Below are 576,716 nucleotides of genomic sequence, written 5' to 3' on the forward strand. Positions count from 1 at the left end.
ATGTTCTGCTGGGAAACTTTTGGACCTGGCATTCATGTGGATGTTACTAGACATGTAGCACCCACCTAGACCAGACCAGGCACCCCCACCCCATAGCAATGACACTCCTTGATGGCAGCAGCCATCCCCAGCAGGATGCAGCCTGACACACGCACAGATACAAAAACAGTTTAGGAACAACAAAAAAAAAAAAAAAAAATGAAGAACAGCACAAGGTGTTGACCTTGCCTCCAAATTCACTAGATCCCAAACTGATCAAGTATCTGTGAGATGATCCACAGAGGCCCCTAACCTCAACCCTGAGTGCACCAGAAGACTCATGTCCATTCTCTGACGAGTCACAAGAGTCACAAGGAAGACCTACACAATATTAAGAAGGCGGTTGTAATGTTACGCCTGATCGGTGTATGTTAAAGTGGTGGCCACTGTAGCCTCTCCTACATGCTGGTAGAATAATCAAATCACTGATTTGATTCACACAACTGTACTGATAGATAGTATGAAAATATCTACTGTCAATAGCAGTGCTGTTGTAGTCAGGATCAGTTAAATGAATTATATCAGGCCTGTGTTAAGGCATGCACTTGAGCTCCATGCTACAACAATATACAAGAAAAAAAAAGTATTGTTTCTGAAATTAAGAGCCATGAAAGAATCGCCCAACAAACACTAATGGATTTATGACTCACAGAGGCCTGTAATTGAAACAAATAATACAGTCGTATATTTACAATAGACATCAGCAAGCCACTCAATTAGAGCTCCAGTGGAAATAGAAGTAATATATCACAAAGGCAATGCAGTGTAATAATAGTGCTTTGTAATTTAGCTTGACAAAATGCCTTGAAACTGATTACTTGCTTGTGTTGTTGCAACATCCTTCATCGCTGAGCAGGTGAATTATTTGAAACTTTGTACCAAAACAGAATTACAGAGTGACTTATGAAGGCCCGAGATCCCTCAAACTAAAGTAATCATTCATAATTGCTATTGATCGGCAACCCTATCAAAGGCGCCGCTCGTGTAGCGTTGTCATTTGTGCAGCACGACTTGAAAAAAAAATCAAACTCATTGAAGCTGTAAGTAAATGATTATCACCTTGCGGTGCAACAAATTAGCACTATCTGAAACAATCGTTCGCACTAAGTGAGGCTGGCACCAGCAGATGAAGTGCCATGGTGGTGATGAGTGCTATCAACAAAGCTTTCTCCTCTGGGGCTCGACAAACACGATATTTACGATGAGCCCCCTGACAAACAGGACAAGGCTGTTTTCCAAACCTGCTGCATTTTACTTTTATGGGAGGCGGGTGAGAGCGGTGACAGAAGCGGTGGGTCCAGACTGCTGATGCTGCCGATGTGAGCTCCTTCTCCACACCTACTATTTCTAGGCTTCCAGCTTCCTGCACGGTGCCATTAATCAAGCTACAGAAGTTAAGTGTTACTGGAGGCATTGCTGTGTTATAAATTGCATGGGAAATGCATAATTAGTAAGCAACAAATCTATTCTACAGTCACACTGTATTCAGTAGAGGATGCGTTGTTTTTCTGCAGGGATAATGATCACTTTTCGCACATATTGCCGGCTCACCTGACGCAAGTGAGACTTTATCTTTGGCCTCCCAGATGTCCTTCGTGTGTTCAAGCGGCTGTGTGATGTAGAACAGGGATGATGTTTACACTCTGCGGATCTCTCTTGGCAGGATGCTTTAGGGATGTATGTCCCCGCTCTCCACAGTGTCATAAAGCCAGACTCGGCCGACTCTCAGCCAACAAAAGCAATTTTCTCCGGGTCACACACACACACACAAGCGGAGTTCCCCGATAACCTTCTGATTCCCTTCGCAACTTGACGAGCCGTGGCCACCTTTGCAAACTTTTCCATGTAGGTTCACTCGGAGCTCGGTGTTCCATATTTCATCTGGGCTCTTGAGAAGTCTGTTGGGCTCTAAGCAAAAAAAGAAAAGAAGAAGGCAACGAACAGTTTTCGCTCATTATTCCCCAAGTCTCGAGCCCATCCCTGGGACCTTAACCCAGACAGTCACTATTTCCATGTAATTGCTGCTCATGTTGCTCCTGTTGGCATTTAGTATTTTTGATATGGCACCAATTTCTGAACGGTAGGAACAGGGTGCAAAGTGTCCCTCACTACAGGCGGCAAATTACTCCTCAGAACTCCACTAACACCCCTGTGCGGCGCAGAGCTGCCGTAAAGGCAAAACAATTTGTCCAACATGAATAGGCTCCCCAGAGACTGTCTTAAGTGTTAAATGACCTGGGTGAACCCAATACTAATCCACGGCTGGGAGTTATTCAGGCTCGGATGGCTAACACTTATACCCTCTGAGCAGCCGTTTGAAGACTGTTTATGCAAATTCAAGGTGATCTGATTTTTCTCATGGCTTAGTTTACTGTCTCTCTCTCGGGGCCCCCTGGAGACTCCTGCAGTCACTCCTATTTCTCCAGCTCCCCGCCCGCCTAACCAGACATGTCAGCGGGACTGGGTGTGAATATAGTGTAAGCAAAGATGTTTCGCATATAATTAAGTCAGTTAAAACATTTCGGGGATTTACAGACATTTTAAAAAAGCCCAGTGAAAATGTCAAACAGCTGCCGGTTGTAGAGAGAACAGACAGCAGATAAAGAAGTCTGAGGACTTCTTCCCTTATTATGCATATTCTCAGATAGCGTTTTTTTATACACGTAGAAAATGTGCTGACAAGGTGGAGCACAAAGAAATCAAACCTAAGACTTTAGGCTATGAGCAAATATAAAGAGTGAAGTTGTTTGGCTGACGTCCTCAAAGCCTCTTTGAGGATATGATATGTGCTATTGTCTATACAGTAGGGGGCAGCAGTGAGCCATGCTACTCTCCAGGTTTGACTTCCTACCTTTCTCTTCTCCCTCTCCCTTTTCTCATAAACAGGATTGTGGTCTGCCCTCCAGACATCTGCTTGGTTGTAAAGGGAACAAATAAATAAAAACAAAGGCCTATGAATGACGCTCCCAGGATTTATGATCCGTACAAACATATATTCTGATTCAGTATTATAATACTTATTGGTACATTTATTGTTTGTGTCAGCGTTTAGTTTAAGTGTATCCGCGTTGTTGTTATGTCTTTGTAAAATGAAAAGAGGCCGTACAAGGAAAGCGGAGGACTCAGGGGAGTTTGAGGATGGAGTGAAGTTGGGGAAGAAAGTATAGCGTGACAGCCAGTCACTGTACTATACAGAGAACAGATCATTAATTAATGCTGCCGAGAGTGTGAAGTGAATCGATTCGCCCCCTGAGCACGACACGCACTAGCACCCCCATCTAACAGGCATGGTGGGGGGTAGCTGGGGCGATGGTGAGGGAATCCACTCTCCCCTTGTCAGTTCACCTCCGTTTTAATCACTTCTAATTGTTTCCAATGGCACGCAGTAAATATCCGGCAGGCAGATTGCAATACATTCATACCCCCTGGTTCTTCTCATCAGGTCCCTTTCTGCCTTTGATTTCATTTTGTTTTGGCCCATTCATTTGATCCCTCAGCGAGCGCTGGATCGCTTAATTAAAGTAGTAGTTCATAATGTTTTGTTGTTGTTGTTGTGCTTCTGTTTCTGTGTGTTCACTGAGTCTGTGTTATCAGCACACATGGAGGACTGTGTGTGCTCATGTCAGGGGCGACAGCTGGCTCATTCTGCCCCCCCTGTCACAAAGAGGCTGTGACGACTGGAGTGTGACCAGCCTCTCGCCCGCGTTACACCCCCCCCCCCCCCCCCCCTGCCCGGGGCAGCCTGGCCTGCCCTGCTACTTTGCTTGTGGCCCACTCCCTCTTTAGATCCGCACTGCATACGGGTCTGGTCAGCCATGGAAACCTGCTCAGCCCAATTAGAAGCAGCCGCCAGCTGGGCTTCCCTTCCATTCTTCCATCCCTCTTCTCTGGCCCTGCCACGTCCCTCTCTGTTCCTCTCCAGCGGCCTCACGCTCCAGCATCACCACAATCAGAGCCTCTCTCATGCCCATAATCATGCTAAGCTGATGGGCACACTGTCCCTGGCGCGTGGATGGAAGCGGCGATTTGAGGCACATCACGCCGTGGACGGCATGCACATCTGAGCCATTCCATCTACACGTACCAAGACAGACAGATGCACACATGCACACTGTGGCAAGGGGTCCGCAGTCTCCCCAGCCAGATGCTGTGTTTTGTTTCTGGCCCCACCAGCTGGTTTAGACCAAATGACTGGAGAAAATAAAGCACTAAGTTACTGAGTTCACATCTCAGTGAAGAACAACTCTGCGAAGCACATTCCTGCTTTACAGACAAGGTGGTAGGAAGAACAACGTATCACTCAGGATGTCTGGAGCAATAAGCACTCACTAGAAACTGTAAATAATTCATAATGAGTCTCCAGTAGTTTTTAAATAGTTCTGCATTCTGGCCTCATACTCACTCATTTAGCATTTATTGCTGCTCATGGGATTATAATACATTAAAATGTATTTTAGTAAATAGTTACAACCCAAAGGCATGTTGAGTTTGAGAAGTTAATTCCTTCCTTTCGCGGCTTTTAGTTAATTTCAGCGGCCTCGCCTGCCCTTCAGGAACGCGCAGAGACACAAGGTTTTATGTTGTGCAAAATAGAAAACCACTTGTGGAAATTTCGCATGAAAGAGAAGAAAAGAACTTGCCGACAAATAAAATGTCAAGACCAGCCACTTGACTATATGCAGTGTGTAATTACTGCTGAAATGAAACCGAATTATTGTGGCTATCAAACAGAGGAACAGGCCGCGGTGACAGATAATCATTCTGATGGTAAATGCGTCGTATATTAAATTATCAAACAACTGGTCGTGACAGAAAGACAGTCCAAACACATTACACACACATACGACCATTCATTTCCATCCTGGCAGCATATAACTTTCATACCTCTAGAGTAGCAGCGTATATTCTAACTTACTTGTTTCATTTTCAAGATGATTCACCACTGTTAGAGGATTTAAATTGTGTGGACTTTGTAAAGGCTATTTCTCAAAATGGTTTCACTTTCTGTCTTGGCTATTTCTCTGCTGTCTTCCCTCATATTTCACTTTGTGGTCATCAATCACTGATAAAGGCCTGATTGCACATGAAGTGGCTGGATCCCATTTTGAGGTGTGACAGGGGCCTATTTTGCACTGTTGGCAGTGATGGCTCCGTGTCAGAGCTCGTGACAGGATGCTCTCCGCCCCCGTCTCCTGAGGTTTGGGAGTCTGAGGGGCCACTGGCCTCCTTTGTCCTCCTTTTGTAGATGGCCTCCGACACGGCTTGTTTTAGGCAGAGGCAAAGGCAGTAATTGATTTCTCTCTCGTCTGTGATTCCGCCGGTGGCTCTCAGGCGCCGGCTGCATCTCTCCTCCGAGAAACAGATGAATAAAAAGACAGAGCGTGGGGTTTATAGCCAGCAGTCACAGCGCTGACAGATGGTCAAACCTCACGTTATCAGGGCCTGATAGAAGTCCGGAATGTGGTGGTTAGCTTCTGAATTGGCTTCTGAAAGGATTGGTCATATATATTAGAGCAGGGAGTATTGAGCCGTGAAGAGCTGGAGAGATGGGAGATATTGAGGTGCGCAGACGCTGAAGGTGAGAGGGACCTAAGCTTATATCTGACAGGCTACATTAATAGATTGGTGAACTGATACATGCACAATGGAAAGGTGCAATGCATAAACTGATTCAGCCCCAGACACTGAATTCTCATTCCTTTTTTTGCCTACAGCCGGTAAGAAAAAGTTGTTGCAGTGTTGAGACGTGCTTCCATTCAAGTGAATCTCAAAGAAATGTTCAGTTAAATCTGGTACGTGAAGCAACTGCGTTGACCGACCGAGCTGATGATTATAAGCTCAACAAAAGTTAATTCAAGTCTTTCCTGAGTCTCCATAAAATGAAAAGAATCAGCTGAGCATTCATCATAATTGTGACCTTGTGTCTTCTTGTCAACAAGACTGACTTAATCAATTGCTAAAGTTGTCAGCTGTGACAGGAGGCGTTTAGGCCCGGTGACAAGAAGAAGACGGGTAGCATGGACTGTCTGCAGACACTCCGGCCTCCCTCCATTAACGTCAGTGTCTGCTCCAATCCAGACAGCGCGGCGAGGACAGACATGCTCCGAAACTTTGTTAGCCAAGTTTGTTTAATCTCTGCTCTTTTATTTTCCCCTGCACGCCGGAATAAATGAGCCAATTAACAGTGAATGAGAAAACCTCCCTGCAAGTTGCAGCTTGAGGTGTTTTGTGCGTTGCACGTCGCAAGGAAATTGTGACAGAAAAGCCTAAAAAGTGACATTTTTTTGGTGCCTTTTTAATCCTCTATATCAGCTCGTTTGAATTGTTAGCGCCTCTCCAGCGGTCTCAGGCAATTTGACAATGATGCTAAATGAATCATATTTATTAGCGGAGTTCCGTCATGCTATGCATCATCAAAATAAATCCGCACCCTGAATTGTTTTCCCTTTATTGTCATGGTAAACTGGAATGAAACTTCTCACTTTTAATGATTTGTGAAGAATATATTGTGAGTTATTCTGGTTAATGAGAAGGAGAAGTGTAAAGAGGACAAAGCAGAGGACTGATGACAGCTTCAAGAAAGGAAGGGGACACTGACAAACCTCCCTCTGTGTTGTCCTTTACACTCCACCCGCCCTGCGGCAGGGAAGATGGCTAGCGTGTCTATCTGCAGCCATCCACACTTCATTGCTGAATGATTGGTTGCGAAATGGCACATTTAAATTGCATGCTGTGCTGAAGTGATTTTTCTGCCTACCTTGATGCCTATTTTGTTATGGAAATTTCATGATACATTAACATAACCAGCAGGAGCTCAGAACAGAAAATAATGAATCCTGGTGGGAAGCAATGGCGGCCTCCACCCTTATCTGTGAATTCATAAATACGCATACAGTTTGCACACACGTAAGGGTCGCACCATGTACATATGCTTGCCACGAGAGAAGGCTGTTTCTCATTGTTAACTTGTAATGTAATGGCAGCCGTGTAATAGAGGAAGGGGGTCTGCAGGCAGTGGATTCTGAAAGGAACATGTCACCTTAACCACCTAATGGTCTGATATCCCTGTTCTGCCTTCCACAGCCACAGCGTGCAGGTTAAAGGAAGAAAAAGATCACAAACCTGCAGCCGTAACCAGGAGTAGTTGAGGCACCTGTGAAATGTTTACACCGAACAATCACGTTGGTACAATAATTAATTATTTCATCAAACTCAAATAACTTTTTCCACGGTCGCACCCAAAACAAACTGGACGCAGTGATTGGAGAAGCCCATTCACTTTTCTCTGTTCAACTCCATTCACCTGATTCTGAATGCATGCAGGGCCTTACTTACTATAGCCTGTTGCTACGGCAACAGTTCAGCGGGAGCGCCGGAGAACCCCAAAGGCTCCGTCAGCGCTGACAGGTGGGATGCTGAAATGCAAAAGCAATCAAGCTTATCTGTTTTCTCGAGGAGATGCAATCTCAAATTTGTTGGAAATATAATTAGGGAAAAGTAATTCTTCACAGCGTCATCAACAATCATCAACAACAACCGTAATAATAATGATAATAAAAAAAGACACTATACCAGTGGATTCTGTTTGACAAGACACGCAGGAATCTGTGCTGAATTTGTTTTTGCACCTCTTCCGTGAGGTTGTGGCAACTTTTGTTTTTTGGCAGCAGTGGTTAGTGACAGTGGCCAAGAAGTTGCCTGGAGCCGTTAGGTTAATCACACAGCCAGACGCTGCTGCCAAAATGTATTTAAATAGCTCCTAAGACAGACAGTGACTCAGTTTGCTGATGAGTGAGTTTGTCTGTCTGTGGCAAAACGTGTTGTATCGTCACAGTAGACACACATACAGACAAACAGGTAGTGAAGGTGGTGAATTATATTTACTGCTGAGAACTGAACATATCAGGCTTTTCATGAACATATTTAGAACAAACGAATGTTGTTAATTTGCCTGTGTGGGTTTTCTCTGGACTTGCAAAGTCTGGCAAAGTCCAAACACCGGACTAGCGACCAGTCCATGGTGCACCCTACCTCATACCCTACTGGGATAGGCTCCAGCCTCCTGCAAATCTACAGCTACACATACCGATCAGGCATATCATTATGACCACCTTCCTGATATTGTGTAGATCTCCTTTGTGCCTCCAAAACAGTTGTGACTGACTCATCAGAAAGTGGACATGGGCCTTCTGAGGATGTCCTGTGGTGTCTGGCAACAGAATGTAGGTAATGGGGGTCTTTGGGTCCTATGGGTTGAAGGGAGGGGCCTCTGTGGGTCATCCCACAGATACTTGATCAGTTTGGGATCTAGTCAATTTGGAGGCCAGGTCAACACCTTGTGCTGTTTTTCATGTTTTTTTTTAGTTGTTCCTAAGCCGTTTTTATGTGTGTACCTGTGTCAGGCTGCATCCTGCTGGGGATGGCTGCTACCATCAAGGAGTGTCATTGCTATGGGGTTTGGGGTGCCTGGTTTGGTCTAGGTGGGTGGTACATGTCTGAGTAACATCCACATTAGTGAATGCCAGGTCCAAACGTTTCCCAGCAGAACACTGAATTGTCACAAGATGGTCAATGCTATTTACTTATCCTGTCAGTGGTCATAATGTTTTGGCTGATTGGCATGCTCAAAGTGGAGCATCAAATCTGCCTGAAACATATACAGTAGCAGGGATGACCGATGACCGATGCAAACCCATGTTTTCTGTGGTCATAATGTTATGCCTGATCAGTGAATGGATGGATGGATGTAGCATACATGATTCGTCTGCAAACTCTAATTTGATTAAAAAACAATCAAGACTGATTTATGGAGTATCCGTTTTGTTGGTTACAAGCTGGCCAGCATGATGGAGCTCTTTTGAGCAGCAGGTCTGGAAATAAAGTCCGACACCTCTTCAGGTTTAGGTTGATAGAAGGTGAAAGCAAACAGTTTACTGGCCAGAGACATCAGACACCTTTTCTCAAATTTGCCATGAGATTTTTTTTTCCCCCACATCAGGGAATGACAGTATAAACTCTGATAAGGTGCGTCAACAGCAGTTAGACTATTTTGTGCCACATCATAGTTATCGGGATTCAGCCTCAAAGTTTACAAAGATTCTCTAGAGAGCGATGTCTGTAATACTAAATAAAATGATACGCCGATCAGGCATAACATTATGACCACCTTCCTAATATTGTGTAGGTCTCCCTTGTGCCTCCAAAACAGCTGTGACTCATCAGAGAATGGACATGGGCCTTCTGAGGGTGTCCTGTGGTGTCTGGCAACACGATGTTGTTAATGGGGGGGCTTTGGGTCCTATGGGTTGAGGGGAGGGGCCTCTGTGGATCAGGCTTGTTCCAGTGCATCCCACAGATACTTTATTTATAAAGCACCACATCATAGTTCAAATCATCTCTGGGCACTTGGTCAAGACCTTTTTATATTACATTATTAGAGGGAGAACCCCAATAAGCACTTGATAACTTTGAAGAAGGGAAAGTTCCGCTTCAACAGGAAGAAACCTCAAACAGAACCAGACTCCCGACGGAGCAGAAATCTTATTTTACAGACAGACGTGAGCGCACACACATATCGGTATTCGAGAGGCAGAGATGAGTCGCTTAGAGATCTCCGAACAAGTTTCGAACAAGGCTCGTACCTATTTGCTTAGTTAGATCCAGGTGGCAGTGCATTATTATTCAGCATGTTTTATTGTTTTGTATCGCATTATCAAGGTTTTTTAATCTTTTAAATCATTAAAAAACTTTTCTCACAACTCATCCAGAGGGGATTCTTGACTGTATTGGGGCCACAGGCAAAAACTTCGACCAGACTTGGTCACGGACATGAGAGCTGGACACGCTGCTCTGCTTGCCAAGTTAACTAATATGCATACAAGACAGAACAAACTAAATAATGTGAAGTTGTGTTATTTGATTTGTCTCTCCCCCTGAGTTAAGGCAACATTAGCTGCAATTAGCATTATTATTAACCACCACTATCTGCTTCACTCTTGCTCCCAGTGAGATAACGTCTCCTTGTTCTGAACGGGGGACTCCGTTGTCACACTTAACTACTTTAAATAGTCATGCACACGACACGTAACAGGATTTAGTGTGCAGAGCTGTGTCGGGTCGGGAGGGGGGGGGCCCCCTGAGGGAGCTCTTCTACTGTCATTGAGAATTTAGCACGTTGTCACAGCTGCAGTTTAAAGTTTGTCAGACCCTGCGGGGCCACCTACTGGCCTGGGGTCCTAAGCGGTTGCCTGCCCTGTCTGCTGACAAGCTTCTCCTCTGAACTCACCTAACATCTTCACTGTGAAGCAGAGAGCCGGAGAGATTCCCTTCATACATCATCATCATCAATGGGAAAGTGTTCTTTTCTGATTAGGAAGTTGTAAGACGTAATTACGATTCACTTGACAAATAATAAGGGCCTCATTAAAAGAGATATGTCGTACTAAAGGTTCAGTATTTGAACCGTTTCCACCTGGCACGTTGCATCGTTGATTAAAGACGATTACATTAATACACTTTCTATTATATATTTGCATATATAAAAGACATTATACAAACTGGGAACCATTTTTCCATTTGACCCAAGTATCCCCACTGCTCTGCTCTTTTCTTTTTTTTTTTTTATTCTTTCCCATGCTGTTCAGTAGTTGTACTTAAGAGCATTCATATTAGATGGCTGGAGTAAAAAGCAGCAGGGACTCCAGCAGAAGCCCCCGCTCTCCTCTCAGCTTGACTCGCAAGTTCTCGATCCTTAAATGCATCGCTGATTTTATTCCCCTGGAAACTCAAGATCCAGGTGACATTTTGCTTTAATGAGTCAGAGAACATCAGCATAACCAAACTCCTCACAAAGTTACGGCTAAATAAGGCTAATGCATTTATTAATGTCCGATTTAATTACTGAGCGTTTTAGAGCCGTTGCTTTTCATTTTCTTTCATTAGGCTTTCTGGGTGTTTTCTACCGACGAAAAAAGACAACACGGAAAGATTTTAATGACTTCTGAGGTAAATTTGTTAATAAGGGGAGCAACATTCTTCACCGCTTTCCCAACTGCACTCACTTTATTAGCGCTCTGTAACAAAATGTGAGCGTTTAAGTCTCTTGCTCCCAAAAAGGGCATATTGCACACAAACAAACTGCACCCATTTATTTAGATGTAATCCAAATGGACGGTTGTTTCCCTCCCAACATAAAATCTCTGACCTATTAGATAATGAGGACAATTCACAGCTAATGATGCCAATTTAACTAAGGGTTATCAGCAGACTTTGCTGATGGGTCTCCAGTCAAGACTTTACACGGGTCCCAGGTGCTTTTTAACAGACTTGCTGGTAAACAGTTCAAGCCCTAAAGTTTACTGCTTCACGGCACGCACACACATTCGTTTCATAACCCACTGCAAATTCTTATTTTACACTAAACTAAGCAATGTTTTGTTTTCGGAAATGGAATGAATTCAGGTGTGGATGCGGCTCTTGTGAATTATCCCTAAGTTGTTATTCTGAGCGAGTTGATGGGAAAATCATCGGAGAAATGCTCCTCTGCTCATTCCTAATTTAATGCTCAGTGAAAAGCAGAAACATTACTTTTGGAATAACTTTCTCTTTGTGGTTGACGCAGAGCGGCTGTAGTCGTATATAGTGCTACAGCGCTGAGCTACAGCTACAATAACGTTGAGAATTTGCCATATCACCTGAATAAGCTATATTATCAATACTGATAATTAGAGCAACAATAGAGTGAAAGAGATAGAGCTTCTTAATCCTCTTTTTCTTTTGTTCTCTTGTCATGAGGGGCCATCAGCATTAGACAAACATGTCTTTTTTTTTTGTGAGGCAGTAAATGCGATCTACATAACCGTAGTCGTGTGCTGGTGGAGTTTAATCGACATATCCTCGCTCGTTCAAAGCCATCTAGCGACGCTGCAAGTCAATTTCCTTTCAACATTTCAGTGGCTCTTGCTGCCTTTGAAGACGGGCATCCATAATGAATGCCGTCAATTTTCATCCCAATTAGAGTGTTTATCTCGGCTTAGTTCACCTATAGTGTTGCCTTTGCCTCTTGCGGGAGCTATGAATTTTCATGAAGGACAAACACCGTACTTGAGATAAAAACAGCTTATCTAGTACTGGGATTTAAAGCTTTAGAGCGGGAATTATTTTTCCCCAATTTGTTTGTGCTGCGCTAACAGCCAGTGCGGCGCCAGGGTTGCTGTAGTGTGGCGGGAGTGTGGATGAAAGTGGGAGGAGTCATCAATATGAGAGTAGTGGGGAAAGCTGACAGACGGCGAGAAAACAAGGTGCAATGCATGTTTGTATAAGATGGGGTCCACCGAGCTTTCATTTGGAAAATGGAATAAATGGTGCACATCACATCCCATCAGCCCACAGCTGCTTGACGAGTCAGATACCGACAAAAACATCTCTCCTACACATGTCAGTCAGCGCTGTCACTTACATGAGCGTGATGATAAAGATGCAAGCCTGTGAGATGTTTTGCAGTGCTGTTAGGGACGCGAGCCTCACAACTCTGATGTAAGCCAGAAAAGTCCAACGTCGCTGTGTGTAAACCGGCGCGGCAGGCTGTTTTTGTGGAACAAGGCGGATTGTTATTTTAGAAGTGTTTTGTATTCCAAGGAGCCGGAGCGTAGCAGCAAGCCTGCGCGATGAAGCCGTTTCCCCTGACACTACCTACTGCTCAAGTTCAGGGAACCCTCCGCTCTGACATGCAACATTTAAATGAAGTCATTAAAATTTAAACAGTCTCCGTTCCAGGGACAATCACTGCTGACATCCGCTTGGCATGCGACAAGTTAATGGAACGCAAACATGGTGGCTGCTGGGGCGAGGTGAAGCTTGTTTTTCAGAGGCTTTTCACATCCACAGATGAGAAACCTGTTGTTGATGCTAGCAATTATGTGACTCAAAAATGATAACAGTGACTAAAAGAGAATATTTTAAACGTAATATTTTCCATATTTGACTGATGATAAAGCACATTTGTTTCTGATCTTCCAGTGCACAGATGAACACTATACTGATCAGGAATAACATTATGACCACCTTCCTAATATTGTGTAGGTCTCCCTTGTGCCTCCAAAACAGTTGTGACTCATCAGAGAATGGACATGGGCCTTCTGAGGGTGTCCCGTTGTGTCTGGCAACAGGATATTGTTAGAGGGGGTCTTGGGGTCCTATGGGTTGAGGGGAGGGGCCTCTGTGGATCAGACTGGTTCTGATCCACAGACTGATACTTGATCAGTTTGGAATCTAGTGAATCTAGAGTTGTTCCTAAACCGTTTTTGCATGTGTGTCTGTGTCAGGCTGCATCCTGCCGTGGATGGCCGCTGCCATCAAGGAGTGTCATTGCTATGGGGTGGGGGTGCCTGGTCTGGTCTAGGTGGGTGCTACATGTCTAAGTAACATCCACACGAATGAATGCCAGGACCAAAGGTTTCCCAGCAGAACATTGTATTGTCACAAGACGGTCTAATGTCAGTGGTCATAAAGTTATGCCTGATCGGTGTATATTCTGTGTCTGTGTTGGAAAGGAATGACTTTCTGATTGATTGTACCAGACTTCTGGAGCTTGACCCACGTCTCTGCTGAAGAATCTAGTTGTAAGCAGACACTAGTCATGATGTTCCTATTTAAATCCCAACTCCCCACCGGTCTTTGAAAACTAAAGAAGCTATTGGGATGAGTGGAAAACGTTTTTGAGAAACTCTAAACGTCTGAGTGCCCTAGTTCTCGGCTCTTTTAGATATATTAAAAATCCGAATTAACTTAAATTGAAGACCAGTGCCCTGTTAAAAACAGCCGTGTCCCAACAGCCTAATTCTCCAGTATAACATAGCACCAACATTGAAACCCGACCCCAACCTTCAGGTCTACTGTAGGGTCCCTTAATTTATGAAACTTCTTCATCTAAACGAGAACTAAAACGTGTAGAATCTGCAGGTAGACCAGGTTGTACATGAACCAGAGAGTAAGCGGGCCGATCCCCAGTACACGGAGCACATGCCAAAGTGTCCTTGAGTTCACTGTAATGTGTAAATGTGTGTTTGCTTGAGTGAATGAATGGGTAGATGCGTCACTGGGACAGGAAGATGCCAAATGGATACAAAACCATTTACATAATGCATTCTGCTAATTAAAATAACAAACATGCAGACACTTACCTCAAATAAAACAAAAATATATATTGTCTGTCTGTTACATTTGAATGAACAATAAGAAAAATCTAAAGAATAAACTCACACTGTAGGCTAATAAATAAAGCACTGACTGTGGGCCATCTTTAAGATTAAAATGCTTATCTACTGCAACATACTGTAGCGTAATATCACACACATTTATTTGCTGGGTACGATACACCCACCTTTGGATATACTTACGTGTTGAGGGTATTTCCAGCTAAGTGGGATCATGCACAGTGGTGCCGATGCGACAGTGTTACACAACAGCATGTTTTCCGTTTGTATTTCTTCTATACGGGCACCCACAATCCTGAACAATCCTTCAGTTGCCTTGTGGGAGCTGTAGGTGCCAGGTTTTGACCGAGAAGAAGAAGAAGAAAGAATATCGCCTCTGATATGAAATCAGGACTGATGGCATTACATGCTCACACAGGAATAATATTTATGTACACACACGACTGGCCAAAGACTTTGAGCTGAAGGCAATCTAATTGTCTTTGAGTATAGAGAGAGTTGCTGTTATATTAAAATGTAGTACAGGTGTTAGTTAGCCTCACTCTGATGAGGTTTTCTCACCTTTAGCTCACTATGCTACAGTTGCCCTCGTCTCTGCAGCCATTATCTCCTGCCCATTGTTTTTATTAGCTTTTGCCACGTGGGTCATAGTGGAAAAATTAGCAAAGCAAACTCAAGATTTTCTTTTTTCTTCTGTGCCGTTGCTGGCTGCCAATTCAAATAATCTGACAAAATACACAACTCATTTTGCAAGTTATGCTAATGTTATATTAGCTATTAATAATTACTTTCAGACCTGTGTATTAATAAGCGATAAGCAGGTTAAACTACAGGAATGTTTTACTGACCTGACTACTTATCACTTTAGTCCGTTTTTTATTGCCAATAAGCGAAATGCTTTTTAAGAATCAGGTTGTTAAAATAATAATAAAAAGGAAAACAACTTGTGTTGCTGCTCATTTCCACTCACCAGTAGTAAACCTCAGCAACTTCAAAAGTCATTGCTTCATAGGGACCTTGGAACAATCCTATACTCATTTCTTGCAGCTCATTTCTGTTTTCATTTGTGCTTTTGAGTATTTGCAGCACACTTTTTGGAAAATGGATGAAGACTGTTTATTAATTACTTGTGTTTTGTCCATTTGCACATTTTCTTAAGTTGCAGTACTTTGAGCTCTCTCCGTCACCATAAATCCCATAGTCCCAGATTTGTTTTCATGGCCTATTCTGTTTTTATTTGTTGATTAATGAGACAAAATTGGTACTTGGGTAAGTATTGTCCAAGGCCTATAAGGACTAATAGGCGGTTTAGGCTTCTGCATCAATTTCTGATGTGCACCTCCCCAGAATTACGCGCCGAGCTGTGATTGGTCCACTTGGTAGTAGCATCTTTCCTCTTTAGTATTTCCGGCTGTTTCTCCATCTCCGCAATTTTCGAATTGATAGTTTTGGATCAATACAAATGGAACACATCGAGAAAAGATTAAGTGAGGAGGTTCAGAGATACAAACATTTGTATGGCTCGTCTTCGGCAAAATTTTGGTGAAAGTTTCATTGTTGAAAGTGAAGCAGGAAGTGGAAACAAAAATGAACCCGATGGGCAAAAAAGCCACAGCGCCGACAAGTGTTTGGGGGGCGTTTTTACCATAGACTGTATAAATATGGACAACGTGTCGCCACCTTGGCTTCACTTTGAGGAGCAGTTCCACCGTCCATATTTATACTGTCTATAGTTTTTACGGAGTGAGCGAGACTGACGAGCGCACAAGTATAAATGGCTCGTTGAATACGTGCGTAGGTTACAGCATCTATGTCCTGCAGTGCTTTAAATGAGCCTGAATTGTTAAAATATGTGCAGATGTTCAACCCCTGGAATTATGAACGTAAGGTAAAATTTTGAAATGATTTGATAGAGAAGTTCTGCTGCTGAATCTTTGATAAACTCTTTGTGATCTGAGGGGGAGAGGGAGTGGCACTGGGGTTAGGGGCCTGCCAGATATCTTGTCTCTTTTGATAGAAGAGAGAGCCCGAGGGGTCAGTGAACGAGCAGGTTGGAGATCACAGGACACAATAATTGTTTCTGTTCGCCCAGAGACACGCGACTGATCGCTCTGTTACAGCTGTTCACGCACAACTGTGGCAAAAAATGACTTTACCTGCGGTTATTAGAATGAATAAAAACGTTAGCCGCAGTCGTGACAGTAGCAAAAACACACAACACGGTACATTAAAAGCTGACACGTGGCTTCCACCTTAAACTTTATTAGTTGTTTCTGTTATAGTTTAGCAAAGCAAACACAAGTATGAAGGCATCGTTTCATAGAACTGTAATTCGTCTGATCTTTAGTATGATACCACCAAAAATAATAATTCATGAATCAATATTTAAAAGAAACCAAAATCCCCTTATTTAAATCAACCAAGGAAAAAAGAACAACAGATATTAGCCGTTACATGGTGTACTTAAAAATACAAATCATCATCTGCAAGCAATGCACAACCAAGAACTCATACTTGGACCACCTCCTTAGGTCTGTGATTGTGATTCAGAACTTTGATATGAAATAAGGCAAATTTCCTTCGATACAGTTGTAGACAATCTGGTAAGGAGATGAGCGAAAGCAAAGAGGAATGCAATCAAGTTCAAAGCAACTCTCTGGCATGCACTGGGAATGTCAAAGAAAAGGTGGGAGGGGCGGGGAGAAGAGAAAAAGAACTAATCGATTTGTTAAAAGACACTCACATCCTCGTTTGTGTGCATGGCGTGTTGATGAACGGTTTCCCGGTGAAATGAGCAGCGGCGGCGGCGGCGGCAGCGGAGGGAGATGGGGCGCAATCAGTGATGTTGGCAGATGAAAAGCCGGGGAGTGGCCCCTCACCTTCCAGACCACAGTCTGAATCAAGGAACGGGGCTGATTTGACTAAACAATGGAGCTCAAGCTGCAGCGGTGTGTGAGGAGACATGGCAGGTGTCAGTGTGTTGCGCTCTGAAGAGGCTTATGAATGCGGGGGGCTGTCAGGTATTCTGCTATTTAATGTCATCACGGCTGCGGTGGTGGGGTGGTGATTGGTGGTGGTGGTAAGGAGGGGGTTAGAGTTGTAAATACTGAAGGATGGTTGATGTTAAGCATCAGCCAGCCTGGAGCTTCAACAGGAAGGAGCTGTGGCTGTTGTCCCCCACCCCCCCGACAGCTTCACCATGCTCTCACAGTGGGTTTATCAAATGAAGAGAACCTGGTTTATCTCATTGCACTGAGCTGGCAAAACAATGTATGACTCTAACACACAGTGAGGTATGGCTCATCTTTTCTGATTGATATGTTCAAGTCCTATAGTAAGGTTTTGTACATACATACATATACACTACATACAGTACATACATACATCAGGGATGAATAGTTCCTAATCAAAGAGAGGAGGGAGGCTAATTAAAGTTGGGAATGTGAGCATCTTGTGAGTAACCGGTTGTCCTGGGCCAGTGTCAGAGCCCATACTGACATGGGCCAGTCTGACACCAGTGTGGTTGGCCTTCGCACAGTTTGCTGGCTGTCAGATGAGGCTGATTGTCTTCCCCTCAGCCGGTCATTCTTTCTTCTCGTTGCCTAGGAAAGAAAACAAGCAGAACAAATCGCTCACATTTAGAACGCGGTAATGTGTCTTAAAATGACTCTCGCTCCGTGGTTCCCTGGCTCAGCGGCGGAGACAGCTGCGAGACTGAAGCTGTTTTCGCACTCGATGCCCTGAACTTTTCTAGGCATTACCCAGAGGAGCCGCATGTGAGAACACAAACGTCTGAATCAGTCGGACCGGACGTTAAACTGACTTCACGCTGCCAGCTCCCCTCGTATAAAATCCATCTAATGTCAGAGAGGGAATGGAAAAGGGAATAGATAATAGAGCGTTCACAGCGAGTGAGTGGGCATGTTGATGTTTGTATTCTAGCAGTTTTTCCACCAGTCACATAACAAAAACTGGAAGAATACAAACATCCGAGGTTAGAGGAGATTCATTTACACAGAGATGTCAACAGAAGCATCAACTGGAGAGATGATGAAATTTGGAAAATTCAGACGGCAAGATCTGACGCCGAATTCGTCACACAAAGTCAAGAAATGGCAAGTGGCTGGGGGCAGTTATTCCAAAATTATTTTTGGTAGCAGTACTAAAATAAAATTGTGACTCATCAGAGAATGGACATGGGGCCTTCTGAGGGTGTCCTGTGGTGTCTGGCAACAGGATGTTGTTAGTGGGGGGCCTTTGGGTCCTATGGGTTCAGGGGAGGGGCCTCTGTGGATCATCCCACAGATACTTGATCAGTTTGGGATCTAGTGAATTTGGAGGCCAGGTCAGCAGTTGTTACTAAACCGTTTTTGTGTGTGTGTCTGTGTCAGGCTGCATCCTGCTGGGGATGGCTGCTGCCATCAAGGAGTGTCACTGCTATGGGGTGGGGGTGCCTGGTCTGGTCTAGGTGGGTGGTACATGTCTAAGTAACATCCACACGAATGCCAGGCCCAAAGGTTTCCCAGTAGAACACTTAATTGTCACAATGTTATTCAGTTCTCCTGTCAGTGGTTTTAATGTTGTGGCTGATCTCGAGAGATTTTCCTGTAGTAACAGTAAAATAAGCTCTATTTTAGAAAAAAGATATTTTATCTAAAATATAGAAATATCCTCTATGAGCAAGGGTGGCACCATCTGTATACAAATTGATTTTATTTATTTATTTATTTTTAATAAATCCACAATGATCATCTTTACCAAATTAGCCATTTTATTAGGAACACTCGTGGCAATCTTGGATAACTACCTTACCATAAAGTCTACTTTAATGATGCTAAACAAATGGAAGGTTTTAGTTTGTCATGCTGTTGTACTGAACTGATTATACGTGGAGGGCTGATATTCTGCTCCCCTCATGTATATATTAATTCCGCTTTAAAATTTTTTTAAACATGATTTCGTGGACTACGACACCACTTCAACATTAAACGTGAATATCCGCAGTTGGTTGTTCCACAGTCCAAAAGTCAGTGAATATTAGGAGCTTTGTGAAGAAAGAGGATTGCACTACATTGTGTAGGTGTATATGGTTTTTAAGCTGTCTTCATAAAGTTGTTGTTTTTTTTTTTTGGAAACTTACAGTATATCTGTAAATGCCAGCAAACAGCAGCGATATATAATGTATATAACCCAAGGTTTTATGACAGTTTTGACCTGTGGTGTTCAAGACATTCTGTGTGACAGACAGATCCATTTTCTCTGTGAAAGACGACGTGAATCTGTACAAACATAAAGTAAGCCATCGACTTTGTTCAGAAACCAGGGCAGGCTGTTGTGGTTCTCTAATGTCATATGTTTTGACACTGGACTCCAGTTAATTTTAGCCGCGCACTACGTGTGCTAAAAGCTTCCTCATGCACAATCCCTCCCTGATCCACACGGATGTTCTACAACAATCCTTTTCTTCTCTGGTGCTTTGTCTGGCATTGTTCAAGCTCTCTCCTTTCTACAACAACCCGTTTGTCTCTGCCAAGTTATTTCATATGCTGCTAGCCTGTCCTATTTATTCAACCCTGACAATCTGTTCATAGCAGTTGCTTAATGAATTTTTTTCCACCTGAAAAAATAAAAACTCCACAATACCCAAATCTGAATCCTATTTTTTGGCTCAGCAGCTCCATAGGCCCACACACAGAACAAATGCAGCCATGGAAATTCATGGCACTCTCCATAGATGTCTACATTCAAATTACAGGCTGCCTTATTGCCCTAAATCTCAAAGGAGACCTGAGAATAACAACAGTGTGCTATCCTTATCAAATATGATTTATTGGCATGATTATTGCCCCTACCGTCTGTGTTGGCTGCATGTTAAAATAATATGCATTGCACACTTGATTTATTAAATGCCTGATAGTTGAGTTTGCAGGTAATTTATCACACTCAATCTCCAAAGACGTGCTGACTCTTATGTACCAAAATATCAGGGTTACACTTACAGACCCGAAATGGGTAGAGAGATTTACAAATGCATTTGGCCCTGGAGGAGCACGTACAAACTGCCTGCCTGCCGCCTGCCCCTACAGAGACGAGGAGATGGAGACAGACGGGGGAAAAAAACGGAGACAAGGAGAGTGAAACTGGGTAACACTTGGCTGCACAGAGCTGAGGATTCTCTGAAAGGAGCGCATTTTAATTCAGCAGCTGTGGCCACTAATAAGAATCCTTATAAATAGGGATGTGTGTGAGATAAGTGTGCAGCAGTGACTGAGGGTGAGTGCTTCGTCCTTACCATTACCTTTGGACTGATTGCTGTTAGTTGGACTTGAATCAGGTTCTTCTGAGCTCTCGACGGGCTCCTTCTTATCCTCTAGACAACAGCAGAAGAGAAGGGAAATAAGGTTATAAAGTGCAATGAAAATCGAGCAATTTCTTTCCCTTCACTCTGTGAAGGAAAAGCATCAAGTCACCTACACAATCTCTGCCCTGCCAAACTTTAGAACGAGGCCGAGTGGGTTTACGGGTAGTATCAGGACAAGACCTGATCTGAACAATACTAATCATGATGCTTTTGTAAACTTCAAGAGGAATATACAGTACCAGCCAAAAGATTGGACACACCTTCTCATTCAATGGTTTTCTTTATTTGTATTATTTGCTACATTGTGGATTGATACTGTAGATATCAATACTACAAAGGAATACATATGGAATTATGAAGTAAGCAAAGAAGTTCAGAGTAAGCAGAGATTGGGTCGGTACCATAGACTGTATAAAGATGGACAATGGGAAAGTTCATTAAAGGTGAAGACAAAGCAGGTAGAGCTCCCCCTGGTGACTGGGTGCAGTATAGGTCATAAGCTCCACCCCCTCCATATTAGTGGACAGGACTTGGGCCAAACTAAAACACTAAAATACATGTCAAATAAATTGCTTTCAAAGTTGGTTTCTGTCATTTTAGGTCGTTAATATAATGCTGATGCATGTTCAGGTGTCCATTTTTCTGATAGCTTTCGTTTTTAGTCAGTTATTTGACGCTACAGAAACAGGATGTGACATCACGACGACTAAAAGTTGCCATGCCAACCACTCTGTGAAGTGGCTCTAGTCTTGGGCTGTACCACGTAGACTCTGGCTCCAAACTCACAAGAGAGCGGAATAATAGTGTCAGTCTGGTCAATGTAAGGAAGTGGTGACGCATTGTCCATATTTATATACTGTCTATGGTCAGTACACAGTTCTCTTCAGTAAATAGATCTATTCAACTGATGTTTTAATCCATTTATGACAAGAACCACTCAACTAAGTAAAGATAAACTACTGTTCATCATTACTTTAAGACACGAAGGTCAGTCAATCTGAAAAATGTAAAGAACTTTGAATGTATTGCCTTTGCAAAAAGCATCAAACGCTTCGATGAAACCGGTTCTCATGAGGAAGGGAAGACCAAGACATACTTTTAGTGCAGAAGATAAGTACATTAGAGTATTCTGCAGTGACATGCCATCCCATATGAATTGTGTTTAGCGGGGCCATCATTCAATGACCTCAAACACACCTCCAGGATATGTAAGGGCTATTGGACAAAGAAGGAGAGTGATGGAGCGCCAGATGACCCTGACCCTGAATCACTAATCTAAACCTCATTGAGATGGTTTCTGATGAGTTGGACGGCAAATTAGCCAACAAGTGTCCAATACCTCTGGGTACTCCTTTAGGACTGTTGGGAAACGATTCCAGGTATTATATGCCTATAATATATAAAACTTATTCAGTTTTTTTGCTTTCTAAATAATTCCACACGTGTTCCTTCATACTTTTGATCAGTATGAATTAACAATGTAGAAAATAATAAAAACTACTGGATGTGACAGTGTGTCAGAACCTTTCACTTGTACATACATTTATATACCTGCTCTGACTTCTGGTGCTGGCTAGAGCTGCACACATCTAAAATTTAAGGGCATCACTATATAATCAGAATGCTAATTTGTACTGTGACATGTTATGAATGTGGGCAAGTGAACAAAAGCAGAGGAAGGGACTTGGAAGGAGGGATGTGGATAGTGGCCCCTCCACAGCAGGGAGGTGTCTGTTAGGTAGCAGGATTTCAGTGATGCGTCACAGCTACTAGAGTGGAGGAAAAACATGATCCCCGCTCACCTCTATTGCTGTTGCCGGTGTCGCCGGTCTCACAGACACCTGCAATGTGGAGCACAGTGACACAGAGATGTTACTCATCTTGAAAGTCAATTTACGCATTGCAGATGAAGTTGATAAAAAGGCTCAGGGAGTGGTAAAAGTAATCATTGTGCAAGATTATTCTGCTTGACTCTTTTTACTTTTTATCAAATTGCTTCATGCAGAAAAAAAAAAGTAGATCATCCTGAAACCAGTTTAGAAATTTGAGAGCAACTTTTCATGCACGGCACTCAAGTTCTTATTTGTACCGATGCTTAATCTTCTGGAGTTTCAGCGCCTTCCTAAAGAGTTACACTTCAAAAAAAGAACGTAACAAATGCGAGAAAGGAGAGAGATGCATGCAAAATTAATTACAGACTGCCATCCCCGTAAGGCAGCCCAAGACCCCCACCCCCCGCCTTCCCCCCCTCCACACATCCTTATCCCTCTATATCCTCCCTGTTACCACTGTAGTCACACAATTCCTTCGTTGTCACTCACTGAAAAAAAACACTCTGCACCCCCCCCCCCCCCCCCCTTTGCAACAACAATCATTCAAACAAAGCACACTATAAAAATAACCACACTCCCCAGGCAGTCTAGTGATAATGTAAACAAATACAACTGCTTAGGCGTGATAGAAGAACGTGCACAATCCAAAGTGTTTTCAGTGTTCTCTATGTTTACAAGAACAAGTCTTGGTCAAGGTTATTTGATCTGGTTTGTATTTGCAAGTTTGAATATAAATTGACAGCGTTCTTAAAGCACAGCATTGCATCTATGGCGTTGTGACTAGGAGGCTGCCAGCTATGGAGAACACGCATTCCACTATTTCTTCAGTGTAAAACTAATCGGCTGCAACATATTAGAATGAATTACTCCTCTTGTAGTCACCCAAAGGGACCCAAGGACTGCTGAAAAGCAGGAAGGATGAAGCAACAACAAACCCCTTCTTCCTTTTTTTTTTTTACCTTTTGATCTCAGGCATGGAACTATCCAGGGGGGAAAATGTTCTTTTACATAAAACTATTCGAAGGAACAGTGTGGAGGACTTAGACAGATCTATTAGCAGAAATGGAAAACAGTCATCATAATTATGTTTTTTTTGAGCGTGTAATCACCTGTAACTATGAATCACAGTGTTTTTGTCACAATAGAATGAATCTTCATATTTACATAGGGAGCATCCTGCCTTGTTTCTACAGACAAACCAAACACTGGCTCTAGTGAGGGTCTTTTGCATTTTTATATGATAAAGTGGTGACCACTATAGGTTTCTTCAGCAGCGTGGAGTCTTGAACTGATTATTGCATTCTGCATCTGATATTTATACAAAATTAGAGGTGCGGAAAGAATGACAATAACAAAATAGCATTTGAGCAACATGCAGTACACACATTCAAGTTCAAGGATAGGGAAACTACCTTTAACCCCACATTCATCCGGAGTCTGAATCGGTGTTAATTTCCAGCTACACTGCACATTCAAGTTCATTAACAATTTACTAAATAATAGAAATTTTATTTCAAAATAGAAAACATTTTATAGTGTACTCACATCACGTATGAATTTGGATTGGTGTGCAGTTTGTTCTGAATGTGGACAAAGCTTCAGACTTTAAGGAGGGGAGGGAAAGGTATTCAGTTGGTTGCAATTCGCAACCTCACCACTAGAGGGCACTACATCCTCTACACTGGTCCTTTAAAGCGTCTTCAAGTAACATTTGTATCTTATTTTCATAGTTTTGACTCTGTGGCTCTGATTTCTGTCACTAATTGCAGCATTATACTTACCAAGCTGATTGATCTGGGATCATAGAAGCATGTCCGCCCATGTGTGACCTACCACGCTTGGTTCACTTGTGCACAGCACACTAACACTTTTCCTGTGCGGTGAGGGTTTATTACAAGCTTTACTATCAGTCAACTTATTTAAGGCATATCACACGTCTGTCTTTCTTGCCTCACTGTTGCAGCAAAGTCATTGTGCGCCCAGATGTCAGCAATTACTTTGTTTTCAAACTGACAAAGACACAAGTTGACAAGACCAGAAGAGAAAAAAAAAAGAAACAGAGAAGTTATCATGTAATGCCATCTGCTATATTTATCAAAAAAGAAGATCTGCCACCAAACTTACTGTAATAGAGTTAATTGACAGGGAGCATGTAGACAGACATTGTGCCACATGTTTATGAGAAGCGGCCATATGGCATTAATAGTGATTACATTAATTATACAATCACAAGAAATGATATGCCAGTCATTAACAGTTCTCCATATATTCACTACTGAGTGGAACAGAACTTCCATCATATGAGCTAACAGCATGCCTATGTGCAGCAGCAGGAGCCCACTGAAGCACTGGCCTCATTCCAGATGCTCCTTTCTTCGTCTCTCCCAGGTAATAACAACACAGTCTTGGTGCTAGGGCAGCATCCTCCTCTTCTTATACGGAGCCCCGATCAAAACAAAAGTTCAGAATTTCAGTTGACTGTGGCCCCAGCCTGCCTCTTCTTGCCTGAAGCTAGGAGGCAACAGCGAGGCTGGTCTTTCTCTCTTTCTCTGTCTCTAATTTGACTCCAGTGTGCAGACAGTGGAGGGGCTATCATTTAGGGGAGGATCTGAGTGTGCCGTGGTAAACACATAAACAAGATGGGGGAGAGAGAAAAACTGGCCTCTGTCAAGGTTCTGCTGAAGGAGAGGCACAGTCCGCAGAGGGCAGATAAGAAAGAAAAAGAGGAGAAAAACAGCCTGAATTGACTCCCTCAGCAGGAAACTGGACGGCTTACGCCAATGTTTTTTAAGGCTAAGACCAAGGACCTGAGGAGCCCTTGTCAGTGTCTCCCAGCCTTCGTTTTGGCATGTAAAATATCAGTTTGCATGGTAACTGAATTTTAATCTAGGTTACTCTAAACATTAACATTTTGGTTAATGTAATATCTCTGAAGCAAGTCAGACGTTGCGTTATGGCAATAGGCAAACTCAGGAAAGGTGACTGGTAATGATACTTTCAAATGGGTATTTGATCTGATTCCTCATATTTGAGCTGTATTCACATTATCTTTCATTATCATGATGTTTCAGTGAAGACAAGAGAGACTGAGATCAAGACAGATTAATTTACGAGTTAGCCGAGGTCACGGAGCAGATCAAAAAAGACGTAAGACATTTGTCTACAAACTGAAAACGTCTTCCTTTCAGAAGTTAAGCAAAAACATCCCACAGAGAAAAAGTCCTTCAGACAAAAATGTGCATGTGCTCACATTTCCACACGTAGAAGACAAGGGAGAGGAAGGAAGAGAGTTAGGCATAAGTCACCCCGGTATGCAGACAAGCAGAAAATTACATCCCCCCCACCTTCCATTCATTATTAGACAAGAGGTAGTTAGCGTTTTGTTGGTCAGCATTAGTGTGCTGCAGCACAATATTCAACCATGATTGAAACCGGACAGCAATTGAGAGTAAGACTGAGACACAGATTTGTATGAATATCTGACAGATACTTGATAGCTTCGGTATAAGCGCTCTTATTATTTCTCATAACCTTCGAAGAGCTTTTGTCACGATCACCAGTGGTTCTGCTCTTGCGCCACTTTTAATGGTCTTGTCATTCCATCTCAGTCAGCCCACAAGGGAGGCAGTCTCTGTGGGTCACCCACATAGCAGCATGGGAACCGTCTCTGCTTAATGTTCCAGACAGGAGCCTTGGGCAGAACAGGAGGTTCCCTTTGTCCCTCAGCCACGGGACATCTCACTGTCTTTTATTCAACTTCTCCTCCTGAGCAGTGGAAGAATAAAAACAATCGATGGAGGTGCGGAGGTTTAGAAGTGTTCATGCCCTACAGTGTCAGTTCCCCAGGAGAGTTTCTTCTGTTCATTTGATCCCCAAAGCGTGGCGTGGCGGGCTGGTGTGCTGTGTCTGAACAGGTCTTAGCTTTGATCCCAGACAGATCACACAGGTGTCCAGCTGCTCTAACTCCAACAATGAACATGGCCGATCACAATCTCAGTCTGGGGGAAAACTGAAAACCATCAACCGCCTACTTTAACCAACAGTTGCTCAGTAATGTCTGTGAGAGGCCCACTAGAGTACGTCCAAATTAAATACACCACAAAGACATTTTCTGATTGAATCTCTTTCAGTGAGTGCATATGGCATTTCTATTTTGCCTGTGTTTACTCTTTGTTTTCTGCAGCCTTTATGAAGCAGTTAGAGGGCTGCTGCTTACTCAATAGCTCTTCATCTTGAGAGAATGAGGTAGGAAAATGTCAAGGTCTGTACCAGTATCTATCGACGCGCAATGCCTTTCAGGAGATGAGAGCAAAATTAATTTCACTGTGTAAACTGGGTGGTCTGTGAGGGGACCAGTGCCTGGTCTGTACTGGGCCATGTATATTAAACAAGTATCAAAGAGCCCCTCATTGAACTTTGCATGGACTAATAGCTCTGGGCTTGACAGGCCTACTGCAAAGATAATTAAAGACATCCATGTTCAAGCAAAACAAGACCGGGTGGACCTCAACAAGTGTCCAACCCAAAGGAACTAATGAGCTGGTAAATGTGGAAAGGAGGCTATTTTCATATGTTAATGTTACATTTGTAGTGCGGGCTTGTGGAAATTGCTAAGCTGCATAAGCTTCTACTCTCAAAAACAGTAAAAAAAAAAGAAAAGAAAATTGTGGTGAAGAGGGGGTTCAGCATTGATAGCTGGAGTTTTCTTTTCTATGAGAGGGAACACTGTCTGACAATCTGAGCCAATTAAAGAGCACTGAGCTGTGACCTGCGGGCTAGGGAGATGAAAACAAGCCTGTTCAGTAAACACTGTGACCGCCCCTCTCTACTGCTATCCTCCTGAAAAGCCAAGAGTCTTCATTAATATTCCGGCTTTCTTCTCCCTAAGAAAAGGCCATGGGGTTGTGGACACTAAGTAGCATTGTGCTCCCCTGCGGGTTTGGGTAACCTTGCAGTGGTGGTTGTGGTGGGGCGGCCCCGAGTTGGGTCAGGGTCCTCTAAACAGACTGAAAAGGCCCAAGCTCATTACACAGGAATGGGCCATGCTTGACAAGATGAGGAAACACAAAGTACTCTGAATGAGTGAAAAGAGAACGGGACACCATCTGCCTTGGGGTTAAGCTACTACTCAGAGCAAAGTGAAGGCGGTTCAAAGGCGGTGAGTTATGGCAAGAGGAAAAGGGGATACAGCCGACAACATACGTTGCAAAGCATGAAGGGAAAAATGACCACTGGCAAACTTTTGATAAGACACAAGGTTGAAAGAAGCAGGAAAGCCAGTCTCCAAATGTCTCCACTGGCAATATCCCCCTTTTTTCTGTTCGCTATTTTGTTCAAGATAGTGGGGAACAGTCACTGTGGTCTGTCAGAAGACAAAGGATGAGATTAAAAAAAAGAAAGAGGCAGAACACTGAGATACACAGAGATGAAAGGAGTACGTGAATAACTGATTAAGTGAAGACGTGAGAGAGGGAGACAACACAAAAATAGACACGGAAGGGAAAAATGCAAAAGAGGCCTCCCCCTGTGTGACCTACATACCTGCTAAACCTGCTGTCAGTGGTGGCCTGTTCCTCTCTCATCACTCACTGAATTACTTTACATAATCTTTAGACTCTCCACGCGCTGCTAGAGGGCTTGCCGCAAGAAAGCCGCCCGCTGGTGTTTTTAATACCTATTGTGGTTTACTATATCAAGGCACACTGTCCCCTTGCAGGGGAGCGGCAGTGGGTGATGTGTCTAACCCCGGCGATAAGATAAAACGGGACGCTACGTGGCTGAGCGAGGTGTAGAAGTATGCAGAGGGAGGCCTGGGTGTTCGTGTGCTGCCGAGGACATTGCTCAGGCCACGCTCTGAAGTTACGCATTGATTCGCAGTTATAAAGTGATGCCTCTTTTGGGCAGCTCAGGGTTTTCCACAGTAGATCATGGATCGCACTGGTCAATATAATCAAAGTGCTTGTCTAGACGGTGTTCTACTGTTCCTGCACAGTAGCCGTCTATCACCGAAAGGTCAGCAAGAGAACAGCTTGATTAGTTGACCAGAGGAGTAGCTCCATTTATATGTATCAGCTGCTTAGTTTGGGGACAGCTAGAGATATAGTTATGGAGAATGAAGACTCTGTGATTTCACTTCTCTGCTGGCGACTGTCTTCTGTGATGAACTGTAATCTATTAATTCTTCATAGGGGTTGTACCGACTAGTCGACTAATCGACTTCACTGCTGTGCCGTGACGCTTTAAGCAGGAAGTCGACTTGTGGTGACAATAACAACACGGACGCCTCCTAGAAGACAGGTGAGGAGTCCAGTGGGTTATCGCCGCAAACTAGCAGCGGTTCATCAAGTGTGTGGAAAATACTTCACTAAACATGAAGCCCATACTACCGTGACATGCAAAATATATAAGTCAGTCCTGAAATACAACAAAAGTACTAAGTACTGCATTACACACTTTTCTGAAAAGGCACCCGCTAACGCTAGGAAGGAACGGTCGAAATCCTCTCAGCAACAGTCAATTAACAACTTCGCCAAACATCCCGCGGTAACAGAGAGAAGGAGGCTGCAAATGAACAATTTGTTAGTGGATTTCATTGTCAAAGTTATTAGACCTTTAACTGCTATACAAGGAAAAGGCCTCGGAGATATGCGGCATTTTAATTTTTTCTTCCTTTGTGTTTGACTCTACAATATCTATTCAGGTCAAGAACATAGATTTTATTGTTGCATTGTTGGGTTTTTATGTGTGACGTCATCAACTAGCTGACGTTGACTCGAATTTCACCGCATATTAATCGACTTTAAAAAAATCGGAAGTCATTCAACACCTACTTCTTCATCATCTTTCACATAGCATGCTATAATATACAGAACTGTATCAGATTTTCCGATCTGTGACTAATGTTTATTTTAATTATCAAATCATTTACACTAATTAATTAATTAAATTTCTTAATTAACTGGGTGATTGTTTGGCCTGTGAATAACAGAAAACGATTGAGTTTCCCAGAACCCTAGGTGACTTCATTAAAATTGTTTGCACAAAACACGAAAATATATATTTATATAATATAATTATTAATGAACAGAAATGATTAAAAATTGATTAATAATCAAGTATGCAGAATTATCAGTCCATCTCTACATCCTATGTAATGTAACATTGTAACTAATGATGTTTTTATGGTAAACAAATTATTCATTCACTAATTTTCTGTAAACGTTTGTTCTGTGAAGGGCCATGGGGGGGTTGGAGCCTATCCCAGGTGTCATTGGGGGAGAGGCGGGGTACACCCTGGACAGGTTGCCAGTCTATCGCAGGGCTAACACAGAGAGACAGACAACCATTCACAGTCACACACCTACAGCCAATTTAGAATCACCAATGTCTTTGGATGGTGGGAGGAAGCCGGAGTACCCGGAGAGAATCCATGCAGACACAGAGAGAACATGCAAACTCCACACAGAAAGGCCCCAGTCGGCCTGGATTTGAACCCGGAACCTTCTTGCTGTGAGGCATCAGTTTTTCCAGTTCATTGTTCAGTCCACAAAAGCAAAAGAGACCAAAGAAATCTTCTTTTGACTGTCAAATTCTCTCTGCTGCCATGTTAAAAATATATTCATTCAATGAATTTGTTGACTAAATGCGGCATCTTTATATCATGCTGTGAAAAAAAAGGTGTATATCTAAAAAAAAAAAAAATAATAATACTAAAATATTAAATCCGAAGGGTTAAAGACTTAAAATCCCAACTGTCATGTCTGAGTCTCAAAGAACATTGTTGTCAGTATCTGATCTGTGTTTTCTTCTGACTGAAGCAGCGCCACCATCAAATCTTCCCCACTCCCTCCAGGAGACAGACAACCCGTACGGAGATCACTCATCACTCAAGCGGCGTCTTTTCCGTCTGTGTGTGTTTTTATAGGAGGTGTGTGAGTGACTGTGACTAAAATATGTCGCAGGCTTCTCGAAAACACATTTGTTGCATCTGTGCCACCTGACAAATTCTCTCTCTCTCTCTCTCTCTCTCTCTCTCTCTCTCTGCTCGGAGTTGATTCATTTGCCATTTTTTTTGTGAGGCAAACAGTGGGTGGAGACAGGATAGGAGAGATGATCAAAAGAGGAGCTTCAAAGGAGAACAGAAAAAGTGTGTCCCCCCGTAGCCTGTTAGATGAGGCCCCCTCTCTTTGAAGCAGGCTTCTGGGCCAGAGGTGACCAACATAATGGACACTGCGCGTCTACTCTCCGTCTCCGGCTAAATAAGAGTCTCGTGTCTCCCATCAATAGGAAGATATTACAAAATGACGGAGGGTGCAATCTGCAGAAATAGATGTTCTGTTTAAACAAACAAAAACAACAAAAAAAAAGAAAAATCGCAGCCTAGATTTTAACTCAATGCCGCTGTCACACACAGTCAGTAACTTCATGAGTCACCATAGCAACCACAAGCCCCTCCCAAACGTTCATCACTTTTTAAGTGCTTCCTGAAAACATTTCTCTGGCTACTTGCATGCGCTTTGTATTTCTTCATTATTTTCCAATGTATTCTCAGTGCACTCAGAGTTGACAAACAGAGAAAGGCAGCATTACTAATTCTAATGCTCGATTAATTTAATTTGAATGCCTTTAGCGGCTCCATTAAGAATAATGGCCAAAAAGCCACAATTGAATGTTTACATTTTTCAAAAAAAATATATTTTTTTATTTAATTACTTCGTGCATTACATTTGTTTTCTCTGCTGCCTTGAAAATGTGGAAGGATCACAGTAATATAGTCCTTATTTTATTCACCAAGAAACAGGTTGGGCGAAATCTACCGAGTCCAGTGTAGTTTAAGAAAAGAGAATAAGAGTCGAATGGACTTCAGCGATAAAAGCTGAAGAAATACAGATAATGATAAGACCATGGGCATCCACTCATGGCTCTCGGACACAATGCCTCAGCATGGCTGTGATTGGGTGTAGCTGCTGTTTCTGAGCTCTCACAGTCAGTGGAAAAAACTATAAATTACAAGCATAGCCTAATGCCTTCAGCCAGGGGCAGCTTGCTCCCTCAGGAGCCGCACTGTTACAGTATACAATGTTATGCCAAAAGCTAATTGTGTGCTGACAACTCTTAGCCACAGGAAGGACCACACTGCTCTCCAGAATTAGATTTACATCACCAGTATCCCATTGTTCACAAAAGACCAAGACAAAGGGCACAAAACAACCAATTAAGTAAAGTTTGAAATCCGCCCCCCTCCCCTTTTTGTAGACGAGGAAACAGAAATGCAAAGTGCACTTCAGCAGCAACAAATTCTGAGCGGAATATACCAGTGAGTTCTGGGATAAATTATTCAAGCTGGTGAAAAGAACAAGAAAAATCCTTTTTGATTTGCAATGGATTACTAAGACATTCGACTCTTTGTACTCGATGCTTTAACATAAAAGAGCAACCACACAGGGTCACTGTGCTGTGATAGTTTCGTGTGTACCTTCACATTGCCAATGGCAAACCTGCTGGATTTCAGAAGTGCCATTTGTGTCGGCTTACTGTTCTGTTACACTCAAGCTGTTCCACTAAGGGAGAAAAATACGTAGAAATCAATAACATCCCCCAAACAACACTTGCAAACAAGAGAATAAAACCAATTCTCGAGACAGTTGTTAGAGGTTTTTTTTTTTGGTTTTTTTTGCACCTCTATTTGAAGCATTTCTTATTGTACGTGAGGAGAGAGGTGGATGAATAATGTACATGGAGTTTGGCACCATGTGGCACTTGTGGCTGCAGCTGTGCTTTCTGCTCAGAACCTCACACACAGTGAGCTGTGGGCGGTTGTGGCAAAGTCGCAGTCAAAGCCATCAGCAGTGTATGCGCAACACATCCTGACCACTGGCTTAGGGCAGGGGAAAATAAACATTTTGTGCGAAAATATTCATTGAATGAACGGACTCAAATAACAATAAATGACGGAAGATGGGTGAACCTACGTTTACTTGAGTTGCTGTGATGTTCTGAACAACACAAAAGGTCTGAAAAGCAAAAACAAAAGAGAGAAAATTGAAGTGTGAGAGGAGCGGGGGGGGGGGGGGGGGGGGTGTCAGCTCTGTGCTGATGCCTCGTCTCTGCCGTGTTGAGACTTAGATTTTTGCGATAGCCTGCTGCGTCCAACTCTCCATCTCCCCTGCAGGGTCCCTCCTGTCTGGCTTCAGCATGCCATTACAGTCTGTCCTTACTTGTGCCTCTGGTGTGCACCCAAACACCCCTCTAAAGAATTCCCACTAGCCAGCCCATTTCTTCCCCGGTGAGTCTTAACCGGCTTTATCAAAAACAGGAATATATAAGGAACACTTGAGGATATGTATTGTAGATTCAGCTCAATCTATCAGTCACATTTTCTTTAAAAAAAATGGCAGTGGTGATACATAATAAATTGACAGGCAATGTAACAGGAAATACTGACCACGGCTTGTGTCCGTGCACCGTATGACATAAAAGGTGAAACTTGTAGCATGAGCTGCTGTGGCATTGAACCCATGCAGCCATTAAATCTCACCTTAGGAGCAAAGACAATAGCCACAATAGCAATACTCCTGCAGGAAAACCACACAGCATGAAGGAAAAACAATTCCTGTCCACAACTCTGATTTATTTATTCCTAGCTTAAGGCAAAGACAGTGTTATTTTAATTTATGGGTGTACCATGAGCTTACTGAAGCGCGTGCCCACTCTCACAAGTCACCGGAACAAAGCTTGCCGAGCAGACATTCCAAAAGCAATAACACTGCAGCCCCTCTATTTCGATTTTAAAGCATGTTATGAATATTCATAAATACTGGCTGCTTCCGATTCAATTTTTGGGAGCCTTTATAGCATCCAAACTATCAGCCTGAGAATCTCATTGCCTGTGCAGGAAGATATCTAATACACATGATTTATATAGTGGAGCATGCAGCCTGATTTAAAATACTATATCTCCCTGCTGCCTTCCCTCTTATATATCTCTACTTCACAGACATATTCAAGAGGACAAAAACCCACAGAATATAATATTTGCTCTACACTGTTTGGATTATTGCTTTGGTTTATTATAGGGTTGCATTAAAGTAATTTATAGAGTTAAGAACAACATGGCTAAAACCGTGAACATAACTGCTGCATATTCCCATGAACAGACTTGCAAGGTAAACAACAGATGGTACAGTTTGGCAATATGAAGTGATAAGACATCAGCAAATGACCTGCGCGCTATCCTAGATCTTTATCCACTTTAGGGAAGTGTGTGTAGACTGAATAAATTATTACACTCACGGGTTCTAATGATGATGGCGGTGAAAATGCCTAAAACACAAAGCTGTTTTATTTAGCTTTGTATTATTTAGTGTGACTGAGCCAGGGCTGAGATGCTTAGCTGTGATACACACTTCCATATGTGCAATATTGAGCTATGTGAGAACAGCGGGGTGCCAACAGACATCGCTGACAACTGGGAGCACGTGGGAAATAAATGTGCCGGATGTTAGTTAAAAAACACTGCAGAGACATGTCTGTCTATAGCACATCCTGTGATGTGGAAGCACTAATACGAACGGCGTGACCTGTTCGTTATGAGGTTCATCAGCGAGGCTTCCTGCTAAGATTATATTCAAAGGATTAGAAGGTAGCAAATAATTCTGAAATAAAATGCATCCACGTCTTCAGGTGGCTGGCTTGTGTCGGGTACAGTTTACTGTAAATCCCTCTCGGGGGATTACAATTCAATGTACACGACTCGACAATTAAGCAAACAACAAATTAGAAAGCAATACTCAACAAGAGCCAAGAACTCTCACTTTCTGAATTGCCTTTTCTTGATCTTGTGTTTAAGAGCTTTGCAGAAATGTACACATTTGCTGCAAAGCTCAATACATCTCTATCTTGCCTGCAGCGATTCTCCATTTTTGTTAAGACAACATTGGAAAACAGAGTAAATACAAAACATTTTATGTCACGCTTTCTCATATTCACATGTGTCAGTAAAATACTACTCGATTGGGAATATAATAACAAAGCAATGAATAGAAAATAGGGTGGAAGTTGAGAATTGGAGGTTCAGAAGACCCCCATACGCACACATGCTCTGACTCACAATTTCACGCACACGTGTGCAGCCACCTCATATTCAGCTGTCCTCAAATTGTTTGATTCATTACTCATTCCTCCCATCATTATGAACCATTTTATTACTCCTTTCAATGAAGCAGATTTAACCTCTATGGCCATGAGCAGGCAGCCTGATTACAGTTATTATTTTTAATAAAAGGTATTGGCTCTGGAATCATTTGGTCTTGTCCTGTGAATGGCTGGTTATGCACGGCTAAGCCAGGCTTGTGTTGGCCCGCACGAGATTCAATATCCGAGACAGTTTGGGTGTGCACTCCGTCCAAGGCCCTGCTCTTCCACACAAAATGCAATCTGCCTGCAATCAGGAGTGACACCACTGTTTACTGCCTGACATTGCCGCCGCAGCCAATGGTAACCTAGACAGTGACGGACAGTGGCGGGCTCAGGAAAGACACACTCAACGGGCTGGAGTGAAGCCTTCCAGTGAAGGGAAGCCTGTGGCGTGTGTAAGATATATTCTGCGGGCTTCTCAGAGAGGATGGAGAAGGCTATCTGAGATGGATCTATCAGGAATTTTCACTCTCACCCCAAATTAATTGAATGTCAGTCAAAGGGAAAGTGAAATGGAGGTGAGAGGGTGACTCAGACCTTTGTGTTAACGCGGTGGCGGGAGAAGGATGGCTGGGTTTCACAGGTCTTGCCTTAAATTCTCAAGACAGTACACTTAATAAGTGAGAAGCCACAGAAAAACAAGAGGTAAATAAAGACGGATATCCCATGTGGCCAGAAACATAAACTGTGGCTACACTGAGAGAGATGTCCAAACAAAGTGACTGGCTTCATGGCACTCATAAATAAAGTCTTAATATGCCACAACCTTGCTAAAAAATGATATCTAAATCATAAATGCATTTACGAGACTGTTCTATAAATAATGTCTTTTATTTAAGACTTAATTATTCAGCACTACTGTCAGGAATGAAACATATCTAAATCCCTCTCTCTGTATTTTCCATTTTCTCTACACAGCTTGTGGCACTGAGCCAGCTATGTTGCCTTCCTCACTCACTCAATTGTTACTCAAACAGAAGTAAATAGTGCATTTAAGGGGGACTATTTTGAGCTGTGGATTCAGGGCAACTCATTTTAGTTCAAGGGCCACACACAGCCCAATTTCAACTCCAAAGAAGTGCAAGTACAGTATGAAAATGTTGACATTTAATGAAATATCCTTTTACAAAACATCTTATGAACAACTTGAAATTCTGGCACTTGTTGTCTACTGTTTAGTTCGGGGTGTTGCGTTCTGTCCGCTGCTGTTAAAAGGAGACTAGTTGCTCTCTATGTGTCTGCATTGTCTGTCTCCTTGTCTCATTTAGAGCTGCTGCCGGGCTGCTATCTCACCTGCATCTCATCATCCATTCAAGCCGAACACAACTTAAAGACCTTCTACTCTCCCACTCTTCACCACTTCCTCAGTTTACCTCCGTGGTAGTCATCCGCAAACCAGCTATTGACGTTTTGTCAATTTTTGAAGTGCTATTCCTAATGTACCTGCCTTCTCCTTTTGGCTACAGGTGCTGCCCACGCTCCAGCTTTCTCGCCAGCCTGCTCCTGTGGACTCCTTTGTTTCTTTTTGGAACTCCGCTCAAGCTTTTGTTAACTTTAATTATTAAACTCCTGATTTTGTGCCTGAACACATTTGATTCCTGCGCCTGGGTCCTTTCCTTGGGTTTTGAGTTGTCCACAAGATAACAGCTATTCTTGCTAAAACACTGGACACATTAGGAATAACAATTTATTGAGAAATTGCAGTTAATGTCTTCTATGTCATTTTCCCTCTTTGCAACTTCACGCCGGGGCCAGATTAGAGCCTCTGTCGGGTCGGTTTTGGCCGGCGGGCTGTATGTTTGACACCCCTGCTCAGTTGCAGTTCTTCAAATGGTCACTTGTAGCTGACTCCAGAGGTGGATTGATCCCCAAAGTGTTAAAATGTCTGACTTTAACACCCTAAATTGTTTACAGCCTGGTATACACATGGTTTGTATAGTTAATTTGCCCAGTGACAGGTGGGTGCAATCACATTGCACCTTTGTTAATTAGCCAGGAGTTAGTTGAAGTTTGGCACTGTCAAAGCATCATGAGCTTCTAAACCGCTCCTCCTGAAACCGACGGGTGACATCACAGAGGCATCATCCATCTTTCTTTATGCAGTCCACAATTAATAAATAGGCGACGCTCTTGTCAAATCGTTTTGAAAATAACAATTGTGCAGAGCAATAAGGTATGTTTGGCTTTGCATACACACCCAACACTTTACAGGGGATTTGCTGACTTAAATTCAGATGCATTAAAGAGAAAAAGACATGGCTTGTATTTACATTACAACTCTCCAGAATAGCAGCACAGTTGTCATAGTTGTTACCGCATGTGTGATCACACTCAGCTATGATGTAGCATAGATATATACATACACGTACGTACACTCACTTGCCGGTTCATTATGTATGCAAGTTAATGCATATATAATGTTATGCATCTGAACGAATGTACTGTAATATAACAGTCCTGCATTAAATCTTGAAGGTTATGGTATTGAGTATTGTTTGAAAATCACTGAGAGAGCTGTTGATTTGACTCTGTTTTCATTTTGGAGGCTGTGGTTTGTAGTACTATTGAATTGTACCATGTTGTACCGACACATGTTTCTATTATTTTGACCTCCTCATTTTAGTCAGAGGGCTAAAACACAAAAAAAACACTTAAGTCTTTAATTTAACACAGATTAACGGCGCCACAAAGTACATCCTCCCAAATGATCATACAGTTGAGTTATCATCTTTCTAATGCTGTTTCAACATAAACATTAGATCAGTCATGAAGGGGGATTCAGTTCTGGGAAGTTATATTAGAAAACATTCATTTTCAGTAGTGTACCTAATGAACTGGCAATTGAGTGCATGTAAATCCACTGCCTTACAGGGTATGGCAAAACAAGGACAAGTAAGATTTAAGACATAATTAGGTAGTTCGTCACATTTTCAACAACAAGCTAAACACCTAAATACAACTTATTTTCATGACTGCTTTCATATAGGTGTAACAGTCAGTCTTAATTTTACACTCTACTGCGACTAGCTGCTCTAAACATCTCCATCATGGCTTCCTCAGATGCGCCACACCACCTGAGGCTCAACTGCAATGCTTGTGATATTAGATGGGTGATGAAACAGATCTTAGATTGGGAGAGGCTGATTCCAAACCAGCAGACAACAACAACAACAACACTGACCCCTCTGATTCAATATGCAACTATACAAATACATTGAACTGGACAAGGAAAGTCACACAGAGAGAAAGTCAGTCCTTCAGACTCTCAGTCAAGTCACATCAGATCTTACCTTCCATCTTCTCAACTGTCTCGACTTCTGCCATCTCAGCAGCAGGCTGCTCCTCCTCTGCTGGAAGAAAGTGAGCAAAGTTGTGATCTTCGACTGCGCAACCAGTCGTGCAAATGTAGTGCAACTGTCTTTAAGCAAAGCTAACTGATCGTCTTTGTTAATGTGCCTTAGTGCATGCACATGCTGTGGGCTGTGAGGTGCCAGAGACAGAATATTATGTCCATGCCTGATCTGCAACACCAACACAAGGATCTGTGCTCTTCTTCACTCTGTTTAATCCTTGATGAGAGATGAAAAATACTTAAATAAATAAATAAAAAACTCTAGCAGGGGACATCCTTATTGTGCATTTATAGCATCTCTCATCCATGGACTGTAATTTTAAACTGCCGGCAAATCAAAAAATGTAAACATCTGTGTTTCTGTTTTGTTATGCAGTCATTATGCCGGCCATCAGGGTTTCTCGGATTGATATTAATCATATCCGTCTGCCTCAGTGGCCTGTGGTTGTTTTGATAGTTGCAGTGACAAAATAAAATGAAAGGCAAGGTAATCAGACAATCACCTGGACATTTTTCAGGTCTGTAATCTTTTTTTTTTTTGGTGACTGACAGCCTGTGTAAGGTTTGGACATAAAAGGATAACGAAACCTCCCCACCCCCAAACTGCCCTTGCATTCATACCTTTTTCTTCACTTTTATCGTTTTTGATGCCTTTTTCTTCGCCCTCATCTTTGCCGTCGTCAGTGACTGTATCTTCAGCTGGCTCCTGGTTTTCATTTTCACCTCCACACTGTTCCTGATTTGGCTCTTCATTGACCGTATTTTCATCTAAAGGCACACAAAATAAAAGGACGTACGTTTAGGAGGAATAAATTCAGGCATGGGGAGTCAAAGCCTTCACATTAATTCCTATAACACGCTGCAGAAAACAAGCCCATGCTTCATTTCCACTGACAGAAATCTGTCAGAAACATTTTCACACCAACAGGTTGCTCTTTTTCAATCTGAATGGAGGCTGACAGGACAGAAGGAAAAACTGTCAGACACATGAAAATGCAAAGGAAAATACTTTATGCTGTATATGGTAGTTTAAATGTAAATATGATTTATAATCATGTTTTTTTTTTTATGGCTGGTTGCTACACAGCACCTAGCATGTCTTAGGGTTAAGGTGGTCACTACCGTTTGAAGGGAATGTCAGTTCTAGTGCTTAAATCTCTCTAGTGTTGGTAGTTAAAGGAAAAACATCTGAGAAATGCATGCAACACAAGTAAAATTTGGAGTAAAAGACACTCGCTGTAGGTAAATGGGGTAAAACAGGTCTGTGCAAGATTACAAGTAACCAAGGCCACAAAATTGAACGACGTATCGATCAGAGGTGTCTGGTTTTCAGCTGGAATACACAAACACACTTAAGAAAGCTATAACTGCTGCATTTTTGGCTGAATTATCTTGCAGGTGTGTTTTTTTTTTTTTTTTTTTAAAACTGTATATCTTTGCTTTTCCTTGCTTTCCGTTTATGTCTCATGAGGACGTAATTACATATCTCAAGTTTTGGATAGCATCCCAAGGCTGCGTTCGCTAGAAATCGCTTATAGGATATCGACAAATTTCACGTTCAGAGAGCCTCTATCTGTCAAATCGCTGTCAATGGGACGGGATTTGAATAAAACAAAAACAGAAGAGCGGCAAGGCACCGCTCGCTGGCAGTATGCAAATGCTGAATCTTAATTATATAGCAGCAGCAGCGGCAGAGAGAATATTTGGAAAAGAGAAATGGTTCTGGCTCAAAGTTAATAGTCGTCCCTTTGTGTCACACACACATGCATGCACTCACACACACAGCACAAGAGAACACATCAGAGTCTTAGGATCTAGTATACAGATGCATTTAAATCTTTGTATACTAGTTATTTCTGTGTATCTTTCATCTAACTCTGAGCTGAAGTGAAAGGCAGAGCAAAGACATTGGTCAGCTTGAACAAGTCCCAGCTCCTTTAGAGATAAGAGTCACATCAGAGACAACAATGACACACTGACGACACTGCGTAATCACAGCCCCACCCATGCTGGAGCCTTGATTCGTAACTGTACCATACCTTGATTCTGACTCTGCATCTCCACATCGTCAGTTACCACATCTGGAAACAGAAGACAAATTAAAAAGAGTAGAAAACATTTGAGTTCAGTGCTGGTGCCTGGAGTTGAATAGACTTGGCTTTCGATATCACCTCAAACAGCCCTTTCATTCCATCTCTTTGTCTAGCTTTGTCTTTGTACTGCAGTATGAGAGCAATGGAACCACAAAGACGTGCATAAATTAAGTGACAAAAAAGAAGGGAAAAAGAATGTCACTTCTAAAGCCATACATAATTGAGGGATTTCTTTGTTCCAAGCTTCTGTGATAAGGGAACTTTTTTTTTTGGGTAGAGTGGCAGCACACAGGATGGAAACGCTGAACTGAAGTGAATAGAAAATTCAATTTTTGATGACAAACGACGTCAAGAAGCACTGGTAGAGCTGAGAGGCTCAGAACATGCGTTAATGGTCCGTAGAGCTACATTACCATTGCCGGCCCCTTCTTCACCTTCCTCAACCGCCTCCTCTTTTTCTGCAAAGGGACGGAAAAGAAACATCAGACAAACGCGAGGGTGCATGGGAATAATATCAGTCATTCATTCTGAAAAACAAAACAACCAGTCATACCAATAAACATCTGAAAAATTTACGAGACGTGTGTAAAGGAAAGATGACCAACAGCAATCAAATCAAACAGCACCAGCTCCTGTTGCCCTTTATTCAGCTCAACTGTGTTTTCTTTGTCCTCCCAGTTTTTAAAGTGGACAGAGTTTTAATTGTTACAGTCTGTTGTTGTTACAATGACGAGGGTCTCAATTTGCAGCAGTGGATATTCATAGAACCGGATTAAGAGCATGCAGCTGTGCAAGAGTCTCTGTCACGCTGTAATTAAGCACAGCAGGTTTAAGCTAAATGCTAAATATTAGCAGGGTTCTATGCATGTATATTGACATGCAGTAGGAGTTATAATGTTATTGTTATATGCTTTGCAATGTTTTGAGGATGAAACTCATACTTCAGTCATGAGAGCATTTGTCCACTTATCAAACCTTGTCCAATGTATACACACAAGGCAGCATTTCATATATTTTTTGAAGTAAAACTTTAAACCCTCCATCATGTCTGTTACTCCCACCCTCCTCCCTCCTTTTCTTGCTCTCACACATTCTTACAGACGCGCACACACACACACACACACACACACACACACACGTAAACCAATGACATTTGGGACAAATTGAGTAAATGAAAGCCATGACACCAATAAGAGAACATGCTTCACAATGGCTATTGTGCAGCTTCTATAATTGCTTTTTTAACAAGCTGCAGAGAGAAACCATTTTTTCATATCTATGCAATTTTGCCCTGCACTCAGAACAATAAAAATGCCAGCCTCTATTAAATGGGAAAAAGGCCAGTTCTACCAGTGCCGCATGTTTGTCTCAAGTACCTCTGTCCATCACGCAGAATGCTGGTGACACACAGTAGATGGCAACCCTTTCTATTAATCATGACTGGCATTTTGAGATAGAGCCACAGACAGGGGGCTGAAAGGAATACTTCATTGGGAAAAACAGCCAAAGATGAATGATTCACTAGCCTTGAGGTCACCCTAAACCTTCTTCGAAATTATGTATGACTGCTGTATCTGTCTGGTGTGATCACAAAAAAACTACATATCAGATCCAACAATAGGCTGAATGTAATTTCCTGCATGTTATTTGATTATTTGTGTTTGGCTTATGAAATGGAACAGAATTCGATTGGTGATAATGGATGTTAAGGGACCGATTGTGGATGAATACACACATACACACACACATATATATATACACACACACACACCAAAACTAACAATTCTGTGTTGAGCAGGTGTGATTTATAATGGCTCAGTTAAAATCAATTAGAACTGTCTTCAACAATGTATAAACCCGACTCTGCATGCTGCCCACTCATGTGCTCCAAACAGCAGGTGGCAGCATTGTCACAGCTTTTCTTTCTTTAACCGCCAACACTCGCCTCTGCAAAACTGTCATCCCCGTGAATCATGGTCTGACATACTTCACACAGAAGGGTCCAGCCAACACCTCAAGACTTTTAGTGTCAATACTCCAATGAATTCCACTTTGAAGAATATAGTGACAAAAACCCAATTTTAGACACTCGCCTGCACTCGCGTTGACTGCACAACAGCATTGAAGTGTTTTTTTTTTCTGGATAAAATGCTAGTCTCACACACTCATACATGATTTATTTATTTCAACCCCAGATTCGGGGGTTCAGTATTACAAGGATATAAACAATTTAGATGATATTCTACCTTCCTGGTGTGTCCTACTTGCATGACATGGTGAGTAAACATCAACTGCACATGATATTTTCCGGGAAGTAAAAGTAGTATCTCATATTCAGTAACAAACAGAAACGCAAACATGTTAACTTGCACGCATATGTGCACAAGCCGGGCTCTATCTCTCCCCCCAGTCCTGTCTGCTATTCCTTTTATTGAAGCCAACTGGAGCAAAGGACAAGAAAAGATAAAAAAAAAAGGGGGGGAGAGCCTGAAAAATTCATGAGACATGTGTAAAGGAAAAGGGGCCCTGAGATGACCAACAGCAATCATTCAAAGACCTTTTGCATGCGAAATGTGTGTGCAAGCAAAGTGCAAGTGGGTTTGCTAGCGATGCTTGACGGGGTGCCACGGTGTAAAAGAAGGCATCCCGGGGAGAGGCTCACTGTCTGTCCGCACGGAGCGTTATTAGTCTGCGTGTCCATCCTCGCTCTGTGTCATCTCTCACCATCTTCCCCCCTCTCTTCCGCAGGTCTTTCCCAGACAGCTCACGCATGCCAGGGAAACAGACGAAGCCAGGCATTGATCTCTGGCTTAATGTTCACATTTTACCGTGCCCTGTGACATCCACTAATCTCCCTAATACCAATCTGGTATCAAATAATGGACACAGTGGTGCTGCTTGCCAACTCAGGTGAGCTCTAAAGAGGTGATATTCCATCTTGGACCTCTGTGCCAGCATTCACCCCGGTGTCTCACCCATCAGTTCTCCCTCTCTCTCTCTCTCTCTCTCTCTCTCCTTTTCTTTCTATAGCTTGCAGCATCTGCATGCTGTTTCACATGGATTACGTCACATCACAGCACAGCTCACAAACACACACACACAAACACACACACATGGCTAAAAACTTTTCTTTTGACCAGCTAAATTGGTCTTAATGAATGTGGAATTAATTCATATAACATCATGTAATAAATTGAGTTAGAAAATGCAAATTAGTCGTGTTTCCTGTGCAGTGTTGTACGAAAGTGGGGTCCATAAAACGCCTGGCTGCAATAAACAGAGTACAACTAAAGGACCAAACCAAACTACATCTTCTTCTTCTTCTTCTTCTTCTTTGAAGCTGAAACATCCGATTTTTTTTTTCTTCAAAAAAGCAAGCATATAAACTTTTTTTTGTGCAACTTAAAAAATTCCTTACATGTATTTTTTTCATCAAGATACATAGATGGAAACACGGCTAACTAGTGCATAGTAAATTACTGAAAGAGAAGGCAATACATGGTAGAATGACCTTTTATTAAAACAAATATAACACAAGAAACCGCTGCGTTGTTTCAGAAGGTTAGTTGTACCACAGGTTATGTGCTCCTTTGTACCACAAGTTGTTTGTGTTAATTGTGGGCTTTTTACTGTTTTCTTCCTTTCATCCACAGAGGCTAAAGATGCCTTTTTTTTTTGTGCATGTGGAGTGACAAAACAACTGTAAATGTAGCAGTTGTTGTGTGTGGGACAGAAAAGCCCTATAATTACCTCCAGTCCACTAAGCAGTGTATTTATCATGGAGAAAAAAAAATAAAAAAAAACTGTAGAAAACACCTTAATGTTTTCTCTTCTACATGGCTGTGGCTAAAAGCCCCTCATGCCTGACCCATGGACTGGGGAGAGTGAATCCCCCGAGGAGTATGATGGATGTGATGGATCACACTGAGCCATATTGACAGACACACTTCACCAACTCCGCTGCAGAGTACAATTTATTCTAAAAAGTGCTCCACATATTGACTGTACCAAACAGGAGACCTGCTTTTCTGGCTCTACAGGCAAGATGTGAAATACCGTATGTTTTTGTTGAAAGAAGATCCTACCCTGGTGTACAGAGGTGGTATGAGAGTCTCAAGCATCTTATAATGTCTGTCTTACACAGCTGACAGTCTGTTTTTGCAGATCGCTTTTCCTGTGCTCTGTGCTATCTTGACATCTGAGTGTTTTCTATGATTAATCCTTCCTATGTGCTGCATCGAACCAGACCTAACCTTTACAGTGCAGGCAGCACAAAATCATTTCATTCCCTTCCTGTGAGAGAGGTTGTCTCAAGGACTGAGTGTTCCCATGCTAGAAAGCTGTGCCAAGGCCTTTTGTGAATGGATTAGTTACTATTAAGCTGCGGGGCCTGATAAATTAGGATTTATAAAGATTATTACAAAATACTTATGCCCTTCTAATACTGGTGATTGAATTTGTGAATCATACTGAATTACTGCTGTGGATTATGGAAAGGTATGCTGAATAGGCAGCGAGAAATGACTTATTGTGCTTTGTTTAACAACACAGACTGTATTGACGCCCTTGAAGTGACTGCGCTATCTAGCCCAGTCCCGGTAAGAGGAAGCGTTTCCCCAAAGAAAACAACCATGACTGCTATCTTCAAAAAATCCCCGCAACCTTAAGGCTTGAAGACAAATGGATGGTGTACGATTTTAATTGCCTACTAACACCCTCCAGTGTAAGAATCTAATTATCTCTGGTCCATCGTATCGGAGAAGCCTATAATTGTTTCAATATTACACAACCAAAGGGGCTGAAACAGCAGAATGGCCAGATAATGGCTTCTTAAACAGGTTTGCCTCTAAGAAAACATTCTTTTAAAAAAGACCAACCTTCATCTTGTATTCATTTCCCCAAAGAGGAACTTGGCATCAGAGAGCAAGAGATTACTGACCAGGAGCACGCTCTTTTACTTCATACGCAAAGAACAATATTTTCTGCAAACACCATATCAGTGTAAAATGTGTCCCCTACCAGCAATGCTTCTTGGTGAGTTTTGAAAATTTCGCATTCAAAGTCCAAAGCAGGCATACCTCTGTTGTCGTCTTCGCTTTCTTCCTTGGCTGTAGATTTTGTAGATGGCGGTGTGTTATCTACAAACAAACAAAAACACGTGGTGAATCAGTGACGTAGGGCCGACGCACCGTTATCCCCCAACACCCTCGGGATGCAAAGGGCACGCCACGTTGCCAATAGAAGCCGGTAAGTGAGTCGGTGTGAGTAAAGATGACTTTTGATGAACTCATTGTAGCAGTGATTATTCTAATTCTAACATCCTGTCTCAGCTGACTGCGCAACAAAAGCCTGTGGGAGCGCTCGGTGGCTCTCACTCTGTTTTGTTTCATACCTGGCTGACACACACAAAAAATAAATAAATAAAAAAAAACGATTCTGCTGGGAGAGAAGAGAAGAATGTGAGGCTTTGAGACTGACTCCAGACCACAGCGTGGAACAAAAGCGCCATTCCATGTGAGAATGGCAGTCATTCGAACCTTTGAAAGGATTCCAGGCTGACTGATTCAAACTCTGGCTGATGGAGCAGAATAAAAGGCCAGTCTTTGGCACCGGCGCAGAAGCCCATCAAAACAAGGCCAAACTGGACCAGAGTAGGGGCTGGCAAGATGATACAACAGTGCTAGGGGTTGTCTCGGCTGGTGTGATATGGTCTGATGCTATGTTATTATACAGTATGCAGTGTAAAATAGCTGGTGAGGAACGCAATAGAAAATAATATAGCTGGTCAGGACAAACTCCCAGATGCACTTCCTCCCCGGCCAAGACTTTATGATTTAGCCATTACACATTGCACATTGTTTCACTCTGGAATATCACATTTTACAGTGCACTTATAAAACAGCCCTTTTATGTTCACCCAAAATGGAATCTCATTGAAAACACAGATGCGTGTAATTGGCAAATCACGGGGGTGACTGTGGGAGGAAAAACATTTTGATAGCACCCTGGGTTCTACATCTAAGGTAATATGAACACTTCCTTGGACAGATAGTAAAACTAACATTGGTCTCTGCTTAGCTGGTTGCACATGCACCATGACGTCTTCAAGGAACCCAGTAGTTAGATGCGAACATCTTGCTCAAGTCCCCCTTGTATTCAGAAAAAAACTGCATCGAGTTCTTTTTAAGGTCTACTGTACCTTGGAGAAAACTGCTACGGGCAAATTATTATTTTTTTGTCTACCAGTGAGAGCAAAAATCCCGTCGGACTTAATATTTCTGCAATTCAAACAATACACACAACACATTTGTGGGATTGCTTATTTGGGACACCGGTGCACTGACAAATGTCAATAGTTTATCCTGATAAGCAGTATCTGGGAGTTTCAGGCCGTGTGCCAAGATGGTGTGGAGATAAGTGAATTATGCGCTGACGGTTGTGTTCCTGCTATCGCCTGGCGCCATGCTGCGGAGGGATGTTGCCTCGCTGTTTCTTTGTCACTCGTTTTTAGGTGGTTTGAAGGCATTGTGCCCGTAAGCCGGATGAAGAGACCGGTGTTTGGGAATTAGCCGTGGATATAAGCTCTTGTAATGTAATGTACCTGACATGAAGTATTTTTAACTGCGATGAGTCAGGCCCGGGATTCAACTTGTCACCAAAATGAATAAACATTCAATTTCATCTGCTGTGTAAGACTTAGCAAATCACTGTCACGAGCTGAGGCTACGCCACTCACTCACCCTCTGTGTGCTTTAATGGAGGTGTTAAGGTGAATAGGCAACCATGAAATATCCTGTCACTCACCTTCCTTCGACTGATCCTCTGTAACCTCCATGTCATTGTCTGGCAGAGGGGGGAAAAAAATGACAGTGTGTCAAACCATGCTGTTTTATAATGTACAATACCACTGGTTATCATCATCATTATGACATTAGAGCACAATGTTTTGATGGGACTTTCTCTCTCTATGTTTAAACCAAACATGGGACTTCTCCTCCGAATGTGACTGAAATTTGACCACATTCATACGTCCAAACCCTTGCTGAAACTCTTCCGCCTCCCCCTTCTGCAACACACCAGCCACCAAGCTCTGAATTTTTACCAACAACCCCGACCGACATCCCACTTTCCCCCTCACCAGACGGCCTTGGATCTAGTGAGTTATTACACAAAATGACTGAGTACGTCGGCATGTGTTTGGGAGGGTCACATTCATGAGACATTCTTTTTCAATTAAATCTATACTGGTAGGCTCAGCATAAATGACACAAAGCCTCCTATTTCCTCAAATTACAAGGACTGCAAATTGCCAGGGACGACTGCGCCTTAAAAAAAAAAAAAAAAAAAACCCTTTGATTTCCTCTTCTTTTCTCTGTAAGTCTATTGTGTGAGACAGGCTGAGTGAAGTAGAGGTGTTTCTGGGTGGGAGATGAGAAGCAGGCTTTGGATGCTGCTTCAGGAGGAACTGCAGAGTGAGAGATGGGGGAGAGAGAGGAGCCGTGGACGCCTGCTCATTGCTCTCAAACACACTCAGATCAGCATGCCTCAAGATGTTTTGTGTCATGACGCTGTACATACAGTCAATGTGTGCTTCGTTTTTTATGTGCACGGTGCGCGTTTTATGTGCATGCGCGTGCAGTGAAAGAAGGGAATACACAAAAACTGGTGTGCATGGCTGTGCAGGAGTCTGTGAAATTATTGCATTGTGGTTAGCGAGGAAAAGCATGCGTTAGCTTTGATGAAAGGCTGTTGTCATCTGTTCAGTAGAAGTGTAACCATCAGAGCTCCCTGTGGATACGGCGACAAGCTTTTCTTTTGTATAACAGTGAATAAAAGGGTACAGTGCATTAATCTAACCCTGCTTGGGGAAACAAAGGAAGGGCCCCTCTGATACAGTATAACAACAGAGCAAGAAGAGAAACATGAGGTGCCTCAGCTACTGCCACATACTATAACATGAGCTCAACACGGCTGTCGACACAGGAAATGTGTGTGAGCCAGTGTGGAAAAACAATATATGACACCTTTATTTCTTTCTAAGTCTAAAAGTCAACCAGCTGCAAATTTAGACATTCAAAGATCCATTCAAGATGGTTTAATAACTGTTCAACATTCTGGGAAACACGCTCATTCATGTAGCCAGGAATTATATTACAGGATGTGTCTAAAAAATATGCCGTCAGCGCTGGTGTAAGGCTCACTGATTAGTTTCAACTTTGGTTTTTGGATCTTGTATCACACAAAGGCAAGATAAAACATTTTTAACATGCAAATTCTGCAGTTTCTCGCTGCATTATGCTAAGCTAAGCTAAGCTAAGCTAGCTGTCTCCCGGCTCCAGTGTCAACAAAAAAAAGAAAAGAAGAAAAGTGCTATCGATCCACTCATCTCACTCTTGGAAAGAAGTATCGACCTTTTCATTAAATTCTTGACAAGGAAGTGAAAGAACTATTCCTCTAGGTTGCATTTTCACTCACATATTGGAACAGCTTTTCAGGAACGGTTTAGCTTTTTGAACTGAACTGCGCCAAAGCCAATCAAATCCTTAACCTCTTATTTATCCAAAAAAAAAAAGCAACCATGTCTAGCCGTTACTAAACGTGCTGGTATTTCCTGACATTTTCAACATGTTTGATTTATGCACAGACATGTGAACATGAACACGATGAGCTTGAATCCTCACATCTGCCAAAGCTGACTGAGAGACTGTGTGTATTTCTGACGGTCACATCACTAACACACCGTGGTCTCCTCATTTCCCTGCCCCTAGGGACAGCCTTGTGAAACCGACTTCATTTTCACCCCTCACAGGATTCCTGTAGCCCTTCATATCCTCCGTCAACAAATTACATGTGTGTGTGATAAAAGCCTGTGCCATACCACAGCTTTACTTCTTCCAAAGCAGTTGAGGGGGGGGGAAAGGAGTTGAGGAGAATGCTTTTATAAAGGACATTCGGGTTAGGTGTATGTGTGTGGGTTGAGGGGGCTGCGAGTATAGAGCGTACGAGGAGCCATGTAAATAAATGTCAATTGGAAAGTCGGTGAAACAGTTGGAGAGAATGCAGCCGGCCCTGCAGATCTGTGGGCTGTGTTAATATTGTCAGCACCGTGGCTGATTGAGGAGAAGAAGAGATGGAGCCCAGCTTGTGGGCAGCCACCCGGATCATATTAGTGGAGGAGTGTACCCAGAATCAATTTCAACACGCTTTTACTCTCTACAACCACAGCTGCCTGACTGCTTCCATGCTCACAAATAATACGTGCCAAGGCAAGCATGTGGTCAATCATGTCAACCAGAATATATAATAGAACAATGTGATATGATTAATTGCATTGATTGGGCTCAGTATGTTAATGCTTTATGCTTTCTGTTTTATTTTGCTAAAAATAGAACCAAGGTGAACGCTTTAAATTTTTAAATTTCTGTATAAAGGTGAGATATGTACTGTGAATGGCTTTTCGAGTTATGAATAGGTCATTATATCACTGGTTATGAGCCGAGCTGCTGAGATGGGTAATGGATGTTGAACAGTGCTACAGAGACGAAAGCTAGGAGCGGTGTGTGTGAGTTGGTTTGTGCGTTTGAGAGGCCTCTCTGGCAAAACTTAAACGCACGAAGTGCTCCTTGAGCTGGTTACGACATAAAAGACCTTTGTCTCTGTGTATGCGAGGACTCCCAGTGTTACTCATCAAACAGCCGCTCCACGGGTGAGCCTGCTTTAAAACTGGGCACATACCAGCGCAGAATTTTCAGATATTTGTTCAAATATTTTACTGCGATGTTCAAAAACACCCCACTCGACACGGTGCAACTTTCAGTTTTATATGTGCGCGTGTCGTAGCTGATGCGCCTGTGTATTTTTGTCAGCGCAGGCTATTTTTCAGTTTCCTCCCTCTGCAGACGAGTAACCATATTTTGGCTCTATCACTGTGACAGCTTGTGGAAAGGCACATTGTAATAAAGTAATTTCCTGTATGCAAATGTCCTGTTTACACATTCCTGCTCCAGTCATTGTCACTTGACAGATTGCTTGAATATGAGAAAAGCAGCTATACGATGAAAAATGAGAGTAGTAAGGCTTCAATAAAAACTCTATTCTACACAGTCTCAGCTCTTTGAAACTGATGTCACAGGGAAGATGCTCAGTTTCACATGACCACGCGCACGCATGCATACTTCAGACATATCAAGGCCACTATTCACAACAGCTCCATCACGGCTTGCCGATAGAAGGGGCGAAGGAGAAGCTCCTCCTCGTTGTAATGAGGAAGAATGACAGAAAGAGGAGGAATGAGGTAATGGGCATGTGGGATGAAAACAAGGAGACTCGTAAGTGAGAATAAGTGAGGAGAGGGGGGAAAAAAAGAGGGAGGGTAGATGTAACATAGGGTTATTGAAAGCGAGAGGATGTTGCAGGAGACAGAATGGTCGCATGCCTCTGCGTGATGCATTCAGTGTCACCACAAGATCTACCTGGCTGTCTATCTCTAGCAGCGAGGATGATGAGATGTTCGGAAAGTGCTCGGCACACCTGCAGAGCTAATTCACAGCCTCGGATTCACTACTGCCATTCCCGCTCGGGCTAAACACAAGTCTTTTCACACTACGGGGTTATGCATTACCTACATGGCGCAATCATACCAATCAGAATTTCTTTCTTTAAAGCGCACCTTTTGGCTACTTTTGAAAATCATCAACGTAGTGCAAGCCTGTTTGGATTACACGTACGAATTCACTCCCTTCTGTGAGTGTCTAGTCTGCATAAGTAATCAAGTTATCTTTCAGTTATTCCTTATGGAACCTAACAGAGCTTTCGTTTTCATAGAGAATGTGTTAAATGCTTTGAACCTGCACATAAGGTGAGAGAGAAGAAGAGATGTAGGTGACGGCGGTGTAAAGGCGCCTGCTTCACTTCAGGCAATGACCCTGAATGGGAATTTCATACGTATTTGACCACTTTGTCTGCAAGGGAACGAATATCCTTTCCAGCCCACACATACACGCAAAGCAGTGATAAAGGTGGCCCTGACCCAGGGGCCAAAGGACATGTGACAAGTGAGACACTGACGATTAAAGCACTTGCATGGCAGTGAATGCTGCGGAGCGCCCTGAAACGACCCCACATTTAATCAAAGACTGACCTCTGCCTCATTGCATTTTAGTAAACACTAGTTTTAAAATATATATATATCTTCTATTAATGTGACTAGCAAAACTTTTCTTAGTGCCCTCTGTGAGACACACACACACAAGCATGCTCTCCGACTTTTATTCTGTTTCTTCCCTGTTCCCAGCCATGGAGAGATGCAGGGCATTTATCCACTGACAGCACTTTTAAATGGCAAGAGTGATAACTGGAGAACAACAGCTCCAGATTCTCATCTCAAAGCACTAATATGATGAGACGGCTGCTGGGTGCACGGGGGCAGGCGGTATAATTAAGGTCTCTCCTCGGAATGTAATCTTTCAGGGAAGAGTCTGGGCGGGGAGCGGGAGAGATGACGGGAGTGCAGGGAGAACAAAACACTCTCCATCTGGGAGCAGCGAGATGAAGGCCTGAGAGCTGGTATTCCGTTGGGGAGGTGAGGAGGGAAAAGTGAGGTAAATGGGAGGTAATGCTAGGCCGGTGAAGCCAGCCAGCCTCTTTCAGCTCCCCAGCTATTCAACTCAATCCTCTGTGGAGCCCCCATCAGAGCTGGTGACTGCTCCTGGTCCCCGAAAAAAATAAATAAATAAAAAACAGATGATGGCATGAAAGGGACGAGGGAATTTAGAAAGGGACAGAAAGGAGAGTGGGAGTAGAAGATAATGGATGTTTGTTTATTTCGCACACAGAATTGAGGAACAGTAACCAAGGGCTATCAGTGGTTGCTATGCACTGCAGAATCTTTTTAGCTTTTGTGGGAGAAATTCAGTGCCATGGATTATTATTGTAGTCAATCAACTCTGACATTAAAGTCTCATCAGAATATCACTGATTATATGAAATATCAGCTTGATGATCGAATAACAAGAGGACTCCAGTTCTATTAATGCAATATGCTAAGGACCTGACACTTGTTTTTTACAACTGTCAGCATAAATTCTCACTGTTAATCTTTTCAGTGGCTGCAGACAACATTTGAAGGTTTCACCAAAGCCTGACATGTCCTTATACTATTGCTTCCAGTAACAAGATACACTATATTACCAAAAGTATTCGCTCACCTGCCTTTACTCATTCTATGAACTGAAGTGCCATCCCATTCCTAACTCATAGAATTCAATATGATGTCGGTCCACCTTTTGCAGCTATTACAGCTTCAACTCTTCTGGGAAGACTGTCCACAAGGTTGAGGAGAGTGTTTATAGGAATTTTTGACCATTCTTCCAAAAGCGCATTGGTGAGGTCACACACTGATGTTGGTCGAGAAGGCCTGGCTCTCAGTCTCCGCTCTAATTCATCCCAAAGGTGTTCTATCGGGTTCAGGTCAGGACTCTGTGCAGGCCAGTCAAGTTCATCCACACCAGACTCTGTCATCCACGTCTTTATGGACCTTGCTTTGTGCACTGGTGCACAGTCATGTTGGAAGAGGAAGGGGCCCGCTCCAAACTGTTCCCACAAGGTTGGGAGCATGGAATTGTCCAAAATGTTTTGGTATCCTGAAGCATTCAATGTTCCTTTCACTGGAACTAAGGGGCCAAGCCCAGCTCCTGAAAAACAACCCCATACCATAATTCCTCCTCCACCAAATTTCACAGTTGGCACAATGCAATCTGAAATGTACCGTTCTCCTGGCAACCTCCAAACCCAGACTCGTCCATCAGATTGCCAGATGGAAAAGCGTGATTCATCACTCCAGAGAACGCGTCTCCACTGCTCTAGAGGCCAGTGGCGGCGTGCTTTACACCATTGCATCCGACGCCTTGCATTGCACTTGGTGATGTGTGGCTTGGCTGCAGCTGCTCGGCCATGGAAACCCATTCCATGAAGCTCTCTGCGTACTGTACTTGGGCTAATCTGAAGGTCACATGAAGTTTGTAGCTCTGTAGCAATTGACTGTGCAGAAAGTCGGCGACCTCTTTGCACTATGCGCTTCAGCATCCGCTGACCCCTCTCCGTCACTTTACGTGGCCTACCACTTCGTGGCTGAGTTGCTGTTTTTCCCAAACGCTTCCATTTTGTTATAATAGAGCTGACAGTTGACTGTGGAATATTTAGGAGCGAGGAAATTTCACGACTGGATTTGTTGCACAAGTGGCATCCTATGACAGTTCCACGCTGGAATTCACTGAGCTCCTGAGAGCGGCGCATTCTTTCACAAATGTCTTGTTTCACAGTCTGCATGCCTGAGTGCTTGAATTTATACACCTGGGGCCAGGCCAAGTGATTAGAACACCTGATTCTGATCATTTGAATGGGTGAGCGAATACTTTTGGTAATATAGTGTATCTTTGGCTGCAGATGATTGCTAGATACAAGCTCGTTTTAGAAAAGAAAGCATCAACAAATGGTCAATTAGGTAGGTGGTGACATGACATATTATCCTAATCTTGGGATGGAAGCCTTGGAGAAACAGAGAAGTCCACTCTAATAATAGAATATTAATGAAATGCGCTGCAGTCGATTGGAAAAAAAAAAACAAAAAGCCACATACCTTGAAAAATTAAAGACATCTTCTTCTTGTAGATGGCAAAATCAGTCTCGAGGAAGACACAGAAAATGACCCGTGAGATCTGGACAGGAAGGAGACAGAAGAGTAATTAGGGGGGGATTGTCATCGCAAAAAGTTCTCAGTGTACACGGCACAGAAAGTAACTGGACAAATTTAGATCTAATGATAGCGGGCTGCCACAGCGGTACGCGACCGTAGCCATTCAGAAATCGAATTAGTTACCCTCCTAATCAAGACCGTCCAAGCAATACCAGCTGAGACAACTTTTAGAAAATATTTCAGAACAATACATCAGAATGAGCATTATTGAATGGGTGACTCAGTTAGAGCGTACCTCTCTGTATTACACAGAGCAATAGGACATGAAATTGCAATATTAAAGATAAGCAATGGAGAATTTGAACATTGCAAAAAAACAAGCCGATTATTTTTACTCGACCACTAAGAGTTATGTGTATTATAATTAAATGCTGACAAGAAAAACAACATGGAGTGAGTTGATTTGATATTGTAAACTCAATCTAACGCCATAAAAGACAAGTTGTGAAATTGAAAAGCTTGGAAACAGAATAAGAAATTGACTCAGTGACAGACAACAGAATTAAAATGTAGTACTAAGGGAATCATTGCTAAACGAATGCAAAGAATAGTTCAAATTTCCAATGAACCCTTTTCAAAGTGCAGTAAATAGGATAATAAAAACCAAATCAAGATTTTGTTCGACCACCAAGTTATTTTTCAGGCAGATGTTCCAGAGCAAGAACCGTGTATTTAGACCGTCTCAGCTGATTCTGTCTCTTCATGTAATCCCAAACCAACTCCATGATGCTCACATCAGGGCTTTGTTGGGGCCATGCCATCTGTTATGGAAATCCTTGGTCTTCTTGTCTCTAAAGATAGATCTTTGCGTTTTGGGACGTTGTCTTGTCTCCATGATAATATCTCATGATGGACAAACATTTAAATCATGTAAAACCTTTTCCTGGGAACTTAAGACAGCAAATTCACATGGCTGCGGCTACCATTTGCATTTCTTTCTTTTTTCTTTTTAGCTTGGATTTCTAGTTTTATAACAGTGCAGTTGTTTGCAGTAAAGTAAACTTGACAATATCAAGTGAAGGGGGCTAAACAACAACAACAACACCGGCAGAGGTTGACAGTGTTAAGAAAGAAGTAAAACTCTGCGTGAGGATGTTTGTGTAATAAAGGTCTATGAATTTCAAGAAAGGTGAAATCAGTGATATTTTATAAGCTTTTTGCACAACAACACATAAATAAATAACTCAGAGAGTGCTGATGATCAATGCCAGTCACACCTCTGGTTAGAAAGTTTGAAATCTAAGCAGAGAGCGAGAAAAACACTCTGGATCTCGCCGACCACTGAAACTGCACTCTTAATTTCTCCTTAACTCCAGAAACCAGTGGTGCATTATTTGAAAGGTGCTGCTTCACACGTAGTGTTGCAGTTCTGGGACAGACAAGAAACCTTTTAATGTGTTAACCACAGAAATACTCTCATTATACGCCTGATGCGGCACAGCACCTACCAGCATTGTGGGGGAACTATAAAGCAGAGAGGTACCTTTCTGTTTAATAAACAGAACTAACACAGGTTAAGATAAATATCCTTAGATGTGCTGACTAAATTGAATATTTTAATTATTTTGACGTTAACATACAAGCTGGAGAGAACAGTCAAACATGTTTAGGATGCGTCAAAATCTAGCAAATAATACTAATTCATAAAATCACGGTTTTCTCAGTCTACATTGTTTTTCAGACAGTAAACAAGACGGCTACTTTTGGTTTAATTAAATATAAAGGTATCCACTGGCCCAGTACAGTACATTCTGTGATAATGTGTCTGAAACGAGTCGTACACAGAGCTCTTACAAGATTGGAGAGGAAGAGGTCACCTCTTTCGCTTTCACCCTTCTCTAGTCACAGCCACAGAGATGCATTACACACCACAGCAGCAGATAATCACTTGACTGAATAATGGCAGTTTTACACAACAGCCATAATGGTAGCTATCCACCCGCCGTCCTCTATTCATGCAGGATGAGGACGTTCTGGAGGAATAAAGGGAGCTCAGCAGCTTTAGCCCCATTCCTGACCCTGTCCAACACAAGGATCCAATTCAAAGAGGCACCCTTCTGGTGTTCATACAGACATACTGTATATCTATTAATAGTTTATGATCAGTGCTTTGGAGTAAATGTTAGCTGCTGCATGCGGGATGGTAACATTTTATTTTGCTGGATGTCTTAGGGGGCTTTGTTCATAAAATCTAGACTCGCCTCTCTCAAGCCCTGGCAGAAAATAAAAGAATGCTTTAAGTCGCCTTTGAAGTCGTGCGCTCGCTGACAAACAGAAAAAAATAAAAAACGACAATATGCCGAGATAGTGCATGCCACCGGGGGGCTGGAAGGCCACAGGACAGCAGCTCCCCAGGGATTTCCATCACTCTTTTGTGGCGCTCCGTTCTCAAAATGACTGCCCACTGTGAAACAGGATGAATCATGAATTCAAGCTTCACATCACACAGAAAGGCCAGTGTGTGCACATTTGCTCACACATAGATACCATTAAGGCTTGATTGCATTTGTACTATGCTGCCATCGGTGTGATAAAGCAAGTGGAAATATTACTTGATTTAGTTGTGCCCCAAAAAAATTAAACTGGAAATCTTAGTATCCCTGGCGTATGCTCTCTCTGGGTTTCTCTCCCTTTCTGTCAATCTCTTTGTCGAGTTTCCGTTACAACATGTCCACATTCTGCACAAATCTCAGGCGAGCTCTTTTATTCCACGGATCAAAAACACACTGGATGGTCTTTGACAGATATCAGCCAGACCAGGATGAAACCAGAAAGGCAGGTACAGGTCATTGGCTTTCCATTTGTATCTAAACAAACACCGTTGGCCAAGAATTTGTACCAGTGTAAAATGAATCAGATCCAACAGAGAAGGTGATCTGTGACTTTTTCTTTAGGAATTCAACAGTTTGCACTTGAAAGAGGCCATTCTCTGAAAGTCAAATGTCTTTTCTGCGTACACACATACTGTATTATACAGCTATGGGAGGTCAATCAATGAAAAGTTGCGGGGGACATTTTACCCAGCAGCCTCAAATATTACTTGTCTGTCCAATTAGGTTAAAAGTAGACATCCCTTAAATGGCCACAGCGGACCAGAACACATTACTAAATACTTCACTTTAGATTTTCGATCGTGGAGTAAAGGCCCGATACTTTCGTCCGAGGCTGAGAGGTGTGTGTGTGTTTCTGTGTGTTGAGTGTGCACCCCACAGTCGCCAAGGTTAAAAAAGTTAATGGAAGACTAATTAGAAAGCTGGGATCACTGCATGCTAACCTGCCCAGTCATTACTCATCCCTGATTGGACGGCCTTAGTCAAAGGGTGTGCGCAGAATGACTTGGTCCCCCGGTTGCATATGGGAGGTCTGACGGTATTGACAGAAATGTGTGCTGCACAATAAGGCACCAGACTGTGCGTTTGGCTTGACCTCTCGCTCTTTGAGCTGTTCTCAGTGGAATTCAATGGACTTTTGAAAAAAAAAGCGCAATAATTAACTATTTAATTCCTGAGATATTAGAGAAAAGATGTAAAAAGTTGAGAAGAATTTGAACAACTTAGCTGCGTTCCAACAGTGCCATGAGGGCTAATTTAGTTTTCTATTACACTGTACGAGACATTAATAGATCATTAGATGCAGAGAGTATTTGTCAACACTAATGTTGTACTCTGAAATACGCAATGATGCAGGTTAAAGATCTAATTTCAATTATTTCATTTAAATCCCCTGCAGAACACTTTGTTCTTCTAACATAATCAGTTTTAAACCTATGGGTCTTTGTTGTAATTGAGCGCTGAATACATGATAAGCAGAGACTAATTAAAATGATAATGCCAGCCATTCAACCTATGCATTTGTAACTCGTCTGCAGAGAAACAAGAACTGGGAGTGGTTAGCTCTGTCAGCCGGTGGCAGATACATTCATGAGAAGCGTGAAACGACACGAAATTGTCCTTTATTCACAGCTCTTGTTTCATGACAATCCGTAGGTGATTTTTAATTTGTGTGTATCTGTGGCTCATCGTACTGGCGCAGGGCTCACCAGGTGCCCCAGACTCCTACTGGCTGGCTAACAGATGAGCTGTCATAGCTGGCCACCCATGCCCATAATTACATTGGGGGCACTGCCAGCAGAATCTGACGTGCAGAGTCCACACACGCACTTTTGCTACTTGCATTTCCGTCTTGATTCTGTCACAAACAATAATAGGGACAGGTTGCCCTAGCATGTTTGCTCCAGCTGGAGCCCAAACCCAAGGGAGATGAGTGTCTGTGTGTCCTGCGCCGCCTCGTTACGGAGGCAGCAGCTGATGCAGAATTCTGAATAGTTGCCTCCAGATGGACGACAATGACGGGAGACTGACAGTATCATTATCGGCTGAAACAATTAATTCATTCACGCTATTTGCTCATGTTCTGGGTTGTAGTGACTAAACACTAGCATGCACTGGGTGAAAGGTAACCTGGGAACAAATCCATCGCAGGAGCCGGGCACACTGAACAGCATACAAACTACATACAGAAACTAAATGCATATTGTGTTTGTTTTGATGTCTAATTCATCTCTGACATGACATGTGTGACATATGACTGTTGTCTGTGATCATACACTGATAGTACATGTCATTGTTTGAGACAGATTGAATAATTCCCACGAATTATATTCCTGAGCCAGAAATATCTCCCCATAAAACACAGCCTCCGAGCTGCATCATCAAAGCCATAATCAGTGAGCACTCGTCTCCTTTGTTGTTGGAAGCGCGGGATTGGATGGAGGGTTCACTCTGTGGCAGGTGGACCATATCCAGGCTTTATTACTGACGTAATCACACACAGCTGCGTCCCCCTCAACACTAGGACACGGAGACTGCAGCTTGGAAAATCAAAGGAAAACTCTGACATCTATAGTCTGAGCTGTGTAAACACTGAAGCACACATAAACATTCTTATATCCTTATAGAGCATGACAGCACTACTACGACTACAGCTCACATTCTGCTGCTTAAAATCTGCTTGTCACTGTGACATCCCTTGTGTCCTCTCCTTTTACCAAAACTAGAGATTAGGTTGCTGGCAGCGGCAGCCAGGCACTGGCACGGCTACTCAGGTGAATCTGTGGACGGCCCGTCCATTTGACTTTGATTGACCTCTCTGCTGAGAGAGCTCCAGCTCCACCTGCGGCAAGCTAGTGAATTAGCATTTCAAAGAAGTGCCCAGAAAAGGTTATCCCTTTGAACAAAACGCCTCCATCCATACATCAAAGGACGGGGCTGACATTGGGCTTTGAGAAGGCTGGTTAGGACCAAAGCCTGGAAGAAAGTGCTGAGCTCAAATTCCTACTTCCCCAAGCCAGTTGACATTAGATGTCCACTACATCATGATGAGGGCCATGGGATGGTCAATGGACTGGCTTAATATTTCAAAACAGACTACAGATTTTGATAAATGCTTATGTACACAATTGTGCACGAGTGCTCGGCACAGTGTGACTAAATAGAAGAGATAATATTCTGGAAAGCTGCCTGGTTATTTCATCAATGTAAAACATCACCAAGCTGCTTATAAGGCCGTATGCAGTGCAGAATATAAAACATTTGGACAAGAAAATGCTGTCTTGCCAGATTTGGAAAATTCCATAAGATAATATATCAGCAATTTGTATGTTAATTCAACAAATGCTGCATGTGCCTCACATATTTTACACATTAGAGCTGAACAAATAGTTCCTACTGTATTATTCAAGCTTCTTGCTGCATGCAACTGTAGACGAAAATTGGAGTACAGCGTGCTTGAGGCATCTAGCATTTTAGCTCGCATTTTCAAAAATTGTTCTCTCAAACTGAAAGAGACAGCATTTGACTTTCACAGGCTTTGAGCTGCTCCTGCCAGCTCCCGCTGCCAGCGGCAGAAACACTATGCTATCTGATTAAAAAAAAAAAAAGACATGATTTCAACAGGAAAAGCTGTGTATTCTATTTCGTATTTTTTAAATATATAACATTTTTAAAAGAGAGGGACGGATTTTAAGGATCTCAAATTCCCCAGAATGTTTGCCAGTGAGAACAGACACGATAGCTGCAAGTTTCTGAGGTGGCTGTTTTACCTCAGTAAATCTTTGTATCACCAAACTGAAGAAAAATGTCAATAACTCCCGAGGGAACAGAGACTGACATCGCCTGACAGCAGCTAAATGTTTAGTACATAACAAGCGACAGTAATGAAAATCCTTCCCCACCAACAAAACGACCCCGAGGTAATTACCCCTTGGTGGGGATCTAAGGGACAAGTCAGTCCTAGCAGAGCTTTCAGGTCCACAATAATAAAACAGAGCGACGGCACATGACAAATGGCGTAATAGACTCCACTGACAAATTTGTCAATTAATATGGATGGTCAAATAATTATAATGATGGAAGACGAGTGCTGAGTCTGTAGGGAACAGCGAGAGTGAAGGAGAAGGATTGGGCCATTTTCTAATCATAAAGATGAGAGGTAGCGCAGCTGCGGACGAGGTCAGAGGGGAATGATGAAGGAAGGACTAATATGAGGGCTGTATCTATGATCCATGGCTGCATTGGTAATGATCTGACCTCTGGACAGACGCTGGCCTATAACCACCTCTGCTGATGAGGCAAGTGTGTCTATGTGAATGTGGGAAGAAGGGTCTGCTGTGATAACTTCCTCGAATGTACAACAAATGTGAAACTTAGTCTTGGGTTTAAAAAAGAAATATTAGTCGTCTCAATAAAAGGAATTTTCTATGAGTTTAATGAGTATTTTAAAAGTAAGTTAAATGCTAGACCTCCGTTTATAGATAAATGTAACGTTATGTGACCTTTATTTATTTACCCAGTACTTATTTCAAGCTGTTGTCTACTTCTATAAACCTTCAAATTGCTTGAGATGAATTCATTTCCTACTCACAAAATCTTGGTTTGAACGATTGCTTTTGTCTATTTTACTGGTTTATTCAATCAAGCAGTATGAAGACCTCTTCATCAACACATTTCTACACAGAGTAGTACAGTACAAAGTGCAATACATCTTAAAACATGCATTAATTCTGTGTCACAAATCAAATTACAGTCAAGGCAGAAGGCATTAACAGCCTTACATGATTTTCTTCGCTTGCTAGGGTCTTAGCCTGTCTCTTCATGAGTTCATCCCTCCTGATGAGCTCCTTCGAAGCAATGAGTTGCCTTTGACACCATTGCTCTGCCCCCCACAGCTCATATTGACCACCAATAGGCAGCATCACATGTTAAAGTTAAAGGACTGGAGCTTTCACGTGGATGTGTCAGGCTCTGTGAATATGCGGGGGTTTTCCTGTTTGGTTGCCAAATCCTCTAATATTTTCATTTTTCCTGTTTCTGTTTAGTCGGTACATGCTCCGTCTCTGGCAGGAGACAACTCAGCCCCCTCTAAAGTGTGTGCAGCCAGGTATAGACATCTTGTAAGCTGAACCTGCTCTTGTTGATGAAGTCTTAACTCCCTGCATGTTTGTAGAAACAGTTCTGCACTTTGGGGTCCAACTGCAGCAGCTGAAGAGAAAAACGCTTTGTTTAACAAATGAAATCCACTGATGTGCACTAAGGAAAATAAAACAACACAAACGTCTCCTTTCTCTTTCCCAGATAAATCATTTTGGATGTTATCCCTTCAGTGTATGCAGGACGTGCAGGAGTCAGTGCGTCGGAGTGATTGTTGGGCTTTTTTCCTTTCAGCTGCGTGTTTGCCCTGTCTGGGCACGACCGGTTCTGAGACGGTTTCCTTGGTGGAAATATGTGGTGCGATCCAGCCAGGTCTTCTCCACTTTGAGTATTACACAAAAGCTGCCAGACGAATGGGAATCCAATCACGGCTCCCGGAGGCAAAATTCCCCGAACTGCATAGAAGCCTGGATCTGGCTACCATGAAGTGTACATAAAGACGATGGAGAGGCACAGAGGAGGCACTGGTGAAATGTGCAATTTATCTAACAAACATATTCACATTTCTTCAGGAGAACGGATGTGTCTTTACTCTCCTCAGCCTTGTAACCCAGTCAGTACTTGAACATGGCAATGGCAGATGCGTGAGAGGGTGTGTGGGCTGAGTTATCCCTCGCTACATGGAAATGCAAATAATTCTGTCAGTTCTCTAAGCTTTAGCCACATGAGATGTTTTTTTTTATCTATGGATTTTAATTCCATAAGGTGAGGAGGACAGTCATTAGAAAGCACTCAGCTTCACATACATTTTCTTCTAACTAAAGCTATTACCCCTGTGTTGCTTTTATAACAGAGCCCTTACAAGATGCCAACACAGTGTTAAGACAGAAATATTAATTCCTTTTGTTCCAACTCATCCGCCATCTGCATCGGATGAACTCTCTAAAAGAACCCTTAATACTCTCAAATCCATACAGCGACACAGTGAGTAATCTCAAGTTTAGAAACTGACTTTTTTTCTTTCCATTTGTCACCCGTGTAGAAGCAAACCCCTAGTTACTGTAGATTTTAGTTATCTGTAGGCATCTTACAGGGTAAAACCAAAAAAAAGAAAAAGAAATGTGATTCATTTCACTTTAAAATGCCACGATAGGCACCGCGAGGATATGGCAGATTTACGCACTGCTGAACACTGCACGAGATGGGCGTAATGGCAGGAAATAAAAAAACTGATCCTGAGAGCAATACCATATGGCTGCGGGGGAGACTTCAAACACAAAAGCCAGCCTGAGAGCAGAGGTGCCTTTTGACATAACTTACAAAGTGGAATGAAGATCTGATCTGGACTTTCTCAGATGCACGGAGCAAATTTACAACCTCTCGTTCGCGATGAATTGCGGAGAGCGTATTCATTTGCAGTGACAGCCGAGCAGAAGGTAAAACGCTTACTGACGGGCCAGCAGATTAGGATTACCATGAAAGTAGAGAAAACTGTAAAACATTACAAGACACATAAATCTGTAATGAATGACACCGCAGGATATTCGCTGGAAATGACAACATGTTAAAAGGTCTTTAACACGACTTAGCTGAGAAGCATGCAGCGGAATAATGTCAACAACCAAATTAGACACATATGTTGATGTTGTAAATGAGTTGTAAATAAAATGCGGCTCTCACAGAGACAGAGAGCCCAGAACAGTCAGAGATTAAGAGGAAACATTCTGGTTCTGGTTTGTGTCGCTGTAACAGGCAGCAGGCACCGATAGGAGGTGCCCGAAGGTGTTTGCTCTAGAGATGGGAGGCTGATTACATGCTGTACATGTAAGTGGCTCAGAAGGCTTTAGTGCAGGTTAATCAACTAAAGCAGAGTTAAATCGTGTGTGAATGAGTGTCACCCACTTTGGAAGTCTTTCTATTTTGATTAGAAATGGCTGTGTAATAGTGGATCTAGTCACTCAAAGGCCCTGTTATGTGCTGTTATGTTATGACACAATGGTTACCCACTTACAGCTGGCCTTAACACGCACATCTCACATGTGGATATCTGGACTCCATTAATAGTAAATCTAAGATAAAAACAAAAGGGAAGTCTTTCCCAGCAAACACAATGTAATCTGATATACATTTCATTTCACATAAATTGCCAAAGGCGGATTACATCTTAGCTCTACTGCACACACTGATCCTTACCTTCAGTTATTGTTTAAGAAGTGTCCTGCTTTTATGACTGATGGATTTTGACTGTTGCAAGAAAAACTGCCTCTTTTGCCCCTTGGGTGGTAGCACTGGGCCACAGCCAGTTCAGAGCTGGTTCCAGTCAAGAAGTAGCCCCCGCCAGGCATCGCTAAACCACTATATGCACCGATCAGGCATAACATTATGACCACTGACAGGAGAAGCGAATACATTGACCATCTTGTGACAATTCAGTGTTCTGCTGGGAAGCCTTTGGACCTGGCATTTGTGTGGATGTTACTTAGACATGTACCACCCACCTAGACCAGACCAGACCAGACCAGGCACCCCCACCCCATAGCAATGACACACAAAAACGGTTTAGGAACAACTAAAAAAAAACATGAAGAACAGCACAAGGTGTTGACCTGTGGGATGTACTGGAACAAGCCTGATCCACGGAGGCCCCTCCCCTCAACCCATAGGACACAAAGGCCCCCTCTAACACCACAGGAGACCCTCAGAACCAGTTCTTGTTGGGAAAGGGTTCTGTAAATCCAAATAACCCCAACAAATACGTGTTCTCTGATAATATTTTGTTTCTGTGAGTGCCTCTACGACCTGTTTGATTTAAAGCATAATCATATTTATATGCCACTGGAAGCTTTTTGTCATTTATAGTCCAGTATTAATATGGCAGCCTCTAAATAATTCTTCATGTCACTCTAATTATCCTTTTTGGTGTTGATTCAAGATGAAATGAAGCTTTAAAAAAAAAAACAAATCACATTGGGACCATCTAGACCATCCGGATTATTTTTTTGTAGTGGGAAGAACAAGACTTCCAATTTTTCATGTGAGTAGTTTTAATAAAGAAGACCATTTGTAATAAGAAGACCAAAGTACTGTCAAGCTGAATTCCTAACTACTCATAAAAGAAGATAGAAAATCTCAAAGCTACTGAGAAAACAATGAGAACAAAACACATCCCGCTGAACTACACGACCTTAAATTTAGAAGAGATTGTTGCAAAATGCAGCGTAAGGGAAGTCTCTTAAAACTAATCTTTGAATAAATCTGGTACGGTTCTGTCATCACCTACATTCTAGCACAGTCAAAGCAGTACAGGAGGAGGGGGAGGAGGAGGAGGAGGAGGAGAGGTAATTCTCCGTGGTCTCCCTGATTTGCATGATTTCTCTCAGAGAGTAATATATCTATATTAGTGTCAAGGTATTTATGCGTGCTGTGCTGTACCGTACCTCAGGGTAGAGCGACATACTACTAACCCATAAGGCCACTTAACAAGACATTTTGCATCCATAGATTAAAATGTGTGTTCCTGGTGCAACATTTATACATGTGCTTTTTAGGTTTACGGACAACGTACCTATATTTAGTGTGTATACGCCTAGATACATTATATACATACATATTCAGGTTTCAAAGACAACACAAATCTATTTAATCTGTCAACTTAGTCTGACTGATAAGTGTTCCTGAAATAGGTAGCACTACAAACACAGCATCCATAAAACCCCCTGAGTAACAATAAAATTACTAAAGTGGGTCTAATCAACATGTTTAGTGGAATAAGGCTACGTGCCCAACTCTTGAATATGAATCAAACCCTTTCACTTGTTGGCAGATCAACTACAAATACACAAATTGGAAACGTATCCAGTGACTTGTTGAATTCAGTGAGATAACCGTGTCCTAATAGGAAAAGAATAAGCAAGGAGGTGCGAGCTGCGGCACTTATGCACTAAGAGATTTGTCAGCGTTAGACTCAGCATATTTTTTGACATGTTGGGAGTTTCAGGTCACGCGAAAAACAATATGGCCCTGACAGCTGTTGAATCAAGGTGTTTTTCTTCAAAGGAGAAGAACTGTAAAGCAGAAGAGGCATTATTTCTACGCAGCAACCAAATTAGTTTAAGACGCTGAGTTAGTGTGTGTGAGACGCATGACGGACGGTCATACAGCGCAGCTAAACCGCTAATGTCTCCCAGCGTCCTAACTCTCATCCAGCTTTCTACAACTACCCCAAGGAAGTCTTTGATCAATAGAATGTCTGTTTTGGTGGAGCTGTTGCTTAGAAAATCAATGACCTTCCCATTTCAAGCTAACTGTTTTCCACACCGTCTCTTGTAATCTTCCTTGAACTTGACTGGAACCAAAGCAAGTTGTCTGCCAGCCTTATACCTTGGTGACTGCCCACAAGAGGTGGGTGACACTTTGTTAAAGCGACAACTGCGTAACGCGGGGCACAGAGTGCTGCTATAATTAATTATGCAAATCCAACATCACTTTACATGTGCACTTAGAAAAAGACAAACAAGGATAAGTAGGAGAAGAAACACACTGCAGAAAGGGTATGATGAATGAGCGGACTCACTAAGTGACTAATACCAGGGGATATGAGAGAGTATTCCTATTGTTAATACTTTAATAAACAAGGACATCCACTGCCTTCAATATAATATATCCAGTCTACGCACTAATTAATGTTCCTGATAAATACAGACCGTTAAAGAAGTGTCGAGGGACTAATTAGATCAATGGAAGAAGAGTCGCTAAGCATGCGGTGATATCACATGGGACTGTAGAGTAAGGAGGGAGAGCACCCACTCTGTCATGTGGCAGAGACCCAGCTGGTTCAGTCTTAAGGAAATCCTCCATGCTCCATCAAGAGGAAACCATAGACTACTATAATACCTCCAGATCCAGAAGTAACAACCAGCGGATAAAACGGGGGCACAATAATGAAATGTGATTCATCTTTATGTGGCAAACGGCCACTTAAAAAAAAAATAAAAAATAGCAGCAGAGTTGTAAAGACGGACCGCGACAAGGCCTTAGAGGGAGTGAGAAAAAACCATCAGGGTGGTGTGTTGGGACAGAACAGCTCCCAGTAAGCCTGTCTGAACCACACCTCTAACCGGGGCCCAGGTGGACACTCTCACTTTCTCATCGCTGCCTCAGAAGTGGGTCAACCTAACACTGGCGAGGGAATAAACTCTTGAGATAGGGTGTTTAATGTAATGCAGACAACAAAATCACTGTTATGTTTCATGATGTAAAAAAAAAAAAAAAAAGGCTATGACAAACTCAGTGGAAGTGTTTCTTTTCCAGTCTTAACATACGTCTCAACACAGCCATCACTTGGAGGAGAGGAACATGGAGGAAAAGGAATAAAGCCCACGTTGACCCCGTGACCTCTGGAAGCGTGCTCCTATATTACCATTCTGCATGCCTGTGCTTTGACCTTTTCAAATCCCTCTTTAAAGGTTGCGTGTTCCTGTGTCTGTGGGCTGCGCAGGCTCTGCAGGGGGAAGCCGGCTGAGTGAGCGCACCTCGCCTCTCCACAGAGTGACCTACAAAGCTATTGTATTAAAAGAACCATATTTATCACCACTCTCCACACCACTCTGTTCTACCTGCTGCACGGAGAACATAACCCTTCTTCAAACTCAAGTGCTCCTCCACTCGGCACTTTGAAAGGCTTTTTAGGCACGATTGGTTATAGGGATGTCTGAAAAAGAAGCCTATCACTTGGCTGCACTGAGAGGTGAAAATGGTATTCAGGAGCCACTGAAAGTTTAATCAGTATGTGATATGTCTGGCTTGAACGTATAAAAAAAACCAAAACAAGGCTGGGTAGGTTTAGGCCAAGAGTGGTCACTGATTATAATAAGGTTATGTCAGTTATTTTTAAAAACTCTGGATTAATTATATTATTACCTGATTTACTGAACGAAGTGACTCAAAGCTCAGTTCCCTTTCCATAAAATCTAGCTTCTTTTGATCAGTTTGCTGGTGGTCGTCTGGAAACTAATTCTTTAATTATGTAGATAAGAGAGTGAGGCATGCTTGGTCGCGCGCCTGGCTTGATGATGAGACTGCGAGTTGCTCAGACAGACAGACAGATGGCCAGGTTATAAAGGGTTATTAACCTGGCTGTCTAAGCTTGTTACATACTCCGTGAGAAGAGAGAAATTTGTTCTCGCTCCCAGGGCTGAGAGAACAAGAAAAAAGTTTGTTTTGGCCAAATAATTTATACTTCAGGAGAAACTCTAGCGCCAAACTCCAGCGAAGTCCTCATTGGGCCCTCCCACTGCAGCATACGTCACACGCGCTAAGCATTGTGGGAGATGAGGGAGATGGATTATTTTTCGGACGTTGGCCAGATGTTTTGACGACCTTGTCCGTCAGATCACGGTGTTCATTTAGCATGCACCCACACACAGTCTGCCTATCTCTACCCAGGAGAGATTAGCGGTCACACTGTGAATATTAGCATCTGAGAGCTCACAGAGTGGCCGCTACCGTTTCTGCTTTTCTACAGTAACCACACCCACTCCAGTTTCTGACCAATCACAGAACAGTTGCCGGACACGACATGAGATGTCTGCCCGGCTGATGTGTCGAGAACAAGCTGCGAGAACTCCCAAACGAAGGCTGCGAGAACAAAATGATGTCATTTTGCTGAGATGATGGCAGATGACATCCAGGAAAGGACAGAAATCAGAAACAACAAACACAGCCTTTCACATTCCTTCAATTTCCTCCAAAAACAGAAACAGCGCATTGATATAAATACATCAAACAGAAAAGGAAATGATTTCAGCTTTCAAGCCACGGCTGACCACAACGGAGGCCATATCTTATCAGGCAGTTCTGATTTAATAACAAAACAAAACAAAACAATTAGCTGGAAACTGTAACCAAAAGTAACAAAGCCCAAGGCAAGCAGAGCCACCAGTTCCCCATAATTCCTCCAGTAATCTAATTAAGACACTTACTGGAACCATGGCAAGCTAATGAGAGGGCTACGACACATTTGTACTCCAAGCACTCTCTCGCTTTATCTCTGTGTGCTGGGAAAATGGAATTTCACAAATGCATCTCCAGTCTGATATCCTTTGTCTCGTGGAATGGTTTTGTTTTTCTTGCCCTATCTAATCTGCTCATCTCAACTTCAATCTTACTGTTAATTCTTGCAAGACAGGGACACGGTGTAATTCCGTTTTAATGATTAAAAATAGAGGTTTCGAGAAAATGTAAGCAGGATTAATAAACAGCGGTGCTCCGACAGGCAGAAAATGATTTATCAGATTTACATATAGCTCAGAATAACAGTGGTGTGCTCTGATATGCCTCTCTCCACAGGGAGAAGGCTGTGGGTCTGTTCTGACATAGACTGCATCAGTGTAGTACAGTCTTTGTGACCTACACATACAGAGGTTGACAACAGTATACTCGGTGCTAACATGATGTCCTGTGTGAATACTGTCCTGTGTGCTGAAGCTAAATCTTTAATTCATGTATGGCCCCTGCGCTCGGTCTTTGCTTTGTTTTGGCCGATGGCCAAACGTGTTGATGTGGAGGTGTACGATGGTTGAGCGGGACAAGGCACATTTAAAAATCAAGGCAGATGGCAGGATGTAAGAATTTCAAATACAGACTTTGCTTCCTGGTTTGAAGTGCCCATGGGTCAGAAGGGTCAACAGACAGCTTTGCTGTTGCAGCCCATGCTGCGCACACAGGAAGAGAGTAGGTCACTCTTTTATCACCAAGACATATTGTAAAAGCAGCTGAGGAAAGATCACAGCAGCACAGGGGGTATGCAGACCCAAGAGGTATATCTCTCCTGCTTTCACTTACCAAGATAAGGCACCGAGTCTGACAGCACTTTCATTTCTGCCACTTACTTATTTCATTTGACTGAGCTGTAATGGGTTTCTGTGGAAAACATCCCCTTTGTTTGTCACTGTAATTTTTTTTTCTAATTAAGATTCAGTATGACTAATTCCAGTTTTGTTTTTGTTGGAACGAATCTATTGAAAAATGAAACTGAGATTTTGTGAACAAGACAGAAGCCATGGGGAGGTAATTTATTTTCTCATGGATCTTTAAAACTACATTCACTTTGCCCCATTCTTCCTCCGTGCTGCCCAGCTGGAGATACAAAAATCTGTGTTTTACTTAGAATATTCACTTTGAAAAGTAAAACAGCTAAAAGCACACACACAAGCACTGGCTGAGGTAGTACTGGAAAAATGAAAAACGAAAAAGGATACTGGTTACCTCGGTCATGTTTTATACATAGACACTGTGGGGGGGCTTCATATGTAGTCTGAACATTGAGGGGAAAAAGGAAACCTGACTGTGTTATTAACATGATAACGCAATGGTACTGAGGCACCGGAGATTGTCACTACACAGAATGATAACACAAATTTACATTTTCTGCACCAATTGAAATTCATCTTTCCTCAATGGTACAGTATAATTGGCATAGTTTAGTAATTGTGGCAACTGTATGAATATGAATGAACACAACTACCATAGGATATAGTATATTTCAAATGAGCAGCCACATCTACCTTTCACTGCACCCCAATTAAATTTGACATTCTGTACGAGGCAGCTTTAAGCAGTCACTCTGTGTGTATTTATGAATATGTATTCCTTTTACAGTGTCAATTAAGCCTCGGATAAATGTCCATGATGTGCTTTCCACAAGCTTAAATGTAGTCAAACTATTTCTAATTAGCTGGTATAAACGAGAGGCTCAGATTAAGTTTAAAGAGCTGTGGATGTCCCATCGGCACCGGCAAGGCTAGAGCCCATATGTGTGTGACTGTGTATGTTTTGCAGGAATAATAAATCGTCTCACATGTTTTACACTTCAGAGTTGCTCGGCTTTAGCGCTTAGTGGGTTGGCTTGGCAACATTTCCGAGGAAAAAAAAAAAATTCACACATCTGTAACACATTCATGAAAGTTGATGTGGTTGGACAGTGTCATTCAAACATCCCAGGTTACAGCCTGTTAGACGAATGCCCAGCTATCCAGGTGTCAGGATACATTTACTGCACTCCCCGAGGCTTTGTGAGGGAAAAGAGGATTTGGAAGTTTCACAAAAAAAAAAAAAAAGGAAGACAAAAAACATGCTCCTCTACCTGAAACTGCAGAAAAGCTTCCAGAATAAGGATTAAGGTTCAACTTCCATCTGTGTGACGGACAGACGCGTACTTAGCACACAATTATAATCCTTTAAAAGCTAATAAAAGCACCATCGTGCTGTTTCAGCATGAGGTGAGCCAGGCAGGGGCTGATGCAGGCTCGTTCCCTCTCATTGGCTGTTGGATGATGAGAAGTAGACAGCATATCTGCAGCACCGGTGACTACAACAGGCTTAAAGGGTCAGAGGTCGGACCTGGGATCACATCAATCACACATCCACCGTGAATCCTACATGGGCTAATTTGGTAACTAATTTATCTGGAATAGGTTCCGGCCTCATATCGGTTTATATGCCTCATGGATGTTACACAGGTCTTTATTGCTTTGTTGAGGAGAGAGCAAATCCCACGTGTGTGCTTCAGTAACTCACTGCGGTAGAAATTCTTTTAGAAGTTTCTCTACAATGTGGGAGAGAGAAAAAAAATAATAAGCCAACACAGCACTGATGGATAAAAACTGTCAGTGGCGCTCTGAATTTGGGTTTGTTCTACTGCAGAACAAGCTGAGGTGTCACCACTTTCATCTGCTTGGACACAAGTACATCAGGGAACTCATTAGGAATCCAGTCCCCCAAACCAACATCCCTGTTATCAAGACAGAGAAACATCTGTACGACACCTCTCCTTTAAAAACACCACCCATCAACCCAGGTTACAAGGTTAATTAATATAAATTATATTCTCATCTCGCATTTGGGATTTGACGACATTTTGTCTCTTTTGTAATGTCCTGCTTTTTTAATTTAATTCATCTTTTATTTGCGAAAGAGAACAGAAAAAAATACATTATTCACAAGAAAATGCTGCATGTGGCTCTAAGGCCTCAGACATATTGAGGTTGCATTGGGAACAAAACTACAAAACACCACCAAGACCATGAATAATGTTGAAAGGTAAACGGAAATGAGACATCTTATCGCTATTCTCCAGCGAGGGAGGCAGGGAAAGAGGGCTACAATGAGTCAAAGGTTCAAGATGCATTTAGAACGTGCCAAATAGAAATTTGTTTTATTATCTATTTGGAGCAGTATAAACCTATCACGAATGTTGGGCCTTTATCGCAACTGTTTGGATGTACATGTGAGCCCAGAGGATGAAAATGTTTACTCTCTTGCTAGCAATGGATAATAGGTTGTACCTTTGGACCAATGGGCTTTCAGGAGGGGTACAAACGCTCACAATCAGTATTGATGATAACATGAGCTGGAAGCAGTGAATCAGCCCAGGTCCAGGCCTTGTGACCTGTCAGACTCAGACATAAACCAGCGACTCCAAAGATTAAGGGGAGATTCCGACTCTGCCTCTGTTCTCGGGACTATAACTGAAAAGTTGTCCTTCAGCTCCCTCCCGTATGACAAGAATCACAAACCAGTTACTTGAGAAATGGCCGCAAGCGCAGTCCTTAGAAGTGGATGCTGGAGAAACCCGACGTAAACATGTGCAGCTGGCAGCTCATGTGGTTTTGTTAAATTCGGCTCTTGCGAGACCTGTGCTGAGAGGTACAGTATGGATTTCTATGAAAATAACCTGGGCTTACACTTTTTTTTAAAATTCAAAGTTTTGAAATCTTGAGAAGTGTGTTCCCCATCTGAAAAGCATTTGAACAAATGCTCTCTGTGTGAACTCTCGTAGGTGCTCTTCCACAAATTTAAAGTGCAGAATGTCAGCACGCAACATTTGAATAATAACAACCCATGTTTTTTATTTGAATGTAACAGATCATTGTCTGTGATGGGTCATTCTAGATCACACCGAATCTGACAACATTACAACTGTAGTAGAAATACAGAAGGCTGCCACAGAGAAGGCCTTTCTGCGTGGAAGCTGAACCCATGGTCTCTTTAAGTTACAGCACCAGTGTCATTTTAAAAAATAACAAATACAGACGCAAGGCCTGCAGGGACACAATGCTTTTACTGTAAACTGCACCCGCCACCGCAGAGATCTCACACTACTGATAGATACTTTCAAATATAATACGAGACGTAGTCTCTCAAGTGTGTTACCTCCTAACCTTTCAATTATATATCTTCATAACATTTTGACTTTTATTGTCAGATTTGATGCTGGTAAGTGTCACAAACTGCAAAGAACAAAACGGCTGCAAGCTGCACAGGCTCTGCTAAAACAACAAGCCTGGATTAGAGGATGTCAGAGTACACGTTAACTGAAATACTGCTCTGCGCGTTTTACAATCCATATTTTTTTAATTAACAACTCACTGTTTCTCTGTATATAACTATGCATAATGTAAAACGCTGTCTGGTTCACACTAGTTTGGCTTAAATGCCCGCTTTCCTTCAGATTCCAGTCTGGGATGGTGGGTGTGGAGGTGAACTCTAATGAGTAAGAAAGACACACTTACATCCAGACTATTCCATCCACTTTATGCTTTTGAAATTACATTAACCTTTTTAGACACGATTTTCAGAGGATTTTGAAGGCGGCTAAGTATTGCATCACTAATTGACTGCTTAGTAGAGGAAATGTGGTGGAAAATGACAAGATTATTAGATACAGAGTGAGAATGTAATGGAGTGCCAAAGAAAGGGCTCGCTGATAACACTTTCAAAAATGCCAACAAATAACAGGAAAGCTGCACTGGAGTGCCTTCTCTATGAGGGAGGGGGAAAAAAATACTCTTCCAGCATGTGTTCGTCACAAAAGCACACCCACGCAAGATGCATTTTGTATGAAAATGTGAACACAGATGACTATCTCAGGGAATCCACAGTCACACAGGCCCGTTTATGTTGCTTCTACCTTAAACATGTTTAATTCAATGAAAGCTTGATACTATTTTAATAAGAGGAAAGGCCTGCGGCTTAAATAACTTTGTTTTTCTTCCACAGAGCACTCCGTATCACGTTTCTCAATTCGAGGCTTTCCCCTCCATCCCCTGCAGGAACACTTGTATGTTTCAGTCAGTGTTCAGGAGGCTGCTGCACGGGCTTACTCCACTAACTCTTACCACATGTGAACTGGAGTGGAGCTGCACTGCATGCCAGATAAACCCTCTCAACAAAAAAAAAAAAAAAAAAAAGAAAAGAAAAACTGGCGTGCTTATCTCCCCCATTAAATTTTCCCAATTATTACTAAATAAAAGATCAATCCAGAGTGTATTACTGACATGCTGTATGACAGGCTTGACATGGAGCGCTCGCCCAACTTTAAAGCAAAATCCAAATCAATTTAGATGAAGTATTGATAAGGATTGGTTCAGGGGGTGAAAAGAGGTGACGGCTATACAGAGGGCATAAGAAAGTACCGCAGTACATGATGTAGGAGAGACGTTTTTCATCTTCTCACACAAAAGAATTCATGAAAGGCTTCTGCGCAGCATGACTCCAGTCAGACAGACGCAAGATCTAAACGCTGTGTAGGAATTATTTATGTAAAAATTAATTATTTTTGTCTATCTAGTTGTTCTAGATTCTATTCCGTACTATTATTATTCACAACAAATCAAACCTAATTTGAGAAAACCTTTATAGTCGTGTTCTGACTCGAAGACGTGTCTGCTAATTTCATTTTCATTCCATTCTGCCACATTTCCCCTCATGTAATATTACAGAGGCAAACGATGCACAATGAACCTGCAGTGGATGGGAATGACTGCTCACAACTCCAAACGTATTGTGTTGCCATGGTACGCTGCACAAAAACAGGGGGCAGTGGTTATTACGCAGCACAAACACTGCTGCAAGAGTAGACTGGGTTTGAACAGATATAAAAAAAAAAAAAGAAAGCAGTAATTTTGAAATGGACCATGAAATACCGTAGATTACAGCTCGCCGCAGAGAGGAGTTAACCAGCTCGCCAAATGAATGATAAGGAGAGTTGAAGAGAGGACTCCCGCTCGCTCTCCCCATTATCCGGTGACATGCAGAGAGGCTACCTGGTGTGAGCACACAGACTTCATGCCTGTGCAGTGGGCAGCGGATCGTGCTGGGCGCCCCGCGCGCATTAGATAATTGGTAGAGCACCGCCACACAAAGCTGTGTGCCAAGGGGACGGCGTGCAGAGGAAAACACACAACTTCAGCAGATGGTTCGTCTGATGAGCAAACAGCATGCGGACAGAGACGGAAAACTGAGAGCTTCCCCGCAATACAAGGAAAGCGGCGGTCGCGGGAAGAAGAGTAAATGTGTGTTTGCGCGTGTACACATGCTGACTGACGCACAATACAACTAAAGTGGAGAGATCTAACGCTGACTGACAGCGGATTCGTTCATTATCACACAACACTGGTTCCTATCAGTATTTCCGAACAATCCCAGGTGTCAGAAAATCAAAAGGCAGTTGAGCAGCCATGCAGGGAGGAGAAAATCAAATATGTCACAGTAATAACAAAACACCATATATTGGGCTTTTGACGACACAATAAACAAGCACACTGAGGAAAAGAGAGACTGCTACAATAGCAAAAAGGATATCATTACAACCCTTCAGACACTTTATTCCACAGCATGGGTCAGAAGAAACAAACTAACAGAGCTGAATCAATGTGACAGGGTTAATGACTGTTTCTCTCTTCTAAACTCCGGCTGTGGGAGCAGCTGGGCCTCGGGGACCCCAGGTGACAGTTAGACTTTCTGTCATATCCACACAGTCACACACCATTTCTTCACCTCACTTCACCGCCACGATGCCATGACGCTTCCCCCCTCCCCCCGCCCCCGACACCAGCACTCAACCACAGCGACTCGTCTCCTCACCTGCGGGCCCTCTGAGGACGCCAGCGCGCTTTAATCAGAACCGGTGGATTTTTAACACCCACATCAGTCGGTTGATGGAGAAACAATCAGGCCAGGGTAAAAACCAGCACTCGCAATTTCTTGGTTTGTTTAATCCTAATGATGTGCCAGATGAGTCTTGACACGCAGCATGATAATACAAACGACACAAGGGGAACTTTTGACACATAATTCACACGTGTGTTTGAAAGATGATTTAGTATGATTCTTTGTGATTAACACATTGTCAGTGTTGGTTGTATTCATATCCTGTGGTAAAACTGTCTAAATCTCCAAAAGGGATGATGATAACTATAAAAATACTACTGTCTGCATGTCAGTAGCACAAAAACATATATTTAATGAATGAATTACTCATTTCTAATTAAAATCCAGTCCTGTTCAGTCACGTTTATCATTATTGCACATTACCTTTAACTCACATGTTCTCTTTTATGCCAAGTTCTATAACATAGCTTTTAAATATTGTGACCTATTTCAGCGCAGTTCACAATCTAAAGTTGCGATTTTTAAATATTTTAAATGCATAAACATCTTTTAAGGTGTCTTAATATTGATGGAGTTTTAATCTTTTGCCAGCACATCAGAAGAATTATTAGTTCAGATGTATCCCGCAACAGATAAAACATGAATAATCCCGGCCTCTGATATGAATGCATGAATATTCAACTCTAAAGGAATTGCGCCTTGTAATCGTAGCATTCCTTCATAAAGCAATTTTTAAATTGTGAGAAACAATAGGGCATCTCATATGTGTGAGTGTGTGTCATGTGTGAATTAACTCCACGTGTGGGTCTTTGAACACACATTGGAAAAGTTGCTGATTTAGTGCAAAAGGCCATCTGTGCCATTTCCTCTGACCTTCATGGGGATGTGACTGTGACAGCGAGCAATTCCCTTTGTAAGATGGCTGTGTTTCTATATGTGTGTGTGTGTGAGAGCATCTGTGCAATTGCATTCATGTGGATACATTTGTGTGTGTGAGAAAGTCACAACGGATCAAAAGACTCTTTTGTGAAGCTCGGAGTATAAACCCTTGGACAACGCTATGTTTCATTGAGGATTTCTGGATTTTCTTTTTGTATGCAGGCTGCAGTCGTTACTCCACTTTATAAAAGAGGCCAACCACAATTTTCCACCACAAATAAATTGAATAAATCACAAAAAATTACTGTTCAATTGAACGCCCCTCTCCCTAAATGCTCCTAAGAGTGTGTTTCTTCCTCCTGTGCCATGGTATAGTGTCCCATCTCAGCGAGTGCGACCTCTTGATTTACTCCTTTTTGCCCTGGTCAAAGCACTTTGTCAATACAGCTACCACCATTCAGGAACACATCAACACCCAAGGACGGTCCACAGGCCTGGCTGGTCAGCCTGAACAAAATCCAAACAAATAACCTTCCCCGCTGTCACCGATTTACAGCTCCCTGACAGGACTGCCCGCCAGAGGACGACGACAACACAGCACAGCAGGGATAAATCATCCCTACGTTTTCCTCCTCACCTTTGAATCTGTGAAGTGGCGATCAGAGTGCTGTCATTTCTCAGCTAAAAGAAATAAACCTGACGTCTCTGAATTTTCTTTAAGATTTTTTTTGTTGAATACCAAACATTTATTACATTTCGGTCTGAGTTATTCTTGCAGGGGAGAATAAACATAAGACATTAGTAGTAAAAGTGTCTCTGGCAGATGTGACCAAGTCGCCCCACTTTCTACCACATGCTCCACAGAGTTTGTTCTGCCTCGGGAGCCTGCTTTTCTTCTCTCCTTCCCCTCTGAGGGTAAGGGCATCGCCAGCCACTAGTATAAGTCGGCGGGCAGAGCGGTTCCCAGCTGGGCTGCTGCTGCTGCTGCTGCTGCTGCTGCTGCTGAGGGCTCTGTCATCATGGCCATGTTGCTGCTGGCGTCGCGGCAGTACCAAGTTGGTCCCCTGTTCTCTGGTAAAAGCTCATCTGTAACTGTGCTGAGGCCAAAGAGGCTACTCGTGCCTAACTTCTTACATGGAAGCAGGCCAAAGGAGATAGTTTTAAATCTTGCACGAGCCAGTATAATGAAAAAGAGTATTTAAATCTCCAGTGCTGAACGTTTGTGTCTCCCTTTTCTGACAGTGAGGTGTAATCCACAAACACTGTTGATGCATCCATACAACATATGCCGAAAAGCTCTGGAGAGTCCCAGACTCCCAGCCCCAGGAAGATGGTCACAAAAATACAGAGAAATCTCCACAGTTCAAAGACAATAATCCATTACTGAGGAACACTACATGCTTCATAGGCTTCTATATAAATATTTTACAAAGACTAACCTGTCCAAGAGCAGTAAGGGACATCAAGGAGTGTCATTGCTATGGGGTAGGGGTGCCTGGTCTGGTCTAGGTGGGTGTTACATGTCTGAGTAACATCCACATGAATGCCAGGTCCAAAAGTTTCCCAGCAGAACATTGCATAGTTACAAGATGTTCAATGTTATTTACTTCTCCTGTCAATGGTCATAATGTTTTGCCTTATCGGTGTGTGTGGCTAATACCCTTTATAATCTTTCACAGTATATTACTTTAAAGAGGTATCCATAGTATGTATTTTTTATTGAAAGAGTCAGTGTACAGTATTTATTCTTAAATGGTGATAAAATCAGTTGTGGCAGCAGAAATATAATAAATATTTCTTCATCATTTGAACAAACCCCTAAAATATTTCGTGATGAAACATTTTATTCAGACTGAGAAACAGCCAAACAGACATTCAGAGAAACTGACAGCACTTAACAACATGCACACATCTATGCTCTGTGTGCTTGCTAGAATATCAAGCTTGAACTGCAGACACTGTTTGCTTGTTAATGTCTCGTAGCCGCGGAGGGTTGCAGAATTACTGCCCTGGGTCAGCTCCAATGACAGTGAAATACCGTTAAGAGTTGCATAACAGATCTCACTTAGCAGTTTATTCTCCTCATTGTTTCTTATATTTTTTTTTGTGTTTTATGCAACCACGATGAACCTTAAACAATGGTGTGCTGTAGCATAACTGCAGTGTAGAGGAACGCTAACATTTGTTGTTTGTGGAGATGCCTTAAGTAAAAAACCTCACATAACACCTTATTCTTGGAAAAGCACCAAATTCAAACACCAACGAAAACAATACAATTCGTTAGATGTCTACTGCGGTGACATATTCTGGGTAATATAAGAACGAGAAACTACATTTTCCTACTATCTGAGACAGAAAATGCAACTCACTCCTTAGCCTAGGCAACAAATTGTGCCTAAGTTGAAGAGCATTCCTTTAAATGGTCGTTTAGGCTTGTGCTTACTACTGCATAATCTTAGGCTGCTATGGTTTCCTATCTGTCTAGATGGAGAGAGGAAAAACAACTGTACCCTGCCAGCTGCTGCAGATGAGACTTGTCTATTCTATCTCAGGCTTCCTGAGGGGGCAGCGGGGAAAGATGTCGTCTGTCACTCTATCTGTGATATTGCTGTGATTAAGCAGTTCTTGAGGCTCTGATACAGTTATCAGCAGTAATGCTGGAAGCTTACTGAACTGACACTCCAGCTCAGGGAGGTGTGTTCTGGCTGATGGAGTGGCTCAACTCACAAGGCACTTGAACTGACATCACATTAACACCCTATGCCAGAGCACGGAGAGTGGCGAGCGGGAAAACAACAACAGTGCAAAATTAATCGTTTTGGTTGGGTCACACTGAGCGAAAGACAAACTTTGGGAATAAAATGACATTCACGGGGAAAAGCATTTACTGTGATGAAGGCAGGGGCTGATATTTTGAAATCACATTTGTCATTCTTGACATTCAACTCGGTGACTGACTTATACTCGTTCCAGTTTGCTCAGCTACCCACCTCATTAAATAAAATGAAGGTGGAATGAAAATCAGGCCGTCTTTTTGTCAAAGCTGATGTGTAAAATGAAATCACTGTGAGCGCATGTCTGCAGGCATGTTCTGTACACATTCAAAGAGAAGTAACCAGTACACCAATGCATAATCTCATGAAAGCATGTATGCAGCAATGTAATGAAGTGTGGACTGTATTCCTAACAGGACTTCACACACTTAATGCATGGAAGGGCAACACGATTGTAAATCCAATTCTTTCAGTATGTGGCAATACTCCCTTGTGAATGCAGTGCTGCACTCAACACTGCATTCACAAGGGATCCTGTCCAAAATAATCACGTTATTATCTGCACATATTCTATTTTAATTTTAGATGTAGGCAGAATCCTCTTTGGAGTGTGTGTTAATATGCTGGCTCTTGATTTCTGCAGAGGCTGGTTTGAAAGAAGCACAGAGGCAGGTTGAGGTGCAATGACTGGAGACGCTTTTACCAAACAATACGTAAGGCAGGACATTTGCGTAGTCTGTAAAGTTACGGCTAGCTTCCACAGGTGTATTGTGTGTGTACTCTGTACTGTAGACAGGACAGGTAACAGCAAAGGACAGACGAGAGCAGGCCTGCAGGTTCTCCTGTCAAGCTAGCCATCCCCTCTTTATCTCCGTCTCACCTGTGCCTTGGACAGTTTAATCCATCCACCTCCTCGTGACTTTCCACAGTGACATTCGATTAGTGGGCCAATTAGAAAAGGCATTGCTTTAAGGCCTCTTTTCCCCCCTTGTGTCAGGGTGAGAGACCAAGCTGCAGGCGAAGGGAGTTCAAGACTAGTGACAAGGCAGACAGTAATAATGATGTCAAATCCAAGTTCATTAAGAAGAAGAATTCAACACTATATTATGTACAGTATATCCACTGGTTAAAATCTAAAACTATTCACTTAACTTCTCTAATTTAAGCTAACTGGTGGCACTGGCAACTTTTTTATATTGAAGGTGAGACACAGGCTCTCCTTGAGTTGTTTCTTTCCACTGATGCAAAGTCCAGATTATACTCGGGTGGATTTGATCTACTCATCAAAGGTCATGAGTAGCCATTGTTCGTCTGCTACACCTGTACTCAAAGTAGAGCGGTGGTGTTAGTAAACACTGCATCAGAACTGAAGGAAAGTGTAGAGGTGAGATTGTTATTCAAGGCAAAGACAGACTTTATTTAATTATGACTAGACTGAAGGTTTCTGAAACATCTGATGTCAAAACGCACAATCAGACACAACAAAAGTGACCACACCATCAGAAGATCAATGAATCAAGAGACAGAGAGCCAACCTAATCACAGATACAGAATGAACCTTCTTGCTGTGAGGCCAGAGATGTAACTTTTCGCTCAAATTTTTAAGCTAATATAAACTCACAACTCGCTGTGTCCTCACTGTATTAGTTCCTTAAAAATCTCGGCTCCCACAGACATAAAACCACACACAGGTTTGACCTTAGTTACCCCTTACATTTGTCTAGATAAAGAACGGGGATCATCAAAGCATTTCCTTTCCACGCTAGTACGGACGAATAAATACTAAATGAGTCATTAGCAGATGTTGCTGAGTCCTTGGAGAGTCTCTACACAGATGCTTCCACTAAAACAGAACATGCTGATGCCACACTATTGATGAAAGACATCTTTGCCTTAACCTATATCCTCTCATACTTACATATAGATTTTCTTCAAAGAGGGGTTAATGCTGGATCCTTGGCTTTTAACAATGCAATTAGCAAGGCAAAGGTAGCAACAAATCACTCTGCCAAATTGATTTTGCTGTAATTATGACTATCAATTGTGAGTCACATCAAGGAGGGCACTGCACCGTGGCTCCGGATTTAATTTAGTCACGCTGAGTTGTAAAGTATCTTGGTGGAAAGGGGACCAGGTCACTTACAAACACACATACCTACATACACACCTCCTTATGGGTTCAGTTTCTCACCAAATTTGCAGGGATGTAATTTGGCATATGTTCCTGCTACGGCCAAGCGTGTGAACAGGTGGAGCAGAAAACGGTGTGAATGGCTAGACGCATAGCATGCTAGGGGCAGCACCGTCTGTCACAATCTTGGACTAACTTCGGTCTGATCAGCCCCAGGACCACTGCTGTCTTCAAGGGCCATGTTGATGAGAAACTGGGATTAGTTAATCACACAGCTCTCACTGACAGATTGAGCTCTGCCAGCTCTATCTTCTGTCGCTGCTTGTCTCTGAGCACCGCTGAGCTCCGAAGGCAGGTAATGGCATGCTAATGGAATGATTCAAGCAGAAGAGACTGACTAGTTAATGCACTTCCTTGTCCTTGATGTTTTATTTTTTCAGTAGATAAGAAATAAGAAACAAAAGTCCAGCCCTGTCCGTGTGGTTAGCTTCGTTTTAGTATTACACAGGCTCTACATAAGTAGTTGACCGGCACTACTTATGATGTGGGGAAAGGAGAAATAAAGGCATTGCTGAGGGAAGAACTCACCCATGAGTCCTCTCCCACATCCAGCATTTCAGTGACATTGTGAAAGACCTGTAAGAAGCAGGGGAATTGATCCTTTCCTTCCTCGGCAACAGCGGCTATCTCTAATTGTCTACCGAACCAGTGAAGGCCTTCACATGGGGAGCCCTCTATGCACTGAGGGAGAGCACCTTGGGCCCACGTGGAGTGACAAGAGCTAACACACACTTATGGAGCATGCTGTGAATAATGCAAATTGTGTCAGCCCTCACACAGCTCCACCTAACAAGACTCTGGTGGATTCACACAGCATCATCTGTAACAGTGACAAATCCCAGCATGATGCAAATTAAAACAGTGTATAAGATTATTTTCACTATAGCGCACCACCTCCATTGAATTATTAAGCAATAAATCTATCTAAACAGGAATGGCTCCAAGCTACAATACTGATAGATGTTTGGCGAGGCACGTCTTAATAGGATTGCTAGACTAATAGCAAACATTACCATACATTTTCTGACACTCCATCACACATAAGTGACATCCTGAATTCAGTTTATAGAATCACACACACATGGAGCAGGCACACACATATATTTTGTGCATTTTTAGGCAGGTCCCAGAATCCCAGCAGCAGGTCCAGAGCAATGTCTCTGGTTGTGGTCACTACTGAGGTCTGAGCCCCCAGGCCTCATTCATCACAGCTGCTTCTGTCCAGACTTTTGGATCACAGCAGTTTCAGCAGACTCTGCATTTTAAGTTGCCTACAGGGAGAGGAGGCAATGATGGACGTACCAGCCAGGGCATCTGCAGCAAACACACTGCAAGCCATGCTGTCAGGGTTAGTCTCCCTGACAGCACAACTCTGACACACAAACTCTGACAAACACATAATCCACATCTGGCTGTAGTTAGTGGCAGAGAGAGCAGTGCCATTGGGGCCAGTCACGCTCTTATCACGGGACAGATATATGTGTGCAGCACAGGAATTGTTCCTGCTAGGGGATAGATTTGCCAAAGACTGTCAGTAAATATCGAAGTGTAATATAATCTTGTACAGCTACCTTTAAAGGATCACCTTGCCATCAGTTCTTTGCAGTGACAAATATGCCTGAGAATATTCCATTATTCTCCTGAATGTGAGGCTGGCTTGTCCCTAAACCATACACACTGGTTGTCGGCGATAGGTAAACATAACAAGATGATGTTTTGTGTTGGACAGTAATTCTAGTTCCTCTCCATCTCCCCTTGGGGCAAATGGGAAGTCTGAGCCTCACTGTTATGAGTCACCCAAGGCCATTTTCACACCTCGACACCTTGGCCTGATGAGACAAACCATGCATGATAATTATGTGTGACTCAACAAGCTGCAGGGACACTGTTAAGTAAGAGCGGCGTTTCTGCATGCGTGTTGGTTCACCAGTCTCGACGTGCCTGTCATTGCTCAGTTCCCATTTAGCTGGTCGCCGACATCTTTGACCCCTGAAACAGGCATAGCAATGACAAACTGGGCGGCTCTGGTATTAATAAAGTATGAAAAAGGCAGTGTTTGAATCTAATTATTAGTCTAATGCATTCGATGTGATCACACAGGCTCTCCAGTGATGAGGAAATCATCTCCCGTAAGACGCCACACTAATAATTACAATAACATTAACCTTTGCCTTGTTAATTCAGGTCCTCGTAGCAATTCATCTCAGGTCACAGACCTCTTAAAATATTTCCTCACCCTAGCTTCGCAGGCTGGTGAAAGCACTGATGTGATGTGGAAAGAAATCAAGCTGTAACACTGTTACTTTAAAAACTCATAAATGTAGAAGGCTGTATTTTCTTCCTGCTGGAGCATATTTCCTTGTTACCCTGTCAACTGTTCATGAGTGCACGTGCTCGTACACGTGAAAAGAGTTTTGAGTGAGGACAGGTTTCAAACTGACACAATAATTAGAATACCTCCATGGCAAGGAAAATGATTCATTAATCCATTCAAGTCTCACACTTAATGACTGTCTTTTCTGCACTCATGTTGTGCTATTTAGATGCCTCTAATGATGTGTGCGCTGCAAGCCGACAGAATTTGCTATGAGAGTTACACTTACAAACACACACTCGCACAAACTGCCTCCTGTGCCTTTTTTCCTGCCACACAATCAATCTCAAATGAGCTGCAATAACAGCTACCAAAAATTAATATGGATACCAGAGACAGTAAACACTTGATAAGGCAGACACACAACACACACACATATATATACACACACACGCTGGCAGAGATAGAGATCTCACAATAAACTCTGGGAGCACTATAGAGGTTTCAAAGGTTCCTGGTTTCTGTTCTGACAGTATTATTAGATCACGAGCAGAGAAATCAATTACTTCTCTCTTCTTTATGAGATTGCCTTCCACATAAAAATATAAAAGTATCAAATTAAACTTTTAAAACATCTTAACTAAGCCTCCTAATTTTTATCTGATGTGTGTTGTGGCTTTGTTGAAAACCGTCTATTGCCAACACGTTGGTCAGGATTCATTGGTGCCGTAGCTGAAAATGAGCCTGTCTGTCGCGTCACACGGCATCAAGTACTGTAACTGAAATGCTTCTGATTTCATGGAAGAGAAAAACACACTGAAATCAGCTGGCGTTTGGAAACTGGAACATAAAGCGTGGCAAGTGTCTTATTATCCACTAGACAGGCAGGAAATCTCAGGCTAAAACAGTGAGGGAACGATGCACTTGTCAAAATAATCAGTCACATTTGGGATTGACACAACTGCATGATTTGGCATGTGGGGATATTACTTGCCAATCACACTTGGCTGCTTGGTGGGTTTTGTTCATTCTTCAGTGCATCGCACAATCTTCCATCTCGGAAACGATGATGTGAGCTCCGCTGCCAGCACATATCCCACTGATATCGGCGCGATAACATCACCTGTTTGTTCACACCCAGAACTGTAGTATTCAAGCTTTAATGTCAGCGTTTGAAAGATGGCTAAGGATGCTTCCTCTGCTAATGACAAATCACACACACACACATTTGTATGGCTATCTTTGTGAGGACATTTATTGACATAATGCATTCCCTAGCCTCTTACCCTAACCTTAACCATCTCAACTAAGTGCCTTACCCTAATCCTAACTATAACCTAATTGTATTTATTTACTTATTTAAAATCAAGTCTTAACCCTCAAACAGCCTTGTAAAGAAGTGAGGACTGGCCACAATGTCCTCACTTTGCACAAATGTCCTCACTTTGTCCTCACTCCGAAGGCGTAACGCTTGGGTCCTCAGAAAGATAGCTGTACAAGAACACACACACAAATCAGAGCCACTACTGAGATGCACCGTGATTAACTTTTCTTTAAAGAAAGTATTTAAGTATTGTTTGGCTTGGGAAAGGCGAAGATATTTTGTCCACAAATCCACAACCTTTTCTAGAAGTAAAGGTGGGCTGATGGCGTAAATGTATTGTCATTATTTTGTAACAATTGTCATTAGAGGGACCGAAACGCACAGCTGTTAAAACTGATTTACTCTATTTACCATTACTGAAGCTGTGACTTAATGAGAAACCCCAAGAAACACCCAGAAAATGACTCACACATTACTTAATATAGAAAATGCGCATGATAAACAAAGTAATTACATTAACATTAACAGTTTACATTAAGTCCTAAATGGTGATGATTGCTTGATCTCTTGACAATAATGTAAATGGGCTTTGAGGACAATTTTGTGCGTGGGCGTGTGCAAATTATATTACTTTCTGTTTGCACAAAAATAAAAAAATATATAAAATTATGCATTTGTGAATTGTAAGACTTGATATGCATATAGCACAATATGCCCTCTGACTTTGCCTGATTTGCATGCAGATAGCTTTAATTATGAATAAAAGTCAAGTTATCCCGATTGGATGGGATAGTGGAGAATCGATTGGGAAGCGTGCATAATGACAAAGGGCACAGCACCGCTTTCTATCAGCTTGAAAACCATATCAGTGGCACAGCAAATAACCACTCCACTCTGCTGGGACACTGTACGCACGATTATTTTCTAACATTTTTAGCGAGTTAATGTCCTTGTCGAATGAACATCATTAGACGTCCCTTTTGAATCTACAAATACAGCCCCCTATGTGATGTGGCCTCGTGCCATTTTATGCATTAGGAAAATAATGGAAGGAGAGAGTTGATGTAGAAAAGTAGCAATGAGAGGATAAAATACGAGTGACTCAAGACACGTTTGACTTAAAAGGTTAAGTTGGTGGGGGTTGTCAGTTCTTGGCTATGTTAGAAACATGGTGGTGCAACAGGGCAAGAGTAAGATGTGCTTAATTTGAAGAGTTTATTCTAAACTAATGATGGTTCATATATACAGGTGATTACACACAAATGAATTCATAATCCTGAAGACAATATTCATAGACTATATTAATAGATCCTCCTTAAAACAATGCAAAAAGGCTCATTTGTTTTGGTCTACTTTAGCCGGTCATATAAGTAAAACTCAAGGCATCTTTCTGGGAGAGCTGCGATAAATTAATTTCTTATGTGGGTTACACATTGTGCATGCAAGTCTATACACACTCATTTATTAAAATAGCTGCTGAAGGTTCACGAGGTGAGAACACTCGCTTTGAGTCACCACCTGGACCGTTTTATATTTTCCTGTGTGACCTGAATAAAACAAAAGCCTTTATTTTCAAAAGCACCGCCTTCATTATCGAGCTCCGAACCAAAAGTGAGCAGCTGTGTGTCCTTGCTTGTGCTGGCAAAATAGTGCGCATCATCCGAAGCCTTTTGAAGTTTGCCGTGGTTATCTATAGAAATCAGAACAGAGATGTTGAATGGACGTCTAAACAACAACGTACGCAAAGGAAATTTCCCACACAGGCTCTCTGCCGAGACGAGAGCTGAATTAATAAAACAAAGAATGCCTTTAGCTTGAGTTGTGCGGGCGGTAGATAAAAACAGGAGATCAGACCATGCACAGAAGTGGGCACTCAGGAAATGACTAGTAAACTGTAGCATTCAGCACTTTGTTATCAAAGAATAAACGTCTGCATCATCAGCATTTAAAGCACAGGATTCCTCTGTTCTGTTAATAAAGCATTTTTTAAAACACTATTGTCGCTGTCAACTAACTTTCAAGTAACAGCAGCCAGTCATTTCCCTTTTTGTCTGTGAGCACTGTTTATTACATTTGTCCACATTTACACAGATCAGCCACAACATTAAAACCACTGGAGGACTGGAACAAGCCTGATCCACAGAGGCCCATCCCCTCAACCCGTAGGACCCAGAGGCCCGCACTAACAACATTGTATTGCCAGACACCACAGGACACCCTGAGAAGGCCCATGTCCATTCTCTGATAAGTCACAACTGTTTTGGAGGCACAAGGGAGACCTACACAATATTAGGAAGGTGGTCATAATGTTATGCCTGATCAGTGTATAAGGCACCGATCAAGCTATTGTTATGCAGTTAGAGGCAGTTACACAAAAGAGTTGATTCACAGCCTTTCTAAAACTGTCAGTGTTTTAGCAACAATGCTGTTATGATGCAAACAGTTTGACATAGATGACTCTGAGGCCATACATCTTCTCAAAGACAGAAAAAGTTCATTGAGTTTTCTTAGCATTAATCGTTCCATCGCGGCTGCAGTTTTTTTTTTTTTTTTTTTGCCACATTGGGCATTTCTTGTGCAACGTTTCTCCATCCCTTACTGGGCCACAGCAGCATCTTTCAGGGGCCCAATTGTGCTTTGATTGTTTCCAGCCCACTTCATGGACGTATGGTGTCTCTGCCAGTCCTGGTGGACTGAATCAGGACATAATGGGTTCATTAAAAATCGGCAAGACTGCTGGCATTGGGAGGAATGATTAGTGAGATAAGCAGGGGATATGAGCTTAATGGAACAAGAGGTGGCTCACCAAGATTAAAAGCCTTTTCCACATCACTGCCATTTTCCCTCCAATTCAGCAAATCACTTAATTGAAATTCTTTTAATTTTCTTTTTTAATTTTCTCCTCAAACTCCCCTCCTGGAATTGCAACCCCAGGATGAATGGTGGACTGAGGTATGGCTATGAGAAGGATTTTATTACTCTTAAGTCAGTCACTGTCATCGTAGAGCTCTTTTGTGACACGCTTAATAGTGGACCATGAAACGGATTTAACAAATCAAATATTTTGCCTGGAATATCAGACTCTATCACCCGTACAGCCAATACTTTTAACTTTTACAAATGTAAACTAATACAATGTGACTGTGACGTTCTCACACAGTAAACCATTGAAATGTTATTGTGACTTTTTGTGCCCTTGCTACAAAGTCAAACATTTTAAGAAAACAAAAAATTAAAAAGCACATTTTCAAAGTCAAATTAAAGCAAAATATCCCCCGCTGATCCAGAGAGCTATTACCACATTCAAGGGCACAGTCCCCGCTAGTTGCATATTCCTACCACAACCATAAAATCCCGGCATCAAACGTGTCAAGAACCTGCTAAGAGACAGATTTCATGGCAATAGAGTCGGGGAAATCGGAGGTTGGCTGCTGCCAGTCAAAAATGAGTGTGAGGGCTTTGTAGTGTGATACCCTGTCAAGAGCTGTGCAGTCTCTGTGGTTTGTAGCACGGGCCTTCAGAGAGGTTGCACAGAGGATGAGAGACATAAATAAGTCTCCTCTGTCAGAAGAAACCACAAAGCTGTCAGCTGCAGCCCCGCTCAAGTCTACAATACAAGCATGCAAAAAAAAAAAAAAAAAAACGATTTGTTTGTATGACTCAAATTGATGCTGGGCTAGCGTCGACCAATTTAGAATCCACTCCTATTGCAAAAGGAAATCGATAAATGCCATGTAATGTAATACGGCAGTATCTTGCTAATAAACACGCAAATCCGCACATACACACATTCATACTATACATGCAGGCGGAGGCCACACTTAAACCTAACCTTGACTGATGTCTTTGGTTTTTCCATTAAGAACTCATCTCGCTTCTGAAGCCAGACGACGGGCTGAGGGCTCTGTTGGCAGCACGTTTAGACAATAGCACGTCTAAAGCCTCAGTGATGATGTGACAGGCTGAATCTGGTTATGGTTCAATCCGTGGCTGGCTGATGAAGGGAGAGAGGATGAATGGGGTCTTATCAGGTCATGATGCGAGAACTCAAACGGCGAGGAAGCTCAAAGCCTTTCAAATATCTCTCTCAATCCGTCAGATGACGATGAAAAATGCTGAAGCTACCCGGCGCTCATACATTAATGTCATTCAGATTGCCTTGACAGCGCGCAGACACAAAGTGGGTAATTATTTTGCAGCTTGTTTTTCTTTTTTTAAACAAAGCTTGTGTGAATTGTTTCTCTGCAGACTGGAGCCAGCCTTACATAACACTGTGCTATGAAAACATATGAGGATATTAGATGCAAAGAGGATGTGTCAAGAGATGGAGAAATAACTCTCCTAAACACACTGTTTGGAGAGTGAAGCGAGTTCAAGTGTACTCTGTGTGTTCTGAAGGTCGCGCCTCAGACAGTCTGTCTGTCTTCATTACATCCACTCTTGTTTTATGATATACAGGACAGCATTTCAGGCCAGGAGCTTGGCAGTGAATGTGAGAGCTTGCCGACAGCGTATTTAATAATTGTTATGCTTTGAACAATAGCACAGGGTGCATTCATACTCCCTGCCTGAAGCCTAACTAAGCAAACTCTCATACAGTATTTCATCAGTTTGCATCAAGAAACTATTAGAGCACGATGCTCACAAACAACAACACAGGTGTTGACTCAAATCTTCACTTCACTCCCAGCTTCAGTAACAATATTAGACGTGGCTGATTATACTTTCTACTCCACATGGATATCAGCCACGATATAATTCAGCATTGATAACTATGTATGTATGCATGCATGAGTATGTAAGCAACAACTGGTTTCACCTGTTGGCAGTGGCACTACACACACTTCTGATAATTAATCATTTCAATGTTCAGCATAATTAATATAATCATCACTATATTCAAGATACAGTAGCTCATTTTCCCATTTGGCTCAGTGGAGTCCATTTATTTCCACTGATTGTCCTGATGAACATCTCTTAAAGCTTGGGCCACTGGGCCACAAAGCATTTGCAACAAGGTCCTCACGTCCTCGTGAAATGATACGAGTTGTGAAGAAATAAAATACAACGTACAAACGCTGCTGGTCTGTGAGTGTCATACTTAGTGGCTGCATTTCTGAAAAGACTTTCACTGTTGCTGAAGAACTGACACGGACATGTGCAGTGAACTATTGTGAGAAGCTGCAGCTAACAAGATGGCACAGGACCCTCTTCGATGAAATAACGGTGGACAACAGTGTTGAAGTGCCTCAATGACTCACACTCGTATACTACCCAGTAAATTGACGACTACCAGTTTTGAAAACAAGGCAAATTTGATTGTTTATGTGTAATTAATATTTCAAGAGGATGTGCACGTGAATGTACTGTCAACTGACAGCAAAGACCACATGACAGGAAAACTAGACAGAAAAGAGGACAGGGACAAACAACAGGTAAGTATCTGGCTGTCAACCAAGTCTGTGATGGGCTACACCCACAGACGTTCCTGTTTAAAAACTCTTAAACACGTTTTGGATGTCTTTAGGAAATGGGTGTATGTAAATGAAGTCACACAAATATCAGCTTTAAAATGAAAAGCTTCACAAATGTGATTAATAGAATGTGTTTACTTCAAAGACTGCCATTTCCACAAAGGTTGTGATTTTTCATAAAAGGTCTTTGATTGTCTTTAGTGCAGCTGAGCGGAATTAATCTCATTTACATTTTATTTTTTTGACATTTCAAAGATTTATGAGACAGTTGGGAAAAAAATATGACTCTGTGACAACTTGCATTAATGCCTCCCAGGAACAAGGAAAAAGGCAATCGTCATTCGATTTATAACATGAACTTTTGGGGTTTTTACGATTAAGGACAGATATCTGATAGAAACGCATGAAAGTGCTGAAAAATCCCACAGCCAGACAGACATTTGAGATAATCAATAGAGTTCCCATAGGAGAATGGGCGTCTGCAGCATAACCTCATTCTTTGAGAAAATGGTGTGCGCTCAGTCTGAGGTTTGCCCTCTTCAGATGAGAAAGCGGAAACAGTGCACATAAAAGTGAACCAGATTTACCAGAAAACTCTGGAATACTCCTTCAGATATTAGATTTGATGTCCATCAAAGCTTTTATGAAAAACTCTATTTGTGGTGTTCACATTACAGACGGAAAGTGCTTTTTATCCCCTAACTGTGGACAAAACTAATCCGTTGACTTCATGAAGGAGTACGTTTTCAGTTCAGCAGTCAGTGGAGACTCTTAACAGTGACTAAAAAATACCCCATTGGTTGCAGAAACATGTCATAGTGAACATCAGATTTATAGATTAACTAAGATTAGACAATTGAGATGAATTGTGTAAAAGTTGACGATATATATATAAAAAAAGAAAATCATATCTGCCTTATCATATCTGTCTTTGTACAGTTTGGGCAATTCAAATCCTCCGATAAGCAGCCCAACGGCATGTTTAGATACACTCTGCTCTTCCCCACTCCAGTTCCGCCTTTTGCTCTACCAAGAGGAAGTCATAAAAGCAGTAGACAAGTAAAACCTCATAGCAGCACTACTTTAGCTATGCTGGTCGAGCAGGGACAGACTCTGGTGTGCTGTCAAAGTTCAGCACATAAATAGTAATTCAGTGCTCCAGGCGAGAAGCACACTGAAGTGTACCGGGGACCACTCTACAGGACGACAGCTTCTGAATGGTCGGCGCTGAATGAAAAAATAGGAAACACAGAGAATACGGGCTGATAAGAAAGATTCCGCGCATCGGCTGCTCTCTTTAATATGTCTGGGATAAGGAGGGACAACCATTGTCAGCCTCTTAAATGAGAACGAGGAGTTTGGGCTGTTAAAAATCGAAGAACCCTGAGCTCTGAATTGCAGTGAGTGTTCAGGATTTATGTAGGCATGTTTATAGATTTAAAATTCAAATAGAGTTTATCACCATAATAAAACATTTCACACAGAAATATAGGCTTAACAGTGATTACACAACTTACATTTACTTTGCTTTAATACAGGGGTGTTAAAACTCATTTTAGCTCAGGGGCCACATACACCCCAATTTGATCTCAAGATAATAGCATAATAACCTATAAGTAACAACAACTCCAGATTTTTTTGTTTGTTTGTTTTAGTGCAAAGAAGAACAAGTAAATTAGGAGAATGTTAATAAGTGAAAAATAAGTGCAATTTGGGCACATTGCTGTCTGCTGTAGTCCTGGGTCTCAGTGTTGTGTTCTGTCCACTTCTCTTACTAAAATAGTGGGCAAATTAGTGATTTATTGTCATTAAAAAATGGCAGTCTTCTATGTAATTTTCACACTTTGTAAATTCATGCTGCGGGCCAGATTAGACCCTCTGGTGGGACGATTTTGGTTTTGGCCCGCGGGCCGTATGTTTGACAGTTGTGCTTCTATATATATATATATACACTCTGCAATACATTATTGAAATTGAAATACTCAATTTCAGCTAGCTTCTCACTGATTAAGCCCCAGGGAGGGAAATCCGACAATATAGAATCAACCAATGCAAACAAGTGAAATAAATAGTATTACGGAGAAGCAGAGAGGCAATATAAGAGATTGCCCTGAGAGAGCGTAATGGAAAAGGACTTGTTCTGTCACAGCCTCTCATGGTGATAGAATGCCACGTGTTCCCTTCTGACAGTGTGATATTGGCTTGGCACGAGCTTGATGAATGTATCTGCTATAAGTCAGACAAACCCCCAGCCTTCCTGGAACACCACTTTCTGAGATGTTTATGCCAGGGTATAGGGACAGACATTGTGTAATAGAAACGAGACCATTGTCTGAAATGGGTTTATGTAAAGAGGGCAAGCCCAATTTCAGTTCTAGCTATTATTTCAAATGGAAGGTTATTGCTCCTTGTGGTTAGATGCACTGAAGCTTGGAGAATAAACACGGGCATTTGGCCGGGGTGACTTTGCAACACCCCTTGAGAGAATGGGCCGTAACTTTCTGGGGCTCGGTTGTGGCAGAAGGTGAAGGGAAGGAAAAAAAAAAAGTGGCAAAGGATGGGTGATGAGAGAATGAGGGGAAACCTTTCCCTGGGCAGGTGATGACCCAGCCCAGACCACCTGGCTTCCTGCCACGGTCAAGCAATTAATGCTGCCCTCCTTTGATTACGCACGACAGCCTGAGGATACAACAGGCCAGCAGATAATGTCTGGTCCAGGAACGTTGCACGAGGCAAAGAGGAGACAGCTCAGACGAAGGTTCAAGCTTGGGTCGCATTGTTAACATACACAGCCGTTATAAACATCAGAAAAATAAGCCGCTTTACTTAATTATTTTTGCATTTGCATAGTAATGTGACATAAACACGCCTGGATGTCTCTAGGCCTTGTCACCCCTGCCCACACTTTCACCAACCTGGCTTCATCTCTGCGGTTAATATTAGAATTCACACTGAGAAAAAATGGTCTTTAAAAAAAATAAAATAAAAAATGTTCATACAGGAGATGACAGTGTGAGTTGAGCTGTAAGACACTGCATGGCTCCTCTGCAGCTTCCTGTATCACCTCAGATGTGTCTGAAAGACTAAAAGAAAAAGTAAGTCATGGCGCTAGACAATAAAGCCGAATATCCAAATTCAAGTTCACAAGCCTTCACACAGCTAGTGCCTCCTGCACTATCTACCACCTTTCTCACCATCCTCTACCATGTAGCTGACCTTAGTGCTCAGACTTATCTCCGAAGCCCTGTAGAGTTACAACATGTACCACTCCCACAGTTCCAGCCCCACAGAGACGTATGCCCTTTTCAATCCGCAATGTGAAGAGGGTCGGTTAAGTTAAAAAGTAACAGTCAAACAACAACATAACCTACTGTGAGTAATTAATGTACAAGGGGTGGTAAAAATTAGACATACGCACCTGGACACACACGAACTGGACCACAGCTTAAAACAGCACTTTTCCTGCAGCTCTACAGACAGCTCTCTTAGAAAAGGTAAACTGCACAGCGGATTAGCCCCTCAGAACTCAGCATGACTCGAACTAAACCGCAGCTTCAACCTTTAACACAACTTTGAAGAGCACTGACACCATTTTCTGGTTCACCAAATCAATTGAGCACCACTGGAAATATGAGCATTCTCCTACTGAATAGCCTTCCACTGGTCCATGCGAAATTTTATTATAATGGAATCTTTTGATGAAGACAAAGTGACTTAAGCGCAGACAGTGTTTGTGTGGTGTATTTTTTTTTTCGAAATTCCCACAGAAATAAAACCCATGAACTTGACGGGAACATGCGTGACATGACATATGCAAACATCAGACCGTTTTTGCCGTCCTAACTGTAGCAACCCTTAGTTCTGAATACAACCTTGGGCAAAAAAGTGCCCTGATCAAGTAATTTATGCTTAGAAATAAAACATTGACTTTCAAATGCACCACCGCCTGAAGCCAGGCTTTGAGGCTGATTTGATCCCCCTTTGAGATGGTGAGAGATATGGCCCATTCCCCCTAATCACATGCCAGAGACCGTGCAATCACACAGCAACAGCTAAAGTAATCACTCCGGTGGTCTCCATCCTCCGCCCTGAACTGAGCCTCAACCCTACAGCATCAGGGGCACTGGGAGCTCCTGCATATGTGCTCCTCATACAGAAAGGGATACACGGCGAGCTGCAGTGCTGTAGCCCAATATTCACACTGAAAGCGCGTTTGTTGATGACATTGTGACTCATGACCAACTGTGAATGTTGAAAGAGTAGTGACCCCACGCAGCTACAAATGTTTTAACAAAAAAGGCTGAACGTTTCGTGGGGGCTCAGTCATTGCCTTTCGCTGTGTGAACACGGTACTGAAGTTTGCAGTACATTGCCCCACAAGTCTCCACATGATGGATGTAACCTACCCTCAGCTGCATTTTTAAAGATCTTTCCTCTTGTACCAATACAGTACTCGGAGTTAGGATGGTGTTTTTGACTTCTGTGCGTTCTTGTGCTTTTTAAGTCAGAATGTGGAGACAAGCTGAGGCTACAAACAAGTTTTTCAAAAAAAGAAAACACACATTGAAAGCAGTTTTCCGTATTTGTGTGACAGCAAAGCGCGAAAGAAAAAGTGTGATGTTGGGAAATTGTAAGTGAAGGGCATTAACCCTTTATAGGGCACTCATTTAAATACTTGGATTCAGAATTTCAGCCCTAGAGTGTTGTTGTAGAGCAGACTTATTCTCTATAATTATTAACCTTGCAGACCACATTTGACCTGAGAATGTTGCTTTGATCGTCGCTGACTGGCTGGGTGATAACCACACGCTTCTCGAAATCACCAAGAGGCACGGGGACGCAATTTAAAATGTGTTCGCAAGCCATCACACATGGTTCCTCGCCTGATAGAAGGTTAAGCTTGTGAGTGGCAAAGCTGCAACATTTGCAAGTTTTAGTTTCTTACGTCCGCCATGTTCCTACGTATATGAGGTAAACAGCTCGGCAAGTCGCGTAGCAAGATTTTCACCAGCTTTCTGAGTTATTGTTTCAACTTGAGAGGCATTTTTCCCCACAGTTGTTCAGAAATCACAGTCATGCATGAAACAATATGGTAAGGAAACAAGGGAGAATTTGAAGTTGCAGTAAACTCCTTAACTAATGAATTTATTTTCTGTGGTGATTTTGTAACCATGATGCTTACGGTGTAAAATATGTAAGGTGTGTCTAACCAATAATTTAAATAAGGATTCACCCAACTTGGTTTCAGGTGTAATAAAACACTATTAAATGAGCTTATAGTCCCATATAAGTGATTTACTTTACTGTACATATTCACTGCATAAACAAGCATTTTGCAGTCAATAAGCACTTTATTACAGTGGAAATGCTAACCAAGGTTACGTGTGTGTCCCTGACTTTACGGCTTAATATCAGCACAAGTGCGCTAAAGGACAGTGGAGTGGTCATAATGTTTTTCATCTGTCTCTGCAGGCCATAGATAGACTACATAATTAATGGCTGTGATGAGCGTTCTTGTGACAGCACAGCGGAGGTTTTTTTGCATTGTCTGAACTTGTCTGGTCTTAAAATGAGCTCGATGGGTTATGTACTCAATGCAGGAGCGTACACCGTCTGAACGCACATATATACACACAGACACAAACCCCCCTCCACAGTAAAGGTCTCCACGCTTCAGCGTGGGGTACGACGGTGTAAAATTGTGTTCAAATAGAGTGAATGAGCTAGCTGGAGTTTGATGAGTCTCCTGTCCTCTTCTGAACCAATAGCTCGACCCACCCTTGCTTTATCACGGTGTGCCAGCCTACTGCTATCTCTGCTACACTAAATCAATTAGCATGTCATTAAGATAGCTTGTTCCAGCACAGTAAGCATGGAGTGGGACTACAGTATCTACAGGAGCAGAGAGCTGAACTCAGAGGGCATCACATCTTAGTGTCAGAGCGAGGTGGGCTGCGTTTATTGGCGGTCTCGGCGCATGTGTACGAGAGCATCTGGATATGAGAGACAGCTAACAAATAAACTTCAAGGTCTTTCTCACAAATAAACTGTAGCACCAGAAATCTGTATCACCCCTAAGGACAACTGTGAATTACTTCACAAGGTGTTTGTTTCTTGTCATTTCTGTAATCCTCAATAACAACCACAGGGATTACACTGAAAGCTTTCTTTTCAGTACTCTAGCTTGTTATCACAAGCAGCTCTTCAATTGCTTCCTGAGAGCGAGATGTAATCAATTCAGTGAGCACAGATGTATTTATTCCTTTATTAATACTTTTCATTCTAACATAGCATTCAATATTAATCTTGCTCAGAGAAGAAGAATCAAACGTCACCTGACATTAAAGCGTAAGGTGATCATTCTGCAATTACCAGAAGTAAAGTAACACCTTGGTCTTTGGATATAGATAGAGATGATAGGCTTAATCCCCGTTCGTGCAGAGAGGATTTCTCTCTGAAGGCAAGAGCTCAATCAGAGCACTCAGATAAACACTGACAATACTGTAGCGTTTCCTGCTCATGATAAACTTTTTTTTATCTCTGACGGCGTGAGCGCTTAATCAAAACAGATTTTCCTTTTCACAGATAAAATAAAGAACAAAAAGTTTAAGAACAACTTTCACTGGTGTCAGTTCAGATACTGGATATATAATCTTAAATCTATTTAAACACTGAAACTAGTAATTTTTAAATACACCAACCTGAGGTCAAGGGAATCAAAGAGCACACATCATATTATCCGGAGTGAGCCAGATAATAAAATCCTCAGATCATAAAAGCCATAAAAGCCCCATTCTACTGCCCTGGGCCAAATGGCTGCCAATAACGTATTAGACTACATGGTATGCATTAGCACTGGTGCCAAAAAAGTAATTCTCTGAGAGGGAAAACTAATAAGGCATTCACACACTCTCTCTAAAGCATTTCTATAGCCAATTCTGCAGGTGTTTGAGAGAAAGACCGAAGAGAGAATACAACATTCGGAGGTCAAACTGTGCGTCTCCATCCACGTAAAAGACAGTAGAGTACGTGGTGTTTAGTCATGCTCCTGGCTCCTGATCAGGCCACATCTCCCCGACGTTCTCAGTCGCAGCAGACAATTCAAAGCGGCTAGACACTGACTTCAAACGACCAGTGCTGGCTTTGAACACCATGCCAGTTGCACAGACCATCAGCGGCACATCAGCATCCTCGAGGCATGCGCAGAGCAAATTTGTGCCCCTCTCGACAACAGATGCAACACTTGGCAAAGACTTTTTGCTGGACGCTAGACAACAAAAACACCACGAAGAGGCAATGCGGCAACAGAGAGCTGAAAAAAATACCCCACTTAGCAGCAGCTTCTGTTCCACGAATATTCTCAAAGTGTACGGTCATAGAAAGCATAATTCTTCCACTTACTGCAGTTTAAAGTCCATACGCTAAATGTAAATGAGTACATGTCCTCGCAGATAAATTGGACGCCTTTGTTATTAATATAGAAACATAAATGTAAAACTTCTTGTCAAACTTCTAGTCATATTGGCCCTAATAGATGGACTGTCACTATAAGTTCCCATATTGAAAAGAAATGAAACAAAAATTTCCTTTTGTCTCCAGTGTTTGTATGATTGTGGATATTGGTGGCTGTGTGAATGGGTATCTTTGATGTTTTTTTTGTTTTTTTCCATCTTTGCACTGTTCAGGTGTGGCACATCTAATTTCATTATACTGATGTACAATGACAATAAAGCATTCAATTCAATTCAATTCAACACATTCTCCACTTTTGCACATTTGCTTTAAATCTCTTTGGCTTTTGAACGTTGGACAGCAATTTATTTTTTAAATAATTAAAAAACAAATGAAAAAAACAAACAAACATATGACCCGCGAATTAATAACGAGATCCAATAAAAGTACATATCTTTCTCCAGTATGTAAAAGTATTTATTACAGTTTGCACCTTCTGTTTCAAAGGCAATGTCTCATGTGTGATACAGAGACTAAATAGACATTTTTTGAATTAAATACAGTATAAAATAGAGAATTGTAAATGTGTGACTTGAAGATTCATTTTAAAACTTCCATGAGTATCACATCAAATCCATGGGGAGATATAAAGCTTGTATACCAAAAACTATTTTAGTGTCAAATTTTATTGTCCATTACAATAAAAGATAGTTGTTACTGTATCGATAAAATATGCCTCACATACTCCACTAGCTTGCTGAGGTAAAATACTTCCTAATTGCTCACATTTTGTTAGCTCTGGCTAGCGTTAAACTACCGGAAATAATTTATTGTTAAACACCCTGGAATCGCCTGATACTGAGTTTTAAAGACCACTGAAAGATACTGACAAGACCAATAAAAAACATTAAACTGAAGATAAATTTTCAATTTTTCAATTCCCTCTGACTGAGGGTAATGGAACAGAGACAAGCTTAAAAAGGAGTAGAGACCTTGACTCTGTTTTCTTTTGTGTTCCCTCAGGCTATGCATCATAATTAAATCCTCATGTATAGTAGGGGATAAACAAATATGCGGTTTACTGTCTGCTCACTCGCGTGTTAGATAAAGCTAGTCACAATACAAATGCAATTCACATTTTCTAAAGGTGAACTGCACAATATTGCCCCTGAAATGGTAACCATCCATCTTATTTCGCTGAATGACAATGAATGCCTCAATATTGTCATGTTATAGCTCCGTATGCCAAAACCCAGACAGCCTTCTAAACTGATATCCTTTCACACCCAAGAACACAATCACACGAGACGTACAAAATGGTATTTATTCCGAACAGTCACTTGACATTTGTCACAATGTCTCCAGCCTTGGCTTGAGATGGAAATTATTATCAGGTGCCTTAAATGAGAAATGCTACTAATGTAAACAGATCATCCGCAGAACAGGAAATGGGACGTAAACACCTGTTTTGGGAGCACCACCGGCACGGTGGGGCGCTTAATACTAAAGCCCAAACCAGAGCGATGCTGAAAGGTGAAATCTCCACACATCACTTCTGTCCTGAGCAGCACAGTGCAGCAGAGCTTATTACAGACTCTCAATCTGTCTCAAGTGTTCAGACTGTGTCAGTAATGCAGGGCTGCTGGGCTCTCGAAACGCTTCATTAAAAAGCTTGGCCATCCAGAGCACATCCGTGGCAGCCAAATAAAGTGTCAGACCGCATTTTTCATCTGCAGATTAAACCTATGTAAGCCCGAATTAAACCAAATTAGATCTGAAAATGAGAAATAAACCAAAGCCAGATGAGTGGAGAGGCTTGTCTGCTGTGACCAAGAGGAAACTGCTCCAATGCCATATGGAGAACGGGTTCTGTTGGGTTGTCACTGTCTCTGTATTTGCAACCCCTTATGCATTTTTGAAGAGATTAGAGCCTACTGGTCTGTTGTTTACGCATACACACATATTCTACTTCATTTATCTGTGTGAAGGATACAGGGAAGCAGAGGCTGACCTCCCTTATTCTTTCATCTATTGTGATCTGAAGGATCATTCCTGCACTTGAGTCTCTGTAGATTAAAGGATCTGCTCTTCCTGACCAGGGCGAGGCTGTTTATTCCTCCACAATGAAAGTCTAGGTGCTTTTAAGAGTGAATTTCACGCTGGCATTGGGGGCCTTTGTGCGCCGGCGAGTGCATCAGGGCTGCACTGTGCTGGCCTGGGAGATAAACTTACTGCTAATCAATCACACAGTGTCCTGTTTTTTCATCCTATCCTCTTCCTTGCACACACGCTGCGCACACAAAGTCCTCTGCTATTTGATGTAACAATGTCCTCGAGCCTCCTGTGTGCACATTTCAATCAGTGGGCAATTACAGACCAATAGCTGTGTGTGTGACTACAACCTGACAGATTCAAATGTATCTCAGCTGGATAAAGCACGCTCACACACACGTGGAGCCTGACATACATGGACAATTGTAGTGTCTGTGTCAGTGGAGAGGGTTGCGGCGGGGGGCTATGGTCTCTACTCTATCACCCCCAGTGCGTTAGATCCGCAGCCAGGCCATTGTGCTGATATTCAGCCACAATAGCGGAGTATCTTCCCCAAAGCAGGGTCCTTATCACGGCCCTGAAACAACTTGTCTCTGTGGACGCCCCCACAACACAGGCTCCTCAGGGCTGAGTGCACGGAGCTGGAGGTGAGCAATCTAGCGCTATTGTTTCATGCATGATAAACTGAGCTTCAAACCTCTCATTCTCCCTCTATCTTCCCGAAGCTGTGTGCAATTGGCGATACAAGCTACAGTAGCAATGGTGAACTTCTGATAGCGATACCTCAGGACACATCATCTCATCACTTTCTGACTGCCTTTGAAGAACAGAAAAAAATGAATAATGGAACAACGTGTGACACGGCAACTTGCACAACACTGTACATTCAAGGGTTTTTATTTAGAATGTCTTTATTGACTGTAAGCTGTACGTAGTAAACAACTGTCAGCTCGCGTTTCTCATGACTTGACAGTGCCAAAAGCAGAATCATGTCAGTTATCAATCATGCTGACACTCTGGGTGTGTCAAATGAGAGAACGCCGCAGTGATAAATTACATATCTAAACATATCAGACAAAGCCAGAGGTATTCAGCTTGGAATTTAATATGCAGCAAAACACGGATAATAGCGGAGGCATGCTGCTGTTGCTCCTGGCATTATGAAATTCTGTTAGATATTTGATTTCTGCTTCACTTCTCCTTTGTAAAAGCTGATGTAATTTCTTAGAAATGATATTTCCATTTTATAAATCTGCTTTGGAATGCACCAAGAGTAACAAAGCACCAGGCAACGGTGGATGAACTGAAAATTGGAGGGAAGACCTCCTGCTCCAGTGCCTTGTTGGTTTGCGGTTTGATTGGAAGCCTTTCCAGTGTGAGGAAAATGCTGCTGTGCTTCTGGGTGAAACGCCTCACTTTATTCTCTCTGATCTCGTTAAAAGCTTACTCACTCTTGGTCTAGTTAAAGTTGAGGATCCACTGCTTGTGTGCGCGGAGCTTTGCCAAACACTGTTCGGGGGGAAGCCTCCATAAATGCCTACGCCTCTGCGTAAATTGTAAAATTTCTCACTTGATCCGCCCACACAAGAGATAGCAATATCAGTCAATGCATCACAGAATTGTGACAGTGCAGCCTCCGTACAGCGAGAAGCAATCTCGAATGTGGAATAGCACAACCACAAACGTCAGCTTCGCACATTAGCTTGTTATTTACCGCCAGCAATAGGCTACACAAAACCTTCTCCACGCCACAGAGTTGATGGATTCCCTGACTGCATATTACAGGAATCATCAGGCAGAGAACAAGTGGCGCAAACATAGCACATCAACTGCAAAGTAATCTAGCAACTCCGTATCATTTGGCTGCCTGTTCACAACATCCATAACACCAGCTGAGGGGATGCTGTAGCACGTCAAGCTGTGAGCTTTATAAAACACCTCAATCCACAGTGACGGATATAAACAGCGCCACAGTAAACAGAGATGACCCCCGAAGGTCACCATCGCTCACTGACTCACAAACTGATAAACGTTCCTAAAAGCCTTAAACACCCTCCTGACAACTGGAAAAATTCCATGGACATGAACTAAAAATATATCAAACCGTGAACTACCGCTTCTTAAAGTCATGATACGTCAAATAATAGCGGTAAAAAACTCATCATGGCTAGTATCGCAATTAGTCCTAGCTTTAATTTGGTCATCACAACAGTTTCTCGTTGAGTTTGACCCTGCTAATTAGCGCTAACACATTACAAGATAATAGTGTATAAAGGTGCTGACACACTGGGTAAAGCACAGAGACAATTCACAGTTCTAACAGCTTCAAAGTATGAGCTGATAATCAGTTTCCAATCTGCTTTAGTATCAGTACATGAGTAGAGAAACCAGTATGAAGAAGTAGAACATCAGTGTTTCTCTTCTCTCACTGTCTGGATAAAAATAGTCTTAGTGGGTAAGAGTGTAGCAGCAAATGCGTGTTTGAAATTAAAATACGTTTCCTACAATAGAAGCGGATACATCATGACTGTCATTTCAAATGAATTTAACTACTCATCAACCGTAATGCCTGAAATTGAAGGTGATTATCTGTTTGTCAGATTATGCTACTCCTCATGCGTTTCACTTCAGATGACTGTATGTTTTCCCACCAAATAAACGGTGATGGTACAGTAGCTCTGATCATGACTGACTGGGTGTTTGAGTCTTGAGTCTTTGTAAGGCATAATTATAATCTATCTAATACCAAAAAAAAGGAGATTACTTTATCTGATGTGTTTATGCTCTTTAATGGCTCTCCCCAGCATTGACCAATTAAACTGTCAACAGACCATTTAAGGCCTGATTAGTCTCAGACTGGCTTTTAATTTGATATGCACGCAGACCACAGACTGGATGGCTGATCAAGCAAGGCAGGTGGGTAAGATGTCTGTCTGATACCGATATGCATGACAATTAGGGTTATGTTGTTCCGCTGTGGTCCAATAATTTCCACTCACGGCAAATTGGCAAAACTGCAAAATAGATGGATCCTTCGGAAATGGACAAGCGTCTCCAGATTGACGGCTGTTTATTTTGAACACGCATCATGCCGGCATGTCCTACCTGATCAGGATTCTCTTCAATCCAGCTCTTTACTGTGTCCAGAGCAATGTCAGCTGCAGGCTCATTGGGAAAGCCTGGGAAGAAAGATGGGAAGAAAAATGTCAATAACAATGTCAATACCAGTTGTATTCCAACATGCAGATGCCAAACTGACATCTTCACAGGTAACAGCATTTCCCCTAAATCAATGGTAAGCGGCACAGGCTGCTTGTCTCTGGTAGATTAAACCAGCTGTTGTATAAACTGCTCTAAACGCGTGTCACCAGATGCACAGTGATTTGAAAACACATACAGACATATTTCGGGGGCAACAAAGTGTAGATACGAGCCACGTACAGTACATTATGCACATATCACACCCTCACTCATTACCACCTCGAGTAGAACCGATTAATGTTTTGTCTTTATGGAGAGAATTACACTTCCACGTGTGATCATTTGCGCTACACTATTTTATCAGCTTGCCAGAATTAACATGTAGTAAAGCTAGTGTGGCTAAGAAGCAACGCGGCTAACAGCCACATTCATCGCAACAGCACTGCCAGCAGAGGAAGCCTAACACTGTGTTAACACAACGTACAGATTAGAAAAAAGTAAAGATTTGATTAATTTTTAATAAGGCCAGCTAAGGGAACACTCTGCTGGATGCTGATCTCAAGATCCACTACAGAGAACCTCCGAAAACTGAAACACTTAGAGTGAGCTATTGACTATAAAAGCCTTTGGGCTAGCCTTGCTACAACTAAAGAGTATATATACCATTACCAAAAGAGCTGACAATCTGTTACTGAGCAGTGTTTCAGCTGTCTTCATTTTAAGGTAATTATTGTTGAATTGGGTATTTTGTGCTTTTCACAACAGTTTGCTGAAGCACTTTATTCTTAAGCTTCCGCACAAATCCAGGAGGTAGTAAGAAGTTGCCCTGCAAGCACAACCTTAACACTCGGCGCCCTATGCAAAGTCAAGACCAGAAGTCAACAAAGAAACGTGGCCCATTTCTTCCACTCACAGTGACCCAGTTGAGGATTTAAAACTATACACTCTTCCATAACCCCGACCTTCATAAGTGACCTCAGGTTGCAGTAGACAGTGCCTTCCTCTAACGACAGAGGTCAAGACCCCAATTTCAACCCACGTCACCCGACACAAGGGCCACACCGATGTTGTAACTGGTTAGTTATTGCATCAGTCACAATCTGATATTTTTTCTTTTCCTGGGTCATTGCCACGACTCTAACATTCTCTGACATTCTCTGACCTATGAAACAGCCTTTCAAGTACGACAGCGACCTCTGTCCTTTAAGTCGGATGTAAAGAAAAATTAAAAACCACAAAGTTCCAGCCTTACATTTCCTGAGTGCTTTCATCTCTCACCCAGATCACCTGCTGTCAAAGCCTCTCAATATATATTTTCTAAATACTCTAAATCAACTACCTTTAGAGGCAAGATATTTCATATGAGGCTTTATCCCGGCCGCCTTCACCTTTCTGACTACTGTTATGTCTCTCTTACTTTCTGTTTTTCCTCCCCTCCCCCTTCTTTCTCGACTTGACAGGAGTGGCCGAGTTACACTGCAGAGAGAGGAGGGGATGAAGTGCTGCCGAGCCATAGCTGAGCTCCTGTTTCAGCTCAGGGTGAAGCAAGATGTGAGCTGCATACCAGGCAGCAGTGACAGCCAGTCTGCTCCTATGGCTCTGTTAGGCACCGTCTACAGACAGTGCACAGCCCATTCACACGGCTTTCAAGACGCCCCAGGAGCTGCGTGTGCTCAGAACCTAATCCTGAATGCCAAATCAGTCTGCAGGTCACCTGACTCCACTTGTCTCCCAAGCACACTTAACCTTTTTAGCGGCTTCACCTTTTTGTGCTGAGGTTTTATTTTCGAATAACCGTTCCCGCACCTTTGCAGGTGTACCGACACTCCGACTCACACGTCAAGTAACATAGGCAAACAGATGCGCGGAAGACGAGGAAGCTGTGGAAAAAAGATCCGCCGAGATGGGACCAGCTGTTTAGGAAGAGCACACGCAAAGAGAGGTGTCGCAGAAGTAAGCACATAAACACGTGAGACAAATCAAAGAAGTAAGGACCAGACGTTGTGCTCACACTGTGCCACCTTATGAGAGTTGAACAGAAGTGCATTAAGTTTGGAGCCAAAAACAGACCTAAATTATCGTTATAGTGCATTTTGGTCAAGAAAATTGAGTAGATAGCATTGAGTACATATAATCTATTTAGTGTGGAGTTTCTACAAATGCTCTATTGATTTGAGAGCTATACCTATTAATCATAGCACGGCTAAAAAGGGAGAAAGAGAGAGAAAGGTGAAAACATATAAAAGGAAATTGGAATGATAGATGTAAACAACCTGGGCAAGGAGATGACAGAAGGGGAGTTAGAAAGCTGGAAAAAAGGTGTCAGCGCGGCTGGGGGCAGCCTGGCAGAAGAACCCTGCTCGACAGCAACATCAACGGCACAAGGTCAGCAGCAGTTCGAGTGCATCAGCAGCTCTCTCTCATCATTTGTCTCCTCCACAGTATGCACTACTTTTAACTTTCCTCACCTCTCCTCTCTTTGCCTCTCTGTCCCTGTCAGCTTGGGCAGGCATGGTCATATGGTGAAAAAAAACAAAAAAAACAGGTAGAATAAAAAAAATAAAAAATAAAAAAATACCCCCAGTCCTCACTTCCACCACAGGAGTCACAGCATCGTTGATAGCGGCGCTGACACGGTGCACTTTCTGAATGATGCACAGAAACGCATGGAGAGAGTCGGCTCTTTTATATGCTCAAGTACACACAGAATGAAGAAGTTCAGGGTTCTACTTCTGCGTCCTCACCCACCCCCAACACCTCCTTCTCACTCTTTTCTATTTGCTGTGTGGAGGGTTCAGTAAAAGCCAATCTGTCAGGTGGTGGGGAGCTGGCGTCAAGCACGGTGATGGTGGGCCCTCTAGGGTCCCTGCACTACTTGGCTCAGCTCTCTCCTATGCTGGGAATACGGTCGGCTCAGGGAGATTTGTCTTAGTGAGGTGCACTGATGGGATATGTGCAGCGCAGCGCCACTGATGAGGGCTCAGGTGGTGCAGTGTTATTCCTGCTGAAGGCTCCTCTACTTCATCACCAGGCAGAGCGGAGCATCCACAGAGGAAAAGAGGGGGGGGAGACTATGACACGTGCCATGTGGACAAAAGGGGCAAAGTGGCACAATAGGATTACATAACACTCGCATAGCACAGCCAACAATGTGGACGGCAGTAGCGGTTACTGGTCCGGAGACTCACAACAAATTTGGATTGGGGTCAGAAAGAATTCAGTTAGGTAATTAGTGAATGTGACCTGTGGAAACTGCATGGCTTTTCAGTTAGTGTTCATGAAATCATTTCATCCTTGACTAATTTTAAGCCAATTAAAACGCATGATTAAATGATCTGAGAAAAAATGGCTTGCTTTAATTTCCTTATAAATAAAAGGCACATTTTCATCCGCGTCCTGAATCTGATTCAGCTTAAAACAGAATTCATATCTGCATTTTATTCCCAAGATCTTGTGGTTGTCGTTAATATGAAGAGAAGGAGAGCTCGCTCTAATCTCCGATGCAACCAAGAGACAAGTTCTCTCTTAGTCATATGCAAAAACACCTATTATTAACACTTGTGCAACACTCTAGGTGCTTTTCGAGAAATTTTTTAGTTTTATGTATTTTGTACAGTGCAAAAACCAGGGTGAGCTATTCGGTAGCTCAAACATGGACACAGTTATTCTGTTCATAATGAATAATGCTCAGATTCACGCTCTGCCTTGATTCTATAAAAGTTGGAGAAGAGAAGTTCATGTTCGAGAATATCCACTGAACTGTATCCTAGGGAGAAATAATAATGTGTACTCTGCCTTAGGGGGAAATTTTTGCTTTAGGACCAAGCTAGACCGTACGTCTGTTAACTTTTGCAGCATACTCATGTAAGCTAAGGTGTTTTTTCTCTGCTGAGAAGAAGCTGCATCATCTGATAAAAACCGCAGAAGGAAGCCAACAAGCAACAACACATGTCTGAGTTATGATACGTTCCCATTCTTCATGTGCAAATATCTGGGTAGGCTGTAGATACATACTGCAGATCACACCGGTTTTGTTTTTCCTGAGTGAGCTTATACTGAGAGTGGAATACCACATCCCTGTGTTATTTTAGGGTTTTGTAATTTCTAGTTTTCCCTTTTTTATTTCTTCTTTTTGCAATGTTTTTTTTGTAACTATGCGTGCCCCTAGTTTGATAAAATAAAAAAAGAAAGATACAATGCCTGAATTCTTCAAAAATACAAAAAAGTACAGCTATTCTCCCCACGAGGAAGAAATTGCTTTGTTGTCCTGCTTCGTTGCTCCTCAGTTGGTCGAGTTCACATCGCCATTTATTTTGATGAGCTGTCTACTTTGAAGTGGCATATTGCCCGAGGCGGAGGTAGCTGGCGCTGGTAAAATTCACCACAGGCATAAAAATGGCAGTAAACAGATGTGCTACAATAAAAAAAACAAAAAAAAAACACAAGAAAACCAAATGCTTTTATGCTCACGACGCTAATGTTTGCCTGTTTTTTTTAAAGGTCTTTAACAAGAGTTAGATTAGTTAGAGTTAGTTTTTGGATAGATAAACTGTTCTCAGAAACCGAATTTTCAGGAAAATGTTTGAAATAAATGTTAATAAAACATAGATAATCCTGCCCTGTCTTTGAAGACCCTTCTTAGATCAGACAGGAGGGTTGGAATCATTTTAGTGCTATATAACACAATGTAGATTAGTCGGCTGTGGGTTGGGCAGCAGGAGAAAATCATTAAGTGCAGGGCAGCTGAGGGTTGCTCTAGTCGAGGGCAGTGGTGCCGTGTGTTCATCTGGAAAGCGAGCGGGGAACAGGGTTGTCACCCCATCAGGGCCCAGAGGAGAGGTGAGGTGACCCGGGGTGGAGGACAGAGTAGCGCCCCAGGACTCTAGACGCCAAAGCACGGGTGTCAAATGGCCCGGATCTGCTCCTACACAAACACTGGGAAACGACAGCAGGGCTGTGACCATGACCGACTTTGCAGCCCGTAGAAGGAGACAGAGACAAAGAGGGATGGGAGGGTGCTATGTGAGGAGGAAGAGAGGCAGAAAAAGAGGTGGGAAGACAGAAAGCAGTCTCCGTGGCACAACAGATGATGACCTTCCTTGGAAACATTCCATATAGGTGATACCGTGCTTTGTCCTACATGCTAAAATTAACATTTGACATTTTACTTTTTTAAAAACATTCTGCAGAGTGTGTGATTTGTAAAAGTTTAATGCTCAACCAAGTTTCTCAAAAGCCTAAATCTATTGTCCTGTGGGTGGGAAGTATTTTTACATTTGGCTTGTCATCCATGAAAATGGTGGAGCAAGGCTAGCGTTGAGTACAGTGCACTCTGTGTGACTGTGTGTTAAATGGGCAACGCAGCTCCTGTTCCCTCTGAGCACACACTCTGCCGCCCACTGTTACAGCATACTGCCTCTGTGTACCTTAAAATTCCTAACCCAGCTGGACTAAGCTCAATGTCGTAAAGCCCAGGTTTTAAGAAAAAAGGGGGAAACTTGCCCAGGCCATGTCTGGTAAGCCAGCAGCAAGCCATCACTGTTGAATGATAAGGTACCATGAATGTCTTCAACCTTCCTAATCCTAGACAGGGATGGAGAGAGCCAGAGCATGATGCTGGCTAGAGAAAAAAAAAAAATCTTAGCTGACACCTTTGATCTGGACAGTACAAGGGAACATACCAGTAGAGCTTGGGTGGATTACATCCGCATATCTCCCACTGCCACCAGTCAGTGCTGAAACTCCTTTGTCAACAATCCTCAGATCCGTCACAGAGACAGATGAGCCAAAGGTGGAGGGTTAGCAGTAAACATTGTCCGAAGAGCAGCAGCATTGCTGTTCTGATAGCGTCATAAACGCATTTGTGCAAAGGCATCTGTCAGGCAAATAGCAGACATAATGCTCATGTCCTTGCTTTCACATCACGGGTGAGCCATTGAGCCCTCCATGCAAAGACTGATCTTAGTAGACGTCTCTAAAACATAAACTTACAAGGCTGTTGGAATGTGCTCTTTTTTCAGCAGCTGAGACAAAATATATACGTCTTAAAATAGATATTTTTTTTGTACGGTATGTGGCTTTGCTTGTGTATTCGCACATATGAAAGTTGTGTGAAGGAGAAAAATAACTACAAGAGACAAAGAGAGACAAGAGACAAGAGCAAATGTATGGGAGGCAAGACAGAAAAGGAAAGGATACAAAAGGGGGGAAATGACCTTTCTAAGTTGAGGTAGTTGGACTCTTGGCACTGATCCTGTGAGACATTGAGAGGTGTCTCCTCCTTGTAAAGAATAATCCATTTAATCCGGGGTCGCATGGCGGTGATTGATGTGCAGACAGGAGCAGCACTTAATAACCTCTATCATGCTGGGTGACCTCGTGGCCCACGGTGGGCACCAGTTTGTTTATGGGTGGTACCTCCGACACACTATCGTGCAGAAATTCTGTTGTGGCTAATGGGCCGGACTGAGGAATTGGACTGTCAGCGCAGTGTGAGCCCTCATTTTCTTTTCCGAGCGTCTAAGGCGCCCCATGCGCACCACCTCTACTACACCCAGCCTCCCTGTTCTGCCATCATCTGTCAGCGGTGACTGAGTCCTCTGGAATATGGAGGCGTGAGAGAGAGTGTCAATTAGCATTAACTTCCCTGACAAATCTGTTTTTCCCGTCACAAAGGCCCGGATAACTTGTTCCTGATTCTTCTCTGTCACAATGTTGGGGACACCGGATTTGTTTTCCCAATGCAATTCAAGTGTGGAAATGGGTCAGTGTGTATAACTATAGTACCCGCCTGCACGACAGTGTACACGTATACAAAACAACAGTTAAAGCTGTGTATATTCCATACACGCAGAAAGATATAAAGAGAGAGGAAGAGCTCGGGAAGATGTGACATTCACACTAAAACGCTTTTGTTTACATTGCTGGAATGGAGGCCGACCTTAAAGGTTATCTTAAATGTACATAAAATGTCAAAACTACCTGACAAGAGAGCAGGGCCTCTTTCAGAATAAGGCAGCACTCAGGGGCTCGGGGAGGGGCAGCCACAAAGAACAACATCACAGCATACTGTATTTCCTTTGAAACTCCCTCCTCTATTTGCCCTCTACTGTGTGAGGATCTTTAGCCTTAATCAGCTATATTGTTCAGTGGAGATGCAGCTATGTGAAGCGCTAAGCTGTTTATTTATTGAACAGGCTGTTTAATTCCTCCCCTCCACTGCATGCTTGGCTCTGCACAGAGCATCCCTTTGATGTGAGGGGGCTCCTGGTGGAGTGGTAGGACAGGCTCCCACTGGCAATGCTGCACGCGGTACCACAGCGAAACAACAATAAGTAGTGCCCTTGTCAGCGGCGTACTGTACAAACAATGACCCCCTCTCGCCTGCATGCATTCGGCTGCCTTTGTGTCACTACAGTAGAGCTGTATTATTCAAAAACTGACTTTTATGTAACGAAAAATTCCTGCATTTGCTTTAACACAACTGGCAAAAGTGTAATCAACAATAATGAGCATGCTTTAAAAGCAATCTTCATCATTATCAGAATCCGCTACGAGTCAAACACAATTAAGACACTGACAAATAACCAGCGAGGGAGAAAAGAGAGAGACTTCTATAGTTAATTTCTTATAATTAACACTTCAGTAATGGCCATTTTGAGAAGTGCGCATAGACAGGTGGCGGAAAACTGACAATACCGCAAAGAAAGGTGTTGAGAGGAAATTATGCTGTGCGGTAAACTCTGTGAATTGCAAAGTGACGGGAGGGAAATGTTCAATATCCCAAGAGGGAAGTGTTCCATCCAGCGCAGGGTGCGTAATTATAAACAGGTTGTGATTTACTGGCACACTTTACAACACACACACTGGTCTTCACTAACTGCGCATCAGGATGTTCATCCCACTTGGACTTTATATTTACATGCATGGGGAAGTTTTCTGCTGGTTTAATGAGCACCGACGAAGTTTGTCAGGTTCCATAATCAAAGCTTTGTGTGTAGTATTTCAGCGTGAGACTTGGTGACAGCTGCCAGAGAGTTATAGTCCAGGTTTAATAAAGGGAAGAGGGAGTGATGGCTTTGGTTTGAAATTGCATCGCTTTGTTATGACAAACAGATGTAAGTCAGCCGGTATGAGTGTGCACGGTTATTTTTATGCTCCCCAATGACTTATACGTTATTTTAATTTTTTTTCACTCTGTAAATAGCTAAAAACTACAATTATGGACATAACAGAAATCTTTTATTAAGACATTTTTACACAACTGGCATATGTCTAACCTCCTATATGTGTTTAGGAACATTGTAAGCTGACCATTCATGCTCATTTTATCAGTCAGTAGTATTTTTTGAGTTCATAGCCTTGCTAAACTTCCTTCTGGTGAGAAGAGGAGCGCATTACTGCTTTTCCAAAATATGTCTCTTCACATTAAACAACATTTTTAGTTTCTTTTGCACCCTGCAGCTGAGCCACATGTGGCAGAAACGCCGTTCTGTTTTTAAAGACTGCTGTTTTTCTTCAGCTGTGTCTGGTTAGTGGCATCATAGAAATAACGTGGAATTTTTTTTTCCAGTGCCGATCGCTAAGGGTTAGGGTTAGTTACTCAGGCGTGTAACATTTCTCAAAGCAGTGGTTGCTTCACTTACAGCTTGCAAATGAGCTACTAATGTTTAAAATTGAAAAAGACCAGCATCATGAGTTAATAAGGGCATTGAATTAACTCATGTTCGGCATCGATGTCAGGGAGTACCACGCTAAATAAAAACATGCAGTGATTCAAAAGTTTTGCAACCATGATACTAACCTGCACAAGCTTTAGTAAATCAGTAATTCTTTATAAGAATGGCAAACCTATTTAGACCATACAATTGAAAAATAAATAAAAATAAAGGTCAAACCCTTTAGTAGAATAGTACGTATGACAGACCCACGAAATAAACAGCGTAGAAAAAAACAAAACAGAAGGAGCAGCACAAATGATGTGAACTAAACTTTTTTTGGCTTTAGAAAGTTAATCCCAACTTTTATAGTTTTCTCTGAATTAGTTTTACATTGGGTACATTATCCTTCCTGAGTGAGACTGATCAGAGACTGACTGACTGTCTAAAACAACTACAGATCCATGACTACGTTTTAAAAACTCTGGCTCACATTAGTTATTAGTTAAACACTGGCAAAGCACTGGGGAGTTCAGAATAGAAATCTCAGGCACTTAGGCTTAAGTTTTTCAGAGTTTTCACTGTTTTGTTGGAACTACACTGCTGCTGACTAATAGTCAGTTACAGACAAGGAAAATTAGCATGTTAATTAATCCTTCCACATTCGGAGCCCACTGTGATTAAGCGAGCTGCGAGCAAATTCAGCGGCTGGCATTAGCTGTGTACTATAGTACAGTTGGAAAATAAACATCATCAACAGGGGGCAAATGCATTTTTTTACGCCTCACAGCAACTATGCTTCCTTTGCGTCTAACTTCATTTGCCATCGAAACTCCCAAATCCTGTTTGTATTAACAAGTTTTGCATCTTTTCAATGTGACTTTGTTTCAGTGTAACGAGCACACCAGCCTCTTTGCCAGCGTTGTCTTGCAGCATATTCGGCGCGGTCCCATGAGGACACGCAAGCAATGTTCAGGGTCTACATGCAGTTCACCTACTAGATCGTGTCTTTGTGCAACATGGCATGAGGTGAACTTGCTGGTATATTTAGTAATTTTATTTTTCCATGTCTCCCCTGCCCTTGGTGAATATTTAATCATTTTATATAATGAGATTTTGCCTTTAACTCGAATAAGGGGATGTGTGGAGACTGTTATTATATTGATGTAACGCAAAAACAGTGAAGTGATTTAAATTAAATAGGAGAGACTGATCTTACCGTAGATGCCTGTGGATATACATGGGAAGGCCTGTGAGAGAGAGAGAAACAACAATTAAAGCATGATACTACAAAGTTAAATATGACAATTCTTTTCATAGTAAAACACATGTTACTTGTATTTCTGTTTAACAAACAGCAGCAGAGGAATTCAAACATCATAAGCAGAAACCAAATATTGGTACGGCTGCGTATGCCTGCATTAAACTCTAACCGTTGTACGACTCCTGCTGTTTACCTCTTCTGCTTTACATGTTTTTCCCCAAGAGGAGCAATTTACCCTTTGCCCAAATCTCTGCAGTGCTAATGCAGAACTATATTGCAATTCGTACTCCAGCTGTTATGCACAATGCATAAACACAAACACATTTATTTATCACAGTCTACCTTTCTGATAATGCTCAAAAGACTAGACACTTCAATCCAACCCACATTTGGTCGCTCCTGTCCACACACACACACACACACACATATTTAATGGAGTATCACACAGCTCTGTCAAAGAGGCTGTTGGCCAAATTTCTAGCGTGGACTGATGAACTAGATGATCTATTAGTGCTTGATGTCCATAACAGCCATGCTTTGCTTATGTTGCCTGAGGGAGCAGTGGATCAGGCTCATGTAAATTCATAGATACGTGTACAGTAGAGCTTGATGCTTAATAATCACCCGCAGATGAATATCCAAATGAGGTAGATTGATCCTGTCTGTCGCCTACAGCTCAAACTTCCACACACACACACACACACGTTCTTCCACTGATGTTTATGGACCTTACCCAAGGTCTAAGGCTGCTCTACATATTAGATTCCGTGCAAGCCTACAGATGTGTCTTTCATTTAATGCGTTTAGATGGCAAGATAGGCAGCTACGCAGATAGAGGGACAGATTTCAAGCAGAGCTGGGGCAAACTGCCGACAGTGTGTTTCGGTAACAACAAGGACATCCCAGCAAGAGGCTTCTCAGTGCATGATGATAAAACCAAACACAGAGTGACTGCTGCCACATTTGGATCAATAGCCGAGATCAATAATATGCAACCAACGACCAAAATACAGGAACACAGATACGAAAGAAAATTGCAGAGAAAAGAGGACAAATAACCTAAAATATTAATATTCTATAGTGTGAATATATCCTGAGATAAAGAAGAAAATGCAACGTATATTTATGGACGTCTTTTCCAAAAAGATTATAAAAAGTAACCACCACGTAATAGTTCTTGCTTTGTAGCACTTTGCAGAAGACATATTATTCAAGCATGGCTTTATAGCTGAAAATAGTTTCATTATTCTTTACTTCTGTGAGCTGATACACTATGATACATAGGCTTCGCTGTAAGCCTCCCTATTTCACATTCATCTTTTAAAGTATATTAATAAACAGTAAAGAGGAATGATTTTTTTTCAAAGGTCCCATTTGTCGGCAAAACAAGCTGAATACGTGCTTTAGTCCCGGCATTCATCAAAAGGCGTGGCCGCAACATTAATATAATAAGATGACAAATGAAATTGAAAAAGAAGGAAGGAAGAAGGAAAAAAAATAAAACACACACAAACAGCTCAAACTGCTGGATGAATGTAGAACAAACAAAACACCACGGAGATTCATCACAGAAGAACGGCCATACGTCAAATCCTCCCGGTGCTAAAACTAAGTCCAACAGTTTGTTTTCCCACACTGACCCTGTCAAGTTGTATTTAGATACATGCTGTTGCTGGCAGCCGTGCCAAGATCACTTCATTTTAGAAATGAAAACATGATTAATAGATCTGAAAGAGGGGGATAGTGAATTCATGTCTCTTCGTACGATGATTATACAAAGAAATAGTCAGGGCTCTAATCTCTTTGAGTCTTTTCAACTGGGATAAATCACATATTAGGAAAGCAAATAACTGATTTAAATGGCAGATGAAACAAAAAGCTTTTCTTCCTTGAAAGCATCAACACCTATGGCCCTAGCTTTGAAATGCAATGGTCTGTTTGTCCTTGGTTTAGCTGAAGAGGAACGAGCCTCTTTTTATTTATTTTTTTTTATTCTTATTTACCAGTTTTCAGGTTCCGCCTGTCAAGGTAAATCTTTCTTCTGTGGGGTGATTTAAATCTTTTACCGAAGCTTTGACCTTTCCAGATGACTGTCTGGATCTGACACAAACCGCGGATGATGAAGCGTGGAAAGGCATGGCCATTTTTAGTCCTGTGCCAGCCTCAGACCATGGCATATTGAGACTGAATGCGCAAACTGGTCAAACACAAACAAATGTCAGTAGAATGAAATTATAACTGTGTGCAAATACTTACAATACATGGACTCATTAGCAGGATCTTGGCATTTGGATCAAAATGTCTATATTTTATAGGAAATTATGCCAGTTTTAGATTTGGCACCAGATCATACACGTAGAAAGCAAAATAACTGCAGCAGAAGGAATCTATTTGAAGCTGTGCAATAATTAGGAGAAAGCAACATTTATTTTGTCTTCACGGAAAAGATGAGCATTATTTGCTATGAATGCTTTCAGCCGGCCGCCGCTGCCAAACTGATCCCGAGCCAGAAGCCTTGTTATCCTCTCTCAGCTGAAAGGCCGCAATGTGAGTCACTTCAGCTTTAACTTAAACCTTAAACACAGGCGGCGGCAACGACAAACCATCAGCATAATCAATTAAAATCTTTTTTATTAGTTCCCTTGGCTGATCCATTAAAAAGTATTGATCTTCCCATGTGAAAAAAAGCATGAGGTAATCACTTAATGGATTGCCGTTGAGCTCTGACACCAAGGTGGCACATGCACTTTTAAAGGAAGTTTACTGCTAAAAGTCAAGAGAAGGGTGCAGTGATGTGCTTAAGTTCAACGCTCTCTAGATGTTTAGATTCTCATTCATCACTTTGCACCATCGGGGATGGCGCCCGATCAGTCTCAGAATCATTCCTGAGCTTGACAGCATCCCCAAAACATGCAGCTGAAGTCTTAATAAAGAACTGTCTTCAGTGACAAGAAGAACAAAGAATCCTGTTACAGATGGTAAGGCCGCCCACAGAGCCCTGACCTCAACATCAAGGACTCTGTCTAGGACTGGACAAAAAGACACAACCAGCTGAGACTGTGCACACAAACAGAAGAGCTCTGGTAAGTTATCAAAAAATTCTTGGAACTGTCTATCGGCCAAGTACCTTGAAAATCTTAATGCAGCTGCCCCGAGGACAGTAAGAGCAGTTTTTAAAGGATTCTTATTTTTCATATTTTCACTGTTATGCATCAGGCCTATATATTACTGATAAGTACAACTATTCATGGCATTAACTTTCCCAAAGTTTGGCCAAGAAAAGGAGGAACAACTGTGCCTGCACTGTAAAAAGCCTCTCAGTGGCATTGTCGATATGACTTTATTTTTAAAAGTATATTTACTCCAACAAATTGATTTCTTTTTGTTTTCTTTGTTTTTTGAGTTAACCCTAAGTAAAACGTGTGTATATTTTCGTAACTTAATATTTTCTATAATAAAATTAATTTCATTGGATTTGACCATAAATTAATTTCACAAAACTCAGTTTTAAAGCTTATGTCAGACGTAGAACGACACGCCCCGCCCACCTGCAACGGAAGAACGAGCCCGGACAGATTCTTCACTCTTCTCTGTAGCTTCGCACGTCTTTCACTGAGGCTGAGGATAAAAAATACTTCACCCACCTCAGGTAAGTAACTATTTGTATTGTTCAAAGTTAGATTTTGTCCGAATTAACATGACTGTATTGCGCTTGTTGCAAAGGCATTACTCTGTTTCCTACATTATGCTAGCTACATTAGCGGCCGCCAACGCCATTTCAAATATACACAACAGTTCGTGACCTTCAACCAGTTAGCTAGTTAGCTAGCTGCTGTCTATACCTGTGCGCGTTTTATGATAAGCAAATTATGTATTTGTGCAGTAGTTTATTTCATACAGATAGTGCGTAACTTCTAAAAAAAAAAAAAAAACATTATCGTTGCTTAGACTTCCTCACTTCTGTCTGGCACACACACACATGCTGGTGGTGACTGTCACATACCCGATAAACAGTGGCGAATATTACCGTTTATCCGCACAATGGCCCCGAAGGGTCGGCATAACAGTCATTAGCTTGTGGTGAGCAAACTACCACGGCGTCCTGGCACCATAATACAGTCTAGTATTCTCAGCCAGCAGAGCTCCCTGCACCTTAGCACGGAGCCACATTTCCCGCCTGCAGTAACAGATAAACAGTAGTGCTCCTCCAGGTGTCCTAACAAGAAGCTTTGCTATGGATATCCAACAGTATCTGTTGGTCCCACTGTGGTACATTCACACATTTGTCAGTCATTCCAGTTGTTCCACTAACACACCTTTTCACTGAGAGGCCCCATCGGCTGCAAACATGGATTATCGGCACTGATTTGAATATACCAGTTTTACAGCTTAACAAGTGTATGCTCACCATGTACTGTACGTATAATTCATTCATTCATCTTATGTTAATCGCCTGCTTATTCCTGTTAAGGGTCGCAGCTGTCATCGGACGAGAGGCGGGGGTCCACCCTGGACAGGTCTCCAGTTTATCACAGGGCTAACACAGAGAGACACTCACACCTACGGCCAATTTAGAATCACCAATGAACCTAACCAGCATGTCTTTGGATGGTGGGAGGAAGCTGGAGAACCTGGAGAGAACCCACGCAGACACAGGGAGAACATGCAAACTCCACACAGAAAGGCCCAGTCGGCCCATGGATTCGAACCCGGGACCTTCTCGCTGTGAGGCATCCGTGCTGCTAACCACCTCGCCACTGTTCCGCCCCTGTACGCATAATTTCATTTTTCTGTGTATTTGCTGATTGAAAATGCCTAACCCAGATTTCTTGATGTGTATTAACTTTGTTGATACGTTTTGAAGCCATTTAAGTTAGATTTTTGATTAACTTGTTATTTGCATTACCATCCTTCCTCTTGATATTTTAATTAGTTAACTGCCACATAAGAGCGCTATATGATGATATCATCACAAAAAGTCAGTGGGGGTTTTACATGATGTTTTGGATTATTGCCTAAAGTTGGATCTGTGGTGAAGGACCTTTGGACACAGCCACGCTATGCATTCATTTAGATTGCCCGTGTTGTTTTAAATGCTCTGCTAATATCTTTTAAAGATGTTCTGCTAATATGAGGTCAGATGTTCATGCTTGTAAATTGTTGCAAAAGTGTTAATGTTAATGTAGAAATGTTTTTATTATGTACTTATGGTGTTTTCCTAAGCAGCACATTATAAGCTCATGTTCTTTTATGCACTGAATATGGATGGACTTGGTTTTTCTACTTACCACTGTTTGGATATGGTAGTGATTTAATAAATGTTCGAAATTGATATCTCTCTTTATTTGTTAAATGTATGATAATGCTAACTAAAACAAAGAAATAATAAATAAAAAATAATAAAATAGAGTACATGAGTTATTAATTTTTAATTTCATGTTACTTAATTTAATTAAGTTTCATATACTGATGCTTTTTCATTGATTTACTCAATTTCTTGCCCATTGTTTGCAAATGCTACTTAATATTTTAGCATACAGTCAAATGCATATTATTAGGTTCTCCTTACTCAAATTACTAGTTAGTTCGCTAAACTTCGAAAAAGTGGTTGGAAAATGTTGCCTTAATTTTTTTGAGTTAGATCTAAGTGACAGTTTTTACAGTGTGTTTACTGCAGCAGACCCTTGTTACTGTATATACCGTAAGCACATGGAGAGTAGGTGAGCGCTGACCGTCAGTCCATTTATTTTATTAGAACAGAACTCAAGCCAAGAATAATAAAACTGAAATGCAACAGAACATCTCTGGTGGTTTTCAGAAGTGGCCACAGCAAGTGTGTGTGTAAACCTAGTTAAGCGTGAGTTTCTTTCTCTTTCTCATTAACACCAGGCCACCAGTGATGCTATTTTGCGTCAGTACTTTTACATATGCTTACATTGTATGAGGTCTAGTGTTAATTAGGACAGTCAGCGGTATGCTATATGCAGTCATGACCTATGATTCCTTGTTTAGGTTATTATTTCTATCTCGGGCTGCTCATTAGAAGTGAGTCAGCATGTCCTCCTGCACCGTGGTATGGGGCTGTGCCTGACATGTTGGCTTGTTGCTGATTTTCTTTGCTTAGCGAGTGTTCAGAAATTGGTCACCGGGGAAATTATTCTGTTGCTCGGGCTCCTCCCTAATCTATCACATCACTTTAAAGTGGAGCACCTTTCCTCTCGGCATCTCTACACATCTCACAGTGCATTAGATGCGGCACAGAGTGGCCTCAGTGCATAATGGGTGGAAAAAAAACTACACTTGTCTTACGTTAAAGCTACTTTTTAATGATGCTGTTAATTATAATTCCCATGTTCCTACTGCAATGTTTGCACATTTACAAGAAATGGATTTTAATTTGTTTTTTAAATAACCACCGCTTATTAAAGAAGTGATTTATTGACTACAAAGTGTGACTAGAGTTTACCAAAGATGGTGCTTAAAACAAAACAAAAACAAAGCTAGTGCTATTCCACTGCGAGCATGGTAGCCTGCAGCTTTCAGTCATTTGTTAAGCAGCAGGAAATGACACCGTAAAGATGGCTCAACCTGTGGCAAAATGCGATTGTCCTCATGTAGCTGCCACATTCCTGTGCTCCAGGCTCTGCAGAGCAGCCACGAGCAGACAGGTTAAGGAAGAGAAAACCAAGCTCGGGCACGGTGACTGCAGGATTTTGCTGCGGGAGTGCCTTGTCTCGGCTGGCTGAGTAAATAGCACTGGACCCAGGGTGCTGCCCCCGTAGGTTGAAGCCTCCTAGCCTGTTTGCAGACAGAGGCGGTGCTTATAAATCATAGCAGCATGGGGAGACCTTGTGCAAATGCGACCACAAGTGTGTTATTATTCGCCACTGTTGTCACAGTGTGGTCTTACATCAGAGTATGAGAACGCGAATCCGAGAGAATCTTTATTGTTGACTGCTGTAATTCTTTAAGCATGTACGTCATGCCTGCTTTCTCCGTTTGAATCAGCTACCTGCTGCTAGTGGTGAGAAAACGTCACTGTTCCAGATCAGGATATTCAAATATGAACCATTAACACCTTTTTATTCTGCATAATACCACAGTCTACATTCTAATGCGAGCGCTGATTGTTTGAGTGTCATTATGCTAAATGGAGGATGGAGAAACGCAGAGGGTAGGAGGCCTGGCACCTAATGGCCCAAGTCCCACCATCCGTTTTCATATCTGCCGCGATCAAGTATAACTATTATCACAATAAACTCTCCATTAAGGACTCAACAGCAATGGCTGTGCACAGACTAACTCACTGGCCACGATACTCACTTAAAACAGCTTATTTAGTTTAAGCTGTTTGCATGCACTTCTGCTCCTCTAAGATGGAGAAGCCATGTCGTGAAAAAAACAGAACACAACATTCCTGTCCTTCTTCAAGATCCTGCAATTAAGCACGAAAATGAGCTGCCACCTGGTATTTTCTCTCTCTAAGCAACTGTAGGCAACGTCTAATGAAAAGGGAGAAAAATCAAGAGTAGAGGCATATGCAAATAGTGCCTACCACAGCGGCTTTGTTGACATCAACATCTGTGGCAGCAGTCAAACCCCACCAGTAAACTATGTCTTATTAAACTATATAAATATATATATAATATACTCTATACAGTATATTGTGTGTTTTTATTTCTATTTCTAACCCTTCTCTGTTATCCCCATTTACAGTAGTGATATAGTATGACGTTAAAAACAGAGGTTATCTGGGGATGAGGGTGACAGCCTTTAAGCACTCTAACGCTATAGTCGGACAATCCCGAGCCCTTGCTGACTTCACAAAATACGAATTTGCAAATCCACAAGGGCAGACATTGGGATTGGATTAAAAATAGATAGTAGCGGGACATAATTAACTCTCTTTGCACATAATGGAGCTCAGGGTGCTCTATGATTGCCTTCATCACACACGCAGTTCCACAGCATTGATCCCATCTGCACACCCAATGGATGCAGCGTTGCAGGGGAAGAGAGACAGGATGCAGCCAAACGACACGGACAGCGGTGAGATGAATGGGCAGAAAAAAAAGGTGTAAACGCTGCAGACGGTGGATGCTGCAGAGCAGTGGAGCAAATACAAGCAGATACTGAACCGGACTGATACTGGCTGCTTGACTCATTGGTCCATGACCGGCTCTATGGTTGATCAAGCACAGTTCACCCTGAAGGCCCAAAGCTGCAGTCCACAGGTATACACACACTGACATGCATTGACAGAGAGTTTAAAAACTTTACAGCTACAACATAATGATGTAAAGATTTAATAACACTGGATCTATATGTGGCCCACATCTGGTAGGGAATTGTTCTTTAATTATTCATATCACTGTTTCCCACAGAGGTCCACTGGTGACGCCGGTGTTAAAGAGGGAGCATTTAGAGAGGCATATAAATGACATTACTCTGAACTGAGGGCACATGGAAGCAGACATCTGCTTATATTTATGCATGAGGACTCCTGCTTAGTATCAGTTCAAAATTATATCACTGACCACTGAGCAACAGAGAGCCAAAGACAAAAAGAAAGAAATTCACAAACTGACTGACCTCCCTGTGACCCACACAGGATTGACAGAATTCAAATGAGTGGGCGAGGAACACGTCAGGTAAACTCGATAACAAAATGCTGCTCCGCTGTACATCTCTCCTGCAGTGCTGCAGGCAGACTTCCTGTCAGATATTTTCTGTTGCTTAAAATGTATCTTATTGATTTCATTAGCACGCTTGCGGTAGGTGAAATCAAGACTCCTCGGCAGGCTGATCTGAAATGCTGTGGAGTGGAGGCAGCCTCAAACGGACAGCGGGGTTAATAGACCTGTGGCCTTGTTGTCTGGTCAACGGTCAATGGAATACAGTAGAATATCTTAAATAGTGTCTGAGGCTTATTTACTGGAGGAAAGACCAAGACAGACTGTTGCTAGAGACAGGGAATTTGTCAATATGCTGTACTCGATGACATGTCTGTGTAAAGCATCTTTGTTTTTACCTACTGAAGCATTATTTGTATTAAAAACTGCAAAAACATAATGCTACAGTATCATATATTATCCCAGGTGAGCCATTATAATACCTGAGATTTCCAATTTATCTCCAAAGACCACAACCGCCACTTTTATCTGAAAACTGTCTTTTTATTGCATCTAATATCCACTTCCTTTAAAGCCTTGAACTTTGCTTTGATTACAATCCTCCTCATGATTTTCTTTTTTATTGTATTTATCACATGAGCCATGACATTATAAACCGTGGGGAACATTTTTGATTGAATCCTGAGAGTACAGTAAATGAAGGAAAATGTATCTGTGGTAATTCTCAGCATAATGTTTGATTTGAATATTTGAACCTCCGCACTGAGCAACCTGGAAGACATCACTCAACGTGCCTCAGGGCCTTTAAACGCCTGCGATTATTCCAATGAGAGCTTAAGAAATGTAGAGCTGGTGTGCATGATGTGCAGCATTTGAAATCATTTGCATGTCGGAGGACTAAATTACAGGTGGTCATTGTTACGGGCTCCGGTTTTGGAAAACACCAAAAGCGAGGAATAGGAGGATTCTGTTAGAATCTATGGAGACGCTGTTTTGGGTGATATCTCAAGAGTGAGAAAGCTTCTGAAACGCTGAAGATAAAACTGAGCAGCAGAGACAAGTGAAGCAACATATATCCCTCTACGGAAGGTAAACTCAGGGCATACGTGGATTTCCAAATATCCATAACCCATGTCAAACTGTCTCGGTAGAGATTAGCAGCATATGGAGCTGGAAGGTGAGAATTATCACTAATCCTAAAATATAGCTCCTGATTTGCACCGTAAGAACAGATGAGTCCCAAGTGGCTGATCCAAATGAACATTTTTCAAGAGACATTACTTTAATTTACATGCATAAAATAACTTCAATGGAACATTTAATCAGAGTCGGTACAAAAAAAGAAGAGGGTTTTTGGTCCTGCAATGTGAAAGCCAGCCTATGCTAGCCTTCCAACATAGGGCTACTAATTAAACGCTTTTTTTTTTATTTTTTTCGTTAACTTTCAAGGCGCCCTTCAACATTTCAAAAGCACCATATCAAAGGGGGCTTCAAAGTCAAAACCCCACTCTGAATTTTGAGTTGACAGAACAGCATACATATGAAGACAAGTGACTTGCTGTATGCCCCCTGTCTTTGTGGCAGCGACAAAATACTGTCTGCTGCATAATAATGATTGAATGGCCTGGCTCTGCTCAGGTTGAGTGTTCACTGACAAGAGCTTCCTACAGCTGACCAAAGCGGTTTGAAGAGAGTTACAGTGGACAATGTTTATCCTACCTGATAGAAATCATAATGATTCAAGATTAAATAAGATGATATATACACTGATCAAGGATAACATTATGACATTATTGTGTAGGTCTCCCTTGTGCCTCCAACACAGTGGTGACTCATCAGAGAATGGACATGGGTCTTATGAGGGTGTCCTCAGACACTGGAACACAGTGTGTTGTTATCAAGGGCCTCTGTGGATCAGGCTTGTTCCAGTGCATCCCACAGATACTTGATCAATTTGGGATCTAGTGAATTTGGAGGCCAGGTCAACACCTTGTGCTGTTCTTCATGTTTTTTGAGTTGTTCCTAAACCGTTTTTGTGTGTGTGCCTGTGTCAGGCTGCATCCTGCTGGGGATGGCTGTTGCCATTAAGGAGTGTCATTGCTATGGGGTGGGGGTGCCTGGTCTGGTCTAGGTGGGTGGTACATGTCTAAGTAACATCCACACGAATGCCAGGTCCAAACGTTTCCCGGCAGAACATTGAATTGTCACATTGTCATTGTTATTTTCTTCTCCTGTCAGTGGTTTTAATGTTGTGGCTGATTGGCTCCTAAACATCTACTACTACAGAATACTTTTTTGGCATGCAAAGACCTTCTGCCAGAAGGAAAGCATCAAATCTTCCAGAATTACAACAGAAGAGGAAGAAGAAGAACTTTATTGAGAACACTGAATTGGATGACATGACAAAGATGGACCCAAGTTTTCAGTGGTGCTACCCACATCTTCATCTTTCCATTTTTTCTCCCCAAAACTTCTTCTTTTGCTACCATGTATCTGCCTCTCTGGAAACTTATCACATCAACTGATATTTATTCCAGGTAGAGAACCCGAAGAGAAATAACTGGATCGAATATAACTGGATCGAATGGTTCCACCTCCTTTTTCAATCTGATTGAACTGTTTTCTGATCGAGGCATTTCAGTTCTGACCGTGTAAAAGTTGGATAAGTCAAGTGAACATACAGTAAATGATTAATAATTAAAACCGACACTTAAATAACTTATCTTATGCTGTGCAGTGCCAAAGCCATATTTTTCTCAGAAACACAAACACACAGCTGACAGCTCAGACAGATGTTTAATCTTATATTCACTTTCTTGCGAATAATAAGGTGAGTTTATTTAAACAAACTGGTCTTTGGGAATTGCTCAAAGTTACTCAAACTCAAGACAGCTAATTAAGAGACTCTGTGAATTATTTTCTTGGACTACTCTATTAAGTGTCTACTTCTTTTAAATTGAGAACGTAAGTAAAACATTACGCAGATGAAACTGGATGGGGGAGCTGCACAGAATCATAGCAGAAGATAAAACAGACCATAACCACATTCCCCAAAGCACTGCATACAGAATAAAAACCAACATTTGTTAAGAGACCCAACCTCATTAACTGCAAATCGAATTGAGCGCTCTGTACTGGTGGTGCAGTGACCCTTTGGAGGCATGGTAAGTGCATAATTATTATTGAATCATAGGGACACATTTTCCAATTAGAAGAGTGAATGTTTGTCTTTTTCCCGTATACTGTAAGGGAAAACATACAGTATACTACTGGGTAAGTCTGTTTCCTCTGATTTCTTCATTGGGCTGGTGCTTTAGGAATAATTATTCCAAGACTTGAAGCCAGGGATGTTTTTGTCAACAGGGAATTTAATGGACTTAATGAACTCTTTTTGTTAACAGAAGCTCAGGGTGCTCTGCGATTGCCTTCACCGCACTCAGTTCCGCAACACTTGATGATGGTTCATCCCATTTGCACAATTCCAGTGATACACAGCCTGTCTGAACTCCGCTGATGCAATGTTGTGGAGAAATAAAAGGCAGACGGCAGCATGTTTGTGAGCCAAGGTAGACTGGAGTGAGATGAATAGGGATGAAGGGGAAAAAAAGGCAGCAGGGCGGAAAGATAACTAGAACCTTGGACAAGTGGGAGGGTCTCTTTTTTTTATTTTTAACTTCTGTTGGAGGCTAGCTATTTCCCTCGGCTGCCAGGGTTTGTGCTTGGGTAGGCTAAACATGTGACTGATCTATCTCCGCACTGAATGTGCAGGGATGAAATTGATATTGATCTCCTTATGTAGTGCTCAATAAATCAACAAATAATCTTAAATTGTCGATGTTTCCTTTAAAGTATGAATAAAGTGTGATTGAATCGGTGGATAGATCGGACTGGAAAAGTGCAGAACAAAAAAAGTAAAAAGGAATTTTTGCAGTTTCCTTGAAATCGGGTGAGGTAGGCAGACAGGAGTAGTGCAGCAGCAAGCAAGCAATAAAATGGTGTGGAAGGGTAAGCAGCAAAAATGTGTTTTAGTTAATTGGTGATTCTAAACTGACCGTAGGTGTGCATGTGAGTGTGAATGGTTGACTGTCTCTCTGGGTTAGCCATGTGATAGACTGGTGACCTGTCCAGAGTGTACCTCGCCTTTCGCCCAGTGACAGTTGTCCAGCCCCCTTGCGGCCCATCACAGGACAAGCGATTATAGAAGATGAATGAATGAATGAATGAATAAATGAATTATACTGATTTAGGTGAACTCTGTTTTATGTGGCTGCTGTTCCCATATACAACAGTATATGAGTATGTCTGGCTCCTGTACTGATACCCCCTTTCTGCTTCTCCAAACTTAAGAGTGTGCCGATCACCATCTACTGCAGGTAATACACTAACTATGGATAAGTACCTCATACGACCCCAATTCAAATAACCCAAGCAATCCCTTTAATCCAAAAAAAAAAACAAGTCTATGATTGATCATATAGTTAATGTAACTTGCTAAACTGCAGGTAGACATCGCTGAGTACACATACTTAGTCAAGGAATCTGCATTATATCAGTCCTTTTGTTTACAGTATGAAAACCTGTTTATCCACGTAGTCCTTGGGCAGACTATGTCCCAGCAGTGCACGTTCACTTTAAAGCTCCCCACAACATAAAGCCATAAATCTGAGATTGCCCAGAGGTAAGAGCAACCAACACTAATTAACAGTAGCGGGACGAGAGGTCAAGGCCTGTGCCGTATTAGCGTGAGAAAACACTATTTTTCAATTTACACTGCATACCGGTCTGTTGTGCTTTAAATAATAAAGCTTGCAGTACCATGGGTATGAATACAAATACCTTTACTGTACTGTACTCTACAGAAGACATGTTTTTGAAGTGGGGTCATTCCAGCTGTATGAACATAAGGCTTTTCAAATAAGATGACTGTAGTGTCCTTACTGAACTCACACTTAAGATACAATGGCTTCCTCAGGGAACGTCCATATGGATCGCTTATCCAAACTAAAACCTAATTTAGGCACACGGCACAGAATTGGTTTTCAATGAATATGTCCAGGCCTTTAAAGGACTTTGGTCCAAGGACATAGTAAGCTCTGAGGAGGTCAGCTCTCCCCATGTGCAGACCTGTGGGCCATTCTCTCACACTTTGATCGGAGCTGTGATGATGGTGTGGCAGGCGCAGACTCAGGAGTGGAAGGATTAGGGACAGGAGGGACTCAGAGAGTGACAGCTCCCTTTGTATTCGTTTTATCCTCATTTTAGGCGTAACAGCAGACGACATGCAAACCAGTGGCTTCTCCAAGGTGTTTCTTTTTTGCGGCCATAAAACCCTCAACTCTTAAAAGAGAGATCAAATGCGAAGCAGGCTCATTGATAACTGTATAATGGCTCACTTTGAGAGAACAGCCATTTTGCCGAGATAGGCGCGTGGCTCAAACTGCAGGCTATTAGTCATGCTGTCGGCTCATTTCCATATGTGTTTTATTGTCTCATGAGCAAAGGCTACCGCACCTACTCGCACCCTTTATTGCGCTCATGCCAGATCTAATGATATTCACACCTAGGGCAAAAAACAAATGGCCTTGTTTCTCATTGTCTCCATGAGAAAAGGCTCTTGAAAGGTGACACCAAAAACACATTTCAGTTTTATCCTTTTTTTTGCTTGTCTGGAAAAACATGAAGCTACATAAAAGCATATATTTGTCTCAGATGATATTATTATTATTATTACTTTGGCTGTAGTCTTTGCAGTGTGTTCCAGTGCAATTTTATGGCTCAGACACAGGTGACAGTCGGCCTTTACTGCCTTTGTTAGTCCTTAGATGGTGGTTCGGTGTGTACATACCCTAAGATGACCAGGATTGCCACAAGAAAAATTATAAATAAATTGCTAATTTGGGCACATTTTTACAGTCTCATCAGTCATGACTTGTTCAGGACATTTATGGTTAATGTAATTTGCTTGAAGTGCCTGAATAGTTACTGTTGAGGAATTGTAATATACTGTTATTAGGCCTAGTTGGTCAGTATAAACTGTAACATAAATGTGAAAGTAATAGCTGCAAAGCATAACACAGAGGTTTATTTCAAATTCTCCTTCAGATTACATTGAAAGTCCCACTATGTGCTGTTAAACGTACAGTACAAAGGATTTCATCATTAATATATTACGGCATTATTGAATGCTGACAAACAAGGATATTTCACCGGTGATGGCATGAATATTCATATTTCTGAAATTACAACATCCCTGAGGCGCCCACTTGAGAATCAGGAGGACACAGACCCTGGGTGTTCAGGTATAAAAACGGCAGCAAAGTAATAATGAATAGATGAATAGAGGCGAGGACGCCCTGTAGAGACCTCATCTCATCCCTCGGCCCTACACTTTCACTCAACTGAAAGTGCAGACACATCAAACCGAGCAACAACTATTTGAACTTCGTGGTGTCTTCTCGCCAACCCCGAGAGGAGCACATAATAAACGTGCCTTGTCACGTAGCATACTGCCTTTATTCATGGCAGGTACAGGGGTATTGGGGATCAGCAGATATGAAAGCATTGGTAGGAGTGCTCCCGAAGGCTTGTTGCCATCTTCAGGTAGTCCTGTCACTTTTACACTAGAGTAAAATATGAGGCAATAAAAGCAGTGTTTTGAAACATTTGGGTGTTAGTGGATTTATTGAGTGTAAAAACGTTCTGAAGGATAGCCTGTTCAAAGTATCTACCTTTAAAATCCCAAAGGAGCTTTATTTCACCAAGCAAGGCCTAATCAAAAGCTCCCCTAAGACACTAGCATGGTTACAAGTTAGATTCCTTTGTACAAGGATGGTGGTGCAGAGAAAATACAAACTAGGAAATATTCAGCATTGTAAATATACAGAGAGACATAAGAAGGGGTTTACTGTGGGAGTGCATGAAGCGGTGGTCATCATTAAGGTGCTTAATAGACCATGTCGCCTGTAGGACCTGACAGGCAAGCTGGGCAGAGTGGAGGATCCGGAGAGAGGGTCACCTTCATGTAGAGACAGCTCTGTCACACTGGGGCCATGAAGGGAGACACTCTGCCACCATGGCTTGGCCCAGACAATACATGTCTATGATCAACCAAGCAGAACAACAAATCCCCCACTGTCTCCAGACTGGAACAAAAAAGAAACAGACCTGGAGAGAATTAGACTGGAATATCCTTCCAAGTTTCAGAGTGAGGTAAGTGTGTAATTACTTGAACTGGATGTCAGATATCCATTAGCAAAATTATCCTTATTATTACAGATATGATGGATTAACACCGATATACAGTATATACAGTAAAAATGGACGAACCCTCCATGAGGTCATCCAAAGGATTCCTTTTAAAGCTCAGTGTGGTGGCTCTGGCCATTGCCATCTTGGCAGTGCCCGTCTCCTTGGAGAGCACCCACCTGTTACTCAAAGAGGCCCCGCCCTTGATTATCTGTAATGACTGCATACGGCTTGACTGCAAAACTGTCAAAACCACTCAAACTCTATGCAGCAAAAGGAAGAGCTAACAAAAAGAGCATTACAGGGCTTGGCATGCTACAGTATGTGGGTATATGAGATGTTAAATACTGCAAAATCCCCTGAGCCGCACAGCGAAGTGGTGCCATCTTGGTCTGAGCACAGGTGCATCTTCAAATGAGAAGGAATGAGGAGAGACCAAAGCCCACTAACATCCCAAATGAAAGAGAGGGCGACACACGACTCAAGGTCACGGTGAACTGCCGCAGCATTGGCACTGCAGATTGATTGGGAGTACAGGCAGCAGCTGGCTGAGAGGAAACCGGAAGGTGACTGAAGGAATCACCAGGTGGCTCCCGTGAGTTATGACACCATCCACACAGCTCTTTGGGGACAGCTCATGCAAACAAAGTGCTAGTTTGAAGTGGTCCTGTCACTTGCTGTTTTGCTTCTGCAATGATGTCCGATTGTCATGCAAGCTGATATCAAACCGTAGAACACACACTTTGATCAGAAACCAGATTTGTGGCTCAAATGGTGTGATTTGAACGATATGGATAACTTTTTCCACAAATGGCCAGAGGATAATACAGCTAATTACAGTTTTCTAAATGTGGAGTTCATCATGAATATTGATAAAGAATTAATTAGTTGCTAAAACTGGAAAACCATTTTCCCTGCACCAAATACATCACATGTTTTTTGGAGCAAAAATGTACTGCATCACTTTATAGGGAGGATAATTCTTACTCTGCTACAACAAATAATGTGACCTTTTTTTAGACAGAAAAAAGACATGTATTTATACAGCTTTGTGTAGGTCATTGTTATAATGCTTGACAGAGCTCTATGCAGAACACATTTCCTTATGACTCAGCCTCCTTCAGGAAAAGCCAAGGACTACTACAGAAGTGGGCTCAGGTGGGGTGTAAAATGATTCCTTATGCAATCTGTTGTGTATACTTGGGTCAAATAATTTCTTGCCAGTTTCATAATGGGGCTTCTTCACTGCATCATTAAGTGGAAAATAGTGTAGTGTGCTCAATGACTCTGTCTTGCTGAGTCCAGACAAAACTAAAACTTCCTTTAAGGGAAATTATCCGATGAAGCGCTCTCCCAATATCCCAATTGATTGAGTGTCCTCTGTGTTTACTGCTCTGCAGATCAGAAAGTGCATTCCCTTCACTATTGTCCTCCTATGTGCTAAAAATACTGCATGTACTCGCGTGCGAAAACACACAGCAACACTGGTACCGCCTGATATGCAGTATGTATGGGGTGATAGCACACCCTCGCGAGCATAATATGGTTGGTTGCAAGTTACACTTCACACACACATTGGTCTTTTGCACCTCGTAAATTAAATCTTCTCTAGCATTCGCTTCACGGCAAATCTTTAAATCATTTTATTGTGTTGTTCCATGTTCACCTGCTCATACTTTTGGCTCTGCAATGAGGAGGCTAAGACCTTAACAACGGAGAGCCGCAGATTTTATTCCATGCATATTGTCATTATCAGGGGTTTATGGATGTGACATTAGATATTAAGCCGAGTGGGATTCGGAGGTTATCTGGCATTCCAAGCTGTGAGCAAAAAGTCACACCATGAAACAGGATTCACCCCCGTGTTCGCTCTGGCAAGCACTTCGTTCAGGATACGGCACGCTGACAAAAGTTTTGAGCTTTCCAGATTAATATATAAGTGAAGTGAAAAATGTGGCTATAGGTATGCTAACAGCTCAAAGTTAAATCTGTTCCACGGTTCTGACAGTAGCAGCGCCATTCATAAAACGCAAGTGTGACATTTACGATATTAAGGTCACTGGTTGACAATGAAAGAAATGTTTAATCTTCTAAATTACCCCCTGAAATGATCACTTCAGTAGACCTACTTCATAATGATTTAATGCTAACATGTCATATAATTTTTTAATTAAACTTGGAACAGGAGAGAATGTGGAAGGTGGGGGCGCAACTCACGGGCTATATGCAGATTCAAAAAATCATATGTCCGGTATTCAGCCGCCGAATGCTTTCTCTATCGCATATTAAATCGCAGCAACTTTAATAAAATACTTGCCCACAGAAAATGGCCTGCTTCTTGTAGAGAGCAGATTATTCAGGTAAATGTTAAGTGTTGGGTCAACAACGAGGCCACACTTTTTTTTCACACCGAAATATTACTAATCAGAAAGATTATCTTGGAAAGTAAATTTGCTTTGTCTATCCGAACACAAATGCCACCGCCTGCAGACAAGAAAAAACATTTGCAGGGAGGTCAGGGGCAGAAATAAGTATTTTACACCCATGTGGCAATCTCCAGCATCAAAGCAATACAATTCTGCAGCGTTAGGCTCAATATATCGCTCTCATAAACCTGTGCAAGGTGCTGCACTGCCTCCTGAATTGCTGAGTGGGTCTAAATTGAGCCAGTTTAACATAGCGAGTCAATCAGCTCAGGCCAGGCACGGTGCATCAGCCCTCGTTAGCCGTGACCTTGGGAGATAATAATGGCACTAAACCAGATATATGTGTGGGGTAATAGCTCTGTGATTAACGAAATATGTAGAGGAGCATAAACACTGGCATGTCCGCCTATGCACACAATCACTCACCTGAGCCTGCGGGAAGTCTGCAGTGGCTTTGATAGCAACGTGATGAGAGTCTTGTAATTTGCGCTTCACGTTTGTGAATTAGTCCGAAGGATTTTGCGTGGAGTCTCAAAGCTGTCCTGACTTTTATGAGCATAGGCGGATCAATTGACTGTGCTGTCATCAACGTCCAACAATGCTGATAATAAAGTGTGCCAAGCAGAGAGGGAATATAATAAACATGCAGTTATTCACATCTGAACCACACAAAGAACTACAACACATTCCCGAGGTTTCCGATACCTGTCAGCTTTCTGCCTCAAACGTTGTCTTTTATGCAGCACCAGGGAACATATGCATTAACAAAACACGGTTTAAGGTTTATGTATGTTCTAAGGGTAGGGAATGCAATGCAACAAAAAATAAATGAATTTCTCATGAAAAACTGTATATAATCTCAGCGCAGAGACAAGTTGCATTAAGATTAAAGTTCCAATATGTACTCAACAAAACACAAACCTAAAGGAAAGATAAAGCCTGCATATCAACCACAATGCACCATCTAATGCAGATAGTTTTTCAATGTATAAATCCAGTCTTGAACACTTAACATCAAACCATTTGAAGTTTCTTGGTTGAAAAGAGGCTACTTTGGACACAGCTGTATGGTTAGCAAAGCCATTAGCTGCCTGACATACTTCTAATTTGTGAAATATATCAACGCGATACACTCAGGTTTGGTTCAACACACGTGCACGGCTACTTATTCTGTGTAAAAGACACAAATGACCAACAAAATAACTCTCGGATCGAATCGATCTTAATCTGAGATGCTATCCGATTTCCTTCCCTTGAAAACATGTCATGCGTGGAGAGAGAGCGAGCATGTCCCCCTATGTGCCAAAAATCACGTCAGAGAGACCTTGTACTCCGACCAAACACATCTGTAAGAGCGGGGACTTTGATTGAAGGATAATTGGGTGCAAGATTGGTGAAATGGAACCCTGTGATAGACCAGGAAATTCCAGTTTCATGGACATGGCCCTGGCAAGGTCGACTCCGGGTTCAACACCTGGCTTCATAAAAAGCCACAAATGAAAAGACTACAAGAGAGAGCTTTGATGCCAAGTTACTAGATTTAATACTGGAGTGGGACCGGTATCCACAGCTGTGCTGGAGCTACTAATATAGTTATAGCAAACATATTACGTGTTCACATGGTTCGTCAAGATGTTTCTTTATTAATTCACCTGGTTAAATAAACGGTTTTCTGATGCAAGACAACAACCACCTTGTAACTTTTAATTACGTGCATTAAGAGGAATGTTCAGATTCAGCTTTCTCATCACTACTGACTCAGAAGCAGATCTGTGAGAAGTGAACTGAAAATGCTGCCATGCATATCGCAATTACACTAGAATATGAGTCACTAAGATTTCTGAACCAGCCACGAGTTGATGATTTGAACAAGACTACATACGAAGGGCTTCTCTGGTTATTCATTTATCCGCTCTGTTTAAACAGTCCCACCAGTTGGCATGATCTCAAGGAGACCACGAGGCTGACCAAACAAAACCAGATCAACATGAGGTGTTACCCTGGGGTCAGTGCTGCATTAGTAATGAGATGACAGAGAGTGTGATAGCTCTGTCCGGCTTCACCGACACATACACACATAGCACACAGGCACTGCTGGCTGGACTGATTCTGCACGGTAATTAACCATAATGATGTAAACAAGAACTCACTCCACTGAGTTTGCTGGCAATGAACGGCAATCTGTCACGGTATCTTTTGAGGTCGCCGAGATTTACTCGACTGAAGAGCAACTGTCAGGCTACGAGAGAAGCCTCATTTGCATGTGCAATAATGTATTTCATGTCCTCCTTCCACGCTCGGTTCTTTTGATCGGGGGAGAAGGGTTTATCAGGTGGCGTGAGGAAATGTCTGTTGACACTAGTGTTCCAGACTTAAAGCATAACAGACGGTAGTGTATGGAGGAAAACCAGACTTTCAGCAAGGGCTAGATAGTTTTCTTGAAGTTTTGTGTGTGTTGCTTTAGTTGAGGAAACTTCAAAGCAGACAAAATGCCACCACACACATACTGTCTATTCTCTTGTCAGAAACAATGCGAATCAAAAGTGGCCTCCCTCGGGCAGACGACTTGGAACTTTGAAAATCAGCATTGTTCCAAATCACTCATTCCAACGCTGCGCTGAATGAGACATTGCTAATCAGAAATAATTGTCACTAACTATTCTTTCCTTGCGTAGAGCCCAGAGCTGGTCGTCTGTTTAAATTCTATGTATTCTCTGGAAGTCAAACAGGAGGTAAGACGTGAGTCACTTTCTCATTCCTGTTGTGAAGCGGAGACAAAGATAGACAGAAATGCCTTTTGTTCCTCCGCATTGCCCACATTCTTCAGGTATGTTTAATTAATGCATACTTATTGTGGCGTTCCTGTCTCATGGCGTCTGGCAGGAACGGCATCTGTTTAATCAACAACTTCCTCTGACAGTCCCTCAGTTGGGTGCGAGCTGTCGCTTCTATTCTCAGATGGTACCGCAGAGGGATATGAGCCTCATAGAAATTCAGGAGGCTGCTCGCAACCAGGTGCAGCAGCAGAGAAAAAGATGAAGAGAAACCAGCCCTAGTGTGGAGTGAGTCTTATACTGCTTGACTGTGCTTTAGTACTTAAATTATTTGAAGAGCCTTTATTATTGTCAGAGCACATTAACATAGAATGAAACTGCTCCCATTTCCATCACAGAACGTCGCGGTGGAGCAGCCTTGGCTGGAGGTTTCTTTGTTTCTAGTCTTTCTGATGATTGCTATGGGCTTCACGTGCTTGTAATCAAGACACTAGAATGTTTCATATCAGCCCACTCCACATAGACACTCGGGAGATTACCTCTTCAATCCCCATCAGCTGTGATTAGCCCTCTCGAGGTGTGTGGAAATGTCACATTTTACATATCCTAATATTTCACCTCACATAAAGTTCTGCAGTTTCCCCTGGAGTGAAGGAAGGAATGTCATGGGAGGGCGATGTGGCGGTGCCGTCCCCTTTAAATGCACCTGAAGCTCCTCCTCCTCCTCCTCCTCCTCTCCCCCTTGCCCATGCTGTGGTTGCCTCCCTCTGAATTAGGTCGCTGGGGTAATTGGGGTTCCAATGGTCATTAGCTTAGACTAGGTGGCAGACCACCACAACTACTATCAGTATAATTGGATCTAATTGGCCCAGTGTTGCCAATAATTTGGATCAGACAAATAGAAATGACTAATTTAAATGGCGGCGTGACCTTTTGAAAGCTTCAGTCTAATTAACCTTTGTCGATGCACGCAGGTACTACACTGTGTGAGGAAGAGGGCTACGAGCAATGACTGGTCACATAGAGGGCTGGGTTACAATCACTGGTGAAGCTAATTGGGGGAAGACACCGATTGAAATCCTTTGCAAAACATAGTGTGGTAGATATTTTCTTTACTCCACCTGTATTTATAATTAGACACTTTGATAAATGAGGCTAAAGTGCAAAACGGACCAGGACGAACAGAAGGAGTAACGAATGATGTCTAAGCAGACGGACATAAAATTATAGTATTTAGCCCTCACAGTACTCTGATATATGAAGTTTTATCTTGATAAAGCGAAGATGCACGTCACATACTGCAGCAGTCAAAGAAAATAGGGATGATAAGAACTGATTTGGTTGCACACCAAGCACACTTAGTGCAAATGCAACGGCGGGTGAAAGACACAAAACAAGGACCACATTGTGCAAAACCGATCAGCACTGAACCTCTCATTCTCCTCACCCAGTTAATGGCACGGTTTACTTCGCTATGATCACAAGCCAAGTATGTGCACAAGCAAGTCTCCATACTTCTCTCAGCCATTACATAATTAAATCCGGAGTTGCTCGCACTCACGGACAATAATTTACGAGAAAGGGGAGAGAAGCACATGGAGGGAAAGTTTGCGCGCGATCTGTTCAGTGCATAAATGAAAATTAATTAATCACTCGGGGAGTCGGCACACCGAAATGGAACAGGACGGAGAACAAAGTCGTTAAGTTTGATATGGCGGTATTTGGAAACATAAATAATGACAAAGACCCTCCAGTGCACTTAGATACCGCAGTAAAAAACACATTTTCAAATATCACCAGTGACCTACGTTAATAAAGACGGAACAGTAAAAGTTATACACATCACATTTTATATTATACTTGAGAACGGAGAAGAAGCTGTTAAAACTGGATGGGCAAAATAAAATGAAAGATGAGGTTAAATTCAACTTGCCACCCAAACCCCATAGTGTCGCTATCTCGTAGACACCTCCAGGGCATGGTCCCTTATCCCCTTGATACAGTGTTTGTTTGTCCCACTCATGTCAAACGCATTATCTGGTAGAAGCTATCAGCTGTCATCTTCAAGCAGGGTGTGCACGCTGATCTGTGTCACTGTGAGATATTGTTTGTAGGAATGCATTTCGGGAACACGGTCGGGCAAAATGAATGAACGCTCCAAGCAGCCTTGGAATAAGCCCACAGAGAAGGGTTGCTAATCCTATCATTCTACACCATTCATCTGCAATCCACTTGGCTAGCAGCGTTTTTCTCAACGGGCAATTTGTGGCTTCCCTGCTGGATCTCCTCGAAGCCAGTGTGTTTCGACTACAAAACCCTTCCAGAGATGCTTGGGACTCAGAGAGGAGGCCGCTAAATACAGTCTGCAACAGTGCAACTGTCCACACTGGCATGTGCCAACCCGCTGCATGCTGCCAGAAATAGCTTGATGACAAATACTCTCACAAGGCATCAAATTGTGGCCTGTCAAAGTCAAATTAGGAACAAAAAAGAGGCTTGCCCACAAGATCATTAGTCAACAAGTAAAATGCTTGTATTTTTTTTTTTATACCCTTGAGAGTACAATCCCTGTTATTTAGTCCCAAAAGAACCCTCCCTAAAGACTGAAAAGAAAATAATAATGATGCTTTAGGTAAACATGGCTATTCTTTTACTCTAAAGGTCACAGTATAGGGTGCATTTAATACGGTCTCTAAATCGTAACAGAATCCAAGCCCGAATGGTTTCCAGATGGTGGCGTCCCCCTCCGCATAGTTTGTCTCTTTCTGCCTGACAGATGCTGCGCTTGCTTCCAGGGAAGAGTCTGCGCAGCCTTCCATGACTAACCAGGAGGACAGGGGACCTGCATTAACCGTCGCCTCAGTTGCATGTTCTATACGACTCTCCAGCCCTTTGGAGAGGACGCCCCCTCCACCCCCCCCCCCCCCCCCCCCCCCCCCGAGGGTCTGACTGTACACAGATACAGCACGCTCATAATCCAGCTTTAAAAAGCATATACCAACAAGAAAAATAATAGATAATACAACTCTAATCCTGTAGAAATCATCTGTTAGAAGACGATTGTTGACAGTCTGCTTGACTTATGGATTCCCCAGCACTTCTACACAAAAACACATTACAGAATATCCTTTTTCTGTCAGTTGTCTTCAAGAAATTCAGGCACTGAGGTTATACTGTTGAGTAGTAAGTTTCCACCAACTATTTCAGCTGTTTCTGAATGGATCATAACAACATGGTATGTTCCTTATATCAAAGCAACCACGATGAAACCTATTTAATATGTCCTGGCTCAAGAAAATACTGACAGTGCGTTGGAGCCTCTTCCCTCTTATCGACCAACGCTGTACTGTTGCTATCACAATTCACGTCTAGAATCAATCCACCAAACAAAAATCCACATTTTCTGCTTTATTTCCTCTTTGACTCTTCACCTGAGCCTCGTCTGGAAACAAACGGCATACTGTAGAGTAACAAGCACTGAGCAGAGGAGGGGGCTGTTTGACAACATGCTGCTCGTCAGCCCAGAGCTGCAATTCTACTCACAGGCTGCACAGATCCCATGGCTCCCCTGTGTTATGTTGCGGAGCCCGGTCGGCAACGCTGGCATCCAGGCTGCGGGCTGTGGTCAGTCAGAGCCCAGGGAGCTGTGACAGCCGGCTGCTCTTTCAGCCGCAACAAAAAAAAAAAAAAAAGGAACGGAAGGAACTGAAGCATAAAAGTCCTCTAGGCGGAGAAGAAATGAGGAAGAAAAATCACAACAGCACAGGCACATGCACCAGGAAGTTTCACGTAAAAGACGTAGTGTAAGTTTGCACATGGGCACAAATACATGCTATGGCTTTCCAGCATTCAGCCAAATGAACCGGAAAACACAACTTAATAAGCCATCCAGCAATCTGATACGTATCCAGAGACTAAGACAGAGTGAGGGTGTTAAAGTCTGCACCGTTCCAGAAAGCTTTCAGTTTCAATGTGTGGGTTAAACGGCAGGCATCTTGGCTCAGGCTGATTGTAATTTTTCATCTGAAGGCCATCCTTCAGCAAGTCCTAGAAGTGCATCCTATACTTAGAGTTTGCCTCGTGAGCAAGGCAGAAGTAAAATGAGAGCATCTGGTCGAGTATCTCACAGCGTGTATGTACCTTGACCGTAAGCATTTCAGAATATACGAAAATAAAAGTTTGAATTACGTACCCAATTATCAGACTGAACTAAAACAAAAAAAGTATCTAATCATTTATAATAACTGTAGTAATACAGGCAAGAAACCGGGAAAAACAACCATCCAGGAATTGCCCCAGGTAGTCACATTTTCAATCTTCCTCAGTTCTGTCCCACCAGTGCAACATTACTCTGGGACAGGAAAAGCTCTTCTATCTAATTTCTGACTTCTGGGGATAGTAAATGCTCACTCGTACACACACTGAGTCGCCCTGAGGTAAGGGAAATGCATTTTGAATGTCTCTGCTATTCCCTGCAAACTCTCTGTCTCGATGTGTTACATGCACAAGAAGATTTTGATATGACGACTGCGATAGCCATACCGTTCTGTTGCCTGAAGGGTAGCTTTGGGGACTAGCAAGCAAGGATTAACTACCAATTGCTTCTCCTTTTTAATCTTTCATGCTCAAGTTTATTTTGCATTAGGCTTTGTTTTGACTCCTACTCCTCTGTAAAGCCCTGGAATCCCCATTAGGGAGGTAGCCATCTAGGGTTCTCAATTGCAGCTCCCCCTCTTTTGCCCAGTTTGCAGACCCACTTGGCGGGGTGCCTATCTTCAGTGGATTACTTGTTTCTCTCACACAGTAAAGCCGAGACCCCTTCTCGTGAGTCAAAATAAGCTTAGTGCTGATCAGTTAAATTCTGAACTCAATACTGTGTATTAAATAGAAATTAACAGAGAACCATTTGAGTCGTCTGTATTAAAGTGTGTCTTCCATAACAAGGCTGGAGTAAACCTAAACCGCGGCCACATAAAGAAAGAAGACTTCAAGGGCCTTGAAGAAAGAAACACCTATTTCCCTTTGGGTGTTGGTTAAAAGTTTTCCTGTTGTCCTTGCAGCAAGGAAAGACAAAACAGACAGAGGCTAAGATCACATAATGCCTGGCACTTCCTACAAGGCCAGTCAATCACAGAACACCAGTGGTTTCACTGAAGGTCTGTCCAACACAGAGCAGCTGTATAAATACATTAGACACTATCCTGCCTGTTCCCTGGAAAAAAAGAAACAGCTTCTTATAAATATGAGGACTATTGGATAAATAAATCAAAAGATACGTCTAAATAATCATAACAATCTTTGGAATGTGTCAGAAACAGAATTTGGCTGAAAGGACACAAGCTGGTAGTGTGTTACTACAATGAGGCATGAGTGGTTCAAGTGTAGATGCTCTCACTGCTCATAAATCCCAGCGCTTTTTTTGGTAATATTATAATGCAACGTCATGCTTGTGGTTCATCATATCTCAGTGGATGTAAATGTGATTAGGAAAGTTTCAACTTGCAGCATGCCTGCTGGTTTGGATGTAACTTTGAAACACCGTTAAGTACTTCAGACATTTCGTTTCACAATCCATTTAATTGCTACCTAGAGGTGTCTGCTGCTCTCACAATAAGTCATCAACAGAGCAGGAATTTGTCACAATCATCTTTAATGAAACTGGTACTCATCTATGTCTCTCTCTTTTGCTAAGTACTTCCATTGATTGGCCTCTGATGAGGCTGCAGGGCAGTAGGTTGGCACAGAAAATGCGATTTGAGGCAATTTGGGGTGATACGGATATGCTGACCCCCTGTGGGCAGGGTAAATCTATATATCACACAGACCAGCCTGAAACACACAAGAGCACTCGTTCTTACCTAGAGGGTAAGATGTCAATGATCAGCTGCCAGCTGTGGATTGTGTGGGCATTGTCTCGTCTAAAGCTCTTATGATTCATCCACAATCACTGATCCCTTTGTTTTTCTGGTGTTTTAAGGAAGAAAATTCCTCTTGAAGAGGTGGCTCAGACGTGCAGAAATAAAACATCGCAAATGACAGTTTGGCGGAAGACTTTGGCGAAGAATTTCTTGGAAACAAAAAGAATAAATTGCAAATGCATGCCAAAGTCTTTGGAGAACGTATGAAAGGGCATATCTTTCTAACCTACATTTGCATCCTGAACAAAAGAATAACGCAGCTATTTGCAGTTTCAATATGAAGAGGAGTACACGAAGGCCTGCCTTTCATTTAATCACGAGCTAAAGTAGTCTACATGAAAAGCCTTCATTCGACAAACTTGAAACATTACCGTTTTGTTGTGTTCTTTGTTGCTTTTGTTTAAATAGAAGAAGATTAAGGGCTTTTCAGAACGGTATCTAAAATTAAAGATGCTAAATCCTTTTGATGCCGTACCTTCTCCAAATTTCCCAAAATTTCAAAACACCGCTTTTCTAACTGAAGGCTTACCCGCTGTCCAACAAAAACACCAAAGTGTGTAATTTATTTCTTTCAAACTGCACAGAACAGAGACAAAATTCTCTTTGGATGAGCGCGAGCTTGCCAGCGTACTGTACTCACCACAGTGTTCAAGCCATGCTCCTTCATCAGCCTGAGGGAGTTCTGGTAGCAGGAGGTGAGGTCATTGTTCTCTGTAGGGCCCACATGACCTCTGGCCACAGGGCCCACAGTGTGGATCACATCTGTCGGAAAGGGACAAAACACAAAGCTCATTTAGGCACGGCCTAGTTTTAGCAAGGAAAAATGGTTGGCACAATTTCCACTCGTGATAAGTCCGATGCTGCAGAACCGTTTACTTCTCTGGCATATAGTTTCAAGAATAATTATCAAATTGAAAGTATGATAAAGTTTTCTCTTCACAGTGAGACAATGAGCAACCCACTGCCTGAGATGAATGCATTTTTTCAGTGAATGAAATCACAGCTAAGATAGGAAATCAATTACACAATTCTTTTATGCCATCTACTCAAATATTCATATCTCTCCCTGTACTTCTTCCCCTTCACATAGTAATGTCTTTACCTGCCAATCACTGCTCTCCTTGTCTGGCCTGGCCAGACTGAGGAATGCAACTTCATAATTGAATCATGGGAGTGATGACAGGGAAATAGGAGAATTGAAGCAGTGACTTGACAGAAACATAATCTTCTGCATTCTGCCTGGTTACCCTTGGCCTTCTCAATGTTGGACAGTACAGGTCAACGTCAATAAACACGGAGCTGCTCTGCATCACCCGCAGCGCATTCCTGAGAGGTTCATCTAAGAGGTTGAGTTTAAGGAATCTAACAAGAATTCAAATGGTAAAAACTTCTCTATGTGTAAAGAAAATGTTATATACATGCGAGGTCCTCAAAAAGGTCGTTGAGCTTTGGGTGCAGCGCTCTGCTAGCTTGACCTCCAGTTCACGAAGAAATGATTCTTAAATATTTTTTCTGTTTAATCAAAAGCAGACCACGTAAGAGCAAAACACAGAAGTCTTTGTCTTCATCCAAAAGAACTGGCGAGTAAATCTTAATTTAAGCCGCATTAAATATAGATCAGCCATGACCCATATATATCTGCAATTTAATGCATCAAGTCCTCCTTTTTTTCTGTGCACTAAAATATTTAAACACACTGAAAGACTGAGAATTCAGACCTGGGGCAGGTGAGGCCAAGTAAGGAAAATGCATAGTTTTATAATGCAGTCACCTTATATAGTTTTATTTTTTTTTCCACAGCTAACCTCAGAGTTTAGTTAATACAAAACACTTAGCCTCAGTTTCCCACTGCATAAATGTAAGCTAGATTACTCCTCCACCTGACCATAAATCATTTATAGATTAAATTTAGTTCTCACTCGTGTGTCTGGTTGCTTAATAGGTCAGGATGATGAAATGCAGGGGCCTCCACAATCAAGTGGCTTTCGCTAGCGTTGCTCCAGGAGTGGGACTTCACGAGAAGCAGGGAACAAGAGGTTCGGATGCTCCCCGGCTAAACCGAGGCTGAGTTGCGATGGAACTGTCTGAAGCATTGTCTTTTTCCAGAACAGCAGGCTCAAAATTGCATAGCACAATGTGGTTATAATGGGACACGTGGCAAGTTGTTTTTCGTGCATAATTCATGAAGTTCTTCACTACAAGAACGGCAACATGCCAATTAGAGTGTGGGCAAGCGCCAAAAACCAGACTACTGGTGAATTCATGAAAATTTAAATAGTTCTTATCTCACCAGTGTGGCTGTCTCCCATCGTATCCTCAACACTTCCACATCAAATAAATATTTATACAGCTGTGTTTCTGTAAGGTGAAAGGCATATTTTACTTTGTAAATATGGAGGCATATCACAGGAAGGACGGTTAGTTGCTGATGAGCTCCAAAACTCTCAGACAGCTGCTTTAGTACCTCGGTAAACTTAAACACAAACAACCTCTCTCCCCTTGGTTTACGATGAACAAGGTTATTCATTCTGTTTAAAGGAAAATATCACGGCAGTTGTATAAATCCAACAAAAAGCATTGATTATTTGCAATGACATGTTACAGGCCATTTAGCAAATTAAAAAAATATATAGCGAGAGAGTTAGATTTACTGAGTCAGTAGTTTGCAGTTGATTGCACAGGAACACCGAATCTAAATAGTTGGATCAGCAATCATAACAGATAGCACTTCAGATATAGACAATTTAACCTTGAAGAGGATATTGTCTAAATATTAAGACTCCCTCTACGTGTAATTTTTTTTAACGCGCTTGAAGAAGAAGAAGAATATGACAGCAGTGTTTTATAAAGTTTTACGAAGACGTTCTTCGCAACAAAGGCTCTGACAGTTCATTACTAACATTCATCATCATTGTTCTTCATCTCCTGGTAAGGCCCTCATCTTTTTATTATTATTTTTATCCATTAGCTGACAGACACCCCCGACTGGGCCGACTGGGGCCTTTTTGTGTGGAGTTTGCATGTTCTCCCCGTTTCTGTGTTGGTTCTCTCCAGGTACTCCGGCTTCCTCCCACCATCCAAAGACATGCTCGTTAGGTTTATTGGTGATACTAAATTGGCCGTAGGTGTGAGTATGAATGGTCGTCTGTCTCTCTGTGTTAGCCCTGTCCAGGCTGTACCCCGCCTCTCGCTCCAATGACTGCTGGGATAGTCTCCACCCCCCCATGACCCACCAGAGGACAAGCAGTTACAGAAAATGAATGAATAACAGACACATTGCATTGTATCAGTGTTTCTTCCTCGAAGAGAAGTTCCTGGAGACGCAGGTGAACTAGTATCTAAATTGCAACTCTTGTAGTAGCGCAAGAAGATAACACAACTCTACTGTACTGTGGTTACAAATATTACTCAAGGTCTGTCCAAAAAAAAATAAAATGTTCATAGCAAAACTAATACCATATGCATTCCTGACTGCTGATTCCTGAATTAAAGAACGTGCCAGTGACTGCACTAAAAATCGTTTCGTTTCAAATTAACCTGTAAAAAAAACGCAGAACACAAGCGCTGAGGTTAAACTACTAGACGCAGGGAGCACGGTTTGCTTTGAGCATACAAAATAAGTCGTTATGGAAATCATCAAAACTCTTATCGCACATACCACGTAGTCCCCTCTGCACACACTTCCTTCAAGACACTTGCCAATTTCACTAGTAGATAATGAGCTTCCGTTCCCATCAGTGTTTTTTTTTTTTTTTTTTAGCAGTTTTGGTTTTGTTCATTGTGGTCTGTTGCTTGGGGCCACAAGGTCTGTAACACAATTGAACCAGCAGAGACTGATGATTGCCATTCAAACTGTGTGTTGTTTTCCTGTGAGCCTACAGGCGATGCAAAGAAAAACACAACACAAGAGTGCAACAAAACAAAAACAAACCAACCGTTTGTTCCTTTCTCTTCAGAATTAAAGGATAATATGAGTTACACTCAAAAGTCTAAGGATCAAATTAAATACCATAACCTGTCTCTCCATCCACCTTGAAGAATCGTCCCCAAAACGCCATGTGCCTACTTCAACCGTCTCCCCAAAAAATCAAAAGACGGCAGGACAAAAACACTTCAGACCTGTTGCCCTGTTGCAGTGACCTCTGTAGTGATGACGTGTTAAGCAATAACGTAATTTTCCAGCACCTGGATTCCTCAAGAACATATGCCAGGATGCTTGATGGATTTTAGCTCCACTTCCAATACAAACATCCTGACTCCGGTGCAGGACAAGCTGTCCTAGTTGGGTGCGCCCACCTGCATCCTTCACAAACTTCCTAACTGCAGTACAGAAGCAAGAAAACATGTCTCCAACTATTGGAACATCAGCACCAGTGTCCCTCAAGCTTGTGTACTTGGACATTTCACCATGTACATGAAGAGCTTCACCACCAGTATGTCCAGCTCTTGAAGTCTGGGGACAACAGTACGTCCATTGGGCTTCTCTCTGGTGGGGATGAATCCGCCTACTAGTGGGAGTTCTACCATCTGGTGACCTGGAGCAGCCAGAACATCTTGGGACTTCCCGTGGTTAAGACAGTGGGGGTGGTTGTAGACTTCAGGAAGAACCCAGCTCCACCTGTTCCTACCATCCTGTGAGACACCATGGCGTCCCTCCACTTCCTGGGAAGGATCGTTGTCCAGGATCTCAAGTGAGATCTGAACATCAGCTCTCCAGCCAAAAAATAAAGCACTTTCTGCAGCAGCTGAAAAAGTTCAACCTGCCAATAACGTAAAGACAACGGACGATAACGATGATGGTCCACTTCTGGACATCCATCTCCCTCACTGAGTCCATCCTCACCTCCACAATCACCACCTGGTATGCTGCTGCCTTTGCCAAAGGCAGACTGCATCGTGTCACTTGTTGTGCTGAGAAGGTAACTGGCTGTAATCTGCCATCTCTCCTGGACCTGTATGCCTCCCGTTGCCCGGCACTGGCAGGAGATACCCTTCCCACTCTGGTTACGAATTTTTTGAGACACTTCCCTCTGGCAGGAGGCTAAGGTCCATTAGAGCCAAAACCACGCACCCCAAGAACAGTTTCTTCCCAGGGACTTCTCCAACATGGACTCTTAACGCTGCACATCACATTAACCTGAATTCTCCAAAATATGTCTTAATGCGTTACATTAACACACCTTTTACTGGACGATCAGCTCTGAACATTTTCTTCATCTTCATACTGTGCCCACCAGATATTTCGTCGTTTATTCCTTTATTTAAAACAGTACATATTTTCATGTTTTAAATATTGCTTTTTCTTTCTTATTTTCTCTTCGTTTACTCTTGTTGTTGTCATGCACCAAGCGCCAAGACAGATTCCTTGCATTTGGAACATAGCCTCCAATAAAGTCAATTCTGGTTGTGTTTGTGCTGTGGCAATACTCTACAAGGCAAAAAACAAAAAGAAAAAAGAAGATGTCTGTTTAGACCTATAACACTCAATATGGGAAAAACATGAGTTTATTTGGATGTTTATGGTCTCTGAGAAGAAAACTGTTGTTTTTATGTTTTTGTTTGGGAGTACTGGGGCAAATGAGTGTGCCATACTTACATACATACTCAAATTCTATTTAACTATTACAGCTGCTGTAGGTGCGATATCACTCCTGTTGTTCAGGAGGCCTGGACTGCAGCATTGGAGGTAAAAGACCCAATCTGGTTTTACTAAATCTGGACTGATTATGGCAAACATTAAGCCATTTTCATTTCTTTCTGTGACACTTGATCCATTCTGAATCAGCAGCCATCAGTTTCAGTGAAGATGGATCAAAATAAAAGGTTTTTCAGGGACAGTTTGCCAACAAGCCACACCTCTAAAGTAATGCTGTTAGTTTAAACTTATATCTTGCCCTATACACTAAACATATTCAAAAGAACATTATCCAAAGAACGATACCAAACCATTAAAAATAAAGTGTGGTCTATATTTTGATAACGCAGTGGAATATGTAGTATGTATTGGAATATAAAATGGGGACCTTGACTCATTCATGATCAGGAGCGAAAACATAAAGAATAAAAAAAAAAAAATTTTGATTGAGACGTCCCTAGTGGCAGAGATTTTAAGCTCAAACCAGACTGGACACGAAATGACCCCTTACCGCGGCAACAGCAGAGCATGTGTGAGAACATCTTAGACAAGCCGGCGTACTAAAATATTCCTCAGCTCTGGGAGAGCTGTGGAATAACTACCGAGGGGACATGCTCACTTCAAAGACGCCACTTTCTTAGCAACTAAAAAATCTTTTGAAATATCTAGACTTCATTTAGAAGAGAAGCGCTGTGCTATTTCAGAGTGGGACCAGCACTCCACAGCCTAATCAATCTTTCACTTTCGCTTGCCTGCGCTGACGCCGAGGCTGTGTTACCCTTCTGCTAAATAACAAAAAGACTGGAAACACGTTTCCTGTAGCGTGATTACTCATGAATGATCTCATTCTCGCCCGCAACCCAAGAGGTGCAACATCTAAACCATCAGCTCTATACAGATATGTGGATATGGCAGCCTCAGTTAGATCTATTTTAATTAACAAGCAACAAACAATAAAGACCACTTTGTGCTGCCCATGCAGTTATCTTCCAAACTTAAGAATCTACCAAGCATGTAATGATTCACAGTCGATTTAGAAATTTAAATTCAGTCACTGTTTTTATGAGTTAAACCAGATCTTGTAAGGAAATGTAACTGTCATCTTATCAGTTTATTTGATACTTGCAAATACAATTTAAGTGACTCTATAAATTACTCTGAAACCCAGAGACTGCATTTTATCCATAGTGCTGTCTGAGCTGTTTCCCAATTCAAGTCAAGAGATCAAACACCGATGGCTCCGACTGAAATTGTTTTCTGGATGAAAAAAATAATGTTCATCACAAAAAAAAAAAATGATGAAAACTAGCCCAGAGAAAAGGCTGGACATAACCTGATACCAGTGGACTTCTTGAATTTAGGAGAAAACGCTTTGTGCTGTGGACCAAGCGTTCATCTCCTGTTGTCAGACTTAATTGAGATTTTGAAATCTCTTGTCATTTTCAAAGAACTTCAGTAAAAAAAAGAAGAAAAAAACAAAGAAACTGTCCGAAAACATGAACAAAACACAAAAGATAAATGAAGCAGAGGACGGAAATTGATTTAAAGACTGGTGAAGTGCACTGGGATGAAATTCGTTTCCGGTTCAGCTTTCTACATTTTAAAACCTCACAGGATTACTTCATTACCAGCCATGCACTAATCTTTCAAAGCAGGTACTTTTCATGTTAAATGTTGATGGACAGGACAAGTGAGTTTTGTAAGTAGTGCAGCAGCAGTTTTCTGCCAGATTAAACCAAAATTAGCAGTAGGAGCGTTATTATTAGTAGTAATAGTATATCTCCTTTCATTAATGCCACGTAGTATAGTAAACTCAGTGCTCTGTAATATAAATTCCATGCACTTCCAAAACAATCACATCAGTTCTTTAACTTCTCTTGCACGCTCGCTTTAATTAAAGACAGCTACCGCACGACGGCAAATAAATGCCAGTCACTGTGAACGGTGACGACTCATCTACCTTTTGTCAATCACAAAGCTGCCTTTTCAAAGCACTCAATGGTCCGTGAGAGAAAGTGAGAGGTAGCATCTCACTTCAAAGGGCCTTCGAGTGCTTCCCATTCCGCCGTGTCTCCAGGTAACTTGCTGTCAGCGTGTCAGAGCTGCACGCAGCATGTTACCGAGGCTGGCGTGTGAAGATTGACCCGTTTAGAGGCCGACTCCAGCCGCTGCATATGACACGGGCACACTTGTGCTCATATGATAATAAAGAAATGTGGATGAGAATCATGATGCGTAATTGCCCATATTAGAAATAAATGATAAATTAATATGCCATTAAAAGCACAACTAATAATATTAAAAATAGGTCTGGCCATTAATTAAATTCTTAAATGTGACATGAATTGGTATTTCTGTTTTTTGTTTGCTTCTGTAGTCCTTCAGCTCTGCATTAATTCCCATTTACTTCCCATGTCACTGTATTAATTCATTTTAAAATGCATTCAATGTGTTATTACCTGCATTATCTACTTTTGCATTATTCCACTTACTTTTTCCGTATTTTCTCTATGTACATTTTATGTATTTCTGCTTGCTGTCGTTTAAAGTGTGTCACACAGTCAACATTTCACCCACTGGTTGATCGACACCAGAGTAAATAGCTTGTCTATACTTGCCTTTATCCCACACCAGTGACCATGGCTACCTCCAGTCAGGAGATTGACAGAGAGCCGAGGCGCGTAGCTAACTTAGCTGAAAATAATACCGTCAGTCAGGAGTATTTATTTTGTCGTGTAGAGGCACTATGCGCTCTACACAGTCTGAGAGGTTGACCCTTTTTTTTGTGTGTGTGTTTTTATTTTGTGTGAGGAAGTGGCTCATAGCTGGAACATTACCAGCTATTATCAACATTATTTCTATGGCACATGATGCGAAAGCAGTGCTCAGGTTAACCCGTAAGCCTTGGGGGGAGTTTTGAAGGCTCATTTAGAGTACTGCGGGACATAGACGGCGTAACCTACGTGCGTTGCCAACACCGGGGCAATCGTCAGTCTGCCTCGCTCTGTAAAGACGCCACCCAAACGCTAGTCGGTGCTGTGTCTGTTTTGGGTTTATTTTTGTTTCTACTTCCTGCTTCACTTTCAACAATGGCGACTAAATCAGGCTGAGTCATACAAACGTCTGCATCTCCAAACCTCCTCAGTTAATCTTTCCTCAATGTGTTTCATCTTTATTGAGCCGAAACTATAAATTCGAAAACTGCGGAGATGGAGAAACAGCCGGAAATACTAAAGCAGAAACACGCTACTACCAAGCGGACCAATCACAGCTGTTACGTTCTGCAGAAGTCTAAACCACCTATTAGCTCGAGGACCGTGCGTGTTAATAGTATGTGTGTGTTTTGGGAGAAGTTGTGTGGAACAGAGTTGGACTCTTGGCAAGTTTTCAATAGATTAAAACATTAATTAAGTGTTTTTGCGTTTCTCATCTCTTGTATACCTCTGAAGCTTCTGTTCATAAATACTGAGGCAAACAGGAACCGGTAAGACCAGTTAAAATTAATTCCCGGTAAAACTATATACTTCATATAGCAGGTGACAGGCATTGCCACTCAAACTCTAATTCCATAATACCCACAAGAGTGACCGCATCTCCAGAAATTAAGTGTAGTTTCCCCTTGATTGCCAGCCTAGACCCTCTCAGCATGCACACAGCTGTTCCCATGTCGGTCGGCGAGGATTACTAAATGAAGTGTGTACACCCACTCGGACATGGAACTGGTGTTGTCATGGTGACAGAGAGTGCAGAATGATCCCCTAACGCTCGCCGAAGCTCCAGCATGAAAGAGGGAGCTTTTTTTTTTTTTTTGCAGGCCTGGAATAATCTGTCGCATACTGAGCAGATACAGTTGTTAGTGCATTAATATTTCCGTCTTTAAAAAATGGATTATTGGTGCCGTAGTGATTATTCATACACTTGGCTTTTCAAAGTGCTTTTTTCCATTGTGAGTGTCACTGAGGTTCTGTCACACTTAAACAGGCTAAGGGGTAAAAGAGCAAGAGAGGGAGGTGTTACCAAAGGATGATGACAGACCATCAAGCGCACATGCAATATCACAGAAATATTTTCCTGATTGTCACCAATAATTATTTAATGCAGGAATTCACAACGAACCAAAATAGATGAATTTTCATGAAGATGTTTTATGTATAGCTCTTGCTGTAAGTTATGTAAATTCATTATTTTGAAGTGTGTGTAGGATGCTGAGGCCTGTGCTGAGAACCATTTCTTTCACTGAAAATATACATGACCCTTAGAGTGACATTTCCGTGAAGCTCTGATCAGCACTTGTCAATCATAACACCCGCCGGTTACTTACAATGACACGTTTCAGTCATCGAAGACTCGCGCTGCAGACATGCATATGCAGCACGCACGCACACAAGCAGAAAGTACAGTACATTCCACACTACCTTAAAATGTCAAGAAGCTCTTAGAGTAAAAGAAAAGGCCACTCAAAAGGAAAGCCATCTCTCAGACTGCTGGCACACATTTTTACTGCTTTACTCCACTGAAAAGGAAAGTGAGGTATGTGTATGTGTGTGTGCAAGAGCGAGCATGCATTGGCCACAGACTGAAGGACACTGGGGGTGTGATGATTGTTTTGCCGTATACACGGTGTAAAAATGGCCCCGGTGGTGTCTGCAGGGACCGACGGGCCCAGAGTAAAGACAGGGGGAGAAAGTCAGCGAGCAGCGCTGCCAGCTGTTCCCACTGCTCTGGGTTTTCTATAACGTTCCCCTGAGCTTGAATGAGCTGCCAGGTGACACTGCTCTCGACAGCTTGCTGCTCTTTCTCAAAGCATCCTCTAAATGTTTAGAATAAACGTGATTATGAGGGCAGTTTTTTTCCGCGTGTAGAGGAAAAAATTTAAATAAATCATGACTGCTGCCAGACAATGCAACTTCTCTGCAGGTATCTTGTGAATATACAGTTAATGTGGGTAAAGATGGGAGTCTGGAAAAGAAAGCACATTATCTAAAGATGCAGCCTTATGAAAAGAAAGGATTTATATTTTATCGCTTTCACCTCACAGCAGTTAAGGTTCTGTGTTCAAACCTGCTGGCTGCCTGTGTAGAGTTTGTTCTATGTTTTCATTATTTTGCTTTTGTCTTTCTGCACCCTGTGATCGACTGCTGACCTACCCATGGTGTCATAGAGTGCCTTGTCTCTCACCCAGTCCTAGTTGGGATAGACGGCAGCTCCCCGTGACCCACTACAGGATACACAGTTATAGATGCTTGTTGGATGGATGGATGGATGGATGGATGGAAAGATTTATGGATATCAAATCTGAGCTTTTGCAGATTAAGGTGGGTTGTCTCTGATTTTATCGATGCTGTCTGCATCCACAGGTCTCAGTTTGTTTGTAGTGTCTCTGCAGGAATTACATAGATACGTATGGTTGATGAAACCCAGAGCCAGCGTGCCGTGATACCACTGGTTCTAAGGAAGCGGCCCTGCTGGGTAACATCAGCCACATTCATGTTGCGAAGGAAATTCATTATTTGATTTCCCAATACGACCTGGACGCCCTTAGAAAATCCCTTGCGAGATGCTGTTTATGAATCTGATGGGGCAGGTAAACTACAGACAGGCTGCCCTAAATTTGAATTTGACAGATGTAATCTACACAATCCCATGCAGTGGGGATTTACAATATTTATTGTTCCCTCGGCGTTTCCCTTGCAGCAAGGTGCCCTGTTGTTGCAGAGCTTTAAAGGCGACCTGCTTTTTAAGCTCGGTTTGTTTTGCACATTTACTTAATACAAAACAAACCGCATCCAGCTTCAGCACAGCCTTTCATCTCTGCTGCCGAACATTAGACTGTGATGTTGTCAGGTTTGTCTGACTCCAAGCGCATGCCATCTTTTCTCTGATTAGGGTACGGTACCAAACAGCCAGGGCAGTACATCATAATTCTGCTGGGGTCTGTGCAAGCAGGTCCTTGAGCTGGTGAGTCGAGCTTCATGAATCTTTAAATGTCAGTAAGATTTACACGCACACACACACGCATGCTGCACAGCTGCAGGAAGACTGAAAGTTATGTGGCCTTCACAGATGCTATTACCCGTCATTTCAATTAAGACGTGCGCCCAATGTGGGTTTGATGGAGAAAGACACGGCGGGTGGAGAGATTAAGCATGCTCTCGTTCCTGCAACATGTGCCACACGCTCTCCAAATTATCCTAATGACAGTAATTACAAAGGCACATTCAAGTCTGTGTTTGGGTAAGTAAGGGTTGGGAAATGGGGATAAATATTGTTGTGGAGCACTACTGTATTTTATCCTCGCCAATAGGCGACTTCTCTGATGTAGAATCCTTTTGAAAAACCACCAATTAACCTTCATTGTCCCTGTGAATCAAATCAATGTACAGTACAGTAGGTATTAATCAAAGACTATCTATTTTGACATTGTGCTGATTAAGTGTTGATGAGCTGGAAGGCAATACACAACGACAAGTTGAAGGGCTACTACGATGGGAAACAGTAATTTGCCAGCCCATAATAGCTGTGGAGTAAAACATAAATCTAATCAAAGGCATTCGTTAGAAATAATATCATATCTGTACGTTTTCAGATATGAAAAGCTAAAGTTAACTTATGGACGCTTATTCAGTGTCACAGAACTAAAAAGGCCACTCGTAACCCCCTAAAACTGATCCAGGGTATCTTTATAATAACCACTTTGTTCATAAATATAAAGAAGTACATAGAGCTGAAAGTTATCAAAATGATGCACTAGCTTCTTCTGTCTGCATTGTGCTTTGAGCTTTGTCAGCTTTTATGCTCCGAAAAAAATCAGAATAGGATGTTTCATATTATAGCCCGAAGCAAATAAATATTTTTGTTAATCTGATGGTAACTTTTGACCTCCTGCTTTTTTTTTCCCCCAAATGAATGATAAACTCTACAAATGTAGACCCAATGCAGCCCCGGGGCACTGAGAAGGAGGACACTTATTTTTTTCTATCTCTATTATTTTGGACTTCAAAGCAATATGATAATGTGACAAGGCATTTGAAAGCCGTGTTGCTACGTATAAAAGAAAATCGTCAGACAGTTGCTAACATGCTGACATTCACAAGGCTGCAATACGGAATATCTGCAGGGGGCTTTGACGTCTCACGCTGAAAGAGCTGCTCTCTCCCTGGGGGTGGACTCAGGCCCATCTTCATGTGAATGCAAAATGGTTATTTAAACCATCCATATTCTGAAAGGTGCATGTGCGTCCTCCTGTATAAATAACCATGCATTTCATACTTATTAGTTCCGTGAGAAAAGCTAGTGAAAGGAAATGGGCGCATTACAGCCACTCACTTGTGTTATGGACTGATACAGAAAGCAGAGCTTCCTGCATTTTGCAAAGTGTGTCTTTTCCACCATAAATTAAGGAAGCAAAATTTTAAAAAAAAGTTTTGATAAATTGGATTTGGTGGGCAGTGACCTACAGCTGCAACTTTTGAGTCACAACAAGATGCTTTTCATCTTTCCTGTTCTAGGTTTGTCTCAGTCAAAAGCTCCACAAAATAGACAGCCCACTTATCAACTCCTTTCACATCCAGGGTGCCACTCATTACTCATGTATTCATAGCCTCTGCAGTTTAATTACAAGACTAATCACAACAAACTATCTCCTTCACTACTGAACCAGCTGCCTGAGTAATGTGGGCCTGGGGGATTCAGTGCAGCTAATCAGTTCAACGCTGGCTGTTTGCTTCAAGATTAACAGTGCAGCTACATAGTATTCGATTCTGCGTATTATCTCATTTTGATTAACAATGTCATAACACGTTCAAAAATGCAAAACTGTCCATGCATTATCTCCGTGTAATAAGCAGAAAGAAAATCTGATCAAGTTGTCACTCGTTTAAGGCTAAACTCTCACTTTCAAAGCAGTTTTTTGGAAACGGCAAAAAGCCTGATGATTCCAACGCCAACAACATTAAAAATCTCTACACTGAAGCAAGGCTACGGTTCGTGTTGAAGGAGAGCCACCGCTCCAGGCCACCGAAATAGCAGTATTCGGGAAAATCTTCTACGCTTTTCTGCATCACCTGTGGGCACTTTGCTTGTTCGGAGTGCAACCTCTAAGAAATGACAAAAGAATGACTACAGCGATCCTATTTTTCCAAGAGACGTCAGTCAGTGGAAGTGGGGTATGGCCCCATTACGGCTGTGCAAGAGCGGGCTCTTATCTGAGCCTGTTTCAGGCACCTGCGCTGAAGGAGCTGTGACAAGGACCCATCAAGCCGGTGTGATCTCACAGGACTCGTGTCCCAAAAGGCAGCCTCCTCCATGTACTCGTTCTCATACAGATTATCTACAGCAGCTCCAAAACTTCCCCGTCAGTGCGATGCACCACTGACAATTTCTGTGAGGGAGCCCGATCAAAATAAATAGAATCCATACTCAGGCTCTTCTCCTATCAACCCTCCTCCAAAAAATGCCAGTGGAGACAGTTTCAGGGTCCCATGTGGAAGAAGCCCAACTGTGACCAACCTCCTCCAGGGAGCAGCTACCTAGCAGTGGTACACCTGCTACATAATATTTCAAAGAACAGAGAACACACATACACAGTGTACTGAACGCCTTCATGTGCAACACAACTAAAGGCTATAAGAAGCATGCTCTTGTGGGAATACATTGCTCATAGAATAACACGAGGCCACATGGTGCAGCACATATCAAACATGGTGGGACACTGCAGAAGTTACCGCACAGTGAATACAAATACACAGGTTGCTGATGGTTTGGATAGATGGTATAATAAAATCTTATTTGTTGTCAGGAACCCGCACCGTCCTTTTTTTCCCTCTTCTCCTTCCCTTTTCAGTTTTTCTCTTTATTTACATCAATCTCCACCCTTTTCCCTCCTCCAGTTCTTCCCAAATGTCTCCATCTGTCTCTCAGCTTTAGCAAATACAGCGAAGTATGTTGAACTGCTGAATTTAGCAATGGTTTATGTCTAGAAAACACAAGGTCAGGCGTAGCATCAGTCGGCTCCCCACCTGCTTTACTGCAATCCGTTCGCCGTGTGTATTTATCACAGATGCAGCCATTTCTGCACAGAGGGCTGTGTCACGGTGTGCATACGCTCGCTTTGTTACCCCCGACAGAAATGCCTCACCAGGGAGAAGCCTTTACTGGAGCACATATAAACTCTTGCCTTTTAGTGGCAGGGGAAATGCTGAAATGCATACATTTACGGGGCCTGTCTCTGGGCGCTATAGTAAACTCAAGAGTTTGACCTTGTCACCGCTCTGCACAGGCTTTTCAAAACTGCTGAACTGTCTGCTTTAAACAATGGATAATTAATGGTCTTTTCCCCATGCCTAGGAGTGGTTTAGATATCTGGTCATGTCATCACAAGGTACATGAACAAGTGTAAATAGTAAAACTTTGACACAACACAAAAGGGGAGTATGGGTAGAAGTTTAGGTGTCAAGAGACAGAGAGCACCAACTTGTCGGCGTACAGAGTGCACCGGTCTGCGCATATTAGGCAAAGAAAGCAAACAGGAGATAACAGAGTGGCGCTCAGTCTCCCAGCGTGCCTGTATTAATGCTACTAATGCACTGTGCACTTGACACAAGCAGCCGGGTGATGTTTCCATATGTTCAACAAACACGGGAGGCCCCGTACAGCTGGGTTACACACATGTACTGCGAGCACCGAGCGCAGCAGCGTGATGGACGGGAGGCTATCCCTGTTCTCTACCCCAGCCCCCATAATTCATAGCAGTCCGGCCTCCTGCACAACAGTCTCTTGTTCTTGTGAGTATTTTAGCAATCAAAGCCACATGCTGCACGAGCATTTATCTTACTTTAACAAAAATGTGGGCCTAATGAGATAATTTGGGGGTACTATGCTAGATTGGCATGGCAGAAAAGTTTCAATGTGTGGTCTCTACACAAGCGGAGTCCAGGTCAAGGGTACGGGAATAGCTGCGCGGAAAAAATGGCACCAACTGGCTGTTTTAGCTGATGCACGCACCAGAGACCAGGAGAAATTACAGTTCGACTTTAGTGCTTGATGGAAGACACACAAGGATTAAGGGAAAATGCTTTTTTTTTTTTCACAAGTTGAGTTGAGCAATCAGTCATCAGTTTCACCCAAGCTAAGCTTTAAACCACAAAAGCAGGTCTCTCTTTCTGCCACATCCAGCAGATGACTACTACTACCATGGTGACCTTTAAAATATGCTGCACCATCTGAGACCAGTTTTAAGCCTGTTGTTAAAAAAAAGAACGAGAGAGATGGAGAAATGAAAAGAGTGAGACGCATAAAAATCACAAGTTAATCCGAGTTATACAGTTACACACAGCAGTCTCTCCTTTTCTTATCCAAAGAGAATCAATTCAGAGTCATGTTATTCAAAAGTTTTTGTTTCAAACAACTATCAGAGAAGAGTCGAACAAACGCTATCCTCCATTTAGTTACTTTTGGGCAGTGTGGGGGGAAAAAGAAAAAGCTTGTAAACGCCGAGAGGATTCTCTTTTAGCAGAGAGGTAAAAAAATAAAAATAAAATAAAAACCACCTCTTAAATCTACCCCAAAGCAGCCAAAACACACAGACACATCAGGCTGACAGGACTTCTTCAAAGTAAGCCCGCTCAGGATATGAAATGGAATGATGAAGAGCAGGTGAAAAACATTGCACACATCAGTGCTGCCGCTCAGGCAGGGCTGAAAATAGTTCTCCACACCTGACTGGAGCGACGGAGAGAATCTAAAGGATGGACAGCGATTCAAGGTTGCTGTCGGTGCGCCTGCACACTTCAGGATAAATGATAGAAACATATGAGTTGTACACTCCAAAGCCCCACAGCTGACAATTATATAACTCAGTAAGGTGAGGTAAAGATGATGCAAGTACTAAGACAGGGCTACATTTATAACTTCATTAAACTCAAAGAGCTTCTGGCAGTTAAAACTGTCTGTGGGATATCTGAAGCATATCCCAAAGCAGAGACTCTCGTGCATCCGTCTGTCTACTGTAAGAAGTCTAGTTTCAGTTTTAATGGCCCGCTGCATGCTTTTACTCAGTTTCAGCGCTTTCTAATGTTTTCCTCTTCTGGAGTAAAACAAATTACACTTTATTATTTTAACGCACTGTGACTAGCACTGAAGTATAGCTCACAGTTTGTCTTTATGTGCAAGACCACCACAGAAATACAGGTTTTTAGTGAAATACCGTGGAGGAAGGCCTAAGGCAGTTTGATAAGAAGAAATATGTGTGATACAGTATTGGCATAATGAAAGAAAAAAAAAGAAATGCACAAATAATAAAGACAAATGTGCAGGCTCCAGGCAGCCGTCATTATTAAGTATTAAAGCATCTCCACACACCTAAGCTTTTATTTCTTCCCCTTTTTTTTTTCTTAAACCATCACACCAGCCATGGCTAACAATATTACAGGTATGCAAATCAAGAAAAAATATCAAATGTCACAGTATACGTGATTATTAAAGCGCATGATCTATCTAGAACTGATTACCTGTTGTCATAGGAACAGTGGCCACAGAAATCACAGTCTCCCAACGTACAGCTAAGAATGAGATTCACGTAGGTTGGTGCACAATAGCGCAATCATTCATTTGGAGCTGTAGCTGCAAAGATGCAACTGTGCATGTGTAATCATCTATATTATATACACCGATATGGACTGTACTTTATGTTTACTACTCTCAGGCTGGGTAAGAATAGGTACAATTTGTATTATTATGCAACATATGCAGTATACAATGTCAAATGAGGAGCTACGGCCCTATGAGGATGTAATCTTATTGGTTGTTTACAAAGTATTGTTCCTGTGAGACACTTGATCAAAGACTACGTCTACTGCACTGGCAGTGACATCATGTGTAAACAGTGAGTGCTGCAGTGGGTGTGTGGGTGTGTGTGGGGGTGGGTGTTTGTGCATGTGCACTTCTGGAAAAGAAAAGACTGGAGGCAGGGGCCTTCTCCCATGTTGAGACTTGGATGAGAATTTTGTGTGAATACAGCAAAAAGCCTGTGACAGCGTGCTTAATTATTTTTGGCTGTAGCAGGTCCTTCCACAGCCTGGTGGTGCCCAGTGGTGCCTGCTACTCAGGGGTGCAGAGGCACGCCGCCATCTGGGGGTGGGGGGTGTCTACCCCGGCCTTGTTAGCATAAACCGAACTACAGATTCATGAAATTACCTCCGAGGCGTCTTCAAAATACACAGAGAGCCGTGGCTATGGTAAATACGGTGGCCTCACTGAAGTTCTCATAAATAAACTGGTAACATACCATTTTCACCTTGCAGTATCTGCAGTGGAGAAGAAAATGGAAAGGTAACCTCAGTGGACATGAAAATGAAATATGAGAGTGTGAAATGGGGGTAAATGCGCTTGCTGGTGTTTTCTTTAAGCATCTGCTAAGGTGGGGTGTGACATTGCTGAGGTAGGCTGGTAACTGGAAGGGCACAATGTCTCCCAGTTGACTTAAGGAGGAAGTTTCTCTGCACATTGCTCTCAATACACTTGGAAAAGAGCAGTGGGAAATATGATATTTCCTAACACCTTCCACGCCACTGAAAATGCATCTCAAGACAAACCTGTTTGTCTTCCTAAGTCTGGCCTGACTGGAAGCTGCAGACCCAGATGAGAAAAGTGGGGAAAACAAAAGGTTGCTTTATGTTTTCCTGCCACACACAGAAAGTAAGCCCTTTCCTCCCACTCTCCTCTGCTGCCCTCCCACTGTGCTAAAAGAAGAAGCAGGTTGCCTGATGATGTCAGGCACCCACCGCTGACCTGGGAAATAAATCCTTTAACAGGTGGCCAGCGTGGAGGGGAACGTCTAAATCAGCAGCACACCTTCCTGCAGCCGGCGCGGCTAGCTGTTTTATGTGCCTTAATTACACAGTCCTCCAAAAACCGTCACCCCCATCTACTCTTCCTCTGCAACCAACTGCCCTTCATTCACCCTCTGACTCAAAGGAGGAACACACATACACAAATGCACTCAAGAACATACTAGTTTATGAGAATCAATGGTAGAAATTCAGGTGAAGATGTGATGGAGTTGGTGGCGACTACAGAAAACAGGCTTTTATTGTAGTATTATTACTCCTCACATTTCACCAACTTAGAGAAAGGCGTTCTGTGACTTCTATTCATATCTGCTTCTATTCATTGATCGATTCTGAAATGATACTACCGGTTTTTGGCCCTTGACTCCATGGGGAGATGAGCCATGTGTAGTTTTGTCAGTCTCTGTAGCTAAGCAACTGAGCATTACAGTGAAAGAGACCAGCGCTTGCGGCGGTTGCTAGGGAACTGCAAGAGAGTGTTAGCACTTGTGAACGGCACTTCGATAGATCAGCCTCTAATGGTTCAGGTCTGATGGAGCTTTGCCTAGAAGGAGATGAGGGATTGGCAAGCAGGCAGCATCCTCCATCTCACTAGCCATACCATATGTCACCACGGACAAGTCTCCAGAGTCCCACGCATCAGCACACATAACACCGTGATGAAAATAATGGCAGGTTTTTCCTGAATAGGAAACCATTTGCATAGAAGTGGAGACTGAATAATTGAGAGGTAGGAGAGAGCAGGGTGGCTCAACTGGGAAGAAGGGATGTATGCCTGCCAGCCAAATCCATTAGCCAGGCCTTGCTTGGCTGAGGCAGGCAGATGATGGGAAGGCTCTGTTATCGGACACTAAAGGACACTGGGCTGGCCATCACCACGCCTGCCCTCTCTACTCTTTGCCGCAGGGAGAGAGAGAGGAAGACAGAGAGGGGAAGGAAATGAGGCAAAATGACAGAGACAAAAAGAGAAACCGAGAGAGGCCAGAGAGGTTCAATAACAGAAAGACTGAGGAGGTGTTGCCCTATTACGGCTTTATAATTGGCCTGCAAGGTCGGTCAAATGAGAGGCTACTTATCGCACATTGCAGTTGCACAAGAATCCTTGTCCATCTCTATGGCCAGAGCCTATTTAAAAGAGCATTAGGACAAATGGAGCGTTGAAAAAGAGGACACCATCTCTCTATTTAAGCCGGGATTTAAAAAAAGGAAGAAGTTAGACAATTGTATCCCATGAAAAAAAAAAAGTAGCTTTGTTGGGTCTTCTTAGGAGCCTAATTGCCCCGCAAAATATCTCCAGTGGACGAGTACAGAGTAGCCTACAGGGAGAACCTCTCTGCAAGACAAAATCTCCTATAGCACAGTCAATCAAGTCTAAAGATAGAGGGTAATATACGTTGTACGGACTGTAAAACCCTTGTGGGATTTTTTTAAAAATATGATTTCAGGCTTTTTAAAGAAAAATAACTTTGAGGGAAAAACCAGTCCAACAACCATTACATTTCAGTGTAGCGGTGAAAGTTAATAAAGAGCAAATTAAGACGTCCATGTTAGTGGATGGGACTTGGGCCAAACTAAAACACTAAAATACACGTCAAATATATAGTAACAGGATGTGACATAATGGCAGACCCTGGCTCCAAATTTGCAAAATGCTGCCGACCGTATCCCCGGGAAAATAGCATCAGTTTGGCCAATGCAAGGTAGTGGCGACACTTTGTCCATATTTATACAGTCTATGGCTTGTTCTTGAATATAAAGGACATTCATTAATATATAAATGTAAGCTAATAAAGATCCATGGGATACATTAAATACAAATTATTTCATAAAGCTCCATAAACTATCATTGTGTGTGTGTATATATGAAACTAAATGTATTTTAGTTTCAAAACCAAAGCCCATTTGAAAGACATTGTATAAGTTTAAGTGCATGCAATATTTGACTATTATCACCGCACTGGCCTTTTCTGACAGGTAACGGAAATCGATATTTCAGGCTGTGATTCAAAGCCACTGGACTCTAATGACTAAAACAGTCATTTTGCCTTGGAGAACATTGTGCTTGCTGGTCTGCTAAGTCTACTGCAGCCTATTTTTGTGCTGTTGTGGGACTTTGGTGTGTTGGATCCAAACGAGCATATCAAAATACCAAAGTCATACAGCGGTAAACCAGCAACTCCATGTTCTGAGGTGTAAAATTACCATTTTTGTGATTAATTCACTGTATAATAAAAGATCTGATCTGTTACCAAAATTCAGTTTTTGCAATAGGCAAACCCCCTTAGTCAGTTTTATAAAACAGCTGACCAGACTTTTAATCTTATAAATCTCGTTTCACACAATGAAAACGCTTAAAGGAGGTGAACAATATTTGACTACAGCAAATGAAGAAGCAGTTTTCAAAGAATCCCCGCTAATTTTAACGATTCTTTCCATCTCTTTCCTCACATTTGCCTTTTTCGGCGTGCCCCTGTTAGCGGTTTACACTTAGGATCTCTGCGTGAAAGAAAAACACATTGCTGCAGTGATGCATTGCCAATCAGATTTATGCTGCACAGTCTGGTGATCCTGGAGAGGGAGACATCCAAACAAAAAAAGGGGATAGAGAGGAAAATAAGGCTGCAGCTGCCTGTGCAGAATTCGGTGCTGCATGGCAAAGTTCTGGTTTAGGAGAGAAAAAAAAAAAAAAACAGAGGCAAAACTCAAAATGATAGGCTTTAAATTTTACTGACTGGATATATAATAAATTAATTTGGTGGCTCCTCCAGCGCAATGAATTCAAAGAGGAACATAATAAACGTAAGAAAAACAAAGACAGGAAATAATCATTTGCAGCAATGACCACAATGATGATGCATAAAAAACACCCCCCTGAGCCATCCGAACAGAGGAGAGAGACAGAAAGAAGGGAGAGGGAGGGACTTTCAGAACACAACTAATAATTGCCGTTTGAGTTTCATAGCCCCTTATCGTGACAGAAGTACATGATAGCTTACAAACAGAGAGTAAGAGGGGACAGCCACGGGGCCTGCTTTAAGAGGATACAGCTGCATGTGTTTACGGAGCTCGCATCTCCTAAAGCTCTCTCTCCCGCTCCTTCTCTCTTTCTCCCAAACACACACTGAAAAATCAAGCATGAACAGATATGCACAATTAAATTAGCTCCGAGCTCTGTTTAACCGCATCTGCCAAATAAAAGACATTACAAAACATAAGCCGTAAAATTTCAACTTTACATCTTCCTGTCCCCATAAGATCATTGAATAGAAAATTTGGCTGAAGGACCCGCTGTTCTTTTTATGTTAAGAATAGTGTTTTTTTGAGTGTTAATAGTGGGTATTCATCTCTGGCAAATCATTCCCTGTGAATTCTCTCATAATCTTGCGACACAATTTGGCGGATGGCCTCACCTAATGTGCTTTAGTACTCTGTAAGTGCATAAATGCCTTACCATGAATGGACCCAGCAGGAATCAAAGTGGTAAGTCACAGCGCTAATACCATGCTCCGCTCATTCAGCCGCCGTATACATGAAACACATGCCGCCATTCACGCCACAGTAAACTTGCAATTAAAAAACGCAGTTTCTTTGAACTCCAATAGACCCCTTAAGATTTCACATAATTGCCGCAGTTTAAACCTCTTTATGCTTCAACACCATTTCGCCGTCTCAAAATATGCAGGTCTAGAAATCTCGGTCCATATTAAAATAAGCATTTTGTGAGAAAAAAATAGCAGCTATCAAATGCTAGTGGCGCTGCATCTGAATGAGCTTGTTATAGTGCTACAGGAAGTGCATCCCTGCAAAGTGTTGAAGCCTCATTTGCATGTTTTCATATTTAATTCTGGACGGCAGAGACAGGTCTTGATGTGGCCTAATGTGACGCCTGACTCTGCCTGAGCCCTGTAATTATTTTCCTGACCTGCCCCACAATCATCTTTCCTACAGTTAATTGCTAACATAAACAAATCCTCAGGTGGTCCCCACTCATAGAGAGTGTTTTTCATGCATAGCAGCAGTCTCAGAGCTACACAACTGTCAAATTCGTCAATGACTCATCACGACTTCTTCCATCGCTGCTTTATCATGTGCTAAATTACACTTTCTCTGAGGCAGCATGATTAAAAGACTGATTGATAATTGTAAGAGATATGATGGTAGATGTATAACCCGCCCTGAGCAGAAACTTAGAAAGTATCCTGTGCGAAAAAAAAATAAAAAAAATAACCATTAAGCCCGGAATGAATAATTAATATAATTCGAACATGTATTATCAAGCTTAGTCAGCTATGGAAGCCAGTGTTGCTGACTGTTCAATATTTCAAAAGGCTTGGGATCGAGGTAAATGTCTTTTTTCCTTGCATATAGCTCTGTGTTCCGTTCAGATAACAGCACTGTGGCACTTTTATTGTGCTTCTTTTGTGTCTTGCCCGTGTGTGCTTAATGTTTGGTGTGCTGTCGCTGAGAGTGAATATTTAATGAAGCCATGGTAAGCTCTCCACTGCTGTTCGTCTGGGCATGGAGTCAGCGGAAAAACTCCCTCTCTGGGTCTGCCATCTGTTGGAATCAATAAGGGGGCCTGAAACCCCCAGCCGCCATTCAGGGCTCCAGCATGTTGACGATTAAAGGTAACCCCTCTCTCTGTTCCCGAAGTCCTGCTCACCACCAGCAAGGTTAAATGGCAGGTGCTGAAAGAAGTATATTATACCCTGCACAGTAATGCTAATCCTTCAATTAAATTACAGCTCCTAAGCAGACAGGCCTTTCCTGGCGCTGCGGCTCGGAAAGCACAGCCCTGTGACATGTTTGAGCACTACAGTCCGCACTTCATGCTGCGGCTTTGGATGGATTTGTGGAGGGAATGATACTCTGCAGAAAGACAACAGTACACAATGTGTTTGTGCAGCGTAACTAGACATTAAAAGCTTTGGGATGTGTTTGTTTAGCATGGCAGACGCATTATGAAGCCTTCAAACAACAGGAACACTCAAAAATCCTCTTTGTCCTGTTTGTCTTTGTCTGATGTTTACAGTATGCGGCTGTCATGACTGCACAATGCTAACGCTCGACTGCGGCAGATGGGGAAAAGACTGAAGTGATGTCCCTCTCCTCCAGCCCAGAGGGGTGCTCCTATTCTAATGGGGAAAAATAAGGTTGTTTAATTGTAGTTTATTTCAGAGCCTGATTGCTTTTATTGAGCTCCATTATTCTTGTTAATGAGCCTGTAATGTGAATGCTGATAATGTGAGAGCAAGTCTTCTTCTCACATTGGGTGATCCGACTGTTTTCTGGCCACTAAATCCTCGGCTAGTTTCGTTCCAACCCAAGCATCTGTTTGCTGCTCCCTGCATCGTTCTCATTGACCTAGCAATCAGTCAGGAGTGAAACTTTATGCCCGCCGGTTAACGTTTCTTACCTGCAAACTGCCCCAGATGTAATGGAAAGCGCTGACGTGTCCTGACTCACTCCAAGGAATGCATAAAGATAAATTATACCGGACACTCCGGAAAGATGTGTCACAGAAATTCACGTGAAGATGCTGTAAAGTGAAGACTGTTTACTTCTCTAAGGAGGACGCATATTTATGCGAGACTTTTGAGTGTGTTTCGCTCGGATACACAGAAAGCATTCTCAGAGACTTTAATATTATAAACAACCATCTCTCGCAAGGGATCAACATTTTGACTGCCATTTACTATCGGGTATGTAGACTGGCATTAAATTGTGTTATGCAGTGACAAGTGTGCTAAAATGTCATTGGCATTTGAAACAGGGAGAAAGCATTAGCATTACACAAAGAGTGCATTATGAGTGAATAATGCACCGTGCTACCAGTTTGGACATGCAGCAAAGTAAATGTCAAAACTCATTGGAACACACATTCTTCAGCCCATGGTGCTGCATATCATGCCTAAACGAGGATACAAGGAATCCTATCTTTGGCTCATTCCTTCATTATGATAACCACAGAGGCAGCACCAGAGGAGGGAGACGCCGGTGCCAGAGAGACGCAGATATAGATGATAGCAGATAGCGGCTCGCTCATCACGGGTCACGGAAAGACTGGAGCCGAGCTCGACGCGAATCAGACGGAAGGTAAGAAAACACCCCGTCCTGTCCGTCACGTGGCAAGTTCACAGACAACCGTGTACTCAACTCAAAGGCTTTTGGAATTTGAGACAGAAACACAGGAAACTCCACATCAAACAAACACAGATCAAAGTCCAAACCAGGCAACGTGTAACCGGAATCACTGCAAAACACATAAACCGCGATGCACGCCTGTTTACACAAGTTCTGTTTACACAAATGTGTCATTAATTCCCATACAAAGGCGTCTCGTTACTGCACAAGCACAAACGTTTTGAGCATAACTAATGATAAGAAATATAGATAAAATTCATATATACTGGCTGCTTTTGATCCCCAACAGCTGTAAAAGAATGGTATTAACAGAGTTCAGGGATGTTTTCAACTCTATAACGTGCCGAGTCGTGGAATACAAGGCAACACAGATCATACTTCCCTAAGCATCTGTCCAGTTGCTGCCTGATCAGCCCGATCAGATAATGGCTCTGTAATGTAATGACAGTCCTATCAGAGCTCACAGACTTGGGTGAGCGCATTCAGCTTCAAAAAGATGCGGCTCCATTCTTTGAATAAGCCATTAAACAGTCTTCAGGCTGTCACACCCATCAAGCTTAAATCCTCAAAATCATAATGATTAACTTGTCCTTGCAAACTACCAGAGAACGCTAATACTACACGGATTCATTTAGAGCGAAGGGCGATAAATGAGTGAAAGCGACTACTAACAAACTAAAAGAATTGCTAAACTATTTTAAATCCCATCACTTCCACACAGACCGAATCTTTTCATGTAGTTTTCCCATCAGCTATTACTACAGACGAGGCTGCACAATAACCCCTTTCCAGACACACTCACAGCCAGCAGAAAGGAGGCACTTTTCTTTGTGCACAGGCCTCTATGACTTCTGAGAAAATGTAATAGCTGATATTATCTCACATAGCCTCCGTAGCACACAAAAAAAAAAATAATAATGGGGTCCTCTCCATTAAAGACCACATCCACATGCTAGAGCATTTCTTGTTAATGTATGTTTTAGAAACACGAGAGGAGAAAAGTAATCAGTGCCACCGTATGAAAACGCTCCAAATCTGAGACTTCTTTCTCCTCTGATCTTGCCTCCATCACATTATCTGGTTTTCCTGTGAACTAGACTGTGTTCGTTCTCACAGAGGGTTTGTCAGTGATGACATGCTGTGGGCTCGTGTTGACAGAACAGGGGGTTGTTGCTCTGCATGAGGCCAGCTGGGTACAGCCATGCCCTGACTGACTGCTTCTAAGCCCAGGAGAGGAAAAACTTCTCCTTTTCTTCTTTTCTTCCCCCCTTTCTTCACTCCCCGTCTCTCAACTGTGGCTGTTTAATGAGCTGGTGTCTCTTCTTTCAGTTTATATCAGCCCCCTGCTCTCTATCACTTCTCTTCCATGCCCGCACTCACTTTTTCTTCTCCGTTCAATGTTCTTCCTGTTGGCATTCGCAGTGCTCCAGAAGGCACTGAGGAACAGTACCATCCTTTGCTACCAAGCATTTCTTTCTGCTAAAGTGCTTTGTATTCTTCATGCTAACATTCATTGTCCCATATTCCATGCCAACACCTTGAGGTATGCAAGAATAAGAATTTGCATGACTCACAATGGGAATGTGAATAAAAAAAAAGCTAAAGAAATTCGCTGATAATCCAAAAAAAATGTCATATCTTGCGTTTCAGTTTAAGTGCAACAATAATTCTAATCAGTACCTATTATAATTTTTTACCATAAAAGCGAAAATTAATTCTTTGTGCTGGAGAAATGTAAGGCAGATGGAGAAAAGGGATTTAATAAAAAAATTTAAAAAATGAGAAAAGCCAATCTTTCCTGGACGTTGAGGTCTTCCCATTTTGCCACTTCTCGTCAGAAGCATCACTCCATAAAACGGGACAAATGAGATGCCATGAATAGATGAATGGCTTCTTCTTCACACATGTTCAATCTAAATCTATCATTGATGAGTTCATTTGTCAAGGGGACGTGTTAAAGCTTCATCGCGCAGACCACAATGACTCTTTGACGTGGGGGGGTGGAGGCTTCGGGGACAACTGGCTGGCTGCCGCTTCTCGAGTGTAAGGGGGTTCAGCAACTTTCCAAGAACTGCATGTGTAGCACTTCGAGCGACATGCTGACACGAGGACTGTGAGCTTCATGCAGTAATTAACCTCATCCTGCTTTCTTTGCACAGAGATGCCCAAGTCGGATCGCATACTCATTTCTGACCTCGCTGAAATGATGGGTCTGTGTCCCATAATGAGCCAGTCAGAGATAACATGTGCGAATAATCAAATTTACAGTAGATATGACTCATTTAAGGCATGTTTAAATTTTCCAAGCAGCTGAATAGGTTTCCACAAAAGACCATTTCTTGGTGCACAATATCTCACAATATGTTATTACCTGCCAGCTAAAGAGAGTGTAAAGCAAAAAAAAAAAGGTAGTTGACTGAAGTCACGTGCCACAAGCTAATAAAAATCTGTCAGAAGAGATGAAGAGAGGAGATAAATAGCAGAAATGGAGGAGAGATGAAAGTTGTAGGAGAGAATGATCTGATTTATCTGTGGTTGTTCATATGAGAATAGCGGAGGACGGAGAGTGTTCCAACAGGCTGGGGCCGTCTGTGGAGGCCTTGGACAGTGATTTATGGGTCAGTGGCGTATGTGTTAATGGACTGGGCCTGTGGAACATATCCATCCCAGGTATGGAGCTCCATACCTGGGATGGATATGCTCCGCTCCACGCCACGGCAGCATCTCAGCGAAGCGTGACACATCGCCGCACGGACAGGCAGCGTTTTGGATGTGTATAAACACAGGGCCTAATGTCAGCCTCTCCTCTCGGAATGAATAGGCCACTGGTGACGCACTTCACAAACAGACACATTAATACAGCACAGCAGGACAACAGGGATCAAGACAGGTGAGAAAGGTTACAAACAGCATGTGTTACTTCTACAGTTTTGTTCCAAAAGCAGACACGGCAACCGTGACAAAATGATTAATAGTGCAACATTTAAACTTTCACTTTAAAAAAAAAAAAAAAAAGCTACCGGGTGGCCCAGGCCGGATGAATTTAATTTAGATCCTACAAATATATAGGCACGGACTTCATGCACTACTAGAACCTTGCTAAAACCCTATAACTGCCCCCGGCTAGAATAAATCAGTGTTGCAAAACTGGGAGGAATAAAAAGACCAAAAATATAAAAAAATGTAAGTAGGGCATCAAAATTGAGAGGTATGACACACGAGCCAATTGGTGGTCTTTGGAAAATACCTGCCTTTAGGTGTCATTAAAGTCAAACAGACACAGACGGCACACTGTATGCGTAGTTACTGGCCTGATTTAAAAGCAGCAGTGGTCTGCTTTCACAAATTGGAGGACTTCAAAGGATACTGGAATCATTTGTGGACAAGATGGAAAACATATATTTAAACTTTTTTTATGCATGTTATTATGGGAGCTCTGTCAATCTAGCAGGGGTTGCAGGATGCACAAATAAAGTCGATGGGTTTTCTGTGTTGGTGAGTGACTTCCATGAGCTCGCAGAGGAGTGTATTAAAACAGGAGCATGTATTAACGAGGCAGCACAGACACGGATAAAATGACGACCACAATTATCAGAACAAAGCTTCACTCATTCACTTGTGCATTTTAAACTGACACAAAAGCTGCCTTCACTTTTTAACATTTATAAGCTTGCAGAAAATGGGAACATTTTTAAACAACGTGCATTATCCCAAAGTTAAGGTTTGTTTTCTATTTAATCAAAGCCGAAAATGTTAGACAATAATCGTCACACAAAGAAAGGAAAAGAAGTTAATCACGAATAATTACTCCCTATTAACCACAACACAGTACACAGCGAGGAATTCCAAAGGGAAACTGAAACCTTTTTGCTATCAGCTTAACAACCAAATAACATGCCTCTATGGAAATGAGAATGAACTGTGGAAGGCGATGTCTGGAGTGCACTGCAGATGCCTCACTGCTTCCTATTCTGACTGGGCTGCACTCTCTCTCTCTCTCTCTCAAAGTGTGCAATATATAGAACAATTGCCGTGTTTTATCAAGACATAAAACAGGCTTGGAGAAAGTTGAGTGCCAGACTGCTACGGCTCAGCCGTCATGTGTCTCTGACAGAATGCCTGCGTTAATCCAAACCTTGTAAACACCATTAAAACATCGAGGCCTATAAAACATTTTTATGAAGTAAAGAGGCAACTTTACAGGTTTTGCACAACTTCTGAAATGCAAAATAAATGCTGTTTTTTTTTTTTGCTCCTGTTTGACTGAGAACAAGTGAAAGAGTGAAAGGAAAAACTGGAGCAACCTTCAGTCTGAACACGAGCCTGGACATCTTAACACAAATTAATCTCATATAATAATTAATTACATATATTAATTACAAATTATTACCTACAATAACTCCAGAGGAGTATATCAGACAACAGTTTACACTTCTACTACCAGGGCCGTTTGAGGCTCTCTGATGGGAGCCATCAAGTATCCATTTGGCTGTTAGGTGAGTGTCTTTCACTGCAGCTTTCTCCTCTCCTTTCCCACAAAGTAGCCTAATCAGACTGGTCAAAAATGGCCCCAATTTCATGGAGTATATAAATAAATAAATAAATAAATAAAGTGGAGAAAATCACTTATACTGTATTTTGGAACCGGCATTCATCATTGTCAGCCGGTATATACAGTTCATATGCCCCTAACACGTCCCATTTCCTCACCAGCAGCCATCTCGCCTTTTGATTGGACAGCGCACTCGCTCATTTATAGAAGAGCCTGTCAGTTTTGTGCTATTTACTAATGTAAATGTCCCCTGGATGAAGTCACTCTCAGGCATACCCTTGCCGTGACAGGAAAACAGGCAAGCATAGCACCTTTCCGTTCACATGCTGCATAGATTTGAATACTTTCTCTGCAGAAGTAGCCGAAGGTCACAGTGACCTCCAGACAATATTATGTTACAGCTCTTACCTTACCTCGTGAGAAAAACTCAAAGAGTTCAGGAGGAGCAGGCGAAGATAGGCTAAATGCCAGAAAAGTTGGCACATGCCCAGGATTACCGAAGCCTGTTTACGGAGCATGAAAACAGTCAGTGTAAAGTCTAATGTTTCCTTCATGCCTAATCTAATAAGCTAAGTTACAGACTCCACAGACCTGAAACTGTACTGTGTACACAAATTATACAAAGCATTATCTCAGCAGCAACAGTGTAATGCTTTACATACATAAACAGAGCACCTATCCAGTAGCATAAAGCCTGCAGAAGAAGAACTGGCTGTTGATCTAAGGAGCTGAGGTTACCGCTCCAATCCCCACAGACAGAGGTCTTTCCTTCTGTTTACAATGAAATTCTCTAAAAGCCATCATATCTGCTGCGCTCCTATTGAGTTACAGGACAAATGAATTACTGGGCATTCAGTGTGGCAAACATCACCGTCTCTTAAAGCTGGGGGGATCTCAGGACTGAGCCGCGGAGAAATGCCACTGCTGAGATCCATTTCCAGCTTCGTAGGAGGGGAACTAAACAGCCCTCGTTCCCTCTCTGCTGCTCTTTCAATTCATTCTCTGTTTGAACGTTCGCTGTGGCCTGCCCACTTGTTTCTGAAGCTGATAATCGGCTCAGGGAAATTAGCTTATCTACATTTAGCATTCAGGAAGACAGAGGAGTCTAGTAAACATAAATAAATAAAAATCACTGCACTGTACAGTGTTTGTTTTTGTGTCAAAGAAAAGACAGAGATAGTTTTTCTCCGATTGTGGTACAGCGCACAGGAACGGTGGCTGCAAAGGTTTTATATATATATATATATATATATATATATATATATATATATATATTAGGGATTTAAATTTCATGACTGACATTCATTCATCTGTATGAGAAGAAAAAGCCACATCCTGGAGGGTAGGAAAGCCCTGTATGGTTTCAAGTGAGCAGTGCCTGTTTTTTCTGGCTATACCTCCACATCGGTACAGTACATCTCCCTGTCAGTCAAAGCTCTGACACCATGAAGGAACGATCAGCTCCCCGCTGGGTCTCTGCAGGTGAATTACAGGGAGGGCCAATAGGTACCTGGCTGTACACCAACTCATAAAAGCCTCTTGTTAGTGACCAATGCAGCTGGAGCACTATTTAGGAACAGGATTCCTTTCGTTTGATTGGTAGTTTGTGCGAGGAGACGTGCAAATACACTGCAATGAATCCCTTTTTAGAACTACAGCCGTCCTCATCTGGCATAAATCTGTGGCTGAGAGCTGTTTGAACCACACACCAGTTCTGGGTAACGTGTGGGAGGTATGAGTCGTATCTGATTTCAGTTTATAGAGCTGATCCATTAGTTTTTTTCACCCTGATAGCGAGGGAGCGCACATGCCTTCATGCGAAGATTTACACTAGAAAGCGAGTGTCAAGGCACTTTCAGCACGAACGAACATCTGCCAAAGAGTCAGAGAGGGGTGCTAGAAAAAAGAAAGGCATGGCTAGTCAGCAGACACCGCATAACCTCCCCAGGCCACACGGCCATCACATACACAGATACACCCAATCCGTCACAACTAATAAGATGCTTTCATGACAACGAGCAGTATCATCTGGCCCTGGCTGCAAACAGGCAACAATGCTGAAAGATAGCAGACCTCGGATGAGCTAGGGGTATCCAGGTTAACTGCTATCTTAAGTTTTGCAGGCAGCCCTGTTACAAGAGTGGTTAAAATGATGTTGACCGTAACTATCAAATATCTATCACATAAATCCATCCGGGTGACTAATGCGCAAAATCCATTTAGGCAATTTCCACACCCGGGCCGATGATTGCCACTGACATAATAACAGCCAATAATCCCTGATGAGCTCTTAAACAAACACGGTTTTATGTTGCCAGGCAAACTGCCACCTCTGTGAAGGGCTAACTGACATCACTGCGCAGAGTCACTAAGTGTATGACTGAAATTAATTCTTCCTCAGGAAGGTACAGTAGCGGTCGTTAATGCACTTACTGTTAATTTCACCCCGCACTTCATATCTGCAATGTCCACCAAAAAAATGACCGCAGCAGTGAGGTCAAGACACGTCAAAATGATGGCTGCAACTATGGCCAGATAACATCGGTGTTTTATGAATCGTGTCGACGAGTGCTATTAAAGCTGAGGTTGACGGCATGAAAGTTTAAGAGACAACAGGAAAGGTTACATCAGCGTCTTGACCTACACAACTTAATGAAATGGATTAAGATCTGTGCAGTGAGTCCAAACAGCTACAAGGGATCATTTTTTATCCTAAAATGAGATGATGGGAAGGACATATTTTCTAACTCGGAGAGTGATTTTAAAAATATAAAAGAAGACAATCTTTTTGTATTCAAGTGTAGACTGACCGCTTTTTCTTTCTTTTTTATTTTATTTGAACACTGCAAAAGCAAGTGATGTGCAAAGAAATAGTGTGCAAATTACCACATTTGTCGTAACATGTGGACTATCCTCAGATATTGCAGAGAGCACTGTCAGCACTGAAGTATAGTAATGGTAAATATTGTTATCTACAGAAGGTGAGAAGTCCTGATGGAGTGGCAGATTGAAAGCAGACTGCCTCAGTTTACTGATTGAAATTATACACTGTGAACCATCCATTATGTCCAGATTAAACAAATCTGCACGCACAACCACCTCCTCTAAACAGACGTCTTTCTTCAAATGATACACGGTCTCCTTACAGATGATGGATGTTTGTGGGATTCTCTCAGTGGTGAGAAGACTTCCAATCACAATTTTTTCCCATCACAAGGGTTTACAGTCACAAGTAGTAATACGTTTGCAATAGATGATGTGACGTCCGTGAACGAACCGAATCTATTGACAGGCTCTTTAAAGCAAACGATGGAAGCTGAGTCATTATTTAATGTATTTATTTATTTATTTTATTTTATTTTTTTGCTGCGTTTCACAGAGATGCACACAAAAGCTTCATTTTTTCTTCGAGATGGGTGTTGCTAGTGAGCATAGCAGTGGACCAGGATTCAATAAATAAAGCATCTATGTAGAAAATATATTTTAGATATAGACTCAGATATCCCACCAAGAGAATATGTATTGGTGGGATGTCTAAGTTTGAATGATTTGGATCCAAATCACAGTATTTCCAGGATAAAATAAATAAATATCATAATAAGCCAGTCTTTCGAATGAGTGAGCTGTTCAAAAGATCCAGCTCCCTTCAAAGAGTCATACATCCCATCTCTACTTTGCAATTGTGACATTTTTCCCAGTTTTTTTTCACTGGAATATGCCAAATGGATTGAAATGGATGTCTTCAGTAGCAGTAACTGCATATGTCTTCTGCTGATCAAAAAGCTGCGCTGTGCATCGTGTGCTAACGATAAGTTAGTCAACGTGTGCAGCAAGTTGCTGGAGATGTTCTACCAGTCTGTTGTTGCGAGTGCCCTGTACTTTGCTGTGGTTTGTTGGGGGAGCAGCACCAGCAAAAAGGACATAAGTAGGATCGACAAATTGATCCGAAAGGCTGGTCATGTGATTGGTAGTAAGTTGGAGACGTTTGTCTCAGTGAGGGACAGGAGGACACTGGACAAACTGCTCTCCATCATGGACAATCCGTCACATCCACTACACCAGACAATAAAGGGGCAGCGGAGCTCATTCTCCAACAGGCTGATCCAGCTCCGCTCCCACACTGAACGCTACAGGACTACTTTCATACCATTCTCTGTCCAGTTGTACAACAACTCACCTTTCTGTGACAGATAACTCATTGTTATTAATGTTAATGGACACTACTGCACCTTACACCTTACCCTGTATATATAATTTATATTTATATTCTTCCATTTCTTGTACATTTGTTCATATTCTAATATGATAATTTGTACATTTTGGCTTACACTATTTCTATTTTATGTTACTAGATCTTATTCTACTTATTTTTTATTTCTATTTTATTTTATTTAATCTTTTCTTTTTATCTGAGGTTCTTAAGAGTGTGTTTTTTATGGACAACTAAGCTACTGTAACCAAGCAATTTCCCTTGTGGATCAATAAAGTTTATCTAAGTCTAAGTTGGTCTGACAGAGACTCAGGAGTTTCGTGGTGGCTTTTTTCTTGCACATTCATCCTTGAGATCTTTTTAGGTGCGTCACACATTGTAATACCACTAGAAATAAAAGTGACATTTTTTACTTTATTTTTTACATCTGCACTTAAACCATGGCACCTTCTTAAATGGACTATTCATGATTTTTATGTACTATCTAGGCTGGTAATAGTTTTATAGTATAATAAATAGCCCCAGGCATGATACAAATTTTATGAATTGCAGTGCACTCAGAACACAAGAAAAAAAAAACGAGACGCCATTACAGGTTATGAGAATCAATAGTAATGGTTATACTCACGTTGACTCACAATTATAAATCTGCACAGATTTAATAAATAAATAATTTGAAGTGACAGTAATGGGTATCCACAAAACTGCTTTAAAAGGAGATGAAGGTGTCAAGACAATATGAAGAGGGGAAATAGGTACTGAAGGGTTAAGGCGAGGCTGATCCGTGTAAAGACTGACATGAGGTGCACAAGCTCCACACAGCTTTGATCCGTCACCTTGGACCAAAGCCTTAGATCCCAGGATGGTCACATAAATCCTGACTCAGTTCACAGTTTCAGCATTTTTTCTTTTTGCACTTCAGGACTCAAGTGAACCCACAGGCCTCCATAACCAGTCCTTTGAATGGGATACGAGCATAACGTCTCCACGCATTGAGCAGGTGGCACATTCACGGCACACATTTACAACACTACTTTGTTGCATGTGAAATGAAAAGACTTCACAAATGTGAAGTTAGACGAGAAGTCAAGTTCTGTTTGAGGAAAACCATGTCCTAAAAGTAGTGTTTAAATTTGACCAAGCAAGTATCATGGCAACGGCATTTTCAAACAGGCGTTTCGTTTTTTTTTTGTTTGTTTGTTTCGTGGAACCCGTCTAACTTCTTTCACAGCAGAGCGGAAAACTGTTTTAAAAATGAAAGCATAAGTCAATTTAAATCAACAGGCAGAGTGAGAGCAATTTATGCAATCTTTGGTGGTTTGTCTGCACACACCAATTATAGCAAAGATGTGTGTTACAGTCACAGAATGACAACTCCTTACAGGTATTGGAATAAATTGCAGTTCAAAACAGACCCACTTAAACCTTGTAAAATGTTGATTTCCTTATTTCAATGAACACTTTAGTTACTAGGAAGCATCTGACAGCCAACCACTAGATTTGCAGTTACCAAGCACATGATAAGGTGCTGGGTGCAGCTGTGTTTTAAAGAGACGCTGGTGCCGAAAGGCCATTTTCTTTCAGTTTTTTTTTTTTAACCCATTACAACACATATAAGGGGCCTTTAGAAACTGATGTCAATCCCTATAACGGGGGGACAGTAATCCTTGAAACGCTGGAGAGGCCATATTATATAGATACTGTCTAATATATGCTGCAAAGACAGCTGGGGCACATTTTGGCCACCAAAAAACCCCCACATCAAAGTCGTCCTCCAGTCCCCACGCCATACAAGAATAACAGTGGGAACCAGATGAGTCTCAAAAGGGAAAAGACTCTTGTCCCTTGTCGGATTGTTAACATTCCAGGAACTATCTCTAATTAGTGATAAGGCTGCTCCCAGGGAGCTGATGAGAAATAAATAATGTATGTGATTATTTTGGCATGGAAATTGATGGCAGGATGAGAAAAAAGAAGAAGGATTGGATGTGGTACGAGAAGCCATTTGGACAGGAGTTCTTGAGAGACAACTAAGAGTGTTTTTGTCATGTGTTTTTGGAATGAATCCTGGTTTGTTAGGCCAAACTAGTAGAACACCTCCAGTGCAGGGAATACACAAGTCCTGACTAAGGAGATTTTACACATTTGCTTTCAAATAAAAAAGTTATGAGAAGGGGTGAAAAAAAACAATATAGTATTGTTTGCATCCCTTTAAAGCCGTCTTACGACGCTGTCAGATTGAATATCATTAAACCCTTTTATTTCTTTTCATTTCACTTTTCCTCTGTTGACAGCTAGTTGTCGTAAACCGCCACCGAACCCCCGTGAGGTCTCCTAGTGCAGTCAGACGAAGTACAAAGCAATCATATCTGCTGATTAAAGCTGTAATGCATTCTGCTGCATGGGGCTGGGCCTTGCATCATTAATGAAGAGCAGATATTATATCCTGTTTACAGGGAAAAGGGAGGCAGCTCATATTAAGCATAAGCACTCCCCTTCCACTACTTCCACCCACACACTGATAGGGCAGCGTGCCCCTGGCTCAGCACCGACCTGCAGTCTTCAGCTAACAGCAGGCTGTGGAAGGTGGACCAAGAATGACGCATGATAAGAAAGCAGTATCCCAGAGACCACAACATGACATCACTGAGTAAATGCTCCTCTGCAGCTTGTTTGACTGCATATGTGTCTCTGTGGTCTCTGTGACTGCATACGTCTGTGTATTTTTCCAGACATGGGTGGTTAGAGGGGTTACCCACAAAGTTATGACTTTAGCTGAGGTCTGGATTTCCCTCTCATCTTATTTCCCCATTGTTTGCTCCTGAGTTAGTCTCTCCTCCACTTTTTTTTCCATGTCTCCTGGCATCAGCCCAGCGGACGTGGGGCCAAGTGGTCAGTCTCTGAGGAGGGACACCCGCTCGGCGTGGTGTTTGGGACAAACACTGCAGCAGCGTTTCCTCTGCTCTACCCATCTGTTGGTTTTGGCCCACTCCTCCAGACCACAGCGCAGATCTGGCCAAGCTTTAGCAAACATGCTTGTACAGCAGCCAGACCACTTTACACGGGACTTTTCTGCAAGTACGGTCAGCGGCAATTAAATGTGGGAATGGAATCGGAACTCTGGGCTTTGTCAGAGGGATGGTTAAAACACTGAGAAAGGTCATTCCCACAATCTACAGCCCATAAATTCTATTTTTGATATTTCCCAAAAGAGCTGTGCATCTTTGATGGTCTTCTGTAATAATATAAGCACAAATGTACAAGTAAGGACATTTGATCTGAAGGATGCATGAAAAAAAAAAACTTCCTTGAATGATAGTTTAAGCTCATATATCAGATCACAGCAGAGTGGTATCATTTCCACTGACAACTCAGAAGTGGAGTAGCATTGTGTTAGTAACTGATTAATATACAGTGAGTTAATCTTTATTGGATACTGTAATTGGATTATCTTCCAAGAACACAGAAAGCAATGATTATTCATCAGGAGCACTCTTACGTAAACACTGTTTACTTTTCCTCTGATTTGCACTTCCCCTGAGCCTTTCTTACCTTCTGAGGCACAACACTGTCACACCAACACAGTCAAAGTCAAGTAAACAGTGACAATGAAATCATGAGACAAATCATTTGAGTCATCTGCATATAAAACAGTTGCATGCCCAAGAGCGAGAGTCTGTGCTATGTGCAGCACTATGACAATCTAATTACAAAACTTCACTGGAGCAGAAAAAAAAAAGAGAAGACGAGAGGTGATTCCGAGCAGCATTCCCCCCCACTACACTTTGCAATTGCATTACTTTAAAATGCCTGGCCTTTAATTTATCTGTATCTTCCAGCACAGGTAATTTTTGAAGTGCAGAGCAGGGAATCATACAGACACTCGATCGATAAAAAGGAGCCACAAGGAGGCAACAGAAGTGATTGCTTCAACCTACTAAAGACAGCTAGAGGATATGAGCTGTTCCTCAACTCATTTTCATTTGAAACCAAAAAACACAGCATTAAAAAAAGAAACAGTGGAGCCAGTGTATGACTCACCTGCAGAGTGTTACACCAGACAGAGTTGATTAGGTCAAATGGAGAACAGCGTGAAATAGAACAGATACCACTAATACTGAAGAAACTAGAGTCGTGCTTTCTTAATATGGTACTTTGTGTTTACTGTGAAGCTAGAAACCATGGAGGGTCGAGAGGGGAATGTGTTCACTATCCACAGACAAGCAATGCTTTAAACCGTGTGATGATTTAAGCATTTCATTATTTACTGTAGGGGCTGTTTTAAAGGACAGGACTGGCCAGATAAGTGCACTGAGTGATGATCCACATTGCAGTCACAACTTGGACGAAACCTCTCCGAAAATTGGCACCAGACGCCAGAGGGAGGGAAACACAAATCCAAAAATTAGCTGATTAATTACCATCCACCCCACAGTTCCTCATCCATCCTCAGCGTCCACTGCGATAAGCATTAAATTCAACACAGATGGAGTGGTGCTCAGATGTTAAACTCCTGATTTCCAAATAGTTTCATGCAACGTGGAAGCAGACTTTAAATAAGTAGTTGTTTTCTATGCACACTGGCAAAAAAAAATCATTATTTATCAATGAGAATGCTTCAAATTGCTCAGATGAAGAGGGCTGATTATATTATACAGTATAACAGGTCCTGAATATGTATTTAACTAAATCTAGAGTTGCATAATTCACTGAATGTACCTCATTCTCTTTTTATGAGATGTGGTTTGTGGAAATACGACTGAATCAAACTGATTGGAATGAACACGTACGGAAAGTCTAAGCAGAACGCATTTCAGTGTTTCCCATCAACCGCAGAGACTATGACGCATCTCAATTAATCTAAATAATGTTGTGGTTGTGGTGAAAGTGGAACTTATCAGAAGGATACTTATCTGTAGGGGTTTTTAGCTGCGTCTGAGCCAGAGAAGTTCCCATTACTCCTACTACCACATCAAGTAAGCCAGCGTACAGATCCGAGCCCCAAACTCTCCCCCCATACTCTCACAATACCCTGTGAGAAACATATTTTTCTTTGAAAATATATAAAGAGCCATTGCTGAGATCATAAATAATTTCAGCTTTGAAGATACACACCCACACTAACATACCTGCTTTTAGCGTAGCGGCAGATAGATCTTAAAAGCTTTCCGATTTATCTTTACGTGTGTCTTACATTTATATCATTGTCTTTTCATTGCCTTGTTAACAAAAAGAAAGGCAATTTTAGTGTGGAATCGATTCTGTATGCAGAAAAACTCCAAGAGTTAAGGATAAATACTTATTTTTTTCTTTTCTTTAGTCCTCCCTTCTGGAAACATACGTGAACAGAGACTATATACCAAGCTGACAGGTGTGAGTTACCCCTCAGCTCTGGCCAAGGGCAAGTTTTGTTTTCCTAGGATGTAGTTGTTACGCTTTGGAATGGATTAGGACAACGTGATCCAAGTCTACAGTAGTGCTCTGAAGCATCTTTTCTCAAGAGTGTGGTCCCACAGCCTGAGGAGAGGTAGATACTGTTGCCTGTGATAAAGTACGGTTGGTGCACACATTGTAACTGGATTAGGCCCTCTGGCCACAAGGTATTCTCTGGAGGTCAGCATGCAGCAAATTCAGAAATCAGAGTTTAAGCTGTGAAACACTGGCAGCGCCGAGGATGTTTTACACCTTCAAAGCAAAACTTCTGAAGGTGATGATAAGAAAGTTTTGCACTAATTACTTAAAATCAGATGCTCCTGTTTTTGGCAGAGCGGATGAGGCTTGGAAACAGATGCAAATGCCTCAACCACCAATTAACACGGGCGCTCTATTTTAAAGCCTTGACACTGTCAAACAATATGCTAGCTATTAACAGCTACTGGTAATTTAAATCCAGTTGATGACAACACATGCTAAAACAAATACAAACTGAAGCATATTTGTAACAATTATAGATATTTTGTTTTTCGTTTCCTCATCTATTCTCACTGAGAAACGTCGTACTGAAACACAGTTCTGTGTGGCGTATACTTCATGAGGTGCTGGAAGAAATCTTTCAAGGCTCGAGTCCATGTTGACATGATTGCGTCACATCATTTCTTCACATTTATCAGCTACACATTCTTCCTTTGAACTTTCCTCTCCCAAAGATATTCCACAGGGCTCCGATTTGTTGACTGAGGTCACTGAACTGCGCTGTCATGATGTTTAATGAAACCATCAACTGAGATGTCATGATTTATGACGTGGTGAATTATCATGCTGGAAATAGCCATTGGCAGATGGGTAAATTGTGGTCATAAGCTGGATGCACATGGTCAGCAACAATACTTAGAAAAGCTGCAGCTTTCAAATTGCTATTGATTGGTATTATGACCATTACGCCACTGGTGGCAGCCCAGACTGCTGACGCAAGGCCGGTTTGCGTGCCGCTGATGACAAAATCTAACTGTATCCCTTATGTAGCTCTGCAGAAATGGAGACTCATCTGAGCAGAATTCATTTTTTTCCATTCTACAGCTGTCAAGTGTGGGTTTTGGTTTGTGCCCGCTGTACAAACAGATTTCTTTTTCTTGACTGAGTGCAGCCTGACGTGGTCGTCTGCTGTTTTAGCTGGTGCGTGTTGTGCATTCTTTTCTAAGATGTTTTTTTCGATCAATACAGTAGTAAAGAAAGGTTATTTAAGTTGCAGCACCCCCGTTCTGTTGGCTCCAACTAGTCGGGCCGGTCTTCTCCGACCGGTCATCAATGAAGCATTTCTGTCAGCCAAACCACCGCACACTGGATGTTTCTTTTGTTTTCTTTTGCACCGTTCTAAGTGAACCCTCGGGACTGATCAGCCATTTGAGAAATACTACACCAACAATCAAATTCAGTCCGATCACATTTTTTCCATATTCTAATTGTGACCTGTATCTGTATTATTTGCACTGCCACCACATTATCTGATTGAATAAGCAAGAGTAGATGTGATCTTTAGAAAGTGCTCTCTGAGGGTCTAAAGGCAGCTGATGGCCGTTGTCTGGGTTACATGCTTAAATTAATAGATCCATGAAGAACAACTGCATAGCACAAACTTAACTTACTGCAGCTCTGCGAGACAATATAAAAGCTTGCTACTGCTGCTTCCACTTACATTACAGTGGAAGCGCTGACTGCCCAACTCCATTCATCTGATGCGTCCCATACAATTGCTATCTTAATTGGATATCGGGCACTTGATAGATCATCCGTTTAATAAATGTGAGGGATGTCGATAAGAGATGAACTTAATGTCAGGAGTGACACTAAAACAGTGGAGTTAACAAAAATGGACACATTCACTTCACACAACTCATCCAAGTATGTTATTAAAAGGTTTAAAGGAAGTGAAATAAAGTCACATTTACTCTCCAGCAGAAAGAAAACTGCACACGTGGTACCAGTTGGTTGGGCTAAATCTGCTCTTTCTAATGACCATGCAGGCTGCAGTTTAAGAGTTGCAAGCCCTGTCCATTCCTGGGAGAGATAGTGAAACGCCAGAGGTAATTAACAGCAGCGTAGGTGCTGAAGGGCTGCATGACATCCAGAAGCAGATAGTATGTTCCTCTCCTCTGTCTTTTGTTAATTAGCAGCATTAAACTAATCCTAGCCCCATCCTTGCTTTTCCACCATCAAAGTCCACCGGGCTAATGCAACGGCACAGTGACGCAGAGCAGACTAAAATGAGGAACCGTAACAATACCAATTTGCCACAGCTCTGAACACTGCAGAATTTCGTAAATATATGTGTTTGCGCTCGCCTCCTTTTTTTTTTTTTTGTGGCTGATGCTTTGATAGTGTCCTCTGTGTAAGCCTGAGTGCTGCAGGGTAGAGGTTTGGAGAGAAATGAAAGAGATCGTGGGGAGCTGGAGCCTGATACATACTGTAGGTGTGTCTGTAGCAAAACTAGTGTTGTTACACCCCTGACTGTGGCACAATGCTGTAGACTGCTATGTGATTTATTAGCCTGCACAGAGAGCATGTGTATAACAGATGCCACTAATGTAGACCGGAGCTGTCTAATAATAACCTTCAGAAGGCTTTCTGCAACACTCTAACAAACCAGAAGTATGTTTCTTAATTCTGAATATCTCAAGTAATTACTCATATAATAGAGACATCAGTGCTTTTGCGTTAATAGTAAACTGGATGCAGCACTCAAAATACCGAACACTTTTTATTTTCCAAGAGCTTTTCCTTCATGACGACACTGTGACTCATCCGTGTAAAGAATATAAACAGAAATGCGTATAGATTATAAATCGCACTTCAACCTGACCTCTCCAACGTGCTCAATAAATAATGAATTAAAAAATGTAAATTCTGTTTGAACAACAGGAAAAACAAAAACACAAATCTGTGTGCGTGAGTTCCTGTGCGAAATAACCTGAAGTCGACCCATCTCAGGCAAGTATAGAAGTATGCAACAGCACCTTCAGAATCTGCCAATGTATGCAGGAACCATGACCCTTCACTCCTCAACTAGTTCAATTATTTACATTGGCTCTCACTCTGACAAAACCCTTACTGTCCATACCTCCCGACACAAAGGTGTACAGCCGCTCAGCTGAATATAGATCACCATATGGGTGCTAGTGCACTGCATGTTATCTGTAGAGTTCTAACCATATAAGCACATATTACTAATGAAAACTAAATTCTAAATCAAAGAGCATACCACGCTGCTGATCTCAATCCGGATTTTTTCCACATGGGCAGACGAGAGAAGCTAGAGTGGCTTTGTGTTAAAGAAAAAAGAAAGTGAACCTTCGCTGACCACAAACAAGAGTGAACTTACACTCAACAAAGACAAAGCATGGTTGAGAAAGCAGGGGAAATCACTCCCTTATCTTTTCCCAACCTCTATGTTTTATGCTTTGAATCCGACTTCAAAGCAACACGAGGCTGAAAGTCACCCTGTTGTGTGGGTGGGAAGCTTTTACTTTCTTTGTTGGTACCACTGCAGTGCACTGCACACCTGTTAGAGCAAGACGGAAATGCTAATCAGCGAGAGCCTGAGAGTGTAATTTAACGAACTGGCAGGAGCACAAATACCAATAAAAATGGATAAACACTGTAGAATAGCGCCGGTGAATGATATGAGACGCCCGTGCACGGTGACAGCAGAATGTATGTAAAGCATAATGTAACTGCCAAAGTGTCATCGTCCTTGTCAAGGCTCATACTCACAGTGTTGTGGCGTTTTCAGTGCATTTGAAATATAATCAATCACTATTTGACATAAACACCACTGATGATCTGTGACTGATCCAGCTACTGTCACTGGCCAAAGAAGACTTATTCTTCCAAAAAGCAAAACAACGACAACGGGAAAAAACAACAACAAAAAAAAACAGCTGCTTTATCAACCAAAGCTCTTCTGACAACAAGTGCTTTTACAGACACGCATGAGTTTGGGTGTTTCATGTCACTGTCAAACCACAATGTTTTCTTTATTGATTTTCCTGTCTGATCTCATCACGGCCAGAGAAGAAGGGAGGCAGGGCGGACACATTAGAAAGAAAACATCAGAAAAAGTAATGCAATACTGGAAGTGTTGAGGCTCAACAGAAGCAATTCTGTTAGTGTCTAGAGTAGGATGATTGCTTTATAAAGCTCTCTTATCCGTGTCAGGCCTGTCAGTATGTTAATGAAAGTGCTACAGCAGTTGGAGGCAGCGTAGTCTGGCATCTGGCTGAGAAGCTGCCTCCCTTGGGGACATGCATCCCTCTACCAGGACATGTGGTGGAGGACCGGGAGGGGGGCCTGTTTGCGAGCTCCAGTGGGTGCCAAAAAGATCACAGTGACCTGCTCCAGGAGAGTACATCCCACTGACAGAACTCCTGAAGCCCAAACAGACTCTTCAATCAGCGTTGTCTGAAGCCGACTGCGGGCGATGTCATTACTATCACCAGACTTCTATTTTTCTCAAAAGAAAACCACATCAAAAGTGCATCTTGTATGTGCCTCGCAGGAAGCACAGGAGTCCTCTGATGAAACACACCTCTATTAGGCAGACTCTGGCTGCAGACTGCTATTGAAACTGACCTTCAGAAGATACGTGTGAAGGTTTTCTGCAGGAACCTTCATGATTAAAGAAAAAGCAAGCGAGTGCAAAACAAAGGCATCTGCAGAGTGGGAATGAGGAACATCGCAATGTAGTGAGATTAGAAATCCAAATTTTGTACTCAACAAAAGTTTGTTTGCTTCCCTGCAGGACTTTCATCTGTTTAGTTAATAAGAAAAGGTGCATTTTACTATGTTAAGTTCGGCTGAGAAAATAACTTCACAAAACATTCATTTACTAGGACCCAAACTACTGTAGAGCTTAGTTCCACATCTATGTCTGCAATATTTAGTAAATTCTCCAGTAACACAGTTGCTAGATGTTTTTTTTTTATTATTATTATTTTTGAGGCTTATTAAACTGTCAGTCAGTATTACATGTAAAACCACCTTAACAAGCCACTTACGGTGAATTGTCCTTAAAATAAGACGAAACTGACAAAATTGTCTGAGTCAACTCCTCGAGCACCCAGTTTTGTAGGATTCGCTTATATTACGTGCCAGTAAACCAGAGAGCCAGTAACTTGAAGCAGGATGTGATCAGGCACGTTTCTGCACACGCAAGATCACATTTTATTCCGACATATTCCCAAAAACAGCTTCATTTGTGTTGAAATAGGGGAAACTATTATTGATTTTACTGCAGAAAATATGATTTTGGCACCTTAAATGATGACTGACTGTGTGTATGTACACTGATCAGGCATAACATTATGATCCTAATGTGGTGTAAGTCTCCCTTGTGCCTCTAAAGCAGTTCTGACTCATCAGAGAATGGACATGGGCCTTCTGAGGGGTACCACAGATACTTGATCAGTTTGGGATCTAGTGAATTTGGAGGCCAGGTCAACACCTTGTGCAGTTTTTCATGTTTTTTTTTTTTTTTTTATTGTTGTTCCTAAACCGTTTTTGTGTGTGTGCCTGTGTCAGGCTGCATCCTGCTGGGGTGGGGGTGCCTGGTCTGGTCTAGGTGGGTGCTACATGTCTAATTAACATCCACATGAATGCCAGGTCCAAAAGTTTCCCAGAAGAACACTGAATTGTCACAAGATGGTCAATGTTATTCACTTCTCCTGTCAGTAGTTTTAATGTTATGGCTGATCTGTGTATATACATATGTATATAAATTGCAGTGCTCCAAGGAAAACGTTCACACTGACACCTAAAATGTTGCTGTTTAGTCCGCCTAGACTAGTGCTTTTTAAGCTTGCTTTGAAAAATCTCTTTTCCGAGACAATTTAACATGAATGAACAAAATAGGAAGCCTCAAGACAGTTCAGTGATTTGAATATTAAAATGGAACTTTATATCTGGACTACAGGGCTCAGTTAGTTCACACAGGCTTTTGAGAATACTTACAATAATTGAAAGCTTTTGATCCTAGAGCCTAAACTGGAAAGTCGTGAATGGCAGTACGTATGCAATGCTGTAAGCAAGATTTGCATTTGCATTGAGGAAAATATTCCAAACACAGCACTGCAGAAAAAGAAAGCAGAAGAAAGCATTTGATCATTTTGCTCCACCGTATATTCTTCCCTTTCTCACTAACTGATTCTTCATGTGGCTATAAGCTTCTTCCCCACCTTACTGCAACTCTATCAAGAAATATGATTAATATGTTGGGCCAGAACCAAGGTCCATGGCACCGGCAGATAATTGAGTTCTAATCTTCACACTGTGGTGATATCATTAACCACCTCCCCCCCTACGCCTCCATAAAGAGGCAGAATCCAATTGACAGTTCGGTGGGCATAGGTGCAAAAGCCACATTAAAATGAGACCTGGGAAAAGCAGGTTTTCATAAGGCTATTGCCTGAATCGATAAGGCTATTAGGTCCAAGTCCCTGAGGCACATCTGACGGAAACTCAGGTCCAGGAAAGACTAAAGAGGCTGAAAAATGTAAGAGTAATTAATTCAGTGTTCAACACTGGATAAATAATGTACACATATTAATCATTATGTTAGTGCCACAATACGAGCTATACCAATCCAGTATCTGGTTTCACTTCATTCTCTTTTACTACAGAATAATCTGCTACATGACAATGTTCAAATTACTTATCTCATAGTAGTAAAGCCTCTTTTTTTCCCCCCATCACGTCACTTCACACACATAACGCTACGCAATACCACTACTCATCTACTGCATTATTTATAAATCCTGTCAAAAGATGTGTTCGGATCGGAGTCGTTTCTATAATCAGCTGTGTCATCTGCTCTTCATCCCTCCACATTTCTTCGTCAACAGCTTGATTGATTTCGTAGTGGTCTGAGATTGACAACTTAGGCATGTTGACAGAATTAGCAAATGGCAAAATATGCCAGTCAGCGCTGACATATCTTTAGTGACTTCTAATTTATGGAATAATTATTTGACCAGCTTCTATCCTAAAGCAGAGAAAAGACGTTCAGACAGTTAACGTATAGATGCATGGTGGGTTCTCACCGGGTACTCCGGCTTCCTCCCACCGTCCAAAGACATGCTCATTAGGTTAATTGGTGATTCTAGATTGGCTGTAGGTGTGCATGTGAGTGTGAATGGTTGTCTATCTCTCTGTTAGCCCTGTGATAGACTGGCGACCTGTCCAGGGTGTACCCCGCCTCTCGCCCGATGACAGCTGGGATAGGCTCGAGCAGACCCCGCGACCCTTAACAGGAACAAGCGATTACAGAAGATGAATGAATGAATGCATTGTGGGAAACAGGCTAGTCTTACCACGCTTAAAGTTCATGAAACAACTTTAAATATATTCAATTTCAAAGACAAATTCAAATCTAATCTGTAATCTCAGTCAGCCCTCAGGAAAATCATCATGCCTTAGGCTAATGAATGCTAAAGATCAAATGAACACACACATACACACATCCACAAACTTCCAAAACTGAAGTCAACTCAACATCAAAACATATATTAGAAGATTACTAAAGAACTTTTCAAGTCAGCTAAAAGACCCAAAGCACCTTAAGTTGACACATGGTGCTCATAAACATCCACCGTTATGTTTACTCTAAACGGGCCCAGGTGTTCACTTGCGCAACTTGTCAAACTGCCTTTTAAAACAGAACAGGAACTTCAATTAAGTGCCCAACGCCGCTTAATGAAGTGCTGATTGTGAGAACAGAACAGTGTCCAGAAACATAATGAAGTCATTAATGCTAATTTATACAAAGTCTAACATTTGAGCTCTTTGTTTATTTGCGAGAAGCCAGAAAACATCCTATGGGTTCATTATGATCTGGCGAGCCTTCTTTAGTTGTGTGTTGGACACGGGGGTCAGGACAGGCACGCAATCAGCCAAGTGGCTCATCTAGCGCATGCAGAGCGCTTCCTGTTCTATGCTAATGTCATCTCGGTGGGCAGAAATGAGAAAGTAGTGATGCAAGATAATTACCAGGGCACACCAGAGACAGGTGGTGCCCTAACTGTGGTGATTTAGCATTCTGAATCCCTCATTCTCATTAGGCCTATACTATTCCTCAGTCAGGAAGCAAACTTTGTGGCATTAAGCACTAAATCTTCCCACAGAGGCTCAGAGGAATGGCACATCCCAAATGCCTTCAGAACATGCTAATGGTCGTGGCTATTACAAAGAGACACAAACAGACCTGATGTTTACCAGCAGTCAAGGTCAGCTTGCAGGTTATCAGTAGTTCTCAACGGCAGACTCATTTCTCAAGGCTATCCCTGTACACAGCTTCAAAAGGTCAGTCATTAACCATGCCATAAGAACAGAGCACTGCTTAAGTGCTCCTTCTTCACTGTTGGGTAAAGACCTATTTATGTCACTTCCAGTGGTGAAGCTGCTAAAAGGTAAAGTGCGCAATGAAAGTGCTGCTATTAAAGCAGCTTCTTAGGGGCTTATATTTGCACTGGCCAAGTTAAACCAGGTTGACATGATGCGACTTCATGATTCATGACCCCTGCTGATGCTTAGTCGAAGCTCTAATTGTCTGCTTATCACTGGAACAACGTGGGAACAATGGGTGGCCATCGCACCGAGGCAGAAACACTCGCTTTGGGTTGAGGCTGAAGCTTCTCTAATGATTCACTATTAACCGCCTGACTTATACCGTTGAGTTATACCTGTTTAGCTCAATAGGAACAGTCTGGAGCTGCAGACAAAATGGTCTGTCACGGGGTAGAGAGTGCTTTGGTTCCTGCCTCGAAACAAATGGATTTCACACTCCACCTGCGGGGATGTTGGTGAAAGGTGTGAATGGGCACTGAAGAACAGCCACAGGACAGGACTCGACAAACTATGGAGCGAGCCAATTAGACGCGGATCTGCAGGGAAGCTTGCGCTCCGTGCTCCGCCACAGAAAAGCAATATTGACACCACATGGCATTCCATTTTGTAGGCTATATTCAAAATAGTATTCCTGTACCATCAATGATACACCTGCAGAGCCGGGGAAAGAAAGCGAGGCACTGAGCTTTTAATGATGGACAGAAAAGTGTCAGTGGCAGAAGCGAGCTGAGGTGAAAAGAGGGCGAGCAGCAGATTATTTTCTCACCATTACATATTACTACCAGTGGCCATTTGTTTTTCTGGCAAGCAAGCAAGTCCTTTTGTGGAAACACAGTGCTAACAGCCAGAGCCTATATTAAGACTCCAGTCCACGGATAGACAGGACAGCTTCTGTAAGACTTTAATCATAATAATGCTTCCACGCCTGCCATCCTCTAAATCCCGGCTTGTCCCTATCGGGTGACAGAAAAAAGACTTGAACTCTTTCCCGTCTGCAGTGGGAGCCACGCAAAATAACTCAAATCAAGCCTCATTTTGCCCATAAAATGCCATTTAAGATAATTGTGGAATCCACAGAGGCATAACCCTGCGAGAGGAGACAAGGGAAAGCAACGTGACGAGTGGAGGGGTGGGCGGGAGGAAATTCATGTTGTCACATAGCAACAGAAAGGATGAATTTAAGCTGTCAAGCAATGGAAGTATTGTCAGCCGCGATGGTAAAAAGCCAGGGACTCTCAAAATCCTGACACTAAGATGTTGTCAAGCGGCCCACTGCAATGAGAGTGACAGTGATGTGAAACAAAGAATTCTCGCCTGGTGTCGTCTGTTAACTAGAAACGCACAGCAGAGGAAAACAGTGTAATGGTAATATTGGAATAATGATTAAACGGCAAAATATTATTTTTTTGAACGCAGACTTCAGCCAAAAGCTAAAAACATGAAAAAGAAAAACGCCCATCCCACCTGCATCTGTCACATAGCTATCACATATCTAGAGGGCTGGTGAGATGCGCTATAAAATTTTATCACATACAGATTAACATGTCCGTTATTAAAGCAATCCATATGAAACCATTCCAGATGAAGCTTTATTGTTCCTGGACTGAATAAATCCTCATTTAATAGACATGAACATTTTTTCTTGTTCATTGCAACACTAAATGTGAGATTAGCCTTTCTGCAAGATGAACAAAAAAAATAGCTTTGTTATATTTTATCGCATTAGTTGGTGCATAGTAGCAACCTGCATACTCATTTGCGAGAACAAGAAAAAAGTTCGGCCAAGTAATTTATACTTCATGAGAAACTAAAACGCTGAACTCATGGGGCCTTCCCACTGCAGCATACGTCACACGCGCTAAGCATTGTAGGAGATGCGGGAGGCGCCCACTTACAAGTTTTGACCAATCACAGAACAGTAACTGGACACCACACGAGAAAAAAGTTCTGCCCAGTTGATGTGTCGAGAACAAGCTGCAAGAAGTAGTTTAATTTTAGTTTAACCTAACTTCCCCTATTCCACAGGGAAATGATTCACTTTTTACTACAATACATTTGCCAGACATGTGTAGTTAGTTGTTAAATACGGTACATTAGGACTTTAAAAACTCACAATGAATTATGTAAAACACAAGCAAATTAAGCCTCTGACAGGATATAAAATGAGTGAACTCGGCCTCAGTCAGCTCTAATAATTAAATGCTGCTTGCATGTTAATGCATCTAATAGAATAGAAATGTTACAAATACATTTTATTTATAATACTATATGATTAAGGTTTGCAAAGTAGGATGTTTAACTGTAAATTACTGTTATTAACAAAGGAACAAAAAAAGAAAGAAATAGATTTCAATGCTCTGCCATTTTGATTTACTAAACACGTTTAGTAAATCAGGAAGTGATTAAAGCAGCTGTGAAGCGGTGGAAAGAAATCAGAAACTAAAGTGTGGTGATAGTAAATGACCATAGCCTGCAGAGGGCAGTGATATGCCCCGTAGCATCAAAATGGCCAAAAAAGAAAAAAAAGAAAAGAAAAACAAAGAAGCAGAAGAAGAAAGCAGAGCACACTCCTTTCAACTCTGGGCAACTGTACTAGCAACAAACTTTCAACAGTGATAGCTAAATGTCTGGCTGGCTTAAATTCTGTATTCAGTATTTTATCATTGAACTGTTGCAATAATAATAACACACGTTGCATAAAACAAGACATTTGTCGAATCCCATGCTAATAGAGCATTTTTAAATATGCCTTAAAGGTATATTTAAAACAGACTTTAAAAAAAAAAATATGTGAATAATTTGCATTAATGGCACACTAATGCCCGAAATCATGTGATTAATCACAACTAAATATTTTAAATGTTTTATTGACAGCCCTATTTAACATTTGCAAAAAAATAATGGCCATGCAAAGTATTAGAGGTTGGGATCTAGTGAGTTTGGAGGCCAGGTTAACACTTTGTGCTGTTTTTCATGTTTTTTTTTAGAGTTGTTCATACACTATTTTTGTGTGTGTGCCTGTATCAGGCTGCATCCTGCTGGGGATGGCTGCTGTCATCAAGGAGTGTCATTGCTATGGGGTGGGGGTGCCTGGTCTGGTCTAGGTGGGTGATACACGTCTAAGAAACATTCACATGAATGCCAGGTCCAAAAGCTTCCCAGCAGAACATTGGATTGTCACAAGATGGTCATAATGTTATGTCTGATCCGTGTATATATACAAAGATGCTCTGTACAATAAAAACTGTCACAGTGCCATCCTTTGGAAGGTAACAGTAATCATGGCTACAACTAATACATGATATCATGCTAGATTTACAGAGTTGCAGTCTACACTGGCTGAGGACTTATCACTACACCTCACTAAGTTTCACATGCAATCAAATCATTTTATTTCATCTGAGTTAGTTAACTTAGTTTTGCTTGATGAAGAGCCTGCATCATGAGTGAGATAGAAGCCGCCATGTTGACCTGTATACAATATCCTAAGCTCAGTGGACAGACTTTAGAGACAACTGGGTTGACACTCCAGGGCCTTCCCTCTGTCACTGTGCTGCCACACAGAGATATGTGTATGTGTGTCTTTTAGGGTTGATACTGTCGGCCACAAATCCCCTCCTCTCATCATTAGGCCTCGCTGCCTGCTACCCCTTTGGGCTCCAGGTTCCTGACTGGACTCCTCTGTGGCTAACAGAAATCCAGGGGACAGCCTAGGCTCTGCTTCAGGTACAGAAAACAGGTCAGTGGAAGAGGCAAAACGGCAACACATTTGTATACTTGACACATCGCTGAGCAGCAACGGCTACACAAACTTCCCTCGAACAAAAGAATGATTTGCACTAAATGAAGCAGAACTCAGTCAACAAGCTGTGCAGACAGCATATGAAATCACAGCTCTCGAATGCAGCTGGAAGCGCAGCAGAGTGACGAGCACATACGGCAACCATCCAGCCCGAAGGAAACCTCTTCTTTGAGGGCACATTGAATGTGTTTGCCGTGCTGAATTAGAAAATTAAGAAATAACAGTGCTGTTCTGTGCAGATGCAAAGAGTCTTGTGTTGTTTCTTTCTTCTGGTAATTGCACAGCTTGAGTCCTCTTGCCCTCCCCCTCTCCAGGATTATTGCTGAATACACACTCAATCCCCTCTCTGCCCATGTATCTTGTTGCAAAGTGTTACGTCCAATTGCAAATGGAATTACCCAGCTCTTTCATTGTGTGCACAGCTTTTCTTTTCTCCACATGCCTAAACCATATGCTGGTCCAATAGTAAGCTTAAAAAAGTGCACCCCTTGGTCCAATGAAGTCCTTGGCCCAGGGGGCACTTAAGTGTATTTACCTTTAATCGTGTCTAAGTGGAGAAAGTCCCACATGTGAATTGCAGATAATAGAGCTTCATTGTTGAATAAATGGTAGACTCCACAACAATATTAGGGACATCAGAGAGACTGGTTTAGCTGCACTGATAGCTACACTTCAAAACACTTGCAGTTCTGTTATCCATCTTTCAGAAGGAAATGGCTGCTTCTGTTCCATTTCCTAACAGAGATACTGCAGATACAAAGCAGTGTAAGTCAGCTGTACTCCTTACATTTAACACTGGAGCTCTCTCACTTGATGACATGACATGGAGGAGCAGGGATTCAGATCCCAGCAGACGTTCAGCCACGGTGAAATAGTTACACCAGCGCAGAAATCCAAGAGGAGAATCACAGCTGGGACTCTGTGCAAAATTATTTCTGTGCAAAACCAACTTTATATGGCCGGTGCATGACATTGCTGTTGATTTGATTTAGCTCAGCCATGTCCAAATATGCTCTACGGCTCAGACTCTGGAAGGACCTCTCGCAATATATTCAAGGTCCACCGTGTTTTCATTAACATGTGACTGAGGCTTCAGTGTGTGATTTTCCTTATGGAATTCAATGGTCAATAAAACAAAATGAATGACTTTAAGCCAGCACCCCTCTACTCATTACAGAGGCCACCAAGATGGATTTGACATTTCCAATACGCTGAGTGATTCCAGAAAAAAAAGAGACTTCATTGATTGAGGCCAGGACACTGCACTGAGACAAAATATTAATTATTTTAATGGCGTCGCGTTTGTGTGAGAGCAGCTGCAAGCAGGTTCAAATGAAAACAGGGCTGCATGAATAAATATCTTAGTTTCAGTTTATCAATATGAGATGCATTGTGAGCAGTCATTGTATAGAATCAGTTAAGAGGGACTGAAAATTAACTGACTTGCTTTGACATTGGAGACGGGACCAGTTTCATCAGATATCAGCTGCTACAAATTATTAACACAATGACAACCCTCTTAAGCTGCAGTCCAAAAGCCTCACTTGCTCTGCTGGCACTCTGACAGTCAATATCTGCTCGTGAGAGACCTCGTAAATCTTAAACAGGTACTCGCGAAAGGCAAGAATGTTCTCATCCAAAGGTTAAACTCCATATTGCTGTTTCTCAGAGTCCCTCCCTTTGCTGTGATACACATAAAAATGTCAGCAATACTAAGATGTTATTACAGTTAAAAACAGCTATTTGTCTGGTCACCCTGACTGCGAGATTAAAAAATACCAAGCGTTTCCATCCATAAATCGACAGAGCAGTAGATCAAACTGCCAGGCTATCCTCCTTTGTCTGACGGCAGTCAATCACACCCATTCATCCCTTTCACTTAAGAGCATTTTCGGCTCGCCCCAAAGGGCCCCTGCAACTACCACACGACTACAGTGTTGCTTCAGAGGCGCTCTTTGTTGTCCTTGTTGATGTCTCTTTTGAGCCAAGGCAGTTGGTCTCCATCAGTCACACATATGTTGTTTGTAATGACATCTTTGTAATGCTGGTTAGTGCTGAGTGCTGTGGTCAGCAGGGTCCCACAGGGTTAGCAACGGGAGGTCGATCACTTCCTGTTCCTGCTAAACTGAGCCAGAGGTAAGTGGGATGTACAAATTAGCGAATGAATAGGAAACACGACCGCAGCAGAGCCCATCACACAATAGGCTATCCTTCATCTTCATTGTTTAGCAGGATACAAGTGAAACTAATATTAACTGGGAACTATTTCAGCTCCCAACTGCTGTTCTCTTGTATTTCCCATTTCGCCCATTCTGTCATATGTTCTACTCAGCGTGAGACCACATAGATTTACATTCATCACGTGGAGGAGGGACATAATGTGGAAGACCACATGAGGTATAACGAAGTACAGTTGGAGACACCGTGGGAGGTATAGCTAAGGCTATGCAGCATGACAAAACGGCGCGACTCACGGCGTGATTGATACGGGGAAGGAAAGAGTGATAAGCAACTGGGAGAGGGAGCAGCTGAGGAAGGTGTCCTGTGTCATCAGTTACACTAGATTAGGAAGCGCCACGACAATGTAGCAACAAAGAGGAGAAATCTGTGGATATCCATCTGAGTCGTCCACTATATTGTAGTGAAAGCCCATCTGTCCCGGCAGGCTCACTAGTCTTATGCATCGCCGCTTTCCTGGCCCGTCGCACTGGGATTAGCACTGGGGTTAAATGGGGAACACTATACCAAATAATGCGTTCAGAAGTGTTTAAGTGCATTTTTTGCGGAGAATCATACAAACACTGACTGAAAATATTTATTCCACATGTCAGCCACAGCCGTTTTCAGTGCCTCCAGATATACTGATATACATGTACAGTAACAACTATAACCCGCTGAACTATCAACAGGCACTACACAGTCAATACACAAGTAGATAACTATTTCTCCTGTATACTGTGATCAATGCTTCTCTGTCTTCATACTCTACTGTATGCAAGTCGTGTATAAGCACAGAGAAAATACAAACTGTTATGATTCACTTTATTTGTAGGTGATTATTCTTCCAGGATTTTGCCTTGGCTAGCGTGGAGTGGAGGGAGAGCAGCGCGGAACAAAAAAAGTGTGAAAATAGAGCGAGTGGGATAACATATGCCAACGGTTCACGGCCAGATTTGAACTCTCCACCTCACACTAACAAAGCGTGCACTTCAGGCCGCGAGGCGAGCACTACATCCGAGATTCATAACATTTGACAGATGGACTAAACCATACTCTCTGAAGAGTGCACATATTGCACCTACGTAGCCTTGCTTCAGGATGAGGGTGTTTCTAGCCATATGTGGGAAAAGAGTAAGGAATTATGTCAGACACATTCAATGCTGGAGACTAGCTCCACGTAAATGTCCAAATACCAGCATTAACACGGTCCCATGCAGCTTTCTGACTCAGCGGCAATAAAACAAACACACATAAGCAATATAAAATCATGGTTTATTAGCGCAATAACTTGTAGTGATTTGTCCTGAATGCAGCAATTAAGCAGACTCATAATGTAGTCCTAGAGCTGCTCATTTTCGGTTACAATTGCAATTAAGATCATAAATAGAGAAAAAAAAGGAACCAGCTTGCTGCAAAAATTCATTAATTCAGGATGCAAATTTAGACTCCAAGTGTTGTAAACTTAATGAACTCAAAATGTCTCACAAGCACATAAATGGCACATGTGCTACAGCTGACAGGGTGGCACATTCTAGCTGCCGGTGGTCATGATGGACAGAAAAACCAAGGCCTACTGTATGTGTCTACCTGGATGTTTGCGTTGAGTCAAAAGACTGACTGTGGGAGTTTAAAAGAAGAGCATCTCAAAGCTGATGTAACGCAGCTGTAACTGCATTTGCTTTGAAGAACAGTGCAATATTCCTACTGGCAATGTATAAACAATACAGGTGAATCCGTGAGAACCGAACGCATGGACAAAAGGCAATGTTTCTTTATTCGACAAAAGAAGACAGTTATATCTTCAAAGCAGCAGGACTTAATTCTGAGAGACAGAGTTGACAAAGTATTGATTAGTCCACCTTGGTAAAGCTTCAAATGTAATTTTGGAGAGGAAAAAAAAAGGAGGACGGACAAAGGAGGATATGTGTATTTGGGTTCAAAGCCCCATGGGTCTGTGTTGTGTTTCTAACATGAGACAAGGAAACCCTGTTGAGCCTGCCAAGACTGTGGATTAGCTGTCCACTGTATTTATGTGTAGAAGTTTGTTCTCCCTCCTCGTTTGGGAGTTCTTGCAGCTTGTTCTTGATACATCAAGCGGGCAAAACTTTTTTCTTGTGTGGTGCCTGATTACTGTTCTGTGATTGGTCAGAAATCGGAAGTGGGTGTGGTTAATGCGGAAAAGCAGAAATGCTAGCGGCTACTCGGTGAGCTCCCAGATGCTAATATTCGCAGTGTGACCGATAATCTCGCCCGGGTGGAGATCAACACACTGTGTGTGGGTGCACGCTGAATAAACGGCGTGATCCGATGAACACGGTCGATATCTATAAATAATAACAAAAGTGCCTCTCGTCATCCGTCTCCTGCAAGAGCCCAATTTATGACACTTCCCTGGAGTTCAGCATTTGAGCTTCTCGTGAAGTATAAATTACTTGATTCTCGCAGCCTCAGGAGAACAAATTTCTCGCTTCTCGCTTCTCGCAGAGTATGTAACAAGCTTTAAGAGTAGCAAAAGCTGAACATAGTTTCTGAGTTAACCTCGAGCCAGTCACAACCAGGTATAAGGCCCATCCTGTTTACAACACGTGAGCATATATTTTTCACACTGACAATTTTAAAAGTGCAAAATCATTATACTGCTATTAAAAACTTGAAATGAGAAACTTACAGTTGCAATTAAAGCAATTCTAAGAGCAATTTGAGCTTTTACCTACATAATCATTTCTATTTCATGAGCTACTAATTGACTCCTTCATATTATCCAAGTCTTCCGGTATGCTAATCCTTAAGAGAGATGAGCAGAGACGCATGAATCACTGTGGTCGGCTATTGATCCCTGCCTCTCATTGAAAAACAACTTAATGAACATTCACCAAGCCGTCGCACAATACATCAGCGCGTTACAGCAGATAAGTGTTCTCGTGGATTGACAAGAGGAAAAATAGGAGGCCGGCGGACACCGGAGCCCGGCGGGGGCAGGATTCATAGATTTATTGATCACATCTTCAGATAAGAGATGCGAGAATAATGATGCTCTGAGCGCTCGAGCTGGGATGGCCCAAATCCTGAGAGGCAGGGCAATGCATTGTGAAAGGGGGGGGGAGTTCGGGACTGGGCTAAAAGTTGAAAAGCCAATTTGTGGAGGCCTCTCCTGACGCCAGGACGCCATTAGTACTGAAGACTGTTGACATCCGCTGAGACACGCACGGCCTCTCAAGAGGGGTCTCTGCATCTTGACCAGAGATATGTAAAGCGGCCTTCTCGGTGCAAGCATTCATTAAGAACTGAAAGAGGAACATAAATTGATGACCTTTGCAACCACACAAATGCAACTCCCCGCAGGAATATCTAAAAATAAAGAAAAGGATGAAAAAAATAAGCATCTTTACCTAACTATTTCAGAGCACTTGGCTCTCCCCAGCTCCAGCCCTAAAGGCCAGGAGAGTTATCCTCTGTTCCCTCTAAAGTACACTTTGTCCCAGTTTCCTCACCAGATGGGCACACTTTTTTAACTACTGAGGATTCTTTGCAATGATTATCATGGGTACGGCGAAAAAATGAGTGCAAAGGAAGTTTGCAGCCCCCCTCCCCCCTCGCTCTTTGTCTGTAAATTTATAAAGGTATTAAAATAGCATTTAGAGGATGGGGATCCACATTTAAATGATGATGGTATTTAAAGGTTCAAGGTGGAAGATTTTCGCTACATCAAATCAAACACTACATACTTGTTACTTCCGAGGGGTAATGACAGCTTTTTGGATCACACATATGTCACTGGCACAATACTACATTGATCCCTTCACTCTGTAACGCTTGTGAAGGTGACATTCACTGGTGGTCAGTAATCTCTCAACAAAAATCGCCACGAGAGCTAATAGCAACATGATCAGAAGGTTGCAATAATCCATGCTACACCGTGCACATTTGCAAAGAATCCATATCTCATTTGCTGCGTGACATGCCCTTTGTCTTTGTGTGTGCATGAGCCATTCAAAGGTCACATGGTGCAAAGGAGAGGGAACACAAGGAAATCATCAATGGAGATCAATGCAGCATAACCCCGGCGGGTGGAATGGTTGTCATATTCAAATAGCACTAGACAGCAATCAAATCATTCAGGAATTGATCCTCTGAAACCTCCACAACGGTTCAATGTGAGCTCCTGCTGTTCTTGTCTGTGTGCCCACTATCTTAAATTCGCTGTCGTATCATATGAATTTTACATTTGTTTCACATCAACAAGTGCAAATATCAAAATAATTACAGTAAACGGTGTATGCATAAATATTAATTCATTTCCTAAGAGAAAATGAGGACATCAGCAGATATGTGTCTGTCTTAAAGGTTCACCGAGCAGCATTCTTGCAGAGCCCACTGGTGAGGGCTCATCGCTTTTCAATTACCAAGGAGTATTACTTTGCATTGAATCATTTCACTCTGTGTCTGCCTGTGTGTAAAGGCTTTTCTTTAAAGAGAACAAGCTAGTCGACAGAATTCGGAGACATGCTTGAAAAGGGCTAACCACAGTACAGCAGCAGACACACAGCCGCTCCATGTGGAGTGCAGGGAGGGGCGTGGGTGGGGGGGCGATATCTAAGCTCCACAGTAAACACCGGCATCTCCCCGCTAAACCGTCAACATCTTCTCTGGTAGGGCAGATCAAAGACGCATGCTCTCACAAACTCTTATCGACACACAAAAGCACGAGTGCTGCGCTGTGGAGAACTGGGCTGTAAAGGGGATTGCTGCTTTACAGAAGCAAGTGTTTTCACAGAGAGGGAGGCAAAAAAAAAAAGAAAAAACCCCAAATAATTTTCAATACAAACATGTGGCTGTTAGAGATATCAGAAGAGGAGGAACGGTTTGCATTACGTTTGCCTTCCCTCTCCTCAGAAATCCATCAGGGTGAAGGATACTTTGCTTCCTCCGCCAAACTCCGGCGCTGAGCACTTTAAGCAAATGAATGTTGACAGCTGGTGTTAGAATATAAACAACTTGCCACCGACACAGAACTGTGACTTCCTGTAAAAACTACAGAAATACTCCTGAAACAAGGTAATCAGCTCCGAATCACATACAACGTTAAGTATATAATAAATGATACCCATATCTGAACCTCAGCTTCAGCACGGAGTTAACTAATACAACACTGAGACTAATCAGAAAAAAATTGTAGTATAGTAAATGAATCCTCTTGTGGAAAATTAGTCTAAGCACAGGCATTAGTGCAACACAAAATTACAAGAACAAACAGATAAATTCCCCATAATTCTGCAGCTGAAGAATTAAGCTCTTTTCTTTGAACAGTCTCAGAAAGAGTCCAAGTATCCATTTTGCTATTAACTCTGGAGACCGCTGCTCCTGGCACGCAGAGCCTTCATCTGGATAGTGTCACTCCCAGCATCCCGTTCCTATTTTAATTGACTGTCACTCATAGCATGCGGTCAACACTAACACTTGGATTTTGCAGATTCTTTTATAATATTCTTGACAACAAATCAATAAACAGAGCCCGAGCAGTAGGAGAGATTTCCTGTCTTTAACTGTGGCTGTCAGTCTGTCTCTTTTTTATTTTATTATTTTTTTTGAATAAGCCCGGCTCATGATTCCTCTCGCTGACAGTGACAATAAGACGCATTTGATTGGGGGAATTTTTAATCTTTTTGACTTGCAACTTCCAACATTTTAGAAATAAAAATGTTCAAAATGAGTTTGTTGTCAGTTTTGTCTTTATTATTCTTCTACACATATTGTCATCCTGCCGTATAGACTGTGGGAATGTTCGCACCTTGCATTAAGATCTGATGTGTGCTATCCGATTGGAAGTGACCAGCTTTAGGTACGTGGGTTCAGACCTGGCATTAAATATCCAAATGTGTCTCCAGATCTGGATCTCAGTTGCTGATGTCTCTAATAGATCACTACAGCTGCTCCAGAACCGATGTGTGTCCGTCATGTTTTTAGCTTCACATGTTCAAACTCAGATTATAACTGAACCTGGAAGTTTCTATACTATACATATAACCCTGTTGAGTTTAGGCGGTCTTTAATGTGACTTGAATGCAAACACATCAGGACACATGCAACCCAGACCACCTCCAAATGAGATTGGATCTCTTAAATGCGATCTCAATGTCGTTTACGTGACTGAATCGCCCAGATCGGATCTTAAAGCAACGTCTGAACAGAACCCACGTTATAAATAATCATCATAAGGGTTAAGGTTAGGATTTTTCCAGACTAATCCTGGTCAATGCAGCGCTCATGTCTAGCCACAGTATTGATAAAATTTGCATTAAAGACAAACAAACAGCCTCTGGGACACAAGTAACCAGAAAACTAATGTTGTTTAGGAATAATTAAATAAAAAGAGCAGATGGTAGAGACAGATCCCATCATCACTTCATGCTGCATGCTCTGCTGCAATAGGTATCAAGCTATTGTTCACCATGAGATCAGATAGAAATCCTGAGCGCTGCATTGTGATAAGTTAGACGCCAGCACGCAGACAAACAGCACACAATCGCACATAACTACACACTGCGTTGTCATTCATTTAGCACGTTGTCTAATATTGCATTCCACAATGTGACGGACAAGAACCACTCAGATGATCAAATAAATACCTGCAGGCAGTTTTTCTCTAATGACAAGCTGTTACTGACTGTGGTTCCTTCCTTTCTGTGCAAGGCTGCTGTGTGCAAAGGAGTAGCAGCATACAGAACATGTCCACAGGCACCCTATGTCAGCCGCCTGACCTACTTTATTCTCTGTAAGGTCTCGCAGCTCCCTCAAGAACCCCTCGACAACAAAGACACCATTTTGTCTTCATTAGATCCCGAAAATGTCACTGCATGGAGTTTGCCTCCAAATGATATTAGCATTGTTTACAGTGCGTTTACTGCCTTAATTCCAAATCAGCTACGGAAATAAACAAATGAGAAGTGATGAAAAAAGCTTCCGCTAGTGAGTATTGTCTGATGCGGAAAAAAGAGCAGCACTACCTGCACAAGTAACTGGCACAGTCTGTAGTAACGGAGCGGGTGAGCCCTATGAGATGTTTCCACTGACACTTTGCATCCCTCTGTTGGTCCCTGTGCCCATTAACATTCACTCCACGCAGCTGGAGCTTTTAATCATTAATACTTTTCAAATTAAATACAATTACAAACCATGATCAATGATGGAGTTTTAATTACTGCTAATAACTGACCATCTGCCTGGCGGGCAAGGGGTAAGGAAGAGGCAACACGATGCACCCTGAACAGCGCACCCGAAATGTTAAGCAGAGCCCGTGTTAATTAAAAAGTCACATTAAACCGGCCCACCCACGCCGTGAGGCTAGAGGAGTGTTAGAATGATAATTGTGATCCACAGACAGGAGAATATCTTAGTCAGGCATCGTGTGAGATGTTTGTGATCGTGTTCATCTGCCTAATCTTTTCCTATTTGAAAAGTAAGCCGCATTTACAACGCCAGTAAAATAATCCAGTGTGAGTGACTGTGTTTTGTTGAGACAGATTAAGCCTAAAATTATTTTAACGTGACTTTTTTATAGATGCGTTTTAGGTCTTAGGTTTAAGTGTCACACATATCACTGTGAAATAACTTCTGACAAACACACCAAAGCCTTTCCAGATCTGATGACATTGCTCGTCAGCACTCTGCCTCTGCACTCTCACCTCTCTCAGGGCTGTTGTCATTTTTGTGTAAAGTTAGCATTTTTCTCCAGCCTCACTACTATCTTGGAAATTTTAAAGCAAGCATTTGTCTGGACCTGAATGCTGAACAGAGCCCCTCCTCCCGTACTGGTCAAAGTTCTCGGCACTAAAAGTACAGCAGGCAGGAGACTTACAGTATGTCAGATTTAACCGATATTACAGAATGACATTTGCAGTTTGGCGGCAACTTTGCTCGCGCGATCATCTGGAACAATCTGAGCAAGCATGACACGGACAATCTCTGAGATCGCAAACTCCCCCAAACACAGCATCAACATTTGAATGAGCGAAAGAATGAATGAAGGCAATTCTGCTCAAGCAGGGAGAGAATCAACTCAGTGACTGTCTGAACAGAAAAATACTGCTTTAATTCATGTAAAAAAGCAAAGAGAAAAATAGATTAATCAACATTTGGAGTGTTAGTTTGCCCCTAAAGGACAAGTGTGTAGGATGTAGGGGAATCTGTAAGTAGAAATGGAATTTCATAATTATTTTTTATTCTTGTATAATCACCTGTAACTATAAATCACTGTGATTTTTTTGTTAGCCGAGACTGAGACCTCCACATCTACACAGGGAGAATATCTAGAATATCATCTATGGAGACTGAAATGTTGTGCCGTCATGTTTCTGCTCAGAACAGATCAACTAAACAGTGGCTCTAAAGAGGACCTTTCATGTTTTAACGATGAACTGAAGGACACTGTAGGATCTCCTACACCCTTGGGATCCAATCACCAGTTCTCCTCAGTATGAAAGAGAAAGGTGCTCGGTATGTTTGTTGTTCCAACAAATTTGGAGGACTTGTCACTGTGGCTTCTGGGTCTCTCCCTGTAACATCAGACTGACTCCATGAAGCTGAGGTTAGAGCTCTCTGGAGGCTCTAACATTCACAACATTGGTGAGCATGGTGAGCATGGATGTACACTCAAAGATACACTGATCAGCCACAACATTAAGATCACTGAAGTAAATAACATTGATCATCATGTGACAATCCAGTGTTCTGTTGGGAAACTTTTGGAACGGGCATTCATTCATGTGGATGTTACTTAGACATTGACCACCCACCTAGACCAGACCAGGCACCCCCACCCCATAGCAATGACACTCCTTGATGGCAGCAGCCATACCCAACAGGATGCAGCCTGACACAGTTGACCTGGCCTTCAAATTCACTTGATCCCAAACTGATCAAGTATCTGTGGGATGCACTGGAACAAGCCTGATCCACAGAGGCCCCTCCCCTCAACCCATAGGACCCAAATGCACCCCACTAACAACATCCTGTTGCCAGACAGTCACAACTGTTTTGGAGGCAGAAGGAAGACCTACCAAATATTAGGAAGGTGGTCATAATGTTATGTCGGTGTATTTATTTGTGCTCGGGCATTAAACAGGATTGTAAACAACTTTGTAAGTGAATGCTAACATCTCTTCTGTGCCGTCATCAAGGCTGCGCACTAGGTGGGAGACTGCTCAACTAAGTTTGTATCTGTGTGCTATAATTACCTTGTCTAAACACTACACCGACAACCACAACAACCATCTGCACAAACACTTTGGACCAGTTCGCAAGGCCAGAGTCGAGGGAGTCATAATGATGTTGTTTACTCCGACTCTCTCTACGACTGCTGCTCATTTTTGTTTCTTTTCCAGTTCTTCTCGCGTACAAAGTCATCCCCTTTTACATTTTCTTCGCCTCCCTTTCAAACGTTCAAGTGGAAGACAGCGGCTACGGCTCCGTCTAAGATAGCAGGGGGCTGAAGCAGCGGGGGACATGCCGGGGGATACGTCGCTGAAACATGTCTTAACGACTGAGGCCAGATTGGGCTCAGGGGGGGAAAGGAGATGGTTGCTTTTTGAAAGCCTCCACGGTGTCTGGAGATGTGGTCCTCACGGCTGTGGAGCTTGTTATCCAAAAAACACAACTCAGATGGGGTTACATGCCTCTTTTAAACCCACGCACACTTCTGCATGAATGGGCTCTGTTCATCCTCTGATGTCACTTCAAATTAAAGGCAGGGTTGCCATTCATTAGTTCATCCACACTTCACCTTAATGACCTACAGCTTTAATTCCAATATATACGACACCTCTTTAAGATAAATTCTTTCTTTTTTTCAAATTAAATCACTTGAATAATTGAATTATTCGTGAAAACAAACCTTTTTATTGTTGCTGCTTGATATTTGCAGCTCAACCTGTTTTAATTCCAGACGGGCTTGGAACAGAAAAGATTCTATGGTAATGAATTACAGATGACACTGGTAAACATGATGCATTTTGTGTGACTCAAACTGCCAAGTTATTTGTACTTGCAACACAAGTGCATTCAAATATGCCAGGAAAATGTTCTTGTGATGATGATGATGCTGATGAGGATAATAAATTCTTGCGTGAATATGCAGGCCCTGACATTTAACGGGCGGTGCGTGCTTCTTCACAAATTTATCTTGCGCTTACATATTCAGGGAGCTATTTATCTTCCGCACAAAAGGCGGATAATGAACGGCAGCGACGGTCATGTGACGACGCTGACCCGGCGCAAGCGATTGCATCTATCAGCGTCAGCAATTCTGACAATTCTTCCACAGATAATTGTATTTCTGTCCGTCAAACAAATGACTGCAGCAGAGCGGGGGAATCTAGGACACCTCCTGAGGAAACCCACAGCACGAATCCTTGGGAACACAACACGCAGACACTTATCCCTTTGCCACCTTCACATTGAAATATGGCTTCGGAGACAAATGTACATACCTGGAGGTCCCATTGATATGACACAGAAAATCACACATTGCTGAGGTGATATTTTTAGACCCCTGCTCCTCCGCTGGGCCAAACACAGAGGGATTTCTGAGTGATCGCCTATCTAAATAATGCAAAGTGTGTTCTCCCGCACGCCCGAGAGGCCCCAGATGCGAAATGATTTGGATGACAGGGAACAGCTGATGACGTTTTGCCACAAAAGTCTTTCCATGTTTTCTTTTCCATATTGTATCTTAGCGGTCTGTGAGTGAAGTATTCAAGAGGTCCGTGCTTTCCACAGAAATAGAACAGAGAAGAGCTGCTTATTTAATGTACAGCTAACAGTCACAGCGAGAAACGAATAGTGTCGTCTCCTCCTCTTTATTTGCTTTAGTGCATTCTTTTAGCGCTTTTATTCTCTGGGTAATATGAATGTCTAAAGGAAAAAAGAAAAAGAAAAATCTCTTCACAAGGAATGAAGCGAGGATTTTTAGTAACTTGGATCTTATATTTTAATTAATGGCCACAGAAAAGAGCGTATTCTGGTAAAAAAAAAATAAAAAAAAAAGTTTAATTTATTATCCACGCGAGGCACAAAAGCATAAGGAAAGGCAAGTTACGGCTTTGAAAAAGAGGATTAAAGAGCTTTATCTATACAGGAGGTAAACAGGCTGGGGATTGGTAACACTGCCAGTGAAATTAAAACACTGCTCTCTGAATCCAAATCCTCATTTGTCAGAATAACGACAAGATCTTGAACGTGGCTTTTGCATGAATTGAAGAGAGAATTTCCATCCGCGATTAAAAGCAAGATACTGTGCATGCTTGGAATTTCAAAATAACTTTCAAAAGACGTGAGATTATGGAGATGCAACAACCAAGGTGTTTTGTTTCTGCATGTAGTACATATGAAAGAGATCCTTGCATCAAAATGTACAGGTATTTGACAGCTCTGGTGCAGAACAATCACTGAATGAATTGCACTTCACCTTTGTGCACACTGTAAATGTACTTATTGCACAGAATACATTTTGTTGATTGGTATTTATCACACTGCAGAGTGCAGCAGATGTGGTTCTCAGTATGGTACTACAGTACAGTGTGTTTTTTTCAGTTTTAGGACGAAGCTGCACTGAGAGACATCAGAGTGCCACTCTGAAATGAGCTGCAAGTAGGCAGCAGTTAATGAATCTTTAATGTTTCTGCTTAGTTGTCAGAGGAAAAGAAAATGGCTTCACTTATTCTCCTGATGCTAACGCAGTAATAGTAGAGTGCTTCGCTCTGTGCCAACGGTGCCAAACATAACGCCCAATGTAGCCATCTTGTTCTCTTCGCCCTGAGCGCAGCTACCGACCGCAGACTTGCCTAAAACTCCTGCAGGACACCGACTGAACAAATATGCCATCTGGCTGAACTGGTTTCTTCTGCTGCTCAAGTCCTTATTAATAAATACCTCATGACAGCATTGTGCAGAAAATAAAGCTCTGCCTGATAGAGTTCCAGTTTAAACAGCTCTAAGTCAAATAAATCAAAATAAGAAGTTCCTTTCATGGCATAACCTCTATTAGCATTCACATAATTTCACAGGTCACACGCAAAATAAACAAAGAAAGTATGGTAACACAATCAGGACTACAGATTGCCTGCTTCCAACAGAAACACAGCTTAAAGTTAAACCTGAACGCTCTCCAGATATTTTTCCCATGGGATGTAGCCTGAGGTTGCAGGAGGAACATTTCAGCGGGGACTGAGGGAAGGATTAAGTTCGGCCATGAGGGGAAGTGGAGCGAGACTCTGTCTCTGAGCTGCCACAAACAATGTAGTCTGACACGACAGATCTGATGCTATGCATGCCTAACCTGAGTGCCCATTACATCCACACGCACAGGGCTGTCAGGAAATTTAGTATCTAAAAACAAACCACCACATCACGACTGACGGACAAGCTGATCGTGTTTCTAAACTATGTGTATAATTTGATAGATACTGCTTGTATCTAGTGGAGACATAAAAGAAGTTTGGAAATGATTTCTTCGTTTTGCATATAAGAGACGTTTTGAAAGGCGAACAAATGCGTTCAAGTGAAAGATGTCACTTGCAATTCCTTAATACTGCCTTGCTAAATTATAGAGGGCATTTTTGCATTCAATAAGGCAGCACACTGAAGGATCTCTAATGATAAAGTGAAAATATCTGTACAGCTCAGCTTTTTAAACACATTCTCACCAGGGATTATGGACGTGGAGCTACTGAAACGGAGCAATAATGTATTTAAACTTAGGTTTCTCACACTGTAATTTGCACAGAATAAAAGAGAAGAGACAAATGGTGCAACTCTTTGATGATTAGCTGGAACCAAAAAATTGTCTGCTCGTAAGATTCCTTTACAGAGCCACGTAGCTGGCACTGGTGTGCTCTTACAGTCTCGGTACAATTAAGTTTGTTTTTTCCCTCATTAGTACGGCGCAAAAGCTGATCACATCAGCCGATAGGCAGCCGACAAACACCAGAAATTGACTTGTGATTACAGTTTGCGGCAATTATTGAAAACATGGAGATGGATTCAACAAACTGGAAACTGTGTACCCAAAGCAAAGTGACACAATCAAAAGAAACCCAAACGTATCTTTTTTTTTTTCATATCTTGTCAGCATTTTGTAATTGTGTTTACATGGTTGCTGTTTACTTGCTATTTGTTTGTGTGCATGACTCAATTTCCTCTTCTTTGTGTTTAAATTGTTAAGATTACAGCCGACTAAAACTAAAGGATACTGCTGACTCATTGGATCTTCTTTATATATTATCAACAATTTCCTGAAGAAACAAAAACCGAGGAGGGTGAATTTATTATCTGCACTGCCACAGCCTTATAATGTACCACGCACTCTTTTAAATCCATGCCATAAAGCTGTAACAGTAAAAAAATAAAAAATAATGGACGGGGCTCCTGGTGTTTCCGGTATAACACATAGCGGATTTGCCTGTAGACAATAATAATGTTATATAATGCATTCATTTCTCTATGTGGGTCTTTCCTTCAGCTCAGACTTATGATTAAGGCTGGGATTAAGTAGTGTGAATTGTTATGATGCAATTAAAATATAATTACAAAAATATCTATTAAAGCTCCTTTGTTTTATAACCTTTTTCTTAGCAAAGGTGCTTATTTCTGTTTTTTTTTTGGCCACGTGTGTAAACAGGATAATCCATTCTGATGCATGTATTAAAGGATTAATAATGCATTAAAAGGTGCAATTCTGCAGAACAAATTCACACTGCATGTTTCTGGCTTCTTTGCATTGTGCGTTCAGTGTAAACCTTCATGTGGATTATGCCTTTCCTCAAGAGGTGAGGCATCTCCAAGTGTCATCTAAGATCTCAGCCAGAGCTGGACCAGCAAGGACAAACAAAAATGAGACGCACTGCAACGGCGTTTGCGCTTTACTGTACCTGCAATGTCAGGAGCTTCTTCAGGCATGTCAGCTTGAGTGACGCCGTCAAAGACAAGTTTGTGCGTGTTATGTCTGCGGTACACTGTGCATCGTCCTGTTAGCCATATGAATGCAACGTGCTAATGCCCTAAGGAAAACGGAGAGAGCCGCGCGTGTGGAAGAACGGAAAAGTCAATATCTAGGAGCCGCACTGTAAAAGACAAAACAACACGACTGTATGTGGTTACGGGCGTGCTAAGAATGGAGAGACATGGAAGATGAAGCACAGGGTAATTAGAATTCTGTGGAAATATAAATATCAAAAGCGTAGCTGTCAGAACAGACTCTGGCTGCCTACTGAGGGGAAAAAGAAAAAAAAAAGAAGGAGGCCATGCTGGCAATAGTTGACAACCCTGGTAGAGCTTCACATTTGGACGTGTGGAAAAGAAGGAGGAGTGTTTTTGTGTGGAGTAGCGGTGCTTTGTGCTGTCAAATCTGTGGAAGCCAGGAATGAAAAAAACATATAACCACTGCCAGCAGATAATGTCACTCAGTCTTTGTATTTAGGTACGGATGTTTCAGTGCTGGCCAAAATATATGAATGCAGTGCATAATAGCGCTGCTGCGTGTATGTGTGTGTGAGTTAGGGGATACTGTCCATTATGTGTCCTTTCCATAATGAGCAGGAACAATAAAAAAGAAGCCACTGCTGTGCACTGGAAATGCACCATCCATTAGACACGTGTTTACAACATAAAGCTTTTGATTCTCTCTCCTTTGATTCACGTGAAGATCAAAGATCAACCTGGACAACGGACAGTACCTTGAAAAATCTAAGATCACTCCCGTATTAAAGAGATATGAGGCGAGTTACTGTGGGGAAATAATGATCAGGACGGAGTCTGGTCTCACTGATCAAATTCCACAGAAAATTTTCCATCCCAGATGCAATTTTGTGGCAATACACGATTCAATCCAGGTGACGTATTCCTAAAGATCCTTAGAGCAAAGAGTTGCTCCTCGTGGCCAAATTTCAAGAAGATTCTTCGAATCATGACGTTTTCTAAAAATTTCCTCTAAAAGTTAAGAGTAGATCCTGGTAAAGACAAAAGGTATTCTTAAAGAATCATAGCTGAGAGCTCCTAAGGTGAAATCTGTTAAGAGCAGGGAGGAGGACTATTAAGAGGCTTAGGAGTTTCTTAAGCAGAGGAGGAAATGGCGTAAAGGAGGCATTGACTTGTTGTGCCATATATTCCCATGCCTGCTTCTTGGCTTGTAGAGATGACATTGGAGCCAAATTTACCTCTCAAAACACTTTTATTCTCATTAACCAATTGAGCCAGAAGCAAACACTGTTCCTCCGTCCAGTTGTGTTTCCTACTTCTTTTCTTCTTCATTGCTGTTCGGTTTGTGGAAGATTTGAACGCCAACCAGCACTGCTTATATAGGCCGGTTAGCAATCACAGACATTGATGAAAGCCGAGCCATTTTACCCTCATTAATACCAAATGGATGAAATACAAAAATTACCAGCATGGTAAACGAATGTAAGCAAATAAATATAACTGTCAGCATGTGAACACTGTGCAAGTGGGCCTGAGTTTAATCACACATTTTTTAGGACAATTTTAAAGTAGAGCTTACTATTTATTTAACAGAGATTTTCTTTTTATGTAAAATATTATTTATAATTAGACAGTCTTCATAGAGATTAGATTCTATGATTAAGTCTATTGATTTGACGGTCCATTCTAGGCCCATTTTCACCAAAAATGTATTTTTTATCTAGCTTTTAGGATCAACCAATCACAAATAATGACTCATACCTAGCAACAGGGTCAACCACACCTCCTCACTAAGAGAAGAGTTTCACTCCGAAGGTAAGACTCCTTGCTAGGAATTTTTAGGTTGAGTTAGGAGCTCTCTGAGAGGATCTTTAGGAATACAGGCCCAGGCTTCTATGAATTCATTCAGTGTTTTGGCAAAGAGGCCAACATGGAAATGTACAAAGAAGGACAAGAAAAATAGAAATATACAAGTACATCCTTGCAAAGAATGATCAAAAGTGTATTGTCTTGCGTGTCACAATCATCTGATGGCGGTCGATTTAAATTCAATTGGACATAGTCTGACACAGAAAACACCGGAGCATTTTGGGATTTGCTTCTTCTACCTAACGGACACTATGGTTATTATTCCTGTTCATAATCAGAGGACAGTGAGACAGAGCAGAACAAACAAGAAGCGCACCATTTGTTTTCTCTGCTTTCATCTTAGCTTGCTTAATAAAAAGAGAGAAAGAAGCGACGACAATAAAGAAGCGTGTGTGCACGAGCAGGATCAAACATGTTTCATTCTTAAGTGTTAATAATGAAAACCAAATGTTTCTTTTGAAAGTGAAGTTGGGTCACTGGGTAGGCTACATATTAAAATATTAGCTGCTCATGAATTAACTCAGAATTATCTGAGACTCTTCTGTGGACCACGGCAGCTGCATGAAAACTCACAAGACGGCATTTATGCATGAGGCATCCTGCAGCATGTGCACGCGGCCTTTACGCATGTGGGTGGACACACCACCACATCACGTGACACTTCTGGGGTGTCAGCCGAAAAAAGGCAACAGCACAGGTGCTACCGTAAATGCAGCTTTGCATGCACTTGAGGGTGGCTCACAGTTAGGATTCCCATCAACCAAATAAAACAGAAAACGAGCGCTGAGAATGTAATTGAGCTGCCATGTACGCTTATCCTCACTGTCAAAACAAAACCAGGTGCCCCGAGTACCAAAGAGATGGCCATTTCTTCCCTTCTTTATGAAAATTAATCGTTTCACAGCCATAGTAAATGACATGCCACATTTGTTTATGGGCTCGGAGTGAATTGATAGTGGAGAAAACAGGTACGGGGAGGAGGGAGCGAAGCTACTGACCCCTGCTAGTTGCACACTGCATTTGCATTCATTAGCTCAATCAGGGAGCCTTCCTAACTCTCTCCATCATAAATGATAGATGACTGAGGCAGCTGAATAGCCACAGAGATCACTAAGACCCACAGAATAGATATATTGCACTGATATAAATTATTCATGTCACTTTAATGCTGAAAAACAACATCTGATTGGTTCTTAAGGAGTAGCTGGGATAAAGATTATGCAAATGTTGATCACCCATAATTGAGCATAATTGCATTGCATATGTTTGCGAAGCACTTAACAGTCATTACTTCCCCCTCAAAATTTGTTCTAGCACACAAGAGGGGTGACTCATTCAGAGGCACCTGTTTGAGGGACAAGAGAGTGGAGCAGCATAAATGCAGTGGATGACATCTTTGTCCAGGCCTCTAGAAAACAGCAGCCAGGTTAAACTTGGGGAAGAGGATGTGAATTGTTTTTTGTCGTTCTGAGAAAACAATAGGGACTGCGAATGTTTCAGAAGAGTGTAATTGGCGCTCCTTTATGTGCCGCTGTGGCTGCTCTGCCCATCATGTCAACTGTCACCCCCGGTGCCCTAGGCTCTCCGACAGAAGCGCGCTCCAGTCAGGCTATGAAGTTCGGCACAGGCGCAACAGTGTGACAGCAACTCAATTACTATGATGCCAGCCATAATCAACGGGGCTGCGGGGAATATCGGCATCTGTTCAGCGCAGGCGGACAAGGCACTGCTGTCAATTCAGGCCGTCCCGCGCAGGTTCCAGCAATTACTCCAAATGTTTGAGTTACTTGGCTCGTTCGGGTCAGTTTAAGAGGGAAAGACAGGGGACAAGTGGCACACACATGTCACGCGTCAGAAATAAGGGTAGATTATTATTTGCTCACCTACCGAATGTGTAGACCGGACCAAAACAATAACAGCAACAGCCTGTCACTTGCTTCAGCCTCACTGCCTTCAGTTACAGTGTAATCAATAGTCTTAATATAGAACTTAATAGTGACACTAAGCCTGGGCGGTCGGATCCCACAGCAGAAAGAGGGAGAGACATGGCCCGAGGTGGCGAAACACTGAATAAAAACACAACACCAATCAATCTGTGCTTCCAATTCAGACGTGACAAACAGTGACTGCTTCACTGATGTTTGGATATGAGCAGAAGAACGACACGCTTACAAGGTCAATGTCCTTAACATTTCGGAAAGTCACTTATTTTACCTTTTTCATACGTTTTTTTACGTGTTTCGTATGGTTAATCCTAACGTACAAAAAAGATCGTATTTACCACAGGATGGAACGTTTCTTCCATTGAAAATGCTAATAAGCTATTCTTTGAAGTGTCCTTATTTGCATTACAAACATTGCACAGGAAAAAGTCTCAGGAATAGAGTGAGAAAGCAGAAACCCAACTCCGTCCTCTCCATCTATCAGACGTGAACAGCAGTGTTTCCTAAGAACTGCAACACAAGACACCTGGGCAAAAATGCTGCATTAGAGCCAGACTTCACCTTTCCATTCAGTGTCACGTTCAGATGCTGGTTTTGATCATGAAAAGACAGATCCCCTGAAGAATATATTTCTGTTGCCAGAACAAATGATAAGAATAATCCCAACAGAATAACCATACATATTCAAAAGGGTCCTTGTTCTGTTGGCTTTGTTGAGCGGTGTAGCGTATCCCCGAGATGTCTCAACCTCTCCGAATCACTGGGAGTTCACAAAACAATCACTGTTTTACAAAAATGTTTAACTCACTGTGAACAACCATGTCTCCAGAATAATAGAAAGAAGGAAAGGTAGGTTGAAAAGAGACGAGTCCCAAGACGGAAGGGATTGAAACTGCCGCCTAACTAGGCTATCTACACGCCCGAGGAGATTTATGATTTTATCATTAGGGTATGCTGGGATACATTTGATATACATAGCCTGTCTGCTTGTGGTGTAGCAGTGCTTTTACAGAGAGAAGTGTTAGAGGTAAAAATTAAAAATAAATGCAGGTTTCATGCCACGGTGGCGTTGTGATGAAAAGCTTCTTAAACCTGCGTTCATTTGTTGCTCCTTCCGAATGGACAGAAGAACAACACCTTGCAAAACTTGCACATGCACTCGACTAACATATAAAACTAATCGCAGACGAGAAAAAAGAGCATCGCAGTGGCCTATAATTCATGCAAACCCATTATGAGACGATTATTCAGAAGAAAAAAAATAAAGCAGGATGTTGCATGACATTTACAGTCCATTGCCTGCTTAGATAAAAGATAGACCAGATGCATGGAAAATTAGAGTAATTGTGTAATTTTTTTCATTATTATTATTATTATAGCATGGTGAGGATTTTTCGCAACAGCGTGTAATAATGTTAAAGGGGAGGAGCGCTTTCAAAGTCCAATCTCCTCCGTGCCAAAGTATTCTTGCCAAAAATTAATATGCAAGGTTTTGAACGCAAGCCTGCATTTTGATCATTCTTTTTTCCAGCATCAGTCCCTTTTAGCACAGACAACCTGTTATGTATTTACAATGGCGCAGCTGCTTTTGTTGAATGGACAAAAGATTGTGAATTAGCATGTCTGTATGAAAGTACCACTCACTTTTTTTTTTGTCTAGCCATAAAGGTGAAAAATGATCTGTCTGCAGCGTGTCACGTTCTCTTCCAATCAGGGATGAAGACATAACATTTTTAAGGTAGTGCAGAGAGGTCACGTCTGACCACCTGTCACAACCAAGCAAGCGGATAATGGAAGTTCAAGCCAACTCACCTCATCTGTCTACAAACGCCTGCACATCATCATCAAAGGAAATGAGCAATCTGAGATGGGGCAACATTGAAAGACTACTTAAACAATAAAGATACACTCGCAAACAGCAACTGTGGAATAATATAATGTACGTGTGCTGAAGGCTTCACAATGACAGGTCACTGACAGATCACTGTGGCACAGAAGCACTCTTACCACTCGCAGAAGTACACCCGTATTCTTGAAGACACATTCAGTGGAGTTGTACTTGTTTGGAGGCTGAATGGTTTTTTTAAAGGCTTTCTCTAAAGTGCTAGCACTGAGGACTTTCTCATGCATTGGTAATCCAATGGCCCTTCAATGATTTAGCGTGAAGGGAAGGGAGAAGCAGCCAAGAGCTCAAGTTCTTTGGGCCTTTTAAAAATTTCAGCAAACTTAAGTAGGATTTGGAGCAGCAGCACCTTTCAAGACACAATCTCCACCTCATCAGCTGGATCTCTCCGAAAACTGCTGCTGCATCCAAAGTCATTCAGGTTAATAAGGATGTAAGACACAGAAGCCCGGGTGGAATATGTGAGTTTACCAGCTCCTGAGTATGCCTCTATATAGGGCCGGACAAGAAGGAACTACAAGCAAAACTTGAGATTATTTTGGCAGAGAGATGGTTACATAACATTTTTATGAGATGAAAATCAAAAGTTAATTTAATAAATCATGATCCACAGTGCTTTCTGACAGCCAGAGACATCCAATGTGTTTCATCTTTTGATCATTCTGTCAACTCTTTCAAAGTTGCTGCGCCTGACTGATCTACTAAATAACTGCAGTGGACATTTCAGGGTTCAAATATTTATTCATTGCTTAATTTAGTACCAAGTGCTGCCTTTGAAAACAGGGTCTGGCTCTGATTAAAGGATTTCTGATAAATGAACTACAATCAATGGGCTGTTTTATGAGATTGCCTGTTTTTTTTCCAAATGGGGTAAGTTTCATAGGGTTTTCAAACGCGATGGCTGTTCTCGTAATGTAATTGCACGGCCACAGAGAATTTTTCAACCCTTTGAGGAGGACAGAGGGTGCTGGGACACACTATTCTACAAAGAGAAGCCACTCACATTTCAAGGGGAGTGAGGTACAAAAAAAAGGAAACTGATCAAAAATCTTCCATTGTAGAGTTTTTTATATTCCTCTGCTAAAATAATGGAAGCAGAGGGCCAATTAATCAGGCAATTGTTTACCATTCTCAAGGCTCTCTGTGTTCATTAGTCTGCCGAAGCTGCGCTCTATGGGGCTGGAGACATCCGCAGGAGAGGAGATCCATCTACACGCCGCGGGTGACATGCCGAGATTTACGAGCCGGCGCGTGCCACACGCCACATTTCCCATCCCCATAAGACAATAAACGCTTCATTATGATTTCAAATTGTTCCTTTTGTTTCTAGTAACGAGCAACAGCAGCAGCAGCAATGCTAAAAAGTGAACTGTGGTTCTGCAACGCCCTCAACACCACTGTCCAATCACCAGATACAAGATCTCTAAATATGATGGAGAGGATGCATATTCATGCTGAATTCCTCATTAAGAGCTTGAAGGAAAATCCAGCAGAGCCACAGAATGAAAGATTTATATGCCGACGTAACTTAACAATTAGTATTTTTGTCATGATTCATGACACTGTTCGTGCATTGTAATCCTTTGAATAAGACGAGGACCATAATAACTATTAAAACCCAGACAGAGAATCAAAAGAACATGCATAAAGTGAGCAAAAAAACGCACGCGCAAAACACATAAAATCTTTAGAAATCTAAACAATTGCAGAGAGAAGCATGTAATGAATAAAGAGCACAACGAATCGTGGAGCTTAAATGGATGTTCCTTTTCTTGAGAGCAGAGGAGAAAATGTTCCTTTCTTGTCAGCAGGCCAGCTGCATTGATGATCATTTTCCACAGCCCATTTCCCCACTTAGTCATCTGAGCAGCACAAAGAAGCAGCAGAAGGTGTGAATTATCAAAGAGAAGTAAAGAAGTGCAGCGAGACAGGGATAACCAAAACAGCTACCACACGCTTAAGTAAGGCTTCCTGTTTGTCTCGCAGAACGGGACATTTTCCTCTGACTAAACAGAGTTCAGTGTGGGCTGAGGTCTGTGTGTGAATAATGAATAATTCAAGTTGGAGGTGAGTGGGATCAGTTCCTAGTATGCAGGGTGGGGGGGGGGGAGATTAGCCACTGGCGGCCCCTGACGGATGGAGGCCTTACAGCCCGGTGCAGCACAGACCCAAGAGAATATCAGGTGTCGCCTCATTACACACTTCACAGACTTTTTCAACTTCCAATGTTACCTTCCCTGATTGGGATAACCAGGGCAAGTCCAAAGGAACTTAAACATATTGCTCTTACAGGAATTCATTTTACTTCTCCACCTATATATAGGTATCAGGATGAACTGCTTTCTTTACTATGTTATAAGTTTAGTGTCTCAACAAGCCTGGCAAAAAAAAATATATTTTATATTTTCCTACTACTGGTCGAATTGCATAGTTATGGAGTTATTTACTCAATACCAATGAGTGGATGACATGAAAAAGATTTTATTTCGGCAGAGAATTCAGATTCTTGCTCTCTTTTCATCAGACTTAACTCACATCTCATGGACTGCTGGACCAATGAGTAGCATAAGCTCACATTTTCTTCTTTGGTGCACAGCTTCGTGATTTCAGTTATTACATGCTTTACTTGTGTTTTGCCATTTTCACAATGACTCGTTCAATATTTGTCAGCGACTTTAACTAAATGGTGAGATTGTGGGTATGTGCTGGAGCTGCAGTGTGTTCTAACTGTGTTGTTAGGATAACTATAAAAATATGACTCTAAAACCCTGACAGAAAACACTAAGATGTGTCTAAACTACAACACCGTGGGCAGTGTTGTGCCTCAGCGAGCATTACTTCATCTTTAGCACTGAAATATTTATTAAGCAAGCTGCAGTGTGTTGATGCAATTCTCGAACAAAAAGTTTTGTACATTTTTTACTTAGATGTTTGCTGGACTGTGGCTTTCGGGAAAATCAAAGACGCCCCCAATCGGTTGTTACTCATGCCCGGTAATTGATGCTAAGTGCCATAAATTGTTAACAGACCAATAAAGTGGCACACCTACATTAATTGTTTCTGTGGAACGAGAAGTACTTGGTGATCAATATATTAAACTAAGAGACTGGATGTGCTACAAGTGAGCATTACATCAACTCAACACCCCGGGGAGCCCCAGCTAAAGTGAGACAGACATCCTGATATTTGAAACCATCTTATCTGTAGAAATAGGACACATCTTAAGTGCACATAAGATGCATTAAGAGGCACGTCTGATCTGGCAGAAGATAGGGAGGTTTATGCAAAGCTGCAATTAAAGGATCGGGCTCTGACACCCAACGGTCATTATAGCACCAGTTTGGCTGAACTTAAGGTCGGATGAAAGGAAGCCAACCCATTCATTGCCGAGGTCATGTAGACTCAGACAAAGCAGAAAGCATAGCCCCCATATAGACAGACACGCATTCACATACACAGGATGAGTGCGTGTACTTGAATATAATATAATGCAGAGAGGTTTTCTCTCACATCTTAATTTTGATTTTTAGTGATTTAGAATTTCCTGCATTGTCACTTATCTGCACCTGACTTGCAGCTAGTTAAGAACAAAACATACTCATAGTAGTTGACCAAAAAACAACACAGTATGTCTCACCAGTCAGAGCAGACTGAGTGTTGGAGGTCCTAAAGAAAAATAAATCTTCTTTTCTGCAGTATGATGACATTTGTGTGGGTTTTGTAACATACTGCAAGTAAACAAAGGTAGTTTTTGTAACATTATAGACCATATCATATTATCATAATCATTTCTTCTTTGCAATGAAATATTCCCATAGGATGCAATGTTGTAAGATCAACTTGCAGTGAAGGAACTACTGACTCTCTTCAGCAACGGGAATAGTTCAGATAGAAATTCAGGTCTCCATGGACGGTTTGGAAAGTTTCAAACATTTATGGCAGAGTTTTTTTTATATATATAGTGTGTATTGTTCTTTTTTTGTTCCTTAAAAGTGTCTTGTTCTTACATGTTATACTGAATCTGACTCTGAATTAAATGCTGGCAGGTCTACAGTCTGACTGCAGCATGGAAAAGACAAGTCAGGACACATGTGCAGTGGTGTCGCCTCCACACGAAGTGATAAAATAACAACTGAAGCAACACAATGCTGAAAATAAAAAGATCAATTGGCTGATCAATTTATATAAACACGTGCATGTACACACCAAAGAAAACCAGGAGTGGGATTCATTTTACATTCCTCACTGAGAGAATACTGACTGAATATTGCCTCTCATGTCTACCAGTATTAACATAGCCTACACTGATGGACTAAACAAGACCGGGCTATTCCATCAAGGCGCTTCTTAGCGTGTGAGGAAAAACACAAATTATCTACTTTGTTGTTACAAGCACAGTGATAGCTGCTGGTCCTTTCCAATTCCAATGGAAATCAGCCACTTCAACAACTTATCAGGCCACCAGCAGCTCTTAATTGCTGCAGGGTTGTTTCATCCAGGCCTCTCTTTGTGCTTTGCTTCAACAAACTTTCCTAATGGAAAGGAAAACAACCCAAATCAATGTCCCATCCAGCATGTTTTCAGAGTGGCTGACAAAATAACAAAAATCCTGTGTGTGTGTGATTTGTTACTGAGTGGGTTAGAAAGAGAAAGAGAAAGAGAAAAATGTCATTCTAATAGGACTGGTGTCAGGAATTTACTCAGTTTAAGTAATTAAGAGTAGAACGAGGGCAGAAGATCTCAAATGCACTCTGATATCCATCAAGTATTTTGCAGACTAAATGTGGTATTAGTCAGAGCCATATTATAAAATCAAAAGGAATATTTTAGGTAGACATAAGACGAGGGAAGCCCTCTATCACCAAGCACTGGAAATTATCTCTCTTAACCTGCTGGTGAACTGTAAATGACCCTTAAAATGTTGACAGCGGGTAGGCAGAAAACAATATGGTTGCCATGTTTACCTGCCTGTCTCTTTCTGCCACGTCAAGCCAGGAGCTATAACCAGAAGCCTGACTGACAAAGGCCCTACAGGGTGGAAGGGGGGGAGGTGGGGGGCTGGGCTGGGCTGAGCGATGGATGCCCTATCCATCATGGCGGCCCTTGCTGGTGGGCTAAGGAGCCGACATGTGGTGGTGAGGGAGCCCTGGTCGGTAAGGAGTCAGCACTCTTGGACTCCTCCAGATCCATCATTCAGACAAGAGCAGCCCAGAACCTGTCTGTGTGGTGACAGAAGGCAGAATGGCTTCTTCCACTCTGGGCAAAGAGCAATGTGCTGACCAGGATAAAAATGTGGTAAAGGGGCCGCGGTGATAACATTTAGAGGATTTGGGGAGATAGTTTACGAGCAAGACACCATGTTGCAACACAGGAAGGCAGCTTAGGAGATATAGGTCATTTGTTTGGTTTATTTTTTATTTTTTGTGAGAAAAAAAAAAAAACATCCACATATATAGCAGTGAACAGTAAAACAGTTTTTGTTGTATTTCAGAATTGTGAAAACCACTTTAAAGGATCAGGAGGGTGCTAATTCAGTTAAGGAACCTTGATTCATCTGATAACATGAAGCATCTTTAGACAAAATATGAAGCATTTTGAGGGAACCGATATATCTAGCAAGATGGAGAGACTGAGCAAAGTTGGGAGAACGGAAACGTGTGAGATAAGGTTTACATGCATGAGAGAGTTCACAGTGGGAAACAACCTCCTGCAGATATGAAGAATTGGAGTCGCAGGGAAAAATCAGCAGGGACACAAATGCTGATCTCATTGTGGAACACAATACCTTTGTAAAAGAAAAATAAAACATATATATTTATTCTTGCCAGGTCAGGTGGTATGTGATAGCTCGAGTCATGTTGTCATTGCTGCAGATTCGTAAAAAACCGAAGCTACTTCGACAGCCGAGGATGGCATTTCACTAAGCCGCCAAACAGTGAAATTAAAACCATGGAAACACTCAACAGTCGTCTTTCAGTCTTTATATGTTTAACTGTCAGGAGCAATGTCTTGTCTTGTCCTCAGCTATTTTCAAAGTAATCTGCGAGTATCTGATCTTTGCTGGTGATCTAGCACACTCTGTTTTTCCAACCGGCTGCTGCCGTGGACATGTTTCCCCCGACATGCAGGGAATGCTAAACACACCAAGCCTCTAAGGTCAAGCTGCAGAGAAGATGCATTAGGACATGAGCTAGTTAAACCCTGGCAGCCCAGCCCTCAGTCCTGACCTCTCTGTTAGGGTGCTTCTGATAGACTAGTTAAGGGACATTCTGCAACAGGAAACAAGGAATGAGAGAAGAGCTGCACAAAGTCTATGTAACATCCAATTGAGCCGCCATCTAAATAGGGTAGGTAGCTCTGTGGTGGAGTAACTGTGCAGTGAGTGGGCATGTTGACGATATCAAGGGACTGGTGCGAAAGATTGGTTGACTACCAGGATAGAGGCATCTGAGGAGGATGAAGACGAAGAGTAACTGGAAAGATTAAGGAACTTATGTCAGTAAGGACCTCTGCTGAAACTGGCAGACAAACCTACAGCAAGAGAGTTGTTTATGACCAAATAATAAACTGGCTACATGCTGTAGGCGAAACTCTGCAATATCCGCAGCATACTTTTTACACCATGTCCTGCTCGCTCTTTCAAGGCACCACTCGTCTAAATCAAACTGAGTATTTCAAGAAGCATACCTCACATTTTTAGCCTGTTTTTTTCTTCCTGTATTGTAAATCCATTTCCCCACACCCACTCTATCTAATTATCCAGAGTACAATCTACACACATCAATCTATATACCACATACAATTTCAACCCACATATCACTGCAACATGGCAACTCACTCCCATTCAAGGGGGGGCGTGGGCAGCAGCTCTCTGTGCAGGTAGAGGGGTCAATTGATTACAATGTGAATTAGCTTGCTAGCAGCTGTTGTCAAAATGTCAGGGGCACGACAACATTTCACCTAAAAAACAAAAGACACCTACATATTTAGGTGGAATTGGACTGAACAACTGCTGTTCATCAGAATAGTGGTCACGTCATGAGCAGATGGGGCATTATTATCTGTTCATGCAACGCAAACTAAACATTCACACACTATTTAGGAAGAATTTTGTTCAAAGACACTTAATCTGTTTCAGACTGTTGCTTTATTAAAAAAAAAATATGTCACCTCTCCAAGACCAGCACGGGTGTCAGCTCATTACACAGCGTGCTGCTTGCACAGACAGGTATTTTATAGGCAGTCCTCTTCTGCAAAAAGAACCACCGCAGAGAATAGAAACTTAATTTCATCACTACAACATGACAAGAGGCAGATATAGTAGCCCGCAGCCATACAGCTCATCAGAAGAGAAAGGAGAGGGGGAAAAAATTGAGAAGGAAATCATCCTTATGCACATGACGCAAGGGAATCAAGCATTCATGAACAGGGATTACCTTGTGCTCTGTCATTGTGGAGTGCTAGCAGGAGAGGAGACATGCTTTCATTCTGAAGTGCAGAGAGCAGGCGAGGATGAGACAACCATTGGGATGCTGCTTGTGTTTTGCCGACACAGATACAGGTCATACACGGCACCTTTTGGTAAAATGAATCACCAAAAAACACCCCCAAACACACCTGGGCCCACTACAGAAAAACATGCCTGGATGCCAGGTTCACAATAATGCTTGCTGCGTCCCTCTTTCTCTCTCAAACAAACACCACATACAAACCAAACTGAGGAGCCTGAGTACAAGCTGAGTTTAAAACCACACAAAGAGGATGCTTCTGGAAAAGGATGCATAAAACTGGGTGCACGCAGGTTGAAGAAATGTCAAGATGGGAATGTGCGTCATATCGTCTTGATTCATTTTTAAATAAATCACACTGAAATACACGGATGGATGTGTGTGCTTCATTGTGCTATCTTACAAGTGTGTGTAATCTCAATCATAGCATTGGTCTAATCTAAATCAGCAGATCAAATCATGCTCCAGGTATCATTTAGTAATAAGGGCACCGTGTCCTTCCAGTGTGCAATTTTTTTGTTGATTAGAGCATGATAAAAATCAGGTACCAAGTTGCTCACATAAGCTTCAAACCAACTCCCTAAAACGCTAAATTGCCACAGTCTTTCTTCTACCTCTGAACATAAGACGTACTGTTTTGCACAACAGAGATGAGTCATATCAGATAATTATGAAAGCAATTAAAGGACAGACTGTCAGACATTTCTCACAGTACAATTAAGAATAAGAATAGTTTTTAACAACGTGTTTTCACATTACAGTGACTGACAGCCGTGTTGGATTTGTAGCGAACAGGTGTATATGGCAGCGATGGTTTAATTACAGACTGTATATAAATATGGACAATGCGTCCACACTTCCTTGCATTGGCCGAACTGAGGCTACTTTTCCGAGGATGTGGGCCATCTTGCAAGTTTGGAGTCTGCACAGTAACGGCCGAGAGTGGAGCCACGAGGGGCCGCGTTATCAATGACCCGCCCACACTAGACTCACTGGCATTTTGGTTTAATTAACACTACGCTCTGCTCTACCTCCAGCAGTTACAAAGAAATGTTGTGTTATAAACTGTACTTATTTATTTATTTATTTAATTATTGATTTCCCATTCGTCACGTTGTGGTTGTCATGGCAACTGTTTTCATCCTGATGTCACATCCTGTTTCTATAGCATCAAATATCTAAATAAAAGCTTATCAGAAAAAAAAGGACACTTGAGTATGCATCAGCATTATATTAACGACGTAAAATGAAAGAAACCATCCTTAAAAAAAGTTATCTGACGTGTACTTTTGTGTTTTAGTTTGGCTTAGTCCCGTCAATTATATCCCGTAATATGGAGGGGGTGGAGCTTATGACCTATACTGCAGCCAGTCACCAGGGGGAGCTCTACTTGCTTCAACTTCACTTTTGAGGCACTTTCTGTCGTCCATCTTTATACAGTTTATACAAAATGCTAAAATTTCACTGTTCCTACTTAAATTCACAGATTTAGTGGGAGTTATTCCACACTGTGACACATTTCTAAAAGGGAGGAAAATTTGTTTTTAAATAAATCTATTTCAGTAAAATGTGTATTTAGTTTGACTCCAACCGGATATCAATGTGTCTAGTATGTAATACGTTAGTTCCTGGCTAGTAAGTGCCGAAATGGGGACTAGCACCAATGAACTGTAATGAATAACTTTCAGTTTTGTCTTTTTAAGCAAGAATTTGAGCCTTTCGTTTAGTTTTTTTTTTTAATAAGCGACTTAGACAAAGAAAAGAACCTAAGGCTAAACCTGAAAATAAATGAGTTGGCTCCCGCTAATTGAGCAGTAATCACGATGTGCCGTTTGTTTCCGTTGAGGAAACATCATTTGCTGATAAACATTTTTCTAATCACAGCTGCTGCAGGCGCTGCTTCTCTGTTTAGTGCCAAGGTGACCCGAACAAAACACGAAATAATGTGACATGAAATAGGGACACTGCCAGGAGCAAAATGGCCTGTCACGCTTCCTCAGTATGAGGAAATGATGAGCGCTATTTTGCAAATAAATCTGGCACCACTACTATTAAAAAGGTGGAAAACAATCAATAGCTTTCCCACAATGCACTTGTGTCACTGCTAACTAGAAAACCGGTCTCTGAATAGATGAGCGAGCAGATGCAAACTGTTTCCCGTTGTGGTGGTTATGAAGTGTTCTCACAAAACTTGTCTTGACAACCTAATTGATCACAACAGGGGGTATAATAAATGCTTTACACAAACCGGGAAGTATATCAAGGGACCTCTGCATTATAGTTTAATTTAATTACAAGGCATAATCAAATTAGACCTTACCCATCAAGTAACCCATCAATTTCACAATTGTTCACCTCCTACTTTTAGTCGCATGTTTTCTAATGAAGTTACACTTCTCAAAGAGTTCTTATCGCTCCAAATAAAACAGGCACCTGAGAAAAAAAGCTACGTTTACTACTTATAAGTTGCAAACATGGCAACAAGTAAAGACCGCTTCAGAGGACTCTGCATCCAACCTACTGTTCGGCACAGCCATCACCACACCCCTTCAACTACAAACTTGACGAATGGTTTTATTCAGTGTGAGTGAGGCGATAACTGGTCGGGGTTTCTGTGTATAAAAGCAAGAGGAAAGCCAATCAGGACTGAGTCAGCTGGCATCTCATTTATGGAGGTGATGTTGGCCTTCCCTCCCAGGCAGCAGAGGAGGTGTTGGTGGTAGACACCAAATGAGAAATGTTATTAAGTGGGTCTCATCATCAAGCGACGGCACTCTCTTTCTCTTACTCACTCACACAGGCATGGTACGTTCGCGCACACACATTTCCACAGACTTTACTGCCCCTAACAGGATGCACTTCGACAGACAGTAATGAAAGTGTCTCATTCGCAATTCCAATCAAAAGCTCATCAATCACAACTTGCATCTAAAAAAGCCTCGCGCGCTCCCCGGCTCTTGGTTAGAGAGGTGGAAGGAGGGAGCAAATCTGAGCTAAATTTAATCATCTGCTATCAAAAACAAACAGTCTGCCGGGATAAAGACAGCGCTCCACGGAGCAACTACAGTTCACTAAACCTCATCACTGGATTGGAGCCGTTTGGCTGATAGCAGATCAAGCAGACTACAGGATGAAGAGAGCATAAAGGAAATGAGCATATGAATCACATATCTTTATATTTCTCATAAGCTTTCCGTTCTAGTGTATTTGCGGAGATGAAGGGTGGAAGAAATGTGATAAAAAAAAGCCTGTGCGCTGATGAAATGCACTTACAAAAAAAACAATAATGTGCAAGTGAGAGAAAAGCACTTTAACAAAAATAAACTAAGCCACATTAAAATGACCATATAAGACTGCAGAATTCAATTTAGAAAAAAAAAGAAACAGTATAGGAGAAAATACAAAACCAGATGGGCTAATAATGCCTATAGCTGGATAGCTCCTGACTGGCCAGACTGTTCACTGTCCACTCCGTGACATATAAAATCAAGGGTTAAATTCAGGTAAAATAAATCATTTTGGCAATGTTGTGCATATGTGTGGGTCTGCTGTTAAAACAGATTTTCCAGGAAAGACACGTACATATGCTGTCACTTACAAATTCGTGCATACTGGCAGCAGCTTTGTTTTGTTTGTTTCGTAACACTTCGCACCAGCGGGGTGCATTACGAAGGAGGCAACCATAACCGACTAGAAAACACTGGCACATGTACTGGTGTCATAGCTAAATATGAAATGATTCAAAAGCTAATCTGTGTGTTCTTTCTGCCATTTATCTGGAAAAAAGGCTGGAATATTTAGTTGGTGAGAAAATACATTGATCAGCCATAACATTAAAACCACTGACTGGAGAAGTGAATAACATTGACCACGTTGTGACAATTCAATGATCTGCTGGATGTTTCATAGTACAACAGCAAGTACATTTCTTCACCGGGAAGATACCTTTAATAATAACTGTATTTGTTTTGAGCATATTTTTGGAGAAGGAGCAACTAAATTATACACCAATCTGCCAAAACATTAAAACCACTGACATAAAAAATATAAATATAAATATAAATATAACATTGACCATCTTGTGACAATACAATGTTCTGCCGGGAAACATTTGGACCTGGCATTCGTGTGGATGTTACTCAGACATGTAGCACCCACCTAGACCAGACCAGACACCCCCGCCCCATAACAATGACACTCCTTAATGGCAGCGGCCATTCCCAGCAGGATGCAGCCTGACACAGGTACACACACAAAAACGGTTTAGGAACAACTAAAAAAAATAAATAAAAAAACAGCACAAGGTGTTGTTCTGGCCTCCAAAATCACTAGATCCCAAACTGATCAAGTATCTGTGGGATGATCCACAGAGGCCCCTCCCCTCAACCCATAGGACCCAAAGTTAGTGGGAGCACTAACAATATTCTGTAGTCAGACACCACAGGACACCCTCAGAAGGCCCATGTCCATTCTCTGATGAGTCATAACTGTTTTGGAGGCACAAGGGAGACCTACACGATGTTAGTCATAATGTTATGCCTGATCAGTGTAGCTGTCAATGGTGCTGTTGTTAAAGGTGTCTATTACATCAATTAATCAGAAGGAGAAGGAGACTGAAAGCAAACCCAAGCAAAGGCCTGCAATAACAGTTTAAACAAAAGTAGTGTACAACTATTTTTGAGCCTCTATTAATCACAACGTGTGTGAAATTAAATTGGAAAGTCCACTTACCCACTCATATTGTACTATATAGAAAGGATAATGGGTTTTTCTTTTAGACCATAACACCATTGAACATAATCCTTAAGTAATAACATTATTTCTCCCCAGAACTCAGTCAACTCTAGAGGGATATATCACTTAATGACATATTTATTTATTTTTTTACATTAGAACAACCTGCGATGGTGAGGGTTAAGGTTAGTCTAATGCATCATGGACAGCTTTGAAAACATCAGCGCTCACAATTAATAACACTACTAAAATTAAAAGGTTTTCTCTTCTTTGGCTTCTTTGGCTTTATACTGAGTGTTGCATGGCACACAAGAGCTAAAGAAAGCACATATTATTGTGCAAGTGATCAATAAACACTATATAAAAAGCATATCATGTAATATTATTAGATTAAATCATTTTACATTGACATAAAATGTATTCAGATTCCTTATGTATCAACGGATGAAACATTGTGCATCCAGTCGGCCACAGTCTATACTTTGGAGTGTTAAGGATGATGATCCGTGTCCGTTGCACAGAATATTCAGTATTCATTACATTTCTTTTTCTCACACCTTGGTTTCAGGTTAACAAATACAGCAGGCCTTTGTGGGTGTATTAACGCTGAAAGGTTTAAGTCATGGATGTCTTACTGTAAAACCTTTTAATTTAATTCTTCCAGCACAAGAGTAAATAAATTACATTACTAAAGATGCAAAGGCTGGGAAGGAAGAGGGAAGAGGGGGGGTGGCAGCTGGTATTACCACTAGTGAGGGATAAGGTCAGTGGCAGAAATACCCACACCGAGTCTCTGGGGACAACCAGAGAAACATTCAAATCCTCAAATCTCAAATAAACACCTCTCTAGGGGAGTGAGGTACTTTTTTTTCCACATTTTTCCATCTCATTGCATTCAGTAGGCCTCCACCCATGGTTATTATTCACTGCTCATTATCACTGCTCTGATTAATAAGAGCAATTTCAGGGTCCCCTGGTATTAGAGGGGAAGAAAGGAGTGGTGTGTTTTCTGTTATAAACACACAATGAGTGTGCTACTTAGAATAGAAAAAAAAGGGAGGGGAAGCAGCAGGTGATATTTGCTTAAGCTCCTTATCCAAGTGCCTACAGCTTAAGGGGGCAAGGATTTCATAATAATTTCTCAACAAATAAGAAAAAAATGTGATGCGGTCGAGAGCAACTCAAGACCAAACTGTACAAGTCTGTCACAAAATGTGACTAGGTATGTGATCTGCACAGGTGTTTCATAGTACAACGGCTAGGGCATTTCTTCACAAGAAAGAAACTAATAAATATATTTGTTTTGAGCATATTTTTGGAGAATGAGCAACTAAAATATACACCAATCTGCCAAAACATTAAAACCACTGACAGGGGAAGTAAATAACATTGACCATCTTGTGACAACACAATGTTGTGCTATGAAACGTTTGGACCTGGCATTCATGTGGATGTTACTTAGACATGTACTACATACCTAGACCAGACCAGGCACCCCCACCCCATAGCAATGACACTCCTTGATGGCAGCAGCCATCCCCAGCAGGACACACACACACAAAAACGCACAGAACAAGGTGTTGACCTGGCCTCCAAATTCACTAGATGTGGGATGATCCACAGATGCCCCTCCCCTCAACCCATAGGACCCAAAGTCCCCAACTAACAATATTCTGTTGCCAGATACCACAGGACACCCTCAGAAGGCCCATGTCCATTTTTAAATGACTGTTTTGGAGGCACAATATACAATATATACAATATTAGGACCATATTAGGTCATAATGTTTCGCCTGATCAATTTATAAATAGGTGCACCAGTGTGATTCTCAAATGTGTCCCTACATACCCTACTATAAATGACCAGAATGGAAAGAACCAGCCTTCCTGTTTGTGTGAAAGTGTGTGTTAGAATGTGAGAAAGACAGCAAGACTGTGAAGCCGCAAAAATCTCCACAATCAGATCTTAACAACCTAACGGCGCGCACTATACTGTTCAGGCAGACCCGTTATCACCGATGGCCTGTGCTCTCCGACACCGTCACCTTCACACAGTCTTGTGGTGACAATAAAATGAGCTGTCGACGCTCACAAGAAAGACAATTCTCTTGTGCCCCAGTAATCCTAAAATTCTGATGAGTGAGACACTTCAGGTCAGCACACCAAACATTACTATTCCCAACGGCGGTGGGAACGGCTCGCACAGTGTATGTGGCTGTAGGCTATATACTGCTCTAACTGTGGTCAAATAGCCATAAAGTGTACAAATAAAACCTCATTTACTGCAAGGATAAAGCTGAAATATGAAGAATGATGCAAATCCATGGATACTTTGGAAGTATCACTGATCATTAACTGATACATGAAAAAAGAAAGTGAAAGAAAACATGACAATGTAATAGTCTGTTTATTTAAATTGTGTTCCTAAATTCAGCCTGGTGCACTGGAGCCTTTGAGTGCCACTTTACCCTGGCGCTAAATAAAAATGATCCCAAGATAACCTGAAGAAAATCCCATAGCACATTTTCCTGCACCTTGAAATAAAGGATAAAGAAAAGCATGGCTCAAAGATGTTGAGGCAGACAAGATATTGAGAGACAAAGATCAAGTGTAATGGTGATGAAAGCGTCACAGAGATGCAGAACTCCTCTAACATGGCCCTTGAACACCTTCATGTTTCAAAGACGTCGAAACAACTCGTTTTCTCCGTAGCCTCGTTCTCGTAGCTTGATGTAGCGACAAAAAGCAGGAATGCTCACGCTGCCCTTGTTTAAGAGAGCATTTGATTTTTCTTATAGGCATTTGCGAGGTGTAAAAAGAAAACTTGCTGTGAAGTCACCTTCAAAGAACGGCCCCGGTGCCGAGGAATTACAAAGCTAAAATAGTTTCTCGGGGAGGAGGCAGCGATTCTATTATTCTTTAAAATGCAGCGCAATGGCTTTTATGAGAGTGTGGAAAAGCCATTTGAGAAGCAGGTCAGGGGAGTGAGCAGCTTGGCCCTGAGCACATTGTGTCTTATCCCTCTCCATTTCCACCACCTTGTCCCTGAATAATGGGCAGACCTCGTCACTGCTCCCGGAGGCTAATGGCTTCTCATGGAGGAGAAATCAACACAGAAATACCTCCACGGGTAATCCGCCTCTTTAACCAGCAACATGCCACGCATCCAGGCCTACTGTGTTCAAAATAGCATCAGAGAAATAAGAGATTCCATCCCTGTGGGATACCGCCTTAATATGTTCGGTGAGAGAGGCTGCAGAAAATACATGGCAATCTCCCCGGAAATTCAGCTAGCTCAATACCTTCTCCTATTATTCTGAGATTCTCAAGAATTTTGGTGACATCTGGTGTCAAACTTATAGGTGGTTAAGGCTTCTGCGCCAGAAATGTGACTACCACAAGAGATGTGATTGGTCCGCTTGGTAGTAGCGTGTTTCTGCTTAGTATTTCCGGCTGCTTCTCCATCTCCGCAATTTTCAAACTGATTGTTTTGTATCAATTATGATGGAAGACATAAAGGAAAGATTAACTGAGGAGGCTTGGAGATACAAACATTTGCATGACTCGTCTTCAATATTTCGGCAAACGGATCAGTTGCCATTGTTGAAAGTGAAGCAGGAAGTAGAAACAAAAAGTAACCCGACTGGCAGCGCCGACTAGTGCTTGGGAGGTGTTTTTACAGAGCGAGCCATGTCTTGCACCAGCGTTTGCTACGTGCGTAAGTTACGACGTCCATGTCCCCCGGTACCTTAAATGAGCCTTTAGAGGGACAGCTAACTAAAAAAGTTGGCTGGAGAAATGGTTTTCATTTTCAGTCAATATTGCAAAAAACCTCTGAGTTGCCACCTGATTCAACTGGTTGAGAAATGTGCAAGTAGGATGAGAAAAGAACACAGACCTGTACCTCTCATGCACACATGTAATGAAACAAGATTGTATAAATGGAAGAAAGTTTTTAAAATCACATGGGCCCTGCACACTATGCACGTAATTGCAAGTACACAATTTACAAATAATTACAGCTAAATATAGCTGCAGCTAATAAGAACTCAGCTTTAGGCATATTTTAGATGATGAATTATTGAACCACTCTATATATTGTTGGTGAAACTTATTGGTGAATTTGTGTGTGTGTGTAGGTGTGCATGCGTCCCAAGGCAACATAACTATTCCATAACAGAAACTTCACTTGCAGTTTGTGAATTAACATGATCCGGTTAAGGCTACACCAACCACTTGAGGTGAAATATATCACTGCAGGGATTAATGAAAGGTCAACATCATCTCATTAACAGCTGATAAATATCAAATGCAATCAACGCAGTGGAAACAGACGCACGCCTCCGCTGCTTTTCCTGTGACTGAACGCGCCGACCACGCTGCACAAACTTCCCATTAATCCACAGCAGCGCATTCACAGAGTATCTCCATGCACTTCAATTGAACAAACTGCTGGCATTATCTAAAAGAGAGAGGGAGCATGCAAAACAGCAATGCGAGTCAACAACAATAATTAGTAACAACAGGAGTATGTGACTGCAGCGATCGTTCTGACCAGCTTGAAAGGTGTCTAAACAGGGGGAGTAGAAGGAGAAGTCACGGATAAGACGGTATTCCTTTAATACCACTTAGACGGAGCTTCTGATGTGTAATTTACCCTTCCACCATCTGTCAATTCAGATTGAGGCTATCTGCTAAAACGCGACAGAAATCTATTTGTCTGATAAAGCCGCTCTACCTCGAGCCGGCGCGACAAAGCGATGGAAAACGGAAGCAAATAGGAGAGGGTCAGTAAGCATCTGTGTCTTTCTTTTCACTTGTGACGAAGCATGAACGTCTAACTTTTATTCAGATTGTTTTTACAACGAATAAGCAAATTAGGAATTTGTCTAATTCAAGCTTTTTTAGATGCAATTTGTGCAAATTTTAAAGCTTCCATGTATCTCAATAACAGTGGAGAGAGAAGAGGTAGTACAACGATTATACAACTAGAAGAAGTACAGGTACAGTATTTATCCATGATACAAAATCTTCTGTGGTGCAGGCGGTCCTGTCACGACTGATGATCAGTGCTCTCTCACGCTGTCATACTCACACAGTCTTGCTAAAACTTATATTCTTGTTTTGGTATAAACTGTGCAAACCGAGCATCATTTAATGCAAGAATAAAGCTTGCAATATGTAGAATTATGCCTATGCATGAAAAGAAAAAGAAAAAGTTTTATCTTATGTGATTACCTTTAAAGCTGTATTCTTACTTTTTGCTGAGTCACTAATCGGTACCAAAAGGGGGGAAAAACAAAATGCAATGTAATGATCCGTTTACTTAAATTGTGTTCCTAAATTTAACCTGGTGCACTGGAGCCTTTAAGTGCTTTTTTGCCCTGCCTCTACTCCAAAATCATCACTTTTTTTTTTAAATAGTAAAGTGAATAATTTTGCAATTTAAAAAACAATAACAATTCTGCACATTTTAATGCAAATGATCTCAATGATGGTGATAATTGAAAAAATAATAAACCCAAAATGACACACAATTAAAAAAGTGTTAACTCATAAACCCTCCTAATAACAGTGGTCTCCAAAACAATGAAAAACTATAGGCAAATTGAATGTTTAGAGTCAGAGACAGACACTAAACAGCTAATTTTGTTGCCCACTAAACACACACTGATATCGGCTAATACATGGGTGGCCTCTTCATCCCTCTAGGGGCAAATAATCCTACGGATGAGGTCAGTTTCACACTTGTGCCTGCTCCAATGTCCACAAACGCACAAAAATACAGCCGCACATATGCGCCCGCACAAAGAAAGCTCACACCCCGACTTCACACTCGCTGACTTGAGGCGAAACAGGTGGGTTTAATGCCAGAATCTCATCTTTCACAAAGGCCGCACAAGGAGTCCGCCGGAGATATTACTTTCATATAATTCTATCGATAACACAATAAAAAGGAACGGAAATTAAATGAAAGTTCCAGAGAAGTGCTTTGACCGGCAATAATGTTGATCTCCATCCGCCCGGTTTACTAAAGTAGGTATTCTTGTCGCCTCTAAATATGTGACAAGCTGGGGGCGGCCAGAAGTATTTCACTTCTCCGCAGTGGCTGCTGGACAGTTTAGTGGCCAGCTGGATGATAACGCAAATAAAATAATTTCAAATTATCCATAACTTACCCCATTTTCTCTTTCATATATAAAATACACACTAAATATGGAGCTCTTGTTTTATCTGAAAGGACTCTAGTTGGATGGAAATAAAGCGTCACGATAACTGATGCTTCAAACTCTGTACATTACGCTCTTTTTATATGCAATTTCTTTTCCCAGTTCTAACCTGGAAGTACTGCTGCACTATTTTATTTCACCGTGTTCTTTGTATCGTTCCAGTAAAAAAACAAACAAAAAAAACTGGATCATTATAATGCATTACTGAGTCACCAGTAGAACTACAACCCTGACATTTTACGACCCAGTTTATTTAGTTTATATTATACACAGGTGCCTGAAAAATTAAAATTCACACCATAAATACACACAATGCTACAACACTAACTATGTGCAGTGTTCCCGTCGACTCTCTATCCGTGCCGGTTACTTCCCTCAGTCACAAAGAAGGTACAGTCTGGCACTTAGTGGGGCCCTGGTGCATTTTACATCAGTAGATTCATTGAAATGACATAGCTAGTTAGAGACCAGACATCATCTAACATCAAAGTGTCTCGTTGCTAAGGGACCATCTGTTTCATAATGTACTCCACTGAATTGGAATTCTGCTGCATATGCAACAGAATTATAAAGCCGCACGAGTCTGAGCGCTCGGCTTTTAAATATTTCAAGTGTTAATCAAAAATAATGCCGTGGTGTTTTGTCAAATGCAGAAAGTAGGATCATTATTTCCTATTCCTGATAACGAACAATCCAGCAATCAGTGCGAATATACGTTCCCTGCAGCATATGGTTCCCATTGAATGGTTTACTGAGAGGAGCTGAAGCAGGAAATCATTGACTTATTAAGATGGACGAACAATCTGTCAACCGTAGTTTTTACTGAGCAGCAGTTTTTTTTTTTTTTTTCTGAAAAGCAGTTTTGAAGCTCTGCATCGTGGCTCTGGCTGTCCCCATCCACTCAACTCAGAGTTAATCCAAAATTAGGCAAAGAAGTGGAGTGTAAGTAGAGCTGAAATGGGCAGGTGACACCTACACAGGCAGCTAGCAACCTGAAATGGCATCCACCTCTTACTGAAAGCGGCCATCCTTTATTTATGCATAACTTTAATGCTTAATTCAATCTCAGGAAAAAGCTGAAATTACCTATGCAGAGCAAAACTATTTTTACGTGAAAGATTTTATTTCGGCTGCTTTTACGCAAGGCATTGTTTGAGTCAGCCTCTAGTGGCCGTTTGAGGAACTGCAGCTTATTTTTGGCAGTTTTTTCACTCAGTAACATAATAGAATAATCTCAGATGTCATTATTTATTTATTTTTTGTCTAAATGGTGCGTATTAGCTTCATTGCGTTTCAGATGTGATGAGCTATACATATTTCAAACAAGTGCTTTTCATTTCAGTGCTATGCTGGGTAAACAAATATTCTGCAGGTTGAAGTGGTGACATAACCTGACAGCATGAAGCGTCTTATAATCCCCATGTGCATGGCAGAAAACCAGAGTGCTGCTCTCATCCTCTTGATCAGAAAACAACACTGTGTGCATCCTAAATTTCCTCTACTGTTTTGACAATCAGTCTGAGTAGCCACACACAATAAGACTGATGTTTATTTCAAAAGAAATCAATGTAAATACCTCTGGGGAACTTCTTCAAGCATACGTGTCTTCTGACAATACGTCAGATGTTTTCATTTGATCTGCTCTCCATCCCACACACCACAATCAGAACCGCAGGCACTCGTCTCACCAGCTGCTCTTTTTTTTTTTTTTTTTTCCAGTGCGCATTTAGCCCTTGAGTCGTAGGTTTTAAAGTCCTTTCTTATTCAAGAGTATTGACGCATCTTGACTGCATCTTTAATTCCATTACCTGCCCCGAGTCTGTGCTTTCAGATTTCCCATGATAGGCAATTAGCAGTGATGAAAACAGATATTAGATTTTTCTTTTTCTTTTTTTTGGTAAATGAGGAAGAAGCAACATTCACCTTGGACTCAACAACGTGAGGCAATATGTAAAGACTGATTATAAGGGAAATTAATTCTGATGTAGGAATACATAAAAATAGATAAGTCACTGAGACCAACCAACATATTATACATATCTATATGATTTAAACCAAACTTAGAATTTTGCTGGTGTTAAGAGAAAAACAGTAGGATTTGAACCCCAACATGATACCGTGTGGTGTTATGTGAATTGTAATGAGAATGGCTGTTTAAGTAAACACAGTGGAGAAAAAACATTCACTATTTTGACATTCTCTTTTATGGATATTACCACTACAATGTTAAAGATAACAGTTGGGTTTATTAAATTAATTATAATCCCCGTGTATTTTTTATTTTTATCTTTTGTTAGCCATTTGGACAGTATTTTACAGACTTAATGTCAACTACAACGTTTCATTTAGTGGGAATCTCCGTTTTATCCATCAGGTCCCAGATTTCATCCACGGCTCGTCTGAAGAAAAATGCTAATGGAGTCATTACTTGCGGTCTGACGGAAACAATTTTCCAGGGATGATGAATTAAACAATGTCTCCTCTTGTAGCGGGACTTTGGACGACCTCCGAAGCGCAGAAACACAGCCACGGGTCAAATGTTCATCTAAGTTCAAATTTGCCGTTTTATTTCACACCGCAAGGTGAGTGGGCGGTTGAAAAGTCTTGAATTATACAGGGAATGGGGTAGTTTGGCGTTATGAAAAGTCTTTGTGGTTTTTTAATTGCAGCTTTTAGAAAGACAACCCGGGCGTTACTACAGAACCCTCGTAGCTTTGTTTCAAGGCTTCATGCAGACGTCTTTATTTAGCTGGATGTCATTCATTTCAATTTCAGCTCATTCTGTCCTGTATATTTAATTATTTATCCCTCTGGTTGTGAAATTAATGTCATTATATCTCCACCCACGCATCATCACTCTCGAAACACGGCGTATACTTTCCATAGAGGAGTTAACGTGATTCTGTAAGTGAGAAATCAGTATTTGATTGGCAGCAGTGCGAACTAGAGATGAAGATGTGTTATTAACCCTCAGCGTGACATCCTGCTACGATCGGCGCACTACTAAATATTAAAGCAACAACAGCCTGAGAACACAAATCCTTTGCATTTATTAGCTTTATATCCCCAGGGCTCACCTATATTATCACACAGGTCATATTCGTTACTCAGTGTGTGCATGAGTGTGTTTGTGTGTGTTTTTCCATGGGGCTGTGCAAGAGTATCCAATGACACATCAGTGACCCTGCAACAGCTGTTGAACAACCGTCACCGTCAGATAAGCGCACCAGCGGGACTCTAGACAAAAGACGCTAATGGCAGGCAAAATATAAGGCCTTAATCAAATGGAGTCTTTTCATTTTACTGCACATCAAAGAACAATTCTCTAACAGCAACAAATGTGCTCTACGTTTGAACTGGATTTCAGATCTTCCAAATCTTTGAGCCAAATCTTGAGTTAAGCTCTGCCTATCAAAAATGATGGGAAAGGAAAAAAATAAATCAATACAAAATCTTCAAGCACAGTGTATAAAATGATAGGTAAACTGTATTTTTTCAGAGACAGCAGAGATGGTAGCATTGTAGATGTGTCTCAAGTCTTTAGATCTCAGCCCGGAGAACCATTACCCATTCCTTGTCCATCCTCCGGGGCTCCGAGGGCTGACCGGGCACACCGAGGTGACAGAATCAGGAGGAAAATGAGAAAAATAATTGGAAGGTCAGATTTGATAATGGCCACTCCAGTGAAAAACAAGCCCTTAATTGGTATAAGGGCCATTTGGTGAGTTTTCAAGGTAAAATGTAAAAGCACTCATTATCCTTTCCTCCTCGCAGAAACTGACGCTGCCTCACAGGCTACGGTTTGAGATCGCTTCCGCCTTCTTTCACGGCGCTGAGCCACGACACAAGGCTCCCCGGCTTTTTGTTTTGACCCGCGCTCAGCTCTAATGAGTCACGGAAAAATCATTAGAGCGTGTTGCATGGAAAATATTTAAGGTGAGAAGTAAAGTTGCATTTGAGAATAGCAGGTGTCAAAGTAATTACGTCGTCTTGTTTTGCTTTTCAAGTAACAAGTTGAAATGTCACCTTCCTGTTAACTTTTCTTCCTTACATCTCTCGGTTAAACTCATCAGGTTGCAGCGAGGATACTCGGCTGTATAGTGGGATTGAGAACATAAAAATCTTTTTCTCTCTGACTGTGAATCCCACTAAAGCCCTGGTATCACCTGCGAGGGCTGGGAACTTTGAGAGTGCTGCGCAGCAGAATGAGTGTCACCCTGCAGGATGAGTCCTTTCATCAAGCTTCCCTCTTACTCTGACCCTGCCATCTGGGAAAACAGATGATACTAATGAGGGACGGCTTCTTGTCTCCTGGCGCCCAACACACACACACTGCTCCTATTGTGCTACACTGTCCCCGCTGCCCCCTGGGAGTCACAGACACTGCTCTTTGCATAAACACACTCACAGTTATGGACAAAAGCAGGTAGCCTCTGCAGGAGAAATGGCAAGGGACTGTTTGACAGCGTGGCTATTTGACGCTTCATGAGGAGGCATCCAAACTTTTCATTCAACAAGTTGTTGTAACATAGCGGGCAATTGCACAGAGAGGACTTTTTATGCTTCCGTGAGGTATTTTTAAAACAAATCTGACAGTGACGGTGGATGTGTGTAGGGTAGGCAGTGGGGGGGCTTGCTCAGCTTTAGATTGGTTCAGTAGGAGCTGGAAAGGAGCGACCTCTCTGAGATGTGGGGGTCAGACAAGGCTAATTAGTCTGCAGCGGCCCCTCAAATTTCTGCCCTGGGATATTAATGAAGTGATCCATAGGAAAGCAGCTGCTCACCACACAACCCTTCCACCCCACACCCACCTTCCAATCTCAACAACTTACTGCAACCTCCATTCCCCTAGCCCCCCTGCTGCTCTGCGACTCCACCTAGGAAGGGCAACGCTGTGCCAGGGAAGGAGCCCATACAGCTCCCCCTGAGAGCATGACAGCTCCCGATCGATGGCCCCCGGAGCAGGAGGTGGGTGAGCAGAGGGGGTAGCGCGTGCAGCTGTGCGTGTGTCGCAATGCCAGGAGAGGGTGACAACAACCTGGCTTTGTGTCCTACATCAACAGAAAAATAATGTTTCCTCCAGGACGAACACAATGGTTTGAGGAATGGTTGTCTTGTCTCCATATTTTATCTATTTCTGCCTCCCTGTTGTGTATCTGAGCCTCGCTGTCATGAGTAACTAGTGAGGTTCAGCTTATTAGAGTCTTCACTGGTAGATTTACTGAAAAGCTGCCATCACAGGCGGGATGTTTTCCCATCATTTGTTCCATGTACAGACAGTCCATGCAGCAAAGAACATGTCTTTCACATTTCATGAAAAGCCTTCCTGGAGAACGAATATCACAGGGAATGAGACACAAGGAAATAGAACAATACGCATCTTTTTTTTTCCCATGACGAACCTTTCGAGACAGAGAATAAACAGACTGGCTGTCAGTCTAATTTAGAAAAATTCACACCTATCAGCTCTTGTTCCCATCAGAACGTCCATACATCAGTGAGTACGAATCAAAAGACAACGCTCTGATCTTAACATCCCACACAGCGACCTGAAAAGAAGAAGAGGCCTCTTTAAATTTTTCATCGAGTATGTGCAAAGTAGAAAATTGCAGCTCAAGTCATTTTATTTAGGTCTTTTGAGACCAACTAGCTATGATGAACAAAAATCAAAGGCGACCATACTTTCCTGCCTTAAAAATAGATGAATTTCAAGTTATACTGTACCTACGAAGAGCTTTTCATTAAAACTAACTCAGCTACTCGTCATGGCACAGTTTCAGTCTGGATCCTCTCACTCATCAAACTGTTGTGTTTCTTGGACGGTGCGGTACACAGAACACTTGCGGCAAGAGTTGAGCCTCTCAGGAAGCACAGCCTCTCTGGTTGTGAGCCGCCTCAACAAGCCAGCAGCTTGGGAGTAAGAGCTGCCAGAGAGGTTTAATTCAGGGCAACACGGCCCCTGACACATCTGTAGAGCAGTAGCCACTGAGGCTCGAGAGGAACGACGGGCAGCTAGCGGAATAAACAGCACAACCGATAAAACACAATTAACACATTATCCATTTCAGATCACAGCTAAACTAATGGAATTCATTAGTCTATTAATAATATAACTGGTGTCAACTGCTGTTATTGGAAGAGCTGGGTATCGATTCAAAGCTCACGGCAGTTGTTGCATCTTTCAGAACAAAATGAGACATTTAATACAGTATGAATTATTACAGAATTTAATTTGCATCCCTCCTTTTCATCATCACTTGTGTCCGACGATATCAGCACGCTAGCAAATTGATTTTATTTCACTTAAACAAATGTCCTTGAATGAAGTGCAAAGGGGTTAATATTCGCAGTGGAGAGTTTTTCCCTCTATAGGCAGGGACGTCATTTTTGCCCGCGCAGGTTCAGGTCTACGGAGATGCATTTAACAGCATGAAACCTGTGTCTCGTTACGTCTCTGACAGCTTATTCCGCGCACATCCAGTGTGACTGCAGGGACACTTGAGACGGAGCTGAAGGCCAGCGGGCCGGCGTGCATGAGAGCGCCTCTGCAGTTGAAGGTGAGTTGTTGTGGGGGGGGTCACTGTATGAATACCGAAGGAGTCACATGGGTCCACAGGTTCTGAATCAATGAGTCTTTCACCGTGGTCATGATGGAAATGGATATGCAAAGAAACCTCCAATTCCTCTGAGGGGCAGGGATAACAACCTTAACATTTTAAGCTGTTAAATAATGTTTTAAAAGTAATGCAGATGGTGCTGCTACTCTTGAGCGCTCATGCGGACTACATAAACATGTTTTTTTTTTTTTCCCCGCGTCTCCTGTGTCATAACAAAACGTCTCGTCAAAAGACAGCGGTGGATCAGCCTTCTGCTATGAACACTATAAGTTTCTTCGGATCGTCTACTTCCAATCTGTGAGTAAACAATTGCCAATGGCATCTAGTAATGACACATTTTACAGATGTCGTGCACTGCCTTCCCAGAAGCACTTTCATTACGGCAGGGTGTCAAAAAATCTGACCTCTTCCCTCTTTCATCTTCACACCTCTTAATGAACAGTCACACTCCCTGAACCGTTTCCTCTTGATTGACTTCTACCTTTTCTCTGCCTCTGCACTCTGCCATGATGGAAGCAGTGGTCAAATCCCTGATGAGAGGGTTAACCCTTGGCTGGCTCTGATTTCCTAGTAAACAGCGCTGGGTCTGTGGTTCATGAGTAATTGAACACTATCGATTTTAAGGTCTGGGGGTGACAATAATGAGGTCACATATTAGGCGACAGCAAACACAAGCTGTGAAGACAGCTTACTCCACGGTGACACACACACACACACACACACACACACAAGCGCTCAAGAAGAAATCTTTTCACCTACATGCTCCGTGATAGCATCACTATCCACTGTCTTTGGCAGCACTTGCTTTTGCTCTCCTTATCTGCCTTGCTGTCAATACAGACAGCCCTCTGCTCCACTGGGGGCATGGGGCGGTATTGACATTCAGCTCAAACCCACAGCTCTGAGTGGAGTCCAGGGTGTTGCGCATGAATTATGCATGCCCTGACGCCAGGGTGCTGAGCAACACCAGTGCCATCATAATTGAAACAATTGAAAAGACAATACCAGATGGGTCAATAATTAGACAGCAGGAGGGGGAAACTTGATCCGGACGCTCCCCTGCTTGCCCTGCCAACCTAACCACCACGCACATGGAGGGGACCTTTACCGACACGTCCTGGTCCCCTTCAGTGCACAGCCTCGTGCTGCGTGACACGCTGGATTGTGTGTGTACGTCTGTGAGAGCAATTATTTAGAAAGGATGCCTCAGATTTTCACAGGGAGATCACTTCTCACACAATGCTGCGGTAGCGGCAGCTCGTTCCCAATTAAAAATTTAACATGCTATGTTTGGATTTTTCAAAGTTTCCATAGAAGTGCTGGATAAATAAACTTCATGGATCAGAAACAGTCCTGTTCCTTTTGTCAAGACACTGTCGCCTTGGATTAGATCTGTGACGTTTCATCTGTGTCCCTTGCTTGGTGGAAAACAGAGGAAGGTGACTGATCCTTCCCTCCAGCCCTGCACTTTCATAAATCCATACTGAGAGCTCCCAGCAGATCCATTACACTCGCTGGTCTCCTGGCCAGAGCAACGACTCAAGGTGATCACCATAAAACTACTCGTCACAAAGCCATTTCTCACCTTGCAACGCCTTTAAAACAACCTGGGAAACAGAGGCGGCTGGATGGCGAGAAACACCAGCACCTCGGGCCAACACATGTCATAAACACTTATAAGCAAACGTGTCCCAGTTTACTGTGGTCAACAGTCAGTTAAGAGTTGTTAAAATAAGTCATATGCAGTTAAATGCTGTGGGCATTGATTGTGTGTGATTTAACAGCCAACATACAGGATGTGAGTTAGATTTGATATTGTTTAGTTTAAATACTTACATTTTCAAGATTCAGTCATAAACCTCCGGCATGTGTGATTATTTTCCCCATGCCATGCTGTGTTTGGTCGCTGAGGTGCAGAGCTAAATTACCGTAGAGGAGAATTACTTAATTATTTTGAAACGGCTTCGAGACAAAAGGCTGCACAGGTTGTTTCATGTCAGGGTGGCTGCGTGAATAACCGCAAGGTCAGGGAAATAGAAAGAAAATGAATTAAAGGTTAGAAATTCAAACAGCCTCGGGCCATAAAACATACGCACAGGTATACAAACTTTAATTTCCTGGGAACATATTGATTGAAACTGCACTTAACGTGAGGCAGAAAGAAATTTTGGAACTTATGGAGTCTCATTTCCGTATTTCTCCTAAGTGGTGCCCCTGAAGGAACACACAAGCTCCTGTGTATTGGTCCCGTACCCCATTAGGGTTTATAGAGAGCCATATGTACTTTTATGGGAAGGTTAATGGTTTTTAAGGGCCGCAGCGCAGTTCTAAATCCACAGCATTAAACCCACGAATGGCGACCAGGGATACACATTTAGGACACATGATTATATTTTGGAATGAAATAAACCAACGTCTCCATCCGCTCGTATCTTCAGCAAAGAGATTCTGGCATGTAAAGAAAAAAATAAAAAAAAGAAGAAGAATATAAAACCTGTCAGCGTTTACAATCTTAAAAGCCTAATGAGCAGAAGTAACCATAGCAATTTAGTGAAAAGAACATCAAAGACTAGGGAGCAACTATTTAGGCAGGCTGTATTCATGCATAATTAGCTGTGAAAATGGCACTACAGGAGTCTGCTACTCCCTGTTCTTAATTAGTTTTTATCCTTAGTCTTGGATGAAAGGTAAACAAAGCCATCAGATTAAAAACTTCGCTTTTCTTCTCGAGACAACACCGCTGTCAACTGCGCAGACATGCGAGCGTTACCCGTAAACCGTGCACTATTGTCCCCGAGGAATGAGTGGCAGTGTTCTGGGTTGGTCTCAGTCACAGTACCAGGAAGCCCGAAGCCCTGCTTAACACTACAAAGCTGTTGTTGTAGCGAGACAGTCAATCTTCAAAATAGAGCATATAATTAAAATTTGAATAAAAACAGCTAGATGAGGAGGGGGATCAGTGTTAAAGCCAAAAAAAAGAAAAAAAAACAAATTCATTTGGTTATGCACTGAGTAGCCTCACTCTGCAGCCATCTTTACTTTGCAACCACATTGGTTTACATGTTAATTTCTGGTGTATTGATATGGTCTGCAGAACATTAACACCACACCCATTAGTATTCTGTTTAGCAAGATGCAAAATGGTGACAAGAACAATATTTCCTCAAAGTCCTGGTCATGTAATGTGTATGCCAGTTAAGCATACTGAACATTTCTACTGCTTTAATTTAATAAATTCAACAACATAACCATGCTGTTTTTGTGTTACACTGTTATTTCTTGACTCTCTCTTTCAGTCATGGTTGGCGTATGTGTGTGGGGTCCGTCGCCTTTAAATCCCGTACATCTGTCTTAATGTATGCGTACAAACGTTTCGATATAAAAGCCCCGTCCAGAAATGCGCTCTCAGTTTTCAGTCCAGTGAGATGACAGAGGGCTTTTAACAAGGCTTTGTATAAAAATGTATGATGAGTTAGTATAAGAATTATTAGAAATAAAAGCCTGTTATGTTCTGCATTGGAGGGAGACAAAGGTATTGGTCACTATTTGAGGAAATACAGGTAGTTAGGATAAAGTCATATTTGTTTTTGACATTTAGGTTTTCTCAAGGATTGAGTGAAACTGTGAGATGGTGAAACAACTGAGACTTAAAACAATCACTATCCACAACTATTTTGTGAGTTTTTCTCACTCTACACAATATATTTCCCTCCTACCACTGGCTTACAGAAACCTGCTCACTACACTTAAACATGAGGTAAGTGCTCCTTTAATGTGATGATGACAAACAGTAGCTGTTTTTATATTTTGCGATCTGAAGCCGTGGTCAACATCCAACCCCAAATTCAACACTAAATCCGAATTTCAAAAATGTGTCAGACTTTGGCAGCCACAGCGCTCGAGTAGTGACGGCTCTCTATGTGTGTGTAAATGTGCCACCACTGGGTGATGAGGCCTTTATAACGGCAGCCTTCATTAAGGCTGGCTTACTCACGGACAGATGGGAGCTGTGTGTGATGGGAAGGCAGGACTGCATTAGAGCTGCTGCCACATTCCACTTCAAACCTGACCTTCCACTGGTCCCACTTTATCTGCCACCCACGGGCCCCCCTCCTGATGCATCACTGTCATTCAGTGGCTCAGGAACGCCTTGATGCCCCCCCCTTCCAATCTCAGTCAAACAACCTGCCCACCACACAGGCTGAGGCTGCTCCTGCACCCCATTACTCCAAAGGCCTCTCACCTCCTATTTTCTACCATTTTTGGGAGAGACCACCACATTTTCTTTCTGCTAGTGTTTACCCGATCAGTCATGATGACTAACCCCCTCCCCACCACCACCACTTCTAGTTTCCTGGTGATGAATGACCGTTGGCCGTCTCACTGACAGCTAGGCAGCTGATGCCACATAATTACAGTATCACCGTTTAGGCAAAATTACCAAATTACTCCAGTCCTCAAGAGGCCCAGAAGACTGACAGCCAACAAAGGAAACACAAATATCTAAAAAGAGCGGGACAGAGAAGAGTACTTGGTCTTTACAGATGAGCAGCGAAATTAGGTTTGCTCTGTTCTTTCAGAGTGCACCCATTACAGCCAGTGAGAAGCCAGAGAGCAAGATGATTAGTCTGGAGACAGTTTTTCTCTCATAAATAATGCTTGAAAAACAGCTGGCCTGTCCTTGATATCCGATTATTAATTCATATTGAAAATGCGGAGGGTATAATCATAAACAGCTTAGAATTTCATCCTAACAGCAAGGTCTGATCATTAGCTTTACTGGATTAAAGATTTAGTACTTTTGCAAATTAAAAAATATCTATATATTCTGAAAGTCTCTCAGCTCGATTTAATTCTTTCTTTGATTTGCACTTTTAACAATAAAGGTTATCATTACAGTAAACAAACAAATTGCAACTTAAATTTACTTACCGCCAGTGTAAGTGACAGGTGAGTGGCCGAGGTACCAGACAAAAACACTAAAACAATCAAGTCGGCCTGAGAAAGTCTGTGGTAGACCCCGTCTGGTAAATGGAGTGTGCATGAAGAGCTGGAGTGACATTTATGATGTGAGTGCTAACAGTGAGCAGCAGAGAAGATGTTGACTTAACACCGTGTGTGTGCGTGTGTGTGTGTGTGTGTGGCTGGGAGTGTGATGGCCACCAGGGTTGAACTGAGTCCCTCTAATTTATCTGCTACAACAAAGGATGGCTTTCACTCCAGCCTTGAATCAGAAATGAGGAGGAGAAAAAAAAAAAAGGTACAGTACAGTCTGTTCAGCTGTTTTCCATTTTAGCCATTTCAAGTGTGAAAAGCGGTGTCAAAATAACTGCTTTTTTAAAAAATGTATTTTAGCGTTAAAATATTGCAAGCCCTCTGTGAGCTGAGAAGATTAAATAAACCCTTCTAAAAAATTAAATTTTCATTATTTCGACCATTCCTAAAATAGTAAAAGTGTGAAGTACGAGGCAATAAACAGACACAAAAAAATCTAATGATTTATTATTCTCTAGATGAATTTTAACACTCAAGTCAAACCAGGACTCGCTAAGTATCCTCCTTTTCCTAATGCTGCAGAACGCTTTAACTACACAATAAAATCCACAAAAGAGACAAAAGAGTGAAACGTGTTTGTCAAAGCGGCTCTTCAAAGACACTTAAATCCTGCCCTGTAAACAACAAACGGCAGCCACATTAACAAATTACGGGCTGTCCGACGGCCTCCGAAAGCGGCGGCCCCGTCGCATGTGACGGGGCGGAGACTACTCTGATAAACAAGCTCGGCAGAATGATAATGTTCAAGGGGGTAATTTAATCAGAATGAGCTATATGTCACTTACTAATAGTGGGTACTTTGCTGTGATTTATCCGTGTTTGCTGAGTGGAAAGAGACGGAACAGACGGCCCGGTCTCCCAGATTAAATAGGGCATGGGAAAGATTCCTCATGCTATCGGGGAGAAGAATTTATCACAGGCAGATGATTAGTATTATTAGCACAGGTGCAGATACTGTAAACACCAGAGACTCCCGTTTTGTACTGAAAGAGAGCAGCAGATAACGAAGGAGGTGGTGAACTGAACTGGGGTGCGTCTCCCAAAGGTGTTTTGTATAACTATGGTCCTGTAAGTTCCACTGGAGCTTGCACCGATATTACTGAGAATCTGGTGCAGGAACAAACATCTGAAGCTGCTATCACAAGTTTTGGATGTCTGGAAGCAGGAATTATAATAAAAAGAAAGAAAACTTCTTTTAAAAGCTATTAGGTCAAATAATTATGTTTTGATGACTCAAGAAGCACATCCTAGGAAATGCTGCTTAACAGAATTGATGATACATGCTGATACTTATTTCTCCATAGATGCTTGCAAGAGTGAATTTGAATTATCTCGGTTGATAACCTTGAATTTTGCTCTGTAACATCCTGTATACATAATTATACAGAGTATTATCTTGAACTACACAACCTATTTCCTCTTAATTAGAGCCATAAAGCACAGACATTAACAGAGAAAGACATAGCGATTGCAACCTATTGATCTAGTCCGTGTGCTCGACGGACCGTTGGAACTGTATTGCTGTGAATTGCAGCGGTGCCAATTCACAAAGTCCCACGCACACAGATAAAGACTTCTGGTGTTCTCAAAAGAGACCACATCCTTGCTTACAGTAACATAAGTTGCTATAGACAGAGTATGGATTCAGAAGCGCGGAGAAGAAGCCAGTCACGGATCTCCAGCTGAGTGTGCTAAAAACAGTCAGCGTCCAGTCTTAGATAAAAGAGTAATCAAAGGTCTGCCAGCGCCTCAGCGCTTCACGGATAAGGCTGCGTCTTCCAACTATCAGAGTGGAATGTGCGGAAGAAACAGTCCAAAGGCAGGAATGTCCCACCCCGAATCTGAAAACAGATTTGTGTGTCAGGACTTCTCTTTCCTTTTAATCATCTCATGACTCCTCAGAAGGATCTGAGGAGCTTTTCTGTGTATGTGAAGTATTTCAAACTAGCTCCAACTTTGTCTGTGAAGGTTCTCAGTCATCCAGATCATGGTATATCCAAAAAGCATTTAAGAAAGGGAATTGGACTTTTTCTTTAGAAGACGTTTTGCCACGGATCCGAGTAGCTCCTTCAGTTCTAAGGGACTGGTGGGAAGTTTGAGGTTTAAATAGGAAACTCTGTGGGTGTGAGAAATTGCTTGACTTGTTTCTGTAACGACCACAAACTGGCAGGACTAGTGTCCAATATACTTGATGATACTTTCCTGTTGTTGATGAGGGACTGTTTGTCCCTGTCCTCTTTCCCTATGAATGGTGCTCTAATAACCCGAAATCAGTCAGAGCCTCCAGTCTCAAGGCGTGAATGGGGTTGAACCTTCTTGGGGACAGAAGTTAAGACTGTATTGTAAATTGATGGCAGATTAAATCTCAGTCTACCTCCTCTGTTTCGAGAAGGGTTTTTTCAATCTGACATAGATGGCTTCCTTTGCACTTCTTTCAAACCATCTGTCTTCTCTGGCTAAAATTTGGACGTTGTTATCTTCAAAGGAGTGTCCTTTGTCCTTCAGGTGTAGGTGGACCACTACACCCACAGATGTTCCTATTTAAACCTCAACTTCCCACTAGTCCCTTAGAACTGAAGAAGCTACTCGATTGGGTGGCGAAACTTCTTCTCAAAAAAAAACTCTCCAAGTCCAGTTGCCTTTCTTAAATGTTTTTTGGAGAGCTCCACCTTTAGCCTTAAAAACACCATGCTGCTAACATACAACATTATATTATTAATAGTTTAATATATAGTAATATATCAGTCAGAGGCAGCAAAACCAGTAATGTTTTTAATATTTAATGGCATCTTGCAGCTAATAGTTCTGGACTTTAGAAGGATTTTCATGCATAACTTCTTTGTATTTGTATTTCTACTTGAGTACTTCTGACATCGCCGTTTTGGCAATTTTACTTTGATTGAAATGCGTCATACACAACTGTATCTTACAGATAAAAACAAACGAGTATTCACACTGTAATGTTTTTCCATGTGTAAATTTAAAGCTCAAGAAACACATGTTCACAAATAATTAATAAAGACTAAAATGGAAAGAGGCCACTGTTATGACAGCAACACGATAAAACAAAGGGTTGGCTCTTCTTTCTTCTTTCCAAATATGATTCATTATTTAAAGCATATACTTAGAACTCAAGGAATGACGGGTTGGGAAAGAGAGGCAAAACAATAAACAGTACAAACGTTTTGAACTGTCAATCTGAAATAGCCCTAGGGAGGAAAACAAAACTGGGTAAAAGATTTCAGACCTCTATCTAAAGGTTCCTTTGGGACATACACTTTCTCAAGTAGGCCTCTGGTTTGAACTCTAGTTCTACTGTGACAGCTAGGGCTGAAATGTGCACGTGCAGATTAATACGTGAGGTCTATGCTAAACGTTATTAGTGTGGACCTATGGAGCAGCATAATGATAAGATTTACACGACTCATCATCTCATCATCCTCAGATGCATCACACACTAAAGTAACAAGAACATAGATAGCAGAATATAAACGCAGACAATTATTGTTCAGTTACATATATCTTACTCATAGGAGATGGCGTTATTTAGGACCACTTTCCAAGATTATTAAATGTAATGCCTTGTCCAAAAACAAACAAGAAATGAATACAAAGCCAAAAATAAAAGACTATATGAACTGTATTTTATGTTTCCAGATGAGGCAAAGGTTTCCTTACATTGGAAGGCAGCTGGATTCTTGCAGGCGCTACAAGATAACACGAGAACCCATCTTGCCTGGATACAAGGTATGCGCTTGAACCGCTTTGTTCCGGCAAATGGGCATCTTATGAGGAAGTACTGGTAGTTTTTGGTGTAATGCAGTGAGAAGCACATTTTTCTCTGACAACCCCAATGACGTGTGCCTTTTTTAGGTGTAAATGTTTCTTAAAAGGACAGCAAGAATCGTCTACCAGCATATGGAGCTAGGGACACTGACTCCTTACAAGCTTTCAAAGCAGACCGCAGGATTGTTGTTTTTCCTCTTTGGCATTCTCCTGTGCATCATAAGGTTTGGTTGAAGTTAGCCCATGATAGATGGTAACAGAGAGATCATTCGTCCAATCACCTGCCAAGTACTACTTCTTTGAAAGTGCATGCCTTTTTCCCCCCAAACAGGTCCCAAACCATCTGGCATGTCAGGTTAAGCGAAGGCATCATATTCTACAATTCTATCAGAAATACTCCTAGAACTCATTCACCGCAGCTCAACAGGTGGGAGCATAAAGACGCTGTTTTGGACCACTGGATATCTTCTTACCGGATGCTGCGCTGCCAAATTACTTTTCAAAAGTGGTCGGTAGCAAATGTTCACAGGTGATATACAAAGGACAAAGACACAAACACACACCCTTCTAAAGAGTGTAGCTGCGGTGCTATGAATAACTGCAGGTGGGGAAGCATTGTCTGAATACATTGTTTTGTCACTTTTTAGACATAGCACACACATAGACATGAACAAACAACTGTGCACTGTGTTTGAAACCCATCTCCCAGTAGTATAGTCATAAATATGGGACTTAGCTTGTTACACTTGACATCATATTCTCATTTGATCATTAATCAATGAACAGATGAGTAACTCGTCTAGCATAAGGGCAAATAGACAATTTCCTTGTCAGATTGATGTAAGGGACAGTTTTTATTTTTTTTTTGGAAGTCTTTCCGCTATGGTAGGTGGGTAATTGCTGTCATTGATTAATAATCCTGGGCCAGCCCCATAATAATCAGTCCCACATGTGTTTGGCCCTCTTAAAGGAAAGACTCATTTGCCACTGGGATTCACAGCCTAAACTGCTTAGTGGGATGTAATGGAGAGCAATTTTCTTGTCTTGAGGAGGGGGAAAAAAAAGAAAAAGAAACTCGGCCAGAGTAGGGGTGAGTTAGTCCGGTCATTTTCCATTGCCTCAGCACATCAAATCTCCAAACAAGGACAACTCTGATTTCAGATCAACTGCTTTTCTCCCTGTGGGCAGTAAGTAGTTTTCCAGCACACGAGGAAGCATTTTATTGCTTTACCAGTTATTTCTCAGTATTAGGTTGAAATTGTGATTTCTCCATTTCTCACAAAAACAACAAAATTGACCAGCGTAGTCCTTGTCAAATGGAATACAATACGCCATGTGTTATACCTTCAAATAACACTTAAGACTACAAAAATGCTGTTAGGATCAAGGGATATTAGGGAGTTCATAGTATGATGGATGACTTATTTTGATGCATTGTTGGCAATGTCATGAGATGACTTCTAGAGATACACAGCATAAAGCCAAGCCTAAATCCCTGAAACCTTAATTAAAGGCAAAGTGATTTACAGTTGGTTCTGCATCACTCTGGGTTTAGACTTAACTTATTTCCAATTATATTCGGCGGAATGGATTCCAGAGACGGGTGTCCCCAAAGAAGAGGAAATCCTCTGAGAGACTTGTGTGTTTATAGAAAAATTTTGAGAAGCAGCCTAAATGTTCAGGCAAAACAAGGATGGGAATGCCTAGATTGGAAATACGGGGTTTTGCCAAGATGTTAACTGTAAATGATCCATCTGTCTGTGTTCTTCACACTCTTGGAAGAGTAGATGTGCTACCATCTGCATATATATGTCAGCAGAAGCAGTTTTGCATGCATTGACAGACCTGCAGTTGCACATCCATTTTAGTTAAAGAAATAAAATAAGAAAACACAAGCTGTTGGCAATGTAAAAATGTATTTAAACTGAAAATTGGTTCACGTGTTAGTTGTCTCACCAATTATCTCTTGACAATCTTGACATTTTAGTGTCTGGTAGTATCGGTTTAACAATTTTAAAAGTATTACATGTGACAGCTTGTTACGTGTGCCGTCTTTATATTTTAATGCAGACAGCTTACGTACTATACCTTTAAGGGAACACACTCCAAATCCAGAAATTCAACATACACAGAAACATATATGCACGCAAAATGAAAAGAAAAACACATTATGAATATGTGTTGTTTGCAAATGAAGAGTTGCAACAACTCATTCTCAATAACATTTAAGACAGTCGGGCCCAAATGCTGCTATGTTGCTGCTATAACTGTGTTATCCAAATGTTTAAATGTTTGAGGACTGGCTGGTTACCTCAGCAGCTAACAGAGGGGCCCTTTAGGTGACCAGCCACACAATGTTTAACATCCTGGAGAGAGCAGTCTTGCCTCTGCAAGCCCTATGGTAGTTTACTGCAGGCCTTTTGCATTTGCTGTTCACTCTTGCATGTGCTTCGACATTAGGGGCCACTGTAGAAAACAATGCTATGTCCTTATTCAGAGAGGATGGATCGTCATTATTAGTTTGTGATTTTCATTTGCAGTTAAGTTTTATTAAACACATACTGCAATTCTTTGAAATTCTTTTTGAATATTTAGCTTCAGCCACAGCATGGGGCCTTTAACATAATGTCAGCTTTCAATTAGTCTAATATACGATGCTTTATTACTGTAAGCTTTCACCCTTTCTTATGACGCCTACATGTGACATCCCGGAATTTAGGAATATTCAGAACTGTCTGTTGTCTTGTTTGTTTACTTTGTTCAGTCGTGAGTGGGTGGACAGACTATTATTTGAGATTTCAGAGACTGAATAGATAGTCGTTTGCAGTCACTGTAGCTTTATTATGAGTGTGTAGGAGGAACAAATAAGTCAGAGACAGAAATTAATGTAAAAAGAACAAAATCCAAACTGCGGATAGACTTTAGGGAACGAGTGAGCCGAGCACTCACAAAGAAAAGTCAAGCGGCTGTCAGTTTCCAAGAGCAGTGAGAGACATCGCTGATGATGACAGTGATTAGAGCTGGGAGATGATACCGGCTGGGAGAAAAGATAGCTCTAATATGAAATAACATCACCTTCAAAAAAGTGAACTAACTGTTCCTGGTAAAGAACTACACAATCTATATGATATCAGCACCGAGAAGGTGTTTTGCCCAGAGATAATTACAATAACAGGACCCAGTGGCACCCTGATTGCTCCCAGGTGACACCGCGGGTTATTAAATTGTCATGGTGCACCCTGTTTTGGAGCTGCAGACGCTTGAACTGGCTGCCCACAAGACTGACTCACAGTTTATCTGCTCCATTTGTTTGACATCTTTACGACATACCGTATTAACACAACCTAATTTCATCTGAGCCTCAATGTCTTCTCTTGGCTGTCTCACGGAAATCCTTCAGGGTTAGGTTAGGACTGCTGGGACGTTTGTCTCGACCGAATTACACCAAGTGACATTTCTTCCATCCTATCATGTTTTCCATTCCAAGTTTGCACAGAAAGAAGCTTCAGACAAAGTTTAAGAAGTGACACAAGTATTAAGGACAATTACCGTACAGAAATTAGCTTGTAAATATGTCGTATAAAAGCTCTGAGAGGAGGTGACACACGGACACGTAGACACAAACTTCCTCAGACTCGATTTTCAGACATTTTGTCCATGATAGAGAGAAAAACGAGAATAGTGCAGTCCCACTTCTGATCATTTATCCCTTGACAGTAAGAGTTATGTGATCCGTTAACAGAATAAATCAGGGATGAAAAATCAATCAAATTAAGCAACTAATAGCTCCCTTAATGTCTTTGTTTGTGTGCAGATGACACTCCCATCCAGCCGTACAATGAGCACCAATCATATTAATTATCCTCCAAATAACAAATCCCTATTTATTTCAAATGAGTTTTGAAAAATAATAAATTGTGATTAAAATGTTTTTTAATTTCGGACATCAAAAGCATCCCACTCCTTCTGTGGGACTCGAGGCTAATGATCCCAGTCATTATAATGCAGGTGAGAAAGTACATTTATACCTCATCTGTGTGGGCATTGTGTAGATTTAGGGTTTCATTTGCAAATGTGAAACTTGACCTCAGTTTAAAATGTGATACGCGAGAATCACGAAATGCTTTGTCAAATCCAAAACTACGCTAAAAGAAAACATTTAGTTTTCATTAACAGTGATTTTCTGCACCAGTGCAGTGGCAGAACAGTCCACCAGCTGCTTAAGGCGCCTTTAAAGATAATTAGGCTGTTTTATAAGAACAATATAGATTAATGCCGCAGTAGTATAACGTTTCAACTGAAATGTTTACCACTAAAATGTTAACTGTCAGGTGATGCAGCTCTCTATGGCAGCAGTTTCGATTATAGCATTTTCCTGCAAGGCACACGTGCGCACAGCAGAGAACGAGCAAAAATAAGTAAATAAATAAATAAGTTGTAATAATTAATGATACTCACATTTTGCAGGGAGATCATAGCCGCAGGTGATCTTGGCTTTTCCAGTTTCACAGCCGTTTAGTGAGTGACACTCATCGTACAGGCAGGACCCGGCCGCTTTGTGTATGCAGCCATCAACTGAAACACACACACAAACAAACAGAGGTGAGACCTGTCTCGGGAGAAACACGCATAACTAGGCACGTGACGTATCTCAAGGCAGCTGGGCTAATTACCGGTTTGTGCACTTTGTCACGTGAAAACAAACAACAAGCTGAAAATTATGTTCATGAGTTTGATTCTGAATCTCTGCGATTTAAAATTATCCCCCTATAGCGCATGTATTTCTGCTCCGTCGGGAGACCAGGTCTGCTATAGTGAGCTGGGCCTGTTGCTGGTAAATATTGACAACCTTAGGAATGAAATTAGCCGGGTAGGATCTAATAACGCCTCCGCACACAGTGAAAATGAGACTGTTCTTCCTGTAATCCCTCTCCTCTGTCAAGAGCAATATATAGTCAGATCGTTAACTGTATTTTCTGCCCTGTAGTGGGAATCCGCCCTGTTCTCTGTGCTGAGCCTGCTATGATGTGGATCTGTGTTCTGATTCTGTCGCGCTCCCTGTTGATGCGTGCGTCCTGGTTCTACGGAGACCCCGGGCCCCACGCTGCCGCCGCCGCCGCCGCCTCCCCCCTAAGGTTTTAATTTTACCAGGTTAAGGCCACGATACACTTGATTGATGGCATGTCTTACACAAGAAGGCAGAGAGATAGAAATCCACATTATCCGTCTCTGAAAGCCTGACATCCCTCCAAGAGCATGTTATCAATCACTCTGAAACATCATAAAATCCTCCTCAAGTTGTCCTGCAAAAGTCCTCACAAGCCATTAGAGGATAACCGTGCAAGGAGGAGGAACAGTAGCAGTTGGACAAACAAGAGGGCTTTTTTCTTTTTAGTAAGACTTGACCAATGAAAGAGACAAGCCTCCCAGAGCACCTTAATCTATCAAAGCTGAAACAGCTGAGAGTTAAGATAGCCTGCGGGATAACCAGTGTTTACATATTCTTCTGATATTCTGATGTAAGAAAAAAATTCGACTCACTATCTTCAACTGCAATGTGATAATTATTCAGCCAGGAAAACACTGTGAAAATAAGGCTGGAGATGAGTTATACACCATCTTCAAAAAAAAAATATTTTTGCTTCACATCATCATCACAGACAAAAAGGTCCTTTGATGAGGGATGGTCCCTATTTTTGAGCTCCTTTCAATCTCTCAGGGATGAGTCAACGACAACAGCTGGGCGGAAGATTTTCTTGCTCTATCAATCATCTTTAATGGAGTGAGGGACAGGCGGTTGACAGAGACGAATCCTGATGGCTTTTCAAAAAAGTAACATGAGTCTGACAGTGATGTGGATATGAGGACGGATCGCAGCGGTGACAATGGAAGCTACTTAACACGGCGTGGAGCGGATGTAGCGCCGGCGTTTTAATAATATACACTGTGCTAACAACGTCCGTGATCACCGGCCACACTTATTTGCAACACAATTGCTTCTTAACATCTCTTGTGCATGAGTTTAGTTTATTATTGTTTTTTTTAAGTGCATCTGGTTAAATTATATTCATGCGGTTTTCCCTTCCCAGTGTGATATGGACCAGAAAAAACAGCAGCAAGACACTAAGAGGGAATTCATATCGGGGCTAAGATGAATCAGTGTAATAATACTGCAGTGGCAGACTAAAGGGAAATTTTCTGCACTGAACTCAAGCAAGACCTTTTATTTTTTTGGAGAATTGAATAGCAACACAAATCCTACAACAAGCATAAAAACTTTATTATATAAAGGGGTTAATTGCTCAAATATCTTTTTACTGGTTGCTTGCTGACTCATCTCATATCTTCTTCTTGTGAAAGACTCTTTTAGCATCCAGTATGTTTAATATAAGATTAAAAAATACCTAGCTCCTGAAAAACATGCTGGAGAGACAGTTCAAGAGCAGGAAAACATCCTCTGTGTTTCCCTATAACAGGTTCAAAGTAAAATATAATCTTTTTTTTTCTGGTCGCAAGCCCCCCAGCCAGGGTAGGAAAATATAATACTGCCCTCCTCTAGTTTACAGTGTTCCCGCAGGAGTCCATTCTCCACAGACACTTCTTCTCATCACTACAGAGCATGGTTGATCTCTTACCTAAAAGCACCCCAGGAACCTGGCGAGCAAAAAAACATACGAGGTTCTGTGTTTCATCTCAGCAGCTGAGAAGAATGAGATTGTAGATAATAGTTCCAGCATCCATTTTTACTGCTCCTCCCGTTCACGGTTGCATAAGCTACTTTTTTTTCTGATGCCACCTGAGTGTGTCACCGTGCATCTATTGCCAGCGAGCCCCTAAAAGCCTGGAAATTCTCTCTGTCTGGGAATAGAGAAGAAAATGCTGAACAGATCTGGCTGCTGGCCAGAATCTCGGATGGTAAAGCTACAGATTTAATTTACCTGCCTTTCTTAGACCACTTCACAGAATGGCTGGAACATAGAGGACACATTGTAGGTAGTATCTGTGTATTTCTGTGTGCTTGAGGAAGACGCAAAGAGCCACAGATACAAAGGGAGACGTTTAGAAATGCACTTTGTAATTTTAAAACTCTAGAGTGGATTGTGAATTCACTCTGAGCGTGAATATATGCGTCCAGCATTTAGGCAACTAAAAGCAGATCTGAGTTCCCATAAGTGGAGATATGACCCACATGCAATTTAGCTATCAATTTATTTTCTCATTTAAGTGGGATCTCAGCATTATTCCCTCTAGATTCCTACATTATAGATGCCTGCAACGTTACAAAAGCCGTCTCAGATTCCCATTAACCAAGAATGGCGTATACATTCTCCTCAGGAAGGAGGATGATCGCAGTTCGCTCCCCGTTATTTAAAGTTATCCATTCACTCACAGCCATAAACAATTTAGTTTATTTGAAGTAATTTTTTAATGTGTGCATATTTAATTTTAAAGACGGGGTAAATATTATTCAGCTGCCAACATCGACGGAAGTCACTTTTATGTGTCTAATGAGGTTTTGTCATCATCCAAAGCCCCATGTGTTAGAGTTGTCTCAAAATGACTCTGAATGCCAATGTGCCTGTGCCCCCACTTCATTCTCCTTAGATGCAGTAATCATATTCAAATGCTAACAAAAAATATCACATCATCCAGACGATGCACCTGCATCACAGCGCTGAAAGGCGATCAAAGCGACCTCTCTCTCTCTCCCTCTCTTATCCCAGCTTTCAGGATGAATCACATTTCAAGCAGAAGCTCTGAGATGAACATGTGCTCGTCTATGAGATGCACAATCAGTGCTGAATAGCGCTATATTTCAACTCCTGTTAAGACTTCTCTTTATTGAGGACATTCCATTTAACGGGCTTAATATTCAGACGGTGGCATCTGCTTCTGTCAACCCCACTACTGGGCTTCTTCAGCCCCTGCTGAAAAATATAACAGTTAATACCTCATCTATCTCTCCTTGCAGCCTGCCACCGCTTTAGGCTGGGCCTGTGTGGGACAAAACATTTATTCATCTTCTCTGAGTGCCTTGCTCAGAGAAAGCTTCCCAGAGCAGCCACTCCAGCAAGTCCACACAACTAATGAAGATAACTTTGCGCGGTGGCTGGACGGCATCCCTCTGAACTCATAATGGGAACAAGGAGACATAGGGGGAGACATATTGAGAGAGACAAAGGAGGCGAGTGTGTGTGCGCGTGAGAGTGTGTGTGTCAGTCCAGAGCAGTTTGAATTAGTTACTCAGCTGTAACCTTGGCTCCTGCCATTGTTGAAGACACCTCTGTCTCGTCCTCTCAAGGCTCCGTTCCCACATGCATTAAGGGACTCAGCAAAGCTCTGCTTACTCTCCCTGGGCTTCTCCCAGGCAGCCCGAAAACCAAGGGCTTTCAATCGCTCCCTCAGACACAATGAATACCTGCTCTGCTCTCATTACAATACCCTGCTTTTCAGAAATAGTGTCAGCAGCAATTTTCTCTCCTAATTATTTTCCACTCCTCTGAGGGTTAGGTTCAGGACTGGAGCCAGAGGAGGCAGCGCAGGGTGGGCAGGAGGGAGGGAGGAAGGGGGTTGAGCTGGATTCTACCTGGCAGGATATGGAGAAGTCTGAATATCAGTCCATAATCTAACAGAGGGGGGAATAGTCATTTAAATAAAGGTGGACCTAAAGTTGAACCTACTGCGCAGGGAGACAGCAACCTTTTGTGCGGACCGGTCGAGCGATAGGAACCAAAACTTTTATCAATACTCTCTCGCCGTGAGAACTGCTGTCTGCACACAAACATATTCCTGAAACTATTGGGCCATATATTGCCTCTCACCTTTTTTTTTTTTTTTTGTAGTATCCATGGCAACAACATATTTCCTCTTTCCTCGCGGTACTTTCAGAGCTGTACACTGATCAAAGCCCTTCCACAATTCCACCTCTGTGATTTACGACACCATTTTCTACTCTACTAATTTCACTGAAGGAGATAATGACATGGATTAGTTGCTAATCAAGTGCCAATCAGAGATCTGGCTGAACTAAATGTCAGGTGGAATATGTTCAAGCTATTGTAGTTACTCCCTCGCGATGCTGGATTATGTGTCCTAATCACAGCAATTTTGGATGCAACAGGAGCCAGGGCTCAGTCTGCACTGTAACCAAGTTCCCAGGAAAGGGATAATAATCTCCACTTTACCTGTAATACCCAGGTAAACAGGGGATTTGGGCTAATGGTGTGCCAGGCAGATAGTCACAGATGTTACTCTCCGACGTGATATAAAATACCTCAGGCTTACAGGACTCGCAATTCCCCTGACAATGCAATGTAAGCAGGAACCAGAGTGAATGACACAGTAATCCCAGGTTCCTACAGGGCACTGGAACCCTTCATATTACTGCTCGGACTGAGTTGAAGAACATTAGACGACTGGAAGCAGTTTCTGGGAAATACATGTAATGCATGTAATAGGTTAAAATAACAGGTTACCGTTTCAGCCTCAGCTTTTATGCCAGAGGAGTTTGAGCCATATTCAGAAATGTGGACATGAGTGCACATAAGGTGGACATTCTACTGAGATAATTTGGAAAATAATACAGAACTACAATAGCGCCTCTGAAACAGTAATTAGGTTGCTTTTCTCAGCTTCTAAAAACAAACACTGTTATGTTCCCTGCACAGATCAGGCTGCGACTTCTGGGGTTGAAAAGTGAAGCAGAAATCAGAAAAGTGCGAAAAACTGCAGTTCCCAAAGAGGCCACTTGAGGCTGGCGCCAAAAGCGAGTCAAACCCCATAGACCTCCATTAAATAAATACACAGAAGTACAGAAATAAACATGTTTACAGCATCGAACAAAACACAGTTTTGGTCTCTACAGCTTGTTTTTCCAGAAACAACAACTGAACTCACTATTTTCAATCTTTATCTACAGTCTACAGTCCATGGTACAGGCTAATATTGTTGAGAAACATGTTCAAGTCTATGTCATAACCTCCACTTTTCCACTGTTACTGTTAACATCTAGTGTAACGTGCGTATGAGACTAACCGTCAGCTTTATTACAGATGGTTAAAACAGAGCTGGCATTATCCACAGCACCTTTTTCACCTTCTGCTGACAATGTAATAATTTAATCATGTTTTACTCTGGATTCATTTCATTGCACCACAACACAGATGCACATGTTAGTTGAAAATCATTTAATAGACGGTTGTTTTGAATGATTTTTACCGTCTTAAATAAAGAGCCAGTAAAGCTGCTGGTCTAGACTTTCCATGACTGTATTCATACTACTCAAAGCTGCATCAGGAGCTAAATGTGGATTTGAATCTGTAGTCGGGCGTATAAGGAGAAAACAATCTTCCTGCTGTCGTTCCAGGGCCATGAAGGAACGCCAGGTTTGGTTACCGCAGCTCGTGTGACGCTGTCATTCGAAATCTGCAGTCAGACAGCTGCGGACGACTCGGTGCCAAACCCCGGCCGTGCTGAACTCCCTGGGACACGGTGACAGCGGCAGTCCTCACATTTAAAGATGTTGTTTTAACTGCTCCGTCTGAGGTGGCGGAGTCGCTCTGTCCTTAACTCACTGAAATAAAACGTCTGCATTCTTTGCACGACGGGGGTGCAGCTTAATCTCCAGTCCAGGCAGGTTGGCAACACTTTGTTTGGATAGTCCAGTGTAATGAGTCTCCTGTACTGTATACAATAAACCATTTTCAATCTAAAATCCAACTCCAAATGAGTCCAACTCTGCAGAGACTGTAGTAACAAACTATACTGACTCCATTAAGTATCAGAGGATTATGGTGGTTTCAAGGTCTCCTTTGTAGTTTCATGCTTTAGTTATATCAGGGGTGTCAAACTACAGCCCAATTTGATCTCAGACGGGCCGGACCAGTAACATAACAGCATAATAACCTGTAAATAATGACAAGTCCAGATTTTTTTCCATTTTAGTGCAAAGAAGATCAAGTAAATTAGGAGAACGTTTACATTTAATAAACTATCCTTCAAAAAAAAGTGTAGTCCTGGGTCTCAATGTTGTGTTCTGTCCACTTCTTACCAAAACAGTGGACAAATTAGGAAAAAAATCATTGAAAAATTGCAGTCTTCTATGTATGACTATACAAATTCATGCTGTGGGCCAGATTAGACCCTCTGGCGGGCCGCTTTTGGCCCGCGGGCCGTATGTTTGACGCCTGTGGTTATAACGATTTGGATTTCTTCACAGCACAGGTAAACTGTACACACTCAGCTAAGCAGTGCTGCTGCTATAGTGAAGCAACGGGCTCAATATCTGCAGACACAGAGGAGACCCCAGCCAAAGGGCGTCAGCATACCATCAAGGTACCATCTCCGAAGATACCATTCGAGTCATTTGGCATCACGGTCGGCATCTCTTATCACAAATTGCGATTATGCAGCCGCGTACAGAACGGAACCCCGCAAGATGGAAACCGCCATTTGTGTCTTCCTCTACCGTCTCACACCACTCTTTCATTTTCTGAGTGTGAGGTGCACTAATAATCACAGATAAACACAAACCTCCTTTTACAGCTTCCTCTCCCTCCTTCAATATCACACTCATTTTTCACCTTTGACTTCTCATCCACTCTCTTATTACAAACAAGCGCTCTGTCAGTGTGGCTATTATCGTCTCGTCTCCTAGGTTAGATTACCTTTGGCACCCAAGCTTTACTATTACCGTTACCGGAAAGAGAAGGGCTGGAGGAGAGTGTCGGTATGGTATGTTTGTGACGTGCTTGTGTGCAACCGCAGCGGTGAATAGACATTGCAGCATGCCCCAATTTAAATAAACGTGAATTTATTGATGACTTTAATGTCATAATTATCTACTGTTTAAAGGTTTATGCTATCAAACACATTTTGATTGGTTCTTTTGGTCCATATGAGGAATAAACGAAGTCCTGATAATGATTAACCTGAATAACAGTTTTTCTCTCCTGTAAGAGAATCTGACATCAAATAGCTCTCATAGCGAGGGTTTAACAGAGTCACACAGCTCTGGTATAAAGGCAGTCAACATGTAAAACACCACCAGGAAGCATCTCCTATCCATAACTCGCCCCCAGCAGTAAACAAATCAGCTCCAAGAGAAGATAAAATAAATTTTAAAACATTCACTGCTGACCAGTCCCCAAGTACTAGATCAGGAATCAAAAACATATGTGAATTATTGATTATATATAATACATTCTCTAACATTTAATGGAAACTTACCACTAAAACACATCATCAAGTCCTGTTTTTAGAATTATATTAAAGATAGGAAGCTGTATCTATTAGTACTAACACGCCACCAGCCCTTCTCAGTTGAAGCTCTATCTGGAATCAATAGAACACACACACATTTTCCTCCAGACATAATTAAATGTCGCCTCCTGAAAAAATTGCCCTCTTTGAGAAGTTAGGCTAATAAGGGACACAGTAATGTTGAGAAAACACGGCTAGAAAACACAGCCCCTGAGCAGATCCTGGCCAATTTCATCATAAATTACTTCCCTGCACAAAGTTCATCTTTTGAGCTACCCAAGAGAGCCTGCTGCATGATGGTAAAGGATGGCTTTTCTAAGAACAACCTGGCTAGAGGTGAGAGTTGGAACAGAAGCACTTTGTTCAATGCATAGTCCTGTCTACAACGGTAGACAGGACTAGACAAATGCATGTAATTATTGAGCAATCTGAATAGCAAGCTTTAAGGCTGGCGAGGGAAGAAAACAAGCATTGCTGCTGTTTCAGCCTCTTGGATCTCTGGGCCAAACTCTCTGGCAAGTCCGTAATTGCGGAAATGAAGAAAGATGGAGGCATTCAATAAAAGGCCACTGCTTTGAATTAAAATGCATGAACAGCTGTTGCTATTATGCATGGTTCTTTGGGCTTGCTGGTGCAAGGCGCCTCTTTAGCAAAGCCTACAGCCGTGTACAATGCATTAACATTTGTAATGTAGCACGTGAGGCATGATAAAACCACAGAGAGTTGTGGAATTAAAAGGTCGTCGTAGGTTTGTGTTCCTTCATCATTGACTTGACTGCTGTGAAAATACAGACTGGGGATGTTAGGATTCTACTTCAAACGCAGATAAAGAACTTTGACAATAGCATTTATTTGGAATGGAAATTAGTTTTAGTTTTGCTTTCAGCGCTTTTTTGCTCTTGACTTTTCAACACTGCAAATTAGTCTGAAGTGCCTTCACAGCATTAATATCCAAGTATAATAAACTCTCATCATTCTCAGCTCGCCCACTTATTCTAAAGGTGACGTGTAATATCATGTAAATCCAATCCATTATTATTGATTATTATGTCTTTTCATAAATTCCTAAAGAAAGATGTCACATGTTTTAAGTGGGTTAGGTGGGTTTCCATTGTGCATTTTCAGTCCATTAATTAAAAAGAAAATTGGTAAGGCACATACATGATCAGGTTTGCAAGGTCTCAAAATATTTTGATCAGTATATCTGTTAAATAAATTTAGCGTGCCAAGTAAAGCAAACTGCAATGGAGACAGACTTTTATTTGAGCTCAACGTCAACTGAAGCTTCTTCTGTGATGGCTTAATAGCTCCCAATGGGAAAATTAACACCACCAGCTATTTTGCAAAATAAATTAGCACTGATGGATGGAAACATCTCTTTTTGTGTTCAAAGTTTGGTTAAGATTTGTGCGACATACAGATGGACCGCTGAAGATCCATTTTCTGTATAGTTTATTAATTCTGTTAGTCCTCGCTGTTGCTTCAAACCCTGAAAACGTCCACCTGTTGTATGTCTGGATAATGGGTGAGCTGACCGGCTGCCGTCACAGCATTGCTAAACTGACGAGATACCTGCAGCCTGACGAGTTTATTGTGACAAGATACAGAAAAGTTTGGGAAATATTCAGTAATTCCTGTCTGTAACGTCAGAGCAAGATTAATTGGAGATGTGCATTATGATATACTGCTTCTGCCAACTACTTTAACAGCAACAGCAAGGGTATTAATCTTAAAAATGACAGGCACACACGTTATGAAGCAAAAAATGCTTGAAAGTAATGAAAGCAACACTAAAAAGAACAAAATTAGATATACCGCCTGATCATAGAGGATTCTATATGCAAAAACATATTTCCTGCCTATTCATAATAATTTCTTTGTTCCACTTGTCTTGAAAACATTTTATAATCCAGTGGAGAAAGAAGGTGGATATAAAGATGTACAAAAAGTGAAATTAATGTGGGTTTTTCCATCATAAACAACACTGTCATGTCTGACTGACAGAATTAAGGTTAAGCTTACAAATCAATACAATCATAAGTGTTTTACTTTTCTTTTAAAGGAGATCTCCAGCTGATTAAATCCATTTTCCATTACGATAAAATGGTAAACAAGACGATTAACGGGGGGCAAACAGTGCTCAAATTCAGGGAAACTGCTGCTGGGTACAAATGATTACTCGTCTTTTTATGATCCTCAAAGTAAAGGTATTTTAAGAGAGGATTTTGTGACTTTCTCTGAGTTATATGTTGACTCTGGATGTATGAAAGTCTGAAATTACCACATTATAAATGTATTAAGTTCTCAAGTGTAATTCAACAATTAGACTGATTGCTTTTCCATTAAAAGCATAATTATAGAAATTCCCTTCACTGAAGCCTACAATTCAGGGCAATCATAGCACTTGTCAAAAAGACCCCCGGTGTGCCTCACCGCTTTAAAATCATTACCCTTGTGTAAGTCAAAGTAAGCAAACAAAGAGAAACAGGCCGCCGGGGTCACAGCTTGTGATAGCCAGCGTGGATTCCTCTACGGTGATTTATCTGACTGGGGCCTGACAACTTTCTTGCAGAATCCCAAAGTGTGCTATCTATTAATTGAGCCTGTGTCAGCGCAGGGGAGATTAAGCGTCCGCAGCTGCCCGCTCAAACGTCTTCCCCAGGCCCAGCTGTGAGACACAAATCAAAGGCCCCCTGCACTGAGACGAACCGGCAAAAGACAGAGCCACCTCCATGCAAACACAGAGCTCAGCACTAATGTCCTGCCATGATTAATAGTTTGGTAAATACCTATGCTATAATGCCAGATAGGGATTGTTAACCAAAATTTAACACATCTAAACTCTAAACTGGTAATTCAGATGAATTCTAGTGTGCTGGGTGATATAAAAGAGTTTTTGTACTGCTTTGAACTGCAGTGGAACTACTCATTTTTCCCTATGGGTCAAATAATACATCAGCGGTTGGAACACTATTCATTGCCTTGACTTATAAACATGGCTATGATTTGCCTCTTGACTCGGTGTCCTTCATAAACGATCTGACTGTGCTTTTCTCCCCAGGCTCCAATCCCACTAAAAAGCCTCAAGCAGACCGTTTGCTCTCAGCTCCCCACATCCTGAGTTGAGGCGCGCCATACTAACATTGCCTCCACTTGTAAAAAGCCCTGTGTGGTCTTAGTGCTTACCTTGCGGCCGTGGCCTGGCTCTATCATGTGAGACTCTTTGCTGTAGAGCCAAGGATTAACAAAAAAAATGGGGCTTTTATAATTATACCGTCATGATTCCAGGCCTTTCCTGCTGGTCGTTTTAATTAAGTAGATAATTTTCCTCTGGGGAAGACCGGCTTTAACATACTTACCGGCTATTTGAAAAGTGGCCTTTTTGTCAGAACTGTAGCAAAAATCGTCTTTATCAGAACTATTGTTTGTCGTGGATGCATAAATAAAAAATGGCAGCAGTGCATGTGTTGGAAATTGATCGGTGGGGGTATGGGGGTATGTTAATGAGACCGCTCAAGCATTTTTCTTTGTCCCCCCCTCCACCTTCTCACCAACCACAGTGACGACTGTAAAAGCTGCCCCGTCTCTGAAGGGTGGAGATGAATCTTGGTGGATAATAGGGTCTTCTGTCACTCATGCCTTTGTGAGTGACAGTGACAAGTCTAATAATGAGAGCGATGCCTGGTCACCCTTCCGTTCAACCATTTCACCGACGAGACCTATCCGGTGGGCAGACACGCGCCCATGCAGCACCCACCTTGCTCCGGAGGAGGTTTTATAATTCAAACGGAACGCTATAATGGCCTCTACAGTGACAGCATTCAGGGGAGCTGCTTGTTCACAGCTTGGCTTACTGCCCATTAATTTCAAACCTCTCGCAAACAACAAACGACTTTTATAAAGTACACCCGGAAGAACAGACGCTGCAGTGAATATGGTCATTTCTGGGGGAAAAAAAAGCATGATGAGCATGATGATTCAACAAAATTTGGTGAGGATATATACTTAGTATCAAGTAAGAATAAATAAAGCTAAAGTACCACACTTTCATCTCAAGATTTAATGGTTTTTGAGATTCCAGACTTATCAATTCACTGAAAAATAACCATCTTTCTGTATCAGAGCCAGATATCAGTTATTAAGGCTATGATGGAAGCCCTTGACCTTCCAGAAATGATATGTGGACTTACAATACAGCGCGCTCTGTCACCTCTGAGAATATTCGTTATCAATTCTAACTTAAAAATCTCCCAGGTCAGCATATATGTCATCAGAGCGGTGAAGCAGCTGTAATGGATGGAAAAAAGAACAGCGCTCTACGTTCCTTTGTTTTGGAGCTAATCTGATGATTTCCTTTACAGCCGTTAAGCAGGTTATGATCCGTTTTTTATGTCTTACACAAAGCAGGATAGAGTAAATCCATTTATAGTGTAATTGCTGATGCCATTAAAGAAGAGATTAAGATATTATTTAAATCTGATTATTCTTCGTATTACAGCTGTCTGTAGCTCAAAATTAAGAAGGAGGCAGAAAAAAAAACATTGGTGAGTGGCTTTACCTCAGATGCACTGTATAAAATGTGCATTTCCACAAGCAATACGTTCGAGCCTTAAGACTGCCAATCTATTTACTGAAAGTACGTCTGGGGGACATGAAAGACGCTATTTAGATCTGGCACAGAAATTCAGTCCCAATGCAAATATACGGTTTGGATAATGATCAACTCCTGATCACCTCTGTGCATTACCATCTGATATTTTGCATCTGCTGCTGTGGCAATGCTGTCTGATGCTCAAATTGGGCTTGATAATGTTTAACTAAAATTTGGGCAAGTAGAGGGAGAGAGAGGCAACACTGATGGGTTGCTTGATCATCGAGACGTCCAGAAATCCCAAAAGGCCGTAAAGTACTCGCTTCTTGTTACTTATTTCTTTCCTTTTACATTTTAGAAAACACAAGAACAACACCAATAAGACATCATGGGCAAATATGGTGCTGGGTTTCATTTGTATATAGAAGAGGTATTAATACCAATGTGAAATTGTGAGGTTCCGGTATTAAGGAGTAGTCCAGTCTATGCACAATCATCTCATGTTTTCTGTAATGTAAAATATATTGTTAAATTGCTAGCATTTTGGTTGTACTGATTATTCTTTAAGGCCAGTTTCAGCACCAGCAATCTTATATAGCATGTTCATGCAAAGGAGTCCAGAGGAAAAAGTGATCAACCCTGAAGCAAAAGTTGGAAACCACATTCAAATGACACATAATACTCCACAAAAAAAAAAAACCAACACAAAAATACGGTATATACACTGATCAGGCCTAACATTAAAACCACTGACAGGAGAGGTACATAACATTAACCATCTTATGGCAATACAATGTTCTGCTGGGAAACTTTGGGACCTGGCATTGGTGTGGATGTTATTTAGACATGTAGCACCCGCCTAGACCAGACCAGGCACCCCCACCCCATAGCAATGACACTCCTTGATGGCACAAGCACACACACAAAACAGTTTTGGAGGCACAAGGGAGACGTACAAAATACTAGGAAGGTGGACATATTTATTTTGTTAAGACATATAGCATAGCAACATGTGTGATACTGAACTAAGAAGAGAAACTACTATCCACCTCCACTGGCGACTCTAAGCATCAAATATAAACAGACAATGGGAAAATTTGCTCTGCAGTTGTACGTAGACTCTCAACACAGCTTCAAAACAGTTAATAATGCAAAAACAACAAACCATTCCAGCAGCCAATGTTGCCATTTAGATCATTACAGCTGGGGATTTATTCAACAGAGAAAGGGTCAAACTCAAAGCTGGCCAGCACAGAGACTTGGCACAGGCTTGGTAAACACCAATCAACCTGGAAGTGCCAGTGCAGCTCACACAAAAGAGACCAGAGGTTTGGTATTTCTCTCCCTCTAGGGACCCTAAGCAGAGGCTGTATTAAATATCTTCACATTTTGTATTCAGTTTATTCAGCTCATATTTTAAAAGGATTTAAATCCAGTTTTATCATAAAATAGTACAATATGTTTTTTAAACAAAATGTCAACTAAAAATAATTTAAAGAATAAACTAAACATATGTGAGATGACACCCTGGGATGAAAGGTCAGGTTATGGGTCCTACTCATTAAACAGAAAATAGAAAGATCCTCTTCAACAGTGAAGGAACTCTTAGCAATGCTATATATGAAAACATGCACAGAGGCAGAAGACAGAAGCTTCAACAACTTTGTTACAAGTGTTGCTTACATCTTAGCCAATCTGCATATTTACATTTGCACATTAGGGCCGTTATAACCTGATATATGGGTATATTCGTGCCACTGAACATAAAATCTTACAAGGATCACTGCAATGAGTCTTGCCCTTAAGGTTACATCAACAGTATAAGTCTGTCTAAAACGCATGCCTATGCAAAGCAGTCTTTTTACCGTGAGATGCCATGACTGGCCGTACTTAATTTGAAGCTGCATCAAATGTTTGTCTGGGGGCCAGGTGTACTGGCACTCCCATATTAATGAAAGGGTGAGAAGCGTCCTGGGCCTTTAGCCAGGGATTATGCTGGGTTTAAGACAGCGACAGCCTGGAAAGCTAGCCAGGTCCTCTCCAAGTCCATGCAATCTGCAATGCAAATCAATCAACAGTGTCTGGCCAGTGCAGCAGCAGCAGGAGCAGCAGCACTGTAGAACAGCCTGACTGTTAGCAGCATTAGGAACATCTCTTTTTCCTGAGTAGCCATCCGTCTCTGTCAGGTGCCACGGCCGTCCCATCGCCGTCACTCTGACGAGACGGGGAAACTCAGAGCAAGGAGCTTGTTGGAAGGCAAGAATACTCAAATAAGAGCTTATATCAATCAGAGGAAAAGAGAAAGACACAAATCGTGGCTTTTTATCAAGTTTTTGTCTGCAGTTGATGGCAGACGACTGAATGTGGCATCAGCTGCAGAGCCAATAGAATATCAGGGTTTCATTATGTTTAACAATAACTAGATATCATCACCCCATCCTGCCTATTCGTGACTTATCAACCCCACCTTCAGCAGGTATCTTGGCTTACACCTGCTTTCTATAGCTGCTGAGAGTCTTTCTGTTCTGGATTCAGGACTTTTCCTCTACTCTTCTTGCAGATCATTTCAAGTTCTGAGGTATTTTTTATCAAACGCAGCATGTCTAAGATATGCGAACACATTTTCAGTGATGTAAAGGACAGAGAAAAACTGTAAAACATCCGCCTGTGATTCTTAAAGTGGTTCATGGTAGATTGTGAGGGGTGACTTGGATCATTAAACTCTCCTCAGCCTCCTTTCAGATTTAGTTTCTTGTCTGACTGTGTGACGTTTGCTTCCAGAATGAGCTGATATTTAGTGGAATCAAATGTCAACGTGTTGTTTTCATCAAACACTACTCACTTTTTTCTCCAAATACACCTTTAGTGATTTTGGCCAAAGGGCTCAATGTGAACTTCAGTGTGAACTTCACTGCATTTCTTTCCTAAATGGCTCCTGATAGACAGAAGCTGCTTTGAGTCCTACATACATCTGTGATGAGGTTTACAGGTTTGTTTCAATCTGATAATTAATTCTTCACGTCTTTATGACATTTCATTAAAAATGTTACGTCCTTTTATACTATCAGCCTGCTTTGTAGGCAGACAGTCACCGCAAACAGACAGACAGTTTGTTAAGCTCTGGAGTTGTCATCAGCTGACAGTTACTAATGACAATTCTTGACCTCCTTTACAAATGCTAACAAGTCAATTAAGGTTTGATGAAGTTCAAGTGTTTTACAAGAACAAGAGTGCAGGCAAACTTTTGTAACATGCCCCAATTAGACTTTGATTAATTTATTCGATCTTTGCAGGAAATAAAGATAAATATGTGATTTGCCGAAACCTTTGCACACAGCTGTGTGGACCAAGATGGGATGAAAAAAAAATATTCAATAGGTTTTGGCTTAGTGAATTTACTGGTGATTATTTTGAACTGTGCCACATTTTTGCAGTACCATACGATCCTAGTTAATGTGCACTGATTGAAATGAAGCTAACATCAGCTTCCCTGACGACTGATAAGCAATAAATTCTTGTCTTGCTATTCTTATGATGCAATACTTACCGCACATTTGAAATCTCAGCTTGTTTGGTGAAGTTAGTGGCTATCCTCTTAGCAATATATCTTGCCAAATTCATCATATATTATATAGCTTATGGTACTTTGATAACAAACTATTATATAAAGATTACAGTATTTAGCATGGTTAAAAAAAAGAATGCTTGACACCAACTTTTAGTCAGGCAATCTCCTCAGAAAGAAAAAATAAATAGATAATTTCATTTAACATGTAGCTTATTATGTGTCTTCCACTCAAATAACATGCAAAGCACCCCAGCAAACCCCTGCCTTAATCCCCTTAGTAGTATTTCCACCCAGAGAAATGGCGAGCGTATCCTTCCTCATCTCAGCAAAGCCGAAGAAGATCCAGGCGTCCTGGTTACAGGCTAAATGGTAATCATCTCTTTTTCCACTCACGCGGAGTTCACTAAGACCAGGTATGAGCCATTCATTTCACTCAGATCATTTCTGCTGAAGACTGGCAGAGGGGAAATGGAGGAACGGAATATAGCACATGATCAAATCCAAGGGTGATTCTTGTGTCGATTCACTAAATAGTACATTTATCCTGGCCTTGTTGCTATGGTTGCAGTGCGGCAAACGAAAAACGGGAGGCAAAGTGTAAATGTCTTCATTGATCACTTGGTTATACTTTCATCATATCTGGTGGTTAAGGTGAAATTCGCTATTGGATTGGTAGCCTCGCAACAAGGTAGATTAAAAAAAAATAGTGACATCAAGGGCAGAAGCCTCCACTTCCTGGTTAGAATAATGCAAAAAAACAACAAAGAAAAAAAGGAAAAACATTTAGTAACCTATTTATTAAATAACTGCAATATTGGAGTGTATTTTCTGACAGGACTGGAGGGCAGGCGTAATGAATGGGTTCTCTGAAGTCATTTAGAACAGATAAAAACTAGTTTCGTTTAATTAGATTTTCAAAAGGGTGGGAGTGTTGTCCCAGTTCTGAGACAGAACAGTCTTTGTGAAGTTGCGTTTAAAAGCTTGGGTAGATAGGCTACTCTAAAATACATGGCAAATGTGCATTTTAATCAGCTTGAGATTTAAATCATCAACACAGTTACACCAGTCACATCTTCTGTAATGTCAAGCTGTAACCACCACGCCTGGACTTAATAGTGTAGTAAAAATAGTTCCGTGCAACTATTTGAGAAAAACAGGCAAACATTTTATTTACTTACAACAGTTTTCAATGTCTGGGGAGATAAAGTAGAGTCATCTTAGCACGCCTACTCTCCACAATCTTAATTAATTTGGGTAATGACAAAAATACATTTAGAGAATTGGTAGGAGTGTACTCATTCAATTTGAAATCCATGAATCTGTTCAGATGTTTGAGCTGTTTGTTTTCCAGCACACATTGAACGCAGGCACACTCAACTACGATTATGTTTCAGGATGAAAAAAAAAAATATTCTCCACATGTGCTTCAGTACAATAACAAGCTGTGCCTCCCTCATGGGCTGTAAATCGAGTGGATGATTGGAAATCACTCCAAAGTAATGTCAGACAACCCCTCACCTGCAATGAATAAAGTGTCACAGCCGGTCTGTGGCATTAACTGGTAAGCTAAAGGCGCACAGAGAAGCTGAGAGCGGTCTGATATATATATTTTTTTTAAGCCCACCTCATTTAGTGTGCAGCTTATTTCCAAGCGTTACAAGTCTTCACGTCAGACCTGACAACAGAATGAATGTCGGTCGAGATGAGACAACAGCCATGTCATTGTGTGGCGCTCTGAGGACACTTAGTTGAACTACATGCCAATCAATGAGCACAAGCAATGTTCCAATGAACACCAGGCTCTGATTCAGCTGCTGATGCTTTAATTGGATGGAACTAAAGAGGGAGAGAGGATGACCCTTTCAATGACCCTTATCAATGGAGCCGTGCCTGAAGCACAACCTCATGAATGACCCCGGTGTCAAGAGGTTGATGAGGACAGCCCTGCTTAACCCCTGGACACATCAGCCCATGAGGCCATTTAGCATCATTTGAAATCATGCGTCAAAAGACTGCTAGCATCTGGCAAGCATTTTTTCAATACAATTACAACGGAGGGAAAAAATTAGCTGTGACAATTAGATTGGTGGTTCTCTTGCACACAAGGGCACACAGATAAATCAAAAGCCCAGGAGCATGAAAAGCTAAATGTTCTGGTCCATGTACGGGAGAATCTCCATTCAGATGAGCTATATCAGCGGCATGAGACCACATGATATTTCTACTCCAAAGTGGGTATTCTTTTGTTAAATTGACCTGGAATACTTTACTCAAAATTATCAAATAAATAATTAATGCTGTTGAGGATAAATTACATTTCTATTGTTGATTAAACTGGACTGTATGTTCAAGAGTCAATTTTTTGGATTAGTTTCGTTTTAGTTAGTTATTTAACGCTATAGAAGCAGAATGTATAGAAGCAGTAAAAGGAGGTAGAGCAGAGCGTAGTATTAATTAAAGAAAAACGCGAGTGAGTCTGGCGAAAGTGTGGATGGGTCATCGATTTCGCGCCTCCACGTGGCTCCACTCTCGGACTGTACTGCGCAGACTCTGGCTCCAAAGTTGCAACATGACGCAGACCGTTTGCCTGGGAAAATAGCGTCAGTTTGGCCGTTGCAAGGAAGCGGCAACACATTGTCCATATTTATATACAGTCTATGCATTAAACTTATGGCATTAGGGCAAACATAAAATGGAAAATGGAAAAGCACATGACATAAGATGCCCAATTTAATTTTTTTTTTTTTAATTTAGGAAAGGTTGTCATTTTCCCAAAATCAGGTTTAAATGAAATACACACTTACCACACAAAAAAACACACTCTACCACCTGGGCGGCTATGCCTCAGGTGGTAGAGCCGCCACTCTAATAATCATAGTCCTTGCACACATTGGTGTGTGTTTGTGAATGAGAAATATTGTGAAGTGCTTTGTAGAACCACAAAGGTTAAAAGGAGTTACATAAGTCCAGACCATTTATCCGTAAATATATATATATATATATATATGTATAGTTGAAGGCTATTTCTTTTCCCTGAGTAAAGTGACCAGCAAAACAAAACCAGAGGAAGTGTCAGCCTTAAGTCTTAGTTATTGTTTCATTTGAACGGCTCTGCTAATGAACAGGAGAGAAAGTTAAGTCAGTAATCTTCTATGACCTAGCCAATTGCCTTTACAGGGAATCAAGGCTGTTTGGGTTTGATCAGCAAGAGGGAGAGTAATTACATGCACAAAGTCAGACTGGCCTCAAAAAGTTCCGGCTCGACTTAGCAGGTGCTAATGGGATGTTGGAGAGCTTATAGGCTTTGTGGAGTGGAAGCAACCATCTCAGACAGCCAGCTGACTGGAGCACGAAAAGACACCCAGTGATGCCGCGACTGACACGAGTTGACAGTCAGCGAGAGACTGGCCACTCAACTCGCTGAACAAAACACTGCAGTCTGAGTAAAACGGAAAACATACAAGGGCAAAAAAAAAAGACAGCAAATTGTTTTAACTGACTGAGGCACAAAGCTTGTCTGGCAAGTGTCAGCCTACTCTGACAATGACGGAAGAGAGCTGCATTTCTTTTGTGCTGCAGTTGTAATTTCAGAGTTGTTAATTACCATCCTGAGGACTGAAATCGATGCCGACGTGCTGGTACTATCTTATGATTTCTTTCAGTTAGACAATACGTCAGTGTCACGAGTAATTCTCAGAGCGCCATTGTATAAGTTTGACTAAAAGGAAAATTCGAGTGTATATCACATTGTGCGCAGTGCACATCGCTATCAAAGGAAATGATTCCTCTATTACTTCAAGACCTACTATCCTGTTTGTAGCGTGAATGTGCCGATACGTCCAGAAATTCTTTGGTGAGGTTTCGATTATTCAGCTAAACATGAGCTGCAGTGACTCATGATGTCTTTGTGCGTATTTGAAAAAACACACTTCCTGTGGTCATTCCAGATCAATACGCCAGGCCAGATACAGTTAGAAATGTTATTTCTAGATTGCGAAATAATGAGGGCTGCAATATACGCTTGTTGCAGACTGAGTACAGGTGTTGTATAAGGAAAAGGAAAAAAATATTCTCTAACAAGCTGTTGCAGTGGCCGTTACACATCGAGTATGCCATGTGTTCCTCCAACAGAACAAACCTGAGTGCTTAGATGAGGGAACAAATTGCCAGTATCAATATGCATCGAGTACAGCGGAAGGGAGAATGGCAATGTTAATTATTCACTATGGAAAATGTTGCCCTGTTGCTTTCACCGACAGGTCAGACTTCAAATGCTGAGACACTTAACATATACAGCTGAAAAAAACAATTAGTGCCTCACCCCCGCGGCTCAATTAAAAACCCAGTACAACAACATGCTCCTTACTTCTGGATGAGAGTTGCTTTTGTGTGACACGTCGTCGCTTGGCTAAACAGGTAAAGCTGTTTAATTTTTGGTAAAACGTGTACTCGCGCTGGAACAGGCACCGAGCACATAAAGTCCAGCGCTCATGATTTATTAGGGACTTAAAAGCACTGGAAAGCACATTTTCTAGCATGGCAGCTGTCTCAAGGTTAGAGAGGCAGCACTGTCAGGTCACAATTCACATTCCACAACTCGAGGGAAAAATATAGCGACAAAAGAAAAATGTTTTAGCATAAAGTTACCCTTTGAGAATGGAACTGTGGGGACTCTTCAGGAGCCAGCAACTGTATTGATTTGTTGCTTTTGGGCAGATGCATAACTACGCTGGCTCTCCTATCTCTTTGTTCTTGCTTTATTTTAGCCTCTATGTGTTAGGGACAATGAAGAAAGTGAGCTGGGAATCAAACTGGAGATGCGCTGCTGAGGGCGTGTGAGCGCATACGGTACGGGCAATAAACACTCGACTATCCGCTCGCCTCTAAAACATTCACGTATGAATTTGCAAGAACTCCGGCTCTCGTTTAGAGGTTTATAGTTTTCGTCTCACAAATAGAAAAACTTGGCAACACTTGACAGCAAAAGGAAGTACGATGACAAGCAGAATGAAAATGTCTTATGGCTGTTTATGAAGGATTTATACTTGTATAGTTGCATAGAATTGCATTGTTATAATACAGAGACGCTACTGTTTATGTATTGTTAGCTTAAGGCTAAGATTTTTTTTTTTTTTACTTTTCTTTAGAGCTGATGACACTGTTATTGTTTTTTTTTTTTACAGAGAAATATGACGCATGTGTACATTTGGCAACAAGACACCAAGAAATGAATTAAGAAATAATGAAAATTAAGCAAGTTGCAGTGATGATGAGGCTACAGCCAATGGGAGTGTGTGATACAGTTGATTGGCATATGAGTCAGACAAGGAGTTCAGCAAAGGTTTACCACAGGACAACATGACTTCAACATGTCCAGGACTTTGGTTTGTGGATGTGGATAAAATGCTCGGAGCAACGGTGAACCCAGACGAACCTGCATTGACATAGTATTGTCTTTTCCAATAGAGAGCAATGATGGCAAGAGGAGCTGGTGCCATCCATATGTTAACGATACTTTCTGAAAGATTTGGGGTGGAAGATTTTCTCCTAGCTAACGACCACCTATAAGCTACAGAGCAATGGGTGACAAGGAAACCACTGTATGATTGGAGAGGGCTTCAGTGCTATAATACTGCAATGAAAAGGAAGTCTCTTATAGTAACATATTCCTTTTATTGCATAAAATTCCCCAAAATAAAGTGAACAAACTTACATAATGGAGAATCAGTCAAACCATTAGAAAGTTTACTCATAAGACAGAAACAGTATGCTTCAACGATGATACATGGCTTTACCTAGTTGTATCTAGAATAAAGATATTTGGGATTTACTTGCTTTCTTTCCACTTTCGTGTAACACAGAGTGTGTATCCAAACTTGTTCCAATAAATAGCATCTTCTGCCCTGCAGGAGGGGAAAGAAATCATTTATTTTATAGATTTTCTGCTTTACCATCAAGGATTACCCTCTTAACCTTAGCTTCTTGCTTCCTTATTGGCTTAGCTATTGATTGCCCTCCATCCACTCTTCAACCTTCAAGGTGACCCATAACTAATAAACACTCCCGAAAAGTGTGCCATACGGCAACCAAAAAATATCCCTCTGTTTGCTTGTTCCGTTTTGTCTGTCCGTTGACATTCACTGAGCTGAGGGGACACCTTCCATTTACTGGACCAAATGTTGACTCATTAACACGAAGCAGTGTGTCGTAAAAGGCAGTCTTACTTGATTTTCAAAGCCTTCGGTCCTCCCTAAAAGTGGTAAAACAGCTCTGTCAGATTAAAGTTTCCACATGTGAACTGTTAGTTTCATCACAAACAGACTGAGGAAAAGAAAAAAGTAGCTAGTTAACTTGATCTTTTGCTCCGTTTCCCTCCCTTTGCTTCCTAAGAGGGTCACACTGAGGAGTGCCATGATCAGAAGAGGGAACATCTGTCTCTAAAGTGTTCCACCATTATCCACCCATTGTGAAGGATCGGCACCTGAGCAAACAATGAGCTTCCATTATGCCATATTCACCAAAAAATCTCAACAGCACCTTTTACAAGCGGAGAGTGTGAGACCGAGAAAAGGAAAAGAGGGTGAAAGAAGAAAGGGAAATATTGTATGGGAGCTCTGGATGTCTCAGTCTAGTGTGCTTCTTTGACAAAACTAACAATGACCATTAGTTACGAGAAACCTTTGCTCGCCATCATTTCAGCTAAAATGTCTCCCCGCTAAATGGCTCTTAAAGCTGAGAGCGAGGAAGACATGGCTGTTTGTGTTGTTTTGTACAACTCCACAGATAACCCCTTTTAAAATGAGCACTTGACCCGCTTCTACACACTGGAGTGTCCTTTCCAGGGTAATGGTATTTTGCATAATGCCATTACTAAGCTGAAAGCATGAAATCGCTCTGCTTCAGTCCAGTTTTGAACAGGCAGAGAAAAAAATGTGTGTGTGTGTGTGTTTAAGAGCAGAAAATGGGGGATGGGTGTCGAGTGAGTATGTAACATAGCCCAGTGAAAACACACTCTCCAATTGCATCTCCTCTGACTAAACAGATGAGTTAATTAGACATTTAGGATTTACCCAGCCTAAGTTAACTTAACTTTGCATTAACTTGCTTATCTGAAAGCCAAGACAGCCATCACCTGTTCATGAACCAATATTTCGTTGCTGATTGATGGCCAGTTGATAGATAGAGGCCTCTAAAAATATCAGCCGGGGCAGTTGGTGTTATCAGGCTTTGGGTTGCTTGAAGACTGAACCTCAGCTGTCAGTGAAAAGAGTGATTCCAGAGTGTCCTATCTTACCCTAAACACACCACAGGGAGCCTGGGAGAAGACCCTGACCTCACCCCGCTCTAGTCCTCTGTGGGATCTCTCGGGGCAGCTGCAACATCGATCTTCCAGGCTTAAATTTCAAGGGCTGAAAAACAATCTCCCTGTTGGCAAATGGATGGCATAGCATCCGAGTTCTGGGGTCGCCAGTTCAGCAGGAGCCTGAAGGAAGCGTGGATCGCTGTTGATGGGCGGGAACGCTGGACAAGCAAAAGGAGATAGAGACGTGTCCGGCAGGCCTTTCATACGGACTTCTGCTGATTCTGTCGCCGACCAGGTGAAGAGGTCATCATCACTCTCACGCCCTCCAACACTCCCTCACTTTGTACACACTATATATAGGAAGATGGGACTTAACAGCTTATAAACAGCATAGCATACCAAACACGCTCTAACAAATATATTACTTTCAGAGTGCGTAACCTTTTACTGTCTAGAGATTTACACTTGTATTATAAGATTCTGCTGACCCAAGGTGAGGAATGGGGAAGAAATGTGCACATAAAGGATAATTCATCACATCTCGAACTGAGCCGCGGTTCCCCAACTGGAATTCCCATTTAAGTTTTAGATAGCGTTTCAGCAACACTGAAATATTAAAAATAATTCCCGCGGGATGCATTTTTTAGAAATGCCATTAAATTTAAGAACTACCGTGCAGCAAGCAACAATTACAGACCAAGCGTCAGATGGAGGGAGAAATTAAAAATGGTGCCTCAGTAGACTTCACATCTTCCATTTGCTGATTATCTCCCTCAGATTTGCACCGCTCTCTCTTTCCGTTATGACTAAAAGTTCTGTCAAATTTATTATCCTGTCATTCAGCGAGCGGTTTGAATTTGTTTCGTAACATCTCTGCAGCTCCAGTGGCCAACTTAGTTTCCTTGACCGCAACAGTGTGATTCTGACATTTTCTCTACATTAGTCTCGGCCCACATTAGCCACAGCAGAGAGAGAATGAAAAACTCCAAGGAAAGGTCACAAAATAGGTGATATTTAAATGGTTTGGATGTCTAAAACTGGATAAATCAAGAAATTCAGGGGCTCTCTGCCCAAGAAGGAGGAAAACACAACATAGAATTCTGCAACATTTCAAAAGGTCCCAAGCTGACAACACTCAAGTAAGCCTTTCTCACATCCTTAATTCAAGGCTCAGCAGGAGTTGCCCATTCAACCTTTTCAGTTGTTACCGTGTCTTTTCAAAACAACAAGGAATCACACTAGTTGATTGTCACTTTATATACATCGCCATTTTCTCATTTACAACCAGGAGAGAGTAAATACAACTTCCAGGACCAGTGTGCGATAGCCAGCGTGTGTAGCATAAAATGAGAATGTTTCGTGTGATCCACATTTACAAGCATTGTTGAAGTTGACATGTTGATTTAGGGGAGAACCAAGTTATTGATTCAACATCACACCTGATGGGTTTACAGCGTATACTGATAAACTGGAATCCTCAAAAAGCAACAGAGTTTCAAGACACAGGAGGATTGAAAAGGGAACAGAAGATTTGAAAAGGGAACAAAGGAGCAGGGGTTAAACCTCTGTACGTGTTATGCACTCCTGTTGAAGTTAAAGCAGCTGGAAGCCTCATGTGTAAAACAGGAAACGCGCGGTGGTTTACACCCAGCATTAAATATATATCTATTCTCAGTATTTGAAATGGTTTCAGAACCGATTTTGCACAGTACTGATACCAGCAGCACTTTCTTTAGCCCCTTTTCTCTGAGCTGACATACACACCACAGCCCTGCCTCCTCTCAGTCACTCACATCGATGTCTTTTCTCGTCTCGTCACCGGTTTGCTAAGACGTGCACGGCGGATTCTAGCTGAGCTTCTGAACGTGTTTTTAATACGCGAGGTCCAAGAAGGGCACAACTTACAGAAGAGGATATTGACATGCTGTTGTTCCAAGCACAAAAACGCAAAAGTGGCAAAGAATCTCAGAATAAGAAAATTAGAAAATTAAATAAGAAAATTAAATATAGTTTATTGCATAATATTGCTATTCTTTTCTTTTTACTAGTACTTTATTGCCTTTTGGCCTGCTGACTTAGGAGGGCTTAGCATACTTTGTGAAAGATCTACATTTTTGTGCACTACCTCTAGAAGTGCGCTCTAGAGAATTGTATCCCCACACAGTGATTTCTCCTTGTGGTATCTTAATTGCTATAAAACATTGATATTTCTCCAAGTATTTTTATCTATGTTATATATTCATGTATCGTGGAAACATTACCCTGCACAGGCCAACAGTGGTAGTTAGTAACAACTAGAACCCTCTATTTCAAATCTGGACAGAATACACTGTGCAGGGTGTAACATAAAACGTGTGGCTGTTTTCGTTTTATTACTTGTCCCGGTGTGCTGCTGCTCATTTCTGTCGGGAATGTCCCAAGCGACATGCAAGCTTTAAGCAGGACTACATGCATGAGTTTATGTTCATGCATTTATATACGTGCACCGGTAAATATATTCATGCATGACCATAAACTCATAAATTCGACATCTCAGTTAAGGTCTTAGAAATAAAAGTGCAGAAGGAAATAATATAAGAAATCTCATTTGTGGTGTCCAGACAAGTGCAGTGCTCTGAAGGCCTGCCAGCTGGACGAGTCTGGATCTGTGGGTGAACTTTGAGTTAACACATATAGAAGGGGCTTTGTGTGTTGAGAAAATGCAAGGCAACAATCCATTATTCAACTATATATGGTCGATAGTTTTTTTTTTTTTTTAACTCTTACATGGTGTTGTGATCTTTGAAGGAACTCAATGGCCCACAGTCACAAAGAGAAGAATTAAAAAAAAAAAAAAACATAGAAAAGGCCAAGGAGATACTTTATTTTTGGCTGCTGTGAAGATTTTAAGAGTAAGAGATTCATTTTTTAACATTTTGCACAGCTAACCTTTTCTCAGTCCTCCTCTCTCTATAATGCCATCTCCTTTCGTTCGATTTCTCTTTGCGCTCGCTGAAAGACCGATCTACGGAGCGAGAGAGTTCTTGTCTGAAGCTTATCTCCTGTCTCAACCCAGCAGAAAGAAATTCCTTGCCATTTGTTGAATACGAGTGCGATGGTGTGCGTTAGTGGCTGATCTGTGGCTGCACTTCCTCACCTGGCACTCATGTGATTAGATTTCATATCCCAGCCTGCAGCAGATAAACTCTATCTCCATCGGCCAGGCCCCTCAGCATCAATCTACCAGCAGTCTCTTAGCACATTCCTACCACCTTGTTTATGCATACTAATAAAAACGCTGCTTTTCCATAAAACATACCATTTTAGATTTTGTTTTCTTTTTTTTTAAAAAAAGTCATTGTTGATGTGCGGCAATAATTAATAACTTGAAAAGAGAGGACACCCTGTGGTGCTATCCCAATGCTAGGATTGCAGTGCTTGCCTCCAGCAGTAAGCTAGTCATGTCAAGATGCTGGACTGTCTACATGAGGTAAATCCACAGAGCGCCTGGATGGAGGTGAGGTGGAGGAGGAAGTAGGGGGGAAAGTAGAGGAGGACAGAGCAGGTCTGTTTATTTATTGTTCTCCTCTGGTTTAACGGCTCATGACCGGCTAGCTTTATTAAACTGGGCTTTGAGCACACACATAGCAGCACTAAAACTTCCTGATGGCTGAGGGGGGATCAATTCAGGGTGCTGCCTGCAGGAATTACTGCAAAGTAATGGTACTATCACACAGGTAGGTCTTGCTTGTGTTAGGGGTTAAATGGGCCATTTAAATTCTTTAATCAACTTCAGTATTAGCTTCGCGAGAGGAGTGCTGCCCGTAACAGATATATGCAGGTGCAGAGATTTCCATGAATATCAAATAAGGAGAAACCAAAATGGTTACGAGGATGAATCCAAAACAAGCACGGTCAAAATTAAATTAGTTACTGATGGCTAGTACTGACTAGCTGTTTGCAGAAACCTCAAAATTACAAAGATGAATCATCACCTTTATGACAAACAATTGAGCAAACTACAATAGATTAGATGTATTATTCATTACAGACGGTTGAATTGAACTGGATGGGATTGTAACTGAGCTACTGTGACCAAGCAATTTTCCTTGTGGATGAATAAAGTCTGTCAAAGTCTAAGTCTAAGTAACTACAAACAAGTTGCATTTTGAATTTTTGAAGCATAAGAACGGCATCATTTAGATTTAATTTAGACTTAGTCAGTAAAACAGTCATGATCATGTTAAACTGAATGGTACTGCTAAGTCCAGGAATCTGTTGTTTTTGAGTAAATCAATGCCCTTTCCAGCCCCACCACGATCTTCTCTTGTGATTTTTTTATTATTATTCTGTACTAATAGAGGTAGTGCTACCTGTGCAAAATATTTGCAGCTCAGTGGATCATACTCTCAATCAACTGCGAATCAACCATCTTTACAAACGCATGGTTTTTGACTATGTAAATGAGTACCGTGTCTTTCCTGAAATGAAATGCGAGTGTTTATGAAGTACTCCTCCATCACTGACTGTCTTGTGACACTAGAGTGTGAGGCCATTAAGGTTTTCTGATTTGGAGCTGGGAAAGGAGCTACTACAAGAATCTATTTTTTTTTTATTTTTTTTTTTTTACATGCTTTTGTTTCGGTGCTACCTCCAGTTTGTCACAGTGGTCTATTCCATATTGGACATTGTATAATGGAACCATTTAAGTGACGCGACAACCTTTACTTGGTAGTTTTTCGTTGTTCAAAGTGGCTGACAGCACTGTGGATTGTTATGAACTGGAGAACTCAAGACTTGCCGGTAACATAAGGGAAACTTTAGGGAAACTGACAGCCTACATCACTGCTTGGCATTTGGGCGGCAGAGGGAGAAATAATCTTGAACTCTGGATTTTTGGCATTTTTCAGTCCAGTTAATTCAGTATATAACCTAAGCCCGTCTTCCTATCACCAACCTGTGGCAACCACATTTGCAAATTAATAATAATTGCTTAAACAATCAACAAATGCTTCAGTATTATTGCCAAAAAGTATGGAGGGTATCTACAACAACAGTAAACGGTCACTATCTGTAACAGTGGTTATTACAGATGTGGGAAAAAAAAAGTTTGCCACATTTTTTACCTGATTACTGTTAAAAAGTGTAGAATCACTAAATGTGCTGACTGTGTGTTGTGTACACCCTGAAATCTCCCCTCCTCCTCCCGTTTGCTTGTTGACATCATAGTCCCCTTGACCCCCTGCCGCCTCTGTAAATTGTGTTTCACGGCTTGAAGGTTACAGAGAATGGCTCGTGTTTGCCGAGGAAGCCAGATTAGTGCTCATCAGTCGTGGTGTTAGAGATCCCTGCGCTGACCCTTAGGGCAAAAAGCCAAGCTGCTTTCACACTGCACTACACGGGGACCCGAATGAGCCGACAACGGCCTATTGTCACCACTCACCCGAAAGAAAAGACAGCAAATTGCCATGTCAGGAACTTTGGCCCTCGTGCCAATATAATACACAGCCTTTGAGCCAGCATCTTGCCTGTTAATATAAAAGAACTGCTGCTAAAGCGTATATGGTGCGGCTAAATTCTCTCATAACGAGAGTATGATTTGATGTAGGAGCCTGTGTGGGTGTTTTCTTCACTTGCAATACATTTGCATTGGGTTTAAATGAATATATATTCAAGCTGGAGCAGGTTAAAGCAGGGAGGCCCGTGTATCTGCCTGTAGATTTGCAAGGATATAAACAGATGGTTATAAAGAGTGCCTACAATCAGCCAAAGCAAAATACTTTTAATACCTTTAAAAAAAAGATAGGAAGCAAAACATTTTGCTTTGGTATGACAACCCGGATAAATGCTGAGATAAAGAGCATATTGCAAGTTTAAGATGCACAGAAACACAGAGGAAATTCATCTAACAAGCAACAAAATCCCACTAAACCTCAAACCTACTGGCTCAGTTTGAATTCTTGTTACATAGAATGCATCGTTCTCGTTACCTCCTCTAATCGCCCTAGTTGTACCCAAAAGCTTTCCACCTCTGAGGCCATAAACCCCAACCGTCGTCAACTTCACCAACTGTCTCTTGCTTTACTGAGGTAGCTGCTGGAGGTCAGTAATTTAAATACCTAAGAGATGACGTACATCATTAAGGTGGATTTCCAATTCTGCTCAGTAGCCAGTCACGCAAAGGTAATTAGGCCTTTCTGTCTCCATGGTGCTAGTTGACCCTGAGATTAACAAGCTTTTGGTGCACAGTTGACTAGAGGTGAGAGCTGGTCATCCAGATGATGAACAAGGTTCTATATTTTTCGATGGAAGACTCCTCCTGTACACTGCACAGTATTTAGATGTAGGCCGTAAACACATTTCCATGCCCACTGAATAAAATATGCTGAGAATTCATACTTTAATACTTAGACCACCTCCGGTAATCAATATAAATTCACAGGCTAATCCTGTCTAACACCTACGCCTCTATGTGCTCTGAGAGCAAAATAAACCCTGCAAAGAGGAAAGAGTGTTAAGTTAAAATTTATGAAATGTTAGTATGCACATTTTTTTATTATTTTCTTCTTTTATTTCCTTCATACTCACACAAAAAACAGGCTGTGCATGTTTCTAATCAGCATGGTAGCCATCTTAAATGGGAGCAATAAAAAGCACAGAGATCTTGCAGGAATGTAAAAAGCTCCAGTAAAATAAAACGCATGATTTAATGACCATCTGCTGGGTGCCAGTGCAGACCTCGCCGCGACATGCTTTGTGAATGATCAAAGGCAGCGTCCGCATCGAGAGTGATTCACCTCAGGAGGCACGCTGGGGAATTAACAAGCCACCCAGCACAGATCCATTTTTCATGCAGTTGGGCTCTTTTGATTCCTTAACTGGTCTGCCTCAGACTCGCATGGAGGAAGAGAGGGAGTAAAACAACGCAACATACACAACAGTGTAACTCTACAAGCTCCTAGCTGAACAGAAACACACTTTAAAAGTTTGAAATGCATTTGTTGAATAGCCCAGCGGAACGATTCAAAAGAGATGTGTATTATCGTGGTATTTTTCTTCATTCTGAGTAGCCTTGCCATCAACTGCTTATGTTTATGGCCTTCCTGAGCTGCTCTATGAGTCCATTTTGGTGTTGAGGGACGGATGCCAAATGACCAATCAGCACTTAAAAGAGGCATGCACACACACAGAGGGAGGCATGCTGATGTCCTCAGACAGACATTCCAAAACACTCGGCTCTTATCTCATCAAGGCTCAGTAAATAAAACATTTAACAGCTGAGCCAGGCTCAGGTTTGCGGGGTTTTTTTGCAGTGTGGGTTCTCTGCCTGGCTGAGGAATAGCGCACAGAGGACAAAGATAAGTCAGCCACAAACTTATATTAATACTCCCGTATACGATGTTACACGCAGAGCTAAAAAAAGACTCGAGGCGTTCTCAAGGGGATGACAAAACACAACTACTCTGCTGGTGTAGCTCACGCTTCAGAAATTCACCATAAGGCATGACAAATCTCCGGTGGGCTACAAAGAAATTGTACGCTGCAGTACTAGAATTATTAACACACACATCCTTGTGCTGACGTCGCCGTCGTCGCTTATTGGGCTCTCTCAACCGTCACTCCGTCTTGTATCGTATCTTGCCTTAATTATTCTTTCTTTTCCTCTGTCTGTCAGGAAGCCCGTGTGCAGTATTTAACATGCTGAGGGGACACATGTCCACCCTAAACGGCACAGAACAAATTCGCTACTTTGTTTGCGTTCACAGCTCATTTGGCCCAATCCATGTTTTGGCATTCTGTTATCGTCACGCTTGGCGAGGTTTTCTCCGCTGCCCACCAAGGGGGAGAAACACGTTCCTGGGGCTGTCAGCTGACGCTCCCATTCGCACTCTATCCTGCAGCATTTCCTTCTGTCTTTTACTTTTTCATGTAGAACACAGTGAAGACGGCTACTTCAGAAGAGCACTGGTGCCTAATCTCTGGGGCACTGCCAGTGCATTTTGGAGAAGCTAATATAACCCAAGGGCAGGAGGTGATGTAACATCAAGGTCAACCGTTTCTCACTAACATCTTGACCTTTCAGGAGGGTCAAATACTCACACTTTAGATGCAATCAGCACCACAGCTGCATGCATCTTTCTCGCACTTCCACCACCGATAAAAGACGCCCACATGTATACAGGCTTTCTATTCTGTTTGTGCCACAAACCCCCCTCCCAATACTGTGATGAGTGAAGAGCCTTGAGAAAGTGTCAGTGTGGTGTTGATCACTTGAGGAACCATGGAGGTTGAGGGGACGGGACATGGTCTTGTTTGCAATTTCGCAGGTGGAGTTGGCTGTCGGGGGGAACGTCCCAGCTGGTCTCAAAGGTCTAATCTCCCCTAGCTAGCAGCAGTCCATCCACCCACCGACTGTAAACACAATGGCTCCCTATGGTACTGAGCTGATTGCTGTTTCATCAGGGCTAGGACTAGAGACGGTGGAGAAGAGCTGTCTCGCTGTTTGATGAACTTGTTTATTTTCCCACCACATGGGTGGCCCAGAACTAACTGATTGGCAAGGAGAGTGTTTATCAGAGACTTAGGGATCATTTCCGATGACACCGGACCGTCAGTGCAGCACCAAAGTCGCAGCGCAAAAAAAAAAAAAAAAAAAAACCTTAATTAGAATGTTCTGAAAATAATGTCTTGAAACCACCCCCTATAATGCCCATGCACATTATTACCGCTAAGTATGCTCCTCCATCAATTATGGCATGTGCTAATGCGAGTCTCACAGTAGAGAGCCAACATGTTTCAGTGGGCTCAAATAGCTTTGCTGCTCTCTCCCACTTAGAAATTAATCTTCTTCCCAGCAGACACCTCTGCACATGCCTAATACAGAAAGGAACACATATACTAGTATTAATTGGTGTGTATACCACAACAACTCAACCTGAAAGCCCCCCTACAAGAGATTTGCTACCAGAAGGCACATAATAATACACACACAGATCAGACATAACATTATGACCACCTGCCTAATATTATATAGTTCTCCTTTGTGCCTCCAAAACAGTTGTGGCTCGTCAGTGAATGGTATGGGCCTTCTGAGGGTGTCCTGTGGTGTCTGGCAACAGAATGTTGTTAGTGGGGGTCTTTGGGTCCTATGGTTTGAGGGGAGGGGTCTCTGTGGATCATCTGTGTTCCAGTGCATCCCACAGATACTTGATCAGTTGGGGATTTTGTGAATTTGGAGGCCTTTTTCATGTTTTTTTTAGTTGTTCCTAAACCGTTTTTGTGTGTGTGCCTGTGTCAGGCTGCATCCTGCTGGGGATGGCTGCTGCCATCGAGGAGTGTCATTGCTATGGGGTGGGGGTGCCTGGTCTGATCTAGGTGGGTGGTACATGTCTAAGTAACATCCACACGAATGCTACGTCCAAAAGATTCCCAGCAGAACACTGAATTGTCACAAGATGGTCAATGTTATTTACATCTCCTGGTCTTAATGTTGTGGCTGATTGGTGTAAACATTTTCATTATTCAGCTAAAGTAGTCCATCATCAAACACTGAAGTATTTTTGATGATGTTCGATGGAGCGGTCACATTTTCAACTCCTTTTCAGTTCTGCATGGCGCTTGCTTCTGTAGTGAAAATATATAAATAGGCAAAGGCAAAATAAAAAAGACATTACGCAAACTGTTTTCCTCTCATTACCACCCACTACCTCTGACATCTGTTCTCCACCTCCACCACACCTTTTACTCTACACATCCTTCCGTCATTCTCCATGCAATCTTCCTCTCTTTGTTCCTCACCTTCCTCTCTCCCTCCCTCCCTTCCTCCCCCTCCCTCGGTATTCTTTCCTCTCTCTCTCCCACCTTTGCGTGAGATTCTGTGACTCTCCTCAGAGATCTGTCAACACACACATACTGAAGCTGCAGTGCGCGGGTGATAATGAAGTGTCTGGGAAAAGAGGATTAGGTGGAGTGGCGGGCATCATCCCTGCGGTATAAACGCTCATCTCTCCCTCAGGAAGGACACATGCAGTGTCTTTCACCTCGGTCCAACTGCCTGCCTCGGTGTCACTCTCAGCTAGCATACTGGGATAGCTGCTGTGGCCCTCAGGAGGCAACAGTGAGGGAGTTAACACAGCGACGGGCCCCGCTCCTAGGGGATGCTTGGTGTTTCATCCTCTGACACCCGTCTGTTTATTCTGCACAGTCAGGCTGAGAGGAGCATAACAGGCACTAGGAAAGTGAAGATCTTCACCAGGGGAACAGGCTGATACAGAAAGAAAGATAGATAGTGGGAGAGGGAGTAGGAGGGAGTAGGAGACAGATGGAGAGAGAGACTCCTCCTCTTCCCTGTGGTCTGACAAAAAGATGACAGCTTTCCTCTGGAGCTTGCTCTGCCCTCTCTGGGCTGAAGCCTTCCTTGTAGGCAAGTGGCCTGTCAGCCACAGCTAACTAGGCTGCCCCTCGAGAGATGCAGAAAGCTTGACAGTTTGTTACTAGTTGGCAAAAGGCCACCACGGCAGGTCAGCCTCTGCACATAAAGTGTCAAAGACGTGTCACTAATCAGCTGATAAGAGATGCGCACGTAAATATGCTCCTCGTTTTACTCCCACACCCAGCTCAAAGACCTATCATCAGTGCAGTCACAAAAAAAAAGCCTTATAGGCAGTTTAGGCTTCTGTGTCGTATTCGTATATTCAATCGCAATTGTTGAAAGTGAAGCAGGAAGTAGAAACAAAAATTAACCCAACTGAAAAAAAAAAGCACACAAGTATAAATGGCTCCCACCGGCGTCGGCTACATGCGTAAGTTACTGCGTTTATGTTCCGCCGTACCTTAAATGAGCCTTTAGATCTAGATACTACAGCACTACCGTAAACTTCAGCTACTTGTGAAAAGCTTAAACAGGAGTCGGCATGTTGTCTTTGGGCAATGCAAAAGCCCAAGCGTGTGCTGTGTGCACAACGCTGTAAAATCATGCCAAGCGGTAGAGAATGGTGCATGGTACATTTACAACTCAGAATGCAGCTCGGTAATTTAGTAATTACAACTAAACATTAGCAACCACACCTATCTGTGTGGCGCCGCTCACACCAGTAGTGTGTTTTTCTCAGCTGGAGTCTCAAAACAAAAACTGGAAACCAAAGGAGAAACATACCTCTCCCTTTGCGACCTCATACTTTTATATACAACAGTAGTAGACATCTTTTAAGGAAATTAAAGGCATCCAGTTTGTACTCAGTGGGATTTTCATTTAAAATTGCTTAAAAAAACTATTATTTCACCCAAAATATATGAAGGACCAAGGATAGGTTTATTCCACCTGGTCTAGGGACTGTTTATTCATGCAAGGGCTCTGCTACTAATTTCTTCCATTGATCTCCACTGGGTCCTCAATTACCTACAACATTAGTCCTTTTCATTCAGAGATCGCGGCGTAATGGCACTAAGAAAACCCCCTCATTATGCCACTACTGTGTCTTTCACACTGAACTAAACAAAGCAGCATCAGTGTCTAGCGTGATGTATAACATATGCGCCTGCTTTCAAAACAACAGTAATAACAGGCTGGCCTTAGCTGCCCCCATTACAGCGCGCTTCATTTTGGCCTCTGTTTGCAGAGTAAAGGAGCTCCGGGATCACCCAGGTTTACAGACGTATTCAATATTTAACGCCAGCTGCGCACGTCACACATCATCAAAGTGTCACAACCATGTGCCACAGTGGCGGATATTCCTCTCCTCCGCAGAGGTAAATTTGACTACCGGCAGGTGAGAGTGGCAATGCATCCTAACATGTCTGTGCAAGATGAAAGGTTATGGTTATAAGAACCCATTTTTTGCATTTCGTTGAGGCTCAGTTTTGTGGCTGCAGATCAGAGCACCTGATATTGTTAAAACACAGATTTCTACTTTCTCTTTGGCTTTTGTCGAACCTGCCTGTTACTGGAAGAATTCCTAATATATACTTTGCTGGAGCTACTCCAGGGTACAATCCAGGTAAATGTTTTCAAAATAACAGGGTTTGGTATGATTGGTATATTGGCCTGCCAGCTGTCTATGAATCATTTGTGAGCATGTGGCTAAGCTCCTCATGCGATGTCCTTGTAATAGCCTTGCCATGATTGGTGAGACTATAGGATGGGGTAGTGGCCTGCTAAGAACTGTCCCCGTCTGTCAGATCTCATCACTCCATCGTACACTGCTCGGGGCAGCAGGACCAAAACTGACCACTGAGTCAACTGACAAGACAGCTCAGCATCCAGTTATCCCAGAATAATGCACAAACACACACACACACACACACACACAATCCCACTCACTTTTAAATTCAGGCAGGCACAGACATGCCATCACCCGAGCAAATGCATGCACAGTTTATTCGTAGATACACACACACACTGTCATGCACAGTCACAAGGATATACACAGAGACACACGGATGCGAAAGAAAATAGACAGTGCAGTGAAGTGTGTGCAGGATCCTTCCCCAAAAACAGCCACAATAAAGCCCGTGCAGGATACAAATGTGCTCTGACACTGGGGTTGGTAATGCATTGAGTTGTCTAAAATCTCAACAACTGACCCAGAAATGCTGGTGCAGAAGAGGGGGGTTCGGGGTATCGGAAGAGGTCATGTGTGATGCAACGCGGAAGAGAACTAAATTGACACTTTCTTGCCCACTTCTCGAGCCCCGTGGTGGTATTCTCACTTAGTGCGCAATGAGTGGTGACAGAATAAGGTGGCCGATTCTTAAACAGGAGTGAGTGTCCGTTGTGTTGTTGTGCGGAAAGCAAGCGAATTGGTAAGTGGTTGAAATATGCACGTAGTATATCACGCTTCCTTTCAAAGACGGCAAGACAAGAGGGAGCACGAAACAGGAAGAGAGAGAGAAAGAGAGAGAGAGAGAGAAAGAGAGAGGCTTCAGAGGTCAAACACAAAGTAAAACAAGCAGCTGCAATATGTTTACTGCAGCAACCCTGAGGGAAGGAGGAGGACCCGACTGCAATATCACATATATTTATTTTCAACTAAATGATTCTGAGAATTTAACATGGCCTACTTGTGTTGCATGCAAAATGGAAGTAAAGAGCTTTAAAACAATTGCTCATACAATTGTTTCATGACAAATTTAAACACTTTCCAAAGACTGTAAGCCAAAATGTAAAAGCATTCAGTGGATTTGACGGCTTCAGTCGCTTTGCTTCAATACACGGTGGCAAAGATTCTGCAGCAGCAAAGCCCCTTAACCTTAAGTGACCCCTTAGTGGCGAAAAAGCATGTGAGACTCTGCGTCAGACGGAAAATGATACTGAAACTAGGTGGTTAAGGGACTGAGAATCTCTGGTGCAACTCTCCACCGCAGAGGAACAACCCTATACTTCTCTCAGACTTTTAAATTCACTGCAAGCTAAGATAGACTGAGAATAGCAGATTTTAATACACTTTAGGAAAAAGTGAAAAATATTTTACTTTCTGTAGTTGGCTTTGCAGAACAAAATTGTTTCCAAAAACCACAAATTCATTCAAATTATAGTGTTTTAGTCCTGGTTTACGCATAGAATGATCTCCAGGTATCATGTATACACAAAAACAAACTAAAAGCCAAAATGCAATATTTTTTAAAATTCTACAAATGAAAAAAAAAAAAAAAAAAAGGTGTGACTGTAAGCATCAGGGGAGAACCAAGTCTTTGAGTGAGCGTGTCTCCGTGTGGTCCTGGTTCGCTCCCTATATCAAAGCCCTGTAAGGTTTGATATGCTGATATGTGTGCCGTTTAAAGATAGACCCTTTCCCTCACCCACAACGCTGTGCCAGAGATCAAGTGATGCCGTCAACTTGCTAATGACATGACCGCCGCAGGCAACGGCCAGCAGCTTGATTTATACATGGGGACAGAGAGGAATGATTCACAGGCTAATAGAGGAGCACCAGGGCACGTAGAGGCTATATGCTCCTCTCACTTGCTCTTATTCGCAGATAAACACCTCTCCTTTTTTTTTTTGTTCCTCTTAAACTTAACATCTGATCAGTCTGGTTACAGATGCTCGTGATGCCTCTGTGACTTAATCTCTTCCTCCTTTTGTCCCAACATTTGCTGTTCCTCACGCTGTCCCCTTTTCCTTTCTAGGCTCCCTGGCCATTTCTTCTTCCCATCCCATTATAATGCGGCGCTAATCCTAAATATGGAACCCACTGTTGTAGGACAAAATGAATGGCCCAATCATTCTGCATCAATTAGTCCATCCATCACTGCTGATTGGAGGAGGAGGAGGTAGAGGAGGAGGGGGGACGTTCATGGCGACTGCTCTGTGTGGTGGCAGAGATGGCAAAAAGGAGAGCTTTCACACAGAAACCCAATTTTCACCACTATTTGGCTACCACAAGATGACCTTGTCCTGCTAGTTGCAATGAAACGCCCTCTAAATTACGTCATCTTTGCAACAACATAACAGCACACGGATACTTCTCATATGATAAAACATTCGTCCCTTTACTGAGATGCTCTACACACATTAATGGCCACTTTTCTGATGCTTTCTTAAATATTATCCAGTAAGTATTCAGTGCATAAAATAGCATAAAATCACTTAGTAGTTCACTACACTTGGGATTTGCAGAGTTGTTTTATAATTTCACTAAGTAAGTGTAATTTACAAAATGACGTTTCTGCTACGCAAGAGTGAGGCCAATTCAAAAAAGGATTTTATTTTTAATTTAAATGAATATCAACGGCTCAAACCAGAGTAGGAAATGGCAGTGGCCCCCATTTATGGATGTAAAAGCCGAATGCAAAACATGCTGATGTGAGTAGTAAATATAAATATTCAAATAATGAATCTATTATGTGGTCACACCATGGGGTTACCTCATAAACAGCTAGGCTAATGCCAAAGAGGAGGACCGACACACATTTACATTATTGCTGCCTATATTATATATGGAGCATTACAGCATAAATACAAGGCAGGCCTTGATCAGAGTGTAACTAACGCCCCTCTAAAAATGAGGAGATAAGTAAATCCCAAGGGTTCCCCACCGACTGAGGAATCTTTGCATTCAATTTATCATTTTACATTATTTAGGCTACTCCACGGGGAAATACGCTATCTCTGTCATAAGTTATGCTAATGGCTGTTACTACCATCTGTGAACTGAGGACCATCAGTCAAACATAGTGTGCCATGTGTGAGTTATGGGCATAATATGTCATCTTTGAGTGATTCGTTTGGGAGCTTCCAGGGAGCGGTGTAAGGGACATAAGGCCATCTAGCTCCAACCGTCACACAACACCATCTTATATCTCGACCCGCACCCTTCCCCTTGCACCGAGCGGCCGCCTCGGTCGCCTCCAATCTACTCAATAAACAAGCCCCCGGGCAGGACCCAGACACAGGATAATGGTTCACCTGGAGGTGACAGGAAAAGAAAACAGAGCTCTTTGCATAACGAATGGAGACAGAGATAAGCACGGTGAAGCACTTACGAATCTTGATAAAGGATTATCCAAACATGTCTGAAACTGAATACATTGTCTTTTTTAAGCACACTGGTGCAATGTGTTTTAAGAGCCAGCCCTGCAGTTACTGCAGAGCTCTGCTCAAGGTGCACTGTTGGAGTTTCCCTGGTCAAATAAAGCCACTATGAGAACATCATGATTTTATATTTCACTCAAAGGTCAGAGCAAGGACTCTATTTTAATTTCTCTCTGTTAATTAAAATTGTAATGTACATTTACGATACAGGCCTGTCGCCTTGCCACGTCACTGTGTCTACATCCTATGACACAGGACCATACAGTGAGACATAATGACAACAAGTATAATTAATTGCATATATTCCAATGTGCTGGTACGTGCTATGACTCACACCACTGTTTAGGAAACTTGTGAGGGAGGAGAGCTAAGGGCCCACAGCACTATAGCCTATGTTATGTAAGCAGTGACAAAGGCTGGTGAGTTCAGTGAGCGTTAGCGGCCCGTGGCTAAATTAGCCCCAGTCGGGACGCACGAAACCACCGCGCACGTGCCCCCGCTGCTTGACTGGAGCAGAGAAAGGAGGCCCAACCTGAGCAGAACGATTTGTTTGGGTGGTCTAGTTAAAGCCTAGTGCTAAATGGGCAACGGTTCTGGTTAGAATGCTAATGAGCCAATTCCCCTCCTGGATGGAGACATCAAAGGCAAGTGCAGCTCCCTCTCTCCGGCTACACAGGGCTTCATGGTATCATTACATGGCTCGGTGTGCGCTTGAATGCTTGTGTTTGTGCACGCGCTTGTGTGTGTGTGTGTGTATCAGCGGGCGTGCGACACAGAGACAAAGTGGGGGAAAGGCGGGATAGACAACATGATGTTTACATTAGATCTGTTCCTTTGGGAGCGGGCCAGCATCCAGCCATGCTGTGACACACATCACACGAGCAACCTGGTACCATTCATAATTACCCTCTATTCACAGAGGCCTCATTTAGTGTGCTATTATCAGAGATCATTGTTATTTCCCTCTATGTATGTTTGGAATCCCTTTGAGACCAACATGTCTCACGTAGATAACAGTACTATTTTGGTTAACCCCATTGTGTACGTATTACTGAGGATGTGCAACCCGGAGAGAATTCCCATCAGTGATTTCGAAGGATTTAATAGAGCATCAGGGCATAATAATATTTATTTTCTGTTTGTTTCTCTCCATAACTAACGTTAGAAATATAATAATTGTTTTGGGGTAACAGAGAAATTCTAACACCAGGCTGTAAGGCGTCCTATCTCCTTTTTATTTCCTGTTTTGCTGGGACTCTATCAATCTATAATTAATAATATGATATACAGAGAGGTGAAACTTTGAAAGATACCTATACCTACAGAGGGATAACAACAACAAAAAACAATCCTAAAAGTGTGTAGGCAGTGAACTAACTTACATAAACTAAATACTTTGTCCAGTTTTCACTCACTGGCAGGAGGCCCACCTCCAAAACTGTGAGAACTAAGCATGGCTCAGGTGTGTGAGGCCAGCATGATGGATCGTCCTGTTGTGAAGCTGCCCCTCTGCAGAGCCCCCGAGAAGACAGCTGCGAGATAAGGAGGGCCTTATATGAGCGCACATCTCCTCCTCGCATCGATCCTCGCTGCCGCCGAGGCAGGAGGTCTTCACACGCCAAACCGCAGATAGAGGCGGAGAGGGTGGGCAGGGTGACAACGGGGGGAACAGTTTTGCAGGTTTAGCGGCCACCTTCGAGTGATAAAGGCACCGGAAGATAAAACCCCTCTTGGCCTCACGCAGATAAAAGACGAACAGCGAAGAGCTTTGTTTTAAGGGGGAAAATAACATTTCCAGCTCTCTGGTAGATAATAGTAATCTCTCTCTGGTTATAATCGTCATTTTTTTCCCCCATGGCCAGAAAAACAAGCACATTCTTTCCAAGAACGCACAAATATTATAAAATACTCGTGACTTGACTTATTGTGGACATTATTAACCCGAGAAATGTAAGTCTTAGCATTTTAGAGTTAATTGACCTTGTATCTCGTGCCAGTAAGTTGGCAGGAATAGCATCGCTGGGAGTCAATTAAGAATGAAAAGAGGCTTTGCTCTCAAAAAAAAAAAAAAAAAAGCACCAGCTACAATTAGAATTCCTCTGGAGTTAATAAGCACAGCTGCAGGTCACAATCAACTGAAATGTTTTCTTGCAAAGTGTGACGTTAATTGACACACAAGACCCGACGTTCCAGTGTTGACAGCCGCAAATTCAACTCCGTCTTTGTTTCTGCTGCGTTGAAACAGAGCGAGCTGTAATAACACCTATTATTAGGCGAAGACGAAACTGGATCAATCAACAACGACTAAGATTTGAAGAACAAAATAACAATAATGAAAATATAATAGCAAAGAAAATTGCTTCTTATGTGTCTCTGTACGTGGCAAATCAATGCCGAGAGTCGAACGCGGTGGAGGGAGAGATAGCAATCAGCAGGACGGCGCGGCTCGCTTTACGGGGCCCCGGCTTGGTTATGGAGACACATGTTTGTGACCTCTGATCTCAATCACAGAAGTTCTTAAAATGGTTGTGTGCTGAGGGCCTCTCAATGTCACTGATAGACAGGGACTCCACGCTGCAAGTTTGCAGTGGTATCCATGTATCAGACAAGATAAGAGCCACTCCAAGCTGCATGATGAGATGTGAATACGGTTTCAACTGCTCTGCGTACGCTCTAATGGGCACCATGTGTGTGGAGTAGTTAACTATGCTGCGTCTTTGATGTCGCTTTATGCCTGTCCTTATGCCTTAAACAATAGATGTCTCCCACTTTCAGGTGGTTAAAAACAGAAAACAAATAAATAAATGCAGTGTCATTTTGTCTGAATATGTTGTTTTTTAGCTGAGCAAATTTATAAAGAAAAATCAGTAATTTCCAGAAATTTTTTTGATAAATGAAGTGCAGGGTTTCCCATACAATGGTAATACTACGGCGGCCCGCCTGGGTCTAACTTACGCTGCCATGGTCTCGTAACAAATCGGAAATATTTTTGCACGTTTCGAACAACGTTGTGCTCCCCCCAGACCTTCCACACACACCGGCCGCTCACCTGCTCTGTACTGAATTTAACCTGATGGAGAAAACAGCACGGTCAACTCATGTAGCATGTGAAGCTATGTGTGTTGATTGCTAATAAAACCCAATGTTTGTGCTCTTGATTTTTTAGACCATGGAGATTTACAATTATTTAAAGAGAGTTGGCCAAAACCAGAGGAAATGACTCCAACCGTAACATGCACTAGCTGAACTTTATAAGAGCTAGCTAGCAGAATTAGATTGAAAGTCAACAGTTTACTATAAATTAGATTTATTCGCTGATACTTTATTTAATCTTACACACATTTGTCCACACAATGCCACGTCTCAATAGCATCATGTTTAGTATTCATGTACATGAACTGCACAGCTACTATTTGTCCCTAAAACCAATATCCGCGTTATTACGGTAATGTAAAGATGTATAAATAGTGTTTAATAGTTAATAGATGGGATAGGATCATATTTAGCCCCCTGCATCGTCTGTTTTAGTCAGGTAATGCGCACGAGCACAGTGGATAAACAGGCAGCTGTTGAAGGACTGTCACAATAATTTAATTATATCAAGCTGATAATTAACAGTCACACAAACATGTAGTATAGAAATAGACAAATGCCAGGATGGAATTGATGCTGTAGCCCAGGTAGGGCCCTTTGGGTAGGGTGGGGGATCTGTAGACCATTTGATTTGTGGTATGGAGGCTTTTGAGGCAACAAATTTTAGCTGCAAATCAAATTATTGAGCTCTCTTTTTGGTTTAAGTCATTAGTGTTTTGGCTTCACCCAAATAACAGCCACAATGGTGCTTTCATGTTCGTCTTTGCAACTAAATCCACAAATGCTCCTTGAATCATCGGCAATTCTCCCATTAAACCGGAGAAAAAGAACAGGATGCAATGAAATAACATCCAATCTCAAACGATGTGGAAATATAACATTTGTACAGCATCTCTCATTCAGCTTCTTTTTATGCAGGTAAGAAATATGTAAAACATTGCGGTGTGATATTTTAATAATAGTTACAGATCTCCAGCATTCATTCCGTAAGATAATTTGTGTTAATAAACATGCAGATTAGGTGCATTAGGTAGTCAGATGTAATAAGGTCTACTGTCATGGCTGTGATCACAGTGTACAACTGAAGGCTGTCAGTAGACACATTTGAAGTGACAGCTAACACAGATGGATAAACAAATCAGGCTGAAACATTGACCTTATTTCATTGTCATATCATCAGAAATCCCCCTTCGGACTAAAGAAAATTAACATTCCACATGTAACTGGGTGCATTTTACCCCAGCCAGCCTCAGTTAACGGTGCTGAAGCATGATTATTTCAATCATGTCACTGCAAAAGTCAAATTTCAGAAAAGAAGAACAGTGGGGTTGGGCTGCAGTATTCTACTTGAGTTCCTCGCACATTATTCCCACACCACAGTCGGCTGCCTCAGATTTTCTCCACCGCTTTGATGATAATGTTTTTCGGCAGGCCACTAGAGTAATGACCATGTCTCAGTGTGGCACAGCGCAACGTTCTTTTGCACTACGCTCTAATGTTTCGGCCTTACAATGAGCCACGTTTGACACTCGAAACGAAACAGACACTAAATTCTGCCACGAACGCGAGAATACAGACGTGCTATGTGTCGAATCTTTAATTGCTTTAATGCCATATGAGCAGCTGAATGAAATTAAATGATGTAATAAAGAACAAAGGCATTCGCTTACCTCCTCCTCCTCCCAGAAGACTGGAGTTTGCTGAAAAGAGAAAAAAAAAAAAAAGGGTCAGTAAATTCAATAATGATCACTGAACAGACATTTTAGTTTAGACTGACACAAATGCCACATTGAGAAAAGCACATACGAGAAAGAAAAATGTGCCTTTTATTTCCACAGCTCCTAAAAGGAAACTTGTTTGCCAGGGGTTGACAGCGGGAGCATTACTTGAGCAACAAAGAGCCCGAAATGGGCTTGAATGATCACGCTGTTATCATCTTTCGCAGTTAAACCTGTAACCGCACATTTTAAAAAGCTAGCAATAATAGATTTAGCTTCCTGCAACATCACAGTCATCCAAAGATAACAAGTAACATGAATGTCATCCAATAATTTGTTTATCGCATCTCCGGGAGACAAAAGCGATCACTGTGCGAGGAAGCGCGCCTTTTCTTTAAATATTAAATTAGCAAGTTGGCAGCAAACGTGTGACTCAGTGAGCAGCTAATTTCAATATTCACTCCTTGGCAGAATCTTTTTTTATTTTTTTTTGCCTTGGCGACATGACAAAGTTTGCTCTCAATAAAACATGCGATCGATTGAAAGCCAGCAACAGTGGCCTGTAGTTTAAGACTGCTGAATCTACTTTTGTACCAAAGTGAAATCCTGAGTTTGCTTCGTGGGTTGAGACTATTTTGCCATGGAAACATATCACACATATACTTGGACACGAGCTGAGAGGATCAAGGCTTCTGATCTACGAGAGGTTGGGTTGAGGGGAGGGTCCTCTGTGGATCAGGCTTGTTCCAGTACATCCCACAGATACTTGATCAGTTTGAAATCTAGTGAATTTGGAGGCCAGCTCAACACCGAGTTGTTCCTAAACCATTTTTGTGTGTGTCTGTGTCAGTCTGCATCCTGCTGGGGATGGCTGCTGCCATCAAGGAGTGTCATTGCTATGGGGTGGGGGTGCAAAGTCTGGTCTAGGTGGGTGGTACATGTCCAAGCAACATCCACATGAGTGCCAAGTCCAAACATCTCCGAGCAGAACACTGAATTGTCACAACATGGTCAATGTTATTTACCTCTACTGTCAGTGCTCATAATGTTATGGCTGATCAGTGTATAGTACATATATAGAACACCCTAAAAGTAAAGTCTGATGCCTGACATCAGCTGTAAGACCATTTATTTCACTCATATAACTGGCCGAGCCCCGTGCGGTTCATGAATGACTAAAACCCCAACACTGACTGGTTCAACCACAGGTAACTGTCAGATTGATATTCAGAGTGTATCATTAAAAATGGACCTATTTTCATTTTGCTCTGTCAGTTAGAGACATCAACGGCACACGAGAGGAGAAAGATTAGAGGGGATTTAAAGTACATCTGTTAATTTGCGCGCCACTGAAAGTAGGTATGCTACGTGTTTGAAGTGTAGTTCATAAAGCGGGCATCGGGAGATTCGTACACGGCAACACGTCTTTAATGATCTTCAGCTCCAGCTACAGCAGCGGCTATCATTAGCAGTGAGCACCACCCCATTAAAAGCTTATTATTTCTTTTAAAAATGTTTTTTTTGTGCACCAGCAACAGATAATGAACATGTGATATGAGGGAGAGCTCTCCGATCACATCTAACGTTCTGCGGCTTTTCATTATTTTGTCTTTTACGTGCAGAAAGCAGCTTCTGGTGTTCACTGAGTTTCCACATGTTTCTGTGGAACCATTATGGCTTTGCATTGTTCTCATTTGAGCGCCACACATTTGAGTGGGCCCGACAAAGAAAACTCTCCCACTGCAGAATTTATTTCATCAAAGGCCTTTTGTTATCTGTGTATGTGTGTGTGCGTGCATGTGTGTGTGTGTGTGTGTGTACATACAGTATGAGCACAACACACACGAACAAAAAACAGCAACATGTACTGACAATCCGCTGTCATGTTTACAATAGCACCTCTCCAGGTTTTTCTGTGATGAAAAAGACACTCGTGCTCTTCCCAGCCTTTGTTTAGCTCTGGAATCTGTCAGCCATCAACAGAAAGCACACAACCTAAATGCGCATCATTTCCAGAAGGGCCTTTTATAACCAGCTTTCGGTTTACAAAAAAAAAAAAAATGTGGGGCAAAATAAAGTAGATTTTTTAAAGGTCTTATTGACAGTTATACCACTGATTTAAAGGTAAATGTTCAACAGTGTTTAACAGTTCTTGTGTTGTAAGTTATGTCTCTATCATCAGTCCAGGGAAGGTAATAGCTTCGTTGCTCATAGTATGCTAGTTTTCAGCAAAGTCTATCATCATTGTCTAGTCTCCCGGGGAGTCTTCCTATTCCTGAGCTATTAAAACACTGGGGTTTAATTACCTGACATTATGGAAATGCATGCCTGAGGGGGGCGCTTCATTTACTCCACACCTAATCAGAGATTGGAGATGTGGTTGCTAATCAGACTGACGCGACTCTGCTGCTGCAAGTGTGTGTGTGAGGCGGAGTATTGGTAGTAGAGAACGAGTTAGCTTAGGCGTTGAGGTGTCAGATGCTGTCTAACCACATATGACTTCACGGCAATTGCCCACTGGGAGATGATGAAGCTTCTCGTCTTTGATAAACATGGGAGTAAGGAAAGGAAAAAGTCTTCCCAGCGCCTCTCTGCCTGCATTAATAATCACAATGTCATGAGACATGTTTGGCAGTTTATCTTTAAACAACGATGCATACAAACTATCTGTAACATACCTATGAGCTCAGCAAACGCACAAATTGAGGAAGACTTAAAAACGAATGCACTTTAATAATCCATCTTCAAGCACGAGGCAAATAATAAACAGCTGGTAGAGAAGCTAACCTACAGCAGAGCAGAGAGCCACCCTGCACTCTTGGCACCAAAGGCTATGAGCGCGTGCCTCACTCGCTACGAGAAGAGCTTCAATTATCCTGAGTGAAAAACTGAATCAAAACAGAAATCCACATTTGGCCACATCCATCCCACAATGCATATTTCATAGTGTTGATTAATTATGAACTAGCTCTCCTTGCTGTTTTGCCTGCCCTGGGCTCAGTCTGGCTATCTTGTGGAGGATCAACACATTTCTGCCTTTGGGGAAGCGGTGGGAGAGCCAACAATTAGTATTATCAGAAGACCATTATCGGTTTCTTCTACAGTGGCTGAGTGTCTGCATGTGGAGTTGTCTGTTTGAATGTATGTTTAATGGGTTTTTGACTTTGCCAGTGTGTGTGCCCCAAGAGATTTTCCATTAATCAATTTTTTTTTTTCAAGGGCAAAACAGACCACATGTTCACCTCTAAAACAACTGAAAGGAATCCGCCACGTTGGACAAAATACAGCGGCGGGCTTGAGTTTTGAACCAGATTATTACATGTAGCTGTAAAAGGTAAGACTCGAAGGTTTGCAATGACCCAGTTAATGAGAAGAAAGAGTAAAGCCAAAGGAGCAGGCTATAACTTGGGAGTCAGGAGTGCCGGAGTGTCATCCCAGTAGTAACCATAACACGGGTCATAAATCTCAGTGGAAAGGCTCCCCAGACTGCCTGGAGATGGTAGGTCATTAGAAACTACTGCTCCACGCCATTAGTCTGGCCCATCAAACACATGCCTGAACTGTCACTGTGGGAACACCCACTTCCTGTCTGCCCTTTGAACTCTCAACCCACAAGGCAACCTCCTACACCCCTCAGCCAATAAAAAAAAAAAAAAAAAAAATGCAGCCCTGCGACTGCTGTGTATCTTCACAGCAACGAAATATTGATAACAGGATCCTTGCCGGACCATTTGACAGGCACAGTTTATGAATTGTGGCACTGCATCAAGAGGCTAGTGCAGACACAAACACAGCCAGAGAGAAAATACGGTGAAACCACCCTCTAGTCTCAGTGTGTCAGGATATTAGCAGAGCATTCATAAAAATGGCTTGTGTGCACTTCAGTGTGTGAGTCCCGTGTGTGCACAGGGCACTGAGGCATGGATCTGGGTTGCATGCTTGGTGTCGTCAGCAGAGCCCTAGATCATGCAGTTAAATGGGAAGTGCTAGTGCATAACCACAAAAACCTCAAGGCAGTAAACAGATCCACTGTCTACCTTCTGGTCTCTGCCACCTTAGCTGAACCCTTTCAATGGAGCATATTTAAAGGGTTGCCTTATCACCTTATCTCTGGCTACCGCTTACATGCTCCTCGGTAAGCTCAGAGGTTAATAGTGTGCGCCACTGTGACTCTGGGACAAAAGGTGGAGTACAGAAACTAATAAAAAAGTTTTATGGTTCAGGTTGCCGGCTCTGTTGGAAAAAAAAATCTCACTGCAGTTTTTCAAAGCAGCCAATGTCACCAATGCAATGTAATACTAGGGGCCTAACTACTAATCTTACAGGGATTTAATGAAGTAAATACATCCAAGTCAAATAAACTTTGTTCTGTTTCATATCATTCAGTGCAGCTTTTGAAACGTGTCTTACCTGTCAACAAATAAGGAATTTAGATTTTAGCTATTTGATCCTACACACACGAAATGTCCCAAACAAAAGCACAAATCAGGTCAACAGAGCTTTTCTTTGTCACAAAGAGCCACATACTTTCCTTTTCTCCTGTTATTTTTTTTTTAATTAAAATTCATATTCACAGCTAATTTGACAGCCACAAACTGGCGTCTAATAAACCATGAACTGCAAATAGAAGTACTTAACTCGCGAAGGAAAAAATAGTGCAGAGAAATAAAAGCTGATAATTCTTAGAAGTGGTCGACACTAAGATGGTCGTTAGATGTTCCTCTTCATGGCGCTCTGATGTCTAGCATGTCAGCTCTGAGTGTCGATGTTCAAAGAGTTAGTGGAGTGAGGGGCTTTGGCAAATTCTCTGTGTGTGGAATAATGTGCTGCTCTACACAGAAGACTCTTTTCCACTCCACCAGCCTTCCTAACAAGCACTGATACTGTGCGACTGCACACTCGCATGTACACACGCATGCATGTTTGTGTACACACGCCCTGACGCAACGAGGAATATTCAGGCTAGAATTTGGTATCTGGAGCAACCCATCTCGTGTCTGCGGAGCTGTGTTAAATTGATGCAATTCTCAACCTTTAATGACGGGGGCTGCTTTGCTTTTAGCAGCTCCCGAAATTCGCACAAATGGAGAGATGAGATGGGAGAAGAGAGGCAACGGTGGTATTTCTTATTTGTGGCACATTAAAAATGCATGCTACACCACACATGCTGCCTCGCCTGATAAAACTGGCTGGCATTTTTTTTTGTTCTTTATAGCTTCTAGTGCTCCCTGAGGAGCCTGACTGAGCAAGACAAACTTGTGGCAGAGGTGGTACGATCCAAGCAGCACATTCACAGACAAAATGGTTTCATGTGGACTGAAATGCACAGGAGTGACAATGATCTGACTGAAACGAATAGGTAAGGCAGGGCTAAATGGGAGTATACAATAAGGGAAAATATCACTGTAACCGTCAGAGTATTATCACAGTACTGATATGGCAAAGCGTTTACTGAGGGCCTGTTTAAACCTTACATTAAGATCTGATCTGAGCTATCCGATCGCAAGCAGTCAGCTTTAGGTACGTGTGTTCAGACCTTGCATTAACATGCATCTCCAAATGCGACTCCAGATCCGATCTCACTTCCGCGCCCTGTATGCAAATAAACGCCGACATCATCTGGGGCGCAGTAGAATATTTTAACAGCTGATGTCTAATGGATCACTACAGCTGCTCCAGAACTGAGAACAGCGACACTTTATGTGTGTGCATCATGACTTTGGCACACACGTTGAGTTATTATTTATTGATCTACGCCCTGATGTTGCTTAGACCTGCACAAAACTCAGATTACAACCAGGAAGTTTCTATACTTTGGTCTATAATTTGGTCAGAGATCGGATCTCTCAAACGCGATCTCAATGCATCCTGAGGGTGTTCACACCTCTCTTTTACGTAATCAGATCGCCAAGATCGGATCTTAATGCAAGGTCTGAAAGTTTCAGGTTTCAGTGATAAAGGCAGTGAAAAGAACAATAACAGGGACATTGCTATGGAGCTTGTGCATCAATTAAAAGAAAGTGTGAAAGCATGCATATTAAATCCTGCTGAAAATAAAATAAATCTGGATTTCGGCCAAGCGCGCCACATGCACAAAAAAATGGCAGTCTGAGAGGAAGTGCTGTATTTGGCTTTAATATCAAAAGTGTGTGCAGTCTGGACAGCTGGACTTTCACAGCCCCTTTTTTTACTGCCTCCTAAAACACACTAACACACGACTGATTCAGGCTATAACATTTTGGTTTAGTTACATAGTCTGCTAGTTCTGATCATAAGAGAGACTGCTCATACAGTACAGTACACGATTTAAGTTTTATTTTATTTTCCCAACCTGTTTGCCTTAATGTGTGTCTATGCGCAACAAGGAAAATAAGACCAGCACCTGGAGTATTCCAGTATAACAAATTCAATCAAAAAAACATCCTCCGTCTTCCACACCAGCTTTCACCGAGGATCCAAATGTTTTCAGCTTTGTAAACAATTCATAGGACCTTGTAGCTCGCCGTGTTTGCCAGTCATTGAGTTGTTATGCTGAATTGATTTGGTGCAGGTAGCATAAAGCAGGTCTCATTTCTCATGAGTATTAATGCTCCGTCAACGCTCAGCACAAGTAAAATATTCATTAAGTTACATGAAGGGGAGAACTTTCGGCTGCTCTGTGCAGTATTTTTAGTTCTAGCTATTAAAAGCTCATTTTGCTCAAGAATTTATGTCTGAGGCTGTTGGATTTCTTGTTTACCTTCCCTGCTGTGTACAGTGTTTCAGGTGTTACCATCCTAACCTCTGCTGTTTGTTTTTCTCTTTTTCTAATTTCACTTTGAAAGACATTTGCTTGCATCAGAAAAGGCATCAAGGCTTAAAGCACTAAAAATGACTGTAATAACAACAATTTGAATTCTACTTTAAGTTGGATTGTACTTTAAAAGACACATTACAATATCAGCGGTCCATGCTGGTTGCTTGCACATGCCTTATACTGCTTGCTGATAGATGCAATTACATTGTTTTTGCTGCTTCTTTCAGGAACAGCATTAGTATTATGATGTCTAAATGTATCAATGTGACAACAGGCTGGTGTCACAGTGATTAATCCCTCTCCTCTGCAGACTTGTCACCGTCATAACAAAGCAACAATACCAGATGCCAAAGCCAACCCACACATCTATTGTTATAATTACCTGACCTTCAAATCCACATTAATGAGCCCAGGATGATCCCATTCTCTTTCATCATTTGGCTTCCGAGCCCTCCTTTTATCTAACAAGGTCACCTTTCACAACACTGCTTCTCCCTGATATACACATCCCCCTCATAAATATACATCCACCTGCATCTGCTCAACCCCCAATCCTAAGAAGGGAGCTTGGAGAAATTACAAGAAAATGAAGCTGTAGGTGGGCTGTGCAAAGCGCAAATTTGTATTTCTTCTGAAGTTGACACCAAGGGAATGTCAATGCCACCAAAGTTAGACACAGAAAACAACTTTCTAACAACTCAAGTGTTGCTTAATAATTGTTTTCAACACTAAAGACGGAGCCTATTAACACGAAAGAGAAAGACTCGCTGTATGGGATCTAAAGGCACGGTGGGGGGGGGGGGGGGGGGCATCGAGAGAGCAGAGTTCATTAGATGAATAGTTTCGATCCGCTGCCACTTTTTTTAATCTCAAATGCGATGCCGTTGTCACAACTGCGAGAACCAATGTCTGTGGTTCGTGACAAACCGCAAACACAATCGCAGGAAAAAAACAACACGTTCAATTTTTAATTTTCTCCACTGCAAGTATCACCCATATTTCGCAGTAGCTGGATTTCAGGAAAAGGTAAAACTGAGATGTAATCAGGACTGCAGAGAGCTGTGCAAGGGACCTACAACTTAAAATACAATTGTAAATAATGCCTAGTAGGTAGAGCAAAGTGCCACAAATATCCACATAAATACCAGTACAAGTTAATGATACGTGTAAATGTTTACAGTGGAATAAACTCACACATTTTAATGACATCTCTGCATACCTCATTGCTCATGGGTCTTACGTGAGGCAATTATAGTAGGTAGGTGCAGATGACTAATGCAGGCTCAGGGATAGAAAACACATGCATCAAAAGAGAGATACCAAAAGTTGGAAAATAAACAAACCAGTATAATGTTATATGAGCAAACAATGCAAGGCCCATCCTAAATACTTGAATAAATAGGAAATTCTATGTAATATACCTGCACAATATTAGGAAGGTGGACATAATGTTATGCCTGATCAGTGTAGGTAGGTCATGGCATTTTAGATCTAACCCTTTAACCGATCTGTTCAGCTTAGGAGTAGATTTTCATTCTGAGGAGCAGTACAACAAAATGTCAGACCGTGGGAATGTTTGTTTTTCTGATCTCACTTCAGGTGTGGCATCAGGCTTTAGCTATGATACCACTTGCATCCAACTGTTGCACAAAAAGTGAATCACTTTCTTCATATTCTCTCATATACCCTGTCTAAAATGGATGCAGAGTTTTTGATTTTACCACAGTAACATGATGAGTAATAGAAAGATATACTTTATTAATCCTGCAAGGTAAATTGTTGTCTTTAAAAAAAAAAAAAAAATAAATCTAAAAAGTTAAGTTAAAAGCCAGTATTAAATGTTTGCATAAGTGAAAAATACAAGATTGGACGTGTACTATTTTATATACAGTCAGAGCTAAGTAGTGACAGAGTGAACTAACAGTAGAGCAGAATTGTTCATCTGTCACACAGAGGTGAGCTGTGTTATGTTACAGTGTTATTGCAAACGGCAGGAAGGATTTCCTGAACCATTCTTTACGACAGCGAAGCTGATTGAGTCTGTTTGAGACAGAGCTCCGCTGTCCCTGCAGTGTGTTGTGGAGTGGGTGGGAAGGAGTGTCCGTGATCGAGAGCAGTTTGTTCAGTGACCTCCTGTTCCTCAATGACTCAAACGTCTCTATGCTCCGGCACTGATGCTGATCCGCCAGCAGACCATAGCACAGTAGATGGCACTCGCCGCAGACTGCTAAAAGATCTCCAGCATCTTGCTGCAGACATTGAAAGATCTGAGCTTCCTCAGAAAACAGAGTCTGCTCTTCCCCTCCTTGTACACAGCACTGGTGTTGTGTGTGGTCCCTCCAGTCCAGGCCGCTGTTCAGGATCACACTTAAGTACTTCTAGGTCTGAACAGTTTCAACCCTGTTACGTACTCCGCGAGAAGTTTGTTCTGGCTCCTAGGCCTAGGAGCCAGAACAAATTTCTCACTTCAAGTATCCAACAGTCTTCAAGCTCCTCCCCCAAGATTTTTATGGTTCTGACTGCAGTCCTTGTTCTGTTAAAGTCCACCACCATCTCCTTGGTCTTCTTCATATTTACGAGCAGATGATTCCTGCTGCACCACTCCACTAAGTACTCCACTGTGTGCCTGTTCTCCACTTACTGTCATTCTCTAATGCACCCAACCACCGCAAAGTCATCAGAAACCTCCTTCTCAACTTATCAAGTGTTTCATTGTGATGTTTTTCACTTATTGCATCCAGAATAAGGAACTTTGTCTTCTGTGAATGTTAGATCATGGTAGCTTGCACAGGTCACTCAAAGATGTTGCTTTGACTATGTACCTGAAAGGAAATAAATCAGGTAACATCTAAACTAAACACAGCTAATGATGGTGAAACAGTCAGCCAACTCAGAAAAGTGAGTTGTTTGCATTCCTGTGTGCTGAAAAAAATAAAATCTATAAAAGAAATTCTACGAGGCCAAACATCTATTATTAAATTTCGCTGGAAGTTTACTGAACGAAATAAGCAATAAACAAGATGTTTTATAACGGACAGATATTTCAGCTGATATCTGGCAACCCTAAGCGTGTGTTCCGACTTTGAAGAGGCACTGTCATTTTCCGGTAGAGATTAAACAGGTTATCAGCAAACTTCGCGCGGCCCAATGTCACCGCGGAGCCGTGGCAGGATTTTGGCCAGCAGCTGCATATTAAGGATTTATCCTGTTACATTTCTGGATTTATCAGCCTCACTTTAATACAGCCTCTCCCTTACTTGTGATCAGGCCTGTTGGTATGGTAAAGACTCGCAGGCTGCTCAGGGCCTTTACAGTCCACTGACCCGAGCCAGGTACCCGCCAGGCAGCCAGACAGTTCCCCTTACAATATCCCAAATAACATGGCTGGGATTCCTCCAGACGGAAGAGCCAGGACAGCATTAAATTGGAGATCCTCAACTACTGAAGTGTGGTTTTTGAATCGACTTCCTTTTTACATATCACTGCTTTCTCTTTGCAGGAAATAGAAGTCTGAAAATAAGGGTCTTGGCCTTGATAGCTAGGGTGAAGTATATACACTCGGAATTAGAGTCTATATAGCTTAAGTGCAGAACATTGCATTAAGGAAGAGTGCATTGTCTTTTTTAACACTAAATGTATTTTAACTTCTCTTACTTCCTTAGCAAAATGCACTTAACGGGCACTCAAGAGAATCAATTCCCACCAGCGTCTATTTGATCACTGTGGTGTAAGTGTTGAGGTGATGTGTGAAGTCGGCCCGGGATGCAGACGAACTCAGGTTATGTCACAGAGCCCGGTCTCCCTGGAGGACCAACCAGACTGGAGCATCAAGGCTATAATGTACCGTGTGTTAATTAAAAGGAGTTTATCAAAAACACAGTTTGGATGTCTTTCTGTAGGAAGCAGCACTATTAATGAACACAATTAGGGAGTAGAAAGTGATTCAGTTATGTGCAGCAACAATAAACCATTCTACAGTATGAAACAGAGAAATTAAATGAAAGTATTATAAAATAAAATTACCGAATGCCGCAAGTTCTTTTCGCCCGAGTACACAGAGATTAGAAAGTGATGCTTTTAAATCAATTCTAACAGAGTTTAGATTAAATATTAAACATCTAAATGAAGACATGTTAGCCCAGGCGGCTAAAGCGTATGATGAAAGCTCCTAGAAAGACAGGTCAATCCTTCTTGGATGAGAGATGAACTCATAAATAATCATACGTGTATTAGCGTTAACACTGGCAGCGGTAATGGTTTGATCATAATGGGAGGTATTTACTTTGAGACTGTTATTTTATTTTTTTTTCTCCATACTTTGTAATGGAGATAAAGCAGTTGTGCACCTCAAAGACAACATCTTCCACTGTGTCAGCTCGGCTCACGGTTGAAGCACACACAAAATCTTTAGGCCACAATACTGCAAGAGGAACCGTGCAGTCCTGCAAACAAGTCTTTGAAAGCAAGCTAGAGTTGTTAAGGTTATTTCGTGCCCTGTAAACATTAAAGCTTGAAAAAGAAACTGACAGCAGTCAGTCCATTGTTAGCACAATCTACCTGCTGGATACTGTAGCCTGTAAACACTATAGCAGTAGCATCAAAAGATGGTTGCCGTCTGCACACAGCTAGAAGCACGAGTTTGTGCAAACTACATATTTTGTTGATTCTTGAAAAGAAATGGGATGAAATCTGTAAAATGATATTATAGCGTTTTCTGCCTGCAGCTCCCACTGTTCAAAAGGTCATTAACGAATGGCAGCTAAGGGGAACTGTGGCAGTAAAGACAAGGTCTGAAAGACCAGGCAACATTAATAAAAAATACTTCATATGAGCTGGACGGAAAGGACTGACAGGAAGGTTTAGCTAATGCAGTAGTGGTGCACATTTGACAGTGCCACTTTTGAAACTGTTTAACTAGTTAAGGCTGCTCTACTTTAATATACAATTGTGGAAATGTCCATGAAACCTCTCTTATCAATGAATGTCTGGCCTTTAAAACTTTGATGGAGCTCCTGTGTTCAGCTACCCTTTCTTCCTACCCTGTTTCACAAATTGTGACTTTGGACTATTACGGACAAATATCAGCAAATTCTGGATGCAAATGTCCTGGAGTCAGTAAAGAAAGTGAAGATAAAAAGATGCTGGTTTCTACAAGGGGGAGAATGACTGAAAGTACACCTCAAATGTGCAGTGAACCCCTTCAAGAAACGAAAGCTGGATCTTTCGGAATCCCCCGTCCTGAACACCATTAAGAAATCTACAGGTAGATCTTAAACATGCTGTGCGTGTAAGACAGACCAAAAATATCTCATATCTGCCAGGAGGAGTGGCTGAAAATAAAGCCTTAAATCAAGAACAGAAAGCTTCTTCTCACTTCAAAAGTTCTCCAGTGGTGCCCAAACTTGTCCAAAGGGGTGCATCTGAGTTGTATTTACAAATGCATGCACAACAGCGGAATTGGCTACAGATATGTCATGGAATAATGTTTTGAACATCTTTCCTTTGAGCCACGTGTGGATCACACCATTATAACTTCAAATCAGTATGTTATTTTTTCCACAGAACACATTCACCCCAAGTATCCCAACGGATAAGTTCCTGCTCACTGCAATCTGCGGCCTTTTGCAACAACAAAGCAAAAAGACAACCGGTTTCAGTTGCTTATAAAAACACACACTATGAAATAGTAAGCCACGGAGCTGAGACTCTGAGAATTATACAATCAGGCAGGCAGATTTGCCTCCTGGCAGGGTCACCAAATAAACCCAAGCCTGAATAAAACATAGACCTGCCAGCATGAAAAGGTAGAAAAATCATGTGGGTGTTTTCCCACCAGCCTCAGTTTTAAGCACCGTTTCTTGGTGTCCTGCTTTGAAAGTCATGTGTTTACACCAACTTAATTGATTCAATCCATCAGTCGGCTCAAGTGAGGTTTACAGTGCTGCTAACATCCTGCTAGACGGACGTTTATCCTGTATTGCTTCATCATCTAGTCTGAAGTCATCCTTTGACAACCTTTTAATGATATCTCAGTTTGGCTTAATGGAACCTCTCCAGCTCATCAGAGGATATTAGCCACAGAATAATATGACGTCTCCACATTTGCCACAGCAACTGAAATCATCCACTGTGTCTCATCAGACTCCTCAATCGCCTGTGTTTGAAAAACTAGGCATGAACTTGCTAATCACATGCCATTTCACTAGATAAAGCAGGAAATACATATTATACTTCGGAGCTTGATTTCGTATTAGAAAGCCTTGATACTCACAGGAGAAAGAGACACATAATCAACCACATTAAGCTAAATAATTGACAGGCGTGCTGCAAGCTCAGAGACTGAAATAGTTATCTTGGGGACAGTTAACTAGCAGAATAGATTGACAACGGTTACATCTTTCTAAATGATATCACCGTCCTCCTGCTGAACTTTGCAGTACTGTTTAATTGCAGCCGTTAATTGGCTTGCCTGCGAGCTCTTTACTACAGTGCTGAACCTGAACCCTGCCCACTGTTGCAATCTTAATGTCGGGTTATGTACTCAAGCGAAGATTTACTCAAGATGTACATTAAGTATTGTGAAGGAAATGACTCCAAAGTGAAATGAACAGTTCATATCCACTATTAGAGGTGACCAGCGAAAGAATGTGGCCGTAAACAAGAAGGAAACCGAGGCTACTTTAACATGAGGCTGTCAGCTTTAGTATTCCTGTGTTAGAGTCTCTGCAAAAGGAGGTGGGGCAGTGAACAGAGAACGGCTTCACTTTGGCAGCTCCAAAACACCAATCATACACTAAATCACACTGGTTCTGAGAGGCCTGTCACTTCTAGAGAGCCAATTTATAATTCTTTAACACATGCTGAAGCAGAAAAAGAAGAAAAAAAAGACTCATACTGAGAGAAACTGTGAGCCTGATTATAGAGTTGAATGTTAAAAGATAAGAGAACACGGGGGAGAACCCTCTACAATTTATTTATATTCTATATCGTTCTTTTTCCTTGCACTTGCATAGACATTTCCACTGCAAAATAATAGAAATTCCTATCTCCCCTTCACAGTGGGCTAACTGAAATATCTGCAGGTGGGAGTCTAGAAACCTGAATCTGGCTTGAAAAAGAAGAAGATATGGAGTAAGGATGAAATGACAGCACCAGACGGTCTTGCAAAAGAATTCTGCATGAAATCAAACAACAAGCGTTGAAATAAAAGCTGGGAGAGGTACGCGGGATTTGATTGTAATTCAGATTGCGTGGCCAAAAACTGAAGGAGAGAAACCGACAGAGGCAGAGGATTAATTCTCCTGTATGGCTGCAAACACTGTGCCAAGTCTTTTTCTCTCTAGCTTACAAGGAAGAAAAACCCTGCAACACATAATTCTGTTATCCAAAGGTAACACACCATACTCATTTTAATATTGACAGATGAGAAACGGTATTTCACAGGAAAAACTTCAGAGTGGAATGAAAGAGAAGGGAAGAAAGAGACAGAAGTTGAAGTACGTGATTAAACAACCTAGAAACAAACTTTATGACGCGCTGATGAACATATTGTGAAATATTGGCACAAACAGAATACCTGAGATCAGCAGTAATTACCGCAACAGGATGCAACTTGCTACTTAGTCACTGCTGGGAAAGATGGATTTCTTCAGAGTTGGCTCTATGACATAGGCAAGTTGAAGCTCAGGACTTTACTGCATAGCCTGAATCACGCTTCGGCCGAAATGACAGTCATCACAGAGGACTTTGCATCAGACTTTGCATTACGATCTGACCTGGGCTAACCGATCAGAAGAGACCAGCTATAGGTACATGTGTTCAGACCCGGCATCAACTTGCGTCTCCAAATGTGTCTCCAGATCCAATCTCAGTTTTGCGCTCTGTATGCAAATAAACACCGACATCATCTGGGGCGAAGTAGAATATTTTAACAGCTGCCGTCTCTAATGGATCTCTACCTGCTCCAGAACTGAGAACAGCGCTGTTTTTTTCTGAATGAACGAGGCAGGAGGTGACACAGGAGCACCCCCGTTGAGTATAGGTGGTCTTTAATGTGACTCAGGATGTATGGCGTTCACACTACCCGGACCACCTCCAAATGTGGTCAGATATCGGATCTCTCAAAGCGTCCTGGGAGTCGTCACACCTTGCGATCGGATAGCCCAGATCAGATCTTAATGCAAAGGTCTGAACAGGCCCAGAGAGACACAGGCTGCAATTACAATTGAGATCGGTCCAAAAAGCATTTTCTCGTCCACATCTGTCAGTCTTTTAGTGCAGTTATCACTGCCTAGACTGTTTCTCTAAAAGTTGTGTAGTGGCAGTTTTAATAAGTTGAATCTCCACAAATAAATGAGCCTTGGAAAAATGACGTAGAGACAGACCTTCTGTGTGACCATATATTCTCCACAAGTCAACAAGACCTTTTCTTTGTAAGGCACATTCAAAAACACTTGAGTTACACAGGCTGTTACTTGAGAGAGAGCTCAGTAGTAACCTTGCATCCCAAGGACACATCATTTGAAATGCATTGGGTGCCACAGCAGTGTGATATATCCTTTTTTCCAGAATTAACCTTAGCTAGTCTTTCCTGTCACCAACCAATCAGAGAGTATGAGTAGGGACAGGTCCCAAGTCCTGACACACAAACACAGAGCACTCCTCACTCCGCCCGTCCTTACCAGCTCCTGGGGCGAGAGGTAAATATGACAAATTGCTTGAAAGATCTCACAGGTCATGCGGCCGCATGTTTGACAAATACAATCTAATTGTAAAACATTTGTGCGAAGAATCTTCTTTGGAAACTGGGAGGGATGGAAATGTCTCCGTGACCTCTATTAGAGGCAGAGATCTATCTGTATTCCAAGGTTACCTCAGCCACGAGGCGGTCCATTCGGTGAGCAAAAGGGCCTGTCTATGAGTCTCAAAATAGTAAATGTGAGTGCACTGTTGAGAAGAGAGAAAACTGAAGCCACAGATGGCTAAAAGCATACATGATTAAAATGCAATTCAGTTAGGAAGGTGAGATGGATGAATGACCTAAATGGAATCGGCAGCTGCGCAGGTAGACCGACTCTGACTAAACCGGTGTACATCAGTGGGTTTTGATTCGTCTCACACTGTCACAGTTGCCAGTAAGATGATTAAAAGATGATTAAACCAAAGATTACTGCGCTCAGATTTTACTTTGTACACGAAAAAAAAAAAAAAAAAAAAGGTTGCAAGTGGAAACCACCAAATATTAACAATCTCAGATAAAATTATTAAAAGCAAACTCTTTCTATCTTTTTAATTAAATGACAGAAGCATCCCTTTACAGCATAATAACCGTCACACTGTTGAATTCAGATTTGGCATCAGATTAGTGTCTTTGAGCTTTCTCCCTGAATACACTGAAAGTATGTGACACTGTGTGGATTAAGGGAAGCACTTCAAAGAAGAGGGACTTTGTGATCATTAATGAAAGTTCTAATTACTGACGAGCCACTAGTAAAGGGCCAGCGATAGCTTTAGCTGTGGCTGAGTTCATCATTTATGAAGTTGGGGCAACTGTTTCAAACCTCCAAAGCTTATAATTGGCCAATCTCTCCTTCTGCTTCGCAAAAGTAACATAGCTCCAGTCCCATTCAGAGCAACATGGTCCAACAACATCACATAAGACACTACTTCCTAATCAACAACCCCACATTCCTCATATTATATGTTTCTGAAAATATAAATTTAATTGGGTTCAGACCAGTACGACTGAAGCTTGTTATATACTCCATGAGAAGCGAGAAATTTGTTCTTGCTGCTAGGGCTGCGAGAACAAGAAAACAGTTCGTTCTGGCCAAATATTTCATGAGAAACTCAAGAGCCGAACTCCGGGGAAGTCCTCATAAGATCCTCCCACTACAGCATACGTCACATGCACTAAGGATTGTGGAAGATGCGGGAGATGGACGATTTCTGGATCACGCCTTTCATTCAGCATACACCCACACACAGTCTGCCGAATATTAGCATCTGGCAGCTCACAGAGTGGCCGCCAGTATTTCTGCTTTTCAGCATTTCTGCTTTTCAGCATTTCTGCTTTTCAGCCTTAACCACACCCTCTTCCAATTTCTGACCAATCACAGAACAGGTCACGGACAGCACACGAGAAAAAAGTTCTGCCCGGTTGATGTGTCGAGAACAAGCTGAGAGAACTCCCAAACAAAGGCTGCGAGAACAAAATGACGTCATTCTGTTCTTGCAGCCCGAGGTGTGAGAACAAACTTCTCGCTTCTCACCGAGTACATAACAGCCTTTAGATATGTGGCGCAACATGCATGATATCTCCTTTCAAATATGTTCTTTGTATAATTCCCACCACAGCTTGTATCGCCCCAAGTGCGCCTGTAAAATCTACTATATTCCCGGGGCTGCCGAGGTAAAGTCCTGATAACAGTGTCCAGAGCATCTGTCATCTCGTCTGATTAAATAAACCCTCCGCTGGTGTCACAAACGAGCATTATTTTTGTCACTGCAGGAACTGCCTGTTCAATCTTATTTATGAGTAATAGGAGGGAAGTGGAAGCCTCCTGCCCAGTGCTGCAGTGTGCTAAAGAGGATGTGGTTTAATCTTCACTTCCATCTTTAATGAGATCTGATGCAGGATGAAGCGGGACCCCGTGGTAGCTGCTAAAACACAATGCAGGCCAGCTGAGCTGCACAAAGATGCTGTGTGATAAACTGATATTAAGAAGCCATCAGGACTGTAACAAGTCATTTTTTTTTTGTGTATGTGTGCGTGTACAGCTGTGCCAGTCCCTCAGGGAAAAAAAGAGCACTAACTTAAGTAAAACCAGACCACATACAAGAGAGGTGGAAACTCAAGAGCAGTGCCAGTTTTGCAGGATTAACCTCTGCAAGCACCCCGCGCTTAAATGAAATGGATCGGCCCAAATTCACTCCCCTGTGTTCAGCATTCCCTGTTGTGTTTGCATGTCTGTACTTCTCTCTGGTGACATGTGAAACAAGACCGAGGAAGCCACACCGTGATTGATGGGAGTTGAAATGCTTCTCTTTTTTTCTCTCCATCTAACAGGGAGAGCAAACATCCTCTCCACAATCTCAGTGGATATACTGTATATTCTAGTTACAAAGTCTGACCCCTCTCCCTGACACCTTTGAGGTATAAAAACATGCTCCTTGAGCTCTGTGGCCTGCTCGGGGATCACTGATACCCTGTCAATACCTCTGTTTGCCTTCCCTCCCCCTTCCGTACCAGAAGAGAGGGAGCATTCATTCTTCAATTTGGCCTAATCAAGTTTGAATCGAGTTAACAGTCGCATGTCAATCTTTTCTAGCACTCCGGTTGCAGATATGTAATCCCCACTGGTGTCTCCTGGGCATATTTAACTCATACATAAATACAGAGATTGTCTCCTGCAAATATATAATATGTCACTGCTGGCCAGACAGCAGGTATTGGTTACAACCGCTCGGTCCAGACTGGCGGCATGCTGGCTTTGAGAAAAATGATATGTATTTATGTACTTTCTGTTTTACGGAAAGATTTTTCCAACAACAGAAATAAGCAGGAAGGACTAAAAAGGTTAATTCCAATGGCTTTTTAAAATAAACGCACATATTCTTCTCATGCCAACATATACACACACAAAAAGAACTAATAAACTAAGAGCCTGAATATTTAGCTCTCCTTGCAAAAGCTGACTCAGTTGTCTATCACATGATACTAATAGTTCAGTTGGTCAGGGAGGAGTATTGCTCCATATGGGAGGCTGATTAAGCAGCAGGCTATGTTGAAGCTAGCAGCCCAGAGGATATATAAGGGGGAAAAAAAAGAAGAAGATGTCCCATTGTGGGAGCCCTCTAGCCCACAGTGTCTCCTGTTGGACTAATGTAATCTATGATCTCTCCCATCCCAATTAAAAGACGAAATGGCCTCAGAACAGCTGTAAAGAGAGGCCTCGCAGGAGTGCGCTAACCGCTGTTAATGTCAGAAGTCTCATTTAAAGAGCAGCATCTGTTTAAGCTCCACGCAGGCCTCATGCCTCTGAGCCCGCTAACAGCGCGTACCACCCTGCCCATCTGGAGAGTCGCAGCAACACTCCTCCGTCCTCCGACTCGCACAGGCAAACTGACGCGCCGTGCGGTCCCGATCAACTTGTTGGATACATTTCACTTTGAATGTAAACTTTGTGTGAGGTCAGCCGGGCTTTTTATCAGGTTGCCTTTTATTGATTTCTCTATTAAAAGTTCCTCATTGAGATGTTTGTGATACAGTATCAGACTGAAATTGGAGACGCTGAAGTCTAAAGCCACAGGAGGTGCAAAAGCCTCAGTAAACATCAATATCTGAGCGAAAGCAGCTACGGTTCTCAAAACATTAAATCAAAGTGCTCTTCGGCAAACAACAATACACAGGACTGGCTAAAAACCTTTCATTTTCCAAATCACAGTGAAGGACAGCTTAAATAGATTATTACAGCATTCTTGAGAGCTTCACAACATGCAGTATGGCGTCTGTAATTAATCGATTGATTAATTGTAAAAATGATAGAGTCACCTGGAGCAGAAGCGTTAACGCAAAGTGGGGATATGTGAGGGAATAGCCAAACGAGAATGTGCAAGCGTGTGTGAATCCCAAAGCTATTAAAATGCACTCAGCTATGATTTGATTTTACTTGTTTAACTTCTCAGAACCGATCAGTCAGTAGCCTGCCTCGGATCACTCTGCAGTCAGTCCAACAGAAACCCTCCACTGTTCGTTCGTTCTGACTCGGGGAGCAGGAAACAGCAGTGCATGCAGCCAGGAAATGGGCTGCCAAGTGAGAGAACAGGAGGTCCAGTAAAGAATGAAATGACAGTTATTTGTTTAGCAAGACGGCGGAAGGATGTTCACTTCAGCAAGATCTGATCTGATAATTCCATAGTTCAGCAGCTTCGCCTGTGCACGTTCATCATTCCTGTCGCAGCGAGCAATGAACGCGGATTGTGTCACGTCTCAATAAACTAATTCCCTAATGAAGTTTTAACCAATGTTGCCTCATATTAACACACTGCTATTTCAGGCTTTATGTGATTAAAACATATTCTGATCCACTATGAAATTGATGCCTTGAATGAGTTGCTGTAAATATCACTGACAAATAATAACTACTCGCTTTATAAAACTTACTTTCCAGACACTACTCTGTTTGGGAATAAAAAAAAAATTTTCCGAGTCACTCCAAAAATCCCCATTTATCTCCCAACAACTCCCGCAAACACTCAACACTATTATTTGATGGAGCGTAGCGCTACAAAGCACCTGATGTTCCACCGTGTACAGTCGTAATAGAGAACACAATATGTCTTCAAGCCAAAAAAATAAATTGAGGAATACCATTGTTGTAGTATTTTGGAGGGCGATACTACATATTAAATGCGCTCTGGACTCTCTCATCTCCAATTTAGTCAAATACTCTAGTCTCCTTTATTATTTTGGTGCCAATTTGAGGCTAAGATAAAGCATTTGTGGAGCAAAATCCAAATTGATGCACTCTCCGAGGTACGGTTGAGGATTTATAACGGGATAAAAGCCTTCCAAAAAGAAACTACTGGAACGTTCGAATTGTCCCGCAGCACTACCGCCTGAAATTGATTAGCATTTTTTTTTTTATTTGATTAGTTTCACCTTTCAAATGTGGGTCTGGACTGCATTTATTCCACTTATCTGTTTGATATTGTTTCCACGTTGGGAGGCTGGAACAGCTGTGACACGGTAATGAATTGATTTCAGGTGACTTTAAATAAAAATACATCCTCCATCATCTCCATGGCTGCACTTAATCTTACATCTCTAACAAAAGTGTGTGTTTAAAAAAAAAAAAAAATGCAGCTTAAGTTTAAAAGTTTAAAGTAGAAAGAACAGAATGCCAATTTGCCACGGATGCTAAACTTTAGTGCAAACTAACTGCATTCATAGGTGCCTGTCCTTCAGATAAGCAGTAGAGACAATAACCCAGTGTGTGGGCCTGATTTATCACAACTGTATACATGCACTGACTCATCACAATACAACAGCAGGGAAGCAGCTGGTCAATATGCATTCTCAGCAGCTTTCTGGTTGTGCAGATTAGGAAAGAGGTATAGGTGATCAAGTCTATGATGTACTCAAAACTGCAGTTTCCATTTCCATATGCACCTTTTTCATGGCATTTTTTGTATTTTTGAAACAATAAAACCAAGCAGAGTGTTCTTTGAACTCTAAAATGAAAAAAAAAATGTGCCAACAACTGACCAAACATGCAGTGGTGGAAATGTACTGTTATTGGTATGAGTCATCAGTTTTGACAATACCTCAGACTCAATACTCAACATCTCACACATATATTATTTTCATTTGGGCAATGTGCTGCACTCATAGGTGGTTTAGGATTCAGTGACGCAGACTGCGAGAGCTGTGATTGGTCCGCTTGGTAGTAGCGTGTTTCCTCTTTACTATTTCCAGCTGCTTCTCCATCTCCGCAATTTTCAAATTGATTGTTTTGGATCATTAAGGATGGAACACATCGAGGAAAGGTTAACTGAGGAGGTTCGGAGTTACAAACATTTGTAAGACTCGTCTTTGTAGAAATTTCGGCGAAAGTTTCAGTCACTATTGTTGAAAGCGAAGCAGGAAGTGGAACCAAAAATGAACCCGACTGGCAAAAAATGACACAGCACTGACTAGCGCTGTAGCGTTTGGGTGGTGTTTTTAACTGGATGCTGCTGAAACTAAGACAATCATTATTGTATACAGAACTACTTGAATATCCCTCTGCCGAGCATTTCCATTGATTGGCAGAATTGTGCTGCAGTAATAATTGAGTATTTCAACCAAGCATCATACACACACTGTATTCTGATAGTCAGTACCAGTCTTTCATGGTTTGCAGGCTCTCGGTGTGACTCCAACACATCTGGCAGAGAACCAAGGGTCAGATCTATTTGCGTGTAACACGGTATGATCACATCTCTGCACAGCATTTTACGGTCTCTAACCATCACTATCTTGCCCTCTGCAGGGCACAGGTTAGCAGTATGCATTGGTTTCCCCCGACCAATGAATAGAAAGCAGATCTGAAGCAACCATGTGATGCAGCGTTATTACGTTTATGTAAGCCGTTTTAGCATAAGGAGGCGTCACAAGTCCGGTTGAAGAAAAACTTTAAGCTCAATTCATGGTTTTTAGTTGTAGACCTCTGTTTTACTGTTTATAAGACGGACTCTATCAAACATTATCAAAATCTATTCATGTCACTTTGTTTGATACGTGGTAATGTCTCGAGTTCAACTTCAAGAATTTCAAGAGTTGCCCTCCACTTCTGAATAATTACATCCTCCCTAATTAATGTCTATACCAGCCATCAACCTCCATGTTTACCCAACTCCGTGTCATCTTTCAAGCTGTACTTGAGTATTTTTGGCAGGACGAGCTCAATTATTTCCTCTGAGATTAATTGCCTCCTGGAATCGTGGCAGAATTGTGACAAAATGGGGCGACACTGGAAGCATTTCCACCCTTCCACTGTCTTCCTCCCCTCGTCTGGCTACATGGGGTTCAGTTTTCTCAAACACATGCTCGAGGTTTGTTAGGAAGTGGAGCAGGATTTGTGCTTGGAAACATCCAAACAGAAGAGTCCTCTACTCAGTGAGGGGAACCACTTTTTTTTTTTTTTGGCGTTTATGTCAGTTTTTAGCATTTATTTTGCCCTTGCGGTGTGAACCCTAATCAATCTGCCACTGGGTCGCCCAGTGAGGAAAATTATATTACCGGCCTTTTTATTCCGTCTGCAAATTTTGGTAACTAGGTCTTACTGAATCCCCAGAGCAAAGCAGGAAGAAAATTGAACGTGTTTGTTTATTTTATGTTTTTATCAAAGAAAGGCAGAAGGGTTGTTACATTAGTAATAAGAAACCTTTATACAATCTTGAAATAACATTACACAGTAGCGTTTTGTATGTAAGAACATATTTGTTATTCATATGGCAAATCAGTAATGTAAAATCTATCAAATTTGTTACACCAGCAGTGGCGTTGTTAGCAGTATTTCCATATGCAGATGGTTCCATTTAGATGGGAGTGATACCATGGGGCCAGCGTTTTCCATGCAGCGATAAACATATCAGCTTTTGGATAAACAGCTGAATGCATTCGGACTCCTATTACTTTCAGATGAAAAGCAGCTCGTGGATGTACTGCACAGTTGCAGGACGTGAACGTGGCGCAACACTTGATTTGATATAACACTCTAATATAGTACAAAGCTATCCATGTGCAGTGATGGTGCTTGTGCAAAAGAGCTTTACAAGAATTTTAAGATCTGAAAGTCATATGCATGTTAGATGTGTCCCACTATCTGCAAACATCTGTTAATGTTGGCTGATTGTTTTCAATGAATAATGTACTTGACATATCTCGAGCGCATTTTAAAATATTAATGTTTTTCTTCATCACTAGCTTATGACTAAATACCTTCCACCATATTCGGGTTATTTGTGCAGCTAACAGCTCTGCTAGTCACCCATCAGCAGGCTCCATGTCCTCGTTTCCCAAATGATTACATTACATAAATAACGCTCCGGGGCCAGATTGTGAATTAGTACAACAGGACATTTGTTCCACCTCCAATATGAGAGGGCTATTAACAGCTCAGCGCACTGTAAACGTATCACCTTTTCTGTTTTTAGTCGGAAAATGTGACCGGTGCATAGTGGCATACGTTTTATTAAAACGAGTGGTTCTGAACAACCCAGAGAGAAAATGGTAACCACAAAAAAAAAAGATTAATTAAAATTTAATACTACTTTGTTTCATCAAACAAAAAATATGCCTTGTGAACCCTCAAAGCCGAACTTTTGTCCAGCAAATTCCCGAGGGGGAGAAGTATTCCACAAGCACTTAGTGGAGGAAGGGAACGTGAACATGGAGGTTCTGCGTGGCTTAATACCACACTAAACAAGCAAGTGTAGAAGGACACCATGCCTGGCTGCAGCCCTAATCATCCTGAAAGAACATCTATGTGTTGCTGTTAAATCCAATTTCTGTTTAGAATTAATGCCCTCTGAGCGCCGCTGTCTTTCTGCCATAAAGAACATTATATCCAAACAGACAAATCGAGGGCAAGATATTATGTTTGCATGTTGTACCTAAACACTATATTTGAAAATGTAATGGTTATTACTAATATCAGGTCACCGGATACCTCGTAAATAAGAGAGATTGTAGTCCTTCTGCAAAACATTCAGGGAATACCGGCATGAAAATTTCCAATGATTTGTTCCTACTTACTTCTCTTTACTTGTCTTTTCTCTTTACTCCATTAAACCTCATGAGGAAAAACTGTGGTTGGTAAAAGACAAAGTTTTAATTCTTTCTTAATGACAGTGCTGCCTTTTGAAGTTGTTGTAGTGAAGTCACATGCATGGTCTACCTCATCACCATGTTTTATGCGTCTTCGCTCAAGAGGATTGAAATCTCTTTAGGTTTTTGGTATTAGAGATTTACAGACCAAAAGCCAAAGAGTTAATGCTATTGGAAACGGTGAGCATTCTTAAAAAAAAAAAGAGCAACAGGGACTTCACAGGGGGGCAAAAGAGAGGGTACTACAGACACTCGGCTAATGATGCTATGCAAGCGCATGGGAAGACCTGACGGCTGACTGAGCAAGAGCTGGACTGGGAAAAGGGGGGGATTAGACCTTTGCATCAGGGAAATTCAACTCTGTGAGCTGAGGCAAAAGGACTTAGAATAGTCACCCATGCCTGCTCCATCCCTGCTTTGTCCTCAGAGACAATAGGCTTAGCTACTCTGATCCGAAGCTCTCTGCTTATGATCACAGCACATTACTGATGCATTACTACTGCACTTAAGACAGCAATTTACTGATTGCCATCAATTTCACATGTTGGGATAGTGTCTTGAGGTGTCCATTTTACAGAGATGTGCCATGACGTGAATGGTGGTGATGGTCTCGGCTGAAAAGAACAGGCTGTTCCTTATCCACGCGGATGAAAAATGCATACAGAGAGATGAAGTGAGGAGGGGAATAATTGAAGGTGGCTGAGGCCACTTTGTGCGGGGAATGAAGAGATATTGCACAGCATTCCAACGGCTCCGGCTGCAGCTTTAAATGAAACGCTTGGCTTAAACGCTTTTTTCTGTCATAGAACTTGCATGCAAATGTCTGAGCTAGCCTCTGACCTGCAGACAATTGCGGGGCAGTACATTGAGAGCGCTCTCCGAGATTCTCCCCTGGACTCCAATTAGTGGGCTTCACATTACGATACACAACAGGCTAAACACAGGCCAAGCTTAAGCTGCTCTGCATGTGCTGCATAGCTTGTTGGTGCCATGGCAAATACAGAGAGAAAGGTGATAATAAAATGGTTGTGTGATTAGAAACAGGCCATTTCTACAACGAGGGAAATTACAGATAAAAGGAATAATGATGGTCACTATTTATTCGATATGAGCTTGTTTGAGTAGAAACACTACAGCACACTACACTTTGAAAATTAAAGCCAGAGAACTTGTAACTAAATGTGTTGTTTTTTGTTTCTTTTTCCTCTTTCTTTCAGAGAAAGTGCTATCCTGACTGACCACTGCTCCATATGAGGTGTAAATTTGTTCATGGTTTTCTATTCTTCCTATTCTATTCTAATGAAGAGGATGCAGCACTTAGAATAAAATGCAGCCTATTCTTCACATGATCCTGAGGCGGAATGTGAAACTTACTGTAGAGTGTATGCGTGAGCACTAAAGCTGTACCGCTACAATGATGAAGGACGGCATTTAACCCTTCTAGTGCAGATTAGCGACAAGTCGGAAAGAAATTTTAGATTCTTTTTAGCTGAACAGAATCAACAGCATGCTTGGCACCAACTTAAATCCTGATTTTTTTTTCCCCATTCAAACTATCAAATGCATGCAAGAGGCTTTGACTGAAATTATTATCTTTCCAAGTACAGATTAAAAGCCATTTCAGCAAGAAATTTGCATATGACACCAGAAGGGTCTGAAGTACCAGAAGCAGCAGAGTTTCTTTTTAAATTTTTTTTTTTTTCCACACACCACCTTGTAAAGCAGACAGTTGTCTTTCTAGTCACTTAAACAAACAGAAGACTTCATCTGAAAGGTCACAGGTGTTTATCAGACAGTGAGTGTTGCTTGGTTCGTGGCTGTGAAAACGCTCCGAGAGGCGCTGGAAATGAGAGGTATCATGAAGGATGGGCAGCGACGGCACAGCTACATACAGCAAAACATGCATAAAGATTTCACTTACAGCTTGCCAAAGCACTTATCACCTGTCACTTTGACCGAGCATCTGCTTGCCAATCCATCTGAGTGCTAAGGTAGGTTGGTTTTTTTTTTTCCCCCCACCATCTCATCAGAGATGCATTGAAATTCAATCACTCGTATGGACTCAATAGGTTTGAGAAGAATTACCTGAGCAGATTAGGACCAGAAGCAGCTGGGGAAAGCTATCATCTGATCATTCCAGCGATTCCCGCTCTGTTTGTTTTCACCACTCTTTACCTAAATTAGCAATTACAGTCTCACAGCCAATCTCACCACGGCCACCACAAAGACACAGACACACCTGCAGACGCGCCACTAACGCTGACAAGCTAATGAGAAAAAGTGTCTCTACTATAACTTCAAAGTGAATCCTGGCGGAATTAATGTGGACAGCTAACACACAAAATTGTATTTTTGAAAATTTAAAAGACTGTTGAACACTAAACGGTCTGTCAGTATAGTTAGACTGTATATCTTGACCCGACTTTATGAGCAAAGCAGAGATTTATTATTTTGTTTTATGTATCTGAATAATAGCATGCAAAACCTCTGAGCCAGGGCAGGACTCGAGATCAGGGTTGTAAAGAAAATGAAGGAGAAACTGTTGCATATGGAATAAGCAGGCCATGTAACATTTATTTGAAGATGTAAAAGGGTCATTTTAACCCAAACCATGATTTTTTTCAGTCTTCTGAAAGTCTGCCTACAAAGTTGTAAACCGTCATATTGTCCTGCTTGTATACAAGAGTGTGTTAAATGTCACAGTGCTTGACAGTGTCTTACAGCAAGGGTCATTATATTGTCAACTTATTCAGTGCATCAGAAACAACAAAGGAAGTTCTGGGCTTCAATATCAGCTCAAGAAATCTCTTATTGAATCTATTTTGATTAGTCAGTTAACCCTTCTAAATACCAACAGGTCTTCGATCTTCTTCCCTCTGGCTGTGAAACAAGAAACACTGATCTGGCATTCATGTGGATGTTACTTAGACATGTACCACCCACCTACACCAAAAGAGGCACCACCACCCCATGGCAACAGCCATCAAGGAGTGTCAGCAGGATGCAGCCCGGCACACACACAAAAACAGTTTAGGAACAACTCAAATAAAAAACATGAAAAACAGCACAAGGTGTTGACCTGGCCTCCAAATTCACTAGATCCCAAACTGATCAAATATCTGTTCGATGATCTACAGAGGCCCCTCCCCTCACAGGCCCCCCACTAACAACATTCTGTTGCCAGACTCCACAGGACACCCTCAGAAGGCCCATGTCCATCTGATGAGTCACAACTGTTTTGGAGACACAAGGGAGACCTATATAATATTAGGAAGCCAGTCATAATGTTATGCCCAGGTCAGAATAGTAGTCGTTTAGCTGATTCCTTTAATAATGTATGATGCTAATGGTAGATGATTCCCAGCCTAGAAAAAATCCACAGATGTATTTAAAATACTCTCTCTCTCACTCTCTCTCTGTCGCTGATTCTCGTCCAAGTTGCCAATGCAGATGCACATTTCAATACAGGATTTGAACAGAAATGTAATGCAGTGACATTCAGAAGTGGCTTTAGCTTAATTCACTGGTCGTGGCTACATAAAGAAATGGATAAGAAAACCAAACCGTAGTTGGCAAGTTAGTTTATGAGAGGGGAAACAGAAGGAACCATATCCAGGCCAACTGTAACTCATGTAGCCATTTCAGACAGGGGAATCTGCTGCAAAATTTACATGATATTTGGCATCCTACGGGAGATGGGAGCCCAAAAAGCTATTTTTTATGATTTCCTCGTAGTGGCAGCACTGACGGACAGCAGCAGCGAGATGGAAAACGTCTCATCATCTCAGAGAATAAGCGTGTCCCCAGTTTCTTTACACCGCGCACGGTCATAGAATTTAAAACTTGTTTTGCAGCTGAACTGTTTATCTCCGAGATTGACAATCATTGTCAGCTTTAGAGTTTATAGCTCTGGACACGTTTTTATATCTGCTCAAATAAAAGCATTCTTTCTTTTATAAGCAGTATAATAAACATTAATGAAGGCTTAAAATTTAGAGGCACTTCATTTTTAACTTCATGAACTTTATTAGGGGTATGGACAAATAATGTGGGAGGGTTGTTACTTAGAATAACGTCTTTAATGAAAACACACATTAAAAAAAAAAAATTAAATGGTTATATATATATATATATATATATATATATATATATATATATATATATATATATATATATTTAATGGTTTTATTTCCAAATGCATTAGCAAAATAAAAACTTGTGCAACGGATGTTTGCCTCTTTTAATTTGTTATATGCATTTAACCTTGTCCATGGTACATAATAAACTAATTTTCTGTTTCAAATGTGACACAGACACTGTAACATATAACTAACTACCCATGCATTCACAGAAAGATGTTCAGCTCTCGAAGGTTGCATCACGCTCTAAGTATGTCACAGACCACCGTGTATCTCAATATGACTAAAATAGCCCACTGACTTTTCAAACATAAGATATCGTATCAGCAGCAGGACATTAACACTGTGTCCCAACAATACTGTGAAACCGTAGACTTGTTTAGGCCAGTTTGGACTTCGGAGTGGGGGGGGGGAGTCCAAGCTGTTTGGGTTGATTGAGCCCAGTTACCATGGAAACATGGCCGGATGAACAAAGGAAGAGAGTTTGTTCAACACGAAGGGGCAAGGTCAGCTGGACACGTGATGTGGGAGTCAGCAGCAGCAATCAGAGGTGGAGGTCCAAACTCATTGCATGAGACTAATAAAAGAAGTTCTTTGACTTTTTAACCTTAGGTTGTTGCCACTGAATATGATCTGGGGGAGACACTGTGAGAAATCTTTTCTCATGTTGTAGTTTACTGACACCATGAGCAGAGAAATTAGCAGACCATATGTGGCGTAAACCGATCCGTGACACTGCAGCCATACACAAGTCTCGCACTGACAAAAACAGACATAAAGAGTGGCTCAGGTAAACTGACAGCTGGATATGTGAGAAGCATCAAACGCCTGTCAGGATATGAGAAGAAAAAAAAACACACGCTGAGTCTCTATGGAGGAGTCTATGTCACTGCATTGAGAAGAAACAAGCAGGGATTCAGCAGCCTTAGCCCCAATTATAACCCAGCAGATGACTGCGCATCATACAGAACGCTGTTACACTACAGTAAAGGAAGGAGTGAATACTTTTGTATTACTTCTGACACATGCAGCTTCAGATCTGATGAATGATGTGACTGATCCCAGCCAACCCACTCCAAGATATGGAGGCAGAAAAGAGCTATGTCTCCCTGCACCGTGCGCGAATAAGAATCTCCTGCTGGCACAGCAAACCAGAGTGAAAGGAGTCTGACTATGCAACTGTAACACACTCATGGCAGGCATTAATTACTAACTCAATATAGTCTGAGATTACGACAAGTAAGACGAAGACAGAAAAAAAAAAAAAAAAAATGTGCAGAAATATTCACACAGAATCAACTTTAACAATAGATCGGGGGATCAGCAATGAGATGTTGAGTCTTTACAGCCGACACAGAAGTGAGTATGTTCCTGTGGATAAACACAGAGGAGTAAAAGGAGGCTTTCTCCGGGGAATGCTAGATAATTCCCAATTGAGCCCATCGCCTCCCACACACACACACACACAAACACAGAAGAGACAAGAGCGAGGATATTCATTAGGAGGATACTGAACTCTAATTAAGCAAGGTGGAAGGAACACACGCAGGTGTGGATTGCACCTGGTTTCCAAAACTCTCGCTTCTCCAGGTTGCAGCCATACTGGGGACGTTAACACTCTCCCTTTCTGCGGTTGTGATGTCACTCCCAGCCCACACCCCCACTGCTATCGACCCGACACCCTGCTTTCCTCTGCTCCTCCTACAGCACCTTTGTGGCGCCGGTGCAGGCGTGAAATTTGTCAGGCTGGGAAGCCTTCCACACAGACGGCAATCCACACGGGGAGAAGACACTCTTCCTGCTTGAGTGGCAGATAAATTCCTGACGGCTGGCTCCGGCTCTTCAGCTCGTACAGAGAAAAAATGTACGTGGTAGAGTAGCAAGGCCATGTGTGAAAACGCAGCTGTTTTTTACCCTCCTTTTTAAGAATGAATGACATTACCTGTCCTCTGGTGCTTCTCTCCAGCAGTCTCCAGGCCTTTCACAATAATTACATTAGTGCCTGATACCAATTATTAGATTTAACCATGATCATTTAGCATAATTGTAAGAATGGTTTCCATTCACCTGTATAAAAACAGCTGGAAATCTCATTTTTCCAGAGCTTGTTTCTACATCGTTTTCCACCGCCTAAGGTTTGAGTAGCGCTCTTAATGACGTCATTGTATTGAAGCCCTCCATCTTTTATTTTTTAATGCCACCTAAGGGGAGAATTAGTGCAATTAACTGTTTATCTGGAGGTGTTTTACTCATAATATGGAGACATACAGCTTTGAGAGAGAACAATTATTGGTACAACAATTGGTGAACGAACATTTCCATCTTATCCAGAATGAACTTAACAAGCAGAAAGATCTGTCCGCTCTTCTCAGACGGCAGGAGACGCTGCTGGACACAGACATCACGCCACATTATGAACAGCTGTTAATGCATTCAGACTTAAAAGCCCAGTGTCATTTTTACAAGAACTGCCCTGGAAACACATAATACAGCTGCCACGGCTATGACTCCACTCCGGGGGCTCACCTGTTGCTATGAAGTCAAATCGAAGTCTATCCATGTGTCGCTGTGTGCGTGTGTGTGTGTGTGTGCGCTTTACTGAGAGTTGGTGAGAGAATGTGTTTTCAGTTGTTGGCGTTTGTTTGAACAGAGCCAGGATGAAAGCCTAGACAAACACAAGGGAATGTCAGCCGACTGCTAAAGTCAACACACGGAGGCCCGACTTTGCCAGGGACCCTTGTGTGAGAGGCCTTGCCCTCTGACACCGCACCGGACCGTCTCCACACCTCGTCTCTCCAGCAGTCTCCCCCAGCGAGACAGAGATTCTCAACACATGGGACAGCTACGTTATCTGATCGACAAGTGAGGAGAATACGAATTATGAAATAGAGAAAGTGAGAAAGATAAAAAATAATAATAATAATAAGGATAATAAAGAATATGGAAATACCACCAGACTGCCAGACAGACTCCACTTAGCATAGATGATTAAAAAGGGCCAGGGGTAAACACAGTCCAAATACACGACTGAACAAGAATAAGTAAAAGATATCTATTTTTATATTGAGATGCTAGGCTGGAAAAAATTATAAAACCTAGACACAATTGTAGTGATCTTCCTTCCATTTAAAGTGGACTAACTCATGCAGACAAAATACTCAAGGTAAGCTCCACATACTCGCTTTGAATACATTGTTGAGATTACAGACTTGTATTTTTGCTCTGGTAATGTCCTGTGAAGGAAGGGCAAATGGTAAAGCAGGGCCCGTTCAAACATCTTGCCCTATTCAAGTCAGAGTAAGAGTTTCACTTTTTTTTTTTGTCCATTTTTGTGTGGGAAGCCAGTAGAGCAAGCCTGAGTCCCTATTGACTCAATGTGCTGAGACGCTTTCCCTTTTACCATTGCTAAAGTAGGCATGAGCACTAATCCTAAGGGGTTAAATGGAGCCTCCTCTGGGGTTTCCCTATCCTGAGAGAGCTGGGGGCGGCTTCTGCTTCTGCTTCTGCTGCTGCACAGCACACTGAACTTTAATGGATTTGGCAGAATTTTGGCTCAACTCTTAACAAACTATGCAAAGGAATTCCAACTCAAAACATCAACACTGGAAAAAAAAAGGAGTTCCGATAAATTGCATGTGGGATTTCTGTGTGGTAACTCCTCATAGCAGATACTCAGGTGACAAGAATGAATAAGAGAAATGATAATGAGATAATGAAATTTTAATGACCACAGTGGGAAAACTGGGTCACTGGTGCTGCAGAGAGAAAAGTTACAGACAGAATAAAAAACATAAAAAGTGGAATTAAATGCAAAACTATTTACAAATTGAGAACCTAGTTAGAGCACTGTGGTAGATGAATAAGTGGGAACTGAGCATCTGTGCTGTTGCAGACAAAAAAAAAATGGAGCACACGCCTTTGTTTGCAGTTGTTCACACTATTAGTTACAGTATATGAAAGAATACTGACAATAATGTACGGAGAAGCAAAAAGGTATCACACAAAAGATTATGTGGATCTGTAAAATGCTTAAATGGGTATATTAAGAATGGCATTTACAAATTATATAGTCTCAGTGATGAATGCTTCTAAATAGGAAAATGTGACATTTTCCACATTAACGGTGACCTTTACAAAGAGGAGAAGGCATTTTTGAGAGTCTATTGTAATGTTATGCAGAAGCTTGAAGCAGCCAGCTACAGTTCAATCTACACAAAGACCGTTCACCAATAACACCCACCAGCGAAAAGGGACCATTTCCATTTCAAATCGCAGCCATTTTCACACCAACACTGAGACAGCGTCAGCGGTTGCCAAAGTCTGGCAGCTCCTGCCCCCGGTGTTTTCTCCTATCTCTGCGTATAAATTCACATCTCTGTTATTGTCTGCGTGATTGATGTTTGCCGTAATGACGCCACTTCTATTTACCCAACACACCCACCCATCTCCTCCATGTACGATTTGCTCGTCGACTTCCTCCAACTTTTACTGGTCGCTTTTGATGGGTCATCTTTGAAGGAGCTCTTACTGGCCTGTGAAATGTCACGGCTTTGTCTTTATTGTTCGTTTCTAACAGTGGGGCAAAGATAAGCATATTTACGAGGCTGTGTAATATTTGTGAGAACGATGTTTCCTAATGTCGAGCTTCTAGCTTCATATTCCACAGCTTCTTATCTAGATCTGTCTCTAGCACAGACACACTTTCAAAGACAGAAAGTGTCCAGTATTCACGGACAAAGAAACTTGTAAATGGTCATTTTTAGCTATTTATAATAGTATTTATTATACTTTGGATAAACTCATGGGAGATAATGGTACATGTTCCTAGCTTTGTAGTATAGCCTGTGAAAAAATAAGCTTTCATCCTCCTACACCTCATCCCCACCAACCTAATACACACCTAATATACACCTCTTCCTGCTGAAGGTTAACCTCAGAAACAACCCGGCAACAGAGACAGATAAAGAGGCTCTACTCCAGTTACCCCCGGTTATACATAAAACGTGTCATTCACAACTCCACCACAAGCGCCTTACACTCTCGCGTTAATAGGTGGGTGGCTCGTCTACAAATATTTCTTTCAGGAAAGTCATAAACGTCCCCTCATCTCAACCTGTCCTTTTATTCCCCCATCACCACTTTCTATAGCTTCCCTTTGAGTGTGGCTCCAGGCTGCAGCGGAATAAGACATCCGATATCCAAGCTACCCAGTATGATTGCCAAAGCGCCGGTGTCAGACGCTGAGGTATGGACGCCTCCTTTTTTGACGGGACAGTCGGAGGTGTTACCTGAAAACCCCCCGAGGTGGCACTTAAGGCCAGTTAAGTAGCTCCAGTTCCTTCACTTTTAACAATACCTTAAAGTGAAGAGACCTTCTCACAGCCACAAAATGTCAACATCTCTCTACCGGGCTTTGACAGCTAACAACATAATGGCGCATACTGAATCATTTCATTCCAGACAACCGAACACAAGTGTGGAAGTGGATAATGAGAATGTATTTTAAGCAGGTGATTGAAGCGTCAGCTCCAAGTTGAGAGCACTGTTGCTGCCAAGTTTGCTCTAAAGCACATGAACATATAAGAATGTCTCAGTGCTTTTGTACTTCCCTAGCAGTTATTCACTGTGTTCGGCAGTGGGATAAAAAAAAAAACGCAAAAAAAAAAAAAAAAAACAAAGAGTTGAGCAATCATTAAAAAAGGGCAATTTTTAGATTTTGACTCGTGAGAGTAAACAAAGTGATCCAGATCACAGAGAATACAAAGTCGGAGTCGGTGTTTGGCACAGATAAGTGAACGCTTTGATCACGATGATGGCAGCTCTGTGTGACGAGACCTCCCTTATGCAGTGTTACCACCCTCACACAAAACACTGTTGCCTAAGAAGCATGCTTCCTGTATGTGTTCCGATCAACAGGGCCATTACAGTCCATGAGGTATTGTATAATCTATCTTATCTTATCTGGAGCGGCAAAGACTTGGTTTGCTTCACTAGATAACATTAAACCAGACTTCCTCTCCTCACAGCTCTAAACCCTGACTGACCCCTTCATAAGACACTCAAAACCCCTAAACTGAAAAGACTAAATTCGCCCTTATACTGAAGGAATGTGCTGCTGAGGTAAGGAATCGGGACAGCTGCACGTTTGTCTTTAAGGTCCTGTCAGCACTTATGCAAGCAAGTGGAAGTCATTGTAAAGATAAATGCTGCCATTTAGGTAAGGCTGGTGAAAAGCTGCTAAGTTGGCTAATTACAGATTTAGTGCAGAAATAGTAAACCAGTTACAAAGCAAAAGAGAAGGACTTCAATTAGCTACATTAGAGATGTATGCTGGACTGTGAAAACACTGTATGCTAATTCTATCTTTTTATCCCCTTATTGTGCTGATTAGGGCAGTGGGGGGAGAGTGTTCTATCTAATCTGATCACAGAGCATTGTGTTTGGGGGTCATTAACCTATGGGAGGTCCTGAGGTTGACAAGTCAGCTCCGACCCCCCTCTACCTTCTTTATAGAACTCGCTCATCCCTGAGTTCCTGCGTCTCTGCAGACAACACAACAGCGACCACAAAAACTACCAAAGAAAACAAAAGGCGAGAGGGAAAAACAGCCGACGGAGCTTTTTGCATGGCTTGTCATTCTTCCACAAACACATGGCACAAATGACTACTGACCGAGGCCCTGGGCTTGCCTCAGCAGCAGGATGTCAGCTCCTTTAGTCTCCGTTGTTTTTAGGTCTTTTCTTTCTCTGGCCTGCATCAGAGTCCCGAGAGATGAAGGGGTCAAGCTATCACTCAACATCTGGGATCTGCATCAGAAAAGATTAGGGCCTCACTGCGCGGCCTGGTAGCAATGCCTGTTTCATGTAATCAACATCTGCATTCATATGCATAAAGATGAAACAAGCTGCCAGCCGTTACGGGCAATACCGCGATGCCTACATTTACATTAACACAAACTCATGCTAATGAAATCCAACATCCGTCGATGTTTATCCTTTCACTGATTTAGATTTTTTTCCTGCAAAACCCTCTTTCTATCCCTGTCACACACATTACATCCTCTGCAAATCAAAAACCATGAATACTCTTAACACAACCAGCAGCACCTCTCATCCGCAAATCGTAGTTAAACTGTTGTGAGGCTGAAAAGCTGCCTGTCAGGATGGCAAAGCAGAGATGAAAGGCCCACGGCAAAGATCGCTGCTGATTGCCTGTAGAGGATGAATATGCAAATAAAGCAGAAGGTAAATGAAAAACAAAGCGGGGGTTTTGGCAGCAGCCTTTTACATGTTCCCCTTAATTTGGCATTGGTTAAGAACACAGAAAGCCCATCAATAATGAATTCCAGTCAAAGCACGGAAGGCGATATGAGGGGAAATCAGTCTCCATATTTCCCCTGTGGGCCCCTGAGCAGTTCTGGGGTCTGTTGTATTTCACAAACGCTTTTCGGTAAACGCTAAGCTTAAGTGGCAAATAAGTTGGAAATTGAGGAAGTTAAAATAAACACTTTTCTCACATGGCTCAAATCAGACTCGGTCCATGTGTTCTGGAAGACAGTGCAGAAAGTAGGACACAAAGGGCTGTCGACTGCAAGCCCCATCTATTGATCACAGCATGAGCAAAAAAGTGAATCAATTACCTGGTCTAATGCCTGTCACACGAGACAAAAACTAGACTCAAGGCAGTCTGATAAAGAACAAGTACCAAGTACACCCTTAACAGCAGCTTTATTGTCAACAGACCAAGAAAGGCACTTTAGCCTGCACTAGGCAAAATCAAGAAGCACAACAAAGTAGGAAACAATCTGTGTGTTGTCTAAACACTGTGAAACTAGCCAGACAGACTGGAGCGCATCCTTGGGAAAGGAGAGCATCTATCCCGCTGAACAAAAGATGAACAGGGCCAAAGATTCCCCCTGGTCTTGAGATAACAGAAACCCAACACCCTCGTTCTCCAGTGGGGCTCTTTGTAGGTCTAAGAGAGGGTCAATCAGCAGCCGCTGACAGATGTGTCTGCAGTCGATTTAGGAGAGGAAGCCATGTTGAGGTCAGGCATAGGTTCCTACGCTCTGTCCACAGGACGGAAGACAAGGATCAGGTCAGGATGTCCAAGGCTGACCTTTTCTCACCTCACAGTCTTTGGCATACAACACCTGGCCTCACAGACAATAGTTAATGTCTTCTTGTCAGTTTGAAACAAAACAGAAATTGCATTTCACACTTACTACCTCACGCTGACAACCTTAAAATGAACAATATGCAGGCGTACGGTTTACACTAGAAATCCCTTTGTGTTTCAGACAAAAATGAGAGCCGCTCCAGCTGGAAGGCAAACAAATCTGAAAAACTCCAGTGGAGGTCTAAGTAGTTCTAGCAGATGCTCCAGGCTTAAGTGTCTGTTCAATCAGCCACTCCAGTTAAAAAGACAATAATGCTTTATCCGTGAGATGATGTGTTGAGGCTGGAGTTCGATCACGCTCTGGCCTGGCATAATAACTGGGCATGAGATGTCAGCGGTGGTCAGAGAGTCACTCGTGTGTAGTGCAGCCCATCCTGACGAGGACGTGACTGTTATTAGGAGTAGAGGTCCACGGCGGCAGAGCAACGAATGGAAACATTGAGTGTTTCTGTTGTTAGCATGTCAGGAACATACATCCATAACCAGCATTTTCTGAGATGAGTCACCGGATGTTACAGTCTGGATTTTCCCTTCAGCTGCTGATCTCTCATGCTAGTTTACTGACATTTTTTCCATAGCTACTTTAACTGTTATTTATTATTACAGGCTAACTGCTCTCTCTTGACTAAACAGAAAGCAGGATGCATTTCAGCTTTATATTTTTTGTATCCCCAGAATGACACTTTTCTAACAAACCTGTTTCTTTACTGAAATTGAATGCAGATCCTCCAGACGTTCAGAGCTGAATGGTATAATAGGCTTGAGGTAATTAACAAAAACTGGTATTGGCAGTAGTGAATGACATGTAAGAGAGGAGTGTCCGCATCACACGGGCAGCTGTATACGTCACACACATCTGATCACTGACCCACTGGCTTTGACAGGAAGCTGATATTCAACAACCAATGAACAGAGCTGCTCTGTTGCAGCTCAATGCGCCGGCCTTGTCAGGTAGCCAGAGGGGGAAACACTGGAGATGACGCAGGGCAGGAGAGAGTGTTGGCTGGGTCAGCTTTGCTGTACAAGCCTTTGACTAACAGTCTGACTCACAGAGGCTCAGGGCCTAGAAGGGAAGAAACCCATCATTTGGCTTCATTCAAACATGAAACCAAAGAGGGTCAAAGAAAAGCAAGAGCAGCATGTCAGGCACACCAGAACGACTCACATGTCCGTCCTGAATCAGCACACAAGACACGCAAGCGCCGGGTACAGGTCTGCAGCCACACAAGCACAGATCCACATATTAGGAATTAGCACAAGTCTAAACTCTTGTTATAAATTATTCTGGTTCACTGCAACAACATTATTAAATATTCATTACCTGTCACAGTTTAAAAGCATGTCTGGTATGGGCTTCACACAAAGACGAAGGCATTTAAAAGTTTTACCAGCATTTTTAATAGAATTTAGAGTTTGGGTTTCAAATGGCGAAACACCGGATTTTATTTTGCTCTTAAAAAAATAAAAAATAAATAAATTACACCATAGATATAGCAATTGCAGTAGAGATAATGGACAAAGTAGGACAAGGGAGCTCCTAATTCCAAAAAAGTTCATTCATTTTAAATGAATGTGCCGCCATAATTTACCGTAAAAACCTTAATAAAGGCTCAGCGTAAATCTCTTTTTCACTAACACGCGCACACATACTGTACATTTCCTCAACTTTTACCCTCTCCGTCTTTTTCTGCCAGCTAGCAACGCTTTGCAACCAGTGACTACTGGCTCATCTTAAGTGCACACATCTATGGACAAGGATACGAGCGCCTTTCCCCTTTCCTCCACTCCCCCTAGTGTATCCCACCAACACTGCATCCTGCATCTCCAAAACACACACACACACACACACACACACAGAGAGAGAGCACGGAGAGAAAGAGAGAGAGAGAGAGAGAGCGAGAGAGAGAGAGACCCCTCCTCCAGATGACATCAGTGCTCTATTGAAGCAAAGCTAGAGGCAAACACAACTCCACATTTGTATTGAGATCTACCGTGCACCTATGTCCTCACACAGCCTACAGATTGTGTATGTGTTGAGGGGGGGGCACCAGTAAACATTGCAGTCCTGCTATAGTTAACTCCATATAGCTCTAGCCTTGTGAGAGAGAGGGGCTCTCTCTCTTTTTTTGGGATCTGAATTTTATATCTGCATAGCCTGGACTGGATTATTATTTTTTTCCCTGTCGTGAACCCCAAATTAAGAGGATACCTGTTACTTTCCCTTTTTGGGGGGTTAATTCAAGAGGTAAGTGCGTTTTTCTGCTGGTACAGTCCTGTTGGGAATGCGTCCTTTCCGTCTTTTTTGGATCTTCATCCTAACAGGAAGAATTTAAAGTAATGCGGAATCCTCAAGGAGTTGCTTGTGTCTAATTAGTTGCTCTCTCTCCCTCTTATTTTTTAAAAACATAAGTGGTTATCTAAAAACGATAGTAATAAAAATCGTGAGTGCACTTTTCTTCCAAATAACCAGCCCTAATGTGAGCGCACACAGGGCACAGCTTGGCGGATACCAAACAAAAAAATTAGACGAATGATTCATCCGTCTCTTCGTTTCAAGGCTTTTTCACGCCTGCAACTTGCTGCCTTCACCCTGAGCTGCGTCCCTCTTATTTCAGTGCGTCTATCTGAGACAAGCAAAACACCAGAGCGACGTTTCCAACACGTACTTCTAGACCGCATCCAGCCTCAAATGTTCAAAAAACACGCGAAGAGCGCCCCGAGGAGAATCTGTTCGCTTCTTATTTCAGCTTTTAAGCCGGTGGGGAGTAAAGAAAATAATAATCGGTGGCGAATACGCAAACTTGAGGGGGGATTAGTTTGGCTGTCTGGGTAAGCCACGGTGTCGCAGCCGGAGAAGACACCCCGGCGTGCTGCTGAAATTGCAGCGCACATCCCGCGGAGTTAGACGCGAAGGGGGCAGCTGGAGAAACTCCGCTAAATGCGTCCCCGGCGTCACTGTCTGCCTGTCTGGCCACTACTCCTTTACTGCTCCATTGAAATATACAGTGCAACTGTAAGTTCGTTTACACACACACACGAGCATAGCAACATTAATTATTTATTTATTTCATTTTTGCATCAGGGGCGCAGTCATTAAGGACCCCTGGAAAAAAAACAAACGCTCAAAATGAAATCAAGTTTCATACGCAGCAGTTCGCACATAAGCAGAGACTCATTAAACGCACATAGCATACTGCAAATGTTACAGCCTCTAAACAAATAGCGGTGTGCAGTGGCTTCTTCTTCTTCTTCTTCTTCTGCTATGCCTGTCGTGTTAATAAGCACCCAGAAATAAACGCGGTTTACAGTAAGATAATCCACGGAGCTCAGATGGCCGACTGACAGCAGATCCTTCACCCTAATGTCAATCTATGACAGTAATGATTCTGTCCATACGACCTGATATTTATCCCATTAGACCAATGCAAGCCAGTGGACGCCTCCTTGACAATACCAGGGCATAGACAGTTGTTAATCCAATTTAACATAGCCTTTTATCTTCCTGAGACAATAAGGTCATCCAGGCTTTAAACCATGATCCATATATATATATATATATATATAGGCTGATTTAACTATATCAAGATACAAACTTGACTTAAACAGTAAGGAAATGTAATGGCTTCCATTGTTTTTCAGTGTGTTTGAAAGGCAATATAAATGAATGGCCTGTTAAACATGGCAGACATGAGGACAGACCCAATTGTCTTCGCTGATAATTTGCCCGAGGCAAAACTCCCTAGTCACTTGCTTTCAGAGGGATTTCACATTGCAGATTAACAACTAACCAGGTCACTACAGATGGAATCTTCTACGGCCAGAACATTTAAAACATGAAATATGATTCTACGGCCAGAACATTTAAAACATGAAATATTTACCACAGGGTTAGAATAGAAAGAACAGTGATAGGACTTTTCATAACTATCAAGGCATATATCGGATTCAACGCAGCACTCAGAGGAGGCCCGATTCAGTCCTTTTCATAATTTATTTAGCCTGTAAGCAGTATCTTTTACCATCAATCCCAGGCTTGAAGAAACAAATCGTTTCATGTTGGTCGGTGAAAGTGCAAGTATAAACATGGCTGTAAATGGCGCAAGAAAAAAACCTTGACTCGGAGGCTGTAGATGGGCCAGTGGGGAGGTTAACAAACCCTTTTATTTTGGGTCTGGCCTGCACTGAGATGGGCTCCTGTAGCTTAACATGAGTATTCAGTGTTTTGGTGTTTGCTTGTCACACGCAGACACACACTCACATTTTATCTTGCAGTGCCTACCACCCCCATGTGGGGAAAAACAATTGCAGCTGCTACAGATCTCTCCTTTCACGATATTACAAAAGAGAGACCCCATGTCTATCCCAGGCCTCTCTATATGCTCCTAATGGCCCAGCAAAAAAAAAAAGTATCATCTGTTCAGGCCATCTAAAGGCAGCACCAGGAGGCCACATACCAAATCTGTGAAACTATCAGAGATTTTTGCCCATTTTCTCCGGGACTGAAACGTCTTCTGTGTCCCTGTGAATTCAGATGTGACCATGAATGTTCCATTGTGTCTCTGCAGCACAGTAGGCCGCTGCCAGATGTCTTGACATACAGCTTGCTAAAATGTTAATCAAAGGGCAGACACGAGGTTTCACGGGACACAAGAATGGACCAAAACCAATCTTTAAACGACATTTTTAAATTAAGAAAATTAGTTTTAAATTGTTTTCACGACCATACAACCAATAAACCAACAATGTTTCTAGTCCTATTATTTGCCAATCAATGTCACAGACACATTTCTGAGATTAAAGCGTGAACAAAGCATTACCTACAATAGCTATATTGTCGGCAATCAATCATATTTCAAAATTATATTACGAATTAGAACGAATAATCAACAGCAGATACAAACAACGCTGATTTCCCAATGGAGGGCTCTACTGTGGCTCAAAATTAATTTCAGGGCTCATGAATAATTTAACAGTCAGCCATTACTACTTCTACAGCTCTTTCCCCCCCACCCTTCAACGCAGCTCATGTAATATTATTCTGTATTTTACCGAACTAAAAGTCATTATAATCTGCAATACTTTTGACAGGCATGAAATTGTTTCTATTTGAGTTTTTTTTTTCTCCCCCTCCAAAGCCTTTCTTGTGCAGTGTATGACTAGAGGGCACAAAGTCTTGGGCTCTGTTATTGCAGACTAATGTTCATTTATGCGTGTTCAGCTCACAATGGCTATCAGTGTCCAGCTTTGTGTGAGCCGCCTACGCTCTCCACTGAAAAGGTAACTAGCTGTACACACACGCACACAATTTTACCAGGATGCTCAATTTAACTTCGCCCGTTCAGATTAAATGAAGCAGAATATACCGTGGCTGCCAGAAAAATCCCCTGTCTGTCCGGGCCGGGGCCGGCGGAGCTTATTACGATGATGGAGAGAGACATCCATCAGTAAAAAATGTTCAGCTCCTTCGCTGGCACATGATCATAGCATGACATTTTTCAGTGGGTATAGATTATTATTTAAAGCAATAGAAAAGGGGGTGCTAAAAAGAGGAATTCTTCAATTGTCTGAATAAGTTTCTTAAAACCTACCCCCCCCCCTGCTGTGAGGCTACACGGTCCACATGCTTGCCTTGTAGCGAACAATGGAGAGGGGCCACTCTCCTGAAATACGATGAGCGTGGAAAAAAGAAACGGGAGGGGGGGAAACAGGCAAGCATCTAAGGCCTGACTATGCTCCTTGTTAAAAAGGCACGATGTACAATGTTCAAGGCAGACTTCACTCAATATAACATAACATAACACAAAGGCCTACAACAAATGATGCCACAGTCTGAGCTTAAAGGAATTACCACGTCTGTTGTTTCTGCTGCTGGACACAGATCATCTCAGGTGTCTACAGAAAGGCAAACTAACTGGAATCACATATCATATATTCATATATAGGGCCTATTAATGCAGAGAATCATCCTGTCTCACAACCAGAAAACTCAATTTTTCCCAAGAGCATGTCGTTCCTTCTGCTCAGATTTAAAAAAATTCCTATCAAGGCACATACATACTTAACAGTATTCAGAGGATGGAGAACTTTTAGGTGAAAGGAGCTATTTAAAATTGAAATAGCTTGACTAAGTGCTGCATTAAACGTTCATTCCAACAGACAGACCACACATATCTCTCTTATCATCCCGCCATTTTCTAAAACTCCATTACTAAATTTAATCTTTTTTTTTTTCTCCTCCTCTTTTATTCCACAAGTTAGTAGAGGTCACATCTGGCGCTTTTTTCCCCCCCAAGACTCTAATCTACTACTAATGTAATACTGGACCGAGGGCCCGTGTTTACATGGAACAGAAGGAAGGGAGGAGGGGGGGCATTATTATGAGACAGCATCTCAGGAGTTGTAATCGAGTTACAAGCCTCTCAATTCCCTAATCTTCTCCTTGTCATGGGTTACAACTGTTAAATGGCTAGGCCTCTTGTTCCTAATTTACCTTTGCATGTTTTACAGCACACAGTGGCAGCTAGCCGGTCACACGGACCGCTACGTGTAAGGACACAAAGCTATTGTTGTAGAAGGAAACGTAACATTCGCTTCGGCAAAGGAAATTCTATTTTTACAAATAGAAACAACATTTGTGGAACATTTTCTGAGGATGGGGTGGAGGTAAAGGCGTCGCAGAGAGGAGCGGGGAGTGACGGGGATTTTTGTTTTCCTTCTATTGTAAAGGATCTGGATTTATTTTTTTTTTTTTAATCGCTGGTCTCATATAAAACACCTAAAGCTCCGCTATGCACTGAACTGGACCGAGAATGGCCCAGCAGCTCCACCCTCAGCCACCGTCGAGTTGGGGGTCTAGATCGCTGTTGTCTTTTGTATGCACAGACATTCTTTTCTTGTAGCACCATAGAAAAGAAATGCAGTCTGTTAAAGTAACTAGCTGTAAAAGGTCATCTGGCTAAATCATAGCATGGAGGAAAGGCCAGCGCTAAATACAGACTCACTATGTAAGGCTGGTCTGAGATCAGCATCCAAAAAAAAAAAAAAAAGAAAGCATATCTGCAGCAACTTAAACAATTTTATTTGTTTAAGACAAAACAGAGAATTATATTCTTAAACTCTGTTGACTTCTTTAAATGTTAAATATTGTGCACATTGCTGTCTTGTTACCTGATGATGAAAAAACATAATGTGGGAACTAAATGTATTTTCTATTTTTCAGAACGCCATCCCAGGTGAGGAGGGTGCAGAATGACTCGAGCCGCAGATGTGTGAGAGAAGCTGGGCACAAAAGGATCAGCAACTTGCCCCGTTTTGCTCCTTAGAGGAGAGGAGAACATTGGTTATCTGCTTCAGGAAAAGGACCAGAGCCTTGGATTAATGCGTATACGGGCTCGACAAGGGAGCAGAGGATTCTGGGCTACCTGAAGACGAGGAGTACACAAGTGAACAGGCCTGGATTGAGCCTGTGGCAGAGGGGATTGGCATGGCTCAGACCAGCTTTGTGTCAACTCATCATGCCTGCCGGGTCTGATTGCAGAAAGGAGCCTTTTCTAAAGCTCGCCCCGTCCAACGCACGGATCACTATACACCACCCCGAAAATCTAATTTATGGCTGTGGTTGTTGAGCTTGACAATTGCAACAGCCATTAGGATTTTTAATATTACCTGAGAGCGCATGCTTTGTCAGTGAGAGGGGGATGCTTTTTGTACAGGCTTATCTGCCATGGTAAAGGCATTGAAAGCATGAGCCTCTGACAACACAGAGGAGGTCATCGTCCAAACAAGGATCAGCTCGGCAAACACTGACCGGGTCAGGATATCACAAGAAACCCCTTGGACAAACTTTTCCTTTCAGACAGGATAAGAGCGAATACAAGAGGAAATCTTGATTGGATTTTTTGGTGCCTGCAAAGGATTTACCACATCGTATAAATCAGGTATGACAAAAACGGATGGCTTTACTTCTTTCCACTTCACTGAGCAGACTACCATTTTCTAATGAGACGTACAGGAAGAGAGATCATGGCAGGAATGCATAATTAAAGCAATAATTCAGTATTAGCCTAATTAAAAGGGAACTATGCTCGGCTGGTGGGGGGAAAAAGGAGACAAAGAAGAGACAGACACCTTCTGCTTTTGCTGTGTTCTTAATTTCCAAGACTATCATCTGTATGTTATTTTTCAAACTGTAATATATTTTAAACATACCATGGTTGCTGTAGAAGGATAAGTCATTTCATAAATTCATCTTTTATCCTCAGAAAACTGACTTGAAAAACAAGTATTTCTTGGATCCTAGAGCCCTAGAAGCTTTTATCATAGCTCTTTTCTTTTCAGTACAGATATTTCCTCCATATCTTGAAAAAGTCCAATTAAACCGCAGATTCTGAGTCATCTAACAGGATTTAAGGTTGATTAAAGCCTGACTTTGTCAACCAAGATAAAAAGCAACTTTATTAGCTTTTAAACTTTTATTCTAAACGTATCCCTATTGGAAGTTTATAGTAAAAACTAAATATGCACCTCCCTGCGTGGTAATCGTAATAATCCGTTTATCAGTTGAATCTGGTGAATTCAAACTGATTAATTAGAAAGTGTTTAAGAATTTGTGCTCCCTTTAAAGGTCTTGTGCATTAAATGTACACTTGTGTCTTCTCCCCAGGGGCTCTTGAGGGATTAGCCTGCCAGGCAACACACCTTCAAGATGGTGCGTCAATGCAAGTCCCTTATCCACTTCCTCATCAGAATTGGGCTGCTGCTGGGTCTTGCTAACCCCTTGGTGACCTCTGCCTCATGTCCCTTGGAATGCCGCTGTGATAGGACCTTCATCTACTGTAATGACCGTGGCTTAACTTCCATCCCCACCGGTTTGCCCAAGGATGCTACAGTACTCTTTTTGCAGAACAATCGCATCAGGAGTTCGGGCATTCCTGCAGAGCTTCGCTTTCTTGTAAATGTGGAGAGGATCTATCTTTACTGCAACAATCTGGATGAGTTCCCTACAAACCTTCCTCGTGGGCTAAAAGAGCTCCACCTTCAAGAGAACAACATTCGGATGATTACCCACACCTCTTTAGCCCAAATTCCCTACATTGAGGAACTGCACCTGGATGATAATTCTGTATCAGCAGTCAGCATAGAGGACGGGGCCTTCAGGGATAGTAATCACCTGAGATTGCTTTTTCTCTCCAGAAACCACCTAAGTACCATCCCTCAAGGCCTGCCCATGAGCATTGAGGAGCTACGCTTTGATGACAACCGCATCTCCTCCATCTCAGAGCAATCGCTGCAAGATCTCATTAACCTGAAGCGGCTAGTCCTGGATGGTAACCTGCTCAACAACCGTGGGATTGGAGAGATGGCTTTCATCAACCTGATCAACCTGACTGAGCTCTCACTAGTGAGAAACTCCCTGACTTCGCCACCAGCTAACTTGCCAGGCACCAGTTTGGAGAAGCTGCAGCTCCAAGATAATCACATTAATCGGGTCCCACCCGGGGCTTTTGCCTTCCTTAGGCAGCTGTATCGCCTGGACCTGTCTGGTAACAACTTGAGTAGCCTGCCACAAGGTGTATTTGAAGATCTGGACAATCTCACACAGCTCCTGCTACGTAACAACCCTTGGCAGTGCACTTGCAGGATGAAATGGGTGCGTGACTGGTTGAGGTCATTGCCATCTAAGGTGAATGTGCGTGGCTTCATGTGCCAGGGTCCTGATAAGGTCAAAGGCATGGCGATTAAAGATCTAACTACAGACATGTTTGACTGCACAGATACCGAACTCATCCCAACATATGAGACAAGCACAGTCTCCAACACTTTACGCCCATCACAGCCCCAGTGGCCCTTGTTTGTGACTAAAAGGCCTGTAGTAAAAGGGCCAGACATCAGCAAGAATTACCACAGCACTACCACCTCTTCAGGCAGAAAGATTATCACCATCAGTGTGAAGTCCAGTAGTGCAGATACAATACACATATCATGGAGGGTGTCACAACCCATGACTGCTCTACGACTCAGCTGGCTAAAGCAGGGACACAGCCCTGAATTTGGCTCCATCACTGAGACCATTGTGCAGGGGGAGAGGACGGAGTATCTGCTCACTGCCCTGGAGCCAGAGTCTTCCTATAGAATATGTATGGTTCCCATGGAGACCAGCAACATTTACCTGTCAGATGAGACCCCTGTTTGCATCGAGACAGAGACTGGTTCTCACAAACCATACAACCCGACTACAACTTTAAATAGAGAGCAGGAGAAAGAGCCTTACAAAAATTCCAGTCTGCCTTTGGCTGCTATCATCGGAGGGGCTGTGGCTCTTTTGGCAATAATCATGTTGGCGCTGGTGTGTTGGTATGTCCACAGGAATGGTTCCCTTTTTTCCAGGAACTGCACCTATAACAAAGGCCGCCGGAGAAAGGATGACTATGCTGAGGCTGGCACTAAAAAGGACAACTCCATCCTGGAAATACGAGAAACTTCTTTTCAAATGATACCTATTAATCACCTGCCTGTGTCCAAGGAGGAATTTGTGATACACACAATTTTCCCACCTAATGGGCTGAGTTTATACAAAAGCCCACATAACGAGAACAGTATTAACAACAGGAGCTTCAGAGACAGTGGAATACCAGATTCAGACCATTCCCATTCATGATATTGCGCATGGACATTCATGATGAGTGTGAGACTTCAACAGAGTGGCAAGACTTTTACAAAACACTGGATCTATAAGACTAAAGAAGCAATGTTGTGTACATTTGCCATATAATTTATATTTAAGGACATTTTATGATGGAGATGGAGAACGTTCCAGTTGCAGGCCATCACTGAACCACCAGTGGGTATTGTAACTAACTGCAATTCTATATTTTAGGGATTTGTAGTAATTTGTACTGTATTTCCTTTGCTTAAGGTTATTGACCAACAAAAGAAACTCTGTGTTCTACTAAGATATGATGACTTGTCAACTGTGAAAGTGGGTTTTCATTGCTGTGTTGAACAATCAGACTTTAGAAAACCTTGTAGTATAAGCACAGGTCATTCTTTTAACTTTGTGGCTGTCAGAAAAACAAAAAGGCAAAAAAATGACATGACGTAAAGTAAGGCACAGCTGATCAACTAATTCACAAAGCAGGCATGTTGCCCTCTACAAGAAAGAGGAGTCAGCGGCCGTCTCCACATTCTACGGACCAAGAATCTTTCTCTAGTATTGACCTGTTGTGGAGTACAAATAACTAAAGATGAGGTGCCATGCTTTTCTTTTTTTTAATCTCTGCTTTGTTCAGTGTGTTATTTTGTTCTGTTCGCAAGAAGACGAAACACAGCAGAGCAACCCAAGCAGGGTTCCAATGTTTCTGATAGGATTGTAGGCCACAGCACAGGGCAGAAAAAGCACACCGACCTTAAGGGGCTCTCTGCTCCTCAAAACAAGTAGACAGGACAGGCTGACACAGAGGACCCCCCACTAACTATTTGTACAAGCCAACAATGGCCAAATGACAATGGCGGCATTCTTTAGTACCATGTACCATACGTCATTCTAGTCACCAGGCCAAAAAGACAAAACGTGTTGGCTTTCAGTAGAATTACCACAGTGTCAGCGACTCCTTGTTATGAGTATTATTTTGTATTATTTTCCAAATGAACACACTTTTATGTTGCCACAATTTGAAGTTAACTGTTCTTTACAATTGAAAACCAAAGTGCATTGTATGCCCTTTGGCCAGTCTTGTATGTGCCTTGATCCAATGCTTATTGTATTTAGCTTTTTAAGAAACCAGTGACTTTTTTTCATACACACTTGAATATGAAAAATATTGGTCATATTACAGAATAAAAGTGGAGAAAAATAACTTTGCTCTTTCTTATCTTGACTACAACGAACCCTGCTTCTCAAAATGGTATTTCTACTGTTTAATTGCTACTATCTCAACACGTTGTGGGGCCGTGCGGTAAAAATAAAAGTACGGGGCACCAGTTTTATTAATTGAAATCTCAAATTATTGAGAAGGCACACAATTTAAAACGTCTGACATGAAAAACATAATCAAATAGGCATATTCTGTCTCTATCTGGCCAACCTCAAGCTGATGGTTTACTCCATATGAGCTCGGTTCTGCTCAAGGTTCCTTCCTGTTAAAAGGGAGTTTTTCCTTGCGTGTTTTGAGGGTTTAAGGCCAGGTTTTGTAAAGCACCTTGAGAAATTTTGTATGGGTATTGACGCTATATAAATAAAACTGAATTGAATTGAATGTCACAAACCACAAAAATTCCATGATCAAGTAAATTAATATAAATCAAAAAGATTATTCTATTTGAAAGTAGTCTAACATTATGAGCAGTACTTAGACCTAAGTATGTCTACATTAGCCAAAACAAGCCTTTATGAATGTGGTATGCAGAGTACACACAACAGGGATAATTCAAGAACATTATAGGTAACATTATAGGATATAGACATTTTGGCATGAGAATATATTCTGTGTACAGATCTGGATGCATGTCTTTGCTGCTTAGATAAGCTCGTGGTGTGTCCTCCCTTGGTTCCAAATCCGCTGAAATTTTGGCATCTTCCTTAACATAGAAGAACATGGCATGTTTTCAGAACTGTGGCGTTAACTTGGCACACAAGTACTGGTTCTCATGACATCGACATCGATCCTTCGTGAAGATCTGAACTCTGAGGCCTTAGCTCACAGCCTTAAGACCATATCTCTTGTTCGAAAAACATAGCGAACTCCTTCACTGTAATTCAGCTGTTCTCGAAACCCAGTTTTCCACTTCCATGGGCAGTGTACAAAGCAACATCTGCTTGAGGCTGCTGTTGTTCTTTCGTGTGGTGAAGTCATGTGTGACTTATCCAATTGGCCAGAGAGAGAAATATCACAGTACAGTAGAAACTGGGCTGTGGACATGTTGGACTCTATGGTTTGATGAACCTCCCAGGCACCAGGGCAACAGAAAACTAATAACGAGCGAGTATGGAGGGTGGTAAAGGCAGACCCTGCAGGGGATGCCCGCCTCTACAGAGGAAAGAGTATATATACACACTGCTCTGGGCTCTAGTCAGCACACTTAATGACATGGTTGCAGCTCACCCCGACAAAGGCCCATGAAAAGGTATGCATGCAAAAGCCGGAAGACAGCACGTCAGCCCAATTGAACAAATTAAATAAAAAATATCTTGGAAAGCTGAGATAAAGTGAATTCATTTCAGATTACACTCCCTATTTGGCATAGCACTGACCATTCTCCTACACAAAACACATAAGTATTCAGTTTGTCTAAAAGAAAAGAAAAAATAAATCTTATGCCCACATTCACACACCCACAAGCTCTTAACACTGTGAAAGCTTTAATTACAGTAAGGGGCGCCGCGAAAAGCTGCAAAAGTGATCCAAACCTTAAGTATACAGTAACTCTGCCTTGAACACTAAATATATATCACATTAACTGGGAATTAAAGTAAACAGATGGTCTGCTTTTAGAGTAGTGAATAGAAACAGTTTCCATATGAATGCTTTCAGTAGTTTTTTGTTTTTTTTGTTGCTCTTTGACTGTTCAGCCTCTGCCTTACTTCAGTCAAGAATTCGTAACCTACTACAACCTGAAAGAAACTAAAAAAAAAAAATCTGTTTTGGGTAAATTACAGTAAACCAACGAAAAGCTGGCCAAAAGAAATTGGCTCGTTTCTATTCTTGGCCTTGCAGAAAGTACATAAGCAAACATCTCAGCTTGCTTCACAGCGTTAGCTTCCCACTGATGAATGAGGCGACTCAACAAATGGTGAAAAATGAAAAACTACTGCATTGCTTTACCAGAGGGTCAAAACGTCTAGCATTTGCAAGAACCCTCTTAAAATGAAATGAAAACATTATTTTCGAGACAGAAAAACATAGGGTATCAAGAACATTACTGCAATTCCTTTATGCAGAAATCTTTGGTGTTTTGTTGATGGCTTTGGGGGGTTAAGTAAATCACTCACATGGGTTTGTGGTGACTGCGGTATTGTGATCACTTCAAAGCTCTGAGAGTGAGAAAACCATCCTCACACATGCACTCACCTGTGTGATTAATTACAGTTCAGTTGAATGGGGAGAAGAGCGTGCTATTGTTGGGACGTTCACCAAAAATAATACATTAAACACAGCAGCTTTGTGCATTTTAGTTGACAAAAGTATGAGACAAAATTGATGAACCAGGCTGCTGACAACACTGTGTGACCTCACTTATCACTCATGACCCATGACCCATCTGTCCTTTTAACAATTCCTTAATTACTCTCATGTTCTTACTGAGGTCAAACATGTCTCTAAACAACACAAGCTGCCCTGTACATTTGTCTCCTGTGTGACACATTCAGAGTCTAATTATGTTTGTCTTTTATGTAACCCCGCGTTTAAACCTAATGGGGGCAGCTGCACTGTCTGCCCCAGGCTGCTGTTATTCCTATTGTAATGTACTGGTCGGGCAGCCGGTCACATTTGCATTCCTATAGATGCTCGCATCAAAGAGTCCCTGGATGACCTCCCCATGGCCAGTAGCTGAGCGTGGCATTTCTCTATCAGCACCATTAGCAAGATCAGAAAGTACAGGCCACGTGACCCTGTGACTGATTAGAGGTCAGCGAGGGCAGGTCAGGCGCAGTTCAAGGATCTCGAGAGATGAAAAATTGATGCGTATCAATGGCCGCAAAACGGAGTTAATCATCAAGAAATCTGATTGTCCGCGATAAGGATGCTCAGACCCCCTGGCATTCATTATGCCGCATTCTTAGCAGGGACACTAGAAATTATGGAGAAAAACACTTTGCGGAAAAGGTCAAATGTTCAGCGAATGGCGAAAATACAAAAGCAGACAACATAATCACTATCCCAAGAGTTGAAACAGGACCAAGGTGGGGTTTTTTTTGATACATGATTTTCAACTGACAGTTTATTAACTTCATCTGTCACGCTAGGCTAGAGCACCTTAATAAATTATAAATGAGAGAAACAGAAATCAAAAGAAAGATGTCAGTGTTTTGGATTTGTCCAAGTTACTCTGTCGTAACATGCAGTAAAAGACGAACATTGTGTTCTAAAAGACGAGTTCAGCCCAGATTACAAGAACGAAGAATGTTTTAAGAACACAGACTAATTTGACCAGTATGTCAAAAAACAACTTCACATAAACACAGATAAAAAAAAATGTCTCCCTCACGCACAGGTTGCACAACAAACAGACCATAATTTTAATGGCCTCCTAATGGAGAGCAGTGGTGAGGTCAGAAGCCAAACCAAGACATCATGGCCTCCCACAAAGTCTGCACTTGTGCCAATGTGCAACATCTGCAAAGAATGCGGTTGTTTTTCTGTATGAGCAATAAAACACATAAGGAGCCGTGACTGAAGTGACCGCTCTGAACTTGAAAACTTGCTGTTATCTTGTGTGTAGTTCATTTGTACACATCTCAAGCGCTGTGGCTCTTTAAATGTATCATTCAAATGTGCCGTCATTTATAGATAAAAGTGTGTTTTATATAGAGAAGTGCAAACCAAGTACAACCAAAACACTTCCCAGCACAAATTTAAAAATTGGTTTATACAAGGGAGTATATTCCTGGATATAAGGGAGGCCTGAATCTTACACACCATCTTCGTTACTCACTCATGATGACTGCATTTGACAGTCAGAGGTTCACGCTACCCCACGTGAACGTCTGTACGTGTGAATGTGCTTTTCTCGTTCGCATAATTATAAATGTTACAGTTGTTATGATTACTTGTGCTCTCATGTGAACCAGTGCACATTGTTCACACATCCAACACAAAAGGACGTCCCGATAAGTGGGCAAGCGAAATAACCTGAAGCCGTCAGCTCCCTTCCTCACGGCTGACTCAAGACTATCATGTGACTTTGTAGCTCTGAGTCACAGGCCCGGTCTGTTGTTGTTGTAGTAGTAAAAGAGAGGAAAAAATAAAACAGTGTGTACGATGAGAGACGTGTCAGGGTGAGTGATGCGCTCCAAGGTGGGGGTGTTGTTCTCTCCCCTCTATTCTCTACCCCCCACCCCTCCAGCCTCCCGGCCAGGACCCTCTCCATCACTTCACATTACTCAGTGACCTGAAACCACAAGGCCAAAAATCTTAACCAGCTCCTCCGTCTTCTTAATGAATCCAATTTTTTGCCTCAGAGCACAAGGCGCGCGCATATATCCATCGCAACTCTAAATTATCTGACATTAATACAAATTAACAAGAGGCACCGCCATCAAGACTGTGCCACCCCACAATAGTCGACAATGACAACGCTTCTGTACCGCCGTATGAAGACAGCAACCCATTGTGCGTGCTGTAATACTGAGTCAACGTCCTCATATTGAGACGGGCTATAACCAAAACAAAAGCAGAGGGGCTGACTGGTGTTGATGCCATTACACTATGAATTATACACAATATGTTATGAAAATATCCATATAATTGACTCTGCTCCATGGCAGCCATTAATTCCTGTCCTCCATTAAGTGGTTTAAATGATCTCGTAAGAGGCCATACATCTCCTCATGCCCTTTACGAGATCCAACACCACATCCCCCTAAGAACTTAATCGACCCTCAGTCTCATTTATCCACAAAGTCTGATGCAGGGGAATAATTATTTAATTCCTAAAGGTTTTGAGGGGTCCAACTTGTCCATTACCCCCAGCAGGTTTTGCAGCTCTGCAAGAGGGAGGCAAAAGCTCTCCCCGTCTTCGATCCGTTCTCTCCTCTCATTTATGTTAAGCTAGCTTTGAATGTCAGTACAGTATTTGCATGCCAATGGGGCTCTGTCTGCAGCTCATTATTTTCAGATGTTGACAGCCTAATCGCGTGCAAGTTTAGCACACTTTGCTAGCCTAATGCCTTCTACAGCCAAGTCATACTGAAAAGCAAGGTGTGTACCTGCAGTGTTCGTCTGCAGCTGTCTTATTGACTTTTGCTTTCAGGGGAAAAAGAAAAGAAAAAAAAAACACAGAAAGAGAAGCCACCTAGCACAATCAGCTCATCGGTAATGACAAGAAACATGAATGCTGACCGTCAAACCCGCGTTTATAAAATGAGTGTAACAAGAAGGCCAATATTAATTTTATCAATTACATGCTGAGGGTTGCATTCTGCTGAGATGTCTCAAGCAGGGCAGAAGTCTACCTCAGCGGGACTGATATCACCCTTTTGACAGTCTGACCTTCAGGCGAGTGCTCAGTCTATTTCTCCAGAGAAGTCTATCCTGCCCCTCATCCACAGAGACAGCAGCTCCTCCACACCTCAGCCCTGGCTAACACTTAGACACTTGCTCAAGGGTAGCAGAGTTTTGGTATTTCTCCAAGAGGTGGGGAATTCGGCAGTGTCAGCGCCTTTTAGGATAGTAAATACAACTTGTCACAATTCATCAGGGCGCCAGAAAGAGAACCAAGACACTTCAAGGCCTCATTATTTCACTGTCCTCAAGCGCAAGATCACTGCAGTGCAGCAACGGGGTAACTTCCCTGACCCAGTGTAGACCAACCCACCAGAAGGAGGTATTAACATTTCATGTGGTCTCGTACAGTTTCAGTCACAGTTTTCAAACTCCCGGAGACAGAATTGGCGGAGCCGACACTGGAGGGTTTAAGCACATGAGCGCAGTTAGCGGGCTATCTCCCACTTTCAGAAGCGTGGAAAAGTGACAGCAATGACATCCTGTAACCATACAAGTCATGCACACGACGCGGCTTGGAGACTGCAGTTAGAGAAATGCCTCCCACCGCACCACCCAAACACACACAGAGGAAAAAGTTTGGGGGAGAAGCCACCGATGGGCAAGGCAGGGTGGTGGGATGTGGGATTAATTAAAAGCTGCTGTCACTGTGGTGTGCGGGTGACACACACAGCCGCACGATTACTGAGATCTCTGTGTGAGAGGAATCTGCTCCCACAACTCATTTCCTCCCCATTGAGGAGGGGGCAAAATGGGGCCGTCTGTTGTAAAATACCAAGGAAGAGAGAACCATTTTTCATTCAGAGGAATTTAAGAATCCACAAGAAGAAGGAAAAAAAGAAAGCAGCAAGGGTGGGGAGAAGAAGGATGAGGTGGAATTCCTTTGTTTTTGAATAAAAGTCTGCTGAATCTATTTAAATCGAGTGATACACTGGGCTTGTAGGAGGAGGAGGAGGACCAGGAGGTCAAGGGATGTAAACCACTGTAATCCTAAGCTTGCCGCTGCTTAAAATCTGCTCAAGTTAACAGGGTGATGTGTGCGATACTATGACAATAACACAGCTTAAACAAACATTTCACTAAACATCTGGCAATAGTACCGTAGCATACTTTACACTTACTTCCTGGCGTACGTGGAAGCCCTTTTGTTGCAACCAATAGGGTGACACAATCGAAACCACAAAATATACACCGACCAGCCACAACATTAAAACCACTGACAGGAGAAGTAAATAATATCGACCATCGTGTGACAATCCAATGTTCTGCTGGGGAAGTTTGGACCTGGCATTCATTCATGTGGATGGTTCTTAGACATGTACCACCCACCTAGACCAGACCAGGCACCACCACCCCATAGCAATGACAGCAGGATGCAGCCTGACACAGGCACACACACACAAACGCTTTAGGAACAACTCAAAAAAACATGAAGAACAGCACAAGGTGTTGACCTGGCCTCCAAATTCACTAGATCCCAAACTGATCAAGTATCTGTGGGATGATCCACAGAGGCCCCTCCCCTCAACCCATAGGACCCAAAGGCCCCCACTAACAACATTCTGTTGCCAGACACCACAGGACACCCTCAGAAGGCCCATGTCCATTCTCTGATGAGTCACAACTGTTTTGGAGGCACAAGGGAGACCTACACAATATTAGGAAGGTGGTCATAATGTTATGCCTGATAGGTCAAAAAGTTCTTCAAGCACTATACAATTTAAAAAAATATTGGGCCAGAAGACAAGGTTTGGTTGCACGCAGACAAGGATTCCCAGTAACCTGATTTCTTCAGTAAAGTAAACACATCCCTTGTTTATCTACGTACCCAGTTTTTCTCAAAAAAAAAACAAAAAACTTGGTACTTAAGTGAATATAAAGACACAGCTGCTGCTGCTGAGCAAGCCGTTAAAATGGTTCAAGTGTGGCAGTACAGTATTGAAAAGCATGAAAACCATGTAGCTGCACGGGACCATTATGCAACTAAAGTTAGTTTTTACTGTTTCTAAAAAGCCCATTTTTAGGTTCTACTTCCAGACAGGTGTAGCGAGCAGGCGTCTGACATCTCTATGTGTCAGGTTCGAGTTCTTATATCTGCACTTTCCGAGGATCTTAATTGCAGATTCAGTGAGACGATTTATAGCACCGTTGGAAAAGTAAATATCTTGGGAAATTTTGAAAGACATCCCACCTGCTCTTAGCGCTGTGAGAATGAGATATGTAGCCATCAGCTTGTGAAGTGCTAAAGGTTACACCCCAGCCACAGATGTCATTAACAACTATTCTTATTAAAGGTGATAGCTATGGTGAAAACAGGATCCTGTAGACAAGAAAGACAGCAATGGGGCTTATTAATTCACACTTCAGTGTTCCTGTAGAAGGCAGATAGATCTGACAACACAGTGGAAGTTTGAGAAATAGAAAGCATTTACATATACGGTGAATGATCTCAGTTTGGCAGCTGTTAATTCTTAAAAAAAATAATCACACTCACTTAATGTTACCCACTTTTTCTGCTTATGACTTTCCTCCTCTTGCTAACTAACAAAGCAAAGACTTTGAGCACCTCACAAATTAAAGCTCTTCAGGAAGTCAAATGAAAATTTAATATAACCAGAAGCTTCCAGGCTACTAATTATTCATCCCCTTTAAATATGCAGACATTTCATTTAAACCGAAACTTAAGCAGAAGAGGAAAGTTTCCACTTTCAGAAAACACTGCTGGGAATGCTGGCAGGACCGTTCTTCATTTTTTAATTATGCTGAATTATTATTAGCTAGAGATACAACTGACAAAGAAGACATACATTGATGGGAACTGTGCAATAATGAAATCAGGAGTTATTGTAAAGGGTTTCTACTGTATGTGATGCAGAAACCAGGCCAATCAAAAGCTTAGGGCTTTGCTGCAAAAGTCAAAAATACCAGAATAATGTGAAATGCGGGATCTGCTTATTTCATCACCATGTTCACTTTGAAGCAGACATACACACATCTGTCCACCACAGATTGCTTGTGCTGCAGGCCAGCAGCATATGACCAAATGTTTCCAGCCTGGTGCTAATGTGACAAGGGTGATGGCTTTTGTGTAAAGTCACCAGAAGTTTTCAATGGCACCACGAGCTCAGTCATTAATCACCCAGTCGTCCGGTTGTGTGCATACATGACATGAGGGCAGGGTTGCAGTGGAAGGGGGCCGAGTTCTCCGCCGTGGACTCTTGCCCCAGGAGCCTCAATGGACTTGAATGAAGAGGTCCCATACATTCATAGTTGCCAGGTCACTAATCAAATTATGCTGAGAAAGCATAAAGGACAACAGAATTCATTTAGTATCCTTCACCTCTATTGTCTCTCTGCCGGGGTATCACTGGGGTCCGGAATAAATAAGTAACCCCCTTTTATACTCAATTTATTTGAATCCCTTCAAATGAATAGTGTGCCTTGTGAGAGAGGCGTGAATTAAAGACAACAATGACAGGAGGTAATTTGGAACCTTTGACAACATAGTTGTCACTGCAAGAACAACTATGCAAATCATCAGAGCCAGATGGTCATAGTTTGGGGCAAATTCACTTAGACAAGCATAAGTAATGCTGGACGTTATAAATATACTCGATACATTATAAGACAACTCATGTACAAAGGGATGCTGAGGTGAGATCTGACCATCCATCACAAGAGGTGATCATTCGGTTATATGTCCCCTGGGGTGTCCAAACCCAGCAACCTGGCACACAGGACTTAGTGTGTGTGTGTGGGCACTTATATATGTGTGTATGTCATCGATGCATATACCACAGCCCCAAAGGGATCTAATGCCTTTGCTGTGCAGCATTTTAATTAATCCTGCGATGACAGAGTGGATCTGGCAGGTTATGTTTGTCTTAGGGCTGGGGTGAAAGGGTGCTGAGGAGAGAGGAACATGACAGTGGGGTTAATGCCAAACCCACCCAAAGGCACAACACAGCGAGCAGCAGGTCCACTCTTGGACAGGTGCTCCTTCTGGGGTCACCCGCCAACTCCCTAACCGCACAAAGCCACCGTCTGTCACCACAAACCTGACCCTCGTGCTCAGGAATAGAGAAACACATGGCCTCAGTTCACTTTGGTAAATGTTATGAATTTTAAATGAGGGCAATAAAACTACAATATTTACTTATTAGAGTTTTCTAAGGTAAAATTATACCCACTGGCCATTTGCTTAGGTTACTTGCTCATTTGAGTCCTGGTCATGTACTGAGGTGCAGCTAATTCAAGGCGCTTTAATGTGAATTTGACAGAGCGTAGAAGATGTATTATCACTATTGGTTTCTTTGCTTTGCAAAATGTATCATTTCAATGACCATTAAAGCTCACATTTCACACAAAATGTGATTTGAATATAAAGTCTACACCATCTGAAGAAATCCTTGAAAAATACAAATTTCCTTTGAGTATGATTAATTGAAACTTGTTAATGTGGTGGCCATTGTTTCATGCCCTGGAGTAGACCGGAAGGGGGTGACTGCACACATTGATGGTGAAACTCAATATGGGCCACCTTGTCCATGCTTAATCATGTCAAGCCGGAATACTAAACGCTACGCAGGTGAATAGTGTGACCATGTCCATGTGAGAAAATTCTATGTCGGAGTGAAAACGAGAATCGTTTAGTGATCAATAAGTGCAATAAATGCAGAAGAATTTGTCTTTGTTTGGGAGAAATGACAAACTGCAGAGTTTCAGAGTACATACAGTGCAAGATGAAGAGGACCTCGACCTACTGTAACAAAAGAAAGGAACGTTATGTTAAACATCTTAGTCTAAAGTGTGTTTACACTTACAGTATGTTATGTCTTCACTGTCTATAAGCAGCATGTTTATAACTGAACGAATGCCAAACAAAAATTTAAGTAAAATGGGTATTTAAATGTATAATATCTGCCCCTTATGCCTCAGAGGGCTTTGGTCTGAATGCCATTCAGGTTAAACTAAAATCAACACAGGTCATTTTGCTTTAAGACCAGTGTTTATAACAGTATAATAAAACTCATTTTTGGACGTCATATGTTAGCCTTTCTAAAGTGCCAATAAGAAGATCCAGTGGATGACAGATTAATTGGATACTCAGCCAAGACAGCTGGTTTTATATTGAGATATTAGGCAGCTGAAAAGACACAAGTTCCTTCACTTAGCAGCTGTGAAATGAGAGAGACATGGAGGAATGTCTGTGGAAAAGGAATCTTTTGTTGGGAGGCTCAAGTGCTTGAGTACACAATACAGTCAGAGTGCTTCTACCAGCACATGATCACAGTGGTATTATAAACTACAGAGAACGAGGGAAACCAAGAAAAGGTTGTTCAGACTGTGTAAAAATCAAAGACCTTGTCGGGCCAAATGACTTGCATGGACTGACAGCCTAAATGACTCGAGGAAAAGTGTCTACATGTAATTTATTCAGTATTGATACTGAAAATCTAACACCTATCGTTTCCTCTAAATTAAATTCCTGGGCTGTACGGGCCTGTGTGGTTTTCATTGAATTAATCAGGACTAGTTCGTTGTATGTATCGGCTACGGTCTACCCACAAGGTCTGTTGTACACAGAAGGATTCACATTAAATGAATGAATCTGGCTTGTGGTTGAGTCTTTAACGGACCAGTGTATAGGATTTAGTGGCTTCTAGTTTTTGTGTTGCAGATTACAACAAACTGAATACCCTTCCCTCACCCCTTCCATTTCTAAGCACGTAGGAGAGTCATTTCACTGTAAAACGCCAAAATGGCTTCAATAGAAACATTGTTTGGGTTTTTCTGTTTTTTTTTTTTTCAAGGCTACTGAAAAACTGTGGAGCCACATTGCGGTCACGTTGAAGAGGACCTGTTCTATATGCAGATATGAAGGGTTCATTCTAATCTAACCAAAACACTATGATTCATAGTGACATGTGATTACTTACCAATGAAAATATACTTTTGGGTGTGTACTCTAGTGCACATACATCATGTGTGTAATTCACAGCACAATGGCCAGACTTTGGCTCTCCAAAATAAAATAAAGACACAGATATGCAAACAGCATACTAGAAATGGAAGGAAAAATGAGCAATTGAAAAAAAAATAATATGCGGAGGGAAGATGAGAATCAAAAAGAGAAAGTCTAGTTTTACAACTGTCAAGGAGACAGACTATGCAGAAACCCTATTCAGGAAATGCGTAGATGTATTTTTTTTGTTGGACTGTTTGTGTAAAAGTGAGAATATGTTCAGCTATGATGACAAAAGATGATGAAAGATATGAATAAATATGGAGGTGACCACACAGAGGAAAGGATGGGACATTATGGACACTATTAAGGCTATAAATATATGAATATGAACCTGTGGAAACACATGAAGCAAAGTGGGATATATCCAGAAAAAAAGACCATATGTGCCCAGTGATTGTCATTTTGACTCTATCCTCCAGGCATGTACGTTTCAAAATGTCAAAACTGCAATTCATTAAACTCTAGGGGGTTAACTTGTGACTTATGAAGAGTTCTGCTAGTTCCCAGTGATACGTTTATTCTTTTATTCCTCTATTATCCCTCTGCTTCAGGTAGTGAATCTATTCAAGGAGCTGAGAGATCAACTTTTATGACAGCATGAATAGAAGTCTGAGCTTAGAGAGACAGTTGACCTTGTTTCTTTGCATGACATTGTGCTTTTTGAATGGACTCATTATGCCCCTCACATTCACCATAATAACTCTGGTATAATGAAACATATAATTAGCAGTATTCACCAATAAGGTGATACCGTGTTCTTCCCAATAACATGATATCTGTATCCGTAGCAATATCGTGATGGGAAGATCTCAACCCAATCATATCTTTTACTTTAGATATATGACACTCTATAGTAGCACAGTTCAAACTTTTACTATTTATATGGATAATCTTCAAAGAGAATACCAGCTAACAAAGAAGGATTTATTTAGATATTTTCCAGCGAGAGATTAAAACAAACGAAAATAAGATACATCCCATCATAAAAATACTTGTGCAAGCATATAGCATCATTATCCCAAGAACCGTTCCGGTTATATAACGACTGTTAGATGTAATCTAGACACAACTCAACACTGTATGTTGAAGATGAATGGGGAAAGAAGCGCGGTGAAGAAATCCTGGAGAAGATGTGGTATGATATGTGGGAAACGCACAAAAATATGACACAATCACCCAGATGGAGAGAATTAACTTCATTACACGTAATATTATAAGTATGCAGATGAACATCCAGTAGCTGTGCTGGAGACTGTCCAGTCAAATAGATCTGGACCACACACATATCTTCTGAAAAAAGATTCAAACTTTCTGGGTTAAAATTGATTTAGTTCTTTGTGATGTATTTGGATAAGTGATTCCTGGAAGTGGTCTTGTTTTGTATATTGGTCTTTTGGAAGGAGTTTGGTTAAAACACTTCTTGCGGCCGGAAAGAAGGCCATTACTCAGAACTGACTCAATACTGAAGTACCGAATTACAAAGAATGGGTGTCAAATATAGAAGATGCCCTAACTGGTAATGGGAAATCTCACATATAAGCCAAAAATGAAGAAAGAATGCTTCACAAAGGACTGAGGAAAATATGAAAAGAAAATGGACATTTCACAGTGTTGCTCTCATCTACTGAAACAAGGTCAGATTGTACTTTTCTTCGTACTGACGAAAGAAAAAAAGAAATAAGGTGACGAATGACGTAAAATGTGAAGAAGGTACTTATTAGCTGATATTAGCCTGTAACTGCATGAAAAACTGAGATCTTGTGTAGTCAAAAGTGTAACTGTAATAGGCAGTTTAGCCTTCTGCGTCAACTTGATGCCATAGCTACGCCGACAGCGCAGACCCTAACCGAACGCAGTAGCTGACGTGCACCTCCCCAGACATGTAACTACACACCACGGCGACGCAGGCCTCAAGAGCTGCGATTGGTCCGCTTGGTAGTAGCATGTTTGCACTTTAGTACTTTCAGCTGCTTCTCCATCTCCGCAATAAAGATGGAACACATTGAGCAAAGGTTAACGGACTCGCCTTTGGCGAAATTTCAGCAAAAGTTTCAGTCGGCATTGTTGAAAGTGAAGCAGGAAGTAGAAACAAAAATGAACCCAACTGGCAAAAGAGACAATGGCTCTCACTGGCGTAGGTTATGTGCGTAGTTTATGGCATCTATGTCCCGCAGTACCCTAAATGAGCCTTAAACATTGACTAAATTATGGATGTTGGGAAAATTGTATGTGCTGCAGTTCATTAAAACTACAATATAGAGCTAGGCAAACTGGTTGCAATCCTTTATACGTCCACGGCTGAGGTGCCTCAAGCGAGCACCCAAAACAACTCCAAACTGCTCCCCAGGCACCGGAAGCGTGGTTGCTCACCGCTCCTATTGTGCTCACTTCTGTGTATGAATGGATGGGTTAAATGAAGAGGAGCAATTTCGCCATGCAGGATTCATAAAGAAATAAAGGAAAAACCCTGGAACTACACCTATTCAGTGACGTCCACTGCATCTTGGTTGGCTCCACATTCATTGCGTAAATTCACCATAGAAACTGGTGTAAGGCCAAGGAGGATCTTCTAATTTACTAAATGCGGGCAGTAGATTGAATTCTCTGTTACACTCACTTCTTTGTCAAGCCTCCCACATTACGGTATGTTCACTGCCGGCGGTGATTCTAAATATATTCCATGTATTATTCTATCGGTGTGTGTTTTGCTTCTTACAATATTATGACTCGCTTCATGAAGTGTTGCTTTAACCGTGAAAATGTCGACACCTTTATTCTGAGCACATTTAAGAAGAAACACACTGGAATGGATGCACTGCCTTTGTGTTTTAAAACATTACAAGAAACTCTTAACACGGGAAAATAGCACGGGGGCATCAAGTAAATGTATGATAATTACACGAGGCAATCAATACTCGAGCGCTCATTACATTTTTTTTGGTGATGTTTTATGCAGATTTAATTATCTGCTCTTGATATTTTCATTATTCATTTGTGTCCCGTGATTTCAGTGGTATTTAAAAAATGAAAGTGAGACTGTGTCCAAATGAAGGCGCTAATGCTCCGATTGTGTTAATATAATGTACCTGATGAGGCCATTTCACGGGCTGGATTCATTTTAGCCGACAAGCTTCATTAGTCTCAGCCTCCAAACTGCACGCAGAAATGGTTATCGAGTGCTAAGAGCCACGCCAGGACCTGCACCACACACAATAAACCTCTGATATTAATTAACAACAGTTGTTCGCCGATTTTATTGGATGATGCCTTTTTAATTGACACTTGCTGCAGCTGCAGAAAATTCAAAAGGCACACTTCACTGTAAGAGGGCAAAAAAGACAAATTAAAGTCAATTAGTTTGAGGCAGACTGAAGGAGGAGATGGCCATGCAGATGAGAGAAACAGCCTGGCCACAGGAGCTTAGGCTCAGACAGAAATCCAGACTATAGGGAGTCCCAGTGTCTGCCAATGTGAGATAAGGGCAGCATACAGACTATGGCGCACTGCCTCGTACTGTTGCTTTAGAAAATGGAGTGGGGAGAAATGGCCAGGGTCAGGGCTGCAGCAGGATCGGTTTTAAGAAAGCTCTGTTCCCGTGGAGGCCCTCTGATATGTGTAGAACAGGCAACTTTTGTTCTTTATTTACATTCTTGTTGAATTGGCTGGGATGAAATATGGAGTCAATTTTGGTGTGCAAAAGGGTTGATGGAGAGGTGGGCCAAGATGCAAGTGAAACCCCAGAAGCCTTGTACCACAGAAGCCACAGTTTGTGAGCGCTTTCTCCTGAAAAAGGCAGGACGTCCCTGCCAACACGGAAAAACCGGGGAGAGAGTGTGTCTGGAGTCACGAGGGGTATCGAGGCTGGCTGGAGGCAGCAGGAAGAAGGGATCAGAGCAAAGCTTTACAGGTGTTCCCTGCAACACCGCTGCTTGTTATATGTGTAACATTTGAGTAGGTGGGAATAGCACGCATGGAGTATTTGCAGTTACGGTAAATACTCCACTGTAAAAGTTGTTCGAACAACCTAAAGGAGGCTGTGCCAGGACTTCAAGATGAAATCTCGGGCTCAACAACCTTGTTCTTAAAAGGCTCTTTGATTGGCTCAAAAACCCTTGAATCAGCTCTTCATCTGAAGAGTATTGCTCTTCTGAAAGTATCACTATCAGCCAAGGATAAACCCAGTGGCTATGGAAATCAAACTCACACCGACAAGAAACTGAGCTCAGTGCTACAAGTTTACAAAAATAGAGTTTCAAAAATTATTTACATGAATAAAATTAGAATCTGTGTTTTGGCAGTAAGGTGCGAAACAAGGACTAATCTATCATCAGGGGATTATGAGAATGAGGACGACAGTCTTGTACTGACAAGTTATATTTAAATATTTTGGCCTAGTGGCAAATGCAAAGTGAAAAAAAAAAAAACAGTGGTCCAGCTTTGATCAGGATTATACAACAGAAACTATAATTGAAGTAATAATGAAGACGTGCACACATATCTTCACAGAAGTGGAAGACGAGCTGGCTTAATGTGTTATCATAGCTGATTTACATAAACCATTGTGTGTTTAGTTAAATTTGTAAAATATGCAAAAAATGTTTGACATGTGAAACTGAAATCCTCCCATGTGCCCCTGGCACCTGTCCTAAATCAATCATTATCCTAATGAAAGCCACACTGCAGCAGCTTTATATTGCTTGAAATGATGGATGAAAATTCAATACTTTGTCTTTGTTCAGCTTCATCTCCAAGTCGGGGAAAATTAAAATCATTCGGCATGACTTCAGACAGTGTGCCAGATTCAAATGAGCAAAGTTCTGACAGTGAGCATTAATTAAAAACAATGACTGTAACTACTCAATAAGAATTGCAGAATTAATGTGGCGGAGGAGCTTGATGTATGGACCATGATAGGATGTTATACTGTATACACGGTGACTACAGCTCTTCTCTTTCCAATCTAAAAAAATACTAACACTTCTCTGGGTGAAAGGTAAGCAATTATTCACACGACAACCATTCAACTTAACATCCGTTGGTGCTTATCATTACGATTTGGGTTTGCTTTTACCAGTAACATTCTTATATTAGCAGTGATAGAGGGACACAGCATCTGGGAGGTAACAGTGTTAATACAGTTTGCTTACTATAGGTTTTTGTTGTGACAGATGTGGTGTTTTAATGTCTGCAAGTACAATTAATAAGCAATAACTCTTTCACTTCTTGTAATGAGAATAATTAACACAATGTAGGCATCATGATTATGTAAAGTAAGTCTGATGTCGTATAGGAGCAGGTCAACAGATCTGACACACTTAGTTTTTACAGAGAAAACACAACGACATAAAGAGATTTTCATAACAAGTTAATGTCAATCATGTCAATCCTTTTTGACTACCCAGAGCCACCATACATCCAACAGCCATCATCCAAAATTACTTCTGATAAACTGTATTACCATATACACCAATCTGGCATAACATTATGACCGGAGAAGTAAATAACATTGACCATCTTGTGACAATCCAATGTTCTGCTGGGAAACTTTTGGACCTGGCATTCGTGTGGATGTTACTTAGATATGTACCACCCACCTAGACCAGACCAGGCACCCACACCCCATAGCATCCTGCCTGACACAGAGACACACATAAAAACGGCTTAAGAACAACTAAGAAAAACATGAAAAACAGCACAAGGTGTTGACCTGGCCTCCAAATTCACTAGATTCCAAACTGAATAAGTATCTGTGGAATGATCCACAGAGGCCCCTCCTCTCAACCCATAGGACCCAAAGGCCCCCCACCAACAACATTCTGTTGCCAGACACCACAGGAGGCACATGTCCATTCTCCGATGAGTCACAACTGTTTTGGAGGCACAAGGGAGACCTACACAATATCAGGAAGGTGGTCATAATGTTATGCCTGATCGGTGTATACTGCCAGTTGCTGTTCTGAACAGCAAACCATGATTGGTGATCTTCTTTTCCAGATGTGGTTCCAGAATTGCTAGCAGCATATCAAACTGGGCCACTAACATCCTGAAATAGATCTGGAAATCAATGGGATAATTACACAACAGTTGATTCAGTACAATGAAACAGAGTGGAGTGCACTTTTAAATGTAAAAACTAGTAATGCAAGAATACCTAAATATTATGGAGTGTGTTATGGAGAGGTCCAACAAGAAGGGCCCTAAGGATCAGGACCCAGTGCACAGCAAGAGGAAGACACTCCTGGATTGTTTCATACAGTCATTAACCTTTCTCCTGCAGGGAGGCCCACATGTTTTTTTCCTTTCATTCTATTCACACACTTCATTAACAAGCTCCCTTTCATAGACTAATTCCCCGTTTCAAATTCGCTCTTTGTTAATTAGAGGCAGGTTTAACCTCACAAAGAGCTTCTATTGTGTTTACTTTTTAATAATATTGCCCCATGTCAATGAATTAGCACAAAAACACACTGTCCAAGGCAGCCACTTCAAACCTACATTGATGAGTAAATGAGTGTGGATGCAAAAAGCGCATTTGTGCTTTTCCAGTCTAAAAGCAGGTGTCTTGCTTTGGGTTTTTCTTCTGTTGGTGTTCCTAATTAACTCCTGTTTTCAGGGGGGGATTTAAAATAGGCCAACGAAGAGACTCGCTAAAGGGAGAGTTACAACGGCCTCCTCATCCAGTAAATTAACCTTGGTTGCCTTTTGCACCCAAAATGTAACAGGTTTCTAATCAATGCTGGCTCTAGAGCACATTCGTACGCTTGGAGAAGAATGCCCAACATGAGGTGGGCACTGATAACAAAGTGGCTTAACGCTTATCGCTAAACCACAAGATGTTTTTCTCAGAAAGTGTCAGTATATGGATTCTCTGGTGTCAAACGGCACAATGGTCAAAGCAGAGCTGGATTGCAGGTTGTTTTAGAGAAACTGAGCACTGATGTAATAAAGAGAACAGATATAACGTACAGTTTGGGTCAATCTTAAGGGATTCCTCCTCTCAAAGAAGACAGCAGAAGAAATTAATCTAAAAGTGTGTTTCAGCGATAGGTGCTTTCTTCCAACAGATGCATCCTTGACTTCCTCTCTCTCTCTGCAGGTTGGCTCCACCGAAGCAGCAAACTTAACAGTCACTCATGAAACAAACACAAACGTACAAGCTGATTTTTAACTCCTGAATGTTCCTGGAAGGTGCGGACAGCACTCTTGCCTGGTCCTGAAGGAATTAGGAGTTAAATTGGAAAATGTTTGCTTTGACTTTAAGGCTGCATATGGCAGCAGGGGTGTCACTTCCTCCCACCTCTAATCACTAAGGTGCAATTAAACAAGACAATTAATCTCCGTCGCAGAGACTCTGCCATTTTGTGATAATCAAAGGTCAACAGTCACAGCTATGAACTTGTTCATCTCTGCTGCAGGATGTGTGGCGTCATTACATATTACAAGGGTTTGGCATAAATGTATACACATTAAGTACAGATTTTGTCTATACACTGATCCGGAATAACATTATGACCACCTTCCTAATATTGTGTAGGTCTCCCTTGTGCCTCCAAAACAGTTGTGACTCATCAGAGAATGGACATGGGCCTTCTGAGGGTGTCCTGTGGTGTCTGGTAACAGGATGTTGTTAGTGGGGGGCCTTTGAATCCTATGGGTTAAGGATCACCCCACAGACACAGATCAGTGTCCAGGTCAACACCTTGTGCTGTTGTAACCTTGTAATGTTTATTTTTTTTTTTTTTAGTTGTTCCTAAACCGTTTTTGCATGGCTGCATCCCACTGGGGATGGTTGCTGCAACCATTTCTATAGATTGGGGGTGCCTGGTCTGGTCTGGTCTAGGTGGGTGGTACATGTCTAAGTAACATCCACATGAATACCAGGTTTCCCAGCAGAACATTGTATCGTCACAAGATGGTCAGTGTTATGTACTTCTCCTGTCAGTGGTCATAATGTTGAGGCTGACCGGTGTAGAAAGCCGTTTATACTTTCTTCCTCTGATATACGAATATGACATTGCACTGCACTAAGATCACACCTAAACATTGGGGGTATAAACGCTGCACTGTCAAACACAGTGGCAGAAATTTCCATATTAAACACTATCTTCCCATTCAATAGCCTAAATTAGTCAGTCTCATTTTGATGAGAGGGGAAGGGAAGGGAATATGAGACATTTCTTAATTGGCAGCGTTTGAGTATCACCAGTGACACCAGGGGAGAACAGTCAGTGCTGAGACTCATGAGCAGGACACATTTTTACCGTATTTACTGGAGCCTTTTTTCTTGTGTTCTTGTGCAAAGTCAGAAGTTAGTTTCTTTACTTTTCAACAAACAAGATAATGCGATTAGAGAAAATGAAGATGAATTGCAGTGTATATCGTGTATGTGTGTTTAAAGCAAGCATGATAGGTTTAAGGACTGCATACAGTAAGTTGAGAAGCATGCAGGCAGACAAACATTTCCCAATTACCCTGCATGCAGGGTTTTCATTAAGTACTTCCACATAAGAGTCTGACTGGCTGCTCTTTGTCTCCACAGCCGTCTAGAGCTAATCAAATTCACAAGCCGTCTCAGAAGCCATCTCAGCCTCCCATTATCATTAATCTGGATGGCCATCTCATCGGCACCGTGGTTAACGAACAATGTTAGGGCTAGAAATTCAATTTTCTGCAGTTAGCAATTGAATTGGTGATCAATTGTAGCATCTCAGAGATGAAGGATTGTCAAAGCGGGGTGCTCCATTGTTCCATTATCGGAACGCTCAGATGAGCTCCTGAATCCCATTAATAAAGCGTCAGTACAGCAGCTCTGCATCATGGACCGGCCAACACTAAAAAGAAGCCGGCCCTCACTGTTATTTCCACTGTGGGAGAAAGGATGTGAATGGTGAAACAAAACTACTTTTAGAAGAAGAAATAAAGCACTTGGTGCTGCATGGAGCATGTACTCACCAAGGAGGGGAAGTCTGCACCACAAACATTAATTGAAAATATATTATGTGGGGACCAAGTGGTATTAAAGTATGAAATCTCACACTGTGGGACTAAAGGAGATATAAGATTTATGTTTATTGTGATGATGAGAGGTATTATCATTGTAGGACAAGATACAAAGAAGAACATGCTCAAATTGAACTAGCTCAGTTACATTAAAGACCAACTAAAATCAAGGCATTCTCTATAGAGAGAGGCCTTTCATCATATTCCTGTTTACAACACACACAAACAGCAGAGAGGATGCATAGGAGACGTAAGACAATGAGATGAAAAGGACGAGAAACGGTAGAGACGGGAGGGATAACAATGAGCGGGGCAGGTATCTGACATTACACCGAACCAGCTAAAGCGGGAACAATGGCGTATTATATGAGTTCTAGGGTGTGACAAAAAAAAAGGAACACACCGTCTCCAAGGAGCATTTGGTAATGCAATTCAAATCATTACTGTTAAAGAGAAGTAATACATTATACATGTGATATTTAATTTTAATTGCCCCGGCTTTGTTGTCTATAATGAATTCATGCAAAAAGCATAAAAGAAAAATAAATAAAGCATTTATAAAATTGCAATGCTCGTCGTGAGCCTGACAACACCCAGTAAGTGGGTCTGGCCTTGTGAGCGGAGGGAATAGAATAGATGTTGTGTGTTAGAGGAGCATCGGCCCTTTTCTCTGCTGCTGCTGAAGCTCCACTGTCTGACTGCTACGGGGTCTATTGAGACAGAGTGCCTGCCAGAAGAGTATAAGACTAATAGCATGCTGCCATTTCTGCTTATACTGTTACGCTCCCCCCGATAGGATGCCTACACTACGGCTATGGAATGACGCCACGTGATGTAGTGCAGCTGCAACATGTTTTGCACAGTGTACGACGGATATAAGCAACAAGTAGAACAACATTTTAACGCGCTGCAGGTACCTTAAAAGCAGAATGACATTGAGATTGTCTTGCTCACAAGATTAACAGTCTTCATCTCTCCATTCATTGGTTTTCACTATGATTGTTTTTCCCAAATGCACGTTCTGCATGTTCTGAGTAAAGCTACATTAATGGGAGTCATAGGAACATCCACGAAATGACACAAGTTGTGAAGGCTGTCACACTTACAAAGAAACAAAGCACTGGAGCATGAAAAGCATGCGAGCATTGTCAGTTTGTTGAGTGTGTAAAAAAATAAATAATAGCACAGAATAATAGGGACAGATAGATGCTGACAAAGATGTAAAAACCGATAAACAAGATTTCACAGCCAACTTAATTTCATCAAGAGACGAAGGCGAAAACAGGGCTATGGAAATCAACAACACAATGTCCCTAACACTGGTTTCCCTATACTACCCAGTGACCCCCGGCCCCGTGCTTTCCATTCAACCCCTCAACTGTCCCCCCAAAGAGGTGGGGGGAGGGGAGATATGAAAGCGCTTATTTGTTGGCCTTTGTGCGTGAAACTGCTCTGTCTGCGCGCGTGCTGGAGTTGCTCACCAAGCTCGCCTGCATACTTGTGGTTGTTAGCCCCCGCGTCTTGGTAACAGCACAAGGCGAGCAACATTTAAGGAGGGTCTTACAGTGGATAGAAATCGAGGACAACAGAAAATGTAACAGAGCACCAGGGAGAATGAGACGTTCTGCCAAGTTTGTGCGAACAGGTTCGGGTTAGAAAGAAAAAAAACAATGGTGCTAAGAAAAAGGCGTACCTTCCTGCTTTATTTCTAGATGCATGTGCTACATGAAGGGGAGGATGGTTGCACCACCTGGGTGTGCATTTGCGTCAGTGTACCCTTTATTGTGCGCGCTCGGCGACTGTCTTTCTCAGGTCTACCCATTTCCCGAGCTTTTGTTTGCAGGGCAGAATTTGTCGGCGCAGATATAAAAAGGTAGGAATCGATGTGAAAAGCAGATGTGGTCTGCCAACAAAATGGCATCCTTTGCACAAAGGCTACTGAGGAGAAAAACATGTGCAATCAGAGCAGAGAACAGGATGTGCAACTTTGAACTTGCAAAAATTCCTGAATTAAAAGATCATCCTTCATAATATATGTTATCTAACTGAAAAAAGGAATATGAGTTATGATTTAATGCTGGGTGGACAGATGTCATAGTTGAGGAGTTAGACTGAGCGAAGAAGAAAAGAGGGAAGCTGATGTCATTAGGATATGAGGGGGATGTGGGCAGAGCCAGAAACTACACAGGACAGTGGCGTCCCTTCTCCCACTCTGGTGGACATAGACTAAGACCCCCTTCGAGGACACTGTTCACTGATCCTGATTATCCCAGTGGGCCTAATCCTCAGAAGACCAGCACTGCCTGGCTGTGTCCCCCCTCCCAAAAAAGACTCACTTCAGTGGACAGAGAATCCCAGACACTGTGCCCCTAAACTGTGAAAACTCTCCTCACAATGGGGACCGAGAGGAGAAAGAGACCCAAAATCCACCCTCGCCTCTCACCCCCCCGCCTCCATCGCTCCCCCATCGTCACACTTGGGAAAGCAAAGGAGCAAAGCCTCATCCCAGGAATCCTGCTCAATATCCTGGGATTAGCTGCAGACCCTCTCAGCGCCCCTTCTCTCCCTCCTGCTAAGGCTAATTCAGATTGAACTCAACCGGCCAGAGCCTTTGTAAAAGTCCCTCCGCAGAAGAGAAACAATCAAATAAACTAAACTTAAATCTCTTATGAGCTCATATCGCAGTCTCCCCTGCCTGCCCTCAAATCCTATTGAGGGAGAAAGCCTGAGAGTATGTTCAACACAAAAGGCCACATCCAGGTACACACCCACGCTCAGATATCAGAAAATCTGAAACATTTTTTCAAGGGAATCAATGAGCAAATCCAAGCTCAAATTTATCCCTTTGAGTTGCATTACTAAGCAATTTGAAATGCAACTAAATAAAACAGCCGATATCCAGTCCTAACACACTGCAATTCTGTCAACAGAAGTTTTGTATCGACAGGATCTATTTCCCATCGCTATCTGTGAAAATTAAACACATTCAGGTGCAAGTCTGCAGGGTGGCTAAAGTAAAAGAAATTCCCTCAGAGAAACACGCAACTGGGAAATCAACAGGGGACTTTGAAGGGTGGGATGTGGGTACAGCTGTAAAAATATGAGCGCGTCTGGGGCTGCCACCCATGCAGCAAACGATTGTGTGTTTGTGCGTCTGCGTGACTCCTGTTGCTTCCATCTCCATATCCTGTCACTAAACCCCCCCCCCGGCCCTTTCCACTTCTGCACATAGATGCAGTCTGTGAGGTCCAACTCTAAAGATCATCACTCATGTGCTCATCTGGATACTCAAGAGGTAGGTAGCAGGAGATATTGAGCTCTTGAGTAAATAATTACTTCTGCTGCGTTACATTTGGATTCATTTAGCACATTCTTTGGCTTAATGCACATTCTGTTGATCTGATGTCCAACTGCAGGCACGGCCCCTTATGAGTCTGCTCATAGAAGAATAAATGCTGAAACTAGAGTTGCAGAGAGCGTTCGTAGTCTCACTGTTTTCTTTCTTTCTTTTCTGCTGCTGTAGCTTTCAAACAGCCCACTGCACAGAAAGCAGCCAGCTCTGACTGAGAAACACTGGCCCCGAGGTCAGGACATGAGAGAACCACACCGACACCCAATTGGCAGACAGCGGCAATTGTGTCTGTTGTGTTAATGCTAATAAGTTTGATAGTATATATGCACACACACACACAGAGCTAATGAGATGCTTTTAAACAATTATAATTTCAGATGACAGAGAGAAAAAAAAAAAAGAGGCAAAGACTAATTTTATTTTCGGGGAACATGACAGATTTAATGGTCTTCTTCAGGTAAAAGCAAAAAATACCAATTTTTTTTTAATAAAATGTCACCTCATTATCAGAAAAGTTTTCACAAATTTTAGACTCTTTACTCTTTGCTATATACTTTTATTCACTTTCACAGACTAAACTTGCATAACTTCTATAAACTATAGACGTCAAACTGTTGTGCACTGCTCTGCACATTATAAAAGATCAGGCTGTTTTACGGCTTCCTGTGCTTTATCCGGGGGGGGGGGATAACGTGGATTTCTCCAGTATTTCAGATGGATGTAGGCCTGTATTCAGTACAACCAGAGACACATTTGTCCCCGTTTGTTATCTTGTACCGAGACTCTGGCGGAGTTTAAGGCACTGGAATAACTTGCTGACACTATTTCCTTTCTCACCAAATGTGGCTTGCTGGAAATTAAAAATACATATTGGTATATATTAATGCAGACAGGAGTTTGTTTTTTATGATAATTTGTGAGAGACATGTAGCAGACTGCCTGAGAAAATTATAAAACATAAATAAATATACAGGTGTATTCCACAGGACCTCTGTGGATGAGATAATGTCAATCAAAAAGGAAGAAGAGAGATAAAGACACGTTCTAGAATATATTCCTCAATAAATAAATGAATCCTCAAGTGTTTCCTTATGGCAATTTTTTATATTTAAGTATATATTATAATTATAAAGTTATTGTAAAACTAAATGTTTTGCATTCTCTGCCCACCTTTTTTAAATTTTTTCTTCCCTTATAGAGATCTCTGCTTCACCCATTGAAACAGAGCAACCAGAACCCCAAAGAGATTAACAAAATTGATAGCTCCAGAGCAGAAATCACATTACCCTTTATGTTGTATCACATTTTATTTTGCCTCAAAGGATGCCTCTTTGCCTGTCTGAGAGAGATCTCCTTTTTGAAATTATATTAGGCGCTTACGACAGAGGTGAGAACATCAAAACATCAATCAAAGCGGAAAGGACTTTACAAAGCAACGGCAACAGAAAAGAAAACAGAAAAGTAATCCCTTGCCTAATAAAATCTTATTAAAACAGACTTTACTGTAATGATCCATCAGGATTAAGCCGCGCTGTATGGGTTTGGCTGTCAGATCAGCACTACGGTGTGCGCAGATCAGACTTTGAAGAACTGCAGTTAAGGGAATCATCGGTAAGGTTGCTTTAGTTAGTGACCTGACTATTTTTTGTACCATAAAGCGACTGTTGACTTCAGTCTCTTTGAGGCACACGCAAACTATAGCTGTTAATTTGGATTTTCCCAGGCAAGTCTCCAAGCAGACATTCTCAGTCTGATGTGTCACCTGCAAAAACTGTTTACCCGTATTGGCTTACATCCTGTTTTGCTGTTTTCTTGCCAGTCTCCATCCTGTTATGGCGCTATGACTGCAATGCAGTCGTACATTGCCTTCAGAAAAAAAAAATGTATAAAATCAAGTTCACACACAACCTGTGACTCGCTAAATAAATCTGTAGACATGGAAAGGGAAGTAGGAAAGGAGAAAAGACAGTTTAGGGGGAATGAAAGAAGCAGAGGTACAGGCCTTTGAAAAGACTCTCAGAGGGAGTGGATTTTTGTACAGTGGCATGTATGCAAATCTGGCCACTGGGAATACGCTCTGGCTCTAACGCGCCCTATTCTGATGATGCAGTTCGAGGCAGTGGAGGAAGAAATTGAGTTTAGTCAGATAGAGAAGCCGAGTTAACATGTGGCCTGAAGGAAAAGACGAAGGCATCACCTTGGTCTCGCGGGTAGAGAGGCAAAGTCCTCAACTATCCCGGTTAAGGTATATACTGTGGGAGACGGGAATGAGGGGGTCGATGGATTGGACCTTAATGACGTTCAATTGTAAAGTTCACTGCGTTGGAAGCGGTAAGTGAAATGTGCCATCTAAACCTTGAAATACTAAAACTCTGGGGGTCAGCGCATTTAAATGTAACAATTCTATTTTTGATGATCACAATCTTTCTAATAAGAACCCAAAACTTCTTCCACTTTTACCTTCCCCGATGGATGGCTATCCTTGGAGGCCTTTATCTGCTAAACCTTACTTTAATAGCTGCCAAAGGCACACTGTCAGCTCCCTCTGACCTGAATCTGAGGACTTCATGAGAGCAAGCAGCCAGAGAACGAAAAGGTAGAGTGGGCGCAAAATGCAGAGAAAAGAAGAGCCAGGAAGAGGGATGGAGGGAGAGAGGTAGAGGAGACAGGCCGAGAACTTCACTTAACAGTGAGTGTCTGATATCTCCCCTTGGGCATGGCGTTTTAACTGAGGACTGGCACATCTAGCTGTACACTCTATTAATTTCCTCTCCTTGGATTCATCATTACGTCACCTTGACTTATTGAGAAGGTAAGAGCTTCTCTGCCACCGATACGTCATCAAGATTTGAAGACAAGGCCTGAAAATCTGAGAGATACGACATGTTTACGAGGTTTACGGTACCTATGGAGAACAATCTGACGTCCTTTCCCCTCTACTAAATAAGCTGTTATGAGCAGTAAGCGCCAGATTAAAACCTTCAAGCTACTTTACTCTGTCCCTTTTCTTTTCAGTAATTTTAACACAATTATATTTTATTATTTAGATGTGACTAAACATATGATGTTTCCATTAAGGGTAGTTAAGAAATGAAACTGTCACTGGATTAATAGTACAGACAGTAAATTAAATAAAGTCTGATCCTGACAGGGATATTACCTGCCTCAAAAACAACATGTAGGTGACGGTTTGTGGACCTAATCAGTAATGAGGAGATTGTCTATTCTGATTGGAGTGCTCCCCTTCTGAGCTGAGCAATCCCGCTTTAGTTGATATCATTCACTTGTGCCGCTTTACCTCTGATGAACGAGTGGACACCAACTGTCACTGCCTGAATGTAAATTACTCGGCAAGCAATTAGACACACAGTTAGCTCGGTGCAGTATATCACAGATAAAAATCCTCCTTGTCCACCGACACCTTCCAAGTGGCTTCAAGATGTCTTTTGCTTGTTAGGTTAACAACAGCGGGCGTGAGCCGGCTGCTTCACATAAATAACACCTCGTGAAGAGCGACATTAGCATAGGGTTCAGGACTATTGCAGAACTGCTCATTTTCATCAGAGGTTGTTTGATGTTCTTGACTGCTGTGATGAAGCGCAACAATGAACATTACATTTACTAGATAACAGTAAAAACCAAAGGCACACCACACCGAGTGGGGGAATAGTCTCTGACATACTGCAAGAGCCTGAATGTGATCATAGCAGGAAATCGTCCAATTTGCATTTTGTGTTTAATACTGCATACACAGTAGATGAAACACGCCCTCTGACGTGACTGTTGTGTATCTTTAATGTTCTGTTTAAGTGGTCTATACATCAAAGTTTCTGCACTGAACTGAAGTGTTTCCAGCGTCTCCAGATCCGGCAGAGAGAGGAATGTACGCAAAACACTGTACAAAGGTTTGGACTGATGACCATTGAAAATGGGTGGGAAGATGATCAGGGGGTGGCATAGTGGTGTGGTGGTTTAGCACTGATGCCTCAAAGCAAGAAGGTTCTGGGTTCGCATCCATGGGCCCACTGCTGACTTTCTGTGTGGCGTTTGCATGTTCTCCCTGTGTCTGCGTGGGTTCTCTCCAGGTACTCCGGCTTCCTCCCACCATCCAAAGACATGCTGGTTAGGTTCATTGGTGATTCTAAATTGGCCTTAAGTGTGAGTGTGAATGGTTGTCTGTCTCTCTGTGTTAGCCCTGCGATAGACTGCCGACCTGTCCAGGGTGCCCCCCCCCGGCCCTTCACAGGACAAGCAGTTACAGAAGTTGAATGAATGAATGAGATAAACAGGGCATTTGGATTTACTATAGTAGTGGCACTTAATATTTCTTATGCAAGATCATCACTTGTAGATGTTGAACTTATGACCTTTGGTCTATGTAAATGAATACTCTCCTAACGGACAGCAACACCAGAATGCATCAGCAAAGAGGAAAAATAATTCCATTCAGACCTGCTCTCTGACCCCTCTAGATCCTACCATACCTCATTTTTCCCTCTCAGATAATATAAGATAATAAGTCTTTTCCTGGGGTCGTGTAGCAATCACCTCTGCGACTCAGGCTGCCTGCGTTACCAAGATAATATAGAAAGAGACATTATCTGCTGAGCTCTAGGTGGAGAAATTATCTCTACATTAAAATCAAGTAAAATAATAATAAATGGAGATGTTTCTTGAGGATACCAATACAGGTCCCATACCAGTGCATTTAAAAACTATTAAATGTGCTCCATCAACGCTGTCTCAAATATTTCTGAAAGAAGTCTCAGAGACTTGTGTATTACCAAGCTGTGGCATGGCTCTGAATGACCTATTAAATGGAGAAATTCTAAGTTTTCTATCATCATGGTGGTTCAATGAATTTCACATATTTGTTGCTTTTTGGCTGTCCTTGGTGAAATTTGACGTTGGAATGAACTTTCCAACGTTTGCACCTTCTCCTTTTACCGTAGAGGACTCATTGAGTTCTTCCACATTGTGTGTCTTCGAACGCTTTATACAACTGCTGCTGCTAAAATTATTGCTGCTGTTCTAACGACGGGATATTCTAGCCCTAAACCTAACCCTATACATTTAGACTCTCCAGACACTTCTTTGCCGCTCTAAAACAATAGCCTACGCAGCGAGTTTTACACCGGGAATATGGCATGAGATCAGTGCACAGATTGATATATTCACCAATACTCGATCCAACATTTTAAGCAGTGTTGGAGGCTCTACTTTTTTAAACGATATACTGGAAATCGCAGCCTTTGTTTGTCAAATGAAGCACTACCAGATGAGAACTTAAGGGGAGAAGTGCATGAGTAAAAACCGGCTCTTGCAAGGACCATTAATATTTCTGAGAAAGCTTTCTTATCATAAGGTGGTGGTACAATTCCAAAACCACAGCCACTCCTGAAAGATTAAGACAGAATCTGCAAGTCTTTCGTTTCATGTTACTCAAAGGCTACATCGGTGCTGGCCGCCTGCCTAGCCCCGGCTCAACTCAGACACCCCTCAGACACCCACTCCAAGGCTGTGGTTCCACTTTACGGCTTGTATGACGACAGAGAACCAAAACAATTCAGTCCATTCTGCAATAATGGAAGAAAAAAGGCCGGCAAACGTGAAAACTAAAAGATCTCCTCGCCAGAAAGCATGTGATTTATTCATGGCCTTTACATTCACCCTTTCGGATGCCGGATCATGTGAAGCAGAGCATTAACATCACATGTGCAGGTGCTTTTACGGGCCCTCATCCATTACTCCTGATTTACATTCCTTAGCGAACCCGGTGCTGTAACCCGAACTGCGCGGATGTCTGTTCATCACAAGCAGCCAGTATGTGTGGTAAGGGGTTAATCAATATACAGCAGACAGGACCTACTTGTTTGTGCCAGGTCATTTACCATTACCATCACGCTTCTCTCCACCCGCTTTCTTTCCATGTGTAAAAAAAAATCCTTTGATAAAACAGCTTAAGTAATTTTGCAACTGGGAACCAAAATGGGTAAAGTGGAGACGCAGCAGGCTAAATAAAATATGATTAAAAAAGAGATTCATATTTTAGCACAGACTCTTATTTCTTACAGCACTTCCATTTGAAACTTGTCTGCGCTTCCCCCAAATTCCTACTGCATGGGTAAGCTGATATTTCGAGCTTGTATAAGGGGCCATTTATGCATGTTTACTTATAAGAAACACTGGGGAGTAGGTGTTTTTGTGAGCAGAGTGTGGGTGGAGAAGCATCAAAAAGGCCAAATGAAGCACTTCCAGTACCACTGAGAGATTAGATGGCAGACTCTAGCTTCAAGATATCACTATTGATTTCCCTTTCTTTCTCCCATTTCTCACTCTGAGGAAAAATAACTTCATTACTGTTCTAACTGACTCATCGCTGCACAGAGAGAAAGAAGCCATATATTTTCGAGACAAGCCATCTGAGAAATGCATTTTCTCATGACATACAGCGCATTGTCTAGCTAATAACCGCAACCGAGCTATTTGTTTCGCGGCTGAGTAGGACTACGCACATATGCACACGGCCCACAAGAAGCAGCTTATTAAAATAGGCTTAAAAGGATATGTGTTCAGATGTCCAATAGATCATTCTAGTTCATTACTGCTATCATCATCACTTTGAAAATATTTAATAGGATGGGAAGAAAAATGCCTCTTCACACCCGTAACAGTTGTATTTTAACACTTTGCCTTTGGGGGGGAAATTATTTTTACTCATTCATTCTTTATACTAACCTTGGACTTAAATTTCTTATCAGGCCAAGACAAATTTAATTAGAGCTCACACTTTCAAACCTGAAACTTGTGGCTGATTACTTGGCCTCCCACTTGGTCCATTTGTCTTGAACCATCTTGGACAGCTAAGCGCAGTGAGCACCAGATAACAAAGACGAGGGCTCGGGGACAGCTGGGCGAGTTCTGCTCCGATACTCGCAACTACATCCAGGTTTAATATTTCATAGACGAGAGTCCATGATTAATGGAGGGATTTGGAGTCATAAAGAGGGAAATTTAAACTGTATCCCACAGCAGAGTCACCTTCTCAGACAGGCCTCTCTATTATATAAGCTTTACATAACGCGAGATGGTTTTCTTGAGCATTCTGACAAATCAAATGTGGCAGGTTGGAGGAAAAAAAAAAAAACAGGGGGGGAGGGTTAGATGTCACCTAACTCACAGTTATTCTGTCCTACTACTGAGTAACTTTTCCAACTTTTTCCATCCAGAAATTTTGAAGCAGACAAAGAAGAATAAACTTGAAAAGTAGGACAATAAGAGGTTCCATCTAGAACTACAGAGCAATATTCAGACATTTTACGAATGAGGCAATGTGTCCATCTGCCCGGATTGCTGTGAATTACTTTCCTCCCCCGCACACATTTACCTTCATTATTAAAAAACAAGTATATTCACATATAATTGCCTTTTTTTTAATATAATCATAGTCAGATGTTTTTAATACAGCTTATTTCAATTATAGGGAATTTGGAATAATTGGGTTGAAATTAATGCCGAATAACTGCTCTAAAACCATAATGATGTCTGACGGTGTAAAACCTGAAGCTGCGAGATTTGTAGCTCGTACTTTAACACCTGCTCTCTCATATTCCTCTGCACAAAATGTCAGACCCTTTCAGAAGAAACAGCGTCAGAACAAGGGGAATATGTGGTAGCGCTCTACCTGCTGATTGAAGCTGATGTTAGCATGGAGTCAGGTAATAGGATCAGACTGCCCAGGCGTCAGAGAGTGCCTGCAATTTTCCCCCAGGGACTGTCAACAAAAGGCACTCTACAATTAGAGCGCTGAGAGGCATGCCTGTCTCATTAACACCTGCAATCTCTTACCTTTATTACTAAATGTGCTTTAAAACCATTGTCTCCTAGAGTATTCGTCCTTCTGGGGGGGGGCACAGTAGTTTTCAATCTTTGTCATGCTGTGCCAAAGATTGTAACCTGTAACAGTGATTGCAACTGATGCAAAAAAAAAAAAAAAGTAGCTTCAATAGTTTCTTTATTCACTTTGAAGTACAAAAGAAAAGCCTTTGCAAAGTTCAGATGGTTTTACTATATGGTAAGTACCTGCAGCTTCATATGCAATATTCAAACATAAAGTAGATTTGTGAATTTTATTAGGGCTATAGTCAGTCTAAGAAAAACTAGATGGATTGGTTGCCGGGGGGGAATCTGTGCATTATCTCTAGATTAACTGAAAGGGCCACATTGTACCTGCCTGGTAGCATTAAGAGGATACTGTAAAGAAATTAGAAACAGACATAAAAAGCTAGTATTTGCAGCAATTTGGATAGTTTTAAACCTAATTATTTCATACTGAAAATAAATCATATACAGGTTCATACTGAAAGCGAACATAAGAGCTGAACTTAGACATCTGCTCTAAGATGGTAAACAATGCTGGATGTGATATGCAAAATGCTTGTTTTCAAAGTTTATCACAGGAGTGCCAGCTACCTTAATAACTCTACAGCAGACATTATTAAAGTGTGCACTTGGTTGCAATCCCCTTTCCACCTACGCTCTATCTGGCAACCCCTCTTTCTCTTTTTCACACACACACACACACAACTCTATTATCTTCTCACACATTTGTGCTTTTTCTATACCATAAGAAGCTATTTTGTTCTCATCTTCCTTGAAGTGAATAAACCCGTCTAGTGCTCTGCAAAGGAAGATATTTTTAGTTTTAAAACTTTAAATGGAGTTGTGACTGAGCCAGAAGCGGGTTCTACATTAAAAATGCTGTTATGTTAATTCAGAATTGTATATTGACCTCAAAAGACAGGAGCTAATTTATACAAAATTGTAAATGCAATAATGTGCCAGCAACAAACTGAGACATAACATTTAATGAGGAAGCCAGATTGTTTTTTTGTTTTTTTTTGGTTATTAACTTTTAACAGACGTTCTCTTGCAAGGCTAACACAAATGGTGTCCAAGACTGTTGGCTTTCCAGTGTGTAAAAAGATGAAGAGATACACATGGACTATAAACGGATAGTGGATTTATTTACTTGGCTTCAGCAGTTTTTTGTACTGCAAACTGGGCACTGAACTCCACCGGCCCACGCAGCAATGTTGTCCTCCACGTGATGCAACGACGCCCAAGTCAGATGAGTTACTTGACAATGGAATAATTTTACAAAACTGCAGGCTGCTTGCGACGCCTGGGGCACCTTTAACTAAATCATATTGTAATGTATCACATTATATTCATAAAGTGCCTCTGAGCAATTGCTGAATTGAATCAAATCTTACAAGTTTGCCTTTCCTGATATCCTTTGCAGGCCGATTTAATCCAATAATGTAGACACAGTACAAAAGAATTCATGTTGTCAAAAGACCTATATTCTTTATATTACAACATATTAATTGGTGACTAGCATTGGAGCACATTCATCGTCAGGTCCTCAGCCAGTTACTGGCTCAGTCAACACTAGGCCACTGAAATAACCCATGGTTCAATAAAGTAATGTTATTTCCTCTCAAATAGTTATTACGAGAAAGTCTCTCAAATAGAGACAGAGTCCCGGCTAATATAAAAGACCTTTTATTAAGCTAGATGGTTTGCAATGAAAGCCTTGTGGGGCTATATCAGTCAGGTGGGTCAATAAGGCCTGTCTCAAGCCATTACCCAATGTGAGTAAGATGTGTCAGGGTTCAATGTGGCGGACTCAGACTTATCCTTTGTCCCCTGGGCAGAGGAAAAGATATGAATGAGAATGAGGGATTAAACTCTGTAAGAAAACTAACCTATTAGCACATGAGAAGCAATTTGAAATTTACAAAAAATTATGACTAAAAGTTCTTTTTCAAACTTTCCAATTGGCAGAAAGTCAGTGAATACCAAAGACATGAATGTGCCTGAAGCAATGTGACCACAACTAAGAGCATAAAAATGCTGTAGAAAATATTTCATCATGTTAAATTTATTTCTGCTATTATCACTACTCTCCTTTAAGCAACAGGAGTTAGTACAGGAGTGCAATGTTTATTCACTTAGTTTATTCATTTGTTACTTTCCTTAAGGCCATTTCATGGTGTACTTCCATTCATACTATGAAACCTCAGTCTGGTGTTTCTAAGAAGCTAGTTGGGCACTTTAAAGCTACAGGCCCTTTACAGCATAGCGGCAAGATAGATATTAGAAAGTGTTAATAGCCAAGAGCTATGGAAAGACCTGCAGCCAGCGATTGTTGCCTTTCTGTCCCATGTACAGTGATAGACACAGCCTTCCAAGCATAGCCTTGCCGGGAGTTCAATGTGTCCTTTCCTTGTCGTTTGGCAAACGTTTGGCAGTTCAAATGTCCTCCCAGTGCAATCCAATCCAATCCAGTGACATACATGTCACGTTAATTGGTGAGCCTAAATTAGTCATAGCGGTGTTTGGTTTGTCTCTCTGTGTTAACCCTGTAACGGACTGGTGACCTATCCAGGGAATACACCGCTTCCCTGGATAGGTCCCCTGTTGTTAGCTAGGATAGGCCCCATGCCCCCACAACCCTCTACAGAAGAGATGTCAAACATACAGGCTGTGGGCCAAATCTGGCCAGCCAGAAGGTCCAATCTGGACCGCGGGATGAATTCGCAAAGTGAGAACATTACATAGAAGACATTAACTGCAAGTTCTCAGTAAAATTGACACATATTCCTAATTTGCCCACTGGGAACACACTATTTTAGTAAGAGTTGCGGACATAACACAACACTGAGGCCAAGAACTAAACAGCAGAGGGCAGCAATGTGCCGAAATTGCACTTATTTTTTATCAAAGTAATTTCAGGTTGTTCATAAAAGGTTTTGTAAAAGGATAGTTCATTAAATGTAAATATTTTAATAATGTATTTGAACTTCTTTGCACTAAAACATGGGGAAAAATCTGGAGTTGTCATTCTTTGTGGGTTATTATGATATTACGTGTTACTGGTCCAGCCCCCTTGAGATCAAATTGGGCCGTATGTGGCCCTGAACTAAGATGAGTTTGATACCCCTGCTCTACAGGATAAGCAGTTCTAGGTAATGACGTAATGACGTAAGCAAACCTTCCAATATTACCATGAGGACGGTCCACTCCCAGCGTCACAAAGGTAATGTTTATTGTGATAGTATATGAAGTCCTTCTAAATGTGCACCAAGGAATGTCCCATCAATTTAAATCAAATCACAACATTTACATAAGCTTAAAAAGGTTTGTCACTTAAGAAAGAGATTAAAGATCAGAAATCTCTGCGCATGAAGATATGGCTATTAAGGATTAAAAGAGTTTATGAGGAGACTCAAGTAAGCAGAAAATGAGTACTCTCGTCTCCACCTGCTGCTGCTTATATAATCAAGGAGCAATCAGTGTAAACTCTGCATCGACCTCACCCACCCTACCATCACAAAACAGTCATACCCATTCATTTGACTATCAGAGGACACGTAAAGGACGACACCCAGGCAAAGGCAACAGTTCAGCCTAGCATTCTTAGCTAATACAGTATTTTTACCAAGAATATGAAAAAATATCTAATTAGCTCTCACCAATGTGGCGACCAAAATAAATGAATGGCTTAACTACGTATCCAAAAATAGGACCTTGGAATTAAAAAGGAAATAACTCTCTTCCGACAGGTAATGTTTCAAACTAAATTGGGTCACAGAGCTCGAATTCTTCAGTAAAGGGTTAGATGCCAAGGTCCTAATAGCAACATGCAATAAAAAAAAAAGGCTGAGATAAGCAAGATGCTATTGTAGGAGGCTATGGATATGAGAACAGAGCTTAAAGTTCAGTAGCATCTGTTTTCCTCGTCTAATGAGTTACTACGGTGGTCTGCATATTACCTGTAACCCGGAGGATGTTTGTGGGTTTTCCATCATAGTTTCAAATAAAAGAATAACAATTCAAGCTGACAAACACGTATCAACAGAGACCAATTATAGTAAATTTGTTATAAATGATTAATCTGGTATTACAAGCCATAATAAATAAAGCAATCATTAGGAGCAGAACCAGAGAAAATTAAATGAATTAGCCCGAGAACTGCGCACCTCTTTCTTCCGTGACCAAACCAGGATTTTACCTCGACTGAAAGCAAAAAACTACCTTTTTCAAAACAGAGCCGGGAGATTTCATTTTCTAAACGTATTCATGATCAGAGATTAAAAGAAGAAACCGACAAAGAGAAAGAATTCTGTTTCCATACAGAGGCACCGAGGAGAAAGGAACACAAGAGACACTGTAAATGTACTTCTAAGAGGAGGAGGCAAATTAACGTTTTACAAAATGAATGCAAATATATGCAGATTCTTTCTATCAGCCTGTAGTCAGTTTAAAAAAAAAAAATAAATAACAAAAAAACCTTTGGTCTTTTAAAACTGCAGGCAGACAAACAGCAAGCTGTTTAAAATTCATGAAACATTTATTTAATTCATCGGGCAGAGACCTTTCCTGACAACCTTTTACTTCCCCCACTCGAGCTCTGCCAGTCTGACATTCGTCAGGACCACATTGGACAATGATGTATGTTCCATGACAGATTACTCTCTGGCATCATTCGCGTCACTCTCTTGGGTCTGCTTTGATCAGGGAAGAGGGGGGTGTTGAGCATTAGCATCACCCACACTTCCCACTGAACACTACTGACATAAACGTTGGACAAACTGTGACAGAGGAAAAGGAAAGTCCAGCAAACACAGATATGCCTGCGCACTCACAAACACAAATCACAGGGACATTTATTATTACCAATCTGATTCTTGAGGGCAGTCTACGAACGGTTTGCTGATTCTAGGCTGCAAACGGCATGCAGATGTATGAAACATAAAAAGGTGTTATTCTGTAGTGTTTGGAGGACGATGAAGGCTCGGGGCCAAAAGGCGGCTGGTTTGCTCCACATTGAAAGGAAAAATGTGGGTAAGAATCAACTCTATTGTTTATTTAACCTCCAACACTGTGGTTTTCTTTTGCTGTTTCCATGTGTGCATGTGTCCAACTGAGCGAGTATAGATGAGGATAAAAAATAAAATCAAAGCTACTTTAACTAAACATCAGGAACAATGTATTAATCAAATTAGGATGATAATTTACTTGAAACATGCAGAGAAGTAAATGTTTTATGGGACTCTCTATGAAATATACAATGGATATTGTAGGAAGTAAAGGAGGAATTTGTGAATGTGCACTGTTGCGTATTCTGTTGAGTGTGAGCAGACCACAACCCCATCACTCCACAGGCTCAAGGGTCCAGCCAGTAATCACGGCTATTGGAAAACTAAAGGTTCAATTGGGCTTAATGGCCACTCTGACAAATCCTTTGATTCTTCTACTCATCTTCCCTTTCTTTTCTGTGCAGCAGCATGACTCGGACTCAGCCCATCGCTTTCACAGCCCATCTCATTCCCAGCGACTGGTTGGGCCAAAGCCCAGCTGTCCATCGAGTTTTTCTGCTGAGTGAATGACAAGGAGATGCAGTGAGAGGCAGTGAACCACTGAATGTGGAGGAGCTTCCTCAAAAATCCTCCAGGTTCTTTTCTTTAAACCCAGGCTGTGTAAAAGTCCATCCACGCCCTCCTTGACTCCACTTCTCCCTTGTGTACTACCCCCCTCCTAACAAATTCTCATTCTGGCTCTCTGAGCTGCTCACGCTTCCATGCTTCCCCACCTCTTTAAAGAGGAGATGCTTTCCCACAATTCCCCGAAGATGCGGTCAGTGCTTTCTACTTCCACAAGACTATAGGTGGGATTTGATGAGTCCACTTGGCATCTTCACACTTATTTTTGTAGATTAAGCTTAGATGCTGCTCCCTAGCCATATGGCCCCTGGAGCAAATGGAGGAGGGAGCAAATACTGAGATTAACTCAAAGCAGCAAACACACAACTCATCAGCAGTTTGACCCTAATGTCACTAGCTTTCTGTAAAACGCAAATACCACTTAGGGTACCTGAGAAAATAAAGAGGGTATTTAACCCAGAGAGCTGAGCAGATTTCAGCCATCTGTTTTGAAGAGCTTAACCTCAGACAGTTCTCCACTGTCTGCGTGTGTTTGGTGACAAGAAGAAAACCAAACAAGCGCACTCACTCAGGGAACAATGACGCATGTCCAGCTCTTGTTTCAATCTTTGCTTAGCGCGTTCACTCGAGATGTGCCATATGTCTCAAAATTCCTGATTCACTTTGTTCTGAATAGGGGTGGGCAGGCCATCTGGGGTGGTGGGAGTTTCCCCGATGAGCTACTCAACACTGTTTAAATAAATCACATTCTTCTATATTTACATCTGGTATTTGGAGTGTGTAAGTTCACGCTGAAGGATGTCGAAGTTAAAAAAAAAAAAAAAAGTTGGCTGTGAAACGATGGACACTGTTCACACTCAACACTTGGCAGTGAACAACATCTCATGCAAACGTCACTTTAAACACATTGACACAGTGTCTATTTTTAACTAATACTACAATATTTACAGATTTACAGACACATTTTATTGGGTTAGATTAGCGTGAAACAGAGCAGTGTCAGCTTGGTTAATCAGCGACAGGTTGCTAATATCATGCTTCAGCTTCAAATCTGACTTTCAAACGCAAAATAAAAAACAAATTACACATATATTCTCTTGCAAATTCATAAGTGCACTGGTAAAATAAACAAATCCACTCTAATATAAGAGTCCTGCACTAAATCTTAGCTTTATAAAGGTTATTAATGGTGTTCAGCGTTTGTTTAAAATAACAGATTCAACTGTGTCTTTCCTTTTGGAGGCTGTGGTTTGTGTTACTGTTGAATTGTATCGTGTTGTACCGTTGCACATGTTTCTATTATTTTGACAGCCCTGTTTTAAGGAGCTAGTCTGGGCTAATTAAACCTAGTTTAACAGCACCACAAACTACATCCTGCAAAAATGATCATACAGTTGAATTAGTATGAACCAGCTTTCTGATACAGTTGCATTAGTTTTTCACTAGTGTTCCCAGTGTTTTGTCGAGTGTGATTATTAAACTATTTCAGAAAAGTTAAAATACTTTTTGAAATAGCCTATTTTCTAAACTCTTTAGTAAAGACCATCTAGGTCATGTTTTCAGGGCTGTTTTTTTTCCATTATCCTTGTCGCACTGTTACTCATAATGGGAAGATGAATAGAGGACACCAATTTGAGAGTTTCTTTATACACTCACACCTTTCATTCTATCCTGAAACTAAAAAGGCTTTGTTGTTATACAATACGTATATAAATGGAATTGGTCATTACTGCATTCTGTCGTTTGTGCCACCTTATATGAACATTCACGTGTCTTTCTCAAAAGCTGCATTTTGTACAGTTGCGCAGGTTGACAGGTGTCATAGGGATTGTGTGACATGAATGCCAAATGTCATGGGGAAGGAAGGGATTACACTGTATTACTTTCTGAATAATTCTTCAGAGGCAATAGCTGCCTAGTGAAGGAGTGGTAATCTGCTGTGGCCGGACCCCATCTGGACTGACAGCGGCTTAGTTCCACAGAGTTCAGACCCCGTGTTGCCCAAAAGAAAAACTTGGCCTACCATGTCACAGTCCATCAGAGACCTGAAATTTGGCTATTCCCCCCCTGCTAATGAAACCAGCTCTCTAGCCACGCCACACCACCTCTGGCCCACAACCAAAGAAGACAGCCGTGTTCATTATAGGCGAATTTAAACACCCCAATGTCAAGACCTGCCATGCGAAAAGACAGCTGAGGCTAGCTCTCAGAGATGGGGTGTCTGCTATTTTTCCTTCAATTTCAGAACTGCCTCCAGCCTCGGGGACATAATAGCCATGTGTTTGATGTAGTGTGCCACTTTTCTCTTCGCCGGTACAGATAAAAGAAAAGAAACAACATCACTTTTCTGTCTGGCTTTTATTTATGCCACCTGTGCCATTACATAAATATTGCAGCACAGATACGTTTGTTAGGTCGGTGGTTTGTCGACTTTGACCAATGCTTTCTCATAAGACTGGGCTGATGATGGTGCTGGCAAACAAGCCATTTCAGGTATTATTCTGATAATTTTTGTCACTCTCGATAAGAGTTGACAGCTAAATGACAGAAAAATGTTTGTGCTCATTCTGACTTTCATCCAATATACATTAAACTGATCCTCAGGGGCAATGCTAACAAAATGAGGAAGTCTGTCGAATTTTTTTTTTTTTACACACTGTCCATTTTCCAAGCTCTCGAGAGAACAAAGTGGTCACATAATGGAAGTTGTCTATTTAGCGGGCAAAGCTAGATTAAAGCAAACTGATTATGTCATTAGGCCAGATAGTATAAAAGGATGTTTTATTGACCGACGCGTCAGATCAGGCTGATAAATGGAAACCTAAATTGGCAGCTTTGGAAGGTGGGATATTGACTCTGGTCAAATGGCTCATTGATTATTTGATTATAGCGGTCTGTTGTGATTAGCTGATAAGCAGAGTGGATATTGGACACAATTTGTGAGCTTGGCTGATTGACTCAAAGACAGTGGATTCATCAGATTAATGGCAGTGAAGAAGAAAAAATCCTTTTGGATCTGACGCCAAGCCACTAGTTGGCAAGTTTAGGGATTTATTATCAAATAATTTTAACACTGTGGCTAAGAATGGCTGCAACGAGAACAATATCTCTGAAAGGAGCTTTCAGTGGTTTGTAATGAGGTTGCCTGGGTCTTAGGCATCTCCTCTGTCTATGCTTTCAATGCATGTTGACAGCCACAGTATGAGTTGTAATAGCCAAGCATTCAGGGATCAAATTAATTCACCCCTCATGAAAACTTTATGAATACACTCTGAGGGACTGAATATAAATGTGCACATTCTGTAGTGGTACTGAACAGTGAAGGCACACGGATGCATCAGAGTGAAAATATTATTAGCTAATTTTTCCTTATTTTTTATTTTTTTAACCAGCTATTAACATTTTAATACTATTTGAATTACTGAAAGGAACAACCTGCAATTTTAATTGAAGCTAGAAGACAGAAAAGTTGTTTAGTTGTTGAAACACAAGCAGAAAATGTGCGTTTTAACCATGCACAACAAAGTGGCTTTAATACAATAGAGAATAAACACCAAAATAAATTAATCAAAACTTGTCCAATATTCACACCTATTCTTCCTAGACCTGTACAATAACAATCCAGTAGTGAAGTAATTTGTTTTGAGCGTCACCACAGGAGAGAAATCCTTGTAAATATACCATTTAATTGAAGCCGTGGTGGATACATTTACATGCACAGCACGGTTCATTTCATATTTAGGATGCTCACGTATTCAGACCATCATGTCCCGTTTATAATAACCCAGTTAAAATCTTATCCCAGTTGCTAGAAGCCTGAATATAAGAGCTGGTTATTATCTGGAATACTGAGGCGTGTAAACACTTTAGCCCAATTACTGCTGGTGTATTATGATCGGCACAATGTGATTGCCACGGTAATTTTCCATACTAATTTTCTGATAACTTTGTTTACTCATGTCCAGGAACACAGCATGCTTCAAACGAATCTTAACCGTTTGTCCTCAAATATTGTGAACAAGAAAAGATAGAAACAAAACGCTATGAAGATTTTTTTTTTTGTGAAATAAAATCTACTTTGGTAATCTCTATGTGAAACATGCACAAGTCTGCCACTTTTGATTTTAAAGTGAGATTGAAAGAGCAAAGCGTTATACTTAAAATTCAAAACGGCTACAGAGGGAAATATAATGGATTGAGAAGGGGTGCGGGTTGTAATTTCTCCCTGCTGTTCAACAACTGGGTGGAGAAAAGAGGAAAATGAGTTATGGAGCATTAACCTCTTCATTCACAATTACCCCACTGCCTCTTTCGCTCTCTGGTTATGTGTCTCTCCCTCCCAGTCTTGTATTACACTCTGCTTAATGGCACCAAACTGACCGACGCTCCCTGGAGGCGTCCAATGTCAGCCGAGCGCCCGGCGTTATTTTTTTCCCCAACACCCTTCTGAATCCTAAGAGAGAGGTAAAGAAGCACCCTGATGATATCACTCATATTGAGTTTCAGAGAAGTCATCGCTCACTGCGTGAGGGGCAGAGGATAGAGGTGGGTAAGGAGAAGGGTGACGGGGCTGATAAAAATCTCTTTGTCTCAAAGTGATGACCTGCACTGCCGGGTCAACATCCTGGGGAACTAAAATGGTGCGAGGTATTTTTCAACCTTGGAAAGGTGTTGAGACGTTGAAGGGTGGTGCGGAGAGAGCTATTGAGTTACTCCAATGGGGAGGGCTGAGGGTGCATGTTTGCTTGATGGCCTAAGGCATTTATTAGGCAATAATAGGGCCAGCAGCTCTCGTCTTTCTCCCATCGGTGTCTGCTCTGCATCACAAGTGCGTGACACCTGCCCTCTCACACCTGACTCTTGGTTAAGTATTGACGCTGGTCAAAATCTCAGTCCTCACACGCAACATTAGCAGTGGAAACATGGAGAGAGATGTCGACCTGACCTAAAAAGTTTGGGTTAGTCTAAAAAAATGGCTAAGTGCTACAGAGTAAATATAACCCTAGACCTCTATATATATATATATATATAAGTGCGTGGAGTCGTTGGTTTGGTGCACAGTTGCTACACATGCCAGAATACCTACCGCCAAACTCATTACTGATTCTGCTTTAACTGCACCAGAATCTGATAATACAGGTATTACACAGACTCCACCTCCACGATCATCCATCCCAAGTAACAGTAATAAACCCTCTTTGCCAAAGTCGTTTCAGTCGCCGTCTCCTAGCAGCCAACTAATTGAGAAAACTGATGAGCTCCGTTAGCTTCCAAGTAAGCCCTTTTGTTCTACCTGCTTGCTAATTCCTTGCAAGTCTCCATCTTTGTCCACTTAAAGCTAATTCAGCAGTTCTCAGGCATATGAGTTCCTGATGACCTCCCAGTGGTAAGGAGAAAAATGGACTGGAACCTTGTGACCATATATATTGTGTAACCTTTGGGTACTTTCTGCACAGTGTCTAAGACATGGTCGTTCAATATGTGAGGCTCAATAATTTTCAGAGTTCCAGATAACTGAAAACCTTAAATATATATATATTTTTGTCAAATTATTCATGGGTCTTTGTAAAACATACAGCCTTAAGAAGGAGCTAACCATAAAAAGAACTCGATTAGTTTGGACTGACAGTGTTTTGCAAAATATAACGTAGTTTCTGTTTTTCCACTCTGACAAGAAAATAGCTAAGGGACTAGATCTGAATATTTGACATGCAAATAGTCAAATTAAACAATCTCCATTATTGACACAAAACTTGGGCCATCTTTGAATTTAATAGAAAAACACTTTTATTGTTTCCCTTTTTAAAAAATCAGTGCTGCTTGCAAATGAATATTGTTCATCACTAAGCAAAGTAAAGTCAGGGAGGAGTGACAGGACTGATAAACACAACAGAAAGGCGCCAAGCCCCCGCCCCACCATGAACACATAAATAGCACATGAAACAAGCATAACATTAAAAGTCCTGCGGGGAATGGAGCAGTTAGCAGACACCAGTAGGTATTTACTTGATCTTTTTACAGTAGTGCTTTCACTTTAATTGCTGTCTGAATAATAAAGCACCGGAACACTCTTGGTCCTCTCTGATCAATCCGTCATATTGGCTAATGAAATAAAAGCTTCAACATTCTCTCCAGCTTTGTTGCCATCTCCTTCGGAGCTGTGGAAGAAAGTTGGTGAAATGTGCAATGATAAACACCCATAAAGCCCTGTCTCATTTTACTGAGAGGCCATTATGGTGCCATCCTGAGAGGTGCTTTCATTCTCTGACAGTTAGTGAGATTCTTCTCATCTATAAAACATGCAGGTTGCGTTGAGAGGTAGCTGTAAACTGCCAGTTTGCTCATTTAGTAATGTCTGGGGAGTGCAGCTATCAGGTATTCATCTTCCGCCTCCTGGCCTCTTGCTGTGGCCCTGACTGGGAGGACACTGACTCACAGTCATAAATGTACAAACGAATAGGCATGGTCACACCACTGCTACCCCAACAAATGGCTTTAATGGCATTGCCATCATGCTGGAAGATAAAATAATCACGTCGCGTTTGTCAGGAAACGTCGGATTAGCCACTTCGCAAAGAACACACTTGTATAATAAATAGTTTGGACCCGGGGGCTGGTTACTGATGAACCTGGCGCTAAAAAAGACAGCGAAAACCCACAGAACCCGCCATCTGTACGATCCAATCTTCATTTGTAACATTCAATGTGTTCTTAGTTAGGCTAACTGTTAATGAATCCAAACCTAACTTTGCTCTCTTTAGGTCGTCTGCCTTTTGTACTGTGCCCGTGGGATACATAGCCACAGATCCAGAGAAGTTTGCTAATTGAAAAAGTACAGAGCATCAAATATACAGCTATCCATCTTGGCCCTGTGCAATAACAATGCAATCAAAGGGTAACGGAACGGAAGACTGTGCTCACCGCTAATTGCAACGGAGTGCATTTCCTTAATGAAGCTCAGGCTTGACCCTAATGTTTGCACAAAACACAATGTAGGCACGTGTGACCCTACACTGCGACTGTGGATTCTGATCCTCCATTTTGTTTATTGGCATAACTTTTAGCTCACATATCTGTTTTACAAGGCTTCACCAAGGGAGGGGAAAAGTAGAAAATGAAACACGCAGGCAGGAACAGGGTGTTCTCCCATGCAACATTTGGTAGTATAAAGCACAGCCCTGTTGTCTTTTATGATGATTAATCTGCAGGCACGCAAGTTTTCAAGACCTCTCCATCAACTCTCTGGGCGCAGGAACCTAAGAACAAGCCTGGAAAACAGGCAAGGAACAAGGCTCTTAAGTGCATTCTTCACAGAGGAGAGGAGAAAAAAAAGATTATTCCATCTAGGTTGTGGTACCTCTTAAAAAAGCATTTCTGCTCACTGTGAGAAACAATCCAAGAGGGAAATGTACAAATCTGTAGAGTATTTTAAAAAGTTTGAGCAGGTTCTGGTGAGAAATATTTTAATTCAAAACCATAATAAACAAAAGACTATAATAAAAGTCAGCAAAAGCCAAATTGTGATGGATTTAACCAAACCATCATGGGAGCCTTTAATAAAAATCACACTATGCTGTGGAGGCAGGGTTTTAAACCCAACAACAGTCTTACTGTACTCCTCAGAATCAACAACATCAGATGACTTCTTTCTCCAGAACTCATTCCACGACTGCCTGCAGCTCCACAGCTCTGGGTCGAATGAAAAGGAGCAGGCTAATGTTAGGCTGTGCTGTCGCAGGAACGGCGCAAACAGAGTCCGTCTGACCTTAACTGACAGAAACACCGTAGATAAATGAGTGATATCACCTGAAATTGAACAGCGCTACAGCTTGTGTTTGGTGGCATGCAAGATAATTGCTTTCGCATTGCAGGAGTAATTGAGCAGATTCAGCCATTACTGGCATCAGTAATACTGCCAATACTGTTAGTGGTGCTGTCTGGAGAGTCAAGGAAATTCAATAGTAAGCCAAAATTGGAGTGAAATAAACAATTACTCATCACTGTCCATGCTCTGTTGACATTCACAACCCCTCCTAAGTGACTGCTGGAAAGCTAAATTAACTAATAGCACATGAGTGTATAGAACTGTCATCTCTGAAAATGGAAAATCAAAGTATTTGTAAAGCTGATTAACTTTAACACCAGGCGTTTTTTTTTTTTTGTTTTAGCCACAGAACGGGGGAAAAAAGTGCCATAAAAAAAGAAAGTGTAAACATCTAAATATGTTGACATACCACAGCATACGGTTGTGATTGAGACGCCAGCTGGTGTTTAGAGTGAAAGCCTAAACCTAGTTTACCATAATGAAGCGCACAGAGGGAGGCAATGCACTCCTGGTGCCGTTTTGCTTTACTTGGATTCTTAACACATCCAAACCTGAAACACACACACACACATTTTTGGGACAAATACAAGATCTCCCTAGTTGCTGCTACAAAGTGGCACTGGGTGTGTTTGCACAGCTTGAGAGAGCTCTGCTAAACAAATGAATGAAGATTCGCTGCCAACTTCTATCTAAAAAACAACAAAAAGTCTTCATTTTGGGGTGCCAAATTGTCTGAGGATGGGTAAACACAATGTTGGCCTTTCTCTGTTGGTCACAGTTTATTTATTTTTTTTTATTTATAGCTTGCCTCTTCAGGAGAGGAAGACTGTTCCAAGATTAAAATGTGTTTATTATGGTTAACAGCAAGCATTACACTATATGTTCCAAAATGATGATACCCAACTTTCTCTGCTGCCCTGAATGACTTCAAGTCACAACTTCAACTATCTCCCACATTTAGTATCTATGCTGTGCTACTGCTTTACTCATTGTTTGGAATCACATCCGTCTTCCGCTATCTGATACCCTCAACTCACCTCTGAGCTGTGACTGTTGTCTTTGGGCCGCTTCAGGTCAACTCCGTGATAGACAGAGTTTAAGGCGCCCAAGGACACAGCCTCTCAATCGGGGGATAGCTCACGAGTCAGTCAAGCGTAACAGCAAGTTTTTGTTTGCAAGAATTTACACGACTGGCAAAATGCCTATTAGTTCTCGTGTCCCAGGACACAAAATCCATATCTCTGGTTTTACAGACTCACAAATCCCAGAACAATATCTCACAGAAGAGTCAAAAAGTCTGTCTTTAAGTTATCAGTCGCCTCAGGCAAACTGCGAAATCCTGTAAACAAGCTGAGTTACAATTTATTACTGCTAAAAGGAATGCGAAAGCGGTGTTTGTTTACAGGGCGGCAATATGTTATCCGTCTTGCTTTTATGCCGTCAGTCAGAAGGTATTATCTCCTCGCTTACAATGCATTGCATGTTTATCTTTTGGAGATGCTGTAGCTGATTTTAATTCAGCCTATCGAAAAATCCTGCTAATTTTTTACACCATCAATACACCAAGCTAGAGTTACTTTATTATATCAGATACATTCAGATCATTTAGGCTTCAAAAAACTGCTGTTTAGGCTCTTTGAAGATATACCACTAACGAATTTCAGTGTAATTTCATACATTATGCACACCAAAAATCAATGAAAATATCACCTGACCTTCTGCTTCTCCTTCATCCCGCACTGACATGCCTCATCATTAATTTCAGCAGCAGAGGCAGCATTAATTGGCCAACAGCTAATGGAAATCACTGTGCAGCTCTTTTCAGGACTTTGACGTGCTAACATGGTAGCAGCAGAGCAATTATCGCATTTCCCAATGTTTACTACGTTCAATTTTCGCTCTGGTTTGCTAAATCAAATTAAGTACTAGCTACTCATCTGACAAGCTGACCTGATGCGACATGATGTGATGTGTGCCGTGTTGCATATTGGCATAATATGTTTACAAGGGGCACAACTGGTAAACTAGTTTATTTTTAAGCTTTGGTTTACGTGATTTCACTGTCTTTTACGACTTCCTCGCACATAGTGCAGTCTCTCCAAAATCCACAAAAAAAAGTTCCTATTTTGCATTATATTCAAGGGAATTTTGGGAGGGCAAAGTTGCACAAACACACCTGAGATCAGTTAGGTTCCCACTGAAATGAATGGACTTCCTGTTATCTACTAATCCCCACATGGAGCTATGCGGAAATGACCGTTTTGCACTGTGCTACACAACTGAAAAGAAGAGCCAAAAATAAGATGAAGCCACTACAGTAGCCCATATAATAATTCCTGATTGTTGATTTTCTCATCAGCACACAAACTAATATTCTGCACTGGCGAGACTTTAAAAAGTTCTTTCTGCATGAAGAGAGACCACACAAAGGAGGACAAAGGAAGCGATTTCAGACTTCGCATTCAAGTTTAAACGACAGTCAAGTTGTACATACTTTCCTTTAAAGGTTTATGCGCTCCATAACCACTCTATTGACTCAACACAGGAAAGAATGTTTTCTCTTTTGTGTTTATATTATTGTAGTTGTTTCACTTCAATTTACAAGACCAAGGCTACAGTCAGTAGTGAAATATAATGCTGAAGTGAGGAGAAGTAATTATTTTTTTTTGCTTTGAAAATCTGAAACTGTGCTCCGGAGTAAGCCTCATATTCTACAGTACTACACATAAACTATGATATGTGTTTTTATAGATTTTAACAGTCTTGGTGAGGCACAGAGTAAATGTAGTCATGACTATGTGTTTGACTAATTAAATCCCCATGCACTGAGCTATACAGCTATAAATGTGGAAAGAGCTGAGCAGCAATAAATGTATCCCATTGTGCCAATCCAAAATTAGAAGTAATTACTAACACTGAAGCCGTTCATTCTGTTGGCTACTAGGTTTGAGGTAAATTAATTTAAGTAAAAATCCTAGAAGAAGTTTTTACAGAGGTCTCATCTCAACTATGAAACTCACTTGAGCTAGAACAGTTTATAACAGACAAAAACAATGAAGTCACTAAACAGCAAAGAAAAAAAAACGTCATTTATTGGCGAGGGAAAAACCTACATTATGATGTTACATTAACATGAATGCTTTGTCAATTACTTTTTAGACCTGAGAAGATGTTTTAGCCAAATGTCTTACTGATGTCAATCATTTATTTGAGTTGGAAAGATGAGGAAATTATCTTAAAATGCCAAAAGTGTTTTGTTGTGTTTTTTTTTTATTATTGTTGCGGGATTTGTTCCAAGTGTTAAAGCTGAAAATGTTGCATGAAATTATCAAGGAGTCACTGGTCAATAACCTTACTACTTCTGGACGTGTTAACATACAGAGTAATCAATGTCTTTGTGCAATGATGCTATAAATGTCAGATTTATTTCACCTTTAATTAGCAAAATATTAGCATGCGTTTTTCTTGCATCTTCCATCTAGACTTCTGAACAGATACACCGATCAGCCACAACATTAAAACCACTGACAGTTCAAGTAAATAACATCGACTATCTTGTGACAATACAATCTTCTCCGGGGAAACTTTTGGACCTGGTATTTACATGTGGATGTTTCTTAGACATGTAGCACCCACCTAGACTAGACCAGACACACCCACCCCATAGCAATGTCACTCTTGCTGGTAGCAGCCATCCCCAGCAGGATGCAGCCTGACACAGGCATGCACACAAAAACAGTTTAGGAAAAAAAAACATGAAAAACAGCGCAAGGTGTTGACCTGGCTTCCAAATTCACTAGTTCCCAAACTGATCAAGTATCTGTGGGATGATCCACAGAGGCACCCTAAGAAGGCCCATGTCCATTCTCTGATGAGTCACGACTGTTTGGGAGGCACAAGGGAGACCTACACAATATTAGGAAGGTGGTCTTAATGTTATGCCTGATTCGCATGATCACGTGATTGACTACAAAAAGTTTTCTCATCCTTTGATGGAACTAACTTGTTCCATCTTGGCATGATAACTATGGCATGATAAATGTACCTATATCACCTGAAATGTGATGCATTTCATCAACAACGTGTCCCAGTCCCCTGGGTACTGTAGTGGCTTGAGGACGGCCATGTGGTGCCTGATTATTCAGGCAACATGAAAAATTAAATCTGCTGAGAGTACACGACATCCTCCTCCTCCGAGTCTCCTGTCTGTCATAACTTCCTCCCGTTTCTCTCTCCTTTTCCATTCTTCTCGTTCACCTGGCAGCTTTTCATGATAACTATAAATATACAGTGTCTGTGCACCTTGTCTTCGTGTTTGTCTAGTGGGAAAACCCATGAAAGTAAAAAAAAAAAAAAACTCATGACTATGACAAAGGCAAGATTTTCTCCTTTACCCAACTTTTTCCCTCTGCGACATTCATCCACACCAAATTACATGCAGATCAATCAACACCTGCTCGTGGCAGGAGAGGCAAGAAAACAGACGGTGGAGGAGCGCTTCCTTAGTGCTCGTATCAAAGAGAGGACGATGCGGAGGCTGCTTAGAAGCTGACTATTTGTAACAGCCGCCTGAGATATAATTAGCTTCGCCATCAAGCTCAAACACAATACAATCACGCTTTGACACAATAATGCTTTAACCTATATAGAGAGAGACCGATAGGTTTCAGTGCTCTGCAGATTTTATAGCCATGCATGAATCTAATGTATGTTTCATCTCTCCCACTTTACAGATATCCTTTAGACTATATTGTATTTTTTCTTTAATGTAATTTAAAATGTGCAGTTATTGTGCTGGTGAGGTATCCAAAAGAAAAGTCCAAGTCTTTAGTTCTGCATAAATAAACTGAATAAAGTAAGATCAGTCCCAGCGCCAGTAACAAAAGTGGAGCATTGTTTTTTTTTTGTTTTTTTTTGCTAACGTCTACACACAACACACACAAAAATAAAAAACCCAATGCCACCCACAGCATCAGGATCTCAGCTGCATCACAAAGAGTGTGTAGTCTCCGCCTTATTGAGAACCTTAATCTGCTTTGTTTGTGGGTGGAGGGCTGGACTAAGATTCTATTAAAGAGATAAAACTGTTTCCGTAGCCAGCTGAAGCATCAAAAGGCCAGCCAAATTGCAACCCCTTACTTGAGTGGGCTGCACTAAAGTCACTTATTTGTCCATTTCATCATGCTAATGGCAGAAGCCATCATCCCATTATGGCTCCACAGCTGAGCGGGGTTAAACAAATGCAGTTTGTTTGAGGTCACGCTGCTACCTTCGAGTCAGGTCTCGCCGCTCCCCGCCTGTACATCACAACAAATCATCAGCTTGTCTATAACTACTCTATATAAGGAACCCTCTGAACCCTGCTGCATTAACCACCTCTTCACTCACTGGCACTTAAGGAATAAGCATTATCTTTTCAGTCTTCTCTTATTGCCCCTCTTAGTGAAGACTTTTTATTCCCATGCAGCACTCTGTTATGGAAATAAAATCCAATCTAACTTCCTCACCAACCTAAAAATAAAAAAAAATCACTTTGCTCTCTTGGGAGTTTGTAAAACAGTATATGACAAGCTTGTGACAGACTGGTTTCAATATACAAGGCCTTGTTACAGTAATAACTGTTTTAAATGAGCAAGTGAAGAAATAAAATCCTGCAGTTTACAGTACTTTCTAACACCGTGGGCAATAAATAGTATTGAGAACATTTTGTCATAAATGATCCCAAATGGAGTCCGGGTTTAGAAAACTGATGGAGTTCATTAGTACTCATTGTTTGCATCGTGGTTACATCAAACACTGACTTGTAAGCTGTACTGCCGCTCCAAATAATAACTCAATCATGCCTAATAAAATCATATCTCCCAGACATTTCACATAAAGCTTGCCGTTCATCATAGCCAACAGAACCTAGCAGCGTTTCTATTACCGTGCTGCCGAACAAAGGTCTTTGTAATATAATGAGTCCACATTCTCTAAGCTCTACAGTAACCACACAATCACTTGTGTCAACAGAAGGGAAATCCATTTCATCAGGACGTCCAGTCGGTGCTTCATTACCATACACGAGGGCAACAACTGTGCAGTCACTAAGCCCCTGAGAGCTGCTGCCGGGTTTGTGGAGTTCAGTGCATTTGCAGACAGAATATATTTCATTATGGCTGTACAAAAGATAAAACTTACTCAATTAAAACAGTCCAATATACTGAATCAGATGAGCTCTCCAACGCCATAGTACATAACTGCACAACCTGATCCTTTTCTATTTTTGTAAACTCTTTGCCAGTAATGCAGAGCTTCATAAAACATTATAAGATAAGATAATTGTTCATATGCACATACCGGGTGCGTATGAACAGAAGGCACAGACGGTCAGCATATTTTCCTTGGGACAGACTAATTTCTATTACTGAGAATTCAGCATTGTTCTTTAAGGTCAGGGCCATCCCACTTAAGAGCATTTTGTCATTGTCAACTAGATGATTGTTTCCTTAAAAAAAAAAAAAAGATTTCCATCCCACACTTATTGCATTTTTTTGCAAGCTTTCAAAAGTTATGTATGAATGTATTTGTTTTAATCTAGGAAAGGCTGCTGTTGTTATGAAACAGGTTCATTATAAAAGATGGAAAAGGTTCCTTTCGTACTACCTGCGGCGATTTTCTAGGATAATATGTGTGTGTTTTCTGGTTCAGTACTGCCTGTTCTGCTATAAAACACAAATTGGTTATGAACAGCCAAAAAAATAAATAAATTAACTGTGAAAAATGTCAACATAACGGGCTTCACATTTTAACAGACTGTTGATGTCTGATATACGCTGCATGGCCAAAAAAAAAAGTCGCCACCAAAAAAAAAAAAAAAAAGGTCACACACACTAATATTTCGTTGGACCACCATTAGCTTTGATTACAGGACGCATTCGCTGTGGCATTGTTTCGATAAGCTTCTGCAATGTCATAAGATTTATTCCCATCCAGTGTTGCGTTAATTTTTCACCAAGATCTTGTATTGATGATGGAGAATCCGACCACTGCGCAAAGCCTTCTCCAGCACAACCCAAAGATTCTCAATGGGGTTAAGGTCTGGACTGTGTGGTGGCCAATCCATGTGTGAAAATGATCCTCTCATGCTCCCTGAACCACTCTTTCACAATCTGAGCCCAATGAATCCTGGCATTGTCATCTTGGAATATGCCTGTGCCATCAGGGAAGAAAAAAATCCCAGTGATTCAATGATTTTTAGTGACATTGTCCTGTTATATTAGAACAATAAGTAAAATACCTACTGCAGGATTTAAAATAAGGAATACCCCTATTTCAATAAAGATTTCTGAAAAATGAACACAGATCACAGAAATCTGAATTGTTAAAATGCTAAATTAAGCTGAACATTTTATTTCATTTACTTTTAAAAGACAGATAAATCTTGGATTTAATGAAAATAATGAAAAACTTCAGAATATCAGAATATTTTTTACAGCCAACAACAGCGACATAAGAAGGATGATGGTTCTGGCTGAAAGATTAACCTTTTTAAAAACTCTTTGAGAGAAACATTTTGTACTTAGTACTCCAAGTGTTCATGTAACAGCGCCATATTCCAGTGAGAATTACTCAATAAAACTTTCAAAGCGCCGAGTGAAACATCAGTTATTCTAAAACGCATTCAAAATGACCAGTTGAGAGCTATTTTTATGAACGCCGCCTCTGGTTCCTCAAAGACACTTATGCTCACAAATATTGAATGAACAGCCCAGGGTTATAGGAATTGTATTCTCATTTAAACCTACTCAAAAAACATCACAGCAGTCTTTCATTTCAGTTGCTTAGAGCGTCTACTTCAATAGAGTCATTTTTCTGTTTAGCAAACAGGAATATTGCAGAGGACATAATTTCCTATCTCCATAAAGTACTGATGTTCTAGGTGCAGTTTGGACAGAGACTTAGTCACAGCCACGATGCGTCGCGTTGCTTTATTCCTGCCGCACCTTATATGCTGCATATAGCATGAATTTATCTGAACCACTGCCTCCCTACTGAAGAAACCACAACTAAAGCTAAAGCGTGAAATTATGAAACGGAGTAAGTGGTGAAAGAAAATTACATCCGTCGTCAAAATGTGTGCTTTATATTCCTTTACTTACTTGTAACATTATGTCTCTCATTACCTGGGCTATTGCCATTACCTGGCCATTATACATAGAAAGCCATTATAGAAAAGCGTTGCCTCATCAGTATTCCTGCTACGGTGCACACTTTTCTGAGCTCACCCGTATACACGGATGCATTTGTTTGATTCTGAGAAGGTGTACAGCATTTCCATGAGTACAGATTAACTGAGACAAAGTGAAGACTGAAGAAAATATTATGAGAACAGAAGCAGGGAGAATGAAGTAATGTTCAAAGAGGGGTACTGTGAGTACCAGAGCATTGCCTGCTGACAACAATGCATAGCACATTGCCTGGGGACCGAGCAGAGAAACAGTCAGCAGTCAGGGGTTGATTTCGCCAACCTTATCCTTTCACCCTTGATTCACTCCACTAGTAAAGAGCTAGTCTCGCCCAGCACCTCCCCGCACTCTCTTATAGATAAAAGAACTCAATCCCCCTTTTTCTGCAACAACACCCATACCATATCTCTACATCTCTGCCACAGCCGAAGACAAGTGTACAGCCACTCTCGATTCTTCAATGGCATTATAATATAACAGCTGAAACCTTGCGGTGAACTCCAAAATTCAGCCTCTGTGTTTGTGTAAAGTATTTCATTTCCCTACCAAAAAAATTGTGTTTCTGCTTCTAAAGAACAGCGCAATATTGGACATTTCTAAGCTACCGGAGAAGCAGATGCTGAAAAATCTGTATAGGATGCCCTGGAATTTCCAGTTGTCACTACAAGCTTTTCTAAAGAAACATCTGTTATGGGGAAGCAGAAAAGGGGGGGGGGGATTTATAGATCTGAAATGCAGAACAAGCTCAGTCATCCCACTTCTCAAACTTACTCTGCCCTCAGAGATGACAGTGATGTTTTAAATGGAGACACAGTGCCCCCTACAGCTCAAAAGGTATGTAAGCTCCTCAAGCATTAACTATTCTGCTTGTGGTCAGTCTGCAATGTCGCCTGTTAAATCCGGCTTTATACTACTAAAAAATATTTTCTTACCATAACACAAAAGCAAACCTTTTCATACAGCATTCGTAAGTTCAGGATGTGAATCATTCTGTAACTACAATCTGTAAGTGCCCACTCAGATGGCATATTTTCTCCAGAATACATTTTCAAGTCACGGTCAGCCTTTAATAGCTAAAATACGTAAGGTTTTGCCTTTTATTCATAAAAATTAAGGCTTCATGGTCGTTTTTAGTCAATGTACTATAAATGACCTCTGTGTTTATTGCCGTTTGCAAAAGATCTTGAACTTGTGAGCGACACAAGGAAAAAGAAAAGGAAGGTGGTGAAAGTGTGTTTCCTCTTGTTCCCATCTGAATACCCCCTCAATTACTCACCGGCCTGATGGATGGGCCCTGGCGTGTGCACAGCATAAGGCAGGATGTTTGGAAATGTTTGTCCCGGGACAGGGAGGGGCTGATGGAACAGAGGCGAGGGGGTCGGAAGAAAAACAGGGATGCAAACAGCGACGTTCTGACCTTGACAACAATGACTTCAGTTCTTTGTCCGCTGGGGTGATAAGAGAGGACCTGACCTGAATGATGGGTCTCTTCATGAGCACTGGCAACTGTCTCTAAAGACACAGACTTAGTGTTACAGCCTACACGCTTTGTGTGTGTGTGTGTGTTAGTATTAAAGAGCAAATGAGGAGGTAGGCTGGGTCTCAAAATGTGCGACTGGGAGGAAAGCGTAGGCCCATTCTCCCAAACACTCAACGCGGTCATACACCATTAGCAGTCCAAGCAATTGTAGACATTCTTCTAAGTGCCAGACAGACACACACTGACAGCACAGATCCCCACGATTACTTTCCATTAGCAACACCTCATGAAAAATGATTTCTATTTGGCTATGTTGGCACGCAGAGTTTAGGTAAACAACACTGACGTTAACCAAACACTGAGGCACGCTGCAGAGCTGCTCAATGGATGCCGGCAGAGGAGAAATCAAGTTGAAATCAGAAGTAAAGAGGAAGCTCACCAGCTGGTTTGTCGCCTCAGCTCACGTTTACAAAGTGACGGCAGGGAAAACCCCTGTCCTTGTGCTTTTACCTCTCTCAGAGGTGATACAATTAACTGGACCTTTTAGTGCAGGACCCAATGCAGCCCACTCACCGGAGTCATTTCACTGTTCATCAGAGCAGTGAGTTCTCTCAGCCCGGGGGATTGATTTTCATTCTTCGTGTGACAGTGCAACAATCACAAGTTTGTTCAAGAAGTTACAAGTCCTACGCCATGGTTTCCAATGTACTCTGTCTGTGTTTGTACTCATATTACTCATTTTGTGAGGGCTTCCAACCTCTGTACACAGTCACATGTAGGGGGATGGAGAATTTAATACCAAATGAAAGGTTTAAAGTTAGGATAAGGCTTGTGTACGGTACTGCGGGTCTAGATGTCGTAACTTACGCAGGTCGCCTACGCCGATGGGAGCCATTTATACTTGTGCGCTCGTCAGTCTGGCTCGCTCTGCAAAAACGCCACCCAAATGCTAATCGGCGCCGTGTCTTTTTTTGCCAGTCGGGTTAATTCCTGTTTCTACTTCCTGCTTCACTTTCAACAATGGCGACTGAAACTTTCATGGAAATTTCGCCAAAGAAGAGCCATACAAATGTTAATATCTCCGAACCTCCTCAGTTAACCTTTCCTCAATGTTTTCCATCTTTGTTGATCCAAAACAATCAATTTGAAAATTGTGGAGATGGAGAAGATGCCGGAAATACTAAAGCAACTAGACCAATCACAGCTCTTGCGGTTTGCGACGATGCATAGTTACATTTGTGGAGAGGTGCACGTCAGGCTACGGCGTTAGGGTCTGTGCCATGTCTCCATATAGTCCGTAGCTACAGCGTCAATTGACGCAGAAGCCTAAACCGCCTGCAAGTGTTGGGGTAGGGATGTACAGTGACTGGCTCCAAAAATTCTCCCATTCAAAAAAGCGTCAACTTTCTCTCACAGCCAAATTCAAAACTCAAGGCTTCAAAACAGTAGCCCATAAACCACTGTGTTTTATACATAATCTATGGTTGTGGTATGTGCCAGGGAACTTAATGTAATTCAATATAAAGATTTCTGAAGTTATGGGAAAACTCTGTGCACTGTGTGTGCAACTGGCAGCAGAGTGAAGGAGAGAACAAAGAAAGCAAAGCCGAGAGTGAGAGGCCCTCTATTGCAGTCATATTGCTGGGAGCATGGCTGCATCACTCAGGGAGGTTATAGCACAGGGTGTGAATCTGCAGAGAGACGGATAGGCCCATCAAGCCAGACTCTCCAGGGGCTGAGCGTGTTGTGCAGCACATCCATGGCCTGACAGAAAATCTAATGAAGAGTCTACGTTGACAAGATCCTTAAACAGCAGGAAGCAAAACCAGATGCCATGGGCTTTATCACTCACTGAGGGAAATGGAAAAGTAAAAAGTGAATTGTAAATTTGACACCATTGTTTGGTATGTCATGCCACAGCCAGATTTTAGTGAGCATGGGCTTATTTTTTGAGGCAACCTATTCGACTGAAAGACTAAAAAAAAAAAATCCCCCCTTTCCACAGCAGCAATACAGGGTCCGAGCAACATTATAGACAGAAGCAATAAAATAAGGATTAGACAGCAAATCAATTTCACAAGTTAGAAAGGGAGACTGTGTTGACATACATTACAACCAAGCTTTTAAAAGTACCCTAAAGTTAAGATGAGCAACAATGAAGAGTCTGTCATTTTAGAGTCTGTCTATAGAACAAGAGTTCAACAAGAGAATAAAAATGTCACATCTACTTTTCTTTCTGGAGAGCCTATTGCTTTGTAGGCTAAAATATTACCAAAGCACTCAGAGAGTCATTCTATAATAAATAAGGCAGTACTATCTACTCTACTGGACATTATACATCATTATTCTCCACTGTTTCTGTGCTACCACAATAACACCACCATGTACTTTCAACTCACATGACAAACTCTCAGAGATGTGTACTTTCCATGATGGACAATTTGAATTTCTTGAACGTCTTTACCATATAACACCATCACAGAAACAACTTAACACACACATAAAAAGCTGCATGCATCTCCACATGTACCCTTCTCGCTCCCACCACCAAATAATGTTGTATTCCATTCAGTATTGACCAGACCAGGACATGCAGGATTCTGTGCCATGCATTATGCATGAACGACCATGAAGGTAAACAATGCTGCCGTCATGCCAAGGAACCCTGCATGCAAACACCGTTTGAATCGACTGCATATCAAAAAACCTATAAAAGTCAATCTCCACTGGATTATGGCATTCTGCCCTCCAAGGGTCGCTGCTCTCATCAAACCTGTAGTGACTGCAGTACGACTGCCTCTATATGACTGAATACCAATTCAGTTCCTTGAACTCATCTCAGCCACTTCAGGTTCTTTATAGCATTCATAACCAGATTCCCCATGCACACTAAATTGGCTCCCGTGAAGAATGATCTAATGTAGAATGATGGGAAAGGTTTACAGCAGGTAATGGATTAGGAGTTAAACCCAGTGCATAATTACCACAGTCATCATGACACGAGTAGTTCCCTCCACTTCTCGCAGCTATCTTCGCAACCTACCTCTGATCTGAGAGCGATGGCGACACTCGCATGAACTCCATGCACAAAGACAGGGAGCAAAAAATCCAAGACACTAGCTTGTGTTTGCCGTGTAAAAGCAACACTAATGATATGCATTAAATTCAAGTCCCACTTTCAACTTTAAGTGAACCCTGTAATTTTCTATGAAACGTTCCTTGATTAACTGCGATAGTCTCCTCTTTCCATCCATCAATGTCCCATACCAATCCAAAGATATAAGCCAAAGACAAGGTCTACTAGAACTGATGAATTAGCAATCAGATAAATTGCGAGGCATTTGTTAAAATTAGAGTATCAGGCGGCATCATTGCTTTCATTCCACAGAGACTGTAGAAAAAAAAAAAGAAAAATGCCTCATGCTCAAAATCTGGGCAGGAACACTTCTATACTTAGGGAATCAATACGCAGCACAAAATAGTCTGCACTCCTAAGATGCTTTAGTCAGTGTGCCGAGTAAAAAAATAAATCCAGATTCAAGGTGTCATGCATACAAGGCCAAAAGTCTTGGTACCCTTAAACCCTCATTGAAACAACTCTCTATTCTCCCTAAAAAGAGTTTTTAACCTAAAAGTTATTTTATCTTGTAACCTGCATGCTTCTCATTTTGACACTGAATCAAATATATAAGATATGAAGGAGATGAATTACTGCTTATTCTACAAATATTGCCGATAACAGACATTTTGATTAAAACCCTCTCAGAAGTGATTTTTCCAGCAGACTACTGTCTTCACCTATCACTACAGAAGTCTTCATTCTTATAGTCAGCTAGCTTCTTTAAAATGGGGAACAGTAACAAAAGGACTTGAACGGGAACGAGACAAAGAAAAGAAGAAAGGTATCCGAGTCGGTTAGGAAGAAAATCATTGCCAGGTGCCATCATGGTAAAAGCTATAAGACGATCTTCAAGAAGACGTTTAAGGTCCATAGTTCATAGTAGTTATAAGATTTATTTTAAAAAGGAAAACATGAAAAAGAGAGACTAGATTTTGCTAAAATGCATGTTGACAAGTAACCGTGCCTCTTGGAAAATGTGTCCTTCTGGCGGATAAAACAAAATTGCTCAATGTTCACAGACAAAGAAAGAAAGGTTTTGAAGAACAAAGCACCCTCCCCATAGTAGAACGTGGAGGATGCTCAGATAAGTTATGGGTCTGCTTTGCTTCATCTGCCGCAGAGTGTCTTGAATCTGAGCAAATATCATCAAGGAGCCCTGGCAGTCATAGGTCATGGATCCTCCAACAGGGTAATGACACAACGCACACATCCAAGCATGTCTCAAATGGGCGTGCCACAAAATATAAGGTTCAGGAGCCTGATATTTAACTTCCATTTTCATTTGTAGTATTATTTAGAATTACACATACCAAGTGTTCTGCCAGGTATGGAATAGAGAAAAGTGAACGCCAATTACTTCAGTCAGCTTTGATTTCTGTCAGTTTCAATTTCCACATTTTAAGTGGAAGGGGGCATTATTAATTTTGGCTATGTCAGTATACCTTCCAATCATTTTCCTACACTTCACCACAATCGTATGAGTTTATTAACATTTATGCAGCACGGAAGCAAACCAATACAGGCTCATTCCCTAAAGTAGGCTGAGGTGGGACCTGTAGCCCGAGCCACATTCACATGATACGGCCTCTTGCACTCCGCCGACTCTCCCCACAGCCCCTGCTGTCCTGCTCTGTCTGAGCTCTCACCCAGGTGACAGTTTGATCACCTCCTGTGCAACCTCCAGCCAAACAGAATTAAAGAAGAATTAAAAACTCAATGAGGCCGGTAATTAAATTTTAACGGAGGATATAAAGTAACTTGATACCCTCTTAAAGCCATAGGCAGAAACCATAACAGGAGTGGCAAGCTGGACAATTTCTCCTTTACGGCACACGTACTGCTGCTGTCACGCCGAAGCTTTGTTACACTTTTTTTTTTTTTTTAAGTCTGTCTTTGGTTTGTAAAATGAATCCAAAATGTGATGTGTGATTTTGAAAAGAGCTCGTAACAACAGTCTATTTCTCACTGCTCATTTCACTGGGCTACTGTCATTAGAGAACCTAATGGTAGTAACAGTTAAGCTGGGTCATAATAAATAATGAGCTGTGTCATATTACGCAATAAATAAAATATTTATATTCAATCTGACACACAGGATCAAACTGACCTAGACCTGCCAGCTGTTTGTGAGGGCCAGAATTGTACTATCAACCAATTTGTGCAGTCATAATTCAGTTCACATTTGAGTTTAACACACACGCAAAAAAAAAAAAAAAACGTAAGTAAAGAATGGAAAATATATTCCTTTCCACCAAACTTCATCTGCCTACAATTTACACAATTAATACCTCAGCACTCCATGCCTGACTAATGTGAGAAAAAAGAAAAAGAAAAACCACATTCTGACAGCTTATCAAGCTTTGGACTAATACTTTCACAGTGCTCAAAAAGTCCCACAATTCATATGCAGCAGTCTACCGGTGCCAAGCCTAAATGGAAAAACAGCAGGATAAAATGGAAGTGCCGCAGGAAAGAGATTGGAAGCAATGAACAGATGAAAGGCAAGAAGCTGAACAAGCTGTCCAAAGATCCTATCAGTACTGCCCAACATCTGCAACATGTGCTTAGGACTGTGTTACTAACTAAGATATGGGCACTAGCATATTTATATAGCATAATATACTTAAGAATGAGAATTACCAATGATAAAAGCATTGATTATTTCATTCATAATCAAGATTATATTCACAACATGCTCAAGTTCACCATTATACGTTCTTATCCCACCTGCACAAAGACAGCTGGCCTGGTGGTGTGGCTAGTGCAGCACTGAGACCTTCTAAAAATTATTAACAAAAAAAAAGGGGGTTCAGCAATTCCTTCAACCTTTCAGACCCTCTGACAGCCTGCTAAACAGAACGAATTGCCTCCTGGCCGACGGGTAGCTCAATCAGAGGCTGGACGTCTGGAAGCATTAACTGACGGAGTAACTGCCTGCCTGTGCTGCAACGGTATAAGAGTTCACTACTTTAAAAGTAAATCTGTGAGGTACGTAGAGGACACAGATTTTAAATAACTCTGTAGTCAGAGCAATTTATACAGGTCTGTATGCTTGCAGTATATCAAGAATACATACAGTGCCTCCTACAAAAAACCCAACCCTAAAAACACAAATCAGGCATAACATTATGACCACCTTCCTTAAATTGTGTAGGTCTCCCTTGTGCCTCCAAAACAGCTCTGACACTGATATCAGAGAATGGACATGGGCCTTCTGAGAGTGCCCTGTGCACGTGTGTCTGGCAACAGATTGTTGTTAGTGGGGCAATTTGGGTCCTATGGGTTGAGGGGAGGGGTCTCTATGGATCATCCCACAGATACTTGATCAGTGTGGGATCTAGTGAATTTGGAGGCCAGGTCAACACCTTGTGCTGTTCTTCATGTTTTTTTTTTTAGTTGTTCCTAAACTGTTTTGTGTGTGTGTGTGTGTGCCTGTGTCCAGCAGGATGCTGTGAAGTGGGGGTTCCTGGTCTGGTCTAGGTGGGTGGTACATGTCCAAGTGACATCCACATGAATGCCAGGTCCAAACATTTCCCAGCAGGACATTGTATTGTCACAAAATGGTCAGTGTTATTTACTTCTCCTGTCAGTGGTCATAATGTTTTGCCTGATCAGTGTTAATACAGGTTATTTACATTTAAATAGTATACAACAATACAATTCAGACATTTGCATTTATCACAAACTACGACAAAAACCACAACTTGTGTAACCACCGCTAAGTTCTACATTTATAAAGGTCAAAATGTTCGATAAAAACAAGACAAATGCCATGACATTTAGGTGTGTGTCAGGTGACTGTACCATCATTGTCATTTACATGATGCTGATGATTCATGAATGCCATGTCAGCCCATGCTCAGAATGGGTACTGTATTTACATAAAACATTAAATTCATTAGCCTTATCCAGCAGAGAGAGCAGTCTGGCTTTCACATCTATTAATCTTGCATAAATTATAGAGCATTAATTTCACACGAGGTGCACATTGCTTAGTAGACTGTAAATGCATTTGTGTATGTCTTTGCAAATACTGCATAAGAAGGGAAAGACTCTGAAACAGAACAGCTGCGGTGTAGAGTGTAATAATATATACTCTATATCAACTCTATAGCTGAGAAATGGTCCTCAACAGGTAAAGTAATCCTTTAGCACTTTGTCGAAGAGTCGGTATGTGTGTAGGTTGCGAGCAGACTGCAGAAAATTACGTAACCATGGTGCAACCCTGAAAAAAGCATTTCTGCTATCTTTCTCTACTTCTTCTTCCTCGCTTTACTCACTATTACAGGTCTTTATGAAGTTTTCCCAACAGCAGCGTTAGGTAATCACTGAAGCACACACTTCAATGACAAACAGGATGAACCAGACCAAATGTGATTGGGTGACGGACCTTGAGTGAGGGAAAGGTGGAATTCCAATCTAAATCTTATTATATTTCACCTTGTTTAAAGCAGAAGTCTAGTTTAACATTTGTCTAAAATCATACCCATCACTAGTGCAATGCCCCGAGACGCAGCAGTTCCTGAATCTCAACAGGAGAGGGCAGCCAAGGACAGTTTAACAGCAGCGCCGTTAACAAGCATCAGACACCCCTTAACGTTCCCCAAAGGTCCCAGTGCCTACCGGCATTGACTATGGCGTCCAACTCCAAGAGGGTGATATCTCCTTTGTAGAGAGACACTTTATCACTCAGCCCTCCTCCACCTGTCAGCGCCTTCCCTTCTTCCTCGTCATTGGCTGAAACAAAAAAATACGGAACTTGTTGCATTAATTCAACAAACAACTTCATTGTTTGAATATGATTTACTTGAAAAGACTAAATTTGTAGTTAAATGTGACAAAGACGATGCTGAATATGATGATGAGGATGATGATAGAGAGGTTTTTACTGTTTTTACCTTATAAACTCTGACTTTTAACTATTATTTAGTCCTGTGTATACTGTATATAAGTCCTTTTGTCAGTTACTAAAGTCACAGAAGGACACAATTAATTGTGCAATGAAGAGTGTGGTAACATTTTTATGAACTAGTAAATACAAGCTTGACGAGTTTAGCCACGACAATGTTGTAAAGTGTGCTTGTACGACTCTAATGGAGTATGAAGGTCTTTCATACTCCCCTTTAAAGAAAACACATCAGCTAAGAATCTTCCAAACTGCCACGATTTAATACCTTGTTTAAATTAATAAATAAAAATACCATAACTAATGTGTGTGAACATCGCCCACTTCTCTTCAAGTTGCCCTTCTGCCTCCCATCACTGAGCAGAAACTGTGCTCATGAGCTTCTTGCTCTGCATACATTACATGCAGCATTAGGAAACATAATGAAATGGTTGCAACATAGCATTAGTCTTTTAGTTATTTTTCTCATTAGTAATGTTAACATTATCTTTCTTATATTAGAGAACATGTATATAGTATATATTCACTTCTGTCTCTTGTTGTCATGTTTTCTGTCATGGTTTGATTAGTTTCTTGGGTTTCTGTTTATTGTATTTTCTCGGTAAGTTCTCGTTTTTTTACTGTCATGGTTTAGTGTTTAGTTTTTCTGTTCTGTTTCCTGTTTTATTTTGTTAAGTTCTTGATTTCCTGTTTATGTGTCACTCCATGTGTTCTTTCCTTTTGATTAGGTCATTGCTTTCTCCTTGTGTTAGTTCTTGATTTGGTTCACCTGTGTCTCGTCACCCCTCTGTTCCTCGTGTGTATATATAGCCCTGCCTTCCCCTTTGTTCCTTGTCATGTCATACTCTTTATTTGCCTAGTTCATGTCTGTCCATGTCATAGATCTTCATGTCAAGGTCTAGTTTTCATAGTGTTTTGATTTTTCTTGGATTTCCTGCCACGTCAGCAGCACTTTTAGTTTTTGTCAGTTTTGTCTTTTTTTTTTGTTAATTAAAAACCTACTCGCCAACTCCTGCCTCAGCCCTCTGAGTCCTGCATTTGGGTCCTAACCTCCAATACCTGCAACCCGTCTTGACACTTGTAGATTTGTACATATGCAATGTATATTTTTGTTTATACTATTGTATTTTATTATTAATTTAATTTACTATCTTACACCTATTTTGTCTTTCAAGAGTGTTTTTTTTTTTTATGCGCAACTGAGCTACTGTGACCAAACAATTTCCCTTGTGGTACAACAAAGTCTATCTAAGTCTAAGTTTTATTGAAACACGTTATTTAAAAAGCATGAATACGTTAAAAAAAACTCCCAAATTACTTTTCCCAGCTGAAAAGTATTTTGGAAATTTCAAACAAGTCTGCAACACTATTATACCATTGAGCCATGATGCCACAAATCAATAAGAGAATATTATGAAATACCCTTCCACAGCTTACTGTAACCTTGTCTCAGTTTGTTCATGGCTGACTATTTTAAACCCCTGCTACTATGGGCTGACGAGTAACAGAACAGAGAGTTACTTGAAAAGCCACCGTGACCTAATAGTTGAAGTGCACACCATGTAACCACTGCATCCACATTGCAATTACCAATGGGCACTTTTCTAGTATGTCACGTCTTGTATTTTCTTTTTTGGTTTTTCTAACTGCAGTACGCTTTATTGTGACATGCTCACCTATAAACAACACCGGCCTTTATTTCAGCTTTGGATGTACAAGGGCTATAAAATGTTCTCTAATAAATTAGAAAGAAATAGTGGCTAGGAGGACGAAAAAAAAAATTGGTTTATTTATCTTGGTTTGGTTTGTCTCTTGCATTGGCCAAACTGACACTAACTGACACGGGTAGCACTATCTTGTGAGTTTGGAGGCAGAGTCTGCGCAGAGAGGAGCCGCAATATCAATGCCCCTGCCCACACTTCCTCCAGACTCATTCATGTTTTCGTTTAATTAATACTACGCTCTGCTCTACCTCCACCTGTTACAAGGAAATTTTGGATTATACACTGTACTTGTTCTTGAATCTTTTTTTTTTTTTTTTTACAACTGTCACGGTCCTACGGGACCGCTCTACAGAGCAGTTGGCATGGCAACTAGTGGTCGCCATTACGTCACATCCTGTTTCTATAGCAAGTTAGTGAAATAACTAACTAAAATGAAACTTGAATATGCATGAGCATTATATTAACTACTTAAAATTACAGAAACCATAACTGAAAAAGGGGGTGGAGCTTATGACCTATACTGCAGCCAGTCACCAGGGGGAGCTCTATTTAAATTGGCTGCACTTTCGTCCATATTTATGTCTATGAGGAATACGTACACAAATATTGTCTGCAGAACAACAATTAGCATATTTAGAATGCAAAACACAGACCTATCTATTTTGACACTAAAAATCCTGTGCATAATTTTTTGTCCAACAACATATTTTGATATACACTGTAAAATATAACTTGCTTTAGCTTCAACATACAGCCGGTAAATAAGCATGCAATATTTAATTTCAACTGTCCTAGTTTGGATGGTTTAGACTTATTAGTTTAGTTAGCTTGATGTTTGAACTTTAAATGCTCAGTTGAGCTTTGTCTTGTTTACTGAATCACTTTGGTAGTTCTTTGAACCTAAATGTCTATTGCCACGTACAGTGACTGATGTGGCCTGCTTTGTGAAGTTTATTATAACTTTTCAAACTGAGATAATTAACTTTAGTCTTCATTTCACATAAACAACTACTTGAAAATTAGATAAAGACAACATATTAATCCCATTCCAGTGACTTTTAAGAATAAAGGGGTTGGACATAAATTAAAGATTAACTTTTGTCACAGTTAACGCTGTTTGCATTATTATCCATCACTTAATTTAATACATACATTAATGACAAGCAACAGGTTTTCATCTTTTCCAAAATGTCAAGTGTTTTAACTTTCACTAATATATGATCTACTAACATTAATTCATTTACCTCATTCATTCAAGTCAAGGGAGACAAAACAATTAGTAATTTCTGGAGATGTCTGAAAATCTGAAAATAAAAGCTATTCATTTTAAGTTCAATGAGTGTTGCTCTAAAAAGCTGAGATATTACACAGTCTACATGTTACACTTAACATTTGAAGATGGTGTTTAACAGTCCCCTATCAGTCTCTACCTCCCTTCTTCTGTGGTCACTTTATTTCCGGTGCAACTGTGGGAATAAACTCTTAAGACATATCTGAAATCAACTTTTAGCTGATTCAGCTTTTCTGGCACATAACACTTCTTCCTTCTGGCTGGCTCTGGTAAGAACTACCATAATATGTACATTTTCCACCAGTATCCGAGGTGAAACACATTCTTCCTCTCAAACAATAAGCAATAAATCTCTCTTACATCCGTTTTCCTCTCTCCAGGTTGGAATCTTGTCCAGAGGTACGAAATCTTGACGACGATACTCCTTGCGTCTGTCCTCTCGGTCTAGACGGAGAAGTCTCTCTGCAGAGGAAAGGAACCATAGATTTTAGAATAAACAAGGCCGGTTCTATTGAAGAATAACCGATGTGAGAAAGAGATAATTAAATATGCTACTAGCACAGACGGGTAATAATAACTGTAATATTCATTTCCGGTTAAAGCAGTAAATGCTTCATTAACTGAATAATCAATTTCTTTTCTTCTCTTAAGGTCAAGTCAAACTGACCACCACTCAATTCAGTAAGAGTTGCAGTTCTTATCCTGATGAGGTGTGGTGTATTACTCCTCCTCTACCACTTAGCTGGTACCGCCATCATCATCATCATCATCATCAGTCGTGCCCTGCTCCTCATGGCTCCTGCTTCAAGCTTTCTAATTTTACTTTATGAAAATGTGGTCCCTAATAATGTGAGTCTGAATAATGAGATCCTGCTTCATGCAATAAAATCCTCTTTTGGCCGACAGGGTCAAAGTGTAAGATTAGCAATGAAAGATCTGAAAGCCCCTTGAGCTGGTAGGAACTCTGAGTGTTAAGTCCTATGATTGAATATCAGTCTGCCCCTTTTCACTCAGCGGTTCTCAGCCATAAGACACAGAGACGCAAAATAATACAAGTACTTGTTGCAAGCGGCCACATGGGCAGAAGATGAACTCAACAACCTACCAGTCCTTTCTGTAATGAATAAGTTTGGTTTTAAAACTTATTCCAACACATGCTATATATTGTTGTGTTACTCTTTCTTCAACTCCTGTTCCTTCGGACAGCACTCTGCAAAAGAAGCTCCATCCTAATTCTGTGCTTCACTGTGAAATCATTGCCAGATAAAGACCTTTGTACACGCACAGCAGCATGGACTTAAAGACAAAACCCTCCCCTCTGTAAAAGAGTTTACATAAGCTGGATGTGATATAACACAAGAGCAATAACACAGTATAAGAATCTTTATGCCATTTATGAAAGGGGACTACAAATTATGAGCCTTTCCTCTTAGACAAATGAAAGCAGTAAGGCCGACTATATTTTAGTAAGAAATACAATACAAACTTCCTTTAGATCATCTTCCCACATTAGTTCAAGCTTACATTAAAAGCTATTACTGCAGTGTGGGATATCTGTTGTATCCCTTATGTATATTCGCTCCCTCTTGCACACTTCTGTTATTCCCAGAGCTGCTATTATTCCACATGGATGCATAAAAAAAGGCAGTTCTGAGGCTGAACACAGCAAAGCTCTCTGGACTACACCAAAGCGCTTCGTCACTCTGCCCGACTTTTACTCCTTAGATGGAGATTCTAGCTTTAGTTGCCGTGAGAAGAACATGACTGACGTGATTTCTATATTGCATGAAGCCATCAAGAGGACCCTTACGAATTGCCTGCACTTGATGAGCCTTAAGTGGAAATGTTCTGCACACATGCCAAGTTGTACTGATAACAGAAAGGTAGGGGATGCGACTGCCGGTCACATAACATCTCGGTTTGTGTTGTCTTTTTAAGTATTAATAACCCTGTTTTGTGTTTTCTCATGGGAAATTTTGTTTCACAAAGTCCCCCAACTTCATAATAGCCTGCATGCTATGCAAGTACTTTATAAACAAGCCACATTTTTCCAAAGAAACCCAAGGTGTCAACACGACTTACATTAATTTTAGTTTTGGTGTTATTTCATGTTATAATTTAGCCCAGCCTACAGACTAGCCCTGGGTCAAACCACTATTTAAAAAAAATAAATAATAATAAATCCTCAAATTTCTGAATTTCTTTCACGTTTTGACATACCTTGATCTCCTAAAGCAGTTTGAGCTGGAGGGATATACAGTATATCAAATGTGATTAAACGTTGACGTTCATTCTGTGCTATTACCCGCTCGAACCAGAGATGGCTGGCTCTGATAAATTATTACATTTGCTAAGAGAACTTTTTAACATTGAACATTTTTTATGTGCACTTCTCTACAAAATTAGTCAACAGGTTTCATGAGGACATACATGAGCCTAAATGTGTCTGAAACCAGTGTGATATAAAGTACTGTATTCACCAGACAACAGCCATGTCATTAGCAGGTAGATCACAGGTGAAAGTAATATCCTTAATGACTATATTCCATTTAGTGTTCACTAGTTTCACTCAGTGACATACACCAATCAGGCATAACATTATGACCACCTGTCTAATATTGTGTAGGTCTCCCTTGTGCCTCCAAAACAGTTGTGACTCATCAGAGAATGGACATGGGCCTTCTGAGGGTGTCCTGTGGTGTCTGGCAACAGAATGTTGTTAGTGGAGGTGCTTCGGGTCCTATGGGTTGAGGGGAGGGACCTCTGTAGATCATCCCACGGATAGTTGATCAGTTTGGGATCTAGTGAATTTGGAGGCCAGGTCAACACCTTGTGTTATTTTTCATGTTTTCTGAGTCGTTCCTATCCTAAACTGTGTGTGCCTGTGTAAGGCTGCACCCTGCTGGGGATGGCTGCTCCCATCAAGGAGTGTCTTTGCTACGGGGTGGGGGTGCGTGGATGGTACAAGTCCAAGTAGCATCCACATAAATGCCAGGTCCAAACATTTCCCAGCGGAACATTGCATTGTCACAAGATGGCCAATGATATTCACTTCTCCAGGCAGCGGTTTTAATGTTATTGCTGACCGGTGTAAATGGCCAGTGTGGTAGAACGGGATTTTAGGCTAATTAGCTAATTAGTTTGATTATCAACATGTGCTGTACCTGCTATGGAGTGAAGAAAAAGCGTATAAAAACCATACCACACCTGTATTCCTTAGATAACAGGTATATCCTGTACAAACCAAAAGCACTCAGACAAGTTTAACCGTGTATAAAACAGCAGGTAAACACTTCCTGCCTTTAAAACTGCAAATGATTATATTAGAGGCTCTGTTCCCTTCTTTTGGCTGACTGCTACTGCTGCTGCTGCTGCTGTTTGGCTACATGAACATTTAGTTGCAGAGAAAGCTGTTTGTACTCTCTCAGTGAGCTACTGCTGGCGCAGCATACAGGTGGACGACAGGATATGTTAGTTAGGTGCACTCCGACAGGTAAATAAGGACGAGGGGGAAATAGCGGCGAGCGGCTCAAATGTAAGCTAATAAGCAAGCGACATGCACATAGCTGGGAATAGTGTTGTTGCGAATGTCAAACACACATTACGGCAGCCAAACAGAGGCGCCAACACCATTACAACATCTGTACAGTCACCGTGTGGCATTACGGTATAAACGGTAAGTAGTACCACAGCGATACGGAGAGGACAGGAAGAGTGTCTGTCAATCTCCTGGCATGGTTAGTATTCACGCTGTCTGCCATGGAGATGATGATAGCCTCATCTCTACCCACAACCACCTCCCCCAAAACAAGCCTTACCTTTCTCAGTCTTCCAGTCCTTTTTCTTTTTGCTCATGCTGCCGGAATGATTAGACTTCGAATGGTTGCTTTTTGACTGTGGCAACCCCAGGCTCACAGTGAATAGAGTTCCGGGGGAAAAAACTGAAATCTAAAGTGAAACAGCCTCTGAACGGTGCTCTCACCTGTGAAGCTGTCAAATTTCTATGGACCTCTGACGGCTCAACCTACCGCGATTGCGCCGTAAATTATGTGTACGAATCCCGAGCGTGTGATTGGCTCCGGCAAACGCGGAAGTGTGCGTGCGATTGGTCCAGAGGACGAGTCAATCGGAAAGGGTTTCACGCGGTGTGGAGGCAGGGTAGGTTGTTTCCGGCGGTTCAACCTCCTAGTGTGTGTGAGTGTATGTGAGGTGGTGCTGCTGTAGGCCAGTTATAAACCTAGCCAATTGGATGCAGTCTGCACAAAACACACAACAGAAACAGATTAATAACTTTAAAAATACATACTTTTTAACTGGTTTATTTTTGTTAACATACAATAGGGGTTTTGCATTGTTTAATTGCACAGTTTAATCGAGTAAAAATGTTGACCCCATATCAGAATATTTGGAACAAGTGCACACAACGGTTTATATAGTTGTGGTACATAATTTTTGTACTATAGCCTGATATAAAAAACATACTTAAATTGCATGCCTTAAAATGCAATATTCCTCTTGTTAATAATCTTACTTCTCTTCCCCTATAATAGTAGTCCTGTGTGTGATGTGGATTCTTGGCAGTAAGCAAACAGTTGCGATTATAACTTGTAAATTAAGTTGCACCTGATAAATCCTGAATGAATACTCTCATGGACAGGAATATACGTGGTAACCTGTACTTGTGCATGGCGGAGGACTGACCAGATCAGACCAGAAAGGCAGGCTGTCATATGCGAGAGGATGGTTCCAGAGACCACCGTCTGTCATCTGTTGCGTCTGGTCCAGACCCATCTGCTCCTGAAACCACTGACATTATCTGAGAGAGTGGAAAATCATCATTTCATCCAAGCTTTATCATGTGTATATTAGTATAGATACAAGAGCAACAAACGAACATTAGTATCGGGAGCTCCTGTTTATCAAATATATAACTTGTATTACAAAGTGTTCACCAGCCACTTCACGGTACGGGCAAATTAAAGCTCTTTATCACACTGAGCTGTTGCAAATTAAGACAAAGCAATAAGATCGCACTTTTAGCACAGAAATCTATCATTTGTCATCTTAATATATCTAGTTTCTACTCTAACTACCTATAAAGGATTTTTCCATAAAAATTATTATTGTTCTAAAAATGCCACAGTGAGACACATATAGCACCTCTCTCCTCAGGGCCCGTGATGCAAGGAGGGAATTGCAAATTGAGACATTTTATGTTGTTTTATATTCAAATTAGGATTAGATTTGAATGAAGTGGCGGTTGCAGTTGTCCCTGTGTACTGTTCACAACTCACCACTAGATGTCGATCTTGCAGCGTTTGAAGCAAGAGTGATTGTAAGGGCTCTGGTCCACTCTGCTGCACTAAAATAAATGTGTAAGGTTGACTTCTGACCTTTAATTTTAATCTTTGAATAAAGCATCATGTTAGGCTTCAGAAGACTTGGCCACATTATAAACTCACACAAATACAAAACTGTACAATACTGACACGAGGTTAATGCACCTACACAACCAATGTCCACTCACACCTTTTCTCAGCGCTGTACAATCTACACTTTATTGACAGTTCCCTCATTTTATTGTTCATATTTATTGCTCGTGTCAAAGCAGAATAACTTCCAACTTCCTATAACTAATCATTTTTCATGTTTTTGTTTTTTTGGGATCTGCGCTCTGATGTGTATCTGCTTTGACACGAATACAGATCTAATCAGCCAAAGAAGTCAGTTCAGTGTAATTTAATTTAATGTTGTTTTTGTGGTTGCATTTGCTGCCGTGGTAATTTTTCTTTTCCTTTTTGTAGCTGGGTTACCAATTACAACATCAACAATGATACCGTGTCATCCAGACTAGAGCTTTCCCAATTTGGGATGATTTAAAGTAATTGCAAACAACGTTAAGTACAACCTAGTAACCTAGACACTAATTATTTGGACCTTTTTCCTCATTGCGCAACAGGTACAATGCAGACAACATCATCCAGAGAAGACTTGGCTGGATGGCCTCAGTGAATTGTTGCTCCTGCAGGGCAATCTGTATCTTCCAAACAGAGGAGGATCTATTTGTGTAAGTTTGCGTAGGCTATTGTTATTGTCATGGTTACAGCCAGTGGCTCTACTTACCAGTCACTAGCAAGAACACTCCATCATGTAATCTGTTGCTTGCTTGTCTTTCATATCCCACTTATGATTATAGCAACATAATGCAATTATCTACAGAGAAATGCACAAAGCGATCCCCGACTTAAAGTGAGCCCAGAGGCTTGAGGAAATATAATTATGCAGTTGTTGTTTTATGCATTCTTATGTCAATATCCGTTCTCCGTTTGATGGGTTTTTAGTGACTATTTGATGATTTTTTTCCCTGAAGGGATAATATCATCATGTCTGTTCTCAGTCAATGCCTACTAATAAAACACACGGTTGTTTAGTACAGTAATTGCTGTGTTCACAGCACATAGCTCAGTCTATAAATAAAATGCTTCTAGATTAGTGGGATTTCAAGGGATTTCAGTTCATGTGTAACTTCCCTTTAAGGCTTATTGGCAATCGGATATTCACATCATTTTACACATCTTCCCAAAGATAATTAAAGGCTTACAGGAAACAGTTCTTACAGGAATCATCCGATATAATGTGCCCTTTGAAAGCATACACACAAACATAAACATATCTATCTTTTTTTTGCCCATGCCTTAACCTTGAATATGAAAAAAATACATGGGAGTCAAGGTTTATGCTTTTATTCCCCCCAGCCTTCTCAATCAAAGATTTGTCTGCTCATATTATGCATTGTGTCCTGTCATATATTATGCTCATCTGTTGCACAGATGTGAGCAGCGGGTTGCTGCTTGATCAAAAAGAGCCCAAAACGTTCCAGAAGTAAGTAACCACAGCCTAATCAGACACCTTTCTGCAATCTTAAAGCTTGTTTAAGTCATCACAGTGTACTCCACAGACATTTTTTATTATATATTATTGACTTAGTGTCTTCTGTGAAGATACTTTAAATACACTGACTATAATTTCATGTTAATTTAGACCAAAAAAAAAAAAAGAAAGATCCAGGAACCCATTATCCATTGCGGATGAATAGCATGAGGGTAAATTATCTTAAATTATTTATTTTTTTGCATGTCATTGGCCCAGCCATATTCATCATTATATTTTATTATATTATCGTAAATTCTATTAATTTCCCTGAAATCTGAGGAAAGGAATGGAAAGATTTTCCTTTGTTACTCATAGCTGCTCAGAAAAGAGGAACACTCAGACCACTTATGAACCTTCATTTATTTATAAAGCTGCCCTCGTGTATGCTCCAGCTTTTCAGGCTGCTGACCTGTAACTCAGGACTAGAGAAACAAAAATTTTGTGTATTTCCAGTTGCTTTAGCAACTGTTTAATTCATGAATCTTCTACAGTGTTTCTTATTTCTGTCTCTGGCACCTGTTTTATTCATGATTAGTAATTCAACTGTGAGGGCAATTTGTCATGAGACACAGTGTGATGCACTCATGTGAATATAGTGGTTTACGGAGTGGTACTTTGTTTAGTCTACAATCTCAGAATGGGTTTGAGGTTGGGTTTATAAAAAAAAAAAAGAAAAAAAAAAAAGAGTATTCTTTTCCTGCAGGATTCTTGTGGGTTGTAGCTTTGGCAAAATGTGTTGCAACGACTCCCTCTGTTTATTTTACTTTATTTAATAAAGCCCTCATCTGGCGTGGCTCTTCATAACAGAGCGTGCCTCCTCAAAGCAGCAGGAATTCCTTCATGATCGCTGGCTGAACTCAAGTTGAATAAATGTGCTGCGGACTGACGTTCAGATGTTCAAAGCATGTAGTACATAAAATTCTTCTTAACTGCTATAGCTTTTATGTGTCAGTCATTCTTTGTGCAGGATACCTCTGCTCACACAGAACTGACCTGTTACTCTACATTTCCTTTCCCCCCTGCCACAACTGAATAATAACTCTACAGTTTTATTTCTTCTTCTTTCTTAGTCTTTCTTATATAAACAAAATCAGACAGAAATGTCCTCAAACGAAAGTACTGCAGTAAACAAATTAAAATATCACATAATCTCGTTTTACCTTTTTATGTTTTATGGTCTGTGTTATATCATGTACAATTGTAAAGCAGTATACCACATTCATTCATTCATTCATTCATTTATCTTCTGTTACCGCTTGTCCTGTGAATGGTCGCGGGGGGGCTGGAGCCTATCCCAGTTGTCATCGAGCGAGAGGCGAGGCACATCCTGTAGGCTACAGGTCTCCTGTCTATCGCAGGGCTAACACGGAGAGACAGACAACCATTCGCACTCACACTCACACCTACGGCAAATTTAGAATCACCGAATCAAATTCTGAAATTGTGTCGAGATGAAGAAATGTAGAAGGTGTCAAATGAATCATGTCTGCAGTCTGCGAGGTCAGAACGCATCTTTACATGAAAACTGGAAGGACTGTTTTGAACGCTATTAGCAGCTAAAAGAAGGTTCCACAGAGATTACATGGCATGTGATACTAAAGCCGCCCCCCAAAGTCAGGTTGGGCTCCTTGACCCAGTCCCGTATATATTAAGATACGCTTTTTAATATCTATTGACTTATAAGGGGTGTGGGTCTTCAAGCTGGGGTTCCTAGTGGAAGTAAATGATGCACCTGTAGCTAATATATCCATGGCTAGTAGTTACTTATTCTGGAAGACGGTTGTTAGTGGAAGGTAATACAGTATAACCACAAAATGAAATCAATCACATTTTCTTTTTTTTTTTATCAACAGTTTCCTGTCTACATAAACTTAAGACAAAAGATTATTAAGATATTGTTTTCCTTATAAAAGTATGTCTTACATATGCAATATCAGCACAACTATATGAAAGGGTGTTAATGTGCATTATTTAAATATTATAGATGAAGCACCACAGGTAGGCACTGACAGGTAGGAGAATATCTGGATTCCATCTAATGCCCTGTCCTCAGCAAAGTAAGGGAACCTCATGTCAGGAAAACAACGTCCCATCCTGCTGCACCTCGTCCGCCTCTGCAAAATACTTGGTTCAAGGTTCAGTCTCATCAATGCCTGGCTTTTCAGCTGTTTAGATGGTTACCAAGTTTAACCTCATTTTATACAGAGCATTTGAAATTTCTATTCACTGATGCTTATCATAAATGGTCTTGATTTTTCTATTCAAGCATTTTTTCCCCCACATTGAATTTCATCAGGATTTGGTAGTTAAACTGCAGTTCCAAAACTGAAATCCTTGTGGCTAACAGCAAGGACTCAGAGTTGAGTGAACGGTCGTTTCATTGCCAACACTGGGTGAAACTGAGTGAAGCTAGATTTATGCTTCTGCGTCAGATCTATGCTACATGTGTGCTCTAGGTACGGTGTAGTTTTGTATGATACAGTAGCTCTTTTTTTTTTTACATAATAAATCTGGATTCTTATCACAGTAACTGAGGTAGGAAATACAATAACATTAAAGAAACTTTAATGGGAATTTAGTGGAATATATATATTTGTAGATAGTATTTTTATTTCTCAAAAGAGTCTCATGTGGGAGAAATAATCTTTGAATATGTCAATCAATACTGAGAGGTTTTCTGCAATATATCAACTGCAGTTTAACAGGCTGTAATTATAAAATATATGCAATGTGTCGACCAAAAGAAGTGGTGAAGAAATAGGAAAATGGTTGGTGAGATCTGACTGCATGTCAGTGACTGGCTTGTACAGCTAATTGTAGTTAGGGGTGCTGCATTTCTCCATGCCTAAAGCAACACTGAACCATTCTTTACACTGAAGCAATATAATGAATGTTATTTTGGGGTTTAATTATCAGGTGTCTGACAGGCTCGGCACAATTATTTTTATTTTTTTGGTGTGTTTTTTTTTTTTAGAAATAGTACTTTCCTGCCACCTCAGTGTGTATATATATATATATATATATATATATATATATATATATGTATTACGGAAGAGTATTGCTGCCACACTGTAGAAAAAAAAAGGCTCAATATTCTGTAATTACATGAAAGTTTCTTGTTATAACATGATATTTTTCACGTTTTAACATGATAAGTATCACGTTATTACATGAAATTATCATGTTATTTCATGAAATTATCACGTTATTTCATGATAATGATATTTTCATGTTATAACGTGAAAATATCATGTTATTTCAAGATAAAATATTTTCACGTTTTTACATGAAATTATCACGTTATTTCATGATAATGAATATCATATCTTGAAATAACGTTATTTCATGATAATGAATATCATATCTTGACATAACATGATATTTTCACGTTATAACATGAAAATATCATTATCATGAAATAACGTGATAATTTCATGTAATAACGTGATAATTTCATGAAATAACGTGATACGTATCTTGTTAAAACGTGAAAAATATCATGTTATAACAAGAAACTTTCATGTAATTACAGAATATTGAGCCTTTTTTTTCTCTACAGTGTGGCAGCAATACTCTTCCGTAAATATAAATGCATGCTACATGTTTTAGATTCGTGCATTTTTGCATGCATGTCAGGTGTAGTACACACACAGCATCTGCACAGACGTTTCCCTCTTTCTTCCCCAGCAGCACGAGCATTATTTTGTGCAACCTCATCCACGTGTACCACTGTTTGCACGGACCGCACTTCCTTAGCAACGTGTATCTGAACCAGGAAGTACTTGTGTTTTTGCTCCAGCTAACTAGCTTTGGCTTAGCACAGAGCAGTGGAAGTGGTGTGACAGTGAAGTTTGTCTTAGTTACGTTTATGGGTTCAGCTACCGCCCGTGTCTGTTAGACACATGCCAGGTAACGTCGCGTCTGGCAGGCAGTTCTGTGGCTGACAGGAGAGGACGAGAACCCGTAAGTTGGAATTGTTTGGTGGCTGTGTTAGCTAGCTGTTAGCTAACAAGCTAACGAAAACACAAGAGTGCTAGCTTGACTTCGGGTAACTTATTTGTCTGAATTGTCATTTTTATCCATCAAGAAGACACGCATTGCTAAATACAGCTCGTATAATAACGTTAAACGGACATGCTTAACAATTAATTTAGAAGAGCAGTTGTTTGGAAAGTTATTGACAACGTAAACTTTACAAGATAGATGATGTGCGTATGTTATGTGCAAGCTTAAATCGTTATGGATTATAATTATGAATAGCAGTTTTATTACGTTAACTGCAAGATAGAAGTTAAGTAGATAATATTTTACTTTAGTTATAAGCTGAGTCGATGCAACTTTATCGTGCACCATTGCCAGTCGTGAAGGATAACTTCATCATGTTGCTTTGTAATGAGCTCTTTGCATATTGTCTATTGTCTCTTTATAATGCATGGTAACGTTTGTGTTTCCTTTCCTGTCACAGGTGTGCCATGAAAATGACTTTCTTACCACTGTCTGACAGGCAATGATAGGCTTGTCAAGTTATGCAGGGGTTATGGAAAGTCTAATTAATCCTGCAGAAGAGCACCAGGCCTCCTCTCCCCAGACCAACTCATGGTCCAAAAACCAGGAGTCAGGCAAGAAGCAAAATCCAAAAGGTGGATTTGTTTTAGTGCATGCAGGTAAGTGCACAAGCCGTAACTCCAGTTATCCAGTATTGTTGTTTATCAACTTAATTTCATTGCCAGTTTATTGGGTACATTAGTCAAAACACATGCATTCATCCTGCACAAAATCTTAGCTTCACGAAAGTTATGGTATTCAGCTAAAAATAACTGAGAGAGCTGTTGATTCAACTGCGCTGTAATTTTGGAGGTTAAATAACAGAAACACTTTTGTGTTTTATTCAATCCAGTTTAACACCACCACAAACTACATCTAACATGATCGTACAGTTGAATTACCACCTTTCTTACTCTGTTTCTACATAAACTGAACATTGTATCAGTCATAAGTGCAGGACTAGTTTATTTGAATGCATTAGTTTTCCCTAGTGTACCTTATGAACTGGCAAGGGAGTGTAGTTTCCCACTTTTAGGAGGAAAACTATCATCTTGTTATGAATTGTAAAGTCCTTTTTTCTTGTATTTGCTTTCAGGTGCGGGATACCATTCTGAATCTAAAGCCAAGGAGTACAAGCATGTGTGCAAAAGAGCCTGCCAGCGGGTAAGTTTAATTTATGAGCATTATCAGAGCAAACTGTGTGTGAACATGTGTGTGTGAGTGTGAACATGCAGCATGTTCTGTTTGTGCACAGCATCAAATGGAATTATACATGTTTTCTGAAAGCATACAAAGAACCCTCATTTCTCTTATAGGAAAGCTCGCTTAGTAGCAAAATGTCTTGCAAACTTGCATGTTCTTTGGATTCTTCTTCAGTTTGGAAACTTATATTAAGAATTATTAAGATATTGGGACTAATGTTCAGGTAGAATGGGGTACCATCTGGCAACAGCTGTGATTGAATATATTTCCAGTGGGATTCCAATCTGTGTTTTGGCTGTGCTACTCAATCACTTTAATTTTCCTGTTTTGATGTCCTTCCAGTTTTCACTTGGCCGTATTAATATCATTTGCTCACGCAGAGGAAGTCTTTGTTCTTTGGCAATCTAAAGAAGTAATTTTTTTTATTTTTCCGAGAACTTATCAGTCATTGCTCCTTGCATCCTCACAACGGTGCTGCCATTGGTATTGCTTCAAAATAAGAATGGTGTTAGATGGGAATTTAACTGTGTCTGAGTACTTTGGACAAACAGTTTCAGAATTGCTTGCACGCTATTAATTAAAGTATTTCTTCGTTACAACTGTTTAGCATGCAGTGTCCCTTTTCTCACGCACACAAAAAAGCAACACGCCATATTATATGACTGATGTTGCAGCCGATTTTGCAATGTGAATCAACTAATGAAAAACTACCAAGAAGCCGAAACATCATAAGAAGTCTTTTAAGCACATGTGTATGTTTTATCAAAGTTATGTCTCTCTAATTGAAGAAGCACAACTTTCAATCCAGACCTCTGGATGCTTTATTGCTCTATCTTGCATTTTGAGCTCTTCGGTGGGGGTTAAATCCATATTACGACTGACAAGGACTTCATGTTTTCAGCTACATTCTTTTGTGCCTGCATTTGTCAGCAGTACATTTATATTTCCTAGGTGATTAAATTTGACTTTGTAATGGTAAGGAATCAAAATTCAGTACAGTGGAGAAAGTTAAAACAATTAATTTGACTGTATGCCATGTCATAAATTATCTGTTGCACTTTCAACTAGGAGTCTCTGTCTTTTCCAGGCTGTGGACCAACTCAAAGCTGGGGCGCTTGCAGTGGAAGCAGTGGCTGCAGCGCTGGTTGAACTGGAGGTGGGTTGATTATAGTCCAGTTAGCTTTTATTAACACAACAGTTAGTCATCTACAGCATACAAAACAATTATTTTAAAACCCAGACGGGACTTAAAAAACAACAACAACAACATCCAAAAAAACTTTTAGTGGGGTTAAGAAATATAATTCAGCATTGTGTTTATTGGAAACAGCTTTAGTGTGCTCCAGCTTGTGATGCATGTGCGCACATCCTGTTGGATAAGAGGTGGTTTTCCTCAGGCCAGGGTTGGAATAAAGTAACTGAGATGAACTCTGTGTAGGCTCAACAACATACAGAGGAAAGCATAGAGCAAGCATGTTGCATGTTTTTGTGTTAGATTTACTGAATACATACTTAAAACTCACAGAAGGTTATTCTCACTTGCTCCAGTCCACAATTATATCAGCAAATCCCCTAGAAATATGTCTACTAAGGACTTAACCTTACATGAAAGCTCCACATTAGAGGATCATTATCCCATACAGACAAACCTAAAAAAGGATGTAGGCAAATTGACAACAACGTATGTTCTCTAGTGTGTGATTCCTATTGTGTTACAGAGAGAATAGCTCCACAGCAGAAATGTTTGCAATTATCTTTCTTGGATTTTCATCCTGTATTAGATCTTTGTTTGGTCATCGTAGTGGGTTCCCCTTAGTAGAATAGTTTTAAAGTACCATTTAACAAAAACCCGCACTCACAACAGGGGAAAAAAGAGGGAGCATATTGTTTGTGGACCATCTCACAAATTGCAGTTGCATTACTTAAGACCATTTGAGTGACTGGCCATTTTTGTTGTGGTTAAACTACAACAAAAATGGCTTTCCTTCACCATATTAGCACTGACAGTATGGTTTATAACAAATGTTGTTTTATCCTTGACTCTGCACGTTTTAATCGTTCTCAGGACTCTCCTTTCACGAACGCTGGTATGGGCTCCAACCTTAATTTGTCAGGAGAAATTGAGTGTGATGCAAGTATCATGGATGGAAAGTCACTGCATTTTGGCGCCGTGGGAGCTATTAGTGGTGAGTTACTACACGCGTGCGGATACTACTGGAATACTGTTATGTTGCTGCAGCACAGAAGTTCAGTCACCCGGACTTATGGCATCGAGTCGAGCCTTTATATGTCATACGTTTTACTGGTTTACTTTCTACTATCTCAGAGTAAAAAGGCCTTCCACTTCTTTTTTCTTTACCTGGAGGACACGCATGAAATCTTGTTAATATGTAGAGATCAGTGCACTCGTGGAGTGTTTTCCTTGAAGGTTTCAACAGCTGTTTTGTTTTGTTTTTTCTCATGAACTCATGATTAATTCCAAACAACAGCCAAGGGGTGAAAGCTGGCATTTTAACATTTAGTCCAAATCCCAACAGATTGTTTTTATTAAATCTGCATGACGATGTTAACCATATAATTTGTACATACTGAATGTACAGCTTGTATGGCTTAGATACAACATGTGTACCGGCCCATCTCAAACGCAGAAAGATGTTTTTAAATAGGCTCCAAGCAACTTTGCACTAATATCTGTGTCTGTTTAACAGTGGCAAACAAAATGGCATTGAAATGTTCCACATGGTGTATTAAACTCATTGAAGACACTGTCAGTTCATTGGGTACACTGGAGAAAACAAATGCATTCTAACAGCGCTGCACTAAATGTTAGCTTCAGGAACATTATGATATTAAGCCTTTGTTTAAAATAACTGAGAGATCTGTTGATTCAGCTGTGTTTTCATTTTGGAGCCTGTTGAATTGTGTTGTGTTGTAATGACATGTGTTTCTATTATATTGACAACTCAGTTTTAGACAATGGACTAAGGTAAATAACAGAAATACTTTTGTGTATTATTCAATAAATCAATACAGATCAGTGGCACCACAGAAACAAAGATACAACTTAATTACCACCTTTCTTACTCTGTTGCAACATAAACTGAACATTACAACAGTCATGAAGGAGGATTTAGAGCAGGATATGTGTTACTGTTGTGTTCATTTTCACCAGTGTACCTAATGTTTTGGCAAATGAGTGTATGTTTTATATTTCTATAAGCTTTTTATAATTAAGTAAGTAATATTTTTTATAAGCTGTTAATTTGATAGCTCCTCTTTTTCTCCTATTTAAAATTAAAAAATTCAGTTATTGCTTTGGCTAAATGACTTCAGCATCTTGATTAATTTTCCTGTGATTACTCTGACTTTTCCTTCAGGTATTAAGAACCCGGTCTTGGTTGCGAACCGTCTACTGAGTGAAGCACAGAAAGGGAAGCTCTCCGCTGGCAGAATACCACCCTGGTGATTATTATGGATAAAAATCAATGTTACTATATCCTTGTGTTAATTTTCTTTCTTTTGTCAGCTTTTTAGTGGGGCGGGGAGCGCATGACTGGGCAGTCAGCCACGGGATACCACCGTGCCCCTCAGAGAAAATGGCCACCAGTGAGTATCTTTGCACCGATTCACAACGTACACTATTCTAAGAAATGAACTTGCTGTAGCTGCAGAAGTGAGCCAAAAATACATTTGGAAGACGTGAATTAATGTCCTGCGTGTGGATGCGGTCGAACAAGAATATTTTGTCACACCCAGAGTTCAGTTTATCTGCATACAAGAGGAACAAGCGAAAAATGGAGCTGGCAGAGAAAATGGACACAGGACATAATCAGACAAAGAAAAGAAGACAATCAAGTGAAAATGTGAGTAATATGAATAATAACTTAAATGCCACCTGGCTGCATAACCAGTCAAAATGAATCACACCCTGCCCATTTAGAGGTATTATTCCTCTTAAGCTGTTCACACCACGAGAACTAGGAACTAATTTTGGAAACAGCTTTGAATCTCCTCCTTGATTGCTGTTGCAGTTGTGCAGCTTTATGTGACATCCTGGTTGTTGCATAGTCTTTTACATTACTGCCACCTACTGGACTGGAGTGGAGCAGGTTGTTTACTCAGATGCAGAAATGACATGTCAAAGCAGCTTTTGCTCAAATTTTTCTAGTCTTCAGACGGCAGTGGAAACGCAGACAACCAGTGGTCTGAAGAAGACTTTTAGTTGCTTAAAAAAAGTTCTTTGGACTCTTTGGAGTTCCTGAAACTTGGGGTGGAAACCCAACTTTTGTACATTCTTTGTGCTTTGCAAAATGCTCTGTGCACGTAGAGGTGTATGGGCCAAATTTAACCTGTCTTTATGATGAAATCAGACAGTTTCCATACTTGGGCATACGTCAAAACTTTAGACTCACTACCAACAAAGGTAAGAGGGGACATCGGTGCTAGTCGGACAGTCGGGGCATGTGGATTATACTCAGCAGAAAATATGAGCTTCTCAAATTTGTGTGGTCCAAATTTGGTTATCATGCTTGCAGCTCGCTTGCAGAGCCTACCTCGTATGGTGTCAAACTAAATTAGAAAGCCAGGAAACCCCTGGTGAAATTTGGTGTTTTGTTTTGGGTTTTTTTACAAGAAAAAACCTTGTAAGTGTCCACAACTAAGATGTCAAAGCATATCCTTTCTAAGATCTCATGTCCTCGCAGGGTTATCAAATGAAATGGCATTACCGGGTGGTAACGTCGGTTCCAAGAAAGGATTAAGAGTGTTGACAAGAGTTAGTGCAGAGTTTCAAGGCTCTGAGCTGCACAGCTGGAGAGAGGCCTCGTGATGGGCTGAGCTGCGAGCAGGCTCGTTTTGCTCTCTAGCAGTGGAAGCAGCGCAGGAGTGGGTGGGAAAGTTTATCTTGGTTCAGAAGTGAATTGCGTTAAATGGAGTAAAACGTGTAAATGGCCACAGCCTGATACGCTTCATTGAAGAGGTTTTTGAATAAAGAAAAATAAAAAATAAAAAAAATCATGGTTTATTTAGTTCAGTTACATCAATCCTCAATATAAATGATACATGCCTAGAAGAAAGACTAACAGCTAAGATGGACCGTTTGTTGATTCAAATGATGTATGATTCATTGATTGATTTTTCTGCCCAATTACTAGTTTCCTTAATGAGAAAGACTGAGTTGTTCTTGCGTGTTTACTCAAAACTGCTTGACCTATTTAAGATTAATATGCCACCACAAAGACTTGGACATAACGGATAGTCTCACAGTGACCATGACTCATGATCACAATGCTAGGATTTTACCTTATCTTTATTTTTTTCCCCTCTGCCCTGTCAGTTTATAAGAAATAACCTCGCTTTGTATCAGGAATGACTGTTAGAGACTGGGTTCAACAAAAAAAAAATGTTATTGCAGCCTGTTTCTAATTTTCATACACAGTGTTCTTTTTATACGCCTGTCTTTTTGCCAAGCAATAAAACCTTTCCATTCTTTTTTTTTTCTTTTTTTTTCCAGTGCAGTATAGGCACCTGTCTTACGATGGGGTGTAGAGGGTTATTTAGGGAAATCTATGCCCTCGAGATTTTTTACAGTGATTATTTACAGATTATTTTTCATTTAAAGACACTGGTAACGTATGACAGGACGTGTTTGTAGCATTTTAAACTAGTTGGCTCTGGTTCTTTTTGGGCTCAGAACATCAGACAGGGCTGATTTAAGAGAGCATTGACAGATGAGAAAGGATCTCACATTTTTTATTTATTTATTTTAATTTTTTAACTTTTCACTTTTTAGTCCAGGATTTAATCAAGATCTTCAGTTTCAGGTATAAGCAGAGTTTTGATCATGTATCATAATGCCAGTTCGCACATTTACACTGGACTGCAATCAGGGAAGGAAACAGCTGACTGAAATTACAGCGACTCATTTTTTAGGAAATATGAAGGGAAAATTTGGGTGATTCATAAATGTATACAACATCTCAGGTTCAGAGTGTTTGGTTTTGTCCTCTTCTACTAGTCATTTAAAATGTCCATTTATATGTTTGTTTTTCTTTGTCCAGTACATGTGACTCTTTATTCTTTACTGTGGTTTAGGAAAATGGCTCAGGGTGCCTCGACACGGTCGGAGCTGTTGTGGTGGACCTGGAAGGGAACGTAGCTGCAGCTGTGTCCAGCGGAGGCCTGGCTATGAAACACCCCGGCAGGGTTGGCCAGGTAGTGAGGCTCTATTCTCTGTCTTTTTTCTCTGTCAACTCATTTAAGTGATCAGTTTTTATGTCACTCCATTACAAATTGAAAAGGCCTACTACTATAAATGTGTTCTTGTTATATAGATGTTTTAAAGTACCGTAATAAAACATGTATGTGTATTTCAGTTTAAGTAAGTTCATGTCATAGAAATTTCTGAGGTTTTATCCTTTTTGAAACGTCTCCTACAAAAAGACAACATCAATATAAATAGATGTAAAATTTGTTTCTGGAAAAGGCAAAGTACACCCTTTGCCACAAAATCTCATTTTGCCCCCCTCTTGTAGGTTAATTGTCCACCAGCTTTCTAAAACTGACAACTCTTCCATACAAACTTCCTACATCTACACAATATTCCAGAGGGTTTCCAGTCTGGCCTTTAATTCGTCCACTTCACAACCCTCTGTCTTGTATTGTGGTGGATTTCCTTGTGTGTTTAGGATCATTACCCTGCTGAAAGGTCCATTTCTGGCTCAACTTCAACTTTCAGTCTCACATTGTCGTCAAGCACTCTTTGATATGGCGCAGAATTCATATGTGAATCAATGACTGAAAGCTGCCCTGCAGTCCCTGAGGCAGTGAAGCAGCCTCAAACCATTACATTCCCCCTGCATCGCTTAACAGCTGATACGAGGCTCTTCCCTTGAAAATCAGTCTTTGATCTGCGTCGACTGTAACTGCGTCCAAACAGCTCTATCTTTGATTTGTCTGACCAGAGCACATTGTTCCAAAAGGCCTGGTCTTTGCCTGTCTTTCCAGTGGTTAACTGAAGTTTTTCTCTGATGTTTTTTTTTTTTTTTTTTGGACAGCAAAAGATTTTTCCTGGCACACAGCCCGTGCAGGTTTAGTCAGTCTCTTTTCTGACGGTTGATGCATGTACCGTGACCCCAGCAGTTACCAAGACTTACCTGCAGATCCTGTGATAAAGATCAGATCAGACTTCATTTTGCATCAAATGATTTTTTGTAGATTTTTTTTGCGACCTTTGCCAGACTCATAGACATCCAACATTTATGAATTCATGAAAGAGCTCTTTATATCTTGACATTATCACACCTCACACTTCAATAGCAGACAGAACAGCTGACCCCAGTTGTCAGAGGTTTACATAAGACAGGCTGTAACTCTCACTCCTTAAAGAGGTTCTGCTTTATCACAAATCTGATTTCAGTTAAATTCAAATAGTGTGTTATTATTAGGAGTTGGTGGAGACCCAAACAGAGCTAAAAATTCATCGTATCATTGGACGTATTATTATTTGTCCACCCACTTTTGCAGCTGGGGGAATCTGCATATACTAAAACTGGCAAGCTCATACTGGCACCAGGAGCCTTCATCAGCCAATACAAATACAGTTAACATCTTCACAGCTTGAGATTAAATGTGCTGTCTGTGGAGTCGAGGGGAAAAAGTCAGGCCAGGATTCAGTGTGGAACGACACATGAGATTTTTCTGAAATGTTTTTTTGAGTCAAGTGGCCGGAAACGGCGCCAATGAGAGAACGTGTCCGCTTGATGTGTAAAGAAGAAATTTCTTGCGATGCAATTAAATACAGAGATAACGTGCCAGGGCTATGTGTTTTGGATTTTTAATGCCCTCTGATCAATGCACCCCTAAAATATTTAAAGCAACAAATTAGAGTTTTCAGCAAGCATCTGTTACCCATGAGGCTCGCCAGCTGTCTGTTCCCCTTTCCTTGCTGTATTTTTCCAGCATTGCTGCTGTTTGATTTAATCAGTGGAGCCACCCTTTCTTCTTTACTGGGATGCTCTACCTACTACAGATGGATTTACTCAGGAGCTGTGCAGCATTGTTTTGTCCAAGCAAATTCCAGTAAAACAAGTCAAATTCTTTCATATTGCATCTTCTACAGGAAGTCATTACTTTCCATTAAAATATATATTCATTAACCTAAAAGATTGATTGCATCTGTAGGATTTACAATCTTAAACTAATTATCACTTCTTAAGAAAACCTGAAGTGTAGTTTTTTTTTATGATGTCTTTTTCTTCTGTTTTCTCAGGCGTCTCATTACGGATGTGGCTGCTGGGCTGAAAACGCCTGTAATATGAACTCTTATTCTACAGCAGTGAGTACCTCAGGTATACCAGCACATTCTCTTCAGCCTACTCTACAGAATATGTGTGTTTCCACGCATAGTTTCCTCACACAGTTACAATTTCCTCTAGCCTGCCTTTTTGTTTTGGGGACCATATGAATCAGCTCCAATGAGTCAGGCTCCCAAAAACCACGATAATACTTTCCGATGACCTCCAACCGTTCCCGCCGAGTGATTCTCATCAGTCACTTCCTCGGCTGGTTGAGTCATCATACTCTACACTTTGTTGGTCAGCTGCATGCCAGGTGCATAGCTCTGTGGATTGGCAATGACATTTGACAGAGGTCACCTGGTGTAGATGTGACGGAAGGAGAACCGCTGGGAGTGCAGTACAAAAATGGAGCGGTAACTAATGTATCCCTGTGTTATCTAAAGAGATAAAATGCCTGTTTTTTGTAATATACCGATACAGCGACAATTCAAAATGCCGCTCATCCAATCATCAAGCAGCAAACTATCAAAGCTGCTGCAGTCTATAAAGGCAGGCTGACGACACGATTAAAAAAACTACTGTGAATGCGCTGTCAACGCTCCCCCGGTCACAAAGGCCGGCTGAGGACGCCGTCTTTGAAAGCGCACTGTCGTGAAAGGGTAACTGACAACTTTTAGCCACAATACTGAGTGCTGTTCATCCCACCGGACTCAACGCTACATTCTGCATTGGGTTCCCAGCAGTGCGCCCGCCAAGTGTGAAGTAGATCAGAAGAATGATTGTCGAGGAAGAACAGACACACACCCAAGTCCAGAGATTCCTTTATTTATTTATTTATCCCTTCTTTAGGGAGATGAAAGTCAAATATTCCACAAGACGAAAGGTGGTGACATACATTTGGCACAGCACTAGTTTGGATGTTTTACATTTATAGAGAAGCAGTTTTACATTGTCAGTATAATGTAACCCTAAGCATAAGCCCTGGCTGTATAGGCCTTAGACAAAGACATCATTCCCTTTTGGGACCAATCTGCCATTTTGAAAAGTTGCACTCTTCTTGAACATATTCACTATACACTACTGCGCTTTAGTGTTTCCAAAAATAAGACTATGTGCCTGTTTTAGCCCTAAAGCAACATTTCTGGTTGCAGGCCGTCTGGCTTTGAATGTGAGGTAGCGAGGCTGTATTAGCCCACTTCTTTAAGATGTGTAGACGTCTGCGACATAGCTTCTGGGGGAACATTAAAAATCTTTTGATGTGGATCTGTAGCCTAATGCATCTCAGTGCAGATGAGCTGATTTAACCAGACAAGCTGAAGCTAAATTTATATGTATTTGGAACGCTAACGTAGCCAGCGTTTTGTACGTTTTTACACTGTGATAATGCTTACTTGAATACATAAGGTGCTTGTACTCATCATACTGTAGCCGTAGTTCTGCAGCTTGAAGGTGATCAGGCTTAAAAACCATCTCACCCGACGTAGTTTGTATTTGTTGCATTAACCGAGCAGTGGGAGGTCTAGTGTTCATCAGTTATCGCAGTCGATCAAGTGGAGATGTTTGCTTTGTATGTATCTTTTCACCTCGCCCTGTCTTCCTATATTGCGGCTTTGCCTTTGATGTTGCTTAAAAAAAATAAATAAATAAAAAATGCAGCGTGCCTTATGGGTTTGGAGAGCATTATGTGTGTTCCAGTACAGCACCTGCTTTTAATTTCCTAACATGAAAGGCGTTTCATCAAAAGAAGCAGAAAAACAATCATTTTCATTCTGACACAAGGAGTACTATATGATCCTCACCCTATATGTCCCTCTCCCTTCCCACACTGCTCATCCACCCCCCTCTCCCACTCCCTGCCATTCTTATGAGTCCCGTAATGTGCGGCTCGTGTGGGTCTTTGTTTTACCGCTCCATCCGGGCCTTCGCTTTGCTGTGGCCGGCGAGAGAACAACTCACAAACTTCACTGTTTACGCTCGCTGCTTTTAATTGTCACATCCCGTGCCTACGTTTGTCGGCTCGTTCCTTTTTACACTTTTGTTCATGGTGAGTTGTCGCACTTCCACTTCATCTGTGTTTGTGCTGCCATCATCGTATGCGGTTCCTCTCAGACAGAGGGGGTGTTATGGTAAACACAGAACATGGCCAGTCCAACTATCTGCTTTCTTTAAAAAGGAAAAAGAAATTGCTCCGGGCGTTTGGTCTCCACAGTTACTGACCTGCATTCAGCTCTGTTGTAGTTACCTGATTTATTTTATGGGGCCTTCGTTTGTGTGTTTACAGAAACAACGAGGCTGCAGTCTTCTGTCTTTATTGGTTTTCACGGCAGCTTTTGCCAGATGTGTTTTCTTTTCACTCTTATATTTCTTGTCTTTTTGTGCAAGCAGACTTTACGCTGGTGAAAGATTATACTGAGAAAGATTCTTTTCCTTAGAAACAAGATATTGCACGTGCTGCCCGTGCTTTTTATAGTTTCCTAAATGCTTTGTTTATCTCTCTGGGCTACTTGCAACATGCAGCATAGCTGAAGATCATCAGACAGATTCAGGTGCTGAACGGCGTCCGCTCCTTAGACCAATTTTCTGGTTTCAGCTGAAAATGTTCACACATGTTTAAACACAAAACTTCTAAAGTTTTATTCGTGCACTACAAGAAAATTTGACATTGTTAGTTTTACATTTGGCACACAGTCACTCCCTCCATTGTTAGGCAGCGGTCTAATAAAAATCCTCTCCTCTCGTATACACTCCGCATATAAATAAATATGACTTTTGGATTGGCCACTTGAGCATAAAAATCGAAATCTAAAAATACAAATTACGGTAACATGTAAAAAAAAATCATGCATAAATGTCTCACGGTGATACACGTTGCAAGTATGCATGCGCACCCTGCTGTCATGCAGCGAGCCAGCAACAGCACGGAGTTTACAGACGTGGAATTAATACTGGGTGGTTGCTCTGTTCCCACACCAGCTGGGATCGGGGGGGAAAAGTGAAACACAAACCCTTCCTTCAGCAATTACTGTCAGTGTGCCCTTGAGCAAGGCAGCTGTACTTGGCAACCCCCAGGAGCTGTCAGTGTTACCTGAAATAATAAAGCTTAATTACACTCATAAGAACGTGCCGAGATCGCTGCAGTAGCACTAAATTTTTTTTGTATGAGCTGAACCACCAAATCCTTTAATTTCACAGTATTTTCCATTACGTAACCTCAAAACCAAGCGTGTTGAAAGACGGATCTCTTTATCTAAGCGTAGTATTAAAAATGGAAATCAGGAAGTGCTCATACATACTGACCTCTTTAACGTAAACATGGGAAGCATGAAGATGTGACTAGTGCCATACACAGGTAATGTTTTAAGGCTTTAAAGCTCTAATGATTTTTTTATGTGTCTTGAATTCTGGGTCAAAGTGTTTTGGACTACATGTGCTGTAAATCTCTAAAAGGTACTTGTTTTTTTTGTGTGTGTCCTGTGCCAGGCTGTGGAGAGCATCTGATTCGCACCATGCTGGCACGGGAATGCTCTGCTGCCATGCAGTCCGAAGATGCCCACCAAGCACTGCTGGAGGCTATGCAAAACAAGTTCATCAGTGAGTCACCCGCACGCAGCCCCATTACCGCCGCTTTTCCGTACGCGCACATTTGTCAGCCAAGAGCGCTTTTTTGCGAGAAACACATTGAGAGAATTAAACAAACAGATGTTGCATAACAGAAGGGACGAGCGAACAACTGGGGGGAAAAAAATAGGAAATAATAGAATCATAAGAGACTGCTTTTTGATTTACGGTTCCTTTTCAGTGTTTAAACTGGGCCTTCAGATCTTCCACACATCATAGCTAACAGCCACAGATAATTTTGGAAGACATAATTGTTTTGTTGAAAGTTTATGTGAAGATGTATTTTTCTGCCGTATTCTCAGAAGTGGTCAGTTTTAGAAAGTCTTGTTAAAGCGTGTTTGCTGCGTCTGTGAATGACCAGAGCAGGGGAGGAAAGGACATGTGGAAACATGTGGTGGTTTCTGCCTTGTTCTGGCCTCCTTCTGAAGTCCGTCCCAGCTTGGGTTTGTCATGGGTATCTGTAACACAGAGGACGAGCTGAATGGAGTCAGTTTGAAGTTAATTCCTCTATTTCTTTCCTTTAAGTTTAAAAAGCTCCATGAGTCCTATCTTGGCAGAATCAGTGATGCCAATGTCTGTGAGAGACCCCCACTTCCAACTGATGTCTTCAGCGTTTAAGATTTAATGTCAGTTTTCTTTCTTTTCTGTTTCGCGTTTTGCGTACAGTAACTCTCCTTGTTTAGATACTACTTCCAAACACAAATACCAAGATACCACACAGTTTAAATCACCTCCATATATTGTTACAAGCTAAATAATGGTGAAATTTTAAATGATCTCACTTTAACATAATGCAAATATGTTAAGAGGTGTTATTAGAAAAAAATTAATACAAAAACCTTTATAATTCTCATTTTATTGAAGTAGAAATGCACATTTACACACATCAGTTTCACATCTCAGACAATATGATGAGGGTAAAAGGGTCCAAATATACATTTTTCAATAATGAAACGAAATAATAAAATTAATAAAAAGTCTCATATCCAGTGTCTATCCAATTTCTATTGAAGTTATCGGTTTCCAATGTCATGTAGGAGCTGACGTTTTACTTTAACCCAGTCTACTTTAGGTACATCTCTCTGTTAATGGCTTTTTTTATTTTACGTGCAGTTGAAATTAAACAAGTATTTGTCTCCAGAGCCCAGGATCAAATCTGAGTCTTTTTAAAGTTAAGAACAAACACCAGACTTTTGTGTGAATGTCGTCCAAGCTACACACACACGCAAAAAAACAACATTTTATAGAGTGAAACGAACATTACAACATGGAACCAAAAAATCTGTGCGAAACGCAACAAAAGAAAGGAACAATGGCATGCACACGCGAAACGATGTTTTCATCAAATGCACCGATTCGTCCTGTTTTCCCTCTGCTTGTTGAGACATTTCGAGACATGCTATAGCTGTTTATAGCTCTGTTCTTTTCCAAACCCTTTTTTCTTTTATTGCACCACGCTAATCACCCAATCCAAGTTTTCTTTCTTTCTGTGTACACAGCACCTCATTTCGCCTCTTCTGACATTTAGTCAGGGAGCAACAAAGGTCCTCATTCCACACGGTGTTTCTTTTATAAACGTTAGCTGAAACACATTTTTTGGGCATTATTAAGGTGGACATTTTTGGTTATTTAAATGTAATATTGGTGTTACAGTAGTGCACACAGTGTGGAGAATTAAAAAATACACTACCTGTCATTAACTTATTATGTTCTGTGTGAAATGTTGAAATGTGCCGTCAAAACAAAATAAATATTTCAGGTCGGTATAATTGCTTTCAGTTGTTGAACTTGGCCATAAAGGCAAATAACTTGAGTGGACAGATATTTTCTCATACACCATCTTAATTTGATTAAACAGGTTTTGTCTATTTCTTTTTTTTCATTATTATTATTGATGGAAGAGATTGATGGAACCGTGTTTATTTAGTTTTTTCTTTGTGTGTCCAGGCTCACCCTTCCTGACCAGTGAAGATCGTGTTTTGGGTGGAGTAATTGTCTTGCGGTGCTGCAGATGTGTGGAAGCGCAGCCATCTCAAAATATTCAGGGTATATTGGGTAAGACGTGCTTAATTTCTCGCCGTATAGCACTCAAACCACCACACCACAGACGACGGTTGCCAAATATTTGTCTGTAAATATGTATAAATCAATCGTTCGATAGGAGGAGGGGGAGAAGGAGGAGGACGCTCTCTGTGGCTTTCCTGGCAGGTGGTCTGTGTTTTAACTAGCACAATCAGGCTCTGGTTTCACACCCTTCATCTCTGATTCAAACACAGACCTCCCACTGTGGAATCAACCGCTAATCTTCAGACAAGTAGAGGCCTTCTGAATGCTGCCTCGTTTTGCTGATTATATCGATGGGTCTGGTTTCGCTACCTGGAGTTTGTATGAGGAGGATTCTTCTTTTTGCAAAGCTACCATTGCGGAATTTGACTCAGTCTGAATTTCCTCCAAATGTTGAGCCATGTAAATAACTACTGGGTTTGAGCATTGCCCTTTGCTCAACATATTATATATCAAGCTAACCAAAGACGTTTAGCTGTATGACTACTGTTTATGTAATGCATCATGTCAGCCTCAGCAGTAAAATGTTCTAAAGTGACCATGGACTCTCGAATTCAGCTAATGATCAGAACAAAAATGCCTCATATAAGCACCTCAGCTGGAACAGACTTGGCCCTATCGGAAGTCTTTTGCAATCTGATGAGGTGAGAGGACGTTGATAATGTGTTCAGTAAGAGTGTATTAGCCTGGAAGCTGGACCGACTTCCCAGCCTACAAATTGTTTGACAGACAGAAACGTGGCGGTAGTAAAACAATGAGCCGGACAAAGCCGAATTGATGTGGGCAGCGCCATTTGGTCTCCATATTGCTCATCTTCTTCTTTTGTCCCTCTGTTGCATTTTCTGCCAGATTAGATCCTCCAAGGCAGAACCACTTCACACAAGTCAAAAAAAATAATGTTTTGGAGCATGTAAATACGCATATCTTATCTGATCATCCGCACGAAATGAAAGCACTTTAAACAATTTAGTAGTTTAGTTAGAATTTCTGATGAGAATCCCTTTTGTCAGTATTGTCTAAGCTGTGCAGTTTAATGCTGTTTATGGACTGGAGCCCTTGCGCAGTGTGGACTGCCACAGATTGCTGCGGGCTGTTGATTCACAAGAATAAACAGCATGTCAACCACATCCTTTTGGTGCTGTAATTGAGTTTCCAATTCAGCTCTCAAGTTCTACCTTCCTCTGCAGTTTATGTCACAACAGCCTGTCATGTATTTTCACGATAATGTGCATGCTCAGAGTTTACTGCACCGAGTTACCTGCCAAATGCCCTGCTATGTATGTATGGCACATGGCTCGAATACTAATTTCTGTAATTTGTCCTATCCCCGAACCCTTGTTCTACCTGCTTTATCTTATTAAATCAATGCATTTGTGGTAATACGCTTCCTCCTGTTGTTGTTTCTTATTCACAGTGGAGTTCCTATGGAGTCACACCACAGAGAGCATGTGTGTTGGCTACATGTCTGCCCAAGACAGCAAAGCAAAGGTGAGCTTCCCGATTAGCCCGACTTTAAAAACGTAATGCAATGAGTTTCATTTACTTCTCATTTATTTCTGGTTTTTAAAAATGCACTGTGTAATACTTGTGCATCATAGACCAATGCCAGTAGCAGTTTTTGCAGTTTATGGACACTTCCTTTCAGTTTTATAGATTGTTAAAAGGTTTTGCGTTATACTTTCCAGGATGAATAATGTTAGTTAGACAAACATTTCTATCTAGACCAGTATAAAAGTTGTGACGAGTGCGTGAATAAAAACATTTCAGAAACTTTTTAAAACATATTTTATTTAATTTGATTAAGCAATAGAACTTAATTCTCTATTCTTTTGGCTCTGAGTGGAGCCTTAGCTCCCACTGATTTGTTTTGCTAATGTGTCTCTGTCACTCCGAATGAAGAGAGGGCACTGTTGTTCAAGTTTGGTTCGGATTTCAAAGCGTTTGCCCTCCGTCCCCTGTCCCCGCCCCCTCGCCCGTCCTTTTTCTTTCCCTCTCATGGACTGACTCTCTCATCACCACCCCTCTCTCTGGCCACTACCTGTTCCTAAAGTAACATAAAGTTTACTGAAAGTCGTGCACCGCTGGGGATATCAGTATCAATCTGCATATTTTGTCAGATGTGCTCTGTGTATTGGGCTTTGTGCTGGAATGTGAGCATGCAGGCTCTCCTGTCACGCCTTTGCCAGTGTGAGAGGTGAGCAGCGAGCTGTGTACGTTCAGTCGCCAAACATGCAGTAGCTCTCGTTTGAATGTTTTTGATTTGTTTGCATTGCTACATGTATGTGTAACTGGAGGTTTCGAGGGCATTAGCGGTGGGTAGTATTACATGCAACCGTGTCCCTGCTGCTGTTTAGCTTATTTATGAAAAACTTGGACATGCAGCGGCATTTCTGTGCTATTAATAAATATAAATTGCAGTTACAAGTAGGAGGGATTTGATTTAACATCCTGTGATTAGTGAAGTGGTAGATGTTATGGTATTATCTGAATAATAGAAGAGACTTTGGTTACCAAGACAACTACACAAGTGTGCTCTGAAATGAGTCAGAAAAAGACGAGAGTCAAAAATATCTACCGCGACAGTGGCTCAAACTGCTTCGTCCACAGACTTTGAAATAGCCCAGATAACTCTAGTACCTGTAAATCTCTTTTGCTGCATCAGTCACCAAGTCTTACTTTAATAAGACATGCATGCTAAATATTCTCTATAAAATGAACATGCTCAGGGGGTGCCAGTCCAGGAATATCATCTGTCAGTCGTGGTTTCTGGATCTCTTGGGGGAGGGTATCCACTTCCTCTTGAGGGGCCATTGGTGACACAGTGATATTGGAGAGCGCCGCCAAGAACACAGCTGCTCCACCAAACCTCACTCTCCTCTGTTGGAGACCGAGTAGCTAGTTGTGCGAGCGAAGCTATGGCGCTCTGACGTGCCTCTGCGTGCCTCGCCATCTGTATTCCACGGCAGCTGGCTGCTCCGTCCTTCGTGCCTCCACACTGGGTCCAAAGCAGGGTTTCACTTGTCGAACACCAGCTGGGCCCGGAGCCGCCGGACTCTGCTCACTGCCTATGCACGTCCAATGAGGGGATGCCATGGCGCACAGCATCTGTTTTCTCTCCCATATGGTGAAAAAGCCAGATATGGGAACTTTTAATGCAGCGAGGCTCCGGTCATGTCTGCTCTTGTGGTCTGTGTGCCATGAAGGTGCAGGAAGTGGCACCTGCGTTACCACGGCCTTTGTGCAGATTCAGCCTTCCTGAGAAAGGCAATCTTTGTCTTCTTGCCGTCTTGCACTGTAACACAGAGCAAGTAAATCCTGAGCAAGTTCTTCCCCGACTGTGTTGTCATAAATCCTTGCTAAAGGAAACTTAGGTTTCCAAACCTATAAGTCAGATTTAAGTATGTGCACGTTTACGGTGCAGTCATGTGCAGAGATTGTTAAGCATATAGGACCAGAGCCATCCACAGTCTCAGCTGCTATTCTACAGACATTCCTTCCATTCCTATTAGCTGGGCATTTCTAACCATCTTCCACTGCTTCTCTGTGATAAGAACATGAAAGGGCTGATACACAGTAGCAAGAGTATTTAGGACAGAGGTCACACTGGATTTCTGTTGGAGCAGCTCTACTTCTCTTTTGCAATATATACATATATATGTGTGTGTGTATAAATGTACGCATCTGTGAAGATATTGTAGCTCAGTACGAAATTTTGGATTTCAAGTCTGACTCTTTGCTGCCGTTTTCCTTGCTTTTCAATCAGATGTTGTTCCTGCAGAAAGTTGAGTCTGCATCCTAATCCTTTTGACATTAGACTGTAAAATAGCAGCAGCGCTTGAAAGGGAGAGCATCTGGTTTTATTCAAACCTTCACCTGTGTTTGCTCTGGATAGACATCAGAACATCAAGCTATGTTTTACAGAACCGCACAGAGACGCATGGACGAGCCAGTGGCGGCACTTCTGAAACAGCTCGACTATTGTTTTATGATTGCCCTGATTGGACAGATGAAAGAGACGTGTAGGATCCGCAGCGCCGCCACCATGGCTCCCTTTCCTCCTCCTGGACATCATTACCACTATAAAGAATTTTCAGCCCAAATTGTGTCAGACCAGAGAAAATCAAATGGCATGCAATGCTGGCCTCCTGGTTATTGTCTGTTTTATATATTACGCGACAAATGTCTTTTATTACGGTGCATGTCGTTTTTATTATCCATCTTGCCAGGAGAATAAATAGCATATGATTGTTTTTTTTATTTTTGTTTTAAAAGAAAAGAATGTGAAAACCACAACACAAAAACAACGGCAGAGTCATGCAGCTAAATTTATCCTTCGGTCTGCACTGTGGTGCTAATGTGTGGCTCCTCTAGCTCCTAAACACATTCATATCACCGAAGAATGTTGTTTTTCTCCGACAGATACAATGGAAGTGTGTTTTTCATGTTATATTTTGACTCAGCCGTGGCCCTGTCATGTGGTCACTTCAGTCACCGGGTAAACGAGCTGACAACGTGCTTACTGTCGGTTTGCGTGTCTTCATTTCAATCTGACGCGGCAATCACATAATTGTACATTTCTTTGCTCTTCTTTCAACCGCGCTGACTGTATAATTAGTTTATGCTGCTTCTCTAACCAGGGATTCCACAACAAAGACTCATTTGGAAACTGTTGCTTTTCACAGCAGACATTTGGACTTGTCATAGGAGGAAAAGCACAGGTGCATGATAATGATAGCTGCGTTATAGTCGGGCAGCACGCTGCTTAACTGTCACAGGTTACTGTTACACTTAATGCAACTGAGACATCATTAATACACTTGTGCTGCCACTACTGTGACAAAATGTGTGTCGTGCAAAAGGTTTGTTATCTGCGGTAACAATCGGGCTGAACTATATACTTGGAGACATTTTTTTTTTTTAAAGGTGTGGCGTTTACATGCGTCAACGTGTTCAATCAAAACTGCTTAGACATGCACAAAAGGTACGAATACGTTGTACATTCTTCCTGTCTTATGTCTTTGCCATGTGTTCATGTTGTTTCTTATTTCCTCGCCGAACTGACGAATGCAGCCAGAAAGTAGTCAGGTTAAATTGTGTGGACCTCAGTGTCGTGGCTCCGGTTGAGACAAGTTATATAAAAGCTTCACCTGTTATCACAAATGTAGAAATTACCTACGGAGATCAAAATGCTCTTAGGAATAGCTATTTCTGATGGGTCTTCGGGCATTTTTACGTCTATAGCAATTGACTCATTTTTAGAGCCAGCCTCAAGTGGCCATTAGGGGGACTGCAGTTTTGGCCATTTTCTGCAAAAAGCAAGGTGGTATTTTAGATTTTATTTTTAAAATCTTCATAAAACGGGCAGTGTTTCCAATGGAAGTGTTAAAGATGATTTGTTAGCCATCATCCCCTATTGCAATAAATGAAAATGGTTGCTCTCAGTATTATTCTAATCCTATTGGGAGATATCCATCAAGCTTTCGGTCTATATCATTAGCATATCATTGCTAATAACACTGGTCAGATTCACCAAATGATGGAAACTTTAATCCTGAGCTGAATCCAAAAGCTGCTGCAGACTAATAAAGGAAAAAAAATCTGTGAAATAGAAAAGAGTTGTACTTGAATATAAAGCTATGCTGACAAGACACCAAGGCACCTTTCAACCTCGCTACTCTGAAACCTGGTCCTATGAACCACAACCACAGCATGTAAAAGACACACAATTCTCTTAGCACTGCGGTGCTGTAATAACTCACTTGTTTGGTTTAGTAAGTCTTTGAGTCTTCCTGCTTACTCACTCACGCTTGAAACTAAATTAGGGTTTTAAACATATGGCACGAGTTTGAATGTCTGAGTGAGAGATGGCATACGCTGGTGTCGTCGTCAGACACCATTTTCTCGTAAAATACATGAAGTCATGCAGCTAGCAGGTAATTGTGCCCAGTAGTGGATTTAAAAGAACATTCCCAAAGCTCTTCCCTCTGGCATGCTAACATCAAAAGGAAAACATTTAGCATGTCACCGTTAGTTGATTATGACTCGACTACGGACCTTCACTCAAAACAGTTTAAACAAGGCCTTTCTTTAACCCCATTCTCGTGAGATGAAGGGAAGAAGATGAACCCAGAAACGTGTACTGGAGGCATAATAGCCCCTGAGAGTGTTGCCATGTGTGTTTGGCCTTGTCTGGCTGTTGTCCTGTTGTAGTGACAGTTGCCCTCTGGGTGCTAGAGGCCACAGTTAAAGCCTACACACACACAAAAAAAAAGACCAGTAGACTCCAACTGCAACTGGAGGAGTGATGTCAAGCCAATTCAGTTGCCTGATAAATGAGTGGCTGTGTTCTTCCCCCAAGGCTGGGGTCAATGTTGCCCTCTGTGGAGTGGGAGAGGAAGGAGGATGACAGCCATTATTGGCACAGGCAGAGCTGGTCACCTTTGATCCCCCAGTGGAAGTATCACTCCCGTCTTCACAGCTGTGTTTGTCCCTTCCCTCCTCCTCCTCCTCTTACGGCTTTCTGTCACTGCACAAACAAAAAACACTACCAGTCTGTTCTCTCTCTTTCTTTTTTACTCTCTCTCTACAAATACTGACTTTTTGGACTTGGGTGGGTGCTTGCTGCTGATGCAGCATTTTGGCTAAACCGTGACCAGAGTGACTGAGAATCTACCTTTGTATGGATATCTTTACATGGATGTTTTTCTCATTGAGTGTGTCTTTTTTTTTGTTTGTTTGTTGCCTGCAGACACACATATCCAGATTACCACCTGGGACGGTTCCTGGACAGTCTTTGGCCATTGAGGGAGGGGTGTGTCGGCTGATGGGTGTAGTGGAGTGAACCGCATTCTTCCTCCGTCTGGGGCTTCTTCAGCAATACTCCAGTACAAAACCCCACACACACATACATGCGCACCTCCCTCACTTCCCCACAGCCTTTGCGATGCCAGAAGTAATAAGCTTTTTAACAGGTGTCCAGGACGTAGGGAGGAGTTTTAGCTTCTATTTAGTGCACTTACAGGACTTCCCTCTGCCACTGTCTGCCTCCAGCATGTACTCTATGCCAAGTGACCCCACCCCACCCCACCCCACCGCCACCCCAGGCTCTCTCCCTCCAGTGTCACCTGGTTTAGACTTGATGCACCATTGCCTTGATGCACAGTTTTGTCTCCGTTTCTCTTTTCCAACTAAAAGTGGCATCCTTCCTTTTGTATATAAGCTATCGTTTAGGGAAACAGGGTGGATGTTCTATGTTATTTTCTATTACTGAACAGATGCGACTATTTTCAAACTTTTAGGAGTTTCAGGACCTTGTTTTGTCCTTAAATTACCTTACGGTTTCAAAAAAGATGTCACAGTGCACCTTGTGGATTGCCTGCCACTCAAGGTTTTTGTCATAAATGAAGGATTTATAGCTGCGAGAGGCGGACAGCGACCAGTTCAGAACGACTTCCACGATATTATCCTCCGTATTGTACGACGTAGCATAACGTGCATCTTAGATCATGATGAGTTTTATAACCATTTCAGCAATAGGATGCTTTGCTTTTCGTTCTAAAATGTGAATACATAGCTACTGCATGTACAAAATCTACAGTAAGCCACTGTTTGTGTTTTGAGTGGATCAAGGAGCAGAGTGACGCTTATACATACATACATACATACATATAGTGCTGAGGTAGGGGCACTAGATCCTACCGCCAAACACGACTGTTAGAAATCATTTAAAAATCACAGTATATATTTGTATTTGTCACATCGTCAGATATGTGTATTTTCTTGCTGAGAAGGTCCAGGTAAAAAACTGATGTTTGCTTCAAGCCCATGAAATGGTGCTGCTGAACGTTGTACTTGAAAAAATAGCTATTGTAAGAAGAACTCCAGCCCCCGATGAAACAACAATAGAGCTTGTTTATTGTTTACTTGAAAATGCAACTAATATAATATGGTATAAGCTATGGAAATCATGCGTGCACCGCTCTCTACAGCGCTCACAAAGTTAATAAAATCAAATATATGTTGCTACATTTTTGCGTCCTGTCTTTAGTCATTTAACCTTCGCATATTCTTTTAGTTGTAGGTCTTCCAAAACAATAAAACAGAACAGACAGTCAACAAAACTGAATAAATCTGGTTTTATTCAATAGCCAAACAATATAAACTTAGAAAATGTATAGTCTGGGAATAAATTACATGCTGGAAAACATCAGGAATTGGTGAAGTCTGCCCATTTTGGATGATTTCTTTTCTCAAAAAGTTATTTTTCTTCTACCACGTGTTGATTTGTCTCGTCATGCATAAACATTTAAAAGCTGTGATTAAACACGGTAGTTATTTCTATCAGCTGTTTCAGGCTGGAGGGCAAGACTTTGTCCAGTTGGTAGCCCTGGATCGTGGCCATTGCAGTGTCTGGGAGGAATGTGTAATAGAGTTTTTCACTTAGATAAATATATTCGCCGTTTGAAGGGAGAAATGCCTCCCTGTCAGTGCACCGTGCCTTTGGTTGTGGCATAGGACCACATATTGATGATATCCAGCCACTCCTCTTCTGCCCGTCACAGCCGTTTGATATCACTAATGTGCAAAATGTATGTGACAGGTCAGGAGGAGTATCACAAGGTTGGGTAGGGAGGTGCTGTGCGTGTTAGTTTTTGTTCCACTGCCACCTGACCCTGGTTTGATCTCGAGGGTCCATCCAAAAGTAGACGTATGTTACCTCGCCCCTCACCCACGCTCACAGCATTCTCCATTAGGTTGATTGTGTGTTATTATAGAGCTCCCTCTTTTCATCAGAGCTAATCTGTGTCGCTGGGAGACCCTCTGCCCTACTCGGCAACAGAACCTTCCCCTTCAAACATCATCCCTCTCTGTCCTGGATCCCCTCGGCTTTGAAAAAGGATCCTGGGTCTTTAAAAAGTGGACGGGGTCCCGAGCCATTCAAGGTGTATCCAATGCCTTGCGCTCAGCAAGGCTCTTAAATGCAAAACAGACGGTGGAGCAAATAAAGATCAAAGGCAGCAGCCTTGCCTGTCTGGCCCGCTGTCCTCACATGCCAAGCGCTGCTGTCACAGTGAGTCACGGCCATGCAGCTTCCGTGCTCATGCTGACTCCCCTCCCTCACCACCTCAGGGCCACCAACCCCCTCGACACTGTTGCTGCCACTTTGTGCCAGCTTCTAACGTCAACACACACGCACACAGGCTGAAAACCAGGCAGCGTATAGGGCTCATTTTAGCAGACCAAGCTAAGGTTTCTTTTAGCATTATCATAGTGACTTAGCCTCTTGGTTACAATTCAGATCCACCATGTGCTTTATCTATTTGCTTTATTGCTTATAATATATTCAGTAATGCTGTGTACGGTACGTGTACACGGTGACCCTAAAAATATAAATCTGTGTAAATCTTTACATTTGACTTCAGCTTCTTCATAAATGTGTCTCAGTAAAGTTCAAGTATTTCTTTTATAAGAAGGTAGACGTGATTTTTGTACAATTCAACTTCAACGTATTTTTAAGCATGTGCTTGTGTGTTATGTTTGAATGATAATGTCCACCGCATGGAGATTTTATAGGTAAGTGGAGCTTCAGTCGTATGCTTTGTCATTGATCTGCCATAGATGGCTGCAGATCACTGCAGCATCTCAGCAATGTCCTGGCAGCAGGGGTTAAGTAAGACACTGTGGCCTCTCAGATGTTCCACATCTACTTGACCTGTTTGTTCAGCTGTACGCTCAGGCACGCTCAGCCCCCCCCCCCCCCCCCCGGTCACACTCTTTCCCCCCTCCCAAGCGTGGCTGTGCCAAAGATGTGAGCCTATGGCAGGCAGAACGGCCGTTTTGTCAGTAGGGCATTGTGGGTGAAGGTTCAGAGAGGGTGGAACGGAGAGTGGGTGGGTGCTAGATAAGCGAACTCCTGTTCCAGGTCAGCTCTTCCAGATTAGAAGACGAAAGAAAAACCTTTTAATTAGGTTTGCCGTGCAGTTAGGGCCCTGCGGTATTGTGGCCCAGACACTTCCTGCATTGTGCTACACCACCCATAAAGTAGCAGAGCGAGGGAGCGGGTGAAAGAAAGTGAAGGAGAGAGGCTAAAAATGGCTCTGCCACATCTGCACCACACCACAAAACAAAGACATGCCTGACAGCCACCGTGCAACCCCGGTCATTTACCTAACGCCCACAGCAATCTCCAGCGTGGACAACAAGCCACCTGAACTAGTTATGATGTTAACTGTTCTTAGTAAAATGAGCAGCAGAACACCTAGGACCTAAACTTTAACACATCCAAGTTTCCCAAGGTTTATTCTCTTGTTTTATCCCATTTATTTTCATATTCCCACAGTTAGCGCTTGTTTGGAGGTCTACTGACAAACCCCAGAAGCGGCCCTGTCAAACTCGGTCTAAAACCATTTAAGTACATTGGACATAATTTCCTTCTCATAACAAAAATAGAGGAAAAATACCAACAATCATATCTTGGTGACGCTTAATGAGCCCTTTCGGATCCTTGACAATATACCACTAATATGGTGCTTTGCATCCTTTGAAACATACCAGAGTAGAGTCCTGGAAATAGTAACACAAAAGCGAGGCCTCACTGACTCCCCGCAGTCAAAGTGTACTAGCTGTGCTACGGTTTGTCTGCCCTCTTATACATATTCACGCCACTTGCACTCTCAGACTTTCAATCTCGTACCCGTATTCCCACCAGCGTCTTGGCACAGGAATCTTTTCGTAGGGGAGGGGATCCAAAACGAGAGATGAAAAGTGAGGAGGGCGCACAAGTAATTGCCTGCTCCGGAGACACGTGGAGCCTGTCTGCAGAAGAGATACTGGGTTGGAGGTGGAGGGTGGGTGGGGGGAGCTATGAGAAGGTATGTTGTCAACGTGAGCTCGGCCCTAACGCTTCAAAATAAAGACGAACACCTCGCTTTGATGTCCACGGCCCGCTCTGCCGACGCTCTGCTAAGATAACGATCCATGCTGGTTACTGTAATCTTAGCTCTAAATCGTGCTTCAGGAGAGGGACGTGGACTTTAGAGCTCTGTGTCCGAGAGCACAAAGACAGAAGTGTAGCTACGATTTAAAAGAGTGTACCTGTGTGATTTACAGCGAGTGTTTGAGGGCGGGCTGTTGATAAAAGGCTGGAATAAATGGGTCGTGTGGAGGAATTTTGTATGAATAGTGAAACGACTAGGTGGCTCCAAGCAGCGCCTCAAGGGTGCCGAACGTGCCGGGGCCTGCTGCGTTTATAAAGACGAGCCCCTGCAGCCGCCCAGCTGTGCCATACACAGGGCTACAGGAATGAGGGCACCATGAATGGCTTTCTCTGTGTGACAATGACTGCGGCACTCAGCGGAGAGGGAATGGTCAGAGGTCCCTGCTACGGACATACAGCAGCACTGAGTGAGTGTGTGTGTGTGTGTGAGTGAGCGCGAGTGTACACTGAGAAATTACTCAGGAATGTGAGGATGCATGCCAAAGACAAAGAATTTGAGTCGCACTCAAGGGAACCTCGCTCTCCTCGCCCTCTGAAGAAATATCACTATCCCATCAAAAGGCAGGTCCAGCCACACTGGATGGAACTAATGGAAGTCTTGCGCACAGGCCGTTGGAGGAGTTTAACTGAGGAGATGCTTTTTCTCGTTTCCTGCTGATGGATTTCTCTCCGACAGCGGCGTGTGAGGAATCTAATAGCAGCTGGAGCAACGTTTTCCCGTGAATATCAAGAAATCTAACATCTAATACATTAAAAAAAAACATTTATTTATAGATTTATATCTCAAAAATCTTTCCATACATTTGAATTCACACATTCTTTTACGCTCTAACTTGAGACACGACACATTGGCGGCAAAGTATGAACTACAGAGGGGCCTCAAGTTAGCGCTCTGCCACGTGTGAATCCACAGTCATAGACGCCCAACTCAGACACAGCTACAACTTAATAAATACTTTACAAAAATAATGCAGGCTTTGTACAATGAAGATCTGCCTCGGAGACACGAGGGACACAGTTAAATTACACTTAACGAAAATGAATGCATGCTAAATAAACATACTCACTTATATGAAAACCTGGATATTGTGAATGACAAATGTCCCTCCCTGGCACATTCCCGAGGGATCTCATTATTCAAAGTCTTCTCAGACATAGAGAATCTATGGGGACACAATCTAAATGGACATTTTCTACAATAAAAATTTCCCTTTTTAAGAATATGAAGTCAGTTCTCCCTTTAGTGATCAAATCTGTTACAATTGGAAACAATTTCAGAGGCATATTTTATAAAATTATTTTAAAAAACAGCGTTTCTAGTCTGGTTTTGGTGAAGTCGAGAGTTCCTTTTGAGCAAATAAAGATTCTGACTCTGTTGGATTTTGATTCCTCTTTGTTTAAAAGAGCCGTGAGTCTTTCCTCAGAGCCTAAAAGTTCATCTATGACAAGAATTTAAAATGGTTTCAGCGCCATTTTTGCGGTTTAGCTGAATATTTAAGCAGTGTGTGTTTATTTCTTCCACTCTGCAACGGGCTAGAATTCCCTTGCCTCTTCAAACTGCTTGTAGTAGTCCTCATCCTGAGGGTTGTCCGGACACTTCTGCCCGTTGTTTGGCGGCCTGGCCTGGTTGTAGCGGCTCCAGTCTCCTTTGCAGATGATCCAGGGCAGGATGTCCACCTTGTAATGCAGGTCGGCGGAGAACTCCGTGCTGATGAGGTTGGGCGTTCCTGCCCCTTTGCCGCGAGTGATGAGCTTCATGTGGTCGTCGTAGCAGCAGTGCTGCGCGGCCAGCGTGGTGGATTCAAGGGTCAGCATCGAGCGGATGCAGTAACGGGCCGTGGGCTTGTAGATCTCCAGCTTCTCCTTTGGCCCGCTGGCGTCTTTCCAGCGGAAATCTCGGCGCGTGGGAGGATCGTGTATGTCTGCTGTGCTGTACGCCACCTCAGTTGGGTAAGAGCAAGGGCAGCTGGGAAGGTCGTTGGCCACCTTCACCATGTACTTCTTCAAGAAGTCGCTCTTGCAGTTCATCCATCGCTCACAGCTGTCTGTGTCTGGGAGAAATGAAGACACTATTAAACACTCCTTCACAGCACTCCACAACATTAGAAAAAGTAGCGTGGGAAGGTGTAATATTCAACGTGAAGGTGTGTCTTCACTGAGTTTATTAAAAACAGACATCCCAAGAGGGCGCAGGCAGCAGCAGCAGCACACTGTGCTCTTCCTGCCCTGCTGCACATTTCCATCTCTGCACAGTAATAGAGCGCAAGCATGAGGAATGCTAAGCGTGTGCAGGAGCACTGCTGCCAGATGGATGAACTGCCTTTGATAGTGTAAGAACATCTGAGTGAAGGATAGTCTGGAGTAAGACAAGAAAATCTTACCAACACCAAAGAGCTCTGTGGCATTGAACTCATCTGTTCCTGCTAACAGGCTCACTTCAGTAGCTGCTGTCTTGAAGGCATCTTCAATACCTTTAGAAAGATGGATGCACAGTGAAAGGTGGATCAAAAGATCAACGACTAATAAATCAACACATGGACTCACAAAATATCCGAACATAAAACAAGTTTGTACCTGGGCAGTTGGGCATATCACAAGTTCTGGACTCGGTGGCTGTGCAGGCATAACCACACGACCTCGTTCTCTTCTGGTTTCCGTTTCCACAAGTGACACTGCATGCTGACCAGTTACTCCAGTCGCCCTCTCCGTCCATATAATCTTGGATGAGAGAGAAAAGAAATAAAGAGAGATCCTCAGCGCTGATGCAGACCACATGCTGAACTTACTCGGGCCTGTTAGCACGCCTCACTAAGAATAAGTGGGGTTAGGACATGAAAAGGGAAGTGAAGGACTTCTCTTTGACACTCTGCTGTACATGTTCACACAAAATTGTTGAACCAACAAGGCAAAGGGTCCGGTTATTAAAGTAAGTGGAAAGAATTTTGCAAATCCCAACAAAGCTACGAGGGATCCGGGCGACGAAGCTCAGCTGCTATATCCGTGATTCACGGGTTTGAAAATTAGAAGTGAAACGGCAAGAAATCCTCTTTAGCTCCAATTATCATTGAATACATCACCGTAATATGTATACATGGAAACAGTTACTCTACGACCACCTCTCTCCATCACTCTACCGCACGCATGCACACACATCTTGAAAGCAGCACTCCGTCAATGAGAAGAATTAATGTGGGCATTTTGGGATGGAAGTATTTCTGGCCGGGGTCCAAACCTTCCTATACGCCCCCCGCTGCCATCTGCCCCTCATTATGAGCGTTTTGTATGAAAGCAGGCCAGATAGCCATCTACCCCGAGCTAGTGGCAGCTGAGGCAAAACTCAGAATTTAGTAGAACTTGATAATAACCTGTGCTCGGACCGCAGATGAGACAACTGAATCAGTGGCCTGTGATGGATGACCCTCACTGCCTGTCCACAATTATGCTTATAAAGTTTAAAACCGAGACGGTAATGATGATAAAATATTTCCTTGTGCATCAGTGTGGTATGAAATAAAACACGGATGAGAGCTGACCACAGTGATAAGCCAGAAACATTAAACTATGGTTTTAGTAGTGGATAAAATGACATTTTCCGCAGCGCCACGCATTCCTCTTCGACCACGATGGTTTGGGCATGCTACAACACGGGTCGGACGCACGCTGTGTGACAGTGAGCGTAAATTCTTTCACGGCAGATTTATCTGCGGGGTTACTTTTGGAGAATGGTGTGGAAGCCCAACAGCGCTCCTGGCCCCATTCCTGTTACCGAACTTTGATGTAGCGAGGCGTTTAAACCGTGTCACGTAGCTAGCTCCACAACACAGAGGAATCCGTCTCATAAAAGAGTGTTAAAGGCTTCAATCAGGGACTCCCAAAGGCCTGCCTGGGATGACTGCACTTATTATGGTGACAGCTTAAATCAGCAAATCTGCAAATTACAGATTCCACATCAGACTATGGACATCTGTGGAAATGCTGGAGACCGACGCTCAAATGAGTGCCTGTGGACCCAGCTAAATATTCTGCAATGTGCCTTCATTTCCTGGCACACACACACACACACACACACACACACACGCGCGCGTCATTCTCACCATATTCTGTTTGAGTTTTGCTTCCCCTCCTGTCCCAGTCTGCGGGCGGCCTGAGGAAGTTGCTGTCCTGAGTGTTGCTCCCGTACGAGCGTTCATTCTCCTCTGTTTGATGAGTGGAGGATGAGGATGAGGAGGAGGAGGATGATGAAGAAGAAGAAGAAGAAGAAGAAGAAGTGTGAGGCCACCAGTTTCTCCAGTTAGGTGAAGCCCAGCTGGGCTTGCTTTCCTTACGGAGGCCCTTTTCTGGCTCGTGGCCCTCCAGTCCGTCCACCACTTCGATGGTCACCTGTATTGAAGAAGAAGTTTTTAACACAACGACTCAATCAGGTGCAGCAAGGTGGCATTTTCTGATACCCCTTCACACAATATCACCCCCTTCCCCCTTTCTGTCCTAACACATGTGCCTCCCAGATGAGGGGGACCACCACCCCTGCCCCACAGTCACCCTCCCACCTCTCGGGCTCTCTCCACCTAAACACAAAGTTCAAAGGGCTACTCAGCCTCCTCCAGACCATGAAAGCCAGATGAATCCCAGGATCAAAGACACCCCCTCCTCCTCCCCCCCTTTCTCCCACAGCCTCACGCCCTTGCTCAATTGGTCGCTCCGCTCTCTTCCCACATCTTGAGATGTTAATACACTTTGTTCATGCTCGGATTTAGCAGTGATGCCCTCAGAAATGGAAAGACCCCCTCGCTGGATTAGACAGGAGAATGATTTAAACGTGGCAGCGGTTACTCGACCATCTGCAGCACCGAGGGCGAGGGCTTGCCACACATTTACATAAGCTGCCGCCTGTCTCCCATGCACATGGGTTAGTAGTGAGGCGTCGCTGGTTAGCATCTGCCTTTCAGCTGTCATTGTGATTGACACGAGGCTCCGGTGTCTATCTTAAGCTTTACTGCGAGCCAGGAAGTGTGAAAGGGGAGGAAAGGGGCGAAGGAAGGAAGAAGGGGGAGAAAAAGAGGGTTAGTGATGTGCACCAAGCTATTCTCCTCCTTCCTGTTTGCTCTTCCTGTCTAGTGTGCTTGAGTAGCCAAGTCTTCAGTGAAGTGAAGGCATCAAAGTACACCCAGCAGGTGCACAGACACACATGATCACCTGGATGTTGGGATTCTGTCCATTGATGTCTGCATTGGAGAGGTCAGGGAAATTGTGCAGATCTAGGAGGAACGCTCCGGGGCCGTCCCTGTGTACGTTGCCGCCTTGTGCCCAGGGGAGGGTTGCAGGCTGATGGGCCGAGCGCTGTTCTGGGCCAGACCTTCTGTCTTCAGGAGCCAGCTGGGCAGGGGAGCTACTTCTTGCATTTAAATTTTTTTGCTGAGGAGAGAAAAGAATATAACCTTAATTTTTTTATTTATTTTTTTTGGTACGTTACTGAAATATTGAATTTCCCTTGTGTGAGTGTTAAAACAACTTGGCATCCACAGAGTCTGCACGCTCTGCAACATTAGATTGATCCCTCACATCGACGGCGGTTCACGTGGCCATGACCTCGGCCATAAATCATGAGGACTCTTAATTACTCTGAGCCCAGAAAGAAACCGAAATAGGGGCACAAACATCGCACTGTGTCTTCCACCAAAGTATAATCTGTCTAGAACCTGCATTCAGAGCCGCTGGGCTGTACATTTTTCTATTTTTAAACGGCTGCAGTATGCTGCTGCTTTACCATAGTAATATGGAGTGGACATATATAGCATGTTCTGGTGCTGGCTGAGAGAACACAGCTATGTAAGACGGATGGTTTTCCTGCGTAAAGGCTATACAGAGAAACCTAAGCAAACATTGCAAAATAATTACAACTGCCCTCTTGTAGACAGAAAAAACATTTGGTGTCCTGACAGCGGTGTTGTAAATCCGTCCCAGAAGGACAGTCGAGGCTTATGTCCCCTATCAGGTATGCACAGAAGGAACAATTACTCCTCAATTGGACAGACAGCCATAAGTAGCCAGCAATCATCCATTCTGGGGTGGCAGAAAATAAGATCAAAGAAAGCCATCAATCACGGCCCTTGTTTTTCTTTTTTCACGTCCCATTTCTTCCTCCCGAGTGTTTTTGTGGCCGGGCTGAGGCCTGAGAATATGGCAGCAGTGCTGTACGGTTGCGGCGGCCAGTCACAGACAAAGTGTCAGCTCAGCCGCATTGTGGCGGGTATAAAAGCCCCCAGTGGAGCTGTTTGTGTCCAGCCAAGGTGCACTCTGGGGCAATATAGGCGCTGTAAATGGAGCTGCACAGCGAGGGAGGAAGGATTATAAATGTACATGTAACTTGTATTCAACCGCAGAGAGACCCCATTATCCATTTAGCACTGCTTAGCTCACAACCAGAGACCAGATGGGGACAATATGATGGATTTCACAGAATTTCAAAAACTTTCCCATCACATTTCTTTATGTGCGTTGTCGCCATAATTGCAATGATTATAGAATCATTTTGAGACACAAGATGGCTTGAATTTTTTCGCCTGTGGCTACCAAATAAAAAGAGGGTTTCGACGTAGATAAGAGATTTTTAATGAGAATTTATGATCGGAATAATAAAAACTGAGGAGATGATTCTGAAAAACGCAGATTCCAGCTGAAACCGCCGGTGTCTCGGTTCCAAGACCGAAACGATTATGGCTGACAGCTCGGTAGTAGATGAAAAAAATGTCATTTACGTAAGATCAGTCAGTGCATCAGCTGTCGACCCTTTATTTGCACATCACAGGGCCCTCTTTGGTTCTATCACAAGTGCTTGGACTTCGAGATGCCCATGTGATAACCCCTGCCTTTCAAGTTGCCAGTCTTCAGATTTCACTCGGTGGCTGTAACTGAGCTCTGCTGCTGAGGGAGCAACCCCGACAGACAGAACACTCAGGTTTAATCACAATGTTTAAATACAAACGGGAAACTGTAAACTCGTCTCATCTTGCTCTGAATCCCGTGGAGTATGTGCAGATCGCACACGTTTCTCCAGGCATTATTATTTTATAACACTAATACTCTTACTACTAATACTTTAATTTACACTCAAGGGAATTAATTCTGTTCCTCAGAGCAAATTTCAAAATACAAGCCCAGTCACCGTGTGAGCAGGCAGATTAACCCTCCCTCCACTATCCAGCCTGTTCCTTTATGCTGCATCTCACACACGGCGGGCGGATCGTCTAATCCGGACACAAATTTGCTTTATTTAAAGTCGGACTTCAGAGAATTCTGATTTAATCCCGGAGAAACTCTCTTTCTCGGCGTGAGGGGCCGCTGATCTGAAGCTCGCTTGTGAACACAGAGCGAACCAGCGAGCGAGCAAATATTGGTAGCTTAGCGGCATTAACCTGATTTACGTTTAGGCCGTATATTATCGTTGGGGAACGCACCACGTGGGAAAATGCTGCTAGAATTTTTGATTGATTAAAACTATGCGGCAATTCATTTTAAATTATCCAAAAAACTAAGAATTGATTGGAAAAGTTTAACATCAAGGACATATCTGTTCATCTGCTGACTGACAGGTCGCCATCATCTTTCACTCGTAACAGCTACGCAGCTAAACTTTTCGTCTTCTCTGAACTTTAATATTTCAGGTTAAACTTTTCCATTTTTCGCCTTAGAAAAAAAGGTTTCAGTGCATGCTGTCACGCCTTCTTTGGTGCCAATGCTTTGGATTAAATAGGAAAACTCTGAAAACAGTTGGCTTTGAAAGAAGCAGCGATTTCCTGCAAGCGTTTCACTCAATCTACTGACCTATTTTCAAGTGGTGTGAAGGAATTTGTGCAAATTACTGCGAATTTATGTTTTCTATCCTAATAAGAATTTAAACTAAACGAAGGAAAAGCACCAAGAGGGTTTAAAAATCATAATCCAGAATCAGAGGCGAACGGCAATTAAGTTGTATAAAGTCTGTCATTTCTTGATAGCGTTGTTTCCGTGCGACTCTCTGTGGAGTCTGAAGCGCGGCTCAGTGAGAAAAACACGCCGTTATCTAACCGTGCACAGAAGAAACTCATTTAAATGTTCAAAAAATCAGCAGCGTCCCCCTTTGATGACAGGCTGCTTTACAGTCCCTATCACTCATCTGAGATCCTCCACAACAAGGAGCACGCTTTAATTTGGAGATCAAAAGTGACACGCCAGTCCTCAGTTCATCTGGGGCCTCCCAGGATGTCACCCCCCACCCTCCACACACACACACACACTCCCCAAAAAGCCATGAATGAACACTTGCACACATGAGCCACCCCCTCCTCTCTCTCTCTCTCTCTCTCTCTCCCTCCTCACAGTATCTCTTCTTCTTTTCCCGCTTCCCCCTTTTTCACTTTGTGAGGGCTCTGCTTAAAGGGGCATGACTCTATTTTCAATTGGGAGCAACTCGGGGGTCCTTCCCCCAGGGAGGCTGGCAGGAAATGAAGGCAGTCCACATTGTGCCAGATGCTTTTCAGCACTACGCTTGTGTAGGTGGAAGAGAAAACCGTCCTACCCCTGCCACATGCCTCATCCTGCATGTACACAAATGACTCTGAGAAGTTAAGCGCTCTCGGGGAGAAAAAAAAAATCCCGACTGGCACCATTTTAACACAACATCACACTAACTTTACTTTGCCACAATGGATGAACCTGCCTTCCTGCCCCAGTGATGATAATGCCCCTTGGACCGAACACTTCCCTCTCTCCACTTCAGGTGCACGGAGCTGCATCCTGTCATTTGTGTTTCTCTGAATGGCATTTTAAATTTGACACCTCGGGACGACAATACACCCCCTGGGCCGTGACAAGCATGGTTGAAAGATGACATCACCGTCTTCAGTGGAGGGTTAGTGAAGCATATCGGCACATGGTCGGAGCATTCATGAGCAGGAAAGAAAGGAGAAAAAACACTATTCAAGACTTCAAGTTTCAGGCTTCCTTCATCACGAGCCTCAATGTAAATTTTGGAGCAGTGACAAAAGCTCTGCTGAGGTTAGGAAGGCCGGTGTTTGGTACTTTTTTAACTTTAATTTCCTCAGGAGAAACTCTCCGCTGCTGCTTCTCCATGCCGCTCATCTACTCCAACAATTGGCTGGGAGACAAATATTCCATGAATTCCTGGGATATTTCCCCAGCTTTGCATGCCCTGTTATCCAACAAAACACGGGGATTGCTGTTGCGTATGCGCAGGTGATGGCAGAGATAGAAGAGATGAGAGAAATTACCCTAACCGCCCTCTGTCCCAAGTAAAAAAATAAATAAATCCCAGAGCCCTAATAAAGCACTTATAAAAGAGACACCATACCGGCGCTCATAAATACCCATTTATTACCAGGAGAAGCAGAAAGCATTTCAGCAGCACGCTAAATATACTTCAAAAAGCAGCTGAAGGATGCTTAGCACTCTTTAAAAAAGCCTGTTGATCCCAGACCCGTCTTAACCCTCAGGTCAGGATTTTGGGGGCTCTGCTGGAGTCTGTGTGCTTTATGCTGATGTTAAAGTGGCCAGTTAAACCATTTAAACCTGTCTTTAGTGGTGTCACGTTGACAGATGTCTTCCTTGTGAAAGTTTTTCTGGAAGGCACGCTTCGAGCTGGAGCACTGTCATTAAAAGAAAAAACTGCATCTTGTCCAAAATACACCAAAAGCTTTCCAGTATTTATTTTAGTTATAAGCTGAACATTGATGAATCTGATCATTTAATGTGGGCTTTCCAGCAGGAGTGAGTGAAGTGAAGGGTGGCTTGATGATGCCAGGATGGGGGGCACCTCCAGGGGTTCAGCTCTGACCCTCCGCCTCATCCCTGGGGTGACAGTGATGAGCCCATGATGACAGAGAAGTGCCTGGAGCTAGCATTTAACCCCCTACAATAGGGAGGTGTGTCTGGAGAGGGGGGGAGGGGGGGGGGGGGGGGTGATCTCTGACCCTGCCTCATCTTCTACCCCTCAGCCGGCTCACCACCGTCCCCCTGGGACACCTTTTCGGAGACTGCATCCTTGTTTATGTCAGGCACCCCGAGGGGAATGGAGGCTCCGTTTTACCTGAGCTGCTGTCTCATGTGAGCATTTTATCAAACCCATCTGTGACCGGGGGCAGACCCACATTTTGCATCAAATTCCCCCAGACATCCAAAAAAAAAAAAAAAAACTCACCTCTCTGAGCGCTGCGTCCTGATCCAGGCTCACAGTTACATTTCCCTGTGGCAGCGGGTTGCCCCGCAGCACCGTGATGTGCAAGGTAAGGAGGAGAAGTCCCAGGAGCAGCAGCAGTTCCGCCGCCAGTCGCACCATCCTTTTGACGCGACCGCTCTTCGGAGCCTGCGGTGTGGTCGGAGCTCCGATTCCGCCTCCTCCCGGTGCAGAGACTCCGATCTCCGGATCCGCCGGGGACGAGGAGCCGCAACACCACTTCGGAGCCACTTCGGGAATCAGAATTGCAAAAAACGAAGGGAAACGGATCGGAAGAGGGGGCGGCCAGATGATTTGGAAAAAGTGATGTTTAGTTTGGATCCCAGTGTTGTTGTTGTTGTTTTTTTATAAACAGTGATATTGCCCTAAATAAAGATGTGTACTTCTACTGATTGTTCATTAAAAGTTTTGATCTGATTAATGAAACGCTGGTGTGCCCAGTGGATACAGTACAGTGAAGAGGGCTGATCCAGCGTGCAGCATTAACACTTTCCGCTCTTTGCTGCGCCCTCGTCAAATCTCCAAGCTCAGGAAACTTGCAGCCCCGTTGGCCCCGTGGTGTCCCCGCCACATTCCCTGCCTCATGCTACGCTTTTCTTCAAATCCACTTCGTCCGCTTTTCTTGTCGTGTCCGCATTCTGCGTTGCCCGGCGAGAATATCTTTGGAGAAAAAGTGCAGGTACTAATGGAAAAAAATAAAAATAAAAATAATAAATACAGTTCGTCCTTGTTAAGACTTCACTCCGGAGTTGAGTCAAAAGCGGCATTCATCCATTGCTGTGGGCGCACAGAACTGAAGACCCGGGCTGGGGCTGGCTGGCGTGCGTCGAGTCCTCCTGGAGGAAACAAGTCAAACCATATCAAACTACGGGTTACTGAGACACACGCTGTTCTTGTTGTGCGCTCTTGAGGTGGTTTTATACTAAACGCCCCTGTGCAGGCGCCCTCCCCCTGATTAACTCTTTCGTCCCTCTGAACCAGCCCTCACCACATTGAGGTCCGGCTGAGTTTAAAGTCTCTTATTTGTGTAGAGGATAAAGAGAAACACCTCAAAGGCACATATGATCTATTGATATCACTGCAGATCTAGTCACATAATTAAGATGACACATAAATGTCTTTAAAATGACAAATAATATTAATGATATGCTCATTATTTGATCGACTTAATTTACTGTTGGGGGGGAAAAAGCAATCATGCCAGATGCACAGTAAGGAGATCCAGATCAGCTCAAAGTATCCTTGGTGGTCCCCGGAGGCGCACCGGGCGCACAAGCGCGTCGCAGCGCAGAGGAAGACACCCGAAGGCGCTTTACAGGAGGTCTCCCTCTCATGTTGACATGTGTACAGCAGCAGCAGCAGCAGCCTTGTCTCGGTCTGCGAGCTGAAGCGGAAGGTCCCGCAACACTTCGCTTAAGCAAGACAAATGGTGCGTAATGTGATTAGGCCATGTGAGACTTTTTATTGTCCGCTTCAAAGCGCAGGCCACTGTGTCAAATTATGCACCAGGCAGGGATGCTGCACCTTCGGCGTGGGTGACAGGCCACGGATCCTGTGGGCACGGAAAAGAGCGCGCACGCCATATAATTCAGCGCCTTTGAAGTGGATACATGCAACTTGGGGCGCAAGTGGAACAATATTGTTAGTTACGATGACCAAGAAGATCCTTTTAACTGACAGTGTCTGAGCAGATGTTCAAATCCGCAGTGTATTGGTTATTTGATTGTGCGCATGAAGAGGATGTGGCCAGTTTTTACGCGTGACACACGTGGCCAGTTCACACTAAGAATAAACCTTATGAGGAACAAGTTATGTGGATGATGAATATGATTTGATTCCTCCTGCATCATGTAGTCTCTCTGTCAACTGATTTATGTTCCGGTTATGTAAAACAGGATCCAGTGAAAATCCACAAAACAGTTTCAGTTTCTAATAGTGAAATGAGTTTCCTGGAGGACATTCCTAGAAGTTTGGTAAACCGGGGCCCTGAATTTCGTCATCATTTAATGAATCTCCAGTGATCTAATGTCCAAGTGTGCCAGGAAGTGCAGTTTGCTTCATTCTACAGAAGAAAGCAATGAATAATACCATGATATCCCCAAATATAGCCCTCCAAATAGTAGCATAGATATCTGAATTTGGATAAAAGTACACAATAAATGCTCTAAGTCATCTCCACCATGGCCTATTTCGTTATGCCCTCTGTTAACCCGTAGTTTCTAGTATACGCTGCATATCTTTGGTCTTAACTTGGTCCAGGCAAAGCCGCGCAAATCTGTTTCCCCTTCAAATCTAAACTCCCCTCCCAGAGTAGAAAAAGCTTCGGTCTGAATGGTAAACAGAGGGCAGTGAGAATAGCTCGCCTGCTTTGCACACAGTGGTGGACATCAAAGGTGCAGCGGAGGATCCCCCTTCAGAGTAGCAGCTACATGCCATTCCAATAAGTGCAGCGTATTTGGATCTGCAGTTCAAAAGGAGCTGGTGCAGGCAGGCAGGCAGGCAGGCAGGCAGGCAGGCAGGTCTCTGGGGCCTTGCCACCAGTAGCCTGGCTGCACAGATGTTTTGAATGCCAGTACCGACCATTTGCCACTTCTGCTTAAGCTGAAGGCGGTTACAAGTGACTGGAAGGAAGCTTGGCAAGACTCGTGCTTCCCACCTTGCCCTTACAGTCAGTGTTTGTGTGTGTGTGTGTTACCAAACCGTGCTTGTTTGAAAGTGACACCTCTGGAGTAATAACGACACAGACAACACCAATATGACAACTGTAGCTTTAATAATTCATCAGAAAATACACATTAGAGAAACAGTAAATATAGTTTTAACAGTCCTTTACAGAAGAGATTATTTCTATAAAGACTGAATATGTGCACGATTGTTATATCATAAAGGGTCTGTATGGGTACATTTAACCAAATCCTGCTGTTGGCGCCCACTTGGTGCTTTACAAAAAAAATATAATTCTACTCTCTGAACTAGATAAAGCTCTTTATTTGTTTCAAGTTTATGGCTTCTGTCAGTTGAGTCATATAAGTTTGTCCTCCAGCTGTCACTGTGCTTCCGTTTCTTACTTACATACATATGAAAACCTGAATACTGATTTTTTTTTTTTAAAAAAAGCCACAACCCGAGCTTAATGTCATCCTCAGAATTCATTGTCAAATATGAAAGTTGCCCGAACGCTTTGCCCCGCCGTGCAACCGTGCAAAAAAATGCTGCTGCTAAGTCTCAGCAAGTCAGAGTTTGCCTCTCTGAATAATCACAGCGGAGCTTAGTATTTGAACACCCCGTGCCTGTGACGCACGCCGCTCTGAGTGTCTGAGAATGAATTCGAGCCTTCCAGTCCCCCCCCCACCCCACCCCTGCACACATCTGTCTCCTGCTGTAACGAATTTAACAACGTTCACATTCAGACTAAAGGTGAAAGTAAACAAAAATTAATAACAGACATCCGGAGGACGTTAGCGCACCCCGATGCAGCATTTGAGGCCACCTTCCCACCCCCACAGCCCCCCCACCTCCCCTGCAAAACCTCCTCCACGTCTTTGGTATGACATCACAGATCTGAGGATTAAAGAAAACTGTTTTCTATTGTTTCTGGCTATAGGAGCCAGATGTGAAATATTCACTTACAGAACAAAGTGATCCAGTATAGAGAGCAGACTGAGAGTTTTCTCCTTTAGGGGGGAAAATGACTTAATTCTTTTTCTTGACATTTTTTTTAAAACTATATCTGCGTTCATCTACTGCACCGTGCTTTCCCACGAACAGTGTTCTGATTCCATCTTGTCGAATGTTGTTTATGGGGAGGAAAACACAAACATGGCAACGTCTTGAGGAAAAACAAGTGCCGACTAGACCCGATCTGGCACATTGTGAAAACACATTTATCATCCTTCTATAATCCTTCCTGTGTTAATCAAATGATTACCCCATACCACGAGAATTTTGAGTTCAGCGCTAATTGCTAGGTAAGGTTTCTGTTGGCTCAGGTGCTGCATACTCGGCATGCTTACCTTCACAACTGTTACGCAGTTTGTGTGTGAAAGAGCACAGCAGGTCTTTAAAACATCAACAATTAAGCTGTTAAGACCGGGTGAATATGAGCAGTCTCGCCACAAAACAAGCCATAACACCTTTTCTATTCCGCATGCGGGTTGTTGAGATTTAACTGCATGTCAGAGGAGTAATTGCTGCATGATCTATTGTTGAGATGAAAGTGGCGCTACGCTGAGGACGTTTTTATAAAAACAGTTCACCGTGAATCACAAAAGTCCCGGTATCTTTTGCTTGATCTGTTCAGCCATGAGTTGTGCAAATAATCATGTGTCAGGAAATGAAACACTTAAACACACACAGTAGGGAAGAGGATTAGGGCCACTGGGAAAATAAAAAAGACATGGATTAGGACATGTCTGGGGGGGGGGGGGAGTCGGAATTGTGTCTCCGAATTATACATTTCTTTTCCTTGGAACTCTTGAGTTTACAGTCAGCATTAGGACCTTTTATCTGTCTAGTCTGAAGTTGAACGTCTTTTCTCAGAATTTTAGAATTCTAGAATTTTGAGGAAAAAAGTCTGAATTCTAAACTGAATTCTCATTTTTGAAAAAAAAAAAAAATTTGCATTAGTATTTCTTTTCGGAATTATGTCTCTGAATTATACATTTCTTTTCCTTGGAACTCTTGAGTTTACAGTCAGCATTAGGACCTTTAATCTGTCTAGTCTGAAGTTGAACGTCTTTTCTCAGAATTTTAGAATTCTAGAATTCTAGAATTTTGAGGAAAAAAGTCTGAATTCTAAACTGAATTCTCATTTTTGAAAAAAAGAAATTTGCATTAGTATTCTAAATTTACTAACAACCGGTATTCTAACGTATTTCCTCCGTGATCTGCGTATAAAGTAAGAATTTCTCACAATACAGAACTTTGAGTTTAGAATTCCGGATTTAATTAAGGTTAGAATTATATTTTTTGTTTCTCCCTAGAATTCAGATTTTTTTTGTTTTTTTTTTTTTCTCCTCAGAATTCTAGAATTCTGTTATGCCGAGAAAAACAAAGTCAGATTTCTGATTCAAAAAAATCAGGATTCTGACTCCAGATGAAGAATTCAGATTTGAGTTTATTTTTCTTCTATTTTTCTTTATATTTCTGGGTTTACTGAAAAACAGAATTCGACATATATTTTTTTCACAATTTGTAATTTAAACTTTTAACTTTCTATTGATAATTAAGAATTCTGTAATGTTGAGAACATAAAATCTGATTGCTGAGAGAAAAACAGAAACGGATTTCAGAATGGATTTCAGATTCTGAATTTATTACTATTTATTTATTCCAAATATTTTCTCAGAAGTCTGAATTTAATGTGAGAATTGGGATTTCTTTTTTTTTCTTTAGAGTTTTTTTTAGTTTAAAGTCAGAAATTCTGAATTAAAACTGTCAGAGTTAAGAATTTCAGGCTAACTGAAAATCAGAATTCACACTTTTTAAACTCAGCCCTGGTCCTCTTCAGTATTTTAGAAACAATTAATTTCCAATTAATTTAGATAATAAATCCAAGATAATGGGAGGTGTTAATGTGCAATGTTTGTGTTTTCTTCAAGAAGAATACGACCAAAACGTCTCAATAACTTAGCAACCTAGCAGTAAACCATTTTGGAGAATGTGAAACCACGGTGCCAGTGTGGTTTTTTCCCATTACTTATAACAAAGTAATGGCTGCTCTTATATGAAATTCAACAGTTTCAACATCAGCATTTTTATCAAATGATGTTAAGATATATTACTTTATGAGAAGAAAAAAACACTTCCATAAAAAGGGTTCAACGTCTAAATATAGACATAAGCAATTAGAATAAAATTTTAAAGATTTCTCCAAATGTGACCGCACTAATAATATATAATTTGTTCCCGTGTATAACTTCATTCAAGATATTTTACATTTGTGTTTGACACCATTCCAGCAATGCTTGTGCAGTAGGTCCTCATACAGTACATACTCTATATATACAGTGTATATATATAAATGTATTAAGAAAGAATATTTCCAAAATATTTCCATGTAGTTTCTCTTTTAAAGAAGCACACATTAGTATTGTGCTGAATCATATACGAACATGTAAAAAGCAGCTGCCAAACATTTGGCCCCTCCTTCCCCTTGTGCCGTGAGATACGGGTGTTACCCTGCGTTGTGTGTTTACGAGTCTGCCGTGGCGTGGACACTTAGTTTTGACACTGTGAAGTTAAGGTGTCAAGGGTCATATCAGCTGTCCAGCTCAAAGTCTGTCTCATCGCCGAGGTCAGGCCGAGAGGAATATTTCCGCCGTGAGAACTTCAGGCAGAGAAGGTCTCCCACCTCGTTCAGATTGTGCAGCACCTAAAGGACAGCAGAGAGTCTTAGATCGTTTCGCGTTTCATTAAAGAAAAAAAACAAAACAAACGATACTGTCTTGAGTGCGTACCTGGTTCAGCATGTCTCTGGTGTGAGACGCAGAGACACAAAAGCGAGCTCGGGCCTCTGTGATTGGTGTGGCTGGAAAGCCCACTACCACCACGCCAATTTTTCTCGCCAGCATTTCTCGAGCAAAAGCCCTGATCAGCAACAAAAGAAACAACTATCAATTCATACGTCTATACATTATACACTCAGTAGTCAGTTCATTAGGTGCACGAGTGAAAACAAATGGCTTCTAATGTAAAAGTCCTGCCTGCACTAAATCTGAGCTTCGTGAAGGTTATGGTTTTCAGCATGTGTTTCAAATAACAGAGAAGGCTGTTGATTTAACTGAGGTTTAATTTGGGTTACTATTGAACTGCATCGTGCGGTTTCTATTATTTTGGCTAAAAAACAGATTTGATTTTATTTTTTAACAGAACTTTTGAGTTGAATTGAATCTAAAATGATCCTACAGTTGCACTACACTACACTTACGCTGCTTTCACATACAGAGATCATGATAACAGATTTAGTGCAGGACAGTATGCATTTGTTTTTTAGTGGTGTAGCTAAAGAACGGGCGAGTAGTGAGTGTATTTTAATACACAAATACGGACATTAAAACTAAATCTCTGCTTCTTTTGGTTGTTTTTGAGTAAGACTTTCTCTGGCTGCAGTGGTCCGTGACGTTGTTAGATTACATCCCTTGTTATCCCTAAATTAAAATCATGAGCATCAGATATCCTCGTTGCAGCGCTATTTCTCCTGTCAATGTCTTCAAAGTGATAAAGCTTTGTGACAACGTGGTGCATCTGCACGGTAAACAGACACCAATAGCTACCTGAAGACGTTTACAAGAACGTATCTCACGTTTTTTGAGACGTCCAACATGAGCCGCATCAGAAAGACGAAGCATTTGCTCCTTTTGCCTCGTGAAATTAAAAATCGTGCGGAATGCCGCGCTCCTTCCCGCCCCTCCGAATCCTTAACGATGCAGTCGGGGACGCGTGGTTAGAACGACTTGTGATAATTTCCGCAAAAGGGCCGTAAATCAGGAGGAGCTCCTAGCGGCTGACAGCTCTGACGGCCCGGCAGCAACTTATCTCTGATGACTTTCACTTTTAATGAGGCTACGGAGGGAACGGCTCGTTCTGTGGCAAAGTGGGACGTTTCGAGAAATGTGAAACATCGCAAATGTGATGGGAAACACGGTTTAATGAATCTCACACAGAGAGTCTCACAGATCTGGACTGTTTAGTATCTACAGAAAGAAATATCTGATGAACTTTGACCAAAAAAAAAAGACATTTAGACAAATCGGTTGTCCCTAATACTGGTGATGCCCATGATAACATGTAATTTCCGTGGATATTAATGGCGACTGCCATTGAAAGACACTTTATACCCAATTGATTATACACCTGAATGACTCAAACCATCCACGGTTGTACCTAATCATTACCTGATGTTGCCTCTTAAGTGGTTACAGGCCGCGTCAGTCTACACTACTGATTCATGGAAACTTTGGACAAAGTAATATGGCCGCCATCCAAATCACTTAGAGGTGATACATGCCGAGGAAGGGACGAGGGAAGTTAATATTTTCTGGTTTAAAATAAGTCTAAGCGGAATGAGCACAGAGAACGTATTGATCATCTTACTCTAAAAGTGTTTTGGAGTGTTTGAGTGCACTTACACCACTTTGCCTGGCATATAGAGCAGGACCGGAACCACAGGTGAGTCATCATTGCCGTAGATGATGAAGCCCATCTCCTTCAGCCTGGCCCTGAAGTATCTGGTGTTCTCTGCCAGTTGGCGGATGCGTCTAATGCCTGCAATTAAAACAAGGACACCACCACAGATGTACATGAGCAAAGCATTTCTCCACACATTTCCACCCGTCCCCCACCGGGAGGGACGTCACCTGTCGGTTAGCGGCTAATGTAGCGCGAGTCTGTTGCCGAGCCGTCTCATCCTGGACCTCCGTCTGGGCCATTTCAGCCTCCGCTATGAGGTTGCTCGTGATTACAAGTCGGCTCCAGCAGCAGATGGTTCAGTTTTGTCCGCCTGACGGCATGGTATATATACGCGCTTGCTCGTTTCCAGAAAACGCTCTTGCAAATTGGATCTGATGGATTTCGCACAAAATTAGTGACTGTGGGCAGGCACTGGAGCGTAGCCATGACTGAATACAAATAATGCTTAAGTACCACATGTATTTCGGAAAAATATATTAGAAAGCGGCTCTACTGACCCCCCTGTTCTCTAACATTGTGAATCACTGGGGAGCCGGCTTGCTCTGCAGCAGAGTTTGGCATGGCCCACCCTTGGAACACAGCTCTGTTCCCGTCTGATTACCTGGGAACAGATTGGCAGTTCTTTCAAAGGGATGTAAGAGAGCACTTTAAATCCCCTTATCTCAGCAGAAGGAGAGGGAGAAAAAACCCTCCAAAAAAACACAACATTCGGGCATCTGCCAAAAAAAGCGCAGGCCCCATTTTGTAAATCGTTCCTCTCTGCTAAGATAGAGGGCGCGGAGGTCAAAAACCTGCTGCCAGACACAGAAAACTGTCCGAGTGGGCGAGGAGAACGTGTGGATGTTGCTGTCTGTCGGAGCCGTGCGAAATTCAACATCAAAGGGAAAGACGAGGAAGAGGGAGGAAGGCCGAGAGGAGATTATAAGGCAGATGCTCCGAAGAGTTTGTTAGGTTTCTTGCGCCGGTGAGATTTCATAGTGTTTTGATGGACGGAGCTGGAGCTGATGTTTTGAAAGGCTGCACTGTTTGCTGTGTTCCCTCCCCTCTATAAGACAGGTCAAGACTGATTTTTTCCACAACAACTATTTCACCGGGCTACGTCAGACGCAAAGCATGTCTGGGTCAGAGCCAGATGAAAAAGCTACTCATCTCTGCATGAAACCTCGGCATATACCTCGACTTTAACACACCAGGCTTTAGTCCTTGTGATGATTAACCCATCACAGCACTCCACGACAGACATGTCATTTATTTAGAGCTCACACAGCTGCCTCTTTCCCCCCTGTACACATGGATATGTAAAACTAGAAGTGCTTCACTGACCATTACTACCTCAAGATGCTTCTATTATCAGAAGTACCGCTACAATAACAGCTCAAGAAGAATTGCTCTGGTGGTATTGCGACTGGCCTGCTAACGACTGCTTCCCTGCCCCTGTGTCTGATGCCATTAAAGCAGTAACTTTGCAGAGGAACAGCGTACCTCACAACGCACACATGAAAATGATTTCCTCCACGTTAGGGTCACATGTGCTCGGGGACTGCACGTCTCCCCTCTCCTTACCGCTGCAGACCCCTGTAATTGCTTCCACATTTCCACAAGACCAAGCAGCTGTTTGCCTTTCCCTGCAGGTCTTACTCCGAAATGTTAACATTGCAGCAGTGTCCTCTGGATTTGGTTTGCTGTTGTTTCCATAAAAAATTATATAAAGGTGTAAAAATGTTTACAAGACAGAAATAATATTTGCCCCGGTATAGGACGTTTGACTGAGCCTATAGATAAAAAGACTGAGTGAGCTCACACACTTACCCTCTGTGGTGCCGTCTTTTCCCATGATGCACTTCATGGCCCGTATGACCTGCTCCGTGACGGGAGGGGACATGGATGAGGCGTACACCGCGCTGTGAGACTGGCTGCGGATGTAGTCGACCAGCTCCTGTAATGTTGGACACAGCGTCAATGTGATTGCCCGCTCGCTGTCAATCTCAGACTTTCTCACAGAAGCGTGACCCTGCAGTTTTCTTTCAGCACCACTAGAGAGAGCTCACGCATCATCAACACCTGAGAAGCAATTAAAATACCTCAAGCCAATTCTCTGTCGCCCTGACTATCCTGGCACTGGCTGTAAAACAGCTCTGGATCCGTTCCTGCTTTCCACTCTGGGGGAAAACCAGCGTATTAATTTGAGGAAGAACCTGCGCCAAAATGAGCCAGAATGAGGACCGTCATGCTCATTATTCCTAAATGTCAGCAGGAGATTAATTCTGCTAGTGGCTGACAAGAGAGGAGCAGGATTTCAGAAAAAAAAATGATTTGGTCATGGGTCCCTGGAGCGTATGTATGTATGTGTGTATGTGTGAGTGGCCTGAGGTTGGGAGCGGGGCCCGGCGAGCTGTGAGTGGCTGCCGCTGCGTGGTTGCGGAGCGGGTGCAGGGGTGATGACACGTAGCCGGAGATGCTGTCTGGCCACCGCTTCCACTCACCGCCATCTGTCCCCACTGGGCAGCAGCGGCGGCGGCGGGGGCGGCTGCGGCTTCCTCCAACACACGAGGGGAAGGGATTTTGAGGGGAAATGCTCCAAACTGGGGATAAGAACCCTGAAACAACCTGACATCTGTTTTCATTTAAGGCGGGAGATTTTCACAGCTTTGTGGCCCCGCAGGATTTCGGCGCAACCAAGATAAACCAGTTAAGAGAACATGTCCGAAATCCATCTCTCGCTCGGGGCGCGGACTGACAGCTTAGAGTGTTTCCTCAGCCGCACGGTGGCCGCAATACTGATGTGGTAGTTCCTGTCCACAAAGCCACAGAGTATGAGCGGTGCCAAAACACAGCGTACACTGGCACGTTTTTCAACAGATCTATTTAATAATGCAAATTCAGCGCAATCCAGGTTTGGAGTAAAGGGTTATTGGATAAATCGTCCTACACGCAAGGTTGAAGTGAATTAGAAGGAGCTCGGAGTTTATTTATTGGGGTATTTATTTTTGGTTCTCTCATAAAATAGCTATAACATGACTGTTTTCCAGAACACATCTGCGCAGTCTTTTGTTGGTCAACCCGAATCCACTTAAAATTCGGGATTTGGGGGGATTACGCCACAACAACAAATACGTCAAATCTAAAGGTTCCCTCTCTCTTTTCCCCCTCAGGAGTTTACTACCGCCAGCTGTCAAACCAGGCACAGTGCTCATACTTCAAACATTATCATGCTTGTTAAAAGTCATCCTGTTAAATCTGGAACGCAGTTCCGATCCCTGCCACAAGAAGGGGCTGGCCCTCTGCCAGCCTTACCTTCTTATTACGGCAGAGAGCGGCTGAGAACAACATAAGGCGAAGGAGGAACGGGTAACTTCTCTGAATGCCTAATTCAAACAACATGGCCGTTTCCTCTGTTGCTTTCTAATCAACTGTTGCAAAACCGGTGTGGTTATGTACTAAAGTGTACTTTTTAATGGAGTAAAAAAAAAAAAATTACAAAGGCCCCGAGTCACAGCCCTGGGGAACATTTGTTGGACATGTGAGAGCTACGACAGGGGTGGGGTTGCGATGATGGAGTGTGACTGACTTCCATACATGTTTAAAAACAGACCTGGCTAAAAATGTACAGAAAATACTCCTTTGTGTGATTTGTTTTAAGGTGCTTTGGAGCCAGAGGGGTTAATGTTGCATCGAGTTATTTAAACTGCATCAGGAAAGTCTTAAAAAGTCAGCACAGTTATTTGTTTTTCTGTTAAGACAACTTCCCTAAGGTTATTTGAGTTATTTTAGTCCAACCTGTCTTACCTACTTATTTCTTGAAATTTATCCTGACCCTGTTTGGGTGCGTGGAGGATTATTTTTGCATAGCAACCAGACTAGCTTCTGCCTGACTGGAGAATCACCAGGTCTACTGCAGAGTTTACAAGCTGACTCTTTTATAGCTGTGAACTAGTGATACGAAGGGGAAACGAAACCAGTGACGATGGAGAATAGTTCTTTTCAAGAGAAGCAGGGAAACCCGCTGCTGCTTTGGTTTTGAAAAGTAATACAGAATAATTAAAGTGTTTTTTTTCCATCTCACTCCTTCTTCCTTCTCCACACCGGACAAATTTGGTAGCATTCATCCTTGTGCGCTGCTGTTGTCAACACTGTTTGAGCAGTTCCTCTGTCTGCTTCCAACAGTGGAGTTTAATAAATTGTGTGCGCGGGGCTAACGGATTGACAATTGTCAGTTCTTGTCCAGCCACCGAGAAACGGGACATTTCAGACCGATTGCAGTCGTTGGGGTCTGTGCAGCAACGTTTCTGTGGAAGCGCATGTCAGGTTAGGGCCCAGCAGCGTACTATCTAGCTTTAAAATGATGCTATTTGGTCAGGGAGATTGAAAGTCGGAGGCGTCCTCCATTCCGGGAAGATCCTTATCTGATTTGTGTTTTTCTTTTATAGCTTGTTTTATGCAAAGCACTTTCCAGTAACTTTGTGGCTATACAAATAAGCTCCAACTGGTTCTCTGCCTGCACTCACCCTGTGCTGTATACTAACAAAACCAGAAAATGTGAGGTGACCTTTGTAGGCCTACCTCAATTGGGAAAAAAATAGGATTTTTAGCATTCTGGAAGAAAGAAATATAACATGAATATACACCGATCAGGCATAACATTATGACCACCTGCCTAATATTGTGTAGGTAGGAATGTTGTTACCGGAGGCCTTTGGGTCCTATGGGTTGAGGAGAGAGGATCATCCTACAGATACTTGATTAGTTTGGGATCTAATGAATTTGGAGGCCAGGTCAACACCTTATGATGTTCTTCATGTTTTTTTTGAGTTGCTCCTAAACTGTTTTTGTGTGTGTGTCTGTGTCAGGCTGCATCTTGCTGCTGCCATCAAGGAGTGTCATTGCTATGGGGTGGGGGTGTCTGGTCTGCTCTAGGTGGGTGGTACATGTCTAAGTAACAGCCACACAAATGTCAGGTCCAAAGGTTTCCCAGCAGAACACTGTATTGTCACATGTTATTTACTTCCCCTGTCAGTGGTTTTAATGTTGTGGCTGATCGATGTATATATACTGACTACCAGTAATAAAATCAATGCAAAGCAATGAAATTAAAAGCCACAGGAACCTTTTTTCCCGCAAGGTAGCCTCCAGAAGCACCAAAGCTTTTCGTGAAGGTCCCCATCATCACGTCCACGTCGGTTGGTTTCACGTTAAACAGCTCGGTCACGCCCCTCCCCGTTGCTCCCACTGCTCCAATACTGTGGGCCTCATCCAGGTACAGATACGCCTTGTACTTCTTTTTCAGAGCGATGATCTCAGGTAGTCGCACCACTGAGCCCTCCATGCTAATGACAGAGAATCACAGAGGAGTTATGGAGGTGTTGACATGGACACACGTTTCGTCAAACTCTTAAAAGTGATTCGATTTGGAAAAGAATCTGACGCCCGGCTTCGTCCACTCTAGGCAGAACATCTTTACATCTGCAAATGCATAATTTGACATGTCTTCCAAGAGCCTTTCTGCTGGCCCTCTTTCACTTCACTCCCACCTCCCTCCCCTCTGATGCAAACCTTTTACGGCTACAAATAGACAGCATGAGTGATTATGTGGCTGGGGAATTGAGCAATCCCAGAACTGCTAGACTTGCTGAGAACGTCTGCAGCCCAAATGACATAAGACAGGGTTTCACCAGGACCGATGTGGACATCAAAGGCAAGCCTGGGATATGGCTAAAGTGTGCTTACTCTACATCCAAGCCTTTTGATGTTGCAGGGAGGTGAGACATGGAAGATTAGTTATTTCAGCGATGTAGTGAAAGGCGGCATTTCGCTCTCACGTCTCCCCGTTTGACTTTAGATATATCTGCCTGATGAATGCAGTCTGAAAATGTGTGCAATTAAGTTGTCTCTCAAAGTGCCGGGATTGACATGGAACTAATCATTATATTAATATCAACAGATGCGGCTGTGCTTTCTTCTTTTTCTTTTTTTTTGTTTAAAATAAATCAATTCATTTCAAAGTGTCACATTTTAGTTTAGAAAGACTGAGATATACGTGCGATAGAGGGCCAAAAGACGGAAGAATAAGAAGAAGAAAGGAGGAAAGAAAATGGCTGTGATAAACAGTTGGAGCTGGGGGTGTAGCCAAGTCAATCTCCGTGGCTCCATTTGGCCTTGATTTGGAGCTAATGAGCAGATGGAGAGGGTCACTAAGGCTCGGGATAGCTCGCTGCCGGGAGAGACACATAATACCTTTCTCCTCTCTCCAGTAATCAAATGGTACCCAAGCATACGCGCACACACACACACACACACACACACACACACACACACACACACACACACACACACACACACACACACATGCATACGTACATACACACAATCTATTATTCTAGGGTAGAAAGGGAAAGCAGTTGCAAAAGAGGCCATTACAGGGACTGCTAAGCACAGGCTCACCTCAGGTTACAAATAAAGGCTTGTACCTGAGTTTTCCTGTGCAGCAGCCTGCTACAGACCACCAGGACGCCCATATTTAAAAAAAGATTGATGCCCGATTTCAACTGACTCGAGATATGCGTCTGTAGGAGCGACGGTGCTAATGTGTGGGCTGTGTAACGCCTGACCTGTAGATGCCCTCCACCATGATGAGGATCTTTTTCCAGGGCCTGTGTGTCCGAGGCTGCCCCGAGCAAACTGCCTCTTTTAGCATCTTCTCCAGACTGTGCATGTCTGACAAACAAACAAAGGGGGGGGGGGGGGGAGATGCAAAAGAGTGGTCAGCAACATGATATCAGTTTAAACCTGTATGGTCATATGAATGAAAACACAGCACAGCACAGCTCAGCAATAATCAAACCACAGCTCCGAGGGCAAACATTCGAATGTTATTGTTTTCACACGGCAAGGCGGCTTACAGAATACACAAAGCACTTCTTTATTTGCCAGAAACACCTTCAACAAACGGCGCACCGGTGATAAGGTTGCAGCCTGATGCTTATGAACACCTGCAATGTCTGGATCAGAAGGCAAATTGATACAACGTGGGCTGGGCCAAAGACCTTTTCAGTGCAGTCCTCTTGGAATAAGACCTGACACTTTGGCTTCAGCAAAAATAATCCCCCACCGATATTATAAGTAATGGTGGCGTTACTGTCGATCCTCTGCTGCCCACCAGCAGATGGCAGTGTTGAATAGGTGTAGTTAATAAGTGAAATTACTCAAAGTATGACTGCAATCCAACATTTCCCGCTGAGCGGCAGGGAAACCTGTCATAGCTGATAATCTGTCACAGGTGATTGATAACGCCGCCCCGACACAAAAACTGGTTTACTTAAGAGGCAACAGATGCTCTCCACCCGGAAGCTTAACAGAACAGAATACGTCTAATGTCTCGAGTGGAGAAGAATAAAGCAGACAGGGAAAGACAAATCCACTGTGGCTTGACGAGTGTGTGTGTGTGTGTGTGTGTGTGTGCACAGCCACAAACGAGGAAAAGATCATTTCACAGTTAAACACTGATTTGAGATAAGCTGCAGCCCGATATGGGTCACTGTTTGGCTGTCACGAGTAGGATGGTTATCTTCGCTTCTACACGAGACACGTGCACACTGTCGTGAATATGCATAAATGTTACCACGCTATCTTATCTCTTTGCCGTGACCCTCTGAGTCCGTGCGTGCTACTAGCTTAATACGCAACACATAAACGTAGTTAATTATTTGAAACAGTGCTAGTCTTCAATCTGTGTGACAATGCTCGACTGCACAAACCGGTTCAACTGCTCTGTGGCATGAAATTCCATCAATGTGAAAGGTAAACATTCCAGATGACATAAAGAAAAGAAAAGTGATCTCAGAAACTATAGTCAGTGAGTTTGATTGGTAAAACCCTTTAAGTAAATATTCAGCTAATAAAAGAGTGTCTAGTGCAGGACGTTCAGAGGCAGAGAAGGGTCAGCAGCTCAAGTGCCTGAGGGCTCTTTGCCTTTAGACAGGCCTGTGGGATTTGCTTGGAGGACCCATAACTGACTCTGCTTGTACCTGTCAGGACCCATTTACTGCCAGAGGACCGGCTCATTTGTGCTGTCTCCTGAAAGAACGGGGATGTTTCTGAGGCGAGCACAAAGGATGTTCTATCATCCGCGATTAATAATTCCCCCTTACCTCCGTTTATTACAATATGTAATATGACAGTAAAGTAGTTGGAGCAAGATGAGCTTTTCTTATTGAAAAACTTCTGTTTTGCTGTTCTGTCGCTGAAGGACAAAACACAGTCGTGACTGCAAACCGAACCCGTTTCATTAAAGCTTTTACATTCGCAGCTCTAAACACTGAATGTTAAGTAGGTCTTTCCTAAGGCGAATCTTGTACTGCACAAAAAGCTTCTCGCAAAAGCAACCGTTCGGGGTGAAAAAAAAAAATAAAAACTAGACAGTGTGAGGAGCAGTACTGGCAGCAAACAGAAACTGCAACTTCATCGACACAATCTCACGGCAAAAGAAAAAAAAAAAAGAGAGAGACTGAAGTGTTTGCTGCTCTGGGAGGCGCAATACGCAGACGATGAATCTAAAGCACCGTAGATGTTGGTAAATCAAAGCAGCGCGGCCCTCAGTGGTCATAACTTAAATATGTGTTTCTGTTCCGCAGAAGAGACTCGTGTGTTTCAAATGAGAGAAAGTCACCGGACTCACTGTTGTGTTTGAACACCCGGATGGTCGCTCCTGACAGTCTGGCGCCCAAGATGAGAGATGTGTGATTGAGCTCGTCGCTTAGTATCAAACAACCCTGGAAATCAGCAAAAAAACAGGAGAGGCGTTAATGAGACGACAAAGTGCCATTCAGTGCCTGAGTAACAGCTGAATGCTACTACACTCTTGAAATCAAAAACCGTCTTAAAATACTGTTAAATACATCAAATGGATGATTTCAGAGCAAAATGATTATCCTACAATTTGCACAGACATGGTAAAATTGTGTGAAGTTGTTAGACTAATTAGACTGTCCCCTAATTAACTGGCTTATAAAACATAAAAAATTACTGCATTTCTTTTTCGGGAGGTCTGTTTCTTACATATTCCAAAAGATATGGTTGTTTTCCATTGCATCCTTGCAGAATGTGCTGTATAACTAAAAAAAAACCCCACCTGGCAAATTACATGTCAGCTCATTCCTTTTACCCCACCCCCATCCATAACCCAGTCCTAATCACCTATGTCTATGTGTCTAGGTTCCTCTGTATGTGTTGTTGTTGTACGTCCTGTTACGTGTACATGTATTTATTTGAATTCTCCAATGTCTGATGAAGTTTTGACCCACATACAGTTTTCATAATGGAGTGTATAGTGCTTTATAAAAAAAAAAAAAATCAGCATGCAAATTAATTCAGCTGTTCCAGGAAATTCTCTTCGGTACATTAGCATATATAACACTGAAGCTCTAAGCATTTGACTGCATTAGTCTGAATGAAGTCTTGTAGAGGGTATGTTGACACCGTCTCAGTGACAGATATGCTCGGTCTGGCCTGGGGTCCAGCTGGCCCGGTCCCTGGTCTACCAGCAGCTGTCACTCTCATGTTGCTCTGCCCGCGCAGCATGGCCCGATCTGGCTCGGCCTGTCCCTGTAGAACGGAGCTGGCGGTGAGGTTTGACCTCCAGCCTCTGCAGGGTTAGTGTGGGGGCTGCAGCCTCAGGAGCTGCTGCACCTCTTGAGCTGCATAAACGACCCCGTTCCCATCACTTAAACAGTCAACATCCTCTTCCTCCTGTCCACTCCAATCACAGATATTCATGCTGTGTGTTGCCCCTGGTAACCCATGGCCCCTCTGCGTGAGCCAGGCTGCTGCACCGGGAGCCCAGAGTATGGGTAATCGCACCCTCGAGTAGCGCTTTTAACAAAGCCCGCCCTTCCTTGTCTGTGTGTCTGAAAGCAGCCACGTATGCCCAGAGCCTCTTCCTTCTGGCCACTGTAATGTTTAATTATGATTTTAATTAACAGCGGTGAGTCGGGAGTTGTTCACAGCTGAGTTTAGTTGACAGTTCTACATTAATTTAAGCCATACGCAAGAAAGGAACAAAGGCTAGGCTAATTAATATCTTCTGTGCTGTGAAAATTATATCCATTCACAGCAGGAGTTCCTGCTGTATGTACAGTGTGTGGCATTCAGGGTGTAAAATTACCTTGCCCACAAGTGCTGGAATGTTCATTGAGTTGGTGGCGAAACCCATCCCAAAAGTCATAGAGGACTCCACTCCGAGGAAACTGGCGACAAGCTGTTCCAGCTCTTCATGGATTTTCAGGTTACCTACGAGACAAAAATCACACAAAAGATTACCCACCTCTACAAGACTAATGTACCTTGGTTTATTTGGTAGTCCTTTAGTCCCTAGATTTTGCTCCTCTTGGTCGTGCAATCACAAGTTTTTTGACAGAGATGAATGCGATAAGAAGCAAGAGGCCCAGCAGCGAAAACCGGCGCCTCTCGCTCTCCAGGGATCTCGAGAAATTTAGAAAGATTCAAGCTGTGGCAAATGTGTAATTTAGTTCAGCTTTTTGTTTTTTCCATCCCAGGTAATTTCAGAGCAGGTCCTGCAAGTGCTAAAATGGTTCTGCTGCGCATTTTTGGGACTAAGGGGGTGGTGGCTATAACCTAGTGTGACAGGTGGGGACCAGAGTTCATTTAGAAAATTGATCAGATTGTGATCTGTAACCTGATACAGGAGTTTCAGGTATCTGCGCTTGTGGTCATCTGATAAATAGAAGAATTACTGTTATAATTGTGAGCTACAATGAGAGATGTAGCTACTGTATGATGTATATACACACTGTATTTTATTTCTCCTTGCTCTTAGCAATGCTATGTTCTGTATGTAAGGTAGAATTATAACACCTAAGAGATTTAAACACACTCTATATCTGTATCTCTGAAAGAAATGGTGAATTAATTGCATATACATGGGATACTATGCACTGTAGTCATGATCAATAACAATCAGTAACCACAGAGAGCAGGCATTAAAAGTTCAAACAGACTGCATGTCTCAGGAAGGACTGGAAAATAGGTATTGAGTGATGTCTATAAAACCATAGCACAGCGAAGCAGCTCTATCTTTATGTTGATTCCCATTCGGCGCTTTCCATCAGTCAAATCGATTCATACATTTCCTCGACCACTCAGGCTCACAGCCCCTGTGCAGCTGCGGCCTGTGCTTTTTATTTTTTTAAATCCGACTGCATTGGCTTTTCCTCTTTTTATAGAACATTCTACTTAGCCGTGTCTTTACAGGCCTCCTTATTGATATGTTAACGTCAGAAAGCTGCTACAGGTCTGAACACTCTTCCGGTAAGAGTGAGTGGTTATGTTTGATCTCACTTTGCGTGCTTGAGTTGAGAGAAATAAACCCACGACGCCGCCCCTAACACCCACATCTCATTAAGTTAGCAAGTCGCATTCCTGCTGCCACAATCAAGCTCATGGACAGTCAATAAAGATTGTGTGTGCAGATCTGCAAGTTAAATATGACTCTTTAAGTGTAAAACATGTGACTGGGGAATTTTTTATTTTTTTTTCACAGCAAACAGAGGAGAAGAGTTAATGATTTCTCCCGCCAAGCTCGACTGGACTCTCAATAAACAAATGCACCGCCATGTATTTAGTGTCAACATGTAAAGATGCCACACAGCCTTTATGTTACATTAGTATATTAGTATGTGCAATGCAGCATTTACACTGCTCTGTGCTGGGTAGCTACGCCAAATATTTCTTGGTAATACGTCACCATTATCTGATTCACTATATGTTAATGATTGCAGACAATATCGGGAACAATGAGCTATCCATTCATTCAAATCCGTGAATGTTTGACTTGTGCGTTTATTCACAGGGTGTGCTGCTAGTGCACTTTGTATCTACTATTACAGTGCATGTCCATTTGACAACAACAACAAAAAAAACACCTCAATTTGCTTTGTAGGTAGTTTAGTTTAAAACTTTTGGTCAGGTTTGAACCTGTAAAATCTAATTTTAATCTGTAAAAACCAAAAGTGCTGTTTTTACTGTGCACACGACAATAAACATCTTGAATGTAGAAGGAGAAATGAGATTAAATATCTGATGTGTGTGGTTTTGTGATTTTTAATCTATTTATTTCCGTCACATTAGATAAAAACACACCCAGGCAAATTTGACTTTGAAGATTTCCCGTGTATCACCACTACAGATTGCTGTGGTGATTATGGCATCTCTACGACTACAGAGACACCAGGAACCTTAATAATTTATGTTTCGTAGAGTCTCATGGGAGGAATTGTTGTTCCTTAACCCTCTCTGTGAACTGGCTGAAAAAACAGTCCCATTCCGAGAAAGAAATGAACACATAAATAAATCACATAAGTGAATAATGGATGATGTGGAGGTTTGTTTGTGTGTGAGAGTGTGTGTGTGTGTGTGTGTGTGTGTGTGAAAGTGTGTGGGTGTGGTAGACTGTGGAAGTCATACTTTCACTCTCAGAAACATTCATACAACTAATAATCACATGCCCTTTAATTCCTCCGGGTTTCTCTGTTCTTGTCGAACTGCTGATATCAGGCAAAGCTGAGCCGGTGTGTCAGCTCCCTTTCTGCTAGCCTGCGCTCAGCAGATATACAGCGCACACTGGCGTCAAACTGTCATGAAGTAAACATTGTTGACAAAGTGAAAAATATTCTTCTCAAGTAAACTCTTAATACGTGTTGAAAAAGCTCCACACCGTTTGGCTTGGCTTTTCTGCAAACGAACACGCGGCTGATGGCCCGTCATTAGATTTCCCTCCTGTACCACAACTGGAGATTCAGGCTCACAAAGCCGCTTACGCACCACCACCACAAGGGCGGACAAATGTTCAAAGAATAAAACGTCATTCAACATTCATCTGAAGCCACGGATTCTGCTTCCTGATCCTCGCTGTTCTAACACGTTCCACCGCATACAGCATGGTTTTGCATCCTGCATAATGTCCGTGGTGTTTCATAGTGTCACGTCCCACTACGATACAGCTTCCCCTGCTCCTCAGTGCAGACCAATATGTAATCATCTCAACTTATGCCCAAATGGTACATTATTAAACAAAAGCTGAATTATTCATACAACACTGCAGCCACTGAGAGATAATTAAACATGCAGGCAATATCATTTGCAAGAAATATAATAAATGACGGCATATGTGATGAGGGGGATGGAGTTTTATTTCCAGTTTGACACTCTGCCCATTAAGTGCCATCACTTTACACTACTGTACGGCTCTTAAAACTTGAATTATGAAGTGGACATCTTTTGCTCAAGATAAAATAAAACGTCCGTGTGGAAGCCAGCTCGAGAGGGAAGCGTGCAGCTGCTTTTAAGTGTAAAACTGAGCGTTGACCACAAACTCACCTATTTCCTGCCTTGTGCTGCAAACCCCCGCACCGAACTGGTTCATTTTATCAGCCACAGTTTTCAGGAAATCGGCATTGTTCTCAGCAAAACCAAGGTAGTTGTAGGAGCCCATGTTGATGACGTTGGGTATTGTCCCCCCAGTAAACCTGCAAGCATATTTACATTAAGGAATCAATTAGGTTTTCTGTTTTCTCCCCTAACACACTGAGAGATTTAATTACATGGAATAAAAAGTAATCAACATTCAATTAAATGTGCTAATTGCTAATCAGAAACATATTACTTTCTCAGTAGAGTTCTGTTCGTGAGAAATGCAATTATGACAATGTTTATTTAAGGTAAACAGCAGTGACTGCATGCAGAAGAAGCATTTGTTAGGTCTGGCACATTTAGCATCTTGAATTAGAAGTCATCTTTCGCCATAATTAAGAGATGACTCACTCTGGGGAAAGACGTAAAGTCTGATTGTGATAATTGTTGTTCTGGCAAACAACACTCAAGTTCACACTGCAAGTCAAGTGTGAACATTGCTGCCACACTTCATCAGAGTTTAAAAGTATTTAAGAAGAACATTCTTCATCCACTGACCCACTTCTCACAGCCCATGTGAACCTGCATACTGCTCCAAAACCATGAAAGACAAGTCGACTCCCCGCTTCCACTTTTTCCCGTGGCATTAAGCCTCTTTAAACATGTAATCCACGCTCACCTCTTTACCGATTCATAATGTCATTTCCCTTCCCCCGCGGCTCCGTTCATAGTCTTTTTCATAATATATTCCCTGACCCTGCTGTGCAGCACAGAGGAATACCAACTGTGGTCCGGGGACTCAGGAATGACATATCTTTGCTGATAACAAATATGTTTCCGTCTTCGCCATTGCATTCGAGAGGAAGAGATTGATTTAGACAGATAAATCTTCGTTGTCTTGCTCGAGGCCCCAGAAGATTTTCTTTGTTCAAAAACAGTTGCTGCCGTGTTCTAAGCTGGAAAAAAGCTTTGTGTGTTTTTAAATTATACACGGATGAGCCAAGACATAAAGCCCAACATGCTGTTGGTCCTTTGCAAGCGGCCAAAAAAAGGCTCCAACCCACTGAGGTATGGACTCTACAAGACCTTTGGAGGTATCCTGAGGGATCCGGTGCCAGGATTGGTCGGACCTCTTCCAGCAAATACCCCAACACCCAGTAGCAGGTACTGCTGACAATGTTCACTTACCATTTAATATATCATATACTTTGAAGGTTCTGTTGTTATGGCATTATCATGTATGTGATTACTAGCCTACACTATGTTTATCACAGATGACTGGATTCCAGTACCTGAATGTCCAGTTGTAGTCATCGGACACCCTCTCCATCAGGTCAAAGACGGGTCCCGGCAGGCTGCATATGGGACGGTTCCAGTTGTCCCGTACCCTCATGTACAGGTTTCGAGTGTAAAAGTTCTCAAAATCCTGATAAAGCGGTACAAAGTCCTGAGGGCGAGGAGAAACATTTTTAATAACTCCACATGAGGCAAGGTCCAGGACACATTTGTTATAATGAAAGGTTGTTGTTTTTTTTGTTTCGTTTGTAACTGCAACAGAATTGGATCTAGACTTTTAAGTTCTAACAGTATTTCAAGACAATCTTCACACTAAAGCATTTACCGAGGCTATTTAAAGAGCTGGCCTCCATTAACGCCTCTCTGGAGAAAACCATCATGACGGAGCACTCATACTGTAATGCTCTTATTCCCTTTACTTCGTACTAAAAGACTGTTGCCAAACTGCCATCGGCATTAATTCCTTCTAGACTTTACTTAACAGTTCCTGCCTTCAAATATACAACCGCAGAAAAATAATAACAAAACATGGTTACAGCGTTCCTTTGTTTAGTTTTCTTTGCATTTTAATTGAACAAATCTGACTGAAGCGAATGTATCTTAAGTGCAATTTTTGGGTTAACAAAACCAAACCTATGGTAACATAATGGCTCTCACGTGGCAGCGCTCGAGCCGTGTCTAAAATCTGAAGCGCAGTAACAAAGAAAGAGCTTGAATCCTCTGAGATTTAATTAGATCTTCAACAGATATTCTCCGTGGTGTCTTGTCTCACCCATGGCAACGTTATAGTGCAGAGGAACATGAAGGAGGAAAGCAGAGGGAGCGCTCGAGGAAAAAACTTGAAATAATTAGAGGAAAACAAAACGTATTGACACCACATGCATGCTCCTCTGTTCCAACTGTCTGGGTGCATGCGGGTTTGTGCAGAATGTGTGTAAGACTATAGCGTGTGTTTGTGCTGATTGCCTTCTTTTGCCTACCTTCTGTTCCTCTCTCTCCTGGGCAACGTGGCACTTCTCTAAGCCCACAGCTCTGAGGAAGTCTCTGAGGTAGCCAAACAGGGTGACAATGCCAAAGCCCAGGTATGTCATCACAGCCACATACATGGGCGCCTGTTCAAAGGACTCATGCCTGTGCTGCCTGGAGGCGTCAGCAGTCCCGGGGCCATTTTTCTATACAACAAGAGTCCCACATGAGCTGTTTTACATTGCAGACAAGACAACTGAACACAATTGTTTGAACAAAAATGGCTTGATTTTAAATGAAGGGTTGTGGCTGACACTCCAATTATCCCAGCTCCTGACACATAGTATACAGCGCCGACGGAGGCAAGACTCAATGACGGTCCACAATAATGCAGATATAATACCATACAAAAGGGACATTTTGTTCACATTATTAATCACAACTAGTGTTTCTGTATGCGATGAAGGGACCTTTCGGGTTGGTGGTGCTCTAGCTCGCCCATAATGGCCCTGAATTGCAAAGATACCGACTGCGAAACACTTTTTATTGAGAAAGGCCGAATTACAAATAGCTGACATTCATTGCTGCTGTTAATATAAGGCAAGCGTTGAAGGGACGACATTTGCACAGGAGATTACAAATTGCCCTGTGAACAAAATCAGTCAAGAACGAGACGAAATAGAAACAATTCCACCAAATGGTTTTGAATATTGGAGTGTCTTGCTGCATAGATGTGCATACTAACAAGACTCAAACCCCTTTTCTTAGCATTTTTGATGATAAACTCTTAATACTGTGAACATTTTTATATAATAACTTATAAAATTTGAGATTTTGCATTGGAATCATAGACTATGTAAATCAAAAAAAATAATAACATCATTTAAAGGAATTAAGAACGTTAATGATAAACGTTGATGGAACGTATGTCACTTCCGGGTTCCATGTTTGTTCTTGTGTAGCTGCTGCGGCTCGGATAAACTAATGCAAATTATGACTTTCTGAGTTGCAGACTCTATATTCTTTTTAAAAATTTGCACAGAAAAGTCTCTTAAGGACTCTGGAAACACATTTCATCAGACGTAAGTGCTAATGAACTCAGCAACAAAGGTCTTGAAAATGAATGCTAGCTAGCATAAAAAAAAAGATGCTATGATGCTAACGTTTAGCGTTAGCCGTGCAAACAAACAATTAATGCATAAACAGTTGTACTATTATAGCACCGTTTGAGATGGAGGACATTTAATATGACATTTTATGATTGGGGTGCAAATATTACAAGATTACATCCGCGTAATTGCCAAAAGTTGCTAAATATTCGGCTTAAGTAATTCATTCATTAGGTTTAGTATTAACAGGAACGTAAACATAGAAAGTTAAAGGAGGAAGTGAGGCAGTTAAAAGGATTTGTGTTACAGCAAATTTGTATTATTGCACAAAAATAAATCACCTACATCCATTATAACTCTCCAGTCCAAATTGTGCAGGCTACTACTGAACCTGCATTTTTTTTTTTTTTTTTTTAAACGGAAACACAGGTGCAGGTTTCTGACCTACCCACAGCCTAAAGGCAGAGAAATCCTGCTGAGCATGAAATGAAGCATTTCAGGGTGGGGTCGTTTCTTACTGTCGGTTTACATTGTTCTGAGGAACTATACAATCCTTCGTTAAAAAAACAAAACAAAAAAAAAATAAAAAATGCGCGATATTGTTTTACTTTTGTTATTATTTATTTGTATTAAAGTAGTCTGACCACCAACGAACATGTGTCACATGCTGCAGATTTTTTAAAAAAAAAAAAAAAAAGCTTTATGCCACAATTATCTTGTATTTTTGTCTTTCTGTGTGTGCAGTTCCCGTAGTTGTGATTTCGTGTTTTTATTTTTTGCGGTTTATATGCAAAGTTTGCTGACGTCACGCAGGTCTTGTCAGGTAGAGAGCTCCAGTTTGAAAAAAAAAAAAAACATTTCCCCAACTTATAAAACACCCGGCCGGCCGCACCTTGAAAACAGACTCAACCACATAATATGTCGAACAAATAAATTGTACCGGCAGTTGACAGACGTACCTCTTTCCTGCTGTGAAAGCCGTTTTTCACGATGTCTCCGTTTTTCAGTCCATTCTGGTTCAGCTGTGGTTTCAACTCGCCCTCAGCAGCTCTGGCCATGTTGCTGCAGGTACAGGAGCGACGGTCCCCTATGTTTTAGTGGCAGGTATACAGCCGGCGTGCTTCACTGAACTTCCAAAGGTGACTTCCTCCTTCTGTTGTTTCGGTTCAGCCTCTTTTGAAATGCTTGAACTTCACGTGTTTCGATGTTTGTGCAAACGATCCGCTTCTCCTTTATGTCAAAATAAAAGTTTCGACCACGGTGGGAAAGCACTCACGTTCTCATATTACACAACATTATGCACCTTGGGAAAAAATAGTATTTATTTCATAATTAAGTTTGAATTAGTTTGTTTTGTTTTTATAGAAAAAATAGTATATTTTTATTTTATTTTTTCCTCTTCATCACTAGACGGTTTTGCATACATATAACCTTATAAAATGCAGCTAAAGTCCAATTAATGCATCCTATAAACTACACAGGAATACAACAGTCAGCCACAACATTAAAACCACTGAAGGGAGAAGTAAATAACATCGGCCATCTTGTGACAATACAATGTTCTGCTGGGAAACTTTTGGGCCTGGCATTCGTGTGGATGTTACTTAGACATGTACCACACACGTAGACCAGACTTGATGACAGCAGTCATCCCCGGCAGGATGCAGCCTGACACAGACACACACACAAAAGCGGTTTAGGGACAACTCAAAAAGACATGAAACACAGCACAAGGTATTGACCTTGCCTCCAAATTCACTAGATCCCAAACTGATCAAGTATCTGTGGGATGATCCACAGAGGCCCCTTCCCTCAAACCATAGGACCCAAAGGCCCCCCACTAACAACATTATGTTGCCAGACACCACAGGACACCCTCTGAAGGGCCGAGTCCATTCTCTGATGAGTAACAGCTGTTTTGGAGCCACAAGGGAGACCTACACAATATTAGGCAGGTGATCATAATGTTATGCCTGATCGGTATATAACACATAGCTACTTTTTTCGTTTAATGCCTGGTTTGCTAATCATACGTTTGTTTTTACATACGGAAACTGTATTTTTAGATTTAATGTATTACCGTTACGTTGAGTAATATGTGGTCTTACTCGGATCAAAGTTTGTTTAAGTCATTTAGCTAGATAACATTTGGTTGGAGAATGTTTAAAAGCTAAGTACATTTTATTTGCACTTTGCAGAAACCATTTCCTGTAGCTTTAGCTTATCTTTGATTGTGGTCCGACCAGTTGTGGTGTCACTACGTGACACAATGTATCATTGGCAGCTGACATCAAGCCGATTACAAATTCATAATGATAATAGTCCTCGCAATGTAATTCGCACACATTAGCAATTACTTAAGCACTGACCCTGCCATTAGATACTTAAGACAAAAAAATGTTTTTTAAGGCAATATACATGAAAATTGAGCTACAGTATTTAGTAATTTAATGTAATGAGGAATTTTTCTTAATGCATCCACAGGTCGGAGGCTGTCTACAGCTGGCGCTGATCAACTGTCTTCTTCTAACTCATGTACTAACCAAGAAGGTGGGTATCTTATGTGGGCTTAAACTCATGCTTGTAGTCCTGAACTGATGTACAGTAAGTAATACAGGCATTTTGTTGTCTACATCCAGCTAGAAAGGTTATGCTTCAGGTTACGGCCCTCTATATAACAGTTTGTTTCGACCTAATGATACACTTTATACCCCCTGCAGCTATTCTGGCATTGTTTTTACAGACCAGAGGGGTGTTCTAGTTTTACAGCAGTAAAGTGTGCTGCAGTTTGTAGTTACTATGGTCTTGCTAGTTGATAATTTACCAAAGTGTCATAAATCTGGCATAGGTCAAATCAAAATAGCCTTGTAAACTTGAATCCGTATGCGGGCTGTTGACAGTTTGCTGTCTGCCAGCATTTTTGAGATTTTCCCTTTAGGGCAAACACAAAGCAGTTGTTTGTTTGTGAAAGGTCACCGCCTACTCGGTGGTCTTGTGGTTTGTGGGTGCACAGTCAGTAAATCAGAATATGCTCAGTATCATGTGACAGTCTGTGAAATGGGATTTTTTTCATTCACATTGTCATTGACCTGTTGCTTTTGGAGCGCTTGTCTCTGTCAGTGTATGCAAGCACAATTGATAGTAGATAGTCAAAATGATAGTGTGAAGTGGGTAGATTGGAATGCAAGTGCATGTTTGAACATTATACGGCAAGATCAGGAAATGTTTTGTATGACAGTATCTGCTCTACGCTGCTTAGTTTCCTTTTGGGCTGCTACTACTACTACTGCTGTTGTCTTTTTGGACAGGGTGCACATTTTACCATAGGAATCCAGTAATGGGTCATATTGCACCCTTTGTGAAAGCATCCACCTCCGTGTCATTTTAACACGAGTCATTTATCACTATAGGTGTGGGCTCCTTTCATTCCATTCATCATTTGACAGACAGCATTTCCTCCTTTCCCAAGCCACAACAATCGGAAATTGTGCCGTCTTTTTGACATGTGCCTAGAGTTCTTAAATCTTCATTTAAATTGCAAAGCCGGTAGAATCGGATTGTCTCTGAATGCATTGTGTGATGTTTTGGCTGAAAACACTAAGGCCCTGTGGGATGACATGTGTCATCCGCCGTCATTTCAGAGCTGCCTTCACTGACACAGACTGATGAGGCTTGGTGTTGTCTAATAACTCAAGACCATCAAGGAGGGAAGGGGGGAACGCAGGTTGACACTTGGCTGAGGGTAAACCAGGAAAGCTGACTGAAGAGTGCTGGGAGATTGCGGGTATTGCAGTTTGTGTGAAGCAGAGAGAAAAAGACATGTGATGAATCCGGATTAGTCGGCCTGCATCCAACTGTTACAGAGAGAATGACTGAATGGCGGGCAGCATGCAGCAGCCTTAGTAAATGAATGGTATCCGGAGCTCTCACCTCATCTTAGCTTGGAGTGGTGAATGGAGCCGTCACAGTGGCTGGTGTCTCCTTGCCTTCACCGCAGGATCGCTTTCTACCAGTGGGACCAGATCTAACCTACATCTGTCAGGCTTCGTTAGCTACGTCAGTCTGGACTGCACTCTTCATTTTCAGCTCCCAAATGTTTTCTTATTAATTCTTCAATCCAATTCACACATTTAACCAGTTATAATTTACCACTGCAAGTTTCAGGCTCAGAGTTTTTAGCTGTAGCTTTTATCTGACAGACGAACACACTCTCAGTCTGTGTTTAGCTAAATTTGATTAGTCTTTAAGGAGAATCACAATATGAGGCTAATTTCCACGGGGAAATTCTCCATTTTACACTTCACTGAGCATCTTTTATGTTTCGCAATATGACTGAAGATCGGACTTCATTTCTTTGCTTGAAATGCATTCTGCTTAATATCGATTGATGTTTTAATTTCCTCACAGGATTGATCCTTTCTCTCATCCTGGCATTTGAGAATATTCAGTGCTGTTTTTTTTTCTTTTTTCTATTTAAGATGTGATGCAAAGCTGGCAGAATTAGATCTTGTGGCTTTAAAATTTATTTGGAAGCCCCTGTGAAAAAGATTTCCTACCATGAATACAGATGAATGTGAAACAGCGTACATAGGGAATAAGCTGCCCACAGTGCCCAGTGGGACATATCCATCTACACTGCTTTCATGTGAATGTCATGTAAAATGGGCTTTTCCTTAAATACGCGATGAATACTAATCCAAATTTGATCTGCTTGCATGTTTTTAATAGCCTAACAGCCTCAACACTAGCTTGAGTAATTATTTATTTTCTTCATGAATTTATGTGCCTCATGAATTTATTTCTGTTTAAGGATGTTTGATAAAGAAGATTGTGTATGTTCAAAAACATTAAGTGGTGTCCAAAATACTCACACCAATCAAAGATTCTTGAGATGTAGCCTATGGCAGATATAGGTTGTCCTGCCACCTTGTGGTAGTGCAGATGAGGCACACACTCAGCCCCACGCCCACTTTACATACACACCACCCATTTTCCCTGCAATGAAATGAATGAGCAAAGACGTTTGCAGCAGCAGATGGACATGCCTTCACTAGCATGTCGTGTGTGCTTGCAGTAATTCTTAAAGCGGGGCCCATCCAGGATTTGGACAGTTGTTTATAGATGAACTCATGTCATGCTGTGCTGTTGGAGGCCGGCTGTAATGCACAGCTATATTTAAACTTCCCCTGGGGTGCCATTAAATCATGTAATTTCTTCGTCAGGCCTGCCTGACCTCATTTTAATACCCACATCAGAGAGCATTAAGAAAAAAAAAAAATCATGAAAAAGTGGAAGATTGAATTTGTAGCTACTGTGGTATCTTACATTTAAAATTTAAGCACTGTTACAGACATTCTTATCGCGTGAGATTTACAAATGAAATAAGCTCAGATTCCTTAGATCTGGACATTGGAACAGCAGGAGAACTGTGATCAGTAGCGGCTGGTAATACATTTTTCTTTTCATTTTCCACTCTCATTAACAATCCCAATATGATTCAAAACAATCAAACAAATGCAAATATTTTCAATCCACTTACCAAATGTGCTCCAGATTGGCAGCATACTGAGCTGATACCCCTGTCCATCAATAATGAGCCCACGTATTACTTGTGCTATTTTATATTTTGCATAGTTTAGAGATTTTTGTTATGCAGGGAGATCTTCCTCTGAGCGTGATATCCTATGTATGTTTTGATACGGATGTGTGTTTGTTTTTGTTCCCTGTCAGGAGGGAGAGTTTGGACCAGCAAGAGAAATAAGAAAACTATAAAAGTTTGATGCATAAAAACACTACATTTTCGCTTTTGCTTTGTGGCGAATACAAACTAAAAATTTGTTTTTCACTCACCGAAATAGGATATGAAACTTTAATTGTGTTTTAGTTGTATTGTTTTGGGGAAAGAGGAATCAGACTGAAAAATCACTTTATATAAGAGACCCGGTGGACCCAAAATACTAAATTATGCTTGCGGTTTGTTTAGTAGATAAATGAGTTGGTGTTTGACAGTACGGACTTTCATAACTGCGGACAGCACAAATGGCTTCAATTAGTCTTGTGTTATTGTTAAATAGTCAGCTCCTGCAGCTGTGGCACTCCTAACACTGAGTGGGTGTTCACATCCACAGGGGATGCAAGATTCCCCTGTTCTCTTCAGAAGCGAGCGGGAGAAGGGGGGAAAAGACAGACTCTGAGACAGTTATTTATAGAGAGAGTGGGAGAAAGTGAGATTGTGGCTTGAAAGGTTAACGTAAAAGGGAGCGGCAGAATGACAGAGAAGGAGAATGACAGAGTTGTCGGGTGCAAAAGGAAGGTGGTGGAGAATAAAGATTAAGCAGGAGGATTTAGAAATGGATGATGCTGCAGACATCACCGGAGGCTGTGTGGACCCTGCTGTAGATTTATCTCCGTAGGTCAGGTTGGCACTTTATTGTCTGCGTTGACCCTAATTACGGCCTGCAGATACTGTGAATGAGTCACCGAAGGGCTAGAGGAAATATCATCTTTCCGTACGTCCTGTGTTTTTATGTCCGTTGTTTCCCTACTGTGTCATCTGTTCCTTGGTCTGTAAACATTACTGTGATGATCCTAAAAGCAGAATATTAAAACCACGAGAGAATTTGCAATATTTATACGCTGCAGAAATAATATAGGTATCTGAGTTTGTCAGCATACTCAGTCGGAGTGAAATGGGTTTTTCTGAAGTGTTATTAATGTTGAATAACTCATACATAAGTCAGAATGTGAACTCACAGTCTTAATATTCCCATCTGGGTAAAATATGTCACAAACCAGAGAGCTAAACCAGTAAATCATCTCCTCTGAAGTCAAATTTGACCAAATCTGTGGCTCTTTTTTTTCCTGCTCTGACAACTGAAGCAACCATTTGTTCAAGGCACCCAGGAATCCATTGGCCCTATGACACTGAATCTCTGCAAGGCTCCAGACACCTAGTGAGCTTCCCCCTCAGCTGTAATTACTGTTTCCCATCTACCGGGATTGTCCTGACCAGGCCCACTGCGACTCTGCACTAAATCTCCTTGATGTTGTCAGTTAGTCATCCACATAGGTAGCCGGACCGGACAGGAAAAAAAAGGCAGGGCCTCCTGGAAGTGAGCTCTGTGCTCCAGGGTAATTGATGTATGGACCATCGTGGACCTGAGTTTAATGGATGGTCTCTCCTCCCACACTGGGCCTTTCTGAAATCATTGTCAACATTGGGCAAATATGTCCAGGAGGATAGATGGGAGTTTGCCGTGTTCAGGATAGTGTGGAGAAAATGTTGTCTTCTGCGAAGAGACACAGTGGCACGGGCAGCCATTTTCCTGCTGTACAATGATTGAGTTTACAGTAGCTGGGTTGCCATGAAAAGGATTAAATGACGATATGTGCAGAGAGATGTTAGTTGTAGCTCAGATCAGCTCACTTCTGTGTGCAGGTAGTGTGCCTATATTACAGCTAGTTTGATCAATGACAACTAACTGCAAGAAAAACATAATTAATACAGCAATGTGCTATTTTTCAGATGTAATAATTCATAAACGTGGTAATAATGAAACAAAGAAGAATGGTGAAGCACGACTGATCGATATATGTTTCAAGGCGCAGTCTAGTTTTGATGTGTAAGGCTGACTGACTGACTGAGATCACTGTTGAAATGTTTAGAGCTTTTTTGCTTTATTCGTGATGAAAATGCCTTTTAAAGGACATGAGTTAGACTGAGATGTAAAGCATTTCATTGAGCTTTGTCACAGGCTGGCAGGGACTGATGATAAAAGGTTCTGATTGTTTGAGCCTTCATAGTTTGAAATGTCGATTCATTTAATCTTGTTGTCCTAAAATAAATTGAGTGCACTTCAAACCAATTCAAGCCGTTTTAAAACAACGATTAAATCTTCAGACTTTGTTTGTGGAACAGGTTGGAAGACGGCAATTTATATTGCAAAGGTCTGTTTAACAAAGGTTGATTATAACATGATGCAACACTTTCACAATATGCAGAAATAATACATATACCGTAGAATTCATTATATACATTCATGCCAGAGTTAGTCTACAAGACATAGTGGGACCAGTTATTCTCAGTTCTGGTCTGCCATGCAATCAATGTGAAAGAGAAATAAAAAGAGCAAGAGAGGCAGATAGCTGAAGGGGTTTTTTAAAGCCTGCTTAGTCGAGCACAGTTATTATGAGAGTATCAATCCACATTACGACACACTGCAGTTCCACTCATTTACAACACTTTGCCTGCCCTCAGTGGGTATATCACACAGTTACTGTATTTTAAAGTCACATTCAGTATTTGTTATTCTTCCAGCTTCAGCTGGAGATGAATGTTAATAAGCCTTATAAGCCATGCAGAGCTCTGACTCCTTGTCACTGCACTGCAGGTTTTATCCTGGCTTGTGTGAGGCAACACATGGTGAGAGCTTGACATTCATGCCTCTTATTTTCCTAAAATTGGGTGCAAATGCAAACTGAAGGCCCCTGCAAGCTTGCAACCAAGTAATTATTGCAATTTTTGAAATGTTGAAAGGAAAAGGATAATTATGTTATTAGAAGGAGGAAGGCTGTATCGGCAGGTGGCTTTCTGGCAGGCTTTAGTAATGGCCCATCGCATCAGCTCCTGTTGTGAATGGAATGGAACGCCTCTATTCTTTAGTTATTTGATGCTTTTGGTCATCTGTGGACTTTTCAGTGTCCACAGTTCGCTTTCCTCCCTTAACTCTCACTTTGGAAGAGTCCTGGACAAGAGTGGGTCGATACAGGCAACTCCCAGAGCAAAGAAAGAAGTTAATGGTTCACTTTCACCTTGTGAAAAAAAGATCAATAAAACAAATGTTTGCATTTAACACAGTGTTTCTCAACTGTCTAGTATGTCCTTTAAAAACACAGTAGTGGATTGGCTTGTTGGTATTAATGTATAAATTAAGTCTACTTGTTTGAATTATTGGAAAAAACATGTTGTTTGTGCAGAATCATGTCATTCAACTTCCTCTGCTAACATTCCTCCTCAGTGTTGCACACACTACAGAGCACACTCACACCACTAGGTGATACTTGCCTCTATATTTGGTGCTAAAAGCTGAAGTGTTAAAATCTCAGTTTCCGTTGAGTTAATGCTTCAATTTGTTCCCAGAACTGAGAAACGGCATTCCTGCAGTGTAGCTTCTCCGTATCAGTGAGTATCCGCTAGACTGCTACACACATATTCTGTTGTTAATGCTCTTGATGAATATTATGTACTAATACCTCTTGCACTGATGCACTGTTAGCTAGGTCCCAGCCAATAACTTCAGCCTGTTTCAAACAAATTTACTGTAGGGAGAGCAAGAAACCATTGAAATTAATTCCGGTTAAGATGAGCTCCCTTTCACACCCTTAATTTTGCTGTGCTGTGTCTCAGTTGATAGAGGGGAAAAGAGACATTGAGAATGATGGCGGCTGGCTGTGACACTGGTGGCAACAGGCCCAAATGGGGAGGGCTGTGAGGAGGAGGAAAGGCAAGTGGGGGAAGGAGAGGGGAGTGACGTGACTGACGGGCATGTGTCAACCCTCCTCTTATACTTAATGTTGAGCGGGGGACAAGGGTGGCTCGTTAATTGGGGCGAGATGTAAAAGTCCCCGTCACTCATCATCATCTTCACTAATATGTTTTGAGGCAAAAGCCGGAGCATAGAGCTGAATGATTAGTGACTGGAGTTGGAGGTAGCTGAGTGAAGTGATGCATTTCCACTCAGAACATGTTTTCTGGACATAGCTCTTGCACTGATAAGATGGGTTCCACACTGTGCCGCTCAATACAAAGCTGTCTGCTTTAATTATTGAACATCTGTACATTTAATTTGCAAGGCAATTTCAGAGAGCAGCCCTGTGAGACCTACTGATATTTATTCTCTTTTTTTATAACACATGCAACAATAAATCACTTGCTTAATATTAGCAGCTCCCTGAATTGTCATGCTGGAGTACAAGTCCTGGGCTTCTTGTATTCATAATTTTCCTTTTGACCTTGATTTCTTCACCCTTCATGTCTTGCCCCGAGGAAAAAGATGGCAAAGAGAGAGGGGGAAATGAAATGCAGGCTCTGGAGTTGCCTGTGATATTAACAAGAGACTAGTTATTCCAAAGACAGCAATAACAAAGCGGGTCCTGTTGCTGCTGTTGTGTTTACCTCATTCTTTAGTTTTTTGTAACCCCTATACCCAACACAGCGGAATAACAACGCTTTTGTAGTAACAATAAATGGGTTAGTTTGATGACATGATAATTTAATGTTGCATTATCACACGGATTGAGCATTGCTTTCAAATAGCTGTGGACCGAGGCTTAAACAGGTATAATTAAACTTAATTTGCCATATAATTAGATAAATGTGGTGCCAAATATTTCTAGCCTAATGCCTATTTAATATCAGCACTTGGCAGTGTCTCTTCTCAGCAATTTCCCACTCTTGAATCTAACAGTTCAAACAAAGCTGGCCAGTCACATCATCAAATTTGAGTGGCTTTTAAGATCTAATTTCCATAACCCCCTAACAGGAAAAACAACAGCAATAATGGCAGTGGTATTAGCATGAAATGACACCCCTGAACTGCAGTCATGCAGCAGGTGGGTAATTGGCCCTGAGCTGTACAGTGGGCACTCTGTGTGACTGTCCTTGTCTCTTGATGGGGACACCGGCAGCTCGACGGGGCGGTCTTATCAGCTCACCGCCCTCTGAGCCAGATGCAACCTTTTATAATTAACCAAGTGAGACGAGCAGGGTCAGAGAGAAATGGTGCAGTTCTGTGCTGTAACTAGCTCTGCTGAGGCTGTGATTATACACGTAGAGTACAGTAAATGCCTCTCTTCTCTTTAATCTGTTTACTCTTCCTCCCCTTTCATCAGATGTACAGTACGTAGATGTTTTTGTATGCTCGCAGTGTGTTAGTGTGGGATAGGCAGTTTTATTGCTAAGAATGAAACTGGACTCCAGAGGCCTTCATGGTGTTAATTGAGGTGTAATGTGATTTGTTTTGCTGGCCCTTCCAGCAGCCCTTACCAGTCCATTGAATCAGATCCCCTGTGATTACTTGCTAATGGCCTCAGTTATGTCTATGTGCTTTAAACAACCCACAACTGCAAAGGATAAAATGATAAGGTTAATGCTGGAATGGCAGTGTGCAAAGTGAATAACCATTTAAACCGTGTGTCTTTACAGTGCCACTGCAGTGTACTTAAAAGGAACAAAATGACTGTTTTCAACCAGATGGAAAGCAAAAAGAATGATGTTGCCGTAATAACACTTGCATCTGGTGCGCATCCTTACAATTGTGCTGACTATATATGACAAACTACAAATAACCCACTCAGTGTTGCAGGTGTAGTTATGTTAGTGAAATAGCAACCAACAAATAGCTGTAGTTGGAAGAAGTATTCATTTTTCCACATATGACATACACTATAAAAATCCTCTCTTTCAGTTCACTAAAGGCCTGAAGCCACTGCTCATCATCAGTCACTGAATATAATTACACATCCCAGTAATATGACTCGGAAGAGTGGGGTAATATCAGAAGTACTTCCTCCCAATGAATTGCACCTTTTTGGCACTGAAAGCACCAGAGAAAAAAAGCAATGATTTTCAACCTTAATTCTCTTTTAAAAAACAGCTTAAATAAGTGTCACCGTGTGAGCAACACTGTTGATGTTTTTTTAATGTTCTCTGTATCTCTGGGTATCAGCTTCAAGGTCTGTGGTTTTTCCTGGAACAAGTAACCATCACTGGTTCTCCTAAGAACAAGAAGTTGTTTCGGCTTGGATTTCCAGCCTCTGTTGCTGGGCACCAGAGGGGTGCTTTAGATACCACTCAAATCCTTCCACATGGTTGCAGTGCACACTGATTGTCTTTCCAACAACATAAAATATAACTTTATGAGGTCAGAGGATTTTATGGATGAGGACCTGTGGCTGCAGATGCATTAGCCTTGGAGTAGAGTATGAGGGAGTCTTAGTGTGTTTGTCTTATAGTGCATGGAATAGTTACTTGCTTGGACAGTAGTGTGCTGGACAGTGTCTTCAAAATCTTTAAGAGATGACTGAGAGGGCGGATGACCACTGAGTTGACCGTTATTTTTGTAATGCATCCTTGTACATGTAAGCAGCACAATAAAAAACAAACAACAAAACTATCTATGAATGGATTGCGGTATGTTTTTTAGATGATATAACAGTGGTTAGCACTAATGCTTCACAGGATCGAATCCATCGGCCGACTGGGGCCTTTATGTGCAGAGTTTGCACGTTCTCCCTGTGTCTCTGTGGGTTCTCTCCGGGTACTCCAGCTTCCTCCCACCGTTCAAAGACATGCTCGTTAGGTTCATTGGTGATTCTGAATTGGCCGTAGGCGTGAGTGTGAATGGCTGTCTGTCTCTCTGTGTTAGCCCTGCGATAGACTGGAGACCTGTCCAGGGTTCAGCTGGGATAGCCTCCAACCCCCCTGCGACCCCTCCAGAGGACAAGTGGTTACAGAAAACGAATAGAGGAAAAACAAAATAACTTTCTTTTTATTGTGGGTCTACTGCACCTTTAGTGGTACAATCAGTGACCTCATCATTCAGAGGCACAGGTGTTTGATTTGACTGACACTTGGGCTGTGTCAAGTAATTTTCTCCAACACCACATTCTGAAGAGACAACATACAACAACAGGATTTTCTTTTTCTATTATGAAAGTAACAGGCTGCCAGGTGCAGGTCCCTGGGCGACGTATTTATTTATTACGTGTAGGCATGTTGATTTGTGGCGCTATAGCCGACTAAACCGATCAGTCTTGAGTGACCTTACTGGATTGGTGGCACTGCTCTGCGGTTCATGAATGTTTAATAGAAAGACTGGCTGTTTTGGGCCTGCCAAGCTGGGTTTGCTGCATGACAGAAACATACTAACTCAAAGGCAGAATGGAGAACACTGAGTCCTGCAAACAAAGGCTACAAGATACAACTTCTGACAAGTAAACATTCCTCATAGGCTCATAGAAATCAGTCGAGTATTGGATGAGAGAGCCATGCAATGATCCACGCAGACACATGTTCCCATTCTCACGTTGCTGTTCTTGGACTTGCAACATTTCATCTCCTTGAATTGGATCTGTGGCCCTGTTCAAGCTGTACAACTCATAGTAAATTAATTAATGTCATCCGATATCTTCCAAGAACACTAGATTGTTAAGTAGATAGCTCGAATGACAAATAACAGGCTCACGCAGAGTGAAAAGGCGTGGGATGAGGACTACAGGTGGGGAATGAGAAAAGGATTTTGTAAAAAGAACAGGAACAGCAGGAAGGGGTGAGGAGTTGTCGCGAAAAATGTCTAGCTCACAGCCTACATGCTCCCTTTCTGTCACCAAGAATTTCCCACATTTCGCTACACACTCCAAAGTCACAAAACACCTTGAAAATCAGTGCTAAGAAGGACAATAGCAAGAAGGAGTTGGCACAAATAAGTGATGTTATTAAAAGAAGGTGGAAAAGGTAATTGGGTTTGAGGACAAGTGGTTATTTGGCACGCAGGATATAAGAGGCATTGACTTTTTGTAAAAAACAATAAAACATCATATGCCTAAAACAAAACCTCCTCCGGCTTATTGATGCCGTGTTTGACGTTAAAGGAACAAACAACATTAAAACAGAGTCCTGTACTCTCTTTGTGCGAGAGAAACGCAATCAACTTCTTATTTATGTCTGACAGCATCCCACTCTTCCAGCTTTATAGAGGCGACAGCACAAAGGGAATACTAGTCAAGTGTGTCATGAAGTGTGAATGTGTCTGCGAGAGAAAAAATAGAGACTAAGGCTACCTTCAACCTCCAAGTGAAGGGAAACTTTTACTTTGTGGAGTCTTTTTTTTTTTTTTTTTTCATTTTACTGCCAGGGTGGCATGATGAGATAAAACCTTCAGCTCTGAGCTGAAATCTGAAGGAGAGAACAAGCAGATGAGTCAGCTGCGCTAACAGAGTGGACTGCATATGAATATAATTTCAATAAAGAGTCTCTGCCTTAGAACTAAATATTCAGTGAGTCCTGCTATGGTAACTCAGTTTGACAACTTTAGCAGAATATTCATCTAATTAAAAAAAAACGGACACATTAAAAAATAATAATGAGCATTATAATAAGCAGCAGTCATTGTCAAAAAATATTATTTGTACCTTTTAACATGCAAAACATGTACGAAGTCTAAGCTTCCTGAACGACACTGGACTGTTTAAAGATTCAAACGACACCTTGAGGCGTCTTTTTAAATTTCCATTGGCTCTAAGCTGAGAGAAGCACTGAAGAGGGAAATAGATGATAGAGGCCTTTCTGTCTGGGCTGGGGCTGTGATGCAGAGAGCAGGTCTCATTGATAATGCATCAGGAGAAGAAATCCATCAGGACCACATCCATTTAATGCATGAAGCCGACATTTATGCATGAAAGTGTGAGTGGCCTCTTGCTCTGAACCTGCGGCCCGGCTAAGTGGGGCTGTCCTCTGCGGTTGTCACCGAGTACAGTTGCTCAGGTCTCATGGTCACAGCGGCCCCCCCTAGACGTCAGCCCTGCCCAGTTCCAGACAAAAGGATGAAACATTCATGAGGTGTCTTTCTGACAGTGGCAGATTCAACATTGTTTGGTTATATGGTGGCCTCCCCACCTCTTCTTCCTCGCGGCACTCCACCCACCCCCTCCACACACATCATATCTGTCGGCCCACTTGATAGAGCTTTCAGGTGAAAACATAAACCCAGTGTGGAGTGATTACCGAGTGTGCTCCTGCAGAGGAAGGACTGGCATTTCTCTCTCTTTGTTGTGCATCTGACCTTTGAAAATATCACAGATTAAATCTTTAATTATTTATGACGGCTAGTGGTGGTGATGAGAGAGTAGAGGGCTATGTTGCCACATGTGATAGGGCATTCTTAGTATAAGAGACTTTTTAGCCGTTGTTCTAATCTGACTAGTACACATTCAGACATATGCGGAGTTCAGACACATGTTTTTATTTTGTGTGATTTACACTTTCCGTGTGTAATCGGATCTTTCAGATATCATGATGTATATTTAAAATTCTACCTCCAACACTGGACTCAAATAGGGACCTCTTCCCAACATGTGTTTCGCACTGTTTAGTGAACTTCAAAACAGCAACCCTCAGATCCCTCTAACTCCCCGCGTCACTTACCCTCCTGCAGTAAATATTCCTGACACATTCAATTTTAAAGTAATCAAATAATCATGATGCTGAAAAATAATAAACAAACAACAGAGAAAACAACTATGCTATATGGAGAGGAAAAAAAAAAAAAAACGATTTCCCCGGAGAATAGTTTAACCAGTGTTTGAAATGCAAATTGTCTTTTTCATCCAACCCGCCAGTAAATGTCAGAAGGGACACTGGGGAGGGGCTGAACATCTCAATTAAAGAGCGCTAACATGCATCATTCCAAACAACCCAAGAAATGAAAGGCATCATTTAGATTGATCTACAGCATCTGTGAGAATAAATCAGAGCAGCTACCTAATAATGCAACACTCCGGGGTGCGCCTGAAAATTACAGATAGCAATTCAGAACAGTATCTGCATAATGGCGTTCCAGTTGATGAAGTTGAGGATCAGTATATGGAAAATGGCCCGTCGGTGTGAAGTTAAATACTCAGATGCGTCTGTAAGAAATGAAAGAATGGGCGGCTATAACCCTCTAATGGCTGAATCATGCTTGCAGTTAATGCAGTTTTCCTTTTCTTTTTTTTCTGACTGGTGGTTGAAAGAATTAAAATAATTTGCTTCCACTCCCAATTAACCTCCTCCAGTGTTCTCGCCAGTTAAGCAATTTTGGGGAGTTTGTAAATGTGCTGCTTGGCACACTCTTTCTATACTCCATATTGAGAAGGCACTTCAAGTTGGCTCGAGGCTAATTTTAGTAGTCTATGTTTCCAAACATTAGGAGCTGCTGGGTATTGGTATCTTGTCTTCGAATATCCAAAACTAATTTCCTAATGGCTCTGATTATCTTTGGACTTCTAGCAAACTCCATCCAGCAGCGGGTTTAGCAAAGTAGTCTAGACGTCCTGCTCCTTCCAGTTTTCAGTGCAGATTGATTGGAAGGGACCTCATACTCTGTAAGGATTCTGACTCCTCTTTTTATGCTTCCTTGAAACCTGAAGGTGTTTTGTTTTTTGGTTTGTCCATCTGTCTCGATCTCATGAGTCTCGTCTCTCAAGAACAACTTATGAGATTCGAATTTCAAAGGTTCAGGATGAACTGATTAGATTTTTGTGGTCAAAGGTCAGTGGTCTGCCAGATATAATTATGACGTGATGACTTTTTCATTTCCAAACAGTGAAAGGTCATCTTCAATGTAACATCGCAGTGGCCATTGTTCAACAATGTACACTGATCAGGCATAGCATTATGACCAATGACAGAAGTAATTAACATTAACCATCTTGTGACAATTCAGTGTTCTGCTGAGAAACTTTTGGACCTGGCTTTCGTGTGGATGTTACTTAGACATGTACCACCCACCTAGACCAGACCAGGCACCCCCACCCCATAGCAATGACACTCCTTGATGGCAGCAGCCATCCCAAACTCAAAAAAACATGAAAAACAGCACAAGGTGTTGACCTGGCCCTAGATCCCAAACTGATCAAGTATCTGTGGGATGCACTGGAACAAACCTGATCCACAGAGGCCCCTCTCCTCAACCCATAGGACCCAAAGGCCCCACGAGAGACCACAGGACACCCTCAGAAGGCCCATGTTCTTTCTCTGATGAGTCACAACTCTTATGGAAGCACAAGGGAGACACACAATATTTGGAAGGTGGTTATAATGTTATGCCTGACCATAATTCACGTTGGTGTGGAGACTGGGTTGGGTACCAATCTTTGAAAGTGGTGATTGTATATAGGTTAAAGATGTGTATGAAGCATCAGTGTTTCAGACTTTGCAGCAATGTCCATATTTGAATCATTTTCTGCTGTCATGGCTACCACTTTGTGTTCTCTCACAGTCAGCTTTACTAGCCAGTCAAGTGCGACTTGATCGGTTGGTGGGGGCATACGACCATGAGGCGATAATTGTAGTTTGAGACTATCCCTGCACTAGCTGGGGTTTCATCTCATTGGCATGAATACATAGCCGTTTTATCCACGGCTCCATCTGATTGGTGAAATGTTTGCAGGCTGAGAGCGAATGCATTACACGTGTAAATAGAATGTTTTTCCTTCTTTTAGGCACAATGTCTTTCCCAGAAGTTCTGATGTTCTGAAACAGAATGAATCTATTTAATAGTCAAAGCACTCAACCTCACCACATGAATGATCTTATTTTTTTCATGATCCTAATAGGTGAAGGTGTTTCATATCAGTGCAGGTTTTATAGATGGTTTCTATTTAGGCGAAGTTTGGAATAATGTGTCTGGCTGCTCTAAAGGACATGTCTTTGTAGTCATTACTCTTATGTCTAAAAATTGCTCACATGCAAGAAAAAGGTCTTCTTTAAAAATTACTCAAGTGAACATAAAAGTATGAACATTCATTAATCAAAATGAGAATTTATTTGCCCGCTAGGTGAAATATACTTGAATTTATCTTGGTGAGATCGGTGTAGTGAACATCGATACAGCTAACAAAGTCTAATAAATAGTGTGTTTAATGTAGTGTTGCAACAACAGGACCACACATTTTTCTCAGTAGACAATTCATAGAGTGCATGGATCCAGCTTGTTCAGAAAGGCAGGGGGGAAAGATTGCTGTGACTTCATTAGAGTGTAGTGAATACAGGGGTATACGCCCCACATCAGGTCTAGCACTAACACAGACTGATTAATGGCAAGGCTACACTATATGAGATTACCAAGGGTTACATTAACAACCCCCACTGAGAATGACCTAATTAGCTCACCAAGGAGGGGGTAAAATGTGAGAAGGCCTCAGCATGAAGGGTCACATGTCTGATTTCACCTCAGGTTGCTTTTTTTTTGGAAAGATAACCCAATCAGGAAAAAACTGTTTGAGACATTTAGAATCATTATCAGACTGTAATGAACACAAACATGTACCTGCCTTTTGCTTTCAAGCACAATATTTTTGTATTTCTTTTCAGTAATCGGAGGCTGGTGTATTTTTATACCTGTCGGTAGATGCTCTGCAAGTTCCATTGTGATCTTGAGCTGCTCCCTTAGCCGGTAACATTTTGATCCTTTGATGTTTTTGCTTGGTCAGAATGTCCTGTCACACGTTACGCCGCTGTTGTGGGGCACGGCCACCAGTTTCCTCGTACCGCAGTCTGCTACAGTTTTTGCTTGTTTCACTGCTCAACAAATTCTCCAGCATCTAGCACAAATGCAAATGCAAGATGCTGAAGATTAAAAGAATTACTTGGAATCTGAAAAAAAAAAAAAAAAAGACTGCATTTAAAGCTTTAGATGACCCAGTTTCCAGGCATCCATCCAGTGCCTTAGTCGCTCCAGAGGCTTCTAAATGTAGTATTTGTGGATTCACTAAGCAGTGCGTTTTAATGTGCAAAAGTGTGTGTCTGTTCTCTGCACCAGCACATATTCATGCATTTTGTTTTGTCCTTTCTATACAGCTTTTTCTTTTATAACTTTCATTGTTTTTTTGGTTTTTTTTTTACATATCCTTAGATCTTATAAAAACTGTGACCTAGATACAATTAACCCTCTCAAACCAGCAGAAAATTGTATTTAAAGGGAGAACAGCACCCATCAATCTAGTCTGCAGGGCAGGAAGGGCTGCTCCTCATGTTAAAGCCAGGTTCCCTAATAGAGGTAGATATCATGGACTCCCTGCAGCATGGTGACACTCAGGGCAAGCACTCAGAGAAATGTGATGGTATGAATACACTTGTCTCAAGGCAGTCTCCTAACTGACAGGTATTATGCATGAAACACATGAATCCTAGAAAACATGAGCTTCTGTTATTGTTGAAATGAGTGTCTCTCAATAAATAGCAGAGAGGCAAGCAAAGAGAGAGAGCCCTAAACCATGGCTTTTGCTTTTCTGGCAGAATGACGCAGAGATGCTTGATCAAATGTAATTTATTCTTGCTCAGATAGCCTGTTGTAAGGTGTAATTGGCTAAACAGCTTCCCTCATCTCTCATCTTTTGAGCTGAATGCGAACGCACATCACACGCTACTTTTAAGAATCTTCGCCAATGCATAAGATGCCGATTACACATTTAATCTTATAATCTGATTTAATTTGTTCATTTGTTCATGCATGTCAATGAGGCAAAGCACCACACGTTCAAACCGCTTTCAGGGTGACTTGTCGATGATGTAGTTATTGTGATAATAAGCCAACATCCCGTATCAGTCCGATGGGATCAGACATTTTTAGGGTTCACGTTCTCATGAGATTGATTTCTCCTTAAGAACCTCTTAGAAGATCAAGATCCTCTAAGTAGTTCTTGCCCGTATCTGATTGCATAAAATATGAGTTAGATCAGCTGTTGCTCACTTACTCACAGTGTGTCATAAAGTGCCTGCTTAGTCAGAAAAGAGGAAAATTAATTCAAGGATTTGAAACTGGCATTGATATGATTACAGGCGGTGTAGTAATTTGGCTTTGAATAGGACATTATCAACTGCATACAATGGTTAATCAAACTTAAATTCAAGCAGCACTCTCTGTTGCTTTTTGGTGTCTCAAACCCTCACTTAGTTTTACAGGATTAAAATGAACACGACCTGGGGGTCTGATTGGCTCAATTTTAAGAACATTCTTGTCTTAGTCGAGGGTGGAAAAGTACACAATCAGGACCTCTGGCAGACTTCATTTCGACAGCTGAAATTACATTTGAATGCACAAGTTTGGGAACCACTTGAGAAATTAAATATGTTGTAGAATTGTCACACACAATGAAGGAAATACAATGGCGTGCAGCGAGAGGAATAAGCTGCTTTTGAAGTGTCACTGAAACTGCCACTGACAAACCTGAAAAACGGAAGACTAGATTTCCTGCTTTCTGCCTTTTGAGGTCTTAGTGAACTTTGACCACTAATATGTTCATCCTTGAGTCCAAGAGAATGTTTTATGAAGTATTAAGAAATTACCTCAGATTACATCTAGTTCCTGAGATATTGCATTTGTGAGAGCGAGACACATATGAGGTCCCCTTTGACACCAAAACACCAAATTCTTGTCACTTCATCCTTTCGCCCAAGTCAGTATTTGTGCTAAATTTAATTAAATTCCTTTCTGTTGTTTCTGTTCGGTACACCGATCAGCCACCACATTAAAACCACTGACAGGAGAAGTAAATAACATTGACCGTCTTGTGACAATTCAGTGTTCTGCTGAGAACCTTCTGGACCTGGCATTCAGTTATGTGGATGTTACTTAGACATGTACCATGTACCACTCCTACCCCATAGTAATGTCACTGCTTGATGACAGCAGCCATCCCCAGCAGGATGCAGCCTGACACAGGCACACACACAAAAACGGTTTAGGAAAAACTCAAAAAAACATGAAAAACGGCACAAGGAGTTGACCTGGCCTCCGAATTCACTAGATCCCAAACTGATCAAGTATCTGTGGGATGATCCACAGAGGTCCCTCCCCTCAACCCACAGGACCCAAAGGCCCCCACTTGAAATAATTCTGTACTGCAGCAATCCCATGCAACACAACACCAAAGCCGAATATTTCCACCCTGATGCTGCTGCTTCTCTCCAAACACACCTTTTGTTGATTGTGGCAAAAGAAAGCAATCTGAAATCCGTTTATCCACAGTATGTGTTTGCAATAACACGCTGGCTTACACTGGATGTTGCTCTGTAGGTTGTAAACATTGACTTTTATGATGAGGTGGCCTGTAAGGTTTTCTGATGACTCTTACGTGCAGACCCTGTTTGTGCATTAATGATGCCCAATGGGGCTGTTTCCCACTGCTCCAGCGTCAGCTGAATCCTCCTACAGTCACATGAGGCTTTGCTGTGCTTTGCATGTATTTCTGGCTAGCAGACATGCAGTTTTATTTGAAAATCTAGATCTTCCAGATCCCTCCCTGTCTTCTGTAGTCACTCTCAACTGCCATTCCTTTCATTACATTGCAGAAAGTGGAAATTGCACGCTGCAAGTGCTTTGATATCGTTTTATACCCTCCCATTGCGTTGCAGGCAGCAATTAGCTTCAGTTTCACATTCTCAGTCAGTTGCTTAGAGGAGCCCATGGTTTTTGAGTACTATCGCATGGTTTGAAGAGCCGTGTCCACATAGGAAGCATGTTGTGCGTAGCATGTCAGCAGAACAGCAGCTCTAGTGCTTCTTCTGTCAACGAACACTGAGTTCTAAGTAGGTATGTCCCGATCCAGTATTTATTTTCCCTCAGTCATTTTAATATTGAGAAATGGCATAATCCCAGTCCTGGTCCAATCAGTCAATCTGCCTGTAGGCTATAGCTTAAAGATTTTTGCTTTATTTTATACATAACAGTAGAGCCTTCTTTGTTGTGCAAAATAAATAACTCTACAACAAAGAGGTTAACGGAAGGACAGGTTCACCGTCAAACCGAGCCCTTTATTTTTCCCTGACAGGCCAGCAGATTGGCACACTGCTCATCAAACAATGTCGCCACTTTTTGCCACATAAACATTACCCTGTGCTTTCCGGTAAAAGAAAGGCTCTGCCGGTAAAGCACTTCCACTCAGCAGACATGTTCAGGTTTAGTTTTGGGCAGCTCTAAAATATGGGGTTTGGCTAAAGCTCTATGCAGTCATTTTAAAAATGCTTTTATCAACATCACTTGTTGCGATTGTAGGTCACCCGGATGTTAAGGGACCTAACAATTTTCCAGCATTAGTTAAGAAAGTACTGTGACCTCACAAGTAGGAGGGTACACATAGTTCATGTGTTTGACCTTTCTTCACTTCAAAAATTAAAATTACAAGCAGGAATTTCTCCTCAGTCGTTTGTCTACAATGTTATTATTACATTTGCTTATCAAGATACAGAATTTAACATGTAAGTCAGTGATTGTTGTGTGGTATATACTTTTTCAAAATTGTGACTTATTATTTGTGATATGGATGATTCTTAACTTCAAGTTCAACAAAGGCGCCAAGTAACGTAATGTAACAATCGTGTCAAACTCTTATGCAGTATTCTCGCTCTTTTCTTGCACAATGCAGCAATGCTGATGTGTTGTTTCCTCAGCCTCCCTCTGGGACATGTGAACTGAGAGAAGGGAAGGGTAGAGACAAGTGAAAGAGGAGGTGGAGAACACACAACACAATAAACATCAATGCGCAATGCCCACATCTTCTTGTTCTGGAGATCAGAGTTCTGCGTTTTTGTAAAGAAACAAAGCATTAGCAATCCAATACCCATGATACACTGAATAATATATCTACTATTATGATTAGATGATGGGGTCATCACGTAGGGCTGCAAACTAAGGTTATAGCACACATACTCATTAAACTAGCTTATTTTGTTTGATGAATCAAAGCTAACCCGCTCGTAAGTTGAGATGCAAGCAGACAACCCCTGCCTCCAGGGTTATTTTATAATGTAGCTAAAAGATAACATCAGAGCACTGAATCTGTTGACTTTTGTGGAGAGTAAGAAGAAAACTGCTGCACCTGCAAATAAGTGAATGCAGTTAAATTTCTTTTCTCACTCGCTGTCAGTATGGCTGCCCTGTTGAGAATCCTACTGGCACACAGTCCTACCCTGGGGCTCGGGGATTACATGTGCTGCGTACGTGTTAAAGCCTCTAAACCCTCGCCTCCGCAGAGCTGATCTTACTGCACAATCATTCCTCTCACTCTGAGGTTCACTACCAGCCATGAGGCCCCCTTTCTCCCAGGATGCTTACTTCTAGATCAGCAGGTCTCTGTGCTGCCCGTGAAGGTCGGACCATGAGTAAATTTGTCAGGTTGCCTCCGTGTACACAGGATCGCCTGGGAGTTGACACTCTCGCTCACCATCAGTTCATGGAGTCGGACACTCTGAGAGAATTCTTCAAAATCTGTCTATTTTTAGAGGAAAATGGGTCAGAAGAACAGTTGTTGAGTTATTGTTTTGCTCATTGAACTTGAACTCCTTGAACGCTGCCACTAAGCAGAGGCACACCTATTTGTAGTACAATCACACGTCTGCACAAAAACACACACATGCGCTCTCGACATCCACACATATACAAACACACAACACATCCGGCAATTTCATGGGGGGAATTGAGGACCCGGAGGCACGGAATACCGTGCAGGGCAGAGCATATATCCACTTCGCCCCTGGCACTTCTTCACCCTTACCTATCGTCATTGCATCACATTTCAATATTTCACAGAGGTGTGCCGCCAACGCAGTGCTGACACATCAAAGGGCTGCGGCAAATCCGCACTCCTCCTCGGAACCTCACAGCTATGTCGCAGCTGTTCTGGGATAGGCCAGACAGGCGCTGGGAGAGGCCAGGCATGACTAAAGACCTTAGCAGACACATTAAAAAATGGATTTTCTATTTCCCACTTCGATGAGTTAAAAGTTATCAGGCCAGCCTGTGGGTAGAGGTTTCCCGGTCCAGCGTGGCATGGTTAACTCTGAGGGTTAAGGAGAGAGATGATCTGAATCACAAACTGTGCACGACTGGATAGATGTGATGAATTTTTTTAGACTAAAAAATCTGAAAAGTCTTAACCATGCCCGCTCTCTTTAAACTTTTTGCCAAAATACATCAGGAAATGCTAGTAGCAGAACAGTCATATCCTCAATTTTTACAATAAAGCTGCAAAGACATAAGACAGACAGAATCACTAATGACATCCCTTCCCTTCCATTTCTCTTCAGGCCACCGTTGATGGAGGTGATATAGGCTGTGTAGAGGTTCACTGCAATCTTCTTGTGAATGTAGCATATGGCTATATTTGCAGGGGCAAAGTTTGCACAGAGCGAGCTGAAGTTAAAACAGCATGCTCATTTATTGCCGCCAGGTTTGCCTCCTTACCCCTACACAGTCTCTTCCCCTGTCTCTTTTTTTTTTTTTTTTTAAGTGTTGGCCAAATGAGTTAGGGCTCTAAATTGAATTCCATCTTGATGTATTTCTTCCAGAGGGCTCGCTAATTAAGAATTTAATTATGGCTGAGAGCAAAACACAGGCAACAAAAGCCCCTCATGTTTAAAACATCTTCAGCCTCAACAACTTTCTCTCTCCCTTACTCTCTTCCTCTCACCCCCCCTTTCGGGTTTCTCTCTCTGCTTAAGTGTGCTTTTTTTGAAAGTTTTGAGGTGAACTGAAGGTAAGATATATGCTAAGATGGTAATCAATAGGGAATATACCAGAAATTCTCTTGAGTGAGAATCCGGTGCATGCACGATGAAAGAGATTTGGGAGACTGGATTGTTGAGGTTATTAAAATTATAGGCTTATTTGCTTAGAATAAAAACTTTCAGCGCCTACCCCCCAAAAATAAGATTCATAATTAATGCTTGTAGATATTGAAAAAAAGCACATTTATTAGCATCTTGTATTGTACTTTTTGCTCTAAATCTCCACAGTAGCACTGGTTAGTGTGCTATTCCACAGTTGTCTTTTAGCACTTTGCATACGGGCTGTCTGTGGACTCTCCACTCTGTACGCCCGGCCTGTTCACATGCTGTACCGTTCTCCCCCCCCCCCCCCCCTCTTTTTCTCAGACCCTATCTTCTTGTCTCTGTGGGCCACCCCTCCACCAGCTATTTGTCAGAAGCAGATGTTCGAAAGGGCTGTGACCTCCAAGTGTGGTTGCTGGGGAATGGGGAGCTTGGCGCCAGTTCTGATTGGAAGCCTGCCGAGCAGAGAGGCCATGGTCAAGGTGAGTAATACTAGCTCCTCTGAGGTCCTGAGGTCAGCTAATCTCCCATGGCAATCAGGAAGGCAATACAACGAGTGAGAGGTGCCTGTGTGGGGCTGTCCAGCCAGTGACATGGTATTGATGGAGCCAAGAAGGGAACTAGTCGCAGGGATGGTATTTACTGTCTCCTTTCCAACTGTGTCATCCATACAGTTGTTATGGGATATGTTGTGAGGTCTTCAGCATAGCGTTACATGTGGTTTCAGAAATCTATTGATGTGGTACTTACTATTATCTGGATTGCAGATTTTGTGTTCATTAAAATGCTGACATCTGTAGGCAAGTAACAATGTTCTGGCATAAACAGCAGCGTTTTGTGAGGGACCCAGGTAGTGTTACTGAGCAACAGGGATATACGGGAATGGGACTTAAAATCTGCAGATAAAATGTCCTGATGATTGTTTGACATATCCTTTGGACCCTCTTGGAAACACTGTACTTGAAAAACACAGATGGAGATGCCTGACAAATTAAAGAAACACAACTGTAAAACGCCTCAGTTGGGTGCGTGCAGCCCGAGCAGCTTCACTGAGCTCTTAGTTTTGATGATGATGGGGGAGAGCACCGTGTTGCTAATTTTCATCCTCGTCAAACCATTTAATGAGCGCTTGTGCTGTGTATGGACTTATCTGTATTCATTATCGCACTCCACTTATTTAAACCAGTGTTGGATTTTAATTTATTTGTTAATTTGTATATGTATATATCACACGCACAGGCTAATCTGACTCTGGCAAATTTAATTTCGGTATAACGGTTTGTTCTGTGTCTTCTACCAGTGTGTTTACAAGCACGCACACGCGTGCCAATGTCACAAAACAACGTGACTCCGCCAGATTTCTGCCAGCTGCGGAGGGTGTTAACGGTTGGTGGCAGTAATGTGTCCCAAAAGTAGCAATACGCCAGTAAAAAGAGAAGAAAACCGCAAGCTTGTGTAAAAAGCGCAGAGTTTAGACCATTCAAAAACAAAGGCTTTACTTTATGGTGTAGGGAATGCATTCAACATGTTTGTTAAGCTCTGAAGGTACACGCAATGTGAAGGAAACCAGGCCTGTTGGTAATTAAAACTCCACGGGGGAACTTTCAAAATAACTGGCAGCCTCTTCTATTTTTTTTTCTTTTCTCTTTTTCACATCTCCTCTCTCCCTCCCTCTTTAACAACACACAAACACACCTGCTGATATGGCTGCGGTTGGCTGTCTTGGAGAGGATTCTTTGCTGTCATCTCATTTCTTGCAGGTCATGTGTTGTTGCAGCCCACTCTTGTGCTCCCACCACCACAAGTGAAATGATTTCCCAGTAGGCTGGTTGAATATAGTTTTGCCTAAATTGGAGAGAAGCACAATCGGAATGGGTATGGAAAAGTATTGTGGGCCAAGCAGCGTAATAATACATGTAATGTAATAATTCATAATCGCAAACCATACGCCTAACTGAATTGAGAATACATTAATAGTAAGATAACTGACAAGGGATCCAGAGATCCTCTCAGGAAGCTCAGATGCTAATTAACAACCGTATGTAACCGTAGGAAACGAACGAGACAAATTACCTGTAGCCAGTTGATTTGAGAAGAAAAGCTGCAGCAATGAGTTAAACAGATATTCTTTTATAGGCTGTAATTAATGCAATTCAGACAGAATTTAGATGCATGTTAATGGCTGAGTGAGTGCAAGTTAAAATTATATAATAAATATGGTGTATTATATAATATATCCTGTCACATAACCTCGTTCATTAGGAGGCATTTGTAATACACATTTACATTAAATGTCGCAGTGATTTAAAATATAAGATACGATATATGACGCAGATTTTGCAGCATGATATGGTGCATCAGTTACAGAATAAACCATGCAGAGAAATGGTATGATCTATGATCTTCCCATGCCTCAGTAGATATTAGCTGTGATAACTCGTTAGCAATGTCATCATTTTACATCTCATACAGATTTTATTTCCAGAGTTTGTCCTACATTTCAGTGCTCGGGAAATGTAAATAATATATTCAAAATTACTTTTAGGCATTACATGGCTTTTGCATCACCTTTGTTAAGATGATAACATGAGTAATGCCTGAGAACGGGATGCTTATGATTAAATGCAGAAAGTAGGAGAGGCATATGTCAGGGAGGTGGTAAATAACAACGTGATGATGACTCAGACTCTACTACACACTAGAAACAGTTGGATTGCTTGGTGTACATGTTTAATTTGATTAAAACAGAACCTCTGCGTCTCTTCTGCCACCTCTATAGCTACAGAAATGTCATTGGCATTGACAGAGTCAAGAGGGAAACAAGACAAGAGCCCCTAATGATATGACGTACATACTGTAGTTTATTAGAGGGTGCATTTGCAGTGTAATGTTCTAATTTCGGTAATGAAGATGATATACACTCATCCCTTTCTTTTCAAATCACCGCACATGCACGGACTATGGCTGTGTAATTAATATGTTCTGAAATCTGCAATTAATAGAAGGGTTAGCATGCACATAGCACTGTGATATAATCTATTAAGCCTTGGATTTCGTCGAGTTGAACCACTCTTCTGTGAAACAACTTTGAATTTTAATTTGTCCTTTTGCAAGCTGTTTGAAATTCTGTCTTTCCTTCTCTCACATTGTCTATGTTTTATCTTTAGGGTTGTGAATGAAGATTTTGAGGCTGGAGCTGATGATGAATGTATTTCCCTGGACTTGATTCAGCTGTTTCTCCATCTGGCGTTGGAGCACCTAGGGTAAGCCTTTCTCTGCGAACTGCTTTACCTCGCCTTTCAACCGCCGCCTCCCCTTCTAAAATGTTGCCTCGTTGTTTGCTTCTCACTCACAGCCCTTTTACGTGCTTTTTAACCAAATCATTAACATATTAGAATAAAATATTACATTAATAATATGTAATATCTCACACACACACAAGCGTTCTTCAGGAAACACCAGCATGTGTTTCTGAATGGGTTCAACAAATCTTAACCTAATGCAATAACATTGTATTTTATATTCTGATAATACTACTCTGAAGGGACACATAACTTAATATCCAGATCTCCCCTCCAAACTAGATTCTGAGCACTGATCTGGCAACTCAGATTGCAAAGTGAACAGCCTGAGTGGCCAGATTTGCTAACACAGTGTAGAGCAGAGCTCCTCGGCTCTAATGAACACTACAGATGTGTCAAGCTGGGGAGGAGGGTTTGCCAAGAGCAATGTAAACAGCAGCCAATTACCTGCCTGGATGACAATTCTTTACTCCTGCTTAGTGCATACACGTGACGAGGCCAGCACATCTGCTAGCACCGGTGTGCTGCACATACTATTATCAACCGCTAGACATGCTGCATCCCAAGCCTGCATTCTTTCATTGTTACTTCCTTCAGTTTGTATAATTGTGTTGATTTAGTTGTGTGGAGTCAAACAGGGAAAAATAGAGAGACAGAGAAAGACTCGCCATCTGGATGTTTTCAGATATCTGCCTCGGGCAAGCTTGGTCGACATAAACAGTATAGTTTGGTTGTGTTCTTTATGTAGAAGTTATATAACGGATGTACTCAAGATGCCTGCTCCGTCCACATTTTGGAGCCATCTGTTAAATCTTCGAGGCGAAATAGCTTCTCCTAAACATACCTGCAAAAAATAAGCACTTGTGCACCAAGTCATGCTCCAAATACATTAAATTTGGCAAGCTGGCGTCGCTTGCTTTGAAGATATGCTAATCCGTACACCTTTTCTTTTTTTTCTAGACCACATTTATTTGGTCCTTTATCTCTCGCAACTATTACAATGCCATCGCTCAAGTCTTTGATTAATTAATTTCTTTAGAGAGGAAGGGGAAATTACATCAAATCACTGAAGAAAAAGAAGTTAATGCTTAAAAAAATAATGGGGCCTTTCGACGATAAATTGTTGAAAAAGTGAATAAATTCATGTCTCAATATTCTGATGCCACTGCAGGGTAATACGATATGTTCAGTGGAAATATATTCCAACAGGGCTGCAAGACTGCAGTCAACTCACAGCTAAAGTTGTTGTATAATGTTATACGGTATAATGTCAAAAACAGGACATCTGTGTACATCTGACCCTCAGGTGCTGCTCCGTATCGCTGTTTACTTCTCAAAATAGCTCCTTATACTGTACACGCGTTTACAGAATGAGGAAGACTGAATAAACACAGGATGATGATCACATGAGATGAAGAGGCTGAGGTGACTGAATGCAAGCCATTTGCACGGTATTCCTGTTTTGCTGTCTGTCTGCATGTAGTTATCCGGCTGCATTGCATTTACAAGTGTGCCTGAAAGGCAGGAAAGCTTTCATTTGGTCCAGTGTGACATTAATGCATTGTGATAGGTCTTGACTGAAGGTAGCTCATTATACTGCTGTATTAGATAAATAAGTTTTACTGATGCTTGGATTCCCACCAAAAGGACACAGTGTTGCTCGCTTTCATGTTTACATTGCAGTATGTTTGAAAGTAGAGGATATGACTATTAAGTGATATTGCTGATGAATGTTCTTGAATTGAGTAAACAAGAGTGTCCTCGTCATAGCGGACGGGGTGTTAGCAGAGACTCATCCGTCTGAATTCAGCGGGCTTCAGCGATATTCCTTCCTGCAAGCTGATGTGGAAGTAGCGGGAGAGATATATACTGTATGACGGCTACAATATCACAGACAGAAGGAGCATGCCTCTCTGGAGCCCATTATCATTTTTCACTGTGGAGAGTGGTGATTCTGATATGATGTAAGTCTGTTTGTGCTCCTTGGCAGAACACGGCCAGCATTGTCTCAGGGGTTTCTCAAGGCTGTCACACTTTATGATGCAGAAAGCCTAAATCTCATTACCTTTAAGTGCTGTAATACCAAAGCACAAGTCGACAGTGCCTTTGCTGTGCGCGAAGACCAACTTGTCCAGAACTAAAGTGGCCTGACTTTATTCTACTGGGACAAAAGCCAGCACCCATCCAAGCCTCCTAGGGGTTTAAATTAGTTATACCCCCATCTCTCTGTGGCCTCTGAAGCCCCCTTTATATCTACTGCGCATGGTTACAACATGTCTCCAGTGGCAGGTCTGTCTTAAAGCCCAACCCACATACTGTACCAAGACATGAGCTATCTTTGAAAATAACCTTGAGAAAGTAGGGCTGAAGGGGAGGGTTTTGGTACACTTGATTTGTCTCCTCTATAATAGGACTACATGATTTGGCCTCTCCAGAGAGCCCATCACCACACTTCTGAAGCTGAATGCTGCTCCCTGAAACTACTGATCCAACAATGCATTTAATAGTTTGGCTCGATGCCACGCTATTATGTAAGCAAATGAAAATGTGTGGCCGACAAAGAAATAGTACATAACCAAGCACCTTATTAACCAGATAAATATGTCTGTTCTTTATGTTACACAGTGTTTAAACTGTATGCGATTCTTTCAAGGGGGGGGAAAGCTTTTAAGAGAAGCTCTTTAATAGGCCTGTGGGGAAATGTTTGTATATGGATAAGCCATTGCTCAGCATCCCAGCAGACTTATGAAATAGGAAATGTTCTGTTAGATTGCTGAATGTGTGTTATAGTTGCACATGCATGTTTAGGTACAGACCGTACTCCTCCCTATGAATACTAATGCCCCGTCCCAAAAACATCCCACTATACACATGCTTTCTTCTGTCTGTCAGAGCCACCCTGTGGCCAACACTACTGGCAGCTCCATGACACCTGCCATGAAATATTCACTATACCATGAGTCATGTTTAGACTGCAGGGAGAACTGTGCTTACTATCCTGTTTCAGAATCAGACCTGGCTAAGGGAAGCCGCTGTTAACTTTGATCCTCTGCTGGGCCTCCTGACTAAAGGCTGTCTCTTCTCATGCCAAGCCATTTCTATATATATATTATTCTTCTGTCATTCCTCTGTGGCGTCATCCTTGTATCTTACTTTAACATTAACTCATCTGTAATGGATGAACCGAAGGAGGGAGATGGAAGACAGAATAACAGCTTCAAGAACCTTTACTCTTTGTCCAAATTACTTGTTTATGTGCAAGTCATCTTGTGCTGCTGTGAACATTTGCTGAAGGAGTACCTAAAGGAACAGCTCGTGACTAGTGGCAGAGTATGTACAGTTTGTGAGAGGCATTGCGTTGGCTCAGGGTCTCAGTGGTAAAGAGACCATAAATTAACAGAAACAAAGAATATCATCCCCCTCAGCAGCAGTGATTAATCTCACTTTAGGCTTTTAACTCTGGAGCATGTTCTTAAGTCATGCAGCATTTGTCCGGCCATTTATTCATTAGAGGTCCCTGAAGAACATCAGGGGACACCTCAATTGCTGCTGAAAAATAATGTCTCTCATGGTTTGTTGCTGATTAAAACCACTATGGTTTAATGGTAACAGAGTTATAACACATGCCAGTTGTCATTCACAGTGAAACCATTGTATAGACAAATACACAGGACAGACATAACATTATGACCACCTGCCTGATATTGTGTAGGTCTCCCTTGTGCCTCCAAAACAGTTGTGACTCATCAGAGAATAGACATGGATGCACATTATACCCAGACAATGTTTTTGCTCAAATAAAATCATTTTTCAAGGTTTAGATCTAGAAGGCATTCGTCAGATACAAGAAGTAGCGATCAAAAATGTCAAATCAATGTGCTGGTTGGTCTGTATTGCCTCCTTAAGGTATTAATGGCCCACTGTTCACCTCTTCTGACTGAAAGTTTTCAGAAGAAGATTTGTGTTATACTGTTTGTACACCATGAACAGTGCATTTGCTGTCCAAAATAGTAAACTAATGGGACACATTAAGCCTATATTTAAGCGTCCTTCAGTGCATTATACTAGAACATGTCCTTGTCGGCCCCTAATGGTGAACAGGTTGAGGTCCCTAAACTGGTCAACAGAGAAGAGGCACATGTGTGAGTGTGAATACTTTCTCACTTGGCACCACTAATATTTCTGGCTGTCATTATACCTGCAGATGTCAAATGCCTTGAAACAGACACTTTGTTTGTGGAATATATTTTCACCTTAGGTCCTTATGAAGGAGAAATGCTGTTTTCTCACAAGGCAAAACCTTTAAAGAACACTGTGCCCTTGTTTTTTTTTTTTATCTACTAGACATGTTCTGTTTTTGAGACTGTTTGAATAAGTGGCTGATATTGACTTCAGAACAAAAATGTCAATATAGACTGAAACACCACGCTTTGCATACTTGTGACGAGCAAAAAGGCACACTGGCTATGAGAGCGGAGGGTGGTTATTGAACCTGTTACTCGTCTCACCAGGGAAGATTGAGATGTTAGTGCATTCTCTTAAGAGATCTCCTAATCAATAATGGACAAACACAATGAATTCTCAGCGGGGACCTTTCTCGGCTTCACAAAAATGACTGAGGAAGTACATCTTGGGATCTGTCTCTGAACTGGCACAAAAGATACCGCCAACATTTTAAGGCACATTAATGATTTAAAGGCAACTTCATCGTTCTCAAACAGATGAGTTAAAATCGTTTTCCAGCTCCCATTTGCTAACCGTACATTGGCCGTGAGTCTTTTTAAACCAGTCTCAAACTTGTTTGAGTTCTTTAATAGCACATAATTACACAAGTGCTGTTATATTTGAATTGCCTTAATGAGTGTAATTTAGGGTGGTCCTCCTAGCTTCAAGAGCTGCAGTGTTGTTCTTTCTTCACCTGCTGCCCTTGGGAGAAACAGGAAGCCCTCACAAGAAAAAGTCTAGTTATAGAACCAATTAACTGGTGTGACAAGTTCTTATAGTAATTGCCGCTGAATGGAGATTGGGTAGCACTCAAAGAGTCAGGCAATCGGAAATTAAAAGACCATTACATTTTAGCCTTTAGGTGGACTCATGGCCGTTGCAGAGTGGATTGGAGAAAGATTTTCTTACCACTAGTGAAGCACAGTTTTAATGGGAAGTCTTGTAAATAATTTATAGTCAGGTTTTCTGCTCAACAATCAAATTACTTATTCGTCAATGGGATATGTTTTTAGTGATATCATATGCATAAATCCTTTTTTTTGTCACATTTTCATACCATGGAAAACAAACTGATTCACACAGAGAGCCATATCTATACAAGCCTTCCGAACATAAGGAGATGAATAACTGTTTGTTTTACTGTACCTTACACCCCTAACCCTGAAATGTCAAATGTATCTCTGGGTTGTTTTAAAAAATATTCAGGCAATACTGTGATTTTTGCTTGAATGTATTGATTGAATAAATTTTATATAAATGATTAAATAAGAAAACAATGCTCATGAGAGATACAAATATATACATGTAGGAGATATGGAGCAGATAATATAAAGTTGAAGAACAAAGCAGTGCTTACAATTCCACATAATTCAAGTTGTGGCATGAACAAAAACAGCATTTCTACTGACACGCTGAAAATGTAATTTGTATTGATTTTTATGTATAGGCATAATATAATGAAAATCAAGCTGGAGTGGTTACATAGAAACACAAGAAAGATATATGTTGTAAATAAGAAATAAGAGCTGTTCCAGCCCTTAAATATGTTTTCGTTCTTTATTGTTATTTCTAAAGGGAGAAAAATGCTCCTTGAAGACATTCTCAGCATAGGAAGCATTAAAAGGCAAATGTACGGTTTGTCATTCTCCTTTTGACTTTATGCAACCTCTGCTGAGTATCACAGCTGCTGCGATCAAGGTCATCTCTCATCCTGCAGACCTGATTTTCCTTGTCCGTATTCCAAGCACCTCAGAAGATGCTGGCAACAGTTTTTTTTTTTCTTGGTAGATCCCCCCCACCCCCCACCCAATCCAATAGGGCACATGGATGAGACACACTCTGAATAGTCGATTCTTTCAACCTGCGGTCAGCATTCTACATGCGTCCCTTGGAGCTAAACACTCTTCCTCTGCTCTCCTTTTAAGCTCCCTGACAGGAAGGATGCGATATTGCACCTGGCCTCTTTCACAGCTCCCTCCCCCTTCGCCTCTGCCTTGGCGTGGAACTGTTCCACCTCTCTACACTAACTGTTCATTCCCTCTCTCCCTCTTATTCCGCTCTGCCACCTCCTCCCCGCAGAACTCTCCCTGCTCACGCCTTGAGAAAAGAGGACAACTCGTTATTCAAACTGTTAAATAGATGAGTTCATAAGCAAGAACAGCTCAGCCCCCCAGGATACAGAAAGTGAAACCTGCTATAAATCTGTTTTGATCCGGGTAGAGCTTCGGCACAGCGGAGCGTTCTGATACCAGGGTGATGAACATAAAATCCTCCTGCCAGCTCAGCCTCAATAAGTCTGTGTTGTTTAATGAAGCCCAATCAGTGGGAACAACCTGGCAAACCATCTCAATCAAACTTCATCTACTCATATAATGACTCCCTGTGGGACCTCCAGGTCCTGGCCTGATGCACCTCTGAGTCCAGCTCCAAGTCCAACTTTTCTAATAAGCATCATGAACACAAATGTTAATTGGCCATCTGTACTCATTAAATTGCACAGAATAGGGGAAAAACACACAAGCATTATAAACTGCACAATCCAATCCACAAAATAAGTTTAATTTAGTTGCTTCATGCATCACATTTGGCGGGTGATTTAGACGTTGTCTGACAATCTACAGTCATCTGATAATAAGTGGAATTGTCAACATTGGATCCCGTTTGAGTTAAATTGTAAATTTCATGTGTTGAAGTGATCCATCACCATTTATCACGTTTATCACACCTTCAAATCCAATTAGATGTCCATGAGTACAACACCTGTCTTACTTAACTTCCGACATCTAGTGTCTGCTGCTCTCTTTGCTACTATGGTATTGCACCAAGACCTAAAAAGCTCTCTAAGGCCTTGTTGTGGACACCGGCAATAGATTTGAAAAGATGGACTGTGAGATAGATTCTGTCTCAGAATCTGCAGGCAGCTCTTACATGTGGTCAAAGTGCATGCGTCCACAATCAGATATTGATTGCACAAACTTGGCCTTTATGCGAGGAAAGAGCCTTATGTCTCAATAAAAACATCAACAACATTAGTAAAAGAATAATGTGTGAGGCCACCTGTTTGAAACTTGAAGGCGTACTAGAAGTGAACCTTTTAACAAGGTAGTGGTTCTTAGCGCACACTAGCAAAATCCGACGTGGATGTTTTGGGGGGGATTTGAAACTGGCGGTACAGGCAGAAGAATCTTCAAACATCTTGCAACTGAAATAGTGTAGCATGAAAGAGTGGTCAAAAATTCCATCAAGTCAATTATCCAAAACACCTACAAGATGTTTTCTTTGCTACAGGGGGCAATACTAGCTTCTGAAACCGAGGATGAACTCCACAGAAATATATCACATCTATTGATATTTGTGTTGAATAGCTCATTTTCCTGGCTCATGATGTTAGTTACACGTATATTATATTTCAGTTTCTTTCAAAAGGCAGTGTACTGTAAGTAATGTGTCTTTTGCAGTATATTGAGGAACAGACTCTCTCTTTTAAGGATTAGAAATGTATTATTGATTATCAAGCGTGAAGTGAGATCCTTTAACTAAGACATTAGGAGAAACAATGAGCTGTCATGAGCTGTGCCATTATCTTAATCATCAGAACCATCTTAAACTCTCTTTCCAAAAGACTGTTAATTAATTGCATAAGTGCAACAATAGAAGAATTAGCAACTTCATCACACAAATATGAAATGGCACGGCTTATTGAGAAAGTTTTGGCTCAGACACCAGTGATGTGTTGGCGTCTGGCGGAGAGCTCTGTAGGAAGCCATTGCAACCAGTTCCAGCAAGGAGTCTCACATATCATACTTGCTACCTTTGCTTGTACTATTTTTAACACTTCTTTTTCCAACGAGAAGGACAGAAATAAAGATTTTGTTGCATGTCTTTGTATTCACTGTCCGAGATCCTTTCTCACACAGGCGAGAGTGATTAGGGATTCATTATAACATCGCCTGTCAGTGCTCAGCCTGTGTACATACGTGTAGCGGATCAATGGTGATTCTCCAGCATGGAGCCTGGCCTTGTCGTGTGGCGAGGGGGTGTGCAGGGAACGAGCGGGCAGATTAAAGCAGCTTTGTCTGTGCATAAGTGGATTATCAGCAGGTAGAGTGCTCCCTGTGTTTCTGCAGCAATTGTGTTAGTGCACTTCCTGCCTGGCCGCAGAGAGGACCATCTGCCATTTAGCTCTGATGGATGCTCCCAAGCAAACGTCAGTCTCCTCTACCCAGAACACCTGCTGAATCCTGATCAGACAGTTGGCTCATATAAGTAAAGCGCATCGCTTTGTCACGAGAGCAGCCGTGTCTTGCTGCTGAGGTACAAACAGAAACAACCACGGGCATAAGCATTTAAAAATGTAAAAGATGGTAAACAGATTCTGGGGCTTATTCACTAATCCAACGCATGCTGCATAACGTAGACCTATAAACAATCTAATCCATCATTATGGCCTGCATTGGGCCCTTCGCTAATTACATCATTGAACAGACTGTAATATTTTGATTGGCAACAAATGGACGTAGCTGTGCCAGTTCCTAACAGGATTGTGTGTTTTGAAGCAGAAGCTCACCAAGAAACAAAGTACAGTATGTCCCTCTTGCACATGAGAGAGTGGCAGACCAGAAAAGAAAACCTGAAGGAGGAATAGCAGCAGTTAGTGGAGAGAAACCTCACTATAATGTTAAGATATCATGTTTTACAAAGGCTAGGAAAGACATATGGTTACCCAGAGGATCAGACCAGTGGATCATTCAGACATTAGACGGTAGAAAATTCAGCAGAGGAACAGATAACAGCCTTTTATGTGACAAGTAGGAGACATAAATGAAGAGGAAAAAAATATATTCCATATGTAATATAAGATGAGAAAAAAACAAATCCTTTGATGGAAAAAAAAAGAAACCCCAAACAAACTGAAGTTGTCAAGTGACCATCATCAAATGCAAAGTGTGAAAACTAGAAAAGAATTCACAAATTTCATACCGTAACGCTTGACGGCATATTTGAATTTAGAAATAGAGAACATCAGTAGGTTCCACATGACAGCTTGTTTATCACACGGATATAAAAGAAATCCACTTTATGAACATACACTACACAGTTGACACATTTATCTTTTGTGTTATTTATTGAAATTGCATGAATCTATTCTACTATATTTACCTCATATGTACTACATTTCCAATTTACGTTTTTCTTTAAGGGTAGTGTTTATTTAGTCTTTCAAAAATTCAATAATTACACACTCAACAACCACTATGTGTATGGCGAGTCAGTCACAGAAGGAACAGTTTGCAGTGTGTGACCCCGTTGACCCTCATGTCTGTCTCAGTGTGACAGACATGCTCTCAGCCAGATAAGAACCCCCTTATAGCCACCAAGCCACCACAAAGAAAGACCCTGTCTTCTCCTGACAACCATCTCTTACCACTCATCACTTTATCTCATCAAGCATGACAAGAAATAAATTAGAGCATGGCAAATGCAGGGAAAACGGAAGCTGTGTCCTTGGTGACACATGTGACATTGGCTTACAATCTTGTTTTGCAATCAGTGAGTCTATAATTTCATGCATTTGCATCTCAAGCATGGTTACCGTTGGATGCACAGCTTGGGTGTGATAATATAATGTAGGTGCCTTTTCAAATGGTCAAAACTTAAAGTCCATCATGTTGATGTTTATGTAATTGCCACTGATATTTTAACATGCAGAGATTGGTTTTGGTTAAATCCGAAATCAGGTTTTGGTTGGTGCATTTTTGTACAGAAATGGCGTCAGTGAAAGTATTTATGTTCATGTTGGCGCACAGGTTTGGTGGTTAGCACCGGTAACTCACAGCAAAAAGGTTCTGGGTTCAAATCCATCAGAGTTTGTAGAGTTTGCTTGTTCTCCCTGTGTCTGCGGGTACTTTGGTTTCCTCCCACCGTCCAAAGATGCAGGTTAATTGGCGATTCTAAATTGGCCATAGGTGTAAGTGCGGTTGTCTGTCTCTCTGTGTTAGCCCTGTGATAGATGATAGCTGGGATAGGCTCCAGCTTTCCCACGACCCTCCAGAGGACAAGCGGTTACAGAAAATGAGTGAATGCAATCTTTAACAACTCTCACAAGTTCTTGCCGTCTATGTATCCCTGCGTTCCCATGTTGATGGACTGTGGAGATGGCTGTAGAGACTGATCTGTGACACTTGTGCTTCCAGTGTGTAGATTTTGCAGAAGTATACAGCAGGTGACAAAAACTGGGAGGTGCACATTGACCCAAAATATCACCAAATCACACCAGCAGTGTTGACGTCAGATATGAGCGGGAACCCTCTGGTCTCAAAGGTTAATTATCACCCTCACTGCAGCCTGGTGCACCATAAAGAGGCAAATAAAATACATTTTACAAGAGCCAAGAATTTATGTTTGAGGACTACCCGGCGGATACACTGTATGTTACAGGACTAAACTTATCTCAAGGCTGTTGGTGTTGAATAACCTGCTCTAAAAATTTAAGTTAATGTAAAGAGGCAGCACATTTTTAATTGCAACAAAGAAAGAACTTTCTCTAGCAAAATTGACTTTAAAATTGCTAAAACTGCTGTTCACTGATTTGGCCCTGCTACAGATATTGGCTAGCTTAATTAGTGTTAACATTACTGAAAATAGTCACTGCATAGACGCTTTATAGCTTATGCTACTACAGAGTTTAGTGTTGAATACAAATGTATGTGTGATGTACTGTATAACTCAGGTCAGATCATGCTGTGGGCGATTGCTCAGAGAGAGGCTTCTGCATCTGACCGAGAGTGGTGCATTTTTATTTAATTGGCAATCATATCAAACAAAGTACAGATTTCCATAGTTCCACAAAGAATGGATATTGGATCAATAATCAGCCATGCCAATAGCTGAATAAGCTCTGGTCTATACTGCCCATAGGCCTTGAGTTTGGTTAATCTAAGTGTGGGTAGATGTTGCTCTCCAGAAATATGTCTTAAAATAGCCAGGTCCTATTTGGTATTTTTATCATATATATTGTGTATTTACCCATGCAAGGAATTTGTTCACTGCGTGTAACCCATCCATTTATGCACAAACAGATCAGCAATGGATGTTGAGGACATTTGAACCAGTGACCCTGGAGTCCCATGTCCAATTCTCATTAGTCCATGGCTCCCCAAATATTTAGTTTTGTAGTGGTACACCAGACGTCAAGGTGCTAACTATCGTGAGTGAGGAAATGTTTTAACAAAAATATTAGGATTATTACAAAGTACAAAGTACCAAAAAAGCTCTAGACCAGACCAGAAAGTGAAAGTGCAGGTTCCTCTCTGCAGAGAGGCTTCCAGGTGTTTCTGCAGTTTGACAAACCTGGTCATCGACACTGACAGACTTTTTCTTCTCTGCATTCCCAAATCATGTTTATCCAGTCATTTCATAAGAGAGATGTGATTTAAACCAAATTAGAGAAATATCCAGATGTTGATTTTTAACTTTCTTAGCAGTACCTAGTTTCTTGCCATCCTCCAGCGTGTGTGAAAGAAATGAAACTGTCCCGATGGGAGGGTGTCGCAGTAAACGGTACCATCAATCAAACTAGAAGACTGGTGATGTAACAGCTTATGGTGTAAAATGGCATGCAGACGAGACTGATTCAACAGCATAATCAAAAACAGACCTTTCTGTGTGTCCAATTACCAATCAATTCTAGTGAGATGGTAATCAATCATAGCTAAAATGCTATGTGTACATGGTGTGTAGCTCTATGGGTAATCAGTCCTGGAGGGGAGGTCTGCTATCTCACAGATCTGATACAGCTGTCAAGCCCATGCCTGTGTGCATCTTGAAGTGTCACACCATGCCTGCCTCTCAGTAATAACCTTAAATCTTCACTGTAGCCCTCAATTCACTGTTCACTGCCTCAGGCGCCTATATTCTCAAATACAAAACATAACAGCCGCCACTGCCGTCTTAGTCTTTTCCACCACCACCTGCAGTGTCTTTTACTGCCCTTCCCATGAGCGCCTGATGTAAAGAAAAAACATTGTTTCACTTTGGCGCCCCAGGGTTGTGATTTCAAATCATCACAGAGGATCAGTGCAACTTCCTAGTCCATATTTAATCTCTGAATGCTTGCTTAACCCCGGGAGTTCTTGCTGAATAGTAGCAGTCGCATTCAGTCAGCATCGGAAACCAGAAGGATCTGCCTGTCTGTCACATAAAGCCCTCCTCCCCTCATCTGCCTTTCCTCTCCCTCCCCTCCCATCCCTATTTGACCCAGTGCAGCTTTCATCTTCTTCCTCCGAGTACAAAGTGAATGCTGTGTTGCTGCTGGGACCCAGCCAGCCAAGGAAGGAGTCTACCACTCAGACACTGACTACAAACTATAAAATCCTCCCACCCAACCCCAACTCTCTCTCACTTTCTCTTCTTTCTTTCTCCGTCTCTCTTTCCCCAAGCTCATAAATGCCCAGGCTTCCATTTTACAGAAAATACAATTCGCCGTAACTGCTGTGCTGTTCGTTTTCTGGGCTACAGGATTACAGGTTATATCCAGGCCTTCAGATATACACTGGCAGACCAGTGTCCCACTGACCCTCCAAAGCCTGCAATTTAGCACAGTTATTTATGGAGCGAGGAGAACACATCCTTCCCTCCTGCTCCTCTCTGCTTCCATGATGCTGGACAGCCGCAGAAGCCGCTCACTCTTATGCCTCAGCCCTTCCCTGCTTGGTGAGCATGGCACTTTCTCTGTGAATCACAATCCTATTACCCCTGTCCGGCCTCGCGGTGGGGTGATAAGAGCAGCCTGGCACGCTGCGAAAAGTGGAAGCGCCGGGCCTCCTTTATCTGCGGTAGGTGGCTTAACCATGGGAAGAATGCTTCACAGAGCTTTCTCTCTCATCATTTCAGCCGAAATGAGGTTTTGCAAAGATGTGTGGGTTGGTTAAAAAAGAGATTGAATGGAAACTTTAGAAACTGAATGGAAACTTTCCCCCGCCCACAAAATCTATACAGCGAAAAAGTTGGTATGGAACCGCTCCATTGGGAACTGATTATGCTCCGGCAAAGATCTGCTGGGCCAGACAGATCTTTTGGGCAGGCTTTATGCGGTGATGGTGCGAAGAGTAATAGCAGTCATCTACATCATCATTTGATTACAGTGGAATTGAATTTGTTTACTACTGGTTGTTGGACTATCTAATTGCATGCAGTGGTATTTATTTTCTCTGTCGGTTGAAATACACCCCATAATGAAATATAGTACGATCACTTGAGAAAATGCTGTATTTAGACATAATTTGTATCACAAATGTGGTTTTTCAGCTTAACAATTTGAGTACATTCTTGAAAAATGTTCTTATATCCCAGTTATGTCTTTCCCCCTTTGGCTTTAATGACAACTTTCACTCCACCCACCCATGTTATCCCAGTGCGACCTGACGGTCTTCCAAAGAACTCCTTGTGATGTTATGAATGCTTGGCTCTTTCCGTCTTCTACCTCCATACATTTTTAATGGGGTTAAGGTCAAGTGACTGGGGAGAAAAAGTCCATGATGATCAGCACTCCTTGCACTTTTTTTTTTTTTTTTTGGTCTTCAAGTAGTATCTTCAAAGCTTTTAGGTGAGTTTTGGCTCATTATTCTGCTTCAGCATGATGCAAACCAGAGTGTGCTCCATGTCTCTGAAGAATGGCGTGCTACTTCTCCAGGTTTAGGTTAGGTATCCATCTCCAGAGTAGCCCCGAGTTGAGTATTCTCTTGCCTGTTCGTTTCCTTACATGAACTCTTGTGTTACTGTTACACATATATAACTGTGATTCATCAGTGAATGAGACCTTTTTTTCCATTATCCACTGTGAAATGCTATTAAGTCTTAGCCCCCGTGTAGTGTTTGGCCTTGTTTCTCCTCTTGCGTTTAGAAACCACCAGACATCCTATGAGACTCAACTTAAAAATCTCTCTTAGACAGAACTTTTGCTCACTGGAGTCTTGCTTCCTCTTTCTTTCTTTTTTTTTTTTTTTTTTTTTTTTTTTTTTTAGTAAGTGAATCCTGCATCTGCGATGAAGTTACTTTTCCACCTCTCAATGAACAAAGATTGGTGTTGATTTTCCGACAGTGTGGTCACTTTTAATCTGTCCGAGTATGCTTTGGATACAACTGAGCCAGTTTCATTGAGGTTTTAGAGCTCCATTTGCTTCCCCCTTAAAAACCTTCAGTGAGAAAGCCTTTCCCTACATGCCTGACACTTTCTGTTATATCTGAATCAAAACATGTCCAACATGCCACCACCTATCTAATTTCAACCAGTCAGATCAACAGCGCATATCACATTGTATTCACTGTCATGGAAATCTGTATAGAAAAGGCACACACCATTGTTGTCTTTGCCAGTAGTTCCTCACAGGACACTGATTGATTTAGCCATCGGGATTCAGCCACAAGCGCGTAGCTCGAAGCCAGACAAGTGGGATTACCATGTGATCGTCTGATGGTGCAATCTCACGAGAAAGCTGCCCCACAAGGTTCAGATTTTGAAAAATGTCTTCTTCGTTTTACGTGTCAGAAATATTTTTAAAATTCATACACTGGATTATTATTTTTTTTGGACCTTTGATGCCGTCTCAGAGTCAGGCCGGATTCATCTGCTTTACGTTTTCACAGCATCTCCTCCTCTGACTCACTGTATTATAGCAACAGTTGGCGCGTGCCGGTTGACTCGCGGGGCAAAAAGGAAACGTACGCTCTGTATTTAACATTCATTCATACAGTATGTGCATGAAGTGGTTTTGCGAAGACTTTACACACAGTGAGACAAGCGCACAAACAGTGCAGGGGGCTCGCAGAGACACAGTCACCTTACGCAATGTGGTATATATCCACAATATGTTGTATATGCAAATAGCTACAATTTCCGTACACTGTTTTGAATAATACAACCGTCTATGTCCCTTCATGTTCTTGCTTCTGCTGTGTGCTACCAGGGGAACTGTTAGATATATTAAAAAGCAGACAGCCTGTCGCATCCTCCTCACCAGCTGACAGGAAATGAATGTGACCTTGCTGAAGCATGCTCATTTATTACAGATGTCTATTTTCTATTTAGGGCTGCAGTTTCTTACCTCCATTTTGAAAATGCTCTGGACTGCTCTGGCCTCTGATTACCTTAATGTGTCTTAATGCAAATGTGCATGTTGTGTCTTGGACCACATTAAGGTGTGTTTTTTTAACTGCAGCTGTGTGTTGCAAGTCGCATGCAAGGTATCTTGTGTGTCAGCTGACAGGGTGATTCATTGTTACATGTGTAAGCGCGAGTGTGCTGACAGTGCTCTTAACCCCCTCATCAAAGCACCAGCCTCCCTCTGAACCCCCTCCTCACTCAGGCCTTTATGTGAGCATCAATCCCCGTTCAGCCATGTACACTGCGCCTAATTATGCAGAGGCCAGCTTGAGACTTAGAGGGAGCCTCCAGTGCACAACTGTAACCCTGTCAGTGCAAGAAAATGGGAATAGGAGAAAAGGGGCGGATAATTAGGAATCTGGTCTCTTTTCCTCTTCCACTTTCGCTCCTTCTCCTTCTCAAGCCTGCTTCATCTGCATGTTTCAGAAGATTCCTCCAATTACCGAGGCAGTACCCCCAACCGCTTCCCCATCCGCCACCAGGAGGGGAAAGTAGGAGGGTGTGTGCGGTGAGATGGGGAAAATGGAGGGATTCTGAGAGCAGTGTGAGTTTGAATTAATGTCTTAAATTAGCAGTTCTACGGGATAAAGCAAAATTAAAGTAGATGGAATGAAGGATACCCCATACGGTTTCAGTTAGAGCTTACTTTACTGAGTCTTTTTTTCCCTTTCTCGTTTCTCACTGCCGGCCTGATGCACACGGACAAACATGCCACAGTAGATATTTTCAGAAGGCAGCTCTCATAGGCAGTTATAGCAGGGCATGGTGTGAATCAGTCGCCTTGAGGCTACATATAGATGTCATATGTTTAAATGCCAGATTCGGTATGAATCATCGTGGGCTTATCAGTTTTCAGTAAGGACAGCTGCCTTTAAATGACAAAGCAGCGTTCATGATCAATCTCATTAAAGTATCAAATTTTAGTTTTGTTACATCAACTGCAATATACCACACAGACAGCAAAACTGCTCTCACCCCCTTTTTCATTTCTCAGTTTTGCAGAATCAGCTGTTGTAGAGCTGACAGACAATATGATGGTGTTGGGGGTGGGATGGTGAAGGTGAAAATGACTGAAACCTGGTGGGGGACAGTGGGTTAGTGATTACGGTCACCTTTACACTGATTGGAGTGGAGGTTAATGTTGTTCTGGGAATGAAAAAAAAAAAAAAGAGTACCAGCAGTACTGTCGTTTCTGTATGAGGTAAGCAGTTCTAGATGATTGATCGCTGAATCTGGTGCATTTTTGAGCAGAATGAGGTAGAAGTGTGACTAGCCGTGCTGTGGTAAGTGTAAAATGAAGGCTTTTAAGGGAAAAAAGTAATAGCTGTTATAATAAATTTTCCATCAGGGCTAATTTCTCAGCTTATATGGCTGGCTGGGAAAGTCTTCATGACTGTATCCTCTGCAAGGATTCTGCATAAAACCATTTTCACTGTGCCGGAACAGAGAGAACTATTTTAAAACAGGCAGTTATTACACTCTATTAGTCCTGACTGTTTAAAATATCGGCTTTGATGGAAAAAGGCTCTTTGATGGAAAAGTTAGGTGTACAATTCTTGGCTTAATGGTAATAATGCCTCCAGAGCAAGAATTATAGAGAAGCATTTGTGACAGTTACTACTTTACAAGTATTATCTTGCATTTTCACCTGGAGAGCTTTTAAAGGACTTTCTTTTCCCCCAGCTTCAGCTACTTTTACAACAGATCTGCAGTCATTGTTTGCCTTTTCAGCTGCCATTAGTTACCCCCTAAAATAGCAGACGGCAGTAAAAACCTCTGTAGCTAATCTCCTTCCTTCTTAGTTGGTCAGTATCAGCCGCCTCCCCGCTCTGCTGCGCACTTTCAGCAGAGATTAGGATGTATGAATTCATCGGGCTGGCTGTGGCTGTGGTAGTATAGAAATGAACACATGTGAGCCCTGCATCAAGCCATGCTTGCTCCACGTGCAGAGATATACTATCACTTTATATTTATATTGACCCCATAATTCTCACTTGTCCGTGATTTATAACCGAGAATTGCTACAAAATCCCCTCTGCCACACTGCATTCATACACGGAAACCAATGAGAGGCATGTCACAGCTCCTTATGAATAAAAATGGATAACATTATGGAGGTTTCATTTCAACCATGTAATGTTGCTGTCATTTCTAATTCTCCCAGCGCATTGTATGCCGTGCCAGAGAAATATCCTCCAGATCCCATGTGAGAAATGTTATTCTCACATAGCCATAAGTCCTGCAGCATCCTCAGAATATAAAGTCTGCCAGCGGGGATGGAAACGAAATTGCCACAGGGTGGATGTACAAGGCAGCCATGCTAAAACCATACTGCGGTCATGAGAGGAATTAGTGCGGTTACAGGACCGTAGTGGGGATCAAACTGATTTATTTTGGCCGGTAGCGCTTCAAACCTAGCAGTACTGGAAGAGAAAGCCTCTCTTCTAATGCCTTGATATCATTGCATTATTAATTATTAAACGACAGCAGCATGGATGGTGACCTGCCAGAGGTTTGAGCACAGTTTGGCTCAGTTGGGAAAAACAATTAAATCCAGGAAAGGAGAGAGTTAGTTTTGGACAACACAACAGATTAACAAAACACCATATTAACCTTCAGGTGCATCTAATTGTTGGGAAATTGAATGCAGCTCTCAGCGAGAGGGGAATCAATATATCGAGCTGGCCTGGTTTACAACCTCTAATCCTGCAAATCATCTTGAGGACCTGAAGTGCTGTATTGAATATCTAAGTATCTGAATGTCTTGGATAGCCTCGCTTAAGCGTTATTTATATAATGCATCTCCCTGTGTCCACAATCGTTCCTAGTGGTTCCTTGTTGTTTCTGAAGATAAGTCCATCTTTCTCCCACCAGTTTGTTTTTTGTTTTTTTTGTTTTTTTGCTGCGGTGCATGTTGAGTTCATGGCACAAAAACTTTGGACCTGTGAGATTTATCTACTGCTTGTCAAGACAATTGTGTCCAGATCCTTTGATCTGTTCAGACCTCATCATAGATTACCTTGATCTAAATAGTAATTATACACAGCTGCAGACAGAGAAACATCTGAAGCTATTGATTGCACATGGTACGGCTACAAACCAATCCAATGTGGCTCAAGAGAACTTGAAATATCTCCTGTATTAAAAGCCGGCGTAAGCCTGCACATATGCTCTCCTGTCCGTTCTCATCCTCAGTGTTCATGGTGCAAACAAACTTCTGTTTGTGTAGAATGTGTGAGGTTACATTTACTGCAAATCCGTTCCTCTAAGTCAGACCATTTCTTTTCAAATTTGTAGTTATTCATACAAAAATAAATGTTGTGTCTTTGAGCTCTTAAATCCCCTCATCATTTGTGCAGGGTGAGGCTGCTCCAAAGCCTCCCGTCAGTCCTTTCAATCACAGCACACTGTGCCACTTGTCATCTGCAGTCAGGCCTATTATTGAGAGGCTTCCCTCAGGCCGCCTCTTTGTCTTTAGTGGCTCGATTAAATTAGAGTGACACCTGGCATGGATCCTCAGCTGTAATGGCCCTTCTTTTCATCCCATCCCTTTTATCAGCATAATAGACCCCTGATGAATTATTACAAACCTCCTTCTCTGTGCTCCGCTGAACTCTATGTGGGGTCGAAAGAAACAAGAGATTGGTTCATGTGACTTTAATGACATAGCAAATTATACGGAAGTGTTTAAATAGGTTTGGATATCATGAGGAAATGGCAGACTGCAGTCCTCACATGTAATAGTCACTGGATAAATCACTTTTGAAATTGCATGAATGCTTTAATCACATAAAATGTGCAGTTAGTGACTCGCGCACGCTTGCCTTGTTGAGGTGGTAGTGGGTGGGGATATTTTTAACCTCTCCACGGCAATGACACCGCACGTACAGTAGATTGCTTCTATTCCTGAAAACATATTACTCTTCTGGAGTAACCTTCTTGTGGTGGTTTACAGTTACACTTTGCCATATATAATGGATTCACACACCTTTTGTTATGCAAAAGAGGCATGATGAAAAGAATTTCATCATTGAGAAATGGAATTCCAGCTGCTCCTCCTCTTCCCCGATGGCCGTGAGGGTTTGCTGGAGGTGCAGCGCTGCACACTGGAGGAAAATCCCCTCCACTCCAATCTCTTGAGCTCTGATGTGTTTGGCCTTTTGATATTTCGCGTGCCTCATGTTTGCAGTGGAGGGATTGGCGAGGGGATGCTGAAGGGGGGGTGTTCAGAGCTACCGAACCTGTTTTAAAATCTCACTCGGTTTAATAGCAAACTAATAATTGTAAGTAAGAGCAGAAACAAGAATTGCCTTTTCAATGAACCCCCTGTTAAAACAGTACTTTGAAAAACTATAATTATTATTCATATGCACGATTCCTGATCTTGCATTTTTCCACTCATTTCTGCTTTTCCACCTTTATTCACAAATGCTAATTGTGTAAGATTGCAATCGTTTCTTTTCTAGCAACTGCGTTGTTCCGTTCTTGCTCTGTTTGCTTCAGTGCTGCCTTGGGTGCCAACAGAATAATTGATAGCCAAAGATATTATGTTGCATTACTGGTTGGTTGATATTACATCTCTGTGTCGACTTCTTGTTGCCTTGGGCTGCTCAAGAGATTCTGCAACTCTGCCAGAGAAGTCCAAAGGATTCTTCCAGTTTTGTTGATCTCTAATGGCAATAACTGAAATTAATCACATTAAAATAAAAAGCCAAATTGTAAATATGTCAAGTCTGGCTTTCAGTGAAAAAAGGTCACAGCAAAAGTTTAAATTTACCAATGATTATATGTCTTTTTTTTTTTGTTTCATCCTACCCTTTACTAGATAAACCTGACAGTGGATATGAAATAACATCTACCCACTCACTGACAGTCATGTATATTGTACTCTGTCTTTTGCAACCTCGTGAAAAAAACACATGAAGCGTATGTTCCACCTCCTCTGATTGAATACATAATGTTCATCCCACGCTTGTGCACATGTATGATTGCCTGCCAGTGTAAACATATTACTCACAGCCATACAGACTGTGGGTGTGTTTGGGATGAGCGCTTCAAATAAGGGTCTGATGCTCTCTTTATCTATCTCTGGCACATAATTGCATTATTTTCATAGGACCTACTTTATCAGCGGCTGCATTTATCAGCGCTGTCACCTGGCTTTCTTCTGTACAAGGCATAAATAATGCTTTACGCCAGGGGTTGACTGCCCGCGGACGAACACATAACGCACAAAGTCAACCAGGAAAAGTTCGACAAACACAACGCTTTCATTCATCTCATGTCCTGTGATTATTTCCAGCAGCTCAGAGTGAGAAAAGCTTTGGTATCTCAAAGAGAAGGGAAGGTAAGGCACTGTAAAGCTTAAATTGAGGCCATTATTGAGGGCAGAGAGGGAATAGTTTGAGGCTTGACTCAAAAAAATAAAAATAAAAAACATAGACAGGGAAAGAGTTGTAGTTAGGTCAGATGATCGCTTATGGCAGCTACTATAAGTCTTTGAAATGACACAGAGCGTTGAATCTTCACCATCACATGTGAAGCAAATGATTAAAGTACAATCATTTAATGTCTTTATCTCTGCATTTAACATTTTCATCTTCATCTGATTAAAGAATACAGAAATAACTTGTGACATTTTACCTATCAAGCCGCTTTACTTTCTGACAGTTGAGTCAGCTGCAACCAATTATCTGAGTTAATGGCAAGATGAGAAAAGATTCTTTGCTTCGCCAACATCGGCTTCATCATCAGCTTGACAATTAGGCTTGAGTCGTGCAGCTGTGGGGATTTCTATGCAGACGCATTAAATAAACGTTGAGCGGCATTGCATTGCTCCGAATCCCCCTTTTGATTGAGCACAGAATCCCTGCTTCGCGGTTTTAATCAACTGTGTGTCAACCAGCTTTTGCAGTTAGCATCAGACCCCAACAGCCTGGCTAATGCCTTCTTGAACAATGCTAATTGCATGGACTTTTAGACAGAGTAACCGGTTTTCCCTGTGGTACAAAGGGCATATAAAAGAGCAGGGGAACGGGAGACAGCGCTCCATTTCTTAAATGAGGACACTAAAGCAGGCTGTTAGAGCTCAGTTGGATTTCAAAGAACTCGATATCACTCTGCCATAGAAGTTATTATACTCCTTACAATAATTCAGACAGAAATTGCCAGCGTTGGAAAATGTACGGTCACATCAAGGTTAAATGAAGAGAAAACCGTCGTTCAGCAAATAAAATACATTCTTTTTAATGTGTATTCAGGGAGACAAAATGCATTCCTATTAAATTGTGCTGACTCCCAGATTAGTTGATATTTCCGAATTCGTTCGACAAAAGAAATCCCTTGTTGCCTGTATAATGTCTCTGTTGATTACCAGACTTCCCACTGCCGAGCGATAAGATCCCAAAGCAGATAGTGGAAAACGGCGCAGTTAAAGCATTATTCAGGCAATAACTGTTCACCACATTTCCATTCAAATGTGCACAAATGCAAACTATGAACGCAATCATTTAAAACCTTCACATTTCCTTTGTGCTCACAGGAGGTAATTAAAGTGGAAAGCCAGGTTTCCTGCATGAGGTCTGAATGAATGCAAATAAAGCTGGTCTCCTGTGCTCTTTCTCCATCTCTGTATCATTGTCTATCACACATTAAAACAGATTAGATCAACCCCCCGCGTTCAGTGCACAGAGAGAGACAGAGCGAGAGCATGTGTACAAATGAATCAGTGCTGTTTGTTGTACTGTTTCAGTCTCGAGCCGTTTCAAGTAGCTTATTTGGGAGAGCTGCAGATCATGTTTAGTAAGCTCGCTCTCATTATATCAGACCCTGGGGAGAGAAGGGCCCTCTTGCTCCATACTATCAAAGCCATGGAGCTGCCTTAGAGGACATGCTTCAGTATGAATACAGCCTCTGGAGTACACACAGAAAAAGTAGCATGCTCAGCCCTCATCACCTCTCGCGGTGGGAAGCTGACAACATTCAAGGTTTTGATCAGGCTTCGCTGTAATGGCTGTGGCTGACAGGTATGTGAAACCATGGTTGTGGAAATAAATAGCCTGATTAGCATAATGCATCACCGACAAATTTGGCTTTCAGAGCGCGTGAAAGAACTTCTTTTTGCCCGACTGCTGCATTCATATTCCTTCAGGGATCGTATTTCATAGGACAAACACGCAATTATGTAAACAGGGTATTTACCTCTGCACAACTGGAAGGCAATATCGTTTACTTTCAGTGTGGGCCTGATACTCTGTCACTGCGTTAACGGTATTTTCGCCTGCTTTGAATAGACTCTGCAGTTCCCATTGTCCACCAAAAAAAAAAAATGTATTTCCACTCTTTTCAGTAATCATAATTCACCTGGTACATGCAGCATTTACCTGCCGTATTGATCCATCTTTAGCGGAGCCATGTTTCTATAAACAGACCAATCTGACATAAAAGCTGGCGTCTCGGGGTCCTAGCCTGTTGAAACGATTTAGCTCTGCCTGGCAGCAATGAATAAATAAATAGATAAATGAAATGCACAATCGCAGGCTAAGTCCCGCAGTGCGCGCCAGCCAAATGAAGACAACAGCTCTGAGATAGGAGGTTATTTGGAATAGCATCCCTTACATTTGGCAGCTCTTTAGCACCGCGACGTTTGACAAAGATGTGACGGTGGCCTATCATCAGTCAAACTCCCCGTCTTCCCCCTGCCATGACCTGCTCCTTGCATCTGATCTTTGAGACCTTTTGCCATTCTCACCTGTGATTAATTGCTACTTCGGATAATTTATGTGATGATTATTATAGGAACGACCACTTTACCAGAATACCTTTACCAGCTGCCTTATTGCTCAGATCTTATGGCTCAGGTTCCCTTACATCTGTCAGGATTACAAGCAACTCATTGTAACCTTCAGCAGCCCTTGCCAGGCGCTCTCATAACATTTACTGGGCACTTTTTTTGCACTCAGAATTCATATTGTGAAACGTAACCTGCTCTTTTCAACACTTTCAACTGCAATATGGATACATGCTTAACACATGGTTTAAGGGGTGTTAAGGGGAAAATGAGATTTCCTCTGAGATTTGTTGAATTAAAAAACACATTTCTTAAATTATTTTCTTTGATGAATTCTTTAAACCCACAGCTGTGTTTCCCCCTTCCTCTCTTTGGCCATTATTAATTCATTGACATTTTGCCGGGATGGAAATGATCAGGGTGTTGAGGAGTGGGTATGTGATTGCCTGCAGTGAACGGAGCGATGTTCGAAGCGGTTGCGCGACAAGGTGCAGCGTCTCTCACAGTTTTCTCAGTGAGTAGTGGTATTTTGTTCCGTTGTGTGGATTTAAGCCCGCTCCACGTTAATATGCCCAGTAGTCAAATGTGCAGCAGAGTAAGGTAACAACACCTTCCCTCTGAGACACCATAAGACCTTTTGGCTGTGTTCACAGACGTATCTGCACTTGAAACAATCGATCTTTGAGAGCATTAAGAATGTTGATCAGGGGTAATCCACAGTCCTGCCTCCAGTCAGACAGAATCTTTTCATCCTTAATTTGTAGTGAGCAGTAATTAAACCTTGAGCTAGACTTTCCTGTTTAATATATTCTCAGTCAATGTCCGCCAACTCCATTTTCCCTTTTCCTGTCTCCCACTGAGCTATATGTATGTCACAAAGCTTATCTAGACTATATTAAGAATCTGCACTCACACGTTTCACATATTTATGATTAAAAATGAATATTACACTCTCATAAATGCTCAAATACAGTATATTAAACATGTTTAATTGAATTAAAATGCCTTGCCAGTGTTGTACATGTGAGATATTTGTCATTTACTTTTGTGGGCAAATACTGATACGGACTTTTCCTTTACTGACAAGCTAATTATAATTAGATGTCTAACCATGCATTTTATTCTTAGCCCTTGTAGGATTTAATTGCGTTTCATTCATATCATTAAAATGGGTTCCCTCAATAATCGTCACCTCCAACAGAATACAAATACAGTGTTTTCGTTAAGTATAGCCTAAGCACATAATTAGTCTATGATACATTTACGTATTAAAAGGTTTGGGAATATCTACCTTTGAACTGCAGGTAATTGGAGCTTCTAACACAACTGCTCATTGTCGTCTTGCTATTGATTCAGCAGTCGTTTTCTTTTCTAGCTATTTTCCACCACTGGCTCTGGCAGTGAGTTTGTAGCCATTGGCAGCTCTCCTGCCTACTGAAATGACTGACAAACACCAAAAAAAATAACAAGTTGATAGACTTGAGGAGCAATTTAATCCAGGAGAAAAAAATAAGGAAAGGTATCTCCGGAGATCTGAGGTGTTGTTTTTGCATCAAAGGTGACAGAAATGCTTTTTACACAGTGGGCCTTGCAAGGGTTTGCCTGGGTTCTCACATTTAACTAAATCTAACAGTACTGGAGTTGTAATTCTGCTGCCGTAGATCAGTTACAGTTGTGTGTGTGTCTCTGTGTCTGTTGAAAGCAAGCTTGCCGCTAACTCCTGGCACATTCCTGTCCCTTGCCTCTAGTGCAATTAATGATCTTGCTTACAACATTAGCGCCACAATCATGAAAAATCGCACTGAAGCACAGAGTCCCCCAACATATTGAGTTCAATTCATCAAGGGCTTCATGCTCATTGGCGATGTCAAACTTGGTCTCTGCATTATTGAGTGCTTTCATAATCAAGTACCTGCCATGAGCTCCCAGGAGGGATTACCTTTCTGAACATACAGCTCCTGAAGATATATGATTTGTCTCAAGATTCAGTAGCTCATTTTGTTTTCAGGTTTTACAGCATATCAGGTAATCAGAGAAAGCCAAAAATCTTTTTTATTTCATTGATTTGTTGGTGTACATGGGAATTGTATCTGGGATTGTACTCCAACATATGGGGGCTCCTTCCAAAGGCTGTTTATCAGATAAAGATACGAAGAAGTCTTCATTTATAACTCTCTGTCTTTTTTTTTTATCTGTAAACAGACACATCAAGATCAACTCTGGGTCAAACAGCCAGAGCAGTATGCCAGGAATTCGACGCTATGGGGATTTCAGACATTTTGAAATGTAATATCATTCGTTCTTTATCTCTTGAAACTTGACATTGTGTGATGGCCTTATCAAGGATCCATTCTTTATGACCAAAGTCTATAAAAATTCAAGATGGTAGACATTGTCTGCTATGCTGTCTTACTCCTTTCACACTTACAGAAGGAATTGCACATCTCACATAGATTTCCTTGTGGAAGGATGCTAGTCCACCTCTGTACGACACTGGCATTTTAACATGTTAATTTGTACCTGAACTAACATGCTAACACAATCAAACTCACACATTAACACACAAACAAAAAATAACCTAATGAGTCATCGCCATTCTCCCATGTCCCACAAGGTGGAATTATAGCCTTTGTCACTGAAATCTGGCTTTGTAAAGAGCATAGATCAGGAATGTCAAAACATTTTCACCAAGGGCCACATATGGAAAAATATAGAGCTCCGGTAGCTGACGTCACCCTGCACCATCAAAACGTTGCCATATTGGCACTATTCGGTTGACAACTGCAAGCAAATAACTTGTCCTTGTACCAGTTGCATCCAAAAGTGGTCGACAGCTGTTGTGCCCCAGGATGTCAGAATAGTTGGGGACAGGCAAAGGGGAAGTCGTTTTATAGGATTCCCAAAGATCCTGCGAGATGGCAGATGTGGATTACCGCATTAAAACACGCGAGAAGCAGAAGAAACGGATTTCGCTTGTGTGTTTTACAAGTGTTCTGTCTTATTTAGCATGTTTTTTCAACACAATGTCCAACAGATTTCTTTTCATAAAGGGAAGTTGGGCTAATGTTTATAATGTGGATTACAAAGGGGTATTGCTCATACAGCACTAAAACTACTCACAGTGAGAAAGAAATTCAGGATTAAACAGTTCCTTGTTATTGAAGTTGTTTTACTGTCATGAACCTCCTCAGAAAAATTCTTCAGTGTATGCTTTCAGGGACTCTCCGGAGGAGGACAAAGGAAAGTTAATGAGGTAGTTATATATATATCCGGATACTGCAGGTCAGGAACATTGTCCGCGCAGGCTGTTTCAATGCTCGAAAAAAGCAAAACACCTGGGGCATGATAAGGATCCGTGGTATATAATCTGTCAAGTTTTGCCTTGTACTGGTCAATTTCTATGTTTAATGTGCACAGTAAACTCAAGACGGCCTGAAATCACCTCTGGCGCCATTCATTTTTCCTGCCAATATGGCGGTGTCAACAAAAAAAGTCATGTGATGCCCAGAGATCTATATAAAGGGCTGGGCCACACAAATGAGGTATATCTGCAAATAAATGTAGGTAAATTACACTTGATATATTGAACAGCCTACATCACAGCCTTCCATTAAAGGGTTTTTTCATTTATTTTGCTGCAGAAACAGTTGGCAACTCATTCTGAACACAGCAGCTTGGTCACACAACTGTTTCTAGACATGCTAACGTTGTTAAATGCCTGCCTTTTTTCTTACAGGCACATTAATCGACTCTTTAATAAGACACTCTCTTATGAAGTTACCATCTGAAAGCATGAAATAAAGCAATAGTCGAGCTTGCAGACTACCTGCCATAAGTGTAACTTTCTGCTCTTGTTTGGCACCAGTGTGGGTCTGACATTTGGTTTCATACAGCCATTGTATATTGTACTCTTCCACCACAGCAAGTGTTTCATTGTAAATCAAACAGACACACTTCCCCTCATTTTCCGGTAAAGAAATATTCATTGTTAAAGTTCCATATGTGGGTCATTTTTAAAATTTCCAGTTGGTCCACAAGCTGTATTTTGAACGCCACTGGCATAGATCAATAGTGGCTTCAGTTCCCTGTTGGAAAAGGCTGTCTGACCGCAAGGTGAAACAGTGATAATATTCTAAATATAGTGCACTTAAACTGATATTGATTTTGCTCTTGTTTTAGGTGTCTAAAATACACTTTGCTGCTGACCCCGTCCACAACAATTAATTTCTTGGCTTCAGTGAGGCTCCAAACTGCTTCTCCAAACTGGGGTCATGTCGACGACCATCTAATGTAGGCTGACTATTTATAAGCAGCTCATACGACCTCACTCTGAAGACACAGAACTATCCCTTTAAATTCATATTCAGCAGAGGGTGGATGAAGAATGGAGTTTGACAGATACAAAACAGGGTGTACAAGTGGCATGAGGACAGGGATCATCAATCAACAGACAGCTGTACCTGGCATTGAATCACTGGAGTGCTAAAGGGCTAAATCATCTGTCCCCATCTCCTAATTTCAGACAAAGTGTGTAGCATTATCGCTTTTTACAAATGGGATACACGACCAGCAGACCACTTGTTCTGTTTATTGGCATCATCAAAAACCATACACATTCGTTGGTCTCTGTAGCACGTAAACACAGACATGTACACCAGTTTACCCATCCATTATCTTCCGCAGATCATCCTGTGGACATTTATTCTACACGAGAAAGAATATATTCAGTAGCACGGTAAATTAAGACTGCCTCGTCAAAATGAAAAAGTAAAACAAATTAACAGACTAATCCATTAACAGACCAACATCAGTGCAATTCTGTAGCATGTACAGTATGCTTCTGTAAATACTCCAAACAAAGAGAAGTAAAAGTCCATAAGATAAACAGCTTCTAACACCTAATCGATCGCTGATCTTTTTGCTGTAAACAAAAATAGGAGGCGCCAGAACAATTAGTAGTACACACCAGATGAAATGGATCTGGTCGGCCCATGCTGCAAGTACTGCAGCGCAGGCAGAATTAGAAGAAATAGTTCACTCTACCATGTAGTGGTGAATGGTAATCAGTCCTAACTAATTTCCACTGTAAACGTGATGACACTGATCTACACGGAGTGACTAAGATGATTGTAGGTGCAGAGCAACATGCTACAGAGAGATACTGTAGGGGTTGTGTGACTGGTTAAATCTAGTGCTTCCTAATCTAAGACCCCTCAAGCCCGCTCTAAGTGCCCTGTTCACTAGATTCAAAAAATCGAAAAAGCTGCAGATTCCACTGAAACCACTCAAATACAGATGGCTATTACTACAAGAGGACAAATAGTGTTGTTTGTTTTTAAACGTCCCACAGCTTTTTTTCATCTCCATTATGATGCTGATGGTCCGGTCACGATCATCATGAAATATTGCTGATATATATGTGCATTCTATGCTAGCATAGAAATAATAAACATACTGTAGCATATTCATCATATAAGATATCTTTGTGATCAGCATTGGCCACATTTGTGGCATCATATACATTTCCGTATTTACATATATTTATATATACATGCACATTTAGTGCAAGATATTCTTTTTGTCTTGAGGATTTTATGACAATTCATCCTTGTATTTGGACCATTCATCATCTTGAAACATACAGTAGATTTGGTCCTACTCAAGTGGACCCTTTCTTCAAACTAAAATCACATAAAAACCTTTTACAGGTCTGAGATCAGATCTTTTGCACAATAGTGACAAAAAATAAATAACAGAAAGTGACACTATGCACAAAGTGATAAATATCTATTTTCCGTAAGTGCACTGATAATCGGTCAAAGGTTTGAACAGGCGTCATCAAGCATAGAAGATAAGTTCAGGAATCTGTCCCCCCTGCACTCCAGTGCCGTTAGTGCTGTCCGAGGAGCACTGGAATTGAAATGTCACTTTCCCACACTGTACCTCTGTCATTCCTTCCTGTCCAAAGTAGCTCAACTCGTTCCCATCGAGAACCACACTGGCAGTGTAGAACGTATCAGGCTCAATCTGGACTGGATACTCAAACCACACAGGGAAAGTATTGCTGGAACCATCTGAGAAGTATTTGCTGAGGTTTTGTCCCAGCAGTACTCCTTGACGTTTCAATTCTATCTTGGCACTGTATTCTGCTGAGCCACAGCTAGATCCGTACAGTCCAAACCCAGCGATGAAAACCCTTTTATCCACTGCAAACTGTATACTGTCACAGCGGCCTCGGTAACGCCACTGATTGCTTCGGTAGGCACAGGACTGGAATCTGTGGCAGCGCTGTGGTGTCAGGCCCATCCTAGGCTGGCTGACAAACTGCAGCTCAGGCTTTTTGGCTGCGGTATACCACAGGAAGATGTCATTGGTCTCATTAAGCGTCAACACACCCGACTGCGCTGCTCCATTGGCAAAATCATCCAAAGCCATTGTTGGGATACGTATCAAGTACATGGCCTTGCCCAAAACCTTCCGCTTGTTGTCAGTCGATGAGGTGAGCTCCTGTCTCTGGCACTCCGCCTCAGCCCAGCTAAGTGCAGCCTCAAATACCACTATCTCTTTAGCGTTGAGCGTCTCTCGCTGTAGGATACTCTCCAGGGTCTGGGCATCGATGTCGCAGAAGCCCTCCGAGCGTAACGCCAGTTCAGCCTGGGCATCAATCACCTCCCAGCAGCGCTGTGTCAGCTCTGGCTCCTCGAACAGGCAGCTCTGGGAGAGTAACACGCAAGCATTCTTTGCACTCAGACTGGTCTCCAGGAAGTTGACGCAGGCACGTGCCAGGTGAGGGACAATGTACTTCTTGGCAGCGTAAAGAGTGGCCAAAACTGTATCAGCACTCAGGTCAATTTCATCACAGTAAATGTACCTGTTGACATAAAAATACAACTTTCTCAGCTCAAACTCCACAGACACGACATGCAAAATGACATTTTTGTTAAGATGATAATTATATTGTAAAGACAGACCAGAGTGCATGATTGACCCATCCATAATACTTCGAATATTGCATGTTGTATGGATGAAATTGATTTACATTACATGGTTGTAAGCAATAGCACCGCTGCATCTGTACTAAGATATTTTGGAAAACAATGAAATGAGACCCTGAACAGAGTGAAATTTCTGTGCATAGCATTAGTGCTGAATAGCATTCCTCCTACACCCTTGTCTACCCCCTACTGCTGCGTGCCTGCAAGGATAGAGAAAACAAAACTAAGGAATAAAAGTGATGAAAGGAAGGCGAGGAGTAGGTAGGAAACAATATCAAGGGATTTGGAGTGGAAAGTATAATGAAATAAATTAGAGTAAAACAGACAGATATAGATTCTATCGCAGATACACGAGGAAGAAGCACCTCATCTCGTTTGTCTGTCACAGGAAGTGCTGAACAATTTCATGCAAGATGTGCGAGGAGATAGACGTAGAATAGTCTTATCAAGTCTCACTCCTTTCACCAAGATCAAAAGGAAATGGCAGTTTTGTAAAGAGGAACCTTACATACACTATTCAACAAAAGCACCGTGAGACCAGCAGAAGAAAGTACAAGATGTTCAAGAATTCAGAAAAAGTGGAGCATCCTCACTTTAGCATTGCCAGGAATGCTGCTGGCTCCACATCTGGAATATGGATTTCATCCGTGTTCTCAGCAAGTTCACCGTAGAACATGGCATGAAACACAGAGCTGCCCACAGCCAACACATACTGTTAAAAGAAGAAGAGAAAACAAAGAAAGGAGAGGGAAAAGAAATGAAAACAGAGTTCATCTATGATTTCACACTTTGAAAAACTTTTGAAATGGGAATTGTAGAAATCCAAGGAATACATGTGTCTCCTTCTTCAAAAAATCACCCAGTGAAGCTTGAACAAAGCTTCAGTTCTTGAGAGGCTGTACCTGTTGAGTTTCTAAGCAGTTCTGAGCCATTTTCCCAGAAGACAGGGAGGCATCTGACACAGCACGGTTCACAAGTTCATTTTGCTGAAATTAATGACATAGTTCGTATTTAATGTTTTCGGCAATCAGCGCTGTAATCAAGGCTATGAATTCTGTCATTACACTCACATACGTTCATGTTTCTGGGCTGTGTGTGCATGCCACTGTTATGTGTGTGTTTGCAGCACAAGTATGTGTAGGTGTGTATGTGGGCGGTATAAATTTTCTCAAAAAAGCGCACAGAATTTCTCTGAAGCAAATTGCAGGGAGGCCAATTGAAAACGAGGCTTACAAAAAAAAGAAAAAGGGTTTTGAAAACAATAGCATAGCTGTCGTTACCCACTGAAATTCAATTTACTTTCTTCTTTTTCTCATGAAGAGAGTTCAGCCTGGAGACAGGTGCTCTTTTACGTGGGTTTAGAGACCACTATACAAATACTGAATATTAGTATAACATTAGTCCCTCCTCTTGACCCATTGGATTTTATAGATTTTATAGATACATTTTTAGATGCATCCTGCGTCTTGGGAGGATATAACCTCCTGCCAAATGGACACAATAAAGATTGCTGCAATGAATGCCATTATAAAGCCCTGGGCATAATGTCTCAGCATAAAGTGCAGTCAAGTCATCCTCGGTGTCCGTCCATAACTGCTTCCTCTAAATGCACAAAGTGCACTGCAGCTACCAATCATAGATAATACATTTGGATGACCCATTCAGCGCTGATCAGATCTAGTAGATGAGAAATGGATAGCTGGGGCCAGATTTCTGTGAATGCTGTAATCATATTCAAATAGAGCAGAAATTAAAGTGCTTTTAGATGAAGCACGCGGTCTAGACAAATGTAAACCTTAATCATTTATGTGAGCATCCTGAAAAAGTAATGAGGTCAGAGGGTGGACTAAACAAAGAAGCCAGGAAGACCACCTGCAGGTTACAGCGGGCACAAACAGGATGAATACGGGCACAAATGCTAATGATCAGCACTATTTAAAGTGGATTAATTGTATAATCGTTTCCAAAATTCAAATGCTAATCAAGCGAATGAATACCAAAGTTTTGCTGCGATGTGAGAGGCACAGCTGAATGCACCTTGCTCTGTGTCTTATCATCATGTGCTGTTGGGTGATTAAAAGTTGGGTAATTGCGGAGCAGCTTCTGAAAAACCTGAGTCGAAGCAGAAACAAAGGCATCCTGTGTGAGACGACTGCAGAAGAGGATATCCCTTCCTCCTTTGCTCACACTCTGCCTCTATCTGTCAGCCTCATTTACATAAATAATTGAGGACTGTCTCGAAAAGACACATGGTGCGGAAGTGAGAGTGGAGCACAAAGGACTCGAGTTCCATTACTGCTGGCAATGGGGATGATTATTTTTATGCCTGTATGATATGAACAACAATGTGCCGGGCTGGTAGCTGATAGCTTGTTTGTTCATTTCCTCCCTGCTGCCGCGCTCTTTTACCGGCTGATGAAATTCTTACTCTGTGTCCTGGCAGCCGCTGAGTCCTTCCAGGCTGACCCACCACAAAGTGAACATCTGCCATCAGCTCATTGTTGAACATTACCGAATTTCTAAAAAGGAGAAAGAAAGAGGAGACATTTATTCTACATGTTTTACGCCACTTTGAGGCATTAGATTAAGCAAAATTCACATTTAAATTTATATGTGCCCTATGTGGAGTTATATGATTGTGTGGTGATGTAAATGACACACACATGTCATTTATCAACCTTACACTTCTTCTGTTATTCATTCTTCCTACGTAAAGGACAGGGAAACGAGACAATGAACTCCATGGAAAATCCCCACTGTGAAAGAATGGAACCAACAATAAAGCTGCGTTCATATATTATTGAGTAGTGGAACATGTCACAGGGGTAGGTAAACAGCCCCATGATGTTCTGGAGAGACAACAAAGCCAGGTCGGGAAAGCACACATTTCGCTCTGGACAGCTGGGCCCTTTTACTGATAGGCCAAGGTAAATATTTTGCTTTTAGTGCAGAGCAGCCTCTGCCTGTTGTGCATATCAAACGCACCCGGTGCTTGTCCGCCCTCTGTTATGTCAGAGCGGCAAAGTCTGCAGGATCAGGAGAGGGTGTAAACAGAGGGCAGGGCAGAGAGAGCACCCACCCATACTCCAACCCACCCATACACACATGCACACAGTATATAAGAGTAAAAATACCTCCCAGAAGTGTTCTGTGATGCATTTTTTAAATTTCTTTGGGGTCCCGTTAAGAAAACTGGCCCGACTGGTAGTTTGAGTTGGCAAACTTTATGAGAAATTTCCAGATAAACATTTCAAACTCGGTGTAATGTTGATGAAAACTGTTCCTCTTGTTTGGCAGTTGTACTCACCTTTCTCTTATAGTGGAGTAGAGTCCCTGCCAGTTACAGTTTTGTATGGTGTTGTTGTTGTTGAGGTTCTGCTGCTGGTACTGTTGCACTGTGGTGCTGGACGCTGACTTTTTGGTGGGAAAAATGTCCGCTGCCATCTTCTTCTTCTTCTTGCTCCTCAGGGTGATTATCTCATAACAGACGGGAGGCAGCTTGGAGCTTCCGCTGGCATTCCCTTTCTTTGAGCTTTTACTTGACTTGCTTTTCACTGACTCTGGGAGCATTAAAAAGAAAGTCAGACATTTCATGTTCCTTCCCTTGGCATCGACCATGAGTGTGTTCAACTGCTGAGCAGTGGGAGAGCATACAGAGAAGTCATTCGCCACGAGCCGGCAGGTGCGATGGAGGACGGAGAGGGGGAAGGTGACAGCAGTGACTTGAGCTGTGCTAAGCCGTGTAGCAGTCAGATCCTGGATGAGGTTTTGGGAACTATCTGGATGACTTTTTAATTTGGTCACTTCTCTGAAGAGGCGGGTTCAGACTGGCGATCCAATGCACTTTCCTTGTGTGAAGTTTGATCTGCTGACAGAGAGGCTCCGAGGGTTCCCATCCCTGCTCGTCCAGAGTGATGTTATCAGCTCTTCAGATCACTTCTTCTCCTCCTCTGCTCCCTTGCCTCTCTCACTCACTGCTTTGTTGAGGGTTGGCCTGACAGCTCCAGATTTAGTGTAGCTGCAGTGATCCTTAGGCAACGATGTTTACTCAGTTCTTTTCATCTTGCTCTCTTACTCCTTCTGTGCTTCTCCCCCTCTCTGCCTCTCTTCATGTGTGGCTCTACCTTTTTTCCTCTTCAGCACCGGCTCCTTTTTCCCCCCTTCCTCTCCTCCATGGAGCAGACTCCTCTGCAGGATGCTGTAGCTGTGGATGCTGCGCTGATCTGCTCTGCTCTGCCGCTCGTTCTGCTGACTACAGAGGTTGAATGGGAGAGCGCAGAGGAGATGGAGAGCCCCCCTCTCTGGCTTCCCGCCCCCTCTCGGCACAGTACATGGCTCTCTCCGGAGCTCAGCCAATAGCAGCACACAGCAGTGATGATTGGCTAATGCAGCCTAGTGCAGCACATACTTGAATATGCAATTGTCAACGTCTCAATTAAAGTGACAGCCATGCCCCATAAGAATGAAATATATTTATGCGTTTCCTTTTACCTGAAGCCACAACATTCAGTTTGCACTCCAGTAAAACCAGTGTTCTAGCTCAAAAGGGCATTATAAATTTACATGCTCCTTTTAAGGGCAGAATTTGCTTAATTCACAACAATCAAAGTTTTTTAAATGAGGCTTTCATACATTTATGCAAACAGTTAAATGTGCAAATCATTATTCACTTGAGTGCTTTGACTGGACTTAAATCCTCTGAACAGTTTTACCACTGCATAACCTTTTCAGATTTAAGCCTATAAAGGATTTATAGCAAAAACAAACATCACGCACAAGCTGTTCTCATATGACTTGTTCATCTAACCTATTGTGTTCTTCTAATATTCCTGCATCAGTACATGTCATTTTGTCCCATTTATGCATTTAAAAAAAAGTGGCTGTGCAATACCACTCTCTATGTTTCCTCAGAGCCTCTATTTTAAAAAACAAAACAAAACACAAAAGTCTTCTAAGGATATGCTGGCACCTAAGCTTTTTTTTTTTTTTTTTTTGTAAAGTCATGTCTTCAGGAGAGTACAGAATGCAGTGCACTCTTTACACGATGTATAATGCATACGGTTCCTTCGCTCTTCTTGTGTAGTTGGCCCAGTGCACGGTGGATATTCTATTTAAAGAGCTGTGATGATTTAGCTCTTTGGTGGGGCTGGTTTAAAATGTTATGAAGTGTGGCTGTATTTTCCGTAGCAAGTCTGTTTCTTTTATTTTAAAACACTTTGCGCGTGTTTCCCTGCTTTTGTGCGAGTCGCCCTGATAATAGCGTAATCTGAAATATTGATGCTATTCGATGCAGTTCATTTGCATAGTTATACTCGTGAGACTGGATATGAAGCTGGCAAAAAGAGCAGGATGAGGTGGCTAAATTTAATGGAGAAAGCCTTCCTTGAACCACTGTCACAATATTGATTTTTCCATAAACCCTAATTAACTGTCTTAGTGTTTGCTGCACCGAGGAGCATTAGTCCGCTAAGCCCCCTTGTACAGTGTGCGCTTTGGAACAGAGACATTTGCTATGGTAACATAGAGCCTACATTACAGGGCACCATACTCTCAAATTGCAGGCCACTAGAGATGTTACCCTGGTAACCACATCCACAAGCAGCAGCAGCACGACAGAAATGTAGAACACAGACATAAAAAAAACAATGATGATTGTAAACCTGACCTGATTTAATTCTGCGTCCTTCATAAAAATTAGGTATATGTACATATGTGATTTTTCTGTTACCCTGCACCACACTGAGCGTCACTACTAACCACTAAATGAAAACTGTAACGTTTAAGAGTCAGTGTTGATAACTGGTGACAGAATACACATGTTAAACCAACAGTTTTGTGATTATCATCGTCTAGCGGCCGCACACCGTATATGATAAATAAGGTGTCACTACGCATCAGCCTAAACGGCTTCCCGCTTCCTTTAATTGCATTTCCCCTCCATTCATCAGCAGAAATTGTAATCTTGTTACTCACACCTTCAGAGGTGGGAGTGAGAGGAGGAAATAATCACGGTGTTGTCACGGCGCCAACATCACCTTCGTCTCGCGCTTTGTCATCACACCGCCGCCCGTTTTCACAGAAAAACAAAACATTAGCGCGGCCGTAGTAGCGCAGGGATCAGCAGCGGGATCGAGAAAGGCCATGCTCGACAAAGCCGCTGACGGTAAAACAGTGCAGAACTGAGCACAAATATAGACTGAAATAAGCGAGCACGGAAATGTATGTCAGTCATTTTTAGATACGCTGCCAGTCTCTCATAAATTTGCAGCAATATTACAATAACTGCAAAACTTAAGATGTTAAATAATTTCATTTTCTGATGCAAGTGTGCAGTTTAAACATTTCCCTCCCTTTTCAAGGCTTCGCCGTGCTCCAGCCTTCGGTGTGTTCACTTCAAAAGGGGAAAGTTAAAAAGCAGCAGAAGTCCAGCTGTGCCTTTGTTGATTACTTCTTGATGACAGTACTCAATGCAACACCCTTATCTTCAAAGTAGTTACACTGGGACACCTTCATCTTCTGAAGAAGTAACTGCCGCCGGTGTGCGATACGTGCAAGGCAGAAACAAGTAGAAACAGTCAGGTGCTGCAATCGTTACGAGAATACTTGAGTAAGTTTATCTCTGCTGTTGTGTTAACATTAGCACCGACTTCCTTTTCTTGCATTTTTAAACAAGCTTAAGACGTTTCCATGGATCCAAAAAGATCATTTCAAGGTAATGAATAAACGAACATATTATTTATTGTGCCTGTAAGGTAACAAATTGCTGTATGCAAGACATTAATATGTGATTCTAGATTAGCAGTGCTGGGTAGTCTTTGTTTTGTTGAAGTAGATTTCAAAACTTACTGAGTCCTGAGGTCATTAGTTATGTTACGGAGGTGGCTGCTTGCCATTCTTCGTGTGAGCACAGAGACGCCGTCCTGTGCGGTGACAGAACTCTTCTGCAAAAAAAGACACCTGCTGAGAGGCTTGGCTGAGCATAGCGGACGAGAGAGGAGGCTGGGAAATGAACTGTGATGCAGGCCTGGCACACGAAAGGCAGGGACAGGATCCAGCAGCTCGTCCAGCGTTCAACCCCCCCGCTCGCCCTCCCTCCCTCCCTCCCCGCAGCCTGCCCTCTCTGCTGCCACCATTAAAGCAAGGCAAGGACACCTGACAGGTGGAAGGGACGGAAGCGGTGGCGTCTGCCCAGAGACTGGGCTTAGAACTCGTGAAAAAAAGAGAGCCGTTAGCCAGCGGGATCTTGGGAAGAGCTGGCAGTCAGGAACGAGAACAGTGTGAGCGTTTGTCTGTGTATGCATGTGAAAGTAAATGCTCTTACGCAAGTTAATGTGTGTTTATGAAACCATTTGCGTGCTGGATGGCACTTGTTCACATGGCGGCATGTATTTTTACAGTCACCTCAGTGCCATAATCAGCTTGTTAAAGTTTCTACAAGGGTAGGCTAAGCATTTCATTAGAAAAACCCCCCATCAACGCGATATATATATTTTTTTACCAACTATCTTGTACAACAAATAGCCAAACACACTTTAACTGAACAGAGAGGACACTCTAGATGAGATGATAGCCTCTCCTATGGCTTACAATCAATATGTCACAGTCAGAAGATGTATGGGGGTAATTTTACTTGCCTGGAAAGCACAAAAAAGATGTGAGATGGTAGGAGGGCGAACAACCATTCGAACACAGGTGCATCCCCCACACACTGGCATCTTGAACCGTAAGCATCTACCCATACATCTATCTATGCGTCTACTTGCAGCTGTACACGTGTGCGTGTGTGCTGCTGCTGCTGCTGCTGTGGTGCGTGGACACGGTAATGACGGTGCAGAGAGGACCTTATAACCCTGGCCCACCACGTGCTCACACACCACCTCCCACACACTTTCCACCATTGCTCTCATCGCCCTCCCTCTGCTGTCGTGCAAAACTCGATAGCCGCAATTTTCGGCGTGATTAAATGTTTTGAGTGTGCTATGAGGTGGCCTTTGCAGATGTGTTGGATACCGTGCCCTCGCAGTTAATTTGGTGGTGTAGTTTGGGGTTCGCCTGGCAGCAGCCTTTTTTTATTTGTTGTCTAGACCCTCAGCCTCGCAAGTCTGTTCTTAGTTTGCACCACACAATTGGTGCTACATTTGTTGACTTCGTGATTATAATGGAAGATTATTTATATTCGAAACTGGGAAACTTGAAGAGCCTGACTAAGACAAATCAGAACAATCAACACCTTCAGATGCAGAGAGGACTTGAAGACTAAACTCTGCATGCTGAGACAGTGTGCATTCAGCAATAATCTCATATGCATCTCCTTTTTTTATTGTTGTTTTAGCCTTTCCCAAATAGAATCAAATAATACTGAAACTTTAAGGAATGGATCAAAATTGTGTTCGCCCATCTCACACCCATTCCTGTCGCATCTGACTTTTCTACCTGCCTGCCTGTGCTTGAGGTTTATCTGAACTAGTGATGCATGGATCGGCTCTGACGCCGCCTGAATCCGCACACGCGCATAAATCATCCACCCGCCAACCAGCCGAACTAATTATTTTCTCTGCTTTAGAGACCGGATCAGACATTACCATTATTTCTCATACGATAACACCGCTCTGAAGTGGGCTGGTTTTAAATCAAATATCTTTTTTTTTTTTTTTTTTTTTTTTGTCAAATGAAAAGCATGTATTTGCACTAAAGCTTGAACACAGACTGACATCTTTGACATCTCTTTAAACAAAATAATGTATGGTAATTCATACTTGTCAGATGTGCCCATTTTAGACAATGCAAATGCATGATGTAGGCTATTATTTCACCCATCAGCATTAAAGGTGGTGACCATATTATCTGGTTTTCTTTAGGCTAAATACTTGCAGGTTTTACTCATAATAAACAGGCATATCGGTTCAGTTATTTGGGCATATACCATATGTGGATATACACTGGTCAGGCATAACATTATGACCACCTCCATGTCTCCAAAACAGTTCAGATTCATCAGAGAATGGACGTGGGCCTTCTGAGGGTGTCCTGTGGTGCCAAATGTTGTTAGTGGGGACCTTTGGGTCCTATGGGTTGAGGGGAGGGGCCTCTGTGGATCATGCCACAGATACTTGATCAGTTTGGGATCTAGTGAATTTGGACGCCAGGGCAACACTGTTTTTCATGTTGTTTTTTTTTAGTTATTCCTAAAATGTTTTTGTGTGTGTGCCTGTGTCAGGCTGCATCCTGCTGGGGATGGCTGCTGCCATCAAGGAGTGTCATTGTTATGGGTTGGGGGTGGCCTGGTCTGGTCTAGGTGGGTGCTACATGTCTAACATCCACATGAATACCAGGTCCAAACGTCTCCCAGCAGAACATTGAAATGTCACAAGATGGTCAATTTTATTCACTCACCTGTCAGTGGTTTTAATGTTGTGGCAGATCGGTGTATATTCTCACACATGTTCACACATGTGCCGGACAGCACACACGCACACACACACACACATACACACTCATTGAGATAGAGATTTGCCACTCTTCACACATATTTGCAAATATTCCTCACAATAATACCCCCATATGTCTGAAACAAAGGACTCATTGTTCCATCTGTTACTGAGAACCTTAATTGGTAAATCTGTTGTTATCACTGCAAACTGCATGCGTGCTGCGTGAAAACAGAAAGCTTAAAAGACAATAGCAACTGTGGTTTGAGAGGACGGTTGGCAGTTCGCGCATGAGGAGTTTCAATTGGAAGTGGAAGGCAGAAAATTGTGGTTCATTTGGGTGCGATAGGGGACATGAATCTAAATTAGATCACCACTTAAAGTTGGGGACATAGGATCAAAATTACCCCTGGATGTCTTACTGTGGAAAAATCCAGCCATCACTAGTGGAACAGTGTATTGATGTCACGCAGGAGATGGAGACTTGCTGGTGCAGGTTTTCATTGACTGAACAGAGGAACGTATAGGCCACAAAGACCGGAGCACCTGCTGCTCCAGAAGTGACGGTTGATATGGGAGGAGTACTAATATATAATGGAAAATTATTTTTAGCTCCTGATTTCTGAACCTCAAAGAGGTTCTCATAAACCATTGTAGGAGTCAGGAAATTACTCAGTGGGAATGCTGAAAAATTTTCTGGGGAAACTATTGAAAGGCAAACACACCCTCTATTCAGTAGGCAGCACTGAAGCCTCTTTGAATGGCATTTAGTGCTATCCAGCAAACACTGTGGACTTTTATTGGTGTTTTTTCAATGCGTTTAATCCTTGGAAGATCAAGATTATTGTTAATTATTACATAGTATATGCCCCAGACAGCAAATAATGTTGCTAGGATTTCCCCTTATCCTCTTTCTAATTCTTCTTCCAGCCAGATCAATATGTGATTCATAAATCACAAACACATTTGGCTGCAGACTTACTCCGGAGTCTGACTGGGGGGGATATGCTTCTTCACTAATTTATGAGAGTAGTGAAGTAGTACTTTATGAGCTCATATTGTTCATTAAAATCACTGACGTGGAATGTACTAAATTACATAACCAGCATCGATTGTCCTGCAATACCAATCCGACCCGGACACGGCTTATCTCCTTTGCATAGATCACTGAGGTTGTTTTAAAGCTCTGCAGTGGAAACACTTAATGTTCTGTTGACGTGAGTTTAGACGTCAGATTGACTGTTTTCCCTGGGAGCTCTGTGAGAGGATGCTACTTGAGTGTGGCAGCTGCCCAGGTCTTATACACTCAGAGAGGGAACTGCTTTAAAGTATTCAGCTTTTCAAAAGTTGGTGCCATTTGCATAGAATGATTTTCATAGACTGAAATCTGGGCTCTGCCAAGGTTCAGAAAGTGTCCATTTAGTCCTCATTTGAATTTCACTTGTGAGTGTTGTGCCACTTAGGCTGGGAGGTATCTGCCGCCTCAAGTGGAAGTGCTCAGGTTGAGGATTTCAAGTATTTTCGGGTCTTACAAACTGTCTCTTATCTGTTTTGTCTTACCAAGCACCTCAAGGACCATCAAAAATATCTACTGAGATTATCATTAAGTAGTGCATTGGGAGTTCAACCTTCTCCATAACACAACACGGTTGTGCACCAGGTTTTATTTCTCCAGTATTTTAATCCAGTCAGTTTTCTCAAAATGACCCTTTGTAAGAATATCTGCTCTGCTCTGCTCTGAAGTGATGGCTCATGTGGGAGGAGTTCATAGCCTCTCGTAGGTCATTGTAGAAGGCAGGATATTGCTCAGTGGGGATCCTGGAAGGCACACCCTGTGTTCACTAGATGGTGCTACAACCAGGAATTTCAGAAAGTCCCTTAAGGGCTACAACAACAACAACAAAAAAACATTATTTTGAAGTCGTGTAAAGATCAGTTTACTCCGCTGTAAAGTCAACTCCACATTCTCACCATTCACCATATCTTTTCCTCTATATGTGTCTCTTGGATAATTTTCCAATCAATGTAATGCCCCTGTATCTGTATTTACAATTTGCTTCATTTTTACAACCTCCCTGTCAAAGACTTACACCAATCAGCCACAACATTAAAATCACTGACACTGACTTTTGGACCTGGCATTCATGTGGATGTTACTTAGACATGTACCACCCACCTAGACCACTCCTTGATGGCAGCAGCCATCCCCAGCAGGATGCAGCCTAACACAGGCACACACACAAAAATGGTTTAGGAACAACTCAAAAAAAACATGAAGAACAGCACAAGGTGTTGACCTGGCCTTGAATAACATTCACTAGATCCCAAACTGATCAACTGTATGTGGGATGATCCACAGAGGTCCATCCCCTCAACCCATAGGACCCAAAGGCCCCCCACTACCAACATTCTGTTGCCAGACACCACAGGACACCCTCAGAAGGCCCATGTCTATTTTCTGAGGAGTCAGAACAGTTTTGGAGGCACAAGGGAGACCTACACACTATTAGGCAGGTGGTCATAATGTTATGCCTGATCGGTGTATATTCTTTATCTTTATCATCATGCAGTCTGCATGACCCATCAGCTGTCATGTAATGATGACAATGTTTTGGCGCCTCTGGTGTCGTCAGCTGATATATGGATATAATATACCAATATTCAGGTGAAGACTTCCTGTTCTGTGCACTAATCACCGTGCACAGCCACCTTGAGACTGACTTGTGACCCAAGAATGGCACTGAAAATGAGAGACTACATCTATAACTTGCCAGTTTACACTGAGTTAAGAGTTACTGCTATGGCTTTGTTTAAGGTATTTGCCTGACAAACCTCCCTGCGCTGACTGCGCTGCTTCTTTCTCTCTCAACATGGACTATTTACCTCGATGCAGCCATTCAAAGAATTTGGTGAATACTATACTGAATGCAAAACAAAAACCAGAAAGCTTCTTTACAAAATTATTATCCCTTGCTTACAGTTTGCGTATTTTCAAGTGCAGATACCTGTCTATAGAGTCATTCCTCAGTAGCTTGACACTAGCCTTCAGGATCCTTTGGGCAGCTGTTGCTCAGGTGGTGGATTCGGTTGTCCACTGGCAGTTTGATTTGAGCCCATCGACATGTCAAAGAGCTCTGGGGCAAGACAGTGAATCTGCCACAATGGTGTGCATGTATGGCTGAATGGAAAAAAGCTCTTTGGGTGCCACTAAGGTTGCCGTTCTAGACTTCTAGTCCACAGTCTCACCTACATTTTCTACCTCCACCAGCCCTCTGCTACGAAATTTTAAATATTTGAATCTGGGTGTAAATCGTGCCAGGCTTCCAGACCAAACAAACACCGCATCAGCAGATGACTTCCTCGATTAGCATAATGTCAAGCAGGCGGGAGGTGCTTGTCATATAAAATCAGCTTTTTAGTGATGTTTAGGAGCTAAAACCTGCGTGCTCACAGACGTGTGTGGAACACAGATGCTTACTCCTGCAGCAGCGCACGAGATTCTGCTGTACTTAAAATATGGAAAGCAAGGTGTTGACGAAGCTGTTGGCCGGATTCCAACTGGTGCAGGAAGAGCTGACCATATGGTTCATCCTGTGATGTGATTTAGCATGTCTGCAGCCAGTACAGATGCAGATGTTTACACAAGAGCGCCGTAATAATGCACACCGTCTTCTGCTTCTATATTTTTGCATAGTACTGTGGGACTTGTGCTATCTCGGACTGTGATAAATATGTATATGAGTGTCTAAACAGGCTCCTTATGTGTTCAAGCTGCACCAAAGGAGCCCCAGAGGAGCAGAGTGCTGACCTGGCACATGCAGGCATGGAGAAAACAAAGAGGGAGAGAGAGAGAGAGGGAGAAGACATATGGAAAAGAGATATACAGATAGTTTGTAATGAGGGTCCTTTTGTCGAGGGAGGAGGGGACGTCTGCTGACTGTCTTAATAAAGCAGGAGGGCATGGCATTAATGATGTGCTGTGTAAAGATCAGATCCATCGCATTTATACAAAAAGATATTGAGTTACGGTAATTACGGTGTTATTTGGTTTATTTAGATATTAAATTAATTTGCTTCACAGTACAATGCTGCTAAGATGCTATAGCATTGTGGTCAAATGCTATAGGATGGTGCAAAAGGGATGCAGTCTGGTGACCCCAATATTCTATACTGCAACATGAAATTGTATATGTGGCTTTGTGTGTGTGGGTGGGTGTATGTGTGTTAATCAGCAGAAACTGCTGGGCAGGAGAAGGTCAGAGAGGAGATTGGGTTTTCTGAACTGAGTGAAAACAGTCCCTATAGAAACCAGTGGAAAAGCAAAAAAAAAAAAAAAGTGAGATACGGCTCCGTGGAGCACATGGGAAAAGCCCTTCAAAGCTGTTTCTTAATCCCTTTCTACCCCAGCCCTCCTCCCGTCACCTTCCCTTCAGTTTAATCTCTGACACTGCATTAACATTTAAATTTTTCACAGTAATTTGAATCTAGTGTATGCCGCGACCACCTACATTTGTATTCACTTACACTAATTACCTACTGCTGGGATGGGAAAGGATGGTTTAACCTTCTCACGGCTAATTTCTCATGATTTCTCCAAAGCACTCGGCGCGGCCCCCGAGGGGAAAATTGTGACCTTTTCCAATTTTATTATCAGCAATACAAACAAAATGACACTAATCAGGATAATGCGGTGGCACCTTTAAAACACATTGCATGCCATTTCGTTTCAATTTGGAGCTCTGGATAGCAGGAATGTATGTACTTTATTTAGCTTTATTTCCTTTGTTTTATGGTGAGTTTTTTGTCTTAAACATTTTCTGAATTGCTACTCTTGTACTCTCAAATCGGAGAACTTTAAAGTCCTGATGACCAGTTGCCCAGATGGAAAATGTCAATTGTCTTTGCCTTTAATAGTGACACAAATGAGTGTTTTCTGATTTGGAGTTCCTACTGTCAGGCATCACAAAGGCACAAGGTTGGGTTTATTCACCAGAACTCTTTGCATAACAGTCATAGCTGGTTTTAAGACATCCTGACAAATTTCCGTCTCCTGTAAGTCAAATTTCCTGACGCCTTACTCCACTCACCGTATTGTTGTCTGACCCAAGAAGCCCTACTGTGAGGCTGTAATGGAAATTAATTTCATCAAGGCTTGGCTTGGATAAAGCCCACAAAAAGCTTTCATATTTTGGCTTCAATTGGGCTAATGGAAAAACCCTATCTGAGACTAACCTCCGCATCTATGCAAATCAAACATGTGCACACAGTGCCAGTTAGATTGTCAGATGAAAGCTACGTTATTTTTTTATTTATTTTTTTTTGTTGTGTGTGCTCAGCCTCTGGGCATTTTGTAAATTCCCAGCCCAATTAATTTGTGTAAACTTTATTAAAAGGTCGGTAGTAAAAGATGGATTATGGCTCATTTTAATTAAGATATTATTTTCTTCTGTGACACGATTGAAAATTAGATAATGAGTATACTTTACTCAGATGCAAAGGTTTTTTTTTAAGGTGCCTTTTTGCCTGACAGGAAATGTCAAACATTTCATGTTTATTTGCTCCTTTGAGTCGTTGCAGTGATGCACATTAAAAATACTCCTGACTGCAAAAAGACTGAGATACACTGGATAACAAGCATTGCTATCCTGGAGTCATATTTGTGCTTTCAAATTCTCAATAATGCTGATGTCAATCAAATCTACTGCCACTACGGGTCCAAAAACAATCTATCGAGACCTTTTACATGTTAATTTTTTTTTTCTGAAGCGGCGCCAGAGCTGGCAAATTAGTGTGATGCCGCTTTTGGAGCTGCGTGCTACAGTTTTGCCTTCTAATTTCAGATTTGTCTGACAGTGGTGCAGCCTATGTGGGTGGTGTAAATGCCTGGCAGCTCATATTAAACATGCCAAGAGAAAAGACTGCACATACAATTGTAACAGAATAAGGAGGTATTTGTCATGTCACAGATTTAATCCTTCAGTTTCTTATTTGGGGTTTAAAAGGCTTCCAGTAAGAATAACATACATATGATGGAATTAAAAAGAATTAGCATGTAATACTAGTGTTTTATTTATAGGATATGCTTTAACTGTTTTTTTGTTTGTTTGTTTTTCTTTATCAGAAAAGCAAATTAAGTTCAATTTAGTAGATTTTAAATGTCATATTATGGCACCAGTGAAACACCCATCCATCTGCTGGTAGAGCAAAACAAACGTTTGAACGTACTGTTCACTGCAGGGCTTCCTGTGCAGTACAGTAGGTGTGGTGGCGCCTGTCGCTGCTGTATTCCACACCCGAGTGCTGTGAAGCTGATTTATAAGTGGGAGGGGCCCCTGAGCTGCAATCAGCCCATTTCCATCAGCGCTACAGCGGCCTGACAACATCCAGCTGTCCCTGATGTGCCACAGAGGGCTGATGGTGCTCTTGTCAGCTCTGCTCTTTTACTGCAGCGCTCACTGAGACGAAAACATATACGCACACGTGCGTACTTGCCCACACAGTCACCCGTGCTACCACTCGCATGTACAATCTGCAGATGAAGTCTCCAGTGGAAGTGTGGGGATTGTACATGCATGTAAAATGTTAAAAGTGGCATTTTTAAAAAGGTTAAATCTTGCATTTTGCCATAATTTATAAAGGCTGCAAAAAGAAGAACCTTTTTTCCTATATTTAATGAGTTGCTCGTGAGATCCAGTAGCAGTTTATGCCAAAGAAAGAAATGAATCCATTTCACAAGACGATGCTCTGATCAACTTTCAGACTGACAGCACACCTAATCAGACCACTGACTCGACAATGGATCGGTGCTGAGCTTCATCTGTGCAATCGCTCTCCACCCATTTCATGATGTCTCCTCTCCAGCTGCTCCCACTAACTTACGATATAATGACATTATACCGAAAGCTGATAAAGTGTGAGCCCAGCTGGCTAAATCAGATTTTTGCCTTTACAGCAGCTGGGATGCTACGTGCACTGGACGCTCACCGTGCTGCGTGTCTCTTTGTGTGGAGAATGAATGACGTCATTAAATTGTTTGTGTAGGATAAAGGAAGATGTGTTAAACATCAAAGACACTGGAGTGAGACAGCACTGTTGAGGACTGCTGATTATGTGATAGATACTATAGCGCAAATTATAGCCAAGTAACTATTGTCTTTATTCTATATAAAGTTATTAAAAGTCACACAAGCTGTTTAGAAGAGACTAAAAGTTAATTCTCACTATATAACAATATTATTGCCGTTGATATTCCTAAAATCTTTCTTAAAAGTGTAATTATTTTCAGAGTTCACAAGTTGAACTGACAAACACAATGGCAGAGGCCATATATGGTAATTGGATGAGTTTTTCTAATTCTGTTTCCGAAGAAAACATATTTCCTGCAGCCTCATCCTTTCATTGTGCCTTTGCATTTCCTGCATTCAGACGCCCTGCTGTTAGCTTGCTAAATAATAAGCTTTGATGGCCACCCAGGCTAGCAGTTTAGCAAGCTAATGACTGGATAACCTAATGTAGGATATGCAAAGGCACGGTCATTGGGGAATTCAGTCATGCCACAAGAGGAGGGCCATTTAATGAACAGCATTTATACACATCTTCCCTAGTTGTAATCACATGCCCTAGAGTTTCATTTGAAGGCAGTATTTTGTCACAGCAGGGAAGCCGCCGGTAAATGTATATGACTCAGTGCCATTAAAGCTTGGTTTATACTCCTGTAATGTGTTTACATTGAGGCTACGCCAGTCAAAGTACACCTGTGCATTGTTTTGTCAGCTTTCACCACTAAAACGTCAGGCGGTGACTACTTAATGAAGTGCTTTTCGGACCAGTCACAGGCGTTACGGTGTACGCCTTCGCCAGGTTGTAGTAATGCCACGCAACTATAAACCGAGTATAAATGTCCTAGTAGAGTGCACAAAACAAAGTGGAATATGGTCATAATTATGACATCTGACTTGACATCTCAATTATGACGTGTGAGTAGACAATACATCTGATGATTATTTAATCTCCTCCATTTAATGAATGCTTCATTTTCAGAACAACTACAGATATGCCTTCCACCAAAGTCAGAAAACAAACTGCAAAAATTACATGTTCTTGCATTATCTGAGCCTTGGAGGGGTGGTTTTTCCATGGTACAGTGGATTCATAAAGTATTTAGATCCCTGTACACTTCACTGTGTGACAGATTTCGTTTCGTAAGGCTAAGATTCACATTCTTGGTCCATCAGTTAATGACTAAAATGAAAACACGTCATGTCAATTGGCTCTGCGACATATTAAATATAAAAACTGAAGTCCGTTCTTCTTCTCCTGCTTGCTGGTTTTCAATTCTGTCCTTTAATTCACTTCTTTGTAGAAGCACCTTTGGCAGCAATTACAGTTTCAAGTTATCTTAGTGAGTCTCTACATGCAGTGCAGGAAAGTTTGTTCCTGAATAACGATGAAGCAATGTCATTTCAGAGGTAGCGTGGCGCAAAAAAAAAATGTAGATAATGTCTCATCTTGCCACATAAATGACTTTTTCCTTGGGTTAGTTCTGTTCAGAACATACTGAACACTGCCTCCTGGCATTTATCAGATCTAAACATAGCATTGATTTTGATTAGGATTTGAAATACAATATTACATTTACTTGCAATTGATTTTTAATTTCTTTTTAGTTGTCGTGTCTTCTAAAGCTGGAGGCTTCAATCAGAGGATTGGTGTCCAGAAAGCTTGGCCACACAGAGAAAGAAAACATTTCTGTCTCAACCTAACCATGGTTAAATTCTGTTGTCTTGGCAATTTCGTTTTTAGACAGAGCGTGAAATAAAAAAAAATGTGTTTTTCCGGTCTGTCAGGCTGACAGCGCAGACGTTTATTGATTTTGCCCATTTAATGCGTTCAAGATATAATACTACTACAGCTCCCTCTTAGCTGAGGAACCAGCTCGTCCTTCTCTTATCAGGCATAACTAACAATTAACATTTCATTTGTGCCATTGTTGCTGTAGCTGGATGATGATTGAAAGAAGTGGCTTCACTGTGCAAAGAAGCCAGAGAACCTGTTGGAATTGTTAACGTGCATGCTGCAACTATACATGACATTAGAGCTTGAAGCTTTGCGTGCACTGGTGCATGCCCGTCCCTTTATTTGCAGTTAAATTTCATCAGTGGTGATTAGAATAGACACTCAATTAAACACATTTGAAACAGATGCAGCTCCAGTGAGATCAAAAGCAACCAGCAGAAATCAATTTGGCAGACATTTAAAGCAATGGGCTTTAACAAAAGTGAGGGGAAGGGGGAGGTGGTGGTAATTGAAATGCAGCGTCAGTTGGCAAACTGCTGATGTGAGAATAATAATAAACGAAGAATCCAATAGTTTTTAACGTCTTCCTCTCGCTGCTTTTGTGTCTCCTGTTACCATCCTACAGACAGTTATTGCCTTGTTACCTCCCAGAAGAAATCTTGTTTAAAACTGAAGACAGTATTCCCTTATTCTCAAACAGATTGTCTGGATCTCAGTCCAATCAGATTTTAATGGATGTCAAATGAACCAGTGGAACCGCAATATCAATCCTGCTCCTTTATTTCCGAAAAAATACCACAGAAATGTTGCTCTGGTTGCTGAGCTCCAACCCCAGTATAGCTGCCAAACCGCTCATATTCTAAACACTGAGCCTGATTTATTTTTTTTTGCATTTTGCATTTTGCTTCTTGCCCTTGCCCATAATTTATGGCTGAGATAGACAATATAGACCAATATAGGCCTGGGGACATTCCCCGTGACTTTCAGGATTTTAATAACCTCACGAAATCTCGAGTCACATTCAAAGGTAGCACTGCGTTGAGGTTATTTTTCTTAGCTTATCAGATTCTTATATGACTGCGCATACAATACATGTTAGATCCAAATGAGTTTAGGTTCTGAAGATGCAAACGGAGAGTTTTCTCCATTTGTCTTCGGCAAAAAGAAGAGTGGAAATGATCGAGCATGCTGTTGGGAGGGAAAAAGGCCAGTCATAGCCTTGAAATGAATGAAACAATTTGTTGTGATGCAAAAGGTGTAAGGTAATTATTTACCCAGGTGATCACTGGGCTGTTGCTACGCATGGAGGATGTAGCTTAATAGAGTTTCTGCATTTAGCTTTATCTCTGCTGTCGTCACCCGTGACTCACCGAAGAGCCACATGGAATAAAACTACCGGGTTTGTTAATGAGCCACAGATAAAAGCAGAGTTTCCTGTCGTCTCTTCACGTTGAGTATCATAGCACACACTTTGAAAGGAGGATGTTTTTCAGTGACACTGCAGACGTATTAGCAGGGGTGTTTCTAAGCACTCCCGGCTTTTGAAAAGACACCCTGCGCTCCTGTGCATTGTGCCCGTTGTTTTCATACTCAGCGTCTGTGGCAGATTGCCTCGCAGGGGCAGCTTGCAGACATTTGAATTAAAGCTGCAAAACTATTAAAAATGTATGGTCTGCATGAATGCGTGACCTATATTTTCCGTACAAATAAATAAATAAACAGGGGTTTAGAGGGGATGATGCAAATCTTCAGAAGTGGGACGCAGGATGAGCTAATGACATTATAACAATAAAGAGTCTGGATTTCACACTGAGAGCGTAATGGAGACCAATCCTGTCTTACACATTCCTTCACCTCCTCGCTTCTGCTTCCACCCGTAATAAGTCTATCGCATTGCCGCCTGCAATATCCATCCCAGCATGGCTGTGTTTGAAATGGCCTCTCCTAGTTCAAGTGCATATTGTGACTCACCTCTCTCTCTGCACACTTCAGCATAGCATCAGAGAATGTTCTGCCTTTCATGTAGTGGTATATTTTTCAAAAGCCCTGACATTGACACAAGGTGGTTTTTGGAGTCTTTTTCTTATTGACGTTGATGCGGCCTCTCTCCTTCATTCTGTCCCCAGACCATATCTGTCTGTTTTTTTTTTTGTGTTTTTCTCCTGCCTCCCTTCTTTGCTCCCCTCGCCCTGTCTGCCTCCCTCTGTTGTCTCAGTAGATTTGCTCTTCGCTCTGCCATTCAGACAATGTCAGGGACCATGGCAGCGGGAATAAAGGCCACTGGTTTCTCTTCATTCACGATGAACTGCTGTTACTTTCCTCCAAAATTCACTAGAAGTAGAGAAAAAAGTGACAAAGACAACTATTCAGCCATCAGAAGTAACTCATTTGTCTGAGTCGTGCCCATGCTGAGTTGTTCAGCCTGCTCGTTCTCGTTAAAAGAAACGAAACGGAAAAGCCTGGCTGTTTGGAAGAAGACGAAGACTAAAGGGGGTTTGAGTCAAGGCATTACCATCAATTTGTCATTTAAATCCTGTACATGAAAAGGTCACCTCGTTATCTCTCACATAGACTCGTGTGGCATTAGTTTTCAGCCTGAAATCTGTCCATAGACTACTGAGCCGGGGACGTAACGCTGACCCTCACTCTGTGACAACGGGGTAACCTTTTACCCCGTGTTTTCTGCAAAGGCCACCCTGTCTCGGAAGCAGCTCATAAACCAGCATTTCTTATGCTGTGTGTGCGAGTGTGTGCCTGTGTAGTATCAGCATATGTGTGTGCGTGTCTGAGTTCAGGCAAGGCTGTTGGCTGTTTACATGAAGCAGAAGAGTGTATCCATGCTGAAATGACTAATTGGGAAATATAGTGTACAAGCTCATTTGATGCACCAAGCAGCTTATTCCCTTTGCATGAATAACTGCAGGTTTATGCCCTAAATACAGCGCTTGTGTAGCTTCTTACACCACTGCATCCAGTGGATTGGTGTTACAAGGATCTCTACTCAGTATATATTTCTTTTTGCTTTCTTCTCTGCATTGTGTTTTCTCCCCCAAGGTACTTTCTCTCCCTCCTCCTGCAACGCTGCTCTGGCTACTGCCACAAGATTGGCATCAAAGGGCCATTAAAGAGGCATCTTCTAAATGAACTTGACAGCAAAGCCAAGGCGTGGTGATATGGGTGGACATGCAAATCAATATTTCACATCATCAGCCTCTGGTTGGTGGAGCATGGGGACAGGATGACAAGGTGCAGCCAATACAGTCTGCGACTTAGACCGCAAGAGAAATCAAGGAGGTCCAGTTGTAGTGGTGCAGTAGGTACATATTGTGTTGTAGGTCATCGAAGGCCAGGTATCATAAGAGTTTTTATTTCAGTGTCAGCTCTGAGTCCACGTTCAGTCCTTCTGCTCTGCTGCGATTCAGCCGATAATTTACTGGAAGATAAGTTGGAGGGTTGTTGATCGCACTGAAATGACATCTGCGCTTTGTTTATCCGCCCGTACGTGCCATAACGGTTTGCAGTCTCATTGTAGAAAGAAAGGATTAGTGTAAGCAAAGCAGATGGAAGGCATATGGATGCAATTCCTCCCTCATTGAATTGTACCATTTACTTCTACAGACCGGCGAAGCGATGTGTCACAACACCGGCGCTGCACACGCAGCCTGGCAGCCGTTTGAACGGCAAACATGTCATTCAGTTGTAAATTATGTTACACGCAAGGTCACCTTGTGTAAAGGTTGGCAAGGAGGAGGAAATGAGCTGAGGGTGTAATTCATCTCCCCGTGTCGGAGATATATATCACGCGGTCGAAATCAAAACATGTGCAGTTAAACTCTGAGATAACACAAACACAGCGCAGATGTCTGTATTTATTAACCTATTAAACCTTACGCCTAAAATGTCTCAATTCCTTGTTTATTGCTGTGAATTTTAAGCTTTTCACTGCATTGCTATAAAACGTGGGCAAAGTTTAATAGTGAGTATTATGCGCTGATTTGTTCAAAGGGTGAAAAAATATTAGCCAGTGTAAACGTAGCTATTTAAAGTAATTTTATGCAGATGCAGCGCTGTATGTCCTCCAGGACGTGTAGCTGGTTTCCTCTTACTGGCACCAGCAACTCTCCGTCCTTGAGTGACATTCAACTCCAATCTATGCTCCCTCAAGGGTACATGTCTTAGCATAATACAGACAGCTTAGGAGTCATTGAGATGTGGTCCCTCTACTATTATAGACAGACACTGCCAGGCTAGGAATCCCCCCCTCCGCTAGGAAACCAGCTCATTGCCAGCACAATGCCAACTCTGTGCCTCTCCAGCTTTTGGCACCCTTGACCGCTCACTCTGTTTGATTCACACCTCCCCTCCCCCCAGACACACCGGCTACAGAAAGACAGCTCACATTGACTTTAATCATCCAGTCTGGCAAAACAACATTTAATGACAATAAATGCCATGTACGGGGGCATCTCACATTCTCAAATTGAATCTGTTTTTTACCAATTAGCCACTTATTTATTTATTTATTTTTTTTCCCATCATCCTTTGGCTGGGTGCTGTGCCAGATATGGGGAGACAGGCAAGGTCAAATCCTTCCCTACAGTTCCCATCTGGCACTAACCCCAGTGACAAGGGTGTCTGGGAGAGGGAGATGGTTTCATGCTGGATGCACAATTTGTCCAGTGTTTACTCCCCAGTCCATTTGCATCACCGACAGTAGACCAGAGCGGCGTTAACATGAAGCAGAATGCATTGTTGTTGTGGATTGTCTTGACAAGTCTGCACATGATGCCTGCATGATTTGACAGTATGCATGTACACTTGCACTACGGTGCGTTCTGCATTACGGTGCTTTATTATCAGGACTTTCCGTTGCCGTGTTTACATGTACAATGGCATTCTGCTAATAATAGGAATAATAACCCAATCAGAGCAGAAATGCCTTATGTAACTCCTTCAGTTGGAGCAAACTGGCTCATTGGGATGTTTTTTTTTTTTATTGGACTGAGACGGGTGGCAATGTTATTCTTATAATATAATCTTATCTTTTATTAATAATCCATGTAAACATAATTATATTGAGTCAAATTCAGTTAGATTTAATTAAACTTTATTATCATTACACACGTTAATGTACAAGCCAACGAAATGCAGTTATAACCAGAAGTGCAAAAGCAGTAAGTGCAGAATGTGTTCATATATAGGTGGGTTTAAATTAAATTAAAATACTGTAAACATGTAAACATCTCTCTAACTCTCTAACTTCCGGCCATCACCACGCTACATGTTGTGTGTTATGTAGCGTGAGCATTACTTATGGGAATAGTTCTAGATTTGGGAAAATAGATCATAAGACTTAGAGAGAATGGAACAGGCTGAAATAAGGACTAGGAAACAGTTTTTTTTTACCAAATGCAGTCCAGCAGAGTCGGATTAAACGAAAAGGACAGAACGTGTATATTTGTGGGCTTTAGACGTGCTGGAAGGTGGGTTTATTTAACATTTTGGACAGAGCTTAGCAGTTTCACACTGCTGCTCTGGGCTAAGTTCACCATTTCCTGGCTGTAGCTTCATATTAACAGAAGAGACTGATACAAGAGTAGAACTGATCTTGATGTGATTGATGTGAATCCAGACAAGAAAGAACTTGGTGAAATTCATCTTCACATCCATAATTTCAAGAATGTTGCTACTTTCTGAATGCGTTTTTAGGTTCTGGGGACACAAATTGGGAATTGAAAGTGCCTATAAGCATGTTTATTTGCATTTGCTCACTCATATTAATACAGGAGCGTTAGAAGTCGATGCTGTTCCACCCCGACTGGAGTCTTAAATGAGCTTGTCAGTGACGTTTGCGGTCAGCTGAGTACAGCAGACGAATCTAGATACACAACTGTGAAATTAGTTGATTGAAGATGCAATTTTTCACGCTAAATGTTTCCAAGCAGTGGGCTTGCTGGGTTGCACTACATCAACCTTTTATGTTACTCCAACGTCTCTGTTTTCATTTGCACAGGATTAGATTATTAAAGAGAAAAAGATCCAAGTGCACTGCTGGATGCGTCTGTTGAATTTTTTTATTTTTTTTTGAGGATATTCATTTATATTACTGAAACATTTGGTCCAGTATCATATATTACATAAGCACAACAGGGTTCCTCAACCCTGCTAGCAAATAGTCACACCTGATGAAGAACAGAATGACCTGATTTCCTGTATCTCCAGAGACATCTGTGCAGATGAAGGAGCACGGTGTATTGGGCCCCTATTTCCCTTCTTCTACAACCTGTCATGGCATCAATCCTGCCTTTGGTTGTGCTCTCTATAGGGAACAAATCAGAGGAGGTACTCTGGTTTAACCTTCTCTGTCTTTCTATTTCTATCTGTGTACATATCTATCCATCCATCCTTATATTTTGTCATCCTTTCTTTTCTTCCTCCTTGGGGATTAAGTCTTTCTCCTTCCTCCCTCTCAGGCTGACTTTCTTCCCGCCCTCTCCCTCTCTTTTTATCTCTCCTTGCCCCCTCCCTGTTTTGGTAGAGCAGCAGCTCATGGAGCTCAGGGACTATGATTAGGACAGAAGAGAACTGGCTGTAAGACGGAGACAAACTCAGAACTGGGTCATCATTGTTTCTGTGTGAGGGCCCGCTCTCTGCAGATGAAAAGCTCGAAGACAAGAGCAGCAAATGACGCTCAGTATACGGTACCGGGAGCCCTAGACGTTTCTGGGCTACAGAAATACTCATGAAAAGGAGGAATTGGAACTGCAAGACAGAATTTATGTAATAAGAGCTGAATAAAACATGCCGCTGGCCTGCTTTTTCTAACTCTGAAACCTTCAAGTTAGTAATCACCCACTGGTTGGCAGAGATGTAGCACAATCACAGAGAAGTGCAGTGGTCGTGTAGCACAAGACGTGGAAAACCTTGGTTGTCACAGGGTAATAGAATTTTGACATTGATCATCATTTTTCTGCTGCTCGCTCATGCTCTTTCTGTCTTGTCCTCGCTGCAGTCATCTCTCTCTGTGTCTTCCACCCCTTTAGCAGACAGTCTGACAAGGTCTGTCCCACTGGCCAGCCATTCAGCACTCATCATGCGCATCATTTCCTCTCATCATTCCCCCCGGTGTGCTTCTTCCATCTCCTCTGGCATGTTCGCTTGCCATCAGCCTCTTCACATAAACCCTTTTATTTGTGTGTGTGTGTGTGTGTGTGTTTGTGTTTGTGCCACAGTGTGTAGTGAATAGAAATAGAATATACTGTATATAGATATGCAAAACCTGCGTGTACACGTTGTTTGTTTAAGCACGACTGCTGTGGATTGTGGTATCGATGTGAAGCAACAAGCTGGGCGACAGAATCCATCACATTTTCATTTCAGTTTATGGTTTTATTTGTCTAGTGCAACAGGTATCTCATTGTAGATGTCCCTTGGAGAAACTTTGTGTCTTATTTGAGCACAACCGATTGATTCAAAGATTTTTATTGTCAATTCTCTGTGGAAGAGCTGAAAAATCTTTTCTCTCTCAATATGAAGTAAACACTCTAGAAAATATATGTATTCACTAATCAGCTACAACATTAAAACCACTGACAGGAGAAGTAAATAACATAGACCATCTAGTGACAATACAATGTTCTGCTGGGAAAACTTTGGACCTGGATGTTTCTTAGACATGTAGCACCCACCTGGATCAGACCAGGACCCCTACCCCATAGCAATGACACTCCTTGATGGCAGCAGCCATCCTCAGCAGGATGCAGACACACACAGGCTCTCACACAAAAACAGTTTAGGAACAACTAAAAAAAACATGAAGAACAGCACAAGGTGTTGACCTGGCCTCCAAATTCACTAGATCCCAAATTGATCAAGTATCTGCGGGATGATCCACAGAGGCCCCTCCCCTCAACCCGTAGGACCCAAAGGCCCCCACTAACAACATTCTGTTACCAGACACCACAGGACACCCGTAGAAGGCCCATGTCCATTCTCTGATGAGTCACAACTGTTTTGGAGGCACAAGGGAGACCTGCACAATATAATCTTGTGGCTTATCGGTGTATATAAAATCAACCTACGTACACAGTGGCGGTATTGCAGTATAATAGCAGCTTGTTGAATGATCGTAGACAGTAAAGCAAATGTACATTAAGGTTCAGGCCAGATTACAGATTGTAGTAAAGTGGTGATTGTCCAGTTGTGTTCTTAAATCAGAAAGCAAACTGCATTTAGTTTAGTTGCTCCGTTGACTGGCTGTAAAATAAACTGATTTATCTAAGGTCCTTCCTCACTTCTTACAAACGTGGCATCAGACGGACAATACTTCATTCGCATATTGTCTTTTCCTCGACTCGATACATTTTCCGTCGCTTGTGTCGGACCTTTATTGCAAAGGGGAGTCAGTGGCGCCTTGGCCTACTTTCCAAACCATCGAGGAGCAAATAATCAGCCCCGGCTAAGGATTTGCTTGGCAGTGGGGGCTTGTGAAACACCCTTCTCTGCAAATGTTTCAACTGAGAGACTTTCTAGAGAGAGAGAGAGAGAGAGAGAGAGAGAGAGAGAGTGTGTGTGTGTGTGGTTTTTTCCTCCAGTTGAATTTTGAGACTTCTACTGCCATCTAGAGTACAATCACATGGTGTTTATAAAAGGAGATGGAAGCTGTGTGGCTTGGAGAGATTTCTAATGCTTGTTTACAAATGAATGCGCATGTAATGCATCAAATAAAATACAGCAGCTTTTTATCCGTTCACCTGCTATAGATCATAGCTAAGCCGCGCATTGTTTCCTAGTGATTTTCATTTAAATGTTCAATATTTAAGTCTTAAATTGTAGGATTATTTACTGTAAGCCAAGAGACCGTTCAATATTTGACTTTTCTCTTCCGCTGGCTCTCCTTTTCTTTCCACGATGAGCCTGCTCCTCACAGAAGTGTTGCCAAAGCAGTTACCATTGCCAGAAATTGCCCGGAGGTTTATAAATGAACTATTTGTTGTTCAGAGTGTGGGAAGATATTTCTTTTTATTATACAAGTAAACCTAACACCAGCTAGCAAAAGAAAAGAGAGAGCCACGGATCACCGGAGGCTTAAAACCCGTTTGATGTATTATCCACCTCATTCTTCTTTTTCATTTGATTTCTTCCTCTTGTTATGAATTTTCCTTCCTTTGTAGTCTGCGCTACGCTTCTGCCACGCAATTCAAAATCCAGGCCACTCATTGCTGATTGTATTCCACAATTCTAATCACCATTTTCATCTTGCTTTAATTAAACCTTTTATTGGACAGAGACGTGGGCCATTATGCTCTCTATATTTCAGAGAATAGACTGGAAAATGGCTAATACCGTGCTCTGACCTTTCTCAATCGCTGCCTGCTGGCAAGGCTATGCAGGGCGATTTCACCAACATATTTATCTCATCCACGGCGCACCTTAGACCTAATCCTAATGGCCTTTTCATTAGCTTTTTAATTGAGCTGCGCGGGGAGTGTTAAAATGTCTCTCAGCGGCTTTTGAAAAGTAGCCTGATGTCAGATCGTGCCTACACGCATTAATTTGGGGTAGTTAAACCCACATTAAAGTCCAAGTGTGGTCATCAGTCACTCATGTTCTCCTTACGTTATCCTTCATCCGACCGTTATGTGCTGTTGTTAATAACCTGACGCATAAAAAAAGAGCCAGACTCACATTTAGATATCATCCATGCTTGTGTGAAACAGCAGGGGAAAATGTAATTTCAGGATTTTAGTAAACTCACAACAAAACGCTGACGGCTCGATTTGACATATGAATTGATGTTGTAAATAAATAGACAGTGATAACACAACATAACACAAATTACACTAAATAAATAAAAACATCAGTACGAGTTTTGAATTAACCTTCTTTAATTAGATGTGTAAAAATCTACTCAACCAGCAGTTACGGCCTAAATAGAGACAGTTTAAAGGGTGCTTAACGGTGTTGTAAGTCTTGAGGCAGAATTTGCAATCAATTAGTTTTGCACTTGGCACCTGGACAAGAAAGATGTGTTCTGCACATTAATCAGATAAATCTACCAGAAGATTGCATCACTGATTACGGTATAAAAATGTGTTTTTCCTAACCTTGGGTTTTCAGTTGTTATGCATCGCCTGCTCTGTGTGAATAATAGGATCTAATCAGAATCACTCCACAATCTACCCCAAGAGGGAATCTCCTCTGTGCACCAACCAAACAGTGTTTGTGAGAGCAGAAGCCAGTAGATGGCAGTGCTTCCCCGCCCTGCCGCGACCAAGCGGTGAACGCAGCAAGAATATATACGCGGGACAAAGGTCAAATAACACGGCGGTGTTGACCAGGAGCGAGTCAACACATAAATATCTCCGGGGACTTTTTCAAGTGCCTAGTGCAGCTACTTAGTCTGAGATTTACCAGAGGAAAAGGCAGAAGTCCCATTTCCACCTCAGCAAAATGAAATCAGGAGCCTCAGGGATTTGTCTCTGACCTTCCTCACCCTCGCTCCTGAGTGATTACTGAAATATACGAGGCTAGACTGTGTTAATGCTTTGCAGCGCAAAGTTGCATGCACGTTCAAATGTGAAATGCTTAAGATGTATTCATAATTATTGTCTAATTGACGTCAACTATAATTTATGTCTTGTGGAGCAGATAGGCAGTAACAACACCTAGAGGGAATATTATAAAACAACTATTTCTTCATTGAGCAACAATTCTTACTGTACCGTATAATATAAATCTAGATGCCAATCTTTGTTTGTTCAACGTTTAGTGAACAGGAATTCCTTTGGTTTGCTTCAGACCTGCATGCATTTTATTGGCTTGTGTGGGATTTGGGCAGGAAACCAGAGCTAATGCCCCCTCTCCCACTTCAAACGGATGCCAGGCACCCTTAAATGTCATGGGGTGGTTAGAAAGTTGAAGGAGGTGGGAGGGATCGAGTGGTGAGGAGCTGGGGCTCGGCGGGTGAGACACAGAAATCCAGCCACGCCGGACTCTCCTCTGAGCTTATCAGTGTGTGCTGGATGTAGCTTTAGCGAGGCTGCTAAGGCAAACCAGATGCAGTGTAAGTTGCTCTGTGCCACTTCGTGTCAGGTACAGCCTGGGTCAACCTGAGGGGCCTAGGTAGTATGAGAAGAGGCCACAGTGCTGTCCAAACTCACTGCAGATGTTCTGTACAGTGGAGTATCGGGTCCTGTGGTTCATCCTCCTGCCTTAACATCATCACTGTTGAAAAGTTGAGAAGGTCTTCATGGTGTCACGTCAGTTACTCACCCAGATGGATTTCTTCTGCATTTTAGATTGACAACTCGCAGCGGTTTATAGCTGGAGTATATCAAAGCCTGCGAGTGTGTGTTCTGGGGTGTGTTGGTCACTGGGAAACCCATGGTGTCTTTCTAGTCTTGCCAGCAGTGGTGTTTATAGGATTTTGTCTCATTTTCTCCAGTGTTAATTTATTTCCATGAAAGCAGCCATGACACATTCTCTCCTCTGCCTTGTGCCTCTGTGTGGCTTCACTTTACTGAATTTCTCTCCATGTCTCTCTGTGCTTGATGGAAGAACAGACCAGACTAACCTCAGTCGTTGCTACATGCTTATTTTTACAACGAGAACAGTTTCTCTCCTGGGTCTTCCTCTCTGCCACTCTTTATCTCCCCCAGCCTCTGTCTTAAGCCCTATTTGTCTACACCCTGCTATTGCATTGTCTTGTGGTTGTGGATAGCTTCTCACTGTATTGTCACGCTTCCTGAGGTATGTCATTATGTTATCCGTGTCAGTGGGTAGATGAACATGTTGCGGCGTGGTCGACTTCAGTTTCTCATGCTCGTGACTAAGTCTCTAAATCTCCAGCTTGCCAGTCTCACACTCCGCCCTCCCTCTCAGTCAGTTTGGCAACCAGAAAATGCCATTTCTCTCATCATCTGGATTATACAGAACTCGTTTGGCTTTGATTGCAAAATCATTAAGGCAGAAATGTATCGGCGACTGGCTCGTGACCTTTCTCATCTACTGACAAGCGAAGCTGGTCTCATCACTTTTCCTCTCAGGCTCTTTGGACCCAGGGGTCTGGGTCAGGGTTTGGTAGTGTTTGTGCTGTCTTTCTGTCAGACTCGCATGATCCACTGCCACTTAATGAGAGAGAGAGAACAAGGCTGAGAAATGAGGCATTTCCGGGCCGAGGGGTTTATTCCTACAGCACAGTGGATTACATTACAGCTTACAAAGGGGAGACATGACTCATTTTTTTTTTTTTTAAAAGAAATATTTTGCTCTGAACCTTTTTCCAAAACATCTTAGTGTCAAATCTGCAGGGAGAATCCACGCTGACAGGATACAAAGGTTTTGGATGTGTTTTTACATTATGTCATATATATTCAGACTCTATTCAGTTCTATCTCTATTTTGAACAAGGTGAAGCTTTCAGAGTTCTCATCAGGCATACATTGTTGAGCCCTCAGGAATTAGTCTGCTGGATGCTAAAAAAAAAAAGAAAAAAGAAATGCTTATCACGTATCTTGTGTAACAAAGTTCTGTCAGGCTATGAGGTTCTTCTGTTTCCTTTTAGCTTTCCCTCCCATGGCAAAAGGTTGATAGAGGTCCAAATACAGAAAAAGGATTGTAGTCTTTTCTATTTCTATATACAATAAAATAATGTGGATTATACTTTACTAACTACCAAAAACAATGCGTCATGTGTACATATGGTGTTAATTCCTAACTAAAAGGCAATAGTCTATAGCGGACCTTTTTTTGTTCGCATATGGGAATAAAAAAAAGGTCTGTGTAGTTGTCTCTTTATTTCTCTCATCATCAGGTGGCCACCGCTTTACGTGGCGGAGGGGCATCCGTGTTGACCACATCTCTGTCCGGGCAGATGGTTTGCACAGGGTCAGGGTTGACCATGTGCTGCAGGAGCAGAGGAGACGTTGGGGTGGTCAGGGGGTGGCGAAGGACAACGATGTGAGCGCTGGGTCCCTGCAGTAGGAGTTCAGAGAGCTCTTCCTCTGTAGCATTGACCACCGGTACGCCATTTACCTCCATCAGTCTACGAGGCCAATTACACACAAGTACATCGTGTTAGACGGACGATGAAGACACAATTCTGCAAATGCTGCATAATCAAAGTTAAAACATGATTAAATCACCAATGAAATGCCTAGTCTGCTTGAAATGGTGACATATAGTACAAGGTGGCATATAGTACAAGACTGAATTTGGGTCCAAAGGCAGTTGGAACTTTTCTTTCAACCCCTTTAAAATATTAAAGGGTTATATGACAGCGTATTCCCCGCTGGTAAAACGGCAGGCTTAATATTATGTATTTAACAAAGGATCACAGAACTTAGAATATGAAAAACCTTTAAACAGAGCTCTTATTTATAGGCACCCAGATCACACTGACAGTAAAATAGCAACCTTTTGTATTCTTTTTATTAGCTGTGTAAAGAGCACTGGCACAGATGCTGCGATACGTGAACACACACAGTCAGCCTGAAACAACGTTCTCAGCTTCTGTGGTTCTGTCTCCGCAGCGCGCTGTGTGTCTAAGCATGAACTTGCTGTAATTCCATAATTGCTTAATTATATGAAGTTCTTTTATCTGCTCCCTTTCACTCTCTTCTGCATCCAAGTATTACATTACAGCGGTGCTTGTTTTGGGGCCAATCTCAGATGGGTCTCCATAGCTACCAGGCATAGAGAAAAAGAGCGATGAAAGAAATGGGTGAGATGAGATAGATGTTGAATGCCACTCTCGCTGACTAGGGGGCGTCTCTGAACCCAAACCAAATATTTGCGATAAAGTCCACGCTTCTTTAGCGTGTGTTCTTGTGTTACCTGTCGTCCACACAGAGGTCAGAGTTGTCCGCCTTCACTACGACTAGTCCACTGCCGTCTCTGTAGCCGCACGTGAATCCGTAATGGCCGTCAGGGCTCCGGTTCTCCTGCACAACCAGGAGCATGGCTGGAGACTGCGGTGACACCAGCTGGCTCAGGCTACCAATGGCCAAAGTCTTTCTTCTGGCTTTCTCCTACATACAGAAACAAAGCAAAAATGAAACTCTCACAGACAGCTTAGGTGCAAATGGAACAGATTTGAAGACATAGCCCATTTGTAGTGGATTGATGTACATTTTATGCACAATATACCGTGTCAAATTGAATTTTCTGCCTTAAATAGATAAGTGTAGTTCAGTGTTTGAGTGACATATGTGACGCATCAGTTTTCTTCATTAGAGTTAAATAAAAAGATGAACTGATTTTTAAAAGGAGACTTTTAAAATAGGGGAAAAAGAACTAACCTCACAGGACCCATTATGAGAATGTATTGATCTCAAAGCTGAACTTATTCCTCCAAGACAGTTGAAGAGACTTACATGTGCCTCCTGTATCATTATATTTACAGAGTGAAACTCTGAATAATCATTGGCGTAAAATGTTTAAAATGACTACAACTACTCCTCCCTCATTAAAACAATCTAGATTATATGAGCAATATCTCAGACATCATGAAGAACCGTTATATGCGTTTCAGATTTCCTCCTCACTTGCCTAAGTTGCCTATTGGGCCAAGATTGACTTCCAAACCAGTGCCACTGAACCCTGAAACTAACTAGATAGAATTTTAACTTTATTATCTTTGTTTCTTAGAAGAAAGTCAAATGGGAGTCCCCAGGAGATAAAGACAGAGGCTGCGTCAAAGCCAGAGACCACCAAGATGTAATGATTAGCCTTGGAAGAGATCACACCACAAGTAGCTTGCAGGGATCAGAAATAACTTGTGAGCCTGACCACTGAATTCCAATGTTCCCTTATCCAGCCTCTTGGCATACTCCTCTCTCCCCCTGCGTGGCGTGTGAATGCCTTGCAGCAATAGATGCCGCCTTGCCGGGGTCAGAGGTCAAAGCTAAGGCTGCTCTCTCTTCAGACTAGCGAGCCAGACAGGATATATCCACGGAAACACAGCCGAAGCCCCTTGAGGAGCAGACGCTAATGCACCCTCCACCCCCCCTCAGACTTCAGCTTGCTCAATGTTGGACACACGCCAAGAAACCCAAGGAATTCTCTCTTCATATTCTTCTTGTTTATCCACAAGATCTGATCAAATCCTAGCCTAGCTGGGCCAGACACAGGGCACATACCCCATACACACACCAGACACAATAAATTGCCCAATAGAAGGCAATTAAAAACAGTGCTCGCTCCTCAAGATCATAAAGGTCGCTCAGACGATTAAGAATCATTCACTTTTCTTAAAATTAAAATTCAAGAAGCTACAACATGAAAGGACTTGATTATTATCATGTATTATCACACAATTCAGGGAACATAGATGCAAAGTAGGAGGGATTGGACTGTGTTTGTAGTGATGTGTGTCGGAAGACGTGCATTCACTGCTGACAGGAAGAAAATGGAGGATACAGAAATGGAAAATAACCACGCTGATAAACCACAACTCATATCATGACTGTTTCCATAAAGAAAAAAAAACAACTGGAGACACTGTAACCCTTTCTTAAGCTCCGGGGGGGTGTCATGGCAAAGAGGTGGCGGATTTTTTTCCCTCAATCCACCCAAAGAACATATGTGACTAAAGACCGGGCGAAACAGTAATTCTCCCAATTTCCCCTCTTTAATAGTCCGTCTGAAGTTTTTAGAATTGTCCAAGTTAAACTGCTTATTTAAAGTCATTTCCGCCGCTTGTTGTCCTTCCCCTCCTCCCTGCCTCTGTTTCTCCTTCTACTTCCCTCTTGGCTGCGTTATTGATGCTCTCCAGTTCGCAATAGATCCTGGAGATTAGACCGCCGATGATGAAATATTTCCTTATTGTCTGTAATGCGGGGCAGCCTTCGAGACCAAACACAGGGCGGTCTGTTCCTTATTTGAACAGCAGCTCTATCAGTTCCCAGGCTGCTCCTCAGCTCTGACCTGTGTGTTAACTCTGATTAGGTCATATGATAAACATTAGCGCTGCAGCTTTTCCCACAAACTCAGCACCTAAAAAAGCGTGGCCCCGGGGTGGCAACGTGACACGGGGCACCTTTCAAAGGCGAAAAGCCGCGTGTGTCCTTTCATGGCACCTCGTTAGGGCTTCTCCAACGGGATAAAAGAGCCACATTAAAAAAGAAGTGAGCTCCTCTGGGGATGGATGGAGATAGTTTTACACATGCTGGCCTATTTCTCCATTGCACTCTCCCAGTGGCTTTTGTCACACACATTCCATTGTTGGTATGGTCACAGGCTCTCGGGTGTCGGCGCTAAACATCATTTTCTCCCAAAAAGAGTGAAAAAAAGAGTGCGTGTTCATCCAAAAGGACTTCACCGTGACTTGTACGCTCACAACGGGGAATAACCACACAGCTTGACGAAGCAGAGTGGGCTGAATGGAGCATTGTGTTGTCACTCATAGGATCAAAGTCATAGGATCATAATGGTGTCAAGTACTGGCCGGACACCTCGGGATGCCACCTTTCCTAGTGTGAGCCAATTCAACAGTTGGACAGTTAAAGGACACAAATAAATGAACTTCACACGATTTGCAGATTAATTTGTTGTTTAGGTTTGTGATTATCACGGTACGGCTTTTATTTGTTCCAGATACATCTGTTATTCCAGTTGTGTCTCATGGGAGTTTGAAAAATCATCACAGAATGTAACTGATATGACTGAAAGTTAATCTAACCTTAACCTTTTCAAGTGTTTTTCATATCTAATCCCAAAACGAGAGTAAAGAGTGACACAAAAAGAAAGAAATCAGAGAGTGGAAAGTAAAACAAGTGCACGACGGAAGAACTTTTTGTCCTTGTATAGTTGATAAAACGCCGTCAGTGTTTCACAAACTACCGTGGGACTGGTCTGTGTTGCCGGCACAGCAGATACTGCCAATGGAAATACATGATTTCTTCAAAGTTCTGTCTCACGCATGAGCGTACTATTTTCGTCCGTAGCCATGCATCAATCAGTTCAATTTCATCAGTATTTCATGGTTATTCTGATATAGCCAAAGACAGATGGGGAACAGCGTTTGCCATGGTATTATTTTTCAAAAACACCAAATTTGACTGTGTTCTCTCTTCTGCAGAAGTCTGGTTTTATTATCCCATACCACACATAACTCTCTCCGTATCTAGAGTTGTGTTGGTGCAAATATGAGTTTCTCATTGTTTATTTTTAGCAGTCAAAACATTCTCCGACTCAGACCATACAGCTTTCCCACATCTTGGTGTAACTGCGTTTCACAGGCCGTGTTGATTGCACTCCACTGGCCGAGCGCTATTGCGAATAATCAGCGAAACGTGTTGATCTTAATCTTATCGGTTGTACCTTAATGCAGCTTTCCTGCAGAGCACTTTGGAGGTGAGCCGCGTGCCGGTTCAGATGTACCATGGAAATTTCCCCCTTAAAGATTTGGCAGTTCAGCTTCATCTTCTCCAAGAGACGAACCTCCGACTGTCTGAATGGGAAGAGGCCACGTTTCGGAAAAAAATCACAGACACACAGACACACAGACGTAGTTTATGAATTTTGTAGTTATATTTTAAGATTTTATGTACATCTCACTGGAGTTAATATTTTTGAAGCAGCAGTTCTTTAGCATGTTTGACTTTTAAACAAAAACATATCAAAAGATTATTAACTCCCAAGAGGTATCCTTTTATCCAGTAACATTTTCCCTCATTAGTTTTTAGAGCTACAGTACCATCACATAAAGGAGTGGAGTCTCTAATTTGAGTGTCTTTTGAAGGTGGAATTTTTTTTTTTATGCATTCTTGAACAAGCTACTAATTAACAGACACCTACTTCTTCTTGTGAGCAGCGGAGTTGTTCACGTCGTCTCTGAAGCTCTGCAGGTTCTGCCTCTGGTCGTGTAGCCGGCTGTTAACCAGGTCCAGCCTCTGCTTCAGCTCAGCCGCGCTGAGCCTGTCTACGTTCACATCTCCGTACATGCTCTTTAACTCCGAGCAAAATGCTACCAGGCCGTGATGGAGCTCCTGAACCTTTTGTGGGTCAAAGAGGTCTGCTTGGTCAAATGAATCAAATGAATTCGTTCTAGCTGAAGTGCACATGTTAATCTATTGCTGAACAGAGATATAGACCTGGAGGATGACATTCTGTAGTGATTCCACCTGTTGGTTTAGTTCCCTGATCCTCTCTTCTTTAGCTAGGTGGTTCTCCTGGGTGTTACTGTTGCCATTCTCACTGGACTTGTTGTCTTCTGGACCATTTTGGGAGGCAGAAGTTGCTGGCTTGTCCTATAATTCCCAATTAATACAGAAAGCATCTTTGTTATGTGCGTGACTATCTGGCATGCAACTCTGTATGCTTAGTTTGTCTAAAAAGCTAACAAATAAACTACCATTTTGCACAAGTGCAGCTCCAGCTGCCTGTTCTCTGATGATGACGTCAGTAAAGTCCCAATCTGTTGATCTGGTGAGAGCTCCTCCGGTGAACCTTAAACAAAAGCATACACTGTACGGCATGTTGTTTCTTGCAAAGACTAAATGGCGACGCGTCCCTAGTGGGCCTACCTTCCTTTTCTTTCATTATGAACAGGTGCTTATCCTCTGTCATTCCCAGCATTTTAATGCACGAGTCCATGATTTTTCCCACTGTCGTCTCTTTTGGGGTTCTGAGATGAACTATGCGCTCTGATGCTGTAACACAACATTGAGATTTATGCTCAGTATAAAAAGAAACACCCATCTCTCAAAGCATCTCAGTTATTTCATGCATTTAACCTTTGAGCCAATTCAGTTACTCACCATTAATAGTAATCTCTATCAGTTGAGCATTCTTCTGTGGCATGGGGTTTTGGCTGATGTTTCTGTAGTGGACAAAATGCCTTAAGATTAAAACAATTTGTATTTTTTCTTTTTTTGGTGTATACATTATATGAGCAGCTTTACCTGAGCTTGAGGGAACGCTGATTCATACTCAAGCAGCTCACATGAGGAGAGGACTTGGACTTTGTCATTGACCCCGTTTTTGCTGTGAATGTCTCCGCATTCTTAGGCCCTAGAAAAAGAACAGTAAACATGTCCTTTACCTTCTCGTTTGCAGTTGATCGAGTTGAGTGATTGTACTCTATGTCTTGCTATAATAGTAGAAGTATACCTAGCAGAGGGTTCAGCGACTGGGTCACAATGCTGGGAGGGTGAAGCTGATTATAAATGGCCGACAGCAACTGCTCCCTGTCCTCCAGCGTGCTGATATGGAGGATGTCCAGCGTGTTCTCATCTACCGAAGCCATGTCTGCGCCGCACAGTTGTGATTCTGAAAGAGAAGCATTCAGTCAAGAAGTCTGAGAGGTGTACTGCCACCAATAATCTGTAATTCGTAACAAATGTTTAAAAGGCCTGGTTGCATTTAGAATGTAACTCTGCTTGTGTCAGAATCCATTAAGAACATTTATGAGAATAAATATACACCAC

General features: G+C 41.9%; 6 protein-coding genes across 10 annotated transcripts; 2 read left to right on the forward strand and 4 right to left on the reverse strand.

Moving 5' to 3' along the window:
* Positions 1 to 20,247: 20,247 nt before the first annotated feature.
* Positions 20,248 to 413,038, reverse strand: macrod2 (mono-ADP ribosylhydrolase 2; the record flags this gene model as incomplete). The annotated part of the gene is given in 19 exon segments (XM_084561793.1): positions 20,248 to 20,273; positions 20,276 to 20,332; positions 20,551 to 20,622; positions 22,416 to 22,454; positions 37,931 to 37,990; positions 38,614 to 38,760; positions 40,032 to 40,073; positions 40,499 to 40,543; positions 45,164 to 45,223; positions 46,890 to 46,928; positions 53,722 to 53,800; positions 102,781 to 102,854; positions 112,753 to 112,783; positions 140,434 to 140,555; positions 251,106 to 251,222; positions 294,645 to 294,674; positions 405,567 to 405,680; positions 409,225 to 409,326; positions 412,683 to 413,038. Coding segments are annotated over 19 exon segments (1,293 nt in total). The 5' UTR covers positions 412,720 to 413,038.
* flrt3 (fibronectin leucine rich transmembrane 3) lies at positions 333,041 to 343,014 on the forward strand. 2 transcript variants are annotated; one of them, XM_084561484.1, is made up of 3 exons: positions 333,041 to 333,424; positions 338,399 to 339,116; positions 339,842 to 343,014. In XM_084561484.1, the coding sequence occupies exon 3, from the start codon at positions 339,884 to 339,886 to the stop codon at positions 341,834 to 341,836; it is 1,953 nt and encodes a 650-aa protein (XP_084417610.1). In that variant the 5' UTR covers positions 333,041 to 333,424; positions 338,399 to 339,116; positions 339,842 to 339,883; the 3' UTR covers positions 341,837 to 343,014. The 2 variants fall into 2 exon arrangements, with proteins under 2 accessions (XP_084417610.1, XP_084417609.1); XM_084561483.1 differs by lacking the exon at positions 333,041 to 333,424 and having other exon boundaries at positions 337,509 to 339,116.
* A 6,138-nt stretch (positions 413,039 to 419,176) lies between the features above and the next one.
* tasp1 (taspase, threonine aspartase, 1) lies at positions 419,177 to 444,376 on the forward strand. 4 transcript variants are annotated; one of them, XM_084561160.1, is made up of 14 exons: positions 419,177 to 419,760; positions 420,263 to 420,461; positions 420,938 to 421,005; positions 422,132 to 422,200; positions 423,110 to 423,230; positions 424,422 to 424,506; positions 424,571 to 424,650; positions 424,801 to 424,907; positions 427,138 to 427,257; positions 429,314 to 429,392; positions 432,822 to 432,932; positions 434,907 to 435,014; positions 436,438 to 436,511; positions 441,772 to 444,376. In XM_084561160.1, exons 2-14 carry the CDS (start codon positions 420,305 to 420,307, stop codon positions 441,862 to 441,864), a joined length of 1,272 nt encoding a protein of 423 aa, XP_084417286.1. In that variant the 5' UTR covers positions 419,177 to 419,760; positions 420,263 to 420,304; the 3' UTR covers positions 441,865 to 444,376. The 4 variants fall into 4 exon arrangements, with proteins under 4 accessions (XP_084417286.1, XP_084417284.1, XP_084417287.1 ...); XM_084561158.1 differs by lacking the exon at positions 441,772 to 444,376 and adding an exon at positions 438,945 to 441,404; XM_084561161.1 differs by lacking the exon at positions 441,772 to 444,376 and adding an exon at positions 438,945 to 441,404 and having other exon boundaries at positions 423,110 to 423,131.
* Positions 444,377 to 446,765: 2,389 nt separating this feature from the next.
* ism1 (isthmin 1) lies at positions 446,766 to 457,113 on the reverse strand. Its single transcript, XM_084561451.1, has 6 exons — positions 456,212 to 457,113; positions 451,213 to 451,431; positions 450,114 to 450,399; positions 448,594 to 448,737; positions 448,401 to 448,490; positions 446,766 to 448,070 (listed from the first exon to the last, which is right to left on the reverse strand). Exons 1-6 carry the CDS (start codon positions 456,347 to 456,349, stop codon positions 447,553 to 447,555), a joined length of 1,395 nt encoding a protein of 464 aa, XP_084417577.1. The 5' UTR covers positions 456,350 to 457,113; the 3' UTR covers positions 446,766 to 447,552.
* Positions 457,114 to 459,781: 2,668 nt separating this feature from the next.
* sptlc3 (serine palmitoyltransferase, long chain base subunit 3) lies at positions 459,782 to 482,412 on the reverse strand. The gene is made up of 12 exons (XM_084562441.1): positions 482,187 to 482,412; positions 480,133 to 480,324; positions 479,149 to 479,303; positions 477,824 to 477,972; positions 474,594 to 474,718; positions 473,109 to 473,202; positions 471,043 to 471,148; positions 469,542 to 469,761; positions 466,247 to 466,373; positions 464,377 to 464,512; positions 462,706 to 462,835; positions 459,782 to 462,620 (listed from the first exon to the last, which is right to left on the reverse strand). The coding sequence occupies exons 1-12, from the start codon at positions 482,283 to 482,285 to the stop codon at positions 462,507 to 462,509; spliced, it is 1,647 nt and encodes a 548-aa protein (XP_084418567.1). The 5' UTR covers positions 482,286 to 482,412; the 3' UTR covers positions 459,782 to 462,506.
* Positions 482,413 to 535,508: 53,096 nt separating this feature from the next.
* Positions 535,509 to 542,680, reverse strand: LOC311500409 (BTB/POZ domain-containing protein 3-like; the record flags this gene model as incomplete). Its single annotated transcript, XM_084561794.1, has 4 exons — positions 535,509 to 538,938; positions 539,656 to 539,774; positions 541,491 to 541,581; positions 542,370 to 542,680. The coding sequence occupies 4 exons, from the start codon at positions 542,678 to 542,680 to the stop codon at positions 537,906 to 537,908; spliced, it is 1,554 nt and encodes a 517-aa protein (XP_084417920.1). The 3' UTR covers positions 535,509 to 537,905.
* Positions 542,681 to 576,716: the final 34,036 nt, after the last annotated feature.

Source organism: Chelon labrosus (genome assembly GCF_963514085.1).
Source record: "Chelon labrosus genome assembly, chromosome: 15".
In the NCBI taxonomy this organism is placed as follows: Eukaryota; Metazoa; Chordata; class Actinopteri; order Mugiliformes; family Mugilidae; genus Chelon; species Chelon labrosus.

Bases quoted from the DNA above. Each gene is read 5' to 3' on its own strand.
- flrt3 (XM_084561484.1), top strand. From the start codon at position 339,884: ATGGTGCGTCAATGCAAGTCCCTTATCCACTTCCTCATCAGAATTGGG.
- tasp1 (XM_084561158.1), top strand. From the start codon at position 420,305: ATGATAGGCTTGTCAAGTTATGCAGGGGTTATGGAAAGTCTAATTAAT. The intron at 421,006-422,131 runs GTAAGTTTAATT...TGTCTTTTCCAG, and splicing joins GCAAAAGAGCCTGCCAGCGG to GCTGTGGACCAACTCAAAGC. The intron at 422,201-423,109 runs GTGGGTTGATTA...AATCGTTCTCAG, and splicing joins CAGCGCTGGTTGAACTGGAG to GACTCTCCTTTCACGAACGC.
- ism1 (XM_084561451.1), bottom strand. From the start codon at position 456,349: ATGGTGCGACTGGCGGCGGAACTGCTGCTGCTCCTGGGACTTCTCCTC. The intron at 448,738-450,113 runs GTGAGAATGACG...CTCTCATCCAAG, and splicing joins CAAAACTCAAACAGAATATG to ATTATATGGACGGAGAGGGC. The intron at 448,491-448,593 runs GTACAAACTTGT...ATCTTTCTAAAG, and splicing joins TGATATGCCCAACTGCCCAG to GTATTGAAGATGCCTTCAAG.
- sptlc3 (XM_084562441.1), bottom strand. From the start codon at position 482,285: ATGGCCAGAGCTGCTGAGGGCGAGTTGAAACCACAGCTGAACCAGAAT. The intron at 471,149-473,108 runs GTGAGTCCGGTG...TTTGTTTGTCAG, and splicing joins CCGGGTGTTCAAACACAACA to ACATGCACAGTCTGGAGAAG. The intron at 464,513-466,246 runs GTAAGTGTGTGA...TTTTAATTGCAG, and splicing joins AAAAGACGGCACCACAGAGG to GCATTAGACGCATCCGCCAA.